General features: G+C 41.0%; 9 protein-coding genes across 16 annotated transcripts in view; 6 read left to right on the forward strand and 3 right to left on the reverse strand.

The window, feature by feature from the left end:
- Positions 1-12137, forward strand: part of MSL1 (MSL complex subunit 1) — a 19297-nt gene extending 7160 nt beyond the window's left edge. Inside the window, exons 3-8 of the mRNA XM_063300675.1 lie at positions 1624-2000; positions 7196-7260; positions 9495-9562; positions 10045-10169; positions 10328-10400; positions 11648-12137. Coding sequence (XP_063156745.1) covers positions 1624-2000; positions 7196-7260; positions 9495-9562; positions 10045-10169; positions 10328-10400; positions 11648-11738 — 799 coding nt within the window. The 3' untranslated portion in view covers positions 11739-12137. The remainder of the gene's footprint in view (positions 1-1623; positions 2001-7195; positions 7261-9494; positions 9563-10044; positions 10170-10327; positions 10401-11647) is intronic.
- An 8608-nt stretch (positions 12138-20745) lies between these two features.
- On the forward strand, positions 20746-458416 carry CASC3 (CASC3 exon junction complex subunit). The gene is made up of 14 exons (XM_063300685.1): positions 20746-20998; positions 23812-23839; positions 25557-25594; positions 26025-26180; positions 28263-28414; positions 28981-29157; positions 29300-29988; positions 33821-33885; positions 34458-34569; positions 35237-35335; positions 36769-36989; positions 38315-38437; positions 39975-41452; positions 458404-458416. Exons 1-13 carry the CDS (start codon positions 20789-20791, stop codon positions 40014-40016), a joined length of 2112 nt encoding a protein of 703 aa, XP_063156755.1. The 5' UTR covers positions 20746-20788; the 3' UTR covers positions 40017-41452; positions 458404-458416.
- Positions 89350-154950, forward strand: RAPGEFL1 (Rap guanine nucleotide exchange factor like 1). The gene is made up of 15 exons (XM_063300689.1): positions 89350-90635; positions 124618-124696; positions 126842-126995; positions 127219-127316; positions 128018-128130; positions 128557-128724; positions 129650-129747; positions 130014-130136; positions 131084-131262; positions 135044-135134; positions 142504-142554; positions 143472-143559; positions 145347-145411; positions 152109-152163; positions 153986-154950. The coding sequence occupies exons 1-15, from the start codon at positions 90218-90220 to the stop codon at positions 154108-154110; spliced, it is 1905 nt and encodes a 634-aa protein (XP_063156759.1). The 5' UTR covers positions 89350-90217; the 3' UTR covers positions 154111-154950.
- WIPF2 (WAS/WASL interacting protein family member 2) lies at positions 160858-189692 on the forward strand. Of its 3 annotated transcripts, XM_063300678.1 has the most exons (9): positions 160858-160954; positions 180754-180866; positions 181745-181877; positions 183220-183333; positions 184345-184739; positions 184959-185007; positions 186912-187124; positions 187925-188026; positions 189130-189692. In XM_063300678.1, the coding sequence occupies exons 2-9, from the start codon at positions 180810-180812 to the stop codon at positions 189168-189170; spliced, it is 1104 nt and encodes a 367-aa protein (XP_063156748.1). In that variant the 5' UTR covers positions 160858-160954; positions 180754-180809; the 3' UTR covers positions 189171-189692. The 3 variants fall into 3 exon arrangements, with proteins under 3 accessions (XP_063156748.1, XP_063156746.1, XP_063156747.1); XM_063300676.1 differs by having other exon boundaries at positions 184345-185007; XM_063300677.1 differs by lacking the exon at positions 160858-160954 and adding an exon at positions 160977-161104 and having other exon boundaries at positions 184345-185007.
- Positions 198211-220630, forward strand: CDC6 (cell division cycle 6). 2 transcript variants are annotated; one of them, XM_063300680.1, is made up of 11 exons: positions 198211-198406; positions 199799-200056; positions 201891-202090; positions 203774-203949; positions 207577-207683; positions 208629-208768; positions 209154-209254; positions 214760-214818; positions 215439-215680; positions 216565-216705; positions 217770-220630. In XM_063300680.1, exons 1-11 carry the CDS (start codon positions 198211-198213, stop codon positions 217854-217856), a joined length of 1707 nt encoding a protein of 568 aa, XP_063156750.1. In that variant the 3' UTR covers positions 217857-220630. The 2 variants fall into 2 exon arrangements, with proteins under 2 accessions (XP_063156750.1, XP_063156751.1); XM_063300681.1 differs by having other exon boundaries at positions 215463-215680.
- Positions 225542-450180, forward strand: RARA (retinoic acid receptor alpha). 3 transcript variants are annotated; one of them, XM_063300687.1, is made up of 9 exons: positions 225542-225773; positions 313893-314376; positions 424664-424812; positions 427621-427762; positions 433539-433699; positions 437460-437636; positions 438185-438389; positions 446924-447082; positions 447417-450180. In XM_063300687.1, exons 2-9 carry the CDS (start codon positions 314202-314204, stop codon positions 447629-447631), a joined length of 1383 nt encoding a protein of 460 aa, XP_063156757.1. In that variant the 5' UTR covers positions 225542-225773; positions 313893-314201; the 3' UTR covers positions 447632-450180. The 3 variants fall into 3 exon arrangements, with proteins under 3 accessions (XP_063156757.1, XP_063156756.1, XP_063156758.1); XM_063300686.1 differs by lacking the exon at positions 225542-225773 and adding an exon at positions 251826-252136; XM_063300688.1 differs by lacking the exons at positions 225542-225773; positions 313893-314376 and adding an exon at positions 343956-344014.
- Positions 458417-472166: 13750 nt separating the features above from the next.
- GJD3 (gap junction protein delta 3) lies at positions 472167-473084 on the reverse strand. The gene has a single exon (XM_063301994.1). The coding sequence runs from the start codon at positions 473082-473084 to the stop codon at positions 472167-472169; it is 918 nt and encodes a 305-aa protein (XP_063158064.1).
- Positions 473085-481724: 8640 nt separating this feature from the next.
- Positions 481725-512833, reverse strand: TOP2A (DNA topoisomerase II alpha). The gene is made up of 35 exons (XM_063302058.1): positions 512697-512833; positions 510101-510253; positions 509639-509729; positions 509276-509339; positions 508200-508345; positions 507405-507502; positions 506895-507107; positions 506586-506759; positions 505854-505955; positions 504861-504998; positions 504587-504725; positions 503809-503966; positions 503094-503219; positions 501327-501437; positions 501106-501211; positions 499104-499213; positions 498453-498545; positions 497361-497475; positions 496896-497017; positions 496286-496434; positions 495170-495401; positions 494579-494713; positions 494262-494462; positions 493413-493608; positions 492901-492992; positions 492467-492616; positions 492287-492370; positions 491680-491877; positions 491466-491568; positions 491233-491378; positions 490443-490723; positions 489467-489528; positions 486923-487054; positions 482886-483115; positions 481725-482044 (listed from the first exon to the last, which is right to left on the reverse strand). The coding sequence occupies exons 1-35, from the start codon at positions 512727-512729 to the stop codon at positions 481901-481903; spliced, it is 4827 nt and encodes a 1608-aa protein (XP_063158128.1). The 5' UTR covers positions 512730-512833; the 3' UTR covers positions 481725-481900.
- Positions 512834-518215: 5382 nt separating this feature from the next.
- LOC134495321 (collagen alpha-1(XV) chain-like) lies at positions 518216-551893 on the reverse strand. 3 transcript variants are annotated; one of them, XM_063300683.1, is made up of 23 exons: positions 551581-551893; positions 550624-550742; positions 544734-544844; positions 541353-541421; positions 540626-540691; positions 539618-539674; positions 538510-538701; positions 536713-537072; positions 534371-534490; positions 533443-533484; positions 532167-532193; positions 531967-532038; positions 531236-531280; positions 530838-530900; positions 529644-529685; positions 528442-528469; positions 527843-527895; positions 525059-525193; positions 524622-524684; positions 523071-523139; positions 522078-522272; positions 521277-521398; positions 518216-520758 (listed from the first exon to the last, which is right to left on the reverse strand). In XM_063300683.1, exons 1-23 carry the CDS (start codon positions 551720-551722, stop codon positions 520563-520565), a joined length of 2388 nt encoding a protein of 795 aa, XP_063156753.1. In that variant the 5' UTR covers positions 551723-551893; the 3' UTR covers positions 518216-520562. The 3 variants fall into 3 exon arrangements, with proteins under 3 accessions (XP_063156753.1, XP_063156752.1, XP_063156754.1); XM_063300682.1 differs by having other exon boundaries at positions 540626-540694; XM_063300684.1 differs by lacking the exon at positions 523071-523139 and having other exon boundaries at positions 540626-540694.
- Positions 551894-562761: the final 10868 nt, after the last annotated feature.

Here is a 562761-nt window from a genome sequence, read left to right on the forward strand (position 1 = left end):
CAAAATAACTCAAACTGAACTGAAATTGATCAGAATTTAAAGAAAACTAGCTTCAAAACCTGTGCACTTGATTTTTTTGAAATTAGACAAGTTGTGCCGAAATGAATCTCTACAATCTCTGCATTTTTACTGAGAGTTGTTAACCTAACACTGGAGGGGATTGATTCATTATTTTTACATCTCAAACAGTGGGGGTGGGGAGACAGGGGACTCCTCACTTTGTATAACTAGCTGTATGCTGGAATATTTTTACTTGTTACCTGTAACTTTAATTGTATATTAATACTTTTTAAAAAGTTATAGCCATTTCTGTTTCTCCTGCTAGTCAATGGGGGACATGAATCTCAGTTCAGAGCCAGATCATGAATCAAATGGGGCACCCTCAATTATAGTTGTCTCCTAAGTAGAATTACTTGCAGGAAATAATTACTTCGAGCAATCATCTGCATGAGCAACATGGTACCTAAGCTTATACGTTAATTTGATAAGTCTTTGTTCCTCCCTTTTGCCAAGGAAAAAAGAGGACACAGTGTGTCTTATATACCCATCTTACTATTCCCTTTTAGGTTAAGCAACTTTATGCAGAGTGCAGAAAGGAAATATGAAGTAGTAGACCGAAGTAATTAAAGGCAAGAGATAGGAAAAAGAAAAGGAAGCATAACTATAATTAGTTTATATCAATACCATTTACTGTATTTCTACATAACCTTTCTATCCTTACAGTCCATCTTTATTACCACCACGTCCATAATCACTTCATACGTTGCCTTTTGATTTTTAGAATATAACATGCTTTGATGATAAAAAATCTTACACAGAAGAATTTTGGAGATAGATCAGTGATTACAAAATGTTAATTATTCGTCTGCCTTTTAGTATTGAAAATGCTTTATGTAAGGGGCTGACCAAGGGCAAGGTGGATGGATGATATTCTAGAGGTGATGGATTCGTCCCTGGGGGAGCTGGGGGTGTTGACGACCGACAGGAAGCTCTGGTGTGGGCTGGTCCATGAAGTCACGAAGAGTCGGAAGCAACTAAACGAATAAACAACAACATACTTTCATTAATTCCTACAACATTACAGTAAAGGAATATTAATGCTATTACATCTCCCCCACATTTATAGATGGGGGGATGATGAGGTGAGATTTCAGATAGAGAGTTCATGACTTGTGCTGCTGCTGCTGCTGATTCACATTTATTTATTCATCCATCCATCCACCCACCCACCCACCCACCCATCAAATTTGTCACTGCCCATCTCCTCCCACCAGAGGGACTCTACTGATTGCTGGTTTTGAGATAAGCACTTCATTCAAACTAAAGTTTTTATTAAATACTGAATGTGGTAAAGTCTATCTCTAGCTGGTCAGGAGCTACAGGATAGTACTTTTGGTGATTTGTCATAATTCTGTGTTCTGAGATTGTGATAGTTGTGCTGAACTAAATCTTGTGACTTCTTCAAAAAAGCTCCTCTTAAATCCATGTGTGAATTCTGAGATCTGAGGAATTTAAATTTAAGTAGATTTGTAATTTCTAAATAGCTTGATGAAAGAGTTGATAGGTCCTTTACAGCCTTTTTTCTATTTGCTGCTATTAGCTCCTTTCCCTGTCCTTTTGCAGAAAATCTGCGTTTGGAAGTGCCGAGAGGAAAACTCCAGTGAAGAAGCTGGTAGCTGAATTCTCAAAAGTCAAATGTAAAACGCCAAAGGCTTCTCCATTAAAGGAGGAACCCAGTAGTTCTTTAACTGAATCAATAAGCAGACGCGAACTGCGAAGTCAGGAGACTCCAGAGAAAACTCGATTGTTGGTGGACACACAACTGAAGTCTTCAACTCCATTGAAAGGACCTGGGTGCCATTCAAAGGACAAGGGCTCCTGCAGTGAAATAGAAGATTTGCCGTATCTTTCCACCACTGAAATGTACTTGTGTCGGTGGCACCAGCCACCCCCTTCCCCGTTGCGAGAGCCTTCTCCCAAGAAGGAGGAGACTGTAGCAAGTAAGAGGCTTGCTTGTGCCTTTGTGGTGATTGGCCTGATGTTGGGTTGGAGGGGGCATGGAACTCATTCATTGGGGGTCTCCTTAAGAGTCTTTTGAACACTTGAAGACAGCTAGAGAGCAACATTCCATTTCTGAGTGATGCTGATGCAGGTGATTGACTGGGTCTGGAATATCGAAGCCTTTGAAACCCTCCCTGCTCTAGACTGTGTGTGAGCAGTGTATGAAGATCAACCACGCTGTTTAGTGACCTGTGGTGATATTTATGAATAACAGTGACATTTATGGCTCAATGTGCTCACAATATGTGCAATAAACATCCCTTTCTGTCACCATCTGCTCCCTTTCATGATATTTCATGATGGGGGGAGGGGTTGGTTGTACAAATGAAAGGAAATATATCAGATATCTAATTGTCAGTTGAAAATTAGCTTAAGTGATTGAAGAGAAGTGCACTTGTTTGTGTGATTGAGAAGTCTGATATTGCTGGTGCTTTCCAAGGTAATAAGTTAGGTCTCTCTCTGCCTTCATTCCCTTCCTAGGCAACTCCTGGGTTATAAGCTATTTTGGCTGCATCTCAAAGTTGCTCTGACATGCTGTTCAGTGACTAGAATTAAGCTTTTGTGGCAATTGTTTAACCTAAGTTTATGAGGGTGCTGCTGTAGCATTGTCACCCTGTGGGACAAGATACAGTTAAGTTTTGAAATCCACCAGCCTGAATCAATATCCAAACTAGAGTTGCACTCTGAACTGAGGTATATGTTGAATCATAAAGCTATTCTACCTTTAAATGAAGAAGAAGGTGGAAAGTGGAGCAGAAGGAAAAGTAGAAATGGAGGAAGAGGCAGAAAATAAGTATGATTAAAATGGGCTTCACATTACAGATTGGGTATAAAAATTGGCCCTGCTGTGGATTAGAAGAGATGGATTACCAAACAGAACCCTGATTAAGATAGTCTGATCGGATTATTTTTAAAAAGGATAAAAACAATGAATTGCCAAAGTTTTGATGTAACAGAATGCTAAGATATGGTGTAAAGGTAATTTTTCTGAAGTCAAGATTATACATATAGCGTAGCTTTGGTAAGAAAAGGCATGGTGAAGTTCCAGTTGTACTTTACATTGAAACAAAGAATGGAAGATACGGAAGAATTCTGTTTTATTGTCAATGAGTTAATGTGCTGCCACACACTATTCAATTGCTGCCAATTGACCCCTTCTATAAGTGGAAATGGATAAATGAAAGTATTTAATCAGATTGTTCTCTAAACCAGGATCCTTGTCTTGCCTCTTACAAACAAGCCAAGGATCAGAAACATGAACAAAGCTTGACTTCCAGTACTAGACTGATAAGAGCGCAAGCTATAGATCCTAGGTAAGGTGTCGTCATAATTTAGCCATGAAAAGAGATTTGACAGTTTGTTTATCTGTTCCTGGGACCAGACTGAGCAGTGTTTATGGTTATGCTGTCTGATTCACAGTAAGCGAATATTTGCAGAAATTCAGGCCTACTGTGATATGCAAACAAGATCAGACTCAATTATGTAAATTAATGTGTACATGTTCTTATTTTTAATTCAGATTGCATAGGTTAAAAAAATTACTAAAATATTTCATAAAACATGGAGGTTTGTGTATAATAAAGTGCTGGTAATAGAAGACAAACTGATAAGTTTTGAGCGATAGTATGTTTTTATGAGTAATCGGAGTTTGCATTAATAAAACAAGTTTTCATCTAGATAACATAAATTTGGCATTCCAAATTTCTTATATAAAATGTATGATAAAAGTAATACTTACATAATTTATTGAATTGAGCCTTGACTTTACACAGCAAGGAAAGGTTTGTAGGTGACAGGATCATAATCTGAAAATTTGGAAAGATGAAGGATCAAAAGAAAAGAGTGTTGTTCATTGATCCAGTTTTCTCAAAATATTGAATCATTTGAAATCACTATATTTTTTATCAAACTACAGTTTTCAGCTGTCCTAAAGAGAAGCCATGATAGTTTAGTTGGTTTATAGTGTAGGCAGTTGAAAATATCTTACAGCATAATGTCTGAGACTTTAAACCATTGCAAGCATACTTTCAGCATACTTTCATATCTTTATCCATGAGAGCTAAATTTGGGACAGGGAAGAGCATCTTAATATACATGTCCTTGTTTCAGAGGAGGGGCATTATGCAGTTTCAGTCAGACAGGGGGTAGCCATTGTATGTGTTTATGCAGCAATTGCTTGTTTTAATTTCCTTCTTTGTAGCCTTCTCAGGAAGTAGTTGATTCCTTCCATGGATAACTCTATATCTTGAGATTAAGTGTGGGGGCAGAATTATTTAAAACAAATACGACTAACAGCAGGCTTTCTTCAATCAGTTCTTAAGGATATAGCTTCTCTATGTGCCTTGAAGGAACTAGGAAGAAGACGTGTGACAAAATGTTTCATACATAGATTGGTTATCCCTGCGGGCTTTTCTCCATAGAACAACCAGGTATCACTGTTCTTACATACTTTAATGGCTGGTGGTCATGGAATGAGGTTACTTCACATGGGTCACACAACAAACTTATCCATAAAATAACCCTTCCATTGTTTACTTAAGTAAACAACACACTGAACCATAAATGATAGGCTAGATTCACAGAACATGTTAGGCTAAAATATTCTGGTTAGTTTAAGGTTCAATATGTGAATGCAGTGATTAAATGAGAATTTGTTATTCGCTATGCTTTTGATAGTAACACAGTTTGTTCTGCTGTTAGCCTGATTTTCTTCACAAACTCCCCATGAAGATATAATTCAAGGAAAACATTTCATTCTTTTTCATCAAGTTATCAGTTTTTTTACAAGCTGACTTATCAGGCATAGTATTCTTTTTTTCCTTTGAGTACTGCTGTTAAAGCAGTATTCTTCCAGTTAGGAGAAACACTCTCCCACTGAATACCATCATTTGCCATTGTTCCTATTGGAGTAATGTTCTTTCTGTGCCTCTCCAATTTCAGCTGTAAAATTCCCAATCTTCCCCAATAAAATTGATTACTTACAAGTGTCTAGGATTTTTGTTTGATGTCATCCCATATTTCACCAGTTTGAACCTGAACAGAAATGAACTATTTTGCAATTCTTTTTACAGTGTCTCACAAAATGGCAAAGAAAATACATTTGTTGGAGAAGCTGCAAAGCAATTTCCTTTTGAAGGTTGGGAAAGATATTTTTTTTCCTCTCGCACCAGATTGCGGACACCTCTTCCTCTTCTAAGTTAGCTTTTTTTTAATGCCAGGTTGTAATTGAATAGTAGAACAACAACAACAACAACAACAACAAATTGAGGGCCTGATCTCTCTTTGTGTCTTTTTTTGGCTTTGCCCTTGTCTATTTGACTGTTTTTGCTAACTTAATAAGTGCTTGTGTCTTAATAATTGCCTTGCTATATTTGTTTAAAGGTTCATTAAGTCCAGCAGCTTACTTCCATCTGCAGCCAATTTGTTACTTAGGGGCAGTTCAGATGTCAGGCACAATGAAAATAGCCACCTGGTCATGTGCTGCAAATATCCTGAATTTTTTCACTTGTAATTCTCAAGGATAATAAGCATTCATGAATCCCTTTCTCTTTTTTAAAAGTATTGAGCCCAGTGTCTCTTGCAGGATCCTGTGATAGTTAGCCAATTCTTCAGGTGGAGCTAGAGCTGATTTAAACTCAGAAGATGTGATGGTTTGCTATTGAGACCTAGTTTGTAAGGCCTCTGTGTATGTCTTAGATAAACGGTCACCAGAGATAACCTTTAGATTGTTCATCTCTTCAAAAAGTTATCTTGGCAACTTTCAGAAAATGTTCCAGGTAACTTTGCAAGTGTGATGGTAGAAAATACGGTGCTAGTTTACAGCCAGCAGATAATGATAAAATAGGCAATTGCAATATAAGGACCAATTTATAGTCTGAAAGAGACTCACTGTAGCTTGTCATTTTAGGACACTGATGAATTACATTATGATTGCTATAGGTACATGTAGGTAAATGGGTTTTTATGGATTTCATTTATAAACTTGGTTAAAATTAATCCTTCTTAGATACTTTTAATTGGAATATCTACTTTAAAATATTTAAGATATATATGTGTAATAAACATTGGTTGCACTAACGTAATAGTAAGCAATACAGTGGTTTGGTTATTGGCTTATCTGGTTCCCAAAACACATTGTCATAAACCATTATTTATAAACCACAATGTCTAGATTACATAATTTGCTAAGCCCAAATCAGATGCCCTACATTGTGGCTTAGTATGATGTAGGAACCCATTTGGTGTTCTATAAGAGAATTTTGATTTGTATCAGGGATTTATTGCCTGATAAAAGGGAGGATCCTTGCAGCTCAGCTCTGGATTGTTGACACTCTGGAAGATAATGAATATATTATTGATTCTATAGGGTTGTTAAATACTAAAAACCATCTATATATCTATCAAGGTTTCTATTTTTTTTTCTGTTCAATCGTGTCCGATTCACAGAAACTGCCTGGACAAGTCCCTGCAGTTTTCTTGGCAAGGTTTTTCAGAAGTGGTTTGCCATTGCCTCCTTCCTAGGGCTGAGAGAAAGTGACTGGCCCAAGGTCACCCAGCTGGCTTTGTGCCTAAGGCGGGACTGGAACTCACAGTCTCCTGGTTTCTAGCCTGGTGTCTTTAACCACTGCATCAAACTGGCTCTCAAGGTGTTTATAAAATGTTATCAAAACAAGTGGTTTCTCGCCATTGAATAATTATTCCACAGTGCTCACTTTGGATTGTAGTATTTGAACAATGCTGAAATTAAGCCTTGCTGAACTTCAAAGCTGACTGGGAAACCTGAAACAAATCCTGTCTTTGTCAGAGGGTGTTTGAGAATAAAATTAAAAGGCATTATATAACCTACCTTGAGCACTTGTGTGGGTGTGAGCAAGTATTTAAAAATAAGTTTAACAGCAAGTTAAACTCAAGCCATCAGATAATACTGGGAAATTGTCTGCTAAAGAGGACAAAATTCAAGTTTTCATGCAGAGTGGTGGAAAAGGAAAAAGGAAGGAAAGTGTTAAGCTAATTAATACTAGTGGAATATCAAAGCTGAATTTAACTCAGAACATTTGGTTGGCTACATCGTTAGCTTTCTTTACTGAAATGTTTCTTTAAAATTAGTATCATAACACTGTTTTCCCCTTTCTAGTTCCATCATGGAGGGACCACACAGTAGAGCCCCTGAGAGATCTGAATCCTTCTGAACTTTTGGAGGTATGTAAGCAAATAGCCTTACAGTAAGAATTGAGCAATGTGTACTGGGTATAATTGCTGGTGTGGAATAGGCAGCCTAGGAAACTGTTATGGAAGAAGAACTGTTCTACCCTAATGTTTTCAAACCTTACTGTCCTTAGATTAACCAGATATTCCTTACAACTATTATGGAAACATATGTTGAAATATCGGACAAAATGGGCAATCTCTTTTATATAGAGATATAGATATAATATCATTTATATATATATATATATATATATATATATATGCATGGGCAATCTCTTTTATATAGAGATATAGATATAATATCATTTATATATATATATATATATATATATATATATATATATATATATGCCTGCCTGCCTGCCTGCCTGCCTGCCCGCCCGCCCTCGTAAACTTTGTAATGCTTATCTCTTGATCTGGAGTGGCAACATAGTGGCTGTGGGTTAGATATTTTGAGTGGCCCCTGAAGCCCCCCCCCCAATCTTGATGGCATCCACTTCCTCTAGTGATATACTGACATGTTCTCTGCAGTCTAAAGAATAGTTAAAACCTACTTCTGCACCTGTCGCTAATATAACTGTTTAGAATTTTAGCATGTTATGGTGGTTTTTTGAGTTTGCAAATTATATTTAGCCTTCAGTATAAAACAGGTAGTCTACTAATATGAACAAAGCAGGGTTTCTTGTACTGAGATTTATGTTCATGAGACTGATTAGCAGCCATTTTGTCTTGGCTCAGTATTTTCAAAGCTGACCGTCAGCCTACTTGATTCCCAAGGAAGGTGTTTCAGGAGAATTTCATAGGATATTGTTGTTCCTTGATAAGATATAGTATTGGATGAGACAATCCTTATTTTTAATTGTCAAATAAAGAAAAATCTCCAGAGCAGTGTTGTAGATAAAGGGCATTTTTTGGCATGCGGTTGTCAGGGCCTTGGTTGCCAATACTGATCGACAATCTACATTTTTATTACAGTGTTTAATCCTGCTATTTAGGTTTAATTTGTCTTGCCAAGCAAGGGCAAAAAAATATCCAATATCTCAACCCTGCCTATTCTTATGGGCAGCTGAATTGTGATCCTGCAAGACATTTATTTCTGTTGTGGTTTTTCATCATATATCAGTACGACCATCGTTTTTTTGGGCAGCGACCATACTGAGGGGAGTGGAGGGGGGAGATTTGATTTCTGAGCACAGAAGTAGTGAGGTCATTGTGTTATCACCAAAAGAAGCAAAACTAATGGAGCTTTTGAAAGGAATTGTTGAACTTGAAAATGAAATTGGTTATTTCTACTTAAGGCTTTTTCTGTTTATTTTCTTTTAAAACTACTGGTGACAAAAGTTGGAAAGCTGCCAAATTTGGGTGGGATGACCTTGAGGGATTCTGCAACATTGAGGCAGGGTGGGGGGCAGGATTTGGGCCTTTGGACCTTTTGTTGCCCTAAGGACTGGCTACAATCATTTTCAAAACCAAAATGAATATACTAGTAATACCATCACAGCATTTCAAAATGGAATGTTAAATACCAAAGAAGGACCAAATTCAAAATCCCTGCAGTAATATACACATTTTGGTTTTGATAAAACTAAATCCAATCCTGCCCCTCAACTAGTACTCAATATCTGTGAGAATGTGTCCTTTATTCACACTTAAGGGACATGATGGAGATGCTTAACCACTGTCACTTAAATAAAATACAAACTGTCAAAAGAAAGATTGATTTGCAGAATTGTTCACTTGTGACATCTGTATTTGAAACTGCTTACAGTAATCAATTGTCCAATTTCACCACAATTAATCTACCTTTTGCTTATCTTTCCTAACTCTGTGTTTTCAGAGTTTACTTCTTGAATGAACATCTTTAGATAGGTCATTTTTTTTACTGTATTGTGTTTATGAACAGTAATATGAAAAGTAATAAGCAATAATATCTTAATAAATAGATTTTTTTCCATTGGTGTTGCAAAGATGCAAAAAGCATATCAGGCCTCCCGGAAGCAAAGCTGGCAGTCCTGAACATCTTCAGTTCCTATTTCCTTCTACCCTAGGGTGTTACGGTATCATAAAAGGAAGTTTAGACCCTCTTCTTATGAACACATGGCATATAGCAAGGCAGACTTAAATCTTTCCATCAGAAAATGGAAAGAGAGGAACTCAGATACACGGAAAGGTATAGCACATAATGTTACCTGTATGTTTTCTCCCTTTTATCAAACTTTTCACAGAACTTAGAAGACAACGTCTTCTCCAAACGACATGCAAAGTTGGAATTGGATGAGAAAAGGAGGAAAAGGTGAGTGATGAAATAAAGCTGTTTACATGCCATAAACTTAGGCAGCCACTTTTATTTAAACATTTAGCAGTACATAGAGGTTGCATTGATTGCAAACAGCAGTTAAAAAAGGGGCATGTAATAATATGAAAGGTTTTGAGCAGTTGGTATGTCTTAAATCTATCTTTTAGCATAATGCATTTGCCTTATACTGTGTGCTGGGTGGCTTTGGATTGGGGCATTGTAGTTAGTTGAACAAAGCATGGGCAGCAATTCCATCTAGCAAAGGATTAAGCAAGTGGGTATTTTATGAGTTAGCTGTAATACAAGGACTTGGGATATCCCATAGAAATTGAAAAGCATCCTGTTTAATGCAAAGAGCAGCATTACTCTTAACTATGTGGCATAATGGTTTTTCTAGAACCTAAAATACTCAGATTTGCCCTCAAATGAAAATTTGAAACTTTTTGTTGTTGTGGTTCCTTTGCCTCCTCTACTCACAGGTGGGATATTCAGCGTATCCGGGAGCAAAGAATTTTGCAGCGACTGCAACTTAGAATGTATAAAAAGAAAGGAATTCAGGAATCTGAGCCTGAAGTTACCTCATTTTTCCCAGAGTCAGATGATGGTGAGTGGTCATCAAAATTTTTCGTATACTTAAGTACAGAGAATCTTGGATTGGGATGATCCTATTGCACAAACAGATGTTTTCAAATAAGTATCATATGTGAATAAACATTGTAGCTAAATATATAATGTTCCTCTCTCTTCCATTTCCTCTTCTAGTTGAAAGCTTGCTGATCACCCCATATTTGCCTGTTGTAGCGTTTGGCCGACCATTACCAAAATTAACCCCACAGTAAGTATACCAATGTATTACATACCTGCATTAAGGAAGAATATATTTTGTAAAAGTTGTGGGAGAGCTACTTTGTTCCTGCTTATGCAGTGTATTGTGTGCTTATTTATTTTGTGGACAGGCTTGGGTTTCACTATGATGAGAGAATGCCAATTCAAATATTTATCAAATGGCATCTAAAATCCTAAGTGCATTTTAGTATTGTAGGTTACTACAAAAACTAAGGACAATAATGCATAGGTAGTGATAGGGAATTGGTTCTCTGAGACTTAACAGTGATGAAGTTAATTGAGAAATCTTAGAGGCTTGATGGTAAGTTCCTTAGCTGGGCTATGAATAGTAACAGCTAAATATTTAAAAAATAGGAATTATGCAAAAGGTTGGGAGGCTCAATTGCAGCTCCTGATTCGCTTGTTCATGGATTAAGCAAAGAAATACTTGTCAGCATCAATCCTATCTCAGAGAAATATTCAGTTGTTTATAAAAGATGCTGTTTTCCATTTTACAAGGGACAACTTGAATTGTTCCCTTTTTAAAACTCTTCCACTCTCTAATTTTGTTGATGGGACTCTTCCATCCTTAAGCTAATGGTAAGTATCATACAAATCACATTTCTGTGGCCTTTCTGTTATTTGCATTCTTGCAGTCATGGTTTACGTCCTTTCACACTGCAAAGGTAAGGAGGTGAAAATGTATTGATAAAATACTTTGAAAATAATTGGGAAAAAATAATTGGTTTTAGTTTCAGCTCCCATGAATTAAAATTCACATTTTCATTTTTTTTCTGTTTCATTTTTTTCTAAAATTGATAGTGGCTGGGTTTACACATTGCACTAAGCCATAATGTGGTTGTTGAGGTTTCATGTTAGTGTTTTGTGTGGATGCATTTGTTACAGCTTGTAATCTGTTGCTTAAGGGATAGCAGGTTATGTGAACTGTTTATTCAGCAAACATGATTAAACAACACCCATTATTGTAGAAGAACGCTATTGATGAAACACTTTTCAATAGCTAAAGTTCAATATCATCTATATATTTAATATTAATCAAATATTAATAATATTTAATATTCAGTGTTACGCAAAGTTTCTAGAAACTGTGCCTATGTGTTTAATTTTTAGTATGATCTTTGCTGCCAGACATGTAGGCTTGCAACCAACTTATGCAAATGTAGACATGAACTGCTAACCTCTTTCTTCTCTTTATCATCACTAATGATCTTCTATGGGCCACTTTCTGCCTGGCAGGAACTTTGAACTGCCGTGGCTGGACGAACGAAGTCGTTGCCGGCTAGAGATGCAGAAGAAACAGACTCCTCATCGGACATGCAGGAAATAGGCATGTCAAACTAGGAGAAATCTCTGTCTTGATGGTTGGCCTGTGCTATTTGCTGCAAATGGCAGAGAACTGTATATGTTTTGTTATGTCACTTTCTTCTACCATCCCCCATGATGTATATTCTTGTTCACTATAAATATTTTTTATGCTTACATATTTTTTCCCTGAATTTTTTTCACTTGTTTTTCATTTTTTTTTCTTTGCTTGGTAGAAAGTATTGGAGGTTTGTGTTGGGAGAATAAGGTTAGCAATTTATGGTGTGCCTCTGTTGAGCTGTATTGGATAGCTGCAACCAGCACAATCCACTGAGAAGCTATGAAAGATGGACAAGCATAGTAGTATAATTAAACACTTCCCATTTGTGAGTTCTCACAAACATGAAACCCACCTCTGATTGAATATATATCGATATATATAGTTATATATATCTATATATATATAGTTCTTAAGAATAATTAGCTTGCTAATTAAGGGCCTTGAAAATTTGGGGGAGGGGGTTATCCATCATTGAGCAACACAGACATTTCATTTGACCTATTGCTTCTAACTGCTGTTCTATAAAGCATCCACATATTGATTCATGTATTTTCTCCTGCCCCATTGGCTTTTCAGTGCTTTTCAATGGGTTCCTTCCATGCCTTCTGATCAAAATACAATTACTAATCAGGTCTTGAATTTGTGATACTGAATGCAGGTAGTTCTGGTAGTGAAGGGCTACATGCCTTCACAACTTTGTCACAGTTCTGAGAGATAATTTGGCAAAATCCAGAATTAACCATGCAATGCTAGTTTGTCTCTAGATGTTTTCCTGTTTTGTTTTACCAGATATCCTGTCAAAACTGTGAAAATATTATTATTGTTATTTTTTTAATTGGGCAGTTTGGGTTTCCCCAATGGAAATACTGAGTAGTAGCTGAAACTTTAATTTGTGATTGTTTTAAAGTTTGGCACTTTCTTAAGCCAATCATAATCCTGTAACTTTTACAGTAAGTGGAAATCAACACTTTCATCCTTCCCTGAAAACAGGGAATTCCTTTGTAAAACCGCATGTCCTTCTGCCTGATCTACATCATTTTGGGAAGCTGCCTTTGTTTGTGTATTGCCTGCTTAGGGGAATAGTGAAACTTTTTTTTTTTTGCACTGACTAAAATTTCTAGATAAATAGGGAAAAAGTTTCAGTTTCCCAGATTGTAAAAAAAAAACCTAATTCAGGTTATTTTCCTGCATCACTTACAGAGGACACTAAAAAATATGGTTTCATTTTTCCATTTTAATTTCCAGATATTTCAGGACAGTTGCAGTCCCACTTCTGGGTAATTTTCCATGGGAATTTAAAATTCTATTTTTCCCACCAAAGGTAGCACACTTAGTATGAGCATTGTTAAAAGTTATATTCTATGACTTGAAATTAAAATTACAAGAACAGATCCTCTCTTCTGCCATGTAGTCTGTTGTAGTTGAAGTAGTGCAAAATGTTTGCCTGATTTTGTTTTAAATAAGGCTGTATTTGGATCTTTTGCTTTTTAGCATGCCAGCATGCATCCATAAGTGGTTATTTTTTGTCTCCTGCAAGTACAAGCGTGGATGTTTCAAGGAAGCAGACTTTTGGTAGAAGCTTGTTGAAGGCATTGTTGATTTTGGAACTTGATCTTTCTTTCTCTAAAATAATTGGAAATGGGCCCCAAGATAACTTCTTGAATCTAGATTCCATTTTCAGAAGACAGTGTTTCTGTTTAGCCCAAAATAAGACTATTATCAGAAATAATTCAGTTTGTGTTCTGAATAAAATAGCATATTGTCTCTTCCCTTCCCAGAGTGAACAGAATAGAATGTTGACTCAGAAAGACTTAGAATCAGTTGTAGCACGTGCATCATAAAAAGATGAATAGGTGTGCGGAAGTAGGTAGGGTTTTATAGAAAGAGTTTGCAATGGATGTTAGCTGGGAATGGGCTGGAAAAAATAGTTTCCCACCCTGTAGGGAGTTCAACATTTGAAAATTGTGTAATGAAAAGCCAATGCAAATTAGATCTGATTGTTTTAAACAAATAAACAAACATTTTCTTTAACCAAGTTTATGGTAGTTCTAAAAACTGTCTATAAATCCTTTCCTCTTGTTTTTCTGCCCTTTCAAATGTGGTTGTCTGCAAATGCATCTTTTTTTATACCATTTTAAATATGTAAAATCAGTTGTCTTGTAAATATCTTATAAAGGAAAAAAGTTTGTAAATACCAAATTCGTGGCTGTTAATGTTCATTTTTTGTTTTTAAAATTGTTTTGCTTTGGTTCATTTAGTTTTAACAGTGTTAACAAGGAGTATTAAAAGAGAAATTCTGCTTGTATGTTTAAACAAAATTGAAATAAAAAAATTTTTTTTACAATAAAATGAAAAGAATATTAATACTTTTGTCATGTATTGCCTCATTTGACATTTGACAGACCAGGTATAGTTTTGAAATTCTATGCCTTTCCTGTCATTCATCAAATAAGAGAGTCATTTGACCGTGGCTAGGAATGGACAGGGTTCTCTATGCTGTCAGCTCAGTCACCTGTTTACTAGATCTGGGCCGCTCTTGGATTGTAAAAGTGACCAAGGTGGTGACCCATAGTTGGGTCTGTGCTGTGGGGTCAGCCTCTCTGAGGGAGGGAGTGGTACCTCAAGCCTTGAAAGAGGTGGTACTGTGCCCCCCCCCTCAAGAGGCCGTCCTTGGCCCCAACAATTTTTGACAACTACCTTTTTGGGGAAAGGTTGTTTAGAAGGTGGTAGAGAGAACCCTGATGAACACCCTGCAGGAAACAGATTATCTAGACCCATTTAAGTCAGTTTTAAGGCCAAGCTTTAGTACTGAGAGTTTTGGTTGTGCTTGTCGATGACCTATGGTGGAGCCTGGATGGCAGTGCTGCATCCATCTTTGTGCTCCTTGCTCTCTTGGCGGCTTTCAGTACTGCTGACCACAATATCCTTCTGAGCTGGCTCTGTGTCACTTTCTCCAGGGCTGGATCCAGTCTGTTGGTTAGGAGAGAGCACTCCGTAGGCCTCTCCTGTGTGGGGTGCTGCAGGCTTCTACTGTCTCTCCCTTCCTTTTCAACATCTCACTGGGTGAGGTCATCCGCTGGTTTGGGGTTTGGTATCATCAGTATGCTGATCATACCAAATTGTATCTTTCATCCCTGAGCCAGCCAAGTGAGGCTGTCAAGGTTCGGTCCCAGTGCCTGGAGGCTGTATAGGTTTAAATGGGGAGGAACCACCTTTGACCTTGGATGGGGTTGCACTTCCCCCTTCAAGGTTGGTATGCAATCTGGGGGTCTTCCTGGACTTGCAGCTTCTGCTTGAAGAATAGGTGTCTGCTGTGGCCAGGAAGGCCTCTGCACAATTCCATCTGGTGTGCAAGTTGCACCCTTTCCTAGATTAGGGGGTGCTTCAGACAGTTGTCATGCCCTAGTAACCTTGCAGCTTGACTACTGCAATGCTTTCTACATGGGGCTTTCCTTCAAGACCACCCAGAAGCTTCAACTGATCCAGAATGTAGCGGCATGAGCAGTAATGGGCATGCCTCAGTGTGCCCATGTAACACCTTTGCTTCATGAGATGCATAGGGCCTGGTTACTTGAGGGACTGCCTGTCTCCTATAACATCTGCCCAGCCCATTTGATCCTACAGGGTTGACGTGCTGGGTTCCTTTGATTAAACAATGTTATCTATCAGGACCCTGAAGTGTGCCTTCTCTGTAGCAGTGTCTACCCTCTGGAACAAGGTTTCCCCTGAGATCTGGGTGGCCCCCATTCTGCTGTTGTTTAGAAGAGCTATGAAGACCTGGCTTTTCACCCAGGTCTTCAGTGAGGGAGAGTGAGACCCCTCACTTCATTGCACCTGTCATAGTTTTTTCTTTATTTTTATATTTTATTGTAATTTCTTTGATTGTTGTGAGCTACCCAGAGTTGTTGAGTCAGGTGGCATGCAAGTTTAATAAATTATTATCTCTTTCTGCTAAAAGATGGTATATGGTATGAAGTTTGAACCAAAATATATGGATATGTATTTAGAAAAAGTATAATTGATTATATAAATCCCATTACTCCTCAATATATGTGTACAGGTACACCTTGCTTACCAACTTCCTTGTTCGACAATCATTCAAAATTACAACAGTGCTGAAAAAATAATTTTACAATTGGTTTATTCATTAGTTCTGTTTGATCTTGTAACTTCATGTTTTTTGTTAAAATCTTCTATTTATTCATCTTAAAACCTGCTAATGTCCCACATTCTTTTAATTTACTCATTGAAAGTTCAATTCCCTTTAAAGGGTCAGCCAAAATCAAGTCATTCACAATGAAGTCATCTGCAAAAGCTCTCAACTTGTATGACTCTGTTTTATTCTTTATGCCCATGATCCTCTCATCTTGTCTTACATCTCTTACATTTCAAGAACTAGAATAAACAAGAGAGGAGACAGTGGGCAGCCTTGTCTTGTTCCTTTTGGTATCTCAAATGGTTTGGTTAAATCTCCATTAACGATTATTTGTGCTGTCTGTTAAGTGTAAATTGATTTCATCTATTTTATAAAATTCTCTCCAAAATTCCTATCTTCTAAAACCTTAAACAGGAAAGTCCAATTCAAATTGTCAAAAGCCTTCTCTGCGTGTAAGATCAATGCAGCTTGTTTTTAATTACGTTGTTCCAAATATTCCAAAATATCCAGTACTGTTCTAACATCGTCTTTCAACTGTCTTTTTGGTAAAAACCCACATTGATCCTCATGAATAAATTCTTGCAAAATTATTTTCAGTCTTTTAGCTAAAATTGTTGTAAACAACTTAAAGTCATTATTCAGTAGTGATATTGGTCTGTAATTTCTTATTGAAGTCAAATCTTGTCCCCCTTTAGGTATTAATGTTATATTAGCCTCTTTCCAAGTCTCTGGCATCTCTCCTCCCTGTAGTATAGAATTCATTGTAATTTGTAAAGGTTGATGAATAAAACAGGTTTTAAGATTGAGAAGAAGGTAAAATACCTGGGTATAACTATGAAAAATATGAATTGTGTGTTATTTCAAAATAGCTATGTCAAGACATGCAATGAAGTCAAAAAGGATATGCCAAGATGGTACAAAGTACAATTGTCACTGTTGGGGAGAATTTTGGTGATTAAGATGAATGTTTTACCTAGAATGTTATTTTTGTTTCAGACAATAAGTTTTGACAACTGATGTACCATTTAAAGAATGGCAGAAGGATATATCTAAATTTGTATGGCAAGGGAAAAAAACCAAGAGTTAAATATAAGCTACTACAAGATGTGAAGGAAAGAGGAGGATTGGGCTTACCAGATCTGAAATTAAATTTTGCTACCTGCTGCTTAGTTTTGATGAAAGAATGGGTGCAGTTAAGAAATAGAAGGTTATTGGATTTAGAAGGTCATTATTTGAGATTTGGGTGGCATGAGTATCTGTGGAATGATAAAGATAAGGCGAATGTAGATTTTAAAAATCATTATGTTAGACAGACTATTCTTAGAGTATGGAATAAATATAAATTTAGGTTTTGCCCAAAAACACCTTAGTGCAAGAAGCATTTGATAGACGAGAAATGATAAGTAAACTTAAATAGTTAATTTACCAAGATATACTAGAATTTTTTTTCAAGGAGATTGTAAAATGAAATCAAAGGAAGATTTGATAACAGAAGCATTTGCTTGTGAATGGTTTTCTTGTGCACAATTATTAGAAAGGTTTAAAGTGGATAAAAGATCTATGGTTTTGAACAAAATAAGACTGAATTTGAAATAGAATTATGTACAAATGATGCACATATTGCTAAAATGTATAAACTTTTATTGAAATATGAGACAGAAGAACAAGTGAAAGAATGTATGATAAAATGGGCTAAAAACTTTGGTTATAATGTACAAATGGATCAATGGGAAAATATGTGGGTGAAAGGATTGAAATTTATATTGTGTTCCAGCCTTAAAGAGAATTTTTATAAAACGATGTATTGCTGGTATTTGTCACCAGAGAAACTGTCTAGAATGTATAAAGGTACCATGAATATTTGCTGGAAATGTGAACAACATGAAGGGACATTTTATCATGTTTGGTGGACATGTAAAATAGCTAAAAAATTTTGGATACAAAGACATATGTTAATTCAGAAGATTCTAAAGGTTAAAATGCAATTGAAACCAAAGACTTTTCTTTTGGGACTAATGGATAGGCAACTAGAAAAAATCCAAGGAACTTTGTTTTTGTATATGGTAACTGCAGCGAGACTATTATACGCTCAAACGTGGAAAGATTCAACATTACCCACAATGGAGGAATGGTTGGTGAAGAAGATGGAATTTGCAGAGATGGCTAAATTAACTTATTTGATCAGAGAAAAAATATATTTATGGCTGGCTGAAAACCCCTTATAGACTTTTTGCATGAAACAGAAAAAAAAATACACTTATGATTTGTGGTTTTGATGATTAGAAAAAAAATGGATAATAGAAAAGAGTGAGCTTTTTTTGTAATCATAGAGTAAGGTAATTTTGTAATTGTACTTATATTTGCTGCGAAGGAAATCAGAAGCATCTATTTTTCTTCTTTCTTTCTGCACCCTTCCTTCCTTCGTTTGTGTTAGTTTTTATGTTCTTTGTAAAACTTTTATATATATATATATATATATATATATATATCCACAACTTTATGACCAATGCTCACACTTATGACCGTTGCAGCATCCCTCAGTCACATGATCGCCATTACAGTCAGTATGTGTTGTCCTGTGCCTGACCCACTCGCAGTAAGCAGGCACACAATGGGGAATATTCTGAACTGTTTGCCTAGTGTGCTCGGGACAGTTTGCATAATGCACTCAGGGCTGACACCACCACCACATTCCTTTTGATGCCTGCCCACTGTATGCCTGCCCACTCTCTTGTAATCCCTTCCTCTCCAATGAATGTAAATACAAACATTAACTCCATTCTTGCTAATTATCCCAGCGATGGAGTGAGCATTCCAAAGGGCAGGGGAGTGGAAAAAAGGAAAGCACACTGGCAGTCATGTGATTTCCCACTTAGCAACCACTTTGCTTAACGACAGCTGCCAGTCCCAATTGCGGTTGCTAAACAAGGACTACCTGTATAGGATTGCAGCCTCATGGTTGCTCACCTAGACAATTTTAGCACAAAAACGTAAACTTTCAAAGCATTCATTAAAATATAATGGTTTCATCTTAATGAAGTAATTGTGAAGTACATTTTGAGTTGGTAGATTTAAGAGTATCAGTCTTTATGGGAATGTCTCAAAGTTACTGCAGAAAGTCTTCAGGTTTGGCAGAAGTTGTAGTGCACAGTATTGGGCTAAATAAGCCGATCTGTCTCAATTACAAAGTAATATTAACTGTGGCACCTGGTCTCCTCCTCTCCCAGCGGCATCTATGCCTCCAAAGCCCTGAGGATGTGTAGCAGCCTTCCACAGATGCGTATTGGCGGTGATGCCCTGGGGGTCGATTTCTCCCTGACTGATGCCATTAACCCGGAGTTCAAGCAAACCGAGAAGGCCGAACTGCAGGAGCTGAATGATTGCTTCACCAACTACATCAACAAGGTGCACTTCCTCGAGCAGCAGAACAAGGTCCTGCTGACCGAGCTCGAGAAACTTCATGATGAGGAAATCCGTGAGCTGCAAGCCCAAATCCAGGATCAGCATATCCAGGGCAGCAAAGCACAGGGGGCAGGCGTCTCAGAGTGCATGGTGGTGAGGGCAACTGCGGCTGGGACTGGGCCGGGGTGGCTGCAGCTTCCTGGGACACAGCAAACAGTGCCATGCAGCTTTGGGGCTGCTTGCTGCCCCTCAAGGCAGGGTACAGGGTGGCCAAAGGGCAATGATGGGGGGAGATAGGTGGGTGGAGGTGAAGCGCCCCTGTGGTTAAGTAAGGCAGGCTGCCAAGTGCCAGAATTTTGATCACTTGACTGCAGGGGCGGATGCTGCAACTGTCGTCAGTCATTTTTTTCAGCGCATTTGTAACTTCAAATGGTCTCTGACTGAATGGTCATTAAGTGAGGACTACCTGTACTGTTTTTTAAGTTTCTGTATTCAATTAAATTACTTTTTTCAGCACAGTATGTGTAACTCTTACTGCTTCAAAAAAATATTCAGGACAAAAATAGGAAGTACTTCATGTTACAAAATCCCTTGCCATAGAACGAGGTGGCCTTTGAATTAAGATGGCTTCAAAAGGGGATCAGAAGGATTCCTGAAGAGGGTGTGGAGTGGAAGCAAAGCAAGCAACCAAGACCTCAGAAACCTGTTTAGTCAGACTCCTCCCATCCTCCAGGGCCTTACCATCAAATATAGTGTGGGAAGGATCTGTACAGGAAATGGAGATGAGCCCCCTCCGATATTACCAATCATGGCATTTGGTCCTGTAATGGGAGTTGCCAGAATGATGCACAGAGGCAGCAGTGATGACAGCTGCATCGCCTAATGCCTGGGTGGCATTTTCCGTCGTCTCTCTGACGATCAGCTTGCCACCCTACCCTTCCATAAGCCGCTGTTCTTTTAAACATTAATGGCCATCTTTCCTCCATAGGCTGCAGCGCCTCAACTATTTTAGTACCGCAGGAAAACTGGAGTGACGTAATCGCCGCAACGGGAAAACGTCATGCCATTTCTCGCTGCCAAGACACCTTTCTCCCCCCTCTCATGCAGCAATTTTACAGACATATAAAGCACGTGATATTGTTGCCGGGCGTCTTTCTCCCCGGCTATTGAACCGCTTTCTCGTGACGTCACCACCCTTGATTGGCGCGAATTTTCTTCTTCCCCGCAATCCTCGTCCTCCGTCGAGAGTTATCCGTGCCTCTTCAACAACCAAGCGCAAAGAGTTCTGGATAAACGAATGGAAGATTAAAATCGACCCGCGTTGGACGCTGGGAATCGTAGTCTTTTCGTGATTGGACGTCATCCTTCCTACCCGTCGTCCTCCTTGGGCCCTGCTTCCTCTTCTTCCTCCTTCCAACCGTTTCGCTTCTTATTTCCTTTTTTGGATCCTGTCAAGATGGCGGATCGTAGGAGGCAGCGCGCTTCGCAGGATAGCAGCGAGGAGGATGAGTCCGACTCGCCGCCTGGAAGCGCAGGTTCTTCCCCACGCAGCGGCAGTCACCGCTTTGGCTTAGCCGGAGAGGCAAGCAGCGGAGGTGCTGCTGCTGGTACTGAAAACGTGGAGGCGCCAGTGACGGTGGGAGGTAGCCCGGCCGACTCGGAGTGTGTGAGTGGAAAGATCCGGGGGAGTGGGGGAAGGAAAAGGGAAAGCTCTTTGATCGGCTCCTGCCTTCCTTTTCAGGGGAGAATTTGACTGCGGTCCTCTCCCTGGGTACTCCTGCAAAGTTGGGAAGAGCCGGGGAGGCAGGAGTGGTTCTGAGGCTGTGCAGAGTGCTCCTTTACTCATCGCTGAGTAGTGGCCCTCAGGTTCCACTTGCTTGGGGAAAAACAAACCTGTATCTGGCTATCCTTTCGATGTTTTCTCCATAGCCGTTCTTTCGCCTCGAAATTAGATAACCACGCCTCCGTTTGCATGCTGCATTAACCATAAATGTATCTCCGATCAAAATATGCAGACGGTGCGTACCTCTTACTCTAAGGCAAAGGATGTCAGTGTTAAGGCAATTTTCGGTAATCGTACCTTTTGTTTTGCTGAAATTTAAACTGATCTTTGTTAAGTCTCTTTGAGATTACACATACTGTATTCTGCGTTTGAAGGCATGTCATATTGTAGTTACTTCTCTTACACCTGAGGGGTCTTCTGCATTTTTAAAGAAGCAGAGTGGTTTTGTGTAATGAGTCTTGAAAATGTGGTCCTGAAGTTTTTGTGGTGGCATCTTGAAACCAGTAATACAATAGTATATCCAGTTTGATACTGTAGTTCTTCTTTGAAAATAACTCTGGGTGAGTTATAATGGTCATTGTGTTGAAAGTTCAGAGTCAGAAAGGGGCTATTGAATAAATAAAAGACCTATATAAAAATCCCATGTCAGCCATGGTAGATAGAGGAATTAGAGATTATTTGATGTTGACATGTTTGGCTACCCATTTAGCAAATAACAGTGTTTTCTGTGTAACAGTAACAGTGTTTCTCCATTTTAATCCTGTTTTCCACATACAAGTACTCAGGTCTTAACATTCCAGTCTTGCAGCATTAATATAGGCTTGGGATATCTTTTTTAGATTATCATTGTGAACACTACTGTAAGAAAGTAAAATCTGTGCTATAATTAATGTTGCTGCCACATTCTTGTTATCTGCTTTCTTGATTTCTATATTCCTTTAAAGGCATATAAAGACTGATTATATCTCAGGAGCATCTAAGTATTTATTTATTTTTATTTTATTTTATGTTTATCCCGCCTTTATTATTTTTTATAAATAACTCAAGGTGGCGAACATACCTAATACTCCTGCCTCCTCCTATTTTCCCCAAACAGCAACCCTGTGAGGTGAGTTAGACAGAGAGAGTGACCTGCCCAAGGTCACCCAGCTGGCTTTCAGGCCTAAGGCGGGACTAGAACTCACAGACTCCTGGTTTCTAGCCCAGCACCTTAACCACTAGACCAAACTGGCTAGTAGTGTTAGTAGTTGCACATTAGTAGTTGCTAATGTGGATGATTAGATATAGACAGTTTTTACTTCACATTCTGAAGTAAAAAAAACACATGGAAAATAAAAGTATTAAATAAGAATTTTAGGTCCTAGCATGTTCCAAGTATTAATAGTCATCCCCCTGGGACATTTTTTCTGAAGGAAATTGTTCATTTTCTTGCTGTGTGAAAAGGATAAGGTTATCCTTGCTTTCTAATGATGTCTCATCAGGCAGGATTTCCTGGAAGTGGAAGGAACGGATGCCCTCTTTCTGTTGGAATAGCCTGATGCTTTACTTACAGTATAGCAAAATAACTACTTCAGCCAGCAACCAAGCATGTCAAGTAATGACCCATAACTTCTTATTCTTAAACCTGTTTATGGTGCTTTTCTGACTTCTGTTTAAAACTGAGCCCTGTAGGTACAATGTCTTTCCAAAACATCCTTGAGAAGTAAGTTCCCTTTTACTTCCTGTAATCAGGCCTGATCAAATAGTGTTTCCACCAAGGATTTTATATGTTAGTTTTTCCATTGAAAAATCCCAAGAAAAATAACCAAAAATATCAAGAAAGGATGGAAATCCTGTGCCCTGGAATTTGGGGGGAAGGGGGATTATTTGAAAGATTAAAGATGTAGTGTCTTAAAGTAGTATCCCCTACCAAGTGTACATGAAAGATGCTGTCTGGAAATTCTTAGAATTGCAGTCCCAGTAGGGTACCTTTCTGCAGCTTTGATAGAACTCCATCCCTTCCTAATATTTATATTAACCTGGCAACAACAACTCTAATTACAGTTGTATGGTTATTTGTTGCATTTACTGTACATGCTGGCCATTCCTTCAGAAGCTCAAGGCTGTATACACAGTACCCTCCTCCAGTATTTCCCTCATAGTAACTATGAAGGTTCTTTGCTTTCCAAGGACTGGACACACCACAGCGTAGCAAATCTGTACACAATGCTTGATTGCAGCATGCACCTTCGCCAACAACAGGGTATTGCTGTGGGTCAACTCCACCCTTCTAGGACTTGTAAGTTGCTGTTGCCATGTAAATACATCTTTAATACTCAGTCCTTTATACTCGGTCTTTTAATACTCAGTTTGAACCAAAGTCTATAAAGCTGCCTGGCTGCAGCTACTTCTCTCATCTTCACTCCCTTGCAGTAACTTGGCAGATAGGCTAGTGAGAAATAATAACTGATCCACAGTCATCCAATGAAGTACATGGTGAGCGGATTCTTGATTTGGGTCTCTTCAGACTAAGTCTAACGATATAGCCACTACACTACCCAATTCTTTAGAAAATAGTCATCCTAAATTCATTCAACTATTTTTTCCACTACATTTGTTCATAACAAACAAATGCATGCAGTCTTAGAGCAGTCTAATGTAATGTATTTGCATCTGCATAAATTTCTTTCTTTGATAAATGTTTTCTCTCAAAACAGGAAAGTGAAGATGGCATAGAAGGAGATGGTAAGTGGTAGTAGCTTTTAATTGTAGTGATTGGTGTTAGAAATACAAAATAATTGCTTAGCAATGTTTTAAAAATTATACTAGCATTTGTTGCAAAAAGAGGTATTTCTTATCCTGCTTCCTTCATTTTCATTGGTACTAAGGCTTTTTAGTGTAGTCTGATATTTCTGTTGTTAGCAGTGGAACGAATATACAATCAATTTACCAGGGCATAGGTTTTATTCCCCAGTACTGTTTGGCTACTGTAGCAGGCTGCAGTTCTGGACCTTCAAGATGGTTACACTGCAATAATATAATTGTAAAGGACATGGATCACTGAGGCTAGAGTTTTCCAGGCCAGACAGCAGCTGCACCTTGGCATAAATGTTCTTGTCTCTAAGGTCAGTGTGCCTCTCCTGTCATACTGGAATTAAGGAAAGCCCCTAGGATACACCTCTGCTCTTTTGGTGGAACTACTGTCCCATCTAGAATAGGATACCTTAATTTCTGGGCCTGAGAACCAGCTGTCAGTATTTCCTTCCATCCTGTCTGGATTCAGTTTGTTGTTTCTCATTCACTCCATCACTGCAACCAGGTAGCTCTCAAACACTCGTGCAGTCTGTCCTGATTCTGGTGGAAAAGAGTGAGGAAGTTGAATGCTATCAGCTTACTGATGACATTGTACTCCCAGTCTCTGGATAAATATCCCCACTTGAATAGCAGAGGAAGAAGAATGCTTTATGGAAACTCTCCCACTGCCACTTTAGATAGTTTTAGGTAGGAATGGGACCATCATAACATTGTGGCTCCAGTTCCTAACCCATTGAGCCACTCCAGTAATATGCATATTGGGTGTCAAAGGCCACTGAGAAATTCAGAAGAATCAATACAACACTGCTCCAATTGTCACCTGGTAAAAATAATTTATCAGGGCAGCCAAGGCCTTTCTGTGCTGTCTCCAGACCTGAAGTCATACTCAAATGCATCTACATAATTAGCTTATTCCAAGCTTTCTTGTAGTTGGATAACCACCACCTTTTCTAGCATCTTGCCTAAAGAAAAATATTTAAAACTGAGCAATAGTTATTTCAGATCTCAGACTCCAAAGTATTTCATGGATAAGATTATTTTTTTAAGGGAGAGAGAAACTTAAGAGTTCTGGAGGCACACTGGATAGCAGGTTAGAAAAAAGGAATAATTAAGGAAGCGGGAGATCAGTGAATGGTGGATATGGAGGAATTAAGATTATAAAAAATCCTGGATGGCGAAGACCAACATTTTGTACATAAGGACTGTGTTTAGAACGGATTAGAGAGCAAACAGGAAAGAAGTGTAAGGATTTGTGAAAAGATAGCCCCATGGGAAGTATGGACAATTTAGTGCAGAATTCTTGGAAGAGGATTTAATGTCAAAAGAAAAAAAAAGATGCATTGGTCAATAAATTAGTGCTATAGTTTTTCTTATAATGGATGGAGAGGAGCTACATTTTGTATTTGCTATGTTTTACAGAAAAAATGTATATGCCTTGTGATAGATGGAATATTCAAAGAAGGGAATATTAGATGGATGAATCAAAGATAAAGCAGGGTTTTATGTGTGAGCACAAGATGGGTGGTGCAGTTGTCAGATGGTTATGGAGGGTATGAATGAAAGGCCTGGGGAAAATATGAGAAATTAAGCCTTGAAAACATTGGATTTCAAAAGCTGTTCTTAACCTCAAACAACACTTTATTTTTAGCTGTACTCTCTGACTATGAAAGTGCTGAGGACTCTGAGGTGAGTTGAGGTCATAACGCTTGTCATTTTATAAGGTATATGAATATATAACACAACAGTTTATTGGATTTTCTTTTAACTCTCAAACACCTGCTGGGTAGATTTGGAGACTGGGGTCAGTAAGTGCCATTGAACAAATCAGGGCATGAAATATTTACTTCCTTATCACGGAAGGCAGTTCAGCTCTTTTTTTTTTTTTTTACACTCTTTAGTATATTTTTGCCTACTTTCCCAGCGTTTAAGTTTTTTTTTTCTTGCACGTGTAAGGGCTAGAAATGTGTGCTTTGGATGTATGTTTTGTTTCTGCATATATTAAAAAAGCTATTAAATTACACCCAGTGTAACATACAATCTGTGCATGGTAAGAAAGGTGAAATATTTGTTATTTTCCGGTCCCACTAAAGTAAATCAAATTGGATGTTTGTTTCAGGCTGAGGAGGGAGAATACAGTGAAGAGGAAACAACTAAAGTGGACTTAAAGCGGGACAGAAATGACACTGAATTGAGAACAAAAGCAGACAAAGGGGATGAGAAACCAGAATCAAAAGGCACAGTTGCAGGCGAAAGGCAGAGTGGGGATGGGCAGGTATGTTTTGCTGAATTTTGAGCTTAAGTACTAATTAACCTAGAAATTAAAATATGTAGTTGTATTGTTCAGGAAAGCATTGTGGTCATAGAATTTTTTAAAAATCTGTCATTTTAAATCATCACATTTCACACACATCACATCACACAATAATACATTAAGCTGTATTATTTTTGCAGTTGAAGCATGTTCCTACATTTTTCTGTACATTCTATAGCAAGTAGTTTTATAAGAATTTTATAAGCAATATTTTGTGTTTCTGATTTTTGCAGCTGTAGAGAGAAGTGCTATCTTGGCTTAGTCTAGCAGCAGTAAAACTCACAAGCAATAATGAATCACTATATTATAACTGAAATTCTCCATTATTTTTATCATTCATTATCTTTAATCATTATTTTTCATTTTTACTCAACAGATATTTTGTCATTTTTTACCCGTTTATACTATAATTCTTGTTTTATTTATAATTGGAGTAATATACAGGTAGGCCTCGCTTAACAACCATTCATTCAGTGACCATTCAAAGTTACAGTAGCACTGAACGAATGGTACTTACACCTGGTCCACAAAGTTGCAGCTGTTGTAGCGCTCCTGCGGTCACGTGATCAAAATTCGGGTACTTGGCAGCCTGCCTGCATTTACGACTACAGGAGTGCTTCACCTCCCCCCACCTGCCTATCTTTCCCTCATCTCTGCCCTTTTAGCTGGCCTGTACAGTGGCACTTCTTGGCAGTGGTGGCAGCACCAGTCGTTCTGGGGTTGATGTAGAGGCCTGGGGCCTTCAGCAGTCTCAGCCGGCAACTGCTGTCCCTGGCCCTCTACTTCAGCCCCAGTGCCACCAGCACTGCCACCGCTGTCAGGGAGTGCTGCCTCAAGTCCCATGCTGCAGTCAGCCACCCCAGTGCCACAGCACAAAGCCCCAGCTGCCCCTATCACTCTGCGCTCCACTGGCCCTGCCATGTCTAGCGGCCTTATGAAGCATCACGAGAACGGCACGCACAATTTGGAGAGGGCATGTGTGGCCTCGGGAAGAAGGCCTGGGGCAGCCAGCAGCTGCCTCGCATAGGGCTAGGCCGGGCATGCCCAGCCACGGGAGGAAGAAGACGGTGAAGGTCAGCTAGGCATGGCAGGGCCGGCAGAGCACAGGGTGGTGGGGGTGGCTGGGGCTTTGCGCTGGAGTGCTGGGGTGGCTGGCTGCAGCATGGGGCTTGAGGCAGCACTCCCTGACAGCGGTGGCAGTGCCGGTGGCACTGGGGCTGAAGTAGAGGCCTGGGTGTGGTGGCAGCTGACAGAGACTGCTGAAGGCCCTGGGCCTCTACTTCGGCTCCAGTGCTGCTGGTGCCGCCACCGAGGAGTACTGCTGTGCAGGGCAGCTAAAAGGGCAGAGATTTGGGGAAGATAGGTGAGGGGAGTTCAATCAGAGGCAGTCCCTTACCTTACCGAGGCTCAGGGCTGGGAGGGACCAAGCCAGGAATGGCTTGGATCAGGGCGGGTCCTTGCCTAATGACTGGTGGAATTCAATTAAGGGGGACTGCTAGGATTTCCACCACTAAGCGATGCTGCCATGTGACTTCACACTTTACGACTGCATCACTTAGCAATGGAATTTTTGGTCCCAATTACCGTTGTTAATTGAGGACTACCTGTATTGCCTCAACACCACACTGAAACAGTTTTCACTAATATCTAAACGCAAAGGTGTACAGATTTTTCAAGAGGACTGCAATTGACTACACATATTTCTTCTATCTTGACTCTTATTTCATCATGCATATCCTTGCTTATATTCTCATTCTCTAATGTAATATTGAAATACAGTTATTGATTTGGTTTTATAAATCAGGTACTCATGTTTTACACAGCTGGTAATTGATTTTTTTTCATTTTAGCGCTTTCAAAGATACATTTTAAAACATTTGTGGTGATTGATTTATATTTGATAGTAGTCCCCACTCACCTATCTACCCAGAACACATAATGGCAGCACTTGATCAATCACATGTTTAGTAAAAAAGATGGTTTTGGGGATATTGGTGGTGGGTTTTTAATAGGTCAATGAGTGTTTGATTTCTTTCTTTTTAGGAAAGCACTGAACAAGTTGAAAACAAGGTTGGTAAAAAACTTCCTAAGCATCTAGATGATGATGAAGACCGGAAGAACCCAGCATACATTCCTCGCAAAGGTCTTTTCTTTGAGCATGACCTCCGTGGACAGACCCAGGAAGAAGAAGTCCGGTGGGTGATAGGAATAGCAGGAAGCAATTGCAGAAAGAATTCATAGGCAGGTCATTTTACTTGAAGGCACAACTGACTGCTTACAGAAAAAGTTGTACAAGCCAGTAAAGAGGACTATATTTTCGCTTCTCAATTTTGTCTCATTCTATGGGTAATAAAGTAAAATAATGAAGTTGAAGGAATGTATGAAACCCCTTCTCAGTGTTTTAGTGGTTATTGGATGATTGATTGACTTTGGGCAGCCATAAATAGGAGAGTAGAGCTCTAATAAAGCATTATTTTACAGAAGCAACTATTTCCTTTGACTATGGTGGCAAAGCCTTCCCAGATGAGGTATTTTTCTGTTGAGAAGCCTGGTGGCCTTTCAGAAATCTATGAAGACTTTTTTTTAAAAATTGCCAAGCTTTTGGTTTTGATCTGAATTTCCCCTTGTAGAATCATTTTATTTTTAATGGCTCTGACTGTCCTTATATCTGTGGGATAGAGTCCTTTGATCTCTCTGTTGCTTCCAAGGCAAGGTACAAATTAATAAATTCTTATTGTTTTTCTTTATCCTGATACACAAGACCTAAGGGTCGCCAGCGTAAGTTGTGGAAAGATGAGGGACGGTGGGAACATGACAAGTTTCGAGAAGATGAGCAAGCACCAAAAACCAGACAAGAGCTGATTGCTCTTTATGGATATGATATCCGCTCTGCACACAACCCTGATGACATCAAGCCCAGGAGGATGCGCAAACCAAGGTGAATTTGTAGGAACATGGTTCTGTGTACTGTTTATGGAATAATATTGATTTTTTTCCTGACCTTGACAGAGGAGCAATTGTGATGAAGAACTCAACATAAAATATTCATTTCTTATTGATAGCATCTCCTCTTCATTCAGGTTTGGGAGTCCACCACAGAGAGAACCCAACTGGTCCAGTGAACGACCAAGTAAGCCACCACGACACCAGAGTGTAGACAGTTCTTCTGTGGCACCTCGGACATTCATTAATCGAAACTCAGCAGGGACAGGACGGATGGCCACTCCAAGGGCATTCCCCAAACCCAGTGGCTATAAAGAGACTCGCCCAAGCTATCGAGCTGTAGATGTAAATAGTCAACATGCGCCTCGCTTCAGTGAACAGTCAAAGCCTGAGAGCAGTTACCGGACCAGACGATCAGATCCAATCCCAGCACGGGAGCCTTCTCCCAAGTCTGAGATACCACATACTGAAAAAAGCCCTGTTAAAAAAGAAGAAGTTGTTTTGGAAAATCAAACTCCACCTGCAGATGTTCTACAGACACAACCAGATAGGCCTGTGGAAAAGAAATCCTATTCTCGGGCAAGGAGGAGTCGGAACAAAGCAGGCGAGACAGGAAAATTGGCAGATGAAATTCCACCTCCATCAGGGTTGATGCCAGCACCATTAAAAACTGCTGATATTATACCATCTCCTTCTCCAGCTAAGACTGGTAATTGGGAGGTGCCTGTTGAGGCAAATCTGGATGGTCTTGAACAAGACATGACTCAGTTGAATATGACAGAACAAAACTGGAATCAAGGGCAACCCCAGTTCATACAACCACAGGGTAAGTGGCTCAGCCATGTGCTAAAGCAAAGAGAAATTAATTTTATTCACAGAACATATAATCTATTCCTACAGAGCATTTCAGGAAAAAGTGTTAAGTCAAAAACAGATGAAACATCCTAGAGAACTGCAGTCAAATATTTGATTGCTTATTTCATAGTATGCTGGTTTCAGCTCCTCCTTTTATGGAGAGGGGGTTTGCTTTCTTTCTGCCACTCAGGGTCTTAATGTCAAGCCAGTGCAACCAGAGTATCTTAGTGTCAGAGAGGTGGATAATATAGGCAGGCTCCCTTCTGCCTTCTTTCCATCTCTGTGCTGGTAGGACAACTTAGTCACTTACTGCCAGGAGCTTTGATATCCTCACAAAATGTTTGTTTATCACAGTATAATCATAAGAGGTGGATGCATTCTGCAGCTAACCATGTTATTTGGCAAGAACTTAGCTCTGTGTGCCTTTATTCTAACTTGAAGCCCAAGAAGGGAGCAAGTTTAGTCAGTTCTGGTTGGGGTGGGTTGACGTCAACTTTGTAACAAAGTCAGTGCCTCTAGCTGTGGAGGCTTCACATTCTGCTTTATATATTTGTGGCATTTAAATGCTGCCTCTCCTTCAGGAGCTCAGAGTGGTGTGTTTAGTACTCCCTCTCCAATCCAGTAAGGTAAGCTAAATTTAAAAATAATCACCCAGACTCTCTCAAAAACCTTGGCCAAATGTGAACCTGAATCTTGATTTTTCCATTCAGGTTCAACACTCTTACTTTGGGGTAGGCAAACCTGAGCTGGTGAACATTTATAATTTTGGCAGCATTTTGGGGTGATGTAATAAAGTGACTACCATAGGAGGAGGCTTGCAAATTCACAAAGTATCTTATCATAATAGATGTGGTGCAGCCTTGAACTTTGTTGAGAAATGTGCCCACTTGCTCAGACCAATTACAGTAGGGATGGCATCATTACCTATTTGCCAATTTGGGTGTTTTGCCATTAGCCACCTCTATTATGGCAGTAGTATTTTAAGCATCCACAAACTACTATCTCCGAAACAGTTTGGTGTTTCCCTCTATAAATCAGACCTTGATGAGGAAGAAGTTGAGTTGGCATATACTTTGACCTTGCTGGACTATTTAAAGAGGGCATACGACAATCTTACCAGGCTCCATCTTCCAAAATTGATCTGACCATTCAGTCCAAATATTTCCTGAAGACCTGCTGAGAGTCTTCATCCCACTAGAGTCTGCAGATCATTTGCGATTTTAGCAGTGGGAGTTGTGTTATAAGCATAGTGCAGGTTATTGATGTTTCTTCCTCCAGTTTCAAAATCTCACTCATCAGCCTCCCTTGTAATATTTTCAGCACATAGATTGAATAAATAAGAAGAGAATGTACAGCTTTCTTTCACCCGTTTGCTGACTTGAAGCTAGTTTTTACCGTGTTCTGTCTGGACTATGGCTTCCTGTCTTGTTTATAGTTTTGCATGAGGACAATGAAATGTTCCGGGGGTCCCATTTTACTAAGGACATTCCACAGCTTGATATGATCAACACAATTAAAGGCCTTTCTATAGTCAGTGAAGCACATATTAACACCTTTTTGGCATTCTTTGGCTTTGTCAATTATCCAGTGTGCATCAGCAGTAATAATGTCTCTTGTTCCTTGGTCTTTTCTAAAACCAGACTGAATGTCTGGCATCTCTGTTTCCATGTAGGGCTTTAATTTCTAGCATTGGATGATCCTAAGCATTATTTTGCTAGCATGTGAAATTAAGGATATTGTATAATAGTTTGCACACACTGTTAAGTTTCCTGTCTTTGGTATTGGTATGTAGACTGACCTCTTCCAACCTCTTGGCTATTATGTTACTTTCCAGATTTGTTGGCATAGTTTGGTTCAAACTTTTGCTGAGTCTTCTTCTGGTACCTACCATATTTCTGTAGATATTCCATCAATTCTTGTAGCCTTCCAGCTAGTAATGACCAGGGTGCTGATCCAAGTTCATCTTCTAGTCTAGAGGGTCTTCTAAACAAGAAATAAATTCTAAGGTGTCTTGGATATTAACATCCCTACTGTACAGAATTTTAGTTCACTCCTTCCATCTTTGTTTGATCTTCTTTGAATCAGTTACTATCTGTCCATTGGCATCCTTTAGCATTTTAATTTGAGGTTGGAACCTGCTTCTGAGTTCAGAGATCATTTGGAAGACCTTCTTTGTTTTTCCATGTCTGTTTCCATCTTCGGTGTCTGTACAGATGTTGTTGTAATACTGCTTCTTGTCTCTTCTAACAGTTTTCTGAAATACTTTGGTAAGTTCCTTTCCGAGATTTTTGTCTTGGCAATTTCCACAGTCTGTTCTGACATCCAGTTTGGTTTCTTCTGTTTTTTGGTCTTTGGCTGTCTCTTTTCACATTCACAAATACAGTAACAACTTATTTGATTTCATTCCACAATTTCTGTGGTACAGTACTTCAAAGCAATTTTTGATATTCTCCTTGAAAATAGTGGTTATATGTTCCAGATAAATGTTGTGGAAACTGGTTGGCTTTGTTGTTCTACTTAGCTTAACTTGGAACTTAAACATGAGCACAGTTTGTGATCTGTTCCAAATCTTTGCTGTTACAACTGAGCTCTTCCCTCCCTATACCAATAATATAATCAATTTGATTTCTGTGTGCTGTGGTGATGTTCACACAGACACACACAGACACACACACACTGTTTCCGTTTGAAGAATGTGTTAGCAATGAAAAAAATCATTAGATTGGCATAAATTTGTAAGTTGTTCACCTACTTCATTTCCATTTCCTAGGTCATATAGTTTTAACAACATTTTTCTCATTATTTCCAATAAAATACCAATTTGGTATTTTAATTTCCAACCAAAATTGGAACATCTCACTTGCATGTTTTTCAATTTCAGATTTAATATGACGATAAAACTTATCAACCTCCTGTTGCATCAGTGTTTTGATCATAAACTTGGATAACTAAGTGCTGTCTTTGCTATATCTTTCCTAACTATGAAAACAATGCCATTCCTTCTTTGCTTTTCATGTCCTGAGTAGTAAACAGTTTGATTTTCTGGCTGAAAGTGTCAATTTCCAGTCCATTTCTATTTGCTGATGCCTAAGATGTCAATGTGTAGTTGATACATTTCCTACTTTTGTTTCACATTTCTTAACGTTCCATTGTACTTCCCCTGTAATGTTCTCTTTGCAGCTTCAGATTTTCTTTTCCTGTATGGCAATATCAGCAACTAGATGTCTGGAAGGCTTTCATCTAAGTGCATCATATACCAGTAGTACTCAAAAAATCCTCAGCTCTTCCTCAGTAGCATGTTCAGTGCCATCTGACCTGAGGGGCCCATCATCTGGCACTCTATCATTATTCTCTTTCTCTTGTTCACCTTTGTGGTTTTCTTGGTGAAACACATGAGTGGTTTATCACTGCCTTCTGCGCTGTATGAAATGATGCCTTTGCTGTTGTAACTTAAATGATCATCTGCCTCCAGCATCTTTCTGTATTGCTGCTGCCCAATTTAGATGCCTGCTTGCTTTAGCTGGGCAGCTGGGATGACTTGCATGTCTTGGATGACCCTGCTGGGAATATATACTCTTGGTATACACTCCCAGTGTTCTTTGCTCATCCCTCCTAGGACCACCCCTGCCATGAGGCAGCATAGGAGGACTTGGGGAGACCTATCTCAGCAGATAGTGTTTGCTTTTTTCCTTTTATCTAGACCTTCTCCGAACTTGCTTTCTGTTTTTTAGAATTTTCTTAATATTAGGGTAAAGCTGAGGAATAATTGGTGTCCCTCCCCCCCATTTTCTCTTTCCTAACAGGTATGCCTAATCAGATGCACATTGGAGCAGCCCCACCTCCTCAGTTCAACAGGATAGACGACATGGTAACATTCCTATGTCTTTCTTGCTTCTGAAATGATGGATCTGATTGGCAGCTAGAAGGCAGAGAGTAGTTGTAGAATTTCCCATGGAAGGAACGAGAGAGTCTTCATCAAGCAGCAGAATCAGTTGGGCAACTTGAGTCTAGTGGGATACTGGCCTCTGTCATAGATTCATCTAGCCTTGGTTTGATGTTTTTGGAATGCAGAATGATGGACAGGACATGATACCTATAGGACCCAATCCTCCTTGTGTACTGCAAGAGAGAAACGTGAATGCACTATAAAAAAGAACAGCTAATCATTCCTGGGGAAAGTTTCTCACAGGCTTCCTGTCTCTCCTCCAAAACATTTTGCCACTCTGAGCCTCCAGGAACTGGAAGATTGGGAATTAAAAAGAGATGTATCTGGGGTTCATCTCTCAGGATTTTGCAAAAACCATTTTTTAAGGAGACAGAAGATGCAATGTAATCTTAATAATCAGAAGAACTTTTATGGCTAGCAAAGCTCACCATGTAGGAAAAGAATTGATTCTGGCAATCTGCTAAGAAATTAGATATTGTTATGCTTTTTTCCAGGGGGTTCAAGGTGGGCGTGCAAAGCGCTACTCATCTCAGCGTCAGAGGCCTGTCCCAGAGCCTGCTCCACCAGTCCACATAAGCATAATGGAAGGGCATTACTATGACACATGTGAGTGCACACTATTCATTAAAAGGACTCTTAGACCTTTTCTGAATTGGGTTTTGCAGTACCGTGGGCTACAAACTATTTACCTTTTATAAAGCACCTGAAACACTTGTTCAGAGAAATAAGATTCATGTGTACTAGAATAATGGGAAGATTGAAGAGGAAGCTCTCAGTGAGAAACTAAATAGGTACTTTTGCTAAACCCCCAAGGGGCTTTGCCTGTGGTGAGCAAGAAAAAGGATTTCTGGAAGCCTGCTCTTCGTTAGAAAACTGTTTATTTCTAAAGCTTAGAGTTTTACCATTTTTATCTATTTCATATACATCCTGTCTTTAGTTTGACACACTTGATAGAATGTATGGTGCTGTCCTGTTTGAGTGACAGGTAGTCCTTGTGTTACGACCACTCATTCAGCAACCATTCAGAGTTACGTTGGTGCTGAACAAGGGGGACTTAATTCACAACAGCCCTGAGAAATAGTAACTGATCCACTGTTGACTTGAACCCAGTTTTCTGCTCCAGCTGCTAATATATTGAACTGTTTAAGAATTATATGTTGTTATGGTTACTCTGCCTGATGGCAACTGTGGCTTCTTTTTACTTCCATCTGAACGTAATAATGGCTAAACTATCAGTGTTAGAGGGATAATGTCTAATGGTTTGTCATTACAGTACAGTTCCAAGGTCCAATTTATACACACGGTGAAAATCCTCCCCCGCTTCCTCCCCAAGGAGTAATTGTTCAACCAGAAATGCATCTCCCACATCCAGGTAGGGACTTTTCATAGCTCCTCTTCTTCCTTTCATTTTTCTCTAACACTCCCTTTGCACTTAAGTTTTGTTGGAGATATCCCCAAATCCCTGTAGCGCATCACTTATTTGTGATACATGTCAACAAACATATTGTCTGCTGTTAACAACAACAACAAAAAAGTGAGATGGTTTGTCATTTCTAGTACATGGTTGCTGTTCTGCATTAGAGAAGCTATTAACTTCTATAATGACCAGTATATGTGAATTCTGTAAGGGGATTGAGGAAGATGAAAAATAGGTGCATTTCTTTCCTCCTTCACTGTTTTGTGGCGTCAAAGCTCTTCTGCACTACTATAAACCTTCACTCACTTATACATTGTTAGTGCCATAGCGAAGCTTTGGATTCCAGTCTGCCATTTTGCTGTTTTGCAAAAGCTCTTACAAATATCTAAAAGACAAAACTCCAAAACAAGTTTGGTAACTCAGATACGTCATGTGAACAAAAGTTCGGGGGGTAGTTTCCTGTGTTCTCTGCAAGCAGTAGAATCCCATATGAATTTTGCACACTGGAGTGACTTTAATAGAAGGAAAAATGAAACCTGTATGTGAGGCTGGATTTAATGGGGCCACAAAGGGGAAGGGATTTTTTTGGAACGTATTGATCCTTTGGAAGAGGAGAACATTCTGAATCATTGGTTTCTCATATTAGATATTTGGAGGCATAGTTTAAATTTTTATCTTTCTGTTTTGGAGAGAGGAGAATCATACCTATTTCAGATCCTACCTCCAACAAGGAAAGACTGTCTTTTACTGTGCCTACCTGATATTTTTAAAACTTTATTTTCCTCTCCCCTTGGATGCCTTCTTAAAATGTAACAAGCTGGCAGGGTTGGCATGCTCTGGGTCCCTTTGATTAAATAGTGCCATATATTGGATCCAGGAAGCATGTCTTCTCTATCATGCCATCTGCCCTCTGGAATGAGATCCATGCGGCTCCCACCCTGATGGCATTCCAGAAGGCCTTCAAGATCTGGCTGTTCTCTGAGGCTTTGGGTTAGGGTAGATGGATGAGTTTATATCCATGTTCTTATTGAGTTGTCTGATACCATCTTGGTTATTTATATTGTACTGTGCTTTTATTTTGTTCCTTGCCCAGAGATCTTTTGGAGTCAGGCAATGTCTTTTAAATTTATATAGAGTCAGAGGGAAGATTTTCTGATCCTTCTGCTAATTGGGTATATTGACCTTTGAAGATCAGTCTCTGCAAGCAAAGAACAGGGATATATGTGGCATATTGTAGACATATGCTCCAGTGACTTATTCTCCTTAGAAGTCAGATAGATTAATTCTTTTAAATGAGCAGATATACTAAAATGTTATCTATTCCATCTGTGCTTCCTGATGCCATTTTGATTTCAAAATTGTTTGACTACTTTATCTGTCTCTGCCAGGATTACATCCACATCAGACACCTGCACCTTTGGCTAACCCTGGCTTATACCCTCCTCCTGTCTCCATGCCCCCTGGACAGCAGCCACCACCTCCACCTCCGCAACAGCTGTTAGCACCAACCTACTTCTCCCCTCCTCCTGGAGTAATGAATTTTGGCAATCCCAGTTACCCCTACCCTCCAGGAGCACTTCCACCTCCCCATCTGTATCCTAACGCTCAAGTAAGCCTACTTACAGTTTTGCTTTTAAATGCTGAAGGTTTTTTTGGACTTTTTGCCAAAGAAGAAAAAAATGAACTGATGATTTATGGATTTGAAGATTAAGAAAAATGCAGATGAAAGGAGGGGATTTGCAAAATATTTGAGGAGGAAGGACAATAAGATAGTAATTATATGTTGAAAAGAAGGTCAGAAGTCATTTATATATTTCTTAACTTTAGTTTTCTTTTTCTGTCCTTGCACTTTTTTGTTTTTGTTTTTTCTTTTTTTCTTTTGATTTGTCTTTTATTATATGAAAAATTTTAATAAATATAAATAAAAAATGGCTGAAATTTAGTGATAGATGGCAACAGTACATGCTATTGGCTTGTCCTGTTTGTTGGAGTTCTTTAATAAGTAATCTACAAAATTGGTGATTAATTTTGGTTTGCTTTTTAGAGATATGATTTAATGATGATCACTCAGTCATCAGATGAACAAAAAATATATGTTGCATATAGGAAACATGAGAGCCAGTGGGGTGTACTGGTTAAGGCCCAGACTAGAAACTGGGAGACTGTGAGTTCTGGTCCTGCCTTAGGCATGAAGGCAACTTGATGACCTTGGCCCAGTCACTCCTTCTCAACCCTAGGAAGAAGGTAATGACAAGCTACTTCCAAAAGTCTTGCCAAGAAAACTTCAGGGACTAGTCTAGGCAATCACCAAGAGTCAACATTGACTCAAAGGCACCCCCCAAAAAAAGTTGTGGATATACTGATGTAATGAAAACTTGATAACTTCCTTATTTTTAATCAATACTACTTGATGTGGAATTGATAGTCCTAAAGTGAGTTTTAAGTGCACTGATTTTCCATCTGAGCTGAAACGTAGACCACCTTAGTGTCAGCAAGATGTCTGATTCATGTGCTTTTGGACTAAGCCAGAGTACTGGTGAAGAGATAAAATAAAAGTTCATTGTACAGAGAAAAAGAGCAGTTAAGTTTGGTGGATTACAATAATGCAGGAAGGAATAATACAGCAATTCTGGTAGCTGCTAAAGAATGAAATACAGTACATTGTTTCTTAGAATAGAATGTATCCTTAAAAAATCTTCATGTGCAAGTTTTAATAAAATGTTTGTCTTTCAGTAGGCAGTTCAAAGGTTTTTTTTAACATACAAGGTTGATATTTTATAATTTTACAGTTTACTAGGTGTTGGTGTCTTTTTGAACTCATTGAATTTCTAATTCAGTTAATATGTCTGTGTTTTGAATTTCAATGAATTAAAAATGTATATACAATAACATTTTGGAACGAACTAATAATATTCTTTCCTTTTGGCTTTGCAGGCCCAATCTCAGGTGTATGGAGGGGTCACCTATTACAACACAGTCCAGCAACAAGTACAACCCAAACCTTCACCACCCCGAAGAACCTCCCAGCCGGTCACTATCAAGCCACCCCCTCCTGAGGTTGGTTGTTTCCCTCTGTCTCTTTCTAGTTCAATTATTGTGTCTGCTTCCATGGGACAAATGTCATTAACTAGTGAGAGTGGTTGAACTCTCCACCTGACTGATACGTTGCAAACTCTAATTTCTTGTTACAGGTTGTAAATGGGGTTCATGTTAACATTTATAAAGACTTTTGAAGATAAACTTAGAATTTAAAATCAAGGTTGATATCTAGATGCTATTTGACTAAACTAAAAACATATTTTAAAATCCATCTTTTTAATTGCAGCTTCACTATTTGACAGATTACCTCATAATAAATCTAAACTTTTTTCTGTGCAATGTATAAATAAATGTACCACTATTTACTTGATCTGGCAAAAGCTTCACATTTTTAGTGTTTTATCTTTATTTTGTATGTTATTCTTTTCATATGAAAATATATGATGCTCTATTACTTCATCAGCACAACATTAATAGACATTGGGCCAGTCACTCTCCCTCAGCCCAACTCACCTCACAGGGTTGTTGTTGTGGGGAAAATAGGAGGAGGAAGGAATATTTGGTATGTTCGCCGCCTTGAGTTATTTTATAAAATAATAAAGGGATAGTAAATACATAAAAAATAAATATAAAATAGTGTTCCAAATTCTGTGAAGATAAGCGTTTCCCTTTTTAAAGTGTGGGGAAGAGTCTATAGTTCTCAAGAAACCCCATTTCCTTATTATGGGGCCACAGATTAAGATAAATTCCTAAAACCTTTTGTAGAAAACAGGAATAACTGAATTGTTTTAATCTTGGTTTCTTGACTTTTTTTTTATGATCAGTTACCCAATAGAGGATACACCTGTAAATTAAATTCAGATCTTACATTTGCTTATTTCATATTAAAGTGTTGAATTGATAGGTAGCAAAAGTTGGTAAAGTTAAGGACTTAGAATAATATATTTGTATCCACAGTTAACTTCTGACTATTCTCTAGATAAATACTGACTAAACTCACAATTTGTGACTGGGCCACACCATTTCAGACTGAAGTTGGGAGTTTGGTGATGGAATGTTGCTTAAAACTTCCTCCTTCCATGTAGGCAGGTAGAATGTCACAAAGAATGCTGAGTTAAAATTGTTCTGCAGGAATATTACTTGTAAGGAGCTCTGTGGTTGGACACAGTAGTAAAGCAAAGGATATGTGCTTGTGTATAGTGGCCAAGAAAAAGGATACTGTTTCATAAAGGAGAATTGCTTGGGATATGATCAAGAATTTGGTTAGATCTTGGTGACAATAAGCTATGTTTACAAAGGGGGAACAGGCATGTGGCTGAAGTGGCTGGGAGTTGATGCTTGACTGTGCTCCCAACTCAGCACCTCTTTTAGCAGCCAGTTTTGCCTGGTTTGTGATTTTTTCTTGGGAAAAGTGTGGGGGTAGGTAAGATCCTGCTTCAAGAAAGAGTTGCTTCTCTGCAGAGAAGGGCGGTGGGCAAGAGGCTTCACACTGCCAGCTCCAAAGCCATGTTAATGAAAGGGTTCTGCTCTTTTCCCCCTTCTCATTTCTATCTAGGATGGCAGAAATGAAAAATCCAAAGAAAGGAGCAACATTTAGAATTCTGCATCTTGCTGATTTCATAGAGTACCAGAGCTGGCCCTGTGGAAGACAGAAGACAGCTCCTTTGTGGAACCTCTCCTCTCTTTTCCCTTGGTAATGAATGATGCACCTGGGTGCAGATACTTCTGCTAGGCCAGGCCATATCAGTATCAAAACCGAGGCAAGATGTCTGTCAGAAGGGTACCAGCAAAATCAGATATCTTTGCAGTCCCTTTTTTTCTGGTACATCGTTCGATGGAAGATTTATCTGCTCGCTGACAGAGGAGCAGTTCTATTCCTTTCTAAATGTGACAGTTTTCAAGTGTCAGGCTAAAACTATTCAATGCATCCCTCTGTTCGTTTCCCATCTGATGTACCTGTCCCTCTTTCTTTCTGTTCTGTTTAACTGGCCTTGTTAACTTGAGTTATATGAATTTGTTTTCCTTGGCTGTATTTTTTTCCCAACAGTACAATTTTAAAATAAGTCATGCTAGGACAAATTTTTGTTCATTTCTTGAGATTGAGATTATCGAGGGCATGGGTCACCTTACCTGAAAACCATAATGACAAAAACATTTGTCAGTTTTTCAGGAAACAAACTTTAGTTCATAAAGAGACCCAGTGGCAAAGATCTACTTAACATTTTTTCTATGAGCTGTCCCCCCACCAAATCTTTTACATGTGCAAGATTAAGCATTTAAGTAGTTGGTGCCCTACAATAACCTTAAAAGATAGACATTTCATGCTCAAACCGATCTCTGGTGCATTGTTTAGAAGGCATAAAAGGTGTTTGCTCCTTGTACAGCACTATCCGTTCTTCAAAGCTCTAAATCAGTGTTTCTGAACCATGGCAACTTTAAGCTGTGTGGACTTCGACTCCCAGAATTCCCCATGCTGGCTGAGAATTCTGGGAGCTGAAGTCCACACAGCTTAGAGTTGCCAAGGTTGAGAAACACTGTTCTAAATGATGCCTCACAGTCAGTCTTTTTCTTGCCTGCCTTTGCAGCTTATGGTTTCCTTGTCAGGCTGCATGGCTTCCACTCACCTCTTGTAATCCTCCTAAACTTTGAATGTACTTAATTTGCTTACAAAACCATATTAGGAAATGACCACCTTGTAGCCATTTGGGCAGGCAGAAATTGATTGGCATTGAATTAACCTTTGGTGATGTTTTCAGAAGACATCCTGGATCTGTCTGCTTTTTTTTTTGGTGCATGTGTAAATTCCTGCTTGGGGTGTACCAGGGCCTATTTTTGTTTTAAAAAAATTGATTCTATTAATTTTAAAAAGCAAACAAGTTCAGTTAGTGTTTGAAGAAAAGCCCTGTATGTTGAAAATATATTTGGGGTTTTTTTCTGCCTTAATGTTTAAATGTATTCTTTTAACATCAGTCTTGAAATCTTAGACCTAAGGACACTGTGATAGCTAATTCTTGTTAATAAATATTTTTTTTTGTTCCTGTTTCCAAATTGCTCTTTTTGTGTAAATAGTACTGCAGTGTTTGATGCAAAAGATAATACGTGGTAGATACTCAGTGGAAGCTGGTCCATTAACCTTTCCATCTATCCTCAGCCAGCCCCTGCTTCCTTCCTCCTTATTTATAACCAGTTCTCATCATGGTATTAGTTGTCAGCCTCCTCCATATTAGTACCTCAGCCTTGTATGAGCAGGCAGGTGCTTCTCTAAAAATGTTCGTAGTTATACAGTATAAGATTTTTTAAATCCCCTTAAAACAGAGGCAGACAACCTTTTCCAATGAAAGGCCACATTTAATATTTTTTGCAGTGGGAGTTTGGGAATTTTGTCTTTTTTAAACAGTGATAGCCTATTTCAAGGTTTATACTACAGTTTTCATCTGTTTCCCACCTCAAAACAGCAGGGAGTTATGTATGCAGTTGGGTTTTGGTGTAAAGGTGACTTGAGGGCTGTAGTAAGGGTATGAAAGATTAACAGAGTCCTCCAAATATGCAGACTTCAACTTTTAGAATTATCAGCAGTGGCTATACTGTTTGGGAATTCTGGGAGTTAAAGCCAAGACACCTGGAGGATGCCTATGTTGGTCTGACTAATGGTTGTTGTTATTGGTTTTGGTTCCTGAAGCAGCATTTTTTTACAATTTGAAGAATTTTGCTTTTATTGTATTTTAATCTGTAGTTATTTTAATTTTATTGTAAACTGCCCAGAGTCACTCTTAGTGAGATGGGTGGCAACAAAATATGAAATATAAATAAATAAATTTTTCCTGCTTGGGAGAGACTGGTGAGTGGGGAGAAGCAGCAGCAGGGGTTTCTCTTAGTGTAGAATTCAGGGGCATTAACAAAAGATGCCTGGGGAATGGTTCCATATTCATTGTGGAGAAAGGAAAAAAATATGGAGTGCTTGGGAAAATATTTTTAAGTGAAAGATTTTGCTCTTAGCTATAAACAATAAGCTTGTAATGGGATTGGGAGACAGTGTTTAACTTCTAAAAGCTGAAATACAAGGTGCAATAGGAAAGAACTATACAATCTTCCTTAAAGCCTTTCTTTTAATGGTTGACTGTGTGAAAGAGAACAAGGTAGAGATGATACAGGTAATGGGATGTACTCAATAGGCACCAATCAACTGAAAATTTAGGAACATGTCTCTGAGGCTAATTCTAGCAAGATAATAATAGGTTTCCTAGACAAATGTTTTTGTTCTAAAGAAATGCTTTGGGTCAACTGCAGTAATAATGAATGCGACATATTCAATGCACTTCTGTTTGACTGAAGTAAATCCAATAAGATTTGGATGCCGCAGATGAGAGGAATAAATTTCCATAAGTATTAGCCTTCACATTTTAACTTCAGTTCAGCTTATAGCAGTCCAGGCCCTGTCTCAATTCCTTCCAACCGGGACAGAGGAAAGGCCTTCAATCCCTGGCTCCTCTAGCTTTGAGTCTTCCTTTCTTCTCAAGCACAGATGAGAGGAAGACTAATACCATTGCCAGAGGATACTGTTAGAGCCAACAGCAGACTGAGATCAGGCCAGGCTCCTGCCTAGAAGATGGCTCTGAAAGCACCTATTTTTCCACAGTTGTGGATGGGTGCTCACTGCTGACTGTGATTAGAGCATATGTCTCTAATGCTGGCCTTTCTGTAAGGTTACTTTTTCGTACCTGGAGCAATGGCCTAATTGGAAGTTCAAATGGAATACTTTATTACTGTCAAAGTTCAGCACCATGCCCCCCCCCCAATAACAACTACAAAAAGACAAATAATACAGGAGGAACTTAGTCTCAGGATCTATCTGCTGCATTCTTGAAGCTACATAACAGAACTTGGTGATGTTATAAGTGATCTGAAAGTTCCTTTCAGCTAACAGGATGGCCACATAATCTTTTGACTCTCCCGGAGTTATTACAAAAAAAAGATCAAATTTTGGTGTAAGGCCAAATAAAATCTACAGTGTAAAAGCACTCTTGTAATCACTTAGATTTCATCCATACCACAAAGACACAAGTGGCAAGTTATAGGAGCTTTATTATGCCTGCCCTGTAGTAGTGCAGAAGGAAGGGGGTTGCAATATGCTCTTGCAAAGGCCCATCGGGATTTAGAATAGAATAAATCACTGGGCAAAGATAACATGCCATGCCTTCCATTAAATATAATTGGGGGTCCTATCGAAATTATATAATTATAAGATAAAAGGGATAGTAGTGAGGCTACAGTTCTTTTCCCCCTCCCGCATCAGGGAATCAAGTATGATAGCATGTGGGACTACTGAACCAAGCTAAGAGATTATTTTGAAGTTCAGTTAGGTGACTGAAGGAATTGTACTGCAGTGCTCAAGAGCTTTTAGGGTCATTGCTAGATAAAAGAATAGGGACACAATACTAGCAATCCTTTCCTTTGCCTTATCTCTCCCAATAGGCACAAATCACCATTGTGGATACTATTGGGTGGTTGATTATTTCACATGCCTCAAAATTACCTAGCCAGATTTCTTTGTGGTAGGGGTGGGTGGTCATATGGAGTCCTTGAAGCTCCTTGAAGTTCTATCACCACTTTTTGCTGTCAAATTATCAAGCCTCAGCACCAAATCTCCTGCCAATATCGTACAGGAAATTAATGGCATCATGGCAAATGTTATACAGTACACTTTACAGGCTACCCCCATTCTGACATGCCTCCTGGGCTGACTAATAACCAAGCCAGTAGAGGGCAGCATAATTCACAACTAATTGTTCTATGAAGCAGAGTCAGCAGGAGGGAGGGAGTGTCTTAATACTGACATTTAAGTTATACAAATAACATCCCCAGTGAAAATGGGGGTGATATCATTTTTACTATCCTTTCCATATAGGGCTATTAGCTTTGGAGGGGAACAAAACTCCACCTTATTTCGGCCATGCCATGCGGTCAAACTTGCTTGAAAAGGCAATTATGCTGGGAATGGTCAGCGGTAAAAGGAAACGAGGCCGTCAAAAGACACGGTGGCTAGACACCATCAAAGCTGACACTAGCCAGATCATAAAACAACTAAAAGAAGTTGTACAAGATAGGAAAATGTGGAGAGAGCTGGTCCGTAGAATTGTGGAGAATTGGACATGATTGAACAGATAGCATCATCATCATGGAGGGGACAATGCGGCATTTACCTGAGAGGGAAGCTATAAACAATTAAAAAGAGGTTCAGAATTAGCATTTTCATTAATAAGGTTCACACATTATGGTAAGATATACATACATATAAAATGGTTTGTTAGGTTTTATAGTATGTATTGTATGAATCCAGCCATTTTACTAAACAAGCCCTGATTAAAATAAAGATATGGCAGGTTATGTGAACCCAGTCACAGAAGGTACTTTCTCTTAAGCCTGTATGAGCAGCAACAGGAGTTTTTCTCTGAAGTCAGGCAAATGCCTGGTCTAGTTCAGAGGGGTGCCATGTAGCTAATCACCATGGGTGTGGCCCTTAGCATTTTTGCCATAAGTGAAAAGTATGACCCTAACCTTCAAATAGTTATAAAGAACGTTTGCAGGACTTTCGAGGGTGGGTCGGAAAATAAGACTGCACTTTATATTGGTATTTATTCCTTTTCTAATTTTGCATGTTTGGGCAATCTGTCACAACTTTGGAGATGCTTTTTGTAATTTTGAGTATCAGCAGCCACAGTGGTAGGAGCAATAGTGTGAAATGGCTAAGGTTAGAATTTGGTTTCTCTTTGTGGGCAGTTAAAATCCTTTTTTTTTTTTGGTGCCTTCGAGTCAGTGTTGACTTCTAGACTAGTCCATGCAATTTTCTTGGTAAGATTTTAGAAGTGGTTTTCCATTGCCTTCATAACCAGCCCAAGGTCACACAACTGGCTTCATGCCTAAGGTGGGACCAGAATTCATCATCTCATGGTTTCTAGCCAGATATCTTAACCACTACACCAAACTGGCTCTCTTAAATACCTACACAGAGTTTAAATTATATATAACAATCATGATGTTTCCATCTAAAAATACAAGTGTCTGAAGCATGAACACTATGCACAACTGAGACATTCAGTGTGGTTTTTAACCTAAGGAAGAATGAAGTAATGAATGTACTTGGTTCCCAACGAAAATCCCATGTGGGGCTCTGCTTCCAATAGGTGGTTCAGGAGATCTACATGTTTGTGTACAAATCTGTATACAAATTTGATACTTAATAAAATGCTGAATACAGGAATCAATAGATTAATCCTTAAATCTGAATGACCTAAATCTCAGTTATACCACAGTCACAGTCAATTGAGTGGAGAGAGAGAGGGATGCATATATTTGGTGTTATGTATCATTCCACCCAGATTCTCCATATGAGTGGTTCTGTGTGAGTGACAGCATTCCTCCTTGCGAATTACTTACTTACTTATTTAATTCATCCTCTTCTATCTCATTCTTGTTTGATCTTTCAGTTATCCAGTTTATTCTTTTCCCCCCATCCCATCCTTTCATAATCACACAGACACACTTTTTAATTTTGATTAAAGACAATAACTTCAACTGTATTAGTTTAATTATCTTTCAGCCTTGTGTGGTGCAGAGTGGTAGGCGGCAGTATTGCAACCGAAACTCTCCCCATGACCCAAGTTTGATCCCATCAGAGGCTGGATTCTCAGGTAGCTGGCTCAGGTCAACTCGGCCTTCCATCCTTCCGAGGTCAGTAAAATGAGTACCCAGCTTGCTGGGGAAGGTGACGACTGGGGAAGGCAATGGCAAACCACCCCTATATAGTCTCAGGGTGCAACTGGGGGGGGGGCAAGCAGGGCATGTGCCCCAGGTGCTGAGCTGGGGGGGCGCCAAAATGAGCACTGGGGGGGCAAAATGGGTGCAGAATCCATGTTTGCCCCAGGTGACACAGACCCTAGTTGCAGCCCTGTATAGTCTGCCAAGAAAATGTCGCGAAAGCGGCATCCCCCCAAAGGGTTAGACATGACTCGGTGCTTGCACAGCGGGCTTTTCACCTTTCACACAATTATCTTTCATGCATTTATCACTCCTACAAATAATTCCTTAATAAGCTTTCTTTAACTGTGCAGAATAAATATGTTACCTTATTTCTATCATTAGAAATAGGAATAGGAAGAAATAGAAATAGAGCCAGTTTGGTCTAGTGGTTAAGGTGCTGGGCTAGAAACCAGGAGACTGAGAGTTCTAGTCCCGCCTTAGGTACAAAAGCCGGCTGGGTGTCCTTGGGCTAGTCACTCTCTCTCAGTCCAACTCACAGGGTGGTTGTTGTGGGGAAAATAGGAGGAGAAAGGAGTATTTGGTATGTTTGCCGCCTTGAGTTATTTATAAAGAATAATAAAAGCGGGATAGAAAATAAATACAAATAAATTTAAAGGTGGGATAGAAAATAAATTTATTCTGCATGGGCTCCCAGCAGAGTACATCAATAAAACTATAATAAAACCAAGGCAATAATAATACGTTACAGTAACACCGAGTATGCGCTCATCATCCCTCCCTTGTGGTCCAGAACAACTCTGTCTTTACAAGCTTCCAGAAGGCCATTAAAGTAAGTTTTTATCTGACCTTGCATGCAGATGAGCGTTTGTCTTCCTGTCTTTTGTCCTTATAAGAACAAACCCTCTCATTTCATTTTGGCCTGGCTGGCAGCCACATATATTTTAGTCATATTAAGTGGTGTCACCTGAAAGATCAAAAGACTATGTGATGGGAAACTCCACACACCTATTTTTATGGAACTGGGTGTACTTTACCTCCCCATAATGATCTAGGTTTCTTACAAATTTCATCCTATTTAGATTTAAAAAAACAAACAAACCCAGATCCCCCCTCCCCCTTACAAATCAACATGATTTATGGACATGATGATCTGACCATTATGTGAGTCAAGCAGTCTTTGGACTGCCCTACTAAAACCAGAAAATTGAATTGCTGATGTTCAGCAGGAAACGCACATTTCAACAGAGCAGATGGAGGAGGCTACCAAAAAAAAAAAAAGTAGATGTACAACTCCCTAGTAACTTTCATCACTGGCTATGCTGGGCTGAGGCTAAGGCTATTGGCAGTTACAATTCAGCAACATCTGATAGGCCACAAGTTTTCCATTTTCACTTTAAGTGGTAAAAAATAGAATGAGGTTGGAAAAAGACATGGGGAGTATGAACTGGCTTGGATGTTGGGAATTTATTTATTTATATGATTTATATAGCTGCCCATCTCACCCAAGTGACTCTGGGCAGCTTATAAGGATTCAAACACAGAAAAACCCACAGCATATTCCCATCCCCTCCGTACCCAAGGATAAACAAAACCCCACTGACAGAAAAAAGCACATCAGTAACAGCAGAGCTCATCTATCCACCTGACCTAAGTGCCTGGGGAAACAGCCAGGTCTTCAGTGCCTTGCAAAAGGCTAGCAGGGTTAGGACCATCCAAATGTCTGGGGAGATGCTGTTCCACAGGGCAGATGCTGCCACTGAGAAGGCATGACTCAGGAGTCAATCAAAATGGCATTGTCTGTTTATTTGTTCTTCTAGTTGGCTATGATTTCTTTTTATAAGTACAAGTTTCTTTTTTGTAAGCTGCCCAGGGTTGTTAAGAAGATGGGTGGCCTTGAAATGGGATAAATAAATATGGCCAATAAATAACCTTGCCATGAAACAGCACATAAGGTTGTCTTTTAGTCAAGACCAGTGTTTCTCAACCTTAGCATGCTGGCTGAGGAATTCTGGGAGTTGAAGTCCACATAGCTTAAAGTTACCATGGTTGAAAAACATTGGTCAAGACCATTCCTCAGTTTCAGTTGCTCATTTATAAGAGTTATCTAGCAATACTCCTCTGCCACTTGGTCCTACTGAGGAGCAAGGCATCAAAACAACTGCAAGATTTTAATTACTTGAAATGCCAGTCCTTCAAAGGTGGAAGAGGAGATCCTAGCTGACCTAGTGGCCCAGCTAAAATATTTCCTGATCAATACTTCTTGATTATTATAAAGGAGAATGCTAATAACTGGGGCATCTTAGAAGTTAGTATGAAGTTGATCCAGTTTTCAGTTTTGTCTGGATTATATACCCAATACTGGGATCAGAGGAAAAGTTCTAAGATGGTGCCCCTTTCCTTGCCTGCTTTGTGATACTCTGTGTTTAAAGTGCTATCGCTTAAGAACAGAGAAGGATAAGAATAGCTCTGCTGGAACAGGCCAAGGCCCGTCTCAGTCCTGCACAGTGGTCAACCAGGGACCTCCAGAGCAGGGCTTTTCAAACTTTTTCAGGCTGTTAGTTAAAAAGTAATTTCTCAGAACCTCTGATCTGCAAAATGGCAGCTGTGGTGTTTTTCATGGGAGAACAAGACTCATACTTTCCTCTGTACCTTAGAAAAATTGCTATAGATGGTCCATTCAAGTATGCTTTTTTCCCATCAAATTCCCATGGAAGTCTATGGTTCCACAGAACACAGCCTGAAAAACCCTGAGATAGAGTGCTGACAGGCCGGAGATGTACCCCTCTCCTAACATTGTTTGCCTTGCAACTGATACTTGGCGGTGCACTGCCCTCAACCCAGAGGCAACACTGAATATCAAGACAAATAGTCCTTGGCAGACTTCTCCATGAATTTACCCAATCTCCTTTTAAAACCATCCATGATAGTAGCCACACCAGTTTTGTAGTAACAAATTCTCTGTGTTGATTATATGCTGTGTGAATAACTACTAACTTTTGTCTGCTCTAAGTCTCCTAATTAGCCTTATTGCATGATCCCTGGTACTAATGTTTTGAGAGAGGAAGAAAAACTTCTCCCTGCCCACCTTCTGATTTTATAGTTTATGATATGTATCCCCTCAATCCACCAAACATTCTACTTTTTTCTCCCAGCTAAGGTATTTAAGCCCCCAATCATTTTGGTTATCCTCTCATGCAGTTTTTTCCAGCGATAATATACGCTTTTTGAAAAGTGGTGGCTCCAGATGTAGCATACATAGATTTGCATAAGGGCACCATTAACAGTGTTTCAATTTAAGCCCTAATGATCCCTAGCATAGAATTTGCATTTTCCGCGGCTGCTGCATGCTGACTCAAATCTTCCATGACCCATCCACTCTGACATCAAGATCTTTTTCTTGGTTAGATACAGACCCCCCAATCAAGAAGTATGTGAAGTTAGGAGTTTTGCCCCATGTCCATTGTTTTACTTTGGCTTAGACTGAATTGCATTTGTCACTCAACCATTCATCCAGCTTAAAGCCTTGTGGAGCTCTTCATAGTCGTTTTTGCTTTTCAGTCCCCTGAAGAGTTCACTATTGTCCACCATTCTGGACAACTCAGTGCCTACCCCTAAGTCAAGGTACCTTAATAATAAGTTTAAAAAACTGGTCCCAGCTCTGATCCTTGAGGGACTGTTCTCTATAATTCCACGTATTGAGGAAACTGCCCATTTAGTTTACCCCCATTTTCTTTGCTTTCAGTAAAGCAACTATTCACAAAAGAGCCTCAGAACTGCAGACAGTTTGGAACTTTTTCTGATCAAGAATTAAGCATTTTGAGATGACATTTTTTAATGAGCATGGCTATACAGCAGGTGGCAGCACCAATCTGATCATTGCTAATCTTGAACAAGCTAAGTAGGTTTTGATCTTCCATCATACTTGGATAGGAGACCACCAGGATATGCCAGGGCTGTAGGCTAAACTGGGTGGTTAAAAATAAATCCTGGAAGGAGGCAATGGCAATCACTTCTATATTGTTGTTGAGAAATGTACGTGGATGATCACATTGAAGGAGAGCTGTGTTAGTCTATGGTGGCAAAAAACCGAAGAAGTCTGATAGCACCTTTTCTGACAAACAGTTTTATTAAAAGGCATAGACTGCTGCTCATTTCTCAGCCTTGGATTTACAGGAGGGTAAAACTTAGCCAAGGTCATATACTTGCCCTTCTCAAACCAGTTTTTCATAATACTTGCCAGGTCCACTTGTTCATCCATGACCAAGTCCCCTTTCCTCTGAAAGAGCATCCCACTGCTTGCTGTTATAAGTTCCCTGTCCTGTTATCATCAAAATTGGCCCATCCATGTCTTGCCCCACAAGGTGCCTAATCTACCCCCACTAATATGTCCTAGCTAGCATAATTATAGAGCCCAATGAAAGCCCAAGTGACTCTCAGCTCACCCCAAGCACTCTGCCTCCTTCAAACTCAGGGTGAACTGGATAGAGTCCTACTGGCCCACCTACCTCCACTGACTCTCCACAAACCGTAACCCACTATCCCCTTCCCCACAAGCCATACACTCACTAGGTCCCTCTTCCATTCTTTCCCTCAGGGGGAGGGAGCCCATCATTGCTCCCTGAATTTCACACAATAAAGGGAATCTGTGGTGCGACTGAGACCACCCAAAGTAAAAAGGAGTAACAGGTCAGCTGGATTGTCTGTGGCTACACAGGGCCCCTTTCTGATTTCCAGGACCACCATTGAGAAACTATGGTAGGTGCAGAGCAGCCTCCATGAAGCAACCTACAGACAGCACTCATTCATCTCCAGCAGGCCTATCCAAGCAACTCAGCCTCATCTGCTACATGCCGGACCCGCTGGCACATAATTCCCAAAATGGTACCATCTTCCCAAGCTACCACAATAAAAGAGGCTTCGATGGCCTCCACCCCCTTCTCTGCCTAGTATTCTAGAGAACTTGCCAACCTTTGTGCTGGCCAACATTTCTCCTGCACTTGTTTTTAATTGCCATCAGATATGTGAGGCATATCAAAATCCCATCATCCACATACCCTTTTTTCTCCAAAACTTTATTTCTTTTCGATTTTCTTCTCACTGACACTCAGTTTCCTTTCCTGCTTCTCTTTTCCACCCAATCCCCACAGCCATCCAACTTCTCATTTAATATCCAACACTCTGTCTCTTCCCAATCTATCCTTCTGTTGAATTTCATCCAACTCCTGCCACCGCTTTTTGCCAGTTACGACTTCTTCACAGTCTTCCTTCCCTTTTCTCCTTTTTATACTTGCCACCATGGCCTGCCAAAGCCAGGCCCTCAACTGCAGCCTCCTAATCTCTTTAAAGGTCTGACCCTCGACAATCATCCCTCATAAAATTAAACAGAGGCCATGTCCCCCTCCCCCACCAGGCATGAAAAAGAACCCCTAATTTCCTCCTTATAAAACTCAGCTTCAGGAATGAACATGTTAACTGGATGCCACATATATAGCATTTATATTCAGAGAAGCTGACCTTCCTCATGGCTACAGTTCATGATATTGATATGAATCTGTTATCCACATAGCTTCAGAGTGCCCATTCTGTGTTTTTTAAAAATACCTGTTTTGATTAGAAAAAAGGGATTTTCACAGAAAGCTGGACATGACTTAATTTGAAAGAAAAATCTATTCACAAGACCAGGGCTGATGGTTAATGTTAGGTCTGAATCATATACCCCCCACCAAGTCCTGCTGTGCTGCCTCATCGTGGTGGTGGGTGTTCCTGGGAGTGATGAGTGAAGAATGTCGGGAATGTATGCCAAGAGTATATATTGCCAGCAGGGCCACTTTGCAGACACCTATATTGGGCAGCAGCAATACAGGAAGATGCTGGAGATGGATGATCACTTTAGTGACAATGGCAAAGGCATCAATTCATATTCTGCAAGAGAAGGCAATGGTAAACCACTCCTGTATTTTTATTAAGAAAAACACATGGATAGAAAATATAAAATGATTGATGGTATCTTTTAATAAAACTGTTCATCAGAAAAGATGCTATCATGATGGGCCTCTCAGGTCAGATGGCACGCATCGTGCCACTGAGGAACAGCTGAGGATCTTTCAGTGTACTAATGGTGTTTATGATGTGGCTAGATCAAAGTCTTTGGGATGTCTACTTGCTGATATTGCTATGCAGGAAAAGAAAATCCAAAGCTGCAAAGAAAGAATTATAGTGGGAACATGGAATGTAAGAAGGATGAACACTGGAAAGCTTACACAGTTAAAGACAAAATGAAATGTCTAGAAATTGGCATCTTAGGCATCAGTGAATTGAGATGGCCTGGGATTGGACACTTTCATTCAGAAGATCACACTGTTTATTACTCAGGACATGAAAAACAAACAAGGAACCATGTTGCTTTTATAGTTAGGAAGGGTATTGCAAGAACCGTACTTGGCTACAATGCAATCAGTAACTGAATAATATCAATTCGACTTCGTGGACAACCCTTTAATATGATGATCATTCAAGTTGATGCTCCAACCACCAATGCAGAAGAGGAGGTTGATGAATTTTATGATCAAGTTCAATTTGAAATCGACAGAACGTACAAACAAGATGTGCTGCTTGGGATTGGACACTGGAATGCCAAAGTTGAAAACATTAAAGAGGAAAGTGTAGTTGGACTGTATGGGTTAGGAAACCAAAATGAAGCAGGAGACAGACTTATCAGTTTCTGCTGCTGAGAATATTGCGGACAGCCAAAAAAATAAAAAAGTGGATCATCAAACAAATCAACCCAGAGTTCTCACTATGATGCACAAATGACCAGGCTCAAATTATCATACTTTGGCCACATCATGTGAAGACCTACAGTAACTCTCTGGAGAAGGCGCTAATGCTTGGTAAGGTGGAAGGAAAGAGAAGAGTATGACCAGTAGCAAGGTGGATGGACTCAGTTACAGTGGCGATGGGTGCATCATTAAAAGACTTGAAAGACCAGGTCATGGACAGATCCTCATGGAGAAAATCTGTCTGTGTGGTTGCTAAGAGTCAACAACAACTTCTTTTTCTTCTTAGTGTTTTTTGCATGCTAACTTGATGGCACATAATCAATCAAAGGGAATAACTAAGGTTGAGCATACAGATACTTAATTCTAGGGCTTCTCTGTCAGCCATCCCAGGTAGACCAGACAGGAAGCACGACCAGATGAGCTAATTCTACTTTATTGTAAGGCTACATTAACAGAATCTTGCAAGTCTGAAAGTACAAATCTCCTGCAGTCTCTTTTACAGCCTGATAAATTATGGATGTTGCTTTTTAAGTTTCTTTTTCTGTCCGTTATGCAGCTGCTGGCTATACCCTCTCTTATCTGATCATTCCCTAGGCAGCATCTCTCCCCTCCCTCCTCTCCCTAGGTCATTCCCACATACCATTACATTCTCTGAAAGGCTACCTGACTCCTGTGAGTGCCTCTTCTGTGGCTTTTCTCTCATATGTGAACATTGCAAGTCTCATGAACATAGCTGAGTGTTTGATTATTTGTTTCCTTCTTATTACAAAAATAAAAGTATTCTCTGACCAGGTAGTGGCTTTATTCCTATCTGAATCAGTACAACAGAAGATAAAATTATAAAGAATTGGAACATGCAGCTAGGCCTAGGATACTAGGCAGTCAAGATACTTGGCTTCCAAGCAGCTTTGAACTCCAGCATATTTTATTCTTTAAATTTACTCCAGTTTCTAGTATAATGTTATATAATAACATCTGTGGTTTATTCTTTGGTTCATACCCTCCCCCCGCCCCCCGCATTTTGTCAAACTCTTCAGTCTTAAAAATCTGTGGCAACATCTTATTCTCACACCCAAGGATCACTGCCTGAGAGAATGTGCATGCACACACATGTAGACTTTATATAATCGCTACCACCACAATTAGATATTGCTGCAGGGTTTTCTCCCATCTGTATGCATGATATACTTTGCAGTCATCTCTACTATGCTGCTTGGAAAACACGGAAAATGTTCTTTTGGCTGAAGGATGCTTAGAAACAACCAAAAGATCTTCTATATTTTCAATTAGAACCTTATCAGTTGCAGAATGCAGAGTGGCAAGCGAGGGTATCATAGTACTATGTTTTCAGTTACATTTACATGCAGATGTTTGAGAGGCAGGAGGCAACAAAACTATGTAGCTTCTAAAGAGCTGATATGGATGGGCTAGAACTTAGCGGCAGCTCTAGCAACTGACCCTAACAGCATTCCTAAATGGCACCCAGAAAATTGAAAGGAGCAACATAGGTGTAATTGAAGATTCACTCTGGTAAATGGAGATCAGTTGAGTATATGACATTCTGGAATAGAAATAGGTTAATATTCATGCTGTGTAATTACTCAAAAGTCTCTCTCTCTCTCTCTCTCTCTCTGACCATGTCTTATTTTTTTTACCCTAACCTCAGAGTTCCTAAAAATGTCTTTCAAAGATCTCTTGGTTGTGTTTTTGAGTTATTTTATTGTTCTGGGTGTAGGAGGATGCTACTGCTACTGTTGTGGATTTCCACTATTCATCCTTCCATCACCCTGTAGCCTTCCTGGATGCCCACACCGCCCCACAAAGTGGATGAAGACATCCCCGTTGGGAATTTAACAGAAATGTGCAAAAACCAAGGGGAGCTACTGGAAATATAATAGTACAAAGAATGAAGGATATCCACAGACACCCCTTGATTACCTTGTAACCAAGTAAGTGAAAGAATAGCAATATTCCACCCAAGACAATTTCACGGAAAATCTATTCTTCTTAGAAACAAATATTAAAAGCAAATGCTCTTTTAGCAAACTGAATGAAAATATGGTAGCAAAAAACCAGAAGAATTTTCCTGCATGGAACAACTTAATATTCTCACATACAAGCTTATGTACAGATGCTCTCTCTCTCTGTTGTTAAAGGATTGTTCTCCCCCCCACCCTCTAAATGCCATGTAATTTGTCACACCCACACATAGTCTGTTTGGCAACGATGTCACCAAGGTTTCACATGTGTCACCCGGCTGCTGGGACTGCCAGAAGGAGAACTGAAAATTCCTTTCTAATAAAATAGAAACAACAGGAAATTGAAGGGAAAGACAAGAGAGAGAGTTCCATATATCTGCACTAACCTAGGTTTAAAAAGGGATCATCATCATCATCATCATCATCATCACCATTAGGATTATTTCTACTTGCCAATGCACAAGCATACAGTTTGCCCCATAATCTCACCTAAAAAATGAAAAGAAGGAACTGAAATGTTTAACCCCACATACTCATAGAGGACACAGAACATTGCTGGTACACGGTATGGTGTTTATAGGCCACACTGCTTCCACCCTTGTTCTGTACTAATGTAATTTTATACCCTATTAACATAAGTGATGGTTGGCAACCTCCCCCACCCCACCATCCCATCCAAAACCATAATTTTTACCACAGTTTGTAATACAACATTTAAAGAAAATAAACTATATTTAAGATTTATGTTCACATCAGGCCCCAGTTTAGGCATTTTATTGGTGAAGGAGATCTTTTAAAAAAAAGGAAGGAAAAAGGCTGATGTAATCTATGGCTTTGAGAAATATTTATAAATAATTTGGGTTCATGAACTGGAACTGGACACATATTCTGTTAGCTAAGAGCAGTGTTTCTCAACCTCAGCAACTTTAAGATGCGTGGACTTCAACTCCCAGAATTCTCCAGCCAGCTGGCTAGAGAATTCTGGGAGTTGAAGTCCACATATCTTAAAGTTGCTGAGGTTGAGAAACACTGGCTAAGAGAAATGGTCTAATGATTGAATATGATTATTACACAAGTAATAATAAAACCCTCTGAGCACATGCAATGCAAATTGTGATTTCCACTTCACTTCCAATCACATAGTTCCACATGTGTAAGGTAGAGGGCATTTCTTCAAGAATGGAGGGTGGTGTCTTCCAAAAGAACCTAACCCCTGGCTCTTCAGCCTTTGTATGTATTAAATGCTAGATGTCAGTTTCCAGACAGTTGCTTTTCCAGCATTTTTGGAAGTGGCAGTTTAAGGAATACTGTTTGCATTTGATTTCTAAGGATTCTGAAACCATTAGCATTATTCTGAGTAGTTTTTTTTTAATAAGAACAACATGGAACTAAAAAAAAATAGGTATAACTCATATTTGGAGAAGTTCTCAAAATTCTGCGTAGCGAAGATAGATGCTACATATTCCAGCTGGGCCAAAATTCAGAGAAAATAAGAAAGGTAAAAACACAGATAGACTTATATTTGGGGTGCTTGATTTTAGACTTGCTATAGATTTTATACATCCTTACCTAGAATAAATACATTTAATTTAATAAGATGTACCTCTGAAAAAACATAAAGAAGACTATATGGCCATTGTTTGAGTGTGGTGAAATTTCTCTCTGATCTCATTTGTTCACCTTAAAATAGAAACAACAGTAACCTTAAATGCATTCAGACATGCTGTGAGGAGAGAAAATACTCATGTTCCTTAAAAATTGCACAAGTATGCATAAATTAAATGTCATGGTAACTGGTTGCATTAATAGTTAATGCTCTTTAATGGTTTTTCCCATATAACTGATTGTTGATATTAAAGTGTGTTTTGGGGGAAGTTGTTCTGCATAAAGCAGGTTAAAGACTCATTAGGGGAGGGAGGGACAGTTTTAGAATATGTCAGACCTCCCCTAGATCAAATTGCTAGGTTATTTATTTATTTATCAAATTCATATAGCTGCCCATCTCCATACAACGTTCTGGGTGTCTCAGAAACAACTAAAAAACAGTGTAAGAACAGCAAACAACTACAATCAATAAAAAGAGTTAACAAGGCAATATAAAACCATATAAAATCATAAAACGAAATGCATTGCTGAGGCAGTCATCTCCATGCATAACAGTCACTATAGCCACTGCTACATTGACTGTTTTAGAAAGCACTGCATTTTATCTTCATAAATGCAGGCAGTCATATGTAGGCATCATATCTCTTGGGCACCAAATGGAGAAGGGGTCTCTTAGAGATTTAGTTCCTGCTAGACTTGAGCCATACTGGGAATCCTTCCCATCCTCCCTTGTTCCACCTCCCTGCCAAGCTGTCACTTGGGGCCCAACTGCTTGCAATCTGTAGGCATTAGTACAAAATTTTTGGCAAACCATATTCTCTCTCCTAGTACCAGGATAAAGGATAGATTACTGCCTCCCTCTTGCCACTGACTATCTTTCTTCCTGGAGGCGAGGAAAATCACAAAACATTTTAATGCCTGCTCCTCTCCTAGACCTCTAAAGTCAGGAAGTGTGCACAGATTTCCTTCCACACATTCCTACAAGTAGATTCCTATATGGAGGTGCTAAAGCATTTCTGAGATAGAATTCTTATGCCTTAAATAATCAGATGTTTTGCAAAAATTGAATGGCAGCCGCTTTAAGCTATGCAAAAACTGTGATGCTGAAAGATAAATGGCTGTCCCTTCTGCTTGCCATGTGTCTATTGATTTTCATTAAAAAAAATGAGGTAACCTTAGTTTTCAGCTAAGGTTTTCCCCATCTCATCTCTTCTTGCAGACTTCTTAACACTCCATCTGGGTTAACAAAGACACTAAGACATCATTTGGAATTTGGAGAAACAAAATGGTTCAGAATAGAAAAAGGAGTGAATTTGAAACAGATTGTCCCCATACCTGCCTAACTTGTACAGCGAATATATTATCAGAATAGCAGCACTGGAAAAGATGAAAAGTGGAATCAGAACTGGAGGTTGAAACACTCACAGTAAACACCACCACTTTGTTAACTGAACATAAAGAAAACTTAGAAAAGCTCAATAGGAAAGGAAAAAACGGACCGTGAAAACTCCAAGTTAATGTTAAATATTAAGAAAACAAAATTAATGTCAATTTTCCTGTTTATTTAACTTGCAGTTGCCAGTAGATACTTTTGTTTCTTGAGCTCAGGAATAGATCCTGATAGCAGTACAGTGGAGATGAGAAAATTAATTATTTTATATGGAGGAAGGCAATAGGAAACTTAAACAAGATCATGAAGGATAATATTCTTTCAGTGACAACAAAGATCAGAATAGTTAAAGCAATGTTTTTTTCGAGTGGAAGTGTATGGCTGTGAAAGCTGGGCATTGAGAAAGAGCAAGAGAAAGAAGATAAACACCTTCAAATTATGGCTTTAGAAATTATTATTAAGAGTACCATGGACTACATAAAAAAAACCCTATCAATTGGTCTGGTATGAAACAAAGAATGATTGGTCCCTTGAGGCAATGTTCAGCAACTAAAAACTCATGTGATATCAGTGGATGAGGGACTAGGACAGGGTTTTTCAACCAGGGTTCCATGGAGCCCTAGGGTTCCGCAAGATGTCCCTAGGGGTTCCCTGGGAGATCATGATCTATTTAAAAAATTATTTCGAATTTGGGCAACTTCACATTAAAGAGGTAAGTTTCATTCTTTATTTTTAGTTTAAGAACACTGTTAATGCATATATAACGCAGTGCGCCCGCCCTTTGGAACATCTTGCCCCCGGAGTTGAGACAGATTTCCTCACTCTCGGACTTCCGGAAGAAACTTAAGACCTGGTTCTGCCGCCTTGCTTGGGAGGGGGAGAGTGATATCTCCACCAGGGGATGGCTGGCACCATAGCACCGCTTAGTGATCCATCTCCACTTGGATTTTGCATTTGCTTTTATGTATATTTTAATGTAATTTTTATCTGGCTATGTTTTAATGCTATTTTTTGTAAACCGCCCAGAGTCTCCCATTGGGGGAGATGGGCGGTGATATAAATTTAATAAATAAATAAATAAATAAATACAGGCCTACCCATGAAATGAATATAATAATTTTGTAACTTCTGGCCTACTTTTGAGCCTGAATATGCAGGCATTCCCCAAGGCCTGAAAAATATTTCAAGGGTTCCTCTAGGATCAAAAGGTTGAGAAAGGCTGGACTAGGAAAAAATGATTATGCTTCGCAATGTTTAGGGCAGTAAAAGAAGAAGGTCATGAATAAGTTGAATGGATGGGATCAGGGATATCATTGGAATGTCCTTCGAAAAGCTGTGGATTATACTGGGGACAAATCAAGATGAAGGGCATTTCTCCATATAATCATTAGAAGCTGGGCCTAATTTGATGTCCCATAATTAATGCACTTTATTTATACTCCTTCCAAAAGTTCATTTATCTAAAAGATGAGCTGAAAGGTACTGGAGTGGATTTGTGTGTTACCACATCAGGGACAACAGTGCAAACTTGGTGTTTGGGGACCATGGTGGCTCATTTTCTAAACTGGTTACAATCTTGGTGACATCTCCAAAACTGATAGTGAGCACTGTACACTGTAAGCCTGTTTCATCCCTGCATAACATTTGGTAGTGCAAACTGCAAAACGTTGGGATATCACAAAGAAGTCCTGGTTTTCCTGAAATACCTCATCAAACAGTCAACTTTCTGGGCAATTTCCCTAAAAGAAACTGCAAAGATGTCCCTCTTTTTATCCTTCTGTTTCACAAGATTATGAAGCTGTTTGATATAGACATTTGTGAAATCTGAAGTACATTGTCTTTAACATGCACTGATGTTTATTTTTTATTAGAACTGCTGGTCTTCTGAATTCAGTTTCTTTTAATACAACCACAGAAAAGAACAAGATAGGCCCACTTTAACTGAAGCTGAATCCAGTCCAACCTTACATACTGCAGCGTGTTAATAAACTCAGGTCTGTTCAACCAATCTTCCCAGCCCTGACCCATCTGGCTTTCCAAAGGCCAAGAGAATTTGGCTGCAGAGGCACACTCTGAGAATAAAAGATGGATTGTCTTGAACAAGATGCTGGATCCTCCAGGCTCCCCTCCAGGGTGTTTTCTGCTTCTGTCTTACCATGTGATTTCAAGTTGTTTTATGCCATACCATCTGGACAAGAGATGATGGCTGATGTCTATAAGATACTTTCTAATAATCCCTTATAGCTCAGAAAGTCCTAATAGTAGGAGAGCTCTAGTACACAAATCAGTAATTTATTTATTTATTTATTTATTTTTCAAATTTCTATCACCGCCCATCTCCCCCCAAGGGGCACTTGGCGGTTTACAATAAAATTGGAAGTTAAAACTATAAAAGACATAAATTATCATACAAATAACCAATATAAATAGAAAGTAAATAAATATAAAATCCAACAGCGACAAGATCTCGTTCAGTAGGGAGGGCACCACGGGACCAGCCACCCCCAGGAAGAACTATTGCCCCTCCCAGCCCAAGCAAGGCGGCAGAACCAGGTCTTCAAACTCTTCCGGAAGGGAAGGGGCCTGCCTCACCTCTGGGGGCAGCATGTTCCAGAGGGTGGGTGCCACTGCAGAGAAGGCCCACCTCCTGGACCCCATCAAGTGGAATTCCCTTCAGCAGCATGCCCTCTCTGCATGACTAGGTGGGATGGGTTGATGTTATGGGAATGAGATAGTCCTTCAGGTAACCTGGCCCCATGCCATATAGGGCTTTAAAGGTCATAACCAACACCTTGAATTGAAGGCCTCTCATTTAAAACATAAAAGGCAGATAAAGACATTTGTAATTTTATTCAGGATGCAGTGTGCAATCCTAAAATTTAAAGTTAGGACCCAGTCCCTACACAGCCATACTAAAAGTAGAAAATAAAGGCATAACCCTAACCAAAAAACTGCAGGCTGTATGGTGAAGTATAAATCACTTACAGTATGCAGGTTGAATGCCTCTTCTGTTTGATTAAAGCCCCTTTTGCTGGCTGACCAAGAGCTACCAGCAGAAGAGTTGAAAGCAGCAAGAGATAAAGGCAGGGCAAACTCCAGACAGATTAGAAGGCAATAATACCAGACCAACACAAAATTAGCCGGGTTGATGGTGATTCTAATCTAATGGGATCTCTCAACCTCTATTTCCCCCCACCTGGTTGGAAAGATGATTGAATGTAGCAATTTCAACCAGTTTAATTTTCTAAGATTGTTCATTGATCATTTTGACTTTTTAGGACTACGTTGCCTATTATTAGAAGCTTTTAAAGACAACGACTCTCTTGAGTTGAGCTTCTGAATACATGGAAATGTCTATGAAGGTTCTTAGGAACAGTACTAGAAGTAGTTTGTGTTTGCCTTTTTCTGGAGTGTTCTTTTTTATTATTATTTTCCAGACTGGCTTGTAGCCCCAGGATTTCATGACTGTCTCTCATGAAGTACTGATAAGGCCTCATATCGCTTAGCTTCTTCAAGATCATCCAAGGTCAGCAAACTATTATTATCAGACTCTCCCACTCCTCACCATGCGCACACCAATTTTCAAGACCAGCCTATCAAATAACGTGGAGTCCTTGGTGCTCTCTGAGCTTGGTTGTTTGCTTGCAGACGTTTCATTACCCAACGAGGTAACATCACCAGTGCTAGTCAGTGTGGGGTTTGCTCCCTGTTTTTATACAATAGCTTGCCCTGCCAGTGTTGCTGGGGGTGTGGTTTTCTCCTTTGTAGTTCCTTGATGAGGGTATCGTTTTCTGCTTGATTGTTTGCCTGGTGTCAATCCCTGTTTACTTGGGTGTAGGCTGCTGGAGAGGATGTGTTCTGGTCTTTTTGTTTCTGTCTTAGCTTTTGCATTGTCGCTTTTGAATGGTGTGTAAATGTGTTGTATCTCTATGTGTCTATTGATGGCTGATTTGTCTGAATGCCAAGCTTCCAGGAATTCCTAGCATTTTTGGATTTAGCTTTGTCTTTAGTTTCCCAGTTGAAACTATGGCTGAGTCTGTCCATGTGTTGTGAGATTAAATAGGAAGCAATATAATAATTTAATGATGTGGCATAAATGCTGTTGTTAAGATTGTTAGGGTTATGCTCCTGTATTGCTTACCTGTAAATGTAAATTAAATGGGATTTGAGAATAGATTTGAGAATAGATATACTGTATGCAGTAAGAGGATTTATTTGAGGACAATAAGAATGCTTTTCCTTCTCTATTGTGTATGTAACAAAGAGGCTTACAGAAGTTGTATACACCATTGCCAAGGTGGATCTTATGGAGCTAAATTGAAATAAAAGCCCTGATGAGAGGCGGAGGTCAATGTACTGTATATGGGCCCATCTGCTGGTGACCATGACTTATGAAAGATTGCAGCTTCCAAGAAGTAAATGGTAAAGAACACGAATTAACCATTGAAATGGAAGAAAGAAAAATAGATATATTCTGTGTTTGTGAAACTAAGAGAAAGGAGGAGAGTGTAACAGATCTGAATGAAGGTGATCTGATCTTGCAGAGTGGAGTTGATGATATTAAATTACAGGCTTCATTATGAATGGAAGAGCTAAAACCTATGTCAGAGAGTATGAACTGGTGTCATCTAGGTTGTATAGTAGGTGTTTATAAAAGGATAAATCTATAGGCTGGCAATAACTGCATATTATGTTCTAATGGATAGTCATAGTAAAAGAACAAAGGATAAGTTTTAGGAAGAATTGTGCAATGTTCTGAATAACGTAATCCAGGAGAAAACATAATTCTGTTATGTGACATTAATGGATGGATAGGAACAAAATGAGAATACTGTACAGACAATCTAACAGCCATTTAGAAACCCAAGAATAATTGAGAATGCTGACTGGTGAGTGTCTGCTTAAGAAAAAAGTCTGTTTCAAATACAGTATGTGGTTTAAGCTTAAGTCTATTTAGAGGATTAGCGTTTGGCAAAGTAATGAATATTCATCAAAAAGCATAATTTATTTGATTGTTTATGATGAATAATAGAATTAGTGAAATATACAAGCATGATGAGGTTTTGAATGTGGGACAGACACTTTTTTTCCTTAGTAATGTCAAGAGTGGATTTTGAGAAAAATGAATAGGAAGTGGATATAAGAAAACAGGATGTGGAACCTGCTCCAAACAGAGTGAAAAGAATTAGGTTACTGTAGAGAATAAGGGAAATGACCTTGACAAAAATATGCAAGAACCTTACCTAGGCAAAAAGGGCTGAAACATTGTTTAAGTCCTGGGAAACAAGATAATATTTGGAAGTGGGTCAGGTGAATGCCTCCCTGATTCATTGGTGTATAAGAAGGAGGGGAAGTAAAGCACAATCAGGCTTGCAAGATTCTGTTATTATAGCCAATTTCAATAAAGTATAGTTCTAGTCTTCCTCTGGAGTTGCTTTTCTGGCCAGCTCTACTTAATGAGGCTGGGAGTCAGTGACTGCCACAGAAGTCTATGGACCTATACTAATGGGGAATATGAAGAAGGATGCTGTCCTTTTTTTGTATCCTTTTATCTTTATTTCTGTACAATAAAGCAAATAATGGAACTTTCTGCTGGGCAGGAATGTGCAGACCAGAGTTTTGTTCTTCAGCAAGTCATTAAGAAAGTTTATTGTATGTCTGTTGATTTAGAGAAAGTGTATAATAAAATGAGTATGTATGAATATGTAGTTGAATGTTGGTTGGTGAATGATAAAAGTGATAAATGAAATTTTTAGCAAATGGTTAAACACTGAGTGGACGGTAAGTCAAGATCGTGTTATGTCCTCTTGATTTTAATTTATGAACTGATAAATGTATAAGGAATGCTTGGGGTGACCTATGAGATGTGTGGAGGGTTTGTAGTATGTGGTTGCTTGTGATCATACTAAACAAGTGAGAGTTGGGGATGATAGGCTGTGTGATGCAATTAAGGGTATGGATCTGAAAATTAATGTATTTGCGTTTGACAGAGAAAATGGAGTGAACAACTGATTGCAAGTTATATGTAAAGACAAAAAGCTAAAGCAATTATAGAATTTGTGAACCCTGATAGAATTTTTACTAAAGATGGGGAAATGGATGGAGAAATTTTAAGACATACCAAGGCTGGTTGAAAAGAAATGGATAGTATGTGATCCATTGTGAGAAATGGATGTTTGTCAAAGGAAGCAAAAATGGCTATGTATAAAAGCATGCTTCTGCCCACTTTATTATATGGAAAAGATTGAATATAGAATTAATGGGGGATAAATGAATGTGGAGTAAATATAGGAGGCAGTGATCAATACAGAAGAAATTGAGATAGTTGGTCATATAGACAGAATGAATGAGGACTGACTCACAAAACAAATAAGTGAAGGAAGAATGAAAGGATCAAAAGGAAGGAAATGGAGAAAGTCATGGCTGAAATCCTCAAAAGGAAGGAGATGAGAAGTTTAAAGAACTAAAGGCTGTGTATGAATTTGAAGCAGACTGTGGATGTGGTGGAGGCAAAGATGGTTTGAAAAAGTATGGGGACATCTACAGTGAATTGTGTTAGTATAAACTAGATTTAGCGTTTTATCTTTTCTTATCTCATGCCTTTAATTGTTATGGTTTACTATTTCTTACTCCTTTTCTGAATTTCGCACAATGCTGCTTCTCTTGAAAGGGAATAGTGTGGTATGTATATATGAGCAACTGTTTCTTTAGTTAGAAAGACAGCAACCAAAGGAATAAAAAAAAGCAAAGATAGAGGTAAATGCACACACAGTCTAATACACCCCAAGGCTGTGTGACCCAATAGTCCCTTCTCTCCAAAGTGCAATTTACAATTATCTTATGGCATTTGCTTGATCAAGATGCTGGACATGTCAAATCATCTTCTGAAGAAAGCCTTAGTTTCAAGCAACAGAGCAATATTATGATTAGTGGCTACTATGATGTAACTCAGTTCTTGATCCCTCTACATATTCCACCATATACTGTACATATAAAGATCTGATTTATCTTATGCAAGATTATAACAGCCCATCATTTTTCAGGTCTCCATCAACTCATTCCCTTCAAACTTCTCCTTGAATGATGACTTCTGTCTTTTCAAAGCTAAATTGAGCAGGGAGAACATGCACATCTGGCAAATGGTCAGAAGACCCAACAAATCAACAATATAAGTCTAATCTGCATTGTCCTCCTTGTTTAACAGTTTTTTCTGTGTAATAACCCATCCCTCTACTTCAGCATTAACATTATCCAAAGAAACAAATAAATAATAGGTTGAGAACCTGGTGTTTCCCTTTTCATATCTAGTTCCACTCTAAGGGAGTGTCTGGATGGCAATCTTGGTAGCAGCTGGCTGTACTCCAATACATGTTAACCCTTGTGGCTGGCAGATTCTGATGGTACATCTAGACCAGTCTGTGCTGCAGGGCATCATCTGCGCCAGTTTACCAGGACTGAATGTTGGTGCTATTTTTCAATCTGAGTACTTCTGAGCATGGGCAGAGAGGAACTCACAGCTTCTCCCCTAGAAACTGACAGTAATACTAAGAGATGCATTGGTTAGTAATTATCTGTACTTCCATAGAGAGGGCAGCTACCTAATGTGCGAACATAGGAAAGCAAGTAGGAAGATCTGGAAGGGGAATGCAAGACAGGTAGTGCTTGGTTAACGATGGCAATTGGGACTAGAATTTCCATCGCTAAGTAATGTGGTCATAAAGTGTGACATCACTTGACTGTGTAGCTTAGCGTTGGCAGTTCTGGCACTTTCCAGTTGCTGTTGTCAAGTGAATACCACTCTGTTGTTAAGTGAGGACTTCACGTGGTCACCATTTGCAACCTCCTGCCAGCTTTCCCATTGACTTTGCTTGTAGGAAGCCAGCAAAGAAGGTTGCAAATGGTGACCACGTGACCACAGGAAACTGCGATGTTGTAATTGTGAATTGAGCACCTTGATCTCAATCATGTGACCACAGGGACACTGCAATGGCTGGAGCTTTGAGGACCAGTTGTAAATATTATTCAGCGCCGTCATAAGTTTGAACAGTCACTGAGTTTTCATTAAGTGAGGGCCACTTGTTCAAGGAAAGAAAGGCATGGCTATAGTTTTACTTTTGGGAAATCAAGGTCTCTATTTCACCTGCATGAGAAAAAAGAAAAGAAAAGAAAAAAGAAAGAAGATAGACTAACAAGTGAGCTCTGCCAAGCAGGAGACCTAAAACCGTGTGAGGTTGTGCAGGGAACCAGACTCCTGAGAAAAATGTTCTTGACATTACGCAGATGGGACACCTCTTCCAAACTGAGTGTCATTGCTCCCATGCTTCCTCTCCTTTCAGCTGCCTCCCACCATTAGGGCTGGCAAAAAAGCTACATCTTGTCTCCTGCCTGTAATTATTGCCATCCCAAATTTTACCCAGAGAACAGGTTGCCAGGCAACCGGCTGTAACATGGTGGTAACACACAAAACAGTGCCTGGAGGTTTGTAGGCCTCATCCTCCATCTCTCCATGTCAGTGCTCATTCTGGGTTCCTACTTCAGAGGATTTTGCCTGCTGCCACTGTCTTCATCCCTTTCACATTTTAGAAACAAACCTCCAGTGGATATTTTTTGGGGAGATGGGGGGGGGAAAGTTGGTGGAAAGAGGCAGGTTCTTAATATGGACAGTTCCCTAGTAATTTGCTGCAGTGGCTTGTGCTGCTTCTGTATTGTTCAATGCAGGTAATTTTATCATATTGCAATTTTGCATGAAACATCTGGGATAAATGATGGAGTGTTAAGCTTACCCAGCTCAGAATTATAATTCCATGATAGCAGAAATGGGTGTAAATACATGGAGTCCTTGGGAAGATGTGGCTTGGCTTCCCACATTATGCAAAGCCATCATTTGGGCTTAGATTGTTGTGTGAATCCAGCTATAATAATTTGTAAAGGATGTTTTACAAACCATTTTTAACATTGGGATCACAGTGTGGTTTTTATGGGCACCACTACTGCCCTCACAGAAATGTCCCTTGGTACCTGCCAGTCCTGTTGCCCCCACTTCCCTTTTAAAAATTGTTAAAATGTTTCTTTTTAATTTTAAACAAACTTACAATGGAACCTCCCATGCTGCAACTAAAGCAACAGTCTCCAGAATCATATTTACTTGGAAGAAAGCCCTTGGAGGTCCCCTGAAGAATTCTTTGGATGATGATCATGATGATAAGTAGCTACAGTTCAGTACTTAAGTTCATCTCCCAGAAAAGAAGACAGTTAAACTGGGAGTTGACTGTGAATATCCTGCGGGGCTAAAATGAAGGGCTGGGAGCAACTTCACCAACTTGCCTTTAGTCAGTGGCTGTGCCTATTGGAGTAGCTGTTTCAGGAATGAGCAAATCTGCCATCTGTTCTGGGCAAATCTCAAATGTGTCTATTGGCCCTAAATGATTGGGAATGCCTGGCCTCAAGGGTTGCATTTTAACAAACCATGACTTAGTGTACTATGGAAACACAGCTACCTCCTTTCCATTAATAAGAAGGGTTAAGAATGATTGAATCATGCCTCCACATGGGGACGCACATGCCCCTGTGCAGCTGACTTATGTTGGTAAGCTGTATGTGTTTCTGAACCATCTTCCAAGAGAGCTTCACTTTCTGACATCCCAAAACATTATTTTGTTTCGGGGAGAATGCAGTTCTTTTCCCAGAAAGAAGTTACTGTAAAGACTAACAGAGGAATGCAGTTCCTTTAGGATCATAATCCTCCATTGACATTTGTCTTCACATGAATTATGATGGAAAACATCCTCCTTCTTATACAACTATACTTTTCTTCTGTTCTTTGAGCACTGGGTACACATGTCAGTCCCTAACCATTGTTAAGGGGCTCTGCTACAGCAAGATCAATAATAGTTAACAAAGCTGTATCACCCGTAATTGACCACCATTGCAATATTGCTGTCTCAGCGTTCAGTCCTAGGGAATGTCTGGCTCATTCTTAGCATTTCCAAACCAACATAGGATTTGAAAAATGCTGGACTTGAAAGTTTTGGTAACTACACATGATGTAAAAAACAAAATCTTTGGGGATGTGATATTTCAAATGATATAAAATATATGTTAACAAATAATAAACATACATTCACAGTTATCTCTCTTACCTTCTTTTTATATGGATTTTGAGTAGCCAGAGAGGAAAGCTAGTTGGTTTTTGGTGGATCAGAGGTGAAGCATGGTAAATTTGGGTATCTAGTATGTCAGGGTATGGGGCAGAATGGAAAATATATTTAATCCCCAGATCATACTCAAAATGTCACATTGCTGAAAGAAAGTAGTTTCCTTTTCTGAGTGGCAGAGTTTCCATTTTTCAGCAAGAATTCACTCAAGTTGCCATATAAATATGCAAAGGGAGTGGCTGTGGGTTAATGGTTCTTCTATACCCAGGACATTAACATCTCTGGTTCTGGATGGGGTTGCACTGCCCCAGACAGACCCGGTGCATAACTTGGGGGACCTCCTGGACTCATGGCTCCTGCTCAAAGAGCAGGTGGCAGCCGTGGCCAGGAGAGCCTTTGTGCAGCTACATGTTGTGCACCAGTTACTCCCCTTCCTGGACCGGGAGGCCCTTCGAACAGTCACTCATACCCTTGATACCTCTCATATAGACTATTGCAACGCGCTCTACATGGGGCTACCCTTGAAAAGTATCCGGAAGCTCCAGCTGGTCCAGAATGCAGCTGTGTGAGCTGTTTTTTGGTGCTGTCCTAACAGTCAGGAACCACGCTGAGACGAGGAATAGGTCTCTAGTGTTTATTACTGCTACATTAGACAGAAAATCTTAACAAACTGAAGAAGCGTGGGAAAACCCAAAGTCAAGTCTGTTCTGTGTCTCTTTGAATGGCTGCTCAACTCCTCACTACTATGCGTGTGTTTTCCCCCTTGGATAGGGGCCCCCTCCTGCTCACCATCAGTGCTCATGATAGGTGCCCCCAGAAGGGCACATGTAACACTGCTGCTGCGCGAGCTGCATTGGGTACCAGTTTGCTTCCAGGTCCAATTCAAGGTGTTGGTTATTACCTTTAAAGCCTTACATGGCATGGGGCCAGGTTACCTGAGGGACCGCCTCTTCCCCATTACATCAACCTTCCCCATTACATCAACCTGTCCCACCTGATCGTGCAGAAAGGGCATGCTGTGGACACTGTCTGTAAGAGAATTTCATCTGGAAGCGGGCCTTCTCTGCAGTAGCTCCCGCCCTGTGGAACATGCTGCCCCCGGAGGTGAGATTGGCCCCATCGCTCCTGGCCTTTCGGCAGAGTCTGAAGACCTGGTTCTGCCGCCTTGCTTGAGGTAGAGAGGGGAATAGATCTACATGGGGATGGTTGCTATAGACCACTCCTCCCACACTTGGACTGTTTTAGATTCTTCACCACCTGGATTCTTTATTTTTACCTTTATTTATATTATTTATTATTGTATTTTATTCTGTGTATTTTATGATTGTTGTTTTTAATTGATTGTTGTAAACCTCCCAGAGTCCCCTGACGAGAGGAGATGGGCGGGGACAAATTAGATAAATAAATAGATAAATAAATAAAGGATTGGACTCTTTCTGGAATCAATTTTCCAAAATGTTGAAGGCCCATGTCCCCCACCCACTTCATATCTTCATAGGCTGAAAACATCAGGTTGTGAGAATAAATTTCATTATTATCTATGGTTTAAATAATAACACTGAGTTCCAGCAAGATGGCTTGGAAGGAATTAAAGCCAATTTTTTAATATTGATGTATGTATATGTGTGTTTGTGCATGCATAGGTCAACATTTGCAAGGGGGGAACAAGTGGCAAGTGATAAATCATGATGAAAGTTTCATCATTTTGTCATCAGTGTAGTTAGGAATTGATTTCTGTATATTTGTATGATCTATCTATCTATCTATCTCCCTCCCTCCCTTTCAATCCCTAGTGGATTGGATATGTGTATAAATCTAATAAACAAATTAAATAAGTAAATTTATATGAATAAATATTTATATAAAATGCCACTGTATTCATGCTTTTTAAAAAGGAGTGTGTTTAATTTGCCTCTTCTATTTTGAAGGGGAAAAAAGCTGTGGAATGCTAATATGGAAAATGATCTGAATTCAGCAGAGCTTAACATCAGCTCCCTGTCAACACCCGTTCCAGAATCACCTCCAAAAGACGCTGTTTGCTATAGTCTGAAACCTGCCCTGAATTTTCTACTTCCAGGGTAAGTGATAATAAGGGAGAGAGGGATTATTCTTCTTATGTAGGCAGATTTTTTTTTAAATCAGTGAACTCTGGAAAATACTTATTAATGTAGAAATAAAACTTAAAAACTAAGCCATGGTTTGTTTAACTATGGCTTATTGATTAACCCACTTTTGTTTTTGTACCCACTTCATAAGGTGCCAAAAATTGTGCTTTAAAAACTTCAGGGACTGGATTTGCACAGCACACTAAGCTAAGTCAAACGATTGGATGGGGCTCCTTGTGTGTGTGTGTTATTTTTACTTTCCGTTTACATATTGTGCCCAGATCCCACCTTGTTTTTTGTTTGTATTGGTTTTTTATGTTACTATGTATGAACTGCCCAGAGGCAGCTGGAGTCCAAATTGAATTAAATAAATAAATAAATAAATAAATAGGATGGCATAGCATAGTGGGTGAAGTGAACCCCTGTATTTTGGGGGCACACACAGTAGTTGCAGTTCTCATTTGCTTCTCTTTTCAGTGGCTGAATTCTTTCTCCACACCTTAACTCCAGCAGAGAAGGAACAGCAGCCGCAAGTAGTATTGATTCAGTAGCTTCAGTCCATTATTGCCCATTCAGGAAGTACCACGTCTAGAGATTTTCTGAACAAAAAATAATGCTTAAAATACATTCACAACAGGCATGCAAAACCCAAAGAGACTAAGTTCAGCATTTCCAGAGATGCAAGTGATTATTTACAAATCTACTTCTTTGTCCCTAATCTGTTCCTTTGTTGGATTCTGGACTGCAGATTGAAACTCAGCTGTTAAAGGGAAGGTCACCTGCTGTTGGATGCCCATGAGACAGATGGGGGAAGGGGACCGGCTTTTTACTTTGAGCTTCCTAGGACTGAGGAAGAAGCCAATTTTATCCTTGTTCAAGATTTAACACTAAAAACAGAATATAAAACCAAAGCATATACTTTAAAAACATTTGCTTGCTTTTTTAATGGAAACATATGCATTGGGGGCATGATGATACTCTTACAAAGAAAAGATTTTGTGTTCCTTAATACATTATTCTATAAAAGCTTAAAGAGACTTACCTTTCAAGATATCTTGTGGGTCCAAATGGAAACAACAACAACAAAAACAGACTGAAGTGATGGGTTATGCCAGCTTCAGAAATGAAAGTTGTCTCTTTAATATAACAAGACTGCAGGTGTGTTCAACTTTTTCTTAATTACAGGTAATTGGTTAAGTAATGTAAAAAAATACATCATCCAATTTAGTGTCTTAGACCTCCTCCTCACATCCTGCTTATCAGGCACAAAGGTGCCTTGATAATAACCATTATTAAGGGACATTTCCTCATGACACAGCTCTGCTTTATCCCCAGCCCACTCCAGAGGCAGCCTAGCAGCATTTTTAAGGGTTCTGGTGTCAAAGCGGTGTTTTTTTTTCTTACAACACAAGACTTCCCATAGGGAATCACGTAGGGCACCTTGGTGATGAGACTGGATTTGGCATGATCAGGCAGCAGCAACCCTCCCTGTTCCTATTTGCTGCCTGCCTAAGACATCTAATGTGGTCCTGCCCCCTCCCCATCTAGTCACTGGGCACTGAAACTCTTGCCTTTTGGTCTTGGCCAGTGAAAGACCATTTGTGCAACTGTTGTTTTGTTTTGTTTTTTGTAAAAACGGGGAATATTGACCTATTCCAGATTAGGAGATTAAGGCTTCAGGGTGGGTTGATATACTCATTAAACCCCTGGCTAACAGTTTTACACCAGTACTAAATTCTGCCCCCCCCCCTTTTTTTTAGATATGTTGATCTACCAGAAGATCATTAGTTGCTTTTTTTTTTAATGTTGCCAGTTTTTCGGCCACAGAATTCTTGAGGGTGAGAGAATTCATGACAGAAACGTTGTATTCTGATCTTTTTAAAAAATGCTGCTGGCTCCCTTAGAAATAGGTTCCTTGAAATTCCATGGAGTTTACCTCCTGCTATACTTGCTTTGGTGCAGGCCCAGCTAGAGAAGTGACTTTCCCTCCCACTGAGCCCATCTCCAGTGGCTCCTTTTTCTCCCCGTGACTGAATAATCCATTTCCCACTGTGGTAGTTTCTAAGGGGCTATTAACATTTTATTTGCCTGCAGAATTCCCATAAGTCATTCCTAAGTCATTCCTTTACTCTCCAGAGCACATTTTGCTCAAACTGCAAAATGGAGAATGTCATGCAGAGCCAGAAAGCATATCCACCTAAAGCAAACTCTTGGAAATCCAGATTTTGTTGGAAGAAAGAGAAAAGGGGAGTGTAAGGAAATGGCATCTTGTAAGTCTTCCCTTCCTGCAATTCTAGCATTGCATAGCATTCCCCCCGTGCCCCCCCCCCATTTCCCAAGGAGACATCTAGAAGGATCCTTCGCATGACAGGAGAGGGCAGATGGAAAGCCTGCAAGATCTGCTCGCTCTTTTATAGAAGCCTATCATGCATGCTTAGAATAAAAACGATGGTGCTTCTGAGCATTGAGATTTCTTTTGATCATCAAAACAGAAGTGCAACTGCAGAGTTGGTTACTCCAAGCCTTCTACTATCTAATTTAGGATGGGAAGGGGTACATATTTTATTGTTGCTGGAATTGAGCAATTGGCATTCAGAAAACCTTGCTATCTATTACAGTAGGAAAACATACAAGGGAGGTGGAGAGAGAGAGACAGCTTAGGAAAAAGCTGGAGTCTTTGTTTTGCCTTGTCAAAAATCTTTCCAGACCCTCCCATCCTCTCCGATAGTACTGTACCTCCTTTCCCTTTTTGCTGTCTGTATTTGCTACTTCACTAGTGATTTATAGATGTTACAGTGTTACTCTGCCACATTTGTGGCAATATAAAGCTTGTAGAGAAGAGAAGAGAAGCGAAGAGAATAGAAGAGAATCCCAGCTCTATCCAATAGGAAGACTTATTGTTTCCCCACCCCCACCCCACACACCCGCAGCGAGGGAACTGACCAATCACTTTCCCTAACTCTTCCAGGATTTAATGGGTGAGGACAGCCCCAGTCGCCTCCCTTACCGCAGGTGCAGAATAGGATTCAACAGTGGAGGCAGTGCCAAGTATGCCAACCTACTTTTCAGCTCCCTCATGGGCTAGAGGAAAGCACATTAATGTGGCCATGAGGAAAAGGCCTTCAGCTGGAGATTAAACCTCTACCTAACTACATGATAGCCTTTACAAAATCACACACATACACATACCCTTAAATTCAAATAGTGTATCTTCGTTTTTTAAATCCATGCTATTTACATGCCTGCATGATTTTAGATAGACACAATCCCCCTTTGCTGGCAGTTCATGGATGCTGTCACTTTTTTAGATATGTAGAAAAATATTTTATTAGCCTACTAGTGTTGGGTTATAGACAGCTTTAAACTAATTAATGGAAATCAACATTATACTCCTGAAAAATCTATGCTACCTAAATGCTAATTCTTGATAGCACTTTGCAGATTCCTTAAGCATTCGTGACTGGTTATATTAATAGGGCCCAAGAACCACAGGAAAATCAATATTCAGTGTTTTATTCTCATTCTGTACAGTGGGTCAACTTCAGTATCTATTTTCAGTATCAAAGCTCAGTCCTGAAATAAATAATAAACTACTGAAATATATTTGGGATTAGGAATGTCTGTAACAAATAAAACAGCATGTCATTTCTATATCAAACAAAATCTACTGCAAAAAAAAAAATCCAGTTTTTGTGATCAGTGTCACTCAGGCAAATTAAGCCAATTGGTCCAAATGGACCATGGGAATGGCCTAACAACGAACATTTTAAAAATACTCTGCTGCCTAATCAACATAAGAATTAAAACCCATTTTATACTTAAAAAAAGCTCTGGAAATGGACCAGCATTGGGAAGTATATTAAATACAAATCTGTCTCATTTTGTAACATGAATTTGATGCATTAATATGTTTCCTCAGAAGACTAATCTGTACCTGAATACTGTTTATACAACGGCTATTAGCTTCTTTATCAGTGTGAGAATCCTCTCCTACAACTAGTACAGTTCATTTTCACTTTGACAATTTAAAGTCTTTTAGTTGTTTCTTACATGTCATGTTCCAACTGTATACATTCTTGTAAAAATAAAGGAACTCCCTTTAACTACTGGCACTATATTCAGTGATAAGACTTCCTTATAACTTTTGTCTGGCCATGTCATCATGTCCATATCTATTTCTGGAAGTTGACCCTCTTTCTCAGTAATAAAAGGAGGGCTGTCTGATCTGGGGAATCTCATCAGCTGGCTTCAAATTCATCTAAATTTTACAGCTATGTTCATACAGTTTTCTTGGCAACAATACAAAAGTGATTTACAATTTTCAACTTCTTCCAGGCTTGCTATTGGGATCCATTTTCTAGGTGGAATGTCTTCCTTCAGCTTGCAGAGTCCCACCTTGTGGATGATGCTTAGCTTTCCCCATTCCCTTACAAGTTACTGGCAAGAGTGATTCTGCCAGGACCTTCTGCACTTACTGTTGTCACTCTCATGGTCACAGAAGTTACATAATGCCTTCCACTCCATTCCTACTGTGGCCAATTAATACAGTACTAAGGGAGCTTAAAGTATCTGACCAGTTGAAGTAGTGTTGTGGAGGAATTGTGAGAAAAAGAGAGATACAGATAGCCCCAACCCTGATAGCCTTTTGTAAGGCTCTGAAGACCTGGCTGTTCCCCCAGGCATTTGGGGCATGAGGTTAGGTGAGTCCTACCGGTGATGTGGTTTTTTGTTTTGGGGGCTGTTGTTTTAACCAGGGCGTCATAAGTTATATGTTGTTATGGTGGTTTTAATCTTTGAATGCTACCCAGAGTCACTGCTGTGAGATGGGTGGCTCTATAAAAAGTTTAAATCAATCAATCAATCAATCAATCAATCAATCAAGGTCCTGAGACATTCCTCCAAGATGCACTGTTATGTGCTTCTCTTTTCTCAGGTGTGAAGAAATGCCGGTATTTTAAGTGCTGTAAGATGCCCTGGAAAATTAGCAGATTTGGTACTATTGACTGCTTTGCAAATACACTGAGATGGATAATATTAATCTATAGAGGGTCTTCCTAAATCTAGATGTGTTGCTATTGCAGGTTGCTAATAGAAGGCTGGGAAATCTGGCAGTTCAAACACATCTTAAGGATGCCAATTGGGGGAAATTACTGTAAGGAAACATCAGTGCCCAAAAAGCAAGCTGCACCCTTTTGAGGCACCCCAAGATTCTTTCCCCCAACTGGGTTTTCCAAGGCTGATAGCAGCCTAGTGTCTACCAGGTTGCCAGTCTGCTTCCAGGTGCAATTCAAAGTGCTGATTATTTCCTATAAAGCCCACCATGACATAGGGCTAGGTTGAAGGACCACCTGTCTCCAATTGTTTCTACCTGACCATTATGTGGTGGCAGAGTTGGCATGCTCGGAATCTCTTTCATTAAATAGTGTCATCTATGGGGACCCAGGAAGCGTGCCTTCTCTATCATGGCACTTGCCTTTTGATATCTATGCCACTCCCACCCCGTTGCTGTTCCATAAAGCCTTCATGACATTTTGTTCTCCCAAGCCTTGGCTGAGTTGGATGGGGCCCTATGTTTGGTGCATCTGTTATCTTTGCTTTTGTCTGTATATTGTGCTTGGATCCCATCTTGTTTTGGTTTGCACTGGTTTTTATGATATTATATTGTGAGCTGCCCAGAGTCAGTTGGAGTTGGGCGGCGTGTAAATAAAGAAATAAATTCAAGACAATGTCGTGAAAGCGGCATCCCCCCAAAGGGTCAGACATGACTTGGTGCTTGCACAGGGGACCTTTCACCTTTCACCAAGCCTCTGAAACATCTTCCATCTAAATGGAAAAAGCATCAGTCTCACAGCAGTATCAACCCTACAAATATAAAAAGAGCTTTTCTAGATCAAAGACCTTGTTCCTGGAGAAAGAGAATGAAGCATATGTTACCCATTTATTGTTTGTTTCTTGTTCCAGTATTAAAGTTTGTTCCATTTTTGAAGTTGCCATAAGACACTCTCCTTATCTATTTTTTTAGATAATAATGAATATTGTAGTTTTATTCCTGTCGGTATCTGGCTGGCTGGGGAATTCTGGTAGTTGAAGTCCAGACATCTTAAAGTTGCCAAGGTTAAGAAACCCTGGTCCAGACTGATATGCACAAGTAAGTGGCATAAATTGATTCACTGACCAAGACCCATGTCATCAGCATTCTTCTCTCAATATGGCTAGGCAGTTATCTATGGGAAGCCAATAAGCAGATGCGATAGCAATAATTTCACTGCAGCTGGTGATATGGAAAGGTATACTTTCCAGCCTCTGCACTGGAAATTATAACTATCAAACCATCACATAGCAAGCCGTTTATTTAAAATACTTTTATGGGTTGCCTTTCAGGGTGCGAACCCTTTCAAGACAGCTTAGAAAATAAAGGTGAGGTTCTTCTAAATACTTATAATGATGGGGCTTAATGAACTTGTTGTTACTGTAATCCAGGAATATGGACCTGCTGCAGACCTGTCCACCAATCTGGTGGGCAAGTAGGGCCTCTGTTGAAGTTCATAACATTATGACCAGTCTATTATTATGTGCTGTTCAGAATCCAGTGCAGGACAGGTTATTGCAGCGTAAATTCGTACAAAGTCACAGTAGTGACCTTTTGTGTACAAAGAAGGATATTAAAGAACAAGAGTGTGTTCTGTTTTCAGTTGTAGCTGGTAGGAAATCAACATTCAGCATAGATGGCCTTCAAAACAGTGCTTGTGCAGGGAGCTTAGCAAGCAATAAATATTACTATTCCTGGCTGAACCCAGAGGGAACAAATTTGCTGCTTTAGGCAAAGGATCAAGACGCACACTCTCAACAAATGCTGGTTCTGTTGATCGGAGTAATGCTAGGCAGGGATACCTTTCAGTAACTCCCCTCTAATCCGAGCAAACTACTAGAGGAGAAGTAATTCAAAGGCATTTCCAGTATCAGTGGATCAGGTCAGCTCACTTGTGCTACTGTATTCAGATAGACTAATCCAGCCTTCTCCAATGTGATGTCCTCCACACACGCTGGATTACAATTCCCATAATCCTATCTCAAAGCTGCACTTTTCCGTATAACCTATGCAGATATATGTAATGGAGTTTGCCTTGGTTCCTGCAAACAACTTCTCACACTTAACACATTCTGCACAGCAAGCAGCATATATTTTAAAGTGTATTTTTATCTGACAAAATGTGTTATTTCTTTTGTACTATTCAGAGCTTTTTATTTAGTTCAACTTTCACTAAACACTTTTGGCTAAAAAACACTTGGTTTCCATGGTTGCAACATGTGAAGAGAGGTAGCCGGTTGGCTAGCCGTATGTCACAAAAACACGTTGCAGAAATACAAATGATGGAGACTGTCAAAACATTTTTTTGCAATATGTATTCTTATATATTTTAATGTTTTATTTTATAATATTACAACAGATTTTGCAGGGGCGAAAGAAGGAGCAGCAGTAATAATTCTGCAGTAATCAGGTGGATGTTCTGTTCAAGGAGTTGGCTTCCCTTTTTCTATACTTGAGTTGTATTAACCTTTTGCCTCCTCTGAGTAATATTTGGCAGGGTAGAGAAAACAACCGTAATACCTTCGGGCAGGTTAAAAGTGGTTTGAATAGGAGTAGCTCTTGCTATTCTCCTGCCACAAGTCTAATCAATAAGTGAGCTGGCCAATGTGGACATTGTTTTAAAAGCCCCAAGAAAGAAAATAATTCTGATAAAATGCATATTGAGCATTTTTGCATAATTCCTCTTATAATACAAAAATAAATACACAAATGAATAAAAACCCATTTTTCCTAGCTACGGGGAAGAATAAGGAGCTACGTATGAAGCCAAGGTCCTAATTCCCAATTTCAGGAACAACTGTCAGTGTCTTCCTTCAGAGTATTGTTCAGCATAGTCCATACATTTTAAAGCGTTACTATAAGGCCCAGAATGTACTCAAAACAAAACAATAAAACTTTCTGTGAAATATTTATGAATGTGCTGAGCAGACACAATGAGCTTTATTCAGCATTTCAGAATGCTTTGAGCCTTTGCCTGAAACCCTTTCTTGGCCTTCCTCTTGATGAATGATGTATTTATCTGAGATTTTAGCCGTGCAGTTTGCCACAGCTCCTCTGACTGCCATGGGCTTATTTGCTTTTTATGTTTTAAGCCTATATAGACTTGTATTTAGAGAAGATCTCCCTGATTCTAAGAGGTAAGCCCTGGATAAAATACTGATTCTATTGTGCCTCTTTTACAGGTAGGTAATTAGAATTAAGCTTTGCCTTTTCATGTGCACATTTATATACTGTATTGGAGCTAGGATATTTATCTTCTATAAATGTACAAGTCTAACAACCATTCTTTCAGTCTAGATACAGTTAGTCCTCATTTAGCAACTGTCTCATTTTAGCAACCATTCACAGTTACGACGGTGATGAAAAAGTAACTTTGCGACCAATCCTTGCATTTACGACCTTTGCAGGTCTGTAAAGTAAAGGAAAGCTGAAGTAAGATCGTAAGCACAGTCATAGTTTCACTTAGCGACCACTTCACATAACAACCGAGTTGTGGGTCCCAATTGTGGTTGCTAAACGAGGACTACCTGTAACTGTACTTCTATGAGAGCCTAAGATATTCCAGCACAAGTATTCTAAAACATGGCATTTATAATGAAATGCAGCATAGATGATGACATGCCTCCCTGAAGAGACTAGTATAGCACTGAACTAGTACATTTGTCATACCCTGCTGGTAGGATGGCTTAATGTTCAGGCTACAATATTGAAAGCTGCTGAAGATCAAGGAGCACAAAGATGGATGCACCACTTGTATCCCGGCTCTACCAAAGGTCATCCACAAGTACAACCAACACTGTCTCCATACTATACCCTGGTGTGAAGCCTGCGTAAAACAGGTCCAGATAACCATTTCCAATAGGATCCTCTGCAAATGTTATCTGACCATCTTCTCCAATGCCTTCCCCACAAAGGAAAGGTTGGAAACTGGACAATGGCTATCCAGAATAGAGAGGTCCAGTGATGGCCTCTTGAGAAGGGGGTGAACCTGGGGGCCACCCCCTCACTCAAAGAGGTTGATAATATCACATGGACCTTACCCCTGGTCACCTCCTGGGCCACCTTAACAACCCAGGAGGGGCCAGGGTTCTCATAAACACAAGGTGAAACTTACAGTTTGGAGGACCTTGTCCACTTTACTGGGAGCCACAGAATTAAAAGCAGTCCAGATAACACCACAAGACTGTGCTCCAGGCAACTGACTTGGACCTGACCAACTCTGAGCGAATCCAAATGACTTTATCTCCCAGATAGCATGAACACTCCTCACCACAATCCTTATAGGTGGTCCTGTGGCCCATCCCGCCCAGCAGGGAACAGGCAATCCTAAATATGGCTGCTGGGTGGCTATTGGATGATTGCAATCAGGGCAGAGAAATGATGATGTTTCACTGCTCTTGTCACCAAATGTACAGAAGGCCTGAATATGGGCTCTTACTCAAGTTCAGTCAGATTCACTCTTCTTCTTTCTCCAATTGTGCTCTGGCGTCATTTTTGGTGCTTCATTTCCTGGAGCTCCACAGAAAACCAAGGTGCATCCCAGGACTGGCTCACAGAGAGAAGCTGCATAGAAGCAATCTGGTCCAAGGCCTCAGTCACCTGCCCATTCCAGGCTGCAACCAAGGCCTTGGCTGAATTGCTCACCAGATCCTCAGGGAAACCCCCAAGCTCCCTCTGGAACCCAACAGGGTACATCAGTTGCCTGGGGCAGCCCAACTGAACAGTCCTGTGCCTACACTTTAGCAGCAGTGCTGTCTTATGTTACTCCTGGAGCTGGTGTAAGGAATTGGCTTGCACTTTAGTTCAATGCAGAAAAAAAAATTATTTTTGAAGTATTACACCTTTGTAGATGTCTGTTCCACTTAGGTCATAGTGATTCATATTTAAAAAGTTAGGATTCAGATATTCTTGCCAATCTACTGTGAATTACCTAGTAGATGTCCCTTAATATAGGTATACCTGCATATATTTGAGTTGGGAGTGAGAGTGAGGGGGCTTGCCCAGCTGGCCCAATTTCTCCATGGCAAGGATGCTAAATCTCTGCATTGCATTCAGGCCCAATATTTCACTTGGCTCGGCTTAGTTTTCCTTCCTAACAAGTACCTTCATTGTCTACTTGGCATTGCCTCTCTTGCACTATTTGGCCTAGAACATCTCAGTTCTGTTGCTTGCTGGGGCTTGCTGGCCCTCTTTACTTACCCATCTTGACATTCCAGTTCCCACCCCTATGCCCTGCCCCAAAGGTGGCACGTAACCACCTGTTCTGTTTTGCTCAGTTCCTCTCGTAAGAAATGAAAGCCCAGAAACCAACAAGGAGTTGCCTAAACTTGCTCTTAGTTGGCAATTCCTATGCAAAGGCCCAAGTTATAGTAATGGGGTGGAGAGTTGGCACATGGTATCTAAATTTAGAAAGAATATCCAACTCAGGTGTGTCTTTGTGTTTATATTATACTAGAAATTGAAATGCCTCTTATTTCCTCTTGAATAAACATGCAGGGTTTATCCCACTCAGATCTTAGAAAATCTGTTAAGAAAGATTTTTTTTTGGTCAGACTTCCTCAAACCTGCAGTGGTTACATTAGAACTTAACTCCTGCTCATATTTTTGTTTTTGTGTACTATTTTGTCTTCAGCGACTTTGAATCCCCTTATCTCAAAACTGTGTCCTAAAAACTCTATAAATCTAACTCTAAAATATAATACTAGCATGTAGTGAGTTCTGCTAGTTAAAGCAATGTTGCAAACACTAGGTAACAAACAACCATAAACTCAGGAAAAACAGAAACCAAAACAAACAGATGTGAATGTGGTGCAGAATTCCCCTACCAGCTGTTCATTCATACAGAAGGTGTGTTTTGCTTATGAATTAAAAAATGTAATTCACATTTTCCTGATATTTGGAAGAATCACCCTTAAAAATGCTGTCTTCATGGATTGGTAGGGAGGGAAGGAGGTGAATCAGAGTTGGATTGCAACCCCCAGCCAGTATCACAACTGACCAAGCTAACTGGGGAGTATGGGAATTACTCCTTCAAATGATCTGAAGAAATACCATATTCAAGAATACAGGCAATAATAGTTTCAATTTTCAAAGAAGGCTACAGCGAGGAAGGCAAAAATTACCATGAGAATAACCTGTTGTCAGTTGTGGGCAAGGTATTTATGAAAGTAACCCAACAACAGCTTCAGAAAAGACAAGTACAACTAGCAGAAGAACAGGCCAGTTTCTGCCTGGAAGAAGATGCTGTGTCAAGTATTTGTACTATGACAATGGAGTGAGGAATGCATCAGGCATGGAAAGAGGCTCATCACTATGTTTGTTGACTTTGCAGCAGCATTTGACAGTGTCCATTGGCCAGTGCTATGGAAGGTACTCACTGCTGAAGCTGTGCCTGCTAAAATAGTATGCCTCCTATAGCAGGTATATGAGGGATCTTATTAATGGTGAAATGTCCAAAGACTTCCCTGTATGTACTGGTCTGAGGCAAGGCTGTGTTGCATCTCCCTTGCTGTGCAACATCGCGATCAGTGCAGTCATGCAGAAAGGTTTTGCTAATCAGTGTGGTGTCAAATTTGGACAAGATGAATTAATTACAGATCTAATGTTTGTTGACGATAGCGTGACTTTTGCAGATGGTGAAATCCTACTTGACATAAAAAATGCTGTTTATTCATATAGCTTAACCATCAATACCAAGGTATTCACAACTAATGGCTCCTGGGCTACCATCCACTTTGATGGAGCTCAGCTTGAGCAAACTGAACAAAGTGCCCAAATTGTCCAATAATAGAAAAGACTGGCCAGAGTAGATGTCAACAGTCAAATTGTCCAGGCTGCCTGAGTCTTCAGACCATTGACATGGTGCCTCTAGTGAAAAAGCAGCATAAGCATTGTTACCAAAAGGTACACCTATCAATCATTAATATTACTGATGGTGCTACAGTATATGATGCAGATTCTTGGATCTTGCTTCAGAATGATTTGAAAAGCTTTCCAAATACACTGCATAACTACTGTTATATATTAGGGATTTGAATCTATTGCAAAATATAAAATGAAACAATTAAAAAATTGTACTGCGACCAACCTGTGGTCACTGATGAAATTCAAAAATGTTGCATGCAGTGGCTTGGGCACATTTGTTGCATGGCCCCATGCTGATATTCTTATTGACTGTTCTGGAATTCACACCCCATCAGTTGGAAAGTATGGTGACCAACTCTAATGAAACTTGGCTGAAGCATGTGGAAGAAGATTCACTAAAAATTAGACTCGACCAAAGGAAGCGAAACAACTGGTTCACATCTAACAAAAATGGAGGAATATGCTCCCTGATGTCAGTGGACCCATAGTACCTACTACAGTTATTCTGTGAGTCAGTTGCAGGCTAAGGAATTCAAGTTCAAGTTCAAGTCCTATACTTTGGGAAGGCACAAAATATTAATTTTTCTTAGCTTTGGTGTAGGTTCTATTTTTTTTAAATTATCCATGTTAAGACTGATTTAGGGTTTATACTACCTTCTTTTCCATCTCAAAATAGTGGGTAACCATTCCATTATTTTTTAGTAACTGTGGTCAGAGTTCAAAGTTACATGGTTTTATGTGCCCTCATGTTTCCCATTTTACCCTAACGGTGAAAAATCAAAAGGTCAGTCATAGAATTGATTTATTCTTTCCGTATCCTCTTTCCCTATCCTCTGCACTTTTGATGGATTCACATTCTTAATTCCTTTTCTTATTTATTTGTTTATACAGACACTTCTTTGCCACCTACTCCATAGTTTATCTAGGTAGTTTGCAATAATAAAAACAACATTCAACAGATAAAACCAGCCACAACACATTATGGCCTTTTATGTTCCAATCCATCTCAATGGGGTTCTCCTTGCCATACGCCCTACAGAAGAGCAATTTTCATTGCCTTCTTGAATGTTATCAGGCTGACAGCCATCCTGATCTGGAGGTGGAACAATTTGGAAAACATTTTGTTTAATAGCAAAGGCAAACATTTCAGATGGTATTGTTGAAACTATGAACAGTATGATCTCTTAGATTAATGAACATTGTACTTATATTATTCTAAGGGCTGTTTGCATACTGCTTGTGAAATTCTTCTTGTGCAAGGGAGGGGGTGGGAGATTTGACATTGCATAAAAACAAAATCATGTCCTTGTTTTGTTTCCAGTCGGTTCTTGCAGAAGGATATTTTCAGGCAGATTGCAGTCATTTTGTAGGCATATATCTAAAAATACAGGGCAGCTCTTTCTAATCTGGTGCACTTCAAATGTTGCTGGACTGCAATTGCAATCATGATCATATAGGTGGTGGTAATAGGAATTGTAATCCAACATTTGGAGGACACCAGGTTGGAGAAAGTTGTTGGAGAAAGTTATAAGGCTGAAATCATCATCATCATCATCATCATCTTGTATGCTGCTCGACCAATGTACCTATGTATTGCTTTCTCATAAAATACTTAACCAGATTATTGAATTTAACCCATGTTCTCAATCTGCACTGTACACTGAATCAAAAAATAATTTAATGAGTTCAGTTTACACAATATAGTAAGCAAAACAAAACAAAGCAAAAAATCCCCTAAGCATTGATAGGGTAAGGCTACCCAAGTTTAGGTGTGCAAATGTTAGCTATTTAAATCTTTAACCAACCTGGTTAAGCCTGTAAAGCAAACCCAGCTGGTGTGTATTCAAGAAGTGTCAATAAGGCAAGAATGGAGAGGCTCCTACCCTGAGAATACATATTGTGCTGAACATCAGACTAATCAGAATATATTAATAGTTTAGTAATTATTCATACATTTGGACACCATGCTAATGCAGGATAATGTTTAGCACAGTCTTTCCAAATTAGATGCTTTCCAGGTGTGTTCAGCCTCACCTGCCAGCCTACGTACATTGGCCATACTGCAGTGTCTGGCACTGTGTTATGAGAGTTGTTGCAACACATCTGGGAAGCATCATTACCTTGGTAAGTACTGTTGTGCTCAAGACAGTTATATTCTGGACATATCTGTCCCAATTCTGATGAGAGAGAGCGACTGGTGCAGTTGTGTGGACTATCCATATATATGTCCTTTTCTGCAATAATAAAATAAAGGTGTCTTGCGGATTGAATTGTCAATTCCTTTCCAAAGTATTTCCCACGTGTCGCATTCTGTATCTTAGTTTAAGCAGGGGTCTTCTGCTCAGTCTTTATTCATGTCCCTTGCAATATTATCATCTAGATCAGTCTTCCTCAACCTAATGTTCTCTAGATATGTTGGACTAAAACTCCCATAATAGGGGAGGATATGATGGACTTACAGTCACAGCATATTTGATGTGACCAGGTTAGAGAAATCTGATATAGATCCAAGTGCTCATTCTCAGCCTAAAGTTCCCTGACGCCATTATTAGTATCTTGATTCCCAGTTAGCATAACCAATGAATAGCGCAATGATATCTGAGGAACTGAGATTGGGAAAGTTCAAAGTTTGTTCATAAAGTTAGATATTGGCTACCATCCATAGCAGTTAAAAAGAAATTGTACGTACAGAGACAGTATGTTTCTGATAGGTTTATGATGAAGAAGAGTATTATGGAGACATTATTATTCTTTTTTAGACAGTAGGCTGTCTGGCCGACTGCTGATAGTAACAGAGTGCCAGAGGGACCTTTATCTAAGCTCAAACAATTCTTACAATTTCTCGTTGAACAGCTTTGTCAATTTCCTTCCTGTTAAAAGTGAGGAATGCAGATAGATGTCTAGGACTGTAAAAATCGTGGGCAGAAACAGCAAAACATGCAATGGGAAATCAATAGTAAAAAGTAAGTGCATAGATAAAGGAGGTGGGGGGAAAAACAGTTTTGCTGCTGTTCTCCCACCACCATAAAAAGAGGAGCAATCCTGCTTTTGAGTGATGCAGCAGAGAACATAAACATCTAAAACAAAAGAATAGACAAATTGGTAGCATGATCTATAGTCAGGGAAGAACTATGAAAACATTAGTGGTAGGCTGTTCTTATGTGTGCGTGATGCCATCAGTGTGCTTTATAAAGTATTATGTTTTGATGATAACCTCAGATTAGGATCCTGGGATTTGCATATAATGTTCAGTAAAACTGATGACACTATACAAACTAGATATAGATCATATACAGCAGGGTTTCTCAACCAGGGTTCCGTGGAGCCCTACGGTTCTGCGAGAGGTCACTAGGGGTTCCCTTGGTGATCACAATTTATTTAAAATATTATTTCAAATCCGGGCAACTTCATGTTAAAGAGGTAAGTTCCATTCTTTACTTTTAGCTTAAGAACATTGTTAAGGCACATATACAGGCCTACACATGAAACAAATATAATAATTGTGTAACTTCTGGCCTATATTTGAGCCTGAATGTGCAGGGGTTCCCCGGGGCCTGAAACGTATTTCAAGGGTTCCTCCAGGGTCAAAAGGTTGAGAAAGGCTGATATACAGTATAGGGCACATATATGTGTGGGAGACAGAACAGAGAATGGACAGCTGAATGAATGGATAAAAGCAGGATGTGGACAGGATAGAAGAGACTTTAGAGCTCATTCCATGAAAGCAGCATGCAGATAAGGTATTTTCTCATGCATATCACAGCTTCACAGAAAAAGAAGTGTGATCCCTCCATCAAATTATACACTGTCTGTGATGTCCTCAATAGTTCTTATACACCTAGGCAGATTCTCAAATGTTTCCAATGCAAAAATTGGGACAAGAGAATGAATCTCTCATCTGTAGTAAGATGCTTTCCAAAGACTTGGCCACCCTCATCCCTTCAACCTAAAACAGTTCTTATCACACTACATTTTAAGCTTTGCCTGCATCCTGTTGCAAGGAGTTTTTCAAGTTAATCTGGCCAACCTTCTTTATTGCCACAGTTACTAATGAGCTTTTTTCTTATTTTATAAGAAATTATGCATATTCAACGATCCTAATGTTTGTTTCCACATCATCCTTTTTTTCCCAGCCACCCCTGGAGTCTTGACAGCTCCGTGTATACAACTGTATGCTTTTGGAGGAGGAATGAACAGAAAATAAATGAGTCATGAGAAGAAAAGGAACCAACATGCAGGTGCAATTACACAAAAACACTAAAAACCTTCACCTGAACTGTCTATTTCTTCTCCTTGATGCCAACACACCAGGAAGGGCTCTGAAACTTAATGTCCATTTGACGTTCTTGGCAACGTCTGATTCCTTCCAGCGCCACTCAAGGATTGCGATACAGCGCTACTCTGACAGGCTGAAACATTCTTTAAGTCCTGGGAAGCAAGATAATATCTGGAAGCAGCCCAGGCAAAAGTCTCCCTGATTTATTGGGGTAAGAAGGAGGGGAAGTAGAGCACAATCAGACTTGCAAGACCCTTTTATTATAGCCAGGCTCAATAAAGTCCTCCTGTGGAGTTGATTTTCTGGTCTAGTCTACCTAGCGGGGCTGACAGTACCAGATTTATAGTGTCTTGTCACTTTTAAGAGAACGTGCTATCTTCAGGCATGGGACACAGTGTCCTACCTTCAAAGGAAGCTTCAACTGCAGATTCAACCAGCTTTTGTTGTAGCATGGAAAGTCCACCATTGCCTTCTTTGCCTCAGACCCACAAGAGGGCTTTGGTCAGGCCTGCAAAATGCTGCTGCCATCCAGTGATGTGTGTTGTTAAGTTCATAATCAAACTTCAAAGCATTAACTGTGCCCATGCAAGCTAGTTACCTGTCCCTTCTGCAAGTGCCTCCTGTAATGTACCCTCCTATTTTCTATGGGGACCTGGCCAGCCAATCTTTCATCAGACAACATTTCCATGTTAACGAACTAGGATGCTTGGTTAATGGCCTTAAGGAATACATGGAGATTTCTCTAGAACATTTTGAATGGGAGAGGCATCAGACCTCAGAAGGTGATGTACTCTGAATCCTCCAACTAAGAAAAAGGGAGGCTGATGCAATTAGGGTTGTGTGTGTGTATGCAGGAGCAAAAGAAGCAAAAGGCTTGCAAAAAAGTAACCTCAAAGAAGTTATTATTATTTATTACACACATTATTTATTTATTTATTTATTTATTTTAGACCACCCACTTCCTAGACTCTGAGTGTTACTATAATAACACTTCAATTAAATATGACACCTTAATAAAGCCAGCTAATTTCTGATTCCCAGTTTTTACCCACTTTTCTTTTTGGCTAAAATCAAGTGCAGTAATAAATAAAATATTTGGTGTACATTTGTGTTATTTTTAATATTTGGAGGCAATGAGTTTGGCTCATTGCAAGTCATGTTATCATTTTGGCAGTATTCGGTGCAGAGGGATGGGATATGCCTTGTTTTTACCTGTCATGATGAATTACTTTTCAGATGAAATTATTATCTTTCATTATTTGCCAAAAAGTAGAAAGCGATGAACAAATTCAATCCATCTTTTTAGGGGAGGTGTGCTAAGAAACTACGGGTACGTGCTATAGATAAATTTGTATCTCATATTCCCACCAAATGTGAAGTCCCCTTGTAGCTCCTGTAACTTAGGAACGTAAGATTCGTTTGGAAAAAAATAACCCTAAGAATATTTGAGGCACACAGTCCTGTCTCCCTAGGACAGCACCCTGGGAGTTGTAGAATTGGATGGAATTCTGTTCAAATATAGAGGGAGACCTCAAGCCTTGGAGAGGGAACCCAGACTGAGATTTCCTCTGCACCAGGCCTCACTGACTTCAGAAGTTTGTTTATTATTTATTTATTTATTATTCACATTTCTATCACTGCCCATCTCCCCCTAAAAGGGGGAACTTCAGAAGTTTCCATAAAAGGTTGTGGCAGCAAAGAGTTGAGGACCTGCTGGATCCCCAAATCCTTTAATGCCCTTTCTTGCCTGAAAGTGCTTGGAATATTTAATTCAGATCAAAAACTGATTCTGAAATATTTCTGCATGCAATCTGACATAATTTTGTTTTAAATGGAAAAAACAGAAAGAAGCAGGGAATACGGTTCCTATTTCTGCCCTACTTATTTGCCCCTGGTAGGGGTATTGTATAAGGGTTGTCAGTGTGTTCTTTCTTCAGAATACTCAGCTGGTTATTTGGATTATTTTGTAATAAAATAATAATGACATTAGGCAAAATGAACAGGCAAATAGCGCAGGATAAATATCCAGATATGATGATTTAAACTAAAGGATTAATTAGAAGTTACTTAAATAAGGAGTACTGTAATTAACACGCTGACAATGTCCACAAAATAAGTGTTTTTAAAAGATGCATCTTTCTAGCTCATATTGTATGTGTCAGTAAGATGAAGGTGAAAGATAAATGTTAAGTTCTATGCTCCTTGTGAGTTCTTTGACACTTCTGGTCACATGAAGATACCTCCCCAAAGCCTGGAGCAGAATATACACATTTTGGTTCTATGATGGATTAAGCAGGAAAAACAGGTCAGGTGAATTTTGCCCAGAACTAGAAGGTTCAGCATAAGGCTGTTTAAATTATGAACTGGAAGCATGTGAAGGGCAGTGGGGTGTGATGAAGGCAGAATGTTGTGTCTTCCAGTGCAGTTTTGTGCTAATGTAAACTGCAGTGGAGGAAAAGGCCTTTAAAACGCATCTTGGATGACCAAAGTTTATACCTGACAGTTGTGGCACAGAAGAAGTTGTTTCAGGCTAAAGCCATCATGCACACACTTCAAATAAGAAGAAAGAGTTGTTGGCATGATGCTTTTTTTGTTCTTCTGATAACTCAGGGAAGGTAGATAAACTAAAACATACTGAGCATTCCACTTCTAGGAACTCATGACTGAATGTGTATCAAGACACATGTAAACTCTAAGGAAGCTGGCAGCATTTCTGAACAACCTGATGATGATGATGATGATGATGATGAAGATGGAGGAGGTTTTAATTCCATTCGTCGTCCAAAGGGGTGTATTTCGGCTTCAATACCGCACGCAACAAGTGCAGGCATAAAAGAAAAAAGAGAGAACAAGAAAAGGGGAGGAGAAAGAGAAGGTAGGGGCGGGGCTTGGAGCTGCCTTGTTACTCTCCCAGGGTGGAGGAGATCTGGAGGGAGAAAGAAGGGAGGCTGCCGATTCGCGACTCTTGCTTCGTTTTACGCCGGGAAATACGAAGCAGAAGGAAGGGGTAGAGCCGAGAACAGCCCCCGCCTGCAAACTCCCCTGCAGAGAGGCAGGCTCCAGCCCACGCTCCTGCTGCTTACAGTGGCTGCCTCCCCCGCTGTCATGAGCATCCATAAAGGAGGATCCCGCCTGCAGCAGCAACAGCCTGGCGAATAGAGAGCGTACGAGGCGCACGGAGTGGGAAAGGCGAGGGAGACGAGGCTGCAGTGTGGCGGTGGTGGCGGCGGCGGCGGCGGCGGCGGCGGGGAGATCCGGCTTGCAAACGTAGACCCCCTCATCGACTCCGGGAAAGCCCTGCCGCGGTTGAGGGCGCACGCCTCTCTGCGCTTAGGACAGAAGCGGGGGAGGCAGGCAGTGAATCCTTGCAAAGAGATTAGCCAGCTTCACGCGCTGAGGTGGCCAGAAGAGAAGGCTAGACAGTCGCCTCCCTTCCTGCCCTTTAGCAACTCGGGGGTCAGGCAGACCAGGCCCATCAGGGACGTCTCGAATAGCTCCCGCCGTTGTGAGAAGCAAGCCCGAAAGACTCCGCGTATTCTCCTCTCCAATCCCTTTCCACGCTCAGTGAGATTGTCCCAAGCTGCGCCCCCACCAATTTCAGTCCCAGATCTTGCCCCTTCGCCAACATCGTGTATAGCCATGACTGTCTGACCACGCACCTCCCCGTTAACTCCCTTCAGCACGCGAAGTGGGGCACCCCTGATCTCCCGTTTTGGCCTAGGCTGAGAAGGGCGCATTGGATCAACCCTCGTCCTGGGGCCCTGCTGCGCCCTTGGGTGCCCCCGCAGTGGCCGGTGGGATGAAGCCTTTGGAGAAATTTCTGAAGAAGCAGGGCTCTCACTTGGCCGCCCGGGCTGTTCCTGGGTCCGGGGGGCAGCTGTCTCGCAGGCAAAGCGTCTCCAAAATCCTCCTGCCTGGATTTCTTAAGGAGCCGCCTGAAGATCTGACGGAAGGAGGCGCGGAAACCACGGGCGATGGCCGCTGGCTGGAGCTGCGGCCCCCCGATTCCGCGCTGCGCTCCCCAACCTCCTTCTCGTCGGAGGAGCTCTCCCCAGGAGGTGGCGGAGGAGGCGAAACCCAGCTCAGTCCCGAGTCGGTGCCTACCTGCTGCTGGGTCCCGTTGGCAGAGCCGGAAAACCCTGATCGCTTAGTGGGGAGGGTGCTGGAGAGGCTGGGAGGGGACCCGACAGCCCCCCACGGACACGGCTGTGGAGCCGGTAAGGGGTACGGGTGGGACCTCGGGTGAAGGTCGTGACTTCGGCCACGGTGGTGGTGGGGTGGGGACAAAATCGATAGTTGCAAGATGGGGAGGGGGGCTACTGTCGTGGGGGCAAAAGCAATGGAGATGAAAAGGTTATGGACAGGGTTGGGGGTTCATAGTGGGAGGATTAGATAGATAAACTTGCCTTAATTGTAAATTGCCAACAGTTTGTAATGCCAGGGATTGCCAGCCCCAGTGTGTATGCCATCCTAGAGAAGAAAAAGAGTGTCTCTGAGTATGTGCAAAGTGTTTTGTCCTCAATAACTGCAGCATGCCCTTCCTAACATCTAAAATTGAGTTTAGCCCTTCCAAAGGTGAGATTTCAAGCAAGTATTTTTCTGAATGTTCCCCTCTTTCTTAATGCTATTGGAGAGAAGATCTTTGGGGAGCAGAATCAGGGATACCATGTTTTTCTTTCAAGAATGTCCCTTCAGGTGATTGGACTTCCATCTTTTCTTTTTAGCTACCTGATACAGTGGGGAGCAATGCTATGGAGAAGTAGGTCCCACATGGTAGTGTAAATTGCTTGGGAAGCTGCAGAAAAACAGGGCAGGAAAAGAAATGTGGGGTGTCTCCCATCTTCACCTTGATCATGCCTGGATGGTGACAAACACAGGAAGCACCATACAGACAGCACTTTCTGTTGGAAGGAATACAGGAGCTAGAATAAGTGAGGTGTACTTGTCAGAGGGTAATTGTCATTATATTGTTGGAGCTGAAAAGATTGCTGGCTTGTTTGCTCCTGGGGTGGCCTGCCGTGGTGTGTGGACTGGCTAGGCAAGAGGATGAGGCAAGATCAGCCTTCCAGGGAACTGTGAATGGACAAGAAAGCCAAAACTTGTTAATCCCTAATGCATGTAACAAGGTGGATGTGAGCAGGGAGGTTTTTGAGGAGAGCTCAGTTTGGGGCCACGGCAGCAAGTGGCTTTTCAAATACTTAACACAGCCTTCCCCAACCTGCTGTGCATCAAACGTGTTGGATTACAAAGCCCACCATCCCCTCAGCACACTCATCAGTAGACATCGAATACATGCCAGGCTGGGGAAGGCTGGCTTAGTATGAGATACTGGAAGACTGGGAGCCTGAGTTTTGAGTCAAAAATACCGGGTTTGAATCTCAGCTCAGTCATGGGTGTAAAATATGCTGCTGTCTCAGTTATACCATCATGTCTGTAGAAGCAAAGATCTCGTGATTTGTCTTGCAGCAGGGTAAGAAGAATTGTCGGAATATATGTATGGGAGGGCCTTTGAACTCCCTAGCAAATGTTCCATATAAATATAAAATACTGTAATTACCACCTTCTGTAGGTTGAAAAATATTTTTAGTAGCTCTCTATGCAATAATCTCTTGCAATGTAAGAGAGGTTGGTCTTTATTGCAGGCTTGAAAATAGCCACTTGACTGGTTATCTCTGGTAAGTGAAAATTATTTCCAGATTACCAATCAGGAAAACATTTACATGGAAGGTGAGAGATCCTAGGTTTGGGGTGTTCTTTCCCCAGGCTGTCAATACCCTGTGAATGTCTAATTGGATGACTAATCAAAACTTTAAATTAATAGAGTTTGTATACTTGCAATATTGTTTCAGTTGTGGTTTGACAAATGAGGAGCTGTGGTGCGATACACACAAAAAGGGGCAGGCCTTTGATGGCAGAGGTGTGGCTGCCATCTGGACATTTTTACCTTCTCTGCAGACACCCCTGGGATCAACAGGGGAGGTCAATTTTGGAGCAGGAATACAACCCAGGCTGGTTCATACATGCTCATATATTAGACGATCGCTTTGTGCCTGATAACTGGCGATTGAATGTGTGAACTGGCTCCATCAAAAAACACCGAAGATGAAAAGCAATGTTGTACTCTATCTTTAATGGTTCACTCGCACATGGGGGGTCAGTGCTGGATAAGCAATCATCTAGGGGTGTGCAGTTATATGAAAGGCAGGATATAAATCTAATAAATAAATGAAATAAAATATGCTGATGTACTAAGGGTTTAAAAAAATACAGGAGGCTACAGAAGTGGCAAAAGGCCTTTTGTTTTGCATGTTAGATTTCTCAAAAATACAGTACGTATCTCTCAACTAGTAGGCTCACATATCATACTCATCCACCATTTCCTTAGCTGTAGTTTGTTGAATAAATGACAACTAGGTGGGTTCAGACATGTTAAACCATAAATTATGGTCTACAAATCACCATTTGTAACCAAATCACATTGTGGAATCCAACTGAAAATGATTTCCAATTTACATGTATTTTTAATATATTTTCAAGGAAGCTTGCAGTCTATTCTAATTCCTGGTTTATGATTCAGTAATAAATTGTACATAAAAGTGCTTCTCTTTCAAGTCAGCACAAGAGTCCACATAGCAGGGGGTGGGGTCTATTGTTTGGGAGAGCATGAGTACCCTCTCTAAAACTCTCCAAGTTTCTAGTGCTGTCTATACAAGCATGAAATATACGTAAGCTTTTGAACCTCCCTCCCTGTCCTGCTCTTTAGACTTGAATACTATTTCGAATGTGCAAGAATGCAGAAAAGTATTTGTAAAGGAAAGTTCATTGATAGTTATGAAAAATAGTTATTCATAATTTCTATCATAATTTCTATCCTCCAAAGAGGTTAGAAGAGCAAACACAGATGGTGGGGACTTCTCATTGGTATCCTCATGTCAATCTTGTGTGGTAGATAGGAATCTAAAGGTCATCCAAATTTATTTATTTATTTATCTATCTATCTATTTATTTTTATCCTGCCTTTATTATTTTTTAATAAATAACTCACGTGTCCTGTGGACAGATGTGCTGTGCTTCAAACATCTCACTACCATACCCTTTTCAGCATTTTTCCCCCCACCTGATGCTCTCCAGGTATTTGGGGACATGCATTTGCCAGAATATTCGCTCATTTTGATGGAATTCTAGAAACTGAAATCCCAATGCATCTGAAGGACTCCATACTAGAAATACTTGAGATGTATCTAGTATTTGTGTATAAAAATGGTTGAAGTTCAGAATGTTCTGAGAAGTTTTCAAATATTATTCTGTCATCAAACAACACTAAATTATCATCAATTGATCAATCCTAAATTATCATCAATCAGTCGATCAATCTGCTGAGGACCATCAGTATCTGTTGCAAATAAGGCTGGCATAGGTTGTAGGTTTGATATTTAATTCATGAGGAGTCCATGCCAGATCTCTTGGACCTGTCATAATATATATAACATTATAGTCATCTTATTTTGTTCTATTTGAGTTACTGCTTTCTTCAAGTTTTTTAATGGTTTGTTAGTGTCTGGGTGTCTAAATGGTACTGAACCATGCTAGTCCCTTTGATTAAAATGCAGCTTAAACATTTATGAGGAGGGGCGCTCTCATAAAATGATATCTTCTGATGTGAAATTAATTAAGCTTTTTTTATCGTATGGCATAGCAGTTCAGTGTTCATGCTGCTTTTTCTTGCTGGGAAATCCTTGTGAGGTCCAGCAGCCAGATGTGTAGACTATTTAGCCGTGACAAGTCATGTTGCCCGGGGTGCACCACGAGGAGGCTAGTCTACATTAATTAATTAATTAAGCTAAAATCATGTATTAAAATATTAATATTAAAATATTAATATTATAATAATATTACCTTGTTTGTAAGGTAATGAAATGTTTAATGTACTTGACTTAAACTCAGTTATTGATATGGTTAATTTTATACCAATTTTTACATGTCGGAGTTATGGAGGAAGTAGCTTTGTGTAGCCAGTCATCATTTGTGTTTGCCACAAGGTTTCATGCCTCAAAGTCCTTAGGAATATGCTGTATTTGAAAAAAGGGGAGTCTTTTACAGTATGCCAGCATTTTTCAAGTCGGCAACTTTAAGATGTGTGAACTTTACCTCCCAGCTTTCCCCTGGTTGTGGAATTCTGGGAGTTGAGGTCCACACATCTTAAAGTTGCCAAGTTTGAAAAACTCTATTATGCCATACTTCAAAGACTTTGAGAAGTTTCACCAAGTTGGATGTGAAAAAAACAAGGCTTCCTTCAAATCAGGGGTGTCCACAGGGTATGGTAAAAAAAAGTCAAGATGGTGGCCACAATGGTCTGAGCAAAGCTCTGCCTGTTTTTTATGTGTGTTTCCCAGCCCTCCCTTTTTAAACCCTAATTCTCCAAACTGAGGCCTTGGACTTGTGCCCTAATTTGTTGTCACTGGTATCTCTGAGTTCTGGGTGAAGCCATCTTGCAGGCCAAAGACTGATGGTCACCAGGAAGCAATTTTATTTATTCATTTTTATTTATTTATGAGATTTGTCACTGCCCATCTCCTCCCACCAGAGGGACTGACATTTTAGATGGCTAGACACAATTGCATTTGTGAATCCTGAAAGTGATATTTTTAGCCTGTTTTCATTCATTGCTTTAGTAGCCCTCTGAGCAAAATCAGTATTATCTATCCCAATTTTACAAGTTTACCTTTTGCAAAGGGAGTGAATGCCCTTTAGTCCAAATGGAGAACAAAGGCCTTCAATGCATTTTGATGTGTGAATCTAATGGATGTACTAGAATTTCTGATCTCTAGTAATTCAGATGAGTCTTGTAAAGTGCAAAAGGTAACAAATTTTACAGCTAAGTGGCTATGATTTTGCACCTGGGTTTGATTACTGGACCTTGGAGTTCTAGTGAAGAACCACAAGAAATCTCAATTCTGCAATGAAGGAGGATAAAACATATTCCCAGTAAAATATGCTTCAGGATATGAGGGATAATCCTAGCATCTGATGGAGAATGCATTTTCTACCTATATTAGATTTTGTTAGAGCACATATGCGGAATTGTATGGTTGCATTTTGCACCATTTTGCACATTGCAGTTTATTCTCAGGACATTTCACTTGTATTATGCTGGTTGGGGTGATGGAACATGGAGTCCAATATATATTGAGTCAGTTTGGTGTCGTGGTTAAGGGCCGGCCTAGAAAGCAGGAGACTGTGAGTTCTAGGCCTTCCTTAGGCATGAAAGCTGGCTGGGTTACTTTGAGCCAGTCACTCTCTCTCAGCCCAGCCTACCTCACAAGGTTGTTGTGGGGAAAATCGGAAGCAGGCGCATTATGTATGTTCAGCGCCTTGAGATAGATAGACAGATAAGGAATCACCATCATCATCATCATAACATATAGAGGGCTGGTATATCCCCAAGTTGGGGATGGCTGGCATAATAATTACAGTGACTATATTTTCTTGGAAAAATAAAGGACAAACCTAAAAAAGGGGCAAATCTGAAAGAGCTTCATAAGGATAAAAAAAAAACTTGTTTATAACTTTGCTTTACAAAGGAAAATTCAAGAAAATAAATAATTAAATTAAATAAATCTAAAGGACAGTTTTCTGAAATATTGTCCCTTATAATAATGGATGTATGGTCACTGTAATAATAATATACACTCAATATAATAATATAGACTTACAGAATAATAATAGACTCAAACTACGTCTGAGCATGTGCAAAATGCCCTTGTGTTGTCAGTCAGCGATCCTAGTAAATCATAGATATCTGAGGATAGAAGGAAGGGCTTCCAAGTCAAGTGAAGCAAATGCCAGTCGGCATCTGTGAGATCCAGCACCTTTTTCTTCTATAACATTGAATGTTTGCACTGTTTCCAGCATAGCTTGGAACTTGTGATGGATCTTAGTTTAAAAATGGGCCATTGAGGGAGTAGAAATCAGATTAATTGGGACATTCCTTTAGTTTCTGTCAAGCACAAAAACAGGTGGGCAGAAACTTTATCAAGTTACTTTACGAAAATGGACTTTGGTTTAAAATCTTGCATGAAGGTAAAACAGATTGCATAGCCCCAAGTTCCTGAACCTCTTTGTTAATCTTTAATGCTGTTCCAGGGCTAACTTTAGGTAGAAAACAAAGTATGATCAAGAATGGTCAGTGCTCTATGGATGGGGGGAGGTGGGAATAGTATACTTAAGAATTTGAGATATTCATGTGTTTACCTTTCGTGTGCTGGCTGAATTTTTAGGTGTAGCTGACAGTGCATCCCCCACCTCCACCACCACCTCACTGAACAATTTGGAAGTTGTAGACTCTTCCTTTCTCGAGCTATGAGTGTTTCAGGTATCAAGAGTACTCCAGGCATCTTGATGGCAAAAATATGAGCATGCCATGTCATAAATTTCAAAGCCCACATACATATTGGGCACACCTTGGAGGAAAAAAATTGTTGCAGACATTACTAAAGTTTTTTTGGGTGATATAATTTACAACTCTCATCCTATTTATTAGTTAGATTTATATCCTGCCTTTCTTCCAGGTACTCAGGGCAGCTTACAAGAGAAACTCCCTTTATTTTATCTCTGTGACAACAACCTTATGATGTAGGTTGGTTTGAGAGAGGGTGACTGGCCCAATTTCACCCTCTGAAGTGGCTGAAGGGAGATTTGCACCTGGGCTTTTCTTGTTTTAGTCCAGCTTAATCATTACACTACTAGACTGGTGAGCATTGTATAATTTCCCCACTTTCCTTCCTGTAAAGTGCAGTCGAGCATTGCTGGATTATATTGTGCTCCCAGATGCCTGAGATCTAGGCAGCTTTTAGATGCTTGCTTTTCGGGAGGCCCATGGTCCTGATACCCATGTTACATTAGAATATAATCTGGCTTGTTTGCTTTTGACTTGGTATGTTGTTTAAACAGTGGTATGGGGGGGAGGGTCAACATCTGCAAGTTGGCAGGTACAGCATTGTAATCCAACCCCCACCACTTTTGTATGTGCATCAACATTGCACACATAGACAAAAGGGGCAGGGCTTGATCACAAGGCCACACCTACCATCTTGCAGATTTTTACATCTCCCTCCCTGCTTGTGGATGTGACTATTTTTCAACCTAATAGTTGTGATCTGTGAATTATGAGTGATGGCTTAGTATAGTGTGAACCCAAATATGGTTAAGCAAGGCATAGCTTACGATAAGATATGAAGACAATCTCAAATACACATTCCTCCCTAGTCATTCAGCAGCTGGGTTCACACTATAATGTGGCTTATTTGCTTTTGTCTTAGCACAGTATCTAAAACTAGTCAGTAAAAGTCATCTAAAGTGTAAAATGTCTTCATTGGAAAGAACTGTGTTTAAGTTGCCATTAGATGATATGAAAGTTCTATCTATGCTGGTTGATTTGTGCTGCTTGTTCACACGAGTGGTTTCTATTATTTGAATGACCTTAATTCCAGTTGTTTGGTTGACTACAAATGGACTAGGATGAGTGCACTGGCATTATGCTTGGCTAAGTGGATAGCACCCCCCCCCCTTTAAGCTTGACTACGTGCCAGAGTTGTTGGCGGGAAACAATATGACTTGGTTTGCTTATTTTAGTTACTTAATAAATCTGTTTGCTTTGCAGAGACCTGTTTGCATTACATCTACTCTTCACTTATGGCACACTGTGACCAGGATTTCATAACCTGACTTTTAGAAAAAGAAAAGATCATGGGACTAGCTGATCTTTTTTATCTATTCTAACTAGGGGAGCCCATTACAAAACATTACAATATGCAGGGTTCCTGTTCAGAGACCTGGCCAACCCACCATGTCTTCTTGCAGGATACTCTGTTCTATTTCCCTTATGCTCCCCCAGTTCTTTATTAACAGATATTGTTGGTGTTTGCACAATATATTAAAATTAGGAAGGGTGTTCAAGGGCCATTTTACCCTTCCCCCCTGCATGCTGCATTTTAACCAAGACTTAAGGGTCATTATGTTGTGGGATCTGAAATAGTACAGTTTGAGGTTTGTGATAATCAGACTTTGTAACATAGCTAGACTTATGCAAACCCCAAATGGTGTCAATTTCAGACTGGGGTGACCTAGTAAACTTTAAACCTTAGCTAAAGTGCAGCTTGTGACACAGCATACTAAGTGAAATCCAAAGAAACCAGAATACGGCATAGCCCGATATATGAATCTAGCCAATTAGTCTTCATAGAATTTAAAGGGGGTCATCTCTACTGGGGTTCTTTTTTTCCTAAAGATCTTGGCAGAGTTCATACACTATATACATATTTGAGAACACCTCAAATGTTCACAGACACTTTTGAGATTTGTACATTGTTATCTCAGCTACCATGAGAACTAGAATTTTGTTTTTAGTCAGTTTAAATCAAACTGAGAAGAGAACCAAAGAGCTACCATTTTGTATTGGAGCAAGACTCATCTTTGTTTCCTTTGTGGGGCAACTGGCAAATAACTATAGTGTTGATTGTTAGGATGGAACTGTGTGAAAAATTACACTTTCCACTTTTGCCCTGGAATTCTCAAACTTCTGTCATTGTGGATATGAGTGAGATGACTCAGATCAGGGCATTGTCTATCCCAGTCATAGAATTGTAGGTAATTTAATTCTCCAAAGTGAAGGGGACTTTTTTTCCCCCCTTTAGCCCTGCTAGCTTGGTTCTCTTACTGGAAATGCTCCTGTGCTTGGGACTGAACATAGACGTTCTGTGAGACATACAAGTTCTGGAGATAGCAGGATGGAAAAGGGGAGTGGAGATGGCTCCATGATGAACAAATCTATTTGCCCTGCTTGTTTAGTAATGCATCACAATTTGTCTCTTGACTTTCTGTGACTGCAGATCATAGCTTAGAAAAGCTGCCAGCACCATAAATTGATAGTCATCCTTACTCAAGGCTAATCCAACCTGGGTTTCCGCAACCAACTAGGTGTGAAATAGATATAGCTGGTTGCACTGCGTTATTGAGGTGTGATTAAAAAAAACACACAATACCTCTGAGCCTGTACAGACGGTCTTTCTAATCACAATGTAACCCTGGCCTACCTTATGCATTTTAGATTTAAGGAATGGCAGGGACTGGCATGTCTGGGGTTCATGCTTGAACCCCAGCAGTTCTCTTTTTAGAAACTAAGCCATGCCTAACAACATCCATTCCTGATGAAAATTATCTCTTCCTCATGCCTCTTTGTTCTTCACCATCAGTGCCATAGCCTTTGTTGAGAGGCTGTTCATCTACAGCTCCTATAGCATTTGTTGTCAGTTCATGTGAATCCAGTGATTCTAGTTTTCGGCTTCCCACTCCAACCACTGGAGACACAGTCTCTTTTCATGTTGCTCCCTCCCTTAGGATATAATTATATGTGTGTGTTATCCGCCCCCCTCCCCTGAAAAAAAGAAAAGAAATGCAAGGCCTGTGTGCTCTTGAGGGCTGACTGAAATATTTGCACAGGCTTGCCCTGCCTGGGAAAAACTGGGAGCAAAAGAGATTTGCTTTCTTTTTCTATTGTTGTGCATCACTAATTGCAGGACCACCCCAGCTGCAGAGTATGGCTTCCCATTGTGCTACGGATTTCCTTAATCTCCTTCCAGATCACCTCTGCTGCTGCCACTTGTACAAAATTTTCTCCCCACAAAGCACACTAGAATTGCTTTGATCTGAGCTTGACATCCAAACTGGGTCTCTCTGCTAAAGTTAAGGTTTTTCAGGCTTCATTGCTTTCTCCTCTTCCAGAAGTTTACAACTGATGTGGTGAAAGAAATGATGAGTTATTTTTTCCCCTTAACAGAAAGGAAAGGTAACAATGTCTTTGCTGGACAAGGTCAAAGTTGCTTCTACCAGCAGCATTTCAGCCAGCTAGCAAGGACCATAGGCTCAAGCAACTGAAAACCCTTTGATGATGCCTCCAGGGATTATTCAAGGGAACAGTCCTGCTTCTGGATCAATGATGCTGCCAAGGTTGGGGGGACTCTGGGCAAGAAGATCCTCCCACACTCTGGAGCACTCCACCACTCAGATATTGTCCCCTTCAGTTCCTGTTTCTGGAATGTTCCTTCTAACATGCTAAGTCTTAAACCTAGAAAAATAACTCTGTTTACCTCACTATGTTCACATAACCCCCTGTGCATAGGCTCCCAGATCTGGGCTGCAGAAATGTAGGTGAATCAGTTTTCTATTTCACTTTGTTGCCATTTGGTGGTCAACACGTTTTTTGCAGGCCTGATTCATATAATATGTAAAGACGATAGCTGTGTTCCTGCAAATCACTGAACCATAACTTATCCAGCCCATTTTAGGTTATACAAACCAATCTTTCTCTTTGTCTCTCTTTCTTACCTCCTGCTCTCTTTATTCTTTCTCTCTCCACAATGCTTGTCAGTGACAATTCTGCTAATTTAAAAAGCGTGTGGTGTTGAATTTGGAGGTCCAGCTCTAATAGCACAGCTGTTCCAGAATTGGAAGTTGCATGCCTAGCTTTAATAGCTCATGCATCTTCTTTTAAAAACGGCTTGTCAGTCTGCCCTGCTGTTATCCCTGTGAGGATGTGGTTCCATATCCTCTACACTCTGTTGCTAACTGTATCTTATTCCTTACCTGCATCTGCAATCTTTCTTGCAAGTTAAGTCTGCCAAAGTTATGCCCCCCCAACATTCTCTGTTTATGACTCTCCAAACAATGCCAACATTGGTATATTTCCCTCCTTGTCTCCAAATTACAATTTTCCCTTGCCATCAGATAAGGGATTGTTTCTCAGTCCCTTTCTCAGCTACCACAGAAGGTACCATTGATCAGTTTCATTATCCCAAATGTCTGATATGTTGGGGTCCCATAATCCTTAGCCAGCATGAGTCCACCACCTGGCATAAATTCTCCCTTTACATTAATGCAGCCACTTCCCTCTCTTTTTTCGAGTCCTCACTTGCAACTTTTTGTTCAGGGAAAATTTCCTGCTCCACCTAAGCTTCATCATACTTGTCCTGCTACTTGACTAACTCATCTCAACTTTCTCCAGCCTGGCACCCCCCCAAATGAGTCAGACGCCAACTTCCATTATTCCCAACCAACACTTTGATGGCTGGAGTGATACTGTCTGCATGCAAGCAGATGCCTCGCAGGATTAGAATCTGAGAACACTGGATGGATTATCCGGGGTGAGCACAGAAGCCCAGGCAAGATGCAGATCCCAAACTTCCTACAGACGTCTGTATTGAATGCATGAATGTCTGCAGGTGGCTGACATCATCTGAGTGAGGCTGGCTAACAACAGGGCACCCTTCCAAGTTTGCAATATCTGAATAGTGCTTCTGATGCCCAGAAACCTGAATTCTGAAATAGGAATAAATTACTTAAACTAGCTTGCTTGTCGCATATTTTTTAATGGAGCTCTTTCTATATACAGCCACAATATCTAAGAGTCTGAGCTGTGAATTAGGTCTCTTCACAGTACCACTAAAATGCTGCTAACCAGTACTGGAGATGGCAGAAAACTGTGCAGCTCAAGGAAGTGTTCCTAGTACTTTCAATGCCTACTGCCCTGGCACCAAGCAGAACAGAAGTCTATCCATGCCAGAAGCAGGGGAAGGAGAGAGATTGGGTGGGGAACACCTTCTCTGGTGCCAGGTATTGGCAGCAGGAGGTCCACACATCTTCTGCTGTCAGTTCTCCAACTCCATGGGGTGATTATTCCATAGGTTTGGAGCATTAGCACCAAGGAGCCATTTTCTACCATCTTTCTCCTCCTGTTCTCTCCCACTGCTTCCCCTGCCACCCTCAACAAGAGAAGGGAAAGAATAAACCTGTTTCTATTCTCTCCCTATTGCTTTTCTTGCTACGGGGGAGACGTGGGGCAAGCAGGTCTCTGATTTCATGGACTATGGGATTGGAGAACTGGGCAGCAAAGAGCTGTTTTCCCATGGGTGGCAGGCAAAGTGGAGGGCAGAGAAGGGAGGGAAGTGGGTCTTTTTGATGTTGGTTCTCCCAGCACCAAACACATTCGCTTCCCACCAAGAAGCAGCAATGAAAAAGCCACTTCTCCCATTTTCCTTCCCATGGAGAAGGAGGTAGGGTGGAGACAGATCTGCAGCCTATGGCCCCCCGTGGTAAAGCTTTCTATGGCTTCACTTCAAGGCTGCCCACTGGGACTCTTCTGTCAGTACTCCTGTGTTGAAGCCATAGGCACTTTCATAGCAGCTCTGCACCCCTTGGTAAGCTTAGGTGCAGGAGCACCTAGGCCTTGGGATAAGTGTTCTGTGCACATGTTCAGTGGTCTTCCCCAAAAGCTGGGCATACAGTTAAATAGCTCCCTGAGGCTATACCTTGGGAATCTGCAGCCAGCAACCTCACAGTTAAGCTGCCACGGTCTTACCGTGGCTGTGTAGGCTGCAGAGCCCCTTCTATCCCATTTCATTTCCTCTGTGGTGTGGGAAGAGAATTGGGGAAAATAGTTCTTTAGCGACTCAGGGGGAGGAGGGAGTGCATCTTTTGGGTGGCAGCAGCACTGGCACCCAAAATACCTGCTTCTTCTGCCCCCCACGACTGACAAGAAAAGAGGAAGAGTGGGCTTTTTGGCCCAGATGGAGAGCCCTGACTTTCCCACTGCCAAAAGGCAAATGGCCCTGAAAATCAGTGGCCAGCAACCTGCATGTATGCCCACAGCAGCCTTATGTGGCTACTAAGAGCAGAGCAAGGTCTTGTCCATAAGCTTACTTTGGAATGATTTGTCACTGACTGGCTGCTTGGCATGGCTGTGCTGGGGTAAGTTGAAAAACATCACTTTTAAATCAGACAGAAAGAGAGAGAGAGAAACAAAACAGGTGCAGGCTATCTTCACTGTGGCCGAGGGACAGGTTGAGGGTGGCATCTTGTGTTCATGTCTTTTACAAATGGTTAGGAGGGTACTTTCACATCAGTGCAAGCAAAGTGTGCAAATGAGCCCTTAGATTTCTGGCTAAAATCTCACTGCTAGGCAAGGCATTGGCTGGGTTTGCATATCATGCTAAGCCATGGTATATTGAATTAGTCATTGGGACTGGTTCTCAGATAATATTGTGCTGGAAACTGTGATTTATGAACCACAAACATCTGGACTCCCATCTTATTTTAAGCCAGAACCAACCAAACAACATATGCTGGCTGGGGAATTCTGGGAGTTGAATCCACACATCTGAAAGTTGCCAAGGTTGAGAAACACTGCTATAAATTGTATAACCAGCCCTTTTCCATCAATCTTAGTCTACTCATCTGTGCTGCTTGGGAGTATGTCTGGCCTATTTTAGTGATCAGTTAACATAATATATTTATTATATGCAAAAGCTTTTTTTAATAGTATGCATTCTTATTACTGCACTTGGTTGAACTGCATTCTTTGCACAGCAGTAGGCTAAAAGGTCAAATTTTAATTTGGATTTTGTTCCAATTCCTTATGGTTAAAATTTATATCTGATGTAAGTAAAAGCTCAAGGTCTTCCTGACTCTGGGGGATCCTTTGGGGCCAATGAAAAGAATATTGGTAGCAGGTCACAGATGCCTTTGCCTTTCATTTGTATATCAGAGCACAAAATGCAAGTCTGTTAAATAATAAAGGGCTCACATATTTCACATTCTGGTTTCAATATGATGAGAAAAGTACATGCATTTTTTTCCTCTAGATAAACCTGGACACAAAGCAAATCATTAGCCCTGTCAAGACCAAATTAGATGGAACATTGCCCTGATGATGCATGAAATGTCTCTCAATGTTTTTAATGCAGAGAAAGGCATCCTATGGAGTAATTTCAAAAGGCATTTGTAATTGGTCCGTTCAGATTTCTAGTGAAATTGTTCTGTCCTTTCCCTGTAAGTGTGGAGGAAAAGAAAATGGCAGAAAAAGATGCCTCCCCCTGCTCTGCATCTTTCAGATGTAACTATTTCCTCCATGGTTGAGAGACATAAAGGAAAGTGCTAGAATAGTAATTTTAGTAATTCACACTAACCATTTAAAGCAAGAATGGATAATCTGCGGTTCCAGAGCAGCACAATTACCTTATTGCTCTTTCCTTTCCTTTCCTTCCTTTCCTTTCCTTTCCTTTCCTTTCCTTTCCTTTCTTTTCTTTTCTTTTCTTTTCTTTTCTTTTCTTTTCTTTTCTTTTCTTTTCTTTTCTTTTCTTTTTCCTTTCCTTTCCTTTCCTTTCCTTTCCTTTCCTGCCCCTGGTTATAGAAACGGGCGGGTGGATGGAAAGCAATGGTTGCAAGTCACAAATTAAATTGCATTGTCAATGACATAATTCATGTCATTTGCACAATGATATCATCATGTCCCATGAGCCTAGCTTACTGTACATTTAATGCCTGTGTCCCTGGAGCTCCTCCAACTGAAACTTCATGGTGCACTTTGCCATCATTTTGAGATAGCAAACTAGCTTTTCCCAATTTGGGGTCCTCCATATGTATTGGATTTCAGTTTATTGAGTTTCAAGCTTATCCTGCAGTGGCTACAAATGTCCAGCACATCTGTAGGATACCAAACTGGGGAAGCCTGCAATAAACATATGTAAAGTGTAGTGTAAGCCTTAATAATATGCCTAGCACAACTGAAGAAAGAAAAACCCCATCCTGTAACTCACCCACCAGAATGTCCCATCCCCATTTGCTTTCCATTACAGCCCTTCCCTACCAAAGAAGCGTTACGTTTGCCTACCCTGGTTTTGACTGGATAACAACATGAGCAGAAGGCCCAGTCTGGACAGAGATTGCTGGCCAGGTGCTCAGAGAGCTGAGTCTCCCCTAGATACTAACACAGACTATATCAAGGTAACCCCTTCGATTTCTTTCTTCTCTTGCCAGGATTTGCAAAAAAGGGTGCATCCAGTGGCATTTATTCTCCAATGATGGGGAAAGATCTGCATTTTGCTATTGGTGCCTGCTGTTAAGAATACATATGAAACACCCCTAAAGCCAAAGGCTGCCTAGGCTTCAAGAGCAATGTGGTGACTCCTACAGGCCTCCTTAGCTGGAGAGCTGGATGAGAAAGAGAGCAAGGCTGCACCCCCATTTTATCCTTGGTTAGAGGCAGTTTCAGTAGTAGTTTCAGTTGAGAGCCAGTTTGGTGTGGTGGTTAAGACACCAGGCTAGAAACCAGGAGACCGTGAGTTCTAGTCCCGCCTTGGGCACAGTCACTCTCTCTCAGCCCTAGGAAGGAGGAAGCAATGGCAAACCACTTCTGAAAAACTTTGCCAAGAAAACTGCAGTCTCTGAGAATTGTACACGATTGAACAGATTAAAAAATAAAAAAAATAAAAAGGCAGCTTCAGCAGGGAGGCTTATGTGTGAGCTATCCTGGTGATTCTCTCCCTTTCTTAGCAACTCTTGGTTGGTCAGCAAGGAAAGGATACTGACATGGTGATAGAACCAGTGGAAAATAAACATCATTTTGGCATTGTGCAGGTGTGTGTGCTTCCTTTAAGGTTCATGTGTGCAGACAAGCCAGTCCGGTTAAAAAATATCATCTGTCTGCCCACAGCTCTCATAATGAGTGCCAGTAAATCTCTGTCCCTGGTTTTTATGCCTGCCCTTTTGGGAGGCCTTATCAGTCCAATTCCTGATGCTCCTGCCCTACTGTTATCACAGATAGAGAGCTTCCCTCTCTAGATGTGACCAGTGTCCTGTATGTTTCTTTTATTTGCGTTCCAAACCCATCCCACTAGAATAAACCTTGGCCAACTTTCCCTGATGTGGTGCCTTCTTTCTATAAACTGGCTAACTGTCTAAGTACTAGCCAGTTAGTAGGTTGACCAAGGTGGATCCCCTGCAGAAGATCAGAATAGGAGTGTTGGTCAGAGGAAAGGGGTTGCTATCAGATTAAATAGCTGATTAAGGGCTTCTTGCTGATATGACTGAGATTTACTTACGTATTTTATATCAGCCATTTGTATTGTATCTTGTATCCAAGATCTGAGATGACGTTTTGCAAACAAACAGTAAAAGAAAACCAGTATCAAGAAATAAATCAAGGAATTGATGGCATAATTCCTGTACCAGAGCTCTTCAGGGTAGCCTTTCTTCAGCATGCTGGCTGGGGAATTCTGGGAGTTGAAGTCCACACATCTTGAAGCTGCCAAAGTTGAGAAACACTGATCTAGTCACTGAGATTTCTGGAACCTAATCCCTTTTCTCTTTCAGTAAATCTGATTATAGAGGCCTTTGTGGGAATCTTGTTTTCTGTTCCCAAGAGCTTGACACTGCTGCTGCTCCTGTTGCCTACTTCTCGGGGGCCATCAGAAAAGCCCTGCATCTTATAGTAGAAGATAGAAAAAATGAAAGTTATGTTGTAACCATAGAGTAAGAGTTCAATTTAATTTTGTACCTATAACTGTTGTAAAAGAAAATCGGAAGTCATTTTTGTATATTCCTTTTTTCTTTCTTTTTTTCTCCTGCACTTTTGGCTTTCTTTCTTTCTTTCTTTCTTTCTTTCTTTCTTTCTTTCTTTCTTTCTTTCTTTCTTTCTTTCCTCTTTTTCTTTTCTGCATCTTAAATATAGTTTCTGGTTGTTTTTATTTTTTTGCTTAAAATTTTAATAAATTATTATAAAAAAAGGACGCAAAAAGAAAAGAGAAAGAGAGAGAAAGTCCTGCATCTCTCCTCAGCCTTTGCAGTTTCCTCTGTGGCTGCAGCAAAAACCAGCCAGCCCGCCTGCCCCTCCACCCAGTGCCTGAGCACTCTCCTTCCTTGGGGTCAAAGTTCACCCATGTGGTACTCCTGATGGAATGATGTACGAGTGTCCCAGGCGGCTGTGACTACTATTGTTACTCCCAACCTTGCCCTTGTGGGACTGATCATGGCACCAGACCCCCCCAGTGCTCATTTTGGTGCCCCCCCAGTGCGACACACAGGGCACATGCCCCAGTTGCCCCCCCCAGTTGCGGCCCTGCACCAGTCCACTGCACATTCCAACCCTTTCCTGTTCACTCACCTCCTCCTTTCCTGATTACTACAGTTTTTTTCTTAATTTAATACCCACATCATCCCCAATCCTTCCTTCGTTTTTTTCTATCACAAATCCTGATATCTGCCTAATTTTCTGGTTGTTACTAGGTGTCCTTTTTTTCTTTCCTAAGGAAACTGTACTGGAAGAAGAAAGCCAGGGGAGGGGAGGCCCCACATAGGGATCTGTAAGCTCAGAGCAGGATAATGGCCTGTGACCAGCTCTGGTAGAAATGAGGTAGTGGGTCTTTCACTGCTCCTAGTCACTGTCCATGCAAGAGCCCTCTACTCCCTGCCCAGCTCAGCTTCAGTATAAGCCCCAAACCATCACCGTGCAGCTGCTATCACGCTGCTTAAGTTCCCTCCTGCACCCACATGGCCCTTGGGCTAATGAATTAATCTTGGCACAGCCTTTGCAAGGATTCCAGTTTGAGACTCCTGTTTATGGCTTAGCATAATAAGCAATCTGGCTTAAAAAAAATGAACAAAATTATGTCTTACATCCAGCCTTTCACTTAGTTAACCATGATTTATTGATTAAACCACAGTTGGATGACTGTGCACAACACACTGAGTTTATCCTAATTTTGCAAACCACAATAGCTGGCTTCATAGAACATGAATATGAACTGGCTACCTTGTGGTTAAGTGCGAAGTATTAATGCAACCAATGGTGTTTTAGTCAATGAACCATGGTACAGAGTATGTGGCTTAGCATGATGTATGAACCAGGTCACTGTCTCCAAGATGGTTACTAAACAGATAATGGACTGTCTTTTTCCTAAAGCCTATTACAGCAGTTCCTAAACATGTTGCTCAAGAGAATAAAAGGTTCCTGTTAGAACTTAAGAATTTCCCCTTCAGTAGATATCCTTGCATGACTCACTATTCTGGCCTTGGTTACTTCAGTCAATCTCTGCTGTGAGTGGTAGCTTCTGTTTTCATCTCTGAATCTGCTGGTGTGATCCAATCAATCACTCTTACTGCTGAGGCTGCAGCAGAATAGCTTACCTTTAGAAAAAGCTCTTCTAAAACAGTGACTGACATAGGAGACTGTATTCAGGGTTGGGAATTTGTACTCCTATCAACTTTCAAATCTACTGGAAAGAAGGGCTTCCATTTTTTAAGTCACAAAGGAAGTGTGCCCCATTTTTTAAAAAAAGTTTGAAAAATCCAGCAGAATATTATCTGCAAGATGGAGGTTCTCTGGCCCTTGCTCCTTTTTTGCCCGCAAAAAAGTTTTGTGTGCCAATTGATTGCGTGTGCATATTGTAATGGTATGTGGGAATGACCTGGGGAGACAGGAGGAACAGCTGCAATGGTCTGATAAATGAAATTTGAGTCTGAAGGAGGAGGGGTGGCAAAAGTGTCTCAGAAGGGACTTTCCCTAGTTTTCAGGAGAGTAAAAGTGAGGGACAGGAGGGGTGCTTTCAGACTTGCAAGGTGTTAGCCTTTTGAGGTAGCCCAGACAAGAAGCACAACCAGGAGTACTAGCTCTATCTTTATCGTAAGGTTACATTAACAGAATCTTGCAAGTCTGAAAGCACCCCTCCTGTCCCTCACTTTTACTCTCTTGAAAACTAGGGAGGGTCCCTTCTGAGATGCTTTCACCACCCCTCCTCCTTCAGACTCAAATTTCATTTAGCAGACTGTAGTGTAGGCTGCAGCTGTTCCTCCTGTCTCCCAAGGTCATTCCCACATACCATTTTGCACATGTGTACTGATCCCATAATCACAAGGATATCTTCAGATGCATTCTACCTGATATATCTGTGCCATAATGATGTCACTGAGTTGTTAATTAACAGAAGTTTGCAGAAACTGCCTGTTTGAATTTATCTGCCATTGGTATAACAGTCAACAATATACCTTTGAAGCTACTCTTCAATTCCTATAGCGGGCAAAAACTTTTTCGACATGAGATTTTATCACTAGTGGCAGGTGAAAACAGAACAAAAGCCAGTTTTCCTTGCCAGCATCAAGCTGGTTCACATACCGCACTAAACCTTAGCTTGTCTAACCATGGTTTGTTGAACAAGCCATAAAGTCTGGTGTGTGCATTACATTCAGCCACAAACCAGAGCTTTCAAACCACAGAGGTTGGACTCATCATCATGCTAAACCAAAAGCAAACAAGCCCTCGCTGTGGCTTACTGTGATGTATAAATCCAGCCAGTGTGATTGCTAAGCAGGTGCTTAGTGAAACTGATAGAGCTGAAGTAGGCATCAATGATTCTACATTCTTTCTTCCCTCACTAATCTGAACCTTGCCAGTTTGGCCTGCATTTTTGCCTTGCTTGGGCTTTTCTTTTTCTGGGGTGCTGTTTGGTGCAAAGAAGGATCTTCTACTCAGTGTCACTCCCTATGGCCCATTTTCCCTTTCCAATTAATTAAGGCTTAGCTCAATCGCAGGCAGGGAGCCAGCTTGGCACACATGCTATATTGCAGTCTGGGATGAGCGCTGTTGGATGAATGGGGTTGAGCTGTGGCCAGCATCTCTGCCTGAGGCTTTGTGTCCTTCCTGAGGAAGATCCTGGATTCCCCCCAGAACGGGTGGAAAAATGAGATTGCTACTGGAGCATAATGCTATGTTTCTAGCCAATCCTTGTGTAAGTGTCAGGGGAGCCTCTAGTACGGTTGGGGCAGTATTTTCAAGATTGCATAGTTTTTATTAATTGGCAGAAAACACACTCATGACACTTTTTTACTTAATCCTTTATAATCACATACAGAATCTGTGTTTTATAACGTGCTCCCAGAAGGTACTCACAAGCTCATTTAGCAAGAATTAATAATATCACACATTTTGTAGCTTATTATTATCTTTAATTTTCATAGTTCTCAGCTTCTCAATTTACAAACAAAAAAAATGCATACATGCACATAGAGATACAGAGGAAAGAAGAAATAGCCAAAATAGAATCCATTCTCTGATACTGGAGAACTCTGCTCTGAGGAACATTAAACATTCCAATATTCTAAATAAGAAACTCTTCAGAGTTTTTAACATGGACATCAGCATCGTACATCTCTCTGGATTCTGCAGGATGTGGACCTTTTGTCTTTGGAAATTTATTTTGGTTCATCATACTTGTGTATGGTTGGATGGATGGATGGAATCAATGTACCAGCTGAAGAGAACTGAAGATGTTGCCTAGTCTGGCAATGAAATGTCTGCAAGAAAACAACAAGGCTCAGAGAGCACCAAGGACTCCACAGATAATCGATGTACCAAGCCAGAAAGGAACAGCTTGAATCCATGTGGCAGCAGCCTTCTAAATCTGCAGGCAATATACAGTATGTAATAATTTGTCTCTACTGAATTTGCTAGATGCACTTTCTCATTCTGAAATGATTTGTGGGTGTGTGCATCTGTGCTTTATGCAACTGATCCCTTCCGGATACAGCTCCCAGAATTAAGACCAAAGAGCCCTGTTTGGTTGGGCAGAAGACTCTCTAGTCCAGAATTCTATATTAGATAGTGGCCAAACGTATGAATTTGGAAGGCTCAGAAGCCTGGACTGGAGGACAGTAATCAGTACTGAAGGCATGCAGGCATGATTCATATGATTACGGAGGGAGTAAATCAACATTAGTAGCCATTTGTAGCCTCAGTCTCACTGCCGGTCCCCTTTTAAATATCCAAATCGTCAACCATTCCTATAGTGCTGGGAGTGAATTCCACAGTATAAGTATGCACTGTGTAAAAAAAAAAATCCCCTTGGTCCTGAATCTCCCTGCAATTCCTTTAGCTAAGCTAGCTGGGAATTCTGCGGATTTTCATACCACATAATTCTCAAGGGCACAAGATTGGAGAAATCTTCCTGAGTTTGTCCTGTAACTTGCCTTTACCTAGTACACATGGTCTGAAACCAAGTTTGTCTTTTGTAGAGATGAACACCTGCTAAACTCCTGGACATTTTGAAGGAGATTCAAAAAGGATACGTGCCATAAATAATTAGGGTATAGTGGGCTGGGGATGAGAGTGTAAGGGGATAGAAAATTTGGTTGGTACCCTACTGTGCTTTACTTAGCACAATGGTTAATCCAATTCACCCTCAGGCATTCTGCTCTTAATGCAAAAACTAGGGTGATTTTTAATGGTTTATTGAGGAATGTCAGCCTTAGATTAGAACCTTGTTCCAATAAAAGAGAGTGTATGTAGCCCAGGGTTGAACTGTGGAGTCCTTGTGCGCTCTGAGCTTGGTTGCAGACATTTCATTACCTGACTAGGTAACATCATCAGTGCTAGTCAGTGTGGGGTTCGCTCCCTGTTTATATACAGCAGCATGCCCTGCCAGGGTTGGTGGGGGTGTGGTGAACCTTGTTGCCTGCAAATGCCTAATACAAAGGTAGCTAATTAACTATACCTTGTTTTCTCTCTCCTCATAGTCATATAGTTTTGATTGTCTGGGAACCTGGCTGTGAGGAACCCTTTTCTCTTTTGATCTCTGGCTGATGCAAGGGATTAACACGCTGGCCTCCTTTCTCTTCCCTGCCCCCAAGACACTGAACTGAATCCAATAGGATTTTCTTGCTCAGAGGACTGCAGTAAATTTGTCAAGAAGGCAAGGAGTTCACACACTCCTTTTCTTCTTCTATAGTGTGGTGCAGTGCAGGGGAGAGGAAGACAGGATGGGGACAAATGCCTGTGTTTTGTTCTTGTAAGAAGGAGCAGGGTTCCACCCAGAATTTAATGGGTGCCCTATAAGTGTTGTGGGGAGGATGTGTGTGGGGTGTATCTCTCTATTGAGAACTTTCCTTTTTCCCTCTTTGTTCAAAGCCAGATAATGGCTTAAGAGCAAAGTGTTTTCCTTGCATTTAATTTCAGTTTCTGACAAATCCAATAAAAATCACCTGTAGGAGGGTTAGGAACTCTAACCCAACTATTTGGGAATTTCCCAAGTTGAAAAAGGCTGATATATATGATAGTAGCTTAAAAATCAATATAGCAAGCATTTTATTAGGCAAAATTTGATCAAATGATCACGTATGTCGCTTGGACAACCATATCTGGGCTGCAGAAATCCAAATGACCAACAGTTGGCAACAACCATTTGCAAACATTTCCTGATAATCTGGATTTTTGCAGTACAGATACAGTAGCTCAGATCTTGACTTTTCAGTTATTATATATTTTCTCTGAGAATTTTTAAGATAGGAGTGGGCAGCCTAAGGGCTTAGGTCCTCATGAAGCCATCTAGTTGTTTTTGAAGGGGAGGTCCCAGAGACAACTCTGACCGCCGTCCCTAGAAATAAGTGAGACCCCTGGCCACCAAGAAATTGTACTCCCTGCTTAAAGAGTAGCTGCAGCTTGCTGCTTCTTTTTGTAATATAAATCCATTGGTTACAAGAGGGGCTTCATTTTCAAATTAATTTCTTCTCTCTCCCTCTTCTTCAAGAGCCAAATCCACTAGGTGCTGCAAGGAACCAAGATGCAGAGACAGAGACTGCTTTGAATCCCTAACCTTGTGGAAGTGAAGCGTTGGCTTAATGTTAATTGAAAAGTTTAAGGGACGGATGCTTATAAAGCTTTGGGCACCAATGTTATTTGTACGCTGAAATGATTTGTTCTTTGTTGGCTGAACATCAAACAGATGTGATGTAGGAGGCAAGGCGTATTTCTCAGTGCTTTTAATTTTTTTCCTATTTGCATGCAGTTACAAAGGGCTCTGAAATGAAGATGTAGCAGAGGGGAAGAGATGTTTATTCTCTTAATCCTTTTTCTGGGGATTGTTTTCTTTGTCACTTTTATTCTCTCATACTATTCTTCCAAGCTACTTTCGTTCCTGTAAGGACAGAAACTTTCCAACAAACTGTTTTCCATACCAAAATCTTCCTCCTCCCAGCTGTTTTCCCCTCAACACAAGGAACAGCATAGGTTTTTTTCCCCTCTCCAGCCGTTCTGATCAAATTTGAACTATTCTAGAACCGCTTTAAAGTAAAGCAGCCCCCTCCCCAAATCTGTACAGAGAGGCATTTGGTGCAACTCATGTCGGATCTATATTGGCTTTTGCATTAACAGTTCAAACCTATCTGGGCACTTTGACTTCATGGGCTACGAGCATATGCAGAATACTTACCAAGGGCTCTTCCTCCCGGTCACCTTAATGGGCTTTCCTCCCATCCTTGAGTCAAAAGAAAAACAATTCTACAAAAATTGTACTGCCACCACAGCATACCTTTAGGGTACCTTAGCCACAAGGCAGGTAGGATTACTGCCCTCCCACAAAATAATGAAGGGTAGTTTCAGGGCAACGATTGGTGGATTATCTGTCATTTTTTCTCCTCCCATCCAGTGTCAGTGACCAGCAAGAAGACCAATTTCTAGTCACTCTTCCTGAACCTGTGGTGGGACATTGCTGGGGATTTGGGTCTTCATCTTCATTATTTATTTAACCGTAATTTTTTCCGATTCATTGCACGCTCCTTCTGATAGGATGATTAGTCTCCCAGGACATGTCCCTGGAAAAGGTTGAACTGTCTTCATGCTGCAAAAAGCAGGATGTGCAGATGAGCCCTGAAAGTGAATTCCTTCTCCAAGTGTGACTCCTATGCAACAGAAGTACCACTACCTACATACAAGAGGAAGGAATCAACAGGCCTGGGTGGGGAGGAGGGAGGGGTAAAACATACTGAATTTCAGAAGGACCAAAAATACTTAGCTTGCGGGGAAAGACCCAGGAGTCAAGGAACTCTCAAAAGAGCAATATAGACTGAGCATGCCGCTGACTCTTTGGGGAAAGGAAAAAAGGGAGGAGCACATTGCAATGTTTTGTTGCAGGTTCCACTTGTTCAAAATGGTAAGATTAATAACTCTAAATTAGACAGTAATGGCAGGCCGTATGGAATAGGCCTAAAACTGAGAGGCTGTAGACAAATGAGCTATATGCTCTCTTTACCTTCTGGCGTACGCTTTAAGGAAGGACTGTCCTTTTCATGTTTTAGAGGCATTTGTGTATCTTCTCATGCCAGTTAAGTACCTTTGGACTGAGCTGGGTGGAGTGCCATGGTGTCGTAATGAAATGTTGCATGTATATGGATAAATGTTGAAATTGTGGAGCGTATTCAAGGGATATGAACTTTGATCCTGGAAAATATCTTTATGTTGATACTTGTTTCAGGACCATTTCTGATATGCCCTAGGTCTGTTTACAGAAAAAAGATAGCATCATGCCTCTTTGTAACTTTAAATAAGTCCTGTGCAGATTTAGACAGACAACAAAGCAGTAAGAGTAGAGCCAGAGGAAGTGAATGAATTTTATAAAATTATGAATGACATGGAGAGAGCAGCTAAAGATACTTTACAAGATGTGATATACTTGCTTCATTTTAACCTTGATTGTGTGTGTGTGTGTGTGTGTGGGTAGTTTGGCATACAGTATTGCGTGAACACATGTTGTATGATTTGGTCAGCCTGTCCTTCAATATATTATGCAATCCCAGGAAATAGATTCATACATTATCTCAGTTATGTGTGTTCTGTGAGCCCAGCCAACATGGGATAGAATTCAGTCCCGTTAAGTTACACTGGGGCCACAAAACAAGAATGGCTGTAATTATGGAAGATTAGTATTGATATGGTTGTTTTTCTTAGAATAAATAGTAGCCACTTCAGATTGTGAGTGGGAGCGGATATAGCTATTTCCCTACCCAAAGTGATCCTGATCTGAATTCCCCATGCCCACCCCTGTAGGTGTTATTTGCTTTGGAAAGAAAGCTCCCACTGGCCCTACGGGCCCTTTGCATTTGATGCAGAGAGCACCCTCACTGGGTGTGTGGGTCAGGATTATAAATTTAGTACTGACAAAGGGCTCATTATCTTCTCATCGTTGCACATTTCTAAGCCATCCCATCCCATCCCATCCCATCCCATCCCATCCCATCCCTTCCCTTCCCTTCCCTTCCCTTCCCATCCCATCCCATCCCATCCCATCCCATCCCTTCCCATCTCTTCCCATCCCATCCCATCCCATCCCATCCCATCCCATCCCATCCCATCCCATCCCATTTAATACTTCAAAGAAGCCCGCAGTTCCTATTTGTATTAGGTGCCAAGAAGTTTTTAAAAATGCATAGAATGTAGAAGACAGACACGTACTGCTTGGCATCTGTGCCCTTGCACCAATAAAGTAAAAGCAGGTAGGGGGGTGGAGAATTTCCAGGATAAAGTGGCATGAGAAATGTTAAAACCATGATGAGGGAGGCAAAGAAAAGGTTAATTCCTGATTTCTTTGAAGCTTAAAATACAGATAATGTCAGTGTTCAGCCATGGTGCAGAACTAATTAGCTGCTGTGTAAGCATGTTGTCAAGCAACAAGGAAAAGTGTTTTCTGACCCGAGCTTTTGGTATCCTATGGCACAGCCTCCCTCAAGCTAGTGGCTAGAAAAATCCAGAATGCCTCAATTTAGGACATGGTTCTGGACGAGGACCATATGAATTGAACTGTAGGATGCTGCAATGACTGGGGCTACTTTTTATTTATCATTTATTTATTTACCATTGGATTTAGAGTCCCTGCCTCAGCATATATACTCCCAGGATGGTCCACAATAGAATGAAATTAACCTTTGCATAAAATCAATAGCAAAACAAAGTAAACAGCAGATAAAACATAGCTGAGAGGTGATAAAGGTGATAAATATGTTGGTTTACAAAGGTTAAAAGCCTGGAAGAATAAAAAGGCCTGTATAGATCACATGCCTGCAGGAAGTCTTAGGATGCCTCCCCAGAGGTGATGATGGGTCCAGGATTCCTAAGACCAGGTGCTGAAATTCAAAGGCACCTCCTGTGCTTGATACCCACTTCCTCTCAGCCGAGAGGTGCCTTTTTCATCACCCTTCTCTACCTTGATGCTCTTCAAGTGAGTGGGATTTCTATTCCTGTAATGGAATTTGGTCCTGCACAGAATTTAGCTCCCCCTCATTTTATATGCCATATATCTTCCTATCAAGCTTTGATCTGGATTCTGTTTTTGTCTGTTTCTCTGTTGAAGTGGGGTATTATTCTTCATTCATTAAATAGTAATGAACTGAAAAGGCAGCCTCTGTGATCAAGGAGGATAAATGCCAAAGAACATTTGAGAGAATTAGGCTTGAGATTGGAATTTCATCTGTACTGTTTGACCTGTGACCTTTTCTTTTTCATGGGGAATATGTGGAAGCTATGGTTTTATTTTTTGTTTTGTTTTTAGTGCCTTTGAGTCATTGTTGACTCCTGGTGACTGCCTGAACTAGTCCCTGCAGTTTTTTTGGCAAGATTTTTTGGAAGTGGTTTGCCATTGCCTCCTTCCCAGGGCTGAGAGAGAGTGACTGGCCCAAGGTCACCCAGCTGGCTTTGTGCCTAAGACTAGAACTCACGGTCTCCCAGTGTCATGATCACCATTGCGATGCTTGTGACAGCGCAATGACTCACATAACAATACAGGGAAATGGGTGCCGGGGGATTAAGGGAAAAGGCAACTGGTTAACAAAACAGAGCAACAGGTGCTGGCAACAAAGTAACGACTCTAGCCGGAGATGTGGAAGGGAGAGATACAATGTTGCAAAGAAGGTAATTGACAACACCCGACCACGAGGCACGCCCGAGCTGTCAAAAAGAATCACGAACCTAATCGCCCGGCAATGACCCATCACCGGCCGGGGAAACCGATCAAGAAACCACCCGAGGCACAGGAGGAGGCTCCACGACCCCTCACCCACCGGCAATGGGACAATCGGGGCTCGGGGCACACCCGGAGTAAGGAGGGGTGGAGCGCTGACTGGCGCGGGCTATTTAAATCCCGTTCCAGCGTGCTCCACTCACTCTCAGCTTTTCCTAAGGCATGCATTCTATACTCAAAGCCAGAACCTAAAGCCTACATTAGAGTCTGCGTTTTATTGGGTAGCAGGCAGAGCCTGACATAAAGCTGAGAGTCACCAAACCAACATCGCCAAGCTCCACCGGACGAAAATTTTTCCGCGGGAGGAACCGACTGGCGAGAAACAGAACTGGGGACAGTGATGGAGCCAGCACTTCGCACCAGAGGCGTGAAGGACGGCCCGCAAGAGGCAGAGGCGACCCGATGACGGCTGGAGGCAGCGCACCCCACAGGAGCTGCGGACACCCTCCCTGCCCACACTGCACCCCAGTTTCAGACCTGGAGCCCCAACCCAGACGGGGGAACCCTGATGGAAGACGAAGTCACGGACCAACAACTCCTCGCTTGGGCCGACGGAATAGGATCCCGGACGGGAACACCCTATCCCAGCTGGAGGCTCCACTACCCCGAAACACCCGAGCAGGAAGGCGCAAGACTACGTACCGGACAGCATCTGGCAGCACCGACGTCAGATGACCAGGGCACGCCAGACAGGATCATGGCCCTAGAAGCCTGGGTACTATACCTTGAGCACCTGCTCCTGTCCCCGCCAGCGGCAGATGAGGACACGACCCTGAAAGCCAAGGTACGAGACCTGGAACACATGCTCCAGTCCCTGGCAACAATCGTCAGCGAGCGCTCCAAGACTGAGGCAGCACAGGGGGTAAGAGGGGACCGGGGCAACATACCCACCCCATCTACAATGCTGAGTGGGAGGGTCCAAGCTCGAGACTCCACCGCAGGGGCTCGTGCCCCCGGGCCAGTGGGAGCCATCCTTCAACACCCACGGGGTGGGGACCCGCAACATGGGAGGTTTGCAAAAGACTTCACCGTGCAATTTGACGGGAACCCCACGAAACTGTCCTTCTTCTTAACCAACGCGATGGACTACATGGCCCAATACGGACATTACTTCAGCACAGAAGCCGCCAAAATCTCGGTGGTGGCCACCAGACTCCAGGATAGGGCTGCAGACTGGTACGTACAGATGTACGAGTCCGGAGCCCCAGCCTTAACCAACGTTCATGACTTCCTCACCGAGCTGAAACATTACTTTGAGGATCCCCTGGTGAAGGAAAGGGCAAAGTGCACACTCCTAGCACTGCAGCAGGGCAAAAGAACGGTGGCCGACTACGCCCTCAAATTCAAGGTCCTCGCAGGCAAAATCACAGAATGGTCAGAGGCCACCCTGATCGACATGTTCAAACGTGGCCTCAACCGGGAGGTGCTCCAATGGGCACTCTACAGGGACGACCCGGCCTCCCTTCACGGGTGGATTTGTCTAGCTGGCAAAGCAGAGCACGCGCAGCACACGTTCCTGCTCGCAACTACGGAAGACAAAATCCCGCCCAGCACAAGAGGACCAGTCCCACAGCCGGGGCCAACCTGGCACGCAGACCAACAACGGAGGCTTGCCCGCGGGCAGTGCACTAAGTGCGGGAAAATGGGGCACCGAGCGGCAGATTGCTTCATGAACAGAGCAACGGATCGCCTGCCCAGACCCACACCGAAGACGCCGCACAAACCATCCAACCCCCCCCCCCCCAGACGGCTGACAGGAGCATTAGCAACCCCGGATGAGGATGCAGACGCCTACCTCGCAGGGGACGCAAGCGACGCCCAAGAACAGCCAGCGGGAAACGCTCCCCACCTGCTCTAAGCGCGCCGCTGGGCAGGTGGTGAAGAAGGGGCGCAACAACCCCAGGGTGAGTGACGACTGCTCCATCCTGGCAGGGACAATCAAACTCGCTTACGGCCCTAGAGCCATTGCGGCCGAAGCTGGTGGATTCTGGGTGCTCCAGAAATCTGATCCACCCCAACATTGTCACCGCACTCAAACTGCCCTGTTTCCCCCTCCCTAAACCGCTGGCGTTCCACCAACTAGACAGCTCCACAGCGGGAGGGAGACCGGCCACCCAGAGGACCGAAATGGTCACCCTGACAATGGGCACCCACAAGGAATCAATAAACTTTGTGGTGACCCAGATAGGGAAACCCATAATAGTATTGGGGATCCCATGGCTAACACTCAATAACCCACACATCGACTGGAGGACATGCTCCATCAAGTTCAAAGACAGCATCTACCAGGCACCGACACCAGACAAACCACCTACTCTGACAGTGGGGAGGGCAGAGGCTGTTGCCCACGACAATGACCCCCCCCCTAGAAGGACTGCCAGAGCAATATGCAGACTTTGCAGATGTCTTCGGAGAGGAGGAGGCGGACCAACTACCCCCCCACCGCAAGACGGACTGCACAATTGAGCTGCTCCCAGACGTCCCCTTACCCAAACCCAAGATCTACCCCATGATCCAGAGAGAATTAGCGGCTCTGCGGGAATTCTTGGACAAGAACCTTTCCAGGGGCTTCATAGAACCAGCAAACTCGCCGGTTGGAGCACCCGTCCTATTTCGAGAAAAGAAGGATGGCACCTTAAGACTATGCACCGATTACCGCGGATTAAATTCTGCTTCCCTATCCAATAAATACCCACTACCCCTCATGAAGGACATGCTAACACACCTGTCAAAGGGCAGGGTGTTCTCCAAACTCGACCTCCGCGAAGCATATTACAGAATCTGCATCAGGGAAGGGGACGAGTGGAAAACGGCATTCAACTGTCCCTTGGGCTCCTTTCAATACAAGGTACTGCCATTCGGCCTTGCGGGGGCTCCAGGGGTCTTCATGCAACTCATAAACGAGGTGCTGCATGAGCACCTATTCAAGGGCATGCTGGTGTACCTAGATGATGTCCTCATCTACACGAGGATGCAGAAGGAACACGAAAGGTTGGTGAGGCAAGTCCTCACTAAACTACGAAAAGCCAAACTCTACGCTAAGCTGTCCAAGTGCGAATTCCACAAATCGTGCTTGGACTACCTAGGGTACAGAATCTCTGACAAAGGTGTAGAAATGGCCCCGCGAAGGTCCAAGCAGTTTTGAGTTGGGAACGCCCACGCACCAGGCGCCAACTTCAAAGCTTCCTTGGGTTCGCAAATTTCTATAGGTCCTTTGCGAGGGGGTTCGCGGAAATAGCCCTACCCTTAACGGATTTGCTCAAGACCAAGGGTGTCGGGGAGACGCGCAAGGTAAAAAACCCAGGGGCCGTACTTAATTGGACTCCCGCCTGTCAAACGGCATTTGACAGGCTGAAAGCGCTGTTTACAGCGGAGCCAATCCTTGTGCACCCGGACCCCGAATGACCTTTTGTGGTGCAGGTGGACGCCTCTGACTTTTCAATAGGCACCATCCTGCTGCAAAAGGATTCCGCAGGAATCCTTAAGCCATGCGCCTACCTCTCGAAGAAATTCTCGGAGACGGAGAGGTGATGGCACGTATGGGAAAAGGAGGCATTTGCGGTTAAAGCGGCACTGGAGGCTTGGCGTCACCTTCTGGAAGGGACAACCTGCCTGTTTGAGGTCTGGACAGACCACCGCAACCTTGAGGCGCTCCGTACGCCCCGATGCCTCAGCCCTAAGCAAATAAGATGGGCTCAGTTCTTCAGCTGGTTTAACTTCCAGCTGAAGTTCATATCAGGCAAAAAGAACTTCCTGGCAGACGCGCTCTCCCGACTGCCCCAGGACGTGGAGCCCATCTCCGACATTGTAGGGACGGTGCTTTCCAATTCCCAGCTGGGTATGGCGGCGATCACCCGGGGTCGCGCGCAGGGACAGCCCGCCCCCCCTCACAAACGACTACGATGCAACCCACCACCAGACGCAGGCAACCTCAACTGCCAGGTGGGATACGGGCAGACCTCATAACAGCATTGAAATCTGACCCCTGGCTCCTCGCCAACCCCAACAAGGTTACTATGGACCAGGACCTAGCAAGGGGGGAGGGTAGACTATATGTACCCAACTCACAACGGCAGGCGATCCTCAACAGATCGCATGACAGCAAACAGGCTGGGCATTTCGGGTTCTTGAAAACCCTGCACCTGACTCAGGCGGTTTTGGTGGCCCTCACTGAGAAAGGACGTCAAGACGTATGTGGCATCCTGCCCAGTGTGCGCGATGGCCAAATGACCAACAAGCAAACCCCAGGGGCTGCTGCAACCTGTAGTGGAGCCCTCCTGCCCTTGGGAGGAAATCTCAATGGACTTCATAGTCGACTTACCGCCCAGCCTAAAGAAAACGGTCATTTGGGTGGTAAAAGACTATTTTTCTAAACAAGCGCATTTCATCCCCTGCGCCTCGATTCCGTCAGCCCAACAGCTGGCGAAACTGTTCCTAGTCCACGTGTACCGCCTACATGGATGCTCCTCCCGCTTGGTGACCGATAGGGGCACACAATTCACCTCGAGGTTTTGGCGGGCTTTTTTAAAACTGATCGGTACCCAACAAGCCCTGTCAACTGCCTGGCATCCCCAGACAGACGGCGCCACAGAGATCCTTAATGCCACACTGGAGCAATTCCTCCGCTCTTATATAAACTATCACCAAGACGACTGGGTCGACCTCCTCCCGTTTGCAGAGGTCGCATACAACAACGCAATACACCAGAGCACCAGAAGAAACCCATTTGAGGTGGTGTCGGGTCGAGAGTTCGTCCCCATCCCAGAACTACCTCAGCCTCCGTCCCCAACAATGGCCGCTTGTGATTGGGGTAAGAAAATCGCAGACTCCTGGCCGGTCATCAAGGACGTGCTTAAAGAAGCACAAACAGCATACAAAACGCAAGCGAACAAGCACCGGTGACAGCAACCAACATGTCAGGTGGGAGACATGGTCTATCTGTCTACCAAATTCATAAAGTCACCGCAACCGTCAAAGAAGCTGGGCCCCAAGTATATTGGACCATTCCGGGTGACACAAATAGTGAACCCAGTCACGGTGCGCCTGGACCTGCCACATAATTTAAAGAGACCGCACCCGGTATTTCACTGTAGCTTACTTAAGCCGGCGAGTGATCCCTCCCGGTGGTGCCCACGCACGTCCCCCCCCCCACTGCCTGTGATGATAGACGGACAGCAACACTTTGAGGTAAAAGAGATGCTTGACTCCCGCAAGCAGCGGGGCTCCCTCCAATACTTCGTAAAGTGGAAACACTTTCCACACCCTGAATGGGTCGCTGCCCGTCACGTTCAGGCTCCTGACCTGGTCCGCACATTCCACACCGCCTACCCTGCAAAACCCGCGGCTTAACCTTCCAAAAGGGGGGCAGTATGTCATGATCACTGTTGCGATGCTTGTGACAGCGCAACGACTCACATAACAATACAGGGAAATGGGTGCCGGGGGATTAAGGGAAAAGGCAACTGGTTAACAAAACAGAGCAACAGGTGCTGGCAACAAAGTAACGACTCTAGCCAGAGATGTGGAAGGAAGAGATACAATGTTGCAAAGAAGGTAATTGACAACACCCGACCATGAGGCACGCCCAAGCTGTCAAAAAGAATCATGGACCTAATCGCCCGGCAATGACCCATCTCCGGCCGGGGAAACCGATCAAGAAACCACCCGAGGTACAGGAGGGGGCTCCATGACCCCTCACCCACCGGCAACGGGACAATCGGGGCTCGGGGCACACCCAGAGTGGAGCACTGACCGGCGCGGGCTATTTAAATCCCGTTCCGGCGCGCTCCACTCACTCTCAGCTTTTCCTAAGGCATGCATTCTATACTCAATTAAAGCCAGAACCTAAAGCCTACATTAGAGTCTGCGCTTTATTGGGTAGCAGGCAGAGCCTGACACCCAGTTTCTAGCCTGGTGCCTTAACTGCTACACCAAAGTGGCTCTCTGGAAGCTAGTTAAATATTTATTCAGTAGCATTGCACAACTATTCTCTATACATGCTCAGAGACCCTTTTAAAAAAATAAATCATAATACAAGTTACTAGGAATATGCCTTAATTCTGATGGCTTGAGGTAGTAATTCCTACTCCGGAGCTCTCTAGATGAGTGAACTTCAACTCTTGGCAATGGTCATGCTGGCCGGGAAATTCTTCTTTATTATTTTATTTATTTATTTAGAACAAAGATATAATTTCAAAAGATACATTACTGAGAAGTGAACAAGTTATACAATTAATGCTCAGTATAACATTAACAAAAGATTAACCATACTGGACAAAGTACACTGAGTTATTTTTACGGTGTGTGAGTACACACACACACACACACACACACTGTAGGTATGTATGTACTGTTGTTGCTCTTAGTTGCTGTTGAGTTGTTTACGACTCATGGCCACCCAATGTGTAACAGAACGAAATGCTGTTCAATCGTGCGCCATATGCCTGTTCCAATGTTTGCATCCATTGTTCCTGTGACAGTATCAATCCATTGCATTGTGTTTGTGTGTGTGTGTGTATACACACACACACACACATACATATATATTTTTGAGCTTAGTATCAAAATCTCCACTATATTTTTTGTAAATGTTAAAAAAGAGGGGGAAAAATTAAGGAGAGAGAGAGAGAAAAAATCCTACTAAATATAGTATAAATAAGTATTTCGCTTCTGACTTCCCCCTTTGTAAACCAACTGATTTACACTATTTATAAACATAAACTTTAGAAACCATACTCTAAGTGTTTGTATTTGCCTTGCTGTGTGATGTATAGTACATATGGAAACCATTCTTGCTTAAATTTAATTACACTTCTGTTATGTATATATACTGTTAATTTTGCCATTGCTGCATATTCTGCAAGTTTAAGTTCTGGCTGGGGAATTCTTAAAATCGAAGTCCATACACCTGGAGGACTATCACATTCAGCAAAGACTGATATGAAGGTGGTAACTGACAGTTCTGCCTTTCTCAAGAGCCTTTTCTGTCCACATTACAAGCACAGAAGAACAGAGACATAGAACTAGGGTTGGTCCTCGAGACCAAAGTTCAGGGCTCTGTAAACTCTCCATGAAATGGCCACCCACCAACAGACCCAAGGTCAATACAGTATCTTGGTTCACATAAACTGCTGCAGCATTGCCCTCCCCCTTCTCCAGGGCCAGAGTCTCCTGCCCCGCCATCATTACATTACACACTCATGCTGGGTATGTACAGGTGCTCATGTTTCTTACATTTATTTATAAAATACTATCTTCGGCAATAAAATGTGTTGATTCTGAAAGAGAGTGAATACATCAATGGTCTAAAATCAGCCAGCCATGGCACAGCACAAACAGTGAGACAAGCTAATAATGCTTATTGGATTTGGGTTGGCCACTTGCAAAGAGTGTCCATGTGGCTCCTTGTGTGTCCTATCTTATTGAGCCAATCAAGGAAAGAGCTGTCAAGTTCTTTGCCATTGGCATTGCCTTGTACCCTGAGTTGGGCTGCATTGTAATCTCTTTTTCCTCCCCATTTTTTGTCTTTTCTTAGACATCCTCCTAGATGACATTGTCCTTACCCATTCACTGTTCATGCCCACGGAGCAGTTCCTGCATCAGCTGTACCAACAATATCCTTCCTGCAGACTTTTGGAGAAGTGCCTTTAAGAGGAAGGAAGGCTGGAGAAAAATGTCCATCTCACTTTCCATATTTCCATATTCTTGGTTCTTGTTGCATTTTGTTATTCTACCCTGTGCTATTGCAGAATTGGTTCTCAGATGTTTGGGTTAACTTCCTGAGAATTTCAGCTATAGTTCTCATTTTAAAAACATATTTCTAGTCATTATGAATTGAAAATATGTGAGCAGCACCGGGTAAAATATTAGGAGTCAACAAATGGGATTTTACTGCCCACAGCTGTATGATTTTAGTACCCCTTAACCTTGGTAGAGTATGGCTAGAAGCTGCTGAAGAAATGATGCTAAATGAGTTACATAAGAGGGTAATTAGCATTTTTTAAAAAGCAGCTGTTCTCAAGGAAGCTTACTGAAAAGTCTTAGCAAAAATGGCCTTTAAAGTTTGAATAATACATTGTAAGGGACGACTGACCTTTTCACATTTTATTCTGCTAGCAAATCACTGAAAAAAATGATGTTATACAGTATTACTGTCTTCCTTTTCTACTTTATTGGCTGTTGCTTAAGGAGAATAGGAAAATGCTGATACAATGGTATCAAGCCACCTGTTCTTTTAATTCTGTGTGATTTGTGAAATATGGGCTGCACATATCCTTATAGCCCTCTCTTCAGCTTATCCTTAAGAGAGTGCTATCAGCATAAACAATTCAATTGCACTCTTATTTAGATACAGGCTTCACTCTGTTCAATGAGGTTTTCTTCCTAGGAAACATGTGAGGGACTGTCATTTTAATCTTTTTTTGGCACCTTTGTGGAACTTACCTAGAGACAGAACTTGTCATGCAGATCTGTCCTATTAAGATAGCATAAGACACCCTCTGAAAAGCCTAGAGTTTGAATGAACTTTATTGTTTTCAGTCAACAAGTAGCAATTAAACTGCTCTTCCCTGTTACACAGCCCCTGCCATCTTCTCCATATCAATATGGATACTGATGGATTAAGGGTATGTGTACATACATGGCATGCTACTTTCTCTGGTTTTGTGAGTTACCAGTGACAGCGCAAAGACACACATGTACCTGTCAGCCCAGCTGTGTTTTCTTAGGGTTGTAATGCAATGAGACCTTACCTGCTCATATGAGCTGTTTCAACTGCCTCTTCTATTTTTTATCTGCTTTCTGTACCTATGATCTGGAAATATGTTCTTATTTCCTTACAGAAGAATTGAACTTAAACAAACAGGGATGCTAGGACAATCATTAGATGGAGGCAGTTGTTACTTACTGTACATTTTTATTGCTTCCAGTCTTCCAACAAACTCAGTTATTTTGTACAGCCCTTGCTCCCCATTTTATTTTGTAGCATCAACCCAATGAATTAAGTTAAGCTTCCCTGCCCTGGTGCACTCCTGATGTGATAGACCTACCGCTCTCAGAATTGCCGGTTTGCAGGGCAATGTTAACTGGAAATTCTGGATGGTATATAGGGCCAATATATCAAGAGAAGTTAAGAAAGGCTGTATTAGCCCAAAATGAGCCAGAGAGCTAGGAGGCTGAATGGCAGTTTAAACCCAGATCTCTTGGTCAGCATTCAGCAATTGAGCTGCTCCCTGCCTAATGTCAACTGGAATCCTTGGTAGACAGTTTTGTGGCGGCATGTTTCGAATTTGAGATGTTTTAAGCTGTATTCCCCACCCCTTCATTTGAATTTCAGAAACTGTTCTGAGTTTGAAACAGGGTATTCCAATCTTTCCAAGAGTATTCCAGCCACACCATCCCCATTTATCAGAGACAGTTCTGGGCATGGAAGGGTCAGAACACACTTCTGATAAGTTTGGAACATCTTTTTTTTTTTAGATTGAAATGGAGAGTTTTAAGCTCAAAATGTTCAGAATTTCAAATGTTTTGCATGCCTTTACAGTTTTGTGATTATTTGGAATATACATAAACTGACACATTAAATTAAGATCCACAACCTAGTAGTGCAAAATTCTTTTGGTTTTTCTTATTACCATCTGGACTCAGATTAATTCCACTTCATCCCCAGACCTGTCATCTGGGATACTTTCTCCCTTCCCATTGTTTGTTGTTTCCTGAAACCCAGTGCTATGGATTTACCTTAACCTGCCTCTGGTTACCTTCATGACGGCATCAGCAATCCCGTCACCACCATGTTGGAAAGAAGATGAAGCTGTGCACCGGAAGCGAGCAGTTTTGATAATTTTACTGCACTTCCTTGAGACGTTCAAGGGGATCCTGCAAGAAGAAGAGAAAGCTGGCAAAGTCATCAAGGTATACCAGAGCTGTTCTAGCCCTGCTTTCATGAGACCTTGCTAAATAAGAAATGAATGTGGCTAGATTACAAGATCCCAGTCATTCTTTTCCTAAATGTTATTTCATATGTCTAAGGAGGCAGGTCTTCATGCCTCGGTAGATACTGTTGGCAGTAGTTGCTATTCCTTTGCTTAGGCAGTTAGATATTGTTTGGCCCAAGCAACTTTCTCTTTTCTTTCAGGATCTGTATTTGCTGATCATGAAAGATGCATCCCTCTACCACAAACTGGAAGATGAAATCCTGAAATTACATCAGCTTGTGGAGACAGTGGAACTCAAGTAAGTTAAAAATGGCAACATGGATGGTAGAGTTTTGGTTCCCATTTGGGCTTAATCCCAGCAAGAGAGAGTAGTAGTGGTTGTGGAAGCCTGTTCATAATATGAGGGTCCTCCTGGATTCCCATTTCTTGCTTAAGAAGCAGGTGGAAGCTGTGACTAAGAGGGCCTTTGCATAATTACATCTTGTGTGCTAGTTACAATCTTATCTGGATCTGGAAGCTCTACTTACAGTTGTATCTTGTCTAGACTATTGCAATGCACTCTACATTTGAAAATCACCTTTGAAAATCACCTGGAAACCAACTGGTCCAGAATGCAATGACTTGAATAATGATCGGTGCTGCTAGGGATTCACATGTAACACCTCTACTGTGGGGAAAGGCCCTTAACCATAAATCATGGTTTTCAAACCTGAATAATAATATGCTGAGCCGGAGTCAGTCAAACCATATCATTCATCGTGTTGAATTTTCATGTCCTACTTATTCAATGTTAATTTAACTTTGGCTTACTCAATCACATGTGGGGGTCTGCGTGGCACACTGAATCATAAACTAACCACATTGGCTGAATTTGTGCAACATGCTGATTTAAAATGTGATTGGGTAGTTTGTGGTTCAGTGAGCTGTGTGAACCATAGCTGTTGTGGATGCTGTTGCTTCCTCCTCTTTTGGCTTCTAAATTTTGCCATCTGGCTACAGAGTGACTGAAGAAACCCACCCGCCCAGCAAACAAGTCAAACCTTTGTTCAGACATTTTCGGCGCATTGATTCATGTCTTCAGACTCGGGTTGCCTTCCGTGGATCAGATGAAAGTGAGTAATAAGCAGTGTGCTTGGCAGTGGGGTGGAAGGGAGAGTGAAATCCCATTTGGACTCTTTTTAAAGGTTTGTTCATAGGAACCAAATGAGGGTAGTGGTACAATTTCATCCAGCCACTGGCAAAAATCAGCAGCATTCCTGGTCATTGCCATAAATGTGGTCTTTCGACTGAGTGATGAATCCAGGAAGCTCCTTAATGGTGTCCAGAAGGAACAGGATTCCTCCAGTGTTGAGAGTCCCTACCCTTTCCATATTGCAGGATCAATATTACAGGTTTTTTCCAGGTTTAATATGTTGGCTTGATTGCACCCAGTCTCCAACCATGGCCAGAGTCTGAGAGACACTGATAGGATTCAAGGCATTACTGCGGTCCCTTGCTACTCCATGTGTCAGCAATGTGGTTGTCTCCCTTTGTTCTAGTCTTCTGCCGTGTCTATATGCCAGACCACTCCTATGTCACCATCCGCAGCCGCCTCTCAGCCTCTGTGCAGGACATCCTCGCCTCAGTGACGGAGAAACTTCAGTATTCTGATGAGCAGCCTACACGGGAGGAAGCTTTCATTCTGGTGGCTGTTGCATCATCGGGAGGTATCTGTCCCCCAGGAAGAGCGGTAGTGACACCTCTGTGCTTTTGGTTATTCTTTTGCAGCCTTGAAACTTGGAAGCTTTCAGACTTCAGAAAATAAAAGATCAAAGAGCGAAAAGCACAGCCAGGTTCTAATTACAATTGCAGCTTAATGCCACCTTTTTCATTGGCTCTGGTTCTTCTGTCTTCAGTGGCCAAATGAAGCAGATTTAGGCTTTCTTGGCTTTTGCACCAGGGTGAGGCCTGAGAAAAAGGCAGGAGACCTACCTAGTGCCTACAAGGCCATGCTAGGCATGGAGTACTCAGGGGCACATGGATGAAAGGAAATGTGCACAAATAGAAGCGCAGCAAAAGTGAAGCAGGGTAGTGAATTCATGAATAATTATTAATTATTGGAGTATTCAATAATGGAAATTTGAATAGAAGATAGTTCTGTTGCATGTTGTTCCTTTGTCTGCATTGTGGGATGGTTAAAGAGTGAAAGTCCTTATGCCTAGAGTTTGGTTTTAAGACTGGGAAAATCTCAACATTTAAGTCCAGAGCTAAAGACGAAATAATCTGGTTGTCCCACATCCAACCAATCAGTTGTAACTCTCCAGGGTGTTCAGATGCACAGGATGGGACAAATGACCTTTCTGGAAGGTCTGGCGTCAAGCAATCCAGATCTGATTGTGCTGTTAGGAACTCCGTTGGTACCAGATGTCTCAAAGAAGTGAGCCAAGATACATGCTGAAGCAGAAAGTGCATGTTCATGTGAGGGGCGATGCATCAAAAGGAGTACAATCAACCTGAGTTGGAGGAAAAGGTCTTTGGTGTGAACCTGAATCTAAAACCACCTTATTTTTTTAGTGAAAATGTTATGGGATGTATTTATATGCCAATCCAAATAACTCAGTAACTTTCAATCACTTTCATCCCTAATCTCAGAGAAATCTGTGCTACAGCCTAACGAAGAGTGTGTTTTCACTACCTTGGGGATAAACAGCCATCTTTTTGCCTGCACAAAGGATACTTTTCCATCCCTGGTAAGTGAATTTCTTTCTGTGTTGCTCTCCTGGCTGGCAGTGAGGAGGGTTGATGTGACCTTTTGCTTTGTGGGCACTTTGACCTGTTTGTGGTTGGAGTTACTGCCTGTGCTCATGGTTACAGTTCATCTTTACCCTCCATCTTTTCTTTTTGGTTCCAACCCATGTAAAAATCTCTCTCTTTTTCCCTCCCTCCCCTTCTCAGTATGTATGTTTATAGAAAGAGAGAGATACACACATACCCATCAGTTTGATCTTTTCTGCAGGTCCCTCTCCCAGAGGAAATCCAAGTGTCACCAGGGGACACAGAGATCCACCGGATGGAAGCTGAGGATGTAGCAAATCACCTGACAGCCTTCCACTGGGAACTGTTCCGGTGTGTCCACGAGGTGAGCAAGCCAAGCATAACCTTCCCAACTTGATGCCTTCCAGATTTGTTTGGACATTGACTCCCAGGCACATCGTGATGTCAGCACACAACGAGAGCTGAACTACATACACATCAGAGAAGCTTCTTGTTCCTGCTAAGGTGTAATTCTGTACTATACTGAGTGTTCCCTGAGAGATGCTCACTATCTTTGGGTAGTGTGGGCTTCTCAAAAGGCCTGTTCAGACTCTGCAAGGAGAACTATAGTATCTGCCATCCTTGGGTTTTTAATGAATTTTCAGACATGGAGACCTTTGGCTGAAGTTTTGCACTTTAAAGTAGGAGGAAGATCTCATGATTGAATGTTTGGAAAAAAAGATGAGGGTAGGAGCTTTCTCTCTGACACATTGGTCATTTCTTCACTAGGGACTTAAAGCAACTTACAGCATCACCCAGCTATCACTGAAGTGCTATCAAGCTTGCCCTCATTACTGTTGTATCAGCATCCCAGTAGTTTGATGATTTGGGAAGATGGGCATCCCACCATAGTATTTTGAGTGGAAGGGATGTTTGTATAGACCAGTGTTTCTCAACCTCAGCAACTTTTAAGATGTGTGGACTCCAGCTCCCAGAATTCCCCAGCCAGCATGCTGGCTGGGGAATTTTGGGAGCTGGAGTCCACACATCTAAAAGTTGCTGAGGTTGAGAAACACTGGTATAGAGGAACTTGCAGTCATGTGACCCCTCACCATTCTGTGGGCTGAATTGATACAATATGAGAACTCAGCTTTACTTATCTTTCCTCCAGTTCAGTTTCCGCCCTTCTCTCTCCTTGTTATGTGTGACTAGACTGATCAGTGAAAGGAGTTCATTTAGATGGGATGTTTGGCACCATGAATGCAAGGTGAGACCTTCAGTCTAGGCCTCAAAGGTACATTGGTTACTACCTTTCTCTCAAACTCTTCATAGCTAGAATTTGTGGACTACGTGTTCCATGGTGAACGTGGCCGACGGGAGACAGCCAATCTGGAGTTGCTGCTGCAACGCTGCAGTGAGGTTCAGCACTGGGTGGCCACCGAAGTGTTGCTCTGTGAATCTCTAGGGAAGCGGGCTCATTTGCTCAAGAAATTCATCAAGGTTGCTGCAGTGTGAGTGCCATTCTTTGGTCCTTTTTCCACAATGGGATTAAGATTTAGTACAGTCATAATGTCACTGATGATGATGGGTCTCTTTGTTACTTGACATGAGATCGTTCATGTTTCCCAAATGTTCAAAGCCCCAGCCCTTTTTACATGTGTTGCATGGGTGATGCAAGTAAAAAACAGGCAGAGCTTCGATTGCACAGTTGTGACTGCCATCTGGATTTTCTGACACACACACACACACACACACACGGATGATCTGGCTAGAAGAACATGCTGCATTAAGGGAAATGGTTTAAAATTCAGAAGGGGGATAATAGAAAATGTTCGGCTTCTTTGAATTTCAGCAGCCCCAAAGAGAGGGCATATTAAGTTACGAGGTTACAGGCAATCATCTTCCTGTGCAGTTACAGGCAGTTCTTATCCTCTTTGGGCCAATTTCCAGTCCTTTCATGAATATATTCCAAGGTCTTGAAATCTACAAAATAAGAATATGGGGATTCTGAGAAGTCTGCAGTATATACCACTCTTTGCCCAGTGAAATCTTTGCTTTTTCTATCTTTCCATTTTCCTCCACTCTTGTTCTGTTCATCCATCATGTTCCTCTCTGCTTCCTCCCTGCACATTCAGCCCACTTCCCCTCTCTGCTGGTTCCCTTGATGCTAATGGCCAGGAAAGTCAAACAGTCATTTCACCAACCAGGTCGGCTTTAATACCCTATGACAGCTGTGCCATTGCTCAAGCTTCCTTCCCAGCTTGTTAATGGCATAGAGGGGATGCTGCAGCAGGAAGGCCTGGGGATGGAGGAGGAGGAAGAGGTTGAGCACAGTTATGATGCGTACTTGGAAACAGACTGGGTGACAAATTATGGCTTTGAAAGCTATTTTTCAGGTTAGAGATGTAGTCTAACTTCCTAGTTTGGCAAAGGCCATGGTTTGGTTAAAAAGGATAGTTGTAGCTTATGGATTTCATGGAAGACACTGTTGTCTTTTCTCTCATCATTCACCTAGCTAGCACTTACTTTTGGCATTCTGCGAACCACAGAACTAACCATTTTTATAGGTCACATCTTTATGACATCCCTTTGTCTCATCCCAGCCCACCATGGAGGCAGATATATTTGAATTTGGCAGTTTCAGATTATGCTGGTGCCATGATGCTGGTGATGAGGCCACCTGCTGCTTCTCTTGCCATTCCTCTGAACCTTGGCAGCCTACCTAGGCTCAGACAGGTGGCAAGGGAAGGTGGAGGGATTTATTTGCTTACAGTATTTAGGAACCACCCCAAACCAAGTGGACTCTACAGCTGCCAGTTTTCTGGTGCCATAAATTACTCTGTGGAATCAAGAACAGTCTGCTAAAAACCTGCTTCCCCCTCCTTGTCACCCTGCAAAAGTACAATGATCTCCTGGAAAACTCCTAGACACTTGTTCCAAACCTACCTGAGAGGTTGCACATGAGGCAGGGAGGCCCAAGATAAAGCCAGGAGAACAGGTTTTGAACACATTTGATGGTCTTCTAGAGGATTACTGGAGATGCTTCCAAACAGGCTGGATCACTTGATGCACAGAAGGGATTCTACTGGTAAAGCAGTGCCTGATCTTGGGCAGGCTGCCCAGTAAAGCAGAACATCATCTGTTTTATGAGGCAGAAACACAGAGAGAGAGAGAGAGAGAGAGAGGGAGGGTTCAGAACCTCAGAACCAGGGACAGATTCTCATTTGCCTCCTGCCTCAGGGAGAGCAATTGGTGGTGGTTCTTTCTGTTGGCTGGTGATGCCTGGAGAAGCCACCAATCGCTTCTGTCAAGTTGTCCCACCATAAAACTGTGAGGACAGTACCAGTTGTTGGCCTTGTGGTAAGGCAGAACAGTCCTCAGCAGTGAGGACAGTGCAAGGTATGTTGGCATAATTTTGAATTGACTTGTCAGCTGGAGGAAAGTACAGTCACACAGCTGAAAGGAAGATACCTTAGTGTCCAAAGGATGCTGAATGCTATGCAAATGCCTCTGGTCTTCCAAAAGGGCCAGAGCTCTGCTGTACACTTACAAAATATATTCTTGGGAAGTCCCACCATTTACCTGTGGATTGGCAGCTGGAGCCAAATGATGGGCATCCCCAAAGCTACCGATTGCCAAATAATAGGATTTAATTTGTATTCAGTGAACAAGCACTTGAAACAAAAGTCAAGAGCTGCTGAAAAATAGAGACTGTGTCCACTCGTTGCTTGACTAAGCACAGCTTAATGAATAAAACAAAGTTGGCTTGATTCACATAACCCATTAAGCCAAAACCAAACAAATCACATTAGGGTTTTTTGTGTAATATGTGAACCCACTCTGTCACGGGTTCTTCTGTACCCTGGGTTGTTTTTTCAGGCTCAGCCAAGACGTTCCCCAATGGAGCACTGCACACGCAAAGCTTTTGTTCTCCCATTATCCGGTGGGGGTTATTTTACTTGTAAAATTTAGCTGGTGGCTAAATTTGAGTAATAATAATAATAGAACAACTATTTACAGTAGAAAAGTGCTCTTGCAACCTATGTGCCTAACTAATACAATCCTGGTTGCTTTCTACACTAACCTATATTCCTAACCAACTTAGACTAGTTAATTGTACCTATCCTTACCTAATACATGCAAAAAATTAACTATGCTATCCGTATTCCTATATAACTATACCACTCTTAGACCCTACTACTTCTGTAACTCCAACTAGCACAAGGTTCCTTTAAGAGGGCAGCTTTCTCACTTGCCCCTCTTCAGACATTTGCTGCTGCTTGTCTTTTCTGTCAGACCTTCCACGTCTCTTTGGAAAAACAAACGCCTCTTCTTGGTTGCTGCTTTCTCTCTTTTCTGGCTGCTAGCTGCGAACTTCAACCATACACCAGCTCTCCACACACGTTCTGTTCTCTCCCCTTCTCCCTAGCTGTTCTTAACAAAGGCCTTTTTATTAGTCCCATCGCTGTCCTTACGCTGAGGAACGTTTGAAGTTGTGGGGGAGAAAAGGTGTTCACAGGTACCTGCAGTCTTCTGCAAGCCTGTCCCCAAACACTCAGAGTAGAATTGCATCATGGTACAACTGATTTGGCTTGCACATCACACTAAGCAATGATTTGCTTAAGCACAGTGGCAGAGTTAACACAAAATACTAAACCCAAATCAAACCCATTTTGGTTTCCTGCACTGTAAGACATGGTGGGAGGAAGGCAGCAGTTCCTGGATTTGTTTCTGCCATTCCACTATTTTGTGACATATTCAGCCAGATCATTCTAAGACTCAGCATTTTGTTCCAACCTGGATCTTGGGATAAAATGTGGCAGAGTGGTTTATCCAGACTTAAGGTTACCTGTCAAGTAACTTGCTGCAAGACCAGTCCACTGTTTCCCCAAGACCCAGAAGGACTTTTTGGAAGATTCTCTCTTCCAGCATCCAGGGAGAGGGACAGGGACAGGAAGTTGAGACTGCTCCTGCCATACCATTTTTTTTCTCTTCTTTTCATCTCCCTTTTCCCCCTGCCCCTCCAATGGCACTCAAGAGTGAAACAGGGCAGAAATGCTGACTGCAATTAAGGTAACACAGATGTAAGTGGCATTAAATCTTACGTGTATAAGTAGTAAGGTAATAGGTACAAAGGGGCTATGATAGCAGCCAGGATGGCTTCTCCTCTTTTACCCACAGGTATCAGACTAAGTTAAATTAAGGGCAAGAGTGGTAAAATCAGTTGAAACTTCTCAGCTTTAAGATTTTGCTGCTTGGATTCTTAGCTACCTTTTCATTTTGTCCCCATAGATGTAAACAGCATCAGGACATGTTAACATTCTATGCTGTGGTTATAGGACTGAACAATGCACCTGTCAGTCGTTTGCGCCTCACCTGGGAGGTAAGATGGTGGTGAGGAGAAACCGATTTTTGTATGTGTGTATGTATGTCTCTGTGTTATCGCTCTCTCTCATATACACCATTTCCTCACCCAAATTTTGCAGTTAAGTTTTTATATTTCTAAAATATTTCAAAATGGCCAAGGATATACAATATATTTTTAAAAAAATTTAAATGCACCCTGCCAAATCATCCTACTATATAATCAGCATCTTAAAAACAATTGAGAACTACTGGACATTAGATCCAGATTTCATTATGACTGGAATAAATGCACTTTGTTGGTGAGTCTGAAGTATTTCCTTAGTTTCAACTGGTCCATTCTAAGGGTCTTTACTCACTTGCCTCTAATCATGTCACAAAGATTATCTAATAACACCTTTTTTGTGCCGTGTCCTTGATGTTGTCTTCATCTCATGTAGTTATACAGGTGTTACAGTAGAGTTCTCCTCACTCCAGCACTGTCCAGGGTCCGTTTCATGGTGTGAAATCTGTTAGGCTTTGTTATGCATTACCATAGAGAGAAATTAAGTAACTCCAGTGACTTGAAACAGAGGCAGGATCAGAGTCAGTAACAGGAACAGCAGATTTTATGATGCTGGTATAGTTTTCTGCCAGTTCAAGATGGTTGAATAACACTTCAACTCAGCAGTGAAAGGCCCATTGAATGACTAGCAGTGCTTCACTTCTCATGCTAAGTTATGATTTGCTGTAACCATGGATTCACACATTATAAACTATAGTTTATGATTTAGTGAGACAGCAGTGGCTGAATCTACACAATATGGTAAGCTGGAACCAAATCAAGTTCTTTATGACTTGATGTGATGTGTGAAATCCAGCTTATGTCTGGCACTAATGCATGAGAAGCAAAACAAAAACATAACAATTACTCATAAGAATCAGCAAAACAGTTTCTCTGAGCAGGGAGATCCAGAAGTATCAAAGCAGCAGCTCTGTTCTTCATCCTTGCTTAGATAATGTTTGAACTCAGAATGGAGTTTCTCCAACATTGCCAAGAAACTATCAGGAAGTATATCCCATTGTATTCCGTGGAACTTGCTTCTGATAAAGCGGTGAGGATTAGGTTGCAACCCAAGAACATACTGTAGAATATCTATCTACATATCTATATTCATATAGCCTAGAGTTATCCCAGTGGTTGTGTGTGGCAGCATACAAATCAGTCAATAAATAAATACGTAAGGTCTTCCTACCTATCTGCCTACTTACAGCTCATATTTTGAGGTATGTATTTTTTAACCATTTGGTAAACCAGAGTACCTGGTACCACAGAAAGAAGCAAAGGAAACATACCCTAGTTTTTTCTTTGCACTTCTGTGGAGCATGAATTTTATCTTTTTATTTCCAACCCAGTGGGATCCTGGGAAGAAATTATTTAAAGAGGGTCAACAAGGTAAGTCTCCCCAAACTGAACAGTGGGTCCAAATTCAGTGTGGGAATAGTAGCCCACAAAAGAAAGACTGAGTTCACAAATAGGCCTGACATGGTGTAGCGGGAGAAAAATGATCCTGAAAAATTCCCTCGAAGCATCCCAATGGTCCAGGCATTTGGGCAATGATTTGCAATGTTCATGACTCCTCCTACTTCCTGGCCATGTGACCCAGATTCTAATCCCCTTTTATAGAGATTGTAAAACTGACTTGAAGGATTAAGACTAGGTTTGTTTATAATAGTGTTTTTCAAACTTGGCAACTTTAAGATGTGTGGACTTCAACTCCCAGAATTCCCCAGCCAGCATGCTGGTTTATAAGGTTTTCTGTATTCCTTCCTTAGCATAGTTAGATTTTGGCTGCGTAAGAGGTTGTTTGGGCTCACGAACCTGGAGGCATGGTAAATCAATAGGAGAGCCTATATAACTCCTACCAACTGCTCACATGCCCCAGCATTTTGAAAGATCCAGTTTTGCTCTTTTGTCAGATAAACTTGTATACAGTGAGCTAGAATTCAACCTCCAAACAAACTGATATCATGGGAAGGTGCAGGTCCTAGCACAGTCCATCAGCAGTATAAAAAGTGTGTGTGGAAGGTCTTTGAGTTTAAAGCTTGGCTTTTGAGGGCACTGCAAGGCTTCCTCCTCCCCGCCCTTTTGTTCTTGCTATTTGTTTTTGTGCACATGCATGTCTTCATTTTACAGATGGGGGAAATTGGATGGGAAAAGAAAGAAAAATGATAGAAAAGTCTAAAATGCATATTTTATGTTAATTTTTAAATTGTTTTAAAGCATTTTGCCCCACTCTCCAGCAGTGGCTTTCATTTTAGCAAAAGGTGCAATGGCCTTTGACTAGGCTATTTAAAGGAGTGCTGTTGATGACATGCCACAGTTCTTCCTCTGCTGTTCACAGGGCAATTGATTTTAATGGTCTCAGCAAGAAATGAAGGGCATTAGTCCCATCTTGAGGAGCAGCAGCCAATGGAAGAGGCTTTGATTATAAGTTTGTCTTGGTGGCTGTTTCTTCCTCTGCTGATCACAGGAATGAGGGATGGAGTGAGCCATTAGTCAGCAGTGATGGACAGAGATGGTTCCCACACCTTATTATGTAACTGCTATCCTTCGCACATTTTTTTGTAACTGAAGGGCCAGACAATGCTAGTGATAAATCATTGCATTTCATTTGTTCTGGGTTTTCAACCTGTCTTTTTATTTCCAACATTTGTGGTAATTTGTTTTTTTAACTTTAAAAAAAGAAGAAAAATTAGTTGTGCCTTGCTTAAGGAGCCATTTTGTAAAGGAAACTTGACTTGTACAAACAGTTGGCACCAATGAAAATGTTTTTGTTTACCCAGATATTTTAGTTGGTTAGGAGTTACTGGTTTTATTGTTATTATATTTTGCCCTTTTTATATGTATGTGTTGTACGTAGTTTTTATACCTGTAGAAAGCCCTAGCATCTCTAACATGCTTGTATTTACTCTGTGTTTGTCTATCTACATGCAAAGCATTATTGTTAGCATCTAGGATGTGTTTTTATTTCATTGAAGGCTGTCTGCTTACAGCTGAGTGTGTGTGGTTTGGCAGTCCTGATAAATAGCTTCCTAATTGCCCTTGTTTTGCTTGATAAAGCTTGAAAGAAAATAAAGAATGAGAGGAAATCGGCTAAACCCTACTTCATAGGAACAAAAAGTGAGGAAAAGAGATGCAACAGGAAGCAGAAAAAGTAGCTAAAACTGCAGAATAGAAAGCTTTTAATAAACGTTGGACATCTCTTTTGAGGATAATACTTTCAATAAATATTGTAGAACAATGTTGACTTTAAGGAAGGGCTGCATTATGCAGTTCTACATTAAGCTCTGCATGGAACCACTGTTTTACTGCTGCTTCTCCTGTAGCTAATTGCAGAAAAGAAGTGCTTTGGTGGCACCAAAAGACTCTAGTCCAGAATCTATTATTTTTCTTATACTTTCTGAAAATCAGATAAAAAAGCTTGTTACAGCAATAAAGTGGGAAACTAAGATCCCTTAAATCTCTGCGGTAAGATACCAAATGCTGAAAGATTCACAACTGCGATATAGTGCATGTTGAATTGGTCTCTCCAAAACTCTTTGGTCCCTATTAGGTACATACAGACAGATACAGGTACTAATTTGTTCTCATATTCACAATGTCCATTTTGGCTGTTTTGCAATATTTACTTTTCCTGTTTGTCAGGAATTGTAGGTACACATCATTTTTAATAGATGGGCTCCTCCTGTAATTTCAAATAATCTTTGGCATCAGACTGTGTTGGCATCAAGCAGAGATGTAAACAGGGAGCATCCAGGAAATACAGCAATAAGAGTCTCATTTGAGGACTCTTCCTGGTGATACTTATAGAGCAAGGCTTCAGCAAGTAGGATTTAGCATTAATGGTGGATGCATTGTAACAACTACAGGGTTACTTATTAAATTAGCTGGATCTGGACTCATGGGCCAATATTCTGATTAGGTTTACACACTGTATTAAATTATGGTTTGCCAACCATGGTTTATTGAAAACATTGTAACTGCTGTGTACACATAACATGCAAAGCCAAGCAACCACATTGTGGCTTAGCTTGTGTGAACAAGGTCACTGAGTAAACATCCCCCTTTGTATCCCACCACAGTCTTAAACATCACCCAAGAGCAGCAATGGAAGGTAGTTTGCTTTTGGATATGATTCATAGTTCCCATTTTTTTAAAGCTCAATTTTACATTTCTTTATTCGGAATTTACTTTTACAGTTTTTAGTCCTGAGTAAGTACTGGGTTCATACAGATGTTCATAGCTTAGGATCTTAACCTTTCGGCTACATTGTAATCTGATTCCATGTTGTACTAAGCTATGGTTTGCTTAATACATCATAGTTTACAACACATAATAGCTAATTCACATAATACACTAAGCCCAAACCAAACATGTACAGTAGCTTTATGCAACATATGAACCTAGCCACACTGAGTCCAGCATTATGATTTTCAAATCTTGAATAGTTTTTGCCAGTCTTGTCCAATATTTTGTCTTCTAGAAGGTTGGATTTTGTGTCTGATGGCTTTGATCTGTTAATATCAGAGCAAGGTCTAATCAGTGTCACAAATGTGGACTGCTTTCCCCTGTGTGTTCCAGCACACATTTTCTCCCTAATCGCACGCAACAATATTGTAGTCTTGTTCTGCTAGACATCTTACTTTTTTTTAGCTCTTATATTGCTAAAGACAACTTTTAAGATTTCTTGGGCAATACTGTGAACTTCCAGTCCACTCGTGTTACCAGTCAAGAGGCACTGTGCAGTGGTTAATAGATCTCCTCTGGAAAGAAAAATGATGAAAGAAGTGGTAGGAAAAGATGGGAGGAGTCATTTATAAATATGTTGAATAGCACTTGTTGACACTTGACACTTTTGTCCAGCTTGACATTGAATCCCTAACTCTGTTGTACACTCCCCAAATTTTTTCTAGTTGTCTCTCATATAGAAGGTAGCATATAGAAAGTAGAGGAATCTTCTGCATGCTTTTAAACAATTATCAATGTTATTTCCATCCCCCCACATAGACACACTTTTTCTTTTTGTCCCCAACAGAGATGCCCCAAGTTTACTTCACTAGTCAACCCTGGTGTTTTCCTAGATGCTCCTTCCTATTTATGTTTTGGAAACATTATTTCCCCCTTTTTCTCCATTTACAGTAGAGATAGAGACCAAGCTGTTTTTCTGCTATATATGTGAATGACTGCTTATTTTTTTCATGTTTACGTATGTAAACCAAAAATGTAAATCTTTCACATTCAAATGCTTATCCAAATGAATTCTGTCTCATTGCTTGCTTATGTGCTTATTTTGCTAACAATTCACCATCATGTGTAACTTTAAGGGGGAACTGGATTAATAATTCCCAAACTAGAAGTACGTAACTGATCTGTTTAGGCACAGTAAACCCGAATTCTCAAGTCTTAGAACTCACTACGATATTCAGAGAAGGCCACTGATTTCTGTAGAAAAAAGCTACTGGATGTGGGTCTTTCCTCAAAGCAGTCAACAGGTCTTGGAAGAGCTAAAGAAGGAAACACTGATACATTTGAGGAAACTCAGATACGTCTTGACCTTGCCACTTTTATTCTACTTTATGTGCTCATAGTAGCACAGGTCTCAACCAATATAAGACTTACCACCATCATCAATTTTTGGACTGCTCTTGTGATAACATGTGCAACCATAGTCACATGATTGTTCCAGGTAGTGCTGCTGATGAAAAAAGCTATGTTGACCGAGATCTTGCACTGCAGCAAGACCAGGCACAGCTGATACTGCACATGCTTTCTCATGGGTTTTATGAGTAATAGTAGAGAAAGGAAGGGAATTAAAGTTAAATGTAGTTAAAACTCTACATTGCTAACTCTGGGTGAGGTTTGACTGTAGGCTATTAACCTTGTTAATTGAATATGTTAACAGTGGGCTTCCTCATATAATAAACTGCCAGATGATTCCTTGGAAGGCTATTACATAACCTGGTTGAAGTCTGTGAGAGGCATATGGCCTTTTTAAATGATGGCTTTAATGGCTCTAGCTCAATTCCAGGAACCAGTTCTTCTATTCTTCTTGATTATGCTTTTGTTTCATTATTATGCATTATGTGTGTTTTTAACTCTCACGTTAGTTCAAAACACATCTCAGGATGGATCAGTCTCAGAGTTTCCCCCCCCCTGAAGCTGAAATGGCCACACCCTTGCGTGTTAAAGCTAGAGTCTTTAGTTAGGCAAATGATTGCATTAAAATTTTTGCTCCTGAACTGTTACCTATCAGGGTTGGCTGAATACCAGCATCTAGGGTGACTCATTCCAGGAGGCAAACCCAGCCTGGTATTTCTGCTGACTCATACTTCCCCAAATGAGGAAGAAGGCTTCCATAAGGTAATAGGAGATGCTTTTGCATTATATACTTATATCACCCATCTTATACAGGCTATGTATTGAAAGAGGCTTGGAGCCATTTTGTAATGCATGTGGGCTTAAATTATTATAATGGTTACCAGCTCAGGATATAGCATGCTAGTTACCCAAATGGAGTCCTAAATGCAGGTTTGCAAATTCCATGTCTCCACTACTGTAGAACGTATGCTATCTTAAACTGAAAGGGAAAATACCAATGTTTTTGTCACGCCTACCCAGTTAGAGGTGCCATGTCGCTTCCCAGTTCCAAGGACTGAACCTACATCTCCTGGGTTCCTGCACCTGAAGAGATCTATGATACTTGATTACTTATGGTCCTTGCTAAAAAACTGGCCATGTTAGATGGTACTAACTGTTAGATGTAGTCCAAAATTTGTTGAAAAAGCAGATTTGGGAAAACATAGGATAAGTTCTCAGTTACAAATGTTTAAGCAGGTTTTCCTGGGGATTCTTTTTCAACCAGTTTTCCCTTATGTGAAGTCTCAAATGGATGTCTACCTAATGCCTGGAAATTAGGATAGGATGAGATTGTGCTTCACTCTTCATTTTAAAATGAATTTTGTTAAACCAGGGATTAATGTAAACCTCAGTGTGGTCATTTGTTTTTCTTCAAAACATCGATTGCTTCTCAGAGGCTATACATAGCTTTTACACTTGGGCACTGAAATCTTTATTTTTTGTCAAGGCAGTTGGAAGGGGAAATGTTGGAAGACACACCTCCCTCCTCTTTAAATTGTAGCTTCCTCAGTTTACATTCTGTCAACATCTGCAAGTTTTGCACAGTGCTTAACAGCCTTTTGTCTGGACAGATTAGCCCACATCCATCACTGAGGACAGACTGAGCAACACTGAGCCTCTGCTTTGAACTGACTGTTTTTAAACCCATCTCATCCATTTAGAACTGTTTATATCTCTCTGATAATTATTCTATTTGTTTTTCTTCCAGAAGCTTCCAGGGAAATTTAAGAACTTGTTTCGCAAATTTGAGAACCTCACGGTAATTCATTCATAGTTCCTTTATAAAAGAGCTGGTGAAGAGCGGGGGCTAAAAATGTGCAATGCAAGCACAGGAGCATCCAGTTCAAATATTGCTTCAGCCTTGAATTTTCTCTTTTCTCCTAAATCAAAGACAGGGGAAAAAAATCTAGATTTTAGGATTGTGGTAAAATCATTTGAAGCTTACTATGTCTTATCTCTTTCACTTCCAGCAATAAGGATAAACCTTTTGCCCTTTGATGAGCTCAGTTTAGGTGTTGAAAACCCTCTCATTCTAATATTTTCTAGCAGACATTTACTTGTTTTTTTTCTTAATATAGTGGTTAATAAATAGTGTTCCAGGGAGTCTCTAGGCCTCCTTAGAAGGTTACTGAGGATCTTCTAGAAACAAGTGGTCATGGCATACCTTTTGCCTGAAAAATAGACCCATGATTTCTAATCTCAGCCACTGAGCTATGGCAGAATTTTTGATATTTGTAGATATTACTGTCAGTGCAAATACCTAGCATGAAATAAGAATAGGCCAAGAATGTTGCCTGGAATCTCTTTTAAGATGTTGATAAAAAGTTTTGAAAAACTACTGCCATAATGAACTATTTGGCATGGAGATGGATTTTCATCCTGAAGGTCTTCATTTTTAAAAAAAAGAGATTTTCCCTTCCTGTTTCCTTATTTCCTTTCCAGCTGCTTCAAAATAACCCTAAGTCTGCATAGTCCAAATAGTCTATGTGATGATTGGAATGATTGTGAGCCCCCTAGCCTCATTGAGGATTCATATTTAACCTGTTTAATTCAATATCTTCATGACTTTGTGCTCTGTAGTCTCCACTAAAAAAAAAATGGGAGGGTTGTGGGTTGACTCTGTCTCTGCTTTTATCTCCAAAAATACTGATTTTTTTTTTCTCTTTTGCATTTCAGGATCCCTGCAGGAATCACAAAAGCTACAGAGAAGTCCTGTCTAGGATGAAGCCACCCATTATCCCCTTTGTTCCCCTCATCCTAAAAGGTTAGTGATACTTGATGGGTCTAGAGTCTTTGCTTTTCTCAAACTGGATTGTGTCAAAAATTGTGTCTCAGCACTCTTCTGCAGGACCCACTAACTGGGTCACATTGAGAGGTCTTGAGTGGATGATGTCACCCTCAGCTTGTCCCTCTCCCAGCATGGAAGCAGCTTACCATTGTGCTTGCCTGCTCTACTTAAAAAAAGTGGTGTTTTTCAGTTTGTCCTGGCACAAGTCTGGCCCTGTGGCTTCCCTACTACTCTTTCATTCAGTCTAGGCAACGTCTGCTCCTATTGGTTGTTGTATGGAGCTCCTGGGATGCCCCTTCCTGTCTGGTCACTAGCTGTTGCCCTGCATAGCCTTTTTCAGGATCTCTTTGAGGAGAGGAGCATGCTCATGCAAAGCCTGAACTGCCCTGTGCTGGAGAAGGCCCCAGTTGCTCTTCAACTATGCAACTGGTGTACAGCAGCTAGGGTAAGCAGCAGCTGGTCAGAGGGACAGACCAGTCCCCTGGATTCCTCCCTGCCACTCCTTCCCACTGGCAGAAGAGTGAAATGTTGGACTTTTTAAAAAACTAACTGAAATGACAAGAATTTTGCCCGTTGAGAATGGTGGTGGTCCTTCTTTTTGTTCCTGTCCACCAGTGGGCATACTGGACAGGAAGGGGTCAGGCATGAGGAGGAGCTCAAACAAAAGGTCTATCAATGTCCACATGTCCTGAAATACACATGCACCCACAGAAAGAAAATGGATTGGTGCTGGCTTTCCTGGAAGGCGTGGGAGGGGTAAAGAAGCAAGGGAATCCAGCAACTAGGGGCTGTGATAACCACCATTCAGACAGAACACCTGAAAACATCATTGCCAATTTAAAGTTGAATTGAAATCTGGACTGTATCTTCTTGAGGTCCACCTAGTTTTAGCATGGGAGACAAGCAGCTTAAGTCTGCCATGCAAAAGAGTCCTCAGTGAACCTAGTCCTAGGCTTAATGTTGAAGTAGGGACATTTGGAATAATAACAATACAATGGTCTAAAAAGCCCATTCTCCATAGTCTGCCATTACAGACTTTCCCAAGTTGTTGGATTACAACTCCCATAATATTTAGCCAGGATGATCTTTGCTGTGGTGAATGAGAGATTACAGAGTTTAAATTGAACACATTTAGAGGGTACTCAGTTACTCCAGGATGTTCAAGAAGCAGAATTTATGCAGAGAAAGGGTTGGTGCTAATTCAGTTCTTAACTAAGCTATTACTTTTCTCCTATACATATGAATATTTTCAATTCACTCATGAGAAAATCTATTTGGAATAGTGTTTTGAAGATAAATCCACTTCTAACTCAGGCACCTAGTCCTCCTTAGGAAGTTAGCAAGTTTCATATTCTTCACAACCAGCACTACCTAGATCAGTGTTTCTCAACCTTGGCAACTTTATACGTGGACTTCAACTCTCAGAATTCCCTAGCCAGCATGGATGTCCATGTATCTTAAAGTTGCCAAGGTTGAGAAACACTGACTTAGATCCTTCTGATACGTTTTCCTTATATATGTATATAATTCCATCAGAATAACAGACATTTTGCTACTAGCAGAATTAATAAATAAAAGCGCCTTTGAGCATAAACAGAGGGTTTTCTTCTAACTTGCTACATTCTATCCCCATCATTATAGAGAAGGATTTCCGGGCCAGAGTATGTGATTACTAGCCATATCTTTTTAAAAGTTAGAAATGACTTGTTACTTTTCATCCTTTCTCAACTCACTTTTCCTCTTTTTCCCTCCTCTTTTCTCAGACTTGACATTTTTGCATGAAGCTAGCAAAACCTTGGTGGATGGATTGGTCAATGTAGAGAAACTGGTAAGAATATTTCTCATATCACTCCAGTTTTCTCTGCTGTATACATCTGTACTTCCTAGTGCCTTTACTTTCCCAATTTGCAGAAGGGGAGTAATTATTCCATAGAAAGGGGATAAACCTAAAGTCTGTCTAGTCCAGCTCTTAATGAGCCTGAATAAGGAAGCACAGTTTTAAAGCCTCAGAAAAATTGTAAAATGATGTATTAATTCAGATGGTTGTAAAAGCATGCAGGAGACATTTGCTTCCTAAAGTGGGCCAAATATCCGATAGCAACTCCAGATAATTTGCCACATCTGGGAATAGAAAAACTGTATGCAATCAAAGGTGAAAGAAGATACAGTATGATTTGGCACTCTCTCTTGATGAAACTGATTTTCCTCCATGATAAACATGAAGAGAGCAACGGGCAACATCGTTGTTTCTGTTTGCTGCGACATTTGCACTGGTTTTCTTCCATCACAACTACAGTATTACCACCACTGGCAGGTATGCTGGTTCCTAATTCTGTGGGACCTGTTTATGTACTGAGCTAGGATGAAGTAGCAGGTAAGACAAAAATAAAAATCTCATCATGTGCCTTTTTTCAGCCCAGTGTATAAAGATTCTGAAGGAAAAGGCTGGGTTTTTCTTACCTGCAAAATGCTGCTGGGAAATGTCTAATTCTTGATTTCTAAGCCTTGGAATCATTTAAACAGGGGCATTTCTTTCCCCTGTTTCATTTGGAGAACCATGGAATAAAATTCCTTCAAATTAAAACCTGTTTCTATTTTTTACTGGGGCAAGATCATCTCGTTTATTTTAGCATCCAGTGCAGAAAAATGAGAGACACTTCACGTTTGCAACCTGACTTATACTGAGCCAGATCGCTGATCAGACTGGCATCATCAACATGACTGTCAGTGCTTTTTCAGGTGTAGATAAGTGTTTTTTTGAATCCTGTCTGAGACTTGAACCCAAGACATTTTGCATACAAAACAAATGCTTTGTCTCCAAGCTGTGTTCCTTCCGGGAGCTCACATTCAAAATTGTGATGTGTTTGCAACTTCATTATTGCACCAGGTATCACTTGTGTGATTTCTCTCCGTCACAGATACAAGCACACACTGTTATATATAGCTGGGGAAAAAAAACCCTTGGTGCTGCTGCATGTTATACTCATTTATTCCGCAGTAGCCTCTTTGCACTGTTTTAAAAGCAAAGAAGCTCTTTGTTCATTTGCTTTAAGGTATAATTTAAAATATAAACCTACAATTTTGAACAATTCAGAAGGAGCATTTCCCGGCTATAGGATGTGACATGGCAGATAGTGCACAAGGTGGTGACTTAGCATCCATGCCTGTGCATTTATGTGTATGTATCCTGTGCCCCTTTTCCTCCAGGACAAGAATCCTGGGTTTCAGCTTTTGCATTTGGGGAGAGAAAGGAGGTTGAGCTGTGCACAGATGGCCTCTTGAATTAGCTCCATTCAGGCACTCTTCAACATGAAACACTTACCATGGGAGCGTGCTGGTTGAATCCTATCCCCTGCTGACATCTTTCAAATGACATCAGCTTCCTATAACCATTGCCTGTTCCCTGCAGCTGCAGGGAGAAAGCCTATATGCAGGGGATGGCCTATAATGCAGATTTTTCACTGGCGTGGAAACTCACACATGCCTAGCTGTACATATATATGCTTTCTCCCTGCAGACTGTTGTGCTGAATGCACAGTACCTACAAGAAGGTATTGCTTTGAGTGTTCTGGGTGTAATAATGCTTAGGGATATTTTCTGCCCTAACCATCAGCAGAAATAATGGTTTTGAATTTATTTTAGCAAAACTTTCCAACAGTTTCTTGGTGGAGGACAAACCTCATAATTTGAAATGGCAAATGCTCTGCTTTCCCCATCACTAAAACTGTTTTTTACTATTACAGATGACAGTAGCAGCTGTAAACAGGAATTGTACTGATTGTTTGTCTACTATTTTTTATCCATCATAATGTCTAAGACCTTATGCTATTCCAAGGCAGAAGTATATGTATGTGGAGGGAGAAATGGTGGTTAGGAGGAAAACTGTGGAGCATATATGGAAGAAACGGCTTTATTTTTCTAAAAAAGATGGGGCAGTAGGGAAAAGAAACATGCCTCTTGAGAAAGGTCAGTTTATAGCTCTAGTTGGAACTTCAGGATTGGAATACCAGCATCTCACACTTAAGAACAGTGTTCAATAATGTCCCTGAATTTTCCCCCAGTTGCAAAATAGATGGAAGAAAGCAAGCAGTGGGCTTCTGGGAAGAAATGTGACAAAGTAGGAATTGTCTGGGTATCTGTTCTCAGTGTCAGGATCCCCAAGGTCAATAGCTTGACCCGGAGTTGAAATGCCTTGGGCAGAAGAATTTGGTAGCAGTTGGCCCAGGGCAGAAGGCTGGGCCCTTGGTATTTATACCAGGCCACCCTGGTCAGATTTGCAGATTGCAGGGTCAGTGTTGCAACCCCTTCCCCATAGCAAAATGACATCTGGAGATTTGGGGCTGTTTTTTCAAAATATTTTTAGGAAGTACAGAGAAAATGGGGGTTCAGCAGAGATGACTGAGTTTTAGGAAGGAGGAGGGGTTAGCCCACTCCCTCTATGGTTTACCCAGAGAAAATCTCCCCCTCCTACACTTCTATCACTCTTCCCCCATGTCCCACCCCCCCAGTGCCAAAGGCATATAGGTTTATTGTTCAACCGCATAGCAAGCCCAGAAGCCTTTTCTCTACTGCAGAGGCCTAAGGAGAAACTGATGCTGGAGGCTAGAGCTGTTCTAATTTTCTGCCTCAAAGTCCATCTTTTTCTGCCTTCTCTTTCCTGCTGATGCTGCTTACCAGGCTGGGCTGTAAAGAGTTGCAAGGAATATTCAGTGTTATTTTCATCCCTGCTGTAGATCCAGGGAGGAGTGGGAATGGCTGAGTTTAGCCTCCAGCATGGCTGAGCAAATGCAGTCTGACAGTGGGAGAGTGGGAATGCTCAGGTGGTCCCATCCCCCTTCCTTCCCGCATCCTCCCCATGCCCTGGGGAGATCGTTTAGGGGTGAGTCCTCCATACAGTGTCTAGCCCAGTGGGACAGTGGGGTTACCATGGCAACAGTTTCGCAGAAGCTCCACCAGCTCTCCTTGTTAAAAGATGAATGTGTATGTGAGAGAGATGCGTGCTGGAGTTGGCCCAGATTTTCTAGTCTCAGGGGAAGAGGAGGTGGAGGTGGGAGAAATGAAGCAACATCTTGGTCAGTGAAGCCCTACTTTTTCTTACAGCCTCGCCTCTTCCCCCTGCCTAAATGTGCATTGTGTGAAATGCAGAATTATTTGTTGGCTGAGCATTCATCCATTCCAATTATTAAAAAAAGTTCTGTAATTATTCCTGTAACATATTTCCAACAAGCATGTTTATCCAGAAGTAACTTGCTTAGCAGAATATGGAGCTGTCACCTTTTTCTTTGAAGTTGGTTTTGGGCGTTTTTAACAGAATGTAACTTGGATGGTGTTTCAGGCGTTTGTGTCATAGGAGAAAGAGGAACAGGGCCACGTTACTACAAGTGTTTGAAAGAAACGATCTTGGCTGTTCTGGAAAAACTAAACAGGGTGTTAGTACTCAAGAGACCCTACGGCTGTGGGCTAAACTGGGAAATTAAAAAAAACATCTTGGAAGAAAGCAGTGGCAAACTACTGCCGTACTGTTGCTAAAAATAAAAACACCTCCAATGTGGATGGGGCTGTGAAATCACCAGTAATTGGAGGAATAATTTATCTTTGTATATAGGATTCATAGGCTTTTATGAAATAGAGGAACAAGTGAGAACTATGGAAAATGAGTTATGCAAAGATGTGGAGCTCCTCTGAAACACCATGAGGAGCTTACCAATAGGTTGGACAATATGACTAGAAACCTGCTTTTTAAAAATAATAAACTGCAGATTTTTAGGAGTTTGAAATATGTGCTAAAAAGTATCTAGCTAAAAGTTAAGGTCTCTTTTTCCCAAAATGGTAACTTTGAGATCTGCAGCAGAATGTCCTGGATGGTTGAAAAGAGACTTTTACAGTGAGGGGTTGCTGAACTCATCAGCAATCCATCAAAAGGTTTCAATCTATCTCAAAATCACATCAAACACACTCATTGCAATGATAATCTGTCTCATACATAATCTGCATAACCAACCTGTCCTCCCTTCCCTACCACCTTACCCCAATTTAAATTCTTCATCAGTCCATAAGTGAGATGCAGCTTACAGCAGCTTGTGCCTTTTAATAACACTTGTTAACTGTTAAAGGTGCTACCAGGCCCCTGATGTAGACTCACAGTCTCTCACTTCTGAGGATCACAACAAAACCACCATCTTCTGTTTGTGTTAGGGCCTATAATATGAAAATGCTGTCAAGTAATTCTACAAAGTGCTTTGAGGGAAAAGTAAAATTTACCAACAATGAATAGTAAATTTTTTGTTAGTAGGGAAATACAGACCCTTTCTACTTACTGTTTTCCATTACAGCTGTGAGTACTACAGAAACAGAACTAAAAAGCAGCTTTCCAAGGTGATTCCTGCTGCAGCAGATCAGTAATTTTTAATAGAAGTCTTTTCCTTATATGTAAATTTGCATAGCTTTAGTATGTTAATCAGCTGATTAAAACATATGGCTGACAAACAATTTCTTTGATAAAGTAACAAGTCTAGTCCTGCAACCCCTTGCTTGGTTATGGTTCTTAACAAAATCTTGGGAGCATTTCTAGTGAGCCCTGAAAACCAGAATGATTCAATCTGATGGCAAAGTCAGCTGTATATTAAACAAGCAGCCCATACAGTAAGATGATAAATGTTCAGGCGACAATAGGGTTGCTCTGATTATGTTGGCAAAATCGCCCTCTGCTGGTGAAAAATTGCATCCCATTCAGGATGTCTTGGTGGGTGAGGGAAAACTTACATATTATGGGTTTGTCTTGCTGTTGCCCGGTTTTGCTTTACTGAACTATTTATAAGTTTGTTTGCATTACAAAGATCAGTATGATTTAATAGGTGAATGTACTTTTGAATTCTATACCCAAACCTTGGATCTTACCTCTGTATGAAAAATTATGGATTGATTTCTTTATATTTCAAATTTCTGGGTTGCTTAACTAAATAAAACCCCAAGAATAGCAACATCTGGAGGGAATAGCAACCTATTTCTCTCCCAACAACAGAGATAAAAAGCCCCCCTCCCATCAACCTAACCCAAGGCTTGGGGGAAAAGCTGTGTTTTTAATGCTTTTTTTAAAGGCCATAAGGTGAGACCCATGTGAATTGCTAGGGAGATGCTGTTTCAGACAGCAAGGCCTGCAACAGAGAAGGCCTGCCTCCTGGGTCCTGCTAGATGGCATTGTCTGATTGATGGGACCAGGAGTATGCTGACTCTACCAGATCTTACAAGGCAGGCAGAAGCTCTAAGAAACAAATAACTAGGCCCTAAGCCATCTAGAGCTCTAAAGGTGAAAACCAGCACTTTAAATTTCACCCAGAAGCCAAGAGGTAACCAGTGCAGTTCAAGGAGCATGAGTGTCGCATGGGCATGTCATGGATGACCTGCTACTGCTCATGCCACTGTATTCTGTATCAGCTGTAGCTTCTGAATGGTTTTCAAGGGCAGCCCCATATACAGTGCACTGCAAAGTCCGTTGCGAGGTTACCAAGCCTTGAGTGACCATAAGAAAGGTCTCCCATACAAGAAAGGGGGAAATTGGCCCACACAATGAACCTATGTGAAGGCCCTCCTGGCCATTGCTGCCACCTATTCTTCAAGCAGGAACCTTGAGTCCAGGAGGACTCAGATTTTGCACTAGACCTGAATAAGGTACTGTAATCATGTTCAAGGCCAGAAGTGGAAGATTCTCAGTACCCATTGCTACTCAGTCTTGATAAGATTGAGTCTGAGCTTGTTTCTCCCATCCAAACCCTCACAGCCTTCAGGTACTGGGATATGACTTCAATAGCATCACTTGGCCAGCCCAGGGAGGAAATGTATATCTGAGTATCATCAGCATTCTGATAATATCTGACCCAAAGTGGCAGATGACCTGATCCAGAAGCCTCATTTAGAAGTTAAACAGGAGGAGTAAGAATGCTGATCCCTAAGGCATCCCATAGATCAGGGTGTTGGGCTTGACTGTTCTCCTTCTACCAGCATCAACTGAAACTGGCCATGGAGAAAGGAGGAGAATCACCATAACACCATGCTTCCCACTCCCTGCAGTTGTTCCAGAAGGATATCATGATTAATGTTATTGAAAGCTGCTGAGAGATCAAGAAGAAATAGGATGGTTGCACCTCCCCAACTAAGCTCCACCATAGATCATCCACAAGCATGATCAGTGCTGTCTCCATAATAAACCCTGGCCCAAAACCTCACTGAAAAGGGCCTAGATAATTTGTTTTCTTCAGGGCCTTTTGTAACTAAAAGTCAACCACCTTTTCAACCCAACCACCTTCTTCAGAAAAGATTTATCAAACATCTGAGGGGGAGACAGCAAAAAAAAAAAAAAATGAAGTTGGAAGGACAGTGCAACTCCAGACTTAACAATCCTGGATCACCAATATATATTTACTTTCTGCTTATGAACTAGCTTTTTATTAATATAATGTAATCAATATTCTTTTGCGTAATCAAAGTTGAGTGATGTGCTCTTTTCTCCTTTCTGTTCTCTTCTGCAGCATTCAGTAGCAGAAAAAGTACGGACTATCAGGAAATGCCGAAGTCGACCCCTCTGTAAGTATTAGTATCCCAAGTGGGGCTCCAAAGGAAAACAAATACAGCCATTGCTAATTTTTTAACATGTTTTAGTATTAATAGCTATGAGACATTTAGCAGAACATAGAAGAAACATAATGTCTGAATAATCTAGAATTTTAAATTGGTCCATATACTGCAGCAAGTTGTCTGCTGAGCTGTGTTTAAATAATTCGCTGAACTTCCACATGTTAAGTCCTACTGTGGTTTTTCTGTAGTATGATGTATGAACCCAGGCATTAGTTTAATTCATCTGCCACTCTAGGTCATACTAAATAACTGACATCACCAGCAAGTCTGCTCACAGCTGCCTCCTCCTCTGAGTAGCATAGCTGCAGAACCATGATTGGTAGATTCTTTAAGGAAGAAGTGTGGCATATGACTGCTATGTCTTGCTCGGAGTTTAGGCACTACGGTTAGTGTCACAACCAAGGAGAGCAGATAATTCAGAACCTCCCTTCTTCCAAAGTTTCCACCATAAAAGACACTGATAATACTTTGTCCCAAGCCACTAGTTAGGCCTAACTTCCTGACCCATCATAGCTTGTCTAGTGAGGTCTGAACCCTCCCACCAAGAACTTTTCCCTTCTGCCCAGCCATATAAAAAATAGAAAGCTGCTTTGGGTCATCCTGTCTAAAGCCCACAAAAACAAAACTTAATAAATCTTTTACCAGTCTTGGAACACGAGGCAGTTGCAATATTATGCAGCCTTGCATGTGGAAAAACCTGTAATGAGAAATTATCCTACTAAACCAGGGAGGCAATTCTCTAGATACAAAAATGAGTTTACTAGTAAAGGGAAATACAGGAAAGAAAAAGAGAAGGCAACAACTACACACACAGAATTCCAAATAAAATCAATAGCCAGCCTAGCTAAACTAATTAATTATTACCACCTTAAATAAGCTTTTGAGTGCTAGTACCTGTTCAGAGGTCCTTGCAGAGAATGTAGTTGGAAAGAGATGATCTGGGCTCACTGCTTGGATAGTGATAGCCATGTACTACTCCTCTTCCCACTGCTTTTTTTTTTCTTCCTAAGCAGAATGCAGAGAAATAAAAACCAGCCTCTTTTGGTAGGGCTCCAATATCCAGGCTACAAATTTGGGTGACCACTGGATATTTGCAAAGAATCTGAAGGTTGATATCTATTGTCATTCAGTGGTTGTATGGATTTTTGCAATCCAGATATGGTAGTGCTTTCTTTGGGACTCCTTTGCTGAGTAAAGACAAATACTCCATCTCTTATGTTCTGGAGCTATCCCGCAAACCAGAAGTTAACTTGTGGTCAAACCCATCTTCCTAACAATCTTTGGTGGAATGATAAGCACAGTCTACTTTTCACCCATTGTGCAGCTATATAAGTAGGATTATAGGGAGAGGCTCTTTGGGAAATAAAAGCTGAATTCAATCAATTTAACACTCCATATGGGTTACTTTATCAAATGCTTTAGGAGATAGTATTGTGCCATACCAAAATCTAGGGTTTTTTTCAGAGCTGGACTCATACAACTCAAGATGTCATTGATTTGCTTAGCTATAGTTTACATAGTAAATCCCAGTTGACTGGGTTCATATATTACAGTAAGCCATAAATTACAATTTATGAATCATGGTTGATGAGCTCAAACACAAGGCCAAAACAAGCAACCACATTATGGCTTAGCATATAGTGTGAACCTAGCTTATGGTATGTTTAACAAACCATTATTAAACAAGCCATGATTTATCATAAAATCCTAAACCCTAGTATGTGTAATGGCAACTTTTCCTAAATGATATTCTCCTTCCTTTCTTCCACAGGTTTGGAGATGGAGTCGTCTCCTCAGCAGCTACAGACAAAGGCTTATGTCCGTCAATTCCAAGTTATTGACAATCAGAATTTACTTTTTGAACTCTCTCACAAGTTGGAGTCAAACAGCCAGTGAAGTCCCTGCCCATGGGCAGGCATTGCTAAAAAAGAATGTTTACTCTGTGATACTTGAGCACTTTTTGGATGTACAGGGGACCCACCTAGGCTTTGCCTTAGTTGGAGAGGCAAGTATGGAGTCACCAGATGGCAAGGATGAAGTGTCTTTGTCATGGCTGGCCCAAGACACCTTGGTGGAAAATTGAAATGGCACCTTGTAATCCTACCAATTAGAATGAGACACAATCTGCTGGGAAGCTGTCCCACTAGATTCATCCAAGAAGTTTTGATGTCAGAGCTGAAAAACCCAAATAGCACCTTTTTAGTTGCTTCACAATACAGTGGAGCAATTTAATTGTGTCTTAGCCTCTTGATCAAACCTCATGTCAATTAATTCATATGCAGGAAAGTTTCCTGAAAGATTGCAGTCTATTGGTCAGTCTATCAGTTTTCTACTCTGCTGCCTTTACTGTCAGTCAAAATACTGTATTATCAACTGAGGTGGCCATCTTATTTGCCTCATGGGAAAGCTCCATATGACCTCCCTCTTACAGGATTCTTAGGACAGACAATGAAATGTCCAGAAGAAATGGAACAGCTTTGTGGAGATCACACTCACCTGTATTTCTTGGCTGAAGTTTGCACTGGAGATTGGAACCCTATTTATCAAGTTTACCTCTCCATCATGAGTAAATGTAACAAACCCTTGAAAATTATAAATATTTGAAACAGATTAATAAGCTTCCAATCTCATGAATTGGAAAAAGTGCAGTTGCCAGTGGCAGCATGTACATAAATGTCAAGAAGCATTTATTTTTTTATCTTATAATACCTTACTAAAATATTTCTATAGTGTTAATGTACATTTATATTTCCTTCTTAGAAAGGTCTGTTGTGGAAGCATTTAAGGATTACCAGGAGATTCTCAGTCCTCCAGAGTTGATTTTCCCAGACTGTTAATCATAATCATAATTTCAAAATCTAATTTTAACTGAGGTGGGAAAATCTTCCTGTTAACATCCAGCCACAATAGACATATTTCAATTCTCTGGGATTTAAAACAATGTGAATTTTAAAATTTAAAATGCACACCAAAATTATATCTGTTGTACTTCTTTAATAGAATATGTCTACTCCACAGATTTGAATTAACCCGAACCATTCTAGCTCTGCTGAGAATCACTGTTCTGTGATGAAGCTCAACTTGATCCTTGGTACTCTGACTAGACTCAACCCAACATTTTTCAGGAAGCCATGAAAGCTACAATCCATGATTCTGGATGCTATCTAGGCATTGTGTACATCTGAAGGAATTGAACACATTTATATTTGAACATTTAGAAGGAGGAGAACAAAGCAATTTATCCCTTCCTCTTGGAGTGGCTCTGAATAAAGTCACTCTAGGATATTGACTTCAGCAAGGCTACCATACCTGATCTGCAAAAACTTGAGGGACTGCTAGATAGCAGCAAAGAGACACCTCTTCTTTGCCACCTAGTGGTCATGTGAATTTATGCAGCTCAGATATGGTAGCGGTAGCTTTAGCAACTGTGAAGAACCGGGATGGGATAGAACCATTTCATCTCAGGATAAGATGTTGAGGTTTTCCTTTTCTTTCATGAAACAATTTGTAGGAACGCTAGAAATGTTTAATTACTCCTTGCTATGCACACAATTTTAATGGTCAGGCAGATAAAACAAGTTTTCCTTCACTCTTACGAAATGTGTATAATGAAGCGATGGAGAATACCTGGTCTACTGGACCTCCCCATGACTTGTGGCCTCCTCAGCTTCCCCTGCCCCCAAGCAATTAGGCTTGTCTAAAAGGTTTATTGATTCCAGTAGAAGCCTTTTTTAGGCCTAACTGTTGTGCAAAGGAGTTGATTCCTGAAGGGGAGGGAATGCAGTTGGGGTGGGAAAGATTTGATACAGTGATCTAAATCTAACTCTGGATTAAACTGCAATAAATTGTCAAGATTAATATAAGATTAGGCAATATTTCTGCCTGTATTTATTGAAACAACATACTGCATTGCAAGGGGAATGGTCTTCTACTGTCCCTTGTCCTGCCTTTCCCATATGAACAAAAAGTGAACTTGAAGTATACTAAAATATTATTAGTGTCTGCTATCAAATTATTATGAAAATATATCCTTATTCAGGGACATTTCTGTGTGGGGAGGTCAAAACAGTCAAGATGGTGGTTATGACATGATCAAAGGCCCAACCCTTTTTTATGTGACATGACACATGTAAAAGGATGGGGGTTCAGTTGCATGGTCACGGTCAAAAGCCCTCAGTTCAATTACAGTGACAACTAGTAGAACTGAACTAGGAAGATGGTATTTATTCTGGACTAATTAATCTGCAATAAAAATAAGAATTTGGAGACCCGTTTATTCTAAGAGATACTAACTTCCTGCAAACAGCTTTAGACTAGCCTTCTATTGAGAAGTCGAACAAGTTGTTTTATGGGATTGACAAAATATAAGAACTGTTGATATTGATCAGATCTATAATTCTTGCATGATAAAACTGTACCTCTTGTTTGGGTTCTAGAATCTGGGTATTCAGTACTGGAATCTGTTCCATTCTGAAAGTGCGAATCAACAACAGGAATACTTTTCAGCATGCCCAGAATGCATTTCCCACACTACTGGGTAACCCACATCCCACTTCTGCACAGGGGATAGTTTTATGCTTAGAGGGGAATACTTGAACCTCAGTACATTTATTTTTGGAACTGAGTACTGTATTTCTCCCTGTCGCATTTCTAATGCATTTAATGCTTGCTCATTATTTTGATAGCTGTCAAAGAACTAGATGCTGGAAATAATCCTCTGTTACTTTTAAAATTGTTTTTCTGCTTTGCTGACTTTCTCCTTGATAAAGGTTAGTGTGTGTGTGTGTGGTGTATAAGGGATAAGGATTGCCTCTAGTGGCTTTTTTTTCAGGGATTTTTCATTTCAGGATCTCTTGGTCTTGTTTCTTTTACTCTCTCCTGGTGAGAGCTTCAGGTCCTTGTGTGTGTGTGTGTGTGTAATGTATATATCTATATATAAGTTGTATGTATATATTTTAACAAGGCATTCTTGAATTGTACATGCGTTTTTTAAAAAAAGTATCAGACCATTGTACAGTGATTTTTCTATTGTTGGAATGAGGGACAGCTCACCTACATATAGTCCTAAAAGCTTCTGTAAACTGGAATATAAGATGCGTTGCATCATTCCAAGAAAGTGCAGTTTATTTTTGGTCTGGTAGCTATTATTATTATTATTATTATTTTGCTACAGAAACATTGGGTAAGAAAACAATGGTGGAAATAAAAACATTGTGAAAAATACTGGATTTTATACCGATCTTTTCATTGCCTATCTCTCATGGAGCAAAACCTTTACAGAGTGTTAAAACATTTTATTTTGCTAGTAAGGCTATGTACACACTTGAGAAGATCCAGCACAAGAATTTCTTCTACTGGTTAAAAGCATAATAGCATTTCACAAATGTTTCATAGCTACAGCATAATTCTTTTATTTTATTCAATTTATAAACCGCTTTATCAGGGGACTGCAGGTGACATAAAGAAAAAAAATACATAATAAAATACATAATACAAAACCAACCACAAGGAAACCATTTAAACCAAAACCCCACATTAGGAAATACAAAACATACATTTTATTTCTCAAATTTTTATTACCGCCCATCTCCCCCCAAAGAGGGACTCATATTGAAATAGCATGTTACGAAGCCGTCTTACAAACCACCTGGCCAAGGGATTCCCAGAAGAGATTTTTAATACTTTCCTAAAAGACAGTAAGGTCAAGGCCATGACACAGAGGTAATGCTGTTCCAGATGGTAGGACCAGTGGCAAAGAATGCACACCTCTCAAGGCCAATGACACCATTTGGTAGATGGGACCTGGACTGTGCCAACCTTGCCCATTCTTATAGGACAGGAACAAGCTATTGGATAGAGGCAGCCCCCTAAATATCCGGGCCCTAAACTATGACAAGCACCTTGATTTTTAAAAAAATCAAATTGTAAGCATACTATTAGAGATTTATACAAACACGCATACACTCGTATTTTCTGTGTACGTGGGTATCCCATCATGATGTGTTTGATCCAGATTGATCATACTCATGTTTAGCAAAGATGCATCGAAGCAGCTACTGAAATATAATGCGTCAGGATGGAAATTACCCTAGTGGGGCGGCAATTCCAAAATAATGAGGCAGGGCTCTTTCTTGAAACTGTAAAGGCCCTTGTAGCTAACATTTTACAGATGCAAGCAGACACTGGTTTGTGGGACTTCTAATTCTCATACCAAGACTTTTCTGTAGGCTTCATTAAAGACTTGGTTTTGTCACCAGGCCTGGGGGTCAGGAAGTGGGCTAAGCCTGTACATTGGTTAACTTGTGACTGACGGGTCTGTTTTTACCCTGGCTGTTTTGTGTGTGTTGTTTTTCTGTTTTTTATGCTTTATATTTTAACACTTTTAACACCTTTCAAGATAAGAGTTGCATGTTGTGGGAGATTGCACATTCCATGCATGTTAGCACCCATACATATGCAATTGAAGCAAGATTCATCAGATGCAGCAACTATACATTGTGACTTATTTTTAGAATGGTAGATACAGGCCACCTACACGTAAGCTCTCAGAGCAGAGGGATACAGATGTTTATGTCATGTCCTTGTATACCAGGTTTTTCATGCCTTCCACAAACACACCACTTGGGGTAGGAAGGGAATTTTTCTATTTTTACACAGTGGCAGGACAAAACCAGTTAGAACTACTGCCTCCTGGTGGTTAAAATAAGTAAATTGTGATTTAGAGAGTCACAAAGTTTCCTGAAACTGTACTCAGGTTCTGGTCAGATAAGAATTGGTTCAAAAGATTTCCTGAAGATCACATGCCCACCATTTTTTCACTTCAGTTTTTGGAGGCAATGCACTCAGTTAATTAACCTTATTTAAGAACTAGTTTTCAGGAATCCTTAAGAGGCAGCCAGAATAAGACCCTGTTGGTAATTTTATGAAGATAAAATTGATAGTGTAGCTTCTGTGGAATTGCTTTAGGAAGTATAGCAGGCAATCAAATCTCTTCTCATGTATACGTATATAAAGAAATCATCCTGCAAATTGTGACACACAGTCCCACTAACACACTACTCCTCAAATGAGACCTATATAACATGAAAATCCAAGGAATGATACCACCTATAGAAGTTCAGTAAAATGCAAAATGCAGCCTTGTTGAACAATGAAGGGGGAAAAAAAAGAAATCCAAACATCCACTGCGCCTTTTTTTCTGGGTTTTTAATTACCTTGCCCAGTGATTCAAAAGTCTGCATCCTATTTTGTGAACTTTCAGCTAGCTTAATAAAATTTTTGCCTTAACATGAGTAAGAATTATATTAATTATATTCTAGGTTTCTATTTAGGGATACTGTTTACAATTAGAAGAATAAAAGTGCCAGGAAGCAGATGGAGCAGAGGATATTTCAGTGACTTGAGTTCTACCTTGGGGGTGGCAGGAGGTGATGGAAGAAGTAATTTAGGTAGAATTATCTTTGCTGCAGTTTAAAATTTGTTTCATACTTCTTAAAGCTAAAAGTGAATATACCAAGTCGATGGTAGAATATTCACTGTAGTGAATTATTTCTGTACCACACATCCTTCCAGAGGAGATCAGAACAGTTTTCATAAATATAAAAGGTATCTTAAATAAAACCATCAACAATCCATTGAAAACAACAAACATTAAAAAAAAGCTTTAAAAACGTTTTAACAGCTTTTGCTTGAACCAGCTAGTACAGTACAGTACCTTCTACCACGTGCTAGCATGACTTTGGACTAAACTGTTGGCTTGTTGAAAAAGCAAGCCCCACCTTCCTTACTTAATTGACTTAGGGCAATAACTTGCAGGGTTACTATAGGCATCCTACTCCTATCTACAATTTTAACACAGGAACGCCTCACAGGTGGCAGCTCCAACTCACCTGCCTGAACTTACAGGAAGGAACGACTGTGGAATATATTTGTATTTGCAACACAGTATTTTAGATGGTTTAAACCATTGTTTTTCAAACTGGACTTTAAAATGTGTGGATTTCAATTCCCAGAATTCCCCAGCCAGCATGTTGGCTGGGGAATTCTGGGAGTTGAAGTCCACACAGCTTCAAGTTGCCAAGGTTGAGAAACACTGCACTAGAGGGGAGCAACGCCCCCAAAGCCCTGGGTGCAGCCTCCAGAGAACATCAAGCTTGCCAGGGAATTGTAATTTTAAAGTCTCAGCCCAAGTTATCTTGCAGCAGGTTTTCTTGTGGGAAAATATAGGTGGAGGGAGCGCTTTGAAAAGCAGGATAGAAATCAAACCCACGTAACAGAGAAAAGATTTAAATACATGACTGGAAAGTGATCATATTGAAAAATACTGGTTTAAGTAATTTCTCTATGACCCAAACTACTTAATTCTGCCGGGATACGCATATAAATTAAGCACCCTGCAGGATTAGGCAACGCTTCATTCCCTATGGTGAGACACAGATACAGTAACAAAACCCGCAAAATAAATAACACCGGATGCGTAAGAGTCCTGCTAAGAGCATGTTACCAAGCGACATTCTTTCCCTCAGCCCCGCCCATTCAGCTTTGACCTCCTTACCATGGCTATCACTTGGCCCTACGTTCTTCCGTTTTCAAGCGACCGAACCGGAAGAGGGCGGGGTTATCTTGCGCGTGCGCATTGACTGAAGGAGTGTGCCTCATCGCCATTTTGTATGGCCGCCGGGCGGGCATACGGCTGTTTCCGGATTGGAGGCTCCGGAGCCAAGAAGGGGGGGCGTCGTGGGTAAGCTAGCAGGCACCGAAACCTGAAGGGGGTTACCTGGGAAGGCCGGAGAGATGAGGCCTTTTACGGGACAGTATTTTAGGAGAAAGGAGAACGGAGACCTTTGATGGAGGCAGGGGCGCTTGACATTTGACCTGCTTTCCCCTGGAGGTTAGGGTTATGGGCTGCGGAGGGGGCGAGGCGTGGTGGACTTAGAAAAAGGTGGCGTGAGAAGGCGAAAAAGACACAAGGGAGGGGACGGCGCGGCCAAATGGGACGTGTGGGGAGGTATTTCTTAAAGGATGGAGGTAGACATGAAGTCTTCCTGAATGCGGGGAGGTGGGGACGGGGTTTCCTGGGGACTGGAATTAGAGATTTACCTTGGTCTGGGGAGAAAAGGTTCCGGTAAACTGCTTGCGGACTAGTGAAAGCGTAACACAAAGAGCAGTGATTTGGGAAGTAGGGTAAAGGTGGGGGAAATGATTACAATTCTTTTTACGCGTATTTCATTGACTGATTGTGTGCCATCAAGTCGTTTTCGACTCCTAGCGACCACATAGATTTTCTCCATGACGATCCATCCCCGATCTGTTCTTTCAGATCTCACGAAGGTGAAGTATTTCATTAGGGGCTGAGATTTTCCGAGCCCTGGTTGGGAAATGCGCCTCGTCTGAAAAGCTTGATGGGCGGATCAGGCTTAACGCTACTGGCGTGCATGCCTGGGCGCTTGTGAGGGTGGTGGATACAGGGAGTGTCAGATTACAGGTAATAGGCTGGTGATACTAGAGGTTTGGTGTACTGTCCTACTGAGGGCAGAGAGGTGAATGGAGAGTGTGGTCAGTGTGTGCTAGATCATCACCAGTTGGGGTGGTGGTGTGAGGTTGGCAAGTTGTTTCAATAGAAGAACATCCTTGACAAGATTTCTGGGAAGTTTGCATAGGGAAAGTTTGTTTTTTATTGAAATCGGGCAAAAAGAACTGTCTGTGGCACAGCTGTGCTTTCCCCCCCCCTTACTTTAAGGCTGGGAGTTGTCATACCAACAATAAATGGACAGGTGGTAAGAGATGCAGTGGAGCTTCATCAGTAGTTGATTATTTTTGAACATCAAATAGAGATTTTCCCTATATTTGATTAAGTATACTTGGAATCTACAGCACTAACCAAACATTTGGCTACCATCAGCTTCTGATCTAGTCACTTTTGCTTTCTTTACAGACAAGGTATTTCCCAGGTCTTGTGCTCATCTTCCCCATTTGTTACAAAAGACCTTTTAAACATATTGTAGGTGTGTCCCCTTTTCAAAGGTGTGTGTGATCAGTCCAGAACATTAGGCGCCTTAAGGAATTGGGCACACAGACCTGTGGAGGTGGAGATAAATTGCTTTATTTAGAATGTTAACAGTGCTTGCCTGGCTGTGGTGTTTTTTCACTAAATGGTGTTCTCTAAATTCCCAGCACTTAAGGGTTGAGGGTATGAAATAACTTGTCAAGTAGAAGTACCTGTAATTAAGTTGGACTGGAGATGCATTAAAACAGCTCCTGAAAAGCTACTTCCTCGGTGAACAGAATGATAGCTTGTTGCTTCCATAGATCTAGAGTGTCCAAAACCTATTTTATAGAGAGGTTGTTTCTCCCTACCTCCCAGATGTTGGTTGTAGTAGCAAAAGAAACAAGAGATGGTCATTTACAAATTCAAAGATCACCCTCTGGATATTAGAGAAGTTGATTTTATTCAAAACTAGCTAAAATGATTCTATTGAAAAGAGAGATTCTCTGAAAGAGTTACCTAAAAAGGGAGTACTTTAAAAAAAGATGGAAACAATAATATAAATATTCTCATTTAGTTTTCTCCAGATATGCTGGAATCCAACGATCAAAATTTCTAGCTATTCTCTGTTGAAGAATCTTTTATCCAGACTTTTCTTTGTACTTTAACCATTTAAAATTATTCAGTTTATATACTAGTGTAATATATCCAGAATCACTGCACACTGAAATAAAATAAATGTTAGTTTAAACACAGTGTTTGACTTTTTTGTGTTTCTGTTAATGGCTAGGCTAACACTTTACATTAAGCCATAAAGTATTTTTTTTTATGTGTGAACCGGCCCAGTTACGGCATATCGATTAAACCATGTTTAGGTATATAATGGCTTAGCATGATATATGGATCTAGTAATTGATTAATACCTTTATGTAATTCTTTATGGTGTTCTTATTATTGACAACAGATTATTTTAAATTGGGATAATTTCTCTTCCCTCTATCTCTGAGAGTTGGACTAGTCTTCAGAATAGGCTGCCATTTGGAACCTTGATGGAGAGCTCAAGCAGATTATTATGGGTTTTCTGATACTCCTTTTATATGCTTGTACTGTGGTTATACCATAAACTAGCCTGCCTCTGCAGTTCGTTAATTTTAGGGTTTCACTTTATATTTTTAAAATGTTCATTTCAGTTGCCATGCATATTGAACAAAATCTGGGAATAAGAATGGGCAGTTATATATTATTTGGGCAAATATTACAGAACTTTCTATATATTATGGGTGAGTGGCTATCTAGCTGTGAGGACACATATATTGTCTATTGTATAACATAGTTTCCAAAGGACCATCCTGGAAAACAGTCAAGTTGTATAAAAAGTGGACACATTTGGGGGAGCAAATATGGCTCAGGTCAATCCCTGTAGTGAAGCTAAAGGAAGTGTAAGGTTGATGGAATCTCCTGAGCAACTCTTTACCAAATATATTTAATTGTACAGCATTGTTTTTATTTTATATTCTTTTATGTCTTTGTATTGTTAGTTGTTCAGATCACGAGGTTGAGATAAGATGAGCAGCCTTATAAATTCTCAAAAGAAGGAAAGAAAGAAGGAAGTATATTAGTGGAATCAGATAGGAGTTCTTCAGGAAGCACTGTTGTAAGTCAGCCATGACAAGTTTGTTCAGTGATGTGTGTTCTCATGGCTTTTCTGTTGATTTATAGCTGTAATGTATCCATGTGTGATAAGTAGGAACACTTGCTTTGTCTGAAATTATGGTTGTGATTGCCTGTAATCCATGTTCTTAGGAGATACTGGGATTCACTAAATGTGGAAACCAATTTACTTTCTTTTGGAGGTTCTTTATACCTGGCCCGTGATCATTATATATCAAAAATAGTTCTTTGGTGGCGCTGCGGGTTAAACCGCTGAGCTGTCGATCGGAAGGTCGGCGGTTCGAAACCGCGCGGCGGGGTGAGCTCCCGTTGTTAATCCCAGCTCCTGCACACCAAGCAGTTCGAAAACATGCAAATGTGAGTAGATTAATTGGTACCGCTTCGGCGGGAAGGTAACGGCGTTCCGTGAGTCATGCTGGCCACATGACCCGGAAGTGTCCTATGGACAACGCCGGCTCCAAGGCTTAGAAACGGAGATGAGCACCGCCCCCTAGAGTCGGACTCGACTGGACTTTACGTCAAGGGAAACCTTTACCTTTACCTAATGCTCTATTTAATATCCCTAGATAAATTATTGAATTTCAGTAGTTCTCTTAATATTTTTTAGTAATATCATTGAATAATGATTCCAAGTATCTAGTATTTTAAGTTGTTTTTCTTATTAATGTGGTAAACTTTTCAAGTCAGGAGTGCTGTTTCTTAGTTTAACAGCTTGTTTAACAATGATATCTTGATTATTTAGGAGGCTCAACATAGCCTTCTCCAAACTGATGCCCTTGAGATGGATAAGAGCTCAACTTGCAGAATCCCTATTGACATGGCCATATTGATTAGAGATTCTGGGAACTGATGTCCAGCACATCTGGATGTTGCTAGATTGGAGGAGGTTGCTTTAAAAAAAATGGAGCAAGATCCTATGAAGTTTTTATTTTTTGTGTGTGGTTTGGACTCACGTATAGGATTGAGACTATATAACGGTCCAGTTTGTGGTTTGTTTTATACAATATGAAATTACTCAAATATGGGGTTTATTTATTCAAATTAGAGGCCCCCAGCTCCCCAAAACAGCATTAAAAGCATTAAATTGGATTAGATTCGAGCTAAATTTTCAGAGGACTCAATACTACCCTACCCCAAAGCCTGGGGGAACAGCCAAATTTTCAGTGACTTTTTAAGGGCTCTCTGGGGGGATGCCATTCCAGAGGGCAAACACAACAGAGAAGGCACATTTCCTTGGTCCTAGGGTTTCATTGTCTGATTTTTAATGTATAACTTAGAAAAGAGTATCTCGAAGTTTAATTTACAAATTTATGTGTCTCAACGTTGCTGCGTTCTTGCATTATGCTGTAAAGTAATAGATATGTTGCAGCTACCAAATTTCCTGAAGGCCATGTAGCTGTGGAATTCCAGAGATTGAGTCTAACCTGTAGCGAGGACCAAAGTGAGGAAAATAGTTCCAAAACTTTGCCAGGTGATGCATGACATGTGATATTCTTCTTTTCTTGGCAGATTGATTTGACGCACAGACATTATTTAAAACGTAATTATTTTGTAGCTTGTATCAATCAGTGTGTTTTTCCTAGTCGTAAGGAATGTGAAGCACGTATCACATTTTCCCTAATCTGAATCTCTAATACAATCAGAATAAATGGGTTAAATAGATTCAGTATTTCAATGTAACACCACTAAGCTGGTTTAATTCTTGTTGAATTCAGAGGGGAATAATTAAACAATGTTATATTTCTGAATGTAGGTGGAGATGTTGTTTGTGCTATGACATCAAAAGTCATGTTGCAACTCTGAATGATGAGGGTATAATTTTTATCTAAAGTGAATTTTCCACTGGCATGGAGTCTTTATGGGGGAATGTTTATTATATAATCCCTTCCTCCTTGTATTTTGAAGTATGCTTGTGGGACGATGCTTCTCTGAAGTTGAGTCTACACATACAGCAGAGTAAGGTGATTTGATAGTTTGCAGGCTGTGATACTCTTTGTGAGTACTTCTGTGCATGTAAAATAGTAAAGTGCATCTTTCTATAAGCAGAAAATTAGCAGATATGTTAGTATGGTTCCAGCCTAGCTGTTTGCTCTTTGCTCTTTGCTCTTCCAGTTTTATAGGTGTAAGGAGTTTTTAAGCATAACTAATATTAACACTGCCTGCCTGCAGTCTAAAGCCATGTAACATAATTCAAAGCAATCGTGCTGCTGCATGAATAGATGGGATTTAAAATAAGTTGGTAAGCGGAACAAAATACAAATTCCTGTTTGATAGATGTATATTTTTTAACTCTTGAACATTTGATGTGAATGCCATAGTTTCTGCTCATTTTCAGAATACAAGAGTCCCTTACAGAGAACAAATGCTAACTTCCTTTTTAGAAAACAGGGCAGGTTTGAATAACTGAACAATACAGTCTTATGAAATGCACACCTTTATATAAAAATGGGTGAGCCAGCTGTCATCCACCAAATAGGTGTGGCCTATTTGTCGACAGCCTAATTTAATGCTGCTATAGTAGTATAAACTGTTTTAATTTCCATCTCCAGTCTAGAGGAGCTGGTAAGCCAAATTTATTTATTTATTTATTATTTTTTATTTATCAAATTTGTCACCGCCCATCTCCTCCCACCAGAGGGACTTCTGGGTGGTTTAAAACAACAGTAATCAATTAAAAATAAATATAAAATACAGATACAATATATAAAATATAAATACCATCAATAAATAGTTATAAAAATCAGAATAAGAGTAAAATCCAAGTGGCAGATCTAATTCAGTCCATGTGTGTGAGGAGCACTCTAAGGTGCCAGCCATCCCCACGTGGAGCTACTCCCTTCTCCGCCCCAAGCAAGACAGTAGAGCCAAGTCTTCAGGTTCCTCCGGAAGGCCAGGAGTGATGGGGCTAACCTCACCTCCGGGGGCAGTGTGTTCCACAGGACAGGAGCTACTGCAGAGAAGGCCCACTTCCTGGACTGTGCCACATGGAATTCTCTTGTAGATGGGGTCTGCAGCATGCCCTCTCTGCATGATCGGGTGGGACGGGTTGATGTTATGGGGATGAGACGGTCCCTCAGGTAACCTGGCCCCATGCCGTGTAGGGATTTAAAGGTGATAACCAACACCTTGAACTGGACCCAGAAGCAAACTGGTACCCAGTGCAGCTTGCGTAGTAGAGGTGTTATGTGTGCCGATCTAGGGGCACCAAAAATAACCCGCGCGGCTGCATTCTGGACCAGCTGTAGCTTCTGGATTCTCTTCAAGGGTAGCCCCATGTAGAGCACATTGCAATAGTCTGTGTGGGAGATAACAAGGGCATGAGTGACTATTCGAAGGGCCTCCCAATCCAGGAAAGGGCATAACTGGCGCACAACACCAAATTGTGCAAAGACCCTTCTGGCCACGACTGCCACCTCTTCGAGCAGGAGCCGTGAGTCCAGGAGGATCCCCAGGTTATGCACCAGGTCTGTCTGGGGCAGTGCAACCCCATCCAGAACCAAAGATGACAAAGTCCCGGATATGGAAGAGCCTTTAACTCACAGCCACTCTGTCTTACCAGGGTTCAGCTGAAGCCTTTCGTTCCCCATCCAAACCCCTACAGCCCCCAGGCACCAAGAGAGGCAGTCGTAGCATCACTTACCTCACCTGGGATGGAGATGTATAATTGAGTATCGCCAGCATATTATTTATTTATTTGTTTTATATCCTGCCTTTATTATTTTTTTTTATAAATAACTCAAGGTGGTAAACATACCTAATACTCCTTCCTCCTCCTATTTCCCCCCTACAACAACCCTGTGAGGGGAGTTGGACTGAGAGAGAGTGACTGGCCCAAGGTCACCCAGCTGGCTTTCATGCCTAAGGTGGGACTAGAAGTCTCCTGGTTTCTAGCCCATTGCCTTAACCACTAGACCAAATTGCTCTGCTGCTAGCGTTAGCATGCAAGCTGTCTTCTCTGGCCCAATTTTTTTCTATGTGTTCTCTTAGATTGGCTGGGTTGGGGGAGAGAATTATGGCTGGGAGAGGACCAGATGCACTTGTTTGGAGCAGCAGGCCTTGAAATGCTGATAAGCTAAGTTAGTGGAAATGTCTAGTGATAGACGTGGGGACAATGCTGCACTGGAGCTCTGTTTCTTCTTTTTCAGTTTATATAGAACTCTTCAAGAGCCTGATTTATTTACTTAATTCAACTATCATCAGACTGGACTTGAGAGCCTTATTCATGTGACAGCTCCATTAGTCCCCACCAAAGGTGCCAATCCAATGAAATGTCCCTTTATATTAAAGCTGGTTTAATTTAAACACAGTGACACCCTAATGGGCATGTTCAGACCAGTAAGAATTTTTTCTGAGAGCCTGTCACCTGAGTCAGGCTATCTCCTACCATCTATAATCTCCAGATACTTTCTGTCACAATTTAGAAGGCCCAGTTTCCGCATGTTTTTCCATTTCTGCCTGTAGATCAGCCTTGCAAGTATTTCAGAGTTTGAAAAGTGCTGAAAAATCTAGTGTTCATGCTTAGATGGGCCATGGAGGATTTAGAAAAAGGTGTAGTTAAATAGATGTCTCTACAAAAGTTGCTGCTAACCAATCCATGTCAGATCCAGTATGGTGCAGTAGTTAAGATGTTAGATTAGGAACGGCAAGACCCAGATTCTAGTCCACCTTCAGCCATGGAAGCTCACTAGGAATCTTTGGGCCAGTCACTCTGTCTCAGCCCAACATACCTCATGGGGTTGTTTTGTGGGAGAAAGAGGGAGAATAAATCTAATACATAAATAAATACTGTAAATAAATGACTTATAAGGGTCTTACAGACTTGCAAGAAACATCATTGAGGTCTGCCATTCAAATTACATTCTTAATGTTCTCTGTACTAATAAATTTGGGATGACAGTGATAGGATAATTAAAAAAAAGTTCTTTCACTTATTAATTACTAATTTTGGGGATTTGCTTACGTGCTGTGCACTTTATCATCTCTAATCTTACCTTGTTTAGCTCTGACGATTTTTAATATAATAGTTAGCATGGACTTTGATGATGCTTATAACTGAAGACTTGTATGGGATGCCTTGATTTAAACTGACTGAAGTAGGGGAAGGTGTGGTGGAGGGGGGCAGACAAGCCATTCTAAATTAAATGAATCCCCCTTTACACATCTTCTTCAGCCAAGCACACCTAAGTTGCTGTGCCACTGTAGTCTCACTCCTTCTGGTGGTGGTACTGGAACTACTGTTGAAAAATGCAGGGTTGGTTCTTGATAACCTTATTGCTGCCCACATCTTGATCCTGAATGTGAGCATTGACTTTACACGTAATAACTGAAATTTACATAGATGAGTCAGAAATTGTGGATCCTTCTCAATCTTATCTGTCTGGTATCTCAGTACAACACCAATATAGGATGGAAGGTCAGGGAAGGGTTACTATGGCTACCATTCTCTTCAGTATTCAGGTTTGGGCAAAACTTAGGTTCCAATAGAAGAGAATATCTGTAGCTCAGGGTTGAGCTGTGGAGTCCTTGGTGTTCTCCGAGCTTGGTTGTCTGCTTGCAGACGTTTCGTTGCCTGACTAGGCAACATCTTCAGTGCTAGCAAGATGTTACCTAGTCGGGCAACGAAATGTCTGCAAGCAGACAACGAAGCTCGGAGAGCACTAAGGATTCCACAAGACTTAGGTTTGCGTGTTAGTACCTGGGGAATTTATTAGTGCATTGTTCCTTCTGTTGCGCAGTTGTTTCCCTGCTTGAGTTGATGGAGATAATGTCAGGTATAGTGATGAAGATTCTTAAGCTTCTTGTTCTGCAAAACTTACTTATTAAACTCTCATCATTTCTAAGTGAAGTTTTGGCTTTCAGTAACCATTTTTTTCTCTGCAGGGATGGTGGACTGAATGGGATGATCCATTCAAGCAGCACTTTGATCCTGATGGATTTTTGAGAATGTTAAAGGACATGATTGGCATTTGTATCAGCCTTTTGCTATGTAATATTGAAGATGACTTGGACAACCTGTTGTATTTGTAATTGAGACATCATGACTTATAATTTGATCCCTTAGCCCAGGGACTGTGCTCTGCAGAACCCCAAAGTTCCATGAGAATGTGATGGGATTCTGTGAGACTAAGGGCAAAAAAAAAAGTTCACCATAATGTAGCTAATTTTCTATCACTAGAGCTTTGCCTTTTGTTCAGGGGTTCTGCATTTTGTTTTTTAATTAACAGGTTCCCTGGTCCAAAAAACTTTGAAAACTCCTATCCTAGCCCCTTACCCCAAGCCAGTTCTCAGGAAAGATTAATCAAGGGCCATGAGTGATAATGCTTTGCTCCATGCAATTGTTGTCTATGTGTTGCATGTAGTTACTGGTGTTCAGAAGATGCTTTTATTTATTTTAGTATTAGATGGGAAATGCATGGATTTCTTGGTATATTGGCTACCATTCTTTAATTGATAAATTTGACAGATTGAATTCCTTGTTTCATATTTCAGAACCCAGGCTCGCATTCATCCTGAGAATGCATTTGAAGGAATTGATAAAATTAGCTAAAACTAATCATGTTTCTAGCTGGTAAAGCTAAATAAAGAGTCAACTTCTTGTTATTTAACTCACAGTACTGTATGTGTGGTTCTGCTCCTCCTAAAGACAAGATGAATACAAACTTTTTTTTACAGCTGCTGTGCTTTCTGATTGCTTGTTTTGTGATAATAGGTATGATATGTGGTCACTGTGTTTCTGGGAACTTAATGAGCCAGATCTTTTGTCATTAATCACTCTTGTTCCCCCAGTTGTAAATCTAAAGCAAAGTAAAAAATAAGCAAAAAGCCCCAAGCCAGTGGTGTAGTGATTGTGTTGGGCTATCTGTGGGTGTCCCATACCCATAAGGTTGCCTAGCTTATGGGATAGCAGCCTCTGAAGGCATGACATGAACTTGGTATTTGGCGATTGAGATAGACTATAAGGTTCTTGAGAGTGGCTGTTCTCAAGTGATCTTTGTTCCACTTGGAAATAAGTAGGTGGTGTTTAGGAAATGATCTTTGGCAAGCCACTTATTCTCCGTCCCCAGTTTGTATCAGATGGCTGTTAAGAATGCATGTAAAGCATTTTGAAGTTTTAAAAGCCCTGTGTTAATCTACAAATAAAGAAGTTGTAGTTTTTTCTTGCTACAAAAAATGTCCACAGCTTTGTGTTTGTGGTCTGTAAATGGTTGTATAATTGGTATCTATATGGTATTTTCCCTAAATTATCTTCTAAGGAGTTCATTATTATCCCTGTAATATAAGATTTGTTGTGGTAGCTCATTTAATGCAATTTAGTAAGCACAGCTAAGCTCTGTATTGGGAACAGTACCTCAGAACTACACCATAGTCTATTACTGTTTAATTTTTTTTCTTTTTGCTTTTCCTTCTTGGAATGTACATTTTTTACTGACTTACCAATTGTCTTGTGAAGTGGGTGCTTTCAGCTGCAAATGCTCATGTTTCACCAAATGAAGGACTTGTTTGCCTGCCCCAGCATTGTATCATATGAGGGGTCTGTGAAGAACCTTAGCAAAAAAAATCTGGTGCTGCCTTTAGGTCTGTTGCCTGATAAGTACTTCATTTCCAGATGTCAGGCTCCCTGAACCAGGACTCTGCAGTAAATCTTCACACAGCTTAGCTTGGCTGCTAGGTTCAAACTCAGCTGAAGTCTCAGACTCGCAACACAGAGCAGCTATATAAAAATATTAGCTGCACACTGGAATGAAACAACTTTGAACAATTGATTGCTCTCTGCTGCTGCGTCTCACTTTCCCCATGTTTCAGTACACTTTATTTACATAGCCTTGAAATTAGCAGTTGCTGGTTATTGATGTATCTCTCTCTTTTTTGATATAATTTTATTAAATATTTTGATTATAATAGTAAAATCTAATACAAGCTAAATTTAAAGAGAATAGAATGGAAAGAAAAGATACAGGGTGCAAGGAAAAAGAAAAAAAGAAGAAAAAGTAAGAATATAATAGAGAAAAGAAATATAGAAAGAAGTGACTTCCAATCTTCATCACAACAAGTATAAACAAATTTAATGACTCTTCACCTCCTCTAAGGTTACAAACAGTAATCTCTTCATCCCATATCCCATCCCTTATCTATAGATAAAGCCATAAAGCATCATCTTTTCAGTCCTGATGTCAGCAGAAAGTCCATAAAGGGTGACCAGAAGTAACAACAGATCTTGTTTTAACCTTGATCAAATAAACCAACTTTATATTCTTTCCTTTTACTTCTAACAGTCTTAATCTTTAGTTCATTCAAATATTGTTGTAGGATTTGATTTCTCTTCACTTATTCTTTGTCCCATCACACAGAGTTCTTCAAGGCTTTAACAAGCCTCTTTTGTAAATCCAATAGGAGAAAATTGTCCAGGTCACTCTCTTTGTTTATCGTTTGTATTTCTCTTTTGAATTTTGAAACATCAACCAATTTCTTTTGTAGATTTAGTGAAACATCCTTTTCCAAGTCATTCTCTTGGCCTGTCAGTTGTAAATCTACTTTCGATACCATCTCTATCTTGTCAGATAAAATTTGGTCTACATCTGTCATTTCTTCAGTAACATCTTTTGGACATAGTCTGCCTATAGAAGCAGACATCATTACTGACATTATTGATATTGTGACTACTAATTTCTGACTCCATTCTTCAAAAGTCTCCTTCAGTATTTTCATTGTTATAACATTTTGCATTTTATAGGCTTGCATTTTTTCCTCTACCTAAAAACTTTAGTCCCCTCTAGTGTCCAGTTTTGAAATCATGAAATTACTTATCTCTCTTATAAAGATAAATCCTCTCCCAATGAAGACTTTTCAAATTTGTCATTCCTAAGGTCTCTAATGGCTTTAAAATGGTTAATAGGCATTTTCTGACAGTGATTAGAAACTGAGGTTTGTGAACTTAATGTCCTTTAAAAGGCTCCAATGCAGTTGCGAGCAAGATGGCTAATCCCTTCCTCTCCCAGCACTCAAACCCATGGAAAACCACTGTCCTGTGGTCTCCTCATGAGGAGCAGCCTTCCAGAACACATGTGACCTGTCTCCTGTCCTCTCCTTATCCGGAGAGGTTCCAAGGAACCAGTCTACTCACTGGTTCCTTGGTTCTTGCTATGGTCATCGGCTCTGCTTTCTCAGAGCTATCTTCAATTCACCATACCTCCCCTGGAAATTGGTTATTGATGTATCTCAACCCTGAGGACCACTGGCTCTTACCCTATCATTCACATCACATCCTTTGGGTGAAAATTGATTTCATAGTAGAGAGGCACTAGCCCTGTTATAATATATTCTGGATCAAGAATTGATAATACGTACAGGCAGCAATGTATTGCTAAAAGTGTTTCAATAAAATAAATATGGCAATATGACAGAAAACTTGCAAGGCTGGCAAATAGTATGTGATTTTAGTGTTCTTGCATGAATCATATAACTGTTACAAGACTTTGGGCACTTAATGCTTTCTAAAATTGTAATTTATTTTGGGGGGGATTCTGTGGTTACTATTAATGGATGTCACCTGGACTGTGCCTGTATAGGTGACATCTTCCTGAACCTTGTTCTGAAAGAACATACTGTACTGAATTCTACATTCTCCATGGCTAAAGCCCCAAAAGGGAACCTGATCATTAGGAAGTGGAAGAAATGAAATGCATGAAACTCACTGCAGTGCCATGCAAGGAATAGCACCTAAAACTGCTGAATACACATGCACTCAGTTTCTGTTCTGCTACTCTACTTCATTGTGGTATTGTACTACCAGAGGATCTGTGTTCTAAGGATCAACTCCTGTCTCTTTCTTAATACTATTCATTCTTGCTTAAACAGATTTCACATCCCAGTCCTGGTGTGTTAAAATGGAAGAGGAGAAATGTGCAACTAACTTGTGCTTGCTTGATTCAATTGGTGCTTAAGAGAAAAAATCCGATTGTCTATACTGTAGCAAGTGAGCTAATGGCCATTGTGACTATATTCTAATTTGGGATATCTCCAATTAATCAAGATGTTCTCACTAGGAAGCCACTACTTGAAAAGCTTGCTGAGCATGCACCTTTCAGAAGTGCTTTACCTGAGGCTGCTTGGTTGACTGCTTGCTATCTCTAAAGTAGTCACTTCCGGCCCTCCTCAGGTGATCACACTATGATGCTGCCTTCATAACTTGGGTTGCTTCAAGGCCACCTTTTTTTTTTTTGTGCTCATAAATCCAGGGTGTGACTTCATGTTGTAATGAAAGCAGGAGCAGGAAAGGAAATGGGAGAAGGAGGCAGTGCTTAACTTCAGGCTCCTGTAGATGAAACTTACAGAGTTTGTTCTGTTGCTTCTGACTTGGAAGCTCCCAACTAGGTATGTTGTATTTCTCAAATTTGTTTCCCTTTTAAGCTATTGTGAAGATCCTGTCACTGTTGTGAAGTGCTGTGAACATGAGAAATTGGCATCTTTTCCTTGTTAAAGCTGGAATCCCATTTAGAATTATATGATGTGTGGGGCAAGGAGAAAGATTATTTTGTCTGAGTGCTAAAAAGAAACATCTAGCTTTAGGTGGAAATATTCCTACTGTTTCTACTGCTTTCACTCTAAATATATTTATATACAACATGTTTTGTTTCTATGTTGAACATTAGAATAAAGAGGGGATTTGATATTCCAGGGAGAGAAGGGAACATTTCTAACAGTTTGGGAGATGGTGGAAACTAGAAGGTTCCTGCCATTTCAATATTGGCTGAAAGCATGTGGATGTTGACCACATGGCAGAAAGGAGAGGAATTATTGATTCAGTGGTAGCATTTAATTATTTCATGATAAATGGCTGGAGGCAAAGAACCTTCTAGCAGGCATATGGATGATTAATTTTTGAAAAATCTAACAATCAGTATTCTCCTAATTAGATTGCAGCCCCAATATCTACTTGGCTCTTAAGTAGGGGGGAAAATAAGCAGAAAGAATGGGGTAGAAGGGTGCATGTTCTCATAAATCAAGGATGGTTTGCTGACCTGGAGTTGCACTTAACATTTTCACAGTAGTTGAGGGGTCAATATTATAATGCTAAGTGCTCAGGCCAGGATTTTCCAGGGGTTATTTGGCTTTTTTTTTTTAATGAACTGTACTATGCCACTATTAAGGTTAAATATTTTTTCCTATTTCACAATAGCAGGAAGCTATGTCACTGTGTTTCAGCCACTGTGAGGGGCACAAAAACGTTTTTGGGGCCAAGAGTTGCCTACTCATAATAATGGGGTGGGGGGGTCATGCCAATAACCTAACTTAGTTTGGAAGAAGGATGCTACAGAGACTATACTATACAAATAACATTTTCCTGGCAAAGTACTTCACTGAAGTATGAAGCATGAATTACCTTCTAGCTTGTAAATATCTCCAAATAAATATTTCTTGGAACTCATAGCTAAGATATCTGTATCTCTTTTCAAGGTTCTTTAGTCAATGGCACTTGACTGTGTCTTCTTATGCCTCATTATTCTGGGCTCCAGAAAATCATAACTTTGACAAATGACTTGTAATGTTTAGTGCAAGGCTACTCAGCCTGTGGTCTGAGGGTTGCATGTGGCCCATATCACTGAATTGTAACTTAACGCAGGGATTCTTAACATGGGGTCCATGTATAGATTTTAAAGAGTCCATAAACTTGGATGGGAAAAAAATTACAACTTTATTTTCACTAATCTCTGAGAAGAGGCCCTTAGGTTTCACCAGACTCTCAAAGGGGCCCATAGCACTAAAAGGTTAAGCACCTCTGATGTAATAGGAGACAGTAAATACAAGAGGATTTATTAAATGTTTGTCTTGGCTCCATTTGCTTTTGGGAGAGTGACCCATCTGAACCCCAGTCAAGGGCCAGGTGCAGCCTTCCACCTATAAATGATTGTACACAGTCCTTTAGAGCAAACTGGCTGAATTTCTATTTTTAAGAAGCTTTAATATCATTCTCTTTAAGCCATGAATAACTATATGTAAGCAATTTCCTCTAGTAATTTTTAAGAATGTATTCATAAGTCCTGTTTAAGGGAGAATTGAAACTGATTTTTAATTTTTCAAACTTGGGCATTTTGAAAAGGATAGTATGTTGAGTTGTAGTCTTCTTCAACCTGGTGTCTTGAATATTTTGGGATTACAATTCCCATAATTCTCATATACAATGACTGCAAATGTTGGAAGCTATAATTTCAACATGTCTGGAGGATTCTTGGTTGGACAAGAATGTTGCATTGAGTTTCTTTTCTTTACAGCTGGCCCCTTTTTTCTCTATATTCCGCTTTTGGTCTTTGTTCATGGAAAGAACAACACAAATACTCCTTGTGAGGAAGCATCCAGCACTCACTGCTGAGTAGCCTTTACAGGGATTTGGTGTTCCTCTTGATGCTTAGCAGATATCACAAGAAGTTCTGAGAAAGCTATTGGTACCTTTGAAACTTATTTGAAGGAAGATGGAATTTTAAGAAATGCATGGACACTCAGTCTCTTTACTTATGTGATGGAAGTTTCAGTTAGATATGTCCACATCTTGTGCTGCTGTAGGCTATATTTAGAGATAATAGCTGATGCTTTTCCCAATTACCATTACAGAAATTTCCTTTTAAAAATTAAAAAAAAATTGTTGGGAGTCTAGTAGATCTTTTGAAACTGACCTTACAGGTTGTGTGTAGTGTGACAAACATGACTGTTCAATATATGTGATAGAGTTCTATTCATTGTAGATTTGTATTGTTGCAGATTTCTGGGAGATACTCCTTAAAATCTAAAACTGTGAACTGGAAAATGTTTTGTCCAGTCTCAGAATGGTGGAAATGGAGTAATAGAACTACACACTTTGAGCTCTTCTTTTTAGAAGAATTAGAATGGTTGAAAAGTTTCTCATGACCTTTCAGGAGGAAGTTAAGATTGGCAACATAATATATTACAAGCTAATATGAATTATCTTGCTTAGAGGTTTCAGAATGTCTGTTTTCTGGGTAATTTTTTTAAAATGTTCAAATAATTTTGTAAATGAAATATAACAAACCCCAAAAAGTAATACAGCAGTGTTAATACAGTAAAAGCAGTTATAAAAAATACTGCAGTGATAAAAAGGGGGGAAAGGGAAAAAACAGGAAAAGAAGAAAAATCCTTATTCATATAAAACTAGTAAAATCTTCAGAGAAACATGCTGCTCCAGCTTCTCATTTTTAGAATATGAAAACATTCAAAAACTGACAAAGAACATATCTCTTGACCCTGCTCTTTAATATCAAAGGAGTATATTTCCATCTACATAACAAAATTATTTTTGTTGAACTCCAGACTCTTTAAAGCCAGAGTTCTCCTTAAAATCTCAAAATCTCTGGGTAGATTGATTAAAGTTTCCTAAACGCCACCTTGCTTCTTTACTTGATGGGCAAGCGTTGAAACTGGATGCATTCCTGTACCATTAGACTTCCCTGTTTGAAATAGTTTCATTGGACTTGTGGATTTGACAGGTATCTGTAGTGTCATGAATGAGTCACACTTCCTCCATTACACACCTGCTCTTGCTGCATTTCTGCTGTGATGTGGTATCTGATAAGGAATCATGCCTGTTTGTCTCTGGTTATTATTTATTTATTTATTGCTTTTTAATTAGGCTGACCATATTTCCTTGAGACAAAAACAGGACATTGGAATGGCAAAACAGGACGGGGTTAAAAATGGGACATTGCGATGGTAAAACAGGGCAGGGCAGGGCTGGGCTGGATTGGCAGGCAGGAACTTCTCCAGTTTTCTTGGGCTGGGAAACTTCAGATTCCTTCATTTGCGAGAGGCAAGGCAAGGCTGGAGAGTCTAGTGAACGGTTGTCCCCAACAAGCTGTTCCTCCTCTGGCTGTGCCTTTAGGTTCCTTTTTTCCTGCCTTTTCAAGGCAGGAGCCAATTGGCTTGCCCCTTTGATCATTGCAAATCAGCTGATCCTGCTTTTTTTCTTTTTAGGTTTCCCGCTGGGTTGAGCTCTGCGGCTTTTTCCCGCTGTTTCTGCTGAGCTCCCCCTCCTTCCGCTCAAAGTCAGACTGCATTCTGACAGGTTCGCGGGAACTTTCAAATTTTTAAGTAAGGCTTTTAAGAAAATGGGACAAAATGGACATTTATATTAAAATGACGGGACGGTCTGGAAATGCTAAAAAAAAGGGACTGTCCCGTTCAAAATGGGACGTATGGTCAGCCTATTTTTAATCAATAACAAAAAGAAGAACAAAACACAATAATGTGCATAATAATGATGGAGATGCATACATTGTCAAAGAGGAGGAGGAGGAGAAGAAAAAACACATAAAAAGTGCTTTCACAAAAAAGTAAAATACAGCATAGAAAAAACATGTTAATATATCATAACAACAATTACAATTCTATATGTACTTATATAATGCAAATATTCAAGTGCATATATATGTCTAATACATTTATATGACTATCATGTTTTTTTAACCTACTGTATTTTGTATAAATGAGTCCCATATTTCATTGTATTTGTCCATACAAAGTCTATGTAGGCAATCCTCTCATAGGTGGCAAGTGTAACCAGGTCTTCAATCCATTCAATAAATAGGGCCATACATTTATCTTTCCAATACTGCAAAGTCTTTTAGCCATAGTAAGGACATGGAGAATCCATTTACATTGTCCGGTTCTCAAGTTCCATGTACTAGGTATATCGATCAAAAGAATATTATCCTCTGAAAGTTTTAGCTTTTGTTATACAATCATATTTCTATAATCCACTACTTTTTCCCAAAACTTGGTAAGTATAGGACATTGTAGAAACCTATGTTTTAAAGAAGCATTATCCTTTTTACATCTCCAACAAAATGCTGTTTTTGACAAGTTCGGATGGCAACTAATGTACTGCTATATTAAGACTAAATTTGGCTGCCTATCCCTAATTGTAGGCATGCAGTTAATAGCTGCACTAGAAATGTAAGGGTGGATTTTGAAATTTCTTGTTGCCAATTAAGGTGGCAGAACTTTGGATTCCTTGATCTCTTCTCCTTCTTTTCAACACCGTAGCCAATTCAGTGCCTAGGAAGCTTGATCCTTGGGGTTTCTGCAACTAACTGCAGTCATACAATATTCACAAATTCTCTGGAGGTGTGCAGAGTGTGACAATCAGAAGTGTACTTTTGTGCTACACATTGCAGTCATTTTGGTCTTCAGTCCTTCTGGCTTGTAGGTATGCCATTAACTTTTATTTTTAAGGTCAGGGGTACGTGATAATCTTCTGCACATTTGGTCCCCAAATAAACAGGATCAGTAAGAGAAAGCAGATAGGGAATTAGAATGAGAATTCCAAAAGGAGGATCTGTCAGTCAATGGGCTATAGCAGCCAATAGCACTGGAACTCCCAGGATGGTGGAAATAGAAGTAGGCAAGACAAGATTTCTAGCATCTAGAATAGTATAACATAAAACTGGAAGAATGGATGGGAGATTTTATGCATATATTGTGTTGGTATGTGTGTGTAAAAGAGCATCTAGGCAGCTAGAGTCTGTATAAATGCTGGTTAAGGTTTGAGAGATATTTGGGACAGTATCTGGAAATATTACTCAATTTTAGTTCTGAGAAGGAAGGACAGACCTCTTCTTCACAACTCCAAACCCCGTCAAAGTAAGCAGAGGTAGTATATTTTTAACAACAGGAATATTGGACCTTTAGGGCAGATGAAGATGCAAGATACAATTGATGGAAGAGGGTGCAAGAAGAAGAGACCCCTCCTGTTGGTAACATAGAAGATTTCAGATCTGATGTGATGTGATATTCTACTCCTATATAATTTTGATTATCAAAATTTCTTTCAAAGAGTTTTGGAAATTGTAATTTTATAAAAGTGTGAATGCTGTGAAAAGAGTTTTGGCCCCTTCAGAGATGTATGCTTGGGAAAATGCCTTACTTGGAAGCCATAGATATTGAAAAATCTCAAATATCTTAAATGTATAGTAAAAATGTAAGGAGAGTGACATTTGTGGGAAAGTTTTCCTTTAACTGTATGAGAGAGTTTTCATATTAAAAGCAGATAATTTGGATAGCTGCCTCATTTTTACAATAGCTTGAATCAATGAGAAGTATGAGCATAGTTCTGTTGTCATCTGGTACTACTCCACGCTTCCTTCCATTTGCACTTCTGGTTCTATGAGCTTTGTATAAAAACTTTGGAGAGTAGAAGTGGGCAGTCTAAAATAACTGTTGTGAATGATGGTATAGTTAAAATATACACTGTACAGTATGGTCCCATTTAAAGCTTTGCTTTTCATTCTTAAGTTTCATCATACTCTTTCAATTAAGGTGGAGCTGTACTCCTCTAAAACATTTTCTGTGGGGCTTTCTATTTGTCAGTTGAAAATTATTTATTTGCACTATTGTATTCCTTATTAAACTCTTCTGTATTAGGATTATAACTCCCAGAATTTTCAATTGTCATGACTTTTAATTAACGTGTTGAAGTTAATGCTACTAATTCAAAGTATGCTTGCAGTTACTTCAGTTTTCCTATTCCTTTTTGTTACTTGCAATTCTTATTTTGCTATTTTAATTATTTTGAATGGATGCATTATGATGTTATAAAGTTAATATATAATTATTAAATATATAAAATGAGTTAATATGAAAAGACATAAAATGAGTTAATATATTTAACTTTATTTCCTGCCCTCAGAATGTGTAAGGACTATAACTCCCAGGACTTCCAGTCAATAGTGCCCTTCATCCACTTGGAGGGCACTAAATTAGGAAATGTATTAGATGCAAAATGGGAAGCAGTGCACAATGAATTCTAATGCAGTCTTTTTCTATTGCACTTGTTGTTGCTTCTTTAATCATTTTCCGTTTTGCTTCCAATATTGCAGGTTTATGAGCGATCAAAAGTTCTTTTTACACTAAGCCAGGAGGGAGTGGGGCAAAGATGCCAATACCACCACCCCCTCCACCTGGACCTCCTCCACCTCCAACTTTCAGTCAGGTAGTCCTTCTGCTCTTATATACTATCTTTATATCTGGTATGGATTAGCCACAAGGAATCCTTATTTCTAATGATTAGGTCAACCTTCCCCAGCTTGTGCATCTTCCAAATGTGTAGACTTCTGGTCCCGGTCCCAGCCAGTATGGTTTTGGCTAAGAATCCTGAGAATGGAAATCCATACATTTGGAGAGTGCTTCAGTTGTTGTAATACTAGAAAGAGAGTCCAAACCCTGAAAGCCAGGTCCAGTTCCTGTCACATATCATCATGCTCAGGTAGCATAACTAGGAAAGACCTATTCCTGAACCCTATATATGTTAAGTAAATCATACCCAAGTTATATAAAAGTTAATCTGGCTCAGTGTAAGGCAGTTTCGTGGGAACTGTGGAAAGACCATAGATGTCATCATATAGCTTTTATGTTGATGCTTCTGGTTTTAGTCCATCACTATATCAGATTTTATAGATGTAGGGATCCTGCAACTCTAGAGAGGTGACATCATGTATATTAGATGTTCATGGATTGACCACCAAGAGTTCTTTGATTACAGTGTTACGGATCTAATAAATAAATGGACCAAAGAATAAAATTTTATTGTAGATTGATGGATAAAGATAATGGAAAGAGTGGGAATTACAGATAAGGTGAAAGTGGTTCTTTGAAACCCTTTCCTAAGCTACAAGACAGGTAAGAAACCTTTAGCTGCAGAACTACAAGCTTCCAGGCTGTAGAATTGTGCTAACAGTGTGCAATTCATTATACATAGCTTTTTTTTTTTTTTGGTGGTGGTGGTGCCAATGAAGGCTTTGTGTGGTCTTCAGGCTGCCAAGGGATGAAAAATCTTTTTTCACTTTTTTTTTGTGCAATATTTCCTTTCAGGCAAACACAGAGCCTCCAAAATTGAGCAGAGATGAGCAGCGAGGGAGGGGCGCTCTGCTACAAGACATTTGTAAAGGGACCAAATTGAAAAAAGTGACTCAAGTTAATGACCGCAGTGCACCTGTTTTTGAAAGTAAGTAGGTGAATGAAGCAACTGTCAGAAGATTCTTGTCATCAATTAAAGGAAAGGTGTTGCATTCCCCTAGTTGCCCCTTTCTCTTGGAAATAGGATGGGTTCATACATTTCCTTTTGTGCTTTGCATGTCCTGTGAACTCAGAGAGTGTAATTTATTCAACAAGTTATGATTAAGCAAAGCATCATTTCCCACAATGTGTGAACCAGGTCAGCAATGTAAACAGAGTTTGGGAATTTATGTTTAAAATAATTCAGCTGCAGACATGTGAAAGAGTGGTCCAGAAATTAAATAAAGGTAATTAGGTAAGAGCTTGTTGCCAGTAAAATTACCCTTGGAGTCAGCCTACAAGATGGATTTTTAAAAATTATTTCAGTAAATAATTCTTTAAGCAATTGAAACACAATCTCTTGCCCTTTCACCTTACTTCTGACCATGAATGACTTTGTTTTGTTCTGGTTGGTTCTTATTAGATAGTGTCCAAATTGATTATGCTGTTATTGTTTGCTTATCTTGATCATTTTGCATTTAATTGTTGTAGTTTAGGGACAATTAGGAAGGAGGGAGGAAAAGAGTCTGTGAAGAACATTGAACTGGCAAAGTTTAACTACTGGAATTTCTATTCAGTACCACTAAGTCAAAATCTGCACAATAGTGAAAAATGTAAAGTGTTAGAAGTCTTTAGATTAATATTAAATATAGATGAAGTCCAAGCACTTACATCGTAGTAGTAAACATTAGAAACAAAAGTTTCAGAATCTTGGGGTGAAATAAATCTGTAACATGGGATGTGTTTACCCCTAACTAACTAGATGGAAATAGTCTGACAACCAGCTGAATCTGAGCAGTAAAGTTATTTACTTCCCTGCTGCTCACACTGCTACAGATAAATCGACGCAGCTGGGGATAAATCCAATGTCAATCATTTGTTTTGTGTAAATTTAAGATGAAGTTACTGTCTTCCCTTCTCTTGCATTAAATAGGATAAGGAGAGCATCTCTTTAAAACATTCTAGGGGAAAATATGCTAAACTTTGGACATTTGAATAGCAATCTCAGTTGGTAAAGGTTCCCATTTAGTTGTGTCCGACACTAGGGGGCAGTGCTCATCTCCGTTTCATGGCCGAAGAGCCAGCATTGTCCGAAGACACTTCCGCGGTCATGTGGCCAGCATGACAGTCATGGAACGCTGTTACCTTCCCGCCGAAGCGGTACCTATTTATCTACTCGCATTTACAGGTAGACCCAGCAGTTATGAGTTTGCCCGCAATGGCTGTAATAATAAACTTCTTGTGTTACACAGTCTGATAAGTTAAATAATCTGGAAGCCTTTTTATTTCAGAATCCAAGGGTGGCAGCAGCTATAATTCTGGTACATCTCCCCTTCCACCAAAGGTGGGCCTTTTCCAAGGTGGTATCCCCAAGCTACGACCCATGGGAGTAAAAGAAAGTTCAGGTGATTTGATTTAAAATACCTTTCTTTTAGATGTTTTAAAACATGATTTGAAATGTCAAGCCTGAGGCCTTGCAACTTCACTTTTAATAGCATCTAAGTAGAATGAGAATGGAAATCATATATTCTCCTTCTCTTTGGTCTTTGTATGTATTACTGGTATACTTCAAGGACTGCTTGCTTTCATATGAACCTACCTAAGCCCTTACATTTGGCAGAAAGAACACTAGGAACGTTTTAGCCAAATCTGGAGATGACCATGATAAGACTTTTCCAGTGATGGATCCTAGTGTCTAGAGGGCCTTCTCAAAGTACTGTAGATGTACTTAAACCTAAAAGGATGTGTTTCTGGCAGACAGGAAGACACAGTAATTAGGGAAAGCAACACATTAGAAAGCTGAGAAGGCAACTGGGAAGAAAATTACAGTAGTATGGGTGAGAACTAAATATTTGAGGAAGTTGGATGAGTGAAGACTATAAATGATAGAAGGGAGGATCTCTCAATGCTTGAGGTCAAGAGGAATAGTATACTGTTAATACTGGGGAGAATGAGAATTGAAAGACTATAGTTCAAGACCTTTAGAAATTGTAGAGTCATGGCTGGTTCAGCAGAATTTCAAAATGCATGCTGTAAATCAATCATCCAGACTTTTAGTCCACTGTAGCCAGAATAAACTGGGGGTTCAGAAGTCATTATTTCCCTTGCTGTGCCCTACCTATGTCCTTCATTTGATTCTGTATTCCTTTCACTTCCTGTTGAAAATAATTAAGTGTAGGCATTTAAAATCAGCTAGCTATCTGCAGTTAGGAATATATACCACCCACTGGCTACAATCTTTGTTCAAACAGATCTGTCAGTTTTATTAAATTGGATGGTAATTTTTACCACTGAGCTGTACCCTTTTAAGAGATATTGCGACTTTTGTCACATCAGAGTTGTTAGATATCCATATAGAGTTGACCCACTTAGCTGATCTAAAAAGTAATTTTATATGCCATTCTTAAATTTTCCAGACAGCTCCTCTGGGAAGCTGCTACACCAGGGTCCTGGGTGTAGATCAGCTGCACCACGGCCTCCTGTGTGTGCTACTGGCATCCGACCTCAAGATGACACTGAAAACAGCCGAGCTTCTCCTCCAGAGCTTCCACGCATGCAGAGACCTTCATTGCCAGATCTTTCACGGCCAAACAGTGCCAGTGGCACTGGTATGAAACACAGCTCTTCAGCCCCGCCACCACCACCTCCCGGACGGCGAGCCAATGCACTTCTTGCCCCACATTCTATGCATAATAGCAAAGCACCTTCCTACAACCGTGAGAAGCCATTGCCACCAACTCCAGGACAAAGGCTTCCAGGAAATCGTGATGGACCGCCAGCTCCTCCGCCCATCAAGCCACCTCCATCCCCAGTAAATATCCGGTCAGGACCAAGTAGTCAGAGCCAATCCTTGGCACCCCCTCCCCCTCCTTACCGGCAGCCACCTGGTGTCCCTAATGGCCCTGCCAGCCCTATCAATGAATCTGCTCCTGAGCTTCCACAGAGACACAATTCCTTACATAGAAAGACACCAGGACCTGGAAGGGGTATGGCCCCTCCCCCTCCCCCTTCAGCATCTCCTTCCTTACAGAGCAATCGGCCCCCACCTCCTGCCCGTGATCCTCCAAGCCGAGGTGCAGGTAAGACATTTTTACAGCCCCTGTTCAGCTTAAAAATAGGTTGTGGAATTGATAACAGTCAACACTTAATGTCTGAAAACAGAAATGCTAGTGCTCAAAAATGCCTCAAAGCTACTGCATGTCTTCTGATTTGGGATATATAGAGATAGATTTACAGAAGATTGTGAATGCCTGGTTTCATGGGATATAGCCACTGACAAAGAGAAGTTCCCTGTAGCAGATAGTATGCAGAAAAAGAATGCTTGTTTTAGAATAAGGATTAAAACTAGAAAATATCTGCAAATGATTTTGGACATTTAAAAGTACTATATCAAAGTTTAAGGGCAAGTTTAGGAATTTGAGTTGTACCTATTCTTAAAAGTCTTTGATCTGGTATTTCTGAAAAATTCCTATTTACAATGCTAGAATTTAAAGACTTCAATGTGGGCCATGAGTCAGGAAACTCCTCGTCCATTATGAATACTCAGACAAGCCACAGTCACCTTCAGGCTCTTCATCTTCAGTATTGGTCTAAATTTGGTTTCCCTCAGGGAGACAGTGAGCATTTTAGAGATGAATATTGAACACTTGATAGCGATTTCATAAATGCTTGGTGTAATCATATGGCTGATGTAGCTTTCAGGAATTATTCAAATGCTTTAACTGTGAAGATACCAACCACTGAGTATCAGGCTTATGCATGGAGGATGCTGCTTTCCTTGAAAAATTGGACTAGTTGCATTTCAAGGAGGTAGGGGGGCAGTCTTTTCCACCAAGCCTCTTTAAACTAGGATTGGATTTTTCATGTTGTGAGAATGGTGTTCCTTGCAGGCCTCCCAAAATGGGGAATCCAGTATGAGGCATGTCATCAATCTGATTAATTTAAAACAGAAACAACTGTAAACTTGGCAGAAGCTTAGACCTGCCAAGATCAATAAAATGTACTGAAATGTTCCCAAATTTTATGTGACTAGTTTAGAAACAATCTGACACACTTAGTGTCAGGCACTGTATGTTACTTGTCGTGGTGCAAAACAAGGTTTACTTTAAGCTAGAATGGTCATATGATCAACTAGTTTTGTGCCCTAATCATGCTTCATTTCTGAAATGAAATGAAAGATTTCAGAAATGTACAGTTGCAAATCTTTTAGAAATAAATGACAGAGACACAAATTTGGTGATTGTAATGTAAGTGTTTTTATAACAGCATTGTGTGCCTTGTAGAGCTATATAATTCTCTGGATTTGATTCCAAAAAGGTGCTTTGGAATATATATTCCCTAATGGAATATATATATTCCCTGTTTACATTTCTTTGAAGAAGCAACATATTTTCCTGGAATTGTGAAGCAGGTGTAAACAGTAATCAGCTGATTCCAGGAAAAGACACAGCTGCTTTAAAGGATAGTAGAATAGTGATATATTCGTGCTCTGTAGCTCTGTTATTTATTTCTGAAATGCTGCATAGCCCCAGTCACAGCACTCCTCAAATGTTCTGTAATCTTATTCTCTCAGGATTAAAGTCAAATTCATGAATTGCCCCAGTATTGTGGATACAAACTTCTGTAGCTCATGTAAAGCAAGGCAAGGCTCTTAAAGGCATGCAGGGTGAATGATGTAAGGTATGACTGGGAAACCAATTGCCACTGCAGTTGTGCACATCATATATTTTTGACTATCTAAAAATCTGTTGATGGGATTGGGCTGCATCTGCTAAATTTAGGTACAATAGTTTGTGTATCACCATAAACCATGATGTGGCTTGTTTGATTTCAGCTTAGCATAATGTGTGAACTCATGTTTATAAACCATGGATTATGCCTTAGTGTTTGTACCTGGCCATTATGGCTTAATAAATATGGCTAAAATAACCATGACTTAGCAGTGTAGTCCATGTCTTTACTGACCTGAAGAATTTCTGTTTAGCTCCACCACCACCACCTCCACCCATGATCCGAAATGGTGGAAGAGATGCACCTCCACCACCTCCACCCTACAGAGTACATGGGTCTTCAGATCCCATGAACCGTGGGAAACCGCCCCCTCCACCTACCAGAACACCAGTCGGACCACCTCCTCCTCCCCCACCAATGAGAAATGGACATCGGGACTCCATTTCTACTGTTAGGTCTTTCTTGGGTGAGTAAAAGGAACCGGTTGTTGCCTTAGTGAGGTCTTTGACTTTTAAATTGAGTAGGCAAGTTTTCAGGATTCTAGCCTGCCCAGAAGGGAATGGCCGTTACTAGTTTTCTTTGTTCAATTCTGGAGACTATAAAAATATTGAGATTATAGTCAGGAGGAATTTTTCTCTTTGAGGATATAGTGTAAAATCCAAACTCTAGTATTCAATATTAGAAGCCATCTATAAACATTCTTGCCTTAAATATTGGCATCAAATTATATACATTTGATGCTTGAAATTAATCTGTTTGTGCCAGTGGACCTACCACATTTAATTACAGCAAAATAGAAAAGTTGAACACATGCCAGATCTGCAAGAAAGATAAAGAAGTTTTAAAAAGTTGAGTGTTCATATTCTAATACTCTGTGGGATTCATATAGAACTGGTTCATTTTAAATGTGTCATTTCGCTTTCAATATTCAGATCAAAAACTGCTTGGAAAAGCAAAGAAACATGTGTATTTTACGTAAATACGCTGTGTTGCATTTCCAAATGGCCGTAGTTTCTTTAGGTGTCAGATGACTCTGGCTTCTTGTTGAATTGTGTCCCAAATCTGTTATCTTAGGAGGTCTAACTGTACCTCATGATGTTGTTTAAATGGCCATTTTCATCTTGCACAAGATTCTCACAAAGCCTTCATGATTAAAAACAGCAGGATGATTATGAAACTTTTTGATGGATTGGGTGTGACCTTCAGCCTTGTCTACCAAATTGTTTACCACTCTGGTTTCTTTCGTCTTTTTTTCATCTTCTGCAGATGACTTTGAATCCAAGTACTCTTTTCATCCAGTTGAAGATTTCCCAGCTCCAGAAGAATTCAAGTACTTCCAGAGAATTTATCCCAGCAAAACTAACAGAGGTAAGTGCTAATTTGTGGAGCAGTATTTTTCAGCCCACAATTTGCGAACTGGCAGGCTTGACAGGTGATTTAAAGACAATCCACAGAGCCAAAAATGCTGCTCACCAACAGTATGAGTAAGATTGTATTTATTATTAATTTACTTCTACAACAGTCCTGTTTGAAGTTATGATGGCACTGAATGAGGGGTACTTATGACAGGTCCTGGTAGTTGCGGCCATCGCAGAGTTCCACAGTCACATGATCGCCATTTGCAGCCTTTGCTGCTGGCTTCCGACAAGCAAAGTCAATGGGGAAGCTGGCAGGAGGTCGCAAATTGATCACATGACCATGAGATGCTGTGACCATCCAGGATTTGCCTAACAATGGCAACTGGGAACTGCCGGAACTGCCATCATAAGTCGGCATGGTCACGTGACATTGTGCCTTACAGCCCCGTCACTTAGGGATGGAGTTCCCAGTCCCAATTACCGTTGGTAAGTGAGGACTACCTGTATTTTTTGGCTTTTCCAAATTATGCAAATTGTTCAGCGTTATATAAGTTACGCCTACAGTTCCCAAACTGTGCTGTGGTGCCACAGTGAATTCACAGGAATGCAATGGCATTTTAAAAAATTCTGAAACACAGCTGTTAATTATTTCTTTTAGCCTAGGGGTGCCATGAAAGAATCGCTGAGACATTAAGGGTGCAATGAACCAAGAAAGTTTGGGAACCACTGAGCTATGCATTTGGATTTTGATTTTTCACAAGGAAAGAGGGAAAGACGTTAGAAACCTAGAAAGATACAGAAGTAGCAGAAACAGAATAGGCAGTAGGGATGACACAGGAGCCCATACTTTTACATGATGAAAAATTTGTAGGAGAAGGGTGTGTCATATGTTACTAAGGCAGGTATTTAGTTTTTTTTTAAATTGGCAACAAATACTTTGGGAATAATAATAGGGCTTTCATTTCTTTCAAAATATCTATAGTAAGTTTTTTAGGATGATAATACCCATGTAAAATCTTTATGTTCTATTTTGCTTTTGGGTCATGGTCCCTGTAGAAGGAGGCACTTGGTTGTATAACACCCATATATTAATAACCTCTCTTATCTTTTCAGCTACTCGTGGGGCCCCTCCTCTGCCTCCCATTCCTAGGTGAAAAACGGCAATTGAGCATTTTTGTTTAGCACCAAAACAAACGGACTTGTTCTCAAATTCTATCCCCATCCCCCAAAAACATTCCTCAGAAATCTGCATGAAAAAGACATTCCTGCTGTTTTTTTTTCTGTTGCAAGAGAAAAATTACTCAATGGATGAATTACTCAGCTCCATCTATGCATTTCACTCCCTGACTTTAAAAAGCATCTGTTGGCATAGTTGGGTGAGAACGCTCCTGCAGATCAATGCTAATTTCCTACCTTTCTCCTATCTTTGCTATGGAGGGGGAATCCTCAGTTCATAAATGCTACAGTTCAAGAACAAGGGAAGAGTGAATATTTCCCAGAAAAGAAAACCAAACAGAACAATTTTGGAACTGTGGGCCAGGTTAAAGCAATTGTTTGTAGATGCTTGCTTATCATAGGGAAGGAAATGGTCACGAATTGTATGGAATAGGGAAAACGCATTCTTTTTTAAAGGGGAGTGCCATTAAAAGAATTGAAATTGCTGTTTCACTTTTGAATGCAGGTACTATATATTCATTTGTTAAACTTTGTAACTTAAAGCAGGAAGGGAAAGATGAACTGAATGGCATGCCTTAAAGTCAGTTTTAAAAATGGGGAAAGTTGCATAAATATAGCAGTATCTGTAGAGCAGTGTTTCTCAACCTTGGCAACTTTAAGATGTGTGGACTTCAACTCCCAGAATTCTCCAGCCAGCCATGCTGGCTGGGAAATTCTGGGAGTTGAAGTCCACACATCTTAAGTTGCCACGGTTGAGAAACACTACTATAGAGGCATGCACGGGCACGCACACACACAAAGTGAGTACAGCAGTTACTGTGCTATCTTTTGGCAGTGTTCTTGTCCTGCAGATCTGGAACCGTAATCTCTCTGAATGTCAGTTGCTCCAAAAGATAGCTGGCATCCTAAATGAAGCTGCTCCAAGTGGGATTGTGTTTCTACAGAGTAAAAGATACCATTGTAGATATGAACAGACTATGTAGTCTAGCAGCCATCACTGATAGCTGTGTTGTGTGTGTGTGTGTGTGGGTGTGTTTTAAGGCAGTAGCAGCCACTGAAAGTGAAAAAAGGAGTGATGTGCTGGCAAACACTGGAGGTAAAGAACTAATTTAGCAAGCTACTGGATAAATGTAGCAATACAGTGCTGGCCATAGGTAATATACTGAGGATGCTGCATCAGTGTAGGGCAAAATTAACATTATGTTCCAACTTGTTAGACGAATTCCTGATGCTTCAGAAGATCCATCTTACTGCTCTCATTAACCAAAATGCACAGCTTCATCTTCTTATCCTATGAATATCTTTCAGGCAAAACCTGTCTTTAGAATTTAACCATCTAATGCTGAGGGGGTGGCTAAAGAGTGAAAAGTATATATTTTTTTTTTTTTGCTGAGAGGTGGATGGGACCTGGTTACTGCCTACCCCAAGAAGAGTATCACTGACTGGCTGAAGGTCCCCTTGGCAGATATTCTGGTCTAGTAACAGGGCATGCACCCTTGATGGCAGACTCTCAGTTACAGTTTTTAAACGATACATCATTTTGTTCTAGCTCAAAGCTGACCTTTAGTGGCTAGTAACCCACTCCAACAAAATAACTTTGAAAGTGAGAGAAACTGGTGAAATCTCATGTTTTATTTTTGCTGGTTGTACCCAATTGACAATGTTTTCTGTGGTTCTTGCACAGACATTTTCATGAGGTGGAGGGATGTCAGTTATGTTTGTGACTTTTGGGATGCTTGTTAGGTTCTTTGCCATAGTGCCCCTAATCCCATTTGGGTCTCTTGGTGGTGTCATGGGAAATTTGATAGTGCAGGCCTCGTCTTTGAGATCAAGGGAGGCATTTACATTTGGCATTTCCCAGTACCAGAAAAAGACCAGATATAGATTGCACACACGTTTCTCAATGGAGTAGTTTACACTGCTGAAAAGTCCCCTATGGGGATGCATGTCTCTCTTTCTTTGCATGTAAATCTGGAAAGCAGTCCTAGGCTGATTCCAGCAGTAGAAATGCCCGGTTCTGTACTAGACACCATTAAGCAGACTCTGGAGCAGAAGCAAATTCTTCCACTCCTTTTATCCCATGCTCTGCAGGTGGTTGTAACATCAAGCCTAGATTGCTGATTGGTGTTTTGCCTTACACAGTACTTCTGTTATGTGATTGGTACCAGACTTATTATAATTATTGTGTATATTTACTCTTAAATAATGTGGAGTCAGGAAATTTGTGTTATAATGATAAATATTGATCTATTTTGTATGTTGTAAAAAGTTTGTAGGCTTGCTAGCCATACACTACCGAAGTTCCTTCACCACCTACTTACTTTTTTTTTCCTTAACGATGATGGAAATTTGTCTGCTTTTAAGTTAATGACTGGGCAGTCTCTCATGTTGAGGGACTAATGCTTGGTCAGAGGAATTTCTTTTTTTCTTCTGGAAGAAAATTAAATCTTATCCAGCATAACACGCTGGGAAGAGAAGTTAAATGCACTGTGCATTTTGGGGAGGGGTGTTAATTTTTTTAAAATATTATGTTCTCTATAATATTGGCTTCCAGTAAGTATATCGTTTGGGAAGCACTGTGAAGGGGGTTCTTAAGCTTGAAATGGCAGTCAAATGAAAACTGAATAAAAGAGGCACATGGGTTATACTTGCATGTTTTGGGCCAAAGCGTTACTTTATTTCTTCTTGTTGCCTCTTGCCCCACCACCCCAGGCCAAGCTTATTTGGGGTTTTATTAGGTGAGTGGACAAGATGTATTTGCTTTTCCTTACTAACCAAGAGTTTTATACAAGGAGAATTTAGCACATACATTTTCATACACATTCCAAATAATTCAGAGAAACCATACATTTGCAGCTAGCGCTACCAAGATAAGCATCTTAATTCTCATCAGTTTCGCCAGCCTAATGCCCTCCATTTGTATTGCCTTGCAATGTCCAACATTTCTAGCTGAGGTAAATAATTATGTTGGTTAAAAGTGATGGCAAATGTAGTCTGTCATCTGTGAGATCCAGCTTAGGGGAGGCTGCCTTAGGTTGACTTTAAACTTACACTGACTGCTCAGAAAATCTCCTTTTTGTATCTGGAAAACAAAATTTGTAGCCTGTCACTAAGTCTTCATCCCAGTCTTCTTTCTGACTTGCTATTTTTAGTGCAAATTAAAGTAGAATGTTGGAAAATGTTTCACACTCTCTCCCTGCCTCCATTTTTAAGGATGGTATAGGATGAAGGGTATACTTTTATTCTTCACAGTGTATCTGACCTTTTCTCAAGGTCTGAAGTGATCAAAATATCAGTTTAGTAATATCTAACTTCTTTAGCTGACCCGAGAGTTTTTTTTTAAGTCTTATCTGTCTGGTTTCCTGAGACAGTTCTACAATTTTATATTGTATATCAACAAATATGCCCATGCAATGAAGATTCAGGAACCTCTAGATGTACAAGAGATACACAGTGCTGCTGTGAAGGCTAATTGCACATACCAGACACAAAATCAGAGGAACAGCTGCAAAGAACTGTGTGCCATACTACCATGTAACTATGATAGAAATAGGACAATTCCTATTAAAATTGGGCTGAGTAAGTGTTTTGGTGGTTTAGGGAAAGACCTTTGTAGCTTAGCTCTCCCCATGATTAGCAGATTTAATGTAGATTTTACGCAGCCCTTCTCCACGTTGAAATATATCAATCTTCCATTGCAACTGCACAAGTATGCCAGGGGAAAGGCTATTATGAAGGGTGTAATGTTTCTATTTTTTAACAGCAAATGCTTCAAGCTTCATTCATGGTGCCTTATCCTTAAGTGGCTCCCAATGGAGTTTTGTGTCTGTGTGCACGCACACAAATGTGTATCTTGCAAGCTTCATGCACTCTTTATCCTCTCAGTGTCTTTTCTCAGCAGTTCCATTTCTGTTAACTGAAGAAACACTACTGAGAGCTACTTCCTGTAGTTTCAAGAACCAGAATTTGAGTCTCTTGCACTGCTGCTTTTGTTTCAGATCTGATATTTCCTTGTACCAGAAAACTTCCTTTTGGGGGTTTTCCTTTGCAAGTGTTTCAAATAAATTTATTTAGGTTGTTGGCAGTGGAAGAATTTTTGAATCCATTGCAGGGGCATTTGTGGATTTATGTTAAAGAAAAAAAAGAATTCTTAATGGGACTTGCATGTAAAATTCTTTCATAATTTTATTGCCCTGATATAAATAACTGTGAGAACTCTCTTGATGTGGCATTAAGAGGAGTTTGTTTTTTAAATCATTTTAATAATTTTGGCATTAAAACAGTCAAATGCTTCATGTATACTTAAATTCCACAGACTGTGAGCTATCATACGTATACTGTAGATCATTTTCTTACATTTTTAAAAATATAAACAGCTCATTTTTTACAGATCTTTCCTAGTGGCATCTTTAAAGAACCACTGCCTCCCAGTTTTCTTTTTCATTTGCAGGGGACAGTAGTTACTGTATCAGTCAACAGGAGGGATGGCTGTACAACTTCCTCACAAAGGTAGAAGTCATTATGCATTTGGGCAAATGCATAATGCTTCCAGGACAGCACAGTGTCCTGCCAATTATACAGCTCTGAGTGGGAAGATCATTCCCTTTTCCTCTTCAATATGTACCATTAATCAATATCTAGTTTTGTTTTAACATGTAGATCAATCATGTTCACCACAGTTGAGATGAGAATAGCCTGTGAAGATAGCATATGCTGAAAGATTGGTTTCAGGGGAGGAGAAAGAACATTATTTTTATTCCCTACTGACTATGTTTGATAGTGCCTCCTCTTTTAATATTTCACTACTTCACAAGACACTGTATCTGACCCACAGGAAGTGGTGCTGTCTCTACTAAAATTGTAGTTGCATCAACTGATGCAGAAGTGAGTCTGTGTCCATGAGCTAATAAATTAATCAAATACAAATACTGTTTCCACAATTTGTTCTCTGTTGAAGTACATATCACTGATGTCTAGCACTGAATATGTCTAATATTTTTATTTATATTCCTTTATATAGGCTCAAGGTTACTTGAAATTTCACAAATCAGTTCATAAGAAATTCACACAACCTGTATTTGGAGTTTTAAGGAAACAAAGGAGAGCAAACTAAGGATTACCTTTGCGTTGATAATTTCTATTTTAACCCTATTCTACAGTACAATTCCTGCTATAATATACTTTATTTTATTTTCATTTGTTTTTCCTTATTGAATTGTCAAATGCAGGTAGACCATAGGGTCCCCCCCCTTTTTTTTTGAAGAAAGAATTTGCTGAGAGATAACTTTCTTTATTGTTCAGGTAGTCCTCTGTTAACTATTGCCTCATTCAGCGACCATTTGAACTTACGATGGTGCTGAAAAAATAGATTTATGACAGGTCCTCAAACTTATGGCCATCAAAGCATCCCTCAGTCACATGATCGCCATTTGCAACCTTCACAGCTGGCTTCTGCCAAGTAAAGTCAATGGGAAGCTGGCAGAAGTGGCAAGTTGCAGTCATGTGACATCGCATTTAATCACCATGGGTGATTCGCTTAATGACCAGAGTGGAACTGATGTAAATCGGGTGCAGTCATGTGATGTTTCACTTAACGGCCATATTGTTTAGTGATGGTTGTCAGTTCCAACTGCCATCATTACATGAGGACTACCTGTATATGAATTTTCTAACAGTACCCCCCCTTTTTTTTTCCTGGAGTGTTTTGATACAACTGGAAGAGAATGACTTTTTTTTAAAAACGCTGTTCGTTTCCTATCAAACTTTGACAGGTATTGTGATTAAAATATTTAGCACTTGCTACAGATTCTATATAGCCTGTAGAACTCTGATGTACCAGAAATCAGGCAATTGGTGAAACCGAAGTACATGCTGTCCAAGGACATTAAGTATTTCACACAATACATTTGCAAGGTTATAAAGGCTGAGAAGTACTGTAAACAGACATGCCAGCCAAGAACTATAAGCCTTAAAAACTCATGTGTCACCAATTTGGTTCTCCCCAGAAGCTTTGGACTACAACTGTCATAAATAAATAAAAAATTAGCCTGTTTGCTGTGCCTATGGTATGGAAATTGTACTTGTAAACACCTGGAAAGCATCGTCTTTGCAATTGCTACAACTTTAATGTTCATCTTAAAGTGGAAACGCTCAATAGTTTTCGCAGCCTTCCACGTGTTTGGACTGCAACTTAAGAATTCTCAACCCGCAAAAACACCTCTGCTCCCGTGGCTCGTATGAGTGTTCTCCTTCCCGCTGAAAAAAATACGCTGTGCACGCTCCTCAGGCTACGTATCGAAGCGGGTTCCCTTTCGTTTTGAAGCAAAGTTCGATGGGAATCGTAGTTCTCCTTGCTAAGGAGGGCAAGTTTTGCGTTCAGTCCAAGGCTGCTCGCTTCTGCTCCTTTAAGCACGTAAAGAACAACTACCTTAACTGGGAAAGCAGATCCTCCCTGGGAGGCTGCGCTGAATTTTTCTATGGGAAGGAAGGGAGGGGGGACACAAGTTGAGCGACTGGAGGGCGAGAACGGCGCAGAGTGGACGGGGCAATGGAAATGTCGTGCGCTTGGCGCGAAGATTGGCGATTGGTTGGCAAGGGACGGCGCGCGCGGAAGAACCAATGGGTGGGATCGGCCGACTGGCGCGCGCGCGGAGAAATTCTGCCGGTCAGTCGGGAAGAGGTGAGGGATCGGTGAAGGTGTTCCGGTTTCCTAACTCCAAGCCTTCCAAGGACTCGGTTTGTGGTGGGTGCTGGATCTGGGGGCAGGTCAGGAAAGGGCGATGCAGCGATTGAGGAGGGGGACTTTTATATGCGGGAGAGTCAGCTTTCCGGCGCAAGACTTCAAGCCAGAACGCGCTGCCAGCGTCCCCCCGCCCGATATACTGGACTGTAGTCCCCCTTTCCTACTAGCAAGTTTTTTGAATACTGTGGGGGGGAATAATCCTGTCAGAAAAGGTAGTAGGTGTGGTAGGATTTGAAGGCACAAAGTTGGAGAAGGTCGCACTCCTTAAGGAGCCCGCGCCCTTGAAGCCGATACCTTTCTCGGTAAGCGCGTGGCATGTCTGCGCTCCCCTCCTTCCGTTCCGTCCAGGTGGCAAAGATTTAGAAAGGGCGATCCAGAATACAATATCAAGGTGTAGGACGAGGCTGGTTGCCGTCCCCGTTCCGCAACTACTTCTATCAAAAGTTGGAAGATCTGGTGTCAGCCTTACTCAGCTAGAGGGCCTCTGGGCGTGTTGCAACATCCAAAGGAAAGGCCATGTTGGCTATAGATATAGAGGGGGGTTATAAGCCAATGATCTGGAGCAACACAAGTTTTAAAACTGTCCAATAGCCAAAGCTCTCTGGATGGTTTACAAAAAATCACTAAAATAATACAATTTGAACAAAAACAGGTACAATAAAATGCAAAATACAGACATGGCATAAATGAGACAGCTTCAAGGGGGCATTCAAAAACTAAAATTAAATTAAATAGCTTGGGAAAATTAAAAAGGCCGTCACCTGGTGCCAAAATGATGCCAGTGTGGGTGCCAATTGAGCCTCTCTGGGGAGGGAATTCCATAAATGGGTTGCTACCACAGAAAAAGCTCTCCCCCTTGTAGAGGCCCACCTCACCTCTACAAGATGAGGAGACCTGGAGGAGGGCTTCATTTGATAATTTTAATGTCTGGGTAAGTATGACTAAGTCACTGGTCCCAAGTTGTTAAGGGTTTTAGAAGCTTATCATTGAAAGTCCAAGTGTTAGTATCTAGAACCATTCTGAAACCAAACCATTGCTTCTACCCTTTAAAGCTCAGAATTAAAATGGGAGAGCTTTTTCCTACTATTTTTCTTTTATCCCATGCTGACTATTAACAAATACATCTATATGAAACCTCCATATTCAGGAGAAGTATTTGAATGCTAGAGCTTGAATAAGCAATGGGGGATGTTATTTATTTATTTAGATTTTTTCCCTCCTGCCTTTATAATTTTTATAAATAACTCAAGGGGAACATACCTAATACTTCTTCCTCCTATTTTCCCCACAACAATAACCCTGTGAGGTGGGTCGGGCTGAGGAAGACAGTGACTGGCCCAAAGTCACCCAGCCAGCTTTCATGCCTAAGGCGGGACTAGAACTCACAGTCTCCGGGTTTCTAGCCTGGTGCCTTAATCACTAGGCCAAACTGGTTCTCTCAAATTATGCCTCTTTTTGTGAGCCAACTAGAAGCAGAATAGTGGGCTAGCCTGATAGTTGATAGATTTAGTAAGTTGGCATCAATCAAAATTTAAAGTTAGGGTATTTTTTTCAATAACTTTGAAATCCATGAGTGCATATTTTCTGATAGTGTTTAGGATTTTATTACATTAAACAAATGTAGGAAGGAAGTAGAGAATAAGGGAAGAATAAGTGAACATAGGGATGAAGAATGAAACTTTGGGTGCAGAGTAATTGTAATTAAACTTGAGGACCAAGACACACTCAGAAGAGTGGGATAAAAATAAAGATTCCCACAACTCATGCTCAATTCCTGGTGATTTTATGGATAGATCAGTGTAGTTTTACTGGTAATCTGGAAATGGTTGGCCACTGTCTTCTAGGATTTTTTAAAATTTCTCAGTCTAGCCTTGGGGTTTCCTTCTGGTCTCCCTTTCGAGTAGTAACCAGATCTGACACTAATTAGCTTTCTGAAATTGGCCAAGTTTGGTTAGATGTTGCCACATAGCTGAGCCAAACAATGGAATACCACTGTTAAAAAGTAGTAGTTTTGTGTAGTTTTAGGTTGGTATGGAAGTCTTGTGCTTGTGCTTTAAGCCTGTCTGGGAAAGTCTTGGCTGTCCCTGTTGAGGGGAGAGGGAGAAAATATTCTATGCTCTAATTCAGTTTTGATTTTGTTAATGTAGGAAAAGAGGTATCAGCAGGAGATAGAATAGTTGTTTTAGCTTATAGACTATTTGTAGACTATTAGAGATTTGTGGATAATGCTTTGCTTAGTTTTAATACTGACAGTTTTTTCTGTGTTCGGTTCTAGTATGTCCATCATGCCCAGTACCAGGTCACAGTCCCGGAGCCAGAAGACCATAGACTTTCCAAAGCGAAAATCAGTCAGGAAACTTCAGAAATCGTTACAAAAAAATAAGGGTTCCCATCTGGATCCAGTCACATTGTCGGTCTCTTTGTTGTCTTCCCAAAAGCAGGTCTTGCCTCTCAGTCCCTGCAAACGCCTAGGTAAGTTGTCTTCTCCTTATTCCTCCTGAATATCCTAGCACAATATTGAATATCAGCATATGTAGATCATTTTCTTTAAAATTAAAGTAGTGGAAAGGGTTGGAAAACTAATGTCTAAAATGGAGATTTTCCAAAATATGGGAACCCAAAATACCTGGGGTTGACTATTAAAAAATGTGATTTGGCCAATTTGAATGGTGAGTTTAGGGCACGTGTTGTTTATACTAACTGATAGAACTCTCCAGAATTTCAGACAGACACTACCTGCAAACGACAGGGATTGGAACTAACTATGTGTAAAGCTGTTTAGAGCTTTTCTCCCAGAATTTGTGACAGAAGTATGGTACTTAGCAGTCCAATTGTTGGCTGAGTTTTTTTTAAAAATCCATTCAATTGTGTCCGATTCTGGACAAGTCCCTGCAGTTTTCTTGGCAAGGTTTTTCAGAAGTGGTTTGCCATTGCCTCCTTCCCAGGGCTGAGAGAAAGTGATTGGCCCAAGGTCACCCAGCTGGCTTTGTGCCTAAGGAGGGAGGGCTGAGTTAAACCTGTCTATTAAATTCATTGGAATCCCAATTCTGTAAAGATGCAGGTTATCATATTATTATTGTGGTTAAAATTTAGGCCTTGTACTGTGTGTAGATATAAGTACATACCAAATAAAAATGCTAAATATTACCCCCTGATTAATGCTTGCAACTGTTGAAATTTGTTAGATTTATGTTCCTCTTTCCTCCAGGAGCTTAAGATACTGTGCATAGCTCCTGTCTCCATTTTCCCCTGCCACAATAAGCCTGTTAGGTAGGCTAGGCTGAGAGATGGGTACTGGCCCAAAGAAACTCAGTGAATGTTTGTGATCGAGGGTGGAATTGAAGCTGGGTCTTCCAGGTCCTACTCCCAACACCTTAATGATTATACCACAATGGCTCTCTCTGTTAGCAAGCTCTTAGTTTTCCATGAAAGCTAATTTATGCAAAATGAATTTACAAATCTCTAGGACACTGCTGGAGAGAAGTCTGTAAAATAATAACTATTTCCCATGATATTTATATAAATAGGCTTATTTACAAAGAATTGAGTTGTAACTTTTTTTTAAATTACAAATCCAAGTGTTTTGAATTTTCCTGTTGCAAGAGATGAACAACTAATGGACTAGTAGGAGTGAGTCACTAAAAAGTTCACAACAGGAGGTTTTTTTGGGGTCCCGGCCACTAGCCTCTGAGGATAGCAGTATTTTAAAAAGGCTGGCTTGTACTGTCTCAAAATGATCTCTGAAAGGTGGAAACTTTGAATAAAAGGGTAACTTTTTAAAAAAGTCACTTTGTATACATGTCTGAATTGCACCTTCATTTTAATATTTTACTTCTACACTAGATGTCTCTTTGTTTTGCCTAGGTGATGACAACCTCTGCAATGTTGCCCACTTGTTACCTTGTACCCCAACTAAGCAGAGTAAAAAAGAGAACAGCTTTCCAACAACTTCTCCCAAGGCCCGGACTTTACTCTTCAGTGAATGTTCAGCTTCCAGGATTCCCACCAAGTGTAACAGTTTGGTTCGATCTCCATTACCAAGGAGCCAAGAAACACCCACTCCTATGCAGTGTCGCTCTCTTAGAAAAGAGCTAGTGTGTACTCAGCTCTTTAAGCCAGAAGGTATGTAACAATGCTGTGCATGGTGAGCAGCTAGGGCCTGTTGCTGCAGTCTGTCTTTTCCAGGGAACTTTAGTATCACAGAATTCTTATTTCAAACTCCAGCTCTATATTATTTTATTTCTTAATCATTCATTCAAGTTATAGAGCTGCCCATCTCAAACAAGTGACTAACAATGAAAAAAAACAACAGAAACCAACAAAAAATACAAAAATAGACAATCAGCCACTAAGACAAAAACAACAGAGAACAAGCATCAATACAAATGCAATACAAAAATTTTATAAAAAATAACAAATACAATACTAATATTAGCATATTATTATTTCTGTTGCTTTATAGAATGGAAAGGCTAAGCATGGCTCTGTCACAAATGTAAATGAAATTCCAAGGTAATTTTATTTAGGAGCTAATGCAATACTGTGAAAAGGATTTGGATCTCTGTTGAAAATAGCATCACAAACTATAGTTGAGTGAATTCATTTGAACCCTTCAGAGTTGTAGTTCAGGTGTGATTGCTAGAAGGCTTGAAATAATGTCTGTCATCCTTAGTCAACTAATAGTGTGCTGTTAAGGATGTTCTCTTAATGTCTGCCAAAGCATTTGGTGCTTCCCAAATGATGTTTACAAATTTTGTTTGGATTGTTAAGCATTTTCTGACCTACAGCCAATCCATCATCTTGCTTTTCCTCTTCCAATTTTTTTCTGGCTCCTCCCTGAGCATTCTTCAGAAAAAGAAAAAAGAAAGGGATGAAAGTCCTCTGCTTTCCAGCCATCCTACCAAAAATTAAAAGGAAGGAAGGAACTGCTATGAAAATAGTAGCAAAAAGAATGCTTCTCCAAGCTGAAATAGGCAGCCTACTTTGAACTATATAAATTAATAACAAAAAACTTGAAGGATTGAGAAAACAGGAGAAGGGAAGTATGAAAGAGAAGATTATTTAGGGGGTGGCTTGAGGGAAAGTTAACAAGAGAACTGGGAAGCAAGCAAATTAAGACTGAGAAAATGAGTGGGGAGGGAAAGAGGATATGCATATGATGGATGAATTATATATGTGGATTGTAAGTTGTAAGTGGGTATATATGTGGTTTGGTGAATGTGTAAGAGAAGAAATGGGTTATTGGAATGGGAGACTGTTTTGAGGGGATTAATTTTTAGAGCTTGATATTGGTGTTGATAGGGGTGTTTGGAAGAAAATAGTTGGTATTATTCTTCCTATTTATGAAAGTACTCTTAGTAAAAAATTTGGAAAGATTAGTTTGCCTCTGCATGAAATGGACACTTTGATAGGATAAAAAAGAGGATTTGAAGAAGAGTGTATGAGTTTGTCTTAGTTGTACTAGTTTGCTTTTCTAAGAAACATGTATGATGTTGCAATAATAACTTCTGTGATTTTTTTCCCCATGTCGTCATGGTAGCCATTTTATTTTGGTGTTTACCAAGCATTCCCCAAAATCAAAACATATCCACAAGCCCCAAATTCCCTGCACCAAAAGGTAGGATGAATGCTGGGCATGCAACCAATTTCTCCTCTCTGTTGATCATATTTATTGAATCCTTACGTCACCAATCTTACAGCTGCAGACACTGTTCAGAAAGCCAAGGTAACATATTAGCAATATAAAACGGATCAATACAATACTGGCTTAATCTGATAAGGATCTGTATAGTTGAGCAATCTATTTCATCATTAACTAACAAGAGCTCAATTATAAGTGTGTACAGATAATTTGACAGAGGTAGCAAAAGTTCCTATTATAATTGGCTCTTTCTTTAAATCAGAATGATGTTATGTACATGTCTTTGTTTTATGGTAGCTCTTTATTATTATGCAGGCACCTGCTATCAGCAGGCAAAGAGTCTTCTGCATACAGCTGTTCCAGACCAACTGCTTGCAAGGGAGAAAGAGGCAGGGGTCCTACAACGATTCCTCTGGGAACATGTTTGCAGGAGGAAGCCTGGAAGCCTTTATATATCTGGAGCCCCTGGCACTGGAAAAACTGCTTGCCTCAACAGAGCCTTGATTGATTTGAAGGTAACTGTTGGATTTGAACATGGATGCTAAACGTTCTTGAGGTCTTTTTGAAACATACTGCTTGAACAATTACTGCCTGCTCTGACAAGTTGCATTTAATGTTGTTATAATAGTGGCTTGAGGCTGTTTGATCTGTTTCTCATTTTTCAAAATCGTAGTGTATCCCACTGGGGGAGGGTTTCAGAATCATGTGGTGGGGTCTTCTTGCAACATGGGCACTCCTTTTGCGAAGACTTGTTTGTTTGCGACCTCATTCACACCCTAATTCTGATTTACACACAATACTGACCCATGATGTTAACGTGGCTTCTGTTTGTTGAACAGATTATAGTGACCTTGTTTACATTTAGATAAATTATAAGGAGTAGGCCCCGCATTTCACTAAGACAAAAAATTACATTTTTCCACCTTTGAGATGCCAGGTTACATTAAGAAAACATTGGAATGGTTTGCAATTGACCAGTAAAATGGAGATTTGAAAGGAGCTTGTAAATGTAATTTTTTGCAAAATGATGGTTTATTGTGATAGTTGAATTAACATGACATGGTGCTGTCAGTTGCTGTGGCTCAGAAGCAGAAAGAAAGAACCTCTAAACCAGTGTTTCTCAACATTAGCAACTTTAAGATGTGTAGACTTCAACTCCCAGAATTCCCCAGCCAGCATGTTGAAGTCCTTAAGTGGCCAAGGCTGAGAAACACTGCTCTAAATCATAGCATATATTTTGCTCAAACTATGCTGTGCATTCTAGGTCCTAATTGGCATGAAACGGTTTAATGCAATGTTTGAACTTGCATAAATAAGAAAGAACAATTTTCACTTACTTGTGAAGGATAATCAAAATCAACGGTTGGCAGTTATTAGGATGGAGGGGAATGTTGGTCCTTGCTGAACAGGTGAGGTTAATAGGAGTGGAGAGACTCACTATAGGACTGCAGCATGCATTCCATTCAAATTGGAGGATTGGTGGTGGAATTTAAAGCCTCTTCCTCCCTCTGTGGATCTAATCTTAGAATGCACATCCTGTTCCTCACTATTGTAACGATAAGGAAAATGATCTTAATCAGCATCACTTTATTCTTGCCATGAACATGTTTTACTGTTAATAATAGGGAAGTGATCATCTGTTTTTTGCTTCCCCATCTAATGTCTGGGAAGTGAGCAAAGGCTCCCTGGACTTCACCAGCCATGCAGAGAGCAACTAAAGATCATATGTAATCTGCTGGCTCTGGTGGCATACTTGCAATTTAAGATCATTTTTTGCTTGGGCCTCTCAGATAAATTTTATTGATTTAGCCATGAGTAGCAGGGAATAAAATATGCATATTGCCTATTTAATATAAAATATGTATTTTTATGGTTTGTCACATCTTCCTTTCTCAAATACATGTGAACAGGGGGCTTTTCCTGAAATAACTAGGATGTTGCAGTTTAAAAAAAGAACAGTTGTGTGCTTGTGTTTGTGTGTGGTTAATCAGAATGAAAGTTCACAGGCAAGAATGTTTGTCTATCCTGCAGATTGGATTATTGCCCCCACTAGTAAGGAAGGTGTTGCTTTTGTTTTCTAGCAGCCTACCTTCTTGATTCTTCTTGGAGGTACTTCTGTTCAGAGGTGCCTTGCAAGTTGCTTTTGGACTCTTTTGCAAAGTCTAGGTAGTAAATGAACTTTTGCATCTCCCTGACAGGCAGAACTCACTGGGAGTCAGATCACAGTCTTAAATTGCATGACCTTAAGGAGCTCCCAAGCTGTCTTCCCAGCAATTGCTGAACAGTTGGGTCTGGCTGGAGCTGCCAAGGCAGCCAAAGGTGATGTCATCAGAAAGCTGGAGAAATGGTTGACATCAGAAAGTGCATCCATGGCGTGAGTACAAGTTTTTTGATGGGAATTTAACTAAAAAATTACTACATTTTAATTTAGTCATTCATTGAAAATAGGGATGGGGTTGGTCAGGAATTCATGCACTGTATATGGAAAAATAGCATGTTCATTAGCTTTTGGGACTCTTCTTCACTAAGTTATATGAGAACATCACAGAATCCCTGTCTGCTTCATAGAAAAAAGTAAGTTGCCAAACTCCAGTGAACAAGTGGCATTTTCTCACTGGAGCTGGAGCTCCAGTGAGAAAATGGAGTTATTTACAACATACAAACAGGAGTTATTTACAAACATACAATGCAAAGACTGTAACAGCCACCATGTAGGACAGACAGGCAGAAGACTAGCAGAGCGCATCCACTAACACCAACTAGCAGTCAGAAGACATGATGAGAACTCCTTAATCTCACAACACATGGACAGACTCAACCATAGTTTCAACTGGGAAACTGTGAGCATCCTAAACCAAGCCAAATGCAAAAATGCCAGAGAATTCCTGGAAGCCTGGCACTCAGACAAAGCAGCCATCAACAGACACACAGAGGTAAACAACATCTACATACCATTCAAAAGAGACAATAGAAAAGCCAAAAGACCAGTATACTCCCTTGCCAGCAATCAACACCCAGATATGCAAAAATCAACACTAGGATTAACACCAGATGAACCATCAAACAGCACAATACACCCTAATCAAGGAACTATTAACTCAGGCAATCAACCAAGCAGCAAACAACAGCCCAATCAAAGAACTCCCAAGGAGAGAACAACACCCCTACCAACACAAGCAGGGCAAGCCACGGTATAAACTGAGAGCAAGGCCCACTCCCTCTTTGCACTGAAGATGTTGCCTAGTCTGGCAATGAAACTTCTGCAAGAAAACAACAAGGCTCAGAGAGCGCCAAGGACTCCACAAATAAATAAATAAAATAAATAATAATTTGAATGAAGTGTTCTGGAGTTAGAGCAATCTTTAGAGGAGAATTACATGTCCTTCCTCATTGCCTTCTCTCTATAATTTCTCCCTGTAAATATATTTAGGTATTTAAGTATGTTCAAGATTTAATAAACTGAAGTAATTGGTCCTGTGAAATTGGATTCTTTCTCAGATTAAGCCATTTGACAGCATTATTAGTGATAAAAATTCTATCCAGGGAGTGCGTTGTAGAAATAAGTGCTGAACAGTAGGATCTCTTAACAGTGGGTTTTTTATTATTCTTGTTATCATCCTCAGATAAGCTGATTGGTACTTGGGAAAGTTGTTCAACCCATAGAGACTATATATTTGACCAGATGATTTGAAGATGTCCTGTGAATTTATTCTCAGGACTAGATCCAAACCCTAAATCGGCAGACCATGCTGATTCACTTGCTCTTGAATAGCATTAAATGAGTGGGTGCAGAACTTTATAAATTGGAACTTTTATTTTTACTGATGTTTTTAATATTAAATATACATTGCTGTTTTAGTTAATTTTGAAAAGCATACTGAGATACCCAGATTTTTTAGGACTAGCTTTTAAAATAGTCATGGAGGGAGCCTAATAGCAAAACTGGGAAAAAATAATTGTTTCTTGTATAATTGGAAATATAATCTTCAATTTATGATCTTGAGAGAATGTCTTTTCTGGAAATAAATTTATTAAAATGCTGGGGATGGCATATAATAAAGGGATCAATTAAAATGTGCCATGAGCTAAGAAACAAAGAACAAAAAATTATACAATTAAATTTAGATTATATAATCAAATGGATAGGATTATATAGCACTGAAAGTCTAGAGAAATGGCTTTACCGCAGTTCTGAAACAGGTAAGTGAAAATAAAATACTACCTTTCTTAGAAGGGACTTCCACAATTTTGGTCATATTGCTGAAGAGGTCCTTTCTCAAGTGTCCTATAACCTCACATTTTTAGATGTGGGATAGAAATAAAATTTAAATTGCCTTGTTTAGCCAGATTGTTGGTTTGTCTAGCACAATATGACAGAGAGGTTTCCTGCCCTGCTTTAAGAAAAGAATGGTTTGAAACTGAACGTTTCTGAATGCAGGCACTATTCTTCAAACCAATTTTATTTTCTGTATTTTACCTGGAGATGCCAAGGAGTGACCTAAAAGCTTTTGCTGCATCTTTCCCCCAAATGAATAATGTAAATAATGGGCAGGTGCATATGGAAGGAGGCAGACCTTCAAGTATCTTGTCCCTTTGGAGGGCAAAACTTGCATCTTGCATTTCACCCATAAAAACTTGAAGCCAGTGAAAATGTTCCAATAGTAGTCTGATGTGCTATAAAAAGCATACTCCTGAAAACAATCTGACTGCCACATTATACACCACCTATAGTTTTTGAATACTTATGAAGGTCACAGTGTTAAGTAATATAAATAAGAGGTAATTAAAACACAAATCACAGTGAAAGCACAGATGGCACAACAATTGAAAGTGAAGCTGGGCAGAGGTATTCCTGACCGCTGCTAACAGTCTGACCTTCCAGGGTCAGCGCCAGTTGCAAGAGCACCACTATCTAATTATCTTCCAAGCTCTTCACTGCTTTAAGCTTCTTGGAAAATCGGAGTGGAGTTCTGTTCCCAAAGGAGGATGTTTGGGATCAGTCGTGGCAGCTATCCATCTTCCCACCCCACATAACAATCAGGATAGGATTGCCAACACCAGTAGCTAGAAAATTCTCCACAGCATTCACAAATTCTTCCAGACCCATTTATCTCCAAAGATGGACCAAATTAATGGTCCACCAGACCAGTGCAGAGGTTTTATGTCCCCATAAACTTACGCACTATTAATAATGTAAAAATCATTTTTACCACAGATTGTTAATCAGGTTGAAACTAAACACTGAATTGGGTGTATGCTCTGAAAACACACTCAGCTGCATATGAACTAAGACAGGCAAATTGTTGCTGTGAAAGCCATGAATTCTTGAATTATATCAGATGGTAGTACCTTGGAATGAATGTGGAGGTTTCTTAGAACAAGCAAATTAGGAAAGAGTCATGACTTTTGAGGCAGCCTCTAATAATTCAGGCAAGGAGATAGTTGATCAGGGGGTTCCCAATATTTAACCTGTTGGCCAGACAGCATTTCAATAGAAGAATGGATTTATGATAATCCACTGCAACTCTACCTTCCGTCCCACTGAATCTTGTATTTTGTTACCCTTGAAAGCCTAGTGGATATAATTAGTCAAGCCAATTCCTGTGTCCTTACAGAGCCATATTTCGTTGAAATGACAACTCAGTTTCTTTATTCAAAATTAGATCTCAGACTACAATATATTTTTCTTAATTGACATTAAGCAGCATCATTTTGTGATCTAGTGGATTTTCCCTGGGAAGGTTATAAATCTGTGGGTTTGGATAATGAGCCACATGTTATTTTTAAAAGCATTTTATTCAGTCTTCTGTAGGGTGGGAACCTTGCAAGTATTGTGTCATTTCAGTCCATTCATCATCCAGTGGTACTGTGTGCAGCTGAAGGGTATTTTGTTGAGAATTTTTGTGTAAGTTTTATTCTCTGCTGTTGGTCATCTGCTACATTTGCATATTCCTTTCCCTGGGAAGGTAGTACTCACTCTTGATGTTTTTCATCCATGCAGTTTGGTTGTATTAGATGAGATGGATCAGTTGGATAGCAAGGGACAAGATGTACTCTATACAATATTTGAGTGGCCTTCCCTTCCCAACTCTCGGCTCATTCTCATTGGTGAGTATCAGAGATGTTAAAGCTTTAGCCTGATAGTTTAAGAAAAAGAGCGTTAAGATAGTGTTGCAAGACTCCATAATTGGCATCATGGATGTACATAGCTGGGCATTTTCCAAGGCCTGATTTTGCCCACTATCGATTTCAGTGCCTTTCTTCTGCTGCTCATCCATGTTGACTGTTGCTCAGCTGTCTTTCTATGGTACGTGCTTCCTTCCTTCTCTACTACTGGATGAGAAGGAAGGAGACACATTTAAGTTAGAAGCAGAAAGAGTAGTAGGATTTTCAGAAGGATGTGTATCTGTGAGGATAATCTGTATATGTCACTTCCTCTGTTAGGATTGTGCATTCCCACAAAGCTGCTAATTAGAAGAATCTTTAATTAATTGCTCATCTGAAAGATGTATATCATTCTAAGGGAAACCAGAACTAGCTAGACCAGTCTTTTGTGCAGCACATAGGACCATCCATCCAACCTAAATCTAACAAACCTTTCACTGATCATCTGTGAAACCAAAGGAAGCACAAAGGTGTGATATGAGCACTGCACCTACAAATCTACAAAAACATGCTTGTTATAAAGTAACAAAAAAATCTCTTAGTTTGGAAAGTCAGGTTTGCTTCCATATTGTACTTTTGGTTAGTGAGGTGTTGAGAGAATTATGAAATATTTTCCTCCTGAACTTATTTGTGCATTTAATTAGAACCAGTATAGATGGCATAGTGATGAGATGTGAGTTGTTCATTAAACAGCAGATACAAGATAGGTACTGTAAAAGTATAGTTGCTCCAATGTTTTAAAAGAGAGACTGCTTCAGTTCTTAGTGGAACTATGGGTGGGTGGGTAGGATATAAACAGTTGCATCCTTATCCTGAAAATGAGGTTTGTTTATTTATTTATTTATTTGGTAGTTATGAATCAGGTTTGTTCGTTTGTTTGTTTGGTAGGTATAGCCAATGCCCTGGATCTCACTGATCGCATCCTCCCCCGCCTGCAGGCCCGGCCCATGTGCAGGCCACAGTTGTTAAACTTTCCCCCATACAGCAAAGATCAGCTCGCTTCCATTCTCCAGGAACGCCTGAAGAAGGTAATATCTCAGCAGCCTGATTCAAAAATTATTGTCTTGGTCCAAAGCAACTTGTAGAAGGAATAAGCTGCATCCATCTTTGATGTCACTCAGAGAATTGTTATTTGAGTTTCTCAGCATCCTCTGCTTTGCATTAGGAACTCCTTCAGGTTCCTTGCAGCTGAGAACAAATTAGCTAATTTGTTGGGCTAATCCCTAGTGGCAATAAGTAATGTAGGAAGTTAGAGGATTAAGGATATTAAATTGGGCAGAGTGAGAGCTTTTGAACTAAGTATAAGAACTCCTTTCTGTACATGCCCAAATCATGTTGTCATTTTCTTCTCCAAAAATGTAGGACACCATTACTTTTGTTAACTACCCTGTTTTCTCCTCTTTATTCCTTTAGGTGTCAGGGGAGCAGGTGTTGGACAATGCTGCTATCCAGTTCTGTGCTAGAAAAGTCTCTGCCTTCTCTGGGGATGCCCGCAAAGCTCTGGACATCTGCAGGTGACGAATATATAGTGAACTAAATTTGAAGCTAATTACTGGATGTGGGACGTGATTTAAAGCTTCATTATGGTGCTTGGTCCCCCTGCCTGAGAGGGGGGAGAGACAAAACCCTCCTGTCTTTGTCGTGATAGGGGAGGGTGGTGCCTCCTGGCTGTGCTAATGTCTGGAAATGTTTACAGCCCATTACCTATGAAGGGTGAGAGGAATTGGTCCTCCTGCAGCGATTATAGATTGGTTAATTACATTTAGATTGCAAAAGGCTCTCATTAACAGCTCTCAAGCAGACATCTTTATGGTGCTTGGAAATGTTTTCTTTTCCCTTGCAAGTGAGTTTATCAGAGTTGCCTTCCATCTTCTTTGGTCTCAGTTAGACATTTGCCTGGTGGCAAACGTCTGCTCAAACACAGGGCCAATATACCTGTTCTAATACGTATCTATGTATGTATTTACGTATGTATTTACTTACATCAGTCAGTCTAGAAGTTCTTAATAATTCTGGGTGGCTTACAGTTAAAAAAGTAAGAATACAATTTTTAAAGATCGTAAGTGTCCTGAAGACAGGTATATATACAACAACAACAACAAAACAGGTTGTTTTGTTCAACCTGCCCCAAGGCCTAGGAGAATATCCATGTCTTCAATAACTTCCTGAATGTCATTAGGGTGAGAGCCATCCAGATCTCTGGGGGGAATATCATAGTATAGAGCAGCAATGGAGATTTCACACAGGCAAAGAGAAGAAGGTAGCCATCACTTTGGGGGGATTCTAACCTAGATCTTTGTGATAGGGTTTAGATGTCTACAGTGTTAGAAAAGCACAAAATGCATATGTTAAGCCAATAACAGAAAGCAAGGGCCACATGAACATTAATCCAGGTTGTAAGTGGGGAAGAGAAGCAAAGAATATGTGCTATGATGCCAGTCCAAGAAGACCAGGAGAACAGGATGTTACAGATGGCTTTCTTGAGCAAGGCAAGCTGCAGGAATTCCATTGCTCCACTGTTGAAAGTCAATCTAATCTTTACAGGGAAAATGTCCTCCTGACCTCCAATAAGTAAGGGTCAAAATATCAAACCATGTGATATATACAACATACTTTGATTTGGTGTCATTTAAAGGGTCAGGCAGAATCACCACATTTCTCATAGAGCTTGCTGTATTGTATAACTTGTGTTTTGATCCCAAAAAAGACTTGTTGAAATATGCTAGGCAAATAAATATTACTATATGTTTCTGTTTCATACATTTCACTGTTGATTTTGCCCCTTCTTTCCTTTTGCTAGTACTTGAGCTGTGCAAATCCCTTTAAACTCCATCAGATGCCTACCTTTATAATCTTAAAGGAGGCACATTAAAACCTATTTTAATATATAAGGCATGTACAACTTAATCTCCTGACAAATTGTTTTAATGCAGAAGATTTGTGTAGGAGTTTTGCTTCAGCTGGATTATATTTTATTTCCCTTAGTTAAAATCTACAGCATAAACACAAAATAGTTTACACCTAGCATCTGGAGGAGGAGGAAATGATGATAAAAGTAATAATACTAATACAAAATTAGCATTAAAGGTTAATTGGTCCTAAAGCAATCTTTAGGAGAAATAGAAATACAATTAAAGTTTATGTAAAACCAGTTCAATAAAAGATGGTTGATGGTCATCTAGCCAACATTATGCACTTGAGTTAAATGAATGCTTTTAGAGCAATCTTTTGCTGCATTGAAGAATGCCATTCTAAAGCTTTGCTTGCTCATCCTAGTTGAGGAGAAGGTAGGCTACTTAATTTATCTCTTCTGGAGTTAATGTTTTGTTTTTGGCTTTTGTTTTGTTATCTCCATTTTGTTTGCTTTATTTGGCTGTACGATTGCACGTTGTTAGAAAAATTTTACTTGATTTTACCAAACAAATTTACTACAGTAGTGAAAATTATTTTGTGCCTTTAAACATACCTGGCTCTGTTTCAAAATGAATAGTTTTTTGCTCCAAAGAGTGCCAACAAACATTTGGATCTGTTACTTAAGTTTTGGTTTAGCTATTGAGTAAATGTCAGCTTATACATAGATTAAGTCCTGATTCCCATCCACCCATGGGATGCCCAAATTAGACATAGGTTAGCACAGAGGATCAAAATCTGCCTCTGGCACTGCTTCCAGTATAACAAATAGAGCATTAGTCTCATTAACATGCAAGATAGTAATGAACTCCCATTAATGGGCCATGCATGCTATACTAGGTCTCCTTTCATTATAGCATGCTTGCACAGTTTCTCCCTTGTGACCTGAGAGCTGCTTTAGAGTATTGGGCTGAAAAGGCAAGATCAGGAACTGATATGAGTGGAGTATGCATTCTCTATGAGAAGGCTAGGCTGATAGAGGTTTCTTGTACTGATAATAAATGCCATAGCATTCTGTTGGGCTTTCAGCTGGTGGGTCAAGTCCAAAATGAGTTCATGGACTAGCTAAAGTGGGCTATGCCATGGCAATAATTGTTATTTTTTTTTCTGTTGCCTTTAATTTGGTAGTACTCTTTTTAAAAGGGAAATACAATAGAGAGAGGTAGAATTATGTAGAAATACATAGGCAGACACAGAAAGGGAGTAGGTGAGAAGAAATTATTAAAAAAATGAAGAACTGAATTGTTTGCAATTAAACAGTCTCCAAATGGTTGAAGAGTGCCATTCAGAACTAATTGAACTAGTTAGCTTTCAGGTATTGGCATATGAAAATGGGATAGTTGAGATGAAACCTTTAAGTTATATGTCTTCAAATCACAAGATGGGAGACAACCCAATCAGCCATTCTTCTCTAATTCACCTGCTGTTAAAGTAGGATCTCAGTATATATCACATTTGCCAGATGTTTGCCCAGTTTTTCATGACAAACCTCATTGGAAGCAGATTTTTATTCAGGTGGCTGTTTGGAAGAATTCTGAATGTTAAAGAGTTGTTCTGTGCTATTCAAGCTGTTGTCACTTCCCAGAAAGCTTACAACAGTTCTCTACCTTCATCTTACACATTCCTTCTCAAAATCCAACTTTTTTGTGAAATATTTGGCCCTTAGCTGAAGTAAAATCTTAAGTCCTTACTGCCTCATTTGCCAACCCCTCTATTTCCCTGAACTTGTGTAGAGTGGAAGTGGAAGCTGAATTCGGCAACATATTGACTGTTGAATCCCCAGTGTGTCCCCATCCAAAATAAAATTTAATAAAGTTACTGAAAAATATCGAAGCCTTTTAGAAGCTGGTCTGAAAATGTGGGACATGCATGAGCCTTGGGTTTTATTTTTTTGTGATATTTGAGGTAGGCAGGAAAAAGCTTGCTGATGCTTGGTTAAAAGTCTCATGTCAGGGATAATCATAAAGTAGACAGTTTAATTTATTTAACAGATTCGCTTACTTAAAGAAGATGAGTAGCTAAAATGAAAAGGCTTTTCAGAGAGGTACCATTCTTCAACCTTAAGTAACTATCTGTTAAAACTACTATTTCCACATAGTGAAATATGACACCTCAGGCATCTGTGGGTGGGGTGGCGGATAGTCAGAAAGTTAAGATGGTGGCTGGGACACACTCCATAAAAAGGCGTGGGGTTTTGATTGTGCAGTTTCAGTTACTATCTTGATTTTTTTAATTACCCTGTGGGACCCCCATGTGACAAACCTTCCTTGTTCACAAGGTATTGCTACCTTTTTTTGGTATGAACATGCATGCTGTTCCTGTGCCACATGACAAAAACCAGGCAGAACATGGAGATTAGTGTTGTCTGTACTGAAAATGTCAAGTGTGAGAAGCCATTAAGGAACCTCTTCCTGCATGCCTCAGATAATTTTTTTGTTGTTAAAAGAAGTCAGGAAAATTGACAAAGGTTTCTAAAACGACAGATATAGAATGGAAAAAATATCTCTTTTGCTCCCTTTTACAAGGCAGACAGTTTAGAAATATAACATAAAATAATACAATTTATTAATCACTTTTGTTATAATACAAATAGTGGAGCCTGCTTAGATGTTTAGAAAATACAGTAAGTGTATCTTCTACAAAGAGGTCCAGTAAATGAATAGAGCAACAGCACGAACGGGAGATTGCCTGTGTCCCTGGGGCTCTTCAGTGGCATCTGGTTAATCAATGGACTAGATGGACCTGAAGGGGTCATGTTCTAGAGCAGGGGTGCATGGCTTCCATCTTTCTGGAGGCAGCATCCAGCTTTACAGAGCCATTCTGAGTGCTATCCTTGAAAAGTGGGCAAGCCCGATATCCCAATTTTTAAAGGGGCTGCAACTTTTGAAGCAGTTAAATGGTGCCTTATTTATTTATCTATTATCCTGCCTTTATTATTTTTATAAATAACTCAAGGCAGTGAACATAATACTCTTTCCTCCTCCTATTTTCCCCACAACAACCACATTGTGAGGTGAGTTGGGCTGAGAGAGGGTGACTGGCCCAAGGTCATCCAGCCGGCTTTCATGCCTAAGGCGGGACTAGAACTCTCAGTCTCCTGGTTTCTAGCCCAGCACCTTATCCACTACAAAGCTCAAAAAAAAAAAAAAAAGTTTGCACTAGAACAGTGTAAACATAAACAAAAAGCCTGAGACATGCCATGACTGTTGCTTTAGGTGAAGGTCAGTATTCTGCCTAAAATGTTGCAGATGTGGTAAGCGTCTGGAATGTTACTTTTCTTAATCTTTTCTTGGATCCCTTTGAGAGTCTCTTTGTGCCCGCCTTGTTCTGCTCTCTTCTTAGTATGATCTACTGTTGGTGTGACTTGGCTAGAAAGAAGTGCAGAGAAAAAAGAATGCCACTTTGCAGAAGGTATTAGCCATTTTAGAAAGCAATCAAGGTTCATCAAGAAAGCATGAAAAAGATAATCACTAATTTTTAGAGTCAGTGCACTGGCATCACAGTATAATGAGTTGGTGTTACCAGCACGAGGATCTCCTCTTGCTGAGCTTAATTAATTCTGTTCTTGGACCTCCTTGACTCCCTTTTTGTATTATAGTACATTCAATAAGCTATTTATACAGTTTGTGTAAAATCCCTCCTTTTAGATAATAGGGATAGAGTTTAAATTATTCTAATTAAAATAAATAATACTCCAGGTAAGGCAGGATGGCTTTCTGTACCAGTTGGCTTTGGGGTTGGAAGTTTTTTCTGCTGTTTTAACAAGCCTTTTTAGATCCCAATTTAGGCTGGTGGGGTATTAAAGCGACGGTAATGGATGCTATGATCTGATAGGAGGAACAAACAGCACATATCTTCCCTGTGTACACTACACTGAGCGGGCAGGGAAAGGAATGTAAATAATACAAGTGGTTGTAACTTATCTCTTTTGCCCTTAAGATGAAACAGTTGGGAATGATTTCTGAATTTTGGCAGAATATTTCATATGTGCTAGTATGGTGGTTTGGACAACACACAGTTTGATTATATGAGAAAATCTGGAGTGACACATAGCTGTGTTGGGGTTAAAGTTCTAATACCATGGTCTAAAATACTATCCTCAACTTTAGGAGGGCCATTGAAATTGTAGAGTCGGATGTGAAGAGCCAAACTATACTATTGCCTGCCTGTAAGTAGATTTTTCTCATTCTCTACTTTATGCAGATCTTGTACTTTTATGCAAAGCTACTGTGTTTCTTTAAGTGTTTTCCTGATCCTAGTTTGGCAGCATTTCTTCCAGAAAGGAAGTTTAGGCCCTACTGGGGGGATGGAAATGATACTAAAGTTGGCTGGCAGAAATGTATTTTCTCTTTCCCCACTACAAAAGCAACCCTGTAGAAGAAGGCTACACTTGTTCCCTCTCTTCCATATTGTGCTGATTCTAAATGTAATGAACAGTAGAAAAGCGGGTGTGAAATAGCTACATGCATGCTCCTCCCAAAGCAGCTACACGCAAGCTGAAAATTAGTGCATCTTAAGGATAATGTACAATGAAGGTGGAGTAGAGAGGTTTGTATTGACCCATCTTGATTCCTAGGCTAGTGTTTTTCAACCTCAGGAATGTTAAGATGTGTGGACTTCAACTGCCAGAATTCCCCAGCTAGCATGTGAAGTTCACACATCTTAATGTTGCTGAGGCTGAGAAACACTGTCCTAGATATTTGCTGTGACACAGATTGTACATACAACTCTGAGCGAGGAAGTGGGTTTTGCATCTTGAATTTAGTTGTACCCTTGCTGCCTGTCCAGCTGACCCCCATCCTATGTCCTCAGGCAAGTCTCATTCCAAACCAGCTGCAGACTCTGCAGTGCCGAAACAAGTAGGCCTGCGTCATGTGTCCCAAGTGATCTCTGACGTGTATGGTGACCGGATGGCAACTGGTAACAGCTACGGTGATGCTTCTTCTTTCCCACTGCAACAGAAGATTTTAGTGTGTTCTCTGTTGCTCTTAGCCAAGCAACAAAGTAACAAAGAAGTTAGCCTAGGAAAGGTGAGTGTATTGGTCCTCCATTGCCATCTCCTGTAGTACTTTTACTTAGTGCTGCTTCATACTGGTTCACAAGGATCTCATGAGGGTGAGTAGTAATTCACAGCAGAATGAATGAATCCTAATACCGGCTGATTTAATATTTTTATGCATAACTTGCATTCTGAAAGGGCTAGAATCAAGTGACCTCAAGAGGTCTCTGCCTCTTTCTATCCCATACCTTGTCTTTTTAAAAAGATACTGAGAATTAATAATGCCTGTTTACTTAGTGAATAAAGTTTCCAATAATCTTCCCTGGCCTGAATGAAAGATGATTGCATGAAATACAGTATTTTATGCCATATAAGATACATATTATATCCTAAAACTCTTAAACTAACTGCCTACTAACATTCCCATCCTATTATCTTCTCATGGCATTTGAAAAGTGAAGGAGATAATAATTTGTTCTATAGTTCCTAATTTTTGTAGCAGGGCAGTATAGTTACCTATATTCCAAATTCCTCCAAAATTCTGGGAGGTGCTTTTATTCTAGAGGAGCAACTGCTGAAACTATGGTTGGAGCAAGTATTTGTCCAATATTTCCAGTAAAATTGTACTTAAGTGGGATTTAGCATAAACTGAATTTTTTTTGCAACTTAAACCTTTGATTTAAGAAGTAAGAATTTAGTAGCTATACTAAGTATAGAGCTATACTTCGCTAGCAACTGCTTTGGCTGGGCTCTTTGGGTTATGATTATGAAGAACATATTTTGGTTACAAACTACAGTGATGGAATAAAGTAGTCTAAAGCTAGGAGGAGTGAGCTTTGTCATGCATGCTAGTCTCTGTGTGCTCTTGTATTCAGTAATAATAACTGGAGCTCCTTAAACCTTCCCTATTTCTAGCTGCACGAAGCCTACAGCAAAATTTGCCGGAAACAGAAAGTGGGACTTGTTGACCAATCGGAATGCCTCTCGCTTTCAGCTCTTTTGGAATCTAGGGGCATTGTGGGACTCAAAAAGGCTAGAGAAGCACGGCTGTCTAAGGTACATCTTCATACTGGTTGGGAAAGTAGTTTAGATTAACAGTGCATGCTCTTCCTAGGCTGGAAGATCTAAGATTCAGTGTACAAGTTTTCCTTACTCTATTGCTTTTCAGAGCATAACCCTTTGAGGGGTTGGCTGTCCCAGCCCATTATAGCAGTGTTTCTCAACCGCAGCAACTTTCAGATGTGTGGACTTCAACTCCCAGAATTCCCCAGCCAGCATTGCTGCCAGTAATTCTTGTCTTGACTTTCCTTGGAAAATCTAGTATGCCAGAGTTCGTTAGTGCCTGAAAGGTGTCTGCTGGCTCCTAGGAATTTTTTTTCTTTAGGTGCAGAAATGTCTTAGTTGTATGGACAGAATAGCTGCTGTCTCCTAAGCCCTCCTTTCTTGTGATTCTGTGAGACATCCATAGGGTATAGCTCTTTCTGTCAGTGTCTGTTCTTTGCAGAACTGTAAAACATCAAAGAGGGAACAGTTGAGTTTCTTTCTCACCAGAGCAGTTGCAACTACATAAGTAACATCTGTCAGTCTTACTAACGTTGGTAGAACTGCCAGAAGCTCAGACATATCACAATGTATCTTATTGGCTGCCATAGTTGTTTTAGCTGTGCTGCATGGATGTAATGGCATTCCCTTGAGTACTCTGTCCTTCCTGAAATTTGCCTATTTTTGCAAAGTCCTAGGACTTTCTGGAATGTAGAGTAAATAGTCTTTAATGAGGAAGCTAATAAGTGCACCATTATGGCAACCACTTCATGCTAATGCTGAGAATCCTGCATTGGTAGGTAATCCTGATCTGGAATTTTGTGGATTCCCGAATAACAGAGAAGTTCTGCAACTCAAAGGAGGCATTAATAATTTCCCCCCCCCCTTTTTTTTTGCTTGTACACATTTATCTTAAATTTTCCAGTTAGAGAAAAAGATGGAATGCAGATATCTGAGGCATTTTGGTAGAATCTTCCCTTCATTCTATCTCTCTTCTTTGCCCTTGATATTGTGCATTTGGACAATCATGGATACTCAGCAATTTCCAAGTAACATAATCTTTTTTTTCCCCCCATCAGGTCTTTCTGAAGATAGAAGAGAAGGATGTGGAGCATGCCCTCAAGGACAGAATCTTGGTTGGAAGCATTTTGGCTGGGGGCCTTTAGAATAGTTGCTTTGCTCACTTCTACAACATTTTGCCCCATATGTCTATTAGCTTTAGGAACAGACTTCACTGAGACATATAAAGGGATGCAGTATTCTGAATATTTGGGACTTTGGGTTTTACTATTTTTAAAGAATGTCAGTGTTATAAAAATTGCCCTGCTTTTATTTTCAAGGGTTTTTAAAACTAAGACTTTTTACCCTTTGACTATGTATCACTGTTCCTTCCCATTTGGAGGTTTATTTTTGAATCCCAGAAATTTTCCCCTTTCCTAGCCACAGGGTTGTCATCCTCTTCTCTGCTGCCCCTTCCCTCTACACATATGGAACTGCCTGTGCCATTCTTGTGGTATCTGTCTCTGTGATTAACACCAGAGATGAAAAAGGGTGAAAGATGTCAGTAAAAGAGTCCATTTGCAGAGGCACAACCATTAATGTTGCAAGAGAAAATAAAAACGCAGTAGCTTCTCTCATGAGTTCTTTTGAAGTTGGACTGTTTCGATGAAGTTGATGTCATTCATACTGAGGCTTAGCCTCTTGAGAGCTGCAGGGGGGCTTAGCCACACACATGTCCCCAAGGGCTCTGAACATCTTAACATTTTTGAACTGTGGCTACAGTCTTAGCACCAAAACTAGTTTCAGACCTATAGCAAAGATCTAGTCTATTTAATTTCTGAGCCATTTCTTTTGAAGAACATTAAATAGCTTGGTGCTTTTGTATGAATCTAAAGTTCTTATTAAGCACAGAGGGCTGATTTCTGAATTGGAATCTACTTGGTTGTGTGCATATATGTGTATAATCAGGTTGGTTTGTTTTAACTGTGAAGCCATATGTATTTACACATCACTTACACTGCCTTTCTCCACTGATTAATTTAGAATAGTTCTGATTTATTGAAATATGTACAACCAGATGTTTTTTAACAGTTGGAATTATTAACATATTGCCATTGCTTTTTTAATTAATTGATTAAAATAGTCAATCTTACAGCTTTGAGGTTTAGGATGTATGCTTTGTTCAGTTTCTCATATTTACAATGTTTAGCTATTTTCATTAGAGTTGGAGTTTTGCTATGGATTTCTGGTTTGGTGGGGATATATACACACCCCACTAATTGTGGGCTTGTGCTACGTTCAGTTTTAAATGTACTTGAAATTTGTATCTCTATTGCATATTAGCTTGTTCCAGAGTATGCATGCTTTAGCATCTATCACTATTGCTTCTCTCTGACTTTGGAAGAGTACCTGCCACAAAATCTTGGGGTTATGCAATTCTGTAACTAATGCCATGGTTAAATTTTAGCCAGAATCATAGTATGGTTTTGAATATGTTCAAAGTATGAACAGCTGGGGGCTTTCAGTTTAATTTGTGTTGTCCCCTAAATTTTCATTATGCTTGATACCTCACTTCACAAAGCTGCTCAAGTGGCCATGGCAAGAGATGCATTACATGCATTTTTTGGCATGTAGTTTTTATAGCCTCCTTCTTCAGATATGGTGGAATGGGATGACTTGATCCATCTGCATCCCTAATGGCTGACTCCTGTAAACCACAATGGCATCAGATGTTAAAAATCCATGACAGCGTTAAGAGAAACCAGCCCAGCCCCATAATAACAAAGGGAGATTTTGTGGTTGTCTCTCCTGGCCACTAACCATGAGTGGTTAACCATTGCAATATATCCAACAATAGAAAAATGCCGAGGCCCGCTAACATGAAATTAAATAATGTTAACCTGAGATTCTCATTTTCCCAAAGTTTTAATTGATATACTATTGTCTACAAGGTTTGGAGAACCAAAATTAGTCTTTGGACTTCTAATGTTGTTAGCAGAGCAGACTGCTTATATAAGCCAGCTTTCAAAGAGTTAACGGCCTAGAGCAGCCACAGCTAATAGAAAGCAGACTTCAGGAAGAATTGGGAGCAGATGGGCAGCTGGATTTTAAATCATATTTTTCCTCCTGCTAGGACCTTGAAAGTGATACAGTACTCATTACAGCATGGACATCTATTGTCCATACCAAGGCTTCATGCACTGCGTGTGCATGTATGTATTTTTTCCAAAAGAAGTCTGTACATAAGAAAATACCTACCTACTTCCAGTAGGTATTCCAGGGCTTATGCACTGGTAGCATTATTTTGTACATTGCGGAAGGTTCTCTACCCATTGTTTATTTGTTTGGAGGTAGCAGTTCTTAAATCATCCTTCTTACTTGGCCTGGTTTTTAATCAAATATAGGAAACAACTCTCAGATGATCCCTGTCTTAATTTTGAGCCTTTGTTGTAGGGAGCTCTTCTACATGATTGCATTTAAAAAATAAAAATAGCTCAAGGTGACTGGGAATTGAGTACCTGCTGAGGTGGAAAAGAACACATGGACTTTGCTATTGATTATTACTAAATAATCAGATTCTGATTTTAACCCTCTGGAGGAGGTGGGTGTTTCTAGTGATTTAGACAAAGTTTTCCTTGTTGAAAGGAATGCCTTCTGCAAAATCACATGGTAGTAGGTGAAAGTCAGGGGTTGGTTCTTCATTCAAAGTGTATTTGCATACATTTGTCATATTTTAACACTCTTGGGAAGGATTAAATCAGCACTGTTGCTGTCAGTTTGCTTACTTGAAGAGGGAAATAAGGATTTATTTCCTGGAAAATTAATTGCTGTGAACATCTGAGTAGGGCTTCTCCAAGAATCTCAGATACTGTCTTCCTGTTTCCTTCTACTTAGTCTCTTGTTTCCCAGGAATAAGGAAGTACGTGGGATCTTCCTGTTTGGGGGGCGGGGAGGTCTTAATTGGGTTCAGAATCATACCAGATCACTTTGATCTTTCAGACACTTCCCACACAAACAGAAAACAGCTGCATTAGCATTTCTGGTTAACGGGCCATTGGTCTGTCCTCTAGTAATGAAGCTGTGAAAAAGAATCTATGGCCCAGAAGTGCTGCTGGCCATGAGGCCAATATTCTACAGTAGGCTCAGAAGTCTAAGTGTAGGGTTTAGATCAGTGTTTTTCAAACTTAAGATGTGTGGGCTTCTGGTGGGGACATGGCAGACTGAACAGCTGTGCTCACGGGCTCAGTGGGCAGAGCTGACAACATGGTAGCTTTTTTGGGCTCAGGCAGGTTTTCCTGAAGCCCAGGAGTATTTTCCGGAAGAAGGAGAACACCGGGATTCACCCCATCTGTCCTCCAGATGGCTGCTTGCAGCCAGAAGATCGCAAACAGTGTTTCGTGTTTGACTGGTAAGAGCTTAGCTGGGAGGCGGGGACATCACCATTTTCCAAGCTGCACTGTAGCCTTAAAGGGACACTAAGACCGGCCACCGCATTTCTAAATCACCCAATTTATATTTCTTTTAAGTACACGTACCCTAAGAGGCTTTCTGCAGCAAGGAGAAGCTGGTTCTCTTGGTGCTTATCATTATTTTTTGGATTACTTTTTAAAAAATTATTTTTAAGTTTAGACTTTGTTTTCCCTCTAAATATTAAGGAGGATTGAGAGTAAATAACTTTTTCCCTGTTATTTTTGTACTAAATTTGAAGATACTGGTATTTCCCTACTGTACATGTTGAATTGGCTGATTTGAACCTTCAGCTTTCTGCTTCTACTTTCCCTGGGGAACTGTCTGCATATCTCACTTTTGCTTATGTAAACACATTCCAGAACTCTTCCATATCTTAGACTTTTGCTGGTTAAGATCTTCATGGGCGCCATAATCTACTGCATGAGACATGGAGGATTTTAAAAAGATTTTCTCTAACTTCCAACAAGATTTTAAACATTCTTTCTGATTCCTACAAAGTTTTTATACAAGATATTCAGGACATTGTAGAAAATAGAGGTCTAAAATGTGTCATCTGGTTGGGGATGTTGTGGATGAAACTGAGGAATTTAACAGTGATAGATTTTTTTTTTTCTAAGAGTGGGATCGGGATTTCTGTTGAAATGCTGGATGAAGATCGGATAGACAAGTTGGAGAGATTTAAGGGAGAGAGCAAGTTGCAAGCCACAAGTGAAATTGATCTTCTGGTGGAGTGCCATGGAAAAGAAGGGTTCATTATGTATGGGAGGCTTCCTGAAGAGCAGTTGGAGTGTTTGAGGGGGGCAGTTGGCTGTTTCATTTTTTTTTTTTTTAAAGAAAAAAACTGCATTATGGTGATATGTAAATGCTCTGGTTTATTTTGAAGTGGGATATGGGTTAAAGAATATTTATCTGGATTGCTTTTAGGATTTGGCTGATTTCATTTATCTTTAACAATTTGGATTATTAAGGTATAATAAAAAATGTCTATTTGGATGGTTTTAGGTTTAAGATGATTAAAATTGTCTTATTATCAAGTATAATGGCAGACAATGTATATGTTTTTTAGTTTGATTTTTTATTAAAATAGACAAATGTATAGAATAGTAGTAGAAAGGAAATAATTAAATGTTATCTTTGGAGGGGTTGTTTAGGAGGTTTATATAAATTTTTCTTTTTTTTCTTTTAATATAAGAGGAGAGAGTAACTGTATTTAGTGACATTTACAATGTGCCAATGGAATGATTTATAGAAACAATGGGATTTTGGTTTAATATAGAGTAAGGGATTGATTATGGAAATTTTTGAATATCCTTGCTGTTAGAAGTTGGAAGTCACCTCTTTTTGTAACTTAAAAAAAATTGTCTAGTGTTTTCACACTTTAGTTTTTTTTTTTTTTTCTTTGTAGGTTTTTTTTCTGTAGCTTTTATCTTTGCTTGAAACTTAATGAAAAATAAAATTCTTATTTTTAAAAAAAAGATGTGTGGGCTTCAACTCCCAGAATTCCTCAGCCAGCAGGAGTTGAAATACACACTTCTTAAAGTTGCCAAGTTTGAAAAACACTAGATTGATACTGTTCCCCCCCCTACATTTTTAGTTGGGGGAAGTTCACTTACTCTGAATTCTTCCCATCTTGATTTGTAAATGCCACTAAAAGCTATAGTTCTATGAAAACTCCTTGCTGTCCTTTATTTTGAGAAAGGTTGTATATCTAAGTCATTGAACATACAATGAGCCTGGGTGTAAACAAACCATTGTCCCCTTATACCCAGTAACTGGTAGTAAGTGCAGCCAGATAGGCTGTCATGCCACTTTAGGGATTTTGGCCCATTTCTCCATAGTAAACAGCTTCAACATTTAAGCATTTTAAAAAGTATTAACTGCTCATTTCAGCTCCCACAATTCAGTAAAATTCTTGGCCATCCCTACTCTACAAAGATGGTGTCTGAAAGATGCAGCTTGGCCTATTTCTACTGGGTGAACTTCCCAGCAGTGCAACAACCTATGATTCTTCCATGTGTGCTGGCTGAGGAATTCTGGGAGTTGAAATCCATACGTCTTAAAGTTGCCGAGGTTGAGAGACACTGCTCTAGAGTAACCTAACAATGAGGAAGTGCCTTGTTATATGAAGTTTGGAATCCAAGGTTTAGAGAAAAGAGACAAAATGGATAAAAGGAAGGGGCAACATTTCAGCATGGTATCAAAGTAGTTGTTGGATGTCCTTGAGCCCACTGATGGGACTTTGAATCCCTATGTTTGCCCTGTGGCAATGCAACCCCTAGGGAAGTTTGCCCTGCATTTAAAGAAATGCATTCTATAATTTGTTGTGAACTTACTGCAAAAATATTTGTTGAATTACCTAATGGATTGTGATGAACCGGATTGTTGCCAACTGCATTTTTAAATGCCTTTTGAAGTAGTAATTTCTGTTGGCAAAATGACTGCATTAGGCTTTGTTTGGCAGGTTGAGGGTCTTGTTCCACAAATCAGCAATGGTTTTGGAGAGCCTTGAGACCTTGCAAGGTTTAAGGAACCCATTTTGTCCATTAACACCCAAATCAAAAACACCCCCCCCCTCAATTTTGAATGCTGCATTGCATTCACTCTGAGGGCCACAAAGGGGATGTTACCAGACCCTGTGTGTTCCTGGGCTGCACATTTGCATGCTTCAGTTTGTTGTAAGCCTCTGTCTTTTAATTATTTTATGAGGCTAACAGCATGTCTCAAAACTGTACTGTACAGTACAGACTTTTGAGTTTGCAGACATTTCATCGACAAAGATGAAAAGCAGAAATGGGGGGCAGGGTGGCTGCTGTTCAAATCATGTCTGTTTAGTTTCAGTCTTAGCTGGAATGTGGGAGGACAGACATGCAAACTAGGTCTTGTCAGGTGCAGAGTGGTATTAGGTTGCACCTGACTTCCCAAAGTTGCTGAAATGAAGAAACAAGCAAACAACGGATGACTCCCCATTTCTTAAAAATTAATAAGAAATCTGACCATTATTTTGAACTTACATTCATCTTTAAGCAAAACACCCATTTTGCTTAAACGTTAAGTTGCTTAAACCTAGTCATCATTGTTCCTTAATCTGAATTAGTCTTCAAATTCACCATGGGCTCTATACAAACAGGCCAGGTTTGGGTATGAGATTTTCACATTTTCTCTCTGGAAACTTTCCTGCCGTTGGATCTCTTGCCAGATGCAGAAGATTCTTTGCCTGTCAAAGACATAACGTTTCCTGAAATACCACTGGAAAATGTTTTCTTGCTAGAGCCACCAGTCATTTCAGGAACAGATATGGTTCAAACATCAAGGTAAGCCATTCCCTCCATGGTGATTTGGCAAGTATGGCAGATGATGGTAAATATACTGATTGTGACAATCGCTCTTAATTAAACAGGGTTTGCACACCAAGCAGCAAGATGGGATGGGATGGAATAATAATCTTTAATTGCGAAGTAGCTAAACTCACTGAAATCCTTTGATTAATAATAAAGAAATGATTTCGTATGGCATAGCAGAATGCTGCGTTGTTGCATAAAAATCACAAAAACAATACATAAAAGTGTATAAAATAAATTTATTGGGACAATAAATTATTTTAAAATCACGCAATACAAATGAATAAAATGATGAATAAATTAAGTCATGTATGAGCAGTTACTAGAGTAACTATTTTGGCTGCTGGACCTTACAAGGATTTTCCAGCAAGCAGCAGCAGCATGAACACCGAAAATAATGTTATACGTTATAGAAAATGTATTTCACTATTTGTATAGAACGACTAACAATAAAAACAGTTAAATTATTTTTACACAGGTACTCACCAAAGCTGTATTATGCACTACTTTAGAACACATGTTCTCTCTTATAAAAGTTGGGGGGGGGGAGAAGGGGGAAAGGCTCCTGGCATGATCATTGCATCTCACGGAGACAGAATCTAAAGTCATTTTCAGTAGTACTACTTTGCTTGCAGGCAAACAGGAGTAGTTGGAGGAAGTCTTACGGTAGTAACAGTAATTATGAAACGGGTAACAATGCTAGACCGCGTTTTGCTTTAAATCCATCCCACGGATCACCTTCAAAATGGCTGAAATTCAAGAGATCGGGGGGCTTGCGTTTTTCCTTTCTGGTGGGAGTAATAGCACCCAGGGTGACCTATAAAAAGCGTGTGATTTACCTGCACGAGCGCTCGTTTCAGGGGTGGGGAGCAGTCCTTCCCTGTAAAAACGCGTGCCCGGCTTGCCTGGGAAACGGGCAGGTCGCCGAACGGTTTCATCAGCTTCCTTTATTGATTTCCAACGCCGATCTGTGGCAGCAAACTTTGTCCTCTCCTCCCGCCGCATCCCTGTTTCTTCCCCAAGTGACCTTTGATATGGAAAGAAAGTTCCAAAACAAACCCAGAGCAGGGCCGTTCCCTGCCTTGTGGCCACTGTGAGAACCAAGCCAGGTTGTAGAAGGGTATTAGGACCCAGTGGGAGCGGGGTTTGGCTCGCCGCTTAGCAGACAGTCCATACCCTGAGCGAGACAGAGGGGGAATCCTGTTTTCACCAAGAAGGGCTTCCCCGAGGATCTGAGGAGACCCAGCTCCCCTGGCGGCCCCCATCCTGGCCCAGGTAAGCCGCCTGTCGTCTCTCTCTCCCTACCGTAGACCATACTTAAATACAAGCACGCATTGACAGGGTGGAAAGAGAATGCCTTGTCGCTTTTCGTTTAATAAGAACCTCCGCCCCCGCCCCCCCGTCTGATCTTCCCTTCCTCTGCCTTCAGGGGTTTCCAGATAGCAGATGCTCCTGCCGACGTAAGCGCCGCTGCCCACCAGAAACTTGTGCGTGGGAAGAGGATGGCTGGAGCTGTGGGTTTCACGGCTTGTGTAACACTCGTAAAACCTCTCTTCAAGTCAGCGATGGGATTCTTAGCCCTCCCCATTTAGCAGGGAATGTCAGCACGGAGGTGGCTTGCAAAGTTGGGATGGGCTTGGCATGCGGTAGAATCCTGTTTCAACTTTACATGGGTTGGTTTGATGCAATTCATTCCCCTCTCCCCGATTTCTTCCCGGTCCTGAAGGGGAAAAAAAATGCTGGGGATAGGTTAGCATCGTTGAACCTAATGGGCTCAGGCAGCAGAGGTCAGAGTTTAATCAAGAACAACTTGGGACTAGCAACTGTAAGTTGAATCTCAATACTGTAATGGGATAATCGTATAAATGTCTGTTCTGTATTCTTTGAGGAATGGCAGGCTGCACATTTGTTTTTTAAATAGCTTAAAGTGATTACTTCCATTTTATAGATGCAGTATTTCAAGTCAAGACAACCCATGGAGTTGATAGCATGCAACAGGGTTTCCCCACCCAAGTTCTTTAGGCCTGTAGAGCTCAGGAAGGGTCTCTGGAGTCAAGACTGGATTCAGAGTTCAGTCCTAATAAAAGTTTGCTGGTGCTACTTTGCTTATTTGCCCCAATTGTTTATAGATCTGTTGCAAGGGAGCACAATTGAGACACCGAGCGCATTGCACAATAAAATTTATCTGGATAGTGGCTAGTTTTCTAAGGAAAATAGGCTAGATGAATTATATATGTAGGAACTGGGAGCTATATTTTTATTTATGTATTTATTTTATTTATTCAAATTTCTGTCACTGCCCATCTCCCTCCAAAAAGGGGGACTCTGGACAGTTTACAATAAAATTGTAAAATATTGCACACTCAGTTCTGAGGCTACATCCTTCCCTACTTCAAATCTCTAAGGAGGTACTTCTGAAACTGGGACTATCTACTTCCTATGTACGCTGTTCCTAGACAACCTCAAAGACCCCTGCTTGGGTTCTAACAGGAATGAAAGTAGATTTCTTCCATTGATGGATGAGGAATCAAGATTAGTCCCAATGGAAGTACAGTTCTTCCTTGCTAGTTTTGTGAGAAAAACAGATGTGACTTCAACATTTCTTCACCTGTCAATTTTAATCATGTTCTCTAGAATTTGGTGCATAAGTCAGCCTCCTCCAACTAGGTTTTCTCCAGAGGCCTTGGGATATAGCTCTCATCAATGGGCCATGCTCATTCAAGATGATGGGAGTCATAATCTAACCTCTTTGATGGTTATCAGGGTGGAGTTGGGTGGTATAGGATTCCCCCCAGTTAATATGAACAACTGAATACAGGTGTACCTTATAATATAATTGATGAAGTCTAACAAAAGAAGGGAGGACTTTGAGATTTTTGCAATGTTTAAACAGAATTAGTGAAATAACTCAGATCAATAGCTGCAGTAGTTCAAATACAGTCCTTTAAAACTAGGTTCTAATCATGGAGAAAGTGAGATTTGGGGAATAACAGCTGGGAAGTTGAGAAGAAGGACTTTGCCTAATTATACTGTGATCATATACAGAACAAATTTGTAAGAGCTATTTGGCTGAGGATGATGGGAGTTATCCAATGTATCTCAAGGATGACATGCCAACTGACTGCAAGAGTTTATGCTACTCTTGTCGAGATGTATCCAGTGGTATGGATAGAGGAGGATCATTGCTTGATTCAGTTACTTACCAATTGTTTTGTTTTGCTAGTGGTTAAGTAGAGTATAAATATATACAGTGTATTGGTAGTCACTGGGATGCTTTTTGCACTAAATCATTCAATGTATAAAGGTTCTTTTTCTGAATTATGTGGCATTATAGCTTCACAACTACCTCGTTTTGCAAAGGGGAGAGCTGAAACTCAGCAGAGCTGGGAGAAGTGCTTGTTTTCTTCTGTTGATGGGAGAGAAACATCAGCCTGTGTGATGATACCAGGTTATTTAAGACAAAGTTCCTTCTTTACATTAATGTCTGTTCCCATAGAGCACAGCTGGCTAACCTGAAAGCCTGTGGGCCTTGTCAAACTCTCCTCTTCCATATGGTCCCACCTGCACTTGCCAGTAGCATCATTTAGGTTAATATCTGCACATATGGCACCTCTACTGAGCCTGCTGGACATCAGTCTTCCTTCAATCTTTCTAGTGTGGAAGGAGAGGACACCTGAAGCTTTAGCCTTGTTTCAGGGGTGCCTGGACTATCTTACCTTTCAGGACAAGGAATGAGGACTAAAGGATGGCTAGCTGCCAGACTGAAAGTAGTGCACCATTGTCAGGTGGAAACTGGGCCATTATGTTTGCTGGAGAAGCCTTGAGTGAGTGGCTCTGTGTTCTCTAATTGATCGAAGCTGTAATTGTTAAAGCCTGGGCTTAAATACTGCACCAGATAGAATTAGATCACCATGGTGGGCCATGATGCTTCTCCACTTGGTTTCTTCTTAATGCTTGAGATGAACAAACTGGAAAGGACTCTAATCCATCAATTTGTGGGGTATACTAAAAATGCTACATGACTATATGTTTTTGAGTTAGTTAAAAAGGCTGTTTTTTATATCTTATGATGTTTCCATGCAACCTGTTCTAATGAAAATATAGCTTTTGTGTTGAAACTGTATTTTCTGTTGTCTCGAATGTCACTAATTTTTAAAGTATAAATGGAACACTGAGGATGGATGTGCTTAACACAATTCACTAGGTCAAAGATTTAATGATTGTATCTGCATAACATGTTAAGCTTGGTTAGTTTTAATCTTGGTTAGGTATTTTGGGGTTTCATGTATTGTGTGAGCCCAGCTCATTTGTTTAATTTACAATTCAACCTATTTTGCAAATGTATAAACAGTGTAATGCAGTTACAGCTTGAGAGTGGCATCTGCCTTACCATCAAACAGAAATCATTAGAACAAAGATGTGCAAGAAAATAAGCCCTCTCTTTTGAAACCCTTGCCTGTGTTCTTATATGTATATGTGTAGTAGTGGTTGCTGTAGGGAGAAGGGAGAGAAAAACCCACAGTGGGATAAGAAATACACTTTGTGCTTCCTACGATTTTCCTACTTCATGTATTTTGAAGCAGAAACCTGACTCATGTCAAAAGGTGAGAAAAGCATTTAGTTGACAACTGTATGAAGATTCTGTCTGCTATGGTGGCTCATTCCTGTATTAGGTCACTGACTGTGCCAGCACTAGGTGATGTGTCTGAATTTATCTTGAAGATGGGTCTAAGTTCAGGGAGCAGCTGATATAAAAGGTTTTTTTAGGTTTCCTTTCAAAGACCAATGTCTCCCATTTTCTGCATTCTCCGCTGGAAGATAGATAGGGGTGTGTGTCTATCAATTAAAATGACATAAAATAGTGTGCAAGCATTCAAGTTCTTCAGAACTTCTCTTCCAGATCTAGCAATGTCCTGGAGCAGAGTTGTATGATTTCTTCTGGGCATCTGAGGACCACACTTCCAGAAAGGGCAAAAATACCATTATGTTTATATTTCAATTAACTATGATTATGGTTGCTTTCTAATCATCATGAGTTTAATACTTTTCCTGTTGTATCTTATTAAAAATTTAAGTTCGTTAACCATCTTGGGGGCCCAGGTTTTATACTTGTATCTAAGAGGATTTATTTTTTTTTACACGGACTTTTAAAAAGCTTGGCTGCTCTTCTGTAGTGCACGGCATCTCTGTTCTTACTACTAGCACTAAGTAGAGTGTGGAAGTTTCCCATGGGCCCAAGTACTTCCATTCCATGGAAGGTCAAAGCTCTCTTGGGCTTTTTGGGAGAACAAGTGGAGGAGGAGGAGGGAATGGGTGGCTTGTCCATTCTCCTCCTCCTCACTGCTTCTGGGTCTCTGTGGTTTCAATTGACCAATTGAATCCCTGTGTGTGAATTAATCAGATCTGACAGCTGAAAAACACTTTGTTGGCTTTTAAGGAGAGAAATTGGCAGTAGGGAGGGTGGGAGAGGCCATCTGGAAAAAGACGCACAGGGAATACAGACTGATCACTTGCTGTCCACTTGCTTATAAACTGTAAGAATGCCAGAGTCAGTCTCTAGAATAGTCTTCTCCAACTGGTGCCCTCCAGATGTTGGATTTTAATTCTTACCCAAGGATTTATACAAGATGACATCTGGTCCATCTAAGAAGACATCAGATTGGGAAAAGTTGATTTCAATGCTAGGCTTTTCCAAGTGAGGGTCCCCAGATGATACTGGGATATATCTCATCCCTGATAACAAGCCATGTTGGCTGGAATAATGGAATGTATTTCAACAACTGTTGGAGATACAAGCTCATGGCGTTTTGTCAGATAAGTGCATCCTGACACTCAAGTGCAAAGGTTTTTGGCAGCTGCAGTGTTACAAAGGAAATGTCACAATGAGCAAAGAGATCCATGTTAGCTTGAGGAACTCGGCAGCTGTAGTGAAAACCCCTTCATACCTTTGCATTCAGTAGAAGAAAAAATTGTCTGTGGTCACAGTGGGGATCCTCTGGCTTGAATGCCATCTGTAGCTCTGCCTAAGTTACTGTGGTCCTCAACATCTTCTGACTTTACAGATGGTGCAGGACCGTTTTTGTTCCCTGGAAGCCTTTTCAGCTTCTAATGTCTGTGTCCATGTTTGTGTGTCTGAAAAGGAAGACTAGCTCTACAAAGCTGCAAATCCACCCATATCTGATTTTGTTCCACCATCATTAGCTATGTTTCTCTTACAATTTTTCTTTTTAACTGGAAAATTATTTCCCGTCTCATGATTTTAAAGAGATTCTGGGTGCCACAAAAGAAGAGCTGAGGCTGCCAGAGGCTTCTTGGCTATCTTTTCTCCTCTCTGGATTAGAGAGAAAGTGGGATTTTCTTTTTGCATATTTTAATGATTATTGTACCTTAATTGAGTTTCTACAGTGTTCACCTCTACCTTCCCCTTCTCCATGTTCCTTAGATGTGTTGGGCTATCTATCCCATCATATTGCTGGAACCATAGATCATCTCATTAGAAAACACTGACTGAGGAAGCTGCTTTAACTATTAGAACCAATTTCCCTCCTGGCCTCAAATATATCTTTTCTTGGGTTTAACCAAATAGGTCACTAAATTCAATGATTTAGTAGGAACTATGCCAAGCACTTGTTGTCATTGGTGTGTTTATGGGAAAGGAGGAATAACCAGTTCCTTCTCTCTTGGTACACATACAAAGGTTTCTCAGTGGTCTGGTACAATTAAAAATGATAATGTAATTACACGTTAAATATTAAAATGCTGTTGTAGTTTAGCTACATAATATTACCCCTTTCAAGAGAGCTCTTGGCCCTGAGCAACTTGCAGTCTAAAGGCCAAGATCGTTTCTTATCATCCTAGAGAATATGGAATAATGGTTTTAAATTATAGGATAGCAAATTCTGTTTGAAAGTTAAGAAAACTTTCCTAACAGAAGAGCAGTTCAACAATGAACCAATTACTGAAAGAGATGGTGTATTCCCCTTTGCCTTAGTATGTGCAAACAAAGGCTGTAAAGCCAACTGTAGGATGTTTTAATTTGGATTCTTGCACTGAATGAGGGTGTGTGTTTGACTCAACAGCCTGAACGGCCCCTTCCAACTCTCCTATGATTTTGTGAAGAGGGTGGGCAAGGGAAACAAGTTATAGGCAATCAAATGCAAAGCATCCAAGGTTTTATATAAAACAGATTTTGAAGAAAGGGAGAGGTTGGGGTGGCACAGTACAGATACTCTGGGAGGGAGTTCCAGGAATAGGAAGGCTTGTAAGATATATACTCTGAAATCTCAACTGAGTAACGTATTGCTAGAGTGTTCCTGCCCAATCTGTACTCCAATTAACACAGACTTGCATCTGTCTGCAGTGGGGCTTGCGTAAGTGGTTCAGCATTAGCACGCATGTTGAGACAAAGTTAAAAAGTTGGCACAGAAGCTACCGCTCTTTACTGTATGTTCTGTGTTTGCAATGTCAGGATGAGAGAAATTGCAGATGCTGGCACTTGCGGGCATGGGCCATGTGGACAGGAGCAAAGGCTTTGAGCACTGAAATGGTGGCTGACTTCTGACTTGGGGGTATTGCTTCCTAGTAGTGGTTAGCCTTCGCACCTTTTTAGAAAGTGATTTTGAATATCACAGGGGGCCTCTGTGGAGGGGCAGGAGCCTGAAGAAGGGGAAAAGGGAAGCTGTGATAAGGCAGAATAGCCACTGGGTGCCGCCCTTGCTAAGTGTAACGGAGAACCGCTTTGGGGTAGGGACCCTGGGGTTGGGCATGTGTGTCTGACAGAGTGATGCAGTAGCTGGATTTTAAGTAGATCCCTGGTCAGCCTCCTCAGTTCCCCCAATTTTTTAAAAAAGAAAGAGGCACACTGGCCATATGCATTTCCACGGTTGTAATATTTTGTCTTTTATTTTTTATATTTGCTGTTATTTTTCTGCCTTGTCTTTGGCTGCCTAGAGCAATGAAGAATTGCACTCTTTTATAGCAATTTGATGGGTTCCAATAAATATAGTCCTTCACTGTGGATTTTGGATATATCTCCCTGGATGGGTTCCCACAGTGTGTTAGCCTAAGCTAAAATGAAGTTGAGGTAGTTCTGTGGTTCAGTCCATAGAGGGAACCCAGCCATTGACTTCATAAGTTGTACGAACCTGGCCGTTACATTAAGCCCTAATATGATGTATTTGTTTGGACATCGCATGCTATGTGAACCCAGCAACTGTGTTTTGTTGACCTGTTTAGCATGTTGCGTGGACTCAGCCTTTGTGTCTCACAAAGTGTTCCTTCGATGTGATTTTGGACTCCTCTATGTGGCCACAGCCTCATCAGGTCATCCTGGACTCAAACTTGGGCCCAGCTCTCCTGGCCTTATGCCCCAGCGCCACCACCCCTCCCTCCCCGCCAGCTAGCCTCTATGTCTTGCTGACCTTTCTCCAACTTGGCAGCCAGCGAAGGTTGTGGCTTGGAGCCTGATTGGGAGGGAAACTTGGGGAGGGGGAGAATTCCCAGCCAAGAGTTAACTAGTTGCTATCCACAAGGCCCTTTTCTGAATGGGACCATCTTAAAATCAGCATAAGCTTGCTTTCCAGGAATGGGGGGGAATTCTTCTTCCACCTATCAGAACTCGCCATGAGATACAGAAGCCTTGCTGGCTTTAGGAATATTTTGCTTTTAACCCATTTGTACCCTTCTCTAATTCCAGAAAAGCAGACCTACATTCTAAGCCAGGAGACCACACTTGCTTTCCAGAAGTTTCATGCTGAAATCCCCTCATTAAGGTGCTGTGCCCCATAATCCTGACATGCCAATTTTCAGTAACTATTTCAGCAATTCCATGTTAACTCTAGTTTTGTCCCCAAGAGACCAGAGATACTGTTTCTTGAATTGGCATTTGTACCCAAAGTCCCTGCTGCTGTCATATTCTAAAGGACTCCAAAACTGTGGTTCTTGCATTCCTTGCATCCCTGATTTTGACCCTCCCCGAAGCTGCAGAGAGAACCCAGAAGTTCTGGCTCTTCACCGGCTCTCAGGCTGAGCCACATTCACTCCACTCCTAAGCGGATAACATCCCCTGGTGGCTATTTATAGTACACGGTCCCCAGTGTGTGTGCAGTACGTGCTTGACAGACTAAGAGGTGAGCAAGGAGGAAAGGAAATACATGCCAGGTTCAGATCAGGATTCTGGCCTCTTCAGGGAACGGGGTTTGTGCCAGCTGCTTGGCACAGCCCACCATTCTCCTTGCTGCTATGGAGACTAGTAGCTTTGCCCTGGGGAGTCCCTGAGCAAAACTGCATCCGCTAGGAAGAAGATTATGGGGCAAGAACTGAAGCAGAGGACATACAACCTATGCCTTTCCTCTTCTCAGAACCTTACTTAACAAAAAGCTAAGACATAGTAAAAAGAGGTAGGCGGGCCTAGAGATTCTGCCATCATTGGGCATAACAACTGGTCCTGGTGAAGAGGCAGCTGAACTGGAGGGCACACCCAAATGTGCAGTTGTTGTGGAAGGGTTGATTTGGAAGCAGTCAGCATTAACCATGCTTGTGAAAGCAGGGCCAGTCCTACTGTGAGACTGAGGGAAGTGGCGACCTCAGTAGGGAAGCTGTGTATGCAGGCCTCTACACTAGCTTGCTAGCCTTGTGTAGTGGACAAGGCCACCAGTGTTGAAGTAAGACGGAGCTAATAACTAGTCAGCTCCTCCATATAGTGTAGAGGTGAGGCCACATCATGTATGTGGAATAGGGTAGGTTCTAGGGCAGGAGGCTGGAGAAGAGGTGCTAAGTTGAAAATAAAAGATGATGTAGTGCTCAGAAGTCCTGCAACTGGTACTCTACTTTCTGAGAAAAAGAGATCCTAGTGGTAGGTTTGCCTGTATGTGGAATGGTTGTAGATGCTTCCCTCAAAGCAAGATTATGTCTTGGGCTGGTCTTGGGAGAAGAGAGGCAGTTTCTTTCTCGTTCTTTCTTGGTACAGAGCTAAAAATCTGCTAAAAATCCTGGTCTTTAACCTACACAGTTCAAATGCCTGGAAGCAAGTTAGCCAGCTTTCTTCAGATGAAACTGCTGAGGTTACCCCCTGAGGTTCTGCACTGGGTATGCCCCCACCCAAAGTGAGAAAGGTAGACATAAGACACTGGCTCTTTTCTGTAGCAGTACCTTGATTGTGGAACACTTTCTCTTGAGACATTGTGTAGCACTTCCCCTTTTATCTCTGAGGTGTCAAATCAAACCCTTTTTCTTCTCTGAAGCTGTTGATGAGCTGCTTAATGGACTATTAGTCATCCTGGTATTTGAGTTGAGGTTTACTCTGTTGCTGCAAGACCTTTATTGTTCATTGTGTTCTTAATTCCAAACTGTTTTGAGTCTTTATTAAATTCTTCCTTTGAAAAGGTGAGGGAGAAGTATTTTAAATTAAACAATAAACTGACCATGGTACTATATGAAAGAAAACTCAGGTTGTCATAGCATAAGATGCCCTCAACAGAAGGATTTCCTAAAATGCTGGTGCTGTAATCTGATTTGCTTTCTGAATATTATTCTCCATATTTTTCTGTCCATAACAGATTGGATAACCCTGTATGTTGGTGACCTGTTCAGCTTTCACCTCTTCAGTCTGTTCTGCAGAGCTGGCCCAAGACAGCATGCTACCTGAGGCAAAAAAACATGAGCAGAAACTCACATCAACACTGAAAATGGAACAATCTCCTCCATTACACCAGCAGGGAGAAGGCTAATTTAGGGTGTGCAGGGCAGCCTTATGGCATGTAGAACCCAATGTTGGGACTCCATAACAGGAACCCCTGTTGTCCCCTCCTCAGCACTGCCACCTGAGGTAGTTGCCTTAGTCACAATTAATCTTAGGGCTAAGAGTTTCCACACAATTCTGTACTCCAGAACTGGCTGCATCAAGCGATGATGGTTTTGCAATAGTGAAAACAAAGCATACTTTCAATTGTATATGGGACATGTTAAATTCTCTTAATCTCAATCTTCCTTGCAGCTGCCCTGTGAGGTCAATGGCCACTTTCCATTTTACAGAAGATGAGAAAGTGTGACTAGAAAGTAGCAAAGTGCTCAAAATTATCATGTGACTCTAACAATTATCAGGGTTTTAGTGCAGACTCTGCCTCCTTTTTTCATTTTAACATTTGCTGCCTTACCAATCCATTTCTTTTTCAGCTTAGATGTGAGCTTTGCATTATTTTGCCATTCTTTGGTCTTTCCTCTTGAACCCCATGTACAAGTAATCTTCTGTGTTGACCAAAGCCAGCTAAATCCATTTCTTCCTTCCAAATCAAGACTGCTTTGTCCCTTTTCTCTCTCCTCTATATTCAATTCAACCTCAGTCCCCCACCCCCCACACAGAAGTATTTGCTATGTCTAGACAGGACCCAGAGATATTGACCCTGATACATGGCCTGGGCAGCCTTCCCCAACCTGATGCCCTCCAGATGTGTTGGGATGACTACACATTTGGAGGGCACAAGGTTAGATGATTCTGGCTGAGGCCTGGGATGTTTCTCCCAGATCTTCCCCAGCAACACTGACTCTCTCCAAAACCCAAATTCTCAGGAGATAGTGGGTTGCAGATTAAAAAAAATGGAGCAAAATCAAGAAATAGGCCTAGTTCTCCTCAGAAAATGAAGCAGACAGCTGAATCGGAGCTGGCAAGCTTCTTAGCTTGCTGCTTCCTTGATTCAACCCACTGGACCTTGTTTCCAGACAGTGTTGACTCCCCACTCGAAAATATAGATCTCATTTTTGGCATGGTTGATGACAGAACTCTGAATCTCTGCCTCATACCTATAACCCATTTCTATCCCATTCTCCTTTTCCCTAAAGCCGGGAAGAGAATCTGGGAGTTTTTGCTTTGAATTTAATTTGTGCAACCCTCCCCTCCTGCCTCCTTTTAATTTCCCCCATTAATATTTGGGACAGACCTGTCCCTCGGTAGGCATTGAAAGCTTGGAAAGCTGTCGGCAGCATCGCTGGACAGTGCTGATGCACTCAGCCCCGGTGCTTGGGACAGAGGAAAGTGTGTGTGTGCATTGTGGTGCTGTGCTTTTGTGTTGCGAAGGGGGGTCTCTTTGTGGCCTGGCCTGGTGCAAGCTAACTGACCGCAGGGGAATTCATCTTCCCGCCATCTCTTCTGCTCCCGTTTCTGCCGCAGTGCGTGAAGAATCGATGGCGCAAATTGATTCACTCCCGCTGGCGGCGGAAACTGCCCCCCTCCCTCAGGAACCGTTCATCAATTCCCTCACCAGAAGCTCATAAACAACTGCTCCCTGGGGGAGTCTGTTGGGGGTTGGGAGTGTAGTGGGGAGGGGAGGGGGAGCAGGCTGAGGAGAAGAGAGAGAGACTTGCCCCCCCAGCCCACCTCCCTTGCTTAAAGGTTGCAATAGTAAGGGGCTGGTTGGTATTAATTGCATGGCTGAAGCTTCACCGATGGAGCTACATTGGGATGAGGGGGCATACCCATCGTGAGATGAACTTAGCCAGGATGGTAGGCTCTGCAGGAAAGGAGCCATCAATTATTTCAAGGATGGGACAGATTGATTCTAAGACGGCAGAACAAAAAGGGGCACTTGATGAATGGCAGGCCATTTTGCAGTTTCCGTCCCAAGTCAAATGACCTCCAAGGTGGCCTTTTGTGGAATGGAGCCTAGAAAGGCAAGGGGCATTGGGACCTGGGTCAGGTAAGAGGCAGGCAATTAGCAAAGTACTCTGCTCTCTCTTCTGAAGGTTGGAGGCGTTCTGGAAGCTCCTGCGTAGTTGCAGATCTTGATTTCCATCTACCAATAACTGTCAGGCCAAAATCTAGAGTTTGTCTTAAGAGCTGGTGGCCCTGCAAAAGTGCTGAGAAGCCACACACATGCTACAGTGGATATACTTGTACCCAGTGCACATATTTCAAACTCTGGCTTTGACTTGTGGCCTACTTGCTTCTCTACCCACTTCTAGTCATGTGAGAAATCTAACCACCATTGCTGTCACCCTCTTTAGCTGAAAGGCCTAAAAGGTGTGCCTCCCTGTTACTCTGTCAAATAGTTGGTAAGCCACACAAAGACAATAGGCCTCCATCTTCTATCATGATGATGCTGCCCTGCAGAGATCATGGCTTTGCCAATTCCTGGCCGTGACTGCTAGGAATCACTAGTGCTATAGCCTACTTGAGGAGCAGTTGGTAGGCCGCTATAGTACAATATTCCCAGGTAGCAAGATTTGCTAGGCCAGTTAGAAGCAGGGTGTGTGCATGCTGGTGAGACAGTATCACACAATTTTAACCTGCTCCCTTCTTCACACACACTCCAAATCCATTTGACATAAATAATCTCATAAAATAAAAGCTTTTATTTTCGTTCTAAAATTATATTTTCTATAGTATTGAAAATATACCATCACACACACACATGCCAGGACTTTTCTGCCAAGATATCATATATGGTTGTATGTGCTTGTATGTATAAACTGGATATTTATTCACATATCCAGATCTAGCTGAATGGAGTGGAAACTCACTAGTCTTATGAGAGACATCCAATGACTTTATGAGATTCCTTCTAACTGATGATTCCATGAAGTGGATTGGTCCATGAAAATTTGTGCCATAATAGATAGCTGATTCTTTTAAGATGCCACTAACACAACTGTTGCTCTGGAACCTGACTGTTATGGCACTTTTCCTCTCCAGCAATTATTACTACTTTTTAACCAGTGCACGAGGAACCCTGAGCTGCAGTCTATGAAAGCTGGTAATTTATGGAAACACTGATCTCTTCAGTTCCATACAGGCATTTTCCTTCAGCACCAAATGGGATGGAGCATGGGAGAACATGCTAAGGAGGGTGAAGAGCAAAAAGAATATTAGACAGAAGTTCTGTTGAAAAATGTAAAGCTGCTTTCAAGTGGAACATGACTCCATGTAACTTCATGGTTCCAGCCATGTAGATTTCCTGGCAACAGTACCTGTGGTTTGCCATTGCCTTCTTCTCTGTGTTGTTGACTTCCTGGTCTAGTGTACAGCATTTGAATTTCCTCGTGGTCTCCTATCCCAGTAGCAACCACACCCAACCTCCTTGGCTTCTGAGCCCAATCAGGTACTGAGACCTACTTGAGAAATTCTACTGACCAGGCTTGCAGTCCCCTGTGATTGAGAATTTGTGCTTTATGTCCATTCATCTTACAAATTGTTTGGGATATTTGTGCTAATTGTGTGACAGTCTCCAAAGAAGTCAGTCATATGGGGATGTTGAGGGGAGATGTGTGCACCTGTCATGAGTGAGGATGGCGAGCAGGGGGCTCCCATCCAGGCTGTAAAGCGCATGCGTAGTACTGAGGAATTAGGTGGCCATTCAAAGAGACACAGATCGGGCCCGCCTTAGCCTTTGGGGTTTATATGTCTGGGTTTTCCCATGCTTCTTCAGTTTGTTAGGATTCTCTGTTATGTAGCAGTAAATAAACACTAGAGACCTATTCCTTGTCTCAGCGTGGTTCCTGGCTGTTAGGACAGCACCTCTGCTTTCCCTCCTTCACTTAATCTTTCTTATGCTGGAAATGAATGCCTGCATAAGGCTTTAGTCCAGTGGCTTTAGTCCAATGTTGGCTGGGGAATTCTGGGAGTTGAAGTCCACACAGCTTAAAGTTGCCAAGGTCGAGAAACACTGCTTTAGTTTTTCAAATTGGGAACTAGTTTAATCAACCTGAAGCCTACAAGCTACGCTAGAGAAGGGCCTGGACCAGAAACTCGTTCTTTTAAGTGGCCTTCCTCAACCTGGTGTCCTTTAGAAATCTTGGTATGTCAACTTCCTGCATTCCCAATCAGTGTAGCCAACGTCCATGGTGGCTGGGGTTTTCTGGGAGCTGCTATCCCAACACATCTGGAGGACACTAAATCTGGAAAGGTGCTTCAGAATATTGCTTGTTTGGCTGTAACACTGTTTCTGATTGGCACTAGAAAATCTCACAAGATTTGGATATTGATAATAAAGAAAATGCAGAAAGGTACACTTCAAGTATAATCTCAGTCTTAAATTATTTTTTTCTTCTTCATAATCAAATTGCTGCAATCTGGGATAGCTTCCTGCGTACACCCCACTAATTTTTCTCCAGATCAGGAATGAAGCCTTTTTCCATCAACCTGCAGGGAGTTACTCCATGCTGTTTCTCTCTAATCTTTCTGCAGGTCATAAATCTCTTATCGGGACCCAGACTTCCATTTGGCAGTCACTATGGCATCAGCATCAAGCTAATAGCTCTGGCTATATTGTGTTGTATTTGATTGAGGCTTCTCCTTGTCCTATTTGCTCTCTGTGGAGGCATCTCGGCCTTCTCCTCACATGGCCCCAATTTCCAGAGTGTGTCCTCTTTTCTCCCGCCTCTGCCTGTCCTGTCTTCTCCAACCTGTCCTCCCCTGCCCTTGCCTTATGTAAACTGCATGTGGCGATGTCACCAGCATGGCCCAGATTTCTTCTGACAGCAAGCCTTTTCCACACGGCTGGCTTCTCTGCTGCTGGAGAAGCGATGCTGGGAAGGAGGGACCCCAAATTCCTCCCTCAATAAAGGAGAATCTATTCCCCACTCAGTTCCTGGGGACTTATAGAGAAGAACACGTTCTATGAAATTGGCGTTGTGCCAGAATAATACATTGATTTGTTTTCTTATTGTAAAAGAGTAATGCTCAGATACAGGAGGCTGAGATTGGACTGCAGTTAGAGAGCCAAAAAAATCAGACAACTCTCTCCCCATATTCCAGTGACAATGCATGATTCCTTGGCTGTGCAGCTTGGTGTCCAAAATATGGGCCTGGGTAGGAAGGGGCTTACATTTCTCTGCATGTTTCTCCCAGATGGGCTAAGGGTATCCAGGGGTGGGTGTGAAGTATGTTTTGTGGCTCTCTCATATACACATGAACACACACACTTGTACGTTCAGTCCTTGTCCCTACAAATCTATTCCAGCTGGATGAATTGTGTTTGGGCTCCAGATGGAACCAGGAGTGCTAGTTGCTGATGGACATCCATAGGCAACGCTCCCCTGCTGACTGGCTGGGAATTAGAGAAATAATGTTGGGGCTGGTGGGTCCCTGAACCCATCCCAGGAATCTTCTCTGCCCCCCACAGTTCCCTTCAGGAAGCCAGGAAGATGCAATTGCTGCTCTTCTCTTTTTTGTGGTGGGAAACCAACATATTTTGGGATTTGCTTCTATTTGAGAGGTGGCTGAACCTAGAATTTTTTTCTGGTTGCCAGGGATCAGTCCCAGAGAAGAGAACTCTTAAGCCCATGAAGAGTGTAAATAGGCATCCATAGCCAGATCCAACTTACTTGAAGTTAGGGGAAAGCATGGCTGGAGGGATTGGACCCTAGAACTGTCACATCCTCCACTTTTTAAAGAAAGGAAGATGGTGTTTCTTCTGTTTGTGTAAGCATTACTATAGCAGAGAGACCACTGATTGAGTTCCAGGAATGGTATACTTCCAGTGAACCCCAGAAAAGTGTGTAGTGAGATGAAGGTCAGTTCTTGTCCAGACATTCAGTTACAACATACAATACCTTATAGTTAATATGTTTTGAAGGATGCCTTTTACAAAATATAATATATTTTACTCCTTATTTTTGTCTCTGTCAATCCTGAGACCACAGAGATGCATTTGTCCAGAATTATTCTGGCAAGTTTGGGAAAGGGCAAGAGTATACACATCTGGCAAACACTTGGACCATTCTTGGCTGCTGGACACTTGGTGTGGATGGATGGATGGATGGATGGGCCTGAAGAGGAAAGCTGTATTGTAGAAGGAATATAAGGTATCTATTTCTGCTTACCTGTATATGTTTATTTGGGATTGCTTTCCTCACTTCCCCAATTTGAGCTTTTCCTCATCAGTCTCCCAGGAACTGGTGGAATAAATACAGAAGGCACCGTCTCTTGGGGTTTCTTTCAACACACTTTTTCAGCCAGGCAAAGAGGCCTTCTGGATCTTCAAAGAAGCTTAGCAACTTTGCACAGGAATTTAAATTCTATAGATTGTGGGGTTGGTTTTTTTTTTGGTTTTTATTTATTTACATTATTTTTAAATACGAACAGAATCAGAGAAGAGGGAAAAAAGGAGAAAAAAGCAATACATTCCTCTATTATTCTATCAAAACATTAAGTTCAGACAATATATAAAGATGGCCATATATCAATTTGGCATTTTAAAAACTACTATTAGAATCAAGTCAGGGATTAAGACATATTAATCTTAATACCATGATAATATGAATCATCAGTCAAAAATGAAAAGGATTGACAGTAATTTCTGGCTAATATACATAAAGCATTCCATCCTTAACTTTATGACAAATCAGACAAAATTGAGTGTTTCAAGATCTTAAGAGAAACCCAAACTTTGGATGTGGCTGAAGTCCACAGGAATTTGAATTCTAGAACAACACAGCAGCTCTATTCTTTTTTTCTCTGAAAGAAACCAGTATTTAGAAAATAGCTTGCATAATACCATGTGCTTAATTAGGAATAGCTAATGTTGGGCTCATCAGCAGTAACACAGAGAGTGCCCACAAAATGGGTAAACCAATAACCAAGTAAAAGTCACATCTAGACATGTTTCCACCCTGGTAACTTTTAGTGCCACCCATTCATTGCTTTGTGAGCTGCATTTAAGAATGGTAGGAAGATATAGTGGGGTTTTTTTGGCTGTGGGAGTGTAGGAGCCTTTCCCAATATGGTTTCCAGCTATATCGGGACTATGATTCCCAGACTTCATGGCCATGTTGACTGAGAAACATTTTAGGTGAGCAGGCAGGGAAATTTTAATTAATTGGAAGGTATTTGATTCTTTTCTTCCTTTAGGCATATGTGAGCAAGCAGGTGAGTAGTAATTGCTGTAATTTGTTTGCAAAAGTGTCATAACTAACTAACTAACCTGATGTATTTTTGAACATTTTTTGACCATGCTGACTGACAGTGAGAAACCAAATAACAATACCAAGAGGTAACAAATTCTTGCTATTCTCTAGAATGAGCGCAGGACTTCGGTCCTCTTGAAACAGCGTGTATGGTTGAGGGTAATGGTGGTATTGATGGGTGTGACTTACATTTCTGCCTCCAGGACAGAAGGCTGGCCATGAGCCAGGAATCCAGGGTGCCTTCCTTTAAAGTTCCAGATGGTTCTTTTCTCTCTTGGGGGGCATGAAGAAGACAAGCAGTTCTCCTATACCAGCCAGTTTATTACTCTGTAGTTTTGGAAAAAAGAATCCAACTCTTTAATTATTATTACTCATTATTTATTGTTCTCAGTTCAAAGTTTTGGGGACAATTAGTTGAATATATAGCAAGGGCTTTTTAAAAGGAGGATTCTTTGCAATCTGGATGGGGATGAATAAACTGTTGGGGGGGGATATTCCACCCGAGTCTGCTCTTCAGCCAGCTGCCCTCTGCCTAGGCCCCTTTGCTAGCTTCAAAGAGTCCCAAAGGCTTTTTGCTTTGTAGGAAAGATAAATATGCCACTCTCTCCCAGCTTGGCTGGGAAGGGTCTTGAAGGCTGGGCTCCATCAAGACTGACAGCCGGCTTGCTGGGATGGGATAGGGTGAATGGCTAGCAGGATCTCTTAATTTTCAGGGGGAAGAATATTCCTTCTTGCTCTGATCCAAGAAGAATTGGGCAACCTGATGGGCTGAGATTTTGGTGAACACCCAGTGAGTAAACCATCTGAAAGGGTTCAAATTAAAGGCAGGCAATTCAGCATTGGACATGAGAAACATGTGCTGGGTTTCATTAACATTTGGGAGGCAATGCCCTATGTAAGGAGTGGATTCTTTAGGAATTGTTCTATGTAGCGTACCAGTCTTAGAAGGATTTGGGGGAGAGTTGAAATGATGGTTTGAAGAATTTTTAAAAAGCCAGATGGAAATTGTCCATTCATGTTTTTTTGTTAGATAAATCAATGCATCTGTTGCTGGGGAGAAGAAACCACAGTGTAAGAGCATCATTACAGAGTAGGTTGTTGAAGCAGTTGGTGTTTCTCTTCTGTAGAATCCCAGCTGTGGAATTCACTTGTATGCAGTAATAAATTTGCTGATTTTTAAGGTACCATAAGACCCATTCTAGGTTTTTTTTCTCCTGCAACAGATTAAAACAGATACTTCTCCAGAACCTGGTGGGATATGTCAATTTAGGACTCCTGGTTTAAGAAAACTGAACTGCAAGATGTTTTTTGTCCTTGTCTGACTGTTTAGATAATTCTTGTTAAACAGTATCAGGAAAGTGCTCTCAAAAGGAAGTAAAACACAGCATCAATATTTAAAGAAATGAGGCTTAGATTTTGAAGAAGTTGCAGGCTCAGAGCCACATTCTGGGGAAGCTAGGAATAAAAACTCAAAGTCCTGATTTAAAACTGTGTGTTGTTCAAGCATGTTAGTGTCCAGAACTCCCAACATTTGTTATAGTGATCCCTTTACTTAATGAAAACTGTTTGAAGCCTCCTTGGATTGAGATGGGTTGTTTCCCACAGCTGCTCTGAACCCAGGGCTGGCTGTTGTGCCTTCCATGTGACAAACTGAAGGGCCTTCCACAAATGCCAATTGTCTCCTTATCCCTCAGGCTGAGTGGCTAATATGCAAAAGGCAATTGGATTCTGAGCTAGCTAAACAAGAGAAGCAAATGCAGTTTACTACAAACACCACAGACCAGTGTTTCTCAACCCTGGCAACTTTAAGATATGGCTGGGGAATTCTGGGAGTTGAAGTCCACATATCTTAAAGTTGCCAGGGTTGAGAAACACTGCCAGAGATGGTAATTGTATTGATCCTGTTCATTTCTCCCTGGAGCAGGAGTAGGAGAGAGAGTAAGTGCATGGTTCTGAGATAGTTCCCAAAGAAGAGGAAGGAATGAGATCACATGAACTCATGGTGCGCTTGAAATGGCTTTGTGACATAAACAAAGCAAAGCCAAATGTTAAAAAGAAAATGTGGGGTTATTTCCATTAGGTAAAAAGGAAAAGATTCCTCATGCTCCATGCCCAGGTAGTCTTCTTGACAACAACATAAAAATAGTTTGCAATTGCCTTCTTACAGAATACTTTTTAAAAAAATTCCAGTCTGGTTTACTATTCTGGGAATTCCTGGTGGTTTCTCCTCCAAATTATTAACCAGGTCTGACCCTGTCATTAAATTGTTGTTTATTCATTTAGTCGCTTCCGACTCTTCGTGACTTCATGGACCAGCCCACGCCAGAGCTTCCTGTCGGTCGTCAACACCCCCAGCTCCCCCAGGGACAAGTCCGTCACCTCTAGAATGTCATCCATCCACCTTGCCCTTGGTCGGCCCCTCTTCCTTTTGCCCTCCACTCTCCCTAGCATCAGCATCTTCTCCAGGGTGTCATTAAATATCCACTACTAAAATTAAGCAATCAGGTTGGAAGCACCTTCTTTTGTCAATGTTGAACATGTAGCCAGGCAGGGAGTGGGTATATTTCATTAATTAATTAATTAATTAAGTTTATATGGCCACCCATCTCATGAAAAAGTGACTTTGGGTGGCATACAATAAAAAATATGGATTGTTGCTGCCTTTTTTTAAAATGAAGCTTTATTAAGTTTTTCAACAAATACATAAAAACTACAAGTAATAAAATAAAGTATACTACAACAGAAAAAAGGAACTAAAAAGCATGAAAATACAAAAAAGACTATTACATACTACATAATACATACATACCAACTTCTGACTTTCTACAACAAAGATATAAATAAGTCAATATCAATCTATTACTCTAGTTCAAACTGGAATGAGCATTACTTCTATAAAACATTTCTATTCTCAATATAACACTTCCTCTAAAACACTATTTTTCCCATAAAATGGATGGATGGATGGATGGATGGATGGATGGATATATATATATATATATATATATATATATATATATATATATATATAAACAAACATTTTTATAACATAAACAAATTCCCCCCTTAATAGACAGATAATCAAATATTATCCTTCCTCATTACAATTTTACTCCTAATCAAAATATTTATATAGTTAAACATATTAACTATACCATCCTAATAAACACAACTAAACAGTTAACCCACTTCAAAGTAAACTAAGGCATTTACTGTATATATTTCAATGTTACACACAAGTCTTCCTCCTTGCAATCCTCGACCTGCCTTGTAAAGTCCAACTCATCTTCAAGGACCTTCCATCCCTTGAGGCTTAAATCTTGTCTTTGATCTCGATATTCCAAGAATGCGGCCATTTCTGTTCCTTTTACACCCAAAGCTTTTCCTTCTTAAAAATTAACATTCCAGAGGTGAATCTTCTTCCCTTCACTTTTTGGCTTTGGGATGTTACTCATTTTTTTCTTTGAGACCAGGACCTTATTTTCCAAATAACTTTCTAAGAGATGGTCCAAAGCATAAGTAACCTTGAGGTACAGCTCCTTAAAATATCTTTAAAATCTTCCATATCCCTCCACGGAACATTATGGCGCCCTCTAGTGCCTAAGGATATTAGACAAAAGGCTGTCTTTCAGAAAAAAAGTGTTATTAAGCGTGTTTGTGTGTGTGTGTGTGTGTAAATATAAAGATAAAGCTGTTTCTCATGGGAAAGTAGATAAATCAAAGCTCAGCTCCGCAAATTCAATGAAGTGGGTAATTCTTTTGTAATCCTTCAAACTTTGAAAAAAGTAACAGTAAACAAGCAAAAGTCTTTAAATCCAACAATATGATTTAAGAAGAAAAAAGAGAAAAATATATATTTTTAGAAAAAAAGCCTAATAATTAACTTCCAAAAGTAATGAAAACCATCAAGAGATTCTGCATTTCTTTGTTGCAAAGAGCCTCTCCTTAATAATAATTAAAAAAGAAAAAAATGGTGTTTTAGAAATGGGGTGGGCAGCTTTTGAGTCCAGTTAAGGCTTCAACATGGCTTAGGAAATGATGGCAATCCCTGCCTCCCAGCTGCTAGCTTACCAGTTGATTGTGAAATGCTGTTTTGTGGTCTTCTGGCTGCTTCCAGCCATCCGGAGGACAAAATGGGGTAATTCCTGGGATTCTCCTTAATCCGGAGAACACTTCTGTGCTCTAGGAAATCCTGCCTGAGCCCAAAAAAGTCCATGTTGCTGGGTCAACCGTGGAGCTCACGGAGACACATCTTAAGTTGCCAATCCTCCACTGCAAGTCCGGATTGCTGCTGCCTTTTGATTGGCTCAAGTCCCATTTTGGTGAGTCTTGTGCTCTCCTGGCAAAAAATCTTTAACTCCACTGACTTCCACTGTGTTGTTTGAAACCTATTACTCTAGATCTGAATTTCTACCTCATGTTACACAAAAAGGCAGGGGGGAAGAATAAGGATCTTAGCACACAGCCTCCTTTACTCATATACAGGCAGATCTGTTTCACTGCCTTGCTGGAGCTAGTGAAACTCTTCCTCCCCACAACACAGTTCCCTGGGATCTTGTAAAACCATTGCTGATCCTCGTTAAGCTGCATGTTGTCCATTTCAAGCTAGCTCTTGAGTTTCCTTCTCTTCCTCCCCAATCCTGATGCCCAGAAACTCATGCTTGGATATCAGGAGATAAATCAGGACTGGACTAAGGGGAAGGGGAAAGCTTCCCCTCTTGCTTCTCCTCCCCCTCAGATCTGTTCCCTGTCCCCTTTTGGCAATTAATATAAATGAACAGCAAGTTTGCCAAGGGGAAATGCAGCCATTGCCATTGTGTGCATGTGTGTGTGTGTGTGTGTGTGTTTGTGGGGCCAATTGGAGACTTGGTTGGGAGAAGATACTGCTCCGTATACAGTTCCTCTTGATTTTCGGCAAGGAGAGCCAGATTTACCCCTTAAATCAATCTCCAATTGCAAATAATTAGATTGCAATTTATTTCCCATATTTATATACAATGCAATGGGTGTGTGTCTGTGGGGCTGGGGAAGAGAGAACTGATACTTTCAGTTCAGACTGTGAGGTCCTTCTATTCAGGACTTGAACTGTTCTGTTCTTCTACTTGCCCCCATTTGGTAAGATTGCATCTGAAATATACTTTTCATGTGGTCACTGTTTTGTCCCTGGGGTATCAGGGCTCATCAACAATGGTCATGCTGGCTGAAAATTCCAGGTGTTTCAATCTACAGCATATATCTGAAAGATTCCCAGGTTTGGGAAGGCTGACCTGTGGAATTCCATTTCTTATTCTTAATCTTTGAACCTCAGATGATGTGCCTCATAGCACAACCTCTCCAAAACTGTTGGAAAATAGATATACTTCATTTTTTAACCCAAGGCTTATTTATTGCTCCAGTATCCTTTGCTACTATTCACTTCTGCATGAGTTACTAATTTGGGGAGCTGATGTTCCAGACTGGAAACAGTGAGTCTGAAACAGTGACTCACTCAAAGATATAGCAGGTATTATTTTCTGTTGAAAAGCAATTCCATTATATTTCTCTATTGGGTATGGCTGAATGATGAAGAAAAAGATGTCAAAAAATTTCCTGGCCCCAGTATAGGCGGATTAGACGAAGTTAAGACTGAAACAATGACCTGGCTTACCAGCCTTCTCATGTCTAAGTCCCATGCATAAAATTTTGGGGAGCCTAAGAATTGCAGCAGATGAAGCAATAGGGGAAAGTGAGCAGCATTCATTTCAGATTGGTGGTCAGGGCTGGAATTTAATTAATTAAAGGTGCTGGGGTCTGTTTTTTAAAGTCTCATCAGGGGCAGGACCTAGCCAACTTTGCCTGAGCTTGGCAGGGAAGCAGAATCAGGCCTGGTTAGTTTTTGGAGGGGAGACCACCAAGGAATACCAGGACTGGGAAGTAAAACCAAATATCCTGGATGAAAGCGTCAGCAAGCCACTTCCATACTAGGGCAAGGAAAACTGTCTGGATGTGTCCATGTGGTGGCCAGGATGCGAGTTTCACTCAGGGATCTTTATGCGTTTACCTTGTGTTCTTTTAAGGCTCTTTTACAGTGATCTCAGGGTTTACACTCTGCTTTGATCTGTATCCTGCCAGTGTTCAAGAACATTGCTCAGAGTGGGTCCACAGGCTAGGGATGCAGAAAGTGGTTACCCACTCCTGCACAAAATGATGTAGATGCATCAGGCTGCTTCTTCATGGGGTGGACACTGTTGATCTCAGGAGCCTTTTAATAAGTAAATTCTTCAATTTACAGCACACACTGGCAGCTCTTTAATAGCATACCTGGCTCCACTGTTCAGGAATATAGTGAATACAGTGTGAGCCAAAACACAGATATGATTAAAAAAATTTTTTAAAAAAGTATGCTTAAAAGCCTTCCCCTTACAACAATGCTGAGCTGGATAGATCTCAGTCTGCTCCAGTAAGGTACTGCTCTACTTTTAATTTTGAGGGAGTTTGTAGCTCAGAATTGTTCAACATAAGGTATGTCTAAGGCATGAACAATTCTGATGATGAACTCTTATTTTGTAAATTAGAAAAACAAACAAAGCAACAAATATCAGTGGATGTTGGAGGCTTTTTTTATAAGTAGTCATGAGCCTGGAATCAGCTCATGTCTAGTGTAAAGAACTAAATTTAGGGGCTGCAGAGAAAAGCTTAATTACTTGACTTTTCTTTAATAAAAGAAACCATATGGCTTGGCACCCTGACTTACAATCAGACTTAATAAATACCTCAATGTTCCTGATTGTGAACCTTCAGCTGCTTCTCAACATACTAGGATATTTTTTTAAAATTTCCAATCTAATCTTTAGTCTGGTTATTTCCTGGTGGTCTCCCATCCAAGTACTACCTAGTCCAACCCTGCTTAACTTTTTGAGATTAGTCAAGGTGAGAATCAATAAAAATGGAAATTTTATTTATAGACGTATGTTCTCTTGCTCTGTCTGCTTCTTGAGTAGAATTATGATCTGATAGTAAATTACTGGGTTGTATTTTTTCTGAGACCTCTAGGTAATAAACAGTTTTCAAAAATAGTGTCCCATTTTAAGGCAACCATCTGATGTTACGTATTTATTCATATAAATGTATTCCCTTCCATGTCTAACCAAGAGTCAACAAAGGAACTTAACCGCCCCCCCCAGTTCTTTTCCCATTTACCTTGGAATAACTTCCATAGAATTCATTGAGATTTACTTCTAAATAGAGGTTGTATAGAATTATACTTCCTTATGAAACATGAAGAATTACATCAAAACCAGGTTCTAAACTTAGTCAGTTTTTCCTTCTTGATGCTCTCCAGATGTGTTAAGTCTTCAACTATCAGAATTTTAGAAGTTATACTCCAACACATCTGGAGGGTACTAGGTTGGAGAAGGCTGCCATGAATCTTCAGTCATGGCTACTCTACGGCTATTTTCCCATGTATGGTGTAAAACAGCAGTTCTCAAAGTGTGGTCTGGGCCCCGAGACCCTTTCAGGGGGTCTGTGAAGTCAAATATTCTAACATTTCTCAGTTTTAGTTTCTAATACAGTAAATATTGACGTCAGGCTCAGGTGATGAGCCAGCTGGTCTGTTCCTGTCGCAACCACTGGATCAACATTCAGTTGATCTGACAAGTGGACCCTGCCCCCGTGGGAAAATGCTAGGAAGGAGAAGAAAACAATTGATGGGCATAACCCACATAAGCCAAAGCTCTTTGGGGTCCTCAATCATTTTTAAGAATATAGAGGGGTCCTGAGGGCCCCTTGCTTGAGAACTGCTGGTGTAAAACATTTTAAAATGATTTATTGTATTAGCATCCACAAAACAATGCTGGAAGAAAAGGCTAAATGTTTCCACTGAAGAGTGATGACTGGCTAAAATCTCCACACTGAATTCACAGCAGGAATCTTGAATTCAGATTCTGAGTTTTGGGTGAGTCTTGCATATCTTGCAGTAAGACAATCTCCAGCAGAAGCTGTGGCCACTGGCTTCTCCTCCTCTGCAAATTTTATTGGCCCACCACTGTTTCCTTCCATCTGTCTTAGTGCTTTTAAGCTGCAATCCTATTCACTAGTGCAGTGTTTCTCAAGCTTGGCAACTTGAAGCTGTGTGGACTTCACTCCTAGAATTCCCATGCTGGCTGGGGAATTCTGGGAGTTGAAGTCCACACAGCTTCAAGTTGCCAAGGTTGAGAAGCACTGCACTAGAGGGGAGCAAACTCCCCCAAAGCCCTGGGTGCAGCCTCCAGAGATCATCAAGCTTGCCAGGAAATTTAATTTTAAAGTCTCAGCCCAAGTTATCTTGCAGCAGGTTTTCTTGTGGGGAAATATAGGTGGAGGGAGCTCTTTGAAAAGCAGGATAGAAATCAAACACACCTAACAGAGAAAAGGTTTAAATACATGGCTGGAGAGTGATCATATTAAGAGCATAATTTTAATTGCATGTAAATCAAATCAAATACATTTTTTCCTAGCCCCACCACTTTTTTGGTGGGGGGGAGTGTGGCTCCCAGCATATCGCTAAAAAGTCAAGAGTCATCCCTTGCCTGAGGAAAAGTTGTGTGCTAGATAAGGGCTTTTAAAAACAGTTTTCCAAGTAGACGTGACTTGATTTGAGTACAATAGGATTTACTTCTAAACAGCTATGAACAGGAGTGCACTTTTAATATTCTTGGTGCTTCCCATAATTTATCGCAGTCTTTATGCGAATAAGGTAAATTAGGCCTGTGGTTATTCCCCATTTTTTTCCCCTTTGGTTATTCCCCATTTTGCAGGTGAGAGAGGCTTGTTGAGAAACACGCAGGGAGTTCGTGAGGGAGAAGTGAATAAGGGAATTTCAGACTCGCAACCCCGTCTCTTATTACACGCATCAACCTTCAGCTCCTGGCATCCTCCTGTGCAGAAACACTCTGCTACTCTCGCAGGAACTGCACCATCACCTTTAAGATACACACACCAGGCCGGGAATTAAGTGTGACGGTCCCGGTCCTCATACAGGACTACCCTACCCCGCGAGGACCCAGCAGAGCGATCGTGAGCAGAGTTTCTCGGATAACAGCAATCCACACGTCGGTGTGGTGAAAGGCTATTTGCTTTCAATGGAAACCGCAGGTTGCAATATGCACGATTACATTCTAAACGGGGCTGACTCTCAACTAAGTCTAAGTACCCGTTGAGCCTTACAAGCCGGTGCCACTGAAATGCGTGAGCGCTGCTCCCGAGAAAGACGGGCCGAAAGTTTCCTCTGCCCGGTTCCACTAAAGGCAGACGCTTCAAAGGTTACTTCTGTAGCCAGTGAGGGTAGAGCTTCCCCCATTCTTTTCCTCGTTCCAGCCCCCTCCTCCGCGACCCTTGCAGCATCATCCATTGGCTGGGAAAAGGGAAATGGGCGTGGCTTGGCCCACTCCGTCTCCTCGCTCATTCTCTCTGTCTCGCTTCCCCCCAGTCCCTCCCCGACTCGGTTCCAGTGTAAAGTTTCACCGAGGCACATGACTGGCTTTAATGGCTGCTGAGCGCTGGGGCGCGCGCGCTGGTCAGCGCAACGTTGCGTTCCCTCCTCCCTTCCTCCCCTCCGTCCCAGTCGGGTTAGGCGGCCGTTCTGTGTGACTTTGCAAGGCTGGGACCCCAGAGCGCGTGCCTCTATCTTCGTGAGAGCAGGACTGGCTTTTCTCGGGTTGGCGAGAGTTTGTGCATGCCCTAGAAACTAAGAGGAAAGAGGAGGAGAGGGACCTGCTTCCCAGGTAAGAGTTTTGATTACCTGCGCCGCCTCCTCTTGCAGACTTCGTTCTGGATATGTGTTTGGGAGGCAGCGGGAGAAAGGGAGTCTTGTCTCGATTTTCTTTCGTTCTCTACACGTCAGGTTAACGGGCGGAGGGGAAAAGTCTCTCTCGGAGTCGTTTTTGTCTTGTTTTGCTCCTACTAAATTCCGATCGAAGTCTAAGATTACATTGCAGCCCTCCATCCCTTCCCGTCCTGCTCCTCCTCCGCTCTCTGTTTCTGCTCCATACCTGTTTGGAGTTGGACGGGGTTGCTTCTGTGTATCTTCTTTCCCCTCAGTGCCCCCCTCCCCTCAATTCCATTAACGGGCTTTCTCATCTACCCTGAAATCAGAGGTGCCTGACATGTAGATTTCAAAAAGATCCTTCTGGAGCAATTTGCAGTTGCCGATAGTTGCCTGACGTTGTAATTACCGAACAGACTTATTTTGGTGGGTATAGCTGTTCAGGCAATGCCAGAGGTTCCAGTCTGGGCGATAGTGTAAAGGTTGCATTATTTCATTTCTGTTCCAGTTTTTCCTCCTCCTGCTCTTTGGGAAGTTTCCTGATCCAACTGTTGCTTCCAGGCGTCCTATTCAGCTGTCATGGGGGCTGCCCTCACCCCCTGCTGCCTCTGCTGCAAGGGTTAATTGGGCCAGCTGGAGGTGGGGATCTTGTCCTGCAGAATCTGATATGCTTATCATCAGGCACCCCTGTCCTTCCTTTAGCATGTTGGCCTCTTTGCTCTTTTTGGAGAAAATCTTGTGTGTGTGGATATGGTGGGACTCTGCCTTGGGGTCAGGGAGGCATGCCACGGCTTAAGCTGCTGGTTTGCCCTGATTTCTGCTCATTTAGTGGCTACCTTACGGGTGCAGCCTTGTACACACTTGAGGGTAAATCTGTTTGCACTCAATGGGAGTGACTTTGGAGTAGGCATAGGCAGGACTGCACTGTAAATGTTTTGACAGGAGTTTCTTCTACTTCAGGGTCCTGCCTCCCCAGAGTGAGGGGAAGCAAAGCTTTCAGGGGGGAGAGGGAGGCTCCCTGTTTCTTCTCTTCTCTTTGAGCAATTCCCACAAGTTTCTTTCCTTTCAGATCTTGAAAGAAAATACCGATCTGTTTTCCAGAGCCACGTGCGGGTGTGGCTGGCGATTCTGCTGCTTCCAAATGAAGTTTTGTACTTAATATTATTGGCAAAGGGATCCTGGCTCCCCCCTCCCCCAATTATACTTCTGGTGCAAAGGTTCTGTTTATGTGATTCCTTCTTGTTCACATTAAAATTCAAAATGCTGTAGAAATACCTCTGGTTGTGCCACTTCTCTGGCACAATTGCAGAAGTATCTGGCCTTTGTAGGAAACCTTGGAGTCAAAATAAAAGACAGAGCCAGCGATGTCTGTCTTGCCAAACTACCAGTGGTTGGTCGACCCGTGGGTGGAAAAACAAGACCGTGGTTTAGCTTTCAAAAGGATGTTTCCAACTTGGTCTATGTTTTTGCAGTGTCTGAGCAGCCTTGTGGGTGTGAAATTGGAGCCATGGCTCTCACATATTTTTTCATGCCCAGCTTTCAGAATTGGGATATCCACTCCTGTGGGGCTTTTGGACTAAGCAGCAGTTTGGATACTAATTTTTTTTGCAGTCCAGTGCTAAGATGTGGTATTGTGCCTGACCCGGTCCCATAGGTGGCTTGTGAGGGAGCTGTGAAATGGGTTCAAACACTTAGGGAAAAAGTAGGCTGGTGGCTAAATTCCGCTTTTCATAAGACGGTCAGCAGCTGTGTGGAAGCAGCAGTGGTTACCAGCTTCTGCATTGATTAAAAAAAGAACCCTGACTTTTGGTCAGGTGCTTAGCTGTCAGTCATAAAAAGGTAAATCTGTAAAGAGGGAAGCAGTCATCCATTTAGAGAAATTAGCAGCTGGTTTGACTTCAGAAATCAGGCAGGAAGGGAAACAGCATGTCTGGTGTATGTATGCATCTTTGTGTGTGTCAGTGTTTAATTCTCCTAGCTTTGCAGCTCTGTTCAGTTTGGATATTTGAGGTCCTTAGCTGAAAAGAACTCTGAGTGATATGAAGATGGAATTTTTTACATTTGTGATCATGGCTTTCTTACTATAGAATATTAATAGCAGTGATGGGACTCTTTATAGTTTATGTAGCATGTGAACACACTCTAACTGCTTCAGGTACAGTGTTTTAGTGCTCTTGGCATATTGCAAATGAGGTTGAGGGACTGAGAATATTGCAGCTTGCGTACAGAGTTTGTGGCTGAGGTGAGATTTGGACCAGGGATCTTGATGTTCTTAATTTGTAAAAGTAGTTCTTTTTTTTTAATAGTGTTTTTGTTTTTAAAGCATTCCAGGTTTTTTTTTCCTGGCAACTTGAAAGCACCAGAACACTTTTAAGATGATATGTGATATGCATACAGTGAGATAAGTAGCATGTTTCTAGATTACACACGTTTCTTCTCTTGTAGCTTTTTAAAACCAAGTTTTATCAATTATGTATCTTTCCTTTTAAAATGTCAATTAAGTCTCACAAATGCTTGACTTAGTTTTATAATGTGTATTACGCGAGAACCTTCAGGATAATTAACTGGTGTAATATAACCTTCTGGCTAGCAACCAAGGTCTCTGTTTGGCAATCTTGAATATGCAAGACTGCAGATCCCATTTGGGAAGCAAGTGGCTTTCAGACTAGTGGAACTTCTTCATAATTTCTGCTAAGATTGTAGAAGAAGTCTGCTCCTCCTGTGGCCTTGCAGGATCAGTTGAATTACACTGACTATGTGCTTAATTCACACAGTCATGTCCATGCAGAGAACATGAACTTATAAAAATGCCTTTGTGCAATCAGATCAAAGTGATTTGTCAGATTTCCTTGAGCAGGGCAGGAAGCCCACAAGGAGAGCAAGGTGGAGACAGCTTTCCCATTCCTGTAAAGAGTCATTAGGGACAAAGTGTAGTGCATCTGCATCTGGATATTTCCCTTTCAGTTATTGTGGGAGAAGGGAAACACAGCAGTATAATCATGGTTCTGCTGTAATTTCAGGCCTATAAGACTGCTCTGGCTATCCCAAAATAGGATGAGGATGATACAGGACAAGTTTGAAACAGCCTCTTGAAATACTGATAATTTGGGCTGGTTTTCATATAGTCCCAATCCAGAATTTGTTTTGTTTTGTTGGCTTAATGTCAGACACACTCCCCCCCCAAACTCTGTGGTTTACATACCATAGTGAATAGGCACATTATACTAAATCAAAAAACCAATGAACCACATTATGTGTTAGCTTTATATGTGAACCATTGGCTGAATACAAACATTGTGAAAAGTGTGTGTTTGGTTTTGGTTTAGCATAATGTGTGAACCAAACCATTTTTGGCTTGTAAGCCATTATTTATGGCTTAATATGTTATGTGGGAACCAGCTCAATATGCTTTGTTCAACTACAGTGGTTAAAAAAATGTTGATGCAGTAAAATGTATGAATTCAGCATGTGTCTTCCATAAATTTATTTAATCCCATTTTTAAAAGTAATTTAAGCTATTGACTATTGTATCTCATGGGCGATGACTTTGTTCTTTATAAGGTGCATGTTGTTCCTATTGTTTTGTTTGAACTATAGAGAATATTCTGATTGCACGTCCTTCCAAAACTCCCAGATCCCCGTTGTGTGTTCTACAACAGTGTTTCTCAACCTCAACAACTTCAAGATGCGTGGACTTCAACTCCCAGAATTCCCCAGTCAGCATGCAGGCTAGGGGATCCTGGGAGTTGAAGTCCACCCATCTTGAAGTTGCTGAGGTTGAGAAACACTGATCTAGGACATAGGATAGAGAGGCAATGCTCCTTTGTCTGACTTCAGTATAAGGAATTTAATGTACACCTCAATTGTTTTTCAAATCTCTACTGGGCAATTGTGCCTGCTCACAGCTTTCCAAATTTTTAACTTTCCTGCCTGAGTTAGGAGATACTGAGAGTGAAACCAGGGACCTTCTACATCAGATAAATTATGGCTTCTAATAACATGCTAAGTTTAATTTTGCTATTTTAAAAATCTTAACTTACACATTAGTCTACAAAAGTTATTAGCTCAGAAATATATTTGTTAGTCTTTTATGTGTACCTACTTAGCTTAAACAGTCGTGTCCTTTTACAGTCAACGGATGATGTAATGAGGGGGTTCTTCTTCAGCTGGCTTGTGGCAGACCCTGATGCTCCATTTGGGCTAAGAGAAAGAGTGACTGGTTCAAGGTTACTTAACTGGCTTTCATGCCTAAGGGAGAGTTCGAACCTGGTTTTCTCTGCTCCTAGTCAGCCACCTTAACTACTACACCATTTTGGCCCTTTACAATAATAATAATGTATTTTCCTGACTAGTTATTTACTGGTGATTCTTACTTATCACAGGTAAAAATTTAATTGGTTCTTGACAAACCTGGTTTATATGTTTCCTTTCATGGGCAGGCAACCTGGTGATTTTCAGGTGCTTCAGATTTCAAATCCCATGAGTCCCAGTTAAATATCAATAATGGCAAGGGATGGGGGAGGTTTTATTTATTATGTATTACATCATATTTATATAGCCGCCCATCTCACAGAGAGTGACTCTGGGTGGTGTATGACACAGGTTTAGTCCAAAACATCTATAGAACACGAGGTTAGCTGCCTCTTTCACAGCCCTAAAAATTCAGTAAGATGAACTTATTTAACTTTCTTGTTCATGTGAATACCAGTCATATTGGGGCTGAGAAGCAGCTACTCACTCTTTCTCTAAAGTTTGTTCAAGAATTCTTGTTCTTGTGATGCAGTATAAAGGGATAACAGAAGTATATGCAAAGTATATTATTCACAAAGTGTATATTATTCACAGAGGGAAATTACAGAGTGTATATTATTCGCAGAGGGAAACTAATATGTTAATTTATGGAATTATGTATTTCCTTCAAGATTGCCGGATGTAACGTATGTCTACTACTTTCTTTATGCAAAGCATGTTAGTTGGGTTTAATCGCTTTTTTTCTTAAATGATTCCTGCCTTCTTCCAAGGAACTTAGGATATTATTTGTATCTTTGCAACCAAACTCTGCAGAATGTATTAGATGAGTTGGTTTTTTTTAGCTTTATTTTTATCAGAATATAGTTAAAATACAAAACAGTAAATACAGTAAAGATAGAAGATAGCATTAAAAGAAAAAAGACACAAACTATAAATGTGAAAAGAGAAAGACGATAAGAACAAAGAAAGGACTTCCTGCTATCCCAACTACAGATATACATATAATAGAAATAAATTAATCTCTTACCACTAATTTATCCATATTAACATTATTTCTATCCAAACAAACCCACTATTCAGTAAAACCCATAATCATAACTTCATTTTTTTCTGTCACAAGCAGATAGTCTGAAAGTGGTTGCCACGAATCTATAAATCTGGAAACAGTATTATCTCTTACATATGTATTAGATGAGTTGTGATGGCCAAGCCTGCATACCCAGTGATACCCAATGAAGGTAGCAGTTGTATGAAATTTGAACATTGATTCCCATGTCCACGTTCACTGTATCATGGCAGTTCTTGTGATGGCTCATGTGGGTTAGCACATAACGAACTCCATATTATTTTTTTCATATAGGCAGATCCATTGATGCGTTTTTTTTAGGTTATTATCAGAACTGTGGCATCATATTATGCACTGAGCTATTTTGATCCCACTTAAATGCATCAGGAAGCTGTTCCCTATTGCCATTTTCCAATGTGTGTGTCAGAATCCGGAAATACAAAGATGTTTCTATTGTGTTGCACTTAAAGAAATTGTTTCTGTGTACAAGTGCAGACATGCATATGCCTTGGAAAGCATAGTTCCATGGTCTGCAAACTGTCCCATTTTTGTGGATCTTTCCAGCATGACACAGAAATAGAGCTCTAGTCCTATAGCCTTCTCAGTTGTACTTTGTTCCAGAGACAGTCCTGCCTCTTGGGATTTTTTTTTTGCTGTGGAATTCCTCTTGTTTGCAGAGCAGAAAATTATCCCATGTGCCCATCTGAAAGAGCAAGCAACACATACATTTCCCCTTTAAAGCAATATTTAAAGTTGCTTGGTATGAGCTTATTTAGTCAGCTGGTTTAAAAAGGAAATATTTGTTTTAGAATAGGAAGATTTAGAGGGACTCATTTCCATACTATTATACCGGTATTTTACTGTGATCTAAGTCCTCCTCCTGATCTCCTTGACTCTGTGGCAGTGTATTCCATACCCTAAAAGCAATTTGTCTCTTGCCCAATACTATTCAGTTTAGGCTGTGCCCCACAAGTGCCAAGGAATCTGTATGGCATTTCAGTGGCACTGCAGGGTCTAGTTCCCAAAATGGACTGCTCAGGATTCCTGTGGGGTTAAAATCCTTCTCTTTCTTTCATGTGCATGCATGCATTGGACATTTTTCTAAAACTTCATAAAAGTCTAGCTTTGTTCCAAGTGTTGGTTTATTTCAGCAGTAACATAGATGGGAGTGCTGAAGGATCTTCAAGATACCAACAGTGTCCAACCCTGTGGGCAAAACTCTTTTTTGTGTTAATCTCATTAATTCAGCTGCTCTTTTTACTTTGGCTGATCCAGCTTATTGTACTGCTTACTTTTATATTTTTGTATGCTAATATGATGGGCAATATAGGATGATTCAGATAAGTTGAAAACTTGCCTATCTCTTGATGACTTATTTTACCACAGTGTCTGAGGCTGAGTTGAGGCAATAAGTCTTTGTCAAGTTTAGTGCCTCAAGGGGATGACTGGAATTTTAGGTTAACTCATCAGAAGGTTGCCAGATTGGAAAAAACTGGTCTAGGTGGTTCTACTGCAGCCTGTAGTGGCAGGGGCCCCATATGAAAGCGTTGTACTCAGGGAAAAGTGGTGTCATAAAAAAGGCCTGGCTTGAATCCTTGGCTCACTAAGTGTCGATGTGAGGCTTTGTTCTGGACAACTGGAATTATGGAAGAGATTCAACCTGATGATTTATGGGCTGTTTCAGACACCCCCCCCTCCTGAATGGTGGTAGTATTGGTGGTTATCCTTTCTTTGATGTTTTCCAGGTATGGCTTATAAAACAGTTTTATCTCAGGGTTGAGAGACTTGGATTATGATATTAGTTCCATCATGATGGACTGGATAACCATATTTATTTATTTCTTAACAATTTGGAGCATTTTTGCCAGGTAATAATTTTTCTGCTCCCACACTGTGTGGCAGTCCTTTCCTGCACTTCAGGGAAATTATTTGTGTTCACCTACACCGTGGACCTGGAAGCCACTTTATTTGTGAATATTAGCTGGCAACAACTTTTATCGTTTCTGAAAGTCTGAGTATCATTCGGGTTGCCAGCTGCAATTGTATGAGCTGCTGGGTCACATGCTGCCTTTACTCATGGGAATGACTCCCTGTGAGTGTAGAAAATGTATTTATTGTTTATATTGAAATGATCCTATGGTAACACCAACCAGCTTTGATTGTCTGAAAGGTCCATCACAATATAGACCTGGCAGTCCCTGTATGTATAGTTAAGCTAACAGATTGAGTTTTCGGAGCCTCACTGAACAAAGAAGTCCAGCTTTGATTCAAAGATGTCTTTAATAATAGGTTCTATTTTTTTCTGCATGTCATACCACATTAAAAAGAACATGAATCCACTACAGCACATCTATGTTTTTTACAGCTCCTTAGGTGTGTAAGAGCAGTGTTTGAACTGATTGATTTCTCCATTTTTGACTTGTGGAAAGTACGAAGGATGAAGACACATCATGAAAGGTGTTTCCAGTTTTATTACCCTTTTCACATTCCACTACAATGAATTATTATTCAAGGCTATTGTAAACAAGATTTGTATATACAGGTAGTCCTCGACTTACGATGACAATTGGGACAGGAATTTCTGTCACTAAGTGATGCAGACATAAAGCATGGCTGCATTGCTTAGAAATGGCAATCCCTGTGGTCCCAGTTGCTGCCGTTAACTGAATCCCACGGTTGTTAGGTGAGGCAACTTTCTGCTGGCTTCCCACAACCAAAGTCAGTGGGGAAAGCCAGCAGGAAGTTGCAGGTTCCATGCCAGCAGGCAGGTAAGTGGCTGCTGCTGGGTGGGGGAGGGAGTGAAGGGATGTGGAGGAGGGTTGGGGAGGGTGGGTGTGCAAAAGGCACTGCATGGGTTGGGGAGGGTGTGCAGGGGTGCACAGTGGTTCGTGAGAGGCACCACACAGGTTGGGGAGAGCATGCAGGGGTGCGTGAGAAGTGCTGTGCAGGTTGAGGGTGATGCTCAAGAGGCACCGCGTGGGTCAAGGAGGGTGCATGGGTGTGTGTGAGGGGTGCCGCGTGGGTCAGGGAGAGTGTGTGAGAGGTGCCACACAGGTTGGGGAGAGCAGGGGTGCGTGAGGGGTGCCACGTGGGTTGGGTGGTGCACAAGAGGCACCACCTAACCCACATGCATGAGAGCATGGTGGTGAATGAGAGTCACCGTGCGGGTTGGGGAGGGCGCTTGCTATGTGAGTGGCCAGCGTGGTGTGAACGCAGAGAGGCTGGGGAGGGTGTGTGGGTGGGGGAGACTTACCCCAGTGACTTGCAACCTTCCCTGCCGGCTTCCCCATTGACTTTCTGGGCAAATTGGCAGGGAAGGTTGCAAATGGCAATCATGTGATTGCAGGGTGCTTGGCAATAGATCATAAGTGCAAACAGGTTGCCAAGTGCCCAGATTGTGATCATGTAATGGTTGCCTATCCCAAACACTCAGACTCACAAGAGGTTACTTAAATGAAATCTGATTTATTAGGGAAATTATGACAGTTACAGAGAAAGCTGAGAATGACTAAAAGCGCGCCAAATACAAACTAAAAACCCTCGGCTCCAAACGTAATCCCTCCTCCCTATCAGCCAAAGCAACCACCCCCCTCCCAGGTGCTGGTAACCGTTTTCTACACATCCTGGGAAAGCAACCTTGAATACATGAGACAACCCAAATACATTCCAACCCAGCAGCCAACAGATAAGAACTCCTTGAAGAGGAATCTTCCTCCCTTCTAAAATCAAACACGTATCAGGCTAATGACATGCGAAACGTTACGATGTACCAAGCACATTGAAATGGTGAACATGACATACTGCCCCCCCCCCAAAAAAATTAAGGACCCGGTTTGAAGGGGTAAGCATTATGGAATCGAGCAACAAGTACAGGGGAAGCTACATCGTGAGCAGCCACCCACTCAGGGTGGGGGAAGTGTTTCCAGCGAACTAGGTACTGCAGCGTGTTGCGAAGCCGGCGAGAGTCAAGAATTTCTTTTACTCCAGTGTTGTTGCCCGTCAATCATGATGGGAGGAGACGGCGGAGGTTGGTCATGCCAGCGGTCAGAGCGAGTAAGGGGTTTGAGCAAACTGCAATGAAAGACAGGGTGTAAGCGTTTCAAGTTATGTGGCAAATCAAGTTTAAAAGTCACAGGGTTGATTTGTGTGACAATAGGAAATGGACCCACAAACTTAGGAGCTAATTTTTTCGAAGGTTGAGAGGACTTGATGAACTTAGTAGACAGATAAACCATGTCACCCACTTGAAACGCAGGGTGAGGGGCACGCTTTTTATCAGCGTGCTGTTTGTAAGCAGACTGGGCGTCCGCTAGTGCTTGCTGGATGACCGGCCAAGAGTCTGCCAGCTGTGTTGCCCATTCAGATGGCGAGGCAGGCGGGATGGATGGCTGTGGCAAGTCAGGGATAGGGACAAAATCCCTGCCATGTACGGTGCGAAAAGGGGTTTGACCGGTGCTTTGATGAACCGCGTTGTTGTAGGCAACCTCAGCAAAGGGAAGGAGGTCAACCCAGTCGTCCTGTTGATAATTCACGAAAGCACGCAGATATTGCTCCAGTGTTGAATTTAACGCCTCTGTGGCCCCGTCAGTCTCAGGATGCCATGCCGTGGACAATGCCTGTTTAGTACCCAAAAGCTTTAAGAATGCCCGCCAAAATTGAGAGGTGAATTGTGTGCCCCTGTCCGAAATCAAGCGGGAGGGACATCCGTGCAACCTGTACACGTGTACAAGGAATAGGCGGGCCAATTGTGCTGAAGGAATGGAGACACATGGGATAAAATGCGCTTGCTTGGAGAAATAGTCTTTTACGACCCAAATCAGTTTTTCGTTGGCTAGGAGGCAACTCCACTATAAAATCCATAGACACCTCCTCCCAGGGACAAGCGGGACTGGCCACTGGTTGCAACAAGCCTTGAGGCTTTCCCACTTTACGTTTAGACATAGCACACACAATCATGTGATTGCAGGGTGCTTGGCAATAGATCATAAGTGCAAACAGGTTGCCAAGTGCCCAGATTGTGATCATGTAATGGTTGCCTATCCCAAACACTCAGACTCACAAGAGGTTACTTAAATGAAATCTGATTTATTAGGGAAATTATGACAGTTACAGAGAAAGCTGAGAATGACTAAAAGCGCGCCAAATACAAACTAAAAACCCTCGGCTCCAAACGTAATCCCTCCTCCCTATCAGCCAAAGCAACCACCCCCCTCCCAGGTGCTGGTAACCGTTTTCTACACATCCTGGGAAAGCAACCTTGAATACATGAGACAACCCAAATACATTCCAACCCAGCAGCCAACAGATAAGAACTCCTTGAAGAGGAATCTTCCTCCCTTCTAAAATCAAACACGTATCAGGCTAATGACATGCGAAACGTTACGATGTACCAAGCACATTGAAATGGTGAACATGACATACTGCCCCCCCCCAAAAAAAATTAAGGACCCGGTTTGAAGGGGTAAGCATTATGGAATCGAGCAACAAGTACAGGGGAAGCTACATCGTGAGCAGCCACCCACTCAGGGTGGGGGAAGTGTTTCCAGCGAACTAGGTACTGCAGCGTGTTGCGAAGCCGGCGAGAGTCAAGAATTTCTTTTACTCCAAAGTGTTGTTGCCCGTCAATCATGATGGGAGGAGACGGCGGAGGTTGGTCATGCCAGCGGTCAGAGCGAGTAAGGGGTTTGAGCAAACTGCAATGAAAGACAGGGTGTAAGCGTTTCAAGTTATGTGGCAAATCAAGTTTAAAAGTCACAGGGTTGATTTGTGTGACAATAGGAAATGGACCCACAAACTTAGGAGCTAATTTTTTCGAAGGTTGAGAGGACTTGATGAACTTAGTAGACAGATAAACCATGTCACCCACTTGAAACGCAGGGTGAGGGGCACGCTTTTTATCAGCGTGCTGTTTGTAAGCAGACTGGGCGTCCGCTAGTGCTTGCTGGATGACCGGCCAAGAGTCCGCCAGCTGTGTTGCCCATTCAGATGGCGAGGCAGGCGGGATGGATGGCTGTGGCAAGTCAGGGATAGGGACAAAATCCCTGCCATGTACGGTGCGAAAAGGGGTTTGACCGGTGCTTTGATGAACCGCGTTGTTGTAGGCAACCTCAGCAAAGGGAAGGAGGTCAACCCAGTCGTCCTGTTGATAATTCACGAAAGCACGCAGATATTGCTCCAGTGTTGAATTTAACGCCTCTGTGGCCCCGTCAGTCTCAGGATGCCATGCCGTGGACAATGCCTGTTTAGTACCCAAAAGCTTTAAGAATGCCCGCCAAAATTGAGAGGTGAATTGTGTGCCCCTGTCCGAAATCAAGCGGGAGGGACATCCGTGCAACCTGTACACGTGTACAAGGAATAGGCGGGCCAATTGTGCTGAAGGAATGGAGACACATGGGATAAAATGCGCTTGCTTGGAGAAATAGTCTTTTACGACCCAAATCAGTTTTTCGTTGGCTAGGAGGCAACTCCACTATAAAATCCATAGACACCTCCTCCCAGGGACAAGCGGGACTGGCCACTGGTTGCAACAAGCCTTGAGGCTTTCCCACTTTACGTTTAGACATAGCACACACAATCATGTGATTGCAGGGTGCTTGGCAATAGATCATAAGTGCAAACAGGTTGCCAAGTGCCCAGATTGTGATCATGTGACCATGGGGGTGCTGGGATGGCTGTAACTTGGAGGACTAGTCATAACCACATTCATTCAGCACCGTCGTAAGTTTGAATGGTCGCTGAACGAATAGCCATAAGTCGAGGACTACTTGTAGGAAGTTTTGTCTATAGGAGTGGCTTTAGCATTTTGTGAAGACTTTCAGAGGTTTTCTCCTCCATGTCATATCCATTACATAACCAACAGTTATTTGCCTACCTCCCATAGAATGAATATTCAGTAGGGGTGGCTCTCTCTACCCATAGTGCTCCAAGAGCCAACAGTGCCACACATATTTGTTAGTTTTTAGATAATCTGCTCACTCTATCTTGAGTGATTTGATGGCTTTAAGTCTTCATTCTCCTTCATGAAACAGAATCTCTTTTCCTCTTATATATTGTAATTTGGATCCTGTTGAGGGGCTTTACCTAACTGTTGCTTTCTAAATATGGTAGATTACTGTTTGAGTGGAAGGTGAAGTTCAACAATGCTGGACGGCATCGCATAAGGGAAGGCTGCTGTGGGATATGAAATGGAGCATATATATGGTCTGCGTGTACATAAATATTAAATTGAAAGGATAGACTTATATGTTCTCAGTTCCCCTCCATTCACTGGCTGGCATGGTCTGCTAGATATTCTGTGCTGGTCAGCATTCTCAGCATGAATATCAGTGATGCTACCCTCTCAGGTTCACTGCCTTAGACTTGGCACTCTCCAAACGTGTTGAGACATGGCTGGCTGAGAATTCTGGGAAACACCATTCTGAAACATCTGGAGGGTGCCAAATAAGGAAAGCTGCACTCTTGTTTGAAAGTTTGAGATCCTCTTGTCTCCTTGTTGTTGTTGCTCTTGTTTTCTCAAGGAGGAAACTGATGCCATGTCGTGGCAATAGAAAACAGATTGTGCTAAACCATTTCAAAGGCCAAGTCTCCTGTCTTGCCATTTAATGCCACTGTTCATTTGTCAGTGTAGATTAAATCCAGAAATTCTGGGTGCTTTAAGTAAAGTTGCTTTCTGCTTCTTTAATTTAGATTTCACATCTTCCCATCACCTCCTGCAGCTGGGCTTCGAACTAAGAACCCAGCTATCCTGGGGTACTCCTGCTAAACCACATAGTTCTCCCTTTGATGCAGAAGCTCCATTGCAGACCTAGAGACTTGAGATATTTGTGAGCTGTATTAACTGTCAGCAGTGAGAGCAGTCAGTTAGATTGTGCAACCCCATGAGCGATATGCTGATAGGATTGCAAAATATTAAATAAATTGGTTGTCCCTTGGGTGTAGCGGATAGAACGGCTATGGCTGCAGCTGAGAGAAGCAAGTCCTCCTTCCTGCAACAAGTAAGTTGGTTGATGCTTAACCATTAGAATTTTTAGTGGCCTTTATTATGGCCCAACTCCACTTTAAATTATTTTTTTAATGAAGCATTTTTAAGAAAGGGGAAAAAAGGAAAGAAAAAAGACACATACACAAAAAGAAAAAAAGGAAAATAAACACAAATAGATAAAGTTACAAGCATCATAGAATGAGATTAACATAATAAATATTTCAATGAGTAATTTTAAGTACAGTAGCTGAATGTAGTATATTTTAAAAGCTATCAATCACTGTTAAAATCCAAGTATGTGAATATCAACAGCAATAAAAATTGATGAAAAATTGATTGCTGTCTGAGCAATTAAGGACTTTATATTAAGAGAGACCCAGCTTTTGGAAGTGGTACAAACCCATATATAAAGTTATAATCCAAAAATGCTTTCCAAGTTTAGTTAAATTCTGTGTCAGATTTTCTTTTCAAATACGAAGTGATTTTGGACATCAAGGTGCTATTCCCATAGCTTAATTAACCATTCTTCTGCAGAAGGAACTGGAATACTTTCCCAAAGGACACGTAGAGTATCTTTGCAGCAGTTACCATGTACTGTAGAGAATTAATTCAGTATACTGTACTTCATGGGAATATAAGGTTTAGTAATATTTAATAGGAAATAGGTTGGAAAGGAAATTCGGCTTTTAAAATTTCTTTCAGTATAAGTTGGTTTCCAAAATGGTTGAGCTTTACAACACTGCCATTATATACAGAAAATTATCAAGTGTGATTCCATTGCATTCCATTCCATTCCAACAACTGTTAGAAAAGGAATTGTGCAGTTTACCATTCAATACTGGAGGAATATACCAGCAGTAAAATGTCTTATACCAGTTTTCTCTAAGAATAATATTCTGAGTGAATTTAATATGTTTCATCCATTGAAATACCCATTATTGCTTATCTATTATTGTATCTAAATTCTGAATCCATTTAATAATACTTTACGGTCTTTATCTTGTTCAGTTTCTGACTCTTATTTCACCAGCAAGTAAAGCCCAACAAATGCTCTGAATTTTGTGTTACAAGGTTTTCAAATTTAGTCAAGTCTCTAACTGTTCCCCCTTGTTTCTTGTAGTTCCTTTAAAGTATATTGCTTATTTGAAAATATCAAAACTGGTTGGGTAGTTCTGAAGAGAAAGTCTCAGAAGATTTTACCTTTGTCTTATTAATAATCAAATCTTGCAGCTTATATGATTCTCTTCACTGAGTGAATTTCAGCTTTTCTTTTCATGAAAATAAATATACAATAATGAGGCAGGAGGTAATAAGTCTGAACTGATTCATTTCCTGATTTTATCTCAGATGTTCATTGTTGCATAATCTGCTGAAAGCTATATATAGGTAGTCCTTGAGTTACGACCATTCAAAGCGATCGTTTGAAGTTACGGCGGCACTGAATGAATGGTACTTATACCCAGTCCCTGAAGTTATGGCTGTTGCAGTGTCCCTGCAGTCACACGATCAAAATTTGGGTGCTTGGCAGCCTGCCCGCACTTATGACTGCAGGGGCGTTTCAACTCCCTCCCCCCACCCACCTATCTCCCCCTCCATTTCTGCCCTTTTGGCCACCCTGCACAGCAACACTCCCCAGTGTGGTGGCATTTGGGCTGAAGTAGAGGCCCAGGGTCTTCAGTAGTCTCAGCTAGCTGCCACCACCCCTGTGCCTCTACTTCAGCCCCAGCACTGCTGCCACTGCCAAGGAATGCCGCCTCAAGCCCCACGCCATGGCCAGCCACCTCAGCACCACAGCAAAAAGCCCCAGCCACTCCTGCCACCCTGTGCTCCGCTTGCCTTGCCTCCCTGCACTCTGCTCGCCCTGCCACTCTGCTGGCCTGGCTGGCCTTGCCACCCTACGCTCCACTTTCCTCATCTCCCCGCACTCTGCTCGGCCTATCACTCTGCTGGCCTGGCTGGCCTTGCTGGCCTTGCTACCCTACGCTCTGTTTGCCTCGCCTCCCTGCACTCTGCTCGCCCTGCCACTCTGCTGGCCTGGCTGGCCTTGCCACCCTACGCTCCGCTTGCCTCATCTCCCCGCACTCTGCTCGGCCTGCCACTCTGTTGGCCTGGCTGGCCTTGCTACCCTACGCTCTGTTTGCCTCGCCTCCCTGCACTCTGCTCGCCATGCCACTCTGCTGGCCTGGCTGGCCTTGCCACCCTACGCTCCGCTTGCCTCATCTCCCCGCACTCTGCTCGCCCTGCCACTCTGCTGGCCTGGCTGGCCTTGCCGCCCTGCGCTCCGCTTGCCTCATCTCCCCGCACTCTGCTCGCCCTGCCATTCTGCTGGCCTGGCTGGCCTTGCCGCCCTACGCTCAGCTTGCCCTGCCAGCCCTGCTGTCCTGCCCTCTGCTTGCCCTGCCAGCCCTGCTGCCCTGCCCTCTGCTTGCCCTGCCACCCTGCTGGCTTTGCCAGCCGTGCTGCCTCCAGCTGACATTTGCTGTCTTCTTTCCACTGTTGATGAGGCATGCCTGGCTTGGCCCTATGTGAAGCAGCTACTGGCCACAACAGGCCTTCTTCCCGAGGCCACTCTCCAAATAGTGCACACTATTCTCATGATGCTTTGGAAGGCTTCTGTGGCCTTCTGAAACCACGTGAGAAGGCTGCACCCACCGTTCTCCAAATTGTGCAGGCCGTTCTGGCAACACTTTAAAAAGCCTTAGGAAAGCTGCTGAGATCTTCCGAAGCATTGTGAGAATGGCATGGATGGATTGGAGAACGGCGCAGGCAGCCTCGGGAAGGAGGTGTTTTAGCAGCAGTCTGATTTCTGAATGGGTCAGCTGAGGCCAGGACTGGCAGTGCAACCTTGTGGTTTTGTGGACTTCCTTGCAACAGCAAGAAGAACTTAGCAGAGTTTGATTGTTCTTTTGCCCTATTAGCTTTTCCTCTTTCCAAAAAGATAAGATACCTTAGCAGGTGGCTGAGCCAGTGAATTGGAACAGCTGACCTATCTGGATGAAGATGGAGAGATGTGCTTGATAGGACAACAGCAGCTCTGGGCTTGGCAGGTGGACTGCAAAGCCTTCTGAATGGAAGATGGATTTAGGAGTTCTTTTTTCAGTATCACTTACGCGAACTCCATCCCCTTCCATCTAAGAGGGAGAGAATAGGCCAGGAGAAATGTCTGGCATTGGGAACTAGGGCTGAAGGTCAACATCTGTGGCTTTTTGCACAAGAGACAGGCTAAGAATAGCTGAGTCCTGACGTCGCTGTCTCTTTAACTGGGCCTTTTCCAGCTCTTGGCAGGGTACCTGCTTGGCTCTTCAAGAGCTTGTTAGGTCAGGGGAAAGGGAATGGAAAGGTTGCTACATGCCCAGGTGGGTCTGTTGTGGCAGGAAAGCTTTCATTATTTTAACTCATCCGTCCTTTCCTCTAGGATTGCAAGGCCTTGGAAATCTTCAGTCACAATCTCCAATTTTGGGGGCATGAGATGACAGATCCATTTCTTTAAGGCTGAAATTTGCAGGGTCTCAAGCAAGAAGAAGCTGCCACCTGCTCTGACTTAGAAGCTGCCTCTATTCTGTTCACTCTGGCTGTGAACATGTCCTGTCATTAAACTGATGTGCAGGATGTTACATGTAAGTGTGCTGAAAACCAAATCCAGGCTGCATTTGCACTTTTAACGGAGCTGACTTTGGCTAGAGAGCTGGTGACATGGGCCACATGATCTAAGGAAGGCCTTCTAACAGTTGACAGAATGGGAAACCAGGTGAATATGTAGGGTGTTTTCACATCTCCTGCAACATCCTGCTCTACCTGAACCACTGGGGTCATTTTACAGTGCTGGAGAAGGTGAGCTCTTTCTTGTACCTGCTCTGATCATCCTCTGAATTCTCTTGTGTTGTTGCCAAAGTGATTAAAACTTGTGTTTATTTATTTTAGTAAACTTACTGTATATCCCACCTTTCCAAAACAGTGAGGTCATTTGTGTGAAACACCAAGTTTACTTGAGAAGGAGCATGGAGGATTATATGTATAAACCTGGCATGCTCAGAGCAAGTCATGGAGAGAAGCCATAGTTTGTTGTAGATTTATTTCTTTTCTGTGTTGTTGGCTTACCCAAAACAGCAAACAAACCATGATAACAAACCATCCATGGTTTATTAACTGTGTCCATGTTCAAGAGGAGCTAGTGAATGTAATCAGTGATTTGTGCCAAAGTTGGGGTAGGCAACATGGTTCCTGTGCTCATCAGTGTGATAGCATATACCTCCCCTAAGTGCCTACCAGGCTCCCTGTCCACTATATATATGTTTATATTGTTTTTAATCTTACACAATTATTTGGCTTACTGCAAAGACTCAGCTTTTCTCCATTGTATTTCTTGAATTTCCACAGGTTTCATAAGCATTCTGAAACAATGGTAACTGGTGGTGGCTACACTCCAGTGTTTCTTTGAAACTAGAGTTATTTGTCCAGAAAGGAAGGCAAAAGTAAACTGGGGTGATAGAGAAATTTTGAGAGTCTAAAGCAACCTCACCATTTTGCCTTTTTGAGAGTGCCCATAATATGCTGCCACTTTGCCAGTTGTTTTGTTTATAAGCTGCTCCAATCAGAACCAACCCTGAGCGGCTTGCAGGACCCCCAAATTGGGGAAGGTGTCTACTGCTTGATTCACACCACATTCTTTTCCAAATGGGGCCCCAGATGCGATCCTTCTGTGTCTGGGATTTTGATAACTGACTCATTTTACTGATCTGTAGTGTGGCGAGCAGGATCTCTTGTGATCTGGCTTTTATTGTGACTGCCACCATGAAATGGTTGTGGAAACTGGACCTGTGAGAGGACATACAGATAGTGCTCATTTAGTGACTGCTTCATTTAACAACCACTCGCAGGTATGACGGTGATGAAAAAGTGACTTTGTGATCAATGCCTGCATTTATGACCTTTGAGGTCTGTAAACCAAAGGAAAGCTAAAGTAAGATCATAAGCACAGTTGTGGTTTCACTTAGTGACTGCTTTGCTTAACAACCAAGTGTGATCGCTAAACAAGGACTACCTGTAAATGAAAAGGGAGCAAACGTGTATTGCTCTCTGTGTGTACTTAAGAAGCTTATGAAGCAGTGAGTTTGTTTTAAGCCCCTCTCAGGTTTGTGTACTGTTGTCCAGGGTTTGGCAACCCATAACTGTACCGCTGTTGTTTTTTAACTTCACCCAGCCCTCAGCTGTCTTTCAAGATGTCTTTACAATCAGTCAGAGTGGACCTCTGGAGACTGGCGAGGGCATGGTGAGGAATGAGGGAGTGAAAGGAGGGCAGGCAAAGAGGAAAGTGGTTTTGGTTTTAGCTTGGCCCATCTGTGGCAGTCCAGAAGCCTGTTCCTGACAGAAAAAAATGGCCTGTACCTCTGAAGCAGGGGAATTCACAGCCACCAGTTCAAAATGCAGACTGACCAACACTAGAAAAATAATCTTCCTTTCTAGGGAATTGCACCTTCCTTTTTTAAAGCAGAGGGCAGAGAGGAACCCTGGGAATCCCCTTGTTAACATTACTTGATGAAAAGTGACTTGTCCTGCATATGATAAACGCACAAGGCATTTGCCCTCAAATAACCCTGGCAAAAGTATCCAGGGTTATCATGCCTTGCTTTCACTTTTACACCAACAATAAAAACTGAGAGAAGACAGGAGAGTCTCCAGTTATTACCCCAGTAAGGTTAATGTTATCCAAGATGATTTGATTAAAAGCCCTGGGGACCCCAGGGGACTGGTGAATGAGTGAGAGGTGGCTCCCTTATTATTAACATCCCTTTGCCTACTATTTCTTTGTCTTAGCTTTGTTTTTATAGTTTTAATGTTTTTAATAATAGTAATGATAACTCATTCTAGGTATTTATTGTTTTAGCTTTGTTGTACGCTGCTCAGAGTCACTTGTTGTGAGATGGGCATCTATATGAATTGAATAAATAAATAAATAAATAAATAAAGGGGGGAAGGATTGTTGCATAGTCTGTGAATTTCCCTTTTTTTTTAGTTATATCTATCTATCTATCTAGTCTGAAAATGAATCCCCCTCTTCCTCCCCCCTCCCCTTTCTCCCCATCCTCCTCCTTGAAAGATGCGAAAGATGCGTGAAAGACTGCTGCTTGTGATTTGGCGTGCTTGCTTGCCTGAAGATTAATGCACAAGCGTAATATACTTTCCTCTCTGTAGTACCCTTGGGAGTTTTACATCTAAGTCTGTGGCAGATGTTTGTGACTAGGTATATGCAGATATATTGATTTCTTTCAAGAAATCCTTTTGAGAGGGATGGTTGGCTCTTTAGGAAGCCAGTATATGCAGGAGGGATGAAGAATAAGAGACTGAAGGGGGTGAAGTCTTCTGACATGAACACAGGATGTTCACCCTTTCCATGGCCAGGGGCTGCATTTAAGTGGGGAGGGGCACAGGCAGCAATTGACAGGGTGATGCTGTAAAACGGACTGTGTTATGTCACACTTGGAGTGGAGCTGTGATTTTCATTCTTCCGCCTCTGAGGATTTTTGGAATCTGTTTGTGAGTTTTCCTTTTAAAACATATCAAGCTTATTTTAAGCCTTTATAGTGCAGTTTTCCTGTGTTTAGTGTCTCAAAATGCCAGGAAAGAACATTTTCACCAGTGAGGTGGAAGGAGCTCTATGGCAGCAGAAAAGGGATTCAGGGTTGCATGAGGGCCTGGGGCTCAGGTTGCTCACCCATGCCTTAATGGTGTTAACTTTCATGAGAGCTGGCCCTGTAAATTTATAGGTGATTACCTTAAGGCATACACATGCACAGAGAGACAGTTCTATATGAATGAATAGACGACAGCTTTAAGGAACTTAGAGTTAAAGTTACTTAAAGTAAAGAGTAGCCTAAAGCTGTGTTTTTCAACCTTTTCCCATGCTGGCTGGGGAATTCTGGGAGTTGAACTCCACACATCTTAAAATTGCTGAGACTGAGAAACATCAGCCTAAGGCAATCAGACCAAGGCCCAACTTATCTGCCATAGATCTGCCAGGGTGTTCAAAACCAAGTCCTAAAGCTTATGGTGCTTCTCTGTTGTTTACCTTGTTCACTGCCTGTTAGAGATCCACTGCTTTAAGTCCTAGAGATTCCACTTAGTGGTCCTGGTTAATAGTCAGAGATGAGCCTAACATCCTAAGCAGCTGGCATGAATTACACTGTGTTGTAGCAATGGATTTTGTAATAAGCTAATCATGGTATGCAAGAAAATGCTTTTTTTATTAGGCCAGAATGTAATATTAATTGAGATTAGATGGTACTGAGTATATTAGAATAGTACTGTGTTGCACAGTGAAAATTGTACAGATTCAATTCTTCTATTGCATAAAAATAGAATTTATTTCTAGAAGAAATTACGTGATTTAAGCAAAATAACCAAATAGGTGCAAACTGTGTGCTTTGTGTCATTAATACATGTCTTAAAGGTAGGAATACTTCGGGCCAGGATTTCAATTATCTGTTAAATTAAGGGCATTCTGCAGGTGACAACGGGTGTAAGATTCTGCAAAATGCAGAAACATGTACTATTGAATGCAGAGTTCAGTTTCATGAGAATTTTATTTTCATTTAAAAAAAGAAGGAAGGCAGCTTCTGATTATTATATATAGCTAGGTAGAGAACTACTTCTTGAGATATTGGAGGTTGACTGGCTGTTTCTAGAGTTTGACGGCAGGGTTTCAGTCCTTTTTATTACAAATTTCCCATCCTACTCCATGACTAGCAAAATTAAAATATGGGGGGGGGGGCGTGCGCGCATGTGCACACACACACACAAAGAACAAACATGTATGTCTGTATAGGTTCCAGATTATACATTTTTCTTGATGCAGAGCTTCAGAAACTCCCATTTCTTGGCCTAGATCTGAGAATGCCCATCAGCTCTATATAGGATGTAGTGAAGTTAAAGTTTTCTATTGTGGAAGGATTGGGGACTGCATCACAGCTGCTGATAGATTAACAACTGAGTCCTGATGGCTGATGGAGACGGATGCCACTGTTGGCAAGAAGGTCATCTCTGAATTTTTAATTATCTTTCCTTGTGTAAGAAAGTGTGGACATTTTAAAAAACATTACAGAAAAAATCTGCCTCCAATGGAAACCTTTTTCTGCCTTTTGTGTGGTAGCCAATTTGGTCTGTAGGAGGATTGGATAGTTCTAAAACAAAACAAAACAAAACAAAAATCATCAAAACATTATTCCTGGGCGAATACCACCAGTTTATTTGTCTTTATGCTTTTTTGTTTCACATTGTTCTCTGATGATGCAACAAAACAGGAAGCTGTCTTAGGCTACTGGTCCACTTAGTTCAATATTGCCAACAATGACTGGCTGCCTAAAATTGCAATCAGATGTTTTATGAGTTCTATCTGGAAATGCCAAGGATGGAATCTGTGGCTTTCTGTATATGAAACAGGTGTTCTACTGTTCAACTTCTGCCCTTGCTGTAGATCTTTCCAGATTGCCCCACTATTTTCTTGTAACAGCAAGAATCAGTAGTCCATCATCTTTAAGGATTCTAAGATTGCTCTTTATTTATTTATTTATTTATTTGATTGATTGATTGATTTCTGTAGCCACCCATCTCAACAAGTGACTCTTTGCTTAACAATGAGGTGTAACATCTGTGAGACATGAATCCTGATTGGTAATGCATAGAGGAGTATGCGCATACCTGAATGGACTATAGAAGGATGCACAAGACAACATGGATATAAAGCAGAGATAGAAGATTTTGTTGGGTGGGGTGGAGTGGTTCTATTAATTTCACTGTTTAATTGCACCATTGCACTGGGCCTTTAAATGGTCTTCCTGGAGAAAGGGGGCACAGCTAGAACAAAGCCTTTGCTTGATTTAATGTACATTTACATTAGCTAAAATTGAACATTATGGTAACTCTCCACCCATGTATTTAATGATTTCTTGCCTGTATAAACTTTCTTTTTAGTGCTGTATCTCTCCTTTTCTCTGGGAACTGTAAGGGACATATATAGCACTTGTTCCCTCCTCACATTTCGCCCATAACAGCAACCCTGTGCAATAGGTTGAGCTGAATGAGTAACTGTTTTTATAGGTTGTATGCCTATAAATCTAGAGGTTGCAAACCTATGTGATTATTCATTTCTGGTGGCATTCACCTTTTCCCTTATTGAGTAGGTATTTCCCATGCCTACTTCAGAGGTTGGAAAATTGGGTGAGAAAGCTGTCAGACTGGATTTCTGCTCTCTCCACCCTGCCTGCTCAGAGATGTTCCTCTTTAGCTGGAATGAAACTGTATGATGTGGGTGACATCAGGAAACATTGCGTCAGGCTTGATGACTGCTTCTTGTCAACTAGTTCTTTTTTCTTTTAAAAAAGGAACTTGGGTTTCCCTGGGAAAATACGTCTGTGTTTGTGTGCTAGACATCCGTAAGACAAATTGTGAATCTGTTTCTGTGGCATGCTTTGCCATGTTGTAGGCAGTGGAAATTCTTTTTTTTTTTTTAAGATTTTTTTTTTTTAAAGAAGGAGCACTTGGGCTCCTTGATTCATTTATAAAAAATGTCCTGTGTATAATATGGAGACAAATAAATGTTCTGCTTTACTACGAGGTGGGATAAGAAATTAAGAATAAGTATGTGGATAGATTTCAAGGCTGCATGATTCTATTTTTCCATAATGATTCGAAGTTAGTTTGATTTTTTTAAGGTATAATAGAGGCAAAGAAGATGAATATGTTAAAGATTGTATGATTAAATGAGCTAAGAATTTTGGGTACAATATTATGATACAACATTGGGAAAATGTGGAATAAAGGTCTGAAATTCACTTTGAACTATAATTTGAAAGAGAATTTTTATAAAATGCTGTACCGTTGGTATTTAACTCCTGATAAGCTGTCTAAAATGTATAATGGGATATCAAATGTCTGTTGGAAATGCCCACAGGGGGAAGGAACTTTCTATCATTTATGGTGGACTTGTGGAGAAACTAAGAAATTCTGGAACCAAATATATAGTATTATTCAAAAGATTCTTAAAGTGGACTTACAATTGAAACCGGAGCTGCTGCTCTTGGGTTTGATGGACCAACAGCTTGAAAAGCAATGGGGAACTCTGTTCTTATATATGATAACAGCAGCAAGACTCTTATATGCTCAAAGATAAAAGAATGCACAAATTCCCTCAATGGATGATTAAATTGATGGAACTGGCACAAATGGCTAAACTGACAGCATTGATAAGAGAAAACACTGTAACTAGATTCGTCTCCCAACTGGAAGCCACACTTGGACTATTTGCTTGTACTGCAAAAGAATGAAGTCTGGATTTTAGGTTTTGATGATTGAATGGTTCAATTTTAGAGATACAATGCTACTAAATGTTTAATTAATAGTAAGAGATTAACCTTTATGTACTTTTAAACCTGTGCTGGAAAGTCAGAAGCCACTGGTCCGATATGCTTTTTTGCTTATTCGTGTATCGTTTTAGCTTTTCCTGTTTCTTTTTCAGACTTGTATTCTATCAGTTTTGTGTTCTGCATTATGTGCCTTGATTGTATCTTGAACAATTGATAATAAAAAAATATTTTAAAAAAAGATCGAACTAAAAAGCATATCAATTGTCTGCCATTATAATTAATAATACAGCATTTATAGTAATCTTAATCATATTAAGCCTAAAACCAAGCATTTATTATTATACCTTATTGCTCTTAATCCAAATCATTAAAGATAAATGAAGTCAAACAAGCCCTAAAAACAATCCAGATAAATATTCTTAGACCCTTACCCCACTTCAAAATAAACCAGATGTCCTGATCACCGTTGCGATGCTTGTGACATCACAACGGCTCGCATGACAATGCAGGGAAATGGGTCCCGGGCGGATTAAGGGAAAAGGCAACTAGGTAGCAAAAGAGAGCAACAGGTGCTGGCAACAAAGTATCAACTCTAGCCGGAGGCATGGAAGAGAAAGATACAATGTTGCAAAGAAAGCAATTGACAAGACCAGACCACGAGGCGCGCCCGAGCTGTCAAAGAGATTACGAACCTGATCGCCCGGCACTGAACCATCACCGGCCAGGGAAGCAATCAAGGAAATGCCCGGAGCGCAGGAGGGGCTCCACGACCCCTCACCTACCGAAGACGGAACTGACGGGGCTCGGGGGCGCACCCAGAGTAAGAAGGGGTGGAGCGCTGACCGGCGCGGGCTATTTAAATCCCGTTCTGGCGCGCTCCACTCACTCTCAGCTTTCTTAAAGGGCATGCATACTGTTACTCAAATAAAACCAGAACCTAAGCCTACACTAGTGTCTGCGTTTTTACTGGGTAGCAGGCAGAGCCTGACACCAGAGCATTTACATATCCCCACAATACATACAGAGCATTTTTCATAAACCAGACAGCCCAACTACCCCCCTTAAAAAGTTTGGCTTCTCCCATACATAATGACCCCTTCTTTTCCATAACATTCCATCAAAAAATCAGTTTCACTTATGGTTTGCAATTGGATCTGTCCCTTTAATTTCTTCAACTCAACTATCCGATCTTCATCTGGCATTTCAACAGAAACCTTGGTCTTGCTATTAAAAGAAACATTTCTATCGTTGTTAAGTTCTTCAATTTCTTCCATGACGTCCCCAACCAGATGACATATTTTAGAGGTCATGCTTTCCATAATGTTCTGAAAGTCTTGTATAATAGCTTGATAGGAATCAAAAAGAATCTGTTTAAGGTCTTGATGGAAATCTGATGAGAAAGTCTGATTGAAATCCTCCATGTCTCATGCAGTAGATTATGGTGCCCCCTAGGTACTTAACTAGTGAAAGTAGGAGATAATAGAAAAATTCTGAAGTATTTACACAAGTGAAACTATGTCTCAGCACTAGACCATTCAAGCATTCACACAATGACAGTCAGAAGCCCAAGATCCTTTAACTGTTTAATGAAGCGAAATGACTAGGACAGAGGTAAAGCTGCGAATGGAGAATTCCCGCTAAAACATACATTTAAAACTACATTCCCTTGATTGCCTTCCTTTCCCATGAAAGTATGCTGTCCCCCTTTCCCCTCCAGGTGGTGTTGCTGGTGTATCTCTACTGACTGGTCTTGATGTGAACCATCGTAAATCTGTAGCCATAATAATGCAATTTACACTCCAACTCTACACCCCTTCCCATCCGGCGACGGAGAGTCTACCCCATTGATAAGGAAGTGATCAAAGATGCTCCAATAAGGGGTTCTGTGAACCTTTTGATCAGAGGAATCTGACACTATGATAACAGGAAGTTCCCCAGGGAAAGTAACAGCAGAAAGCTGAAAGTTCAAAACAGCAGATTCAACGTGTAGGAAAATACTAAAATCTTCAAATTTAGTGCAAAAATAATAACAGGGAGATGATTACATAGTCTCAACCTTCCTTAGCATTTGGATGGAAAGCAAAATCCAAAACTCAAAAAAGAATTTTAAAAAAATTAATCCCACAAATAACGATAGGTGCCAAGAGAGCCTGCTTCTCCTTGCTGGAGAAAGCCTCTCTTAGGGTACATAAACTTAAAACTATATAAATTGGGTGATTTAGAAATGGGGTGCTTGGCCTTTGTGTCCCTTTAAGGCTACAGCACGGCTTGGAAATGGTAATGTCCCAGCCTCCTGGTGGCTTTTACTAGATTAGCGTGAACGCTGTTTGTGATCCTCTGGCTGCAAGTTGCCATTCTGGAGGACAGATGGGATGATTCCGAGTGTTTTCTTTGTCTTTGAAAAGGTTCCTGGGCTTCAGGAACAACCTGCCTGAGCCTGAAAAAACTGCCGCGTTGTCAGTTCTGACCGCGGAGCCTGTGGGCACAGCTGTTCAGTCTGCCATGTCCCACCGGAAGTCCCAGGCAGTGGAAATTTAAGGTAAAGCAATTTGGAAAACAGCATATTTGATTTGGCTGATACTAAGAAAAACTGTGTTTGCAAGAAAAATACAGTTCAGTGGTCTGTGGAACTCTTTGCCACAAAAGGCTGAGGTAGTCACTAGCATTTTAATTCAAGAACTAATCACACAGGAGCTTGAATCTGATGCTCCAAATCTGCCCAGTTCTCTGTCTAGAGTTGGCATTGATGTGTTTGATTTTAACTCTTAATAATAATCTTCTCAATACTGAGAAATATTTTTATGGCAGAGTGAGAGAATAGGTCATTTGGGTTCTGCAGTAATCATCATAAGCAGAAGATTTGTGGGAAGTAGTGGATGAGAATTAAGGGTAAGAGAAGGTGGCTGAGACTCTGGTCCTGCACTGGTGGATTTGGGGGGGCGGGGGGCTGAACTAGGTGGATACGTATCTGCTTCAATATTGCCATTACAGTATTATACTCAGACTATTTTTCTCCCTCTGTGAGTGCATGATAACTGCTGTTCTACTTTTAATGCCACATTTTTTGTTAGATTATCAGTCCTTCCATACAGAAACTATGGCACTTCAAATAAAAAAAAAAAAAGTAATCATTCTCCCAAAGCCATAAACCAGTGGCTGGGTTCATGCTTTTAACCATAGTTTGTTGAACAAACTAGAGTGGCTTGGATCACCCGTAGTAAGCGATAAGCAGTGGCTCATAAACCACATTAATTAGGTTTACATAATGTGCTGAGCCAAACTCAAATAAATGGCTACTTAAGGCATCTGAATTAACCCGTCCTCCTCATACTGGCTAATCTTTCCCCCTACGTTTGCTTTTTATTTTTGTGTGTGTGTGTGTGTGTGATAAAATGAAGGTCAGAAAGGAATTTTGGAGATTTAACAAAACCATGTGAGATTCAAAAGGGAACAAGACAAGGTTGTCCACTATCCCCACTTTTGTTTATATTGGTTTTGGAAGTTTTGAACAGAGATATAAGGCAAGATGAGGGGATAATGGGTGTAAAAATTTAAAAAGAGACATATAAACTGAGAGCCTTTGCAGATGACCTGGTGTTGGTGTTGGAGAACCCGCTGAAAGGGATAGAATTATTAATGAGAAAACTAAAAGAATTTGGTGCATTAGCTGGTTTTAAGATTAATAAACAAAAGACAAAGATGTTAACAAAAAATATGAAGATACAAGATCAAACAGAATTGATGAACAAAACAGGTTTTAAAATTGAGAAAAAAGTAAAACATTTGGGTGTTAATCTGACAAATATGAATTGTATGTTGTTTCAAAACAATTATGTTAAGATGTGGAATAAAATTAAAAAGGACATGGTAAGATGGGAGAAATTACATCTGTCACTGCCAGGAAGAATTTCTGTGATAAAAATGAATACTTTACCTAGAATGTTATTTTTGTTTCAGACAATACCTATTTTGACAACAGATTTACCATTTAAACAATGGCAGAAAGACATTATCTAAATTTATTTGGCAAGGTAAAAAACTTCGAGTTAAATACAAGGTGTTGCAAGATGCTAAAGAAAGAGGAGGTTTAGCTTTACCCAATTTGATAATTGTATTTTGCAGCTTGCTGTTTGGTTTGGAAGAAAGACTGGATGATGCCAAGAAACAGAAGGTTATTGGACTTAGAAGGACATGATTTGAGATTTGGGTGGCACGGCTATTTATGGTACGATAAAGTTAAGCTTAATGTAGATTTAAAAAATCATTTTATTAGATGTGCCATCCTGAGAATTTGAAATAGATTTAAACTTAGATTCTGTCCAAAGATACCTCTATGGTTATCTTCACAAGAAGCATATTACATAAGAGAAATAACAACTAAGCAGAAATGGTTAATTTATGGTGATAGATTAGATTAGAGCCAGAATTAAAAATAAAATCAAGAGAAGATTTGACATCAGAAGGATATATCTGCCAATGGTTTTCACATATATAATTAACAGAAAGATTTAAAGTTGATAAAAGGTTTTCTGGTTTTGAATGCGATAACTGAATTTGAAATTTAGTTACGTACTCATGATGAACATCTTAACCTTTGTTGAGACTTGAAACTGAGGATGAACAAGTAAAAGATTGTATGATACAGGGGCTAAAAATGTTGGGTACAATATACAAATGGAACAATGGGAAAACATGGACGAAAGGGTTGAAATTTACGTTATGTTATAACCTTAAAGAGTATTTTTATAAAATGACTTATCAATAGTATCTATCATCGGAAAGATCGTCAGAAATGTATAATGGGACTTCAAATATTTGTTGGAAATGTGGACAACAAGGGATTTTTTAATCATCTTTGGCGGACATGTAAAAAAGCTAAAAAAGTTTGGACTCAAATACATATATTAATCCAGAAGATTTTAAAGATTAATATACAATTGAAACCAGAAACATTTCTTTTGGGACTGATAGCAATTGGAAAAATCTTATGGAACTTTGTTTTTATATATGATAACTGCAGTGAGACTTCTATATGCTTAAAGGTGGAAAGACTCAATATTACCTACAATGGAAGAATGGATGGTATAGTTGATGGAGTTGGCTGAGATGGCGAAATTGATAGCTTTGATTAGAGAAAAGTGACTAATTTTATGGCGACTTGGAAGCCTGCTTTGGACTTTTTGTGTGAAACAGAAAAGAATGAAATTAGGATGATTAATAATATTAATAATATGATTAATAATATTAATTGACAATAGAAAAAATGGATGTTATATTGTAACCTTAGAGTAAGAGTTTAATGTAAGTTTTATTTGTACCTGTTGTGAAAGAAGTTGGGAGTTATTCCTTTTTCTATTTCTGTTCTCTTTCTTTTTTTCCTGCACTTCTATTCTCTTTCTTTATTAGTTTCTGTTAGATATTTATTTATTTAGTTTCTATCCCACCTTTATTATTTTTATAAATAACTCAAGGCAGCAAACATACCAAATACTCCTTCCTCCTCCTATTTTCCCCACAACAACAGCCCTGTAAGGTGAGTTTGGCCGAGAGTGGGAGACTGGCCCAAGGTCACCCAGCCGGCTTTCATGCCTGAGGCGGGAGTAGAACTCACAGCCTCCTGGTTTCTAGCCCGTTGCCTTAACCATTAGACCAAACTGGCTCTTTGGAAAATTGTATTTAAAAGGAAGATTATCTGGATCCTTTTCAGTCATGTTTCAGGCCTGGGCATTGAACTGAGACCACACTGATTGCTCTTGTAGATAACTGTGGACTGAGATTAACACTCTTGGTCCTCCTGAACCTCTTAGCAGCTTTTGATATATTGATCATGGTTCCTTTGTGTCTGCCATTGGGGGCATCATTTTGGAGAGGTTCTCCTTTATGAGTGGGATTTCTAGTCAAGGGGAGAAGGTTGAGCCTTCAGGATCTCACTGTGGGGTGCCACAAAGTTTTATCTTCTCACTCCTCTTACTTAACATGTACATAAATGGGAGTTCATTTGCCGTTGTAGGATCAGGTATCATCAGTATGCTGATGGCAGTCAGTTGTACATCTTGACACAGGGCCAGTCAGGAGATGGGATAGAGGTTTTCTGCTGGTTTTCTCCTCAGTGTCTGAGACTGTTAGGATCTGGAATGAGCAGGGTGGAATGCTGGTGAGTTAAGAAGGCGGTCAGTTCCAGTAATTTTTCATCTTTGATCCTGAAGTGGGTTGCACTCTCTATACAGAGCTGGCTAGTGATCTGGGGGTCTTTTTGGACTCATGACTCCTACTTGAGGATCAGGTAGTGGTTGTGGCCAGTCGAACCTTTGCACAGTTCTCTCTGGTGTGCCAGTTATGGCCATTTCTGGATCAGGAGGCTCTGCTCATTGTTACTGATGTATCAATCTCCTCTGGATTAGACTTTAATAACACACCATACATGGGCTTCCTTAAAGACTACTTGAAAGCCAAAGACCATAGGTGCAACCAATTTTACCCATAAGACACTTCTAGTTTGAGAGCTGCATTGACTGCTAGGTAACTTCTGGATGTGGTTCAATAATGGTCAGCGTTAAAGCCCTACATGGCTCAAGACTTGAGTATCTTAGAAACCACCTACTCCCAGTGCCACCTGCTCATCAGGCAAGATCTGGAGAAAAGGATTTCCTCTGGGACCCAATCGTTTGGGAGAATTGTCATCGGGGCAGGTGTTCTCTGTTGCAGCTCCCTTTCTATGGAACAGTGTACCTCCAGAGATCAGAACAGCCCTAATGCTACTAAGATTTCATATGGCCATCAAGACCTGGCTCTTCTAGAGAGCCTATGGAGGATGACATGAACTTGGTCCCTCCTGGAGAAGAGTGCTGTATTTGATGGCTTGTTTTTGATGCTATATTTTTTGTGTTCTGGAATATTCTGTTGCATATTTTTAATCTGTGTACTGTGCCTTAGAGTTGTAATCCTTTCAGAGTTGCTCAATTGGGGCAGCATGTAAATATTAGTAAATAAATGAAGTTGTGAAGGTTGCTTGCCTTCTAAACTGTGACCTGCCTATGAGAATTCATCAAAACACTAGGAGAAAGGGTTCTATTGCTTTATCATTTCTATAACAATTAATGTGACTGGCATGGCAGCTAAACAATGTTCCATAATCTTAATCCATTTCTCTTAAAAAAGAAAGAAAAAAATGCTTTCTATATAGGGATATTTGGGCTGCAAAAATCTGGATGACCTCTCAATGGCGGCAAATAGATTCAGAAAACCCTACTACTTTCCTGCCATATAGTAGTCATCTGAATTTTTGCAGTTTAGATATGATATACTGTGGCCTCCAGATTTTGCTGCTATCATTTCTTCCAGATATGTCTGTTGAGCCACATACTACCCATCCATGCTTTCTAAAGGTTAGAATTTTGCAATTCTAATATTTTTGACTGTTGATGAAAAATTGTGGTTTTTTGTGGAATACCTTGCATGTGGATTTAACAGAGGCAATATACCTTGGCTATATTCTGCTTTGTTGTAGGGCATTCTCAGCAACCATCATAGGTGCCAGTTTTAAAAATCATCCTTGGTCCAGGGAGATTTTAGAAGAGCATTGGGCAGTCCTTTTATGATACTTGGATAAAGAATGTGGGTTGTGGGTTTTTGTTTGTTTTGCTTTGAGAGTCATATACTACCCTGCCTTTTCTCTTCCTATATGGTAATAGTTGCAAGCCAGCATGGGAGTATGGCAGGTTGGTTGAAAAGTTCTTTTCTCCAGCATGTCAGAACTGGAACATGGAGGAGCCCAGACAGGTGTCTTTCTTGCTGCTGTTTTTCACTTCAGGGAATGTGAGTTCACCATCCTAATGCATCTTGACATGGACTGAGCAGCTCTTTTCCTCTTGTCTCCCCTCCTGTCACTTGGTCAGTTTGACCTTTAGATAGGATGAAATAGTCCTCACGCACCTGGGGAAGAAAATGTAAAACGTGTTTTGCACAGAGTAAAGGATTCAGGTTAAGGAACTCCAGGGGACTTGTGCACTATATTGTTTAGTAGGAAGTAACCCAAAGGGCTGTGCAAAGCATTTGAAAGAGGCGGGAATGTATGTGTGGAAGCAAGAACGAAGCACCCTTCTTTGCATTGTTAAAAGACCCATATCTTTTGCAAGGCTTGCAACGCTGCTTCACACTTGGATTCAAAGAGAGGTGCTTTGTTTGTATACCCACATGTTGTGAAGCGCTTCTTTCAAATGTTTGCACAGCTGTAATAGGCAGTTCAATAGAAATAAACCCAGCTGTCATTAGCGAGCCTGATTTGGGAGAAATTAGTTATGTGGCCCCAAAGAGTGACAGATTTTCCAAAAAGAGAGTGACAGATTCTCCAAAAAGAGAACTATCATGTTTTGCCCAAAGCTGCCATTGGTATCTGTTGACATTGAAACATTTTGAGGGATTGCTCTTTGTAGGAAAACAAATAAACATTTGATTTCGAAGGACGTGGATTAGCTGTGGCTGTTCTTATTTATTTACTAATCAAATTTATATGCTGCCCAACTCCTGATGATTCTGGGCAGCGTATACATTTGATTGATAAATAAATAAGGATGGCCAAAGCCAATCCATGCATTTGGAAATACTTAACTTTTCTTTAGAATATCAAGGAAATTTGAAAGGGGTAGAAGCTGCAGTCCAACAACCTAAGAGACGGCTTTATACATGGACTTCACCAGATGGACAACACCGAAATCAGATTGACTACATCCTTTGCAGCCAAAGGTGGCGGACATCTGTACAGTCGGTAAAAACAAGACCTGGAGCTGACTGTAGTTCAGATCACGAACTTCTTCTTGCACAATTTAGGATCAGACTAAAGAGATTAGGGAAGACCCACAGATCAGCTAGATATGAGCTCACTAATATTCCTAAGGAATATGCAGTGGAGGTGAAGAATAGATTTAAGGGACTGGACTTAGTAGATAGGGTCCCGGAAGAACTATGGACAGAAGTTGGCAGCATTGTTCAGGAGGTGGCAACAAAATACATCCCAAAGAAAGAGAAAACCAAGAAGGCAAAATGGCTGTCTGCTGAGACACTAGAAGTAGCCCAAGAAAGAAGGAAAGCAAAAGGCAACAGTGATAGGGGGAGATATGCCGAATTAAATGCAAAATTCCAGAGGTTAGCCAGAAGAGATAAGGAATTATTTCTAAACAAGCAATGCGCGGAAGTGGAAGAAGACAATAGAATAGGAAGGACAAGAGACCTCTTCCAGAAAATTAGAAACATTGGAGGTAAATTCCAGGCAAAAATGGGTATGATCAAAAACAAAGATGGCAAGGACCTAACAGAAGAAGAAGAGATCAAGAAAAGGTGGCAAGAATATACAGAAGACCTGTATAGGAAGGATAACAATATCAGAGATAGCTTTGATGGTGTGGTCAGTGAGCTAGAGCCAGACATCCTGAAGAGTGAGGTTGAGTGGGCCTTAAGAAGCATTGCTAATGACAAGGCAGCAGGAGACGACGGCATCCCAGCTGAACTGTTCAAAATCTTGCAAGATGATGCTGTCAAGGTAATGCACGCTATATGCCAGCAAATTTGGAAAACACAAGAATGGCCATCAGACTGGAAAAAATCAACTTATATCCCCATACCAAAAAAGGGAAACACTAAAGAATGTTCAAACTATCGAACAGTGGCACTCATTTCACATGCCAGTAAGGTAATGCTCAAGATCCTGCAAGGTAGACTTCAGCAGTTCATGGAGCGAGAATTGCCAGATGTACAAGCTGGGTTTAGAAAAGGCAGAGGAACTAGAGACCAAATTGCCAATATCCGCTGGATAATGGAAAAAGCCAGGGAGTTTCAGAAAAACATCTATTTCTGTTTTATTGACTATTCTAAAGCCTTTGACTGTGTGGACCATAACAAATTGTGGCAAGTTCTTAGCGGTATGGGGATACCAAGTCATCTTGTATGCCTCCTGAAGCATCTGTATAACGACCAAGTAGCAACAGTAAGAACAGACCACGGAACAACGGACTGGTTTAAGATTGGGAAAGGAGTACGGCAGGGCTGTATACTCTCACCCTACCTATTCAACTTGTACACAGAACACATCATGCAACAAGCTGGCCTTGAGGAATCCAAAGCTGGAGTTAAAATTGCTGGAAGAAACATTAACAATCTCAGATATGCAGATGATACCACTTTGAAGGCTGAAAGCAAAAAGAAACTGAGGAGCCTTATGATGAAGGTGAAAGAAGAAAGTGCAAAAGCTGGCTTGCAGCTAAACCTCAAAAAAACCAAGATTATGGCCACCAGCTTGATTGATAACTGGCAAATAGAGGGAGAAAATGTAGAAGCAGTGAAAGACTTTGTATTTCTAGGTGCGAAGATTACTGCAGATGCTGACTGCAGTCAGGAAATCAGAAGACGCTTAATCCTTGGGAGAAGAGCAATGACCAATCTCGATAAAATAGTTAAGAGCAGAGACATCACACTGACAACAAAGGTCCGCATAGTTAAAGCAGTGGTGTTCCCTGTAGTAACATATGGCTGCAAGAGCTGGACCATAAGGAAGGCTGAGAGAAGGAAGATCGATGCTTTTGAACTGTGGTGTTGGAGGAAAATTCTGAGAGTGCCTTGGAGTGCAAGAAGATCAAACCAGTCCATCCTCCAGGAAATAAAGCCAGACTGCTCACTTGAGGGAACGATATTAAAGGCAAAACTGAAATACTTTGGCCACACAATGAGAAGACAGGACACCCTGGAGAAGATGCTGATGCTAGGGAGAGTGGAAGGCAAAAGGAAGAGGGGCCGACCAAGGGCAAGGTGGATGGATGATATTCTAGAGGTGACGGACTCGTCCCTGGGGGAGCTGGGGGTGTTGACGACCGACAGGAAGCTCTGGCGTGGGCTGGTCCATGAAGTCATGAAGAGTCGGAAGCAACTAAACGAATAAACAACAACAGAAGCTGCAGATTATACGCAACTCCTTTTTGGAAACTCCAAAGGGACCAAAATGTGGCAGTGGATCTTCTACCATTTTTTTAAAAATAAGAAAAATAGATGAGGTGAACCTCCAATTAGGAAGCACGTATGTTTTAGTGGACTGTCCAACCCTCTAAAAATGCTAAAGTGGCTTCTAAAAAATGAACGTTAAAAACATTTTTTAAAATCCGTTCAGTCGTGTCCTATTCTTGGAGACTGCCTGGACAAGTCCCTGCAGTTTTCTTGGCAAGGTTTTTCAGAAGTGGTTTGCCATTGCCTCCTTCCCAGGGCTGAGAGAGAGTGACTGGCCCAAGGTCACCCAGCTGGCTTTGTGCCTAAGGTGGGACTAGAGCTTATGGTCTCCTGGTTTCTAGCCTGATGCCTTAGCCACTTCGCCAAACTGGCGCTCTCTCTCTCTCTCAAAAAAAGATGAATGCAAAAAGATTACCCCGTGGTTTCATAAAGGATTTACAGCACAGAAAGCAGTTGTATCCAGGTTATGGCTTGGGAAAAATTTCAAAATACCTATTAGGCCAGTGCTGTTATTAATTCCAAGTTCCAGGGGTCAGACCTTTAGGCTATCAGTAGCTTCCATTGGGTTGCCGATGAGGGAATGACCATTAGATAAAATAGTTGGCTGAGATATATGCTTTGTCAAATAAACAGCCATAGACAAATAGCGGCAAATCTAGCAGGATGGAGTAACAGTAAAATGTGGGAAATGATACTGACTTGATAAAAATACTGTCTATGGTAACGTACAGTGGCATGGAAGGCAGTGGAAGGTCCTTGCACAATATTTTCCCAGGAAAATCAACAGTAATTGAAAAAGCTATGTACATCATTTACCAAAAATGCAACATCCTCATTCAGTATAAAAACATCAACAACACAAATAGTAGTGATGGCTGCTATCCTGCAGTAAGAGACCACACTAAAAGAAGTTACAGTAGAATGTTCAAGGTTTTGAATTCCCTCAAATTCTTCATCAGGTGAGAAGGCAAACAAAGCAAACAGCAGGTAATATTCAAGTTAAGAAATTTGGATAGACATACATACATACATACATACATATTCATTCTTGAGGTGGGATAGTGGAGGAGGTTTTCAACCTTCAGAATGCATTCTCCTGAGTCCTATGATGATTTCGGGTTTCACTTAGGACTATCCCTAGGGCTTGCTGGGATGAAGGTGCATATAATTTTAATCTTCTGTCTTTTTAAATATAAAATCCTCTTGTTTCCTCTTTGAAAAAAGACAGGTTTTTTTCATAAGAGAAGAAAACTAGAGAGTTATTTTTTTAACAAGACTGTAGTCGCTCCTTAAAATATAGTTTCTCAGTTGACTTTGTGTCATTTAAAATATGTTTGATACCTTCAGACTTAAAACAAAAAAACCCAAAAAACTGAAAGAGCAACTTGTAGAGAGATAGAGTTTTCCCTTTTTAAGGTTAGTATTCTTTTACTTTTCTGTGGTTCTGGGTGCCAGAAATGTTTTGTCTTTGTGTGCAAGTACAGCAACTTGTTGTAATTAATGATTGCTAACTCCACATTGTATTGTGGGCGGGGGGTGGTGATCTTGTTTAGCCATTCCTGCTGAGGAGCATATATATGGGAATCTGCTCATAGAATGAATGTGGCAGAATTACTGTGGGGAGGAAGGAATGCATCTCACCTTTCTTAAAACTTCTCTATTTTAATTCTGCCTGGGGTGCATTCTCTACTTTTATCTTCGCAGTGCACTTTTGCCTCTTGACCTCATTAGCTTGCTTGCAAACAGCATCCCCAGTCTCCCAATCTGGAGAAGTTTCAATAGAGTTTAAAACTTTAAACCTACAGTAATGATATTTGGGGTTGGGTCATGTGTATTTATCCACCCAGCTGGGTTTTTCTCTGTTCCTTTGAAATCTTTTCTTCTTGCCTCTCATAAGGAGTGAGATGTCTCTATTTGTATCTTGAAGCAGTGCTTCGCTTGACTGGATCCAAATAGCTCTTTGAAATGGGGTAGTGAACAAGCAAGGTTCGCCTTTGAATGATCAAGCTGGAGATTGTGGAAAAGAGCGTGATGAACTGAATCAGAGTTCTGCAGTTCACTGGAGACCTTATGCTGCTTGTTAAAGAAACGTGCCCGTGGTGTTACTTTGGGAATGAATGAACTGCCATTCCTGGGATGCCTTTGATTTGTGTGGAAAATCAATGTTGGATGCAGAATTAAAGCACCTGAACGAGGACTTTGGTTAGGAGAAGGAAAAATATGTGTATCTAGCTGTTAAGGAGGCCAACACGTACTTGAAAGCGAATTGGGGAAACCCCAGCAAAAGCTCAGGACTGGATGGGGAAAGGAGGGGTTTTCACTGGTCAGGTGGTAGAATTTCACTGAATTGCCTTGTCTTGTAAATGTTCTCATGGTTGGTAGAACAGAATGAGTGGTGCAGAATAAAACATTCTTGCTAGTATCTGTGAAACCTTTTACAGTATAGGGAAATTGCAGCTTTTCTGGGTTTGAGATGATACCAAATATGTCCAGCCCTAGCTTTGGATGAGCTAATGCCCTGTTTTGTCATCAGGGCTGCATCACAAGACCAATATCTGCATTAGATCAAGTCCTATGTGGCAACTCTTTCCCACTCTCAAGGGCCATATTTTGAAATATTTGCCTCAAAAGGCCTTTATGCAGGAAGTCTACAGGCTATACTGTACAAAGGAGAATACTTTTTCCGTTATCCTCCTGTCTCCCTCCAGAAATGTTTCAAATTGTGTTAAATGATCATGGTTTTTGTCATGGATAAGCTCTTCCACTGGAAAACTATATAGAAACTGTTATAGAGAAGGAAAGATGAGATTATGGCTCCCAGAATTCACAAGCAGCGTGAATTGTCCAATTGTCTTTGGTGACTGGGGAAGGCTGCTCTGGAGAGCCACTCTTTCTTTTGGATCCATAGTCCCAGGTTCCAGATGTTGTACTGTCCCCTCCTATTGTCATTACATACAGCTAACACAGCTGCCTCCTGCTATTAGAGCCTGTCATCCTGGCCACTCCCAGCGTAGGAAATGTCTCTGTGTCTTTCTAACACTGCTGTCATCAGAGTTCTGGAGTGTAAAACTCTCCCAGGTTTTTGTTTAGATTAAAGTTTTTAAAATGTATTTACGCACAGACCAATTCTGCTTTGGGTTGCTCAATAAACTGGAAGGTTGTTTATTTTTAACACTGGAGGACATTGGAAAGAGAGAGTCCAAATTCTGGGACTGAAAGGCAATGACATGCCTATCCAGTGAATCTGTGGCAGATTGTGACCTTAAAGCAAAAGTCCTTGCATTTGTGACCTGTAGTTTGTGGTTGGTTTGGTTTTGATGTTGGGTGAGCCCAGTTGGTGTGATTTGAAAACCATGGATTATGGCTTATCCTTAGTGTGTCGAAAGAGCCCATCTGATTGTGGCTTATTAAGCCATGGCTTAGAATGACACATGGCCAAGTCATGCTTTCAAGTTAAGGACCCACCTCCATGGTATAAATCAGCGTTTTTCAAACTTATGAATTGATGTGGGATTTCCCACCCTCACAAGATCCCAGTGAAAAGGCCAACAATCTAAACATGGACTTCATTTTCTCCTCCTGCCCCTGCCTTTATTTATTCTTCTTTTTATTAAGGAGCAGGAGTTGGGGAGGATATTCAAGTATGTTTTTCTTTCTCCAGAGAGGTCAAGGAAAACGAGAACAGGAGAGAGAGCAATACCAACAGCTTTGCTTCTGCTCCCACGCTGCCTGGCCTCCCAGACCTTGACAAGGAGTAAAAGGGGTGGGCAGCAGGCATCCTTACTGGTCCTGAGGATGGCATTTAAGTACATTTATATCCATGAGGGTGGCAGTATTTGCAGAGGGGAGAGGAGAAAGCCAGCACTTGCCAAAGGATTCCCGTAATCGAAGAGGGCACAGCGTCACAGCATTACACCACCCTCTGCACCTTTGTCCCTAGTGCTGGTATTATGAACCTTTACCCTTCTGTGCTCCATCTCTTGGGGCCTCTATTTATAACCGGGAAGCTGCTTGTGTTGCCATGTCTGCTGTTTTCTGCCCAGACTGTGCCACTGCAGACCATTCCTCTGCCTGCCTTGCATCTTCCAGACTCCTCTCCCCTCCCGTTTCCCCCCTCCACCTCCACAATATGGATTGGAAATAGTTTATTTCCAGATTTGAGCCAGAGAAATGATACTTCTAGCCTTTGTGTCCCTCCCCTTCAGCAAAGACCTAGAGATGGAAAAGCCAGCAGCTGGGATTTCCGAGGGAGCTGGGCGCCAGGACTGCTGACTTCTCTCCCCGCTTATAAGCAGGGGAGTGGGTTGGGTTTTTTTCTTCTTTTTAGGGATATGGTGAGAAAAAGGAGATTTGGCAGCCAGGACCCACCTGGAATGGCCAGATTAGCTGGGGAGGGGGGGTTAGGGAGAAAGAATGGGGCTTGGTGGATGGTGATGAAGGACCTGTATGTTGCTGTGTGTTTCCCTTCATTTCAATCCTATCCTCTGCCACTTATGTCTTTATCACACACCACGGGAAACTCCTGTTATCCAATAAAACTTTTTTTTTTTTGCTTAAAACTCAGAGCTTTATTTAAAAAATCCCACAAGCTTGTAGAAATATTTGGACTTTTTTTGGTTTGGAGTGGTTGAAGGACAAAGCTTTGTAGTTTTCATTGTTTGAAAGACAAGGGTGGGGAAAGCTGGTTTTGTGGTGACTCATTAGCGTTCATGTGGATATATGGCTAGGTAGATTCTTGGATGATACAGTTATTGTGGCTTCCTGTCATGATGACAACCTGGGCCTCGGTTATTGGAGGCTGTATGGCTCTTGATACACACTGCTGAGAATATGAATGGAAGTTACTATCTCTGTCAGTCCATCCTACCTCTCAGGGGTGTTATTTTGGGGGGAAATGGGAAGAAGGGACGTTTTGTAAGTCGCCTTATGCTCCTGAAAGGAAAGTGGGACATACATTTAACAAATAAATAAAGAGCACCCAGAGGCATCAGCTGACTCTTGTGGGAATCGAATGCTGGGCCAGAGAGGCTCTTGGTCTGATCTAGCAGAGCTCTTACAATATAGGCTTCCCTGCCCCCCTTTTAATAGTGGAGCAGCTAAGGTTGCTGAAACATACACTAGTGAATCTGAAACCAGCCAGTATTCTAAGAAAATATTCTAAGAGAAGATCTTCAGTAGGTTTAGCAGTTGCTTGAGCTCTTGGGCCAGAAGGAGCTGAAATTCGTTTCTGCCAAATTGCCCTATATACTAAGTACCTCAGAACAGCAAAACATGCAAAAGCAAGACAAGATCTCGCAATATAAATAAATATGTTCCAAAAATGGGAATGGATGGATGTGAATTACAGTCAGAACTTGGAGAAAAGGGGACTCTTCAGGTTTGAGGCTAACTGAACAGAATACATCAGTTCAAGTGAAAGCATCCTTTGGCCACGATGGCATAATACAAGTGACGATACCAAGTTATTTCTGTCTGTAGTTGACCAAGGAACTATCTCCCTCATGTTCCAAAAGCATTATTTCTAGTTCTTCTGGTCCTGTAGTTTTGAGAGGGTCATGTCTTGCCAATTAATGGCGCTGCAGTTTTGTGTTGGTAGAAAGATGTAGGTCAAACAGTTTGCACAAATGTTTGAATTTATTTGGGAATGCAAGAAAATTTCTTAAGTTCTGACTGTTTTGCCCATTATGAGCTTCCTATGTTACTTTCCTTGATGAAGGCATGTAACATATAGCAAGGAGATCCTACTGCGTGAAGCTTCTTATGCGCGACTAAATAGATATATATTCCTCACGTGCAGTGCATTTACCTGGTTTTTACAAACAGCTCAGGCAATATATGTGGTTTTTCCCTTAATCCTCACTACAACCCTGCTAGGTCAAGTAGGCTAGCAAACTGACTGGCCCAAAGTCATGGAGTAAACTTTCTTGCGGAGTGGAAATTTAAAATTACAAAATTAAATACAAAACTGAGTAGTCAGTGGCTTTATTTATTTATTTATTTATTTAGATTTATATCCCGCCTTTTTTACAGGAGCTCCATCTTAGCTCTCCCTCGTCTATGTAATATTTTCACTTTTCTTAATTGAAATGTGAAGGAGCTCCAAAGGAACAGGTATGTCAAAAAAAAAAAGAAGGTCAGGATCTTGGGGCAGAGATTATGGAGCACTGAGCACCTATTTGAGAGAAGCAATTAATCTCCAAACTCGTTTCTTTCAGATGTTTCTCTGTAGCCAAGGAGACTACAATGTTAAAAAAGAAATGAAATGAATAAAAGCAGAGTATTCCCGCAAAGGCTGCTACTGGCCTTCTGCCTTAGGGGTTGTGATCTGTGGTCATAACTAAATAGCCTCACAGCAACTGGAGTCTTGTGGAACCGAGTGGCTCCTGGCTGATCAGTCACTTTGGGGTGGGGGAGACTCTCTGCTCTTTGTGTTTAGTGTCTGTTTAAGGGGGTGGAGTGGGGAGTTGCATTGATCTTGCTTCATCTTTATATTTCCCCAGACACATCCCTTGGCATTGGAATGTTTTCTCTGGGCGTGCTCTTGAAGTAAATGAGAACTGAGTGAATAAAGTGACCACATTAACGAGACATAGGCAGCCCAACCATCCCCAGAGAGGGCAGGAATAATTACCTGTCCGCTCCTGTATTGTTGCTCCTCCCCCCACTCTTGTGCATGTGCGCTTTCCTTTCCCACTTCCCCCTGGTCACTGCACACCCAGTTGGGTAGCAAACTGTAATCACATTTACGGTGACAAATGTGGTTATTAAAGAAAATGGGTTAATCTGCCCACCACAGTTGGAGGTGGCTTAGTGGAGATGGAGAAGGGGAGGGGTTTCCTCCAGATATCAGAAGGGGCAGGCAGAGTGGACCAGGAGGGAGATCAGTAGATGGGTGGACAGCTTCATTTAACCTCCTTGACATGGCAGGACAAACAGAAAGGGGCTGGGTGGGCTGTAGGTCAGTTCTTTAAACAGACTTGGTTGACATACAAAGATCAATAGCTACTGACTTGTTCCCTTGGCTTCCCTATGTGATTGTGTGCATGGATGGCATACGTTCCCAACTTCTTGTATTTATACATTCTCCAAGAGGGGAGGGTGAGCCCCTACAAGGATTATAGTGGTGATGGTGGGGAGCATTGATGTTTTGACCATTCCAAGAAATTGTTATCAGCCAGGGGTTGCCACACAAGATGGACCTAGTTGGGGCAAGCATTCCTGTGGCCCAGATTTTCCAAACAGGTGCCATTTAGATGCATTTGACTGCCAATCTTATAATCAGTAGACAGCAGTTCAAGGACCTTGTTGATTTGGATGAAAGGACATATATTTCAATATATTCAGCATATCTTCTAGCTTTTCATTTTGGGGGAAGGAAATGTGTGAGTCAGCAAGGGGCCTGCCAGTGAGATTGCTGCCAAGCAAAATAGGCGCTTCCCTTATCTGTGTCTAGGCCTGCCCCACTGAGGGTTTAAGGATGGAGTGGAGAAGTCCTGTTTGCAGCTGTTTTCTGTGCAGCTGAGTTTGATCTGCTGGTCAGATCCAGCTAATTGAATAACCTGAATGTAAGGCTTTCTTCACCAGTTGCGCTGCATACATCTGGAGTTGGGTGACTGACTTTACATCCTGGAAAGTAAGATTCTAGACTTTGTAGCTTGAAAGTTTGTGGTTAGTGCTTGATGAGGTTCCTCCCCCCAGCAAAAAAAGGCTAAATACATTTTCTGTCGTTCAACGGGTGCGTCTAGCTCTTCGTTTCTCCCTTGCCCTCTCTGGCATTATGAGAAGTGAAGTAAATAATGCAAAATATGAAAACCTATGTAATAATAATTTGTATAATTTATTCCAGTTGCTAAATTTGGCTTTGGGGCTTTTGTAAGAATGATACATCTGGGTCAGTTACTTCTACTATTTTGCCATTAAAATATATTTAATTCAGGCTTGTAAATAGTCATTTGTTTACTCACTGTGGTTGGTCTCCTGGATATCATTCTTTTAAATTATGGAAACTTGTAAATGTTAGTCATTTGTAGATTTAAAAGGAGTTAAACTAGGTGTGTGTATTCAGGTGTGCTAGAAAACATTTTTTTGTGGTAGCTGGTAGGGAATTGTTTGAGTGGCTGGATGAATAGCTTTGCATTCTTTAATCCTGAGCCATCCCGTTGGCTTGAATAGCATCTCTGCGTGGTGCCTTAAACACATTTGTGGGGAAGTGAGGTTGACAGCATGTACCTTTTGTCAAGGATAGGTACTAAATAATTTCTCTTAACTAAAGATGACCAATAGGCGGTAGCCTCAGAACAATTCTGTTAATCTGTAGTAACACATGGTAAAAAGTTTGACAATAATTTCACTTGTACAGAGAAAAGAAACTCTAAATCATGGAATTTCTTCTCATAAATGTTGCATTTCACTTTTTCATTTTATATTTCATGTATGTAAATAACAGATATTTGTATGAAACACTATCTACGCCACGACTGGAGCGTCCCTTATTATGAGGGAGACTAATTTTTTTTTGTACATCTCAGTTGTAAGAAAGCCACTGTTTGTGGCCAGATACTGTATGTTCTTAGCACGCAGTCCCATTTCTTAGAATTCCCCTTGAATATCTATAAGCTGATCCTCCTCCTTGGCTCTCTCACTGCTGCCCTCCAGATGTTTTAGGACCATAGCTGAGGTTTCCAGCTTGGTTGTAGAAAGCACCATCATGAGAGAAGAGTGCAATTGATTCCTACCTCAGTGTATTTTGGAGGGCTAATGTACACAACAAATAAAATCTGTGTTGTAGATCTGACCATCCAGCTTCCTAGTGGCCAGAGGCACACCTGATGTTCCTTGGGAAAAAAAAGAGAGGGCTGCCATAATAATAATGAAAGGAGGGAGCTTTGTCCTGCACATGGTCAAGGCTGAGATTTTCTCTTTTTTCTTTTCAGGTTTTGGAGACAATTAATTTTTTTCCTTTGCCTTTATCAATATATTTTATCATTACACTGCAGTTTTCATGTCCTTCCCAGTGGAAAAAAGAGGGAAGGTGTGCCACATGTTTTTGGTTGGGGGGAATCACTTTGGGTTGCAAAAAGGGACTTCAGGGATTGATCCCTGGACTAAGACTATTTTGTCTGGGAAAGGGGCAGCCTAAGCTTTTCTCCAGCAATTCCTTTGAGTCTAGCTCAACTCCTGGTGATTGAATGGATACATAAAAATTATTGATCTGCTATTGCCTTCTTGGTTTGTTTGATTACTCAGTTGAGGATAGTACAGCCCTAAGATTTCCTGGTGGTCTTTGATCCAAGTCCTAAATAGAACAGATCCTGCTTAGATTTTTGAGAATTTCCTGATGGGGATCTAGCTTCCACCATTCTTGGGGTGCAGCTGAAAGCAATCTTTAGTGTATCCCTTGAGCTGACAGAACTTGTGCACCCCTGTGTTTCAGTCCTAAGATATGGGTTAACAAAGCATGGTTTGCTGTGTTCACATAACATAGTTTACATGTTTGGGCATAGCGTGTTGTATTTTAATGTGGTGACCTGGTTTATACAACATACTAAAAAATGGCTGGATTCCCATAACATGCTGACTTTTTAATACAAATTACCCATCTCTGTTTAATTTAGTTTAACAGTTTGTGCAGAACTGGATGCTGGTTTACTTTTAGGATGGGGAATAGCAGATTTGAAGAAAGGGACATCCCCATGGGAGCTGCTTCCTCCTCTTTTCTCTCCCCACTGTACCCAAATTCCTCCAGCCTTTTCACATTGCTCAGTTGAGTTTTTCTAAAGATAAGCACTATTATATTCTTCTCTACTCCTCCGCCCCCAGTTCCAAATACCCATAGCCTTTTTCTGAAGGCGTGGGAGGATGGGTGGGGCCCTGCCACCTGTTCCCCAGGCAGGATGGCGCGTCTGGGCCTTCTCGGGGGTAACTGGAGTGGTGCATTCTTGGTGGTAATTTTAGCTGCTGAAGCTGAGCTGCTTCAACAGGTGGAATCTCAGTTTGCTGTTGAAAGGCCTGTTGTTGGGAGGAGGGGGAGAGCCTGTCTCTAAAGAGGCTGGGAATGGGTGGGGGAGAGGAAGAGGGGGATATGCAATAGAGGCTGGATATTAACATCCCACAGGGAAGGCAGGCAGGATCATCTTCTTTTTTGTCTCATGATGGCACCTAACCCTTTTCCTGCATCTACAATTTTGTGGGAACCTATTAACTATTGCAGTCTTACCCAGTAGCTTTCCAGAATGGGGACTGTGGGAGTGGTGGACTTGCATATCTGGAGACCACCAGTGTTTGAGGGGGCTGAATTATTTAGGGAGCAGGGATTTTCTTTAAGGAAACTCCAAGGCAGTGTGTCTAACTTACCGTAAGGCACCTGGAGAATGAGCATTGCTGATGTGTGTATAAAATATGTTGTACTAGCCTTTCTTTCTTTGTTAATGCCACTTGGGCAGTAAATTTCATCTTGTTAATATAAAAAGAGAGCAAGCACATATTGAAAGAGGCATTCTTGTAGGCAAGAGGCAACATGGCATGCAGGATAGGGCTTGTTTTTAGGTGAAGGCCTCTCCTAAATCTACTTACCTCTCAATTTAGTGTTTAGTTATTTGGGTATAAGTTCAGTAGCAAACAGTGGAGCTTCTGATTAAATCGGGACTGACATGTAAAATTTCTTTAATGGGATGACAGTTCTGGTTTTTACTATTATATTAAACATTGGTATACTTTTATCTTGTTAGCAAATAATAGGGCATAATCACATTGAAATTCTTCTCCCCCTCTCCTATTGTAAAACCTTTTCTTTTGGAAATCAAAAATCTATTCATACACGTAGTAATTTTTAATCTAAGATGCAGACCTGCACATATTTGATAGTCATATTTTGAGTAAATCCATTGAAACTAAATTAATTCTAGTTTAATTATGCCTCTGTCTTGATCAGGTTGCTTGTGATAAGGCTTTTACTTGGGTTCTGTGACAATTTTAGTAATTTTTTTATTTGCAATAGTTGCACTGTGCTGTTTCACTTACGTCTTCGCATGGCTTAGAATAAAAATCAGTGAATAAAGTCTACATCAGCAGTATGAAAAGAAAATACATGACAGAGCATCAATAAAATTATATCAAGTGGGTGAGAAAATTTTAATGTAGTCTCTAATGTAGCATGGCTGGCTAGGGAATTCTGGTAGTTGAAGTCCACATGTTTGAAAGTTGCCAAAGTTGAGAAACACCGCTATAAAGTGATATATATATATATATATATATAATGGGAGAGTTGGAGATGGAAGTAACTTTCGTCCATTAGTTCATGTTGCATGGTTTGTCATACACACCCTTACTACAAGTATAACCTAGTTGTTTCTGTCCTGTCTTCCAGGGATGTCTTTCTTGTAGACCTCAGTGGGGTGTGGGAAAGAAGTCAGCAGATGCCTTACTTTTTTTTCTTTGAAGTTGAATGTATGTTATAGCTGTAAGGTCGGAGAACCCAGAAGCAATAGCTAATTGTGACTGGGTACTCTAACCTTACACATCAAGGGGAGTGAAAGAGAGAAGAGAAATAACGGAGGGACGAGGGAGGAGAAGAGAGCAGTTAGCAACAACCCGACTCACAACTGAAAGACTGCGAAGCCACCATCATGCAAGCTGTCAACGCAGAGGAAGGGGTGGGACAAAGAAAAGGCGGGAGGCTTAGGAAGGGAGGCAGGAGGAAGTGGGGCTAGTTGTAGCTTTGACAGCCTGAGAGAAAGACCTAATAAAGAACTTCATATATCCATCGTGGCTTGTGCTGTGAGTTTCTAAAATTAGGCCTTAAAATCATAACTCTCACAGAAAGCCACGACTAGCCTACCAATATGGAGACCTTACTGGAGGGGACAGAATGCCCCAACAATGACCCACATGATGTAATGACATGGGGAGCCATCGTGGATACCCTGGAAGGCCGACCATTACAACCCTGGGGAGAACGGGGGAGGCCGGCCGACAGAATTGCAGCAGCCTACCCAGAGCAATCCCTGAGGTGACTAGAAGCCCCTCACACACCTCTGAGTGAAGCATGGATCCCAAGCAACCTACAGACCCCGGAAACACCAGGGTGGGCAAGTGGAGAGGGAGGAAAGGCAGAAAACCCTGGCCCTAGAATGAGAGACTCACCCACAAGATCGGAGAGCAGAGTGGCAAGGTTGGAACAGGATATGTCGGCCCTACATGAGGCAGTAGAATGCCTGCTCTGGAGGCTCGACCCTGGAACCAGGAACCAAGCGGCAACGGGGGAAAACCCAGCGTGAGTGGCTACTGCAGGCAAGATGGGGGGGGCAGTGATGGGAGGAAGGGTGGCAGTAGATGCCTGGATACAATGGATCCCAAGCTCTGAACGGCAGAGCATGCGAGACGGGAGGGCCCCAAGCCTCGGAGAGAGCACGCGAGCGACCAGAGCGCAGGAGAGGGAGGAGCTAGCTGAAGGCGGGAGATTTAAATCAGGGAGCAGAGCTGACCCAAACAGCGCTGCAGCAACAGGGAGAGGGGTGCGACCCAGCCAGGCATTTAGAGCAGAGGCGCTTAGAAGAGGAGGACTACCCTCCTGCGGGGAGACTACACAGGGACCTGAGGAAGCAGAAGATCTGACCCTGAGGGAAGCGCGTAGAGCGTGCGCAGAGAGCCTGCTGAAGTCAGCACACTCGACAATCAGACTGAGACAGCAGCAGCTGTTGCTGCATTACAAGGGAGATGGGCCTCCTCTACAGGGGAAAATGAAATAAGCCCCAACATAGCAAAGAAGTCCATAGGCTGGGAAGGTGTCACACCAATCACCTGGCAGTTAGAACCACCAGTTACTACGGGATCGAGTAGCCCAAGAATGAGGAAGGAGTTTTTGGGGGACAGAGGCCTCAGTATCAAATTCACTGGAGACCCCAAGCAACTTGCATGCTTCCTAACACATCAGGGGGTTTATGAGTGAATTTGAGGGAACATTCCAATCAGAGGACGGCAAAGTGCGTTATGTATCAGGATGCCTCAGGCCAGAAGCAGCTGAATGGCTGGAGGGGCTACATGAGGCAGCAGCCCCTGAACTCCAAAACTTCCAGAACTTCATGAAGGCGCTAAAAGAACGCTTTGAGGACCCGCTGGCAACAATGAGAGCAAGAGCCAGCATGCAAACTATAAGGCAAGGGGGCAAGTTGGTATCTAACTATGCTACAGAGTTTAAAACCCTAGCTGGAAGGCTAACTGACTGGCCTGAATCTTTAAAGATTGAATATTTCAAGGGAGAATTGTGCCCTGAAATCCTAGAGTGGTCTCTAGCGCAAGGAAATCCTAAGTTGCTAAGGGACTGGATATGCCTAGCAGGAGAGGTAGAGGAAGTACAGGCCCAAGTGCGGTGCCAACAACGACCATATACCACAGGATGGCATCACGCTATGACAAAGGACCCCAACGGACGATGGATAACGGACCGGCCATGGGTCGAAGAAAAAGAATGAAGAGCATGTAAAGGCTTGTGCTATCAATGTGGAAAAGAGAGACATCGAGCAGCCAACTGTACAGGCCCCACAAAGCAGGGGCAATCCAAGACCAATATGAGCAACCCAAAGGCCCCGACTAAAAAACTCAAGATACCAGTAGCGGCTGCCACAGAGAAGAGTCAGCATGAATCATATGATGACTCAGAGGCATCTACTGAAGATTAACTCCCCCTGAAGGGAAATGACATGAGCCTGCTCTGAACAGCGCTGAAGGGCAGGCATGGAAGGATGGGCTCAAGGATTCCATGGTAAGTGGGAAGTACCCAGTAGTGACAGTGTGCACACGATTGAAAACACTAAGGGGTGGGGGCCCCATTCCAATAACTGGACTACTAGACTCAGGGTGCACGCACAACTTACACCCCGCCATAACAGTGAGGCTGGAGCTACGGGTGGATACACTAGACTATCCTATCACCTTCACCCAGCTTGATGGGGGGGGATATGAAAGGGGGCCCTGTCAAATACTGAGCCAGTACTTATGCAGGTGGGGAAGCATAAGGAAATCCTGAGATTCCTTGTAACCCCAGTCGCCCACCACCTCATGGGCTTGCCTGGCTCCGAGAACGCAATCCCCATGTAGATTGGAGGTCAGGCCAAATGTATTTCCCCCGATGGGGGCCACGACCAATTATCCATAGTGTCACTGGAAACACAATCTGAACTAATGGGAGAGCTTGAGGAATCAGCAAGATGTGAAACCATGAAAGAGGAACCCTGCATTCCCAGACAATACAGACACCTGAAGGATGTCTTTGGCGAAACTGAGTCAAACCAGCTACCCCCCCACTGAAAGTCAGATTGCACCGTAGAACTTATCCTGGGGGCGGAGCTCCCCAAGGCAAAACTATACTCCCTGACCACTAGAGAACTTGAAGTTCTTTGGGAGTTCATTGATAAAAACTTACAACGGGGCTTCATCCGCCCCGCTACTTCATCTATGGATGCACCTGTACTATTCAGAACTAAAAAGGATGGGTCCTTACGGCTCTGCACGGACTATAGGGGCTTAAACGCGGTCTGTACTTCAAAAAAATATCCTCTCCCCCTAATGAGGGACATGCTGACCTACCTCTCGAAGGGCAAGATTTTCACCAAACTTGCTCTATGGAAGGCATATTACAGGGTGCGTATAAGAGAGGGGGATGAGTGGAAGACTGCTTTCAACTGCCAGCTAGGGTCATTCGAATATCTGGTAATGCCATTCGGACTGCAGGGGGTGCCAGATGTCTTCATGCATCTCATCAATGAGATCTTACATGACTTCTTGTACTGGGGCGTCCTTGTGTATTTGGACGACATCCTCATCTATTCTGAAACAATGAAGCACCATGTGGTACTCATTAAAGAAGTCCTAACGCAACTGCTGAACAATCACTTGTATGTCAAGCTCTCGAAATGTGACTTTCATTAGACTACTTGGGATACAGGATCTCCAGAGACGGAGTTGGGATGGACCCGGCTAAAGTCAGCAACGCTATTGCCTGGGAACCCCCTCGAACCAGAAGACAACTACAGAGCTTCTTAGGATTCGCAAACTTCTATAGACACTTCATCCCACATTTTGCGCAGGTGGCTTTGCCACTGACCAATCTACAGAAGACGAAGGAGAGAGGGAATTTGAAGGCAGCAAAAAGGCCTGGAGCTCCGATCCAATGGACTGCTGAGTGCCAGAATGCATTCAACCATCTAAAAGTGTTGTTCATGTCCGAACCGATTCTGCGTTAACCCGACCCCACATGCTCCCTAATAGTCCAGGCAGATGCGTCCGATGTCGCCATTGGTGCCATCTTGCTACAGAAGTATGAGGCTGGGGACTTGAAACCATGTGCCTACCTCTCAAGAAAATTTTCAGACACTGAACGATGCTGGCAAGTTTGGGAGAAGGAGGCATGTGCAGTTCGATGGGCACTGGTTACCTGGCGACACCTGCTAGAAGGGGCTCATCACCCGTTCGAGGTTTGGACAGAACACAAGAACCTAGAGGTGTCCTAACAGCCAGGAACCACGCTGAGACAAGGAATAGGTCTCTAGTGTTTATTACTGCTAAATTAGACAGAAAATCCTAACAAACTGAAGAAGCATGGGAAAAACCCAGACAGATAAACCCCAAAAGTTAAGGCAGGTCTGATCTGTGTCTCTTTGAATGGCTGCTTAACTCCTCAGTACTATGCATGCATTTTCCCCCCTGGATAGGGGCCCCCTCCTGCTCACCATCAGTACTCATGACAAGAGGCTCTGAAATCCCCACAGAAACTTAACCCCAAGCAGGTACGTTGGGCACAATTTTTCCAGCATTTTAACTTCATGTCGAAATACTTACTGGGGGGCAGGAACTTCTTGGCAGATGCCCTATCTTGCCTACCTCAGCATAACAGCTTACAGGAAGAGGTAGTAGACTCAATCATACCACCTACCCAATTTGGACTGGCGGCTACGACGCGCAGTCAAACAGAAGCAGCAAAAGTGGACAAGAACTTGAAAGCTGAGCTCCAGTCCGCCTCTCAACAAGATACCTGGTTGAGGTCCAACAAAACTTTCCTCGTCGAAAGAATGGGACTATGGTGGAAGGGGGAGAAATTGTACATCCCTGAGACCCTGCGAAAGAACATCCTAGAGCGTTGCCATGATGCCAAAGTGGTGGGACATTTCGGGTTTGTGAAAACACTCCATCTAGCACGAAGACAATTTTGGTGGCCGACCTTGAGGAAAGATGTAGAAGAGTACACAGCATCTTGTCCTATCTGTGCAACAGCGAAATGCATTGGAGGCAAACCTAGGGGCCTCTTAGAAAATGTGGCAAGCCCGAACCGTCCATGGAAACAAATCGCCATGGACTTCATCGTTGAACTCCCAGAGAGCAAGAGGAAAACGGTCATGTGGGTAGTCACTGACTTTTTCTCAAAACGGACTCATTTCATCCCATGTGCCGGACTTCCCACAGCCAGTCAACTGGCCAAAATGTTCATTCATCACATATATTGCCTCCACAGCGCCCCCGAACGTATAATAAGTGATCGAGGAACTCAATTCACCTCCAGATTCTGGAGGCAATTTCTCAAGCTGATTGGTGTTGACCAAGCGCTAAGCCCACCACCCAGAAATTGACAGGGCAAGCAAACGGAGGAATCAGGTCCTCAAGCAATACTTGCGGTGTTATGTCAGCCACCAACAAGGCAATTGGGTTGACTTACTCCTGTTCGCCGAGGTAGCATTACAACAATGTGGTGCACGCAAGCACAGGATTTACTCCCTTCCAGGTCGCTAACAGGCAAGACTTCGTGGCCATCCCAGAACTCTCACGAACTACCACCAAAATACTCTGCTTGGATGACTGGATCGCCCAACTACGTGACAGCTGGCCAGCAATAGTTAAGGCCCTGGACGACGCCAAAGCCGATTACAAAAAGTATGCTGATCAGAAGAGATCCATTCAGTGGCCCTTAAAAGTGGGAGACATGGTCTATCTCTCTACTAAATATTTGAAATCCAATCAACCATCAAAGAAACTTGGCCCCAAGTATGTCGGCCCCTTTCCAATCACACAACTTATAAATGATGTCACTGTACAACTTCAGCTCCCAAAACCATTATGCAATATTCACCCAATCTTCCATTGCTGTCTACTTAAACCAGCATGAACATCAGAGCGATGGCACCCCAAACCACCTCCACACTAATCGAGGGTGAGCAACACTTCAAAATCCAGGAAATCTTAGACTCCAGATTAAGACGGGGGAAATTACAATACTTGATATGCTGGAAACACCTACCAGCAGCTGAGAACGAGTGGGTGGTGAGCCACCATATCCACGCGCCCCGCCTGGTCAGGGCATTCCATAAACAATATCCCACTAAGCCTAGCAAAAGGTAGACTGGTTGCCTTCTTTTATTTACCTCCTAATTGGGGTTTTGTCTTCTAGATATCTCCTGGTCCAAGGGACGGAACAGGGGGGAGGCCATCCTTCCAAAGGAGGGCGGCATGTAAGATCGGAGAACCCAGAAGCAATAGCTAATTGCGACTGGTACTCTAACCTTACACATCAAGGGGAATGAAAGAGAGAAGAGAAATAATGGAGGGACGAGGGAGGAGAAGAGAGCAGCTAGCAACAACCCGACTCACAACTGAAAGACTGCGAAGCCACCATCACGCAAGCTGTCAACGCAGAGGAAGGGGTGGGACAAAGAAAAGGCGGGAGGCTTAGGAAGGGAGGCAGGAGGAAGTGGGGCTAGTTGTGGCTTTGACAGCCTGAGAGAAAGACCTAATAAAGAACTTCGCATATCCATTGTGGCTTGTGCTGTGAGTTTCTAAAATTAGGCCTTAAAATCATAACTCTCACAATAGCTTTATGTTATTCATGGTACTTTGTAGAATAATAGAAGCAATCTCTGTGCCGAATTGCCATCCGGAAGTGTTAAACTGCCTTTTGACCATATTATCAGCATCAAGTCCTGGTCTGATTTGTTGTAAAAGAATTGGAAAGCGGTGTGGTTAAAGGCACCTTTGTAATTTGAAGCGAACCTGTGTGACCTTTTTTTGGTGTGGAGAAAAAGAGAAGAGATCTGATTGCTTTTCTAATATAATGAGTGAGAAGAGTGCTTGGTTAAGTCTGGCAGTTTGAGTCACTTGTCTGACTATTTTGTCTCAGGTTCATTAACGTGTTTCTTATTTAGTAACTAGGAAATATGAAAGTCAAAACCAGCAAACTGATCCCTCATACCGAGCTGTTTAGCATAAAAGTAAGCAAGCTTGAAAGTTACACAGAATGCTTTGCTGGGGGAAAAACATAAAAAAAAATTGGAAATGAGAATTAATTTTACTTTTCCAATTGTTGTTCCCCTAGTTCTGATGGAGTTGCCTAATGCTTTCTTGCCAGAAATTTTTGGATTATGTTCTCTCTGTTGTATACTTCCTTTTATGACAACCACCATGGGCAATTTCATGCCCAGCTAAAATATTTAATAAAGAATTTCCTTCACGTGACTGCTCATAATCCAATGCTCCTCAGTTTGAATTTTTGATAAAGCTTTTATTGCGCAGTTACCTACTTCATTCACAAAATTTTATGGAGAGTGGGGAAGAAATGGCAGCAAACATATTTTATTTGTAACCTTTCTTTTTCTACCACTTCTTCCAAGTTCCTTTTTTTTTCTGTCCCTCACAAAATAACTCCTCGGTGCTTTTGATCAGTATTATCAAAACCATCTAGAAGTCCCCTGGATCTCCTATGTGGATACCACCTTACTCAGTCCTCTAGAGAAGCCAGCTCCCCCCCTCCTGTTAACATATTCTGCTGTGTGCCAACTGTGAGAGCCATGGGTAAAGACCTTACTAGGATCTCGAATGGGGGAATCTGCTGTGATTCATGCTCTATTCTTTTCTTCTCCCCCACCCCACCCAACAGCATGACTATGACTCAAAGAGTGCAATTTGAAATACCATAGGACCATGAGACGCTTGCAAGAACGTAAATCCATCTCCCTGCTCCATTGACCCTATCTCATTTGGACATTGGTATCCTCAACTCTCAAACTAGGGAAGGATTTCTTAATCACACCACACTTGCCTGTTGGGGAGAGTGGATGTTTTGTGTATTGTCATCTCCTTGGATCTGTGGTTCCTCTTCTCCTCCCCACCCCACCGAAACAAGTCGTTCTCGTGTGTGAGGCCAATACCAAATACAAAGAGGAAACCCACAAAGCTGTGACCACACATCAGATTGTCATCACACTTCCTGCTCTGTCCCACTTCACATCACTGGGGAAGCGAGGGTGGGGGAAAGAGGGTGGCATTGCCATAGCAACAAGTTCACTGTTGTCCTACTATGCCTGCCTAACTAGCTGCTGTGTTATACTAACCAATGCTCAGTTGCCAGAGGACAACTTCTGCCTCTGAAACATGGGCTCCAGGGACCACTGGGTTAGATCAGAACTCTCTTTTTCCAGTGCAGAACAGGAAGTTATGGGGATACTTAGGAATATATGCAAAATGCCTAGCTTTAAAAAAATTATTTGGAAAGCTTTGTTTGGGGAATGTTTTTTTTTTTAACTCATTGGTGAGGTAGGAGTGTAGAAACCTGAATGTTCTTACAAGGTCTTATTTTTTTAACCAGCTGATCTTTAATGCACTGAAGTCAGTGGGAGGTAATGAAGGATCCCGATTTGCTAAAATGAGGAATGCGGTGACTTGCACTTCGAAGATTTGCCACTTTAATCTCAGGGAAATAAGACCTAGCTGTGGGAATTCAGCAGTGAAGAAGAAGAGCTCCACACAGACCTAAGTTGCCTTGCATCATTTCAGCTCTAGAATGAACCTTGACTGTGGTGCAAAGTGTGGTTAAGATTGGTGGTGCTTAAATACAAGAGTACGGTTGAAAGAGCAAGGTATTTTCTGGTATCTGACGTGTGGTTTTGCTCAGTATTTGCAGCCTCTTTTCCACCTGGAGAGGGGCATTTAGCATTCTCATAGTCCAGCTTATTTTGAACTCGATACCTGGAAAACACAGCACAGGCAATGGCTGTAGGCCTTAGAAACTATCTTTGATTAGTGAGGAGAAGTGAAACTGGGCAACACTGGGAATTGAAATTGACGACAAGGAAGCTGTGGGTGGGCACATGCTGGTTGCAGGCCTGACAGGAAGTCCTTGATTGGCATTTTGCCTGAAGCATGCCAGTGTGGAAGTGGGTGTCAGCTGGTATCTCTAGCAGCTATTCTGCACAACTATGGTGTCACTTTACCATGAGCCTTTTAATTGTAAGATGGTGAAATTGGACAGTATAATGTCACTGCTGCAATTGGCTGGGAAGTCATGAGGTGGGGGATTGGTTTAACTGTGTGGTAATGTAGCAGACCTTTATTCACTCTGGTGCTCTCTGTAAACCCTTCTGGGTTGACTTTAGCAGACATCCAATGGAAGCAAAACAAAGGCTTAGTGACACACCTATGTGACAATTACTGACCACATTGTCCAGCTTTTCTTCTTCTAATTAAATACAGGCCAGATTTAAAATGACAGCCCAGTTTTTTTAAGCAATATAACTGACTTTAATGTAGCTCTTTGTCCGACCTACCATTTCTCTTCCTATTATTTCCTGGATAGTAACTAATAACTAACCGTCGGCGGTTCGAATCCCCGTGACGGGGTGAGCTCCCATTGCTAGTCCCAGCTCCTGCCAACCTAGCACTTCGAAAACATGCAAATGTGAGTAGATTAATAGATACTGCTTCGGTGGGCAGGTAACGGCGTTCCATGTAGTCATGCCGGCCACATGACCACGGAACTGTCTACGGACAAAACGCCGGCTCTTCGGCTTTGAAACGGAGATGACCACCGCCCCCTAGAGTCGGACACGACTGGACTTAATGTCAAGGGAAACCTTTACCTTTATCTAACTAATAACCAACAATTCCCCTTCCCACACCAAGTTCCTCCATCCATAGTAAACTATATGCATGTGCACACACCCTGCCGTGGGAATGCTCCTTCCTCTTCTACCATACCTTGCATAGGGTTATGAAGTAATCAGAACAGTATATACAATCTACCCTTAAGCTCTCAGAGTAGAGAGATACAGATATTACATCATGTCATATATGGGGTTTTACTGTACTTGATATCCATCCCCTCTTTATTTTTACACAGTGTTTATCCTCTGTGGTATTTTCAGTGACATTGACCACCAGGAGACACCATGTGGCTGGTTTTATCGTTATTGCGACTCCTTGGATGTGGGTAGCTTGATGTTACACCGTGGAGTTCAAACCCTCTATGGAGAATTGAGCTCATAGACCTTCAACTACATACAGTACATTAACTTTAGCAGCTATCTGGTCCTGGCACTCAGTGGTTGCAGGAAGGGATATCTGGAAGGAGAGGATTATGAAGTATATTAACCCAGTCTACTTAGTGCTGATTCTCATGCAGGAGGCAATTGGGAATTGTATGTATCTGTCAGCCTTCCCAGGTAGACCAGACAGGAAACACGACCAGATGAGCTAATTCTACTTTATTGTAAGGCTACATTAACAGAATCTGGCAAGTCTGAAAGTACAGTTCTCCTGCCATCACCTTTACAGCTGATAACTTAGGGAAGGTCCCTCCTGAGCATCTTGCTCTTCCCACTAAGCAGCTGTGGGCTATGCTTCCTCTTACTTGACTGTTCCTTAGGCAGCATCTCTTCTGTGGTTTCCTAAGATCATTCTCATACCATTACAGTATCCCAAGGCTTCATCAATGCCTCCTATCTCACAGATTATTGTTCCAGATCAGGAGCCATCAAGACATACAGTACTTTGTACTTCTGTTCTGCCTTTTCAGTTTTCAATCACAGAGACCCTGGCTCCATTGTTGTCACCTACTGTAGATCTGGATATATGCTGAAGATGTGTGGGAACTGTGTTGTGGCCATCTTGCAAATCTGAAATGAGCATGAGTGGGATTTACATATCAACCAGCCTTTTTGTAGTTTAAAATATCTTAGTCAGGATTGGTAGGTGCTACAAATCCAAATGAGTGCTATGATCATCAGAGAATGGATAAGGGGGTGTGAATCCTCTGTTTGTGGTCATTGTATGGCACCTCTTTGGTTTAAGGATGTCAGTGTTTTAAATATCTTGGTTAAGGTGTTGGACTAAGTCTGGAGAAACCCATCTTCAAATTTACTCTCTTCAGCTGTGGATGTTCAGTGGGTGAATTTGGTTCTATGATACCTTGTTAGTCCAGCTTACAGTGATGTTGTGGGAATAAACTCAAGGAGATACCCACATAAATTACCTTGAGTTTCTAAAGGAAAGGATTAGAATCATAAATCCAACACAATAAGTTAAAAACTTTCTTATCATCCAGGATGTGTCTGCTGAATTGAGAGTGGCAATTTTTCCCGCTATCAAAAAGGGCACACTCTGCAAAAATTAGGCTTCTAAAACACAGTGAAATAATTTATTGAATTCAAGACAATAAATTGAATTAAATAAATCTATGAAAGATACCTTGACCTGATGCTGTCTCTTTCTGTGTTAGAGGGATGTTCTTCTTGCTCTGTACACCAATTCAGGCAAAAATGATGTCAAGTGTGCTATTTTAAAATTGAACTGTATACAGTAGAAATGCCTGCAGGTCCTGCAGTAGGTCTGTGTTTCTGTTGTGTATAACTTCATTCTTGGCTCTCTGCAGTGGCAAAGGTATCTTGCAGGGCACTGGTCCATATTTTCCTTTCCACAAGCTGAACTGAGTCCAAAGGTACCTGGTCAGTGTCTCTTCTAGGATTTATGTTAGCACATGGTGATTCCATAGTAGGTTTGCAATGGCTTCTTCTCGCATGATACACTCTTCATTCATATTCTTGACTTAAAAAAAAAGTTAAATGAAAACAATGTGAAGCCTGGTTTTTTTTTAAATAAGGATAAGTCATTGCCATTTTGTCTATACTTGATTCCTTTTATTGTTTCTTCCCCAACACCTGGGGTTAAAACACTTTCATTTCTTTCCCTCATCCCCCTCCTTTTTTCCTTCCTTCCCTCCTCTTTGGGTATACACAGTCCCACTAGTGAATTATTGTATCCTTCATGCTTGGTTGCAGTTTTGCTCCTATTTCTAGTCTCCCATCCATTACCAGGGTGGCAAAGCACTTTCCACAATAAGCCCTAGCAGTGGGCAATTCAGCTGTTGTCACTTGGGCGGGGGCAGGGGGAGTATTGGTTTTTATTAGTTTGCTTTTTTCTACAAAAGAATGGAATTCTTGCATGTTGGTTGCAGCCATGTTTGAATTTTGTGTAAGGGTTAAAAGTCTGTTGTATCCTTAAAGATTTGTGTGTGTGTGTGTGTGCTTTTTTGTCAGTTTGACTCCTGGCAACTGCCTGGACAAGTCCCTGCAGTTTTCTTGGCAAGATTTTTTGGGGAGTGGTTTGCCCTTGCTTCCTTCCTGGGGCTGAGAAAGAGTGACTGGCCCAAGGTCATCCAGCTGGCTTCGTGCCTAAGGCAGGACTAGAACTCATGGTCTCCCAGTTTCTAGTCTAATGCTTTAACCACCACACCAAACTGGCTCTCCCTTAAAGATTAGGGTGGAACTGAATGTGTGTGTGTGAGTATACAGTTTTAATTTGTTTAGCTTCCAAATGCTGCAGGGGGCATGGTTGGGAGGGATTGAAGGTGGCATGCAGATTGCCCATTCTTCCTTCAAGGGGATGGAGAATTTTAGGGCAAAGTTATCCAAATCATCATCATGTTGGAACTTCACAGTTGCATGTATAACTTTTCTCTAGAATGCTTATTCCATTTAAATTCTAAACCTAACTTTACATTTTGCTTTAATTAAATGGTAAAATATTAATAGAGAGAAAAACTGTTTCTCTGATTTTACTGCTTAATGTCTGTGCTTTCTCATAACAAAGTTCTCTACATGCTTTACAGTACAGAACCCAAAAACAATTTAAATATGAAACAGCATAATGAAAAGCAAAATGGAACACTTAAAAGCAGTATAAACATGAGAAAACAAAACCACAGTATTCCTCAATGCTATTACAGAGTCTCTGACTTACCCATCCACCCATCCATCCTGCCCAGTTCCCAAGACTGTTTACATTATGTACAATTTTGTTGTGATTGCCAGTCTCTATCTGATGCTGGAAAGACTGTAGGGCAGTACCTGGGAAGAGGGCTCTGTAACTGAGTGGTTTCTTAGAAGGCTGGCAAAAGTTTTTGGGAAGGTGATTCTGGCAAGTTCATGGCTTTTTATTGAGTTGATGGCAGTTAGAATACTAATTCTGAATATGTAGTGGTTATTTTTAAGTGTAAGTCACTCAACAGTCCTTTTGGTCATAGAGTTTTATGTAGATGGAATGAATAATTGATGGAATTGCATCGGTCTCAGCAGGTGTCTGGCTCAGAAGCTACAGTAAGTAGAACTGGGCTGGTTAGTACTTGGATAAGAGAAAGCTAGGGAATACCAGAAGTTTAGCCTGGGAAGTTAGAAGCCACCGCATCCCGGAAGAACGTTGTTTCAGGTGTCATAGGGAGACTGATGATTTCAGGGTGGGATTTGCTTCTTCAGTGATGGCTTCTCTAGTCTGGAGCTCCGGTCTGTTGTCTTTGCAGTTACTTGGCTTCAGCTGGCGTGTTTCCTGTTTTCTGGATTGGCTGGGAATCTGCTTCTTGGTGCCAGGCAGAAGAGAGGCTTCGGCCAAGTTGCCTGCTTGGCCAAAAGCAGGAAAAGTCTGCCTTGCAGCAACCCTTCTGCACAGCCCAAAATATAAACTTTTCAGACCCTGGGAAAAGGAAGGGTTGCTCTAATAGAATCAGTCCTTGCTATTTTCAGTGTGCTGTCCGGCCATCTGGAAATATGCCCAATCTCCATTTAATTGGGAATGTAATCTAATCCACCCCTGGGAGCCCCTGATAGTCTACTTTTGCATAATGTTTTTAACTGTTCAGCTGTTTGTTTTAAAGGAAAAAAAGACATCAGGTCTGAATCCAACCAGTGACTTGCAATATAGCTGCCACCTTTATTTCTGAAACATTTTTTCCTCTTCTATTCTGGTTGTGTTTTATTCCGTATTGATTAGATTTATATCCTCCCTTTATTTGCACATAATGTTCCCACTTCTTATTTTCCCTGCAACAAAAGCCCTGTGAGGTAGGTTGGGCTGAGAGGGAGTGACTGGCCCAAAGTCACCAAGCCGGCTTTCATTCGTAAGGGAGGCCTAGGAGTCATGTCTCCCAGTCTCTAGTCTGCCACCTTAACCACCCCACCAGGCTGGCTCTCAGGATGGCTTCTTTTAGGTTACTCCAAAAGAAGGGGTTAGCAAATTCTCAGGTACCCCATTATTAACTCCAAGCATGGGAGAGTTGCTTTGTTTTAAGCCACCCCTGTGCAGCAATATGAGATAGCAATATGTAACTAAGCTGAGATTTGGAGACAAAAGTTTGATTGGTTTAGACAACACACTAAAGCATTTTTGCTGACAGTTTATTGAATTGCCAATAATAAGTTGGGTTTGAAAACATTCTCATCTGAGACCAAATAAACCTCTGTATGGTTTAGGATATTGTATGAATGGATGAATAGGGGATAGGAGTGCACTTGGTGACGTGAAAGAACAATCTCAGGAAATGTATTTGGAAGAACAAAGTAGGAGATGGACAACCGAACGGTGGGGTTGCCTCTGTCCCCCTGGCACATCTTGTTCATGAGCACCAGTGAAATGCACAGGAGCCTTGCAAGGGCTCTGTGCCAGCTGGATCTGAGGACAACTTCTCAGTAATGTGCACTGTGCTTTTGTAAGAGTTGTCATATAATATTTTTTCCTGAGGCATGAGATGAAGTGAGTGGAGCATGGGTTTGTGGACTCCCCCCCCCCAGTTTCGGTTCAGACTTCCATTGGAATTGCTTTCCTCCATCTGCTTCTTTCAAGAACGGGAAGGCAGAGAGGCCTTTTATTTTGTTTTTCATTAATCAGCATTTCCTTTAGTGTCCTGTGCTCCATTCTGCTCCCCCGCCCATGATTTATGGTGAGGCAAGGGCAGCAGGTAGCCAAACCTTCCGACCTCCAACTCATTTGTCTGGAGGGGTTGGGCTACCTGTCACTTCCTGTCAAGGCAGAGCAATAAATGGGCTCTTGTGGTAATTAAGTGAGGGTGGGGGTGAAGGAGAGAATAGGGATAAGGCATGGTGTGGGTAGCAGGATTGACTGGCAACACAGCCAAAGAAGAAATTATACCCTGATTTGCGGTGGTGTGTAGGAACGAAATATGATTTGGCAGGCAGAGGTTGAGCATATGTGTGGATTTCTGTCTTCTGATGCTGTGGGTTTGATTTGAATTTTTCTTCAAAGGAAAATTCAAATCCCTGACTTTAATCCCAATTACTGGACTGAGTCCAGAGAGTGGCAGAGTGTCTCCCCTCTTCTCCCAATATCCCTATGTGGTGGGTGTGGCCTCCTGTAATAGCTGCTGTAGGTATGTTTCCACCAGCATCAAATCAAGTGTCATAGTAAGTAAGGTGGAGTTTGCTCATCTTAAAGTTCTCTCTTTGCTCAATAATTTAGTATGGCTAAATACATTTTGCTATGACTGTAAAAAAGATTAAGCCACTTCCTTTTATATTCCTTTTTATTTCTTTTATATTTTTAGCAATACTTGTTAAAAGAATGATCTTCATTCTGTGTGGATTAAATGAAATAAAAGCACTGAAGGTCTTAAAAATAAAAGAGGGCCAAACCTTAGTATACTGACAAAAAAGTGCAATGGAATGTAAGTCCTTGTCAGGATTAGGGGATGTAATATTATTTTTTAATTTGTACAGTAGCAGAAAATACAATCCGTTTACCTCCTTAAATTGTCCAACAAGGAGAATAACTTGGAATATATTGGCCATAGACATCTTACCTATTTGTGCATGCCCTTTATAAAGAAAAAAAATTAAATTGTCCCAAGCCTCTGGCTACATTCCTCTCTGAAAAGAACCACTTCTTTATGACTGCCAATGATTTGTATACAGTCTGATTTTATAGTGCCAGTCCTTTGCACCTTTGCTTACTCTCTACCTTTCTCTTTCTACAGCTCTGTCATCACCTTGTGCAGAGGATCTTGCAGCTTCTCCTACATGCTTTCTTTAGAAGATCTATTCCCAAAGACACCTGAAATATCTTTGAAATCTTGAGGATCCACTCTGCTTGCCTGGGGAATTTTCCAGTGGACTGAACATCTTTCTTCTGCACAACTTCGGCCTGACCCCCAAGGGAAGGGGCAGTTACACTGATTTTGCATCAAGTCTTGATGGTTCTGGACTGCTCCTCTGTATCAAGTGCTCTGCATTCAGCCCCTATGTGAATCTTTTTGTCAAGGATCAGGCCCGTGGAGTTGCCAGCTATGGCGAGCAACAGTAGCTCCTGTTCTACACCAGGGAGTGGGCATCTCAGCAGCTATTCGGTTCCTCACTATTTCTTCTTTCCCCACATGATTGGAGGCCTCTCACCTCCAGGAGCCCTGCCTGGAATGCAACACCAGCTGCCGGTCAGTGGGTACAGTACACCTTCGCCAGCTAGTAAGTACCCAGATTCAGGAGTTGAGGAACTAGGAGAGGTGAATATGGGGAGATGCACACTTAGGATGAAGAGGCTCTTAGTGTGTTTAGAGCAATGGTGCCAGCTTTGAAAACACCATCACAGCATTTGGTGCAAACACATTCTTTTTTGTTGACTAAAGCAAATATGATCACTCCCCATGCATTTCATGAGTTGTCTCTTTTGTTACAATTCAAGTGACAACTTGTGAAGGGATTGTGAGCTGCACCAGGCTTCTTTGGTTTGCCTGCATCTTTTGAGACCCTGAGCTGTACTGTCTTCCTCATCTAGGAACTCAAAATTGGGTCTTAGCAGTGTTGTCTCTGCTAGTATGCAAGTTTTTAAAGCTTAGTATACTTCCTGAATGCTACAGTTGAAACACTGACTTCTTTTTTAGTTTTAATCTTCTGATGTGTAATGTTTAATTAAATTCTGGAGCCATTATTCTAGGGTATTATTTCACCATTTCCTAATTAAGTAAAAATAGATTTGCCAACTTGTTTATAAAGTCCGTGGTTAGGTGGCTTGACACATGTTTAGGTTTTGAAGCTTTTGTATCAGGTTTAGGAAGTTCTTCAACTTCTCAATGTGTTTGGAAATCTTAGTTTTTGTAAATTGGATAGTTTGTGTTGACATTCAAGTTTTCTCACAGATATGCAGTAATTGGCAGGTGGGTACACACACACATGAACAGGTGCTGTTGCTAAACACCTTAGTTCTCTTACTCCACTCCCATCCTGAGTGCATACCTATTATACTTTTTATCCCACTCTTCCTCCAAAGACATTAGAATAATGGTGGGAACTCATAATAACTCTGTGGGTTAAGTTAGGCTGAGAATTGCTGAATTCATTTCTGAGAAACAAAGTTAACCTTGAAAGTTATGTCAAAACCAATTTGTGTTCATCTCTATATGCAACCATGCTGAAGTGTGATTGCCCCATTTGTTACAGAGGAGAATAAACTGTATTTGGGAGCCTAGATGACTTCATCTTGAACCTTTGGCTCTGTCATCATCTTGTTGAGTAATTTTGGGCAAATACTTTTTTCTCATGCTTGGTTCCTCTTTTGAATGAAGAAGACTTAGCTTTTGGGAAGGGGGTTAAGACAAATGAAAGATTTCACAGGAGTTTACAAATTAAAAGCTCACAGGGTCAAGAAAATACAGTAGAAATTTGAGTTTGGCAAGTTCTTTAAGAATTTTTATAGAGAGAGCTGGAATTTGAGTTATTTTGGATAAATTAATTTCAGCTTTAGTTTTAGTGTGTGAACATAAGAAGATGTCACATTGGTGAAGAAAGTTTTCCCAGTTGTTTTGTGCAGACTGGACAGTTATTTAGGTGTGTTTTCTGGTTTTGCTCTGAGAAAACTCCAAAAGAGTGTCTAGATATTATATTTCTCAGGGGTAAAAATGTGCATCAAGACTGTATTTGTTCATGGGAAATAGAAAACGCTAGTTCACCAGATCGTTCTTCCCAGGGACTATCACTTGAATTAAAAATAGCCAGTTCCTGAGTTGTGTTCTGCATGAGTCCTCTTCAGAAGTTTTGAAATGTCCCAAACCAGAGGGCTCTGCTCAAGTTGATATGCTTTGCAGATAGATTGGTGCAGTGTCTGTCCATCATGATACCAGGATTTTTCATAGTGCAACACATCTTTCCATGAGAACAGGTTCCTAAGTGAGAATTGCAGAGTACAGTGCAGCATGGTACAGTACACTGTGTGAGAAAAGTGACCTTGGCAACAGTTGTAAAAGCAACTTTGCTGTCCAACCTTGGGCAATTGTGCAGGAAGGAGATTCTTAGTATGGGGCTGCCTTCAGTGAGCTTTACTCTACAGTGTGTGGGTAGGATTGCATACTTAATATAACAAGCTGGACTCCCTTCTTACTCTATTATCATGATGGTGAGTGAGTGAGTGTGTATGTGTGTGTGTGTGTGTGTGCTTGCATATGCTTAAAAATAAAAATCAAAGCCCAGATCTTAATACTCGGAAGGACACAATTTTATGGCTTGTACATTTACAAAATTTACTTTGTTGTGAATTTGTTGCTTAGTTTGTCGTATGGAGGCTCTGAAGCTTCGCCAGTATTTGTGAGGTATTGTTTCTGGATTTCACAGCATTGAGGTTAAAAACTTCTTAAAACATTATCAGGTGGTGGTGACAAAAATTACCAAGTATCTTACCTGTGGAGCAAAATGAGGTGGCATTCATGGCCAGAAAAGCATTTGCACAAATACATCTTGCACATCAGTTATGCCTGTTCCTTGATTAGAAAGTGCTGCTCATGCCTTAGTCACCTCCCAGTTGAACTATTGCAATGTGGTCTACATGGGGCTGTCCTTGAACAGCATTTGGAAGCTTCAACTGATCCAGAATGCAGCATTATGTGCAGTATGGGTACATCATGGTAAACCCACATAAAACCACTGCTGTATGAAGTGCACTGGATCCCAGTAAGCTTCTGGGTGCAATTCAAGGAGCTGGTTGTCACTTTTAAAGCCCTACATTGCATGGGGCCAAGTTATTTGCTGGACCGCTTATCCCCAATTATTTCTACCTGTCCCACTAGATCTGGCAGACTGGACATTCTCTCGGTCCCTTTGGTAAAGCAATGGCACCTGGTGGGGCCTGGAAGTGCCTTCTCGTCATGGCGCCTGTCTTGTGAAAGAGCCTTCCTCTAAAGATACAGATGGCCCTGACCCTACTGGCCTTCAGGAAGGCAGTGAAGACCTGGCTTTTCCCCCAGGCACTGGGGCCAGGATGTAAATGAAGCTCTGACTTGGTTATGTGTGATCTATGGGTATTGAGATTTTTATTGGAGTCTTGGCTTTGTCAATCTTCTTTCTTTCAACTGATTTTGTATTTATGTGTGTCTTTATCCTTGTTCAGTGCCCAGAAATAACAACAACAACAACAATTGGAAAACACCTAGCTCTTATTGTAATTTGTAGTTCCTTGTGACAAATGGAACTGATGTCAAAATACTGTAAGATCATACAGTATATATAGGAATCTCAGCAAGGAGGTTAAGTTACGAAATTATTCGGGTTACAGTTCACTCCCCCCCCCCCGGACAAACACAATGGTTTTGTTTCCTGTAGAACAAGACCACAACTAGCTGGGGAGCAGGGAATCCATCTGGGTAGAAAGGAGAGATACAGGTATACTGTCCTACAATATCTATGAATGGTGTCTTTTCAGTCCAGTTGGAAATCTCTGTATAAAAATTCACTTGATTTTAATATTTTTTTTCCATCTGTTCAATCTGAGACTGAACAATTCTCAGAGACTGCCTGGACAAATCCCTGCAGTTTTCTTGGCAAGGTTTTTCAGAAAAATTAATTGACTTGTATTTTAATATTAATCCAATCCCCCCAACCCCAACACCCCCCCCCAATACCTGGCCAAAGTTGAGAAACTAAGCAAGGTTGGAATTGCTTGGTACTTGGATGGGAGATCACCAAGAAACACCAGGGGTCTGGGGTAGACTAGGAAATCAAAAAATCGTTCCCAAGGAAGGTAGTGGCAAACTACTTCATGTTACCAAGAAAACTATATAGCTATATCCTTGAAATAATGAGGAGTTGAACTTAATTTGAGAGAGTCTTTACCTTTTTCAACAACTGGCAGCAGCCAGGTAATTCTGGACAATCTTGGACAATAAGCAGAGATCATCCAGGTTAATGCCTGGATGGGGATCTACCTGGGAATTTCAGAATTGTTGGCTAGACTTGGAAGTAAAAAAAAAAAATCCCAGAAAAGGGAATGGCAAACCATGCCAATAATGCTACCAAACAATGTGCATGGTGCATTCAGTAGGGGCTGAGCTGAACTCAAGGGGTATTTGTACATCATATTGGTATTTTCTCTGTCACATTTTAAAAACTTATTTCCATAGCCTTCAGCACTAGAAACATGGATTTGTTTGTGTCACATAAATGGTACCATATATATCCTACCCCCTCCAACATTACCAAATGTTTGGATGTTTTATACCAGTTAAAACAAGAATATAAAGATTTCTTTATGGTTCTGCCATGGCAACCTATGGTCCACTAATCTGGAGACAGAATGTAATTTTGTTTGTTAGTGAACCACTTCCTTTGAAGATGATTTGTTGCATCCATTGAAGCCCTATGCTTCGTCTGAGATCTCTGGTTTTGTCATAAGCTGCATCTCTTAATATAGCTGATGATGCAGCTGGGGGAAGCATAGGAACATCATTTGACAAAACAAATTAAAAAATAAGGGTTGAACAAGTTGCTGTATTTCCATTGGATAAGATGTAGGAGAACCCACACCACCGCCCAAAATAATTGACATGCATTATTGTAATTCCTGAGATTTGTTTTTCTTTTATTTTTCTTCTTTCAAAACACTTAGCTTTAAGGAGCTTGTTTCTTAAATAAAGTTGAATCTCATGTGTTCCTACTCACTTTGCTGTGGCATAATTGCTATACCACATACCACATGCTCATTTTCACTTGGTGAACATCCTTAATTTGAGGAGATGTCTGTTTTTCAAAAGCAGGACCATTCCTAGCAAAGTATTAAAATTGTACATATCCTAGAGTTTCTTTTTGCATAGTACCTTGATTTTAACCATTTTGGTTTAAGTATGTTTCTAGTCCTGAAGAAAAAAAATGGATAATATTTGACAAATTACTGAAATCAAATATTTTAGCTAATAGCTAGCCAAGAAATTTGTATGAGTTTTTGTTAGCATGCTCTGTTTTTCACTGAAAATATCCCCTGATCCTTCAACCTTGGGTGCATTCCTCTATCTATCTGTTGCTCCCAAAACATTTCCCATTTTATTAGTAACAGAAATATACGAAGTAGTACATCAGCATGTTTTATAGAATAGTTCCCCCTTGTGATAGTCATATGGAAGTCCTGTTTTTAATTTCTACCTTCCGAATTCTGCATTCATTCAGGTGGTAAATAACACAAGCTAGAAAACAAGGCTACTTTATACAAAGGAAGGCAGGCCTCTGAAACCTATAAATGGATGGCAACTATGTAAATGGAAGTTTGTTTATTCTTCCTGCAAATAAGTATAAGACAGAGCAAGGAGCTGTGTAGAACATTTTTGTCTATAATTTACCTTCTAAGAATTGGAAATTGTACTTAAACGCTAGGTGTTAAAATATTGCCTGCATCTTTTCAAGCTGATCTCTTCAGTTGAAGTACCAGACCCTTTTATTTTTTTAAAAAAGACACATGTATGAAACTTCATGTTTTTGCAGGAATTAGACCTTTTATAAGCTTGAACTAAACTGAACGGTTGACATCCTTTGAAGGGGTGCTAGGAAGTTCTCTCCTTTCGGGGGGTATTCTAATAGAAAAGTTGGTTTATATGCAGTGAAGGAATCTTTAGGATGTACTCAAAGTTGTTGCATGCCAGGAATCCAGTGTCTCAGACTAGACTTCCACAGTTCAGGGTGAGTATAGTACCCAAATATGGGCCTCATGTGGGGCAGAGTGGTAGGCGGCAGTATTGCAACCAAAACTCTCCCCATGACCTGAGTTCGATCCCAGCGGAAGCTGGATTCTCGGGTAGCCGGCTCAGGTCAACTCAGGCTTCCATCCTTCCAAGGTCGGTAAAATGCGTACCCAGCTTGCTGGGGAAGGTGACGACTGGGGAAGGCAATGGCAAACCACCCTGCTATAGTCTGCCAAGAAAACGTTGCGAAAGCGGCATCCCCCCAAAGGGTCAGACGTGGGGACCTTTCACCTTTCATAGTACCCAAATACAGTCTGGTTCAGACATTCTGCCTGAGAGGACATGGATGTGTGCAGAGGGTTACTGTACTTGATAAGGTGTGACCAGGCCTATAGCTGGGGTAGCCATTGAGGAATTTTCTCTGACCCTCTAAAGCTTATCTTTAAAAGACCACATAATTTGTTGTAAACCGCCCTGAGTCCCTCCAGTGGGAAGAGATGGGCAGTGACAAATTTGATAAAGAAATAAATTTGATAAAGAAATAAATAATTCTTCTCCTTTTCCTCTGGTTCTTTCCTAAACACTGAAGATGGTTGCAGGCATGGGTGTGCTCTTCCCCCTTCATAGGATATTCGTGTTCATAAACCCTAATGTCTGAAGGAAGGGTTAACTGAAGCAAATGGGTACTAAGTAAACTTTAATCATTCCTGTTTGATAATGAATTCATTTCTGGACAACTATTTTATTTATTAAAATGTTTAAGCTGCCCAATAGCTGAAGCTCTCTGGATGGTTTACAATAAAATACACTAAAATACAATGAGTAAAAATGTATATGATAAAATCAAATAAAATGTGAAATAAAAACACCAAATAAACTGGGCAGCAGCAAGGCAGTCATTCAAATGCTAAGAATTAAAATACAATTAAAAGCCAATTAAAAAGCTTGGGGAAATAATAAAGGTTTTGGCATCTGATGCCAAAATGATGCTAATGTGGGCACTGGTCAAGTCTCTCTGGGGAGGGAATTCCATAAATAGGGTGCCACCACAGAAAAAGCTCTCTCCCTTGTAAAGGCCCATCTCACCTCCTTTGGTGAGGAAATCTAGAGAAGGGTCACATTAGATAGATAGATACAGTACTAGAGTTGTAGCCAGAACACTTTGGCCTTTGTAAGAGGTATTATTTGGGGACTGCGAGCTGTTGTATTATAATGATTAAAAGCATGATTCATATATCCCTTCTTTTAGAGATGGGACATCTATACTAACACTAATCCTGGGCAGATGTAAGAAATCATTATGATCTGGAAGCAGATACATCCTACATTCTTTTGTAGGATCATGAACAGATAGTTGGAGTAGCTTTGGCTAATATCAGACTCACAACATGCATGGGAAGACAGAAAGCAGCGCATATGAGGAACGCATGTATATTTCAGTGCGTGTGATGGTTGCCTTATTCAGAAAAAACACAGACTCACCAGCCAGGGCTAAGGATATCTGGTTTATTAAGAATAGAATGCAGACACGGAGAAAGACGGGAATGAGCACATGGCGTGCGAGGTAGCTGGTAAATACCCGCGGTGCGGACCTGATCCTTCCCCACCCCCCATCGTCCCAAAGTCCTGACCGACGGTGAACCCGGAGTCTCGATGGGTGATCGGGGCGATTCCGGAGTCTCGATGGGCGATCAGGGGGATTAGCGCTGATTACCTCTGTCCTCTTCCTGTGTCCGGAGCAGGTGTGTCCCCCGTGGTAATGCAGAGATGTCAGGGAGATAGGATGATGGCTTCCCGGGTCAGGGCAAAGGTATGGCTCCTTTGTCCTTTATCTGTATTGTCTTTCAGTGCTTATGGGATTAGCACTGATTCTTTCCTCCCCCCTCCCCTTCACCGGAAAGGCATGTTCCCCATTGTGATGTATGTATACATCGCAACGGGGGACATGGCATACTGCCTCCCCCCAAAAAACTTCAAGGCGCCGGTTTGGAAGGATACGCTGCATGGAAGCGTGTGACTAGCCGTTGCGCTGAGACATTCCGGGCATGCACCCACTCAGGGTGGGGGAAATGTCTCCAGTGGACCAGGTACTGAAGGGTGCCCCGTAGCCTTCAGGAATCTAGAACCTCCTTTATTTCAAAGTGCTGCTGCCCATCGATCATGATGGGAGGAGGCGGGGGGGGGGGGTTCGTTATGCCACTTTGAGGAGGTAGCCGGTTTCAGTAAGGCACAATGGAACACCGGGTGTATGCGTTTCAAGTTGCATGGCAATTCTAACTTAAAAGTTACCGGGTTTATTATTTCCACTATTGGAAAAGGGCCAATGAACTTGGGGGCTAACTTCTTTGAGGGCTGCGGAGACTTAATGAATTTAGTGGAAAGGTAGACCTTATCTCCCACTTTGAAGTCTGGCTGCGCAGCCCTGTGGTTGTCCGCATAATGCTTGTAGGTTTCTTGGGCTTCGGAGAGAGCCAGCTGAATGATTGGCCAAACGTTGGCTAGCTGAGCAGCCCAGTCATCTGGGGAACAAGGCGGGGTAGCTGGCTGTGGCAACACCGGGATCGGGACGAAGTCTCGTCCATAGACTACCCGGAAGGGGGTGTGGCCCGTGCTCTGGTGCACTGCATTGTTGTATGCCACCTCAGCAAAGGGGAGTAAGTCTACCCAATTATCTTGCTGGTAGCTTATGAAGGAGCGGAAAAATTGCTCCAGGGTGGAGTTAAGGATCTCCGTAGAGCCGTCCGTGTGGGGGTGCCAAGCAGTGGACAATGCCTGCTTGGTGCCAATCAACTTCAAAAATGCTTTCCAGAATTGTGAAGTAAATTGTGTACCCCTATCTGTGACCAAGCGGGAGGGGGTACTGTGTAATTTGTAAATGTGATTTAAAAAGAGGCATGCCAGCTGTTGAGCGGAGGGAATGGAGGCGCATGGAATAAAATGGGCCTGTTTCGAAAAGTAGTCCTTAACCACCTAGATGACCGTTTTCCGCTGGCTGGGTGGCAAGTCTACGATGAAATCCATCGAGATTTCCTCCCAAGGGCGGGAGGGGCTTGCCACCGGCTGCAATAGTCCCTGGGGCTTACTCACTTTTCGCTTGGCCATAGCACATGTAGGGCACGCAGCGACATAATCTTTTACATCCCTCCTAAGTGTAGGCCACCAGAATTGTCACCTTACCAGATGTAGCATTTTTACAAAGCCAAAGTGCCCTGCCATTTTGTCATTGTGAGAACGTCTCAGAATCTCTGCTCGCAATTGCTCCGGCACGTACAGGCTATTTTGTTTCCAGGCCAAACCATTTTCAAAAGAAACATTGTTTTTATTGGTTTGCAACCATGTATCCATTTTTAAGGCTTGTACGAACTGCTGTTGCAATTGCGATGACATTGACATGCGTCTCCCTCCCCTTGCGGGCGGTTGTGCTGGAGTACGCTGCGTTCCAGTTTGGCTGTGCGTGACAGCTTGGCAACCCAGCTGTGTGTCGGTCCACACAGTACCTATAATGTCTGATGCCTGACTGGCATCCTGGGGCTGCCTAGAGAGAGCGTCAGCTAAGAAGTTCTTTCTTCCCGGTATGAACTTCAGCTGAAAATTAAAGCGGCTGAAAAATTGAGCCCAGCGAACCTGCTTGGGGCTGAGGCGTTTCGGGGTACTGAGCGCTTCCAGGTTTTTGTGGTCCGTCCAGACCTCAAAGGGGCAAGTGGCCGCTTCCAGGAGATGTCGCCATGCCTCTAAGGCAGCTTTGACGGCAAAAGCCTCTTTCTCCCATACATGCCATCTCTGTTCTGTTTTGGAGAACTTGCGGGAGAGGTACGCGCAGGGCTTCAGCTGATCATTTGGATCCTGCTGAAGCAAGAGCGTCCCAATTGAGAAATCAGAGGCATCTACTTGGACTACAAAGGGCTTGGTGGGGTCGGGGTGTTGTAGAACCGGTTCGGCTGTGAACAGGCTTTTGAGATGATCAAAAGCCCTTTGGCATTCAGGTGTCCAGTTAAGTAGCGCTCCCGGGTTTCGTGCCTTGCGCGTGTCTCCCAAACCCTTGGTGCGGAGTAAATTAGTTAGGGGCAAAACGATTTCCGCTAGTCCCTTGATGAACCCCCTGTAAAAATTAGAAAATCCCAGAAAACTTTGTAGTTGCCTCCTAGTGCGCGGGCGCTCCCATGCCAGGATGGCCTGGACTTTCCCAGGGTCCATTTCGATGCCCTTCTCAGAGATTCTGTAACCCAGATAATCTAGCTGAGTTTTATGAAACTCGCACTTAGAAAGCTTGGCAAATAGCTCGGCTTTGCGGAGTTTCCTGAGCACCTGCTTAACCAAGCTTTCGTGCTCCTCTTTAGTCTCATAATATATCAATACATCGTCTAAATACACAAGGACCCCCTTGAACAAGTGTTCGTGCAAGACCTCGTTGATCGATTGCATAAATACCCCTGGTGCCCCTGCCAAACCAAACGGTAATACTTTATATTGGAATGATCCCAGTGGGCAATTGAAAGCCGTCTTCCACTCATCCCCCTCCCGTATGCGTATGCGGAAATAGGCTTCTCGCAAGTCCAGTTTAGAGAATATTTTCCCCTTTGCCAGATATGCTAATATGTCTTTGATTAGGGGCAAGGGATATTTGTTTGATATGGAAACCGAATTCAATCTGCGGTAGTCCGTACAGAGTCTTAATGTCCCATCCTTTTTTTCTCTGAACAACACTGGGGCTCCAACTGGCGAGTTTGTGGGCTCGATGAAGCCTCGTGCTAAGTTCTTGTCCACAAACTCCCGCAATGCTGCCAGTTCTTTCTGGGTCATTGCGTAAATTTTTGGCTTTGGCAAGGGTGCGTTGGGGACCAGTTCTATCGCACACTCAGTCTTTCTGTGGGGTGGGAGTTTGTCTGCTTCGTTCTCCCCGAACACATCTGCAAACTCAGCATACTTGTCCAGCAAGCCTTCCAGGGCCGCTGCAGCCAGATGTGTGGTTGTAGACGCCGCCCTCCCCACCACAGCACGGGGAATTTGGTCCCCTGTAGGTGCTTGGTAGAAGCCGTCTGCCAACGTGATCGTCCTGGTTTCCCAATTTATGTATAGGTTCCTTCGTACCAGCCACGAAATGCCTAAGATGACTAAAGGGTGGCCCACCAGTGCCACGACAAATTTCAGTCTCTCCTGGTGGCTGCCTAACTGCAGCGCCACTTCTCCGGTGAATTGGGTGACCGGGCCCCCTCCTGCTGCCAAACCGTCCAATTGCGTGAACACTATGTGGTGCTGAAGTGGAAAGCAGGGGAGATTTAAATCGGCAACCATGTCCGGGTGCATTAGGCACCTAGAACAGCCCAAGTCTATTAGGGCCCAGACTTCAACCAACTTCTCAGTGGAATTTAACTTAACTTTTATGTACAGGGTGGGACAGTTGGCACTCACCCCGACGTCGCTGCGCCCATTCTCCTCCTCCACCTGCCCTCTGGTGCTTCTCAGGGCAGGTGGCTGGCATTTCCCGCCGGTTCTTCCTGGTCGTTCTCCTCCTCTTCACTGGAGTAAGGTAGTTCTTTTGCTCCGATCTCTCCCCTGGCCGCTGGCATCTTTTTGGGCCCTATGGGTGGTTTGCCCGTCGTTTTTCCTGGCCCGTCATCTACCTTTGTTTTAGGGCACGCCGCCGCTTTGTGGTCCTCTTTCCCGCATCGAAGGCACTGCCCCTTGGTGAACCGTCACTCCCTCTCCTCTCTCCAGGGTTGGGATGTTGGCCTCACCGGTCCTGCAGCGGTTCGGGGTCCCTTTACCGTCGCCGCTTGTTGCGCCGCCCTCTTGGCTTGTAGGAAGATTTCCTGGGCATTTTCCGCCTTACCGGCCAGCAGTATCCACTCATGTAGAGTGTTTGGGTCATCTCTGCATAATGCCCACCTCAGAACGTCCAAGTTCAGGCCCTCTTTGAAACGTTCAATTAGGGTAAACTGTGACCAGTCCACCACCTTTCCAGCCAGTGCTTTAAACTCCATGGCATAATCTGCTACAGATCATTGCCCTTGGCTGATTCCCCTTAGGGATCTCTTCGCTCTCTCCTTTTCTAAGGGGTCTCTGAAGTGCAGATTTAGTGCCCAGAGGAACTCGTCGAATTCATCGAGCTCTGGGGCTTCTGCCTGGCATAGCTGCACATACCAGTCAGCCACCCTTCCTTTAAGTTTGTTAGCAATGGCATTAATTTTGCCCTTTTCTGAGCGGAAATATGGCCCAAATTCTTCCATGTAGTTCTTGGCATTTGTTAGGAAGAAGGATAATGTTGCTGGGTCCCCGTCGAATTTGACCCTGAAGTCTTTCACCCCCGCTCCTGGTGGGCTCCAAACCACATCTGGTCGTCTGGACGTACCTCGGGCTGCTGGGGTTCTCCGGTCTCGGTGTGGGGATCCCCAAGCCGGACTCCAGGCGGCGTTGCCTCAGTTTCGTGCTGGCTCCAGCCTCTTCCCAGCGGTCGCGTCTCCAGGGTGGGAGGGGGGGAAGATGACCTCCTGGCAGATTCCGCGAGGTGAGCTCTGCCCAGCGCTGCCTCAGCCTCCTGCCATCTCCTTCCTCTCCCCGGCTGTCGCGTCTCAGGGGTGGGAGGGGGGGTGATGAACTGGTACCTGGTTCCACCTCACCCCTTCCTTGGGATTCCCTCGCCACCGACCATCTCAGGAACAGCTGTTCAATTGACTCCAGCCTCGCCTCCATTATCCTCAGCCTCTTAGCTGTCTGGGAGCCTTCCTCGGTTCGTCCAATCTGGCGCCTTCCCTCGGCTCCTGCGATCATCGAGGACAGCAGGTCCCGTGGCTTCCTAGACGCCCCAAGCGTCCCTAGCAGGTATCCTGGCGTCTCATTGGTGTGACCCACTCACCCTGCGACTCTCTGGTGGCTTCAGGTGTCCTGCTCCTTCCGGCCTCCTCCTCCTCCGAGCTTGATCTCGAACCCTCCTGGATTTCGTACCGTCTGGGAATAGTGTTCTCACCGATCGCCCGTGCCGTGGAGTCGGGTGCCCCGTCGCCGGTCCTCTGGTAGCCACCTCTTTGTGGGTTGAGTCTTTCCATCGCCAGCTTTGATCCCTCACAGACGAAATCTGGAATGGTGCTAGTGGAAAAAATTTTTTTTGATTCCCGTCTTTATGTGATGGTTGCCTTATTCAGAAAAAACACAGACTCACCAGCCAGGGTTAAGGATATCTGGTTTATTAAGAATAGAATGCAGACACGGAGAAAGATGGGAATGAGCACATGGCGTGCGAGGTAGCCGGTAAATACCCGCGGTGCAGACCTGATCCTTCCCCACCCCCCATTGTCCCAAAGTCCTGACCGATGGTGAACCCGGAGTCTCGATGGGCGATCAGGGGGCGATTCCGGAGTCTCGATGGGTGATCGGGGTGATTCCGGAGTCTCGATGGGCGATCAGGGGGATTAGCGCTGATTACCTCTGTCCTCTTCCTGTGTCCGGAGCAGGTGTGTCCCCCGTGGTAATGCAGAGATGTCAGGGAGATAGGATGATGGCTTCCCGGGTCAGGGCAAAGGTATGGCTCCTTTGTCCTTTATCTGTATTGTCTTTCAGTGCTTATGGGATTAGCACTAATTCTTTCCTCCCCCCTCCCCTTCACCGGAAAGGCATGTTCCCCGTTGTGATGTATGTATACATCGCAGTGGGGGACATGACAGTGCGTATATGCATTCTGAGTTCTGTCTATTGATTATATTAGGATTGAATGGAAAGTTGGGAACTGGCTGAATTCATTATAGGAAACACCTGTATGCTTGTGCTGATCAATACTACAGTAGTCAAAAGGGTTTGTTCCTGGAAATCTGTTTTCTCAGAAGTACACGCTTACTTCATTTTAGGGTCTTGTTTGATGCGTGTTAGAAACTCTTTAGTCTCTGTGTCCATGGCAGCTTTTGGCTGAATCATATTTTTTAAGCAAAATCTTCCCCTTTCTCCCCCCACCCTCTTTTTTACAAAACCTTCTATAGTGAGAGGACTAGCTATCATATGTCCTTGTCCTACAGGTGGGGTCCATGGTTTTTATGAAAAGGGATGTCCAGAAGATAGCCTTGGGAGAAAGACTTGAGCATTATCTCTCTCCCTCCCCTTTTAGAAATCTTTCTTATTTCTCATTGTCTCCTCCCATTCCAGGCAAGAGGGCCTTTTTTTATAAATAGCTTGAATAACAGGAAACAAAGGTTTAAAAGGAATAAACAAACCTCTTGACATTAGCTGAGGCCAAGGAGGCGTGCTTAGGAGCAGGGGTGGGGGGGTGTTGAGTAGGGACTGGAGAGATGAAGCGACCGTCTACTGTACATTGATTGCTCACTCCTGCATCATTTATCCTTGGGTTCCTCCCTTGGATTTTGTAAGGTTACAAAGAGAGCGAGCAGGATGGAGGAAGTCAGGGTGCCTGGGTCCCATGTACTGCACTCATTCTGCATTTGACTTGGTGGATAGGGTAAGATCTTGGGTAAAGCTCCAGCCTGCCTGCAGTTAGGCACTGAGGCTGAAGGAAATGTATTGCTCCTAATGTACTAGGATACAGTCTTTTAAATAACAATGTAAAATAAGTGCAAGCACTGACATAAATAAACATGAATAGGAATAGTAATTCGTTTAATTTCTGACATGGAAAATGAAAAAGAGAAGAAAAAGAGAAAAATGGGTATTAGCATTTCCATCAGTTTTGCCAAACCAGGAGCCCTCTGAAATTCTGTACTGAGAGGACTCCTGTGTTAGCCCTCCTGTGTTCAGGAATCATGAAGTTGAAATCCAGCTTAGTGGAAGGCACCAGGTTGGGGAAGACTGACCCATATCAATTTGAAAGTATGTGCTAAAGCAAGTTACATACTAAGAATGAAGAATGATTAACTTTTTAAAAAAATTGCATGCAGGCAGCCTATCAAGGCCAAATATCAAGGAAAGGGTATTCTGTGTTTGGATTATTCTCTATTTTCCAGGTCATGGTGCTCATTTGTCAGAATCACAACTGAATAAAGAGGTGAGTATGAGTGTGTGTGTGTGGTGTTTAGGTGATTGCCTAAGAAGTAAACTGCATACATAAAGGATGAACAATTAGGGAATATCACATATGTCTTCCAGATCCATTTTGCCTTGTGCATTCTCCCCGAATGGGAGAGCAGCTCATTGTGTATCCTCTTCTTTTACCAGTGATGAGCCTCATGTTCTCCTGCAACATGTAATGTCTTTGGCTTTGAAGCTTCAGTGTTAACAGTTGCCTTGCATTCCTTTCGCTGTTGCCATGCAGAGTAGTAGCCTATCCTTTCTCGGGATCTTCATGCTTATCATTAGGCTTGCTAAGTTGCTGAGCTAACTGGTTGTTTTGTTGTTTATTCGTTCAGTCGTTTCCGACTCTTCGTGTCTTCATGGACCAGCCCACGCCAGAGCTTCCTGTCAGTCGTCAACACCCCCAGCTCCCCCAGGGACGAGTCCCTCACCTCTAGAATGTCATCTATCCATCCTGCCCTTGGTCGGCCCCTCTTCCTTTTGCCCTCCACTCTCCCTAGCATCAGCATCTTCTCCAGGGTGTCCTGTCTTCTCATTATGTGGCCAAAGTATTTCAGTTTTGCCTTTAATATCATTCCCTCAAATGAGCAGTCTGGCTTTATTTCCTGGAGGATGGACTGGTTTGATCTTCTTGCAGTCCAAGGCACTCTCAGAATTTTCCTCCAACACCACAGTTCCAAAGCATCTATCTTCCTTCGCTCAGCCTTCCCTATGGTCCAGCTCTCGCAGCCATATGTTACTACTGGGAATACCATTGCTTTTACTATGCTGACCTTTGTTGTCAGTGTGATGTCTCTGCTCTTGATTATTTTATTGAGATTTGTCATTGCTCTTCTCCCAAGGATTAAACGTCTTCTGATTTCCTGACTGCAGTCAGCATCTGCAGTAATCTTCGCACCTAGAAATACAAAGTCTTTCACTGCCTCTATGTTTTCTCCCTCTATTTGCCAGTTATCAATCAACCTGGTTGCCATAATCTTGGTTTTTTTTGAGGTTTAGCTGCAAGCCAGCTTCTGCACTTTCTTCTTTCACCTTGATCATAAGGCTCCTCAGTTCCTCTTCGCTTTCAGCCATCAAAGTGGTATCATCTGCATATCTGAGATTGTTAATGTTTCTTCCAGCGATTTTAACTCCAGCCTTGGATTCCTCAAGCCCAGCACGTCGCATGATGTGTTTTGCGTACAAGTTGAATAGGTAGGGTGACTTCATAGGAAAACTTGCAAGCTTACAATAACTATTCAAAATAAGTTCTGGGGCTGAATTCCAAGAAGACCAGCCTTCAGCAAAAGCTCAGGTGAGGAATGTGTGAAATATAATGGCTAATTTGTGTGAGTCTTTAAATGCAACTGCCTGGAACTTGTGCCATCTGTTCTGGAAATCCCTGCTCCTGACGTGTAGGAAGACAAAGACTGTATGTACACAAAGCCCTGTATTCAGTGTTGTATGTAGGATGCATATCCTGCTTGCTCAGTTCTTCTGTTATAGCTCGTATCACATCTATAAGAGGCTGAGACATTACATTAATCCCCATACAGTATTCTCATTAAACCTATATTTTCAGAACTGCTACATATGGTTCAAAAGTAATAGGTTCTCCCATTGGTACAATCTACAGCTGCCCACGCTCAATTTTTATAGACAGCTGAAAGACAAATAAGATTGTAGCGTGAGAAAAACACAAAAGTTTGGGACATAATTTTAGAAGGAAGGGCCTGAAATAAGACCAGCCTGCTGTAAGGAGCCCCAAGTCGCAGGCCTCCCAGGAATTTGCAAGAGTCCTGCTCTCCCCCCCACCCCAAAATGCCATTAGCTCCCCCTCCTCCCAGGTCAGAGAATTCTGTGTCTGAATTTGGCTCCCTGCCCGTCTCTCCACCTACTTGCCTGAACTGTCTGGCACATTCTTAGCATTTGCACAGTGGGGCAAAGTTCACCCACCTCAGCTTTTTCTGAGCTGCCGAGACTGGTTCCATTTTCCTCAGGCCCTGACTTGCTTTGGCGTTGTGCCCACGTCTTTCTTGAATCCATTTTGGAAAACAAAAACAATTAAGGTGTTGTTTGGGTTTTCTGAAATGAGAGGTGCCAGAAACTGTGGTCATTGGTCTTGCAAACTGCAGAGCCTGAGTTACAGTACTTAGTGAAAGGAAGATAGTTTGTGCTTGTACAGTGGCACTAGTTTAATATAAAGTGTTGCCATTAAAAACAGTCTGGAACAATGTTTTATGGCATAATTATGTCTCCTCCTTTCTCCCTAAGAGATGTAGATTTGACATTTAAAGATTCTTGACTTTCTAGAATCCAACTTGAAGACGAAGGTTCAGTATCTAAGCTTGTTCCTGTAATTAGCTTCACCCAGCCTCTGGTGTCCTCCAGGTGAGCTTGACTGACTGCTTTAATTCCCAACCAGTCTTGATGAGTTCTCCAGTGCTGTCAGCATAAGTTTTAATAAAAAGAGGCCATTTTGATTTTCGTCCCATAGAGGCATGTCAATAAATTCAAAGCTGTTGTCTCAAGCTTGAAGTGGGGTCTTCCAGCTGCTCCAGGAGTTTTTGGAACTTGAAACAACTCTGTTTTGAGTTTGAAAGAGGTGTTTGGGCTTGAAGCAGGGTTTTTAGGCTTAGAACATTTCCGGAATGGTCAGAACAGTGTCAGAATACTTCTGGCAGGCTTGGAACATCTGTTTCCAACTCAGAACAGAGGGTTTCAAACTTGAAATGCTGTGTTTTGAATTTGAAATGTTTTGCACACCACTAATTCTCCAAAACACATGAAATAGAAATTAAAACAGTGCACAGGCATGAGTGCAGCATTTTCTTTCTATGCTTTAGGATTTGCTCACAATCTTTGGGCATCTGAGATGGAAAATTTGAATTAATTTGTATTTATTTATACACTCGATAGACTACCTTATTACTATAAGTCCTCTGGGCAGTTTAAAGGGATTAGAACTAACAAAAATAGCACAGAAATAGAGAACCATTGTTTGCCAGAACCCAAAAGGTATTGAAGTAGCAGCCAGGCAAACATTTCACCAAAATAAAATACACCAAAGGTATTTTATTGCTAGAATTAGCTTTATTTCTACAGCTAGAACTAGCTATCTACTAACTGTCCTTTGGAAAAAAAAAATTGGACAATTTATTTATTTATTTATCAAATTTGTCACCACCCATCTCCTCCCACCAGAGGGACTCTGGGCGGTTTACAACGAAATAATAAAAAAACAATAAATATATAGTAAAATTCCAATATATAAAAAATGTACTATAAAAACCATTACAAGTAGCTACTAAATATAAATAAAAATAAAGTCCAGATGGCTATGAACTCATTCAGTCCTTGCATGGGAGGGGTACTTTAAGGCACTAGCCAACCCCAAGTATGACTATTCTCCTCCCTGCCCCAAGCCCGGTGACAGAGCCAGGTCTTCAAATTTCTCTGGAAGGCCAGGAGTGATGGGACTAACCTCACCTCCGGGGGCAAGATGTTCCAGAGGACAGGCGCTACTGCAGAGAAGGCCCGCCTCCTGGACTCCGCCAGATGGAATTCTCTTACTGATGGGGTCCACAGCATGCCTTCTCTGCATGATCAGGTGGGATGGGCTGATGTAGCGGGGAAGAGGCGATCCCTCAATGATTCCTAATGGCACTCTAAGAATCAGTAATACGGCAGGGAAGGATTCTGGAGCCTTTGAGCCATACTTGACGAGATTTCTTTTTTGCCACTGAACACCTCCCCCTTTCCCCTCCCTTTTTTTGTGTGTGTGTGGACTTTTGAACAAATAAGCAAAGTAGATGCTTCTAGTCTCTGCTAGGCTTAGTGCTCCTGTTTTGCTTTTAACATATACATATATACCCGTCACACTGTTCTCTTTTAGGGTAAGCAGCATTGTGCAGAGTGCAGAAAAAGAGTAAGAAATAGTAAGCCAGGGAAAAGAAAGGTATGAGATAAGAAAAGAAATATAGCTAAAACTAGTTTATTCCAGCACCATTTATTATGCCTTTCCTGTAATGGCCTTTGGCTGAGTACGTTTAAGAAATAAGTCAGAACTGTATCATTCCATGCATTTTATTCTTTCAAATCATCCTAGTTTCCACTATATCCTTCCACTGCTTCACATACACTGTTTTTTGTTATTTAAACTTCTCCCCCCTTTTTTTGAGGATCTCAAGATCTATTCAATCACAACTTCTCCAATCTTCACTTTCCTCTTTATTCTTCCTTTGTATATTAGTTTTGCAGTTTGATCTCATTCCTTCTCTATATCATTAAACCACCTCAACATTCTTCTTTCATACGACACTGTTGTATTAAAATTACATTAATTCACAACCAATTTATTGTCCCCCTTTCTTAATTACTGCATTCTAAATGCATTCAGCTTACTGTTACGTTACTACTGACATATACAACTTTTATTTCCATATAACACTGTGGGTAGAAAAATGCTCTTAATGTGAGTAACAAGTATGCACATCCATTTTTGCTTCTTTTGACAAGCACTCATTTCTCGCAATAGACCACACATTATGTACTATTCTTCTACTAGTAATTTGCATGTCTTAAAATTTCTTCATCCAGTTTTTCATCTTTAGTAAACATTCTGGCAATGTACATAAATTCATCAATTTGCTCTATTTCGTTTATGTACAACAACAGTGAAGGTATTCATTTTCCGTGTCAAGCACAACTATCTTGGTCTTTGATACATTAATTTTCAGGTACATATGCTTCATTGCATTATATAATCTATCTAGCTTTTACTGAAAATAATTTGGGTTCTCAAACAACAACATGGCATCATTTGCAAACAAAAGAACATATGCTTCCATGTCTCTAATCAACACATCTCTACTGTCCCTGTAAGTCTTCGTTATATAGTTATTGATAAGTACCTTAAAACAACCAAGAAGGCATCAGACACTCTTGCTTGCTCCTTGCTTAATGTTGAACCATTTGCTGAGCTTTCCATGATTTGCTTCCAACATATACAGCTCTTAGTGCACTCAGTAACCAAACTTGCTTCATACTGGCCCCAGACATCCCATACTTCAAGTCTATTCATTATATTATATGTTTTCTCTAAATCAACAAACAAACAATATACTTCTCACATAAATACTTTTCTTAGAGTAAAAAATCTCGGCTGCACACCCTCTGCCTGGCCATTGCACTTTCCAGATGTTGTTCATTGTCCTCTCGCATATCCTTTCAATCAGAATTCTGCCAAACACCTTCAAAGTACACTAAACAAACTAATCCCTCTGTAGTTTTTGCATTCACTCTTGGTCTCTTTCTCTTGGCATAGGAGAAAAATCCTAGCGTCCTCCAAACATAGGCACTGTTGAAGCCACATAACCACTCAATAAGAAAACCACTTCCATATTTTAAGATTTAGTAGCATTTAGTGTGGTATTTTTATTTGGTATGCACTTCTATCAATATATGCAGGTTGTTGTTTATTTGTTTAGTCGCTTCCGACTCTTTGTGACTTCATGGACCAGCCCACGCCAGAGCTTCCTGTCGGTCGTCAACACCCCCAGCTCCCCCAGGGACGAGTCCCTCACCTCTAGAATGTCATCCATCCATCTTGCCCTTGGTCGGCCCCTCTTCCTTTTGCCTTCCACTCTCCCTAGCATCAGCACCTTCTCCAGGGTGCCCTGTCTTCTCATTATGTGGCCAAAGTATTTCAGTTTTGCCTTTAATATTGTTCCCTCAAGTGAGCAGTCTGGCTTTATTTCCTGGAGGATGGACTGGTTTGATCTCCTTGCAGTCCAAGGCACTCTCAGAATTTTCCTCCAACACCACAGTTCCAAAGCATCTATCTTCCTTCGCTCAGCCTTCCTTATGGTCCAGCTCTCGCAGCCATATGTTACTACTGGGAATACCATTGCTTCAACTATGCGGACCTTTGTTGTCAGTGTGATGTCTCTGCTCTTAACTATTTTATCGAGATTTGTCATTGATCTTCTCCCAAGGATTAAATGTCTTCTGATTTCCTGACTGCAGTCAGCATCTGCAGTAATTTTTGCACCTAGTAATACAAAGTCTTTCACTGCTTCTACGTTTTCTCCCTCTATTTGCCAGTTACCAAGCTGGTTGCCATAATCTTGGTTTTTTTTTAGGTTTAGCTGCAAGCCAGCTTTTGCAGTTTCTTCTTTCACCTTCATCATAAGGCTCCTCAGTTCCTCTTCGCTTTCAGCCATCAAAGTGGTATCATCTGCATGCATATGTATGTATGTATGTATGCAGGACAAGACCTATTTTTCCTCTTACAGCAACAGCCCTGTGAGTAGATTGGGCTGAAAAAGAGTGGCCCAAGGTCACCCACTGAGTTTCTGTCTTTGAGAGGCCACCAATACCTGTATTTCCCCATTTTTAGATGCTTTTAGATTGATATTAATCCCTTTGACATATGCTCATATGAATAGACTGGAGTTTAAATCATATATTTGAAAGAAACAGACCTGTTTCTAAATAGATGCTCACCAACAGTCACCATTCTAATTCAGTTTTGGGACTCCAAATGGTCCAATAACTTTCTGTACTCTCTCATCTTGTTCCAACCCATCTATGCATATCACCTAACAGAATATTTTTTTCTGGATTGGATTAATTCAGAATGTTACACAATTTTTTCCAGATTCCATCTCTGTTTCTTCCATTATCACAATTAACAGAGATATAACATTCAACTTTTGCTAACCTATGGATTGATACTTCCACATACACACACAGCCTAGATGGCATCAATTCACATTTTCTGATATTTAGAAAACTTTAGCCATTTCATTCATAATTAAGCCAACACCTTTGCTTCCCTGCATCTATTCATCAACTCAGTTCCTTAAGATGAGACCACTGTGATTCAGATTTATTACATCCTTACACTTTCTCTTAATTTGACATCCAAAATTCTTCCTCTCCTCTCCTCTCCTCTCCTCTCCTCTCCTCTCCTCTCCTCTCATTTCCTTAATTTACATTCTTTACCACTTATTCCTCTTCCATCCCAAGTCATAATCTTCCATTTGCCATGATCTGTTAAAAAACTGAAAAGGAAAAGTAGAGACCCAGACTTATAATAACGCACAATATTAAAGCATCTATTGTGTTTCTCTTCCCATTGCCTTAATGCATAAAAGATCCATTTTCAAATCTGTGGTCTTTATATTGTATAGAATAGAATTAAGATGAGCATACACACTTTAAAAAAACATTGCTGAATTTAATCTTGCTACACCTTTGTGGTATTTGGAAATTTCACACCTCAAGAGGCTGCTGCACACTGTAGATTTTAGATCTGTGCTTGCCTAGCTTGTTTTTATGGCATGTCGGAGAAGAAGCCTTTTCTGCTTTATTTTTAATGCAGTAGAATTAAAGGGAAAGTAAATGTAATTTTAATGAAAGCAAGTCATGCAAACTCCTCCCCTCTTACAGTCTTCCTTTATTTGATAACTATAATGTTTATGCCTCTGCCAAATTAATAGTCTGGTTGGATCCAGTTAATACAGGAGCACTGAAGTAGGTCTTGCTTCAGTTAGGAGTGAATGGGTACATGTCAATATCCAAGGGGGAGGGGGATAAAGGGTCTGGCCTAGAGGAGTGTGGAGGAAACAATATATGAGAAGCAGGATGGGAAGATCTTTCTGTTGTTTTGGTCATGAGTTCAATTCATGGAGTGGTTAAGATGCAGTTTCATGGTCTTCCCTTAGGCCTGGAAGGAGGCTGGGTGACCTTGGGCCAGTCACTCACTCTCAGTCCAACTCGGTGCAATGTAGACTAGCCGCCTCGTGGTGCACCCCGGGCAACGTGACTTGTCACGGCTAAATAGTTTGCACATCCGGCTGCTGGACCTCACAAGGATTTCCCAGCAAGAAAAAGCAGCTTGAACACTGAACTGCTATGCCATACGATAAAAAAAAAAAAAAGTCCAACCCACATTACAGGGTTGCTGTTATGGTGAAAATATGAGGAGAGAGCATTATTTACGCTGCCTTGAGTTGTTAAAAATAAAGGTGGAATATAAATTTAGTAAATAAATAGATGTTAATCATGCATGATTTTTGAGACATGGCAATTGACAATGTTTACATAACAGGCTTATCATGGTTAACCAAATTGTGGCTCATTCAAACCTATTTGGCTTGGTTCACAATGTACTCTGAACTATAAATTAATCAGTGGGCTGGATTTGTACAACATGTTTTACAAAAAAAGTGGTTGGCTACTTTGTAATCTCATGTGAATATAGTCTGTGCCTGTGGCTTCACAAAAAGCAAATTTCCTGCGCTTTCTTATCAGATATGAGGGATTGAAGGGGCATTGGTTAGACTTTGAGAAAAAGAGGTGTCATAACTTAGGAAAAATCAGTGCATTGACAGAATTTTCCCAAGGAAACCTGGCCCCACCAAGTACTCTGGACATAATAGACATCTTGAAGCCTCAATGACCTATGCAGCCCCCAGATCTTTTTTGTAATCTATAGTTTCTGCACATCATGATGAGGAACACAAAAACTGTAACATAAGCCCTAAAAAATGCTTAATATTCAATAAGTTCCTTCTCCTCTAGGGATACTCTGAGAGCACAGAATCACACTGTGGTCCATGGACTGCTCATATTCAATGTGACACAATCCAGTTTCCTAGGCTCTGTACCCTTATCTATCTATCTATCTGTCTGTCTGTCTGTCTGTCTGTCTGTCTATCAATCAAATTTGTATGGCTGCCCATCTCACAGGAAGTGACTCTGGGTGGCGTAGAGGAAAAAATATAGAAACCATAAACATGTCAAAAGCAGTCAAATTAAAAAGTTTAAATAAGCATAGAGCACACAAGAGATTAGATCAGCAAGGGAGCCACCTCAAGATTTCACTGGCCCCCTGAGATCCCCAGGCCAGATGACATAGCCAGGTCTTGAGGGAAAATAAGTAGGGATGGAGGTGACCTCAGTTGGGGGGGGGATGTTCCATAAGGCAAGCACCAGGACAGAGGCCCGCCTACTTGGGCTCACCAAGTTTACTTCCCTGACTGATGGGATCCATAGCATGTCTCTCTTGCTGGATGGGATGGGATGGGCAGAAATAATCAGGGAGAGGCAGTCCCTCAAATAACCCGGCCCCAGGCCATGAAGGGCTTTAAAGGTCAAAACCAGCACCTTGAATTGGACCTGGAAGCAGACTAGCAACCAATGCAGCTCGCAGAGCGGAGATATAACATAAGCTGTTCTAGATGCATACAAAACTGCCCCCGCCACTGCATTATGCACCAGCTTGAAGCTTCCGGATACTCTTCAAGGGCAGCCCCATGTAGAGCACATTACAGTAATCCAATTGGGAGGTGACTAGGGAATGAGTGACTGTGAGCAGAGCCTCCTAATCCAGGAACAGTCCCAATCGGCACATAACATGAAGCTGTGCAAAGGCTCTCTTAGCCACGACTGCCACCTGCTTTTCTCTTATGGAATGGAGAAGGATGTTAGGGAGAAATGTGAGAGGAAAAAGTAAATGTTGGGACACTCCCAGGAAAATGAATTAGGTTTACTGAGAAGGGAAGGGAATGAATGGGAAACAGGGCTCATGGGTCTTGGGGTGGGAAACAGCATGATGCCTGGGAATTTTTCTCCCATTCCCCTAGCTGGGAGTCTGTTGTTAAGCAGAAAGATTCCCCCCTCCTTGCTCCCATAAATCGGTGGCTCCGACTTCCCTGGGCTCTTTCTCTGTTCCTCCCTCCTCCTTTCCGTATGCACAGACTTGATGCTTAGTCCAGAACAGGCCTTTGATGCCAACTTGGGGTCATGGCATAGGCCATGGAGCTGATTAAAAGCACATGGCCCTTTCTTGATGCCTCCTCTCTCACCTCGCAAACATTCCTCAGAATAGCTTCCTCCTCCTGCTCCATAGTATTGCCCTTCACCCAGTCCTGCTTCTGAAAAAATACTTCTTTTTCTCCTCCTTTCTCCTGCAAGTGACGTCCATGACCCAAGCTGTTTTTTGATTCTCCCTAATGTTTCTTACCACAGGGGCTACAGGCACATCTCCAAGCAGCATGAAAACAGTAATGTTGTGGTGCTGCACTCTGCATCATTTGGGGGAAAATAAATATGCCTAGGAATGGGACCCCCATAATTTCTTTATAAATGAATTGAAACATGGTCATGGGTCAGAAGAATAATGAAGTTTGAACAAAAAAAAAAGAACAGCCAGTAAAAAGCACAGCCTAAGATTTAAATAGAGTGGTATGTGTTTGGAGAGAAATTTCGGGGGAAAAAAATCTAGTAATTCAGCATTCTTTGAGTTGGAAGTCTTTGGGAAGAACAGTAGTATAATTCAGAAAAGATAGAAACGATGTACAGAGTTATGTGGCAGGCCCAGTTATTATAATATGAACAAGAAGAATAGGTGTTTTGTATGAATGTATGCAAATGCATGTTGCTTTCTAAAAAGAGAAGCAAAAAAGTTCTCCTTTGCCTTGAAACCACACCTGCTGATGCAGACAAACTGCAGACTACACAGCAAACCTGTTTCTCAAGAGGACCACTTCAGATTGCTGATAGGAAATTGCTTTTCACACAAAAGTACCTCCACACCTAAGAAAGTGAGCTAAAAAGTGAGCTCACTTTTTTCTTGGCATCTAGTTTTCTAGATCAGCAGGTTTTGAAATTTTTCAGGCCACGAAACTTGTTAGTAAAAAAAATATTTTTGCGGGACCCATGATAAAGAGGCAGAGCACTAGTGACAGAAAATTGGCAATAAAATGAAAAGTAAACTGCAAAATTAACATTTCCAATGTACAAAAAATAAAAGTACAATTTTTCAGTTGAGGTTAATGCATTAACCAACAAGTTAATGCCTTGGGGCATTTTTTCTTGTTACACAACAGTGTGCAAAATGCTGTTTTCTTCTTACGGAGTTTTGCACATTTTCTTTGGAAATACTCAGGACTTTTATTTTTCAGGTTGAGATATTTGGTTTCTAGATGTCTTTGTAATTTTGCAGGATTCAGGCTACTGTGACCCAATGCTGGCTCACATTCAGCACACAGTCCATTTGATTTGTCTTTCTTGCCAGTCCATGTAAAACTAAACTTGATAAAGTTTGATCATGTTTGCATTTCTTACTTGTGCTTCAGCTTAATTTCTCAAACTTTTTGCCATAAGAAGCAACAGTAACACCACCAGCATGGGAATTCACTTAGCTTGTTGTGTTTTCACTTTTTTTCTGTATTGTCTGTAATTGTACCAGTTTGTAGCCACTATTCCCTATCTGGAAAAAATATTTATTAGGCCTCACCAAAAAACAAAATGAAAATAATATGCATATACTGAGGCATATCTCGGATATGTGTTGATATCATGGCTTTTTTCCATTGTGAATGCTTGGCTGATGCCACTTAAACACCCATCTTCCTCCTGCCTGACTGCAAACCAATTTGCATGTATGTTTACTCCAAAGAAAGTCCCCTTCCAAAGGGATTTGAGGCACAGGTGTACTTCAGGCTAGCAGTACAGTTCTAAGTTTATTAATTCCCACACAGCACAGCGGGACTTACTCCTAAGTAGGTGAGTTCATAACATTACCTAGATGGTTAAGCAGGTCACTTGGGGACACATGTACGCACACACACAAAAACTGTCCGCAGCATGGGAAGTGAAGTGAAGAGGGAGGGAGGGAGGGACTGACCTTGATTGCTCTTGTGCTGCTAAGTAAGTTAGAAATGTTTGTCAGAGTTTGGGGGGCAGGCAGGGAGTTGGGTTTTGGGTATGTGCATGTGGGAAGACAGGAAATTCAAGTAGGGGTGAGGAACAGCAAGCAGTTGCTTCCTATGCAGACCGCTGGTGATAACAATTGCGGAGGGCATATAGCCAGTGAGAGGTGAACAGCAGCACTGAGCATTGGATGTCTGAGTGTGCGTCTGAAGACAGTTTGTTCAAGGTTTTGTTTTGTTGTTTTCCTTTAGTCTTTGCTAAACCAGTTCAAGTCCTCATGGAACCCTAGGTTTTTGCATAACTTAGTTAAAAAAACCCATTCTAGATGTTTGATCCCCCCCCCCTTTGTGCATGGATGCAAGCAAGAGGATTTAATTTAAAGCTGGTAAATTGCAGTCTGAAGTGGTACAGTTCAGCAATGGATTGTTTGCAAGAATTGCCTTCTGTTTCAGAAAGAAAAGGTGGGCATGAGATTAGAAATGCACTCTCCATGTGTCTGATATTTTTATGATGATGTAATATAAACTAAATTAACATATCACATTACATCACGGTGTGTTTAACAGTGGTTTGTTGAACAAAGTACAGTTGGCTGTGCTCATACAACACATTGGGATATAAACAATGATTTACAAACTACAGTTGCTGGGTTCATACAACACAACCAAGGAAACTATGATTTTTAAAAAAAAAAAATCCATTCAGTCGTGTGTGATTCTTGCAGACTGCCTAGACAAGTCCCTGCAGTTTTCTTGGCAAGGTTTTTCAGAAGTGGTTTACCATTGCCCACTTCCTAGGGCTGAGAGAAAGTGATTGGCCCAAAGTCACCCAGCTGGCTTTGTGCCTAAGGCAGGACTGGAACTCACAGTCTCCCAGTTTTTAACCTGATGCCTTAACCACTACACCAAACTGGCTGTTGATGATATGATATGCTTAACACAATTTGTGAACTCAGTCATACAGTTGGAAGGGTATCCAGCCTCTTACCCTGTTTAAAAAATGTAGAACTGGACCATCTCGAAGGAATTGATTCTATTATCAACTTGTTTTTATCATGAAGACATTTCTTCTAAAGTTCAGCTATAATCTATTGTCTTCTAATTTAACCGGATTAGATTTTGTTGTGACTTCTGGGTAGTTAAGAACAATATAGTCTTAGTATCTGATGCTGAAAACAGGTTGCCTCCCATGTCTCTGTATATTGTCTCTTTTTTCTGTGTGTGTGTGTGTGTGTGTGTATGAAATATATGTCTGTTCATTCTTCAGGAAATGCTTTGGCATTTGAAATACCTTTAAGCTTGTTTTATTGTTTTTCCCATGACAACTAAATGAGAACCATTTTGGGAGTGGGGAAACTATAATTTTATTCCATCCTTCAAGAAACTCAGGAGGGGGGAACCTAAAGCAGTTTTCCCACTGTCCACAATTTTTTTATCCCTTTCTCTGTGAAATTAGCATTATCCCAGATTTCTGCAAAGAGGCTTTATGTACCCTAAAAGATAGCTTTCCTGTTGTGGCATGAACTGCTATAAGATACAGTCTGCTTCATTAAAAACATTATATAGTGACTATGAAAGCAAATAAATATTTAAGGATTATTAAAGCATTTTGCAAATCTCAGTATATAAGTAAGCACTCTTTGAAAATGCATGCTCACAATTATAATAAATTGGAAGATAATTCCAAATTATAGTTACCCTTTTTCCACCTGATTTGTACTTCCTGTAAAGTTTGAGTGAAGTTTCATTCTCCCCCTTTAAAAATAAATCAATATAAATTTGTTTCCCCCTGTGTTGTTTTCTCTTATTAAATTGAAGTTTTGCTTGGCAACAGCACTTAGCATTTGCACATTTTTGTCTGCTTCAGTTGATAGCAGAGTAGGGGTGGGAAGGTGGAATCTATGTGGGCTATTTTCTCTGTTACTGTTGTTGCTTTTCCTTAATTAAATTGAAAAATTAAACCAGGGAGATGAAACAGGAAAAAATGCCATTGGGTCTTGAGAATTAAGGAGATGGGGAGCGACCCCAAGACTTTAATTAGGCCTTTAAATCCATGTGTAAAATAAATTTAGCCCAGAGCCAGTAACGTTGGAATGATAAAACTCTTTGATAAAAATGCCATATTCTTGGCAAATGACTGAGGTGGACAGAACAGCTCCCCATTCGCAAAATAAAAAAAATGTACTCTTTCGTCTTCCCCACCCCCTCCTAAATGATGCCCCAGGACTTTGGAGATTATTAATGGTGTCTTTTGTTCAACCTATAGTGCTCCCCCCACTCAAATGTCTGCTTGCCTCGGGGCCCCTGGAAGCCGCCGATCGGTAAAAAGTGATAAATACAATAATCTTGTCTGCTTCTGATTAAATTTATTCCTGACAGCATCATTTATCACAAAGAGACCGGGATAATCACAAACACTCTGGGAAGGTTCTGCAATGTGTGTGTTGGTGGAGATGGGGGGAGAACAGGAGGATATTTTGCATGTCAGCAGCATGCTTCTGCTTTTTGAGCAGAGAAAAGTTAGTAATCTGCAGAGAAGTGCTGTCCCTTTTCCAGACAGCAGAAATTTGGGAGACTTGAGGAACTGGAATGAGAGATAGAAATGAGGTGATAGGGCACCTGCTGCAAAGGGTATCTATTCAACCATCCCCTAGGATTTAAGGCAGAAGAGAATGACCTGAGCATGGTTTATTTACTTCTTTATGCTAATACTCCTTTTGGATGACAGCTGGCTTGTATTTCACATGTATTTGCCACTTCTACACCCACGTTTGCAGTAGAAGGGGGAACACATCTTCCATCAGCCAGGCACAGGTGTTAGGGAAATGCCAAGTTATTCTGCAGCTCCAGGAAGTGAGCCCCTGAGTATTCGGGGAATTTGGACATTTCTTCCCTTGATGCTTTCAGGGAAGCAATGCTGTAGGTACTATGAATTGGGTACTTGGATGGGAATAGCTACTTTATAGCATAAATCCCTGTACCATTAGCTCACTTGGCTTGTAAAGTTTGAATGGACTGGTTGAATATCAAAGGTCTACCCTCTCTTTCTTGCATCTGATGAAGTGAGCTGCAGCTCATGAAAGCTTATGACTTTTAATAAAATATGTTAGAAATGGTGCTACCAGACTCCTGATTTTTTGTCTTTTTTTCTCTCTCTCTCACATACACTCTTATGGAAAAAAGACCCTTCTGTGTACTATAAGCAGAATGCAACCAGACTGCGCAAAGATGTCTGTGGAGCAAGTAACATTAGGCTGCAGATAACCATGGCAGGCCCTGATCCTGAAACTTTGAATTTCAATTGTTTATAAAGTATACATATGGGAAAGAAAGAAACCCAGCTTTGGAAAATGTGGGGTGTACATGCACATCTTTAACTGCCCTAGTCTGATGTTGCTTATCTTTTTGCATCCTCATCAGCCTGGCTCTTTTCTAATCTTCTCCAGTGGTACCATCCAGGTAAGTTGAACTTTAACTTCTATCATACTTGCTGACTGGTAAATTATGGACTTGAAGTCTAACAAATCTGGAGCTTTCCATGGTGGATAAAAATGGTCTAAGGGAACTTAAATGTCAATCAGGGATGGTTTAGTATACTTATGTGCTCTCATAATGTTTTTTCATCAAGTTGAAATCTATTATATGATATAATATGTATGTTTTTCATAGGGGCAGACTGATGGAAGAGATGAGTCTGCCACCATAGTATCTCATTTGGCCTGCAATTAACTTGAGCAGTTCACATCTAGAACAGCTGTTTGTCACTGGCTATTAACCGTCATATAGTACATGAAAGAAACCTCTCTGCTTAGAGGTGTTATACTTTTGTGTGCCAGACAAACAATAGAGGAAGATGGTTACTGTATCCTTACACTTTTTACACGAAAGCATTTAGCTGGCAATAGAATTGTAGTTTAGATGGATCGCTTGTCAGACATATCAGGGAATCTTTTTGCATTTGAGGGAACCCTCTTCCATTATAAGTATACCTCTCCTATACCAAATTCACAGTGTCAAAGGCTGGTGCAGATAGAAATTGCTTACTTTTTTAGCATTAATTTTACAACTTAAGCAACCTTAGAGTATGTTCATTAACATCTTAGAAATCATATTTAACCTTGATATAAACTTTTTTTCTCATCTTTAAAGGTTTAATCTATCTAAATCATTGAAGTGTTAACACTTTCCAGTTTCTGTTGTTTAAATACCACTGTACTCAGTTATCTGTATTTGCTAATGTATTATTCATATTTTATAATGCAATGAAACAATTAATTTGAAAAAAAAAGAAATTGCTTACTTCTGGTAATCTTTCAAACTCTAAATCCTAAAATTAATTTGTTTTAGAAATATAGCTCCTCCATAGCTTCACACTGTGCTATGTGCTGGTCCAGTTTTTGCCTCTTCCCTACTTGACTATCTCCCCTTTTTGCCTTCTTTTATTCACATATCCATCCTCATAGAAAGGAATTCTAGATTATCTAAAACCTGAACCTTGGGGGTAGAATAAATAATGCAAGGCTAATCTATAGAGTAGCTGTCATTTGGTTACTGCTACAGATTGAATTGGGGCATTCTAGGGGAAAGGAACATTACTGTATGGTATCAAGGCTGGGGGGAAAACCCATAGCACTTCTAATTCCTAGATGCCGGCCTCCATTTTCTGGGCTGCCTGAAGAGAGAAAAGAGAAACAGGGAGGATTGATATTTGTGAGACGTGGAAAATTGTATGATTCTAATCTTATATTTGATCAGAATGTGAAAAGCAAGCTAGCATATCTACTCTTCTGCATGGGTGTGAAAGGTTGAAAACCTAAGGCCACTGGGAATCTGAAAGAACAGGAAGCAGGGGCACCAGGGTGGGATTGAAGGTCAGCATGCAAATATGAGTGAAAGTGGAAATGTGACCCACATTGCCTAGTTTGTACTTCTCCTTTCTCTGTATCATCACGTTTATTTTGTCACTGCTGTTTTGCCAATAAAATTTAGGTTATGTGAAATTGGAACATTTCCATTGATTGTAAGTTAGGAAAAATGGAACTGATTTCTTTAAAAAAAATGTGTGGGGGTAGCAATGGTGTGTGTGTGTGTGTATCTATATCTCTTTATGAATATGATTGTGTGCCATCAAGTTGGTATCAACGCTTAGCAACCACATAGATAGATTTTCAACCTGGTCTTTCAGGTGTTCCAACAGTGCACTCATTGCCACTGTAACTGAGTCCATCCACCTTGCTGCTGGTCATCTTCTTTTTCTCTTTGCTTCCACCTTTCCCAGCATTAGAGCCTTTTCCAGAGAGCAGGGTATAATATATCTAAAGTAGGATAATTTGAGTTTGATCATTTATGCCTCTTAGCGAGAACTCTGGGTTGCTTTGCTCAATGATCCATTTGTTTGTTTGCTTGGCTTTCCATGGTTTTCTCAGGAGTCTTCTCCAACACCGAAATTCAAGAGTCAATATTCTCTCTACCCTGCTTCTTTGAGTCCAACTTTCACTTCCACTGAGAATCACAGAAAATACTATTGCTTGTACTGTTCTAATATTTGTAGTTATAAACACATCACAGCATCTAATTATCTTTTCATGGCTGTTCCATCGAGTGCTAGTATGTGACATATTTCTTGACTGCTTGTTCTTTTACTGTTGACGGTTGATCCTAAAAGTCACAAGCTATCCTCTGCTCCAGTATCTTCATTGTCAATTCTAAGGCTGTTCTACCTGTTGGCATTAGTTTGGTCTTCTTTATATGTAATTTTAGTCGATTTTTTCATTGTGCTCCTTGATTTTTATCATTAGAGCTCGCAGATCCTTTGCATTTTTGGCTATCAGAGTAGTGTCATCACATAGCATTATGGATGTTTCTTCCTCCAATTTTAAAACCATGCTCTTCTTCCAGTCCAGCTTCCCTTAATTTATATTCAGCGTATAGGTTGAATAAATATGGGAAGAGTATACACCCTTGTCTCATTCCTTTGCAAATCTGTAGCCAAGTCATTTCTCCATGTTCTGTCCATATGTACTTTCCTGACCTCTGTATATAGGTTTTTCATGAGGACTATGAGATGTTCTGAGATTCCTATTTTTCTAAGCATATTCCACAGTTTGACATGATTGACACAATCGAAGGCCTTTCTGTAATCAATGAAACACATAGTGACTTTTTAAAAAATATTCTTTGGCTTTCTCAGTTATCCGATGTACATCAGCAATAATGTCTCATGTCTCTTTGACTTTTCTAAAGCCAGCTTGAACATCTGGCATCTCTTTTTCCATGTAGAGCTCTAATCTTCTTTGGATGATCCTAAGCATTATTTTGCTATCATGTTAAATTAAGGATGTTGTATGATAATTTGCACACTCTGTTAAATCTCTTTTTTTGATATTGGAATGCAGATACTGTATATACAGAATTCTGAACATACAGTATGTATTTCTGAAGCCACCACTTGGTAAATATCAGAATATTATTATGGTAAAACAAGCCAATCCTTCTCTATGCAGCTTACTGTCCTACTACTGGACCAACAGTGGAACCACGTTCCTAAGATTGTGAGGTCCCCTCATTGGAGGTCCTCAGGCAGAGCAGGCAATAATCTGTTCTGGATGTTCTAGTTCTCTCTCATTGTTGTAGTGAATTTACCTCAAAATCCCTCCAATTTTATTATTCTAATTCCCATAGGCTTTTGCACATGGGGACCTCATATTTTCATACTTTCTTTTGTTGAAAGTTAGAATGTGTTTACTGTAGCTAATCTCTTAGTGGTTGTTTGGAACAATTGGTTTTCTTCCTTTTTCCATTTACCTGCATTTTTTGTACATGCAGGAGAGGACCTAAATACTCCTCCCATCTTCTGCATCATAGTCCCGATTTAGATTTGGCCTTTTCTATACCATGATACACATACAGATGTACACACTGAAATAATGGAATGTTTAGAAAATACTGTTTGTGGTTTCAAAATGATTGCTTAAGTGGATTGTGCAGTTACAAAAGTTTGCCATGGGGGAACATGACCGTTAGAAAGCATCAGTTTACCAGAATGTTATTTGCCACCTCCTGCTGGCCTCCCATAGGGTACTCTCTATTATCCCTGTTTACCTTTGCCCTTTTTCTGGACAAATGGACATAACTCTAAAATGATGGGTTGCACCTACCCATTATTAAGAATGCACTGGCATTATTTAAATAAAAATTGTGGTGAAGGCAGGTGCTTTGCTTTTCATCACACCAGTTTCCATTTTTGTAGTTTAATTGAAAGCTTTGTATATATGTAATTGACCAATATATACATGAAAGGCAGGATATAAATATAAATAAATATAAATATACAGTGTGTGTGTGTGTGAGAGAGAGAGAGAGAGGTGGAGCAAAGAAAGCACCAAGGAATGTATCATAATCACATGGGTGTTTCTGGATGTCAGTAGAGGACCTGAGCACTAGGGGAAGGTAAAATATAAATCTAAAAAATAACAATAATCACTGTTTCTCTAACACCTTCTAGTGGGGACTTGTCATCATCATACACACTTCTAGGGCCCCCTTCCAGGAGTGTGGAGAGGATTGGGTTTTAGAAGCGGGGAGGGGGATGGATAGTAGAGTGAGTTAATTTCTTTAAGCTCATTATATTACTCTGAAAGTGGTTTCTACAACAAAGCAGGGTGTCATCTGCCAATACAATGTTCATGTGGCACTTAGGAAGTTTTGGAACTGGATCTCTCAGCCATGTTGTAGTGGATGACAGTGGTTGTAACCCATCTATATATCTTCCAATGTCTGGGTGAGGGGAGCCTACAATAGTCTTGGACTCTGAGAAACCTTTCAGCACACTGTCGCCAATGGTGACAGACAAGCAAATGATTCCAGCTGCCTTTACACTGACAGCTACTCTCTTCTCTGCCAGATTCGTTCATTAAAACCCTCAATTATTGATAGGGGCTGGGGATGGAGTGCCTGCCTCACCACTGCTGACATAACAGCCTTTTAATAATCCTCATGGATGCTTGAACTTAGATTGTGGGCTGGGGGTTGGAATACACTGGACAGTTTTTCCATTTGTTAAAAAAAAGGGGGGGGAATGAATACTGAAGTGCAGATCAATAATTTTCTATAGGGAAGAAAAAAATAAATCTTCCATCAATCTCTTTTGAAATAAGTTGATTATACAATTAAAAAAATAGATTTAATCTTTGAAATGGTGCTATTGTTTGTGGGAGTAGAATTGGGATTGCTACTATTGACAAATCAAAACAAAAAAACCCATGCTTAAAATAATAATGTAGCTTAGAAGGAAGCAGATTGGAACCCTTAGATGCTTTGGACAACAGTTCCCACAGTCTTTTGACTTCAACCATGCTGGATGGCATAATGAGATCTGAGGTCCAAAATATCTGGAGGGCACCAACTCACCTACCCCAGTGCCGTATCTGTGATTAAAAGCGCAGTCTGTGATAACTTTCCTCAAACCTGGTACCCTCCAGATGTGTTGGAACTATATGTCTCACCCAATGATGCATGGACATTGTGGGAATTGTAGACCCTGTACAACATATCAGCTTGCCATTTTGAGGCAAGCTGACATTACGTTGTTGAGCTCCTTATTCAGAAAGCCCGTCAGCCAGAGACTTTATGTGATGATTTTGGGTAAATCATTTTTTTAGTCCTCATATAATGGGATTATAATACTGGCTTACCTTAGAGGGTTATGCTGGTGATCACTCATATAAAATGTGGAGCATTCTGAGTACTTAAATATTTTTTCCTTGGTTAAGTGAGAGATTTATTGGCAACACATCTTGGATTCAATATAAGTAATGCCTTGGAGAAACCTGATGTGTCTCGGCCTGGTTTATAGTATTGTTAAGTCACTGGCTTCTCTCCCTCTCGCCCCCAGCATTCCAGCTGTATCCAGATGAAACTACAGCTGCTTTTTGGATTTTTCTTGCCTTGGCAAGTGATTTGAAAATCTCTTCATTTCTTCAACCAGCCATTGCAAGGGGATGAGGGAGCAGCTCCTCACTGTAAAATCAAACATTAGGAGTAGGCTTTATGATTAATACTTAGCAAACAGAGAAATAACATCTAAGCCATAAAATTACTCATACACTACACTGAAAAGAAATCAAACTCTGCAATCAGCGGTGACCTTGCACTTGTACTGTATGTAAGGTTGCATTAATTGATGTAAGACACTGCTAATGATAAAAAAGGGTAAGCTGCCTAGAGTCACTTTATTGTGAGATGAGCGGCTATATAAATAAATTAATTAATTAATTAATGAAAGAAAAGAAAGCTAAAGCTAAAGCAGGAAATCTGAAAGTGTGCTCTCTGGAAATCCTGCTAACTCATTAACCCATTCTTCTCCTAGAGTTTCTCCAGCAACCTATACTTTGAAAAAGCTTATTTTGTATTGGAAGAGTTGACATTTTGATTATTTTGCATTGCTTTGAGCCTGTGGGTGTAACAATATAATACATGTAGTTGTAATTATGGGAGAACAGCTGATTCCTTTGTATGTAAAGACCTACTTCTTATGGAGGACTCTGAAGTCTTTGAAGTGAAAGCTCTGACAAGCATGCTTGTTAATCAATAGTTCTTATCAAATTATCACTATGTATATTTAGAGGGCATGATGAGCAGCACCTATTGTCCTTGTCCCTGGCCTTCCTTGGTTGATGTGGAGAGAGGGACCTTTCCAACATCCCATGTATTAAGCGATACTCTCAGTATAGGCCTTGTGATGGCTACCATCAAGTGATGATCTGTGTTGTTGTGAATGAGCCCTTGGAGATCAAATAATATTGCATGTCACCTGCCACTGCCTCAGAAATAAAAGGCTTTTCAGTGACAAATGTGCTAACCAGAGACCCCCAGGAATGCCAAAACATGAAATTATGGTGTTCTGAATCACATAGTTTTAATTAAAAAAAACTTTCTAGCCTTTAGCACTATGAAGATATGTTTGAAGAGTTTTGGATGACATATGCTGGGGCTTTCATGTTCTCCATGTAGGTAGATGCGTTGTGCAGTTCAGTCATGTACAGATGCTAGTCTGATTGCTTTATATTATTATTCGGGTTGCAGTAGTAACTATGGAGTCCAGCGCAACCACTTATGTCCTGAGTGTCTTGACATAAGCTTACTCTTTGTGCCTTTCCACTCTCCCCTTCATTTCCTAGATGTGTTTCAGGGTGACAGCGGTTGAAGGGCTGGTGAGATTGCTTCTCCTTGCCTTTTGGCTGAGTGATGGGAATTGAATCTCTGCCATAGCATTTCCTTGCTTTTCCTCTTCCTCCCCCTAGTTATGTTGGGACTCTGTTTCCAAAGAGAATTTGGAAAGGGCTGTGCCTTTCTACCTTCTGGTGACTACATTTAAAGAAAAGACTTCGTTCAATTGCTCCTGGGAATTCCATTCCCTGTTTTATTCACTATAAAGAACTTTGAGTTAAAATGTGTTTTACTTCAATGTGACAGTAGACCCTCTTTCTCCTGCTGTTTGTTTTTTGCAAAAAATTTACAACTGTTTTAAAGTATGCAGTCCTTATTCTGTGAAAAAGCATTACTGTGGCTTAAAATAATATCACCCCCTTCCTTCCCCCCCCCCCCAGCTGAAAGTCTTCTCTCTTTCTCTCCTCCTTGTCCTCATTCCTATTATCTCTCAAATTCCTGAAGCATGAAGTCTTTGGGTAAATTTAGGGTCACACTCTCCCAAAATGGTGGCATATTGAGTTGATTGAATTATAACTGCATTAATTGATTTTTGTGGTTAATCCTATCATATTGATACTTCGCAAGCTGCTCAGAGTCTCTGGAAATGGAGCAGCATGTACATTTATGTAACAAATTAATAAAAATGAATGGTGTGCTGAAAACGAGTAGGCTTTTTACCTGTTTGATTACTATGGCTTTTGTTGCACTATCCTTGGAATTGGGGAAGAATCTCAAGCACATCAGAGCCTCTTCATTTCCCTTTACCATCACAAAATTATTGTTGTGTGCGGAATGAGGATGACTGTGTTTGAAATTCAGTAGTGGGTTTCCATGAGCAGATGTAGTTTCCATTCATGTAGGAAGTAAAGACATTTCTTTCTCCTCCCACCTGTAACCCTTATGCACATAATTAAAGCTAGCTCTTGAATGTCTCCTAATGCTTTGAAGGAGACTTGGATGTTGTTCCAGAAGCTGTGGGGAGAAGAAGATGGGGTCGTGGTGGTGGTGGTGGTGGGAAAGCTGTTCAGTGAAGAGTTTGGGGAAGAGATGTTTGGGAGAAGTAGGGTATTTAACTTTTACTAGTACTCCCTCATAGGAGTAGGAATATAAAATAATTTTCATCATCATCTATGTCATCTGGGTGGGTATGGCATTACATGTTTATGTGGAAAATGCTAGATGTTCAAATCCTTTTCTCTCTGCCACTGTTTGCTGCACATTTTTCATCCATCCCAACAGAGAGCCAGTTTGCTCTAGTGGTTAAGGTTCTGGGCTAGAAACTAGGCATCTGTGAGTTCTAGTCCCACTTTAGGCATGAAAGCCGGCTGGGTGACCTTGGGCCAGTCACTCTCTGTCAGCCCAACTCTGTGCAATGTAGACTAGCCTCCTCATGGTGCATCCAGCGCAACGTGACTTGTCACAGCTAAATAGTCTACACATCTGGCTGCTGGACCTCACAAGGATTTCCCAGCAAGAAAAAAAAAAGCAGCATGAACACCAAACTGCTATGCCATATGATTAAAAAAAAAAATCCATCCCAGTCTTACTGCACATTCTGTGACTTTTAGGACTATTGAACAGAAATTAAATAGAACGTAATAATTTTTCCATTCATTGTAGTTCCCTGGTGTGTGTACCCACCCTCTGAGATTGTATATTTTTCTTGTCTAGGGATATGTTTGGGATGTATATCATTTTTCATACAAGTTGCAAACAAAGAAACCACAGAGATAGGGAAAGGTGAAATGAGTAAATCTCCCAAGCCTGAATTAGGAGGCTCTCTTCCCAGGAATCACAGTTGCTATCTTTCTACATTTCACCTTCTGTATATTAATTAAATGAGGAAAAAAACCCAAACTTTGTAGGTAGGTTCATACTTTTAAGAATAACAAGCAAAGAGTATAATAGTGAAGGGAAAAGGAGAAATATTAAAAAATAAATTTTAATCTCAAGAGAAGTTTCTTTCTGCAACCCAGTATCCTTGCAAATATATTAGACTTTGACTCTCATAATCTCTACCCAGCCAAGTTTAATTCCTGAAGAATTGAAACCTGTCACAAGTTTAAATTGATCCACTAGGTTGCTAATGATAAGTTGGTCAAAGGGAATGCATTTGCTGGTATCCAAACAGCTCCCTGGCTCCCAGGCTGTTTCAGGCACAGCACAATGCACAATGCACAATGTTGTATTTAAAATGTTGCATGGTTTGGACTCTGGGTACTTGAATCTGGGTACTCATCAGCTGCTTGTACAAGTCACAGGAAAGACAGGTTTGTTGAAGAAAGGCCCTGTGCACCCATACCCACAAGAGCCATAAGTTGCCTAGGTCTGCTACATATTGAAAATCAGCGTGCACACACCTTTTAAAAATAGTCTTATGTCTAATGTAGCATGCTGTATGAGAACTAGTTGGACCAGTGGTTAAATTTATGAGGTTTTCTGATAGCTGTTTTATACTAAGTACCCGAATAGTGAATTTCTTTGCTAGTGATGCTAGATTCAGAAAAGCAGTGATATTATTCTTAATTAAATGGGTGCAAGAAATATTACCAGTACTGAATACTTGTATATTAATTTTCCTTCAGTTAATTAATTGATCATTTAATGGCAAGCCAATGCATTGATTAAGCTCTTAATCACTTGGCAACTGAAAGTTCCATCCTTTGATGTGAATGTCTTGCAACAGCTGTGAATCATCTGTTACAATGTGTGGAATTGGTATAAAACACTTATTGAATATCAAATTACAAAGCTTTGTGTATAATTTTTTGGATGTGGGTGTGCATTGTGAATTCTCAATAGATTGTGGCTACCTAGGTACAAATACACATTTGAGTAGAGTGGGGTGTGTGTGTCATGTTAACCTCTTAGTTTATATTCGTATTGGAGACTAGCTGATTTACTTATCATTCCCTCTTCTCAGGAATACTGGGAGATTCATGTGAAAATAAGAGACCAGGGGTCTTTTGCAAAGAAATATGCAGTATCACATATTTGGGTTTAAAAATAAAATATAATTCCCCAGATTCTTTGGGAGAGGTCCATGTAATTAAACATTTAATACTAAAATGGACATGCATATTTCATGCTATAAATCAGTCCTCATGTGTGTTCAGCAGATAACCTCTCCCTCTCCCTGTCCTGTTGTTCTCTGACAGGTGTACTGTTGTCACAAAGCCCAAAAAAGAGAGAAGGAAAATGGGATAAAGAGGCAATTCAGTTTTATATGACTACATCAAAATGGAAAGCAACTTTGCAACTGCTGCTAGCTGTAGAGAACAAACAGTTCCCTCTTGGTCCTCTTTTCAGTGCCCTTGTAGTCAGTTGATAGCAGGAACCTCTTCCCCAACAGTCTATTCTCACATTTCTCTGTGCACAGAAAAATTGTTTCCCACCTTCTTTTCTCGGAGGAAGGCTGTTAGGACATTCCCAGCCTCTGAGTGGAGGAATGGTGGCAGGAAGAGAGGATCCCATCTTCTAGACTGCTGTGGGGGAAGGAAAAGGAGAGAACCCAGCTGTTCAGTTGGATCAGTTGTGCAGCTGGTGGTTTTGCATCCTGGGCTTAAGGGTCTTAATGCATGGAAACCTTTAGCAGCCATGTGTCTTTCTAAGGAATTGGCACCACTTGTTGTAGACATATAATTTTAAATTTGTAACCCGTAATAATGTGTGTATAATTTAAAAAAAACAAATAAGAAGGAAGGATGCTGTGGTGAGCATCCCCGTGTAAGAACTTGCCAGCCCAACTACTGATGCCAGGCCTGCTTGACATTGCCCCATCTGCTGCCGCCATTCTCTGAGAGTTCACCCTGACTGTCTCCTGTCCTGTGCAACCATAGACTTTGCCCCACGGTCCAGCTTGCCTGCACTTGATCTGGATTCAGTTTCCCATTGCTGGTATAATTAATTAGAGAGTAGTACTGTCAAGCTTGTTGTTGTAGATTTAAATCATGGTGCAATATTAAAAAACGTTAGAGGTTTAGTTGTGTATATATACTTTTTAAAGATACGTGAAATGTATGTTGCATCACATCAACTTTTCTTTTTCTACCTTTATATTTTTGGTGGCATAATAGATGAATCAGTGACTGGCAAGGAAGCTGGAGGAGCATGTTATGGTAATGTTCTGTAGAGAATGAAGTTTTGAGAGCAAAGCGGAGACTTCCCCTAAGGGTGTGGGTTCGGGGCTTGGATATATGCATCTTTCTAATTTGAAAGATTTGGGACTTAAGTGGGAAATGCAAGTATATGCATATAAAACGGAGATAGGAAGTTTTAGGAAAAGACCAATGCTGTGGTAAGGAGAAATACTTTTCTGGTGTCACTATTATTTACTTCTTTCTTGGCATGTATATGTATATCCTGTGTGTTAGGATTTTACTAAGTGACCATTGGGAGAAACTCCAGTTTTCAGGGCAGTGGAGAAACTCAGCTATTTTAAGTCCACACAACTCAGTGTTTTACTCTCCTCTTAGCTCACCTTGCCATCTCATTTCTCCTTCTGCACCGCACCCTGTTTGGTCTGGAATTGAATTAATTCTCTGGTTCTATCCACCCTTCCAGGTCAGTGACATTTAAAGTGTTGCCAGTTGAACATCTGATGTGATCTAAGTCGTCAGCTGCATTCAAGGGGTGTTATTAGTGAATCTCTTGGGCTGGCCACTGTGTGGGGGCTGCGTGGGAATGTGAGGCGTTGATGGAATAAGGGAGGGGGCCAAACTAGGTTTATTGTGTGTACAGAGGGGTGGGGGTAGGAAGGGTTTGGCAGCTACAGTAGTTCTATTTTTATCTTGCTTCCCTTATCCCCATCTATAGGATAGAACCAGAAAATGTGCTTCTGGTCAGCATCAGCTTTTCCAAAATTCCTCTAACCTAGGTATGTCTCCCCGGCTTGTAAACTTAGTTGCACTGAGGTTCAAATGGAATATGAAATGGGAACATAAGGAGAACTTTGCAGGATTAGACCATGGCTTTGTTTGGTTTGCATTCCTCTAAACTTGTCAAATTAGATGCCTCTGGGAAGTTCAGAACAGGATATGAAAGCAAAAAGTCTTCTGTTTCCTGTATGCAGTGTTTAGAGATGTGCTGGTTTTGAACATGGAGGTTCAATTAAACGATTGCTGTTAATAGCCACTGACAAGCTTGTCTGCATAAATGTATTTTTTTCCCGCCTTCGAAGCTGTTTAAGCTAATCGTCTTGGCCACATCATGTAGTGTCCTAACAGTCAGGAATCACGCTGAGACGTGGCATAGGTCTCTAGTGTTTATTACTGCTACATAAGACAGAAAATCCTAACAAACTGAAGAAGTGTGGGAAAAACCCAGACAGATAAACCCCAAAAGTTAAGGCGGGTCTGATCTGTGTCTCTTTGAATGGCTGCTTAATTCCTCAGTACTACGCATGCATTTTCCCCACTGGATAGAGGCCCCCTCCTGCTCGCCATCAGTACCCATGACATGTAGCATGGAATTCCACAGATGATAAATAGTGAGGCAAATTATGGAAAGAAGGGAAGAAAGGGGTTGTGCTAAGTCAGAATACAATCATATTAATGGCATTTAATTCTATTTAATTAAATTTGAACAATCACATTTATTACTTTGTCCTGACCTACCTACTTTTTTCTCTTTCTTCCAGCTCTTTTTGGGGTTACACAAAGGCAGAAATCAGCCCTTGTCCCCCTAAATAGTGTATCATTGGGATAAATAGTTGCACTGTGTAAGTTTGAGTCTGTGTTGGGAAACTACAGGTACATTGTGTCCCACCAACTCCATGTTGTCAATCTGCCTACAACTGAGTCTCTGCCACTTTTGTGAGTGTTAGACTGGGGAGGGAAGAACTTTATGTTTCCAGATGGACCAAAAAGGTGGCTGACTTCTATGTCTGTGTGAGGCTTGGGAAGATAGCCAGATGTTTGACAAGATCACTCTGTGTGAATGCCTTTGAAGAATTAGTGTCTCTACCAGCTCAAGAAAATGCCTTATGGGGGGCAAGGGTGAGAAGTATTGATGCAACTGCTGGGAAGGGGGAGCGTGTTGATGTTCTGGCATATGAAAGTAGGTCAAAAGCTTATCAGGCTGGAGTCATGTTGGTGGAAAATAACAGCTTGGAATGGGAGGTGGTGTGTGGGGTGGGAATTAGAAAAATATGTCAAGCAATTGTAAGGGAAAAAAATATGACAAGAAATCCTAACTTCCCTGACGTTAAAAAAAATAACATAATGCAATTATTTTAAATGTTTTTAGCTTCCATGGTTAAAAAGAATAAGGTAAGATAGCATGGCAAGATGGCTGCCCAAGATCTTGTAATCTTACCCACTAACTGGTGAGTAAATCATAGCAGTCTACCTGAACCAAAATGTCTTACTTGGTGTAAGGCAGCTTTTATGTTTCTATGCTCATTACTCATCCTGTTCCTACTTGGCTACTTAGCAGAGTTCCCATCCGAATTATCAGCCTTGGCAGTTTCAATTCTGTAGTGAGATTTGAAGAATGCTGATATGAGTACAGGGAAGCAGGAATTTCCCTCTTTCTTTCTAACTTCTACAATTAACATTAAGAGTTACGCAGGAAAGAGTTTCTTAACCTTTGTACTATTTATACATGCTTTAGGAGTAGGTTGTTGGATGGATCCATGCCTGTCAGAACAGAAGCCAGGATTTAAATGCTGTGCTGATCTAATGTGGCCATCTTAAGTTTGCAGGAATAACTGTCATCCGTCTCAGCCATCATAGCAGAAGAGCTGTACTCCAAAACCTCTTGAGGGTCAGAATGAACCATCCCTGATACTAGTACTGTAGGTACTACAGGATTGCATAAGCTGCCGTCCCTACAAGTTTCCTACCCAGTTGCAATTTTTAATGTGATAACAGGGAAGAATGGTTACACCTACAGGGAATAATTACATTAGTTTAATTTTAATTAACATTAAATTAAATCATATTTAGTTTCACCATGGAATATAGTCATACATGATACCAACTATTTAGAGTCTAGACTGAAGCAACATATAAGCCCAAGTAATAAATAATACATACATACATAAATACATACATACATACCATTCAACACAGAGCAGTGTAATATAGCAGGTACACATTTGGTGGTATTATAAGCAGAAAGCAAAAGTAAAAAAGTCAAAATTCAAACAAAAGAGACCAGTTGCAGACAGAATTACATATTTAACTCAATAGTTCTGTTCCATCCTGGTACAGAGACTTATGTAGGAATAGCCCTACTAGATCACGACAGGCCCTCCTTGTTCACCTGCAATTGATGTTTGAAGGCAACCTATCCTCAGTCTAGATAACATTGAATCCCATGTAACGATTGCCTAATCCCAAATACTCAGTCTCACAAGCTCGGGCTTAAAGATAACTGATTTATTAAAGGGATAGTATGCAAATACAGAGAAAGCTGAGAATGAGCAAAAGCGCGCCAAATACAAACTTAAAAGCCTTGCCTGTAAGCAAGTTCCGCCCCATCCCTCGTCAGGACGCTCCCCCTCCCAGGTGCTAGAAGCCGTTAGACGCGCCTGGGAAAGTAACCTTGAGCAGGAGCGCAAACCCAAACATACATTCCAAGCCCTCAAAACAACGGAGGGTGAAGGAATGGAAAAACCCCGGGTGAAGGAACACGGAACAGAAGAGGACATGTGAAACGTTACAATGTTAACAGCACATTGAAATGAGAACATGACATATTGCCCCTCCAAAAAAAACTATGGAGCAGGTTTGGCAGGGTAGGCAGAGTGGAATTGGGCTACGAGACGAGGGGAAAGCACATCCGGAGCAGCAACCCATTCAGGATGAGGGAAATGTTTCCAGCGGACGAGGTATTGTAAAGCGGAGCGCTGGCGTCGGGAGTCGAGGATGGATGTCACCTCGAAGTGTTGCTGGTTGTCGATCATGAGTGGAGGTGGTGGAATGGGTTGTGGATGCCAGCGGTCCGACGACAGGCAGGGTTTGAGTAAACTACAATGGAAAACAGGATGTAAACGTTTAAGGTTGTGAGGCAAATCAAGTTTAAACGTAACAGGGTTGAGTTGAGCAATAATTGGAAAAGGTCCGACAAATTTAGGGCCAAGTTTCTTAGAGGGCTGTGGGGACTTGATAAACTTAGTGGATAAGTAGACTTTATCCCCGACAGCAAAGGATGGTTCTGGGGAACGCTTTGCATCGGCATGGCGTTTATAGGTAGCCTGGGCATGGAGGAGAGCCAGTTGAATATTAGACCATGAGTCTTTTAGAGAGTCCGCCCAGTCAGTAAGGGAGGCTGGTAGCGGTTGAGGATGAGGAAGTTCAGGAATAGGAACAAACTCACGTCCAAAAACTGTTTTAAAAGGAACTTGACCAGTGGTTTGATGAACGGCATTGTTGTAAGCGACCTCAGCAAATGGGAGTAAGTCGACCCAATTGTCCTGTTGGTAGTTAACAAAAGCCCTGAGGTACTGTTCCAGTGTGGAATTAACCGCCTCTGTAGATCCGTCCGTTTCCGGATGCCAGGCGGTGGAAAGTGACTGTTTTGTACCCAAAAGTTTTAAAAATGCCCGCCAGAATTGTGACGTAAATTGTGTGCCTCTGTCACTCACCAAACGGGCGGGGATACCGTGGAGGCGGTACACGTGGGTGAGGAAGAGGCGTGCCAGCTGTTGTGCGGTGGGGATAGACGCGCATGGGATAAAGTGGGCTTGTTTGGAGAAAAAGTCTTTGACCACCCAAATGACAGTTTTGCGTTGACTAGGGGGTAGATCAACGATAAAGTCCATGGAAATGTCCTGCCAAGGGACAGATGGGGTGGCAACGGGTTGAAGGAGACCTTGGGGTTTGCCTGGTTTGCGCTTTATCGCAGCACATACAGGGCACGCAGTCACATATGCCTTCAGGTCTTTGAGTAAAGTTGGCCACCAGAATTGCCGGCGAACAAGGTGCAAAGTTTTTACGTAGCCAAAATGTCCAGCCAGCTTGTCATCGTGGCAGCGCTGGAGTATGGTTTTTCGCATAGCATCGGGTACATAAAGGCGATCGTTGCGCCAGGCAAGATCGTCGGTGAAGGTTAGAATGTGTCTATTGGTTTGCAACCAAGTATCTGTTTTAAGGTGGGAAAGCAACTGTTGTTGCAAATCGGAGGGAATTGACAAGTGCGGTGAGCGGCTGGAAGGCAGAGCGGCTGGAGGTTGCGTTGATTGCGCTCGGGTCTGGCTGCGAGTCACTGCTGCCAAACTTAATTGTTTGTCGGTCCAGACGGTGCCTTGGACCGTTGGCCCTGGGCCAGCATCTTGGGGTCTGCGGGAGAGTGCATCAGCTAAAAAGTTTTTCTTGCCTGGTATAAATTTAAGGGTGAAGTCGAAGCGGCTGAAAAACTCAGCCCAGCGCAGCTGTTTGGGACTGAGTTTTCGACTGGTGCTTAGAGCTTCCAGGTTTTTATGGTCGGTCCAGACTTCAAAAGGGCTTGAAGTGCCTTCCAATAGGTGTCGCCATGTTTCTAAAGCCGTTTTTACAGCAAAAGCCTCTTTTTCCCAAACGTGCCATCTTCTCTCCGTTTCAGTGAATTTGCGAGAGAGGTAGGCACAGGGTTTTAAGGTGCCAGATTGGTCAGATTGTAACAAAATTGCTCCTATGGAGAAATCAGAAGCATCGACTTGTACAACGAAGGGTTTAGAGGGGTTTGGATGCTGTAAAATTGGTTCTGTGGTAAAGATTTGTTTGAGCGCTTCGAACGCTTGCTGACAGGCAGGAGTCCATTTAAGGAGCGCGCCTGGGTTCTTTGAACGTCGCGTATCCCCCTGTCCTTTAGTTTTTAACAGTTCAGTAAGGGGGAGGGCGATTTCAGCAAAATTTTGGGCGAATGCCCGATAAAAATTAGAGAATCCAAGGAAACTTTGTAATTGTCTCCTGGTACGGGGAGGCTCCCATGCCACAATAGCTTCTACTTTTGCAGGGTCCATTTCAATGCCCTGAGCTGAAATTCGATAGCCTAGGTAATCAATTTGTGACTGATGAAATGCACATTTTGACAGTTTTGCGTACAACTCTGCTTTTTTCAATTTAGCCAGTACCTGACGCACCAAGTGGATATGTTCTGACATGGTTTCAGTATAAATCAATACATCATCCAAATATACCAGTACCCCCTTAAATAGGTGGTCATGCAAGACCTCATTGATTAGTTGCATAAAAACCCCAGGTGCTCCGGATAAACCAAATGGTAAGACTTTGTATTGGAAAGCCCCAAGAGGACAGTTAAATGCTGTTTTCCACTCATCCCCTTCCCTTATGCGAATACGAAAATAAGCTTCTCTCAAATCCAGTTTTGAGAAAATTTTGCCTCTGGCCAGATGTGATAACATATCTTTGATCAGGGGCAAAGGATATTTATTTAATATTGAGACCGCATTGAGCCCGCGGAAATCGGTACAAAGCCTTAATGACCCATCCTTTTTTGGCCTGAATAGGACAGGGGCTCCTACCGGGGAATTAGCCGGCTCAATGAAACCCCTAGCCAGGTTTTTGTCAATGAACTCCCTTAGCGTAGTGAGCTCTTTGGGAGACATGGGGTATATTTTTGGGTGAGGCAATTTTACGTTTGGTAAAAACTCAATGGCACAGTCCGTTTTTCGGTGGGGTGGCAAGCGATTCGCTTCCTTTTCCCCAAATACCTCAGCAAAATCCTGATACTGATTGGGTAGTCCCTCAAGAGGTTGAAGCATTTGCACAGTAGTATACGCTACCCCTCCACCCTCCATGTCTTCCAGTAGGTCCTTTTCGGGTACTTTGTAAAATCCATCTGCAAAAGTCACAGTTCTATGCAGCCAGTTGATAAAAGGGTTCTGTTGCACAAACCAAGGCATCCCCAAGATTACCAGAGGACCCCCCACTGGAGCTACCACAAATGGCAGCTTTTCCTGGTGGGAGCCCATCTGCAAGGCGACCAGTCCCGTGGAATGATTGACTGCTTTCCCTCCCGCCATAGTTCCATCCAATTGGGTGAAAATCATAGGTCTTGGCAAAGGGAACGTGGGCAGTTCCAGAGCCGCTACGACATCAGGGTGCATAAGGGAACGGGAGCAACCCGAATCTAGCATGGCCCACACTTCCACAGTTTTGGTTTTTGAGCTCAGTTTAACTTTAACAGTCAGTGTGGGGAAATTTCCACTCACCGAATCGTGGTTACGCCCGGTTTCTTCCACCTGCCCTAGGGCGCCCTTCAGGGCAGGTGGTAGGCTTTTCCCGCCGGCTGCTCGAATTGCAACTCTTCTTCCTCTTCTCCGAAGGGTAGTTCTGGGGGGTCCAGTTCCGCGACGGCTGCTTTCAGTTTTCGCGGTGGAGCAGGAGCAGGCGACTTTACCGTAGGTTTCGTCTGTCGTTCCTCTGGACGGCGTCTCGGGCACGACGTGGCTCGATGCCCTTCTTTCCCACATCTGAGGCACTGACCCTTGGAGAACCGTCGCTCCCTCTCCTCTTCCCAGGTTTTCGGTTTGGGGCGGCTGGCAAGTCCAGATGTGCGCGCTCCTCTAGCAAGACGCGTTTGTCTAAGCTCTTTGGTATGGGCATAGGTTTGTAGGGCATTTTCTGCGCTGCCCGCCAACTGAATCCACCCATATAGCGTTTTGGGATCATCTCTTCCTAGTGCCCATCGAAGGATTTCGGGTTCTAGCCCCTGTTTGAACAATTCAATTATTGTTGGCTCAGACCAGTCTTCCACTTTTCCTGCTAAAGCTTTAAATTCCAACGCATATTTGGCAACTGAGAGGGACCCTTGGTAGAGTTTCCGCAGGTCATTTTTAGCTGTTTCTTGAGCTAGGGGGTCTTCGAAATGCTGTTTAAGTGCCCACAAAAAGTCATCGAAGTCCTCTAACTCAGTTGCCTCAGCCTGGCATAGTTGCACATACCAATCCGCTGCCCTTCCTCTCAGCTTGTTGGCAATGAAATTGATCTTGCCATGTTCTGACCGAAAGTTCCGACCCCAATCTTCTATATAATGCTTGGCATTAGTGATAAAAAAGGAGAGCGTTGTGGGATCCCCATCGAATTTCACTCCAAATGGTGGGAAGGTTCTTGCCGGCTCAGCTGGCTGTGGCGGTGCCGCGAATGTCAGCGTACGCCGAGCCCCCATGGGTGGTCGATCCCTAGGAGGTCTTGCCTCTCGCTCCCCCCCTTGACGGGCTGATCGAGTCTTGCTTCTCCCCCGGGTTGATAGGGTACTGTGCCTGGGGTACTGTGACGGCTCTTCCTCCCAATCCTCCGGGGTGGGCTCTGCCTCTCTGGGTAGATCCTTAAGGATTGTCACTATTAAATCCATTTTATCCTCTAATGCCCTCATACGGGCTGGAGTGACCGGCTCTTCCGGAGGTTGGTTGGTTACCACCACCCTCGGTGACAAGGGGACTTCGGGCTCCCAGGACAATTGTGGAGACCCCCTCCCTGGTGCTCTTTCCATAACAGTTCTATGTTCACTCCTGAGACTCTCCTGCATGGATATCAGCAGCTCGTCTAATTGGATATCTCGCAACTCCCGACGTGCTGCTCTTTGCGCTCTCAAGGTTAGCGCTGGCCGGATTCTGGCCGCCTCCCGCTCCTCCTCGCTTCCCTCACTTGCGCGAAGCTGAGGTTCTGTCATCGCTAGCGTTCCCTCTTATCCAACGATTGGATGGGGCTAGCGGAAAATGGATGAAATGATTCTCAGCTTTATGTAACGATTGCCTAATCCCAAATACTCAGTCTCACAAGCTCGGGCTTAAAGATAACTGATTTATTAAAGGGATAGTATGCAAATACAGAGAAAGCTGAGAATGAGCAAAAGCGCGCCAAATACAAACTTAAAAGCCTTGCCTATAAGCAAGTTCCGCCCCATCCCTCGTCAGGACGCTCCCCCTCCCAGGTGCTAGAAGCCGTTAGACGCGCCTGGGAAAGTAACCTTGAGCAGGAGCGCAAACCCAAACATACATTCCAAGCCCTCAAAACAACGGAGGGTGAAGGAATGGAAAAACCCCGGGTGAAGGAACACGGAACAGAAGAGGACATGTGAAACGTTACAATGTTAACAGCACATTGAAATGAGAACATGACATCCCATAACTAACAGCTTTTTGATGTACCTGTCCGCCATGAAATTATCCAGTCACATCTTAAAGGGCTACTTAAGACTTGGGAGCCTTGGCTGTCCTTTCTTTCTTTTACATGCAGTGATACCCCAGTCCCCTTTCAGATTTAACTTTGGGGCTGAAGCATCTGTGGCTCCAGAATCATTTGCTCTGTTGTGCTAAATCCCTCTGACATCAGAACTATGCAAGATTATAATCTGAGGCTGAAAATCAAATGGTACCACTTCCCATTGCCAGTTGTGAAAAATATTATAATAGTTGACAATCTGTCACTCTTATGCATATACCCCTGCTGGTGACTTGTGGATTTCCCAAAATAACTTGTTTGGCCACTATGCAGAACAAAGATGCTGCTCTTGGATTATTTGGACTAATCCAGTAGGGTACTTTTACGTTCTTTGCAGTATTTATCAGCTGGGGCAGCCATCAGCCTCTGTTGCCTAATTGTAGGCCTGGCCTTATATGTGTGTGTATAAGAGAGAGTAAATCCCAATTTATAAAGCCCTAAATACTTCCAGTTTTTGTTTAAAAGGTAAATTAGCATATCTTCCTCCCCCAGGATTACAAGTACTGTAGTTCTTTTCTCTGCGCCCCCACCCCCCAGCTTCCATGTCTTTCCCTTCTACACCTTGCTGTGGCTATTTTCTTGCCATAGCAGACTTGGTCCAGCCAAGTGTGGCCAATAAAATATTCATCTCCCTTGCTTTTTTAAAAGGCTTAGAAAGGGCTTCGAACTGAGCGTCCATTATTCAGGACTTCCCATGCATTATGTGATCGCTGCTGGGTAAAGAGAAATGAAAAGGGATGTTTGCCTCTTAGTTAAGAATGGTGTTGGGTAAGAGATGCCTAGGAACATATGTGATCCCTCCATGTCAGTTGTAACAGAACATTTGAGCATGATAATCCCATACAGGCTAGATTTCTGGGTCCTGCATTACACAACTATATCCATAATTCCACACACACTGGCATGTTCAAAGCACTGGTGGTTGATCATGGACCAGTAGTCTGACAACCAACCATAGGGTAGACTATTCAACTGTGTTTATTACAAAACTGAAAGTGCAGCAACTTCTCTTTCCTTAAGGAAGATGTAGGATGTTTATTTTTTAAAACTGAAAGAAAAAAGCTCAAAGAAAAGATATTTTAGATGTTTGGGGTGCTGATCTTTAACATTGTATCAAATTCCTTTTGTCCTTAATGTAATTGTAGAATAGCACACATAATCCTGACCATTTTTCTGTTTTCTATACAAAGTAAATAAGACAAGTAAGACAAGTAAGTCCTTACCAATGGCTGTTTAGCCTTTGCTCTCATCCCACTGTTGCTGTCATGTTCACTGATTCAATGTAGATGGTTCAACAGTGGGGGCGGGCCTGGCAACCCATTTCACTGGAACTGTGGCAATGCAAATGGGCAGCCACCGTGAGACTTTGAAATTCGTTGTAGCACCTGTTGGCAATCCCTTGGTAATCCTGGGGATCCCCTGGTTGACCTATCAAAGCCCCTATATAAACTGGGAGCACAGAACTGTGACTTTTAAAGATGGATTTTACCAAGCTCCTACAGCGGAGATAGTTGCATGTGCGGGAGTTGGAAGGGCAGCAATCGCCATGCCGCGCCCTAACTTGCCACATTTAGAAGGCTTGCCTGCTCAATACCAAGAATTTGCAGATGTATTTGGGGAGATGGAAGCAGATCAGTTACCCCGCCACCGGAAAACTGACTGTGCAATAGAGTTGGTCCCCAATGCTCAATTGCCCAAGCCAAAAATCTATCCGATGACTCAGAAGGAGCTTGAGGCATTATGGGACTTCATTGACAACAATCTGTCCAAGGGGGTTTATTGAACCTGCTAATTCCCCAGAAGATGGCACGCTTCGACTCTGTACGGACTATCGAGGATTAAATTCCGTCTCTATTGTCAACAAGTACCCTCTGCCCCTCATGAAGGACATGTTAACTCATTTGTCAAAGGGCAAGATTTTCTCCAAGCTCGATCTTCGCGAAGCCTATTTCCGCATTCACGTAAAAGCTGGGGATGAGTGGAAAACTGCTTTTAATTGCCCACTAGGATCGTTTCAGTACAAAGTCCTCCTTTTTGCGTTGGCAGGGGCACCCGGAGTCTTCATGCAATTGATTAATGAAGTATTACATGATCATTTGTTTAAAGGGGTCCTGGTTTATTTAGATGATGTTCTCATTTACACTGAAACCGAGGAGGAACACAAACGCCTCCTCAGACAGGTGTTACACAAACTTAGAGATGCCAAACTCTATGCCAAACTTTCCAAATGTGAGTTTCACAAAACCCAACTTGACTATCTGGGCTATCGACTGTCTGACCGGGGGTATAGAAATGGACCCTGCAAAAATTCAGGCGATTCTAAGTTGGGAACGTCCCTGCACCCGGAGGCAATTACAAAGTTTCCTAGGGTTCAGTAATTACTATCGACAATTTATCCAGGGGTTCGCTGAGATTGCTCTGCCCCTCACTGATTTACTCCATACCAAGGGCTTGGGGGAGACACGCAAAGTAAAAAAACCCTGGGGCAGTGCTGAATTGGACGCCTGAATGCCAGGCAACATTTGAGAAATTAAAAACCCTTTTCACTGCTGAGCCTATTCTACAGCACCCTGATCCTGAACACCCCTTTGTGGTCCAAGTTGATGCTTCTGACTCCTCTATTGGGGCTATTTTGTTACAAAGGGATTCAGAAAATCGCTTAAAACCCTGCGCTTATCTATCCAGGAAATTTTCTGAAACAGAATGCCGTTGGCATGTTTGGGAAAAGGAGGCGTTTGCTGTAAAATCAGCTTTAGAAACCTGGTGCCATCTCCTTGAAAGCGCTAAATGCCCTTTCAAGGTTTGGACCAATCACAGGAATTTGGAAGCCCTCCGCACCCCACGACATCTCAGCCCTAAACAGATTCGCTGGGCTCAGTTTTTCAGTCGCTTTAACTTCCAGTTAAAATTTATTCCAGGAAAGAAAAACTTTCTGGCCAATGGTTTGTCATGGTTACCTCAGGACCTTGACCAGGTGGCAGATGTGGTTGGAACTGTTCTCACTGAACCACAACTGGGCTTGGTTGCTGTCCCTCGGAGCCAGACCCGTGCTCAGGCAACCCCGCCCCCAGCCCAGTCTGGGAAGCGGAAAGTGCAAGTTCCTTGTCAGTTACAGAAGGACTTTCTCCAGGCACTGAAATCTGACACTTGGTTGCTAGCTAATAGAGACAATGTTTCTTTTGAAACTTGTCTGGCATGGGTGGAACACCACCTTTATGTGCCTGAAACTTTAAGAGCTGATGTTTTGCAGCATTCCCATGATGATAAACTTGCTGGACACTTTGGTTTTGTTAAAACCTTGCATTTGGTTTGCCGTCAATTTTGGTGGCCAACCTTAAGACGTGATGTAAAAGACTATGTTGTTTCCTGTCCTGTTTGTGCCATGTCAAAACGAAAAGGGGGGAAACCACAGGGGCTTCTACAGCCAGTGGCCAGCCCGTCCCTCCCCTGGGACGAGATTTCTATGGATTTCATTGTGGACCTACCTCCCAGTCAGAAGAAAACTGTCATTTGGGTTGTAAAGGATTTTTTCTCTAAACAAGCTCATTTCATTCCATGTGCATCCATCCCGTCAGCCCCACAATTGGCACGCCTATTTCTCCACCACATCTACTGCCTCCACGGTAGCCCCTCCCATTTAATTTCTGACCATGGCACACAGTTTACTTCCCAATTTTGGAAATCATTTTTAGAATTGATTGGCACTAAACAAGCACTGTCCACATCGTCCCGTCCACAGACTGACGGTTCTACTGAGATTTTAAATGCCACTCTTGAACAGTTTTTTAGAGCATACATTAACTACCATCAGGACAATTGGGTGGAGTTATTACCTTTTGCTGAAGTTGCTTACAACAATGCTGTGCGTCAAAGTTCCAGACAAACCCCTTTTCGCGTAGTTTCTGGTCACAACTTTGTTCCCATCCCTGAACTGCCACAGCCCTCTTCCCAAACATGTTCTGCGTCTGACTGGGCTGTTAAACTGTCTGATTCCTGGCCAGTAATTCAACAAGCTTTGGCTGATGCCCAGGCTGCTTACAAGTCTCAAGCTGATAAGCATCGTTCTTTACACACGACATTGGGGATCAGGTGTATCTATTTACTAAATTTATCAAATCACCTCAACCCTCTAAAAAACTTGCTCCCAAATTCATTGGTCCTTTTCCTGTTGTTCATCGTGTCAATCCAGTTACTGTTAAATTGGAACTGCCTCACAATTTGAAACGCTTGCACCCTGTTTTCCATTGCAGCTTGCTTATGCCTGTGCACCACTCACCGCATTGGCACCCTCAACCTCCTCCTCCTGCTCCAATTATGATTGATGGCCAACAACACTTTGAAGTCAAGGACATCGTTGATTCTCACAAGCTTCGAGGCACCCTGCAGTATCTGGTCTGATGGAAACACTTTCCTCATCCTGAATGGGTGTCTGCCCACCATGTTAACGCTCCTGATTTAGTTAACCGTTTCCACCTTGCTTATCCTTTGAAGCCTGCTGCTTAATGTATTCTTCATTTTGGGGGAGCAGTATGTCATGTTCACTGATTCAATGTAGTTTATACATCGTAACGTTTCACATGCCATGGCGCTGACGCGTGTTTCTGTTTGGGAGGGAGCTGCTGTGAGACCTTGTACCAAGCTCTGTATGTGAAATCAGTACAATAGAATGTGTTTGGGTTATGTTCCCTGTTCAAGGACTTTTCCCACAGACCATCAGAAACCGTTAGGAGCACCTGGGATTGTGAACTTGAGAAGGTTCTACGGGAGGAGGGATTTCATTTGCACCGAGGGTTTTTAGTTTGAATTTGGCGCGCTTTCATCATTCTCAGCTTTCTCTGTTTTCCTGCATACTATTCTTTAATAAATCAGATATCTTTGAATTCATACTCATGAGTCTGATGGTGTTTTAGAATAGGCAACCATTACAGTTGCATGCATGCATGCATACTCTTTATTTCCTTAACGTCAGTACCAGTATAGTCCATTAATGCCTTCTGTTGGCACCCCTGATTTTGGCTGTCAACACCTTGCCATTCTATCTTTTCACACTTAACCGCCAACACTTGTAAACTCTCCTCCCCATTTCAGTGGTGCGAGCCACTGTCTCCCCAGTCCAACAGTCAAGGAAAATAGCCAGAGGGAGGGGTAATTGATGACAAGCAGTATTATGCCATTCCCTATATTGGAGGCCCATTATACTCATTCCTAGGCCTTTGGGGGCTCTCCAACTGTTTGGATTTGTCACCTCTTCCCTTGGTCATGTCCTTCATCTCCCACATATTGAATACTGTATTACAACTCTTCCAAAATCTTTTCTGTTTTATATAGTGTTGGTGGAAAAGAACACAAGGTTTCATGCTTTCAAAACCCTGATCCTCCACTCACATTTTCCACATTTGCAGAAAGAAACCTCTGCTCCACACAGCATTTCACAATTCCCTAGTTTCTCAAATCATAGTTTCTCAGGGTAGATCTTCGAGTCTAGGCACTTGATTACGTGAACAGAGCTGGGATTGGTTTTGAAACACACTATCTTTTTTATCTTCTTTTCCACTACATTCAGCAGATAGATGTCTCCACCTCCTCAGTGCCATCTGGCTCTTTGGATGTTGAAGGGGCACTACTGGGGTGTTTCCAGATGAAGCTTTATTGTGGGGTCACTCTGACTTACATGCAGAATTTTACGGTTGTCTAGCTTTTGTGATCTTCCTATGTTTTCTATTCGTTTCATTGTTTTCCTTATAGCACCAAAGATTTTAAGGAGCAAAAGATAGGATGGCTTCAGAAAAATCTTTTTTAGATAAAGAGGCATCTTGTTTGTTTGTTTGTTTATCCAATTTATATAGCCACCATCTCAAATACAATGACTCTGGGTGGCTCATAGTAATTAAAACTATATTTTAAAAAAATACAAAAATGTATTTATAAAAACTATCTTAAAAACCATTCAACAAAGCACCCTTGCTTTCTATATTACTTTCTTTTCCACCTTGCATGGTCATTTGAATGTGTGTATATGTCTATGTGAGAGTAATTTCTGGGAGATGACCTGGGAAGATGTATTTGTATACTCTTAATGTAAAGGTTCACATTAATAAGTTTTAAAACCTATCAGTTTCAAATGGAAAAGAAAAAACTGCATTTCTCAACTGGCTGCCTTTAGGATACATTGAACTGTACCTTCCAGAAATTCTGGCAATACTGGTTGTAAATTCTGGAAGTTGCAATTCAAAGGCATCAGGTTGAGGAAGGCTAACATACTCATTTTTTATTTTTTTTAAAAAGGGTAATTTACAAAGGCTTCTAAGCTGTCTCTAGCTTGCTTCCTTATGCAGTCTATTCTGGTGTGGTATGGCTAAAATAGAAATGTCCATTAGTGATTTGCTTCTAAGAATATGCTTGTTTAAAGCATAAATATAATGCCAGCACATTTGTTTTATTTTACAAATAAAATACAATCTTCAAGATAGGCAATATCAATTGATGATCACCACTTTTGCCACAGAAAAGTAAATTGGTGGCCAGATTTGTGTTTGGTAGATGGTCAGCTGATAAAAGAGGCTTATTTTGTTTTCCACATTTAAAGTCTTCTGCATTTTAAAGTACAATGGAATTAACATTTCTATAGGCATTGCTTGGATGGTTGTGATGTCACAATGAATATACCTACAATTGAAATGACTAGTTCAGCATTTGGGGGGAGCAGTTTTGTATTGTATTTGTATTGTATTCTCAAGTTTTCTTCCTAATGAAATTAGGCTTATTTCTAAAAAATTACCAAACTGATTTCTTTTCAATTTGAACTAGAGAAGTATACAAATTGTTTTTTAAATCCTAGAGGGAAAAACAAGAAGAAGGGAAGCATTATATACCTAAGATCTACATCATGGTTTGCTATAGATTTTGTGGGCTATAATAAGTTCTTGTTATATTTTCCCAATGAGGCTGAGAATAAATAGTAGATTCCCCTCTGATCTGATGTCCCCCCTTTTCTCCTCTGCCACTGCCTCCTTTCACCTGCCTTTCTCCCTTTTGATGCAGAGTTAAAGATTAATTATAGCTGGTCTTCCCCAGCTGGGTTGTTCAGGGGATGGGAAATACCCATTAATAGAAGGGTGGCTTTTTATCATTCTGTCAGAAGCTGGTGGTATTGGAGGACCTCATAATTCTCAGCTTGGAATTTGTGTGCTTTTAAAAGGGGCCTGCTGAATTGGATAAATGAGTTTCTCTTATTTGGAGGGGGTGGAGTAAGGAGGGGCTGACGGAAACGGCAGGAGGAGAGAATCCCTTGAACAAAAGCCAAAATATTTCATCTGAGACCATTCTTTTTTTTTTTAAATGCGTAGAGAAGAAAGGGAGAAGTGAAGTATACATGACAATAGCCCTCGTAGTGCTTTGTTGAAGGAATACTACCATGCATGTGCTGATGAATTCCTACTCTGAGTTAATGTTTATCATAGACAGGTTGGGAAGCTTACACGTCCTGTTTCAACAGTGTGTTTGATTGAATAGGGAATGCTTCCTGGCATTTGGCACAAAGAGCATCTACTTTTCTTTTCCCTCTTGGTATATGGGTGTGGGTGTGGATATGAGATATGGCCTCTTCTTGGAGGCAAATAGTGGTGAGTCTTTGATTTTGCAAGTGAGCTCTTTATAGTTTGATAAATGATGTCTGGAATTTTCTTCTAGAATAATTGTAGCAGCACAAAGATGCCTTGGGAATATTTCTAGAATTCTAGGGCTCCCTATGTCCCTTTTTGGGAGATATCAGGGTCTGAAATATAGGGTTTCAAACCATCTTGAGGGCTATTTAGCCATGTTTGGTGTTGATATGATTTTTAGAATGGATGTGTATATCTGTGCATGCACATGGATATATGAGTGGGTATGAGTCTGAATCTGGAAATTTCAATGAAAATTGTTAAGGAGAAGTTGCCAATTTTCTCAGTGGGTAGTCTTGCATGGATGTTGTAATATGTTCTCAATATTCTCTTAGCATTAGATACTCTTGCAGTCTGTCTCTTGCTTCAGTTCTCCTATCTGTAAAATGGGAATCATTACATTTCCCTATTACTCAAATGATCAATGTGATATTTTGATTTTTAATTTATGTTTTGCTGTAAGTATACCTGTGATGAGAGGTAGCTCGATTTCATTTACTCTTTTCTTGCATTTATTGGCTTGGTTTATGTAGTTTGATTTGTGGGACTCTGTGGTCTGGCAAGGAATAGACAGTAGACAGAAAGGCTTTTAAGTTCTATGCAATTCAATTCATAATGTCATAAGGTCTTCAACAGATACTAAGGTCAACAGATGATCTGTACTTGAAACATAAGTGAGTTATGGCCATGCCTCCTGTTCAGAGTTTCCTGGTTCCATTCTGAAATGAAGTTTTGATACAGGAGTAAAAAACATGTCCACAATTCTTGTTGTGAACAAGTTTTAAGTGCCTGTTGCAACTCCATTTAAAGATTTGAGAGATGAAGATTTCCTCAGGACCTGGAAACACATCATTTGCACAGATGACATTTTGGAGAACGTTTCCTAGGTGAATTGGAGAAGCATGTCTGGAACTGGAACAATCTATCTATGAGAAAAATTTACAATATTTGGAGCTTTGAATTTAGAAAAATGATGAGTAAGGTAGGGGGTGGGGTTTGGAAAAATAATATAGAATTATGTATTGTGTGAAGAGAATCAATAGAATATTTTTTCTTACTGTAATTGTAGAGATTATCCAGTTAAGCTAAAACTCAAGAGATTGTGAAAGAACAAAAAGACATACTTTTTCTCTTCAGAGTAGCTGACTGTAAAATCTCAAAATGGTGAGGGCCAGGAATCAGAATGAGTTTTAAAGGTGGTTGTATAATTTATAGGCATTCACTGGCTACAAATCATGATAGTTGCTTATTAGCTTTGGTATGAAGGATTGTAAGCCAGTCAAATATCAATTGCTGGGAGACACAAGTGAGAAGATGCTTCTAAACACATCTGTTGCTTCTGGGTTCCCAGTGGCATCTGGTTGACCACTGGGAAATTAAAATAGGCTTTGGTCTGGCCCATCTTTTCTTATTTCTGAAGTTAGGTGAAGGGATAGAGACTGTCATTTTAGGGAATTTAAATTGGGTGTATCTACATAATACATAATTGGAAACCAATTTCAGAAAAAAAGACACAGTAATTTCAAGAATCAATGGAATTTGGCCATTTTCAAAACATATTTAGGCAGCCACAGCCTGTTCAAAGTGCATCATGGCTGAAAATTAAGTGCTTGAACTAATTATATTGAATGTGTATGCTAATGGTATAATGGATCCTATTTGGTGGGACATCTTCCAGGCTTGGTTGACCACTGTAGTGACACATTATCTTTGTGACCTTCACCTAGAAGAAAACTTTTTCCTTCAGTAGTTAGTGGATTTCCAAGGAGTAAACTTCATCTATGTTTTGTTTGGGTTAATCTCCATTGCTGTTTTTTTCCCTCAGTGCATGCTAACACCAAAACTTTGACATCAGATTGAGATTTTATGCGTCTTGAACTGGCAGTGCCAGTCTGGCCTTTATGATTGCTAAGCATTATATAAAAAAGAAATCTCATCAACTTCATCCTTCCCCCATACCGTTTTTTTCTTTGATTCTCTCCCCCCTCCCCTGATCTTAGTTCCAATTGCTTCCATCAAAGGCTTCTCTCTTCCCATGATTTATTTTTTAAGTTTTTAAAATATTTTTGCTGCAACAGCCTAGGTTAACTAAAATCCCACAGCAAATTGGAGCAAAGGTTCTACACCCATCCCCTGCATTTCACACATCAGGGGTCATGATTTTGACTTTGCCCTAGTTATAAATTTCAAGTGGAAAGCTTAGGTGATGGTTATCTTTAGACCTGACTGTGTGTGTGCGTGCATGCCTGTACTGGTTGCTGAAAATGTGGAGTTATTGCAGGCTTAGGGAGTGTTGTTTAGCACATTTTTTCACCAGCTTTATTGGTTGGTGAAAAAATGTTTGCACATTCTCCAGGGGCTTCATGTGGGTTCCACAGTGATTAAATGACACCATGAAAAGTGTTTCTATGCAAATTTAGGGTAGTTACGATTCTGGAAAGTGAACTCCTGCAGTAAAGTTTAACCGAGTGTCACTGGGTTTGTAGTAACCGAACTGATGGAAATTTAATAACTGAAGGAATTCCCTCAACTCCCAGCTCACTTGCCAGGTAATTATCCATTTTCTGATTCCACAATTTTGAGTGTGTATATGTATGTAAAGCAAGTTAGAATCATTTTTAATCTATAAAGTGGAGGGGGATTACAGGCAAATTGGAGAATGACTATGCCTCTGAGAAAGTAGTGTGTCCTTTCTTAAAATGAAGCCTCTGGCTCAGAAAATTGTCATGTTTTTATGAATGAAAAGTGGGTTTGTCTCAGACCCCGAGTCTTCTGTTGGACACAGGATCTCCAATCCTAGGAGAAGCAAATGCTTAGTCTTCAGCACTTCCACCAATAACAGCCAAAACACCATTTATATACTGTAGATTTCCTCACTATTGCTTAACCAATTTGAAGAAGATGGCCTGTCAGACTCAGAGTTTTTCTGTATGAATTTAGTTAGTTGGGAATTGCACAATTGCTCCTTAAAGCAACTGCCTGCCATGAGTGTCTATGTATACAAAACGTGCTGCCTGGTACCTGTTCCCATGTGGTAAACCCCATTGGAGAGTTCACATCAACCACCTCCCGTGTTAAAGCACGGATGAAAAGGTATAGTGTTCTGTTGGCTAGGCCTTTCCCATTGCCATACAATTAATTGTGTGGACATTAAGCCATATGTTCATTAGCAATAAGAAGGGGCCTTACAAATACCAGTGTAAATGTGCAGGGCCATTCCAAGTAAGGGGGGATCTTGGAGTACTCAGGCTTTCCTCCTGTATGAAAGGATCCCTACAAGCATATCTTTCTTCTTCGTTCTCTCCCTCTACAGCCTGGTGTGGTTTTGGTGCCTAAGAGGGTTTTGCTGAACCCTGCTATCATCATCCTTCCACAGTGGCTCTGCAATGCAGTGCAATGGAGAGGGCAGCAGGAGGGGTTCTGGAACTTGAAGCAGGCCTGGCAAACTACCTGGGGATTATATGTCAGACTGTGATTGGCAGACAGCATGAGATTTCTGAATTAGCTGGGCCTGTAACAAAACTAGGAGCCTGAAATTCTGCAGAGCCTTTCCTCTGGACTGATGTGCTTCTATTACTGATAACTGATTTGGTCATCAACAATTGATCTCAGGTCTGGATTCAATAGGCTATGCCACAAGGTGCTTCAGATCAGCACTAATATTGGGTTACCTGATAGATGCAAGATTCAGACAGCTCTCTTCCCTGTGGTAGAATATGAAGAAGCTTTTGGCTTCTTACATCTTACCTCATGAAATGTGCTTGATACACAAAGAGTGTAATTTACTAAGAAGGCATTTTCTTCTTTTGAATCTTAAAGATTGAAAATGCTATTTGTACCTAGCTGGAACTCAAGGTGCATCAGGTTTTAAAATGTTTTACATTGGTCGAGTTCATACAACACTGTGGGAGGAGATGGGCGGTGACAAATTTGATAAATAAATAAATAAAATAAACATGCTAAACTTTAAACCCAGGTTAACAAAACACCACTGCTATATACACATGACATGCTGTGCCCCCCCCCCCAAATTGTGATGATCTAGTTCACCCAATATGTTAAGGCAATGGAAGGCTTCCTAAAGCCCCCTGAACCACAAACTACTCATCCCATTTTAGTGTTGTCTAGCATGTTGTGTGAACCTCCTTAGCCAATGCCTATGGAAAAGCTTCGTGTTCTCATCTTTTAAAAATTACTTTCAAGAGTCAGCTTTGAAATTGAGATCAAAGCCACTGTGCGTACTCTCTTTCTCTTTGATCATGCAGTGTTCCCCCAATATCATTTTCATCTTCATACTGTTTTGCCTTTAGAGTTCCCCATTTCATTTTTCTTTCCCTAAGGATTGACCTATAAACATGCATTTAGAGAGCTTAGTATTTTAAGATACTCAGGGAGGACTAGCTTTTTAGAAAAGTGGGTATGCGGATATCAAAATGGAATCAACAAGCATTTTTGAGGGGATGATGAAATTGTGTATGCATGTATATGTACAGTATGTTTTGTGTTTTAAAGAGGAATTTTGCATTAAAAGGGATTGTGGAGTCACAGTTCAACACTTCTGGAGGGCACCAAAGCTGGAATGGGAATAAATCACTAACTCCTCTCTTAATTAACACATTACACAATTAGGTTGTTTTGTAAATTGAACTTTGACTGATTTTAGTATTCCTTGCATCAGTTAATGTCAGTGTTAATTTTCAGATGGGTTACAATTTAAAGCATGCCTGTATTCAGTTTTGAATTCATTGTGAAAAATAATCACACATGTGTACACTTTCACACATGAGAGAGGCTCAAAGGTGGATTTCATATCATGCATTAAAACAGCCCTGTGATGCATTAAAGGTTTGTTATGTATAAAGTCTCCTTGTGTACAAAAAGTGTTGTCTTTGTATCCAGTGCTCACCAGGAATTTGGGGAGTTGTAATCCTAACACATCTGCAGGATATCAGTTGAAGGCTGTATTACACAACTTTCCATATCAACCAATTCTCATGAGTGGTGACCAGAATCTAACTATTTGTAGGGGCTGAGTGCCCAGTGGAGTGAGAGGGATAAATAGGATTGTTAAAGATGTAGTAGAACTGCCTGAATGAGGCCTGTTCTGTATATACTGAAGAATGAAGAATGAACTTTCCTGAGTTCAAAAAACAACCTCTGCAAGTAGAAAACTAACTTAATGGGTGAAGAGGTTTTAGCCTGCCCATTTGCCTTCCTGAGAATGCTAGTTTGTGATTGCAGGGGTTTATTCTTTAATTTCCAGCATCTTCCTGCTGAGGCTTCAGAGTACCCTTTGGACAGAGAAGGAATGTTTATAGTCCTGCTCAAAATTGGCCCTAGAGTTGTCAATTATTAGGCAGCCTCTACTTTATATTTGCCAGATATAAATACTAAAAAGCTGACCTTCTGCTTTTGCTGAATCAGTAGAAGGGGGTCTTTTGCTTGCAGTTCAGCTGCAAAAGGAGCAGTTAAGAGTGGTTAAATGAATGTATGCTATGTGATCTTTCTTGTATGTGCTTTGAATTTTCATTTGTTTTTATGCCTGTTTATAAATGAAAGTAGCCATATCTACACACATTCCCTGATTAGGGCCAAATAGAGAATTTATCCCCACTATTCTGCTGTGATTACAGAAATGTATCCACAGATACTTTCTTAGTATATTCAGAAGGCTGCCTTAATCTCACCTAAGCCATGCAGTTGCATGTAAATACAAGCAAAATGTACAAGTTTGTCTTTTCCCGGAATTTGGTCTGCGTAGGATAGTGGTTGGAAACTAATTTTTTTTCCCCTCGAGTCCCGTTCTTTTCTGCACATAACATACATTATATGGCCAAAATGTCTGGAAGCGCTAGAAATGGCAGCTTAAATGTATTTCCAAGTGAGGAGTTTATATTGATTTATTTTTGAAGAAATTACTCTGCCTTAAGTAACCGAAGGAATTACATAGTAATCTAATTTCACTTAATATAACTAATTTACTTTTTTATTAGAACCTGGAGCTCTACCAAGTATTGTCTGAAGCACAATAATGATTCAGGCAGAGACAGATGTGTGCTAAGCATTAAGGAAAGGATGTTTCTGAGCATATCATCAGGACAGGAATTTGTAAAAATACCAGCAGCAAAATCACAAATTCTTTCATGTGAAAATTCACTCTTTATGAAGGGCCCTGCTATATAGTATCTCTTTCTTTCTCTGTGTTTTATACACACACATTTTTCAGCAACTTGATTGGAGCTTTTGGTTATGGTAGCAACTAGCTGTCCATGGCTGTTCTGGAAAAGTTAAGCAGGTTTGGACCGAATTACTACTTGGATAGGGGGCCATCAGGAAATCTTTAGGGGGTTCATATTGTACCCAGGGAAATGCATGGATGTTTCCAAGTACTCACTAGGAATTGAACTCAACTTGAAGGAGCTGAGAAAATTTGGAACCTGCAGCCCTCCATGATTTCAGGAAGAGATTACTAATAGGCCCCAAACCTCCTTTCTGACTCAGGATGTGATCTAGCCAGAACAACACTTTGAATTCCATTAATTTTGGTGGGAAAGTTAAATAGGAACTGTTGTTTTAATAGCAGGATCAGCAGTTTCTCAGCCTTCCTCTACAATTGCATTCTGCTGTCTATTCTACTCTTCCTAAATATCATCTACCTATTCCATTTGCTTCCCTTTCCCTCTCATATATATATTTTAAAATTTTCATCATGATTTGTTTCAGTCTTGACCTACTTTCTTTTATTCTTGTTTTAGTTTCTCTTTTCCCTCCTTTCTTTCTTTCTTTTACTTTCCCTCCTGTCCCTTCTCATTTTTATGTCAGAAGTTGCTTTTTTCTCATGCATATCTTCTTTTTCTCCCCCTATATTTAATCTTTCTTTTGGTCTCTGACTTCTGCTCTATTTTCTTTCTTATGCTCTTTTTCTTTCTTTGTCTGTTTCCTCCTTTCTCTTTCATTGCAGTCTTTTACTAAATGAGTCAAAACAGACATTTGTCATGTTCCCTACAGGAAGTTTGGGAGCTTTTTGTTTGAAAAGCTGCTGGCTAAGCAGAGCCTCTGACTTTCTATTATTATTTAAACAGGCCCCACTGAGCTTTTTCTGTTGAATGCAAGCAGCATGCACATGCACATAAGCTGCATTTTTTTCTAGGTTGGGGGCCAGATTTAAAAACCCAGTCATTCTAAAAAAAATAATTTCAGCTGTATCAAATCTTCTGGTTGATGGCGTGGGAATGGTGATACAGGTTTAACCTTGTGCACATATTGATGCCATATTGAGAAGAAGTTATCAAAGAAGTTGTTCTCCTAAGCCTTGCATTAGGATGATGCTTGAGCCCCTTTGGTTTTTCTGGTCAGCTCTATTCTTTTTCTTTGATAGATTTTGTTTTCTTTTCCTTTTTAAATTGTAAGCTGCCCAGAATTGTGGAGTTGGGCGGCTTTGAAGTTGGCATAATAAAATAAAGAAGTTAGGGATCTTCCTGCATATAAACACACACACACACACACACACGAACACACACAGAGTGTTTTTTAATCCTTTTGAAATATTCATTGCTTGCATCTACATAGCTATTCTTAAACTGCATTCAGACAACTATCAGGTAATTCTGCTGAGATTAAAAATCAAGAATATTCTGCATTGCAAATGTATGTATTTTCTTACTTTCCCTAATATAGAAATTTGCATTAACCATGACTTGTAAGAATAATTTGTTCTCCCTCTGCTCTATCCATGATAAAGAAAAAAGGTTTTGGATGGGCCCAGCTGTTGGCTCATGTGAACCTGCTAAAGAGAAGGATAGTCTGTTTCTCTTCATTGAGGGCCCTGTATTATTTGTGCATGCATCTGAGTAAAACTAATTATTCCATGGCTCAATAGAACTTGTCGTAGAAATGAAGAAATTGAAGTATTTTAATTCTCTACATTAAGGTTTAGGCTAATGACTTTTTTATGAGCACTAAGAACCTTTATAGATATACTGGTATAATAGATTTCTAAATCATATTGTAATATTGTGTATATTATCATCAATTTCATTCATGTAAATCAAGCTCATTAGACTCCCCATCACATTTAGTATTGGATTTAACCATGTATTACAATTCTGTATGTTTTATAAAATAATGTGTATTTTTTGCTATAATTTTAATATTTTTTAAAATGTGGATAATCTATGCTTGCTTCTTTTTCATCACAGCTACAGAAAAATTGAGAAGCTTAAGCATTCATTACATGTGAAAGGTGAAAGGTCCCCTGTGCAAGCACCGAGTCATGTCTGACCCTTTGTGAGGATGCCGCTTTCGTGACGTTTTCTTGTCAGACTATAGCCATTGCCTTCCCCAGTCGTCACCTTCCCCAGCAAGCTGGGTACTCATTTTACTGACCTAGGAAGAATTGAAGGCTGAGTCGACCTGAGCCGGCTACCTGAGAATCCAGCTTCTGCTGGGATCAAACTTGGGTCGTGGGGAGAGTTTCGGTTGCAATACTGCTGCCTACTGCTCTGCACCACACGAGGCTCCTTTATTCATTACATACGTTCATTAAATAGAAATCTGCCTCCACAGGTTTAGGCTAGCAGATCTGGCTGCAAAAATGTGAACAGTCACTAGACAGCAACAGAGAGAGTTCCCAGGATGTGGTAGCGTTCTTCTTCATCTGAAATTAACATGCTGTAGGGAAGGTCCAGGATTCAGCAGAAACTTTCAGGCATTCTTAAGATAAACACTTTTGGTGGTTAGAATATATGTTTATTTCAATGTTTCCCATGCTAAATCGAGAACTGGAAGAAATAATTATTTTGAATGATTTTTATGAGTTTGTGTGTTTGTACATGGAGGCAAATGGGGGTGATTCTTGGTCCTGGACCTTATCATGGTTCGAATGTTTTGTTTTGTTTTGTTTTTAATGTATGGGATAAGAAGACGTTTGATGATTTGAAAAGGCCTCTATTTATCTGCTACTGTTTCAACCAGAATGAGCATTGTCCTGTCAAAGAAAAAAAGGCATTTTTTCCAATGATCCTCCCCATATACAGCTCTCCCTTATCAGAATTTTTATGTATCTTGTGCAAGAATTTCTTTTTTCAGAGGGAGAAAAGAATGGGAGTATGTGTGTGTTGTCTCTGTATGTTCTTAGGAAAGAACTGAAGCCTCGAGGGCTTGGAAGGCACACTTATGTTGGGCTGGTGTATGTTTATAGGAATGTCATAAAAACACTTTCACACTATATCAAGCAGCTTTTGACAAAAAGCCCTTAGGAATTTCCTTATCAGATAAAGAATTATTACTATTTTTTATTCTGTGTGTTTGGGTTTTAGAGTTCTTTTCATTTCCCAACACTAAAGTTTTTTTGAAAGTGAGATGCAAGTGTGATCTTGTTTTCCAGCCTGTCTGTTGTGGATCCCTGAGTTCTGGCAGTGTTTAATTTGTAGGAAAATATGGTTTGACCCTTTAGGTGTTTGAAAACTCATCCTTTCTTTCAAGACTCTGTTCCTCGATATACAGGGATTTTTTCCTATGTCCCATGATCCTGGATAAAACCTGGCATTGAACAAATATGGAAGGCCTGAACTATGATAAGTATCTCACTAATTAAATATTGCACATAACATTATCCATTGCCCAGAAGAGTGCAGTTAGTCATTAATAGAAGATCTTGGGGGGACTTCACATGGGCTACGGCGGACCATTCATTTGATTCTAGCCTTATTAGGTGATATGCTTCTAGATGTAGTAAGCATTTTGCCTTTTCTGCTACAGCCATGGAAATCGGGAGAAAGGCTGTTTCAAATATGTGCAAAGAAGAACATCTTTATTTTGAGAGAGCCAAAATTACCTACCTAAACAAGTAGGATTCTGTATATCAGTCAAACGTGCACTAGTATTCCCATTATATGGTCTTTGTGATTGCATCTGTGAATCTATGCAACTTTCTTTGGGTTTGTGGGAGTGTTTTTTAATTTTCCAGTGTTTGGAATATTTTGATAATTGTTACAGATATGGAGGATTGGAAGTTACTTAAAATTAGGGGTGGAGATTGGGTGTTCATTGGTGGAGAATGTTTGATGAATTAGATACTACCTCTGAAAAGCTTCAGTATGTTGATGCTATAATTCTTCAAGGGCTAAGGATAACATTTCACACTAGAAATGAATTGCCTCATGAGTCAAGTTGACTAAGCAATCTGGGGCAAGGAGAAATGCTCTTTTGAATTATTTGTTTTGCAATCAGTGTAAATGTTGAGCATGCTTTATGATTGGGGTTCTCCGGCCTTAAGGAAATCAACATTGAAATAGAGATGGCATTTTAACAGAACTTTTGCCTCATGTTCCCACGAGGTTTCTTCAGTGCAAGGTTCAGAAGTGGGTGTCACTTTGCAATATTTGTAGTCTCTGTGGAATTTGAAAGTGGGGGCTTGATTGGTTAGTGATTGGAGGCTTCTTGGGAAAAATCAGTTGATTGGTGGTTAGGAATAGTGCCAAATCTATTTTGATTGGTCTGCCTCATCAGTCTGTTGGGCATGGTTTAAATCAGGCACTTGACTAGATGGTAGATTGTTGCAACTCCATTGATCTAGTAATAGCCCCTTTGTTTGAGTGCTAGAATTCCAGGTGAATTCTATTTCAGTATTGATCTTCCTAAGCCCAGGGAAGCCCAATTAAAAGTATGTGCAACAAACCTGGGCTGCCGCTACCGCCCAAAATTCTTGTAAATGTTGACTGATCTATACTTATGGCATCTTGAGAGATTTTAATTATGTGGTCATAATTTAACTCTATATTATTTCATGTATATCTTTTACTTATGTGAATATCTATGTATGTATGTAAAGGCAAGAGTGACTAGGAGTGAAATATCTCTTGCGTATATATCCGTTTAAATCTACAAGTCCCTTTCTCTCATTCTAGTTTCTTGAGTTCAGTCATTATTCCTCAGTGCAAAAGTTATGTATGTTGCACAAATGATCCAAATAGAACAGATATTTCTTGTAGAATTCATGCCAGTTATATACTGGAATGTAAATCCATGAGCCATAAGTTTTTTGAATTCCAAGACAACACACTTGAATTGTTCAGTTCAAACATTGTTTTTTTAAAAATGTAGTTTGTATAATTTGTTTTGTATATGCTAATCTTGGGCAAGATCAAGGAGCATGGAACTCCTGACTCCCGAACATCTTAGTACTCTTCACATCATCAGACATTATTTAGAATGTAATGTTTCAAATTTAGGAAGTATATTTTTCTATAAAAACAAAGACAAAAAACCCAAACTGGAAAACTGTAAGACATGGAGCTGAATGTATGACAATATCCTTTCCCCGTAAAGGGCTCTCATCTGTTTGTAGCCTTGGCTTGCAAATGTGTTGGCTTGTAAATTTCATCATCATAGCCAGTGCTAGTTGAGGTGTTATATATAGTTCAACACTGGACTGAGGAATGTTGCTTTGGAGCAGTGTTTCTCAACCTAAGTGACTTTAAGACGTGTGGACTTCAATTCCCAGAATTTTAAATGGCTGGCTTGGGAATTCTGGGAGTTGAAGTCCACACGTCTTAAAGTCACTAAGGTTGAGAAACACTGCTTTAGAGAGTTAGAGTAATTCCCAGTTCATGTATACAGAACTGAAGAAAGTGGCTCAGTGGTCTGAATCAGTGCAAGGCTTCTTTCATGGTTTTTGTGATAAAAACCTGTCCTGAAGATATTTGGGGGGCTTTATTATCATTGCGCCTCCTCTTTTTGGCTAATAGTGCTGTTGTGAAAATTTCAGCCTCCTTCGTGCAATCTCTATAAATCAAATCTTTAAGAGGAGACCAAACAGATCTTGTTCAAAGAAAAAGGCAATGAGGAAAAGCTAAAGCATCTGGGATTTTCAATTTGAAGTGAAAGTGTGTAAGGGGAGATAACGGTAGAAGTGTAAAATTATGCATAATGTGGGAATTGTGGGTAAAGAGACTTTTTTTTTCTCCCTTTCTCATAGTGATAGGGTTTGGGGGTACTTCTTTACTCAAACCAGCAACATGCAGATTTTGCTGCCACAAGATGTAGTACTGTAAAATTTAGGTGGTTTTAAAAGAGGACTGAACAAATTTGTGGAAGTTCAGGCTATCAGTGGGTAATGGTCTTAATGGCCTTTTATTGTCTGGAGAATCACAGGTGACATCTATTAGTACCAGCTGCTAGAGAGTAACAGTGGAAGAGGGCTGTTGCAGACTTCCTGAGTGCATCTGGTTGGCACCTTGGAGCACAGAATTCTGGACTAGAGTGGCCACTGGCCTTCCCCAGTAAGCTCTTAATGTTCTTATCTGACTACTGCAGGCCTGTGTGTATATGTCTGTAATAGACCCTGCCATTTTATTCATTGCAAGTGCTGGGCTCATTTTGAGCTCTATGATATTATTTGGATAATTGTGTGTCTAGAATAGAACTGTGTCTTGAATGACAGGTTGCAAACTGTGACAATTTAGGGGTTGTATAAACACTGGATATCCCTTTTGATGACTGTCTGTCATGATACTAAATATTGCTGAATGATTTTTATATCTATTGTGTAAACAGATCTATTATGAGATTAACATTTCAATTGAACATTCAAGATCCTTTTTTAAAAAAAGGAAATGATTATAGTCAGTTTATTAAAGCCCTTGCTTTAAAGGCAACACAGTATATACAATTGCAGAATAAATGTATTTAATGCAATAGAGAAAAGCTTTATTCCAAAATGTATCACTGCTATTTGCATGGGTCCATCAGTTAGACAATGTTCCTCATGCGAAAATCTTCCTCATTTACAGTATTTTTGTGATGTGAAATACTGAGACCTACCTGCTCAGATTTATTCTTCCACAGTGCTGAAGGGCTAGATATATTTCATGTTCCAAAACCAAATGTGTAGCTGTAACATGATATATCAGAGCATGATCTCGGAACTGGAAATTAAGGGTTAAAATCCCTGGTAGCTAAGACTCCATCAGATGGTATTGGGCAAACATCTGTGCTCTGTTCTGGGTTATGCGGATGGTAATTCTGCCCTGCCTTTCAGTGCAGGGCTAGAACCACTTGAGTAATTCTGCTTAACAATGAATATATTTTGAATGTCAGACCGTCGTCCTTCTTTCTATGTGGCTGGCAGGTGTGATGGAACACTGGGGATTCTAAGGCACAGCCTTTAGCAGGAGAAGTGTGTGTGTGAGCGTGTGCATGCCTTTGCTGCTCAGTTACATTCTTCCTTTTCTTAAATGTATGAACAGGCTTCTCTTCTTCCTTACCGGCCTCCTGAACAGACAGAGCACCTTTCTATCTGTTCGTGGTAGGTCTGCTTTTGGCTCGGTGGTGTGGCCGCCGCATGCTGGTGGCAGCCCTGGCAGGCGAAGAGGAGGAGGAGTGGGGGGAGCGCCCTGTGATGTCACTGGGAAGGAGAAGGCCTGTGAATGGGTCATTTGGAGGTGAAGCTTTTTTGTGAGGAGAGTTCAGGCGGAGTTCAGCTGCATAACATTACGCAAATAAGGGGTGGCTGGAGGAGCAGCAGAAACCTCCGTTTTGGAGAGGGGTGATGCAGGCAAAAGGGGCCGCCCTGGCCAATTCCTTGCAGCAAAAAAAGAGGGAGTCCGCTTGCTTTCTCTCCTTGCGGCACTCCAGGGATGGAGAAAACACATGATGATGCGGTGCCTGCAGCTTTGTAGCCACAGACAGCTGCTGGAGAGGCACTTTGGTTTTTTTTTAATGTCTGTCCTTTTCCCCTCCTCCCTTCCATTCCTCCTCCCCTTCCTTTATTTCATTCATTCATTTCTCTCTCTTTCCTTCTTCCCTCCTCCCCCAGCCTGCGCTTTTCCGCATTTGGTTGGGGCTGCGCAAGACACAGCACGCGGCAGGTAAGGAAAGAGTTAAGCCAGTTGAGAGCCGACTTTTCAAGTCGGGAAAGATTTTGTGCTGCCTTTAATCTATCAGTCCTGTACATCTCTCTCTCTCTTTCACACACACACACACACACACACACACACATTCATGCGCTCACACACACACATACATACACCCCTCCCTTTTTCCCAGGGAGAGAAGAACCAAGCAGCTGGAGAAAAATCCTTCTGCATCCAAGGAGATTCAAGGGTTCCAGGCCTCTGGCATCTTCCCAAGCGTTGAGAACCTGACAACACATTTGTATAATTCCATTATTTTTCTTCCTCTCCTTCCCCCCTCTTTCTGTGGTGGGACAGAGACGCAATTTTAATATATGTATATGTAATCCATGATTGCATTCAGTCATCTGAGAGATGGGGAAAAACTCCTGAATTCTAGCGGGAAGTCTTATTTTTGTATGTGTGTGTGTGTGAAACTTTTTCTCTCCTTTTTCTGGAAAGAGTTACTGCAAAAAGATCCCCCCCCCCTTTTCCTCCTTTCCTCTTGTTAGTTTGGGAGAAGGACTCATGGAACTGAATGGGAGGTGGAAATGTGTCCAAAATGCTGTCTAATACCAGGGAGCCTACTTCTATAAAGAATTCTACTCTTCGGAAGGCCGAATGGCTTGGATTCCACTATTTTTATAAAAGTAAAAATACCAGTTTTATTTTTTTAAAATATTTGTTTGGATTTATAAATATATCTTGATCTTGAAGCATACTTAGCCTGAACTGGCCAGCCTGTTTTTCAAGGGATGCCTTTGGAATAGAAGATTGAAGACTTGAATATTATCTTTTGGATGTTTTTTTTCCAAAACTTTCAGCAAGACCTTCTGTGACCAACCTGGTCTGTTTGGTGGATTCCCCAGCTGCTTTTGGATTCCCTAAATACCTCTCCACTAGGGATCAAGCGGGGGGGGGGGAGTGAAAGCAAGCAAGCAAGAGCAGCGCAGAAAACAGAAAACAACCAGTCAACTTCCCCTCAGCCCCGTGGATTCAGTATCACTACCGAATTTTGCTCTTTCATCTTTCATCAACCAAACTTTTGTTCCGATACCATCCTTCCCATTTCACACTAGATCCCAACCCCTCTTACCCCTTGTTCTGCCTGGAGAAGATGTACGAAAGTGTGGATGTAGCTGGTTTAAGCAGCAGTCCTAACCCCTTCTTCATGATGGATTTTTACAACCAGAACCATGCATGCTTGATCCCGGACAAAGGCGCTGTGAACCCCAACCCCTACAGCACCCCTGTTCGTAACCAGCACTGGAACAGTTCCAACCACTGTACGTATAATGTGATCCTCCTGGACTGACCGCATTGAGGTGACACCCCGTTGCCCTGTTTCCTTGTTCTCAGCTTTTAAGGTGACCTTATTAAGAAAGAATAGAAAGCTATACAAAGGGGTGGCCATTAATAGAATGAGAATCTATCATCCGTGGAATTTGAAATCCTCAGTTGGTTTACGGCGAGTAAAACCTATTTTGTTGTGTTATAGGGTAGTCGGGTGGGTGGAGGTGAGGATCAAGGACTGAGAATGCATTGCTTTTGAGGTGTTCGGATATTGCTTTTGCAAAGGTATACAAAGCATACTGATACCTTTTTTTTCTTCCTCCTCTCCCCCTTTTCAAGCAAACAGTCTTTCCATGGCAAAGGGCTTTCCCATATTGTATACTTTTTCCCTCAAATGCATCCACATTCTCACCTTTTGTTTTAATCTGTCTGTGGTGTTAAATTCTGCTTTGGCTATTGGTTGTTTGTTTGTTTTAATTGTTTTATGAAAAGTAGCAGAAAGCGGAGTCAATTCATTAAAAAAAACAACAAATCCATACTAGAGCAAGGGTATTGGGGTATTTAAAATCATTTTGCATGGATCGGCATTCCCTTCTAATTCTTGTGAAACTTTGTGTTGCCATCACCCCAAACTGAAACACGCTCCTCCACATTGGCAAGGATGAAAACTGTCTCTGTTCTTCACATATATGTTTTATTGCTTTCTTCTCTTCTTTGAGCCGTCCTCACTCCCCAGTTCTAGATATCCAGTTCTACAACCTGTTTAATTTCCTTTTTCTGTGTTATGCCATGCTCTCTAGGTAATACCTGAAAGTTTCATTTGCTGGGTGTGTGTGTGTGTGTGTGTCTGTGTATATATGTTTGAAAAACCTGAACCAGTTTTAGGGAAGAAAATACAAGAAAGGTTTGTGGTGTCAAATAAGCTCCCCCCCCCCTTTTTTTCCATCTGGGTGATCTACTCCTGATAAGATCTCTGACAAAATCCAATTAACTAAATAGTACACCATGTCTTTAATCTTTCTATATATACACAGGTGAATCGTCTCTAGGTGGGTGGGTTAGCAGGTAGAAAAAAGAAAATAGTGTTTGTCGGGAAATTATCAAATTTTGGGTGTAGTCCTTCAGGGTCTTTGGCAGACTATATATTTTTTAATTATTGTACCTCCTTACAACCTCCTCCCCACCATGAACATTTCCTACTGAAACAACAGGTCTTTCTGCTGAAAATTTGTGAATGCACCCTGTCTCCCCAGCTTAAATGTTTTTCCATAAAAGTAAACATTATTGTCTTTAACCCTTCCCTAATAGCTATCCCAGGCCCTTCCTGGAGTGTGTAGGTTAATGAGTATGATTTGGATTTTAATTATGTATGTTCCCTTCCCTCTCCCAATTTTTTCTGTTTGTTCTTTCCCAGAGAGATATAGGCTTGTTGGTTTTGAAATTAATTTCATTCCAAAAGGGTGGGTTTGGGTGGGGACAGGGACAGAGAATCATCTTTGAACCAGAATTCAACTCTGAATTGGGAAGCAGCATTGAGGGTGGAGTTTGCAGCAATTAAAAAAAAACACTACTTAGATAAATTGCTATAACGTTAGCTGTCTTGGTTTGAACAATAAAACTTTCTCTTAGAGAATCACCCACCAAAGTTGAGAGAATATAAACACTTCCCAAACATAACATTATTGCCTTTTGTAGTAGTTGTTGCATAAATTGTTAGTTTGATTTACTAATACCCTTTAACTCCTATTTTATTCTTCTTAAATGTAGAGGACTTAAATCAAGGGATAAATACCAGTTTGGATTCTTCATTTACAACATGCCTCTAGCACCTAATGCCTTAGCTTTCATGGACTGTATCAGACTATAGGTCCACTTTGTCCTTTCCTAATAATAAATGTTTCTGAGTACCCAAAACATTTTATGTACTTTAATTTGGAGGCAGTTGTACATTCAACAGAATTGAAGGATAAGGTTTTTCTTGGACTATACTAGTTCAGCCTAGAGATGAAAAGCTGCCATGTTTAATGCTTCCCTAAGGGATGTCATTCTGTCTGCAGAAAATCAGCATGTCAAGGAGAGTGGAGTTCTGGCATAATCTTCCTAATCTGATGTTTCCTATATGCAGAAAAGGATTCCACTTGATCTTTCTTACTGATCAACATACATGTACTCAATCTGCCTTCCTGCAGTGAAACAATCCAGGGAAAGTTTGACAACTTTGTTATGCTCACTGTTTGAGTCCGTTCCAAGCAGCCTATACAGTAATCTATAAAGCCAGACCAGTGCTATCTCCATTTGCAGAAGTAGGACTTGAAAGTACAAGCTTGTCTAAGACCACCCAGTGAGTTCATGTCTTCCAGGAACTTTGAAGGAGTGAAATCTCAGCCACAAGAGTTGATCCTTAGGAGTCATAGGTTAGAGGTGGACAGATCTACCTGAATAAACCTTGTGAGATACCTTACTGTTATTTCTGTTTATACCTTTGTTCATGTGCCAACCACCTCAGGTAAAACAACAACCTGGATATCAGATTTTACTGAAGCCAGTGGAACAGAGAAAAGAGAAATAACAAGCTCCTTGATGTACTATCTCTGGAAAAAAAATCCTTGGCAAAATTTAGAAATTTGTATTGGTTCTTAACACAACAGATATGGATGAATCTTGATCTGTTGTGTGTTCTATTACTGTAATAATGACTCTGCCCAACCACTGTTATGAGAGTTTCTCTTCCCCATGGCAACATTCTACATAAAGCAACAGTGCTATACAGTAAACTTCTTGCAGGCCTTGGTGGAATATATGCCGTTTTCAGCACATTTTCATGAGAACTGCTGTTATGCAACTGTGGCCTGGGTCTGGACAAATAAAAATGGGAAGCTGCATGTGGAAATTGCCAGTTTGGGGGGGGCGAGGGGGGGCAGTCTGACGATACTTGAATCTGCTTTAAGGTAGGGGAGGAAGAATAATTTAGATATGTGTGTATTTGTGTAACTTAATTTGCAAAGCACTTGTGAGGGTCTTACGTAGCTGTTGGTGATGAATGGTTAGAGAGCTGTTCCTTCAAATGAGAAAGCCAGTATTACAGAGCAGCTTCTGAACTGAATGCTGGAACAGAAAGGTAGGATGGGTGTCTCCAGGCTATTCAGCAGGCTCATAAGGGCCCTAGTCACACTTCCTCTGCCTCACAGTTAGTTATCTGCTTATGCCATAGCTGAGTTTATATTGAATCACAGAGACAAGAATGTGACTATATTTGAAAGCATGTTAGATAAGAGACTCATTACAAGGTTGCTAGGAGGATAAAATGGAATAATCCCTTGTGAGCCACCCAGAAGTCCTTGGTGGGAAGAAAGCATACAAATGTGAAAAAATAATTTTGCTGCAGTCCCTTTCTCTGTTTTCTTTCATGTATGTGGAATTTGGACAAAGCTAGGGTGCAGTTGCCCAAAGTCCAGTAGTGAATCCAGGGAAGAGACAGGCCCTGAAACTTGGTTCCTTGAAGATTCCAATAGATTAATTTGTGGCTCACTTTTTTACCACAAATGATCAAACTAGTTACAGTTTCTTGTCTCCCCTAAAGTTTGGGGGTTTATTTAAGGATAGACTTCCCCAATTTGTACTGTGATAAAGGGACAGAGAGCTGATAAACATTTTTTAAAAATGGGCCCTCCCTGTTTTAAAAGGCCTACTCTTCCAGTTCTAGGATAGATGTGTCTCATAGAAGAAGCATTCCTATGTTCCATGCTTCCATAAAACATTTAAAATTCTCTTCGTTTGGCCACCACTTTGGACATGTTAGGCTTGAGAAAGCCAGTGGAGCAAATGTGGATGCATTGGACACAAAGAATTAACAAAGCACATAAAAGGAACTTTCAGGCACTAACACTGAAACACCCAGTTATAAGGAATGTTCAACGGAGGACCATATGTATATTCAAGAACCTATAGCTAAAAAGGCATGCCCTCAAGCAGTCTGAAATGCCCTTAAGCAAACAGACCCTGGATATAAGGCAAAATCCACCATGCTCAAACATAGGCACCTTTCAGCCTCACAGTTCAATATTCACATATATGCAGCTCATGGTGTGCCCCCATGTGAGAAAAGCTATCTAAGCACAGCATGTAGGGTGTATGCATAAAATAATTTTTATTATTTATTTATTTATTTTACAAATTTATTCACAGCCCATACGGGGGGACTCTGGGCGACTTACAATTTAATTTTTCTATTATTTTAATTTTCTTATTTTTTACATTTTGTTTGCTGCCCAGAGTCACTTGGTGAGATGGGCAGCCATACTAAATAAATAAATAAATAAATAAAGCAAAGCAAAGCAAAGCAAAGCAAAACAAAACATACTGTTTTCTTGTGGAAGAAAGGCAGGGGAATAAAGACTTGTTAGGCACAATACATGGCTGCTACCGTTAGTATTTTAAATTATTTAATGGCTTTTCTCCTGTTTCCCTTTCCTGTGTTCCTTCAAGTATCAAAATAACATGAGATTAAAAATCAACACAACAACTCCTGCTCTCCGAAGGGGATTGTTCATATCCTTTACAGAACTAGGACTAATAGATTTGGAAGAAAATGCCACAGTGAAACAGCTGCCTTAGAGATTCCCTTTGGCCTTTAATCTGCAAGTGGCTTCATTAGATCTTTAAAAGCTGTTTTTATTGGATTGTCTCTTTTTTTTTTCCAACCATCTTTGAAAAAACACCTCCCCCAAATGCTCCCCCCAAATGCTTTCAGCCCCACTTTTCTTCTCTGGCAGTCAGGTTTGTTTGCTTTGCTTGGCTCCTGGTATTTTGTTCCCCTCTCCTGTGAATAGACTAGCGAATAAAACAAGAGGGTTGCCCCCTGGGATAAGCTGCTTTGCTGATTTCCACTCAGGTTCCACTCCTTGTCACCCCAATGCATGTGTTCCTGCTGTTTTAAAGGAAAGCAAAATAAAACAGAACCAGCCCTCCTTCAAATCTGTACCCTTGTAAATGAGTGCATGTGGATGCAGTGGATATGTTCTAAGGATGACTGTATACAACTCTATGTGTATTTTGGAGGCGGGGGGTATTTTATATCTGTCTTCTCTTCATTCCCCACTTGACTTAAGCTTTCCCCATGAGAAAACCAGGGGGTGGAAAATAAAGAAACCCCATATTTGGCTGCATCTTTCAGGGAATTTGCATTCTCTTTTTCACGGGTAATTTTAATCTCTGCCTTTGAACAGCGGGTTGGGGTGGGAGGATGGGCAGGCAGCAGGAGGGAGCTGCAGAACCGGAAGTCAGGGATGTCTGCAGAGGGGTTATTTATAGCTGAAGCTGGCTTTCTCGATGCTTTGCATGGCGCAGAAGGGAAATCTCTACCAGTTCCGTAAGGCTCACAAGGGCTCACAAGGGAAATCCTTTTGGCACAGATTTAATGGGAGAGGGAACCCTACATCATCAGAAAAGATGGTGAAGTTTTATAACTAGCTCTGCAGGGCTTCCTTTCTTTTTCGTTTTTCTTCATGGGGTAACTTTTTTTTTTAAACAGCCAGATATATATTTGTTAGCCTGTCTTTGCATTCCTGGATTTATACTTATTTTGTACATTTATTTCATTTATTAAACAAATTTATAAGGCTGCCCAACTCACACACGGTGACTCTGGGCGGCTTACAGAATTAAAAACCAAGCCTGCTGACAAAATCACATCTTCAGGGCCTTCCGGAAAAGGAGCAAGGAGGGGGCCAATCTTATATCTGGAGGAATAATTTTCCAGAGGGAGGGAGCCACCATGAAGAAGGCCCTTTTCCTTGGTCCCACTAGATGTACTTCCCTAACTGAAGAGACCCGCAACATACCCTGCCTCCCTGCTCTGGTGGGCCGGGTGGATGTAACTGGGGAAAGGCGGTCCTGCAAATAACCTGGCCGCTTTAATTCAAGGTGCTGTATGCACAAGCCATGTAGGGCTTTAAAGGTGATAATCAGCACCTTGAATTGGACCTGAAAGCAAATCGTGCAACCCCATCCGAGATCCAAATGGCGATCATGTGACTGCAACTGTTGTAAATACATGCTGGTTGCCAAGTGCCTGAATTTTGATCATGTGATGCAGGATGCTGTGACAGTCATAAGTGCGAGGACAGGTTGTAAGTCATTTTTTTCAGCACCATTGTAACTTCACATAGTTGCTAAACAAATGGTTGTAAGTCGAGGACTACCTGTACAGATAATCAAAATGCACACTTCTGACCTCAAGAAGTTTAATCTAACCTCATTTCTGACTTTAGGTTACAACATTTCCAGAGACTAAAACTTGGTTAAGTTACAACATTTCCAGAGAAAAAGCTAGAAATTACTTGGAGGAAGAAATATTATTTTGTTTGCTTTTACAGGAAGGCAAGCTAAATGTAGTTTCAGAGCTCAGATGCTTTAACCTTTGTAGTGCTTTTATAGAGACATATAATGGATTGATGACAACCTAGGTAATATTTAAGAATCTTTTCAGACTTATGCTTGACTTGCCTTCATTGATAACTACTCTATAAGGATGGATATTGATAACATTCTGTGCAAAGGTATGCTACATTCACCAGTTATGGAGCAGGACTAGCGTTGATTTGCATGTTTAGTAAGCCAGATCTCCAGCTAGCATTCATTAGACGAATTGTAGAAATATAACTAAGAAGCCTGTGTTCAGATCAAGAAGATTGGGTAAAAATTATAATCTCTGGTGAAAATAAACAGGTACAAATAGGTATATAATTTCAGGGGAGTATTACAGAATTCTGCATATTATTTCATTCATATTTAGTAAATGGAGCTTTAATTCCTTCAACTCTAAAAATGCATACCCTCAACATTGATTGTTAAAAGAGATATACCATGATGAAATTTTTGCAAACAAAAATTGCGGTGGATTTTAAAGTACATTATAAAATCAAACTTCCTTTCTTTTAGCAAATCTGACTTCCGTCTGAGTTCATATTTTTTAACAGAACTGATGAAACATAATCAGAATAAAAGGTCCAAAATGAAGAATATGACTAGATTTGTTGTTTTCAAACAAGAAACAGCTTCAGGATAATTTCTTAATGGATGTATGGGAAAAATTACTTTTCAGTTATTTTTACATAAGTGTAAGCATTTATTTTTATAAACCATAAAATGCTCTATCATAGTTCCTGAAGGATGATTATGTTATTAATATGTTGATAAGATAATTGTTCTAATAGACATTAATTCAGTCTTGAAGATAGAATTGTCAAAAATATGAGATAATAAATAAGAACAGAAAGCTATCAAAGCCATTAAGGTTCTGAGAAGTAATAAAGTACTGAGTTTTGCTTTATGTTAGGAATGATATTAAAATATTTCAAATTAACCCGACAATTAACTGAACTTTCGTCATCATGAATTACAGTATTGAGCACTTAATAAAATTTGATTCTCTTACATATGGGGCAAAAATGTTTGATTCATACACATCACAATTTGTTTCATTCCACTGTTAGTGAAATGGCTCAATCTAGTTGCATCTAGACACTGATACAACTGATATCAACCAGAACTGGTATCAATCAAGCTTTTAAATGTGCAGGACTGCATATAACATGAAGAACATATTTACCATTATACATTACTGATGATGATGATGATGATGATGATACATTTCATTGATATTGTAAAGGCCTTTGATGAGGTGTAATATGCATTTTTCCCATGACATTGTTCTTAGCCATGTACAGTATATGTAAATGTTCAGACTGTGTACAGTAATGCTTCAGATTCCTATAGGATCATGTGGGAAAAGACACAACATTTTTAAAGACTGCATGCAAGTGCCACATTCATGCTCCTAAATGCTCTGAAATAACGTTTTTGAACTGAATCCTGCAGCACTGCACAGTCCTAGTTAATGTTTTAGTGTAATTTGCAAAGCACCCATTGCAAAGATATGATGGAAGTGAAGTTGTGCATGCTAGACCTGCATACCCAGGAAAGAGCATTGAACACTGAACATGGGCAGCAGGATTATATCATTATACTTGCAGCTGAATGTCTTTATAATAATTCCCATCACCAGGAACCTTAACAAGTCTGATTCCTTTTACACCTATGCTTGTAGACACAGTCTTTGTGCAGACCTTGGTGATCACTGCAAGAAACCTGCAGAGACACTGTTTGAACAGGGGATTTCGAAGTGGCCTCCAACAACTTTTTAAGTCTTTTGGGTGCAGGCCAGATACTTGCAGTGGATTAAGATATATGGGATTAAACAGGTGCAACTATTATCATTCTTAATTGGAAATGATTTCTTGCAACTACAAAACAGAATAACAGAATCCATACCAAGAATAATTAAAATATTATTTGAGGCAATAATATTGCAAATAGCAAAACAAACATTCCTTAGATTTCTTTATAAATTTCTTTGAAAGATGATTGAGATTTTTCATTAAAAAATGGCAAACAAGCCCCTAATGAAGTGAGCTGCCTTTGTACTGGTTCTCCTGTTGACTTTTTTGTGGTATTTTTGTCTACACAAAACCCTTTTATTTGTCCAAGTCTTTAAAATAATCTGTTTCATACATTCGGCTTTTCATCTAAATCTGTGTAGAAACTGTAATTTAATTTTTATTGTTGCTGTTGTACTTTATTAGGGGGACTATATAAAGCACCTATTTAAAACATTAGCTAGTATATAACATTAAAATAAGCTTGACCACCAATATTTTGTTGCAAGCCAGAGTTGTAGGGTTTGGGCAGCACAGGAACATACAGTTCATTCATATGCTTGAAAGAGACACCTAAGAAAACTGGCCAGAGCCTTTTGTGCATATGCTAGAAGCCACTTTTCAAGCAGGGTTTCATTTACAGGTAAAATCAGTGAGAAAGGAGCAAGTTCCAGAAGGTAGAAGGTATAAAAACACAGGAGACTTCTCCTCCTTGCCTTTCCTTCAAGGCCATCTGCTGTCACCAAGGCAAATCCTCATTTTGATCATTAACTAGCTTCATTGTCTCTGGGGTTAATTTTTTGCTCCTGTCTTCTTGATATTGGACAGGTCCTTCGCTTTAATGCTTAGTGCAATGTTTTAAGTATCTTTCAACTTACGAATAATTTGAAAACATGGCATGGATGAAGGGGGCATGGCTAAAAGAACTGGTATGGTACAATGATGAGGTTGGTGTGTTCAGTTTCTATTTCAGAAATTCAGACCTAGTTGAACAGGGAAAGAAAGATAGTTCAATCTTGGAATCCTACTTCAGACACAGAATGTTCTAGGTCCAGCCTCTGGAATTTCCAGGTAAAACTAGAAAGGTTTTTACCTGAAAACCTGAGCTAGTTAATGTTGCCAGTAAAGGACTTGGTTGCAGTTTCTTAGGTTCCCAAACATTTACCTCAGTTGTACACTTCAGGGTATGGTTGGGAGTTCATGTTACTGAATGTTCCTTCAGCTATTTGAAATGTCCCCACAAATTTAAAAATATATGTAAGAGAAAATGTAGGCTATCTAGATTTCCTCCCTGAAATTTAGTTTCTAGTTGTACAGCAAATTGTATTGCATTGTATGGAGGAGGAGGCTCAGTCAAATGAGCATTACAATTAAGACAAATCACAAATGTATTGCCTCAGTAAGAATTAAGTTTCAGGTTCAATTCTCCCTTGGACAGCCTTTTTTATCACAGCCAGTCCTATGTCACAGGACTCTCATGAAGATAATATGTGATAAACTCAAGAATGTGAATTGTTTTTTATTTTCCTGTAAAGGGTGAAGTCACAATTATGAGAAATATAATTATGAGAAACACAATTATGAGAAATATAATAGATAGTAAGGGGGAATTGAGGAAGGTGAGACTGGACTTCTTTGAATCTGAAACATTCCAGGCCATTATGGTCCTGCACTAGACTGCTCTTACTGTATTAATGGGTGAAAATGAATTAGAAAATCATGCTCCAATGAAATCCACTCTTTTGTTATACTGTTCTCCAACTTTATCCAAATCTTCCCTTTCCTTTCCCCACAGCTTTCTAAAACCAAGATCTATGGTGGTAGACCCATTTTAGTCTCCTGATAATTCCAGTACTAATTGTGCACACTCTTTATATGGACTGAAGCACATTCCCCCCCCTTTTTTTAAGAAGGGGTCCTCCAGGTGTGTTGGGTTGTATCTCCTACCATCCTCAGCCAACTTAGGAAAGCCTCTATTATCTCATCCTTAGTGACACATTTTCTTGATGTTACTGGTCAACCTTTCAGGCTTGTCGTAATAATTATTGAGATAATACAGTAAACTCTCAGTTAACTGGAACTCAAGCAACCGGCACTCTCAAGCATCCAGAAAAAACCCCGGCACTCTCAAGCAACCGGCAAAAAAAAATCTGTATCTCTCTGCTGCCATCTAGTGGGTATTAGGGTTTAATAGTAACTCTCAAGCAACCAGAAACTACATTTATCCGGCATCTACCAGTCCCCATGGGTGCCAGTTAACTGAGAGTCTACTGTATAAGAATACTTTGGACACTCAAAAAAAGCACTAATTATGGTTGTTAGGCCTTCCATCTTTCAACTCAGTTATGTCATCAGAGCTTCCCCCTGAAGTTTTGTAGACAGAAAATTCCAAACAATAAGTTTCTTCAGTCCTTTGATGAAGGAGTGTTAGATCTCTTGTTTTGGATAGTAGGTACAAAAATGCCCCTGTAGCTTAATTTTGCCTCTGTTGAGGGACAGCACAAAACTGTTTGATTGCCATCCATTATGAGACTAGTTTAAGGCCCGTGCATGCTCAGTTCTTGATGTTTATCTCTTAAATCTAAATAACAAGTACACAGGACAGGAAGAGTTGGAATATAACATGTTATTCTATTGATGCTATATGAATAATAAAAATAAACAAGCCAGAGCAACTGATGAATAGAAGTAAAGAAGCATAAATGGGGTTAAGATTTCATTGGACTTTTATCAGGAAAAGATAAGTGAAACATAATAATGATACCAGAATATGATGATATGATGGATTTATGTAAATTTAAGGGTTAAAAAATCATGACATGTATTTTGTTTGATTCCTGTCTGCCAATCTCAATTTTTAATCTGGAAACTGGGAACAATTGGAATTACATGGGAGAGGTTTATAGAATAATCATTGAAATATATTTTTAAAAAATTGTGAATGTGTGCATACCCTGTCACAATGCTGAGTTACAGTGTTTGTTGAATGTAGCCATTAACTGCATTTCTATAGTCCCTCCTTGTGGGGGGAGATGGGTGGTGATAAAAATTTGATAAATAAAATATTACAACTTTCCTAGTTCGATTGATATGATTTCTTTCATATAGTCTCTGGTGTAACACAATGATAGCTTTTTATACTGAAATGTAAATGTAAGGATTGTTTGTTTTTTCAAGGGTTTTTGATCTGATCTAGTCAAATGATGGCCAAACAAAAAGACCCCACACCATTTCATTAAGAGGAAATTAAAAGTGCTATTTGTGAGAAAGCAAATTCTCTCTTTGGGACCTGCAGACAGGTTAATAAAGAAATGCAGCTTGTTTGCTTGGTGGATGACTCTCAGTGGAGGAGTTGGAGAAGGCTCTTGGATAAATTGATGAGATGTAATAATGTTGCTAATGTCCCCCCTTCTCCCCCCCTAAGTATTTGCAGTGAAATAGGTATGGTGCCACTCAGTCATATGGGAAGCTGTAGGTTCCATTTTTATGTGTATATAAAAAAAGGAGGTAGGTTAGAAAGTGGATAGGCAATTATGGGTGAATTGTCACGGGGCAGAACAGAATTTCAAAATATCAGGACTCTGAAAACTCTTTGCTCCTTTTCCATAATATATAATACATTTTGTACCCTAAGCAAATGTATGTTTTCATTTGTATAATTTGTACACATTGTGGGGTGAGGCTTTTCTTTATGTACCCCTTTGATATCTGTTTATTTTCAACGTGTAGCATGAGCACATTCTTGCACTAACCTCTGGAAGTTTTTGGGATACCATTATGGGATGTAGACCAGTTTTCAAACAGATGCTGAGAAACCTCGAAATTTCTCAGTAAACAGATAAATGAATAGTGGATCAGCTTCATTGAAATGTGTTGGTTCATCTACTTTGACCAGTGGAGGTGCTCAGGAGGTATTGGGCTTGCTCTGTGACAGACATTGTGTATATGAGGCTATATCATGAGGTCTTCAGGCTTGGCCTTTAAGTTGCTTGATTCTCCTCATGTTACAGCCATGTAGGCAATCCTCAAAAGATAAATGTCCTCTGAAAAGAATATTCTAGATCACCAGTATATGTTCTGCCCTCGCATTGGGCCATTCTCCTATTGGACCCACATCCTGGGATGATGATGATGATGATGATGATACTTGTATGCTGCCTGACTCTCAATGACTCTTATTATGAGAGCAGTTTAGGCTAGAAAGAACTATAAAACTAAATAAAATCCAATTGTTAATGTGTCAGGCCTATTAACTATAGAAATGCTGGCCTAGCAGGAATAACAGTTCAGGGAGGTGAGCTGAAAGAAATAATACTATTCTTAATAAATAACAGTTACTGTAGAAAGGAGAGAAACCAATTTCAACTGCAGATACATCCCTTAGTTTCTTTAAAAAGAGGTGCTGGAGTTCCAGATAGTCTTATCTAAAAGTCACAGCTGTGGACTTGGAAGTCCTCCCTCCTTGATACCACATTTGGAAAGAAGTACATTCTGTAGTTGCTCAGAGGAATATATTTCCAAGGGTGAGCCTATTGCTCAGATGAAATTCCTGGCAGAATGCTAGTTAGTCCTGAGTCAGGAAGAAGGGAAGTTTTAAGAGCTCAGAGATCTTTCTGGCCTCCCCTGTTTGTGTTATCTGTTTGCTGCTGTTTGTAAAAGACAGCTCTCTGCATTTCCAACCAGCGCAGGAATGCGAAGCATGCTGGGGCCCTTCTGTGCTGAGATCTTATCATTAGTCAGGAAGCTACATATAGCGTTGTCTCCCCGCCACGCCCTGAGATGCAGCTGACGGGAGTCAGAAAGGAGAGAAGCCAGAGTCCTCTTCCTCCCAGTCCAAATTAATCCCAGCTTTGGAATTTTAGATCCTGTCCTTTTGGAACTAATGTGGAATATATAATATGCAGAAATGTAAAACTCTACAACTCCTATAATTCCCAGGTAGTTCCAGGCACTGTTGCCGTAACTAATGAGGCAAGTAATCTAATATACATGATGGCCATCAAAATGGGATAGGCTAGTGTAGCCCCAAGTTTAAATCCACGGTGACTACCAGATTCCCTTTTAAAAATGAACATACATAATTTTCTTTCATTATGAATTAAATGACTCTTGAGATATATTAAATCAATTTTATTAACATTGTAAGCAAGTTTGAAATCTTTAGTCAAAAAGGAAGAGATAGATTCACCAAACAGATTACATTTTCTCTTGTAGAATTGCTAGATTTCTCCTCCCCCTAAAGATCCATTTGCAAACTTAAAGTATTATGAATAAAAAATTAATAATGATCCATGGCTTTGTGGTAGTGGGAAAGCCTGGAGCCCTAATTCTGTCTTCAGTGATTGTGTAAAGAGTAAGCAGGATTAAATAATTTTAGGAACCCAAGACCTGCTTTCAGTTGCCAGTGCTCCAACTGCCTTAATAATCAGGAAAGCATTGAGTAGCACAACTCTTTCCCCTTTTGGGCAGTGTTGTCTCTGTCACTGGGCAAAGTGAGACAGCTATGAAGGAGTAGGTTGCAGTACAGAGATGCACAAACTGGCCCCATTGCCTCATATAGCCTGCAAAACCTTGAGGGTGTTCTGAAGAGCCTTCCCAAAGTTGCCATCAAACTATCATTTATAGTGTGATATGGAAGGAAGTACTAATTAAACTGATTATGTGATATCAAGTCAGTGTCGACTCCTACCAAACACATAGATAGATTTTCTCCAGGAAGATCTGTCCCCAACCTGGTCCTTCAGGTCTTCTAATGGTGCATCCATTGCTACTGGAATTGAGTCCATTCACCTTGCTGCTGGTTGTCCTCTTCTTCTCTTTCCTTCCACCTTTCACAGTATTATAGACTTTTCCAGGGAGCTAGGTCGTTGCATAATTTGAAGTATAATATTTTGAACCTGGATTCTGCCTTGAGTTGAACTCTGGGTTGTTTTGTTCAATGATCCATTTGTTTGTTTTCTTGGAGTCAGGAGTCTTCTCCAACAAAGTTCAAAAGCATCTCTTTCTGTCCTGCTTCTTCAAGTCCAAATGATTAAATTTCCTGGGGAATAATATAAACTCAATTTAATTTTTATTAAACGTAAATGTGTTTGGTTTTTTTGGTCCTGTTTTCCCCCCCTCTCCCTCCACCCCAGTTGGGAGTGTGAGTGTGATGTACCTCTGAAAAGCTACACATGGCCCTTGGTTCCAAAATAGTCATGGGGTGGGGAGATATTAAAAGATAGATCAGCATGTGTCCCACCCAGGCTTCTCAGCAGTTCTTGATAGGCACACAGCCTTCTCAGCAGTTTTTGATAGATTGCAGTCCTCAAAAGCAATGGAGGTGATTATCATTGAATGAATTTCAGCTACCAGTTTGATCAGCTTTTGTCCATGAAATAGAACAGTTGGAGGCACCATTTTTTTTGGACAAGAAGGCATCCTGGAAAGACTTACCTTAGACATCTTAGACAGATGGAGGGCCTGGAGGCTAGACTTACAGGTCATGTGGCCAACTTTCAAGAGGCTTTGGAGACTTCTGAATTGCCTTCTGAGGAGGGAATAGAAACTAGCTAGCTAAATGATTTTGGATTCTTGAGTGCTTATTTTCAAATGGAGTGGATTTAAACTAAGGAAGCACTTAAGAGTTATAGTCCTCCACTTTCTTGCCTTCTTTTCTGAGTCAGTGAATTATAGTAGGCTTGTATATAGTCACTTTCCTGTGGCAACATAGAATTGCAATCAGGAAGTGACCCCTCCTCCCATCTGCTGCGCAATCAGAAACTGTAGGTAAAGACAGTAAAAGTATGTATGGGTTGGTAGCTTTGCTGCTGCTGATTGTATTTTAGTTTTTTTTTTTAAGATTTCATAAGCTGTTTTGTAATGTTTGAACAAGCAAACTATAAATGTTTTAAATAAATAATGTGTGGACATATTGGCAAAACTGAATTGGAGCATAAGAATGTGGATTCTTGGTTTCTGTCCTTGCTCCCTTTTTATGTATGATAAGTAAAGCTTAATTGTGGGAGCAATGCAAAGCCCATTGGACACATTTTTAAAAACTAGCAGTTTATTTTAATGCTCAGAATAATGAAAATTACATTGGTGTCTTGCAGCATGAGCAGAAGACCTTCATTTCTCAACAGTAACAGCCAGATCTCTCATTGCCATGGCCATCCTAGTTGGGAATTATGGAAATGGTAGAAACTATAGTCCCAGCATATCAAAGAGATCATGGCCATATTTTATGGAGATCAATCCTTTATTTTGAAGGCCTGTCCTTGTAAAGTCAGAATGGAGAGTGGGAGCTGAAAGTTCCTGTTAGCACTTGGATAGCAGATTGAGCAGACACATGTCACCTTGTTACAGTTTTTATTAGGGTTATTATGTATTTTGAATTAATTTGTAGTAATTATAAATTTTGATTTAATGTATAGTAATTATTTCTAAATATATAACTAAACAAGCGTGCACATTTGCATCCTTTTTCCTCTTTTGACAATAGACATCTTACTTTCAGAGTGAGATAGTATTTATCAAGCGGACTGGAATCCCAATACTTTGTATAATCTCTCTCTTTTATTGAATCTGAATGTTGTATTTTTGGGATTCTTTCCTTTTTTAGAGTGGGTGAGCAGTATATATATCTTAGGCATGGGGCAAAACTTGATTGTTCTTATATTCTGTTATTAAATAAAGTACTGGGTCTGAGCAAGCTGTTTTATCTTCTATCTGTCCTTGCCCCAAGCCTACCAGTCTGTAAGAATTAAGTGCAAAGACTACCAGCTAAAATGAGTTGTGCAAAGGCGTATCTGTTGATCCAGCTGTGAGATGTAATGTCCCAATGGGGACAAGGGTCCTGTTTATTCAGTGGCATCCCAGTGGATCGGAGGTGGGGATTCTGGTGTATGGAGAAGAGCATGCAGTCAGCATGAGCCCCTGCTCCCTTGAAGATGTTTGGGTATGTCTGATTGGGTTTCCTGTGTAAAGGGCTCAAGGAAAGCAACGTTTTTGTGGATTTCAGGCAGGCAAATGAAGGCCTTATACCTCTTAGAAAGAAAGGATTCTCTTGGATGCAGCTTTAACATCTGGTTCAGAGCCAAACTTCTGTTTCCACACTTATCTGTTTGAGGGGAAAGGAAACAGAAGGCTAGTGGGTTAACACAGAAAACGTGGAGATTCTCCAAGGCAAGCACATGCATACAATTCCTTGTTTATTTTAAATTAATGCATGTCAATAAGTCCCTGCTTTACCCTGAGATGGAATTAACCTTTAATTACTCACATTCTGGCGGATTCTGTTCTTATTTGTTCCTGCTTTTTTCTGTTTCTTTTTGGGTGTTCCTATGACAGTGGTTTCTATGAGGCAAGACACTGTTCATTTCCCTTCCCATAGTGAGGGAGAAATGAGGGCAAAATTATACGGAGAGTTTCTTTCATGGAGTTTTTATGAAATGTCTAGTTTGCTCTTATATTTATTTCATAGCTGTAAGATGCTTTAACAAGGCAGGGGGATGATCCGTATTTTCCATAATGAAGGTCAGCCTTTCATTCACATCTTAGAAACAGAATGATCTCCTGATGAATTTTTGAGAACTTGTGTCTGTCCTTCCTTAAATTATGTTTGTGAGAGAGAGTGAAAGACAGAGAGTTCTTGTCATTTTTGTTTAAAATCAAAGATGTAGGGATCCTGCCTTAATGTTGTGAAGTATTTAGCATGATCCTTTTTTTCTTACAGCCTTAAGTGGTAGAACTTAGTTTTTAAGTAAGAAGAATAATTTGAAAGGTTGTAGCCCAGCCTTCTTCAAACTAGTGTCCTCTGTATGTGTTGGTTGGGAATTCTGGAAGTTGGAGGTTACTGTCTCTGGAATGACTCATATAAAATCTCAGGACAGAATTCCAGTAATTGAGTCATTTTAAAAAAACAGACTTCTGTTTGATTCCCTTTAGAGTGGGGATTGGTGCCGAAAGACCCCCAAGGGCAGCACATTTAACTAGCATCATGAACAGCTGAAGTAGTTGGTGATCTAAGGATGTGGCTGCTAGTTTCCTTCATAACCTCTCTTAGGGAATTGAATCAAAAGCTGCCTTCAGATCAATGAAAGCAGCGTAGATAGTTTCTTGCAGGCAGCTGATTTAAGAAGATACATTGATCCTAGGTTGATAGCCAAGTCTAAAGCCAGTTTGCTCCTTAACTAGCACCTTCTCTTGAATTATCCAATAGGTAAATTTCAGATACAGGTGCTTAATGTATACTTTACATATAGTGCTTACATGCTTAATATGCTGATTGATTAAAAAAAAATAGCCAGGTTAAACTTCTACCTGGAATTCACAGAAATCTAGTAACGTGCCCCATTTCAGGCAGCTTTATCATTTTTCAGTTGTGTGGTAAGCTTTAATGGTCTTTGAAGCAGTTGCAGGAGGCCAATTAGGGACAGAATTAGGAACTACCGTTGGCAGGCTGGATTCACTGGTTGCTATACTAAATAGCTCACAAAAATGCTTGGTCCACAACATAGGCACGATTGAAATCTCAACCCCCGAACTAGATTTTGGAACTGAAGCGGCAACAAGTCATTGGAAAGCAGTAGACTTGTTCTCCTAGGCTACTTATATTGGCTTCTCCAGTGGGCCATGGCAACTTCTCCCCTTTGGGCATCTTCTTTTTCAACAGGTTATATTCTTTTTCTCAGAACTTGAAAAATATCCTGAGGATAATGTTCTCTGTTTCATCTAGAGGCTCAACATGCATCAGCTGACTTACAGTGTTTACAATGGAATGCTTTGCATGTACAGGTAGTCCTTCTTTACCAACTGCCTCAGACAGCAACTGTTCACAGTTATGATGGTGATGAAAAAGGAACGCTGTGACCAGTGCTTGAATTTACGACCTTCTCAGGTCTGTAAAGCAAAGGAAAGCTGAAGTAAGATCATAAGCATGGTTGCAGTTTCATTTAGCGACTGCTTCACTTAACAACCAAGTTGCCAATCCCAATTGTGATCAGTAAACAAGGACTGCCTGTAGTAAAGGACTGTCAGACTACTCTTGCAAAGTCACTAACCCATTTACTATAGCAATTTCAGCCTCAAGCAGTCTCCTCCCCACATTTGCCTGCATACCATAGTATTAAAAGAAAATCTCACAATAAATGGGGAATGATCACTATTAGGGTGGAAGACTGCCTTAAAATCAGTATACCTGGGAGGTGAATTAAGTGAGATCCTCACATAGTCAATCATGCTGGTTTATGTACTTCCCCAGAAAGTGAATTCTGCTTCTGGATTGCTGGGTTTCAAGCAACAGTAGGTCAAATATATTGGCCAATTGAACTAAACTCCATCTCCCATTATAAATTCCTTTGTCTTCGGAGTGATGGGAATCTAAGGTAAGGCAGTCTGACAAGCTTAAAGCTTATTATATTAAAATACAGGAAAAGAGATTCATTGTCAAGACCCAGCTTGGCATGTGATTACTTGCTAAAATAAGTTCCAAATTTGGGAATTGAAGGATCGGTTCCAGTAGATTACCCTCCAAAAGATACCAAGAATTGTTAGTTTGGGATAGCCATGTATGAGGAGGAGGGTAAACGGTAACTAATAAAAAACTTTGGCTTCCAATTTTGAACTCCAAAAGGAGCAGAAACAATTACATCTAATTTGGTGGTCTGCTGCAAAAATACGAAGAAAGAAGTCAGTATTTCTTTATAGGCAACCAAAGGAAGGAATCTCTCTGTTGGATATGCTGGCCTGATATATTCCATGAGATCGTCCATATATCATATAGGTACTCAGTAATCATGCAATAGGTGTCACTTCTGAGAATGTCCCCAAATAATTCATTGTGATGGAAGTAAAGGAGACTTGCATTGACTCCATAGTAAAGGAGCTTTCAAAAAGTGACTTCCATCTTCAGCTGTTAGACAGTTAACCCTGTATCTATCCTCCTTAATGCTGATGATGCCATCATTCTGCCCCAAATTCAGGTTGGCCTTTGATCAAGCTTCCACATTCTAGCAGCATATTGTTATGACAAAAAATAAGAAATTAATTACTTAAAAATGAAAGTGGTTTTATTTAGTAAGTGTTGTGCTGCCACCACTAGTAGAAAATTAATGACATTCAACTTGGACAGATCAAGGTTTTTAAATATCTAGGAATTAATTTTTTAATCTATTACAGCTTGGAAGCAACAAACTTGAGAAACCACAGGCCATGCCCCAAAGGCTTCCAATGCTGTAAATAGTTTCTAGTTGCAACAGTAAAAACTTTGTTCCTGCAACAGTAAATTATTTAGAACCAAGGTGCTAAGACTCCTGCTATATGAGCACAGGTTTGCATTTATAAAGGCATGAAAACCTTAGAAACAATTCAATAAAAATGTATGTGTCCTCAGTCTATGCCAAATGTACTTATTTATCTGGGCTTCCTCTTCTGGAGCCCCCAGGTCAATTTGCTGCTTGAAATATTGGCCAGGATTGATTTTCTGGAGTGGGTCCTCAGTTCAGTCAATTCTTGCTGAGAAAGTTACTTGAAAAAAATATGTAGCCTTGGCATTGTCTTACTGCAGTCTGTCAGTCCAATCTCTACTAATTGAAAGCCATGGTAGACGTCAAACTGAGCGCTCCTGATTTGGATCTTCAGAACAATGGATCCAAAATTTCAAATGATTGTTGTGGGAACCTCTGTGGTAGACCTTTGTAGATACCTACTGTACTTATCTTTCCTCCATTTGCTTTGTTCTGCATAGGAGGGTGTTTACATTGGCACAATTTAATGCTTTACTTTTGAGTGTGTTGGAGGAGTGGATCACTAACATACTCTCAGAACCTTTCTCCATGCTTGGATGAGGCTTCTGAGACAACTCCACATGTCTTGCTGTGCTGACCCTTATATTCTATACTTGGAGCTCTGTTTTAACATTCCTTCTTATTACTAAATGTACAGGATGATTTTAAATGGAGATTGTGCATTTTTTACTAGGGGATTGGTCTACTGACATTTCTGTGAAAGTTTTGGTTGCTGTTAGAAGATGCTGGGTTTGAACTATGCACAAGTTTGAATGAGCTGACTAGTTATATCTTAAGTCGAAGGTTTCAACATTCAGAGCTGACTTCTGTCCCTGTAATATGGCAATTGCTCATTTTGTTTTATTTTGTACTGTAGTATTTTTTTTTGTCTTTGACCATAAATAAATAAAAAAAAACCGAGAAATTGTGCTGTGCTCTTTGTTCTTCTTTACAAGTAGAAATAAATAAGAAAAAATAAGAAAATAGTTGTAAATTTGCATTAATTTATATAAGTGTCAAAATCAGTACAGTGCAAAGTGCTTGAAATCCAGTCATATTCTTGCTTTTTTCTACATCTCATAAATCCTGTCAGAACATCTGGATGCATGGGAAGGGAAAATATATGTGAATAAATCTAGTCATATTAGGGTGCAGTTAAACAAGCCTCAATATATGGTGTTGAGATAGGGGAGATATTATCTAAATGGGGCCCCCTGGGAGGAATGTGTTTCTGGATACCAGATGCTATTGGCAAATAACTGGTAAAGGAGGGGATGCAACTTTATGCCCTGCTTATGCACATCTAGGCATCAGATTGGCCATGGTTGGAAATAGAATACTAGACGAGTTCCATCATGGATGTTCCTAATGAGGGACGCATTGACAACTTTCTATCAAATCTCTTTGTCACTCTACTGGATGAAGGGAATGCCTCAGTATCTCTCTTCTATCTGTGAGCAACAATGTCAAATATGCAAAGTACTTATTATTTTCTCTTTTTTTTTCCTTGTTTGAAGGAAGTCCTTCATCTTCAAGCCCTTGTTTCCCTCCAGCGACAGGCCACCATGCATCAAAACCTTGTCAAATCCATACTTTGCTGGTGTTTGCTCTCCACTGAGGAAGTTCTTAAATTATATAAAAGAAGTGATAAATTATTGACACCTCTCCCTCCATCACTTTAATGGATCTCCTTGCTCAAATGGGAGTTGTGATTTATTCAGTGTACAGGCCCAGGAGGATGTTCAAAAGAAGTGCTGTGTGTGTAGTTTTACTGTGCAGTGAAAATGGCTTCTATTCTCCCCAACCTGGGAACACAATCTTCATTACCATTCCAAATGTGCTGGGTAGACTCCAAAGGTATGTTCAAAAAACATTAGGCAGATCTGTCTATTAAGACTGTCTAAGACATTCAAGAGTAATAGGAAAACTTTCAGGTGGGGGGAGGGAATCCCTTTTCCACATACATATGATAACGGTGAACTGCTGTGGGAAATGGGATATCACACCAAATTAGTTGGATCCATCAGGCAGTTCTTACATTCTTTATGTTTTACCATTGCAATTCTCTCTTGAAAGAACTCCTGATAAAGTTTTTAAACCAGGAGTGGAGAACCTTTCCGTTGAGGGCTACAATCCCTTATAGCTAATCTGCCCACAGTGATTTACTCCATGCATCTGATGAAGAGAGCTGTAGCTCATGAAAACTTATGATTATGCTTTTGTATGATTATGCCTTTTGTAGTCTGAAAATTATTACCAGGCTGCTGATTTTTGGTTACACTAGGCTAACACGGCTCTCCTCCTGCAATTACTACATGTTGTTTGTTGTAGTTTTTGTAGTTCACATGTTAACGCACCTCAACAGAGCCTTTTCAGAAACTTCTAGAGCTTACAGAATTCTTGGTGGGAGTTCCAACTTACGTGCATACAATGCAATAATTAAATAAATTCCATTTTAAACTACCACAGCAGTAGCATATTCATTCTCTAAGCTCACAGTTGTTCTAAAATATTTCTTCTTTTGTTTTAATCATTTTTTTTTTCTCTGCCTGAAAAGTTTTGGTCAGGGTATTACTATCTCATAGCTTTGTAAGCTTTCTGAGCTTAAACATCCAGTCTGGGTAGGGAACATATCTTCAGTTTCTTCACATCCAAGGCATTTGGTCTGCACTAAAGGCATTGCAGCATGTCAGTGAACTGGATTTTTTGGCAGTTTGGGAGGCATTTGAGGTTTCATGGATTTTGTCCGAAGTAGAACTCTAGATTGTATCAGACAACATTGTAGTAATCTAGTACATAAATAAGTTACAGATATGGCACTGGTACATCCTGTATTTCACACTTACCTTTACATCATGAAACAACAGTATCCTGGATGACCAGCTTAGGCATGCTCAGTTGACCACTCATAAATGGAAACTGTTACCCACAGCTATAGCCCTCATCAAATTCTGCTAGGGCTACCAGTTGATTTCTTCGATTCTGAGGATAATTGCCAATTCCTAAGCTACTGTAGTAGACTTCAGGCAACACCCTCCTCTTCTAATGGAATAGGTGTATGTTACATACCTTTTCCTACCAGTTTTCCACTTGACCAGAGTCTTTTCAAAGACCATTAAGGATTAAACCAATTGTATGCCTATCATACTGTGATGACTTTTATAGCCACAGTTCATTCCCCTATTGCATTTTACTTGCTGGAACTTTCTCTACTTGCTAAACCATCCCAACCCAACTTACTCTTCATCTATCAGGAGGTAATATATCACCTGCACCTCAATTCCCTTCATCTCAGAGTTTGGAGAATTTGATCCTGCCTGCTTTCAGAGCCAAGGTAAAGAAGGTCCTTCTAGTTTCTTGAAAGCCATCAGTGGGAGTTTCTTACAATCCGAATTCAGGCCATGTGTGCCTATAAGTCTCTATTTTCTGGAAACTCAACCCATATTCATAGACTAGATAACAGCAGAAGCTTCACAGGTTCAAAATGTCTAGGTAAGTTCTTTTGTAATAGACAAGAAAAAGTCATATATGTGGGAGATATGCCTACTGCAGAATGCTTAAGTCAAGATAGATAACGATACTGATATTGATATAATGTCAGCCCCAGAGTTTAAGCTTTAATCCTCTTCCTCCTGCCCTTCCATGCCAATGGACTTTGAACATTTCTTTGAAATTGGAATGCACTTACTCATTGTTTATATCATGATTCTGTCTGGTCTGAGCAGGGGTGGTTCCTGCCTCTCCAGCTTCAGTCCTTCGACATATGCAGTGAACTAGAATTCTTTGCAGATGTTGATCTCCTGAAAAATTAGGTTCCTCATGTATTGGTATTCTTTTTACATTTGAAGCAGTGTACCTTGATACTGTCTTCCATAAGCATATATCTCATAGCTATCTCTTCTATTTACCCATCAGCGGATGGAATCTTTTTCTTTTCTTTTCTCTAATCTATTAGTAAAGCATGTCATGAAAGGTTTGGTTCACTTTTATCTGCGCCTGGAGTACTCCTCTCATTTTGTCCATGCTAATGTCAAACTGATGCCTACTATTCCTATTCATCTCCTATCACGGAAGATGGCATTTTATCAGCTGTGACATTGGTTCTTCAAGTGAAGGAGTTATGTGCCTTGCATAAAGATCCACTCCTCCTTATTCTTCATAGGAATAAAGTAGTCCTTCACTTAGATCTCTCCACTCTTTCAGAGTCCATCTCTGCATTCCACTTGAGTCAGGTCATTACGTTACCTACTTTTTCCTCAATTGTTTGATAATAATGGAGAGACTGCAGTCATTCCATTCTCTTGATATCCAGAGATTGCTGGCTTTCTTTGTGTACTGAACAGCATCATTCCAAAGTCAACAGCATTTATTTTGGCTCTCTGTGGCCCGTCTAAAGGGTTGCATTGCTCCAACATTTGTCCAATCAAATAGTGATGATTATCAAACATTGTTATGAGCTGGGGAAACAATAGTGCTCTCTTCAGGTATTCATGTACTCTATGAAAGCAACAGGGACATCTGTAGTTTTCCTCTGCAGGTCTTTCCACTGGAGTAGTGCCAGGCAGCTACGTGGACTCACACTTTCCTTTTACACTGTCCCAGGTCTCAGAAGAATACAGCAAGAGTAGTTTTTCCTTTGGTCACCTTAATAATAGGTGCTCCTCTAGGTAACAAGGTTGTTAGTCATCTACAATGTGTGCGTGAATCACAGGGACTACAGCAAAGAGGAGTGTGAGTGGAGTTCTTAAAGTAGTCATCTCTGAATTTGCATAAGCCTGCCCCACTTTTGTCAGGTGACCTTAGTGGTCCTTCTTAGTTCTTCTGTGTTCATCTTTAAGGTTAGGGTTTTCCATTACCTTACTTGTGAGTAGTTTTCATTGATTAAAATACAATTTTTGAGTGCTGACTGAAAATTATGAAATTTGTAATACAGCACAGAGAGAGGTAAAAGAGTCTGCTCTTGGCTGTTTTACAGTTGCTTCACGATATCCAACTCTCCCCTGTTCCCCACCATGAATAATCTGGTAACTAAAAATACCTAAGAGCTAATTTATTTGACTGATTAGCAAAAAAAATAGAAGAAGAAAAGAGTTTTAGTTTACTAGCAACTGTTTGGCAGCCCATCCACCCTCCCCCTTTTTTAAAGTTATTTTAGAAACCCTTTGGTAGAACAGTGCTGTCCAGATATCATGGAATCAGCTGGCTCACTTGGCACAGTTCTGATTGTATTTTGAACTTCTGGTGCTCTATTTTCCTATCAGATGTTAGTGTGTGCAAATATAGCATTTCAGCAGCAACCATAGCATAATTTATGTTGAAGCTTCCATATCCCTTTCAGCTTCTGGCAAAGCAGTCCTAAAAACCAACAAATGTACTTTCAGTTCTAAGAACAAGAATCTTGTCCTATCAAATACTTATTTTCCCAACTCTGAGAAAACATTTCTTCCCCACCGCCTTTTGTCCCCTTAACTTTCTCAGTCATTCCTTTGTAAACTGGAAGTTAAACAATCCTGGGGAAGAATACTGGTTGACTCATTTTGTCAAATAAAGGTGTGCTGTATAAACACAAAGGTAAAAGCCCCCTTTGAGGCCTCTTAGAAATCTTTGCGGAGAAGACTGAGAGCGCACACGATTTTGACCTGAGCTTTGTCATTTCAAAATCAGGGCTTGTACTCCTAATGCAAGGAAAGTAGAGATATTGTGGAGTAGAGTGAGAGGAGAGATGGCTTTGTCTTCAATTCAAATCTCTATTTTATTTTTTTATGCTCTGAAATTAGTGCAGGTATGTTTCCACCAGTCAGGGTCTCACTTTTAGGATCCAGCTTATAATACTGAGTCAGATAGTAGTCCATCTATCTCAGTATTGTCATCATGCTATAGCAGGATGATCTCTTTTTTAAAGGTATGTGACTGATACTTTTGGGGATCATGTGAATGAAGAAACTTTGGGGGCTTATCAGTGATGGTCATAGGGAAGGGCAGGGCTCCCCTTTATTCTGTCTCGTGTGCATGTACAGATACACAGGTTCTATCCCACTCTCCTCAAACACTCATGTACATGCACACATACATATGGCACATACACATGACACTATTTTACCAGTCCCTTCAAATTCTTTTTAAGCTGACTATGTAGTTATTTTCAGTATTAATCAATGCCTTCTTTCTCATTGACCAGTAGGAAAGTGTGAAAACCATAATTCAGTCACTGCCTATTCCAGGCTACTGAAGGTTCTGAAGGAAAAAAAAGGTCCCCTTATGGAGAAGCTAAATAAAATAAATTGCAAATGCCTCCCCCCCCCCCCCGCCAAATCCACATTTCCAGGACATATTAAGTGGCCCCTGTGTGCAGCTAGTTGAAAAGTTGCTTTGAGTTCAACATAGGTGCACACCTTAATGCATATTTTCCTGGGACCATAGCTGTACATCCATACTCTTTGTCTGTTTGGGTGTCTGGTTTCTAGAAAAAGTTAACTGTGAAGCTGCCAATTCACCATTCTTTTATTGAATTTAAAAACGAATTGCTGGCTACAATAGTGAAAAAATAGTGTGTTGGCTATTTTGCAGTGCGGTATGTTTTTCTCAGTAGCTGTAACTCTAGTTGTGTGTTACTTTTATGGCTGTGTGGAGAATTGGGTGAGATACCTTATCATCAGGGACAGACATTCTGAACAATAACTACAGTCATTCACCAGGACAGGAAGCTGAAAGTTGCCCACGTTGGGGTGCGGAAGAGAGGCAGTTTTGGAGCAATAAAAATCCCTACCACTCCCACCATCCTAGACAAAATGAAAAGGAAAAAAACTGGTAGGACTCCCAATCCATGAAGCAATTATTCAAACAAAACAAAATACAGGATACAACTTGGCTTTTTGAGCCATCAGTCCCCTCTCAAAACGAAAGGGAGGGTGTGGGGAAGACAGAACTCCTGCCAATTACACTCTTTTTGCTTTACCTGGACTACTATGAAGATGGGAACAGTTGCAAGGATCTGTACTGTCAAAACAGATTAGAGCAATTCCAATTGTACTTAAAATGAAACCAACAGGGTTAGTTATTGTAGTTAAATTAAAAAAACACCCACCCACCAGAACTAGTGTTATAAATGGGAATCTCTAAAGCCATCAAGCCACCTTTCCCTTTTAAGGACCGGTAAACAGAATGCTACTTCATCTGTAGCTCAGAACCTAGGAGGCAAAGTCAACCAAGAATTCCTGCCAATGGAAAAGCAGGGACTCTGCTCACAAACTGTAGTCACTTTGCTGAAAATGGGAAGATTGAACTTTTTAATGGTTTTGGATATGTCACAGCTGAGCTACAAATGAATATGCTCAGCTGCAGAACACAGACAATGTGGTAGAAACACAGCTCTGGAAATGTAGAAGCGCCCTTATTCTCTCTACTGTGCATCTGTCATCACACAGCCTGCTCTTCCAACAGATGGAATAAGAACAGTGAGGAAGTAATGATCTTGACTAGGATCATCAGCCTCCAGTGATCTTAACAGTAGGATTGTTTCCACTCATAGTATCTCTCCTCTAGAATGTAAAAATGTGGTTTGCTCTTCCATTCTTCTGAGATGTTTTTTGTTTTCCATCTGCATCTAGCCAACTATGGCTGATCTCATAAAACCTGTTAATACTTGGAGAGTAGACCACAAGGAAATCCCAAGTCTGTATGCGAGACTAAATTTAAAAAAGAAACACCTGAAGGTGGCAATGGCAAAGCACTTTCTCCTGTAATCAAAGAAAACAACGGAGATTTGTTGATACAGCCCTGCTCAATTCAAGGTATTTTTTACTTTTTTACCCACAAGAGGTGACTCCAGTACAAGTTACAAATAGTTGTGAATTTTTAAATATATCTTGTTGCTGAAATTCCACACAGTCTCTGATCTCTGCTCTATTAGGCTGTTCTTACTCGAGAGAGATTTGGCAGAAAATCTAAGGGTGATAGGGCCACTTTGCATTCTCCACTTCTCCCAGTCTCTGAACAAGTTAATGCATCCAGATTTTTATGCAGCTTCTTGAATACAAGTTTATTTTATATAAAAAAGAACACTGTGTTTATTATGTTATAATACACACCATTCCCTTCAAGGAATTTAAATGGCATATTTCTGTCTTCTCTATTTTATCCTCAGGTAGGATAAAATAGCTTAGGCTGAGAGGTGGAGGTTGACATGAAGTTATCCACTAAGCTTCACATCTGGAGTTGTGAACCTGGATTCTTCAGTCCTAGTACTAATCCAGTGCAATCCAGCCATTGCATATTTTTGACACAATATGTTTTTATTAGCTTTAGAACTGTGTCTAGATTGTGGCTCCGGCTGATATGTGTCTGATAACATATGTTTTATATTTTGGGGTGTGGTCCTTTTGAAGTGTTTGAACCATCCTTTTGGTGTGTATTTTGTGAGCTATGTGTTCTACCATTCATACACACAGATTCTTCTGTTACTTAAGTGTGTATTTGAACTCTCTTGTTGTGAATCTACTGGAGAAATCAAATTTCATAAGCCCACGGGAATAGGAGGTTACAATATACTTATTTTGCTCAGAATTCAGGTGTTTTTATTGTCTTTCTTTTTTGGCACTACATTTATTTGTAATCTGAAATACTTACTAAAAGCCTTCATTCAACTCAAAGACCATTTCATTCATTTCATTTCATTCATATTTGATTTTAATCTCCAAAAATATCGTCCAATTCTCCTTAAGCACATAGCTTTGATATTTACTTTTATTTGTTGACTTGCCTTTAATCCATGTTCTCTCTCATTTTGCTAACTCTGTTCTACTGTAATGTGTTACTGTTTTTCCCATATTTTATAATTAGGAATATAATGATTGAAAACAAGAGAAAGTTCAAAATCAAATTTGACTGCAGTTGTTTACTTGTTTTTTTTTAATGTAATGTGATTCATTCTTCTTCCAAATCCAGTACAGTAATATTGGCATTCAGTGGAGAGGCTACAAATATTAGTTTTTCCTGAAAGGCTAGGGCTGTGCTTGCTTTGCTCACAAAAAGTTCTCAGCTGCTCTGTTTAAAAAGAGCTGAGTAGAGAAAATAGCAGGGTATAGCAGCTTTCAGTTTACTACTCCTAGGTAATACTGGACAATAATCTAATCTCATACAAGGCAGGTTCCTGCAAAGGTGATAAAAAGCTGGTGATAATTTTTCAGAGAGAATGTCTTTTAGGGAGATATTGACTTTTTAAATATGTGATAAATGTCCTGGACTCTATTCTGTCCACCGCAGACACGTTCTTCATGGATGGAGAGATCCCCGTGAGGCACAGTAGGATCCCATTTTCTCCCTCCTTGGTGTATACATGAGGAAAATCTCCATACCAGGTCATTTCTAGGAATGAGAGGCTAATATGCTCCCTGTTTCTCATTTCATTCTCTCCACCCTTCTCTGTCAGGGGGCTTGGCCTCTGATGTGGGAGGCATATACAAATTTCCCTTTCCTGTAGTGATCAAATGCAAAGGCTGTATGTGCACTGCCAACAGAGGGATTGATCAGTCACTGGGCTCTCTTATGCCCCAGCAGAACCTCCCAGGCACACATTCAGTGCTTACAGCAAACTTTTGCACTCAGTTGCTGATGCAATTCAACTCAATATAAAATCTTTCATAACTCTTCTTTCTCATAACATGTCAAAGAAAGAGATTCCTCTAAGAATGTTTTAAACCTAATTTTGCCAATCTGGTATAGTAGTTAAGGCATCAGGGTAGAAACCAGGAGACTGTGAGTTCTAGTCCTGCCTTAGGCACAAAGCCAGCTGGGTGACCTTGGGCCAGTCACTCTCTCTCAGCCCTGGGAAGGAGGCAACGGCAAACAATTTCTGAAAAACCTTGCCCAGAAAACTGCACGGACTTGTCCAGGCAGTCTCCAAGGATCAGACATGATTGAACAGATTAAAAAAGTGCATGTATACATATGTGCAGAGTATTAAATAATAGTTTATGTATTGCCTTTTCTATGAGTTCTTTGTTTTGAAGGTTCCAACACTGCATGTGCAGGACACGGGTGAGGCTAGACATTCCTCAAACTATCAGGCATTTCTGGATGAGGGAGATAATTCACCTAGCCTGAATCCTTTGCCAGCTCACCCTCTCAACTCTCTGCTAGAACCCCTTTGTACACCTCCTAGCCTGCATCTTTTGTCAACTGCTCTGGTTAATGCCTCCCCTGCTCCTGGCCTCCAGGCAGCTTTGGGAATTATCCCCATCTTCCTCAGTGAATTGCTCAGGAGATACCATTTCTCCACTTTACTGGGTAATCTTCTTCAATACAGGATAGAGATGGGGAAATGTTCTCATCTTTCTCATAATACTGTCACTCACTTATTCAAAACAGCAAATATCACCTGTTTGGCATCTTGGTCAAGGCAGTCAAAGGGAAATTTTACCACAGGGTATATTATTAACCTATCAAATTTACTAGTGTAAGATAATGTGCTACAGTCCTTATTCTACATGTATAGTAGCTCCTATGGTACCTGCTTTATTTCTCAGTTAATAGACCAGCTGTTCTAGGCAGCTTTCCCATCCCTGAATTTTATAGTTGGCAAATCTTTGCCACTTTTCTCTGCAGTATGGAAAAGTAGAGTTAAGGAATTAACATTCGATAGTTGAGGAATCTTCTAGGTGGCTCTGTTTTCTGGAACACCAAAGTTAATACGTATGTTTAGTACAGAAAAGTGGACTATTGCATCTATAGTGTTGTTTGCAGTAAGTGATGTCCGTCTGAAAGTATCTCAAGTGTTGTCCCATTTGACTTGTGGCTTAGTTGGACTACCAAAGGGTATTGCTAGATTGTTCTGCCAAATGGAAAACCAATCTTGTCCAGACTTCTTTTCAGTTATTTTCTAAAGCATTTTCTTTTAGCAGAATGACTGACCTTTTCTGACATTTGCTCCCTTCCCATCCCCACCATGTAATGAAACTAAATGGATAAGGTGTGGAGAATGAGCATAAGTGTTACCAATGATAAAGGAAACAGCTTTAAGCATTTCAAAAGCTTTTTTGGACTGTGTTCTCAAAATGCTTTTTAGACTGGGTTCTCCAAATTCTGTCAAGAGATTTGCAGACAATGCTAAATCTGCCTTACGTTCTAGAAGCAAGCTCTGGTTCATAATTGTAAGCCAGTGGGATCAGTCTTCAAGGATAAGGGAAGGACGTATGTGTACGTGGTCAGAAGTCCTCTTTTTATTCATTCATATCCTTTGCTTTAAGTAACTTCATAGGATTGGTAGTATGTGCTGCAAAATGGATGTGGCTAAAGAGAAAAGTTAGACTGCCAGTCAAAGATGAACACTATCTGCACATGTTTGTTCAGAAGAACTGACACTTTCTACAGACACACATTGGGAACACTTCCTTTGTACAGTAAAGGTAGGGATCATGAAAACTTTCCTTGGAATAATTCCCCCCTCCCCGAATTCTGTTTCTTAAAGGGACAAGTCTGAGAATATGATGGGGAGAATGATGCTCCCATCTCCTCCTATGCAGAGTCCAGAAGCACGGACTTCGCCTCCTCCCCCACCTGCAGTTTTTGTCAAAGAATATGACCGCTGTTTGCTGCCTTTGGGTAGGAGGTGGGCACTGGCCCAGTAAGGGCATGTCAGGGAGCAGTTAATTTGCTCTTCTGTGGGCATAATTGGGTGACCCAACAGTCATTCTCTTGGCAAGGGGAACAGTCACTCGTTGTTCTAGCTACTAGCTTTGCCTTTTGTCTTTGCCTCCGGCAGCGGGGGTGCTGGAAACAATCCATTGTGAATTGTATATTCCCTCTTCTAGCGCTAGGCCTGTTTGTAAGGTGCCGGGCAGCTTTTTCTCATATGGCAATTGCCCCATTTTGGAGAATTAAGATCCCAAGTTGGATAGGTTGGCCAGCTGCTAGTCCTTAAAATCTGAGGCAAAACATCTTGAAAGATGAAAAGAGTGTACTGTAAAATGGAAATAAATTGGAACTTCATAGCTGACATTGGGTCTTTTGGTAAGATAGAGGTTAGTGTGGGAAGAGAATTTGGAAAAATGCTTGTCTCTTCCAAGTAGATTGTGAGAACTAGATTTATCCTTAGAACAGTGTTTCTTAAAGTGTGGTCCTAGAACCCCTGTGGGTCCTCCAAGACCCTTTCAGGAGTCCTCAAAATCAAAATCATTTGCCAGCTTATGTTGAAAAATAATACAATATTAAAATCCCATCTAACAATTGTAGTTATGTAGATAGAAAGCATAGTCTATGCTAGCTGCCTCCAAGTTCATGCCCTCTAAATAAGCTAGAGAAGCTCCTAGTTCTGAAATAAATGTACACCAACTACTGTTTCATGTTTTATTTGGTGACATCAAAATTTTATAGAGTGTATGGCAAAATTGCAGACATTAGAAAGGAAATGAGGTATGGCATATATACGGTTGTGTATGTGCATTCAAGAAACAGAATACCTGAAGAGATCTAGGACATTTAAGAGAAAGAAAAAAGAGAACCAGGGCAATCCAGAGTAGAGGAAGGTATAAATCCCCAAGCTTGTTTTATTCTCCAGGCATAGTGAACTGGGAGACATGTGCGACTTACTTAAAATGTGTTGAATTATATACATTCAATATCTTGACCATAAATGCCTCAGAATGCATTGATTGTGTTCTCCTATATTTCACCAAACTTCAGAATAATGATGAGAAGTCTGTGATGCTTGGCTAAGTTTATTTCACACAGATGACAAGGAGTGAGGAAAAAAGGGAGGAAAGAGGATTGCAGAAACAGAGAAAATCTAGACAGTCCCACCTACTCTTAGCTGAGATTCTTCTCATTGCTAACTCCCTGCTGGCTGGCAACTGCTGACAGAAAATTGGTTCTTCTGTCCATCCCTGCATTAGAATATTTTCTTCTTTTCTACTTCAAGATATTTGGGTTCTTCAAAGAGAGAAAGAGAAAGAGAGTTGGTAGCTGATTGAGAGACATGAATAAGGTTAAAGATAGGACTCTGGAAATTTACTTGTTGTGGACTTTTGTCTTTTTCTTCCATGGTTATTTTCTAGGTTGAATTATTTTCATAATCAAAACCAAAGATTCAGCTGTCCCAAATATCCATGCTTTTCCATTCCAGAAGGCCACATTGCACTCTTAACATATGAGCCCTAATTTTCCCCATCCAAACTTCAACTAGTTCTTTTTGAGTGTAAGAAATGCTGAGCTTTTATAAACTTATTCAGCAGAATGATGTAATAAAACCTTTCCTGGATTACGCCATATTGTCTGAGGAGGGTAATCTTATTTTGGAATGCTTGGAAATGTAAGGCTGTGCAGCATTTCTGATTGTATTCCCAAAGGTCCTTCTCAGTGCACAGGAGCTTCAACTTAACACACGTCTGCAAGTCTTTAAAGCAGCGCGTCTTCTTGTGGGACTGCATAGCTAATATCTGCTTTCAGTTCCACAGATATGCAACAGAACTTCTGAAACTCGAGAAGAGTTCCTCTGATCATCTGCAGTGTGCCTTTGCCTTATAATTGGCTTAACCACAGCCAACCCCCTCTACTTTTGAAGCCATAGTTTGAGGACTTCCAGATCAGACAAGGCCACTAGCCTCTCTTCCTTTATGAATCAATCTAGTTGACCATCGTTATCCTGCCCAGAATTAGGAATGGAAACCAAGCCTCAGTTGCACAGCTGCCTGCCTGATTGCTTTTCTGTGGCACAGTCCTGTGCCTCTAGTCTCCCTTGCAGTTGGCTCTGGGCCACACCTATGTGTGTTAATGGAGGGAGGGATTAGCCCAGAGAAGCCTTGTGTTTTGCACTGTCAGGGTGGGGATGTTACGAGCTGCGAGTTGGTGGAAATCCTCAGGGTGCATTCCCCAGCTGTGAGCCTCTTCCTGAGTAGAGGCCCCATTCAATGCATCCCCTTTCATGTCTAATCTCCTGGCATGTGCCAGCCCTTTTGTTTGCTGGGCTCACATCCTGGCTCCTTTCCCTGAGAAGTGTGTGTGTGTGTGTATGCGCGCATGTACATATGTGCGTGTAGGGGGTTGCTTGTTTTTTTGGCTAAAAAGGAGGTAATCAAAGCCATCCTTGGGGGACTGGCCTGGAGGCCTTTCCCATCTGAAGGCCTGTTCTCCCTGAGTGGGGCCAAGCTTTTTAATATCCTGTCTGACTGGTTTACTCCGGACTGTGGCTTGAAGAAAAACATCGGCAGACATCCTGCAGGAAAGGGGCTGTGGATGTGCAGCCAAATGCCTTAACCTTTTCATGCCTGGGGGAGCAGCAAACACATGACACATGTGCTGGCCATGCTTTTTTGTTATTGTTGCCCAGTGCACACACACGTCTGGACCAGCCATTATGATTTGCCAGGACTTGTGCGCCTCCTTCCCCTTGCAGCTTTTTCAGTGCAGCAGTGAAACCACCAAGCTGCTCTATTCCCAATCTTCTCTGCCCCAACCTCAACATCGCCCACCCCGAGAATTGGTAAAGGATGTCTTATCTCTCTCTCTCATTTGTGTCTGGTATCAGAGGTATTTCTTCAACCAGGAGTCACGGGAGCCAAGCCTTTTGAAACAGGTTATGCCAGAGCGGGGATTATATCAATAAACCTATGTGCATGAATCAAGGGGGTTGGATGCATTTCATGGAGCTAGAGGACAGCCTGCTGGATGTTTGGAGGGTGGTCTCCATCTGAGCCTACTTCTCATTGGGTAGGATTTTTCTTAGAAGGGTCTATGTGGCTTTGATCTGTGGTGCACAAGTTCTAGGTGAGATATATAGATACTCTTATCTTTTATGTTACCTTATATCCGTGTTTCTCAACCTCCGCAACTTTAAGATGTGCGGACTTCAACTCCCAGAATTCCCCAGCCAGCATACATGGGGCTGGCTGGGGAATTCTGGGAGTTGAAGTCCACGCATCTTAAAGTTGCGGAGGTTGAGAAACATTGCCTTATATATTACATTAGGGCTCTACAAGGCAGCACAAAGACATGAAAATAAATAAAAATGGTGAAATACTAATTTTTAAACCAAATGTTTTTGTTACAAGAGTGTGATGCTATTTCTAATCCTTTTTTTAATGACAAAAACACATGAATAAGGTGACTGAGGCTATACATTTAATTTGCCATGAAAAACCTGACAGAAGAGCAAGTTGCCACTGATAGATAGAAGGAAAGGCTAAAAATTGCCATGGAAGGGAGGGCACTCAGAGGAAAAGGCCTTCAGCCGTTATACCTGGGCAATGAATGGAAGGCCTTCCAAGATCTCAGCCTGCTAGCAGCATCATAGGGAAATCAGCCACCCTCCAGATGGACTGGCCCCAAACTAATTATGGTTTTAAAAGTGAAAAATAGCATTTTGAATTGGAAACAAACTGCAAACCAGTCCAGTTCCAAAAATGTAGAGCAATATATTCCAAGTAACAGACTCCTAATACCACCCAGGCAGCAGTATTCTGCATCAGTTGTCATTTCCAAATGTAATTCAAAAGCAGCCCTCGCTACACTGATCTAACCTGAACATGGCCAAGATTTATTTGGCAGATTAGGACTGGCTTCTACTGCAATTGTTGTTTTGCAACATTTCTGTCTCTCTTTTTCTATCCTCACTACAACCCTGGAAGATTGGTTAAGCAGAGAGACTGAATGGTCTATGGCCATCTAGCTTCCTGACCAGTGGAAATCCAGATCCCAGTCTTATATCTTGAGCACTAAGCAACACTGGCTTACCAGCCAAAGCAGAACAAAAGTGTTATGGCCCCTGTTGCCACTTGACAGTTGTGGCACAAGGCTGAGTTCAGGAGAATCATCAGATTGAAATACTTCAGAAGGACTTGCAACCCCACCCAAAACAGGAGAAGTACCCAGTTCAGTTTCCCTGCTGAGCAATGCCACCCTTTCCTCTTGATTGCCCCAATTTCCCCCTCCTCCACTTCTTTAAGTGCCTTTCATTTTGCCTGCCGATGAGCTCTGTATAACCTGGAAGTTTGCATGCTTTTATGCCCATGGGATTTTGATGGATGGAACTCTTTCCTTGTCTGATTCTGAAGACTAGCCTCTCAGAATCCTGACTCTCCGTTCCTCATTTGCTGTTACTCAATAAGACATTTTCATTTTAGGGGCTATGATAGCTTCGTGTTGTGCACCAGTTGCTCCCTTTCCTGGACTGGGAAGCCCTTCAGATGGTCACTCATGCCCTTGTTATCTCCCATATAGACTACTGCAATGCGCTCTACATGGGGCTACCCTTGAAGAGTATCCGGAAGCTTCAGCTGGTCCAGAATGCGGCCGCGCGGGCTATTTTTGGCGCCCCTAGAAGGGCACACATAACACCTTTGCTACGTGAGCTGCATTGGATACCAGTTTGTTTCCGGGTCCAATTCAAGGTGTTGGTTATCACCTTTAAAGCCCTACATGGCATGGGATCGGGTTACCTGAGGGACTGCCTCTTCCCCATATCATCAGCCCATCCCACCCGCTCACGCAGATAGGGCATTCTGCGGACCCTGTCAATAAGAGAATTCCATTTGGCGGGGTCCAGGAGGCGGGCCTTGTCGGCAGTAGCGCCCGCCCTTTGGAACATCTTGCCCCTGGAGGTGAGATTGGCCCCATCGCTCCTAGCCTTCCGGAGGAAGTTGAAGACCTGGCTCTGCCACCGGGCTTGGGGCAGGGAGGAGAATCGACATACTTGGGGTTGGCTGGTGCCTTGAAGTGCCCCTCCTACATAATGATTGAAGATTGCCATCTGGATTTTATGAGCTGGGGTAGTTAAGAAATTGTTTTAGTTTTAGTTTTAATGGGATTTTATTCGAATTTTATTGTATATTTATTCAAATTTTATTGTATATTTATTCTGTATTGTAAACCGCCCAGAATCCCTCTGGTCGGAGGAGATAGGCGGTAACAAATTTGATAAATAATAAATAAATAGTAACCATCTTCTCACTCCATTAGCCATATCCTGGTTTAATGAAACCATTGTTACTTTTTTCCGCATCTTATGCTATTTATCCATTTTTCTCTAGAAATTAATAGGGGCTTAAAAAAAACCTGCTTGCCATTCATTGCTTTTATGTCTAACTAATGCTAAATGTCTCCTTTTATGGCACAACTTTAATTTCTCTCCTGTTCTTTTCCCTTTGCTAGATAGGTGATTCTCTATTTTCTACTGTATACTGCTTAGTGGAAATTAACATGACAAAAAAGATGGAGTTAGTTACTGTATTGCTGAAAGGAAAAAAGCGCTCTGTGTATGCTCTGGGTCACTTCTTTTTTTATTGTGGTTTTATCATTCCTCACTCAAATCTAGGCTTTTTTGCTCCCAGCTCCAGGGAACTCAGTTATTCCTGAGCCGCTTGCCTGACTTCCCCTCTCTTCCCCACTCCCCCATCTTAAGCTGCAGCACCAACATATAATGCACCTGGGATTGGTTATGGCGGCTCAACCCCACATTTTATTTCACTGGCCTGAAAATGTCAAATTGAATCTTGAAGAGATGCCATCCCACTCTTGCAGAAAGCATGCTGGAGGCGGCTTTCAAAACTTTCCGGCCTTCAGGTTTACAGAATTGGGGCTTTACTTACTCATTGGTATTCCTCCTCCATTTTCCTTGTGAAGTATGTGCTGTGTTAGAAGTTTTTGGGTTGCAAAATCTGTCTGGCCAAAATATAAGTTACTGAAAAGCATTCCCCAGCAGGACGTGCTGAGATGGTTTGCTCTTAAATGATGTTGTTAAAACCACAGACTGGTGCTCTCAAGAAGCTAACTGGTGTTTATATTGAGATTGTCTTTGATCAGCAGCCTTTCCAGGCTTTGCAGAACATTTCCCTCTCTCAGTTTCCATGTTCATTTCTGAAAACCCATACTCAGTGCAAAGGGTCCACTTGAATTACAAACACAGCACCCATTTTATAATTGTAGATAATTTTATAATTGTATCTTCCTTTTGTCATTCATGTCTTCTTAATATTCCTCAACAGAAATTTTGGTTTTTTTTTTAATAAACTAAAATGATGATATGGCAAGGTAGAGTAAGCATTTCTGGTATGGAAACATTTTAAGAGCCTGAACCCTCGCTGACTCCTTCCTCATTTCTGTCTACTTTGCAAGAAGTCAGCAGCACATTCAACATGAAGAGCATTAACAACTTATGTGTATGTGTGAATGGAAAAATCAAGATAAAACTCTGTGAATCAATCTTTCATCTTTTTTTCTGCAACGTACTAAAGCAAATCCTTTTGATAGCATCACTTCATATCAAGCACTGGAAAAATCAAGTGATGTCCATGCATGTTTGGCTCAGAAGTAGCGTAACTAAAGTGAATTGGTTAAGTAACTCACATAAAGATTCTAGATAGATTTGAAACCTCACCAGTTCTTTCATGCTTTTTCTCTCTCTTTTTCTGTAGCCATTGAAACACAAAGTACCAGCTCAGAAGAGATTGTACCCAGCCCTCCTTCACCACCCCCACTGCCCCGAATCTACAAACCCTGCTTTGTGTGCCAGGATAAGTCATCCGGCTACCACTATGGTGTTAGCGCCTGTGAAGGATGCAAGGTGAGAGTCAAAATAGATGGAGGGATATGCACAGCAGGAAAGCTGTGACAGTAGGGGTTGCTCAAAGATGTAGGTTCCAAAGAAGCACTGTGGAATGCAGAATCCTAAAGCAAGCCCTGAGATTTAGAAGACGCCACCAATGTTAGAACACAGTTTCTGGTATTAGCTTTGACTAGTGTGTTTTTCTTGCCATTCTGTCCCAGAGGGACCATTTTCTCTGTCATTTCCAACTGTTCCAGCGGGCTTGTGTTGATACTGATGAAAGTGTCCACTCATCATCTGGGGACTGTCACCATGGGCTTTGCCCATGTCCTGTGACTTTAAGAATGCAGAGGAGCAGAGTGGTGTTTCTTACAGAGCTGGGAAGATTTAAGAGCGATGCCAAGCTCTCAATCCTTCTCCTCCTCCAGGAAATGCCGGGCCCTGTGCTTTGTTGGCTCTGAGGATGAAGGCAGCTGGTGAGGGCATGTGTGAGCGTATACACAAGGGCATGTTATATTTTTTTATGTCAGTCTTTCCCACTTTGGTGCCCTCTGATATTTTGGGTTATAATTCCCATTATCCTTAACCATTTGCTATATTGGCTGGGGCTGATTGGAACTGTAACAGAGGGCACCAGTTATTTATTTCTTCTCATGATACATTATCTTTTTTTTTTAAATGTACCCCTCACTCCAGTTCATTTAAGAAAGACGAACTGCTGGGACGTTACCTGTTCAGGCACACGCTTCCACTTGTGCTGTCCTGTCACTCTGACTTTGCAAGTTGAGCTGGCAGAGATCAGGCTGGGGAGGTAGACATGGCCCAACCAGCAGATCCTTCCCTCCAGCTCATTAACAGGGAGCTCTTTATGCCTCTGACTGCGTAAAAGAAAGGCTTTTCTACCTCTCCACCCGAAGTCCCTTAATCTCATTAAGGGATTCATTCCCCTGTGTTCTTGAGCAGTCTGGCTGCTTCAGTGGTTACCCTCCTTCCCCACCCATATCAATTGGCCTCTGCTTTAACTGCATTCTTACCCAGTCAGGTGCATCAACGGCCCCCTTTTTGTTAAAAAATAAAGAGCCATTGCTCTACTGTTTTTTTGTGCAAAATCAGATTAAAATTGTAAACTTTCTTTTAGAAACGGGGCCTTAGATGATTTGTACACACATGGACTTTTAGTTTCAAACGGAAGGCAGCAGCTCTTGTAACGTATTTTTAATATTAAAATATTTTTTTTCCATTTCTCCTCTTCCTTTCTGTATTAGCCTTTCCCTGCTAAAAGGGTTAATTTCTTGCATTGTTCTGATCATGAAATCAGTGTTTCCTGAGTTTGGGTGGGTTGTTTTTGTTTTTAGAATAAAAGTGCAGGAATGCATATAGCCTCAATATACAAAGCCCATTTTTGGTGGTGTAATTATGTACAGTAGACCCTTGATTTAATGGACTAGTTAGGCAAGGGAGTATCTGTTAGAGCTGTATGTCTGTAAGTGGCAAATGGTCTTTTATGCATGCATAATATGAATTTAAAACGATGAAGATTGTCTGGATTTATTCATTTGGGTGAAATTGTTATTGACTGCAGTTTTTCTCCATTGAAATAAGATCTGTATAATTAAGGATTAACTGTATTCCTTTTTAAATTTTACAATTTAAATTTCCACATATGGTATGCAGAGAATTAATTTAGTCTTCAGTTCTGTCTTCCAAAAAATACTAAATTAATTCTCTGTATGCCATATGTAAGAAGATTTTAGATAGATAGATAGATAGATAGATAGATAGATAGATAGATAGAGTGTATATGTGTGCCTGTGAGACTTACATAACACACACACACACTCAGCAGTTACTATCTTTCCAAATTATCTTTCCGTAATTTTAATTCCAGTTAAATCTATAACAGATCTAAACTGGGTTAAGTGCTGCAACTATTACCCAAGAACTTTGGGAGGATGTAGTTTGAGGTAGAGGAGAACCAGGCATGTCTACTACTGAATTCTTAGTATTTATTTTCATCTGCAATATGAGATAAAACTATTGACCTATTTTATAAGATTATTATAAGGATTATTGAGAAAAAATATATGTCCTGTACTATCTGGACAATGAAAAAGCTGTAGGCACAGGATGTAATCTGAGGTCACATAACTTTGCCACCTTGCTGAATCTAAGCAGGTTTTGCGTGAGAGATTACACAAGGTCAAGTCCCCATATTATTTGTATTGTATTTGTATTGATGGTTGTGTTTGTTTGTTTGTTTTTATCTTGGCTGCTTATTGACTGTTTATTCAGTATTTTGCTGTTTGTTTGTTTTTAACTGTTGCTAGCCGTCTAAGGTCACTTGTTTGAGATGGGCAGCCATATAAATTTGAATGAATGAAAGAATAAATAAATACTATGCTCTCTTGAACACCATGACGAACATGATAGATAAATAAATGTGCTATGTGTCATTATTGATTTCTAACTCCATTTTTAATTCCTAAATTCTCAAAATATCATACCCAGTTTTTGAAATGGTTGAAATGTGACATTTTCAATACCATCTGATAAATCTGCCCAGAAATACTAGTAGAAAGTGGGATGATGATGATGATGATGATGATCCAAAGTCTAGCACTGAGGTCATGGATAAATTCTGAATTGGAGACATTGTGCTTTTTTTGTTTTTAAATGCTACACCTGCTCTCAGAGAACAAGGGTACCACAGCAAAGTTGATGCTTTCTCTGATGGATGTGAGTGAGGAAGCCAAGCCATATGTTTCATACAGTAGGAGAGAAAGTGTTGACTTGCTTGTGCCATTTTTTTTTCTCTGAACCCTACAGGGCTTTTTCCGCCGTAGTATCCAGAAAAACATGGTGTATACCTGCCACCGGGACAAGAACTGTATCATCAACAAAGTGACCCGGAACCGCTGTCAGTACTGCCGCTTACAGAAGTGCTTTGAAGTTGGCATGTCCAAAGAATGTGAGTGGTGAAGAGAAGAAAGACGAAGGGCAGTGGGATGGCCAAGTTGCTGGCCACCAATATCCTGTTACACTAGCAAATCCCAAATGTCCATTCATACTCAAAACTCACAAGAACCAGTTCAGGAGACTCAGACTTAAATCTTGGTTGTCCATGAAGATTAGAGGCCAGCCTTTTCTAAAATCATAAACTTTGTCTGATATAAATACCTTAAGGCATTTTCAAATTAGAGTCCAAATCAAAATGCTGTAAAATCCCCAGCTGTACAGAGTGGCAGTGGTCCTAGAAGGGAAGAGGGAGAAGAACTGACAGATAGAAAGGGAGAAGCTAAAGTGGTTAGAAAAGGTAACAGAGATGAGCCAATTGCTGATTCTATTGTGTAAAGAGAGCAAAAGGTAAGATAGGTCATCTAACTGTATAAAAAACAGATTTCTTGTTAGCATTATTATGGAGATAACATGTATTCAGTTTGCAGTCTTGCAGCAAAAAGTACCCCCATCTGATGCTATCTGAGGAATTAGACCGCAATTCCCATAATTCTGAACTAGCAAATCCAGATTAAGAAAATGGTCCCAATAAAACCAGAAAGTACCAGCTAGGAAAAAGACTGATTTGCAGGTTCTAAATTTTTTAAACAAGATTGTATGTTAGGTGGAGGAAATGGATGACTGTTTCCTCTGTGACTGATTCTTAACTGAGCTAGCCTTTGGATAGGAATATTAGTATATTCTGTCAAATAAGATTCCCTTCCCATCTAAAAGAAAAAGAAAAAAGAAACCTGGGAATTTTTCTAGTTTTCTCCCAAAGGCCTGGTGCATGGGGCTTACCCCTCTGCTTTGTTCTAATTTTGAGGGTGTTTCCCCGGCAACCATGATTGATGATGTCAGAGATAAATGACGCAGACAGGGCCCTCCTGGCGTCTGCAGTGCTTAGTTGTCATGGCTCCCGACTGTAATGGGGTGGGGGACGGAACCCCATTTTGCAACTCCAAGGGTTTGATTGATAAATCCTTGGAATGGAGAGAAATGTCTAAATGTGTGGAGAATCAGTGGTTAATTTGGGGCATCCCAGATCCTGCTCCCTTTTTTTCCCCGTTCATCCAAAAGTGAAGAGAAAGAGGATGATTGGAGGGGGAATCTGGGCAGAGTCTATTCTGTGGGAGTTTATGTTCTTTTTGGCTTGCTAACAATATAGAATCCAGGAGTGTGATTGAATATTTCCAAGAACTAGAATCTGTCAGCTACAGAGGGTAGAGAACGTGGGGGAGGGAAGTTGGTTTTGCTACCCAGATTTTAACAAATAGGGCATGCTACTTGCTGATGGAGTGTGTGGCAATAGGGAGACTAAGAGCTCCGTTATAACCAAGGACTTTTTGAGGTCTCTGTGGGAAAATGGAAAAATCCATCTTAGATAGAGATCACCACCTTTCTGCTAGGCGTTGTGGGGAGAAGGAAGAAATTTCTGGTAGAGAGAGGCCAGGAATGGAGAATGTGGACCACTTTAACTGAGGCTGCTTTTAAGATATATACACACACACAACGATATTCTTTTGAACCTCTCTCTTACTCATTTCTCTTGGCATTCTTCACTTTTCCTCATGCCAGCTGCTTTTTCTTCCCCCACAACCTCTATGTGATGATGGATGCACCATTCCCCCCTCCTCTCTAACTGCCTGTCTGGTCTGCGCTTTATTGAATTTGCCAGGCAGACATGACTGATTTCCGAATTATCCCCCGCCCCCTCCTCCCTCAGGCAGGACGGTGATATGTACCAGCCCACCCCAAGCAAAAGACACATCTGGCATTGCCTCATGACTTGTATTAATTTAAAGGGAGATTCTTTTTCCTAGCGAATAAAACTCAAGAAACCTTTCAGTTTGAAAAGGATTGTTTTCCTTCTTCCTGCAGGATATTTTCATATGGATTCTTTGTAAAGACACACCACAGGCAAAACAACAACAGCAAACACATGGCTTTGTAATGCTCCCATAAATCCAACTTGCAAAAAAGCAGTGCCTCAAATCTTATACACCTGCCTATTCTTTTTTGGCAGCCAACAGACCTTAGTATTGTAATCTGTATCCGTTTTGTTTTCTGTAGATTAATTTAGTATATTTCAACTATTTTAGGAGCTGCTGCCTGAATTTCTTTTGTCTATTGGAGTTTGTAGCTTCACTTGTTTTAAATTTTCCAGTAGGCTTACTTGTTTTAAGTGAAAGTCTGGCATAAAATATCTAATTAATAATTAGGCAAGATAAAGAAGTAAAATTCTGTTAACTTTGATTAGCTCCTTCTTACAGATCAATAAGCAACTCACACTAAAAATGGTCTAAGGATGTTCTTGTTAGGTTAGTAAACAGGCTGTCTGTACAGGACAGCAGGCTGGAATAGGAAGCATTAAGGGAGGAAAAGAAGAGGAGGAGGAATGAAAACTTCTGACTGGAACGTAACAGTCAAAGCAGAGGTTATGAGGGTAGGCTAGCCTAGGCCGGTGGGCTGTTGGTTTATCTTTTCCTAATTGGGATATTTCCCCCCCAAAGATTTGCCATCTTTGTTTTTTTGGACCCACTTTGCTGCTGAATTATCAGGCAGCTATAATGAACCGGAAGTACTTACCCCTTTCTAATAGAAATACTTCCTCAGTCCTTTGATTACCATGTATTTTGATTGCTATAACATGTGGGGAAGACCTTGGAAGAAGGCTTGAAAGCTGCTGCTTTTAACCTTGAGTGTTGAGTTGTGCCTCCTGGCACAGACAATCGACAGGAGTGATGGCAAACCTTTTGGGCTCAGTGTGTCAAAAATTTGGATTATTGTTGTTGTTGTTGTTACTATTATTATTATTATTATTATTATTCCTTCACTCAAAGCCAGCTTCTCCAGGAAGCCGCCCCAACCCAGTCCCAGCCGCAGTCACCCTCGTGACCTCTGAGGCCCCTGTGCCCTGCCCTTCCGCCACCCCAGCTCACCTAACTGTCTTCTTGCTCCCTCTCGTGCAAAGCCGGTTCCTGGAGAAGCTGCTTGCAATTTGCAGTTTGCAGGAACTGACTTCATGCAAGAGGGAGCAAGAAGGCGGCCAGGTGAGCTGGGCCGGTGGAGGGCAGGGCAGCGGGGGTCTCATTGGTGGCGAGGGCGACTGCGGCTGGGACTGGGCTGGGGTGGCTCAGGCTTCCCGGGGTGTGGCAGTTGTTGTCAGGTGTTGGCGAACACTGGTGTGTCACCCAAAACATCGTGGCATGTCACCTTTGACATGCGTGTCATAGCTTTCCATCACTGATCTACAGCAAACTCATATTGTGGCCAACTGTGTTTGATATTGATTTGTTTCCGAGCTGAATTCTGGAGCCTGTGTACTTTTAGGAAGACCTTCTTCCATTATTCCTCCTGGATCCCTTTGATCTCTAGAGAATGTGGCTATTGATTGTGATGAGAAGTATAAGGTACATTCCATCTGGTAGTGCTCACATTCTTGAATACCTTTATCCACTGGAGGCATATCAAAGTCTTACTTGACATTTCAGTGGCTGCTTAAAATTTCAGTGTTCACTGGAATGCTTTTAATGATATTTGTAGGCTTTTATGTTAATACTTTGAAGGCACATTTAGATTGTTATTAAATTTATATATTTGAGTTCTTGCAGTTTTCTTATGTTCAGTGTGATAATTTTCATTATTCTTCAAGTGCTGCTTTTGGCAATTTGGAATAAGGAATCAGAATAATTCAAAAATAATGTGGGAATAAAGAACCTCTCTGAAGTGGATAAGATTATATTTAACTTTGATACTTCTTTTTTATTGCCTCAGCTTTAGTTTGCTGGGGTCAGGAAGAAACATACAACTGAGTATATACATGCACATATGTACACATATGTACCATAAAACCATGTTTTTTGTTTTCTCAGCTTCTGCTAGGGCATTAAAATCTGTAACAAAAGATTCAAGGTATTGACAGGTATGGGTGTGATATCTGGGAAATAATTTGGTGGATTGGATGGATTATTTGCTTGCATTCTTAGTGAGGGGTAAGATGCAAGAGAGATGTTTGTTTCCTGTGCAACATGGCACTACACCATTTGTAACTTGCTCAGTGTTAGTTGGGGCACATGGTTGTGTGCATTGGTTTGGAGCTAATGAAAAATGAGCTGCTATTTGAGCTAGGAGGCATTTAGGTCCTCTTCCAGATCAGTGACAGAGCAGATAAAGCAGTCTTTTAATGTGTTTTGATGGATTGGCTGCAGCCATCTTAATACTACTCTTTAGTTCTTGGGAACCAACAGTCCCAGGGAGTATCAGCTGCATGATACAGAGAAGATCTGCTTTAGTCTTGCATTTCCCAAGTCTGATTCTTGCTTCCAGAGATGGAGATACTTTTTCCATTACTTTTTCTGTCTGGCTGAATGCTCCTTCTGTTGTATAAACAAATTTTGTCCTGGGTTTTTGTTATATATGCGTTAGTTGCACCCTTACTTTCCTAAGCTTGCTTCTACACAATATGGGAAATTATTTCAAATTTTCTAGTTAACCAGCATTCAGATTCTAGGAATGCACAATTGGCCTGGGTCTTTTTTCCTTTCAATGTTCCCTTTTAAAGCCACATTTTAAATCTCCATTTCACTCCTTCTTGCTAATGCCACATAGCTTTTTCTGTCCTCTGACCCCTGCTGAGATTTCTATCAGCCTGCTTACCCATTCAGCCCTTATTTTTCTTAGCTTGGCATCTCTGTTACTCTTCCTTCTCTTTGCCTTCTCTGTGTACTCTTTCAGGTGATTGCTCTGGCCAATTTTGTTCTCTTTTTCAATCAATTTTTAAAGATTTCCAACTACCTGGATAGTACCTCTATTCCTTTCCAGCAATTACTTATTTATTAGGTAGGTGACATAAAAAGAATAAAAGCACAACAAATTTAATAACTAACACCTCAGTTTTCCTTCCCTGTCTCATGCTTCTTATTCCTATTCCACTTTCCTTACCAAAGCAGGATTTTCCATGTGTGATAATGTGAAGACAGATGCATGCACCTGAGCAATTAAAATTTTTGTTGACAGCCTGTGACATAAGCCCATAGTCAGATCATAGAAAAAAGCAAGCACATAAAAACAGTCTGGCATTCTGGTAAAACAGATTCATCATTGGCCACCCAGAGTGGTATTCCTTTATTTCTGCCTTCCCCTAACTTGGTATTGAGTAGATTTGTTAGTTTACAACCTCCATAATCTCCAGCCAGCATGGCCAGTTATGGTTGAAGACAATAGTTTTGTTCTATCCAGAGGGCACCAGGTTGGGAAATGCAGCACCAGCTTTTGGCATCTCTTTAGTTTTAGAAGTTTAAATGAAATCAGTTCTGTTTTGGACTGGAAGCACCACTAGTAAGAACTACTTTATTTCTTTGAGGGTCTCTAACTGTATAATAAAAATAAAGCTGTGAATGTGGGGAGGTAAGATGAGATTCACAGCAGATTAGCAATCAGAAACAAGGTGAGAAATACGTAAGGAATTTTGAAAAATTCCTTTTTCAAAAGGAAAATAAAGTTGTATTGGCTGTACTGGTGCCAGTTGCAGAAAGGGAGGACACACTGTCCTTTTGCCAGGTCACCTGTATTCCCTCATTAAACCAGTTCTTGCTAGCACCACTAATTCTGTTTTCAGAACTGATTATCTGATTCCAGAAATTCCCATTATATATTAAATAAGCTATATCATCATCATTTGTATAGGAGTGAGTTGGTTGCTTATTTAAGCTTTTGATTGTTTACTGTCCCTTTGCTTCCCCTTGTAGCTGTCCGGAACGATAGGAACAAGAAGAAGAAAGAGGCTCCAAAGCAGGAATGTTCGGAGAGCTACATCATAACACCTGAGGTGGAGGATCTCATTGAGAAAGTGCGCAAGGCTCACCAGGAGACCTTTCCTGCCCTCTGCCAGTTGGGCAAGTACACCACAGTGAGTGACAGCCAAGATACAGGCAAAAGGAAGCTGGGTGGGAAAGCTCAGCAGAACAACTTTTCCCTAACTAAAGTGTCCTCCAGATGATTTGGCATCTTAGCACCTATTACCCAAGCCTTCACAGCCCATTATGGGATGCTTCTGGAATTTGTAAAATAATTGGTGCTTCAGAACTCTTAATGGGACAGGGTATAAGCAGCCATTGCAGTAGAAGCATCAAGTGATCTAGGGAAAGACCAAGGAAGGGACTGACTACTAGTCGTCTTAATTCTGCTCCGTGAAAGAAGCCATAGCATATCACCTGAATATATTTCTCTATTTTTGCCCATGCTTGTTTATGTTTCATAATTTATTCCTATGAGCTTTTCATATTTTGAACAAGTTGAGCAGAGCTGGTTCTAGGCCTAGGTAACCCAGGCAGTCGCCTAGGGCACCAAATGTTAGGGGGCGCAAAAATGGAAAAGACTTACAGATACATAATATGAGTATAAAAATCTAAAAATCTTTCCTCGTTGCTTTAGAACCTTTTCTTTCTACACTTTTCAAAAACACAGGTAGTCCTCGACTTACAACCACAATTGGGACTGGAATTTTGGTTTCTAAGTGATGTGGTTGCAAAGTGGGATGTCACATGACCACGTTGCTTAGTGATGGCAATCCCTGCAATCCCTGTTGCCATCATTAAGCGAATTTTACCGGTTGTTAGCTGAGGACCCACCTCAATCCAAACCATTCCAGGCTTGGACCCTCCCAGCCCCCAGCCTCAGTAAGGTAAGGGACTGCCTCCAACTCCCCCCACCTACCTGTCCCCTTTTGGTGCCCTGTGCTCTGCCGCCCCATCTGACCTTTGCCATCTTCTTGTTTGCACTGCTGACAAGGCATGCCTGGCCTGGATGCTGGACCCAGCTGTGTCTTGCCATTCATACTGCGAAAAGGAAAAAAAAAGCAAAAAGCAGCCCAAGAGCTGTGGCATGCCAAAAAGCCTGGGGCTGGGCTTTTTGCTGCCCCCCTGCCCCCCACAGCATGAATGGCAAGCCCCAGCCTGGCCCAGCAGCCAGGCCAGGTATGCCTTGTCAGCAGTGGGAGCAAGAAGATGGCAAAGATCAGCTGGGGTGGCAGAGTGCAGGGCAGCAGGGGGCCAAAAGGTCACAGATGGGTGGGGGAGATAGTCTGGGAGGGAGTTGAAGCACCCCTGCGGTCATAAGTGCGGGTGAGCTGCTAAGTGCCTGAATTTTGATCATGTGACCACAAGAGTGCTACAACGGCTGTAACTTCCAGCACAGGGCGTACGTCCTTTCATTCAGCACCACCTAACTTCAAATGGTTGTAAGTCGAGGACTACCTGTATCCACAAAATCGGTTGAGTGATAGTGAACAGCACACTAACCAGATATTGCAAGTCATGAAAAAGAAATTATTATTACAGCGATGGACCTCAGGAAGCTGATAATATTACCAAAGCAAGACAAGGTCTGATAGGAAGGTACTGAGCAAGCGAGTCATGTGACTATCAGCTTATCGAAGTTATACCCAGAAAAGAGGTAACAGTGTACTTTGTATGCCAACGCATCTGCTTGAGGGTTAAATATAATTTTGCAGAATTGTTGCCATATGTCAACAATGGGTGCTGATGTAATTAAAATTATTTACTGTGAAAATGTCTGAGAAAAGAAAAAAATTGTCCGGGGATGAAAATCATGAACGTAAAGCACAAAAACTCAAAGGAAAAAAGAAACAACAGGGCACCTTTTAAAAAATTCTTAACAAGATCGGAAGATGAGCCAAAACATAGGGGGCTCCAGAATACGACTTTGCCTAGGGTGCCAAAATGTCTAGAGCTAGCCCTGCGTTCTGCTATGTAATAGCCAAAGAACAGAAAATGACGAAGTTTGCTAATTCATATTAAAACCAGATAGCCTAATGGCCACTTTAGGGCAAATAATAATAATACACATAAAACAAATAGCCATTAGTAGCATCTTTGGGGCGATGAAACAAATTAATTTGTAAAAAAAGCAATCAAACAAGTTTCATTAATTTTTGGTCTTTATTTGCCTAATAAAGTTTTAATGATCCCAAGTCTCATATAATGTATAAAGAACAAAACCCTTCCTTCAAGGCTAGCTCAGTTTATTAAATATAATATTCTACTGCTAGTATACAGTATATGTGACATTTTTATTATAAGTTATAAAAAGGAAAATGGTAAAAAATGTTTGCAGTCTTGTCAGAATAAACTCATCACTTTAAAACAGCCTTTCTCAACTTTTTGACCCTTGAAATATTTTTAAAGCCTTGGGGAACCCCTGTACATTGAGGCTCAAATATAGGCCAGAAGTTACCAAATTATTATATCCATTTCATGTGTAGGCCTGTATATATGCCTTAACAGTGTTCTTAAACTAAAACGAAGAATGAAACTTACCTCTTTAATGTGAAGTTGCCCAAATTTGAAATAATCTTTTAAATAAATCGTGATCTCCCAGGAAACACCTAGTGACCTCTCCTGGAACCCTAGGGTGCCACGGAACCCTGGTTGAGAAACCCTGCTTTAAAATTTTGTAATTCTCTTAAGAACATAGGAAACATACAACTAGAAACTTTAAAAACTAACAAATTAGCATAAACCTTCATGGACCACAGATGGAGCCAATGCATGAAAGTTATCTTGAGAAAAGTATGGGTTGGTACATACACTTCTGGCTTGGCAGAGGATTGTAAATAATGAAGTCAGAGAAAAGCAAAATGTAGAAGGTATGGACAAAATACATAATCTCCCCTGGCAAGGGATTGGATTAGACAATCTCCAGGGCCCTTCTAACCCTTAGATTCTATGATTCTATGATACATGCTAGGCTAAAATGTAGTTGGTTAGTATATGTCCAGTGTGTCATCTGAACATAGCCAGTCTTGCACTGTTGAACCTCTTGATTATCTGTTTTGCTAATGAAATCTGATGTTACTATTTAGGCTAGATGGTCTACCTAGCTTTCTTAGTTTTCATCAGGCAATTTTCTACATTTTTAAAGATCATCTCTTTAGCAATGAGAACAAGAAACCACCTTGTTCTTTTGTTTAGTTGGTATAGAATCTACCCAAGGTGGCATTCAACACTGATGTTGTTTGAAAGTAAAAGCAGAGTTCCTCATTTTTGTTTGCTAGACTTGGCCTGACTATTCTCACATTATTAAGGATTATTTTTTTATCACAGTTTCTAACTCTATTTTTAATATATAAGAATTAGTTATATTAGAGCCAGAAGAAGCCTACAGGAAGCTTTGGAGGATTGAAGTGAAAAGTTGTTTACTCCATGAAAAGGTAAAATATCCCAAGATGGACCAGCAGAAATGACATGGGGAACATTTTTTAAAACTTCTACTTCAAGAAAAGAAGAATTCTGAATTGTTGGATTCATACATCACATTAAGCCCTGATTTATTGTAAACATGGGTCATTGAACAAACTCAAGTCAGTTTTTTTAGATAAGTAGTTTAGTTGTGGCTTGTTTAGCCAATTCCTTGTCTGCTTTCTCTCCTTTTTACCTGTTTTTGTCTTGCACTGGTCTGGGTACAAAACAGACCAAAATAAAACCAGGAAACCATCAAAAGAAGGTATTCCCTTTCTCACATCACACAAAGAATTACAGCCAATAAGCTAATAACAGACTGAATTCAAACTTATGGTTTACTGCTGTAAAACAAATCCAGCCATTCTCGTTTGTCAACTGCAATTCCTTTTCTTCCCCTCTCTCCAATAGAACAATAGTTCAGATCAGCGGGTATCTCTCGACATCGATCTGTGGGACAAATTCAGTGAATTGTCCACAAAGTGCATCATCAAGACGGTTGAATTTGCCAAGCAGTTGCCAGGCTTTACCACGCTCACAATTGCTGACCAGATCACACTCCTCAAAGCTGCCTGCCTCGACATCTTGGTGAGTGGGTGGTCCTTTTTCTTTTCAAACAAGGGTCAGTGATAAGAAAAATGAGGAAATGTGTGGAATCATGGAGCAGTAGGACTTAGTGGATCCTTAAGGTGGCTGGTTGTTGCTCTTTGTGAGCAAGCACACAAGCCATATTTGCGCAGGACCAGCCCAAGGCCTAAGGAGAAAGGTATGGTGGTACCCTATCCCCTTTTCTTATATACGTAATTACTCAGTTGGGGTAAGATAGTGCTGGCCATCATACTTACGGTGGTAGGCTAGTTTAGGAGCCCAGGACAGGTCTTGGGTCATACACAGCAATGTCCAGCAGAACAGAATGGCTAGGAAGTTAGGAGGATTGGTTGAGAGGTAGCTACTGTGTCTTCTCTGATATCTGCCACCTGAAGCGGTTGCCTTTCTCTGCCTAACAATAGTGCAGGTCCTGCAGCTGTGCTTCACAGTAATATATTACACATTGAATGTGACTGATGTTACAGGTAGAACATAGAAAGAACGGGGAACAACTGTGACACATACCTCTAACATACTTTCCATCATAGATCCTGCGGATATGCACACGCTACACCCCAGAGCAGGACACCATGACCTTTTCTGATGGCCTGACACTCAACCGCACTCAGATGCATAATGCAGGCTTTGGACCCCTCACAGACCTGGTCTTTGCCTTTGCCAACCAGCTGCTGCCACTTGAGATGGATGATGCTGAAACAGGACTCCTCAGCGCCATCTGCCTCATATGCGGAGGTGAGTGCCATTCCTGGGCCAATAAATAATAAATAAGATCAGGATTAGGTTTTGGACACATTTTCAGGGCTTGCCTATAGAATGCACAGAGGCATTGTATTGTGCTTTGGAATGATGGCTTTGTGCATTGACCCTTGCCTTCCAAAGGCAGAGAGCAAGCTACGCACGCTGTGCTATGGCAGCTGGGTACCTTGATTTCAGATAGCTAAGAAAAATGTACCTTGGGTAGCGCTCTGATGACGAGCACTGAAATAGCTGCTCTGACCTAGTGTTTCTATGCTTGGGGGCTCCCCAGTAAATACGAAAACTCCGTAAGCACCAACCATTGTCATAACTGACCCAGAACTAATTTTATGTTGTTCCTAATAGTATTAATACTCAATTATTTTTTTTTTCTTGCTTTTGTGCCTGGAAATATTTTCTTTGGAATCCTCTTCCACCGTGCCACAGTTGCCACAAAACACACACAGTGGAATTAATATCTACAATCCAGCCTTCTTAATCTGTGGTCCCTTTCATCAGTGTTTTTCAGCCTCAGGGAATTCTGGGAATTGAAGTCCACACATCATAAAGTTGCTGAGGTTGAGAAACACTGCCTTAGATGATGTTAGACTTGTACTGGCTACTCTACTTGGGTATGAAAGGAGTAGTCCAACAGTAAAGAGTACATTAAGTTAAGGAAGAATGGGATATCCATTCTGTGTGCTAATTAGCCAAGTAGCTAGTTCTCATTGGGACGGAATGTTCCTGAGCTTTCCCATTTTGAATTGCAGAGTAAGGGACTTTGCTGTTCCTGCATTATAAAATCCTTGTCCCTTAAAAACAAAATGAATTTTCAGCCATATAAGCCTCCCACTTCAACATTCACAAATACGCCTGCAGTTTATAGTGGGTTTTACCATCTCTTTGAAGTTCATTTTGATTGATTGATTGATCCAGGTTTGTAATTGTTCCTTTCCATGCATGCCCTCAGTCAGAATATTCATGGGAAGGAAAAATGACAGACCTAAAACACAATGTAATAAATAGATAAATGTCAGATGGATATATACTGACCTTTTGAAAAAGAAAAAAATCAATCAGCAAAATTAATAAAGACAAATAGCAGTATGAGAAACAAAGGCTGCTAAGAGGGTAACACAAAGTCAAAACAAATGACCAAAAGTATGTATGTATTATTTATTATTTAAGTTTATTACAGTAGAGCTGCCCAACTCCAGTGGACTCTGGGCAGTGCACAAAAGCAAAAAAAAAAAATCCATAAAAACAGATAAAACCTAAAACCACACAGACAGTTCAGACTAAAACGATCTAAAAACGAATGACACAAATCAAACAAAACTAAACAGACCCCCCTCCAAAAAAACAACAATACATTAACTACAGGCCTGGGACAAAAGCCACATTTTCAGAGGTCTCTGGAACCCTAGGAGAGAGGGCACCGTTCTTATCTCTTGGGGGGATGCTGTTCCAGAGGGTGGGGGCCACAAGAGAGAAGGCAGGCTTCCTTGGTCCCACAAGAGGACAATGTTTAATAGAGGGAACCTGGAGCACACCCACCCTGCTGGACCGGACCAGGTGGGCAGAAACTGTTGAGGATAAGCAGTCTCTCAGATTTCCAGGTCCTGTGCCATACTGGGCTTTATAGGTAATAATCAGCACCTTGAATTGGAAGCCGGCTGGCAACCAATACAACTGAGGTAGTGGTAACACATGGACATGCTGACAGGCTCCCCTTACTGCTCATACTGCTGCATTTTGAACCAGCTGTAGCTTCTGGGTGGTCTTTAAGGGCAGCCCCATGTAGAGCACATACTCTTCAGTGAGCATGCTGAAGTAATAGCAATTTGAACCGCTTTCTGAGAATAAATCGGGAGGAATCAAGCCAGATTCTCTGACTCGATCGCAGAAAGAAAAATCCTGTCCTGAGTTTGGCTGACTAGCTGGTTTGTGTTGTTGTCATTGTGAAAGTGAACATTCGTAGCAGAAGCAGCCTGGAACACTTGCTTTAAATAATAATTGTTTATGGAATGTACAGTATGAAAGCCTACTTTCCTTGTATCCCCAACTCTATAAACCACAAATCAGTCAGCTGGGTTTCCCAGGACTATATCTACCTTGGAAAACTACTCTGCTTGATGTGGTTTCGCCCCAGTATAGCTATCTGACTTCAGCAAAGGATCGTTACCTTGTCGTGGTGCTGGAGCTTGAGCACCTCAATGATGCCATGAGCTAAACCGTGAAGGGCCACCCAAGACGGGAAGGTCATGATAGAGAGGTCAGACTAAATGCGATCCCTGGGGAAGGTAATGGCAACCCACCTCAGTATTCTTGCCGTGAAAACTAAATGGATCAGTACAACCAGAGATATGTCGGTATACCATCGGAAGATGAGACCCCCAGGTCGGAAGATGGTCAAAATGCTACTGGGGAGGAACAGAGGATGAGCTCAACTAGCCCCAGACGTGATGACGCAGCTAGCTCAAAGCTGAAAGGACGGCTAGCGGCCGACGGTGCTGGTGGTGAACGGCGAATCCGATGTTCTAAGGATCAACACACCATCGGAACCTGGAATGTAAGATCTATGAGCCAGGGCAAATTGGATGTGGTTATTGGTGAGATGTCAAGATTAAAGATAGACATTCTGGGCGTCAGTGAACTGAAATGGACTGGAATGGGCCACTTCACATCAAATGACCACCAGATCTACTACTGCGGACAAGAGGACCACAGAAGAATTGGAGTAGCCTTCATAATTAATAGTAAAGTGGCTAAAGCAGTGCTTGGATACAACCCAAAAAATGATAGAATGATCTCAATTCGAATTCAGGGCAAGCCATCTAACATCACAGTGATCCAAATATACGCCCCAACCACAAATGCTGAAGAAGCTGAAGTAGAGCAGTTCTATGAGGATCTGCAGCACCTGCTGGACAACACGCCTAAAAGAGATGTTATTTTCATCACAGGAGACTGGAATGCTAAGGTGGGCAGTCAAATGACACCTCGAATTACAGGTAAGTATGGCCTGGGAGAACAAAACGAAGCAGGACACAGGCTGATAGAATTTTGCCAAGACAATTCACTCTGCATAACAAACACTCTCTTCCAACAACCTAAGAGACGGCTTTATACATGGACTTCACCAGATGGACAACACCGAAATCAGATTGATTACATCCTTTGCAGCCAAAGGTGGCGGACATCTGTACAGTCGGTAAAAACAAGGCCTGGAGCTGACTGTAGTTCAGATCACGAACTTCTTCTTGCACAATTTAGGATCAGACTCAAGAGATTAGGGAAGACCCACAGATCAGCTAGATATGAGCTCACTAATATTCCTAAGGAATATGCAGTGGAGGTGAAGAATAGATTTAAGGGACTGGACTTAGTAGATAGGGTCCCGGAAGAACTCTGGACAGAAGTTGGCAGCATTGTTCAGGAGGCGGCAACAAAATACATCCCAAAGAAAGAGAAAACCAAGAAGGCAAAATGGCTGTCTGCTGAGACACTAGAAGTAGCCCAAGAAAGAAGGAAAGCAAAAGGCAACAGTGATAGGGGGAGATATGCCCAATTAAATGCAAAATTCCAGAGGTTAGCCAGAAGAGATAAGGAATTATTTTTAAACAAGCAATGCGCGGAAGTGGAAGAAGACAATAGAATAGGAAGGACAAGAGACCTCTTCCAGAAAATTAGAAACATTGGAGGTAAATTCCAGGCAAAAATGGGTATGATCAAAAACAAAGATGGCAAGGACCTAACAGAAGAAGAAGAGATCAAGAAAAGGTGGCAAGAATATACAGAAAACCTGTATAGGAAGGATAACAATATCGGGGATAGCTTTGACAGTGTGGTCGGTGAGCTAGAGCCAGACATCCTGAAGAGTGAGGTTGAGTGGGCCTTAAGAAGCATTGCTAATAACAAGGCAACAGGAGACGACGGCATCCCAGCTGAACTGTTCAAAATCTTGCAAGATGATGCTGTCAAGGTAATGCATGCTATATGCCAGCAAATTTGGAAAACACAAGAATGGCCATCAGACTGGAAAAAATCAACTTATATCCCCATACCAAAAAAGGGAAACACTAAAGAATGTTCAAACTATCGAACAGTGGCACTCATTTCACATGCCAGTAAGGTAATGCTCAAGATCCTGCAAGGTAGACTTCAGCAGTTCATGGAGCGAGAATTGCCAGACGTACAAGCTGGGTTTAGAAAAGGCAGAGGAACTAGAGACCAAATTGCCAATATCCGCTGGATAATGGAAAAAGCCAGGGAGTTTCAGAAAAACATCTATTTCTGTTTTATTGACTATTCTAAAGCCTTTGACTGTGTGGACCATAACAAATTGTGGCAAGTTCTTAGTGGTATGGGGATACCAAGTCATCTTGTATGCCTCCTGAAGAATCTGTATAACGACCAAGTAGCAACAGTAAGAACAGACCACGGAACAACAGACTGGTTTAAGATTGGGAAAGGAGTACGGCAGGGCTGTATACTCTCACCCTACCTATTCAACTTGTATGCAGAACACATCATGCGACAAGCTGGCCTTGAGGAATCCAAGGCTGGAGTTAAAATCTCTGGAAGAAACATTAACAATCTCAGATATGCAGATGATACCACTTTGATGGCTGAAAGTGAAGAGGAACTGAGGAGCCTTATGATGAAGGTGAAAGAAGAAAGTGCAAAAGCTGGTTTGCAGCTAAACCTCAAAAAAACCAAGATTATGGCAACCAGCTTGATTGATAACTGGCAAATAGAGGGAGAAAATGTAGAAGCAGTGAAAGACTTTGTATTCCTAGGTGCAAAGATTACTGCAGATGCTGACTGCAGTCAGGAAATCAGAAGACGCTTAATCCTTGGAAGAAGAGCAATGACAAATCTCGATAAAATAGTTAAGAGCAGAGACATCACACTGACAACAAAGGCCCGCATAGTTAAAGCAATGGTGTTCCCTGTAGTAACATATGGCTGCGAGAGCTGGACCATAAGGAAGGCTGAGCGAAGGAAGATCGATGCTTTTGAACTGTGGTGTTGGAGGAAAATTCTGAGAGTGCCTTGGACTGCAAGAAGATCCAACCAGTCCATCCTCCAGGAAATAAAGCCAGACTGGTCACTTGAGGGAATGATATTAAAGGCAAAACTGAAATACTTTGGCCACATCATGAGAAGACAGGACACCCTGGAGAAGATGTTGATGCTAGGGAGAGTGGAAGGCAAAAGGAAGAGGGGCCGACCAAGGGCAAGATGGATGGATGATATTCTAGAGGTGACGGACTCGTCCCTGGGGGAGCTGGGGGTGTTGACGACCGACAGGAAGCTCTGGCGTGGGCTGGTCCATGAAGTCACGAAGAGTCGGAAGCGACTAAACGAATAATCAACAACAATAGCTATCTGAAAGTGTCAAGAATTCCCTGTATGATATCTCTGCAGCCTTACACACCAGCAACATTTTCAAAGGTCTCTTGGAAGGAAGGGTAAAGGGACTCAAAACAACTGAACCAGAATGAATCTACTAAATGTCTTGAAACTCCTCTACTTATTGCTGATGTCCCTTTCAACATGTCCTGTTTGGTTAGGTGTGAGAGTAAGGAAAATGACCTTGATGGAGATAAGCAGGAACCGTTACTTAGACAAAAGGGACTGAAGCATTTTGTCAGTCCAGAACAACAAGATGACTTTCAGAAGCAGCTCAGGCAGATGCCTCCCTAATTCACTGAACTATAAGGAGGAGGAGGAAGTACAGCACAATCAGATTTGCAATATTCTGTTATTTATGGCCAGCCTCAATAAAAGTAGCTTCAGCTTTCTGGTGGAGTTGATTTCTGGTGTACCTAGTAGGGCTGACATCATGCATACGAACATATATACATCCCATTATGCTACTCCCTTTTGGAGTAAGCACTGAAATGTAAGAGACATTAAGTGAAAGAAATTAGAATCATGAGATAAAAAAAAGGAAATATAGCTAAACCTAGTTTACATCCATACTGTTCTTTTTACCTCCCTATCCTTAGCTATCCTTGCAAATACTCCTTGCTTTCACCACATCCTTCCACTGCTTCATACATTGCCTTTTGTTCTTTAAACATAGCATCTTTTTCTTTTGAGGGTTTAGCAACTCCAAACAACCTCAATTTTCTCAGTCTTTCTCTTTTTCTAGACCCACTTCTTCTTTGTTTTGTGATTTCATCCTCATTCATTCTCTCTGCATGACAGACTGCTACATCATACTTTCATACTGGTCATTTTGCTTCAATCCAGCACTGATTAATTACCACACACCCTTTTAAAGTAACGGATTCCCCCTGTATTCAATTTACTTTTCTGTTTCTTCCGACATATCCAGCTCTTACTTCTACGTAACAGTGTGGGCAGAAGCAGTTTGATATCATCATGCATTGGAGCATAATATGTAGCTGTCACCAACCTATGGATTCCTGCTTTCCTGCACACCAATTTACATTTTCTGACATACATTTTAACCCTTTCATTCATAAATAACCTACAGCTTCGCTTCTCTACACATATTCATCAGCTTTACTCCACAATATCAATCCACGTTCAGTCATATCTATTATATCCTTCTCCTTTCTCTTACATCTGTTTTTCTTTCATTCCTTTTATGTTTTAATTTATAGTATTTACTCCTCTTACATCCCAAGTCACAGATTTCCATATGACATTGTCATAATCCGGTAAGTTCATCGATACTGACCTTATGGCTTTGATCAATTTAAATTTTCACATTTTACTTTTCAGTAGAATAGTGGAAGTATAGATTCAGTTATCAGCCTTAGTCGTAGCTTTGCTACATGCCACATTCTGTACTAGTGGTAAGTACAGCAGTGGTCAGTTTTGGCGCAACTTGGCCAGCATGGGGCAGGAGCAGCCAGAGCCCAGTTTTATCCCAGGGATGTTCACCCTATTCTGTGCAAGCTATAATCTAGAGATTTCTTTGCAAGCCAACACTTGTTGCCTGCATTGCACCAACCAGGAGGTATATTCAGTGTCTTGATATGCAGTGTTATACTAATAGGCAGTGCATTTGGTTTGTTCGCTTATTAAGGTCACAATTCTGTGGTAGAGAGTAGTGGATGTAGTTCTTTTACTGCTGCTAACCCTATGCGTACATTTCTAGATACGAAGGGAGGGGAGCCAAAAGGGCTTCTTAAGTGCACTGCATCCTGACCTATAGCACCACCAGGTGGTCAAACCTTCTTTTGGTTGATAATTTGTAAAGCTTTTGATAAATGAGATGTGATGTGGGAATGCCTGAATCCATTTATGGAGAAGGAATTCTAATTCACTTCCAATACTAATATTACTAACTGAAAAGGTAGAGGAAATGAGTTTATAATACAAGTGGTACTTATGACCAGTCCTCGAAGTTCCAGCTGTCACAGCATCCCCACAGTCATGTGATCGCGGGCACTTGACAACCGGCTTGCACTTAAGATGGTTGCAGTGTGCCGTGGTCACGTGATTGCCATTTGTGACCTTCCCTGCTGGCTTCCCACAAGCAAAGTCAATGGGGAAGCTGACATGGAAGGTCACATGTCTCTCTGGTAGGTCCCCGCCCCCTGCCTTCCTGCACACATGCCCTGCCGCACCATCCACCCCTCAGGCTTCCTGGATGCACGCCGCAGTGCCCCCTTGCCCCAACTCACGCGTGGCCTGCACTAGCCTTCCCAGGGCCTCCCCCGGCCTCCCTTATCCCTCTGCAGCACTCCCATGCTCCTTACCTAGGACTCCCACCACTTCCTGCTTAACGACCTGCGTGTCTTGGGTTATGATAGCAACCAGGACTGCTGGGATGATCATCACTAAGTGATGCGGTCACATAACTTTGCAGTCGCTAAGTGACTATACCACTTAGCGACTGCAATCCTGGTCCCAATTGTCGTCATAACCTGAGGACTATCTGTACCTGTGACAAAGCTCTCATTGGATACTGCTAGACATTTACTTTCACTGTGTAAGGTAAAATGTAAAAATCACAGGTGTATTTGGTTTATATCCTACCTTTGTTTTTTATTAATTCGAAGTGGTGAACCTAGTGATCTAGTGCTCCTTTCTCCTACTTTCCCCACCACCACAACAACCCTGTGAGGTACTGTAGGTGATAGAGAGCGACTGGCTCAAAGCCACCCAGCCTGCTTCCATGCCTAAGGGAGAACTAGAACTCATGGTCTCCCGGTTTCCAGTCTGGCACCTTAATCACTACAGCAAACTCCCTGTCATGCTCAGTTTTTGTTAAATGTGACAGTGGCACACAGTGTCCTTTGATTGTGTGCAGGTAGTAGTCAGCCACCATCCCCAGTGGCGTGCATTCCAAAAGATTGTGCTGGCTGAAGGATGATGGGAACTGAAGTCAAGGACATCTGGAGGACACTAAGTTCAGAAACCCACAACAGAAATGTTGTATGATACATTTTAAGGGAAGGACTGTATTGCCGTAGACAGAGAAGATGAAAAGTGAAATACACTCTTTTTTCTTTTTAACTGCCTCATCTCTTCTTCCTCTCCAGACCGACAAGATCTGGAACAGCCGGATCGAGTGGATAAATTGCAAGAACCACTGTTGGAAGCACTGAAAATCTATGTGAGGAAGAGGAGGCCTAGCAAACCCCATATGTTCCCCAAAATGCTGATGAAGATTACAGACCTGCGGAGCATCAGTGCAAAAGGTAAGGGCAGAGCTTCAGGCCCTGAAGAAAAAAAATCAGTGTCTTCTTTGCTAAATCTGTAGGGAGGCAGGGGGCTGGAGAATGACTTCACAACTTAATGCTGCCTAGCATGTATGACCATGTTGAACATCATGTTCAAAATTGAAAGGTAATTCTATGAATGCAGTGTTGTGAATGCAGTGGACATTCTTCAGTATATACGGCACTTCTGAAGGTTTTTGAAAGAAAATTATATTGGGTGTTGTTGTGCATCCTCAGAATATTGTCTTGGCTTAGCCAGGAAAGGCTCAGGTTACATTTTGCACTGGTAAATCACCTGTCTTTCCTCCCACAGGTGCTGAAAGAGTGATAACTTTGAAAATGGAGATTCCTGGGTCAATGCCACCCCTCATCCAGGAAATGCTGGAGAACTCTGAAGGCATGGACTCCTTGGGGGGCTCAACAGGAGCTCCTTCCCGCATCAGTAGCCTAGCCCCGCCTCCAGGCAGCTGCAGCCCCAGCCTCTCACCCAGCTCCAACAGAAGCAGTCCAGCCACACATTCCCCGTGACCATGCCGGACCTTGGACAAGCTGCTTGGCCTCCCCCTCTGCACACGTCGGTCTTTAGCTTCCTGGGTCTGCCTGGACAATCGTCTCAGGAGGAGCAGGGGCAAGGTGAAGGCAGAGCAGCGGGACAGACTGTCGCTGCAGCCATTCTTCTCCCTCGCTGTGCCACATCGGTCCTGCTCAGACCCAAGAGGGGAGCCTTCTCATGCTCTCCTGTGGTACCAGCACACTGTTTCTCACTCAGCTGTTCAAACCAAACAGGGTTCCGCTTGTGACGAAGGCCCATTTTCTCACGGGGGAGGCACAGACCTTCTGAACTCTCTGCAGGCAGATCAGCAAGTAGATCTGAAGGACGGCTGCTCAGAACTAGGAGCAAGACTTTTTTTTTCCAAAAGAAACCAATCAGTTACAGGAAAAAAAAAACCCTTCTCTGTGGCACGCACCCCCACTCTCTTCTTCAGTCTTGTCATGCACACATACATGCCTCCACAAAGGTGTTGCTTGCTTCTTGTTGCAGTGAAAATGAAGTAGTGGGGTTTTTTTTTCCAGTTGAGTTTGCATTTCAGATATTTGGGGAAAGGGTATAATGTTTTTTTTAATGGCTCAAACCCTTCTCTTCATCCTCAATTTGACCATGCAATCTTACCTTTGTCTCCTTCCTTGCCTCCCCCTACTTCTTGTCCACTCACATAAGCCTAAAAATGTCACCAGCAATTTTTTTAAAAAAGAAACATTAGTTCTTCAGTTTCTTTTTTTAAAGTACAGATAGAGCACGGAGGGAAGGATTCATTTAAGAAAGAATAACTATTATATATACACAAATATCTATAAATACCTATAAATACATTTTAAAAGAAAACGTTGTCCAAGTTTGGAATTTGAAGGGTTTCTAAAAAGAGGGTGGCAAGGAAAAGGCCAGAAAAACCAAACCATGGAGATTCTTGTATGGGGTTGGTCACAATTCTCTTTATAAATTTAAAACTATTATCTAGCCAGAGTTAAGTGCTTGAATTTTGTTGGCACTCTTCTACAAACACTGTGCCAAGAATGATTGAGAATCCTGGCTTACTGGTAAGAATTCATGAGCTGATGCACCATTGCTGATGAATTCTGCTCAGCTTAAGTAGCAAGAAATGCACAGTGGCAAAGAAGTTTAGTGTTGCATCCAAAACTAAATTATTGGCTTGTCTCTTATTTAACAATACAGGGTCTGCAGAACTAGGCATATTAAAAAACCCTCAAGCCACTGTTTTAGTTTGTGGTTACGTTTTCAGGAAGAGCTAACTGAAAGCAATCAGACAACATTCCTTGCTATTGATAAGCCAGAATTCCCTGGAATGTTTCAATGTTTTCCGCAACTGTGGCTACTGTGAGTTAAAGGTACTTAATTTTGGCTAGACAGGTACTTATTGGCTGCTTTTATTTGCAACAAACCTTGTTCTGATCACATGGATACATGGATCACCATTCTCTTTTTTATTTCTATTTTTGGCAGATGAAAAATTGAGAAATGAGGGGGTTCTGAGCATTGTGATAAAAGTATTGTTTTGAGCAAAATGCTTCCAGTTTTCTAAAGGTGTGTGTCAGTGTGTGTGTGTCAAAAACACCTACATTGTTACATGTTTTTACTAACAAAAAGCCAGTTGCCCCCTCCCGCTCAGCAACTCTTGATTCCTATTTTAAAATACTTTTGAAAGGGCAACCCTTAATTTTGTAAGGCACAGAATTTTATCAGGGGAAATGTCTTCCTTTTTTTCTTGACTCCCACTGGCCTTTGTCCACTTTACTGCTTTCTGGGTTGAATAATTTGTACCCTCTTTTGGCGGAGAAAAATTAAGGGCTGAGCTGTAAAGAGTTAATGTTGGAAGCCTTGCGGCAGGCCAAGGGTCTCTTTTCTTTAACCACTCCCACAATCTGCAGTGTCCTATCGTCAAACAACTTGTTGTGTCATGTGGACCAAGGGCTTGGGGAAGGGTTGCTTTTCAAAGAGAACAAGGCAGGTATACAATCACTGTAGTCCCTGAACACAGTAGGACTTGCTTCTGAGTGGCATGGATAACATGACATCACTAGGCTTCATCCCTTCATTTCCACTCACTGGAAATAAGGATTGTTCTCCAACAGTATAATCCTACTTGCATTTATGCAGAAGTAAGTCAATCAGGCTTAGCCCCAAGACAGTGGAAATAGGAATGAGGGCCTTCAAAATCCTGACCCATAAGGTTCTAAACAACCGCCATGAGTTGATTCCTGATTTATCTATAGAGTACACACCATGCTTTAAAGATGTGGCCAGCTCCAGGACTCTGTAGGGTGGGGTGAGGGGATTTTCCAACACGATTTATTCTTGGTTTTATCTTTGTGTTGAGATTTTAGTGTCTTGGAATCTGCGACATGACATTTAAACAAAATTGTGGAGGGTGGGGGTAGCAACAAGATTTTTGTTTTCATGGAAGCACCTCCTTCAGGTTGAAGGACATGTGCTCCGCACTTCTCAGATATGTATATAAAGCTGTTGTTATTTCATATAAAAAGATCCTGGTGAGTTTAAATCCTCCCATAATTGTTGAATTGGGTGGGGGTGGGTTTGTGAGGTGTCTTGTGTGTTTTCTTTTAAGTTAAAGAAATGACTAACTGTTGTAGCTGTTGCTATTCTCAGCCCTATTGCAATAGTGATCAGCAGTTTATTGAAGGGTTAAGTCAGCAGGGGTTAGCCATGGTAAGTCAATGGACCTTTCATATGGAAAGGCAGTATGCTTTTAAACATTAGGTGCCAAGGAGTAACAACAAAGAAAATCTGTGTCTGTTACAATTATACACTGAAATTTCAGAAGTATCTGGCTGGCTGCTGTGGAAACAGAACTGACGAGACAAGTCCACATCTCAGTTCTTACTACACCAGTGTGCAGTTATTAACATCTCTAGTGTAGTCTAGAACACACAGGTTTCAAGAATTGAAAAATCCTTTCTAAGCCCTCCAAAGAGATCTCTTGCAAGGCAAGCTGAGGTTAGCAGGCAATAATCTTCCTTAACGTGGTGCCTTTCAGATGTACTGAAATTCTTGCTGGATGAGAATCAAGGAAATAGATATCTGGAGAACTGCCACTTAGGGTAGGCTGGTATAAAAGCATACAGACCATGCAGTATCAAGAAAATTACCCAGCATAAAAGAGTGGTCCAGTTCCTTGGCCAAATGTGCTATAGGAGCTGATGATACAGGATTTACCAGCAGTACTGCCTGTTACCTTGCATATAGCAAAGGATGCGTCTGTAAGGACACTCAGGTGGAGTTTGGATGTCGCAGTGAGCTTTGGTTAGTTTAGCAACAGTTTACCAAATCAACTACAACTACCCAATTCTATGCTTTTGGCGGCAGAGGCAGACAAGTCTGCATGACAATTCAGTGCTGTCCAAAGTGGAGAAACAGGACCATATTTTAACATAAGATATCATTAATGTATGGATTAATTATGAAGACCATGTAATGACAGAAGTTTGGATGGCCTTTTTAGATGGGTCTGCCAGTATCGTTAGGGCTGAGAATGAAGAATAGGTTTACAAGTAAGCATAGTTCTAATTACCTGCAGTCTTTACAAATCACCTGCCTGACCTGTGTGAAAAACACAAAATATTGGACTAGAAAGACTTTGCCTCCATCAGAACAAGACAGTTCTTACAAGATTCTGTCCAGTTTAGAGTTGTGTCAAATCCCCAAGTTTACCTTGAGTGTTCTAAAAGGAAATTGGCTGCTTGACATTGTCATTCTTTTGAGCGTCTCTGTTTGATGAAGCTGAAATTCAGCTACTTTGAAACAGGGTTAAAGGACAAATCTTCGAAAGGAAATCTAAGGAGGACAAAGAGGTTTAAGTTGGTAAAGCCCCTTTCCTCAAGCTGGAGCCCTCCAGTTACGTTGGACTACAGTCTTCCAGTATGGAGATACTTCCAGCATTTCAAAAGCTCTTGAGGGGAGAAACGGTTTTCCTCGTGTTTTCATGTTAGAGAAGATGCCAGTTGGGAAGACAGGGAAGGTAACCCTCTCTTCCCAGTTCAAGGGAACAACATGTATCTTTTATCCAAAAAAATCTAGCAAAATGCATTGTTTTGGTTGGGATTGTATCTGACTCCCAAGGAGCCTAAAGAAGCAGGACCATTCTTGAATCTTTCATGATTCTGTAAAAGAGAGATGATTGTGCAGCAGTTTTATTCCAATACTCCACCAGAACTTTTTAAGAATGGCACAAGCAGAAATTCAACAAGGTAAGTTTTCTCTGGTGTGAAGATTATGTATTGGAGGAAAAAGTTGTCCATTATATAGTTGCTGTTAGTCTCCTGCCACCCAATAATTGTGATGGGAAAAATAAGCTAAAATACTTGTTTGGGTACGCTTCACATTATTTCACAGGAAATATGCCACATTTGTTTGATCATTAACATATCCCAAGTGATGTTGTTATGTTTGCCCTGGAGTTCTCTTCCGTTATATGCGGTGGCATTTTCTTCCCCTTCCATTGGTGTTTCTCTTAAAGCCTGTTAAAGGTCAGAGGTTGGCAATCACATCATATTGTTGCAGAGTCATGACAACAACCCTAATATGAATCAGTTGTCATGTGGGACAAATCACCCCTGGTACTCCTGTGCTTTCCCATTTGTTTGGACATGGCTACCACAAGACAGACAGACCTACCATGCTGCATCCCGTTAATGCAAGGATGAATATCTATCTTTTTTTGATGGGATCTTGCTTATCAGATATTAGTATTGGACCCAGAAGAATTGCAGGGTTTAAAATGATCCAAATCACATGATTCAAGTGGATGGAGTTAGAAGTTTTGTCCTTTTCTATTTTTGGTGGTGGGATTTATGGATGCATTTGGCCTTTTCTAGGGTGGTTTGTCACCCCTTATCAGTGGTACAATATGATGGGGTGGGCTCAGTGAACTAAAGAGACAGAGGGGCTGCTCAACTTTGCTTTAACGATGCCAGCAGCTAGAAGCAATTCTGGAGATGGAATGGGGTTGCTTTACCACCTGTTCAGCAGTGGACATGGGAATATGGCTAAGGTAAAGGTTTCCCTTGACATTAAGTCCAGTCGTGTCGGACTCTAGGGGGCGGTGCTCATCTCTGTTTCAAAGCCGAAGAGCCGGCGTTTGTCCGTAGACACTTCCATGGTCACGTGGCTGGCATGACTAAATGGAACGCCATTGCCTGCCTGCCGAAGCGGTACCTATTAATCTACTCACATTTGCATGTTTTCGAACTGCTAGGTTGGCAGGAGCTAGGACTAGCAACAGGAGCTCACCCTGTCGTGCAGATTCAAACCACCGACCTTCCAATTGGCAAGCTCAGCAGCTCAGCGGTTTAACCCGCAGCGCCACTGCGTCCCTGCATGGCTAAGGGTATTTTGTTATTAATCAAGATGGAATAATTCCAGCTCTGGAGATGAGGTTCAATCCTCCTTTAAAAAACTGCAACTCTTAGCACTGGAAAACATACATTTTAGAGTTTGTAAAAAGTGAAATAAGTTGTGAACGTCAACACCTCTTTTAAGTGGAGGTGACAGATACGGAGCCTGCCTGGGTACGTGGCAAGGAAGGGAAGAATAATTGCTACATTGTGCTGCGGTACCATAATAAGTATAGCAAAGTGAAAGCCATGCCTCACTTTAGTCATCTCTCAGGAGATTTCATCTGAGTTGCAGCTAAGCTTGGCTCAACTGTTCTAAAGCCAAGCTTGGCTGAAGTTTAATTATAGTGTACTGAAATCTTTGTTCCTCGAAACTCAGAGGCACAACATTTGGGTCCACAACAGTATAAAATGGCTATAGGTGCAATGCATTAGCCAAGCTTTCTTGCTAAGTGCTGTGAGGATGTAGAGTGCTAAGTGTGCAGCATCTCATTTTATGCACAATTTATTTGTTTTATTTATTTATCAAATTTGTCACTGCCCATCTCCCACCAGAGGGACTCTGGGCGGATTACAACAAAGGTAATCGATTAAAACAATAAATATAAAATACAAATGCAATATATAAAAACATAAATACCATTAATAAATAACTATAAAGATAGGAGTAAAAATAAAGTCCAAGTGGCCAGATCTAACACAGTCCATGTGTGGGAGGAACACTGCCAGCCATCCCCATGTGGAGCTACTCCCTTCTCCGCCCCAAGCAAGACTGTAGAGCCAAGTCTTCAGGTTCCTCTGGAAGGCCAGAAGCAATGGGGCCAACCTCACCTCCGGGGTCGGTGTGTTCCACAGGGCGTGAGCTACTGTAGAGAAGGACCACTTCCTGGACCCTGCCAAACAAAATTCTCTTGTAGATGGCGTCTGCAACGTGTCCCCTCTGCATGATCAGGTGGAATGGGTTGATGTAACGGGGAAGAGGTGGTCCCACAGGTAACCTGGCCCCATGCCGTGTAGGGCTTTAAAGGTGACAACCAACATGTTGAATTGGACCCGGAAGTAAACTGGTACCCAGTGCAGCTCGTGTAGTAGAGGTTTTATGTGCGCTGATCTAGGGGCACCAAAAATAACCCGCGTGGCTGTGTTCTGGACCAGCTGTAGCTTCTCGATACTCTTCAAGAGTAGCCCTACGTAGAGCACATTGCAATAGTCTATGTGGGAGATAAAAAGGGCATGAGTGACTGTTCGAAGGGCCTCCCAATCCAGGAAAGGGCATAACTGCAGTACAACATGGAGTTGTGCAAAGGCTTTCCTGGCCACGAGTGCCACCTGCTCTTTGAGCAGGAGCCGTGAGTCCAGGAGGACTCCCAGGTTATGCACCGGGTCTGTCTGGGGCAGTGCAACCCCATCCAGAACCAGAGATGACAAAGTCCCAGATACGGAAGAGCCTTTAACCCACAGCCACTCCGTCTTACCAGGGTTCAGCTGAAGCCTGTTGCTCCCCATCCAGGCCCCCACAGCCCCCAGGCACTTGGAGAGGGTGGTCATGGCATCACTTACCTCACCTGGGATGGAGATGTATAATTGTTTATCATCAGCATACTGATGATACCTCATCCCGTGGTGACGGATGATCTCACCCAGCAGTTTCATGTAGATGTTGAAAAGGAGTGGAGAGAGGACCGAATCCTGCGGCACCCCACAACGGAGGGGCTGAGGGTTGGATCTCTTGCTCCCTATCAACACCGACTGGGACCGACCCTGGAGGAAGGAGGTGAACCAACGCAGAACCACGCCGCCCACCCCCAACTTCCTGAGCTGCCCCAAAAGGTTACCATGGTCGATGGTATCAAAAGCCACTGAGAGGTCAAGAAGAGCAAGGATAGATGCACTGCCTCCATCCCACTCCTACCAGAGGTCATCCATAAGTGTGACCAATGCCGTTTCTGTCCCATATCCGGGCCTGAAACCTGACTGAAAGGGGTCTAGATTCATCCAGAATCCGTTTCATCCAGAACCCTCTGGAGCTGCAGCACCACCACTTTCTCAAACCACCTTCCCCAAAAAGGGAAGGTGGGAGACTGGACAAAAAATGTCCAGAACAATGGGGTCCAGTGATGGTTTCTTGAGGGGGTGTACCAATGCCTCCTTAAAGGCAGCAGAAAACACCCCCCTCTCAAGGATGTACAATGTAACCATTGCCTGGACCCAAATACATGTCACCTCCTGAGCTGCTTTTACCAGCCAGGAGGGACATGGATCTAGATGGCAAGTGGTGGCATTTACAGTCCGGAGGATCCTGTCCACTTCCTCAGGCCAAACAGGATCAAACTATTCCCAGATAACTGGGTAAGTACGTTCCCCCGGTGTCTCCCCAGACCATGCCTCATGCTTAGAGTCTAACTTGGAGTGGATTCAAGTGATTTTGTCCTGCAGATGCTCAGCAAATTCCTCTGCACAGCGTTGCAGGTGGGTCACTGAGCCCACCTTCACCAAAAGAGATCAAGTAATTTTAAACAGGGCCGTAGGGCGGCATTCTGCACATGCAATTAGAGCGGAGAAGTATTGATGTTTCGCCGCTCTTATTGCCACAAGGTAGGCCTTAATGGCGGCTTTTACCTGTGTTCGGTTGGATTCAGTCCTCTTCCTCTAGCAGTGCTCTAGGTGTCTCTTAACCCTCTTCAGAACCCTCAGCTCCTCTGTAAACCACGGGGAGTGTCAGGTTTGATGGGGCAAGAGAGGCCGCACAGGTGCAATCCTGTCCAAGGCCCCGGCCACCTCCCTATTCCAGGCAGCAGCCAGGGCCTCCGCTGGACCATGCAGCAGATCCTCAGGTATAACCCCCAGCTCCCTCTGAAACCCTACTGGGTCCATCAGTTGCCGGGGGTGGACCAATCGAATGGGTCCAGCCTCCCTGTGGAGGGCGGTGGCATAGGAGAATTTCAGGGCCACCAGGGCCTCAATGTAGGACCCACATATGCAGTAAACAAGTTTAACATTGGGAATAGAAACTTAGTAGAATCCAGGCTAGAATGCATTGGTGTGCCTTGATGAGGGCTATTCCACAAAGGCAACGTTTTTCTCCCCCATCAGTTTGAAACTTCCTACCCTGGTCACCTTTTCTGCCAATTCAGAAACACGAAGAATAAGAAGCAAAAATCATTGCCTTGGTCCAAGCTGATGCCATTCTGCAGCATCCTCACTCTCTCTGCACAAGGGAAAGACGGGGTGGGGGTGGGGGAACAAGCAAGCTGACAAACGCTGGTCTCCTGCTGACGGGCGCAGGGAAACTGTCAATGTCACCCTGCTGCTTCACCAGGCTAGTGAGGGTAATGCAAAGCTGTCAAGCCAGCATTTCCTTTACAGGATCTAAAGCTTGAGCTTTTCCAGCTGAAAACAGCTTTCAAAGCAGTTTCTTTTGCCCTGCAGCTGAGCCAGATGTATATCACCTCTGCTGACATAAAAAAGGCAATAGCATGGGATTACTGCACATAAATGTGGAATCAATCCAAGAATGATGATAACACCCCTTGTGGAAGTCCCAAAATGATGAACAGTAGCCAGAGATGGGGAGGCTTTTAAAATCAAAGAAATGTGAAGAGGATTTATGGGAATGGTGGTGATAAACTGCCTCTGAATTAGAGCAAAGCAAGCAGCTGAGCACCTGAAGAATAAGTCTCTAATGAAGGGGCATGATGGGCCTTATGTTTTCCTTAGAAGTATTTGAATTCTGTATCTTTGGAAGCCTGCAACTACTATTTTACCAAGCTAATGGAAGACAGAACCAATGGCTACCATTTGTCTGAAGAAGCAATTGAGATACACAGGCCTTTTTGTGTCATCGAAGTCAGTCTTTCATAAAGTGAATTGTTCAGAAGCGACGTTCAGTAATCTGGGGAACAGATAGTCAGTTGCACCACCCACTTCCTTTTTATACATTGTGCAGCATTCAAGCAAGCAAATAGGGACAGCAAGCGGATATTTCCCAGAGGAGTTCAACAGGAGGAAGAGAGTGGTCAGAGAAATTGTGTGCTCTGAGACAAAGTCGTCTGAATGAGCCATTGTGGGTGGCTGAGAACCTATGTCCCACTAAGTAAGCAGAGATGGCGAGAGGAACACAAGGCAGCCAGGTTCCAGGCAGTGAGTTCACTGTGTGAGCAGGGAAAGCAAACAGACATCTTCTGATGAAATCTCTTAACAAACTGTCTAAGTCAAGTACTCTACTCCACTAACCCGAGAGCCTGAGGAAGGAACAAGACATAAAAACTGGTGGTTAGTAGTGCTTTAGGAAACAAAAATGAAAATGAACTAAGTAGTCTACAGTCATGACCTGCAATGTTTATAAGCACGCCTGTATTCCTGCCCCCAACCGACCTGGCATACAAGCCCTTTGGCATCATCAAATGCAAGTTTGTAGCAGTTCCTGGGGAAAAAAAAGAGGATTGGAGCAGTGATTCAGCTGTTAAGAGGTTAAAAAGTTTCCAAGTCAATCTCAATGCCTGGTAGCTTAATGGACACATCCATGAAGTTTTCTTGACAACCAAATAAAAGTGATGTGCCATTATCTTCCAAGGTGTTTTTCAACTTTCCAAACTAGCCCTGGCATTCCTTGGTAGATTCCCATTCAAGTCCTAACTTAACCAACCAAGTTCCAAAGTCAGACAGGTGCAAAGTTTAGTCAAATCATATACAGAAAATGATGGATGAGGCAGCTCTTCATAGGGAACGGAATCAAACAAATAAGCAAGCCCAAAAGGTGAGAGTGACAACCAGAAGAAGCATAGAAGATATTCTGCACTGCTGGATGGAGAAGCAGCTTAAGAAACAGGAGGTTGACCTTCAGGAGAAGAAGAAAAATGAAGAGTGGAACAGGAGCCAAAATTGCAACCCTCAGGGCACAAAAAGAAGAGCAGTAATTGGTGATTCAGAACAAGGAAATAAATAAATAAATTCATTTTATATTGTTCCTCTCTTCCTCTCTTGCCAACTATTCACATCATCCACAATGGACAATCTGCAGTTATTCATATGACATTTTACCTCTCATAAATGTGATTGACTAGACCCATTGGTTTGTCTGGTCTGCTAGGAATGTGACAGAACTTCCAAGACCACCCACAATTATCCTTCGCAAGAATCCAAATGATATTGCAAAGAACAGCTACAATCATTTCACTATGAATTTTGAAGATCTAGGAAGTTGAAGAACCTGAGAACCTCTTTCAGTCCGGAATAAAAACAAAGACGTAAAGAATATTGCAAGTGAATGATTGGATATGCAAATGGTGTTGATAGGAATAAATTTACTTCTGGAGTTATGAGAGTTATCTAAATGATGGGCTGCTGGCATGAGATGAGTTATTCCTCATAAGACCTGTTAAAAAATATGTTTGGCCAAAGCATGATGGGTCCTGTGGGAGTTGGAAATGAAAACTCTGAAGTGGGGACCTCAAATAGAGATGTGTCTTCTACAGGAAGAGTTGGGAGTGTAAAACTTGTGGTGTCATGAAAAAAGTGTTACTGTTGGTATATTCTCAAGGATTTGCAGATAATGCTTTCCAGAAGCAAATTGTAGATTTCACAAATAATTGGGGACATTAATTACCCCAACATCTATTGGGAAAGGAGTAAATTCCTAACTTGTGTCACTGACAGCTCCTTCAGAGAGGATGGAAGAAGACTCAAGAGCATTAACTCTGACTGATACCAACTAATACAGCAGACAGCTGAGGAAGAAGAAATAGTAGGAACACTGGAAAGTGGATGCAGGGTAATGGTAATGTAATCATGGAGTTCTTGATTTTCAAGAAACTGAATATATTCAAATTCATACCTTGGATTTCAGGCAATCAGGTTTTGATATATTTAGCAATGATAAGTAGAATTCCACAGCAGGATAAGCTAATAGGAAAAGGAGCTCAGATTTGATCACAAAAGGAAAATCCCAAAAGAAAATTGCAAATAATTCCAATGAGGAAAAAAATAGGACATCAGAAGAAACCAGTATTGATGCACAAAAAGCTTAGTGAAGATTTGAAAAGAAGAGAAAGGAAACATACAGAAGATGGAAAGCTGAACATGTCACCAAGAAAGCATACATATAAATAGACCAGAACTGTAGAGATGGGGTCAGGAAAGCTAAAGCTCAGCATGAACTTAGCTTGGTGAGGAATATTACAAACAACAGAAAGGTCTTCTTCAGACGTGTTCAAAATAGAAGAAAGAGAAAAGAATCCATATACTGGCTGCTCAGTGAAGAAAAGTAGCAAAGAAGGGCAGAGCTATTCATCTCCTGTTGTGGCTCAGGTTTCTCTAACAATAGGTATGTCTTGTAACAGGTAGTTGTGAAGTGCAAGACAAAGATGCAGGTGAAGCATGAGGATGAGGATGATAACAACAGCTCAGTATGCCTGTTTCAAATGAGTTTAAATCTCAGGGCCAGGTGAACTGCATCATCCTCGGGTTATTGAAAAGCCTTGCTGATGTCTGATGGACCCTCTACGGATGGTTTTTGAGAAATCCTGGAGAACTGGTAAAATGTTTATGAGTGGAGAAGTAGTTACCAAATTTGCAGATAATACACAAAAAGCTGAGACAGCAAAGCAGAAAGGGCATTTAAAACTGGGGATGCGCAGCTATTTGAGTCCGAAAGCCTTCAGGGAGGGAGTGGCCATGCTTTGCCCCTGTTGGGGCCTCCTTAAAGAAGCCACACCTTTTTGTGGACTTGCCTGGTAGCCCTGAGCCCCACAAAGAGTTTTTACAAAATAAAAAATAAAAAAAGCATGCCTGCCTCTCTTAGACAGAGGTGTTTCAGCCCTCCTACTCAGGTTTTTTAAAAAGGAGTTCCTCCAGTTCCAATTGGGGATCTTAATCATGCAATGTCTGCCCTTCCCAGCCATGAGCTGGTGTTCTCCTGCCCCGCCCTCTCCTGCTCTCCAGCTGCTGGCTGGAATGATGGGAGTTGTAGCCCACTAAGCTCTGGAAAGTGCCAGTTGTTTCCTTGTTGCATTCCACTCAATTCCTGTGCAGTGTGGTTTACATTAACATGTGACACACACACATGTATTTGAGGCTTTGTCCAGTTTAGCCTTAAAAGATTGGTGTTTTGAGGTGTGCAGCCATCATGATCAAACAATACTTGGAAATAGCTAATACATTTCTTGCTGCTACTTTTGGCCACAGGAGGTCAGCAAAAAGCCCACCAGTTGCTGACAATGTGATACTTATAGCGTATATTTCTAACACTGAAGCAAAGGCAGTCCCTGAGGGACAGTCATGCTTGGCTGTAGCCTTTCTTGTTAACCTTCTGCAGCTCCCAGCCACACAGCTAAGAAGGAGATGCTGTTGTTTGGATTGGAAGAAGGGCATGAAGCAGGATGTCCATAGGGTAGGGTCAAAAAAGTCAAGATGAGAGCCACTACACTGTGATGGAAATTCTGCCTGGTTTCCATGTGTGTCACATGGGCAGACCTTCCATCACACTGTTGTGGCTGCCATTTTGACTTTTTTGACCACACCCTGTGGACCCACCTGGGATGCAGACCCCCTTTTCTCCAATGAATTCAGCTGTCAGTTATCCAGGCTACCCTCCCAGATGTTCTTAGCAGGGTGTCCAACTCCTCCTAGTTCTCTATGCGGCTGTCCTCTTCAATTTGGCTGATGAATTAAAAGGGATGTTTGTGACAAGCTTGGGCAAAGCATGGACTTTTATTCACAAAGACCTCAAGCTCAGGTCTGCTACCAAGTCAGCATGAGACTTGTATTCTATTTAGTTCATGCCAGCTGTAGAAATATTTGACCTTGAGGAAGCCTTGAGGTTATAGTAAAAGCATTCCTGAAAAACTGAGGTTTACTAGTCTCTGGTGTAAACAACAAGGGAATTGGTGGCTCCTTAAAAAACAGCCTGCCCCCAACCTGTTGTCCTCCAGAGCTGTGGTGACTGTGGCTCCCCCGAACCCCAATTGTCCCCCTTGCCAGTTCTCCAAGCACATCAGATGGATGGACTGCCCCACACAACCAAGTTGCCCCAGTGCAAGTAGAGAATATTGACCATTTCTTCAGGGCAGAAATACACAATGTTGTGTTCTACTTCCCACCCCCACCCCCGTCCACTGGAAAGGAAACGTCTGCCGGTCTTTTTCTGCTATGCATCAAAAATAGTGTTTTCTGACTTATGCTGGCTCAAACCATGATGTCCAGTTTGCTTGCTGCACTTCATTCAAACACATCCACTCCTGTTGCCTACCGTACCATGCCTATTTTGTTTTTAATAAATTCAGCAGTGGGACACTACAGGTAGTACTCGCTTAATAACCACAATTGGGACCGGAATTTGAATTGCTGAGCAAAGCAGTCATTAAGCAAATCTGACCTGATTTTATGACCTTTTTTGCTGCAGTCATTAAATGAATCACTATGGGTGTTAAGCAAACCACGTGGTCATTAAGTGAATCACCAGTTCCCCATTGATTTTGCTTGCCAGAAGCCGGCCAGGAAGGTCAAAAATGGTGATCACGTGATCATGTGATGCTGTGACGGCCATAAGTGTGAGAACCAGTTGTAAGTCATTTTTTTCACCACCATTGTAAGTCTGAACCATCACTAAACAAATGGTTATTAAGTGAGGACTACCTGTAAAAGCTTTATCCCCTCCCTCCCTCTCACACCAGCCTGTGGCCAAAATGGAGGAAGGGTTTGAAATCCAGAAAAGGATTTCAATTTAAGCTGGCTTTATTTCCAGTTGGTCTATGCATGGGAGTCCAGCTGCTTAAGGTGGCAGCGTGAAAGAACCTGAAGAGCAGGCCTTTCAAGATAGAGGGTTCTGGTGTTCATTGGCGAAATACTGTGATACCTTAAGAGACAACCCAATCTAGCTTCTGCTAGGGAAGCAAAGGCTGCCAGCTTGGCCAAGAATAACACTTTCTCATAGAGGCTTGTTAGAGAATGTGATAAAGCAGTGGAAGGTCTGGAATCAACCTCAGCTGAACGCAGCATCTAGTCAACCTTTACTAATCTCAAAAAATGCCAAGCAAGGTCAGACCTAGTTAATGCTTGGATGGGAGACCACCAGAAATCCTGGGGCTGTAAAATAGACAGGACAGTTGGAAAAACAATATCCTGGGATAATGTTATGGCAAAGCCCTTCCATATTTGTTTCTAGGAAAGCAACGGGCCCATGTCCTTGTAATCATTAGGAGCTGTTGGGAGATACTTGAGTTAATGTGAGTTAAAGGCTAGTTGCACCCCTATCCCCAAAGAACCCCAAGAACCACGACCAGTGGCCTCAGCCCATGGCTATCTAAGGATTAACACAAAAGCCCGACTCAGAAATGACCGATGGATGCCTTGACCCATATAACAAAATGGGATGAGCATATTCTCTGGTGGGCAATTATCCTTTCTTTGAACATCCTTTGTGACTCCCTGGGGAAAGACAGACGAATGCCTGTCTCCAGCCAAAGATAAAACCCAGATTGAACTACAGCCTGGCACTGCCTGAAGTCTGGGCAGCTTGCTTGGCAGGCACACTTGGTTGCAGGACACCGGGATCCAGCGCGCTCTTGAGAGCCTCAGATAACTGCAGACTGAAGCTAGCACAGATAAGCTCTGCTGATGCTGAGGTTACTCACTGTGCCACCAGACCTGTGATCCATCTTTGGACTAATTTTTCTTTCCCCTTTCCCCTTCCTCTCCTCGAGAGGTGCTTGGGGCTGCACTTTAACTGAAGCCACACCCCTGATAGAGCAACTTGCTTGACATTTTCTTAACATGCCATTTTTGCTTTTAAAACCCTTTCTCTATCCCCCCCCCATCACTGGGGTTAAAATAGAGATTTCTGTAAAGTTGGGGAATGGGGGATAGCTGATGCCTCCCTATTCTAACCTCACACCCCCGGCTATGTTAGGATTGCAATTCCCAGGATTCCCAGGCAGCACAGAGATGCCAAGCAAGGGGTAAATACCCTTATCAGTAGGCCAAGTCTGTCTGTTCTTGCTGGGAATTCTGGAAGCTGTAATTACAACCTTCCCAGAAGGCAATAAACTGGGGAAGGTGGGTTTACAAGGCCATGCATACAATGCATGATATGCATGTATGTATGCATCTTGCATAATAGAACTGCAATTACAGTAGTCACTTTTTTCTTGTTTGTGAAAGAACTCCATAAAGTTGATGTCAAATTACTGTCCATAATATCCATAGTTGCAGGCCCTCCCTTTTCAAAGGGGAGCATTTTTGATATCACAGTCCTCTCTTTGCTTTGGCATTTGTATTCATTTTATCTTTGCAGCCACAATCATTTATAGCACTTGCTTTAGTTATTCTAATCAAGTCTTTAATTGTGTTCAAATACTTGGGGAAAAGCTGAAAAGAAAGGGATCTATTGGAGCAACTGCTTCTCCTTGAGATATCCCTTCTGCCTAGCTGTTTTTGAAAATAATATATGCTGGCTTGAACTAAGCCCACTGATGTTTGTCAACTTCCAGAGGAAAGGTCGACCAAAACCAGATTTTGGGAAATGGCAAATGTCAAGGATTTTTATGTTATTTAAAAGATGAGATGAGCTTTTCTCTTTCATTTTAAGGAAAAGAAAGAAAGAAAGAAAGAAAGAAAGAAAAGAAAGAAAGAAAGAAAGAAAGAGAGAGAGAGAGAGAGAGAGAGGCAGCTTTGTGGTCTTGTTTCTGGGACTGGATGCCCTTGGAATTTTTGATGGGGGGCGGACCCTTCTGATCTTAATGAGTCTGTTTTGGCTTAGGCACATCTAGGTTTACACTGTTAGAAATCAGAGGCTGTTGGTTCTTCCAGTCCGCCTCCTCTTATGTTAGTGAAGCCTTTCCCCTCAATTGTGAAGCCATTTAGTGGCCTGCTAGAACCACTGAAATGGAGCAGAGCTTAACATAGCTGAGAAGGTGTACTCAGGAAAAGAATATTATCTTAAATAGCTTCAATGAGCATGTTAGAGAAATACAGGTTATTGATCTTACACACTTAGCCCTCCCAAGCAAAAAGAATCACACGCTTAGACAGAGTAGGTTAAGAAGTAAAAAGAATATCTTAATGACTTTATTCTTAGTTCAGTTACATCCACGTTCGGTGGAAAAGATGAAATCTTTGTTCTTCTTTTGTCCCTAAACATAATTCACCCTTAGCCCTACAGCTGCTAAGAGCTGTGTGGAAGATGGGGCAGAATTCTTCATCAAGGCCAGAACACATGGCCCTGATGAAGAGAGCAGCATCCATGCTGCCTGTTCAGTAGGTGGAAGAAGGAGGAAGAGAGAGAGAGGAAGTGGGAGAGGCAACAAATGGCTTCCTCAATAGCATGGAGAGTTTGCATCCTAGAGCAACCATCCATATGCTAATGAGGCATGCTGGATTTGCCAGGAGATCCAACAAATAGCATCCCCAGTGCAGGAACATTGAGTGCACATGGAGGAACGATGCAACCCCCTTCAGCAGCCTGCATTGCCCAGAGCCAGGAAATGCAAAGACCTCATCTCTAGGGGGGAAAAAAAACATCTGGATGAAGACTGAAGCAGGGAATGAGACGGTGTGGCAGAGAGACTGGAAGAGGATGGGATATAAAGGTGGTAGAGCCTCATATGCACTGCTTTGATATAAAATGCTTTAAATCAACCTAGGAAACCTGCACTTTTTAATGCAGCTTCGCAACCACAGCTTCTAAGGAAGCTCCACCTGAAGACTGTATTTTTTATGCATTTTCAAGAAAGAAAGGGTTAATGTAAGAAAGAAGGGGAGGGTGAGAGATGCCAGATGACTCTGTTTGTTTTTATTTCTTTCTTTCTACTCCCCTCCCTCCCGACAGCCGCCTCTGAGTTTGGGGTCCCATTCCATCTGCAACAGGAAGCAGATGGTAACAAGCACCGTGGTTGGCCCCTGGCCATCAGTCTCTACCACCTCCCTGCAGGGGCATCCCCCTCCCCCAAACCCCCATGGGTAGCACTGAAAATACAAGCAGAGGAGCAAAGGACAGGAATTGTTCCTTACTGCAAACACTTCAGCCTCCTTTATTTTGCAACCTGAGATCTGCAGCCATCCAATTTCTACCTGTGACCCTTTTTTACTCTTTGATGATCCAAAATGGAACATAAACAACAAAACCAGGTTGCATAAAGAACAAGATAAACCATGAACTCAGATATGTCATGTGTAAATTGCATAACATGGGACTGGGCTAGGAAACTCAGTGAAGTCAAGAATGATTAGTAGAACACTGGATCAAAAAATATTCTGGAAGAAGGTAATGGCAAACTACTTACAGTATGTGCTATTGTCAAAAATTGCATCGATGTGTGTCATTTCACGTAAGCAAGAAGTCACCAAGAGTTGAGTTTGACTGAAATAAAACTTTGCCTTTACCTTAAAATAGATGTCATGTAATTTTTGAACCTCAGAAGCAATACCAGGGCTTCTAGTTGTATTTATCAGTTCTACTTTGGAAGAGCAGCTGGCCCTGGAACCTTGATTTGAAGATAGGAAGTTGTAAAAGCATTTGAGCATACCCATCCTGCGCCCTCAGAATAGAGAGTGGTGCATTTAAGGCCCTAATGCAGCCTAGAGGCACCATCCCCCCAATAACTACTGGAAAATTGGCAGGTGATGAGGGCAACGATAAACAGGCCCAGGATGAACTCTGGGGCCAGCTTGAGAGGGTTGAGGTCCACTGGAGCTGATCTTGATTCTCTCCATATCCCTCCCTCCTTCCTATTCCTCCTGTTCAAATGAAGCATCCGACTGGCCATGGTTGCCAACGCAGCCAGGGTGGTGGTGGCACCTACTGCTGCTTCTGAAAATATATTGCACTTTTCTATAATGAAGAGTGCTTAATCTCAAATAATAATGTTATTAGCATCACAACAGATGAAGCTGGTTCTTTTTCAATCCAGTAATCATAACGATGCTGCAACCCAAATAAGTTTAAAATCCAAAACTACATAATCAGAAGATTTCTTGAAAAAATGTTCAGAATGAAGAATGCTCTGATCTGACTTCCTTTAGCTTGCAACCAGCAGGGGCCTCCCATTCTCCGAAATCCTGATGCTGAATTTCTGTAGGAAAACACTGAAAATTGAGGGTTTTTTTGGGAGGGGGGGGTAATGAAGCAAAATAGGTGTGTTTGGCTTCCAATAGATGTACACACCTATTCTGGCTAGTTCTCTTGATGCCCCAAATTATGAGTTTCATTCCTTCTGATGACATTCCAACCATGACCTTTGCTGCTAAAAAGACCATTTTTTTTCTTTAAAAGGTCTCCCCTCCATAAGAAGATTATAAAGCATGGATTATCAGTGGGAGATGAGGGAAAAAAGAGAAATGTCAGGTGTGGACTTCACAACCAAAGAAGTACACATTGCCATCCTAAGATGACAGGGCAGGAGATATGATCAGGAAGTCCAATGTCTGAGATGATCTCTCTGCAGCATTGAATGGGAAGAAGTTTCTTCTTCAAAGGGGACTGTGCTATTGAAGACTGTTAGGCTAGAGAGTGATCTATTACAGTCAAAATCATGGACGGCCTATCTGAAGTAGCAGTTGATGGGAGCAAGAGTGAGAGAACGCATCACCCTCTTGTTCATATTTGTGAAGGTACTGATTGCATCCGGTTGGCTGCTGTAGGACATAAAATGCTGAGCTAGAGTATTTTTGGTCTGATCCTGCTGGCTTGCCTTATATTCTTGCTGGAGGCAGCTTTGAGACTTTGCTTGAGCACTTCTCTCTTTCAAAAGTTGGTACTGTGGTGGAATGCAATTGTTCATTAAACAGGGTCAAGGCTCCCCACTTCAACAACAACAAAAAACCTTTCCCAAATCGGGCCCACTTAAGGCATTGTTAAGTCAGTCTTGATTAAGCCCTACATGGCATAGGGCCTATGTCCCATGGTATCTGCCCGGCTGATTCAATATGGCAGGATTGGTGTGCTCTGGGTTCCTTCAATGACGCAATGCCATCTACCAGGACCCTAGAAATGTGCCTTCTCTGTCACAGCCCCTGCCCTCTGGAATGAGGTTCCCCCTGAGATCCAAACACCCCCATCCTGCTGGTGTTTCGAAAAGACCTAAAGACCTGGCTCTTCACCTAGGCCGTTGGTGGGGATGAGTGAAGCCTCCTTTCAGCCTAGGTGTTTTTTTTGTTTCCACCTGGTTTGTTATTCTGCCATCATTCCCCTTTTTTCTTTCTTGTTTTTATTGTCTTGTTTTCATGTTTTAAATCATTTGTAAACTGCCCAGAGTTGCTGGGAGTTGGGCAGCATATAAATTTTAATAATAATAATAATAATAATAATAATAATACAAGGAAATCTATGTCCATGGTGAATTCTTGAAAAGCTACCTAGAATCAGGGGTGACAGCTGTAAACCACAATGTGTCTTAACAACTGAGCTTGCTGGAGCTGGGGACCACAAAATGGAGGAGCAGCAGCTTTGTTCACCCTCTTCGGTTCAAGAGAGAAGGCAAGAAGCAAACGGGGTAAGATTAAAAATAAGCCAGCCACCTTCTTTTTATTCTTGGTTGTTTGAGGTTTCAAAGACATTTCCTGGACAGCTCTGAGAGGGTGAGATTCTGGAGCCTGCACCAATTGTGGTTTGAGTTGATGCCTGCTTGGCAGTATAATTCCTTCTCCATCTGTAAATAGATTAAGTACTAAATTGTCTCCAGCACACAGAGATATGCTTTTGAAATTGTAACCCCAGTAGGTGAATTATTTTTAATGCATGAAGACTGTGGTTATTAACCCTGGTCTTACTGAATGCTACACAAGAGTTAATACAGTAGAGAGAAAAAACCTCCCTTAATCTAAACACAATTGACCAGGGAAATAAGGTCCCAAGGGAAGAGGAGGAGGAACATTTGCCACTGGAAATATTAAAAATACTCTTGGATAAATATCTTTTTTTGAAGGACTGACAATTTTGGTTTAGCAGGCTAAACAATTGTGTCCAAAGTCACCTCCCTGAGCTGTTCATTGCTCCATGAGCAAAACTTGAAAATGAAACAGTGCAGATCACTTTAAAAATATTATAAACAAGCTTTCTTTAATGAAATGTTCCCAGTTGAAAATTTTGACATTAAACTAACAGGTTGGGGAGAGAAAAAGTGAACAACGGCCTTTCTACTCCTTGGGTCAACTGGTATGTGCATGATATATCTATGTGTGTGTAAGCATATGGATACACAGTATGTAAGGTCAGAAGGTGTTTGGAGATCAACTTGTCCAATCCCTGCCCAGGGCAGAATCCACTAGTAAAGTTTCCTTGCCAGATGGCCATCCAACTTCTGTTTAAATGTTTCCAGCACAAGAGCATCTGCCACATCTCAAGGCAGTCCATTCCATGTTGAACAGCTCTTAGCATTAGGAATGGTTTTCCTGATATCCAACCAAAATCTGTATCATTGTCATTTAAATCCATGGTTTTTTATCTTCTTTTCTGGAGCAGTTTTGAACAATTCTGCCCTATCTTCTACATGACAGCCCTTGTGGTAGGTCAGGATAGCTATTAAGTCTCCCAGGCTAAACATCTCCTGTGCCTCCAAGTGTTCCTCATAAAGTTTTCCTTCCATCCCTTATCATTTGGGTTGCTGCCCTCTCGAAATGCTCCACTTTGTCAATGTTCTTCCTAAAATGTGTCCAGAACTGGACACAGCATTCTTGATGTGGTGTGACCAACACAGAAGAGAAAAGAAATGTTGGGGAACGGTGATTCTTCTTGATCTTGACACTATATTTCTGTTGATGCAGCCTAGAACTGCATTTGCTTTTTTTGCAGCTACATCAAATTGTTGGCTCACATTCAGCTTGTGATCTACAGAGACACCCAGATCCTTTTCACATGTGTTGCTCAATGTGATTCTTACCCTACATTCATGTCTTTCATTTTTCCTTCTCAAACATAGGACTTTGCATTTGTCCTAACTGAAATTCATCTTGTGGGTTTCTGCCTATTGTTCCAGTATATCAATGTTCTCCTAAAGCTTCAAATTGTCCTCTATGGTGTGTTTGCTATCCCTGCATCTTTGTGTCATCTGCAAATGTCAGAATCATATTTTCTAGCCCATCCAAACATTTATAAATAAATTGAACAGCATTGGATCTAGAATGGAGCCCTGCAGTACACCATTTGAAGTTTCCTTCCAACTTGACATTGGCATATGAATGGGGTATGAATGCTCAACCAGTTCTCTATCTATATAACAGTATTAATCAAGCCTACATTTTGCCTTTTTCTTCAAGGATCTTGTATGAGATTTTGTTGAATGCTTAACTGAAGTCAAGATACACTGTGTCTACCAGATTCCCATGAACTGATCACTGAATGAAAAAGGAGATAAACTCCAGAATGAAAAGGTCAAAAATAATAAACATTATAGCGTCAGTTTTAAAAAAACAGAGACACTTAAAATTTGTTGACTTCAGTAATTTAGACCAGGCTGGGGTCAACATCCTGGAAGAAAATGGCAAACCACCTCTGGACATTGCTGAGAAAACTGCATGGATGTGTTAATGAAGTTACCAGGGCTTGCCTTGGTCTCAGAAATGTTACTTATCACACAGACATCTGGAGAATGCCGCCTGTGGCTGCAGATGCTTTGTGTATATGGCTCAAATTGCACTTCTTTTTAAAAGCAGTTGAAAATATTCCCACTGAGACTTGCGGGAGAAAAAAATGGACTGCATGGAGAGAAAGTACAAGGAGCTGGGAACAGAAGATGTTGTGGCTTTTTCACAGAGGCTGATACAATCTACTTTTCTCTCCCCACCCTTCCTCTGTCATCATTCTCCAGTTCCATAAGGCACAATGTTTCTGGCTTTTTGTTTCTTTAAATAAATCATTTAATGTAACTACAATATCTATGTGCAGCAGCTCAGTGTAATTACAATATCTATGTGCATTCCCAGTGAGCATTTGTCATGATAGCAGAAGCAAATCTGCAAAGGCCATAATGCTTTCATTTTTCCTACCCAAATGTAGGAAATGATAGATGGCGTAACAGGTATAGTTAAAATCTTTAGAATATTTGCTTTAGATACATGATATAACCTGTGGGTTCAGGTTGCTATCAAATTGGTGCATTAACCACAAAGGCTGTAAATCTTACGGATCCTAGGATGATGAGCTAGGAGTTGTAGAATTTGTTCAGAGTTTCTTCAGTGAGGACAGAGCAATACCTTTGATGTAAGGTGGGAGGGACAATCCAATACTGACCCCCCTCCAATATCCCAGGAGTTCCCAAGGTGGGTCCTTTCTAGGGTTGAGACTCTGATGCAAGTAAAAGCAAAAAGTGTCATGCTGTTGATGGAACCTGAGTCTAACCAGCCTTCTCCCTCTCCGTCTCCCACACCAAACCAGTAAGCTAACTATATTAGTTCTGGAGCTGGTGTGACAGCTAGAGGAAAAATGAAATGTGGGCATGCTACTTCTCTCTCAGAACTAACCACCAGAGATTTTGGTGTCCACTTGATGTACAGATACATCAAGACTATCTGTGCATGTCTTGATGTATCTGTACATCAAGACATGTACAGATAGTCTTCATTTAGCAACCACAATTAGGACCAGCAACTCAGTCGTTAAGTGAAGCGGTTGCTTAAATGAAACCGCAACTTTGCTTATGATCTTACTTCAGCTTTCCTTTGCTTTACAGACCTGCGAAGGTCGTAAATGCGAGCATTGGTCATAAAGTTACTTTTTTATCACTGTTGTAACTGGGAATAGTTGCTAAATGAGGCAGCTGCTAAACAAGGACCACCTGTAGTTGGATTGCTGCTGCCCACATTAACAGCATTCAAAGGTCTCCTGTGACTCAAATACTGAAAGGCAACTTTACATTTCAATAGTTATACTGTACAGTGCTTTGGTAGTTTTTTTTTTTTTAATCAGATGTGGAACAGCTATAGCATACAGATTTATCTTAAATGCTTTTTTTGAGAGGAAAAGCTCCCACTAAACACATGGACAGGAAACTTTGGCTGTGGGTATTCTTGAAATCTTGAGAGTATATAATGGATCCACTCCCAAAATGACTGCCAAGGGAGATATTTGCTTACTCACAAAATGGCAGCCACAGGTCAGGCTGGGCCTACCACAAAACATCCCTGTACCCAAAGCTGAACTAGTTGAGGATGCTCCCTTTTCCCAGTCTGCCAGGATGATCTCTACTCCTGGCTTACTTTTGTCTTTTTTTCTAGGAAGATGGGATACTTTCAAAGAAAGCAGCCACTTGCCATTTTTATATGTGAGGAAAGTCCACAAGTTCTGAGTGGGACTCAAGCATCCTGGTAAATAGAGATGGTATTAAAGGCAATAAGGTGATGCTTTACTTTGCAACATACCAGCCCCCACCCCTGTGATTATTTTTTTAATTCAAAAAACACATTTAAAAGATTTTAATTTAAATTCTTCAGCAAAGGCCCCCCAGGCATTCAGCACCAATGGGCAGTTTTTCTTTCCCTGGAAGATATGAAGGCCCTACGGTGAGAGTGGGTCTACCACCATATCTATCCCAGCTTTCATTTGGACATAAGCAGCAGTGGATGCCTCAAAAGAAGCCATGGGGTCTTGCTTCTGAATGCTAGATTATACGCATTAACTGATTTACAGGCCTCTGACTAGGAGGACCTCTGACCTCCATTGACCAGCCAATCAAAAGCCTGAATTTTCTTTGCCCTGGCATTTTGGGGTTCCATAGTAGATCCCCTTAAAAAGCAAAGGCATCCTTGCTTGTTTTTTTAATTGACACTCATATTCCTCTATAGCCAGATAAATTCCAGCTTTTGCTAATTCAAATGGGAATTGTTCAACTACTTAGAAAAATCCTGGAATACTGGAAAATCGTCTCACTCCTTTACTCCTTCTACTCCAAAACATCAGAAGCCTTACCAATCTTCTTTACATGGTAATAAATTTAAGCATTTTTGAGACATATCAATCTACCCTTAATATGAATATGAATTGTCACAAATGTGACCAAGTCCCATTACAAATTAGTGCAGAATGTAGCATTTTAGATCTACGTTACTCAACTTCAGCTGAGACTAGAGGTCCATTTATGTTCCAGCCCTGGAGGAATCCAGCTCATCCAGGGAACAAATGATAAAACAGACAAGGAAGTATTCTCTACTCTTACACTGTCAAGTCACCTCTGGCAGAAGAGTGAGAAGATCGGCTGCTCTTGGTAGAGCTCTTATGATGGAAGTGAGCCTTGGATTCATAATGATTAGGAATCCCATCATGAGATGATGTCCCACTGGTACCCACATCAGTTGGGGCTAGAAAGTGCTGTGATTTCTCTTGTTTCTGATTGGACCAGTTGTCCTGCTGTTCGTATGATGCAGTGGCAGGAGGAGTGACCACGTGACGCCTCCGGCACTGCTTCTTGAGCAAAAGGTGAGCCAGCTCCACCAGGCTGAGAAAAGCTGAAACAAGCCCCACCATGAAGTAGAACTGAATGAAGATGGTCTTCTCAGTCGGCCGAGATACAAAGCAATCAATGAGATGAGGACACATACGATGCTTACAGATGAATTGATATCCTACTTGGAAGCCATACAGCATCCACTGTCCTACCAGAAAGCCCATCTCAGCCAAGATTCTTACTATGACATTGACAGTGTAGAAGGTCTGAATATTTCGGGTGCGTTGACTAGGCTGTACTTCAAATTGTTCCTGAACTTTCCTCCCCGCCTGACTGGCTTCCTCCTGACCTCCTTCCATTTCCTTCAAGCCACGGTTGATTTTGGTGGTCTGGTGCATAGAATAGATGACAAACAGAACAGCTGGGGCTGAGAGCACTACAATGTGGAAAACCCAGAAGCGGTAATGGGAAATGGGGAATGCCAGGTCATAGCAAATCTGTTTGCACCCCACCTGTTTGGTGTTGCACTCAAACTCCTCCTGCTCATCATCAAAGACATCACTGCCCACTGTGGCTAGAATGAGGATGCGGAAGATGAGCATCACCACCAGCCAGAAGCGTCCCACCATGGGTGAGTGCTCCTGCACTGCATCCAGCAAGGAACTCAGGAATCCCCACTCGCCCATGGCTGCTGCATGAGAAAAGGAAGAAGAACAGAAAGATAATCTTCATTAAAGCTCTTAGGGAATTAGTGTCTTGCTAAAAGTGAATGGCTATAACAAATAGATATTCTGAAGAGAGAGTGGAGGAGAAGTATGTCAAATGATGGACTTTCACAGGCAGTGGATAATTTGAAAGTCTTACTAATAATGGGGTGTAGGCTATAACAAGTGATTCAGCCATAGTAGGAGATCTTGCGGTTTCAGCTGTGACTCTCTCTGCCTGCAAAGAGAAAGGTGTCCACCCTGGTAGAAACTTGGGATTGCATGCAAACTTAAATTAATGAAACAAACACATTATTGGGGAGGACCTTTGGGCAATCAAAGAGCTGCACATGATTGTTTTAAATTAAGCAACTTCTGAAGCTACCCATGCTTTGCTGTCCTAACTGAGCAAAATCCCAAAGGGATTTTATTAAGCTTTGGTAATCTTAGTGTTCCAATATATCTGAATACCCCCCATCCCCAGCCATGAACTAAAATCCCATGTTGAACCTGTTATTGCTGATAGCTAGGGCAAAGGTATCTAAACCAACTTAGGGGCACTACCATCCATTTTACTGCACATTTATTTATATTTATCCAGCATATTTATAAGGCCAACAGAGAATATGTTGTGCAAAAGTCCACATGTGAGGTAACCAAGGCATGAGTGACTCTGAGGAGTGCCTCCTAATCCAGGAACAAGTGCAATTGGCGAACCAACTGAATTTTCCTGTTCCTCCCTGGCCCTAACTCCTCCTGTTCACCAAGCAGAAGCTGAGACTCCAGGGAGTACCCAGGTTTCACACTAGTTCAAAATGGAGAAATGTGACCCATGCAGAATTAAAGGTGGAAGTTTGCCAGACCTGGGTTGACCCAACACCAACAGCCATTTGGTCTTGTTAGTGTTGTACCTTAGTCTGTTCCTCCCCATCTAGATCCCTACAGCCTCCAATCTCTCCCCTCTGATCCACACAGACTGAAAGTGGCTGTGGAGAAAGGCGAAGACCTACTGCCAATCAGTGGTCCCCACTCCCAAGTTAATATTTTCCTCTTTCCCATCTTTTAACTGTTTCTACATTGAATGTGTTAATTATTCAAGTTTTAGATTATTACATTTCCTATTCTAACAGTGTTTTTTTATTGAATGTCATGAATCCTGCCTTCCCTGGCAAGAAAGTGGGATTAAATGAACTCAGCAGCTACACTACAGATGTAGCACCAAAGATCAAAGTGGATCAGCCTCCCCATTCTCACCTCAACTATTCTACGTGAGATCTTTTTGCTTTGCAAGGAACATGGAACATGAAGGTCTTTGCAACATCAAGACGGGTTGAGGGGTGGAAGGAATGGATTTTTTATGCCTGTTGTCAACTTATCTGGAAAGAGGGAAACTCAACACTATCTGACAGCTCAGCCCAATCCCTGTTAACTAAGTGGGCAAATTGCTTTGGGGACTGATAGCTTCATTAGACTGAGACAAGAATTTCCACAGGGCATTGCAGAGAGAGGAACAGTCCTTGGAGAAAACTGATGCCTACAGAATGTCATCAATGTGTGCTAAATGTGCAAGAATGAAGCACATCTCTGGAATTAAAACAAGAGGCAAGGACCGCTTTTACACTTGAAAAGTTTTGCCTTTAGAGCAGTGGGTTCACAACCTTTTGGGGTTGGTGAACATAATTAGAATTTTCAGAATAGGCATGCTCACAAAATGACTGGCCAATCTCAAAACCCCATTTATTAGAAGGCAAACTGTTGAGGTTGCTTTTCCCCACCTCTCCTAGCCTCCTACATTGCTCACTTTCACCTCAGGGATCTTCCTCTGGGCAGGGCTGCCCATTTCCAAACAAAACTCTGGGTTATAACTTTCTACCATTTTTATTTTCTAGGAATGGCTCTGGCATCTGAACTGGAAAGTGGAGGTGGTGGGGAGTGGGAGGGTTTTACCCTAAGAATAGACTCCTTTCTTCAAGAAGTCTCCATTTTAAAAATAATACAACATCTACTGCCAGTTAGATTAAAATGTCTGACCCATGCTAGCAAGTTCAGCTGGGAGGTCCTTTGCTTTCTGTGAAGGACCTCACTCTAGCAAGAAAAGTAGGAAGAAAGTTGCCAAAACCTAGATATAAAGAACCTAATAAAAGCCTGTAAACATGTGAGCATTCTGGAAACATGAGGGGCTTTGTGTGGCTGCACAAATAGAAAAGAGGTACAGTATTTCTATCCATTGTCCATCCATCCATCCCTTGGGAACCCCATTCTCCGTGAATTGGTTTTTGTAGCCATCCAAGTTAGTGGCCCATCACTACATCATGGGAGAGTGTCTCCCCCAAATATACTAGGAGTCTGTGAAGAAGTAGTTCATTCTGAATATTTCTCTTCATACAGCTTCAAAGAATGAGCCTGCTTCTAGTAGGATGAAACAGTAACAGTTGCTCAGATTTTTTTCCACACCATGCAAAAGTTTATACATGGTATACTCATTTTTACTTTTTACTCTTCTAAGTTATTCTAACTGGATAATTCAATACCAAAAGTTTCTATGTGGATTAAACTAATACATTTCAGAGACTTTTCTTCCAGTGAGGAGTACTTTGTACACTAAACTGTACATTAGTTCATATTATAGAGAAATATGTCAGTATTAATATGCCCTTATATATATTTGCCGTCGTGGTTAAGGCATCAGGCTAGAAACCGGGAGACCATGAGTTCTAGTCCCGCCTTAGGCACGAAGCCAGCTGGGTGACCCTGGGCCAGCCACTCTCTCTCAGTCCTGGGAAGGAGGCAATGGCAAACCTCTGAAAAACCTTGCCAAGAAAACTGCATGGACTTGTCAGACACAATTGAACTGATTAATACACACACAAGAGGACACACATACACATTTATTAGAGTATTCATTAGCCAAAAACCTTAATTGATAGCCCTAATTAGTTGGTAAATAATTTTATGTCCAGTACAGTTAATTCACAATAAGCATGATCATTTCTCATTTACTTACCTATGGTCTTATTTTCACTAATAATCACACACGTAATTTCAGAGTAATAAAATTGCTACTGTATAAATATTTAAGAAAGCAGAAGAATAATTGCATATTTAAAAGAGGCATTGGAAGTTACTTCTTTTTAATAAAGTGTAGATGTCTACATGAAATTACTCATTGTAATGCTGATGATTATACCTAGAATGGCTCTTAATTTTTACAGCACAAATGAATTTCCCTCATTTTTTCAGGGTTTTAACTATTCATTTTTTATTTGAAGGTATCAGCTGCTTGGACCACTCTAGAAACAAGTGGATTCTAAATCCAAATAAGAGATGAATGAACTGCATAATAATCTGCCATTCTTCCCTTACTTAACTGTTTCTCTACCATCCCCAGCCACATTTCTTTCTTTCTAATCTTATCTCTTCTGCCACCCATCCAGAAACATTGTCTGCTCCCGCTTTCTCCTGCAAAGTTTCTAAAATAGGGCAATGGAGACAAACTTTTGGCCTACATTATCCTGAAATCATTGAATATTTGCATAAAGTTAATTGGGAGTAGGGTGGAGGATTACTGAGTAGCATGGAAGACTTTTTCAGCCCATTCCTTTCTATGAAATATTTGCCTCTGATAATCCTCATTATAAGAAAAGACCTGGAAGGGACACACTGCAAAGAGGTACAGGTAGGCATACACGCAATGTATACACCCCCCAGCAAGGTGTTCTCCTCCTCTAGACTCTGCATTTCCTTTTCTCCCTACCCCACTTTTCTAAATGAATATCCAAATGGTCGTAGAATTTGCAGAGGATTATATTCAGAAAGCAAAGACAACTTTTCTCCCTCTCACCTGTAATCCAGCTCTGATCTGATGCCTTCCTTCTGGCTTGCTCAGGGATCTCAGCTCCCCATTATCTGTTGTCACCTGCTGGGATGCTGGCACCTGCTTCACCTAAAGTGGGGCTCTGAGTTGCTCTGGCATCTTTGTTCTCTCCAACTCTAGCTGGATCGGTGGCATGGGAGAATGGGAATGAAAGAGAGAGAGAGAGAGAGAGAGAGAGAGAGGCTGGGTTTTTCCTTTAGCTCAGCCTGGAAACATTCAACTGTTAAAGTGACAGGGCTGTTACTCTGGCCCTGAAACGACTGGTGGTCTTCCCCAGCAAGTGGACAACTATGACCCATCTCACTGTCTCTCTAAGGAGCAGATACTCTCATGCTTTAGGGCAGTGTTTCTCAGCCTTGGCCACTTTAGGATGTGTGGACTTCAACTCCCAGAATTCCCCAGCCAGCCATGCTGCATGGCTGGCTGGGGAATTCTGGGAGTTGAAGTCTACACATCTTAAAGTGGCCATGGTTGAGAAACACTGCTTTAGGGGCAGCAGGTCAGGATGATATCCATTCAAATTTAACCTCATTTTAAAAGCAAATAGAATTCTGTCCCATCTGTTAAAACAGAACTAAATGATGTAGAGTTCTCCAGTAAAAGAGAATTTTAAAATTTTAAAAGAGAGCTAGAATGAGAGTTCCTCATTATTACTTATTCTTTATTATTCCGAGGCTCCTTCCCTCTTACATTTAGAAAGAGACCTGGGAAATATCTCCCGAGAGGAACCTAGGAGTTCCTATTTCTCAGAGGTGGCCCTTTTTTCTTTCCCCTTGCAAGGCTGCTTTTGGCTTTGTAGAAAAGATCTTTGTAGAGGAGATGCACGGAACTAGGCATAAGACCTTAAGGCGGACAGATGTGCCCCTGGCCTGCTGCCAACATGTGCCTGTGGGCTGCCTGCTGTCAGAACTGGAGAGATAGAAGGGATTTTAAAGATCATCTAGTCCAGAACATTGCCAACTTCTGCTGTGGAATTCTGTTTGGGCTGCTCTTCTGCTTTCCACCTGTGGGCCAGACTCTGCTTCCTTCCATAAACACAGCCACACCAGGTTTGACTTTGTTTTTTCCCCTAATCTCTCTGCCTGAAGCCAAGAAAAAGAGAGAGGATCAGGGAAGCCCACAACACCCAGATGGGATGAGATAGAGCAGGGCTGTTTGTAGGGTGGGCAGCAGATGTCTTGGCTTCCAGACTCTGTGGCTGTGACATTGTGCTCTCCACAATAGCTTAGAGACCTATCATCGCTACCAAGCTCTTCATCTAAGCCAGTGTTTCTCAACCTTGACAACTTTAAGATGTGTGGACTTCAACTCCCAGAATTCCCCAGACAGCCATACTGTCTGGGGAATTCTGGGAGTTGAAGTCCACACATCTTAAAGTTGCCAAGGTTGAGAAATACTGATCTAAGCTATGCTTCTCTTAGAGCACTTATTTGTTGTTCCTAGTAAGGCAGTGTGGTAGCCAGTGTGGGAATGCTGGTTGCCACTGGCTATCAATAATGAGAGTACCTTGGAAACACATGGGAACAGGTTAACTTTTGACCCAATTTCATTGACTGGGTTCACTGCTAAACCACCATGTGACATTAGCTCATCCTGAAGTTATTAATAAATTAATCTCTGCTTGCTTTTCAAATTAATACTAAGCTGAGTTGCTCTCTGCTAGCTACCCTTACAGTTAATACTGATCATTTTACTGTCTTTTCCTTTTGTGACTTAATACACAAGTTCTGTGTTGTCTTTTTATTGACATGATCTCATAAGACTGCCCAGGATTCAAATTCAAATGCAGCCTTTAAGAAGCCTCTTTGAAGAAGAGTTCTGTGTAGCTTTGAGAGCTTGCTTCCAATGTTTGGAGCAGAAGTTGGTCTGATAATGGACGTTGTCTCATTTGTTTTGCATTTTTTAACTGTTTATTAGAAGCGGTGCCAGTGAAGTATGCCCATGACTTCATCATCTGGTTTAAAGGACACTTCTGACATTTGTCTTCCATAAATTCTGCTAGGAGAACAGAGAAATCATCTCTGTGATCTCTGTAAGGCTAATAGTGTGTTTTGTAATTGCCATGCTAAATCTGTGAACATAATTTGTGGACACTTTCAGGTTTAAAGAATATTAGCTCTACCAACTTTCAGGACTTTCAATGTGAGACTGGATAGAACTTTTTTCAAGGTAAGGATGGGTGTCATTGAGAGTGGATAATATACAGTATATATCTGAGTTTGGTGAAAAATGTGCTTTATGTTAGGTCAGCTTTTGGATATCAGTATTAGCTTTGATTACTCGTAGAATTAAGGAGGACTTAGATTCATTTCCTACCTGGCCATGGATTTATTGACTGAGTTCACAAATCATGGTAATTCAATGCTTAACCATGATTTATCAAATAAACCACAATTGGCTAGATTCACATAACTCACCAAGTAGAAATCATGGTTTGCAAATCATAGTGGCTAAGTTCAGGGAAGGTGTTAAGCCAAAAACAGGGAAACTACATGATTTTGTGTGTATCCGCTCTCTGTTTTGCACATGGTTATTATGAAAACAGGGGGAGACTAAAGTAGACTATACATATTATAAAGAATAAACAACCATGAACTCCTTTCCTCACAGCCTTCCATCTAGTCTGACAGAGCACCTGTAACTCTGTAAAAGCTCCTGTTAGACAAAGGCATTGGACAACCGGTGCCTCCATAAAGTGCCTCCAGTGCTGCTGGGATTTTTCATAGCAGTTTGAGAGCCTTTAAATAGCACAGTCCAGGAGGCGAAAGTGTTGGCTGAGCCTCTGCAGTCATCCCTTTCCATCCCACCCCCCTGCTTCCCACCCCCTCAGTGGAAACTCTGACAGCTCTTTCGACACTTGACTGCTTTCCAATAAACACTTTGGCCTAACTGATAGAGGGCCCTGGAATGTCATTTGGATGATCCACGCTGGGTGGAGAGGAAGGGGCCACACCAACGGTCTGGGCCAGATAGCATCGTTCAGAATCCGTATTTTTTCAAAAGTGGAAGATTCATCAGTGGAAGAGAAAGCAAAACACACTTTGGGGTTTGGCCCTAAAGATGCTCTTTCTGAATAGCCTTTTGTAGGTGGTATATTATTTTTTCAAGGCTGTGGCATTAGGAGGGTTATTAGCTGGCCCTCACTGCTGCAATGGGACAGAGCTGCCTGTTATGCGCCTGCATGAGTCACAACTCTGCACTTGCTGCCTTCCAATCCAATGCTTGTTTATAGGCCAGGTTATGAGGAGATTAAGAGGGGAGCAAGCTAGCTTCTTAAAACCTTTCTTTCTTCCAACAAACGTTTTACATTGCAGTTTGACTAAATATTCTCAGAATTTCACTGTTTGAGAATGTTTGGTTTTAATAGACCAAAACAGTCCTATCTAAATGGAATCTTTGCTCTCATTTTAGTAAGATTGAATGGAAAATAACAAAAATCAAGGGATATTATTATACAATTTGGCAATCCTGTCAGGGATACTGTCAATATAGCTAATTATTTCTTGGCTCCCCCCTGCTTCCCCACCCCCTCATACTAGTTATGCTTCTGGCCAACAGCCAACTGAACAAATTCCATTCCAAAGGACCCCTGAATGGCCTCTATCAGCATTTCTTCCTCTCCACTGCCCAGAACTGGAGCAAGCAAGGTAAAAGGTAAAGGTTTCCCTTGACGTAAAGTCCAGTCGTGTCCGACTCTAGGGGGCGGTGCTCATCTCCGTTTCTAAGCCTTAGAGCCGGCGTTGTCCGTAGACATTTTCCGGGTCATGTGGCCAGCATGACGACACGGAATGCCGTTACCTTCCCGCCGAAGCGGTACCTATTGATCTACTCACATTTGCATGTTTTCGAACTGCTAGGTGAGCAGGAGCTGGGACTAGCAACGGGAGCTCACCCCGCTGCGCGGTTTCGAACCGCCGACCTTCCGATCGGCAGCTCAGCGGTTTAACCCGCAGCGCCACGTCGCCTCTGAGTAGGATTTGGACTACCCAAATTAATAGGATTCTCTGCTTGGGCAACAGGAGTCACTGAGAAAAAACTGTTGACTTGAAACCAGTAAGAAGTACTAGAAAACAGTTTTCAGTAAAACTCCACACTTCCCTCAGTAGAAAAGTGGCCTTCTGTGAATTTAGCTCAGAAATGGCTGCAAATGGTTTGCATCTAACTAGAGGAGGGCAACCATTTTATAACAAAACCCTTTTTCCTTGGAATGAAGTACCTGCACAAGGCTTAACTATGAGTGTTCAATTCCATAATGCAGCTAGTGAGCATTAACACTACCAAGGGCTTCCTCCTGGGAAAAAACTCAGGGGCATCTTGCCCCAGGGCTTAACGTTCCAGATTCCTGGCACTTAAGTCCCCCTCCCCCCCACAAACCCCATTGACTGGATCAGAGGAGGGCAAGCCAATCTGCCAAACAGCCGCATCTGTTTTCAGGCCACAGAAGCCTCTGTGAAGTACCCAGATAATCACGGAAAGACACAGCTACTTTCATGAGTTGCAGATAAGTGCTATGCTTGTGCTCCATGCATTCCAAAGTTCCCCTTCCTGGTCAGATCTGCTGTAATGCATATTTTTTAAAATTTATTTAAATACACAGAGACCTCCAAGCTCGTATGGTATGTTGTTAATATCTGAATGCTGCCTTTGAGTCCAGAGAATAAAGTGTATCTTTTCCTATTGAAAGAAAGACAGGAAAAATGTAGACCACCACCTTTTACTACAAATAGTTTTATTAAGAATAAAAGTGATTGTTGGAATACATAAAAAAACACAGAAAAAACATTTACAGTGATAGACAAAACCATGACAACATCTTGTGCCATCAGACAGTCCATAGAAAGCATTTGGAACCAATTTCCTTGTTTTCTAAAGAACTGATTTTTGAATACAATGGAAAGAAATGCAAATAAATTTTGCTGTCAGATTAGAACATCTCATCTTCCGACTCCTCTAGATACTGAACTGGCTTCCTAGCCCGAGTTGGTTTTTCATGGGTTATGGCTGGAGAAGATAAGTCCTCATCGGAGCTCAGTTCAATGGCAAATGATTCATCCACCTTCCTGGATTTCTACAAAATAAGAGTGGAGAACAATAAACCCTCAGGACAGGCCCATGCAGAGCACTGCAATCCTCTCTATAATGGATGCCACAAAGAATTATAATATTCTAGGAAAAGAAGTAGGGTGATGATATTCAGGGTAAGGCGATCAAAGGAAAGGGTGATGCTAACTGACTCATCATCACTCCGTGTCATGCTCACGATCACACATGCAGTTTGTGCCTTTCTTGGGCCCTAGGAGGCGAAACCCCATGTGAGATATGTCCCCTCACCAAACAGGAAAGGAGGGAGTCAGGCACGGCTTTGGGGGAAGGCTGTACACCAAAGCAGCCAAGTCATTCTTCAAAGAATTCCACAGAACTCTAATAATTCTGCTCTGAGCTGGTGAGAGCCTCCCCTCTCATTTTCATAGCTGCTGTGCTGGGCAGTCCGGACAAACCAGAGGCTTGTGGGAAGGATTTAAAAGCTCTCAAGTAGCGCTTGGCTCTTTGTTCTTGCTTTACAAAACCTTAAGGGGCAGGGAACGATTTATGGTTTACGTCATAAGCATCTGAGCTAGAGAGAATATTAGAATATTGCGACGTTACTTTTCACAGGCTTTAAAAAAACGTAACAGGTTAGTTTTGTTGCAGCATAGAAAGGCCCTACTGAATTAGCATGAGAAACTCAGGAAAGCTATTTGCCTCAATAAATGCTCAGTTTTTGGCAGAACTGCCTGAAAAATACACAACTCTCCTAAAAATGCAAAATAAAGTTGTGGGCCCAATAAAGTAGGTCAACCTAGGGCATCTTTTAAAATTACTTGCAAGATTAGAGGCAGGGCCGAGAACATGAACTGGAACAAGCAAACCTTAAGCGTTGTTCTTTTTTTAAGGCATCGGCCAAAGTCAGGGCCCGAGTCTTCAGAGCTGCAAGATGAGGATGGCTTTCTTTTGGCGGGTTTCTTTGTCTTGGTGGGTGCAGGCTTCTTGGCGGCAAAGTCATCTGTGCTGGAACCTGAGCTCTTAGTGGCGGTTGCCTTGCTGCATTTTGCCGTTGTCTTTTTCTTAGTGAAAGCACCCTGAATAGAAGGCTGGTTGTCTAAGGGGAAGGGAATCAAATCTTTGTCAGCACCTTTAGCTTCTTTCTAGCAAGAAATACCGACAGCGGCTCTGGAAATGCTTACTCCTAGTGGAGGGAGATATCCGGGAAGCTGGGTTGCACCTCCACTTGCTCTACTAGACAGGAATAAAAGACCCCAAACAATCTGTAGAATGGGAGGACATAGAATTCCAATTAATCCCTGCTAATTCCCGGTATGCAGAATATTATGCAAGCATGCAGTCTGAGGTGTTGGATATTTTTCACCTGTGTTTCTCGACCTTGGCAACTCTAAGATGTGGGGACTTCAACTCCCAGAATTCCCCAGTCAGCCATGGGTGTTGAAGTCCACGCATCTTAGGGTTGCCAAGGCTGAAAAACACTATTCTCCACAGTGATGTAGAAACAACAGAAGGGGGTTCCCTTGTACTTCTGGGGAATCAGGGAATGCAGGAGCCCCCCCCCCTTTTTTTTTGCAGCAATGTGATGGGGCAATTCATTCTCTCTTCTCCTATTGACCCTAAACATAAAATGCAAATCAGGCAAGCTATCATTGCTGGACATGGGCTGCTTCATCCCAGGACCCTTCATCTCTCTTGGTTCACAGGTGGCTCTTCTTTGCCTCAGGAACACCCCTCAAATATTATTGAATGTCTTTTCTGAGGAGCTGCAAAGGGGAGCATTTGCATCCTAACAAGGTTTTTCTTACTTTCAGCAAAAACCAAGGCAGGGAAGTTTAGACTGAAGATTGAACAACACTGGCCCGATCCTGATTCTATCCCCAAATTCTTGTCTAAGAAATGATGGTATAGGATAATTGTTTGAAGTGAAAGGTCCCCTGTGCAAGTGCCGAGTCATGTCTGACCCTTTGGAGGGACACTGCTTTCGTGACGTTTTCTTGGCAGACTATCGCGGGGTGGTTTGCCGTTGCCTTCTCCAGTCGTCACCTTCCCCGGCCAGCTGGTACTCATTTTACCAACCTCGGAAGGATGGAAGGCTGAGTCAGCCTGAGCCGGCTACCCAAGAATCCAGCTTCTGCCGGGACCAAACTTGGGTTGTGGGGAGAGTTTTGGTTGCAATACTGCCGCCTACCACTCTGCCCCACGTGAGGCTTAGGATAATTGTTTGCAGGCCTCAGAATCATCAATGTTCCTTTGTGCACAGCTCTGCATGTTCCAGACAGTGGCGTTTTTACTTAGCTACATCAAGCACTTAACCATGGCACCCCCACCAACAGAAACAGGGGCACAAGCTCCCCATGAAAATGGGAGTATGATTTCTGACAAAGTGAAACAGGGCCAGGATTTTTCCTCCCATGTGGAAACTGCAGCCCATTTCTCCCTTAGAGCTAAAGGATCTGATGAGATGAGCTGTTTGTCTTATACGCCCTCCTCCTCAATAATATGACAGGGAGAGACCCAGGAGTGTGGAGATTTCCTTCTGTGAGAAAGAGTTTTTCCGTGTCTATTGCCTGCTGGGATCCAAAGAAACTGGATAAAATGTCTTTTCTTTTCTTTCAAGGGCAACAGCAACAGAACCTGCTAGGCCAGGCCCTGTGATGGCCTGCAGTTTAATCAGCTAAAAAGGCATCTGTTGCTGCTTTTTTCCTTAGTCTGAACCTCATAATCAGAAAGAGTCGCCCATTTATATTTGGGAAGCTCCTGCTCTCTCATCCCTCCCATTCTTCCCCACCCCCAGCTTTGACAATTTTAAAATCCTGTTATCTATAGTTGGGGCTATAGTTAACAAACCTTTTATCTTATGTTAACCCAGCAGATGGCAACTCAAGTCAATCTCTGGTTATTTCTGCCCATCCACTAGATCACGCAGGGTGAGCATGCTCTAGGTCAGGGTCATCTAATGGGACCTAGAAGATGTGCCTTCTCTGTTGCTGCACCTGCCCCAACCCTACTAGCCTTTTGCAGGACCATGAAGACCTGCTTTTCTCCCTGGCACTGGGCCCCGGATAAAAACTAAGCCTATTCTGCTGTGAGAGTGAGTACTTGTAATGCTCAGCCTCAGCTATGTCTGTGAGATTGTGTTTTATTATATTGGCTTTACATTATTTCAATTGTTTGTTATTGATGCATGCCACAAACTTGTAAATTAGGAATTGGGCACCCTTATAAATCCCTCAAACAAATAAAATCCTTGACTGATCTGGGAAAGGGAAGGAGGACCAAGCCTCGTTAAAACACAGATGGGAGACTACTGTACTAGGAAATCCCAGAATTGTAGGATAGCTGGGGAAGTCAAGACACTACCTACCCAGAAGGCCCTTCTTGATTTTTCTGGAATGAAATCTGGAGCAACCAAAATGTTCAGGGTACAGTTTGGCCAGACTGTCACTCACCCATAACAGTCTGGTGAAACTCTTCTTTCACAATGCATTTATTTTGTGCATGAAGCAAAACCATTTTTCCAGTTTGTATACAACTGGGATAAACTTCACCTCAGTTTTAGGAGTTAAGAAGTCCTGCAACTTTTACCAGAGTTTCAGGACTACCACTTGAAAAACTTCAGAGCTGGTCACCACAGCAGTATGTGGTCTCCTCTAAATTTATTTTGGTGGCTTATTGGAAGAATTTTTTAATTTTTATTTTGGCCTATTGGAAGTTTTGTCACCACACATGCTCTTTTACCAGCATCTTGGGTGTGGATATAATCAGTATACACATGAAATTGTAATATAAGGAGCATATGCCTCAAATTTACAGCTATAGCAAGTTGCCATCTAGGAAAATACTGTTACGCACATTAAAAAAAATATTTAATCCAGCAATAGGAAGGAATTACAGGGGAATTCCCTCCGCCGACAGCTGAGTGTATATATTCAAGGATGTCACTAGCACTTGAGAAGCAACCTTGCAGTACAAATTAAAGAGCTGCTCTCATACACATTATTACCCTTCCACTAGCGAAGTATCTACAAAAAGGAGACTTCTCTGCAATCCTTGGTCTCAAGAGTCAAGGCCCAATGAAAAGAGAAACATCTCTGGTTTATTTTTCAACAAGAGATTATTTCCTTGCTATCAAACTGATACAGGGGAGTAAGTAGGATGGGCATGGCTTGTCCTTTTATCTAATAGTGTATCTGGTTTTTATTTCCTACAGGCTTTCGCATAGCTGAGCCAAACAGTGTATATTGCTAGTAATATGGTTAGGTTTTTGTTCAGTTCTATGCCCCAAAACAATCAAAACTCATTCCTGTGGGTTACAGGAGTGGATATACAACTTACACCTCAAGGAAGCATACAAGGCTTTTGTTATTTTGTATTATGCTGAACTCTCATAAAATCTATCAGATTGCATTTGGGCAGAAAACATTCCAGACTTCAACTGCCTCTCTTCTGTGTTTCTCCTATTGCCTGCAGCAGCTCAATTAACATTTATCAGGAGATATTTTCAGTGAAGTGCTCTCCCACTCACAAGAAGACGACTGCACGTCTAGGCTCTGATGGAGCCATCTTGCCTAGATATTCCTTTCAAGGAAATTTCATCTCTGGTTACTAGTATTGATTGTATGTTTCCCCCCTCTACTTCTTTACCCTGCTGTATGCACCTCAGTGTCTGTCTAGGCATTGGGGTGGGCTATAAAAACTGTAAAAAAAAAGAGAAGTAAGTAAACAAATAAATAGAATTGACATTTTGCTGGGTTATTTCAACCTAGTGGCTGGAAAGCATCATTTTTTAAAGACTGAACCACCATTCACAGCACACCATTCACATTCAATCTTCGTAGCTCCTGTTCAGCACAACATCCTGAATGCACACTCCCAATTGTGTAAACATTTGTAACAGTCTTACCAGCAGTTAGACTTGTTTTCTTGGTTAAAGCTCTCTTTTTGGGAACAGGTTTGGGTGGTGCATCAAGAGTGGCAAGAAAGGAAGAAGCTGCTGTAGCTGGCTTTGTTTTTTCTTCGTATGCCTCAGTGTGATCTTGAACAAAAAAATGTTACAATCAACAAAAAGTGTTTTGACTACTATATGAATCCATGAACTGATTGCCAATCCCCACAGAAACCAAGAGAAACACACACACAGACACACACACAGAGCAATAAATACCAGGCAGATAAGTTTTTTCCCCTTAAGTTCATAATGGTTCTCACTATATGAAAGTCTGGATAACAACTCCAGCAAATAGCAGCAGAGACCAAATAGACCCAAGTTATGTCATGGACTACCAGGGGAGGCATAGTGAACCAAAGAAGTCTCCATGAAAGTGGAGCCAACAACTGCGGCAAGGACCAAAGAACCAATCAGTAGACAGGAAATCGCCCACAAGTGCTCCAGATGGCTGCTTCTTGTGAGGAGACCACAGGACAGCAGCCTTCCCAGGGTCTGAGCGCTGGGAAACAAAGGGATTAGCCGTCTTGCTCACAGCTGTGGCGAAGGCTTTTAAAGGACACTATATTTGCAATTTTTACTTTCTAATCACTTTTGGAAATAGCCTATTAACCACCTTAAAGCTATTAATGACCTTCAGAATGACAAGTTTGAAAAGTTGCCAGGTGCATTTAGATTCAACTCCAAACAAAAGAAAAATTAATTACAAGCTTAAGAACTTAAAGAATTTGAAATAAACAGCAAAAAGCTAAATAAGATTTTGACCTAGGAGAGTTACAAATGTATTAAGGGTCCAGATAAATTTGGAATATTGAATTTTACTGTAAGATTTTAAAATTAACTATAAAAAATAAATAGCTTCTTGTGGGAACCAGACTTATTTTGGCAATCTTGGCTCATAACAAAGATAAGCAACTTTATGTTTTTAGAAAATTGACACTAGAGGGGACTAAAGATTCTAAGTAGAAAGGAAAAATAATACAAGCCAGTCTTTGGTGTCGGTTAACTGAGGCTTACAGAATGGCACAAAACGTTATAACATTGGAAATATTAAAGGAGATTTTTGAAGAATGGAGCCAGAAATTAGTAGCTACAATATCAACACTGTCAGTAATGATGTCTGGTTCTATGGATAGATTACGTCCAACAGATGTCAATGAGGGAATGACAGATGTGGAGCAAATTTTGTCTGACAAGACAGAGGAAGTACCAAAAGTGGAATGACAGGTCAAGAGAATGATTTGGAAAAGGATGCTTTATTGGATATACGAAAGAAACTGGATGAAGTTTTAAAAATTAAACGGGAAATACAAATGACAAACCAAGAGAATGACCTGGAAAATGTTTTCTTATTGAATCTACAAAACAGGCTTGTTAAACCCTTGAAGAAGTCTGTGTGATGGGATAAAGAATTGAAGAGAAACCAAATCCTAGGACAATATTTGAATGAACTAAAGATTAAGACTCTTAGAAGTAAAAGGGAGGAACATAAAGTTGGTTTATTTGATCAAGGTTAAAATAAGACTTTTTTTTTTTTTTTGCGAAGTTCTGGCAACGCTTTATGGACTTTTTGCTGACACAAGGATTGAAAATATGTTTTATGGATTTGCTTATAGATAAAGAATAGGATATGGGATGAAGAGATACTGTTTGTAACCTTACAGGGGATGAAAAGTTACTAAATTTGTCTCTACTTCTTGTAATGACGGTTGAAAGTCACTTCTTTATATATTTTTCTTTTTCTTTATCATATTCTTTTTCTTCTTTCTTGTATTTATATTCTTACTATTCTTTTTTCTTTAGTTTGTATTAGTTTTTACTATTGTAATCAAAATCTTTATTAAAAAATTATATACGAACAAAAAAAAAAAAAAGGATTCAAAGGTCCATAATGAAACCAGTTAGCTTTTTCCACCCTTGATGCCAAGAGCGAACAACTCTCTTGCTATTAGATGCAGAAAAAACAGTGTGAAAAGGAAAGAAAGAATGAATATTGGAAGAAAGGCTTCCAATGAAATGCCTTTCTAGGCATTGTTTCCACAGAAGTTGCAAAACAAAAGGACAATGCAGGGAAGTGCCACTACAGATATAAACAAGAAAATATTGAATTGATTGACCTTTTGTTTGTAGATCAGATTTTCTAGTTATCTTTGAAGCATTGCTGTCCCTCAGTGGAATGTTAACAATGACCACAGCTCATAGGAAAGAATGTGGAAAAATCAAAACTGCAGAATCTGCGAAGCATCATTTCTCATTACTGATATTCATGCTGTTTCAATTTTTTTGTGCTGAATTTGCAGGGGAGTTGAGTGGGGGAAGGGAAGCAATCACCCTAAAAATGCTTCAGGAATTAGATGAAGAGGTAAATGTTACAGTCTCAGTTGTGTGGCATAATACCTAGGACTATGCTAGTAAAAGGAAAAAAACTGGTAATGAGTGGGAAGGAATTCTGGCTTTTATAGGCTAAACACAGACTATGATAAGAGTGAGCTACATACTCACCTGAGCCAGTGCTCTGTACCTCTGGTGATTTGAATTCTTCAATTTTCTCTTCCTTTGTTTTCCTAGAACATAAAATCATGTTTTACTCTGTATCAGGATCAGCAATGCATGCTCATAGACACTCCAGACTGGGGGAAGAAAACAAAAAGGTAACTTTATACCGAAATCTCATGAGATTGCAGGTAACCTTGGGATCAGTTTGCCAAAATCTTGAGATTTACTCCATTTTAAAATTATTTTTTTCAGTACTTGCACCACTGCAGTAAGACCAAGCACTTGAAAAAGTTGTGAATCTCTGCACCGCATTCCATTGTGGGAGGGTGGGGAGTATAAAACAGAAGCAACTTATTTGTAATATTGCGGTTAAGATTAAAAATGGCATTTTCCACAGAACATTTGAACAGCTCATAATGCTGACATCCATCTAGCAGAAAGAGCAGGATAATAAAATGACAAGGGTTGAATATATAGAAACAGCATGTCACTTTTGCAAGATCAGTTGACAAAGCTGTATGGATGTAAGCTGTGTGAACTCTTCATCAGCCGAATGGAGGAACTGGGAAGGACCATCTCAGTTATGGGTTTGTTCTACATGCAGAAGATTCCAGGCTCTAGTTCTACAATACCTTTTTGACTTTGGAGAGCTGTCTAACATCCTGGAAAAGTATTGCCTGTCAGTATAAATAGTACAGGTCCAAAAGGGCAAATAACCTGACCTTGTACATAAGGCAGCTTTATTAATTTTTTTTTTTAAAAAGGAAAAATTATTTCTGGGGTTGTCAAGCCTTTCTATGTAAGAAACATCTCCCCTCTCCATGAACTATAACAAATCTTTCCAACACAACAGTTGATATACTATTTTCTCAATTCTGATTAGCCTTAAAATGTTGTCTGTAACCTAGGCAGGTATTTTTTTTAAAAAAAAAACAACAACAATCCAAGTAGGGAATCATATCTGCATATTAGAAAAACTTACTTAGGAACAGCCTTTGGTCCTGCTGTTGCTCCCGCAGAGTCCTCATCAGACATTGCATCCTCATCCATATCTGAATTAGAATCCTGCACATACTTTGCTTTTGCTGAACATAATAGACAAAAAAATATCTGCTGCAACCCAACACGTGTGTATTTATAAGGAAGGCTAATTGAGAATATATTTCTAGGCAATACAGGAATATAGCAAATGGGAAAAATGTTTTGTTTCAAACACAGAATAAACGATTGCATTCTGGAAATTTTATTGAACTGTTTAGGCAGCTATGGTTTGGGAAAACTGAAACTTGGGAAACTTTGGATTTTGACAAAAACAAGGCTGGTGTACCTAGCCTTTGCTCTGCACTCCAACTCCCAGATCCATGTATTCCACTGCTGAGCTTCGTAGGACATTTCTTTCATCTCCTTAGTTGCTGTTGTTAATGTCTTTGGCTTTCCCCACATTCTCTCTCCCCCCATCCCACTTTTATCTGGACCACAAGACAGCTGTTCTGTGCATGGATCAAATTTCAATTCAAGCATAGTGCACCTGAACACATTCTGGCATGGTTTAGTTTCTGCATGCAACATTTTGCACAACCTTACTAGACAGCTGTGGACTAGACTGCAGTCTTAGAAAATAATCTCACTGGAAAATAAAAATAAAAAAATCTTCCTTCACAAAGGCTCCACTTCATGTTTAAGATTGCATTACAGCAAAAATGCTTTGGAAAAGTACCATCCAAGTCAAGATTCTAAGGTGATTTTAAGCTTTTTGAAAATGTACCTGTTACTTGGTGTTGTGATGCATTTGCACGAGGGACAACTTCAGTGTCACCAACAACTTCGTTTTCATCTTCAGATTCTGAGTCAGACCAAGGATTTAGTTTCATTGCTTTTTTTACTGGCTTGAATGGCAGTTTGGACTGTTTCTTGGAATCTGAAATTCAGCAGGTTTGTCAGGCCACTCATAACACATCCCAAAGAAAACCAGCAGGGAAAATTGATGCTAGTGAAGAGATTTTACCTGGTTCTGTTTTCAGTTTCTTCATCAATCTTTGTTTAAGACCCTTTGGTTCCTTACTGCTCTCTGGGGAATCTTGACTCCCATCAAGCTCAGTTTTTTCACTCTATAGGTCAGCAAATGGAAGGAGAGTTTATCACTGCTGGGGACAGGCAAAGGAAAACTATGAAATTAGTAAAGAAAACTGAACACGCGCACCCTTCCAAGGACTGTTTACCTTGATTTTTCTTTTTAATTTCTTCTCTGCCCCCAATTTCATCTCTTCAGTCACTCGGGGGATGACTCTCCTCCCTTGGGGAGAAGGCATGGTTTCCTGAAGCTGCAGTTTCTTTCCTTTTAATTTTCCTCCTTTCCCTTTGATGGGCTTGCCTGTGGTTCCTAACATCTCATCCTGTTTTTCTTTTTCTTCTAACACCTGAAGTGTGGATGATAAAACGTCAAGAAATAATAGCCTGCAGTGCTTGGTTTTACAAGTGAGAAATTTCATCAAAGGAAAATGGTCTTATTGAGGGCATTTCTGCTTTAGCTGCTCTCTGCAGTTCCACACAAATGGAAGAGGGGAATACTGTACCCACAACTGAAATAGGCAGCAATTTCTGCATTCATCAACAGAGCTCAGGTCACTGGAAGTTCAGTGCTATGTGTGCATCTGAGGTTTGCCTGCTTTGGAGTTTACTTTAAAACATACTATAGTCTCAAAAATTCAGTCCCCCTTTTTAAATGCCAGCACCCTACCCAAATGAAGACACAGAGCTGTTGATAAGACAGTATTCATATAAACTGGAAATGGATTGTTTCTGGCCCAGAAATCCAAGTCTACCTACATCAAGTGCCTCAATAAAATCAGCCAGATCTTCTCTCCATAAGTCATTAGGATTCTTCTGTTTCAGGTTTTCTAGTTCCATTTCCTAATAAGGGCAGCAAGAAACAGTTAAGCTCATGTTTGACCTTTCAGCGCTGCTGCATCACAATCTTTCTCTTTTCAGAACAAATCATCCACCTACTTTGTTATCCCGCTGCTTGCACAGCTCATCCTTTTTTTCTTTTGTCAGGTACCAGAGAGGCATGTTCAGAAGGTAGTTAAAATCTGGCCCAGTGGCCGCAGTAGATTCATTTTCTTTATCAGTATCTTCTTGTGCATCTTCATCAGTGTCCTGGCATGGCAGAAGGGAGATGCGGCCAGGTGTTACTAGCTTAATATCTGTTACTTAGTACCCGTCCTTTCACGTTGATCAGGAGGTAATCCACCCCTTTCTCACAGTACTTTCTTTGGATTATCCATCTGCCTCAAAAGGCCAGTCATTTGAAAGTCAGGATATGGCATGACTTTCCTTGCTGCAGCACCGTCTATGACCTCATGGAATTGGATCCTTAAAAGTTACTGAACCAAACCCTTAAGCAATTGAATGGATCAAAAGCAAGAGACTGAGAACCATACCTTCTGTTGAGACTCTTTCCATGTCTTTACTGGATCAGAATCATAACCCCTTTCAATGAGGACCTTTATTAATTCTTTCTTGGGCTTGTTTTCTAGAGAGGAAGACACAAAGAACAAATCCAGATGAACAAGCAGCCAAAATAAAAAGTCATACCATTTGGCACCATGCTAAGAACAAGAACACAAGTCAACTTGTATGCCATGAACTCAAAAGCCACACCAAATATTTTGGGATTACTCTTAATGGAAAGCAGAAAAGTAAACACACACACACACACACAGCATTTCAAGTTGTACATTCAGCTTGAGTCCCAAATGAACATTTGTGTAAATTATTTAAGTTTTTATTTCTAGAAAAGTAAGCTCAGAGGCAGGATGCCTGTCACGGATGATAATCCTTTCTTTGGTAGATGTTGGTTTTTGTTCTGCCCATTCTGACCCAGAATGGGTCTTGCCTTTAAAGAAAGAAAGAAAGGGAAAAAAAAAAGGTTTATAAAATCCTAACTGCTTACCTATCACTATTTTGCCTTCTATTTTTTCAAGGATGAAGCGAGCTTGGTTGTTTAATTTTGCAGATTCTGCACCCAGCATGCCGGTGAGCCAATCTTTTCTTAAAGAGTAATAACGCAGTCTTACTTCATAGAATTCCCGTAGAATATCCTCTGCAGTCTCATATTTCTTCAGGCAGCCAACATGGTCAAAAAGTACCTGGAGCAAAGAGTGGGGCCCCAGAGATCTATAGATCATGCACTTAAAAGCTGGATATGATTCCTTTAACTATTACACTGTCTGCCCCCACTCACCTCAATTTCTCACTTTTGTATTTTGTTACTTTTTAGGAACTGTAAATGTATTTACAAGCCAGGTTTCTAAAATAGGCCCTTACTTACAGCCAAGTGCAAATCTCCCTCAAAGTGACAAGGGCAAACAAACTTTCAGAATTTGGGGGAAAAAAAAAAAAAAAAGCTACTCCCCTCCAATGCAGCAGAGATCTCATAAACAGCTAAAACAGAGGAATAGGCAGGTGGGCAGGCATTGTTAGTAGGTACAATTAGCAAGTCTGATTTTCCCTCTCTTCACAATCTTAACTGAGAATTTGTAATCTAAGATTTTAGTTAAAAACTAAGCACTTGAAGATTTTTTCAAAAACCTTGCCACAAAAGGATCCTAGTAGGCTTCTCTGTCTCATTCTTAATTGAACAAATGGAGATGGCCCCCAGAGAGTGTCACCCTTTCTTCCATAATCTGTGCAGATTTTGTTTATTTAAGAGATTTATACAGCCTGTATGTGCGTGTGTGCGAGAGAGTCAAGGCAGGCTTTTCTTGTTGCTGCATAAATAGAAGCCTGAGTTTTCACTTACCATATTGTTACAAGAAAGAGGAGTTTGTAATTTGAAGATCTTATGTAGACCAACAGCCTCTGCCTCCACCAGCTTTTGTTCACTCATCGTTATGATGAATCTGACAGTGGTGTCTGTGTGATACTCTTTATAGTCTGTTATGAGGGATGGAGTCTTCTCTGTGCCAGTCAGCATAGGCTCCAGAACCTGTTCTTTATAAGTCTTTTGAGAGGTGGAAGAAGCAACATCATGATTTTGTATTTTCCTTTGATTGGGGAGTTCAGAAACATATTGTTATAAGTTCAGAGAGCATAGCACAAAAACAGAACATGCCTTACCTGTGTCCATGTCCGAACAGGAAGCTCTGAAATTTCAATGGTGGTTGAATTAAGAATAGACACTTCTCCATTAACAAGGAATTGGTTTTGCCCTAGTTCATCTATTGTCCCCTTGAAGTTCTTGTAACTAGGAACCTAAAAAATTAGAAGCTGCATTAAAATGAGCTGGGCTGAACGTGATCTTGTTTGCATAATATAATCAGAATACATTCATTAAGACAATTTCAACCCCTCAAGGCTTCTGAAATTTCACCCAGATTAAAATAATGAAGGGCAAAATAGGAGGAAGAGAGGTTGTAGAGAAAAGGCCATAAACGGCTTCATGAAAAGCAACATGAAGATCTCCGGTGTAGAGATAATAGTTCTTGATTTCATATTTCTAGTCTTTCAAAGAAAGTGTCATTTTAAAACTTACTTCGTCATGAGGAATGTAGCCATGGGCAATTTTAAAAATAATTTAAGTGGCATGGCTCTGAGGTGCCCAAATAATGCAGAAAGTCTAATTCTGTCTTTGTCCACACACCTGTTATTATTTCTCTTCTCTAAAATTACCAGCTCCTTTTTATTTAGTTGCTGATGCATTTTTATTACCATTGGTAATGGCTCATCTCCATCAAGCATGCGCCGAATATTATTCATCACTTCGCGGATGTCATAATTGGGAAGCTTGCATGACCAGCCAGTCCCAATGCCTTCAGCACCATTGATTAGCACCATGGGGATGATGGGAATATACCACTCAGGCTCAACGCGTTGGTTGTCATCGTACAGAAATTTCAGCACATTGTCATCCATTGCTGGGAAAGCCAACCGCGCCAAAGGGCTAGGAAGAACAAATGACTTCAATGAGAGTTGTGTTAAGTATTATTTCTAGAAATAAGTCTGGATAGGATTATGGGGTATCCTCTGCAGGTGAGGAGAAACAAGGAAGAAGAGAAATAGCCAGATGGCAAGGAAGTGGAGAAATGGCAATAACTTTCAGGAATCTCTACTTCCCCTTTCAAAGCCACAAGAGAAAATATTTTTTCTTTTCTGGGGAAAAGCCCAGTAACAGAAAAATTCTGCTGTGACCCTTGAAAGCCAACCCAAATATTGAGGGGTTTCCTCACCTCCAGGGACAGTGCATAAATGTATCTACTGACCTTGCATCTTAACCCTTTTCTTTTGACTCTTCTACTGATTGAGAAGGAAATCTTGCTAAATCTCTTGGAAAAGGCTTCTGTGTATATTAAACCCTTGATTTAATGGAGTACCGGGGTGAAGGCTGGCTGTTAAATGGTAATTTTTTTTTTAGTCCAAAAGCACATCTGTACTGTAAAAAGCCTATCTTACTGATAAGCAGAGAATACTCATTTTAAGGGGAAGCAGTGAAAGTAGTGAACTTTGTTCAGCCTGATTTGCCAAACACTCTTTTCCATGGTTTGAGGCCAAGTCTGTTGTTACCTGAAGTTCAAACAAAACTTAGATCCAGTATGTTTTGTCTGTTAGATCTGAAGCTTGTAAACTGTGGTCTGTTAAATGGAAAGTTTGCTGCATTCAAACTGCATAAACAAAGTAAATCGAAGGACGTTTGAAAGCTATTTCTATCTCCAGCCAGCCTTCTTGGCTGGTAATCCAGGAGCTGTAATTCCAACACCTCTGGAATATACTAAATTGGGAGGGAGTGTTCTAAGCCAAAACCAAGGAAAGCAGCCTGCTTCCACTCACCTGAGCTTTGTAAAGATATATCTAGGGCTTGCAGAGTCTTTTCCACCATGCAGCCTAGTTCCAAATTGACCAATGGGTTGAAGGAGGTTCAGGTTGTTGCTGCCCACAAAATTTTGAGCCAAATTAACAATAGTCATCATCAGTGAGGCCTGAAACAAAATAACAATTCTCATAATCATCATATATCAAGAAAATGAACAGGCATTGGACAGATAAGCCTAGTCACAACCATTGACCAGAAAAATCCAAAGTTGCTGGAAGCCTACTTCTTTCTTTCAAAAAAACTCTGCTCCAACCTGACCTGATTGGAAAATCACAGAGGAAACTCTGTCTCCAAGTCTTGTCACTGGCTGCAGCAGGTATGGGCATCCTATGCCTTTCCAGAAACTGTTGAAGTTCAACTCCCAGTGGCCCTATGCCAACTCAGCAAATGATGAGGATGCTGGGAACGTAACTCAGTAGCATTTGGAAAGTCCCAGGTTGCTAAACACTGGGTTAGAGAACGAAAAATCATCTCCTTGCTTTTTTGTAGCAACTTCTAATGCTAACACTTCTTGCAAGCTATATAATTACTGGCTGCTTTTTGAGATCCCATCAATGTTTTTCTTACTTCTCCATGGTGGTAAGAGGACATCTCTGCCACTGATCCAGCCAGCTGGGCAACTTTTACCTCCCGCTTGTCATTTCTTTTGAAGCATGTAAATAAAACTTTCCTCTGACCTGGTTTCAGTCCTGAAAGAATGAGAAGTCATTGGTAATTACAACTTCTTCTCTCCACAGTGAGCACCTCTTAGCCAAGGCATTCATCAAAGGACCAACCTTCCAAGTCAGACTGTATATTAGAGTAATGCAAATATATCTGCCTTATACCAGGGCAATAAATTATACATTTTCTAATGTATTAAATACTGCTTCAAGCAAGAATGTTTAGAATGTAAGATTTTTTATAAACATACGTCTTCCATAGTCACAAAACTTAGCATATTAAATTAACTCTTCGTGGCCTCTCTCTTTCAAAAATATGATGCACTAAATTTAAAGTATGAGAAATCTTATTTAAAAAAAAAACCCTTACCATCAACTAGTGATGGAATGGATCGCTCATTGTCAGAATTTGAGAACAGCACAAGTTCTTTGTTGATAAAATCATTGTAGGTCAGGTGATCGGTAGTTTTCCCATATAGGTAATCCTAAGGATGGTAAGGCAGTTTAAGATATATCCTTAAAATAGTAACTTTGTTTTTTTGTTTTTAGCAAAACATAGGACATAATTTTTTTATTTATTTTTTATCCCACCTTTATTATTTTTATAAATAACTCAAGGCGGCAAACATACCTAATACTCCTTCCTCCTCCTATTTTCCCCACAACAGCAACCCTGTGAAGTGAGTTGGGCTGAGAGAGAGTGACTGCCCCAAGGTCACCCAACCGGCTTTCATGCCTAAGGCGGGACTAGAACTCTCAATCTCCTGGTTTCTAGCCCAGCAGCTTAACTACTAGACCAAACTGGCTCATATGATGACCTGACTCATAACCTGCCATATTCTTCCACTTTGACCACACATTGCTAGATGCCTCCTTGTGGCAGAAGGTTCATAAAGAACGTATAGACATATGCATAGGCATTGCTTGTTGTTAATAAAATCTATTTGAATATATAACAACTGCCTCCATCAAAGCTTGGTAACTAGATGGGTAAAAAATGTTTTCATACATGAAACATTGCAAACTTAAAATAGGCTATTCTGATCTCAGTGGAAGCATGCTGAGCTTGAAATCCTTCTAGTGAGGTTGAATCAGGCTGATTTGAGCTCAGAATGTTTTGAAACTCAAATTTTATATATACTTCTATTAGTAATTATTTCTTAACTGCCACTACAGTTTCAGTGATGCATGAATGCCTTAACATGCAGTCAAAGATAGGGAAAATCGCTCCCTTCGATGCTAGTGAAAAGAAGCCACTAGAGCCACTCTCTAGTGGCTGGCTAGGAAATTCTGGGGGTTGAAGTCCCCACCGCTTGGAGTTGCCAAGGTTGAGAAACACTGCACGAGAGCATTTACAGTGTTCCAGGTGCAATACAAAATCCTCCTGTTCACAAGTTCTAGAGCTATTATTCTGCCTGAAACCATTCAAAAGGAAATCCATTTTACTCTGACGGCCACTTACATCTGGCAGGCCAAGAAGCTTCCGTTGCCTTCGATCTTCCATGAAGTTTGTCAGCCATTCCTTTCGATCATCCACCTTTTTTTTGCTAAAGGCCTAGATTGAACAAGAACCTTCCTAAACCGATAATTTTCACTGCCATGTGCTTAAATGTAGTTTAATTAAAACACGTAACTTGGGATAAGCAAATTAAATTCATTTTAAGTTCCACTAAATTATACTTAAGCTAAGATCACAGCAGTGCCTGTCAGAGCTATCTGCTGATAGGAAATTAAGAACTCAAAATATATGATTGGAATTAAGCTGAGTTAATACAAATCCAACAATCTTTTGGAAGAATATACACAGACAGCTCAGAAAAGCTAAAGGTATAGGGTTCCTCTATTCTGCAGTCAAACACAAATATGTGCATTTATCAAATGTATACAATAGTGGTAATTCCTTGGGCTTGCAGGGTATTTTAACTTTTAAAATTGCTTTTAGATAAATGAATCTTGAATTCAGGCACCTAAATCCTACAAACCTCTGGCAGGGAATAGGTCTACCAACTGGTTTAAAAAAAAAAAAAAGCGCAGAAGGGCTTCTGGCAATTCATTGTCCAAACAGGTTTGCAAGCCCAAAGAAACAGAGGGATAAGAAGAAAATTTAATCTACCAGGGTGATTGCAGCATCATCTTCAGGACCAGAATACTTGAAAGGTATTCGGTGTTTTGTCATTGCTGCAAAATATTCTTTTGCTTCCTTTGAAGTGCTGGTACCCAGACCTAAGGAGATAAGGAAATAAGAAACTGAGTAAAATATCTAGATAAAACAGTCATATTTAACTTAATATGCAAGCTTTTATTTTTGTTAATTTAATTTAGAATTTCAGTTTCAGGGCCACCTAACTCCATAGCAGCTCTGGATGGCTTACAAATAAAAATTAAAAGAAAAAAATAAATATCAAGAAAAAAATAAGACAAGAGAAAACCCCCCAATCAGATTGCTTCAACAGCAATTAATTTTCTTTGCATCAGTTAAAACAATATTGCATGTAATATCGATTTGGTGTATGAATAGCAAAGGGAACAACAACTCAGAATTATTCACACCAAGTGCAACAGCAGATTCATTTGGCCTGAACTTATTCTGGATCCATCTAGACTCAAACAGGAAAAAAAAACTCCATAACTCTTCAAATGGGACTACAGGTCACTAACTAGGGATAGTTAGGTATGAGCTATAGTTCAACATACTTGGAGGGCACAAGGTTTAGAAAGACTAAAGTAAATGTTAGCCAATTGCTTTTCTTGTTAAAACTTTGCAATGAAAAAGAGATAGTCCTCAAATTACGATGACAATTGGGATTGGACTTTTGGTTGCTAAGCAATAAAGCCATAAAGGCACACGTCATGTGACTGCACCTCTAAGTGATCGCAATCCCAGCGGTTCCCTTTGCTGTTGTTAAGTGTACTTTACTGGTTGTTAGCCGAATATCCACCCCAATCCAAGCCATTTCAGGCTTGGTTCCTCCCAGCCCTGAGCCTCAGTAAGGTAAGGGACTACCTTCAACTCCCCCCACACCGCCTCTCTCCCCACCATCTCTGCTCTTTTGACTGCCCTGTACCCTGCCTTGTGGGGCAGCAAGCAGCTCCAGAATTGCATGGCTCCAAGGCTGCTTGCCACGCCCTGGGAAGCTGGAGCCCCCCAGCCCAGTCCCAGCCACAGTTGCCCTCACCACCCCACACTCTGGGACTGCTGCCACCCTGTGCTGCACTGCCCCAGCTGACCTTCGCTGTCTTCTTGCTCCCACTGCTGATGAGGTGTGCCTAGCAAGGTCAGCTGCAGCAGTGGAGTACAGGGTGGCAGGGGGCCAAAAGGGCATAGATGGGGAGGGGGGATAGGCAGGTGGGGGGAGTTGAAACACCCCTGCGGCCATAAGTACGGGAGGCTGCTAAGCGCCTGAATTTTGATCACATGACCATGGGGGCGCTGCAACAGCCATAAGTTTGAGCACTGGTCATAAGTCACTTTTTTCAATGCATTTGTAACTTTGAATGGTCGCTGAATGATGTTGAGTACTGTAGATTTTTTTGTAGATCAAGCTAAGTTCCCATGAATACAGCACTTATTGAGAATGCTTATACATATCACTGGCACTTCAATTAATATATTAAAATATATAAAATATATTTTAATATATTAAAAACATCATCATGGCGTTCCGTGTCGTCATGCTGGCCACATGACCCGGAAGTGTCTACGGACAACGCCGGCTCCAAGGCTTAGAAACGGAGATGAGCACCGCCCCCTAGAGTCGGACACGACTGGACTTAATGTCAAGGGAAACCTTTACCTTTTTTTAAAAACATCATCAAGAATACTTTCATTTGATCTTGGGGTTATGTAGAGTAATTTAAGCGTTCTAACATACCCATATCCATTCAGTTTCCTGTTTTACATTTAACCTGACAGCCAGGCTGTAGACAGAGCCTTCTACTTTATCTCCCATGCTGTACATGGAACAGCGTTTCTTGTTTTGATGAGCTAGTTTAAAATAGTTTGCACATAGCCACCAATTCCCATGATTCCAAGTAAGGTTAAAATAGTGCTATACAACATGGTAACTCCTAAGTTAGTCTTATTTAGTTCATCTGGCATTACAGTTTAGACAAACCTTTGTAGTATTTGATTTTCCAGTTTTTGTAATTAGAGTTGCTGCTTTTCCATTCTTCAAATTCAGGAATGCTATAGAAAGAAATTTCTTCTCTGTTTTTGGAAACCTAGGGAAGAGAGAAAGGTCTCATTTTTGAAGAGCTAATATACTGTAACCAATGAATTTTAGTAAGAATATTCTCAACTGCTAAAGTTGTCACTCAAGGGGATGGGGAAACTCACCTTTACAATGGGGGTAATGAATTCTTCCAGGAAACGGTGCCTCAGAAGAGATGGCCAATTATGGTGAATGAAATTAATCAATAAACCTTTGATATGGGAGCCATCTTGATCCTATGAAAATGTTCAAAAGACAAGTTTTCGTCCACTGGTTTTGGAAGAAGTCAAGAGTCCTTACTAGCTTTATATTCTGAGACTAATACTAATTGATCCCTAATTACAACATTTGTTTTATGTCAGTTTTCCCCATTACAACCTTTGTCAGATGCTACACTTAAAAAAAAAAATCCATTCAGTCGTGTCTGATTCTTGGAGACTGCCTGGACAAGTCCCTGCAGGACAAGTCCCTGCAGTTTTCTTGGCAAGGTTTTTCAGAGGTGATTTGCCATCGCCTCCTTCCCAGGGCTGAGAGAGAGTGACTGGCCCAGGGTCACCCAGCTGGCTTTGTGCCTAAGACGGGACTAGAACTCACGGTCTCCCGGTTTCTAGCCTGATGCCTTAAGGCTTAACCACTACACCAAACTGGCTCTCAGTGGCTACATTACAACTCCTGTAATTTCCAGTCCATGTGGCCAGCCATGGATTATGAAGTTCAGCACCTCTGGAAGGCACCAAGAAGGGGAGGATTGTTTTACACTGCAAAAACAGTTATGATTGGTAGTCTTCAACAATAGCTTTAGACTCAAACTGATCCACTGATCAATTGTTTACCCTATAACTCAGCGGTTCCCAACCTTTTTTGCACCAGGGACCAGTTTTGCAGAAGACAATTTTTCCACGGACCAGGAGGGGGAGGGGGGAATGGTTTCGGGATGGTTCAAGCACTTCCTCTTTTTCCTGACCTTTTATTCTTTTTCTTCATGCCATTTGGAGATAGCAGCCAATGGGCTTGCTTTCTCTGACAGGAGGCAGAGCTCAGGCGGTAATGCAAGCAATGGGGAGTGGCTGTAAATTCACTCGCTTGCCCACCACTCACCTCCTGCTGTGCAGCATGGTTCCTAACAGGCCACGGGCTGGTACCAGTCCATGGCCCAGGAATCCCTGCTACAACTGATAAAGAATTACTGCACAATTATTCTAGTTAGAATGCTGCAGTTATAGGATACTTACACAGAAATAACAGCACAAGGGAAACATTCCCATACTAAACCACTCTAGCTATTACTAAATGTTTCTGAATGCTTGATTTCTGCATTTCTGGGAATTGGGAATGGTAAATCAGAGTATTTAGAATAGAAGAAAAGCACACAGCACTGATTTTTTCTTTTAAAAAACCATGGAAATAAACTAATAGAAAATACTGCTAAAGAGTATGAAATGGATTCTGAAATGTACATTGGTTTGTATCTGATCCTGATTCAACAAGCTGATATTTCAAGTCCTACATGGTTTGGACTTCATCAAGTGGTCCCCTTTCAAATTGTTGTATTTGCTGATGAGATTTTGTACTGCATGTTATCTTTCTGAGAACTGAAGGAAACTCTCTTTCTTTTTGTTTCTTTTATAGCAATTTTATGATAAGTCTAAGGTGACCCATCTTTGTTCTTCCTTAATCTTTTGATTTAAAAAAGAAAGCGAAGAATTCCAATAGATTTGAACAAAAGCATTAAAAAAATTCTTCCAGTTTGGAATAAGTTTTATATTTCCACATCACTTCAGAACACTTGAATTAAGAGACACATTAATTAGCTGAAGGCATTGGAAAAGACTGGCTTTGGAAGAACCCTTTTGTCTGGATACAATACCATTGTCTCTGGGATTAAGACTGACCTGATCCGTCATGATCATGATCTTTCCATAACGGAGGCTTTTGAGTGATTCTTCATCATCATAACTCTTCTTATATTGTAGCCCCACAATCTTAATAATGTTATTAATTTCAGCATTCTCCATTATCTGAAAAAGTGCAGCATTTCTTAGATTCAGAATACAAATCTATTCTCCTCACACTCCCCCTGGAGAGAGGCACTGTCAACTAAGTTCCAAGTCACCTCAACCACCTTTTCATTTAGCCTATGGCAGATTGCAACTCAAAGCAAATGGCAGGATGTCAGAAACAGAGATTTCATCAAAGGGGACAGGGACAATATTTCTAGCCTGTTTTTGGGGTGGCTGGGAGGTTTTTCTATTTCAAATACTTATAGAAGAAAGAACCCAACATTCTGCTTTCAGAGCCTGATATTTTACTACTGAATTTCAGCAGCATGATTTGGGGGGAGCCCCTCTGGGTACTGCAAGTAGCCCATATATTGTCTACTCTAATACAGTCACATCTCACAAACCAGTGAGGATCACTTGGGCAGAGGGATTGTCATTACCACTCTTGAAAGGCAGTAGCAAGGCTCTTACTTCAAGAACCAACCACTCCATGGTTTTATAACATATTTTTGAGTTACAATTTAAATGAGAATGCATACTTGTTCTTTCTCACAAAATAAGTTCAAATAAAGACTACAGGAATCGTTACAAGGCATTGCTAACTAACCTGTTTGTGGGAGGCTTCCCGTACATTAAGTAATTTTCCTCGTAGTGGAAATACTCCAAATTTGTCCCTACCCACAACTCCAAGGCCAGAAACAGCTAGTGTCTTAGCTGAATCTCCTTCTGTCAAAATTAGGGTACAGTTGATAGAATTCTTGCTCCCTGAAAGAGAATTGAATATCATAACTCAGAATTCCACCTAGCAGTACACTATGGATTATCTCCAAAGTTCTGATTCCAAGAAATAGGGATTTCTTTCATGTTTTGGTATAACACAACTGAGCTGGGGTTCAGGAAAAGGAGACAGATAACTTTGTCCACAACGTAAACTGCCTCAAAGTGAAGATTTGGTTCCTTTCTATCCATTAATCCCAAGACACTTGCCCTCCACAATGCTATCTGGAAGTAAGAATTCCCAGTCTGTCTTCCTACTAGTTCTATAATTGTAAACCCAGTTTGAACCTTGTATTCAGGAATCTGAGTTGCATATTCTATAACAGGAGGAAATAGCCTTCTTACAGCAACCTGGAGGGACAGGACCAACATCTTAATTATTACGTTTTGAGATTTTGGGGGCTTTAATTTTTTTTAAAGGGAACAAAAAGGGTTGTACCACCAACATTCAGCAGCCTCATCTTGAAGAAATTATTGGGGCTTCAAAAAAAGTGGCTGTAGGGAAGTGGGTGGCACAAGGATTGCCCGGCCCTGCTCCACGTGGACTCAAATTCAACTTATAAAAAACAGCAAGACTCCAGTGCTTATAGCACAGTTGGAACACATACCAGCATCGTTGGCATCATCCAGTTTAGGAACTCCTTTAATTCGAGTGTGCTTAACAGCAGAACATTTCTTATTTAGTTGTGTCTGGGCTTTAAACCTGACCCAGTTCAAAATGCTTTCCACTATGCCGCAACCGACAGCCTAGAAAAGTGAAAAAATGGTTGTGGAAGTAATTCTGAAGTGTCCCATAAAATGGTTTATTGTTGTATTGACTCATTTTTTTGCTCAAGTCAGAATTCACAGAATAAGTTAAGAAACAAATCTCATAGCACTTACCCCCTTGACGAACTTTTCACTGAGTTTGCATGTTGAGCCAAAATTCTTTGCTTGAAGAGTCATATTCTCCTTTGTTTGGGAGTCAAAAGTTGGATTTTCAATCAAGCTGTTTATGAAGACCCACATATGATTCTTCACCTAGAATTAGGAAGCAGATAGCATTACAGGTTGTACATTTTTAGCTAAAGGGATGGCTGCATTTCTCAAACAACCCTGGCTGCAAAAGTAGTAAGTACCCAAACTCTCAGTATGGCTCTTGGAATGTGATACAATCAATTTCTAAATGACTGGACAGGTGTGTCCGCCAAAAGACAGATCATGCATTTTCAAAATTGATAGGAATGCTCCAACATAATGGTAGATCACTATGTAGAACAAGCTAAAAGTAGGACTTTTGAAGGTAGCATTATTATTGGTTTAAATTTGCTATATGGTATCTGAAAACTAGGTTGTGCAATGCTTCAGATTCAAAAGCATAAAGGTGTTTTGGAGCATGTGAGAACACACAGTGGGTCGTTGTCTGAATCCTTCTTCATGGATTATTTTCAATGCATTGCCAGTTTCATCTACTTTATCTTTTATGTACATGTTTTCTTGGGATTATGCAGCAGCTGCACAACTGCAGAAGATATATTTGTTTTAAGGACTAGACAAATGCTACATGAGCTCCTCCATGCGCTCCAAAGCATCTTTTTGCTTTCACATCTAAAGTGCTGCGCCATCCTAATACAAGCTATACTTTGTAAGTAAACATGTGCTTTTTGTATCCCATCATCCTATCTTTTAAAATATTCCTCTATTTGCACAACATCTTGCCTAGTCTGTATTTATTGTTGTAGCATGTTAAGAACAGCTGGGGAGCATCATTAAAGATGTAACTATTCTTCCATGAAACTGAAGCATAAGAAGCATGCATTAAAACTTCTGGCATTATTTCTCAATTCACACAAGCAGCATGAGATTGGCGAAAAAAGGAGCACTTGAGATTTGTACCTGGAAAGGCTTTACTCCAACTCCAGCTTTGTTCTTTTTCTTTACTACATCTATGAGTTTGTTGACAATCTGGTCAGCGATATAGTCTACATGTCTGCCACCCTATAAGAAAAGTCACATTTTTGGGGGGGGGGGAGAGGATGTTACAATGTGTTTTGGCAATGCAAATACAGCAAATCCTAAAAGTAGTTGTGAGTTCAGTAGCCTAAAATAAAAAAAGCTTTTATTCTGTACAATCCCGTTTTTCATGAGGATTTTGCCATATTTGTTCTTATTGTAATCAATCATTTATTTCTTTATAACCCACATTACAATTCCTCTACAGAGGATTGTTAATTAGGTTCAAAGATGAAAAGCTCAAGAAAGAGAACTCCAATCCAACCCAAAAAGGCTAAGATTGGAGTGCATTTTCAGCCAATAATCTTGAGATCATAATCACATTACACAATATATCTGTGTTCTAAACCAAGACAGGTTCAGTAAAAAAACAGGATGTAAAATTAAGAACTCTTTATAATCCATGGGTACATCTTTAGAAAGTACAATTCAAATACTGAAGTGAAATTTCAGTCTTTCAAAAATGTTCAGAGTAAAAAAGCTGTAAGTCTTCAACAACAAATAGATGCCTAATGAGGAATGTTTCTTTCCATCACTGAATGCTTTGATAAGGTATGATTTAAAACCTTTCATGGCAGATTCACAATAGCAAAGTATACTTCTGTAACTATTTACCTTAGTAGTAGCGATGCTATTGACAAAGCTAACTTGTTGGAAGCCTCTTTCACTCATGGTTAGACACACTTCCCACCGGTCATTAACTTCTTCATGGATTATTTTCAATGCATTGCCAGTTTCATCTACTTTATCTTTTATGTACATGTCTATATAGCTACGGAATCCTTTGACCTACAGAGGAGACAAGCACAAATATTTCTGCAATCTTTGAAGAGAACAATTGCCTTGGCTGTTAACATATTAAATGACAGGGCCAGTGGATTTTGCATACTAGCAGATTTGTTCTTGCCCTTTTTAGTAACTCACAGGTAGCTTCTTTCCATTCAAGAATACTTTGACATTTTTAGCTGATCCTGCAATATCATAGGCTCTGCGAGACATCAGAGCCACAATATCTTTATCCAATGCAGTCATTTTAAATTTTGACAGGTCGGGCTGGAAAGTAACACACGTGAAGTCCTCGCCATCAAAGTACTTCAATTTCATCTCTCCTGCGTTAGTCATATTGTTAGTCCACATCTGAGAAAGAATGAAGACCAATAGAATTATGTTAGGTACATTGGAGGGAGGATACATTTCTTCATCTACAGTATACAATTCCTAATCTAGGATTAAACTGTATATGCCTTGTTGGCCCAACTACCTGGATTTCACTTCCTGATGCTTATCACTAAATATCTGAGATACGCTTATCACTAAGCGAGATGTGCAAGTAGATTCATTAATAACCAAATGCGGAACAAATTTAGAAGCTGGTAAAATAAAGTTTTGGGGCCTTGTAGTTTAAAAACAGTGGAATCAATTATTTTTGTATACCTGTTTAAAGAGCTTCTTATATTCATTGCATGCTGTTTCCACTGTAAATTTGGTACTGAATATATTGCACAGCTTTGCACCATAACCGTTTCGGCCACCTGGAAAAATATTAATAATTCACAGTAATGCTTTGTAACATTGAAAAGATGTATACTTCAATTATAGGCATGTTTACTCACAAGCCCCCACTAAGATCAATAGAACCTTTTCACAAATAAGCATGCATACAGTGGCATTTCTCTGATGAATTTGTTAGGCACTCCACATCCTGCAGACAAGATGCACAGTTGGCTTTGTGGAAAAAGTAGAGAGCACTGCTTGCTCCTTTGCTGTATTCAGAGAAAGGTGAAAGGATCAGGCTTGGGGGCTGGGGCAGAGACCGAATAAGGAACCTTGGTTAATCCTATTCAAGTTGTTGGCCAAAGGTTCTCCATCTCTGCAATAAGGCAACTGGTAAAAATTAAGACATACAGTTTTAAATAACCCACATGTTTTCTTATCTCTTATTTAGCTACTACCCATTCCAGTGCATTAAAAAAAACAAGGCTTCACTCATTTATGTACTCTGTATGGAAGTGATTGGAACACAGAAACGGGACAAAGATGGAATAAAGTTTTGACTTCATGCTCATTCACATCTTGCAGTTCCATACTAGAAACACAGGTGTGAAGCTTCAGCTGCAACTATTCCCATAAGAGGCAGTTAAAATTGTTTAAAAGTGGCTGTCCCCTTAAGACATTCTCTCATCTGTAATTTTCTAAAATGGTAAATTCTTACTGCAGTTTTTCTCTGACCTGTGACTTTTTTCTCATCATCATCATAGTTGCTGGAGGTTAAAAGATGCCCGAAAATAAGAGCTGGCACATACATTTTTTCTACTTGATGCTCTACAATAGGGATTCCTTTCCCATTATTCCACACAGAGATTGTATTATTCTCCCTAGAAAGAGAAAACAAATTGCTTATTTAATCTGGAACAGATAAAATTCCTGTATTCATAGAATTAAACTGATACTCAAAGAACTGCAAAGCAAACTTCTTGTCTCTCCAGGCCAAAACAAAAAAGATATTTATTCACTCAGTGACAGGCAACCCTCAGCAGCAAATTCAATTAAGCACACTGTTTTCAAATCTGGTGGTAAAACAAATTATAATAAAGAATTATTTTCTTCTAATTCAGGTTGTTTGATACAACACAGTGATCTATTGTATCCTTTAATAAAGATTTCAAAGCTTTTAAAAATCAATTACCATAGAAGCATTCTAATTAACCTGATATTTGTTTATATAAATGCCATTACCACTATTAAATCTTTCCTAATTATTTATTTTCAAGATTAATAGCTGACCTGATAGTCATAATTTATATGCATATTCTGCAAATAGACTATCTAATAACAGCAGGGGGAGCCCAAGTAATCTGAACTTAAAAGTTCCTAAATAATTTACAAAAAGGAGCCAACAGAATTATTCCCATATGGATTTCCTCCCAAATCTTTCTAGTCCCTGCCCTTTATGCTATGGTATAGATCATATGCAGACCATTCCTCCAGTTTGAAAAACATACTACTACCTAATAGGCAATTATCATAGCCACTTTTGCCAATATTACTACTGTCCTGAGTCAGTATAAAAGGGCTGTCAAACAATTCAAATTTGTTTCTGATGCAAGCGGTGAGCAGTCATTCTACTCATATATTCAGTTCAAACAGTTAATGTGATCAGAAAGTCAAATTCTATTTTATACATTACACTACTGTCTAAAGCCACAAGAAGACAGATAGTTTCGGAAAAGTGCATATTCCCTTCCCAGTGAAACAATCCTCAACAAAACTGAGAAAGATTAAATAATACCTTGATCAAGACTTACGGGTCAATTGTAACTTTGATACAAGACATATTCTTATCTCTCTGTTTGTTATCAGCAGCATTGACTAAAAGAAAGAAAGACAGTTTTTTAGTGACCGGTAATACTTACCAGTTAAAACGCTTCACTTGGTATTCAATTTATGCCACACTTAATTTCAACAACTTTTACCAAACAAGACCAAGCATTTTACAAGCATTCTGATACCTATTCAAGCAGCGAGTCTATTCATAAAGCCTACCATAAAATTCATTGCAATACCTTTGGTATAACATGTTATTCAACATCTTTGGAACTAAAAAAAATGTGCTCATAAAATGCTTGATGCCCTCACTATGAATGTATGTTATCCACATGTCAACATACCTAGTATTTCATCAAAGATTTTATAAAGACCAGGAACAAAGGTGACATCCCTGTAATTCAGCCCTTCATCTTCATCAAACACCCACATTTGCTGAGGAGATAAAAGAGTAATTGTGTTTATCTGTTGCAAAATCTTGAGGCATCCTGAAACATATACATACTATAATCAGTGTGCTAATTTCAATGTTTCACAAAAATCTGTTTTTTTAAAAAAAAGTATACTAACTTTTCAGTTTTCATGACTTTACTGCCAATTGTTTTCACATTAATCATAAGTGGTTTGTAATATTGGAAATGAATTTTCCATAGAGAAAAAAGAAAAATTATAAACTATTTTATTTGGCTGATGAAATGTAATTTGCCTGGAAAAACCTCAATAATAATTTTAATTTAATAGCATAATACAAAATACTTTGGAAAGCAACCTATCTTGTCTCTGCCCCCAACAAAATATTTTTTTACCTGGGTTACTTGTTCCACTGATCCAACGTATGTATCAGGCCGAAGCAATATATGCTCCAGTTGAGTTTTCTTTTGATAGATTCTTTCAACAGACAACCTTTTCTTTGCCTCCTCATTCTTTATCTTCCCAACTTTGGGGTTCACATCAACAACCTCAATGGAAATAAAACAAGAAAAGTTGCAAGGAGGAGCTCACTGGGTGCCTGCCTGTTTGTAATAAGAAACGCAGATGGGACTAAAATACACAGAAAATACATGCCAGAGCTAAATGTTGAACGAATAAAACAAACTGAAAAGAGAAAGGGGGTACACGTTGCTGGAGTTCAGCTCCGGACTGAGCATCTTAGCTGACTGGGATATTACAGGAAATAATCGGTGTACAAAACCAGCTTCACATCAAGATGGAAAGTGTCAAATGGCATATTGCAAAGCCCATTCTAGCTCCCATACTGTCCACATTAACAGGTCAAATGCAGTCCTGTGCTGCTTCCTCACTTAGGGCTGATAGGATTGTATCACTAGTGATCCCCAGTTGCTCTCTGTAGGAGAACCCCCACAGGGGAAACAGAGATATCCTAGCAAGTGAGTAGTTAGCTTCAACACTAAGGCAGATGTTTAATCACATCACCAGGGTCCATCTGCTTTAAAAGGTCCTGGTCCCTTTGGCATGCCTGCAGTTTGTCTGTGCCTCCATGTAACATAGGTGGCAAGCCGGTTCTCTCCCACTTGGGAGTTTCCAGTCTACAAGCTGATTGCAGCCAAATTATTCCCCCTTCTACATTGTAATGTTTTGTCCCTCTTTTTATAAGTGTCTATCCCTCTAATGAAAATGAAAGGAAAAACTCCTGATTCTGTTAGAAGGTGGACTTGAAACTGAACAAAAATTGTTTCCTTCAAAAAATATCAGAAGTTTTCCTCCAGAAGAGGTGGACTTAACCCTTTTTGGTTGGTCTAGTCTTTTGTATCAAGAATGCACAAACTTTGCAGTGTCAATTCTAAAATAGGCTTAAATACATATTTTCACACACATACTCACAAAGCAAAAATCTCAGTTCCATTCATAGATCCAATGTGACCCAAGTGAATATGCAACACTATCCTCTCTATACCAGACTTTGGTATCTCCCCATACATTAAATATGGTCCCTAGACATTTAAATATTGTCCACACATTCTTTAGATCAAAACTAAATATTTTTTGCTTAAGTAAAATATAGATAATAATTCATTCTATTTTTACTGAGGATATTGAAATTACATGATATTTTCTGCCATATTTTGGATCATTTTCCTATTTAAGATATTTATTAGGCACCCATTTCAACACTGACTCTGGGCAGGGTACAAATTAAAAATAGATACAATACCTAAAAACAAAACAAAAAGTAAACAGAACAGTAAACATAATACGAGGAACAGCTATTCTGTAACTAAAACAGACACGGCACACCACACGGGCACAATACCACCTATCCCAGAGCTTGGAGAAAAAAAAAAGTCTTCAGAGATCATTTAAATACTTGCAGAGCTGGGGCAGTGAAATTCCAGAGGGATGCTATTTCAAAGGGCAAGCACCATAACAGAGAAGACACCCATCCTAGATCCCACCAGCTGATACTGCTTAATGGATGGGATTTTAGGGGGCAGGCTGAAATGATGGAAAAACAGTAGTTCCTCAGATAGCCAGGCCTTATGCCATGAAGAGCTCCATAGATGAATTGCACCAGGAAGCTCAGCTGTAACCAGTGCAGCTTATTTAGCAGAAATGTTGCATAGGTATATTGAGGTGTGCCCGTAAGGGCTCACACTGGACCAGCTGTAGTTTCTGAGTGATTTTCAAGTGCAGCCCCAGGTAGAGTACATTGCAATAATCCACATGCAAGGTGGCCAAGACATGAGTGACCATGAGAAGGGATTATTGTTCAGGAAAGGGTGCAATTGGCACACCAGATGAATCTGGGCAAAGGTCTTCTTGGCATAGCTGCTACTGCTCTTTAAACATAACTGAATGACTTTGGTTCAAATGTACAATATTTCAATAGTGTTATTGGGAAGATAAATTACATGGACACTGCCTATGAATAGCAATAATTTTTCAGGCACTCAGAGAGAAAGCCTTTCCCATTAGCTATACTTGAAGGAGAGCTGAGTTGGAGTTTGGTTGCACCTTTTCTAACAAATTTTATTAAAAGGCATAAGCTTTTGCAAACTAAGCTCCCTTCATCAGAACCATCAGCTGTAGTTTATGAAAACTTATGCCTTTTAACCTTTTGATTTCAATGGATATGATCCAAGTATGGCTACCTGGATACAGCCCATAACATTCAGTACATGTGCCAGCATCCTTTAAGCCACCCTAGGATGCCCATCAACCACAGCCAATCACGTGGGATGCAGATGATGGGAGTCATAGTCTTTATATAACCTTATATATAAATGAATCACAGTGGGGGGAGGAATCGGATCCCAACCAGTTACAAGGTAACCCAGAACAAACAAAAGGGAGGAAATCGCGTCAGAAAGGGACGTTTTTAAACTGCTTGGGAACACGGTGAGAGGAGAAAGGAGACAGACCCAGGATGGGGCCAAGGCTTACCTTGAGCGGGGAGAAGGAGTTGTCGAGATCCATAGTGGCTTTAGAAGCGCGGGGAAGGGAGAAGAGAGGGGGATGGTGAAATCTGCGTTTCGCAAAAGGCCAAGCTACGGCAGATACGGAAGATCAACGCCTCAAAATACCCGCGCTTACCGAGCTGTGGGGGCGGGGGGGAATAGGTGGAGCTGGCTGGGGGACTGGGGGAAAGACTAAGGTTTGGGATGAGAAGAGCCGCAGTTGTCGCCTCCGTCGACCCACGATAAGCGTCGCGCACCGCCGTCGCCAACTGCTCTCCTAACCAACCGCTCCCGCGCACCTCGTTCGGCCAACGGCTGAGGGTCGAAGAGCTGCGAGAGACACCGCTTCGAACTGGAGCGAACTTCAAAAGACACGGCTAAACCCGCTAAAACGCAACCCACCAATCAACGTAGGCCTCCGTGGAGGCCTGACCAATCCCTTCTGAGGGCAAGAGAGCGGATAAGGTGAACGAAAGAGGGGAGGGACATTTACCCAGCCAATAGGGACAACACTAGAACATTCGAAAAACACTTTGAAAAAAAAAAAGGTTCCCTCGCCCTCATTCTTTCCTCCTGTAAGTGAAGGCGCTGGAGTCTCCTTCCCGTTGTTACTTCGGACTTCGTGGTACTTACAGTAGTTACTGGCGTTCCGATGGGCCAGTGAGCCTAGTGCTGGAATAATGCCCAGCGCGCGAGCTTGTCTGCAAATTAATCACCCTAGGTTATTATGCTTAAATATGTATTCTGTTGGTACGCGTAATATATTTTTTCCTATTCTTGAGGCAGCAATTATTCTACAATAAGTAAATTAGGAGTGTAAAGAAAAGATCGACCTTGGACAAAGCTATATTTATTAACCAACCAACCGAACAAACAGTAGCTTTAATAATTTCCACGTTTTACTACTGTCAAAGTGAGATCCTTTTGGTTCATTCCAACCGGTCTGTCACACTTGCCATCTCTTATATTTAATGTTTTATTGGATTTACTGTAATTTCTTTTATTGTTGTGAGCAGAATCATTGGGAGTTGGGTTGCATACAAATCTAAATAATAATAATAATAATAATAATAATAATAATAATATAATTTGAATGAATGGTAAAACAAAATATTTTAGCATCTGTTTTGTTTTTGAGGAATGAACTGACAGAATTTATTGAGAAGAGTTTGCTATATCTAACATACTGACAGAGATACTTAAAGCCATTAATACTATTAAAGATAACGATATTAATAAAGCTCAATATATATCGTGTTATTACAAGAAAGAAATTTGCAGAGCACATGAATGCATCCAATCATTTCTGGCTAGGAAGGAAACCAAGCAGTTGGCTGGGACCCTAAGAGACTGAAGAAATCCTCTTTCTAGTTAGCTGTACTGGTTTCTACTACTTGTTATGGAATAGAGGAGTGAGGGCATGCATTTCTTTCAAAATGGTGGCCTTTTCAAGTAATAATTTTAAGAAGAATGACTATAACATAATAGGATGTTTTGTCTGACTTTGTCGAAAGTTCTGATCATGTGGTTGGAGGAAGTAAAAGGGGAGCAGAAAATTTGGGGTGGAACATGGTATCCATGAAATCATCTCTGCAGAGTGGGTATATAGGTGAAATAAGCCAATTGAAATCAGTGAAATTTGATGATTTCAAAGGACTTAAATACGACAAAGTTTATATCCAAACCCCCAATAGCGTTTGACGAGAATCAGTGGAATGCAGTGTCAAATCTCCACTCAGAAATGAAGTTTTCTTGCATGTCTGACTGTACCTCTCACTTTTTCTCAATTAATTTACATCAGGCAGCTGGACAGTTGTACGTTCTTGGGGAGAAAGGAAACAATATGAATGCAATACAGGACTTTTGCATCAAGTCAAATGCCTGTCCCATCTGGCATCTTGATCCCTGGTGGCTAAGAAATGTCCATTGGAAGTCAGAATCTGGATTTCTGGGGACTGAAGAACTTAAAGATCTAGTTTTCACCTTAGAACAGATGACTTACAATCTCAAGATAGAGGAAACTGTGATTAATCTTTTTTCATAGTTATACCACTTCCTGGTCAATGTGTTGCTCAAGTGCTGTGCAAGTGTGGGGTCTAATGAGGAAGGCATCCATGTTATATTAAGCATTGTACATGTCACTGGAAGCAGGATAGGATTTTGCCTTGATATATGTGTTCTGATGTTCAATAGGACTGATTTCCATGAAAGTATGATGAATATTATGGACTCAAATAGTCCATAATAGTAAAATGGCAAGGGCCTGAAAGAAAAGAAAAACAAACAAACAGCAAACTGAGCAAGAAAACAAACTGAAACTAAACAGTATAAAGAATGTCGCCTTGGATGTGGAGAGACCAGTGAGTGATCCAGTCTGAAACTGGTTCAGTCTGGAAGCTGGCCACTTGATCAAAATTGCATATCCAGCCAGACTTAACTTAGGCTAGCAATGACAGCAACGACCAGTGAGGCACTGCTGGGATGGAAAGAAGAACTGCTATAAAAAGGAGGTCCAAATAGAAAACTAGTTGAGAAACAATATATGTCACACATCATCTGAAGCTGAAGGTCCTTCCTTTCATTTCTCTCGGGCTCTTTGGCCATTTGCCTGGTGAATATGGAAGGATGAAATCTGTGTGTGTATCATAGTGCTTAAACAAACTTTATATTGTATTCCATAAAGCTAGAGGATTAACAAAGGATTCTTTGTGGGCTTCCTTGTAATTTAGCATGGATTACTCACTCACTTAAAGCAGTTAAAGCAATGGTATTCCCAGTAGTAACATATGGCTGCAAGAGCTGGACCATAAGGAAGGCTGAGAGAAGGAAGATAGATGCTTTGGAACTGTGGTGTTGGAGGAAAATTCTGAGAGTGCCTTGGACTGCAAGAAGATCAAACTAGTCCATACTCCAGGAAATAAAGCCAGACTGCTCACTTGAGGAAATGATATTAAAGGCAAAACTGAAGTACTTTGGCCACATAATGAGAAGACAGGACACCCTGGAGAAGATGCTGATGCTAGGGAGAGTGGAGGGCAAAAGGAAGAGGGGCCAACCAAGGGCAAGGTGGATGGATGATATTCTAGAGGTGACGGACTCGTCCCTGGGGGAGCTGGGGGTGTTGACGACCGTCAGGAAGCTCTGGCGTGGGCTGGTCCATGAAGTCATGAAGAGTTGGAAGCGACTGAATGAATAAACAACAAACTCACTCACTTATCCTCCATCCCATAAAGGTTATTATCCCACTGAAAGGTGTGTGTGCATGTTCCCCACCTAAACTCCTCACCATCTCCAGCAATCTCAAGATACCTGTTATAGCCTGTTCACAAGCTATGGAGCGTAACAAGTGGGAAAGCCAGTTATATGTGCCTCAGTGGGTGGTGAGAGGAAGACTAAGTGACTAACGTGAAAAAGGTCTCTTGAATATTGTTGCAGCCTGTGCAGCTACAGAGATTACCATTCAGGAGGAGACAGTACATTCTGATAATCTGACATTCATTTTTATCTCAAATTTTAGTCCTTTTTGTCATTAACTTTAAAAAAATCTATTTCCGTTTATCAGAATATGCAGACTACAGTCCCAAAGTTGCATATACTCCCCAAACCAATTGTTCCTTTGGAGTTCCTCTAACTGCAACTGCCAAAAATTTGTGGCATGGCTTCCTACCAATTTGAAGCACAAAGGATATGAAAACACAGTTGAAACTAAGAAAAACCCCAGTCCCTCCCAAACTGAAATAAAATACATGGCCACTTGTGGTGAGGTCCTATATACAGTGTCTGCTTAAAAATCCCCACATCTGTCTTACATAAATAATGGGGGAGTATGAATTTAAAATAGAAATGGCCAAGAGCAAGATTCTGATCAAATGTACCCAATTTCATAAGGAATTAACTTCAGTTTTCTAAGTCCTTCACTAATGTAATGGAAGTAGGAAGAATGTTTAAGTAGAATTATTTTTTTGCATACAGGGTGTAATTTATCTGTAACTCACTATCAGAGATGTTGGGAATTAGTAAATGTGAAGTCTGCAAAGGTTACAGATAATTTAATATTTACAGACTTGTATTCATATTGTGAAATAACTTCATGTGTGTTCATTTCATGAACTAAAGCCACTTAGTATAACAACAGATTTTATTCACAAAGTGGTCTTTTTTGCTTCATTTCATATTATTACATTTCTATATTCAATACTATGTTTCCCTAGTCAATACCATTCTGAAATTGTAACAGAGATTTCTACCTATTACATGAAAACCATAGTTCTCCTTTTGAAACTTAATGCAAGTTTCAAAACTTGTAGCAAGATATATATCTAAAGTGGATAATTCAATTTTTTGATTATGTCAAATAGATAACTTAAATTGCACCACGTTTTGAACAACCCTCACCATAACAGTATTTGGTAATATTTTCTTATTGTCAATTTTCATTCAGCATTCTCAAAATATATTACTGGATTATTCATAAAAGTTATCCTTGAAAGAATAGTGGACTGTCTTTAAAATCAGATAATCTTTGTTTAATCCTTAAAGATATTTAAATGCAATATTTGGCATTAAAACTAAACCTTAAGCCCCCAGAATACCGATTAAATAATCAGTAGGCAGAAAAAGAAAAATAGCTTTAAGAAGAAAAATTAGACTGTTATTCTCAGCTTTAGAGTACTATAATATTGCTAATAGAAGTAAGATTTAACAATATATGCCGATGATAATGATTTCAGGTTTGCCTCTATTCTTTAAAAGAAGTATACTTTGCATGTTGTTAAGTAATATTGGAAGGCTCAGGGTTAAATATTTCCATCAGAAATTCTTAGTTTTAGTTATCAAGAATGAATATGGAAGGAAATTACGTAGTACTTTTGAAGGAGAAATGATTTTATCTAATTTTATCTCTAAATGGTTAACTCATATAGCAGTATTAAATTAATGTTTGCCCTGAATAATAATTTAATATTTCTATGTATGATAATGACCTCTTGAGATTATGGGAAAAGCTGTGATAGATTATTATTGATAATAATATAGATATAGATAAATGACATAACCCCCTTTTTGCAATTCTCTGTCAAAAGAAATGTAGTTGTTATGGGTAATCTGATAGGATGTAGAAATAATAGCTTGATCAGTGACAAGGATTCTATTACAGCCAATTATTTGATTTAACAAGGTTTAAACAAGACCTTCAGTTAAAATTTAACAGTGCCAGAGGACATATTACAGTAGATATGTACCATCGAATAACTTCTTCAAGAAACCTATTTTCTACAACCAAGTATTTAGTAGCTTTGTGTATGCCCATATTACAGTATTTATTCAAAGAATTTTACATTGCTTTTCAGCCAAAAGGCTTTCAGAATAACTATAGTAGTAATCAATATCTACTACAAAATAATGATGGTAGTAACAGGAGAATCTCTGTTCACAGGTTTATAGCTAAAAGACATAACACAAAATAAAAAAGAAAGGGAGCATGTCTTTACAGGTTAACAAATTCAGTCTCAGTAAAAGGCTTTTATTTCACAGACTGGTAACTAACTGATTAAGAAGACATTAGGAAACTGAGAAGAGATTGAAAAGCCAAAGAGCAGCTATCAGCTTCAAAATAACATTAGACAAATGGGAATTTGTTTTAAAAAACAAAATGGATAAATTAATTGCAATTTATCTTAGAGAAATAAATGTGAAGCATGTTAAGCAATATATAAATAGCACCTTCCACTGGATAAATTACAACAATGGGAAGATTCAAAATTTATTTTGATTTCTTTTCATAGGTTAGCACATATCCTTTCTGGTTACATGGGCAAAATGATACAGATCAGCAACGGTCTGTAATCAAGTTTCTTTATCAACGATACATTTTTTTCCCCGCATTTTACACATTTGATTAAACCTGTGTTACATCTGTCAGGTGACTTATAAATTCTTTAATATTTTACAATTGTATCGGGATGGATCTTCCCTAAATTAGTCATCTGGGGCCGCTGAAATGAATGATAGTTAAGATAGTCATTAATTTCAATGAGGCCCCAAAGCGAAAAACTTTAATACGCTTTTTTTTTGCCGTAACTACACCAAAGTATATACTGCTTGAATGTAATGAGATATATCATGAGATTTATATATTTGGGATTATAGTCCTGATCCATATCTCATTCTCTTTTTTAATTTGATAATTTAATTTTTAAATAGCAGTGTGAAATAAAATAGCATTTTGTTAGACACATTCTCAATTTAAATTACAAACAGTGGAAATTAAAAAAAAACATTTTCTTGAGTTATGCATGCAGGTGCCTTTAATATAGCCTTCTAGATGCTTCTTCAGGAGCATAATCAACAATCTGAATCCAAGGCAACAATGTGGTTCTGACAAACAAAGAATATTGCAGTGTCAGGTAGCATTCCTGGGAATCATAGTTTGCATCTCTTGGATAATACTATGATACTTAGGCTTGGTACCACAGTTTGGGAAGAGAAAGAACTGGTTCATACTGTGAGAAGAAATATAAAGTATACCAATACGTTCAGGTTTCCCTAACCAGAATTTGGTGATTATAGTGAAAGTAAGTTTGTTTGAGGTGGCCATTTCAGGGGGTAATTGGTGCTTAAACCTTTCCAATTCTCTTCTTGTAATTCCTTCCCCCAAACTCTTTTTATATCAACTATGATGCATGCACGATGGCAAGTGAAGGTCTTGAGAATTTTTGTAAGCCATGTAGTTTGAGAAGGCACCAATTAACATTTTCCTTGACAAGAATTGTTCTGCTTGCCAGTTAAAATCCCTTCTTTAGGTATAGGGTACAATATGTTTTATCCTTCCAGGAAAGGAGCAGGGGGAGCAAATAACTGGCATGGAAAATAGTAAGTCCCCTCTCCCCATTAAATATGATACCACAGGCAGCACTTTTGCACAATAACATTACTGTATGTTCTTGGGATCTACATATAACGGTGTAGTTCCAACTTTACTACTGTTGTTAGAAACTAAATGACACTCTACAGAGATGATTACAAAATCTCTTTCATTGGCTCTTTTCCAGAGATGCTAATTCAACCAGGAATGCTTTAGGTCAGTGTTTTTCAGACTTGGCAACTTTAAGATGTGTGGACTTCAATTCCCAGAATTCTGTAGCCAGCATGCTGGTTGGGGAATTCTGGGAGTTGAAGTCCACACATCTTAAAGTTGCCAAGTTTGAAAAACACTGCTTTAGGTACATATTATGTTTTTAGGGAAAGGATTTACACTATTCATCCCATTAGCTGTTGAAGTAACAGCTCCATGATGTTAATGAGTGTACATGTGCTAGTAACCCACATGTAGACTTCTCTTTGTCAGATTCTACTGAATTCCCTTTTCAGGAATCTTTTAGAAATAGGGGCACATAATATTTCCTAAACATGACTGTGACTAATGCAGACTTCTGCCACTTTTTGGCAAAGAAATGTCTATGAATAGATGTATATATTTGTATATGCAAGTACAATAGTTTTAACAGGGGCTCTATCCATGCACTGAGACCAAAGAGCAAGCAGTCTGGTTGATGCTGTCCATGTAGACTAAACACTCACGGCAGCTTGCAGTAAGGCAATGGGTGGCTTTGGTTCTTTACACACTTCTTTTCCCAACCTGTGCTTTGTACCTTAACGCCTTAGTGCAGTGTTTCTCAACCTTGGCAACTTTAAGATGTGTGGACTTCAACTCCCAGAATTCCCTAGCCAAGGTTGAGAAACACTGCCTTAGTGCATAGGCCTCTTTCATTCAACCCATTCCAGCCTGGACAGTAACGAGTGCCTTCTGTTGTTCCCTGCAAGTCTAATTCTATGTTCCTCCTAGGTGCAAATATCAAACAGCATTTTCTACACACAAAACTATCAGGGAATCTGAGCAGCTCCAGGTATCCTCCACGAGGAATGTGCCCTTAAGTGGAAGAGAGGCACGTCCCCTTAACTGGCTGGATGCTTTCCTCCAGCCTTGACAGTCTTGAGGTTTGGACTGCCTTCTCTGAAGCTTCATGCCATGCCAGACGGCTTTATTGGTCCTGAAAATACAAACAGCAGGAATGTACAAAAAAGAAAGAAGAAGCCAGCTTTTCAGCCAATCTCTTGTGGAGGTAAGGCCCAGGCATACAGATAATTTCTGCTCTCCTTGCCTGTGTGCTCAAAAATCATGTCTCAATAATCTTCCTCTCCTTCCATGTGATTGAAGGATTTAAATCATGAAACTGCTGCCAAACCTATGTGGACCTCATCATTTCCTTCAGTGCTCAATGCAGTTCATGTTGTTATTCTTACAACACTTCTATAAGTAGGTTAGTATTACTCCCAAATGTATAAGGGGCAACAGAAATGGAAGATGAACTTGACAAATTGCTATTTGCTGAATTAAAGAGAACAGCACCTCTCCAATAGAAGACGATATATGTATCTCAGGGCTGAACTGTACTGTAGAGTCCTTGGTGCTCTCTGAGCTTGGCTGTTTGGCTGCAGGTGTTTCATTGCCTGACTAGGTAACACCATCAGTGCACCATTATGGATGTTCTTTCTACATTTTACTCACCATGTAGGGTCTGTCATGACATTCAGCCCATTGAACGCATAGATGGGAAACTTCATGGAGTTGAAATCAGAAGTTCCATGCTTACTGAAGAGGGAATTCCAGCTCTTTGCCAATAGCTGACCCTGCAGCAGAAATGAGATTTAGAACCTTTCTGCACTTGCATCTAACCATAGCACAAACATGCTGCAGCAACCTCTTTTTTCCTGCCATTTTTCATGGCATGGCCTTCATGCCTCAGCTTTCCTGAGTTGTTCTGTATTAAAGGAGTATTTTCCATTTTAACCCAAGTCTTTTCTTTTTGTCATGGTTCCAAACAGACACATTTAACTAACTTTCTGCTAGGGGCATGGCCAGGTGATCCTTAGGTGAAGAGATTGGTCCACCTCCTGTTGGGCAGCTTAGGCAAGGGTAGGCATGCCTCACCCCCTCCACTTCAGTCTCTGGGCCAGTGTTTCTCAACCGTGGCAACTTTAAGATATGTGGACTTTGACCAAATATATATAAAACCTAATAATAATAAGGATAATAATTTTCTGCCAGTTCAAGGACTGGAGGAATGCATATTAATATGGCCATGAGAAAGAGACTTTGAAATACTTGCTTAGATATTTAAGGAACTTAACAACAGCTTTGCTTGCATTTCCTGTACAAAGAGAATTAAATTCTCAACAGCTTCCATTTGGAAACCAGGCACTGGAATTAGCTGGGCAATCATAAGGCAGTTTTGATGTGCCTACTTCTCCGCAGTCCTATCCAAGAAAGATGTACTGACTCAAGAGCCAATATGAATTCTTTACTAACCTTAAGGTTAACAACTGGCAGATTCCTGTCTGTTTTCTTCACAACTGAAATAAGGCTTTGTGTATCTGAAGACAGGAAGGCCCTGAAAGTTCCATGCAGCTTTGCCTCCTGCGCCTGCTGATAGCATTGCAGGTCTGCACCACTAATCCCTTTCATGTCACCAGTCAGAGGGACATTTAGTGCCACTAGGTGGAGCTAGGAGAGTGAAAGAAATTCAGATGAGTACATTTTATTTAAGTAGAGTTTGATTCAACAGAGTGGTAGCTGATGCCCATCAAGTTTCATTCCTTATCTTCATTGAGCTGTTTGTATTTTAGCAGTTGAAGCCAATTTCAGTCATATATAGCTACCAAACAAGGAGCCAAAGGAATGACAATTAAAAAAAAAATCCACAGATTATCCCACACACCAAACCTATTGTTCCCAAATTTTCTTGGGAAACCATGACAGTTAAATGAAATCCATATGGGTTTATACTGTCCAATGGCTTGCTTTTAAAACAAACCAAGACTATAGCTGTAAAGATAGATACGAAGTGTGCATAAATATATTTACCCATTCTTCATTTAGGCAATTCCATGAACTGTCAATCTTCTGTAGACTTGTAATAAACATTTAACTCCCCTGACTTCATTGATCCCAGACTGCCAGGAAGGGCAACAAAGACGATTGGGCTACATAAGCCTTACCAAAAAGGATACCCTCCAAATATGTAGTGACTACAACTTCTAAAAATTTTAGTTAAAATGCTAACTAGAAATTTTGAGGGTTGTATTCTCAACATATCTAAAGGGTACCTAGTTGAGGAAAACATTTCAAAGCAGTTTCTGCTTTTCTGAATTGGCTATGATTGCTTGTTTTTAGAAGTTTCTGGTTGTCCTATAACCAATAAAAAATCTAAGTTGTATCATTAACTACATTCTTTGTCCCAGATGGTATATGAGGGTTTTTTTTTTAATGTTGTGCCAATGATTTGACTTCTGTTGAACTTACTGCAGGAACCCTCTGGGAGATGCTAGTTGGTGTAATCCGAATTCTTACGTGACTTTCATCAAGTTGGACCTAGAGAGAAAGATTACTATATTATTCTTTATTTGGAAGATTTAGAGACCTGTTGATCAATTCTTTACAATAAGATACAAACACAAAACCCACCCAATTGAGCAACCCTTAATTCTTTCATTGTTCACTGCAGTTGTCAGCAAAAACAATGGCAACAAGTGGCTGAAGCTAACAGATCACTTCCCTTTGTCTGCCTCATTTTACTATCACCACCACAGCTACTCACTATTACATTGGGTGAAAATCAGAATGAATCAAAATAATTGATCTATTTTCTGTTTGGGAAAGAAAATGCTGGGCAGCAGGATTAATGGTCCCAGCATCCAATGAGATAGTAGAAAATCCTTCTATCACTGGATAGCTCTCCTTCAATTTATACCTGTGCCTTTGCTCAGTTTAAATGGCAAATCATGCTAATTTCAGCAGGATGTATGCTTTTAACAGCAGTCTATTATTTGCAGTATTTTTTTGGCCTGGCATTCAATATCCTAGATATGAAAATAGATCACAGATTGTAATGGGAAAACTTAGCTAGCCTTTGTATTAAAAAGGATGTTGCAGGAGTAGGTATTAGAAAGTGGTCATAATTTTGGTCAGATTTACCATATTATAAATAGGAAATTGAATTGTCCTAGGAAAATAAAATACAATTTGCTGATACCTTAATCCCGTGGAACTACCAAGCAAGGAATCAAGGGAAAGTTAGTTAACTTTCTGTGTTCCACAATTTTGTGAAAAAAAACTGGTCTGAACATTGTGGAAATTTCAATTCCACAGGAGGAATGGGTCCCAGATTTTTTATGCATTCTTTAAGTTAGCAGATTTTAGGTACCTTGATTCAAAAATTGTTGCAGTATAATGCACTGTTTGGGCTAACTTGGGGGTACACACAAACAGATAAACACAATGAGAGTTTTAGTAGTATATAGATAAATGCTAAGACTGTAATGAACTATAGTTCCCTGCCTGTCATTCAATTCTTTCCTCAGTACTCAGCTCTGAGAAGAAGAGTACCTAGAGGATAATATGGAGATGGCAACAGCTCAGTCACTATTGGGTCTTAAGGAGAGCTGTATAGCTATCCTGGGGGCTTTTATTAAGTGGATGAGATCCTTCAAAAAAAACACAAAGTCATGCCCCAACCCATGGAGTTGTATAACTTAATCTTACCATGTATTATTATTTTTACTGAAAACATTGTATAATACTTTCTGAGGCAAAGTCTCCTCAAAGCAACTTACAACGTCAAATTTTAAGATAAAATAACCACAAAGATTACATGGTAAATATGTGCATACATTCCTTACCATTATCAAACTTTCTTCTCAAAGGTACCACCTAAATGGCCCTGTGTAAAGTCTAGAATTGCAAGCCATTTCTTGGCATCACTCTACCAAAACAAACTCCTAAAATACAATACTGATCTAACAATACTATTGTGCAAGCACTGATGTGACAAAAAATGCTGGGAAAATTCCTTACCTGGTTCTTTTCTGTAGGCACCAAAGGGTCATCAGCTGCAAATAGAGACTCAGAATCCTCCATCTGATCATGAAGGAAACACACACAGTGTTCATGTAAGACCAAACTGAAAGAAGTATAAAATTTAGCAGCCTTGCCAGGTAGTTCACACCAGCAAGCTAAGATCCATCGTGAAAGTCCAATGTCTGATAAATTCAGTAGTTAATCTGTCTTGAAAAAATGAAAACAATATTTCCCAATTTATAATATGGAACATAAGAAGTCAGCTGCATCAGCCTAAATGCCTATCTAGTTCAACATCCTGTAATCCACAATTCCATCCAGATGTCTGACTAGAAAAGAAAGCAAACCCAATAACGTAATTCTACAATCTTTTAAATACTGTACCAAATTCAACTAATCCCCTTAAGTTAAATGGATTAATTAATGGCTCCTACCAGAAGTTTGCTCCATCCTTTAGGGGTCTTGAAGAAGGCTTCAGCCCCTTCAGTGATGTAGACCAAACTGCCTTCAGGGATGGAGGAAGTAGATTTCAACATCGTCTCTTTCGAATTGAAGACCCAGGTAGAGCGCTGAAAGGAAAGCAGAAGAGACAACACATCCCTTTTAATAAAAATGTCACTGGATCATATCTAGTCTGTACTGGGAAAGGCTTGTAAACCTTTCTGGATTAGTAGGTCAGTTTTGATGTTTGGTAGTGCTATAACCTATTCCAAAAATTTACAACATCTCTCTGATTTGCAAGCATTGTTGCAGCTACCTCCTTGGGCAACTATAAACTGTATTTCTTTTGGAGAAAATCATTATTTTATAATAAAAGTGATATATAAGCATCTGTAACAAAGCACAGTACATATCTAGATGGATGCTGCCATCTTTTTAAAAGAAAGGGGTAAAAATATAATATGATAAGTATGTCAGCTCTGATAGTTTTATGTCAGTTCAGGAACTGATGCTGGATCGGTTTGATCAATTGGAGGGCATCTGAATTGTGAGGTCCTGAACTTTTGTCCTAAGATTCAGTCTTAAATGCATTATAAAACACCATCTTTGAAACAGGGAACATGCAGTTTTAAATGGGAATTTTTTTTTGTCCAAATAGTATATAGTAATTTGAAAGAAGACAATATATTCTTTCTTCTTTTATATTCAGTAAACAATCTGGGCCAGTTTAGTATCAATTAAAAATCTATTCAAAAGGGAATTTTAAAAAAATGAAAAAAGGAATAGGTGCATAGAAGTACATTAAACATTTGAGCATACGCACACAAGAACTGGGATATTCAAGGGAGTACGCAGAGAAGAGAAATAAGAAATGAATCATAAAAGCCAAACCTCTGGAAATAAGTATATCTAATCTGGTTCTTTTTGCCTGAACAGATTATCAAAAGAAGAAATAAAATAAAAGAGAATAGAAATATGGATTGATGATCACACAATGACAATATTGTCTGGATACCCCATGAAATTATTGTAATGAACTTTGCACAAGAAAAGGTTGACCTGGAGGCAGTCTTAGTCTGAGGCCTCATGAATAGACAAAAGATTCAGAGAAAGGTATTGTGGAAAGTGGTTTGAGAAATGTATTGCTTCCTTTGGAGCACATATTGTTTTGTACACTTGCATACACTTTAAAACATTTTTTTTGGTGCCTTCAAGTCAGTGTTGACTCCTGGCAACTGCCTGGACAAGTCCCTGCAGTTCTCTTGGCAAGATTTCAGAAGTGGTTTTGCCATTGCCTCCTTCCCAGGGCTGAGAGAAAGTGACTGGCCCAAGGTCATCTAGCTGGCTTTGTGCCTATGACAGGATTAGATCTCATGGTCTCCTGGTTCCTAGCCTGGTGCCTTAACCACTACACCAAACTTGGTCTCCAAAACATGCTTTAATACTTAGTATTTTGAGCTTAACTTTGCTTCTCCTCTGCCTATCTTTTCTCCATTTATGATTTGCAGTAGAAAAAAACATTTTCTTGTATGTATTTAGAGTGGGTGATTTAACAGCCACTTTAATTCTTTAATTAAAGAATTATTCCTTTATGCATGTATGGTAAAATCAATTCTGCACAGAGATACTGTATGCAAAGCAGTCACTATCACCTTTGTCCAAGTGTCCAAAGCAGAGCTGTATACTGTACTGTACACATTAATCTGCCTGTATACATTAACTTGCCTTAACTGATCTCCTGAATCTTGTTATTACAAATTCCTTTGGAAACAACAACTTCATCCATTGTTTCAAAACAAATACAAAAACAAATATTGGAAAAAAATAGAAGGATACAGCCAGGGAAACTGAATACTTGGGATGGGATGGAATGAGGAGGAAGAGTGCTTGAGTAGAGGGAGGCAAGTATAGAAGGCTGATTTCTAAGACATTTTCCTACAGAAGCACCAGTACTTTCAATAGCAGTGTTTAATATACAGGAGACATGCCAAGTGACAAGCTTGACTGGAAGCCACATCTCATCACCAGAAATATGTAATCCTATATGCATGGAAGAAATTAGCATCTGGCCCTAGGGCTTGTGTGTCCCTTGAATTATGTTGGATTATCTGTTCCTTCCCTGCAGTCTATTGCTTGGGAAAGAGCTTCAAAAAAGAGAACATGATGAAGAGAGAAAAAGAAGGGTGTCAGACAGTTAAAGAAGTGCTATCTGCCTGAGAATGGGTATTTCCAGCAACATTTGCCACTGTTCAGACAAATTGCATACATCAGTGCAATCCCAGCATGATCTCTAACATTTTATTCCTGAAAGGATATGCACTTTGATAGAGAAATGGTTGCCCACTGCATAAATATGGGCCATGGTTGTGAAAAATAGATTCTGCATGTATTTATTTTTTTACCCTAGACCAGAGTACCCCAAGATCATGCCATGAAATACAATGGCAAAATGGTAAATTTCAGTACTGAAAATGTTAATTTGTTTTTACAATTAAAATAGCAAAATATGTGCATTAATCCACCTATTTTCTGTAGCCTCTCCTCCACCTTCTTATAAAAAATCAAGAGAAAATAAATGGGTAACAAATGTGACTGCCACCCCCTGATGACATCTGTGTATCGTAGACAAACCTCAGTATAGCTCCCAGAAGCCAGATTTATTTATTTATTTATGTATATGTATATATAAATTTCAGCCAGTATCCCCAAATATTTGCCTATCTCTGCCTGACTTTGGGAGAGAAATCAAAATGGAGAAACTCATGGCAGTAACACACCTTATATCCATTCTGGCTTCCATAGGAAGAATCCTTCAGAGGCAGCACTGTATCTGTGCAACAAAAACAAGTTTGAATGAACATGCCCTCCCTCCCAGAATATAAATATTTTTCTGTACAAGAACCAGGAACTTGCCTCTTTCCTACAGCCCTCCAGATGCATTAGGACTGCTTGGGGGTCAAATACTTCCTAAACACTAAATTCATGCCAAGCTCGAACAGAAGAGAGTGATGCAAGGGCCAGAAGTAGCTCAGCTTTCCCCACAAATACTCTGAGCAAGGACAGCAACATTGCCCTTTAACCTCCTGCCAATGCCAAGTCAGGCTGTCCTTGGGTAACTTGTACCTGTTTTGTATCTATGTTCTTCTATTTCTCTGTTGTAACTTAAGCTTGACAATTCACCTAGGAACCACAGCTGTAGTAGGTTGCATAGCCAGAAAAAACATCAGATCAATGAGTCCTACAGATTGCAGGATTGATAAATTGCCAACAGAGAGAAGCTAGATGAGGAAAAACTAAAGAATTCATGCAAGGCATTTGCACACTAAAACATTTGGATATATTTCTGTTTCAACTACGAAGAGGAATAGAATCGTACCTGAATCCAAACATGGATCCTGGTTCACCTGGAAGGAATAAGAGCAGAGATAGTTGCCATGTCATAAGGGGAGTGGCTCCTAATGTTCTGAAATATTGTAAAGAAATATTTCTTTCACCAAGCTTTTAAGTTAGTTATTATTATGACTTTTTAAATGTTGCTTGCAATTGTATTAATTTTGTTTTGTTTGTATTTTTGTTGTAAGCTGCCTTGAGTCCTGGAATAACTAGAAAGGTGAGATATACATTCAGTAATAAAGAAATGAAAATACTAGTCAAACTGTATGTATAAACCAGGGTGCAGCAATGCTTTTTCAGTGCAGGGTTGGAGCTATTGATCAATTTGCTTTTTAGTTTGTTTTTTCCCATTGAGCAAGAGGTTATTTAACCTCATTTTGTCCCTTGTATGAATGTAGCTTCTTGGAACCGAGGATCAGCAGAATTAATCTTTATGAAGCACCAGCCTTCCCTATTTATTTTGGCTGTTGTAACTTTGTTACACTTGCAAAATGGAGTTTAAAGGTATATTTTACAAAAAAGTCTCTTCTACATCTAAGGAATCTTGGAACAGCAAAGAAAAAACCAAGCCACACCCTGCCAGTCAGAATTCCAGATGCTACAGGTATTGTAAAAGTCAATTGAGATATGGTATAAGAATTTTGATAGGGCTGTTGGGGAGGCACCTAGACTGGAACAACAACAAGGGGAAGGGCTAATTCTTCTCCCCATATTCTTTTCTATGCTAAACTTTTCTCTATCCTCCCAAAGTAACTCCTTGCTCCAGTTGGTAAAACATGGGCAGACTTGGCAGAACAGAATTATCGACTGCCAGGACCTCAGGGTAACTTCAGGTAAGATTTTTGTTGTGCGTGGAATTGTCCAAGGGATTAGGAAGGGGGTATAGACAATGCTACTTTGTGTAATCACAGAAAATCCTTTAAGGAGGGGAATGTGGAAGAACCATTCACTATTTTTGGATTGGTGGTATTAGAGGTCCATCTAGAAGTACCTCAATGCAGTCAAGGGTGCCACCTCCAGATCAACTGCCTTTGCTTGAGAGTTCTGGGCAGGACTTATTCTTGTTGATTGTTTCTCAGATAGCATAGGCTTTCTTTAATAAACAATGTTTTCGGGGACTGCCAGGGTACCTGTCTTTGCATGATATGACTGTAAAGAGGCAACCTTATGACTCAGTCAACTCACCGGCTGCTTGCAATGTGGCCTGGGTCGGACTGGGTACACTCTCTGGAAAGGTACAAATTAGCTATTATAAAGCATACAGATCAAAGAGGAAGAGGTTTTCCCTCCCCCTATTTCCATCTCAAGTTTTTTCGGAACAAGAGAGACATTCCCATTTCCTAAAGTATTAATTCACTTCCTGTTTCATTTCAACTTGGCTCTGAGCTAATATGAGATTAGTCATTCTGACATGGGTTGAGCAGCCAGTTCCTTCTGTATTTTAAATGCAAATATCTCTGAAGGGGAATGATGATCCATTCTTTTGTTCTACTCGCAAAGGTCAATCCCATTGTATGCAGGTTTGAATCCTCAAAGGCAAAAGAGCTTTTGACTACTCCTATCATTCATCCCTCACATGGGACTAGCCTTCTCCTATGGATGGTACCACCTGATCCCCAAACTGGAAAATAAATGTGGCTCTGTGATTCCATAGCAGATGAAAACAGAGGTAAGGAAGCTAAGAACAGGCAAGGAAGGGGGTTTCCTTCTTCCTTATTCACTGTTTATGTGCCAAAATTGCCTCAATTTCCAAAAGATGCTAGTGTTCCTTAACAGCAACCAATGGTATGAAGCATCACAATGAGTAACATTTAATGAACCTGAAAATATCTGAAGAGTTGGATTTCTAGTTTTTCATAAAATGTTTGACTTCCCCTCTGCCCCTATGGCATATGATGAGTGCTTTCAGATGGTAAGGAACTGATGTGTAATTGTTGTGCCTTGAGATAGGATCCCCATAGTGCAGTGTTTCTCAACCTCAGCAATTTTAAGATGGGTGGACTTCAACTCCCAGAATTCCCCAGCCAGGATGCTGGCTAGGGAATTCTGGGAGTTGAGGTCCACATATCTTAAAGTTGCTGAAGTTGAGAAACACTGCCATAGTGAGTTATAACATCTTCTACAGTCATCTAATCATTGTGCCAAAATAATAGCAATGAGACAAGCTTTTATTGCCTCATTGGTGGCTAGGTGATCCTATAAATCATAACGGGCTGTGGGTAGGACCTTGCCTTATTCACAGAATTTTACAAGGTAACTAAGCATCCTCCATTCGTAATTCTGTCTTCCAACATACCACCATTCCATTCCAGAGAAAATCCATCAAAGAGGAAAAGACAGAACAGCTGTTATCAGGACTGAAAAGGAGAGTTAACTTACATTGATATAAAGGACGCCAGGAGGGCCTGGAGGGCCAGGATTTCCTGGGGGGCCTGGAGGACCCTAGAACAAAGGGAGATAACACTTTATTATTTGGACATTTTGAAATTAAGCTTTGCAGAGATTATTTCCTATAAGTAATTCCTATGTGTAAATGTGTTTCATGTGACAGATCCATAGACATCAACGTTCTACCAGTGTAAGGTGCAGAAGTGTTTTGAATATACAGTATGACAGCACGCACAGCTCATTCAGACATGGAATTTCCTTTGAGGAAAAAGCCAGGATGGGATTTAAGACATCCTGAAGACCAAAGAGCAACATACTTTTTTTTTAAGTGACAAAACTGAAGCAAAACTAGAATCTTTGGAAGTGATGACAAATTGAATGTGACTCACATGGTTGACAACTGCACCATATATTTCTGTGTCTCCTTTGCCATTCTGGAGTTGAGAGAGAAAAGGAAGTAAACTGTATGACTAGTCACTGGTACCGACACATTGCATTCACCTACAATACGCTCACTTAAACGATTCCTTAATTTATTTTAATACTGATGGGGGAAATTCTATCTTACAAAGATGCAGGGTTCTTTTGCCCTACAGTGGGCATCTACCAGCAAGCAAATGAGGTTTAAGCCCGCTATATAACTAGAAGAAGAAAGCCACTTGAATTGAGAGAAGCAGAAAGAGGGCTAAATGTAAATGCCAGATGTTTCTAGCTATGAGGGTGTAGCCATGAGAAGTCTGCACAAAAGTTCTCTTGGAGAATTTGATGCACTTAGCTGAGTTGTTATCTATGCAACAATATCTGTTTGCTTCCATTATGCCCTGGTTTTGGTATTTGTAAGTAAAGCAAATGGCCCCTAAAAACCTACAGAGTTCTCTCTAAGAGAAATCAAACTATGCTGTATCGTTGGGCTTCTCTCCACTTGGTGAAGTGGATAATTTGCCAAGCTCATCTTGGAATGAGACCTCTGCTCAGCAGTTTCTCAAATTTCCCTGGAGCGATATTCCAAAAATAAAAGGAGGGAGAAAAAGTTATGTTGGTTAGAAGTGAGGACCAAAAACACTACTCTCTCAGTGCTAGACCAATTATTCAAACTGGGATATGCATTTCTTTAACATACCTCTTGGTAGAGAAAAGGCACCCAAGAATCAGGTGGGCCATTTCTGGCTTCCTTGCAGCAGCTCTGGCAATCCTGTGGAAAAGTAGCATTTTGAGCCTTGTGGGGAAGTGTTTCTCTAAGTTTTAAAACAAAATAAAAATAATTTATTTTCCATCAAGGGGTCTTGGAAGATGGGGATACTGTTTTCTGTGACTACGCACCACTTTTCCTGGATCTCCCTTTTCACCCTGCAAAGAAATCAAACAAACAAACAAACAAAAAATCAGGTGGTAAAATTGTCAATTCTTGGTCTTGCCTCCCTTGAAGCTAGCAGGATAGGAAAGCGACATTTGGAGGTAGCGGGACTGCTCTTTACACTACAGAATGACATTTGTGGTGGAAGTTGGAGAGCATGGCTTCTGGATTTCATTTTAGATGCTGGGATGCATCTAGACTGTTGCTGTTGTAGCTCTTTCCATATGAACCTTCTCCTCATCTTTAAGAAGCTGTTGTTGTTGTTATTATGTGTGGGTAATCTACAGTTAGATTCACAGTCTAAGACAGTCTAAGACTTAATAATTCAAGTCCTAACTAAGGACCGAAGAATTATTAAGGTAGTGTCTAAGAATATAGGCAGTTCCAAGCAGGGTGGTTTTTTGTAAAATTAGGGTGTCCATGTCCGATAAATTCAACATTTTGAGATATCGAGGGAGTTCTTCAGGTATTGCTCTGAGGACTCCAATCACAATTGGTATAACAATGGATATCTTTTTCCATAGGTGTTCAACTTCAATCTTCAAATCCTGGCATTTTGTAATATAATTATAATAATAATAATTAATTAAATTAAATTAAATTAAATTAAATTAAATTAAATTAAATTAAATTAAATTAAATTAAATTAATAATAATAATAATAATAATAATAATTCAGTAAGCATTTCTCCATTGTAAAGGCTTTTTAACTGGGAGTTTCCAAACAAATGTTATGCTATCATCGCTGTTTTGCTGTAAAACAGCATTGAAACAGAATGTTGGCATGGATAGGCAACTTGTGACATTCTAGATGTTCTTGAATTAAAGCTCCTGGCAGCTCCAACCAGCTAGGCCAATGGTGAAAGATGCTGAGAGTTGTAAATCAGCAATAGCTGGAGTGCCTCAAGTTGTCTATTGTTCTGTGCCATCGATGGCTGTTGAATATTTCCTGGGCAAGAAGAAAAACTAAATTTGATTAATTGAAATTTAAATCAATAGGTTAACAGGATTTCTCCTCATCTGTTCAATCACTTTCTGTATTATCACATGAACAATTATAACTTGGCAGCAGTTTAAGGAAGGTCTCAGAGTGTTATTGAAGCTTTAAGGTGCTATGTGGCCTCCTGTGACTGCAGCTTGTGTACCCTTACTCTGGGAAGCCTGAATCCGAAGCATATGTGATGACTTGCAGACCAGCTGGAAGGACAGCCAGTAGCCATACTGTATAGTTAAGATGAATACCTTAGGACCAGGAGCTCCTTGAAGACTTGCTTGAGAGTTACACTACAAAGAACAAGAGAAGGTATCAGTGTAGCCCACAGGAATAGGCCAATCCCTATTATGAGTGTGCAGATAACACAACTTTTAACTTTTCTTATGTATACTCTTGTCAGATTACTGTGCTTATGGCTAGAGACAAAACAGATAAACCTTGTCAAACACAATTAAGAATTATCCTGAATATATCCGTGTATTCAAAAATGTTTGCTCATACAATTCCCCCTCTCTTCTCCAGGAATAAGAGGTTTTTCTCTTTTGGCATGCATTGGAGGAGTGGACAGAGGGAGAAGAATAGCAAAAAAGTAGATTTTTAAAGGGACATGAATCAGTGGAAACCAAAAAAAGCCCATTTGACTTTTAGGATCCTTTCCTTTATCCCAAATAAAGGTAGAATATCCTTTTACTTCTATGACTTGCTGAAGGGACACAGGAAACAATGTTGTATCACTAGAATTGATGCAGATGAAAAGTTGGATTGTTGTGTGCCTTTGGGAGAGGACAAAAAGCATTCATTTAGCCTCTTAAACTTCCTTCCTATGGGAAAATCACCTTGATTCTTTGGATTTTTAGCCTTTTAAAGGCTCAGGCTTAAGGTGACTGTTTTGCCCCTTAAACCTCCCCCCAACAAAATCCCAAAAAGGAGTTTGACCATTTCTGCCCTTCCCATTCTGGGGGCTTTTAGGGACTGCAAATAAGGGGAAGGGGGCTGCCTACCCTGTCCTCAAAATAAACAAGGCATTTGTATATTTTCAGGTTTATAGCTTTTAAAAAATGGAGTAAGCACATGCATCTTTGCTTCTAGATGTCATTTCACATCCCCTGCGACAATTGAATAACCTTACATGGGGAACAAAGTGTGCTAGCTGGAGGCTGGGTTGATTCTACTCACCTGATTATCACCAGGTAAGCCAGGAGGCCCTACAGGGCCAGGTATACCCTGAGATCCCTTTTCTCCAGTCTGCCCTGGTTTGCCTGGCAGCCCCCATTCACCAGGGTCGCCTTTCTCACCCTGAAAGGATTCAACACCCAGAATTATCATGGCAAGTCTAAAGAAAAACTTCAAGTCTCATAAAGTAATCATCAGCTCTGAGTTCTTTGTTTTTTTCATATTTATATCTGCTGACTTGTCTTTGATTCAAAGCACTTTGGAATGCAGAACATATGTTTTCCCCATTGTATGACAGTTATTTAAGCATTTTTCATCCAGTTTGCATTTAATACACTGAGAATGGAATGTCTATCAAGGAATTCAGGTCAGTAATGTGCCAGCCACAAGATGTGGTAATAGATACGATATCAAGAAGAAGAAGAGCAGGGATATAATTAGAACCCCAAAGCCAACCTCTTTGGTGTGGCCTCTTATCCCAATATTAATCCTTAATTAAAGAGCTAGTGGCTACATTCAAGGGAACAGACCTGTTCTGGTGCCTGTGGCTTGTACACACAAGCTGCTCTCCAGGGTAGAATAGAAGTAGCAGTAGGTTGGGATGCCTGCAGATTGTGTCAGTCTAGGGTTACCAGATCTGAGTTGCAAGGATTGAAAGAACCACTAGATGGCAGCAGGGTGTTTTCTTTGTCTCTAGTGGTCCCCCATTCAGGACACATGAAGCTGTCTACCATGCTTGCCTGCAAGCTGGTGCTCCATGCCACACCCACCATGCCAGGCAAAGGAATTCTGATAATGAATTTTGAATTCTGAATTCTGATCACTGAAGTCTGAAGCAGCCCAGGTTGCAGAAGGATATATTGTCTTTTGCTGAGCTGCAGAGCCCATAAAAATACCATTTTTGCATCTTTTTAATAAAAAAACCTGACATGTCTCCATGCAATGCACTTATCATCATGTCTCGTTGACAACTACTGTGTGTTCTGGGACATAATCCAAGTCCATGCTCACTTGCAGCAGCACAAAGCAGGGGAGGCATGACAATTGTTTTGAAGCTACTTTTCAGGAAAGGCTATTTCATCCTGCACCTCCTTTCACTAAAGAGATCCCAAGAAGTTCAAAAGATTCGCCAGGGATCCTCTGAGCACAACATAAAAACCAAGATTTCTAAAACTTATTTAATTTAATTTAATTTGGAAAAACAAATCACAACTGGAGACAACATTTGCAAAGGGATGTACTCTGTGGCTCAGGTCCCTTCACATCAATACCTAACATACAAGTAACACGCCCAGCATCATACTATATGGGAAGAAAAGATGGAGTATTAGACATAGGAAAACCTAAGGGGCAGCAATGAACCTCAGTACAGAGGCATACATTACAAAACTCTCTTCTCTCTAGTCTTCCTCAGCAGAGACAGGGTCATCCAGTCTGAAGGGAAGTAAACAGAGTTTGTTCCCTCACAACCAGTATTTCCAAGTATAGCAATTCCTTTCTTTTCATGGCTGTATGAAGATAGTGTCTCTATGAGAATATGATTGAAACTGGAAGAAATAAACCCAAATCTTTCCCTGGCATCCTCAGTTGGCGGCAGGAGGGACAAGTTTATTCTCCTTTCCTCATAATTTGATGAGTGTGATTGAAGCCCCCTTTTCTTCTTTTTCTTTGTTCCCATCTGGGTTTGTTATCTCAGCCATCTTTGCTCCTTTTTGTTTTGCGTTCTTTTCTTGTTTTTTTAAAATGTTTTTAACAATGTGTAAATTACCCAGAGTTGCTGGGAATCTGGCAGCATATAAATTTGATAAATTGAATTAAATCAAATTTCACCAAATGAAATCACATTTCATTTATGTGATTTTTATAAATCACATTTCATTGATTTCACATTTATTTGTTTCTCACAGAAGTGAGAGCTGTTGAGGCAAAGCTACACCTATTTGCAGAGTCCTGCCTGATTTGAATAGTCTGCTACTATTTGAATAATCTAGCTACAGTCTGCTGCTAGAACAACCTTCTCCAACCTAGTGTTCTCCAGTTACATGGGTATCCCAGCTAGCAAGGCCAATGACTTGCTGCTGGGAATTGTGGGGGCGTTAGTTCTAATTCACGTAGAGTGCATACGATTTAGAGGAAGATTCTGCTAGAGAGGAGTATATTTCAATAATAGAAATGGGCTTTTATATATATTAGCTAGCAAAATGTCTGCCCTTAGGTATAGGTGCCAAGAAACCTTATTATTGCCCTTGCCCTTGCCCTTGCCCTTGGTTATTTTATTTTGTTTTTTCTCAGCTCATTCTTCCACCCATGTGTCCCCAAATTCTCATAGCAAAGGCAATGGTTACCTTTAATCCATTCTTTCCGGAAGGCCCATCTGTTCCCGGAGGACCTTCTGGTCCAGGGATGCCTGGTAATCCTGGTGGACCAACCTGGCCTGGAAGTCCTGGATGACCTTCAGGGCCTTTGACTCCTGGAGGACCCTCTGGCCCCATTGGTGCTGGAATCCCTGGAGATCCTGTGGCTCCTGGAGGACCAGGCTGGCCTGGAGCCCCAGGAAGCCCTGGAGCCCCCTGCTGGCTTTCAAGTCCTGGGAGTCCAGGGGGACCTGGTGGGCCTTCAGGTCCTGGGTATCCTTGGGGTCCGGGATGACCTGGATGACCAGGTAACCCTGGTGGGCCAGGAGGTCCTTCTATAAGACTGACTCTCTAGAAAAACAGGAAGATAACAGAGAAACAGTTGGAGAGACAGAAAAGGCTAATTTAGCACTTCTGGGAATTTAAATATATAGCCTAGTACTCACCCATCACTATCTTCAGCAGTACAGTCCTGACAAAAACTTCAGTGGTACTCAAAGATTAAGTAGGCTCAAGAGTTACAATAGTGATGAGGGATGTTACTCATCTGTTAAATCTGTTCTTTTATAAAGCACATATGCGAATTTCAAGTCATACAGTACTAGATGAGATGCCATTCATTGCATCTCATTTAACAACAAAAATAAGGAATACTAAAAGTAAAGACTAGACCCAGGGGTTAGTTTGGAACAAGACAACTGATTTGGAACAGGAATTTATGCCAGATCTGGATAGGGGGAACTGTCAGAGGATGCTTCTGCTGTAGAATTACACTGCCTCATTTATGGAATTTTACAGTGGGGTTCAGACAGTCTTTCCTTTAATGTATAAATTTCATGTATCTCTCCACTTCTGCTAATTCTTCTCTCCCCCTTTTGATCCAAGGAGGGAAAAACCAAACATCTGTACTGACTGGCAGTGCTAGCAGTGGTATTTCAGGAAGTATTCTAAAACAGACAAATATAGAAACTGCTATAATATTTGTCTTGGCATTCTTGTGAGACATTTATTGTCTGATGAAAAAATTCTGAACCAACACCATTCTGAACCATTGTCCAGACAGCAGAATTGAAAAGGACATCACATGGGTGCATTTGTTTCTTGCCTAAGACTGCAAAACTGGGTGTGTTTCCCCCTTTCAATCCCATGTTGGGCCAGGAATACAGGGCCACAAGTTGTGTTGGTCACAAGTTGTACATTTCTATAATGAGTAGGCTGATTAGGAAGTCCAGAGTAATAAAGGTTACTTAAGAAGGTTTACTATGGAGGCAGTGCACAACAACTTTTGGCTTGGAATTGCACTTCCTCTTTTTGCCTTGCTTAGGATCCATATAGTTGTGGCCAGTGAAGTTATGATTTCACTGGAACGGGCAGAGCAATGTTCTCCTTCTTTCCTCGCTTTAGGCTTTTGGAAGGAGCACTGATGAGCTGAATTTTGGTTGTAAGCCTGGCTATAGGTGCCATTTTTCTTCTTTACATTCCACTCCCCCCCCCACAACAAACAAATAAAAGCTTAACACTTGGCCTTTCCCACTATGGAGTGCTTTGGAGGCCACAAATGGGTTTATCTCCATCACTGGTTTACTAAAACGACACCAGGTTTTCAAGTTCAGCCAAAAGCCAAGTAACCAAGCAAATAAAAAATAGATCACATTTTGAATGGTCCTGAAGCATAATGTGAATTTTGTATGACAAGGAAAGGTGAATATCTTTGTTTGGTGAACCTGATGTTTTTTAGACTATTGAAAAAAATGTTGATGTTGCCCCCAGCCTATCACTGAATCTTACCTTTTCTTCTCCATCCTTGGCATCAGTGAAGTCTGTTACTTTAGGAAGAGTTGAGCCTGGTAGACCTGGTGGCCCCGGTGGCCCTGGTGGCCCTTGAAGCCCTGGAATGCCAGGATGGCCAGGTTTGCCAATTTGTCCAGTTTCTCCAGGTAGTCCTTTTTGTCCTGGAGGACCCTGATCACCCTTTTCTCCCTGTGGTAGAAAAGAACTTGAGATAAGAAGTATAGTGCAAATTCTGACAATAGAACATTCAATGAAAGGTCATGTTCCAAACCCTTGTGGTGCAAAGTTCTTTTCTTTCCCTTTAAAAACTCTATGGGGAAAGAAACGTTCTTTGCATCAGATCTTGCCTGGAGATCTGTACAGATGCCAACTGAAACCTGAAATCCATTGCCCCTTTTTAATGCATCCATTCTGTATGGTACAGTGTAGGCCCTCTGGGAGATGTTTGTAGATACATATTTTGTGGATAATAGTATCCATATACACTCCTTCAGGGAACGGTCTTTGCAACTGGGTTCCACTGGAATCATTTGTAAAAGAGTCTAAAATATCATTAAATCTATCCCTTTTCAACATGTTACATTTCAGATGTGCTTGGAAGGCAGCTGTCTGAGAGTTCTTGGAGTTGTAATCCAAATGTATCTGGAGGATGCCTGGTTGGGGAAACCAGCTCAAATAATCAAGGTTTCTATTTTAGTTGTCATCTAGCAACCCACATTCCCACTCCATCCCTGGAAGAGTTTTTGTGCCATTAACTTTAACAGCTCCATGACAGTAAATGTAACATAATAACTTCAATTCTTCTCAGCACAAGGAAAAGTTAACAGCTGAATTTTTGACTAACAAGCAACTCTTCAAGGCACAGTTTTAGTGATTTTTTTTGGTGTGGTTTTGACAGGATAAGTTAGTAAATAACACAAGTAGCACACATGTGGTTTAGTTTACACTTGGAAGAGGTAACAGATTTTTCCTTGTCTTGGGCAGCTTTCTCAAGACAGTTTTTGAGTAGATGCTTCCAACTATTACACTTGATGCCAGCTAAATTGCAACTGGACCTAGATTTCTTGTTTCCACTAAGGAAAAAATAAATACATAATATGCACACCTTTGGACCAGGAGGACCAGGTATTGCTGGACAGACACACTGTGAAGTATTATTAATCTAAGGAAGACAGAAAAAAAAACAATTAGTGATAAACCATCTATTTAAAAAGCAGGAAGGGAGAACAGGAACATCGACCTCATCTCAGTACTTGTTTAAATACATAACCAACTATGTTGGCCATTAGAAAACATAGTTTCCATTTCTGTAGGAAAGAACCATGCACAAATATTGGCAGGTAGCAGTGATGACATCAAAATGATAAAATGTGCATTGTGACATCAGAGCACAAGTTCCACTCTTTCATACTTGTATTGCAAAATTGCATGCAAGAATGTGAGGGGCAGAGTTTGCATTACAGTGCATAGTCTGTCCATTGCTTCCCTTCTGTGGACACCTGTGGATCATGTGACTGATCCCTCACATTCAGTAATATTTCTTAGGTGGGAGCAACTATGGACCAACGTTTTTAACCAGATTCAGCTGGGATGCTGTCTTAGCCCTTCCTAGAAAAAACAAAGTAGTCTGCACCAATCTTGACTGAATTATTGTAATACATTGATGCATCTTTGATAAAGTTTCAAAAACTGTAGTTTGTTAAAAATGCAGATTATTTGAAATCAGCAATAGTATTCCTTGCTGTCCATTTATTCCTATTTTAAGCCATCTTTGGTGCAGGTTCAATTTATTGATCTTGAAAACCTTAAATCAGTGTTGAGAACCTCAAGTCCACTAAATATTCTTTGATTCCAATTTGTAGCACTTCCAAACTCATGGACTTATGATGAAGGAGATGATTAAGGGATGATTCAGCCAATTTAGAAGGCCACAGATTTTATAGCTGAGATAGTGTGAGGTAAACTAGGTCCAACTGCCTTATGAATTACCTTTTCCAGTACAAGCTTTCTAAAAACCCAGGTCAACAAGTTCCTCCCATCTACAGATAACTTGATGAGACCCCTAAGCTATAAGTATTGTATAATACACATCTGGTAATAATTTTTAACATACTGGTCTTGTCACAGAATCCCCTCTGACAGTAGATTGCTGATCTGAAGTCATGAGGACTTTTGAAGCCTTCTAGGATAAAAAACAATGGCAATAAGGAAATGAATTTAAAGCATCAGTTAACTCCACATCTCCTCCTTCCTGCAATGGAAAAATTTCCCGCCCAACCCAAGTGCAAGCATCTTTTTAGAGAAGAGGAAGATCCAGTAGCTGCTATATTTATAAACTAAATTTTCACTAATTAGGGATAAAGTAAAGGTAAAGGTTTCCCTTGACATTAAGTCCAGTCGTGTCTGACTAAGGAGCAGCACTCATCTCCATTTCAAAGCCGAAGAGCCGGCATTTGTCCATAGACACTTCCGTGGTCATGTGGCTGGCATGACTACATAGAACGCCGTTAGCTGCCCGCTGAAGCGGTACCTATTAATCTACTCACATTTGCATGTTTTCGAACTGCTAGGTTGGCAGGAGCTGGGACTAGCAACGGGAGCTCACCCCGTCATGCGGATTTGGACTGCCGACCTTCTGATCGGCAAGCTCAGCAGCTCAGCGGTTTAACCTGCAGCGCCACCGCATCCTTTAATTAGGGATACTATATATGTTTATTGAGAAGTAAGTCTCATTGAACAAAAAATCCCCTGTTTTCTTAGATCCACTCCTTTAGATATTTTCTTCCTGCCCCTTTCTTTCAAAGTGGCAATGATGTCTTCATGGTCCAACTCCAACATACCTGTGTTGTCTTAATTTTTCCAGTGATCATAGATTGGTAATATGAAGTTGTCAAGGTCTTTGAACCCTCCTGAAATGCAAGATGGCAATAGTTAGGAAACCAACATTTTGAAGGCTTAAGTCTTAATCTGAGATTAAGTCCCTCCCATCCTACTTGCAATAGCATAGTCCTTAGTCAACATAGTGCAGGTATCTTCTTATAGATGTGAAAAGAAATGCATATTTTTGTTTCAGACCTTCAACTAATAGTTTAATTATTTGTTTCTTTTACAACAGTCTCATGCTTTGGTCTTCTACTTAGTGCTGTGGGTTGCAAGCAGCTGTCCTTATTGCAGAATGAACAATTATTAATTAATGGGTTAATTGCTTTGCTATCACAAAATATCATAATGCCAACTACAAGAAATACAAAGAATCAAATTAATACTAGAGGTGTTCACTTCTTTGTATTTGTTTCCAAAAAGATGCTTTGAAGTATGCAGGGGGAGGTTCAATCCCAGGAAAAAACACTGCTGCTTTAAAGAAAAGTAGTGAGGTGCTTGATCATTCGATAATGATCACAATCCCATTTTTATATTTGTTTCCAAATTTCCCTACAGTGCCTGGATAGTCACAATTCCTCAGCCACTGCAGTTAAAGCTGGGTACCATTTGGGTATATGATAGTTTTGGCTGTGTTATTAAATGTTACTTGGAGGAGGCATAGAATCCCAAGTCCCATCAAACTAAGGAGAGACATTCTCTGCTTAATAGCCATGGATTGCTTAGCCAATAACCGTGGAGCTCTAGGGAAGAGGAGACTGCAGATACAACTAAGAGAAAAGGTGTGGGATGGAGGGAGTTTGTCCTTACTAATATAACTCATGATGTTTCAGTTCTGATGCAATCTTTTCATTGCAAATTCCTCCTGTCTGTACTGGTAGTCCTTAACTTACGACTGTTCATTTAGTGACTGTTTGAAGTTATGATGGCACTGAAAAAAGGGACTTATGACTGATCCTCACACTTACAACCGTCACAGCATCCCTTTGGTCACATGATCAAAATTCAGGAGCTTGGCAACCAACTCACACTTATGGTGGTTGCAGCATTCCGGGGTCATGTGATCACCATTTGCAACCTTCCCAGCCAGCTCCTGACAAGCTAATTCAATGGGAGAAGCCAGATTCACTTAACAACCATGGTGATTTGCTTAATGACTGTGGTGATTTGCTTAACAGCCATGGCAAAAATGGTCATAAAATTGAGTGTGACTTAACAGCCGCCTCACTTAACAATGGAAGTTTATTTATTTATTTGTTGGATTTTATTACCACACATCTCCCCCACAAAGGAGGGACTCTGGGCAGTTTACAGAAACAAAATTTAAAATTCAATGTCAGCATAAATACAATAATAAATAGACAATAAAAATATAAAATATAATAAAATCCAGATGGCTAAAAGTTATGTTTCAGTCTGTGAGTATAAAAGATTGTCCTAGGGTGCTAGCCATCCCCATGAATGGCTGTTCCCCATCCTGCTCCAGGCATGACGGCAAAACCAGGTTTTTAGCTATTTGTGGAAGTCCAGGAGCGAGGGGGCTTGTCTCACCTTTGGGGGAAGAATGTTCCAAAGGGCGGGAGCTACTGCAGAGAAGGCCCACTTCCTGGACCCCGACAAATGGAATCCTTTACGGATGGGGTCCGTAATATGCCTTCTCTGCATGACCGGGTAGGACAAGTTGATGTAATGGGGAAGAGGCGATCCCTCAGGTAACCTGGCCCCGTGCCATGTAGGGCTTTAAAGGTAATAACCAACACCTTGAATTGGACCCAGAAGCAGACTGGAAGCCAGTGCAGCTGGCATAGCAAAGGTGTTACATGTGCCAGCCTTGGGGCACTTAAAATTGCTCGTGCAGTTGCATTCTGGACCAGTTGTAGCTTCCAGCTACTCTTCAAGGGTAGCCCCATGTAGAGCGCATTACAGTAGTCTATATGGGAGATGACCAGGGCATGAGTGACCATTCGAAGGGCCTCTCAATCCCAGAAAGGGTGTAACTGGCACACAACATAAAGCTGTGCAAAGGCCCTCCCGGCCACCGCTGCCACCTGCTCTTTGAGCAGGAGTCATGAATGCAGGAGGAACCCCAGATTACGCACTGGGTCTGTCTGGGGCAGTACAACCCCATCAGAGCCAAAGATGACAATTTCCCAGATACTGAGGAGCCTTTAATCCACAGTCACTCCGTCTTACCAGGGTTCAGCTGAAGCCTGTTGTTCCCCATCCAGACCCCCACAGCCCCCAGGCACCTGGAGAGGGTGGCCATGGCATCACTTACTTCACCTGGGATGGCAATGTATAATTGAGTTCTAGTCCCAATTGTGGTTGTAAGTCAAGGACTACCTGTATCAATGTTGGAACTCAGCTTTCCAGATGTGGCCACTTAAATAGCTGAAAATATTTCATTCGTACACAACAGAGGTGTTAGCACCCCCAACATTTGCAAAACTATAAAAAGAAGAGGCAGAGGCAGAGGAAGAAGAAGAATCCTCAGCTCTGGAAATTAAAGCTGCTGAAAGAAGACTGAGACTGCTCAGTAGGCATGACATGTTGCTGTGAGTCTCACTTGTTAGTCCTTTCCTGTAAACAGAAAATGACTAATTTCATACAAATAGAAACAGCAGGGGAGGTGGACACTTTGGGAGCCCACAAGCACAGGTGCCCAGTTGTCCTTCATCCTCTTCCTTGCCCCACATCTTGCTGGTGCTGCTGGTGCTGCTCTTCTCATTTGGGGAAGGGATACTTTATGGTGACTAAGGAGATGAGGGAAGACCTCGTGGGATTGCTGCCATGGGTGGGGATGGTGGTTGGAAGCAGCCTCCTGTGGACTTGCCCACCCTTCACTGCTGCAGCCAGAGGGGTTCTGTGCCTGAGCCTTCTCATCAGAAAGCCCATCTATGAGGTTTGCCTTGGGTCTCAAAGGGCTCTACAGATGCTGATGACTCCTCAGAATAACTGAAAGAAGCAGTGATACCGATTCTGATCAAACCAGTGTAAAACCAACCCACAACTGTTGTTATATCTCACATTTTTGAGATGTGGGGAAGCCTTTGAGGTGTTGCTTGCACATATTTAGATACCCATATTAAGAAATCACTCTTCTAAATAAACTGGGCAGGCAAATCCTAAATTTCCTAGCCCGAATAGCTTTCAGACATGCAAACTAGGAATTTTAGGAATTTTGGTGTCCGCACTTCTGAAGGGCATTAGATTGAGGAAGGAAAAGACAGTAACCGCTGTGTTTGAACTAGTTTACTAGCGCTGATGGAGAAATCCAGAACTCAGCCCAGAGAATTAGATGCATACCAGGCATTTGGGCAATCTTTCCACAGCACTGTTACCTGGATCCTCAGGAATTCAGAATCTTCTTTCTCAGCACTGCCCTCAAAGACTGTTGAAAAAGGAGATGTATTATCAAAAGTATCTTCTTTTCTTACACTTGATGAACTAGTCTGGGAAAAAAAAGAGAGAATTTGCATTCATTTGTGATCCTGATTATCTGTTTATTGCTTTATATCTAGGTCTTGTGTGTAGAAGTTCACGACAGCATGCCCCTTACAATTTTATCTTTACAACAACCATGTACGGCAAGTCCATCTGGAAGATAGTGACTGGTGCATTGTTACCTGTTGAGTTTCACTGCAGGGTAGGAACTTGAATCTGAGTTTCCCCATTCCTAGTCCATAGTACTAATTACTATAGCACACTGGCTCTGGTATAATGTAGGTTCTGCTTTGGTATCCCTATTTTTGAATGTGAGAAGGAGCTGTTTCCAGCCACTTCACAATTTGAGGAAAATACTGCTGTGCCTGAAAAATACTAATATTAATACTAATACAGGTAGAGTTGGGATGAAGTCCATCTTTATCCAGAAGGTTATTGATCCAATCTATATGAGGTTAGGTTTGATGTGGTCATTCATGATGAAATAAAAATTAACATAGCACTTGCTCAAAATCCAGTTTTATCTATATTGTTATTGAATTTCTATCCTGCCAAATTAAAAGTTGTACACCCACATGCATGTATCTATAGAAAAAGGGAGGAAAAGTCTTTTCACAAAGCAAAAGAATCTAAAACATACACATATTACTAATACACGGTAATGAATTCTAGGGCTGACCGTTGGCTATAAAAATAGCTTTGGAAAAGAACAGGAACTGTGTGCTTTTAAGTTTTTCTTGCTGCATGGCTGACTCTGGAGTATGATGGGATGAGGCATTTGTCATCTCCACAGGGCCTCTTCTCAGTTTGTATAGGATAACAGAGAAAGCTAGAAAGAGGGGCAAAAACATCTTATTTGTAGGTACTCTATATTTTGAAAAGAGACAGTTTGGTGCAGTGGATAAGGCACCAGGCTAGGAACTGGGAGACCGTGAGTTCTAGCCCTGCCTTAGGCACGAAGTCAGCTGGGTGACCTTGGGCCAGTCACTCTCTCTCAGCCCCAGGAAAGAGGCAATGGCAACCCACTTCTGAAAAACCTTGCCAAGAAAACTGCAGGGACTAGTCAGGTAGTCTCTGAGAATTGGACATGATTGAATGGATTAAAAAAAAATTGAAAGGGAGGGAATTTAATAAAGTTCCAGAATTTTGGAGCTGGCACTACTGCAAATCAATAATCATTACTATTTCATTTTTTTCTTTTTTAAAAATGAGTTGGATGTAGAATGACAGATGTGTAAGGACATAAAGTCCAAATCCTAACAAGAATGAACCTAAATGTAAGGCGCTCATAGCTTACCTCTCTCTAATATCCAGTGAGGCCTTTTAACCTGTCTGATAAGGTGTTAGGAGGGAATTTGGACAATTCAGCAACAAATCTCTATTTAGCCATGAAGCTTATAGGATGACTTTGATCCAATGGTTTTGCTTAATTTACCTCACAGGGTTATTATGAAGTTAGAATGGCTGGGTTCATACATTATGCTAAGTGCACTTTGCTTCATCTTGCTTTTTAATCAAGCCGAACTGGCTTACTTTACATAATAGGTTTAGCGATAAACGTGGTTTACAAAAGCAATGGCTTATATACCTAAGCCCAAATTGAAAAGCTACTCTGTGGCTTACTGTAACCCATGAGCCCAGCTAGTAAAATATATATGTTGATGTATTGTATGTTATATGTCTCCCTTTTGGCAAATTAAGGCATGCATTGGACACTACTGAATTTTTTATCCTTATGTCCTGTAGAGAGGAGAGGGGTGGGGGGGAAGGGATTTTTGCCCACAAGTCCAGGTCATTCTGCCACAGGACTCAAGGCTTTGTTGAGTCTGACAAGACCCTGAGTGTTGATAAGACACAAGGAAATGACAATTTGGAATTGCACAGAGAGAGTGAGAGCAAGCCAGAGTCTGTCACGTGGTGCGAGAACTGGCCTTGGGACTTTGGCCTCCATCTCTGCATCTAGAGACATTCAAATTAGCAGTGGCTTGGTCTCAAGCTTTCATGTGCGATTCAGGGGGAAAACTTGGAAAGCTACGAGGCAGCTGCTGCTAACTTTAGGAAAGGAGGCAGAGTATTAATTATGCTGTCTGTAACTGAAAGAAGATTTAAGTGTTTGGTTCCTCCAAATAATTTGCTGCTGCTGCTGCTACTTCTACTTTATAAGGCCACCGAATCAGAAAGTCTCAAGATGTTGTCTGTCAGCCCTCCCAGGTAAACCAGACAGGAAACATGATGAGATGAGCTAATTCTACTTTATTGTAAGGCTACATTAACAGAATCTGGCAAGTCTGAAAGTACAAACCTCCCGCCCTCTCTATTTACTGCCTGAGCAGTTAGGGTGGGTCCTCTGGGCATTATTCTGTTGTGGACTTCTTTCTCTTTTACCTGATCGTTCCCTAGGCGGCTTCTCCCCCCTCTCCCCCCCATCTTCCAAGGTCACCCTCACATTCCTCACATGTACAGAGTTAAAACTTCATAAAATACAGAAACATGGGAGTGTCATCTTAGATTTACTGAGACTATGGTAACAGAGAAACAGCCAGTGTAGTGTCATGGTTCAGAAGTTGGACTGGGAGTTGGAAGACCCAGGTTCTAGTCCTCCTTTAGACATGGAAGCCAATTAGACATTGGGTAGCTTTGAGCCAGTGATTCCCACTTAGAGTAGGAAATTTAAAAAAAAAACATATCAGAAGAGGGCAATGGCAATCTACTTCTGTACATTAGTGCCAAGAAAACTTTACCTGTCAGTGAAGTAACCAGGAGTCACTGCCCCCACCCCCAAACATACTACAGGGTGTGTGTGTGTGTGTTTGTGCCTAAATTTCACATTTGGGTGGGTGGGAGCATAAATGATCTTAAATTCTGGATCATCTTTCTTTTGGATAAAGACAATTCTTTACATCAGGGATCAGCAATCTACAGCTCTGAGTCTTATTACATACTGCCCTGGCTAATGTCAGAAGTCCTTTGCAAGTGATCTGCTAAGAGACAGCTGTCCCTTCTCTGCATCTTGTTGCTCAAAAGTGTAAGAAGATTTTAAAGAGAAAGAGGCAAATAAGAATGAGAAAGAAAAGGGGATGGCAGAGAGATGATATGTGGTCGTACACACACTTTGTGGTCTTCACACACCACTTATTCATCCTCAAACATCACATCACTTTTGACATGCCCCAAAAGTTGCCTCTGACTTTCACGTGGGAGTAAACTTATGGCTGCATATACATTTCTCTGCCTCTGTTTATAACTCCTGAATCACACACAATTCTGCCTGTACATCTGAGGTCATCCAGAGACCCTTCAGCCCCAACTCATATTAGCAACCCAAACCTACACTGCACCACAAACGCCAGTGGTTCAAAACGTGGAGAGTTGAATGGCATTATACAGATGCAGTGCATGTTCACAATATCTTTCCATTTTCAAAGCAAAGCCTCAACTCATGAGGCCATGACTATCCTTTCCATCATGGAGCAATAAGCCTAGGTTTGCCACATTATGCAGCTGACAGGATTTGCAGCAGGGCAGTCTGAGGTCTCCCAGTGCATATTCACCCTTTACTCTCTTTGGAATAGAACTTTAAAAAAAAAATTATATAAAGGATGAATGCAGTCCTGAAAGCAGCTCCATTAAGCACGATTCTTGTATTTATTTATTTAATTCCCCCCCTGCCTTTATTATCTTTATAAATAACTCAAGACGGTGAACATACCTACTACTCCTTCCTCCTCCTATTTTCCCTTTTGTTTAGTATGCAGGGGGTGGGGGTGGGGGGATGCTACAAATGAGAATTTCCTAGCTTTTTTTGTACACAGAATAATGAAGCTTCAGAATGCTTGCAGACAGACAGACGCAAGCAAGAGCTCACTCACCATCTTCGGGAAATGATCATACACAATTTCCTAATGTACAAATCTTCAGCTCTGAAACACACTTAATATCATGTATAAGGAACACAAAGAAATCACTTCCCTTTTCTGCTTTAATGTACATAGAATATTACCTTAGTGGTTCTATATTCACCACTGTCACCATTATAGATTTTGATTTTAGACCTTAGTGATGTGACCATAACTACTTCTATTACTACTGCATCCTGAAGAAGGAATGGAGGAAATTTGCTCAACTTACTTGTCCTCAGGGGAAAAACAAATCCTTTCTGGAATATATAATTAAGTCCATCTATCCAATCTCTAACCATTAAGATTGTAAATACTACGGTTATTAAAGGATAACCAACACATGTTATTTTATTTTATTTATGTGCCATAAACTAGCATGGGTGCAACATATACCCTACTACATAATTGCTAAAAGTGATATATGTAAGGAAAAAACAATAGTTTGCTTGCTTGCTTGCTTATTGATTGATTGATTGATTGATTGTATTTTTATACCGCCCATCTCAAAATGACTCTGGGTGGTATAAAATGATAGGCTGAATGTTTTTCCATGCAGAAGGTTGCAAATGCAATTGACAGTCATCTGTCCCTACCATTAGACCCCATGCTGGCTGGGGAATACTGGGAGTTGAAGTCCACACACCTTCAAGTTGCCAAGGTTGAGAAACACTGCATTAGAAGAGTGAAGTAACCATCTCAACCATCAGATGCTAAGGGAGGGGCAGGAAGGCAGTCATGAGGTACTGGATGAAGTGTTTTGGGCACTATGCAGCTTGTCCTCCACAATTGTTCTTCAGATGAATGGACAATAGATTTGACTTATCACTCTAGGCAGGTTCTGTATGTGGAATGGGAATGAACAGCATTTTATTTTGCCTCAGGTAACAAAGTGTTCATTTAGGACAGATTTATATTAAAACTCTAGATAGTTGTTTCCAGTCAGGAAAGGCTAGAGTGGTGTTGTTCAAGGGTGCTGGGGCTAGATTTCTGAGAATTCCCCATCCACTATGACCATTACCTGAGGCAGCTCTGAGAGTTGCAGCCTCCCCCTTGTTACCTGCAAAAAACAAAACAACACAAACCCAGGTTGGGAAGGATGATCAGGGATGGGGAAACTTTAGCCCTCCAGATATTATTGGACTATGGCTCTCGGCCGTGTGGGGAGCTTTTGTTCAGTGATATCTGGAGGGCTACAAGTTCTTCACCCGTGACCAAAACTTACAATTATATAGCTGAGATCATTTTGTGTAAGTTAGATTGTAGTGTGATTGTTCTGAATTGCTTGCAGTCAAGATAGCTTCACTTTAATAATTAAATGGAATGAGGAAGTAACTGTTCTTCCAGATTAATTATTATAGAACAGTGTGTTTTGATATATGCAACCTCCTTCTGCTCCTTATAACACCATCTCACACAGTGACAGATCAATTAATATGAATAATGATGACATTTTCAAAACTTGTTTAGTTAGCAAGGAAAAGACTTGTAAAGGACTCAATCTGTATGTCTTCTGCTCTAGCACTCACCCCCACACACTGCCAGACATACTTTTTTGCCCGTTCCTCAAGTGAGTTATGAACTCTATTCACCATCAGCCTACTCATAAAGAAGCATTTAGAACTGCCATAAGCACCTCTTATACAAGTATTTAAAAATAAACATCAGTGAAAAGCTGTAATTCTGGGTTGTTTTTAAATCAAATGCGCAGTTTTGACCATATACTTTTGAAAAGCAGCACACATTGTTCTGGAGGACACAAGGTTAGAGAAGGCTAGCCACCATGTGTACATCTAGCCACTCTTCTCTCCAGTGTTATTCTTCTTCTTAGTTGCCACATAAGTCACAAATCAGTTATCATCTGACTCACAACCACATGATAAATGCTCACCAAGTCCAGCATTCCTTCCGTAGTGGTAACTTCCTGTGTAAATGTATCTGGTGTATTCCAAGGAATGGAACTACTCAGGAGTGTCTGCTCAGAAGGTGGCTTCACATCAGTTTCTGCATCTGGGAAAGCAAAGGGAAAACAGACTGGAAACTATCTACGCATTTATGCTCCCAAAACATAAATGAAATTTCTCTGTTCCTGACACTGATTTTCCAAGCGCGGAAGAGAGAGGAATGATAGAGAAGACAATATTAATTACACATGGGATTTTTTTTTTCTATAGTTAAATTTCATCTTTCCTCCTTGGAGCTCAAGATCAGACTTGTAGTAATCTCGTGAGGAAGGTAAATTGAAGAGAAACTTGCATGAAGACACTCAACAAGCAAGAATTTGAACCTGACTTCCTAACCAATGTTATGATCACTACACAGCCTCCAGTTTTCTCCTGGTAATTCAGCTGGTGCAACTTTTCCCATGCACAGAAGGCAAAGCCTTATCTATTACTCCATCTCCTTTCATCCAATGAAATCCAAATCCTGTGAGTGAGGCAGATGAGATTGAAGCCCTGGGGAGTGTGGAGGAAGACAGCCACTCTGATCTCAGGCAATCTGATTGCCAAAGCCTTTTGTCCCACTCTATGTAGACCAGCCTTTCCCAATCCGGCACCTTCCAAGTGTGACCATTCTGGGTGGGAAATTCTGCAAGTTGCAGTTCAAGTACATCTGGAAGGTGCCAACTTGAGGAAGGCTGTATTAGATATGTTTTTGCATAACTCTATGTCGCGACTATGACCCCCAAACCACAGTTGATTCCAAGACCTTCTGTGGCCCAAATGGTGTACCCTTTTAAAAGGGCATTTCTGGATTTTATTTAGTTTTCCAGCTCTTTCCACACCGAAAGGAAATGGGAAATGGGCAAGGAAAAAGAAGCAAGGATAATTACACCTTTTGCACTTACCTGTGGGAATCACAACGGTTGTGGTCTCAGGATCTGCAAAAGGCCACCAATTGTACTGAGCAGCACTGGGGGGAGTTAGCCCCCCTAAGAGCAAGATGAGGCAGAGGCAGCCCAACGCCTGGATTCCTCTAAGAGTCTCCATTGGCACTGCAGTTGTCTACAGCTTGGCTGCCTCCACACCAACCTTTGGCACTTCTGACCCAAGTTCATATCAGCTGGAGATGCCCGCCCACCAGTCTCTGTCTGCCAATCAGCTGGCACCTCATTTTAGAAGACATGTACTGTGATTAAACATTCTTACTCTCTCTCTTTCTGCACATTCAGGCAAGAAGAAGTAGAACTGCTGTTTTAACTTGGACCCCTCTGCATCTTGAGTCTGTGCATACAGGAGTGGGTGGGGAGGTGGGGAGGGCTGAAGTCACATTACATGTACTTATTTTGCTTACCAATGCACTGTATCTGTGTTATTACTAACTAGTGTAATTGCGAAGGCCACGGTTGATAACACATTACTGCATTTCATTTTCTATGATCCCACTGCTTTCAGTTCCCATTGCCATGTGCATCAGCCACCTGTGAACTTTTAACCAAAGATAATATGCCATGCATCTAATGCAGCCTTTCTCAACCTTTTGACCCTGGAGGAGCCCTTGGAATAAGTTTCAGGCCGCAGGGAACCCCTGCGCGTTCAGGCTCAAATATAGGCCAGAAGTTACAAAATGATTATATTCGTTTCATGTGTAGGCCTGTATATATGCATTAAGAACAGCGCTCTTAAACTAAAAATCAAGAATGCAACTTCCCTCTTTAAGGTGAAGTTGCCCAAATTTGAAATGATTTTTTAAATAAATCGTGATCTCCCAGGGAACCCCTAGTGACCTCTCGCGGAACCCTAGGGTGCCACGGAACCCTGGTTGAGAAACCCTGATCTAATGAAATGGACTTAAATCCATGAAACTTTATGATGCCAAAAGATTCTTTTTGATGAATTATGTTTGGTGTTGGAGCAATCATCCAAAACAATCCATTATGTGGGTTAACTGGCCCTCCAAATGTTGTGGAATGACAAGTTTCAGCAGCTTCCAAAATTGGATATTCTCATTGTTGCTGCTAGGAGTTATGGTTCAGCAGTACCTGAAGTCCCACAGACTTCCCATTCTGGCTGATACACTGGATCATGCAGCAGTTAAGGTGTCTTTTATTTTAAAGCTATCTCTTTTCCAGCCGATTAAATCAGTTTTAGAGAGTCAGTTTGTTGTAGTGGTTAAGGCACCAGGCTAGAAACTGGGAGGCCATGAGTTCTAGTCCCGCCTTAGGCACAAAGCCAGCTGGGGACCTTGGGCCAGTCACTCACTCTCAGCCCTAGGACAGAGGCAATGGCAAACCACTTATGAAATCTTGCCAAGAAAACTGCAGGGACAAGTCCAGGCAGTCACCAGGAGTCAACACTGACCCAAAGGAACCAAAAAAAGAAAAAAAAAAAACTCAGTTGTAGTAGAGTCAAAATTTCAACATGTGGAGCTCTAACCTTAAGGGGAGCACACATTGATCCCTGAACATAGTGTCTATTATATGCAAGTGTTCATGCATCTTGAAATGCTAGTGGGCATCAGGAAAACTTCATACATTCAGTTTTGCTGAAACATCCATTGTCTTATATGGGTTTATGGGAATTACATGGTAATTCTGAGAGTGGCTCACATTTTTATCTCACAAAAACTCAACGAACATTATTGCCTTGGCTTGGAAGTTTTGGAGCAAAGAAAAAGAGGGTTAAAATGCATCAGTGATGACAAAGTACTTGAAATGTAGGGTTTTGAGAGAGATTAACAGACCTCTGAGACTGTTAGGCCAAACATTTAGTTCCTGAAAACAATCCTTTCCATTCTCCCCTTTGCCTTTGTCTAGTAAGTGCACTACCTACTAAATAATCTAGACTAAACACCATTCGTGGGCGTCAGTGGTGATAAGGAAGGTTCCTGTGGCATAAATTAACCACTTTGGGTTTTGAAAACAGCTCAAGGCTGCTTTCATGGGATGGAAAGGAGGGCTGGTGTGTTCAGAAATTGCTTCCAAAAAATAAAGAAAATCATTCTTCCTCCATCAAAGTTTCTTCCACAACCATCAAAATCATATTTGTCCCTGTATAACATGTACAAATGTATACTTTAGCCGCATATAGATGAAATTATCTTTGAGGAAGAGATATGACCTTACCTACATTAAATAAAATGTTTGAGAAGGAAAGAAAAATGAAAATACAGAAATATTTATATAATTTATGGAAGAAACACACGTTGATTCATATAAATTGACTATGGGGTTGAGAATTCTGGGACATAGTTCAAAACATCTGGAGGGCACTGGTTGGAAAGATTATCTTAGCACAATGTATTTTGCAGGATGTAAAAGCAGCAAACAATGAATACTCACATGTACTCTGGTCCAATCTCTTTCAAACTGATGAGAATCATGGAAATATTAAATTACATAATTTAATGAGATTACATCCTTCTTATTTAAACTATTCAGTAAAGTACATGAAGGCTTCAGTAAGGTATTCGATGAAGTAGACCACAGTGTCCTTCTTGATAAACTGGAACAATGTGAGATGGATGGTTCTACTACCAGATGGATTCACAGTTGGCTGAACAACCATAGCCAACGTATAGTCCCTAATGAGTCTATGTCCACATAGAGGGAGGTATGCAGTGGAGTATCTCAAGGTTCTGTCTGGGGCCGTGTGCTCTTCAATATCTTCATAAATGACTTAGATGCGGGAATAGAAGGGATGCTCATAAAATGTATGGATGACACGAAGCTGGGAGGAGTTGAAAAGCATCTGTGGGCCCCTATTCAACCAGATGTTCAGTGGGGAGAAATGTAAAGTTCTACACTTAGGCAGAAAAAATAGATGCACAGGTACAAGACAGGTGGTACCTGGCTTAGCAGTAGTACTTGCAAGAAGGTCTGGGTGTCCTGGTAGACCATAGATTAAGCATGAGCCAGTAATGTGCTGCAGCTGCCAAAAGAACCAATGCAGTTTTGGGCTGCATCAACAGACGTATAGTGTCAAGATCACAGGAAATGATACTATCTCTCTCTACTGCACTGGTCAGACCACATCTGGATTATTGTGTCCAGTTCTGGTCACCACAATACAAAAAGGATGTTGAGGAACAGGAAAGAGTGCAGAGAAGAATGACAAAGATGGTAAGGGGCTTGGAGGCTAAATCTTACAAGGATTGTTTAAAAGAACTTGGTATGTTTAGCCTAAAGAAGAGAAGGCTAAGGGGAGACATGATAGCAGTCTTTCAATACATAAAGGGGTGTCACAGGGAAGAGGGTGTGGATTTATTCTCCAGACCACTCAAAGGTAAGTAAAAAACCAATGTGTGGAAGATTAGAGATCCAAACTTGAGAGCAATTAAGCAGCTTGCCTCCTGAAGTTGTGGGTGTTCCATCACTGGGGGTTTTCAAGAAGAGATTGGACAGCCATTTGTCTGGGATGAGCTGATGATTCCTGCACTGGGCAGAAGGTTGGACTGTAATACCTCTCTTCCAACCCTATGATTCTGTAACTCTATGAGCAAAGGATTTGTTAATGTTTGAATTTTCTACATACAGTAATAGTTTTTCTGCCAGTATTTCCCTCCTGCCTTTTCCTAAAAAAGCCTTCTCCAATTAAGGGATGTCCACTTGGACTGGGACTCCTGTTCCCCAAATTCCCAGCTAGCATAGTTGTGGGAGTTGAAGTCCAAAGACCAACACATTTGAAGAACATTACATGAAAGAAAAGTATCCTTAAAACCCTCCTTGCTCCACCCCATGCTTAGGGATGCCAGATCTAGGCTGCAAAAACCCAGATGACCTTTAGAAGGTAGTAAAGTTGTGAAGAAAACTCTTAACTCTTTGATGTCATCTAGTGGCCCTCCAGATTTTTGCAGCCTGGACAAGATAGCTCTACTCATGATAGCTAAGAATTTTGGAAGCTGTAGTCTCAACACATCAGGAAGGTCAAATTGGGAAGGCTACTCTAATAGATTTTGGTGGTGATAATTTATTGTAATAATTTGTTTTCTCTTTTCTTTTTCTGTAGTGCCCTCACGTGGACATTTGTGAGAATGCAGGATGGCCCAGTGCTCAGGAATCCACTTTTCTCCCCTGAATCAGGCTTCTCAACCAAGCACATTTTTATGACATAAGGGGCACCCTAGTGGAGTGGTTCTCCTGCTGCCTCCCCAGGCTGTGTTTCCTTCTTCGGAGCCTTTGCTTAATAGCAGGGCTGGTCCTGCTCAAAGCATTGGAAAGGTGGCTCTTGACTGAATGCCTTTTTCATAATTCAGAGAGCCTTCAGAAACCACACTATTGCATTTGGAGGCAAAACATGGCAGCCTGATTTTGTGTTGGTTTGGGGAAAGGGAGGGGAAAGAAAATTGGATGTGTATGCCTTTGTTTAGGCTTAACATACTACTCCCCCCAAATGCTCCCCACACCAAATGGAAGTTTCAGCTTTATCTCCTTTGGTAACCTCATCACATCCATGTCCTGCTCACTCTTGGCTATCCAAGTTGCTTTTTTTGAACTGCCCCCAGCCACTAAAATGTTATCCATCTCAGCTTAAAGTGGGGCCTTGGGTGCAGGAAGAGAGAAAATGATTGGGCTAATAGTGATAAAAGTGAGGCCCACTCAGAGCAGGAAGTTTATTGAGATTTTCTTGAACAAGACCTCTCTCTGCTCCCCAAACTTAGAGCTAATAGTGTATTATATTAAGACATGTGTGTGAAGAGGGTATCTATACCAAGAGCAAGGATGAGTGCAAAATCTAGAAAGGGATTAGTATTTTAAGCATGCCTGGGGAAATGCTTGGCAGAATTGTAATGAAAAGGGGTAGAGAGGTGTTAATGAGCAAAGTTATGGGAACTGCAATGCAGCTTTATGCCCGAGGGTGGGGTGGGTGGGGGGGTGGGGAAAGAGCAGATCAGAGGTTTGCTCTTCAGCAGGTCACTAAGAAATGTACAAATACGAGAAAGTTCAACCCTGAGCAGGGAGTCAGAGAAGGATGTTTAATGTCCCCTTGGTTGTTTATTGATGAATAATATGTAGGGAATGCTTTGTGGGGATGTTAGAAGTGTGTTGGTCAGTTATATGAATATTTATATGGTTTTACATGCAGACAATGCAGTGTTGTTGGCTGAGAACCCAAATTACTGAATTTTCATCCCAAATAAAGGAATGAATGGTTGTCAAAAGAAGTGAAAGTGAAGGTTGTGTATAACAGCGTGCTTCTGTGCATGTTATTATGTTGAATGCAGAGGAAATGGGTACATAAGAAATGTGTATGGTAAAACAAGAAGAGATGTGGTAAAGAATGAATGCATGATGAATGAATGTGGACCAGCAATAGTGTGAAAGTGAGTGAGAGTGTGAAAAAAGAACATTAAGGTGGTTTAGTCATATACAGATAATAAACAAGGATCCAACCACAAAACAAATATCTGAATGAAGCTGATAAATGAGCTGATAAAAAGGGGAAGAACAAGAAAGCCTTGGATGGAGTTGATGAGATTCTCAAAAAAAGAGAGAGTTAAGAAATTTAATGACCAAAAGGCAATGTATGAATTACTGTATGGATGTGATGGAAGCAAATTGGTTTGCAAGTATGGAAAGGTACAATGAATAGCATTGGTGTAAACTACATGTAGATGTATTTCATTTCCTTGTCTCTTATTCCGTGCCTTTGATTTTTCTGGCTTCCTGTTTCTTACTTCTTTTCTGCATTTTGCATGAAATTGCTCATCCTAAGAGGGTGTATGTATATATGTACCTACGTCTGTAATTCCTGATCCAATGTCATTAAATCTGCTGGCAATTATTTACTCTCCAATTTTTCTTCATGTCTGTGACTCCTTCCAGGGGTTGGCCACTTGGTACTTCCTAGATGTTCTGGTCTACAACTGATTCTATCTGAGAATCCTGGGAGGAGTTATATTCCCAAAACGTTTAGACAGTGGAAGGTTGAGAAAGGCTGTATTAAATTATTTCTGGTTTGTTTGGAAAACTGGCAGCCACATTCCAAGGATTTTTGAAAGAAATGTGCCACCTGTAGTCTAGTTTTTAGTCTAGTTTTCAGTTTCAAATAATATATGCTTGTGGTAGCTGACAGATTTCCTTTCCACTGGACTTCCAACTCATATGGATGTTAATCTGAAAAAAGGAAGAAAAAATGGTAGAAATCAAGGACAGTTTAACAATGAGAGGAACTTCACTCTTTTTGATTTCTCTAGGAATAATGGGGCCTGCCCTAGCCTGTCCCCCAAATAAGGAAATAAATATTTTGAAGCACATGAGGGCGCTATTCCCAAAGACTTAAGACATATCACCTGTGCATATAACTGGAAGATATTTGAAAAGGAGATGTCAAACAGGGTTACTTATTTTCCCGAAGGTATTTGGCATTGGGCACATTCTGCAATGCAAGACACCATCTCTGGCTTGGCCTGGTCAGGGAAAGAAGGATGGGAGGAATTTGCAATATTTTATATAAAAAGAGAGGCCATAAGACATTTGTGTCTTAGTCTGAAGATATCTAGTGAGCTTTCATGCTTTCTCCAGTTGTAATTCAACACCTTCACCACTATTCCTTGATAACAAAGATATCGGCTTCCTTTTGTGTAAGGTCTACCATTCAGACAGAAAACTGTGCACCAAATTTAGCTCTATTTTCCAATGATGCTCCTTGCCAGCTATGGGTGGCAAGCATCATCTGGCTCAAAAGGTTCCTGAAAATCCTTGAGAATGAAGTTTTAAATGTTGGTGCAAGTCAGTTGCAACTGGAAACATGCTTGTGTGTGCATTTGTCTGCCATGCCCCCACCCCAATGCTTGAAGAGTAGAGAAAGTGGGGCAGTGAGAATGTAATGGCCTTTGGAGGGTTGGGGATATTTCTCAGTCAACCAGTATGGATGAAACTCTATCAGTGGAAAATCATGTTGCTAGCGTTTGGAAGTTGGGGCTGCTGAGGGCAACACAGTGGAATGGCATGATGATGCTAGGATGGATTAGCAATGATATACATGGAACAGATAGAGAGAAACTCAAGGACAAGGCAGATGGATCTCAGAGGCAAGCCAAAAGTTTCTTCAACATTATTTCATCCTGCTTCTTATAAAACCTTAAATTGATAGAACAGAGTTGCCAGCTTCTGAAATTAAAACAAAAAACAAACAAATAAAAATGGTGGGTGGGGAAAATGTAGTGGTATAGCCCACATTGGATCCAGGGCAGAAACTCCATTGGGTTGGGGGTTACCCCAGCACAAAGCTGTCCATTTACTTGAAAGAAATTTTCCTGCTTACTGAGAATTCTGGGAATTCTGGGAGTTCAGGGGTTGGGGCTTGCTGCTCTAAAGTGTCCAGCCATGGGCTGGGAAAGGAAATAATCTAGCTTGCATCTTTTTCCATGTTGCTTGGCGATCCTATTCCCTAATGCTCTTACATTCAAGCATGCTGGCTAGGGCAGACCCTGAACAGCATATTTGTAAGATTTGTAAGTTTTTTTTTTCCTTTTCAGACCCTCTCCTTCATAATATGATTTCACAGATGTTGTTGGTGAGGGGGAATCTCTCCCATTTTCCAAGTCTTTTTGTGTTTGTAAATTGTAAAGCATTCTGGATCCCCTCCCTCCCCTGACATATTTACAGTATGTAGAGATTGTGGTACTGTGAAAAATACATCTTCTAATTTAGAAGATCTGCACTGATAGATATGCAAACACACTTTGGCACACGGCATTTGTTTGTACATGGTTATTCAGTTTATGTTGACTAGGCCATTTCCATCTTCCCTTATCCACTCTTTTTAAATAGCTTGTCATACTATGTCCAGAGCAGGCAATCTACACTTTGATCCCTCTTAAATTGGAACAAGGAGAGCCTCACCCTGCTAGCCTTTCTGAAACAGGATGAAAGCCAGAGGCAATCCTATGCTCTGGACAAGTCCAGCAAGTTTTTTTGCAGTGGATGTCCAGGCATCTTGGAGTTTGAGGCATTTGTGGACTTGGGTGGCTCAGAGACATCCAGAAGATGCCCTTGCTCTGCCACTAAGAAGAATCTGGGCTATGCTCTCAAATATTGGATGGGTTTCTGTAACATAATAGAGCTGGGTAATGTCTAGTTTAGCATGTTGTGGGGGACTTAGCTATTCTGTAGCAAATGAACTATTTTGCACCTACCAATCTCTGAGAAATCCCACAAAAGATCCCAAATCACTCCCCAGATCCCATTCATAATCTTTTTTCTGCCATTCATTCATTCATTCATTCATTCATTCATTCATTCATTTCATTCCCTGCAGTTGGGATTCATTCTATATTCTATGCTCATATGTGCAATGGCACTGTTGACAAGTGGTCAGGTAGCCCAGAACTACCAGCCTGATTTTGTTGAAATAGTTCTCCTAGCAAAAGCCTGTGATTTGTGGTTGTGATTGTCCAAGTACAGTAAGTCTATTTCTCTCCCATAGGCCATAGCTGGTTATGTCCCAGATCTGAAGCAGCAGCAAAGACAGGCCAAGAGTTGGTCACATGCTAGAACTGGCATGGAACATTATGGACCATAAATAAGTTTAAAGTAAATGAGAATTAGTTGTGGTGCAAATAACATTCTGATCAGACTCGTGCAGAATTCACAAGCCATATTAAGCCTATACCAGGGTTTTTGTGTGAGCTTGGCCAGGTTCACACAAAATAAGCCACAAAGGAACAAATGGCATAGCAACTGTGTGGACCCACTTTAACCCTCCTACATTGCTATTATAGATTGCCCCTCCAGTTTTGAAGATTATCATTAGTGATGTGAGAATAAGTTGAGTTTCTTATATTTTGGTTTAGAACTTATTTCATTTATGGAGGGAAGTATAGGTATTTGGTAGGACCCAAGCCCCTTTGGATGATAATAACATTTATTTCAAATAAACATGCAAGCAAAGGATCATCATGTTTAAATGTATGTTGGTTGAACTAGACTAGAGCTACATATGCAGGCTGTAAAAATCCAGAAAGCCACTAGATGGTGGCAAAGAATAAGAATATTTATATTCCTCACTGTCTTATAGTGGCCATCTGGATTTTTGTCTCTAAGATTTGATAGGTCTAAACTAAGCAGGATGCCGATTGAGGTGAAATGTAAATGTGCAGACTTTTGAATGTCAAAGATATCTATATCAGGCTGGAGATTTTGGCAAAAGGCAAAAGCTCACATGCTAAAAAAAAAAGAAAAGAAAAAAAGAAAGAGAAAGATTGAAAGGATAGGGCCCTGTCCTGCCCCTTTAGCAGTAGTATAGGAAAGGAAATTTCAAAAGGATTGCTCAGCAAGCTATAATTAATGACATTCCCTCGCCCCCTTTTCATGCAATATTTTATAGTGAAGAATGAAATTGTGTCCTCCTTTGAATCTTGCAGTCCCGAACAAAAATATTATGAAGTTTCCCAGAGCTTTATTCTGGAATTTATTTTCAGTGCCAAAACCAATTCCTAGAACAGGCAAAGAACTAACTACAAAGGTGCTCTTGGAGATATTCAGAGTGCCTTTCTGGTTCCAGGTAGCCAAAATCAATCTGGAGTCATCTAAAATTGATACCCAGCACACAGAGAGAATGTTCAGGTGGGCATCTTATTAATAGGAAAGGCCAAATCATGCTTTTAAAACCTTGCAGGATAACTTCCGATCTTCTTCACAGCAGTTATAAGTACAATTATATTTTAACCTCTCTCTCTAAAGTCACATCATGACTCTCTTCTTTTTATAATCTATACTGTCTAATCATCAAAACCATAAATCACAAGCTCATTTTTTTCTTTTTTATGCGAAAAGTCCATAAGGGGTTTCCAGTCACCAATAGATGTAGATGTTGTCCTTTTTCTAATCAAAGAAGTCAGTTTGTCCATCTCAGCAAGTTCTGTCAATTTCACCAACCATTCCTCCATGGCGGGTAATGCTGAATCTTCCCATCTTTGTGCATATAGAAATCTTGCCGCAATAATCATATATTGAAATAATCTTCCATGGCTTTTTTCTAACTTCTTTATATCTTTATATCTTTCTTTATATCTTATTCTTTTTTTCCCCTACTTCTTTTCTTATTGTACTTTTAGCTTTTTCTTTTACTTCTCTCTTTCCTTTTCCTTTTCTCTGTTCTATTTTAGTTTGTATTAGTACTGATGTTCAAACTTTCAATAAAAATTATTTTAAAAAAACCTTGCAGGACAACAATGGACTTGAAAGGTGTTCTCAGCTTTCAAACCTCTCCTCCCATAATTTCAAGCTGAAAAGGGCTGGGTTCACAGGATTCATACTAAGTCATAATACGGTTGCTTGTTGTGGCTTAGCTTGATGTATGAACCAGCCTTTGCAGTTTGTAAGCTAAGATTTATGGCTTAATGCAAAGGTGTCCAACTTTGGGGGCTGGTGAACACATCTGGAATTTTAAGGGCATGCTGCAGGCAATCTTTCAAAACAGCTACGGGAGGGGGGTGCTTCCCCATTGATAGAACGGTCCCCATGGGATTTTGTAATCAGCCACAAAACAGGCCATATCATTACATAGTTGTGCTGTGGCGGGGAGACATGAGGAAAATGCTGCCTTCCCACAACTTCAACGTGGCCTTCTCCACCCCCAGCTGCAGGATGCTCTTTTTTCATGGGGAGGTTGGCATACTTTCTAACAAACAATTGATTTGAAGCCACCACTAAGCAAGCTTATGGGAGCCACTGAGGACCCAGAGACATTCTTGGAAATAAGATGCTACCAGTAGCAAGCATTTTGCTTCACAGCATGCCAGCTTAATTAAAAAAATATATATATATAAGAATTGAGGTTGGGCAGGTTGCTAGGCAGTACCAAGGAAGGTGTCAGCAGGCAAATTGGTGTTCCCAAGTGAGTTGTGCAAAACCTGCCAAATGTGATTTAGTCACTAAACCCTAGTTAAACAAACCATAGCTTAATGTGATGTCTGAACTGAGCCAAAATATAATCAGGTGATAATCCTGCTTTCCCTAATCTGGTGCCTTTCAGGGGTATTGCGATGACCATTCCTAAAATTGTCAGCGAGCACAGCCAATAGAGGGGACTCAGCTGGGGAAGACTGACTGCAGTTATAGGCAATGATGTTCCTGGGCTTACAA

The sequence above is a fragment of the Candoia aspera genome, chromosome 4 (assembly GCF_035149785.1).
Source record: "Candoia aspera isolate rCanAsp1 chromosome 4, rCanAsp1.hap2, whole genome shotgun sequence".
Lineage (NCBI taxonomy): Eukaryota > Metazoa > Chordata > Lepidosauria > Squamata > Boidae > Candoia > Candoia aspera.

Excerpts from the sequence above, each read along its gene's own strand:
- RARA (XM_063300687.1), top strand. The coding sequence starts at position 314,202 with ATGGCGAGCAACAGTAGCTCCTGTTCTACACCAGGGAGTGGGCATCTC. Across the intron at positions 424,813-427,620 it reads GCGCCTGTGAAGGATGCAAG|GGCTTTTTCCGCCGTAGTAT; the intron begins GTGAGAGTCAAA and ends TGAACCCTACAG. Across the intron at positions 427,763-433,538 it reads AGTTGGCATGTCCAAAGAAT|CTGTCCGGAACGATAGGAAC; the intron begins GTGAGTGGTGAA and ends TTCCCCTTGTAG.
- WIPF2 (XM_063300676.1), top strand. The coding sequence starts at position 180,810 with ATGCCAATACCACCACCCCCTCCACCTGGACCTCCTCCACCTCCAACT. Across the intron at positions 181,878-183,219 it reads CAGTGCACCTGTTTTTGAAA|AATCCAAGGGTGGCAGCAGC; the intron begins GTAAGTAGGTGA and ends TTTTTATTTCAG. Across the intron at positions 188,027-189,129 it reads TCCCAGCAAAACTAACAGAG|CTACTCGTGGGGCCCCTCCT; the intron begins GTAAGTGCTAAT and ends TTATCTTTTCAG.
- RAPGEFL1 (XM_063300689.1), top strand. The coding sequence starts at position 90,218 with ATGAAGCCTTTGGAGAAATTTCTGAAGAAGCAGGGCTCTCACTTGGCC. Across the intron at positions 126,996-127,218 it reads AAGCTGGCAAAGTCATCAAG|GATCTGTATTTGCTGATCAT; the intron begins GTATACCAGAGC and ends CTTTTCTTTCAG. Across the intron at positions 127,317-128,017 it reads GTGGAGACAGTGGAACTCAA|AGTGACTGAAGAAACCCACC; the intron begins GTAAGTTAAAAA and ends ATCTGGCTACAG.
- TOP2A (XM_063302058.1), bottom strand. The coding sequence starts at position 512,729 with ATGGATCTCGACAACTCCTTCTCCCCGCTCAAG. Across the intron at positions 507,108-507,404 it reads ATAAGAAGCTCTTTAAACAG|ATGTGGACTAACAATATGAC; the intron begins GTATACAAAAAT and ends ATTCTTTCTCAG. Across the intron at positions 495,402-496,285 it reads TATATCTTTACAAAGCTCAG|CCCTTTGGCGCGGTTGGCTT; the intron begins GTGAGTGGAAGC and ends TGTTCTTCCTAG.
- CASC3 (XM_063300685.1), top strand. The coding sequence starts at position 20,789 with ATGGCGGATCGTAGGAGGCAGCGCGCTTCGCAGGATAGCAGCGAGGAG. Across the intron at positions 26,181-28,262 it reads GGCAGAGTGGGGATGGGCAG|GAAAGCACTGAACAAGTTGA; the intron begins GTATGTTTTGCT and ends CTTTCTTTTTAG. Across the intron at positions 33,886-34,457 it reads TCAACAGGATAGACGACATG|GGGGTTCAAGGTGGGCGTGC; the intron begins GTAACATTCCTA and ends GCTTTTTTCCAG.
- LOC134495321 (XM_063300682.1), bottom strand. The coding sequence starts at position 551,722 with ATGGAGACTCTTAGAGGAATCCAGGCGTTGGGCTGCCTCTGCCTCATC. Across the intron at positions 540,695-541,352 it reads GAAAAATTAAGACAACACAG|AAGGCTTCAAAAGTCCTCAT; the intron begins GTATGTTGGAGT and ends TTTTTATCCTAG. Across the intron at positions 533,485-534,370 it reads GCTTACCTGGTGATAATCAG|TGTAACTCTCAAGCAAGTCT; the intron begins GTGAGTAGAATC and ends TGTTCTTTGTAG.
- GJD3 (XM_063301994.1), bottom strand. The coding sequence starts at position 473,084 with ATGGGCGAGTGGGGATTCCTGAGTTCCTTGCTGGATGCAGTGCAGGAG.
- CDC6 (XM_063300680.1), top strand. The coding sequence starts at position 198,211 with ATGTCCATCATGCCCAGTACCAGGTCACAGTCCCGGAGCCAGAAGACC. Across the intron at positions 215,681-216,564 it reads AAGAAGTTAGCCTAGGAAAG|CTGCACGAAGCCTACAGCAA; the intron begins GTGAGTGTATTG and ends CCCTATTTCTAG. Across the intron at positions 216,706-217,769 it reads GAGAAGCACGGCTGTCTAAG|GTCTTTCTGAAGATAGAAGA; the intron begins GTACATCTTCAT and ends TCCCCCCATCAG.